Here is a 555,335-nt window from a genome sequence, read left to right as displayed (position 1 = left end):
CCTCTTCCCTCCCCCCTTCTGTATATGAGTGAGTGTGGGGAAAGTTCTCTGCGTATGATCAGAGGCACTGTTCTTTTTCTTGCAGGCAGGAGGGCCAACAGGCCTGGAGGAAAACATCCTGTTTCTTAAATGGAAGTTTAATAAGTAAATGGAGGTTTAATAAGGGAGGTAAATAAAAGCATTTCATTTATATTGGATCAGACCCTTGGCCCATCAAAGGCAGAACTGTCTACTTTGACACACCACCAAGGAAGACTCTGCAGTGGAAAGCAAAGGCTTAACCCCCTCTGCCTTGAAAGCCCCTTGCTGGCTGTCACGTTCAGTTGGTCGTGACTTGCTTACACAGCTGGGAGGTTCTTTTAAAGGTAGAAAAGCAGGCCCTAGTGATATTTGCCTCCCCCCCCACCACCACCAGTTGGTAAGGACCGATGTGCGTCCAATAGCATCTTCAAGGCCAACAAGAAATTATGATCAAATTGGCTGCCCTTCTCCGCCTGCCGCGACGAATCTGCCTGTCGACTTGATGCGGAAGAAGACAGCGTGAAATGTTCCCAGAAGGTCATAAAAATGTTGATCCCAGGAGGAAATCCTCGAGCCAATTACTCAGCGATTATTCTGCTAGCTTCCTTAGAACACCTTCCTGAGCCGGCCACACTGAGATGCCCGGCCCAGATTCTTTCATGTGTTTCGTTGCGAAAGGTCAAACATACCAAAATGTTGCTTTTTAGGAGGACCTGTTGTATTGGCAGTTGCGGGGATGCTCATCCCCAAAACCTACCGAGAGGACGGCTCTCCGTTGACACACAGCAATTTGCTATTTGTCGAGAACGCGCGCACAAAACAGGGGGTGACATTTCAAATTAATTTGGGGCGAGACGATTAAACAGGATTAGGAACGCGAGATCTTTTTTGGCTCTGAGGAGCCGGGTATTAAAATCAGGCCCGAAATCAAAGGCAGTAATAATCCCCACTTCAAGTGGAAGGCAAAAAGCGACGTGAAGTCCGTGAATTCCAGCCCACCGTGTGGCTGCGGGATGGGATATATTTTAAGCTTTTCCACTTCAAATGGCGAGCGGAAGGGAGCGTTAAAAAAGGACAGAACAGGGCAGCTAAGACGATGAGCGGGCTGGAGCACCATTCCTGGAAGGAGAAGCCAAAGAGTCTGGGCTTTTCAATTTTGAAAAGACAACACTAAGGGGGAACATAATAGAGGTGTATAAAATCATGCGTGGGGTGGAGAGAGTGGATAAAAAGACATTTCTCTGCCAAAATTCTACAGGTCGGAGGTATCCAGTGAAGCTGATCAGTACTAGAGCGGTCTTTCTCAACTTTTTTTACCATTGAGAAACCCCTGAAGCATTCTTTAGGCTTTGAGAGACCCCAGAAGTGGCACCATTGTGCTGTCAAGAAACCCCAGGTTATACGAAACCCTGGCTTAGAAAACCTGCACTAGACTAAAGGCAGCCAAAAGGAAATTCGGTGATTAAAATGTGGAATTAGCCGTGAGAGGATGCAGTGATGGCCAGAGGCATAGACCGCTTCCAAAGGGGATTCGTGGAGGAGTGATCTGTCAGTGGCTGCTCGCCATGGTGACTAAAGAGAACCTCCATGTTCAGAGGCAGTCTGGCTGCACTTGGAGAAGTAGGGAATCAAACCCAGTTCCCCAGAGCAGAAGCTGCCGTTTTCCACCAGTACGCTGTTGTGGAACCAGTGTAGACTTCTTGAGGTAGCAAGGTATCATCTCAGCATACCAAATGCATCAGCCAACTCCTATAAATGGACAAAGACCCTTGCCTTCCGATGGGTTTCCACTGGGTTTTCTCCTGCCATAATATAATCTCTGTGGTGGGCCCTGGTCTAAATCCTAGGTGTGATATTTTGATTTGTTGCTGTGCCTCATTCATTGAGGTAATTGTTCTCTTTGGGAATGGGCAGTCCAAGCTGAACCGTCCACTTGGAAAAGTTCCAGCCTTTTTGGTCTCCCTTCCTTCATCTCTCCTGCCGGTCTGAAATCTTTCTGTCAAGCCTTCCTGAAATCTAGCAATGATCGGCACTTCAGGCCCTCCCCCCTCATGTGTCATGTTTTTCATTACTATTGCCTGTACCACTGTGTGTTCCTCGGTGAGGAATCTAATAAGCTGTCCCAGCTAGAAAAACCCGTTGTGATTGAAACAGCGCGAGAGAATCAAAATCCAAATGGCTGGAAGGGTGGAAAATAAATAGGTATTAAAGCCAGCTGGTTACCCGGGGCTAACAGAGAGCAAAGGAGATATCCACATGTGGACACAATTTGCCCAAAGCCACGGGAATGAACTGAGCATGCCCACAGGAATGCCCTTTTCCTCAGTAGTGTCATTGGAGGGAAAAGAAATTAGGGGGCTTCCCATGTGAGTGCAGCAAAATAAGCTTTAAAGGCAATGTAATAGATTGCTTTACCAAAAAAAAAAGTGTTTTTATGGAATAATGCAGCATGTTCTCAAGATGATAGATATTTTCAAAAAAACCAGTGGCCTTCTGAGAGGCTTAGTACGGGCAGCAGGCCAGGAGTACTATTTGATTTTGTTTTTCAGTCCCATCCTTCTTCCCTGATGCTCAGAGCACCGCACGTGCCCCGTTTTATCTTCAAAGCCACCCTGTGATGAAGAAGTGTAACCATCCCAGGATTGTCTAGTTAGCTAAATGGTTGAGCAGGGATTAGGATACTAGGGGGCAACATTGGGAGTATTCAGCAGAAATAGCCCACTCTGTTTGCATGAGCCTTCCTGCAAATGAAGCAAGAGGCCACACAAAATGGAGGGAAGGATTCTGCCATTTCCTTCTTTTTCTACCCACCCACCCCATGCCTTGGTGCAACTTTATTCCTTGATGGCTCACTGCACCCAGCCTGATAGAAAGGCCAGCAGGGGGCAAGAACTGCAAGGGTGGCACCGTCGTTAGCCCATCAGGGCTGTGACCTGGGAAACCCGAGTTCGAATCCCCACTCTGCCACAGGGTGACGATAAAATGGAGGAGAAAATGCCGGAAGCTGCTTCAGTCCCCCCTCCACGTAGGAGAAACCTGGAGTAGGAGTGAAGTAAACAAAGAAAGCGAAACACTAAATCAGCAACGCGGAGGATGCTGTAACCTCCTAATAAGCAACAGATAAATATGAAAGCAGCAGCAGGGATTCATATCGGTCAGGCCAGCTATAAATAATCACAGCAAACAAAGGGACTCTATTGCAAAGCTAAGCTGACAGCCGGCAGGCCATAAAATTGCCTTTTGCACATGATTGCCAGCTCTGGGTTGGGAAAGAGGTGGAGAGGTTTTTTTTTTGAGGGGGAGCCTGAGGAAGTCGGGTGTAGGGTGGAGAGGAACCTCAGTGCATGGACATCTGGAGAGACAGAGTTTGGCCACCCTCGGCCTCCACTTGTGGAATCTGGTTTAGATGCATCTAGTTTAGTCCTTCCTGCACGACTGCCGTCTCGCCATATTCCTTCCTTACAGAGCAGCACGGCTCCGTCAGGTATTTCGGCGAAGGTTTGTTCTCACGCAACCGCATTGATTTCCGCTTCCCTCCCCCCTGGCTGCGGCGCTGCTCCAGCAGGTAGGAAATTGTCCCAGCAGACAGATCAATCCGTCACCGATCCTATCCATCCGTCGTACGTAAATGCTGCAGGGATTTTTGAAAGAACTCCTACCCTGCGGTGTTGGTCAACACAGTGCAGAGCGCTGTCAAATTCCGCACATGCGCCTTTAAAACTGCATCCACGCAAACCCGTTAGGCAGGTGTTTGAGTCGTTCGACGTGAACCAAACAGGCGTGGGGACCGGCTCACGTGTGACTATGAGAGTTTGAACAAGGTGGATTGGACTGTCGGACGCACGCACGGTGAAATTCGCAGCATTCCCTAGTTGTTGTTATTTACATTTGTATACCGCCTTCCTGCAAACGACTCAGGAGCTCGTGGTAATTGTACTCTATGGAAACTGGAAAGCCACAGTCTGGCTCGCCTGGTATAGTGTTAATAGGGTCCACATTCCAGTTAGGAGATATGTGAAGAGGGCCCTGCATAGTTAGGCCCTAAGATTCTTGATCTGGAGATTTATTTATTTTTATATTTATATACCGCTGCGCTCAAATGTCTTGCCAAGGATTGAATTACGGGCCCTCTGGGTGCAAAGGAGGTGTGGTACCATGGAGCCATCCCGTGCCATCCAAAGGTGCATAGACCAAGCGTTTTGGGTGACTGCAGCCTATCGGGCCTCCTTTGGAAGGCTCTCAGCTTGCCACAAGCACGGGAAGGAAAGTGGGGAAATGTCACAGAAGGCGACGACGATTTGATGGCAGGAAATGAGCAGGCGTCCGCAGCCGAGGCATCAATCCAGCCGCCACAAAATGACGGCCTCTTTTTTCCCACATTTTTTATTTGGGTTTTATGCGCGGAGCTCCGTGCCCCAGCCCTGGCTCGGCGTCCGCCGCGACTTCATTAGCAGCGAGCTGCTAATTAAATTCCATATTTATGACTGGAAAATAAAATTGTCGGGCCCTTTTAGAATAGGGGTGGCTTTTTTTTCTTTTCCTTTTTACGGCTTCGAGCTCCGGCAGCTGAGTCAGCGGTCGGGGATGAGCAAATCTCAAAACTTCCAGGCTTCTGAGAGGAAGACAAATGGCAGGAACGACCGATCGTGGGGAAGACGCCCCGCACTGCTGTTGTGTTTTTTACACTGTGCTCATCTTTCAGACAAGGAAAACCGCTTCGGAGGGGGCACTGCTGAAGGAATTGGAATCGAGAATCTCCATCAACATACTCTGAGACGGGGCATCTGCCCAGGCCTGGACTTCTAGTCCAGACAGAAAATCAGCACCCCAAATGTAAGAGCAGAAGAGAAGCTCTGTTGGATCCAGGGGCCAAAACCCGGGGGCCACCAGGAGGTCCACCAGCAGGGCCAGAACTCCAAAAGCCCTCCCACTCTAGCCCGCCAAGAAGACAGCTCCAGATCTCCTGGTGAATTAAGAAGAGGTGTTTTGTTTTTTATATACCCTGCTTTTCATTACCCAATGGAACACTTTCCCTCCCTCTCCCCGCAACAGCCTGGGCTGAGAGAGCTCTGAGAGAACTGCTACGTGAGAACAGCTCTGAGAGAACTGGGACTGGCCCAAGGTCACCCAGCTGGCTGCATGTGGAGGAGCAGTGGGAGAATCAAAGCCGGTTCCCCAGATTACAGCCTGATGCTTTTAACCACCACACCATGCCAGTTCTAAGGCTACCTTCACGTGTTCCCACTGCTAGGGATTGGCCTGTCCGGGGCTCCCCATTGCACTGAGGTCCCTCTCAGCTCCCCTTCTCTTCCCCCCCCCCTCGCGGGGAAAGCAGCCTTTCTTTCTGTCCTTCCGTCTCAAAGAGGAACCGAAGCAAAGCTGCTGAGAAGAGAAGGGGAAGGAAGGCTGGGCCCAGATTCCTCTAGCTGCTAAATATAGGGGCTGCATTTGCAAAGGAGACTAAGAAGTGTGTGTGTGTGGGGGGGGGGGTGCCCTTCCGGAAACGTGTTTCATCATTCCGCCGTGGCGGAAGCAGCAGCCTTGCAAGGGGCACCCGCAGAGCACGGCGTGGGGGGGGGGAGCAGGCCAGCAAGGCTAAGATGGGGGGAAGAAGCTGTGCCCGGCCGGTGCCTTGAAGGGCTTTCAAAGTGAAGCTTTGCTCCCGAGCTGCTGCGTTTGGCCTCCTGCAAACCTCCGTCCTCCTTCACGCCTGAAGGTAGGTCAAAAAAGTCGAACTCAGCTCCGCAACGGCTTTCATGGAGCGACCGAGGTTCTGCTCTTTTCCACTGGCAGAGAGCTGCCGCAGAGAGCCAGTGCAGTGGGGGGCATCAAAAACGGCGAGTTGGACAGTCCCGGGTTCGACCTAGAGGAGAAGATGGGAAGGACCACTTTCTTATTGGCATCCTGCACTGGCTTCCAGTGCGTGTGTCAAGTTCTGTCAAGTCTAAGCTGGCTTATGGTGACCCTGCAGGGCTTCCAAAGCAAGATGCATTCAGAAGGTGGTTTGCTATTGCCTGTCTCTCCGCAGCAACCCTCTCCTCCCTTGATGGTCTCCCATCCAAATATTAATCTGGGCCAACCCTGCTGAGCTTTGGAGATCCAAACTGGGCTCCCCTGCTTCCTTATTAAAATTTCAACAGGCGAAAATGCACATTCCGAAGCGTAAGTCTCCCCCGCCATTTAAAATGCGAATAGCAGAGTGTGGGGACCAGCTTTATCAAACTCAGGAGGGAGCTTGAAGGGTCAAATTTCCTCTTGCTTCCAAGGCAAATCGAGACCACACAGCCTGCAATATGCCTTCGGCCGAAGGATGGAGATTAAAGGTAGATCAGTAGAATTGATCTCCTGCATGCTCCAGTATGCATACAGCCGATCAGCTGTAGTACGGACTTCTCTGTGGTGACTCCAGATGTTTTGAACTCCATCTCCCTTGAGCTCCAACAGGGCTCTTCTTTCCTTCTGCTCAAGAGGCTGATCAAGGTGTTCTTGCACAAACAAGCTTCTGAGCTTGGAAAGTGGCATCAAATGCATTTGGCTTCATTTGTTGTCAACACCAATGTCCATTTTTGTTATTTCTTCCTTGAGTCAATTTATATGCCACCTGGTCAGAGACAGGCTAAAGGCAGCTCATAAATGACAACAGTGCAACAAAACCCAACAGCACACAAGCAAAGCAATAATAAACAAGCCAGGGCCTAAAACCCAATGGGGCCTCCTAAAAGGGTATCCATAAAACATCCTGCAGACTAGAAACAGATGGCAAAAAACAGTGTTAGGCCTTTCAGGGCAAAGCAAGGGTTAAAAAAAGAAACATTTGGGCATAGACATCAGCGTGCGATTGGGAAATCAGCTCTGGATTGGGAAACACCTGGACACTTTGGGGGTGGAGCCAGGAGTGGGTAAGATTTGGGGCAGGGGAGAGGACCTCAGTGGAAGGAGTCTGCCCCTCAAAGCAGCCATTTTCTCCAGGGGGACTGGTCTCTGCAGTCTGGAAATGAGCTATAATTCCAGGGGATCTCCAGGCCCCACCTGGAGGCTGGCATCCCTAGAAGGGACAGCCGGCTCGGGTACTTCCCAAGCTGATCTCATTGCGGCAAACGGAGTGGCTGGGGGCGAAAGCAGTGTTCGAGCCACAAAAAAGTCCGACAACTCTGGAAGATTTGTGCCGCCTGTTCATCTGCTTCCTCATCGTTATGCGTGGCAGCACGGAGGGTGTGTAGATTACAGCCTTTATTAAATGCCAAGCTTTCATCTCCCGGCCTGTGATTTCTGAAATCCCTTTAAATAGATGCACTAAATTCCTGCGGTAAATTATTAAAATGATTGTGCTATTAGCTTGATTTGCATGCTTTTGAGCGCGGCACTAATCTTGAGGGTGCCGAAATCTGTCTCGGGGTCTCGTTCTCTTTTATTTTCTGCTCTGGCTTTTCACTGTTTACGTTTTCTCTCTGAGGACTGTTTGTCGCACTCCCGCCCCATCCCCGCAGTATTGCCCCTTACGCTTCCCCCTCTCCCCACCCCTCGCTCATGACTTGCACGTTCTGACAAGTATCTTTCCAAACATTCCCTGATGGCTGCAGGAAACCCCAGTCGTGCCGCGTACTGCCCTGGACACAAGAACCTTAGAGGAGACATGTTGGATCAGGCCAAAGCTCCCATCCAGTCCAGCACTCTGTGTCACACAGTGGCCAAAATCCAGGTGCCACCAGGAGGTCTGGAGCTATGATTGCTGGTGCTTGGGGGGTACCAGTCGGAGAGATTCTGAAGTTCTGGCCCCACTGGTGGACCTCCTGGTGGCCCCCGGCTCTTGGTCATTGTGAGAATCACAAGCAATGGAAGTAGGGATGGCCATGAGGACAAAGGAAGGGTTGACAGGTTGATGGAAGAGAAGAAGTCCATCAAAGGCTGCTAGCCATCGTGCCCAGTTTGTTTAGCCCTTTAGAAGAAGAAGAAGAAGAAGAAGAGTTGGTTCTTATATGCCGCTTTTCCCTACCCAAAGGAGGCTCAAAGCGGCTTACAGTCGCCTTCCCATTCCTCTCCAACTGGTTTTCCATTGTGTGAAACAGGATGCTGGACTAGATGGACCACTAGTTCGGTTGACCTCCGACCGGAAACTTGCCACTAGGTTTTCTGTCCTATGGAGCAGGGTCATCAGACCTGTGTCTGACAATCCCAGGAGTGTTTGGGAGCAGGCCTTGGTGAAGGGGAAGGACACGTTGATAGCACTGAGGTCACTGCATCAGATGCCGCTCTAGGAATCTTTCCCCCAATCTCTATAGTAAAGTCAATAGAAATTGGAAGCATTCCTAGTACACCCAAAACAATGTTGGTGTCTTCTCCTAGTGGTGTAGCGGTTAAGAGCGACAGCCTCTAATCTGGAGAACCGTGTTTGATTCCCTACTCCTCCGCATGCAGCCAGCCGGGTGACCTTGGGCCTGTCACTGTTCTCTTAGAGCTGTTCTTGCAGAGCAGTTCCCTCAGAGCTCTCTCAGCCTCACCTGCCTCCTCTTTTGGGGAGAGGGAGGGCTGGCCACTTTGAGGCTCCTTTGGGAAGTAAAAAGCAGGGTACAAAAAAAGCCCACTTCTTCTCCATCATATTCTTCTGCTGCAAGACCAGAGGAACAAGCCGAAACCTTTTGAGACGCCTTCAAAGGGAACCCCTTTTCAAGCATCGCTTTTCTTCTCTCTTTCCCTTTTGCTGGAAGTTTTGCCATGTAGAAACCCACGCAAGGGGAGGCAAGCCTGGCAAACCATGATCGCTTCATTTGCACCAGTGTCAGACACCAGCTGTGAGTGGAGATGTCCTCGGTGGAGGGAAGGGGGGGTACTTATTTCAGGTACTTATCAAGTTTTTTACAAGGGTCAGGGGTGTTAACGTTCCATATGCCGCTCGCATTCTTCGCTACGGAACTGTCTGCAAATTGACTAGATGTAATTCTGAAGAGTTATCAACGCATTGGAGGCTGCTGGGGGGGGGGGTTGCTTGCTCTTTGGAACCCACCTGATTTTGTATCCAGAAGGCCACCCCATGGGGAATGATCCAGAAGGCCACCCCATGGGGAGGACTCTTGAAGGGTTTCTGAATTAAAAGGCTCCTCCTTTAGCCCTCTCCTGCAGCCCCACACCAGAAGGATCAGGAGGGTGAGGAAGCATTTCTAGATGGTGGGCAGGGAGTCCATGTGTTGGACAGTCAAAACCGTACTGGTGACACAAGGTGTGAACCAGCAGAGCCATAACTTTTCTACTTCAGATGCTTTCTTGCTTCTTCATACGCTTTGGAGAATCAAAGATGCAGGTGGCAGGGGCCTCACCCACTCCCAGGTAAGCTGGGTTGGCTCAGTTGCTTCTGTGGGCAGGACAGAGGAGAACATGATTTGGGAAACAAAATCCAGCAAGTTCCTAATGTAAGTATGCTAATTACACATCTCCCCCCCCCCCCATTGTCCCCTGGAGAATATTCCTCATACTCTCTTGAGTCATGCCCATTACAGATCTTGCCTATTTCCACAATATGGACCCCGTCAGAACCTCTCTCTTAAGAGCCACGATGGGTAGGAAGGGTGTCTTTGCTATTTGCATGAAGGCCACGGTAGTTCTGACTGTCCTATAAATAATTTTAGGAACTCAGCACCAGGGGGAGAGCCAATGTTCAGTGGTAGAGCAGGGCTTTGCACACAGAAGATCTAGGCTCAGTCTCTCTCGTCTCCGATGCAAAAGATCAGGTAGGAGGTGATGCAAATGTCCTCCGCCAGAGACCCCACAAAGCAGCTGCCAGTCTGAGTAGATGATTTGTTCACTAACCAGCGATCTGATTTGGTCTAAAGCAGGTTCATCCATTCACGCCTTCCGTTGCAGGGTCAGTCTCTTTCCTCCTGTCCTTGGTGGCTGCCCTGGTTGGTTTGAGCGTCTTTCTGGATGGCAAACAGGAACTTGTGCTGAAAGAAGGGTATAATTCCCGGGGAAGGACGTGAAAACATAGCTAGCGCTCGGCGAGTAATTGCTACTACAATTTGCTGCCGCAAATAAAATGTCAAGATGTAGGAAGGCGAGCCAAGGAGAAGTGTGAGGAGCAACTACCAAAGACATTATAAACAGCAGCGGGAGAGATTTAAAAATACATTAGCTGCAGGAAGCGTGCTTAAATTCTCACGTCGGCAGCTTAATCCTATGCTGAGTTACTACGGCCCAACAGGCAGAAACTAGAAATGTTCTGGAGTGCGTGGTTAGAGATAACAGTGTAGCTAATGATCCAGAAGATGTTTACTTGGAACGAACACTCATGCTACAAGGGTAGGGTTGCCAGCTTTGGGTTGGGAAATACCTGGAGACTTAGGGGGCGGAGCTGGGAGTGGGGGGGGGATTGGGGGGCAGGGAGGATCCTCGGTGGAGGACAATGCGATGGAGTCTACCCTCCAAAGTAGCCATTTTCTCCAGGGGAACTGATCTCTGTCACCTGGAGATGAGCTGGGGATTGCAGGGGATCTCCAGGTAGAAGTGGCGTCCCTAAGGGTTCCTTCAAAGAAGTGTAGATGGGATCATGGCCTCAATTCTTTGCCTCATTTGTTTTCTTCCTGAGGCTCAGATGGAAGACCATCAAGAGCCGGAGAACCTTCATTCCACTGTCCTCTCTTCTGATCCACAGCAGTAACTGTGTTCAGTGGTCACTCTCCTTTCCTCAAACTCAGTGGAGTTAGGGGATGCCTAGGAGCCCTGCACCAAACGACACTTCCAAGGAGGAAGTCACCCTTTCATAGTAGGATGGCCAACCTCTAGGTGTTGTCTAGCAATTTTGGCTGGACATCAGTTGTAATTCCAGGAGATCTCCAACCATCACTTGCAGGTGGGCCACCTTAGATACATTGGGAAGGACTTGGTGAGGTGGGGAGTGGGGCCTTCACAGAGAAACACCCACCTACAAACTAGGCCCACCCAGGTGCCCAGTGTCCTGACACCCCCACCAAGGGTGTCGGCAGAGGAGCCAGCCCACCCTGGCGCCTGAAGTCCCACCACCTCCACCGAGGGCAGTGGAGGAGGGACTGGCCACTCCAGGCCGTGAGCCCCTCCTGTCAGGTGGGACAGGAGACTGATGGCTGTTACGGCTGGGCTTTTGGAGGTGCACAGCTCCCACCGCCTGCAGGTCCTTGACGGAGTCCCATTAAGTACAGTGACCAGGGCCTCCTAGATACATGCTATTGGCGGAGAATGTTCCAGCAGATCTCCATGTGGGCTCACAGCATCCGTGTGGCTCCTCGCTCAAAGCCCTCCTGCTCTCCTTTATTTTCTGAAATAAACAAAACAAACCCCATTTGTGTGCGAGGAATTAGCTCGCCCTGTCGTTTCCTGCCATCTTTCTTTCTTGGTGCCTCTGCTTCATTAGCGCCTCACCACAAGAGGCGGTTTCCTGTGCATTGTAGGGCTCTGAATTATAGAGAGATGGTTATGAAATACTTTGTGGGCCTCGTTAATGAGGCTGAGAGCGTATTCTCACCGGCCTCTCTTAGGTATATGTTTTTGGACAGTCCTCCCGGCTAATGATATAAAGCATTCATATTTATTATGTGTGTAGTCAATAGAATAAAATTCCACGCCAAGATCTATGCGGGAACGTCTCCAGTTTGGCTTTCTGCTTGTTAAACCGCGGCCACGAGCCACCGTGGAGCACTCTCTGTGGCCACCGAGGTTGTTTGATGCTGTCTCTTCCATCCAACCCCACGGCTCCCTCCGTTCTAATTTTGCTGTTCAGTGAATTGGATGGAGGGGGGGACTGAGGGACGATTGCAACGGGGTCTTTCCTTCAAGCAGGAGGTCCCAAAGAGATCTGATGAAACCTGCCGTGATTATTATTATTATTCTCAGCATTAATATTGTTTTTAAAAGATGACACACGCCACAGTGTGCCGAACAAGGCAAACAGCGAAGCCACACCAAGGGGAGCTTCTTGGATGTTCTCATGCAGATTTTGCACCAATCCCCCGAGAGAGTCTTTGTATCGGCCTTGTGGGGGGGGGGGGGGAACCTGAAAGAAGCTGCCAAATAATGCATGGAAAAGGAGGTGTATTTCAAGATGAAGGAAGATGAAAGGAAATTGCTTTTGACCCAACTCTGGCTGCCATCTTGTTTTCTTGGCCATCCTTGCATCTGCACATCATTCCGTGTCGCAACAGCATGGTTCAGCATCCAGTACTTTGCACAGTTGGACTTTCTGGCATGCATAAGACCTGTCCAGCTGCACTTCTTTGGCTGTGGTGCAATATCCAGTAGTGTGTAGATGCAGTTTGTGTGGTTGTCATGTTGCTGTTGTGAGTCTCCAATGGGCTCTGTTCCAGCAGAGCCCTTCTGATGTTCTTATGAAGGCTTTGGTTTCTATGCCCTGTTGTTGACCCTACAGAGGAACTGGTTGGCCACTGTGTGATATGGGATGCTGGACTAGATGGACCACCGGTCTGATCCTGCAGGGCTCTTCTGATGTTCTCTTGAATGCCCCAGCCTCTCAGTCTTCTTGTTGACCAGAGGAACTGGTTGGCCACTGTGTTGAGACAGGAGGCTGGACTAGATGGACCCTCACTGGTCAGATCCAGCAGAGCTCTTCTGATGTTCTTATGATGCCCAGTTGTTGACCATCCCAGAGGAACTGGTTGGCCACTGTGTTGAGACAGGATGCTGGACTAGATGGACCCTCACTGGTCAGGTCCAGCAGAGCTCTTCTGATGTTCTTATGATGCCCTGTTGTTGACCATCCCAGAGGAACTGGTTGGCCACTGTGTGAGAACAGGAGGCTGGACTAGATGGACCCTCACAGGTCAGATCCAGCAGAGCTCTTCTGATGTTCTTATGATGCCCAGTTGTTGACCATCCCAGAGGAACTGGTTGGCCACTGTGTTGAGACAGGATGCTGGACTAGATGGAACCTCACTGGTCAGATCCAGCAGAGCTCTTCTGATGTTCTTATGATGCCCTGTTGTTGACCATCCCAGAGGAACTGGTTGGCCACTGTGTGAGAACAGGAGGCTGGACTGGATGGACCCTCACTGCTCAGATCCAGCAGGGCTCTTCTAAATGTTCTTAATATGGGTTCCCTGCTTCTTGTAGAGCCTAATTTCTCAGGTCTCCTGTTCGGTTCCCTCCTGGCTGCAAGACGTCAGGTTTCAAAGCTCGCTCTGCCAGGAATCTTCTCTAAGGAATGCTTTTCAGAATAATAATCGCCCCTGATTGCTTCATCTGTCTCCAAGTGAAGTTTCAGTTCTGACCCCGGATTGCATCGTGCTGATTTCCCCGTCTGAAGGGCTTCTTCCCCCCCTCCCCCCCCCCCACCCGTGCCCCTTCTATCAGAACAGCATGGCACACCGGGAGATGCAAAGAACGGAGCAGGAGTAGAGCTGCCAAGTAGCTGGGCTCAATCAGAAGCAGCATATCAGGGAAGCAGGCAGTGGCTAGTCCTGGTGGGAGCCAAGGCAGGGTAGGGAGAGGAGGGGGAGGAAAGAGACTGCTGTTTGAAGAAGAAAAGGACCCCCCATTTTGTTTCTGTGCAATACAGGCCTTGCAGATCGGCTGGAATCAGGGCCTGTGTCCTGCACATCCCGCGCTGCCAGGGCTGTCCTCATCCCTACGAGAGCCAGCTCGGCGTGAGAGTCAATTTGGTGTAGAGCAGCTCTCTCAGAGCTCTCCCAGGCCCATCTCCCTCACAGGATGTGTCTGTGGTAGAAAGCAAGGTGTGACTGCTCTTTTAAAAGCTTCTCTCTTTTTTAGACAGGTGTAATTTGAATGTTTGAACTTGCGACGTTCAGAATGGAGAGTGGCAGATTCTATTCTGGAGAACCAGTTTCAATTCCCCACTTCTCAATATGAAGTCAGCTGGGTGACCTTGGGCCAGTCCCAGTTCTCTGACAGCTGTTTTCACAGAGGAGTTCTCACAGAGCTCTCTCAGTCCCACCAACCTCCCCAGTGTCAGTCGTGGGGAGAGGAAGGGAAAGGTGTTTATAAGCCGCATTGAGGCTCCTCCGTGTAGTAAACCAAGCGGGGTATAAAAAAACAACTCTTTTTTCTAAGAGGAAGCCCCAAACCTGTTTCTTTTCAGTCTGTCCACGTTGGTGACTCTGCACCTGCGAATTGTGACTGACGCCAACACGGTTTCCATGGCACCCTGGCAGCCTTTGCGAGGTGCCATTCGGGATAATGAGTGCCGCTCGAATCAGAGGCCGTGGAACAGACCACAAGGGAGCAGATGTGATTTCTTGAAAGAAGGGGGGGGGATATCCTCAGCCCAATGCAAGTTGCAGCCATTTGCATCTGTTGATGTGCTTTGCTGAAAGCAAAGACAGGTTCCAGGAGGGAGGGGAGAGGACGGGGAGGAGAAGGAATGCGAGAGAGCCTGCCACCGAACAAGTAGTCAGGCCTGATTAAGAGCGATCGCAGTTGCGGCAATAATAATCCCTGACATTTATGTACTGGCACCAAAGTTTCAAAGTGCTTCCTGTACGTTATCTCAGTGGTGGGGGGAACAGGGATGCCAGCCTCCAAGTGGGACCTGGGGATCCCCTGGGATTCTAGCTCATCTCCAGACTACAGAGAACAGTTCCCCTGAAGAAAATAGCTGTTTTTGTGGGTAGATTCTGGTGGAATAAGCATGCCGGCAAATGCCTTGCATGTAGATAGCAGAGTCTCCGTCAGATCATGGCACCCCATAGGGCTTTCAAGGCAAGAATTGAGTGGAGGTGGTTGGACATTGCCTGCCTCTGCATAGTGACCCTGGACTTTCTCAGTGGTCTCCCATCTGAGGACTAACCAGGGACTACCCTCCCTGGCTTCTGAGATCTGACTTGCTCCAGCTAGCCTGCATCATCCATGTCAGGCAAAAATTGAGAACAAAGCGAGCAATTGGCCAATCTATGGTGATGCATCTCATGGGGTTTCCAAGGCAAGAGGCAAATGAAGGTGGGCTTGCCATTGCTTTCCTCTACAGAGTAGCCCTTGTTTTCCTTGATGGCCTCCCATGTAAGTTCTAACCAGGACCAATCCTGCTTAGCTTCTGAGATTTGGCAAGATAAGGCTCCCCTGGGCCATCCAGGGAAAAACAAGATGCCTTTGTAGACTCAGGTTACTATTCCATCACTGGCTGAGGTTCAGCCATTGTAGCTTCCTCAAGGGCACGTCAAATGTTCATGACTGGGTCCAGATCTGACCTGGGACTTTCCAACTCATATTTAGCTGAGGAGAGGAAGGCAGAGCGGAACAAGTTGACACGCAGAGACTGCCCACACCTATTTTTGAGTTTACAGGTGTTCCTCCACCTCTAACCAGGAGAGCCCTTGTTGTTGTGACCCATCCCTGTTTTTTTTATGTGCAGCAAGACACAGTTTAAAAATTCTTGGGAGGCATCTTTGTTTTCTCGCTTCACACTGGGTTTTCTCAACTTATCGTCACCTGACCTGTGATTGATCTTTCTCATCTGAGACAGTCCCAGTAGCGATGCCAGTCCCCAAGTGGAACCAGGGGTTCCCCTGTCGTTATAGGTCAACTCCAGGGGCTGGGACAAAATGGATGCTTTGGAAGGTGGACTCTGTAGCATTGTATCCCACCAAGGTCCCTCCCAGCCCCAAATCCTGCCCACTCCCAGCTCCACCCCCAAGTCTCCCAGTATTTTCTAACCCAGAGCTGGCTGTCAAGGAGGCGAGTGCATTCCCCTCTACCCTTACATGTCCTTCCAATCTCCTTGCAACGATGAATGCAGGCAGGCTGAGCCTCAAGACTCCGGAGCTGTTGCATTTCCATTCCAATTTGCATACACATGAGAGTCCCACAAATGCACTAAAAAAGAAGAAGGAAGAAAGAGCAGAGCCATTATTGTTTGCAAAGCCAAGATAAATCTGGAGGAAGCGAAATGCTCAGAGATGGCCTCGTGTTTGCTGAGCTCTGCAAAGTTTCTCCATCCCTCTCCTCCCCCTCCCGGTTTATTTCAAAGCGCCACCACCTTGCCGACATTCGGGAAATGAATTCACTGGATTACAGAGAGAAAACTGCTGTTAATGAGCAGTCAGGATGTTCGATGCAAAGCCTGAAAAACTGTGTTGCTGAATCGGAGTTGGGTGATTCCTGAACATTTGGGGAGCAGCACCTGGGGAAAGCAGGGGGCATTGGGCTAGGCACGGTTTGTGGAAAGAAGGGAGTTCAGCGGGGTGTAATGCAATAGAGTCCAGTGTCCCAAAAAAGCCATGTTCCCAGAAGAACAGATCTCTGGAGACCAGTGGTAATTCCAGAAGTGGTCATTTCCAAGTGTTCCTTGGCCACCGGCCATTATGTCCACCTTCCAAAGCATCCATTTTATCCAGGGGAGCTGATCTCTGTGGCCTCGAGATGAACTGTAATTTCAGGATATCCCCAGGTCCCACCTGGAGGTTGGCATCCCTAGGTTGGCAGCATCACTAGAACGGTTGGGGCTCTCAGGGCTAGACCCAGGAACCAAGACGTCTGGGTGCTGCTGGTCTCCAGTGGCCATGTGGCAATTCGGGGTGCCAACTTTCTTGAGGGGTGGTGTCACAAAACCATCCAAAGCGGGAGTGGTGTCTGCAGGGGAGGCAGATCATGAACTCTGTTTCCAGAAAGAGAGCGTACCAGTAAACTTCACAGCACGCAATGGTCTTAGCAAGGGGAAATGAAATTCATACAGAAATAGAAGTCACTTCCCCTGATATAGTTGCTGAGTGTAACTTATCCCAGCAAGCAAAAGGGAGTTTGTATGCATCATTTGTCTGTAGATGGGGTTCCAAACCATTGATCTACTGATCTTCTTCCCAGCCCTGCCCATCCCGTCTTCTGCTTCTTCTAGGGAGGAAAGCCAGAGATGGAGGACTGCATAGAGACCCTGATGGATGAAGATGATGCCCTATGGGAGAACGTGGAATGCAATCGGCACATGTTGACCCGGTACATCAACCCCGCCAAGCTGACCCCATACCTGCGTCAGTGTAAGGTCATCGATGAACAGGATGAAGATGAGGTGCTCAACTCGCCGATGCTGCTCTCCAAAATTAACCGAGCAGGTATGACTAGGTGGCGTTTCATAGCTGGTTACAACCGTGGAGACCCAGGCATTGAGATGGAGTGGTTATTTCTGGTGGAACGTTGTAGGAGAGATCTGTGATAGGGTCAAACCAAGACTGAGGCTGGCTGTGGAACAGCAGCACTTGGTTCTGTGTTTTCAAGAGTCTCTGGTAGCCTTCTCAAGATGTTACGTGTTTGGGTTGTCTCCAGGCCGGCTGCTGGACATCCTTCATACGAAAGGAGAAAGGGGTTACGTAGTTTTCTTGGAAAGCTTGGAATTCTCCTACCCCGACCTCTACAAACTGGTGACTGGGAAGGAGCCGACACGCCGGTTTTCCACCATCGTTGGTAAGTTGGATCAATCCACTGTATTGTCTGATCTAGCAATGGCCTACAGCCTCATGCAATGAAGTTTGACTGGTAAGTTGGATATACATAATTGACGATGATGAGGAAAACACAGACTGAAATGTTCTCACAGGATTTTCCAGGTGCTTGCTGTGAAAGGACAAGTCTTAGAGAGAGAGGGACCAGAAGTGTCTAACATATTATTGTCCTAATCCTGGTAGACTTCCATCGGATGTAAAAGACATGTTATATTGTTTACTTATTTATTCATTCATTTAATTTTTATACCACCCCTCACTGTGACTAGAGCTAGCAGTCAGGGATTACTTGGTGGACCCAGAACAATCTGCTGAACCTCTGGTCAACCAGGCTAGTCTACTGATATTGGCTCCTTCTCCTTGAATTCCTGTCTTGATTAGGTTTGCCAACCTCAGGGTGAGGCTTGGAGATCAGCAGCTCAGATCATGCCCCTGGAGAAAATGGCTGCTTTGGAGGGTAAACTCTATGGTATTATAACCTGCCGAGGTCTCTCCTTTCTCCAAACCCCAACTCTCTTGAGGCTCTACCCCCAAAATCAAGTATTTCCCAACCTGGGGCTGGCAACCCTATTTTAAATACTTGTTTTCTCTTACTCTTCTTTTTATTCTTTGGCTGGTGATTGGTGGAGCAGGTTGTCCTCTCAGTCAATACTCTGTTGTAGGTATTGGATTTTTTGCCTTGTTTATAATATGTTTCCACTCTTGGAGATTGGTGGCAGTGGTTCTGGAAATATAGATAGTCAATTGCTGGTTTCTAAGGTCTTCCATGATCTGCTTAAGCCATGTTTTCTTTGGTGCCATGGATTGTATAGCCTGGTAACTTTTTTGTTATCTCAAGCAGAAAGGAGCAGTGAAATACCAACCATTGTCTGTTTATTTTAGTAGAGGAAGGCCATGAAGGGCTTACCCACTTCTTGATGAATGAGATAATTAAACTGCAGCAGCAGATCAAGACCAAGGATGCCCAAAGGTGTGAACTCCTGGCCAAATCCCGTCAGATGGAGGATGAGACAAAGCAAATGAAGCTCAACAAGATAGAGCTACTTACCTTCCAGGAGAGGTACCACAAAATGAAAGAAGAGCGGAACAACTACAATGACGAGCTGGTCAAAGTGAAGGACGAGAACTACAATCTGGCGATGAGGTACGCCCAGCTGAGTGAAGAAAAGAATATGGCGGTGATGAGAAGCCGAGACCTTCAGCTAGAGGTGAGAGGTGCATTGTGGGAAAGGAACATGAAGTCTGCGGCCACTGTAAATGTTGGTCTTTTTTGGCCCCGAATGTAACTGTGATGCAAGTGACACTATTCTCAGACAAGGAAAATTCAAAGGGAGAATCCAAAAGGAAATTACTACATTAGAACTAATTAACAAGTTCAGATATTTACCCCATGGCCTTAACAGAGACCTGGTATTCTTTATTTCCTATAGGTGCCCTTATCTCATATATCCCTCTGTACCTTCCTTTTGTGTTACTTATCTTGCTCTAGATCTTAAGAATCTCACTGTGCCTATTTAACAACAGTTGTTCGCTGGCACCCACTGTATACTGATTATTCTTTTCTGTAAGATCTTGTTTTAAACTCACCTCACTTTGTAACACACACACACACACACACACTTAATGTTGTGAATATTAGAAAACATTGATCTAATGGATTTACGCTCCAGTGCATCAGATGAAATGAGCTTTGACACATGAAAGCTTATGCTGGAATAAATTTTGCTATTCTTTGAGCTGCCACTGGACTCCTATGTTATTTTCTTTGACTTGTCATTCCCAAAATCCTTTTTTTTTTGGGGGGGGGGGGGGAACTGTGACAGTTCCAGTGATATAAAACCAGTGTGTGTAGAGTGCGTAGCCAGTTCAGACAATGTCCTCAGATATGACTGATAAGTCTCCTGGTCCTTAGCACGCAACCTGTCTCTGCTTGTTTGCCATATATAAAACTGTCCAAGGGAGTCTTCATCGTCTCTTGAAGAATTTTTGGATTAGCTCAGAGGTCCCCAACATGGTGGGTAGGGCAGGCTGGGCTTATACTGAGTAAGGCTTCTGACTGAGCAATGGAGATTTGATTGGCTCTAGAGATTTTTAAATATATTTGCCTTGGCAGCAGCTGCCACCACAACACAAGGATCTTTACTGTGTGACTGAAGGTAAGCCATGGTGGCCATTTTGTGGCTGGCTCCACCTCCTGAGGCAGCCATTTTGTGACCGTGCCAACCACATGCAGGGCGTTGCAATTCTAGATGGGAGTTCTTGATAAGCGTAAAAAAAAAAAAGGAGCCCTTACTGACGTTCTTACGACAACAAAATAAACGTGGCAAACTACATTTGCCTTTCACGATTTTCCTGCTTAGAATCCCCAGGTGGTAGTTAGAAATTCCCCCACTATTACAATGTATCTCCAGGTGACAGAGATCACCTTCTCTGGAGAAAACATCCACGTTGTACCCCAATGAAGTCTATCTATCCCCTCCACAAAGTTGACCCTCAAACCCTCCAGCTGTTGTCCAATCCAGAGCTGGCAATCCTATAGGTGTGTCAGAATTCCGAAGGTACCTATAAGTTGAGGGACCCTTGGATTAGCTGATTCACTACTTCAAAGTGTGAACTGTCTTTGTTTGGGCAATCATTCTATGGGAATTTAACCAGAGATTCTATCATACCACCTTAACAGGGCCCTGTCCCTGTTGGGATACGGGAGAGGACTGTCCCCTGATGATGTGAAATATGAGTGGTTTGCAAGCTGACTGTTCAGAGTTCTGGAGATTCATTCCAGGGAACTGTGTTTACTAGATGTTTGTTGTGTTCCTATTGATCTTCCCTTCTTCCTCTCCCTTTCCCGGCGTGATAAATGGGGCTTACTAGATTGACCAGCTGAAACACCGGCTGAATAAAGTAGAGGAGGAGTGCAAGCTGGAGAGGAACCAGTCTCTAAAGCTCAAGAACGACATCGAGAACCGCCCAAAGAAGGAACAGGTCCTAGAACTGGAGCGGGAGAACGAGATGCTGAAGACGAAGATTCAAGAGCTGCAATCCATCATCCAGGTGAACCCAGAGGGTCAGAATTCCCATCCTGATCCACACAGCCCCTTCCGTCGCTGCATGCAATGCGCTAGCCCTTTTGTGGCAGCTGTGATCTGAGCGCATTGACCAAAGCTCAATGGACCCTGGTGGTATCTCCGATTCCCTGATGCCAGCCGCCGTCTTTGTAGGGGGAGGGGAGAGGCACAGCAAATCATAATTGGGGCAAAAGCATCAATCAATTAATCAGCGTGAGTAACTTGAGCTTAATCGGCAGTCTGAAATCAAACAGCGGAAAATAGAGCTGTAATTAATCGGAGCCAGACATATTGGTTCGTCCCCAGGCAAGAGAGGTGCCTGCGGTTACATTCCCTCGCGTCCTTAGGTAGGACTGAGCATCGAACTTGAAAGGAATTAAGTCCCAGAAAACATGTCATTGATCAGTATATCAGTAGGTTTGGGGACCAGAGATCTCATAAAACTGATATCTTTTTTCCCCGGCAAGTTTTTCTCCTTGCCCGCTCGTATCTTTTCTGACACCGAGCTTTTTCCGATTTATTTTTGGACAGCAAATTACTTAAAGGCAGGAGGGGAAGGGAGAGCAGGCAAGGCTGCAGTGTTAGCTCTCGTGAGCGACAGAGGGGGAATCCGGGCGCGGATTTTTCCATTAGCCAGCTTTTGTTACCCTGCAACGTCTTCTCCTCCTTTCGGAAAGCTTCTCTGCTGGTATTCCAGAGCCCCGTTCTCCAGCAAATGAGTTTGACGGAAACCTGTCACCAAGACGTTGCTTGAAAGCCGGCTCTGGAGGAAAGAGATTGGAGTTGGAGACTGAACTCCAGACTCTGCTTTGCTCTCTTCCCAGATGGCGAAACCAAATTGTGGCTGAGGAATGGTTAAAGGGGCTAGGGCTCTTTAGGTTGGAGAAATGCCGCTTGACCAGTCAGTGGGCAGAGGTTTGCAAAATGATGCATGAGATGGAGAAAGGAGAGAGAGAAGAACTTTTCTCCCTTCCTTCAATACATGGGCATTCTGTGAAATGAATGAGGAGTCGCTTGGAACAGAACTGCAAAAGAAGTTCTTCTTCACCCATAGAGCAATTAAGGGGTAGAATTCATACAAATAAGCAAAGATAGCTTCAAAGGAGGACTGGATACCCACAATGTCTAGATGGGACACTTTGGGTTCATGATGCTCTGTCTTCTTGGTGCTTGGGGGGCAACAGTGGGAGGACTTATGGAGTTCTGGCCCTGCTGGTGGACCTCCTGGAAGCTCCTGGATTTTAGCCACTTTGTGATACGAAGTGTTGGACTGGACGGGCCATTGGCCTGACCCAACATGGCTTCTCTTATGGTCTTATTTCTGGAGCAGTGATGCTCTCTATTCTTGGTGCTTGGGGGGGCAACAATGGGAGGGCTTCTGGAGTTCTTGCCCCACTGGTGGACCTCCTGATGTCCCCTGGGTTTTGCCCACTGTGTGACACAGAGGGTTGAACTGGATAGGCCATGGGCCTGACCCATCATGGCTTCTGTTCTTATGAGAAATGCTGAGAAAGAGGCAAGGTATCTTTTAATCTGCGTTTTCCCAGAAGAACCCAAAAATCTTGGCAAAACCGTCCCGTTTCTTCTTTCTTCCCCTGGTCTCTCTCTCTTTCCCTACCTTCAAACTTCTTTTCCACATCTCAGGCTGGGAAACCTGGTCTGCCAGATTCCGATAAAGCCATCTTGGACATCTTGGAGCATGACCGCAAAGAGGCCCTAGAGGACCGCCAAGACTTGGTCAACAAGATCTTCAATCTCCAGGAAGAGATCCGCCACGCAGAAGACCTGAGAGATAAGGTGAGCTGGGAACTGGAGAGGCAGAAAGAACTCTCCTCTTTGGCGCTGCACATCTGTTGAGCAGGTTGGCCATTGTCCCATGGCCTCCTGAGATGACTCAGCAGCTAAAATGCTCCTCTCTTCCTGAAAGCTGGGCCAAAACCTCTGACACTGGGAGATAGATAGCTGGGTGTTCTTCTTCAGAGCAGGCTAGACCTTATTGATCACTTTGATGCACCGGTCATATTGATCGATTCCCCCCCCCCTTTCTCATTTGCAGTACCTTGAAGAGAAACAAGAACTGGAGCTAAAATGCTCCACGCTGGGGAAAGACTGTGAAATGTACAAGCACCGGATGATGACGGTGATGATTCAGCTGGAGGAAGTGGAGAAAGAAAGAGACCAGGTATCCAAAAAATCATAAAAGCAGGGAGGAAGAGGGGACAGGACGGAAAGCAGCTAAAGTGACACTGAAGATAGGCAGTCGCTGAATGCAAACGAGGTATCTGATTTGCTTCGCCTTTCGCAGGCATTCCATTCTCGCGATGAGGCCCAAACGCAATATTCGCAGTGCTTGATCGAGAAAGACAAGTATCGGAAGCAGATCCGGGAGCTGGAGGAGAAGAATGATGAACTCCGGATCGACATGGTTCGGAAAGAGGCGTGCATCATTAACCTAGAAAGCAAACTCCGGCGTCTCTCGAAGGACAGCGGCTACGATCAGGTAGAGCAGGGACCCCCCATCGTGGTGCCCATGGGTGACATGGAACTGGATCCTGTTCCTTCTTAAGTACATCCAGGGTGGCAAACTCCAGTTTACCACTGTGTCATTTGTGAAATGACCTTCTGTGCTTTAAGCGTAGCATAATTCAGAGGAAGGTGGGAGACATCCATTTTCTGTTTGCTCTGTTTCTCAACATTAGTGTTGACATATCAGTGCAGGCCTGGGAAAAACTGGATTTGGTATATTTGAGCAAATGTGACCTAGAAGCCTTCATAGAGGATGCAATATATCACTCAGCCCAGTCCAGGTTGCTGCCATGGGCTTCCTGATTGGTTGTGTTGCCCTTGGGCAACCTGATTGGTGGTGCTGGGCTTTCTGATTGCGTGGCAAGGGTTTTCTTTTGGCCAGAGATGGGTGGCAGCTCACAGACTACATCTCTGCCAAGGTTCACTCATGTTCTCACCAAATGGCCACCACTGGGAGAATCTTCTTTCTCACTTAGGGCCTCTTGATCGCTATGGAGCTTTGGTCAACGACCCAAATGGTCCTCAATCTGGACTTGACTCTAGATCTGTCTTGGAAGGACACAGCCTGTAAGTGGCTGATGTGCTGGACGAACTGTTGGAAACGGAACATTGTGTTTGTCGCTCATAAAACATTTTTCCCCCTCTCTCTTTTTTTTTAATTTCAAGAGCTTACCGAGGAATTTGCCCCTCACCATAATTTCTCAGACTCTAGACTCGCGCTGCCCGAAAATAAATGGCCAGGAAGCTGATGACTCCTCGACCTCTGAGGAGTCTCCGGAAGACAGCAAATTCTTCCCCTTAGATCAGCCTCGGCTGAAAAGAAGGATGAACCTGAAGGCAATCCAGGTATAGCGGAATGGCTGGTGGACAAGGGTTAGGCGTTTAATATGGGGCGGGGTCTGGGGGGCAGGAATTTGACATGCAGATATGTAGTTAGAATTTGATTTTTTTTTCTGACATCCAACAACCTAGAGCTCCCCAAGCACCAAGAGGACAGAGCATCACAGCCACAGACAGAGTCCACCATCTCTACCCTGTGGCTAAGATCCATTGATGGTCCTCTGCTTTATATATTTATCCATTTTCTTCTTGAAACTATGTTTGTAGCCACACAACTTCCCAAGGCAGTGAATTCCACATGTTAATGACTCTTTGGGTGAAGAAGTGCTTCCTTTTATCCGTTCTAGGCCTTCTGCTCACTAATATCAGTGAGTGTCCACGAATAAAAACATTAGAGAAGCCATGTTGGACCAGGCCAGTGGCCCATCTGATCCAACACTCAATGGCCAAAATCTAGGTGCCATCAAGAAGTCCTCCAGTGGGGCCAGAATTCCAGATGCCTTCCCATTACTGCCCTTAAATTTGTGCCAAAAGCCATTTTGCTCCTTGCTTTGCTGAGAATAAAACATCTCTTCACCTCCTTAATACCGTGAACCTTCCCTCCCCACCCTCCACCCCCATGTCAGAGAATTGGAGCAATATCCCTGAGGCCAGGGTAAACTCTTTAAAAGCTGACGGACAGTTGATGGAAAACTTTTTCCTGTGGCTGGAAGGAATGATAGGAAGAAGGCAGCAAAGGAGAGAGGAAAAAACCCAGAGGAAAATTAGCTGCCTAATTCAGAGTTAAATTAAGTTATGTCTTAACCATTCAAGTGGAAGGGGGGAAACGTACTTGACGCCTTTGATTCCACTTGATTAAATGAGTAACTGGTTCTGTTGCCAAGCTGGCAAAACTCTACAGAAGTTTCCCTTACAGCAATTCAGCTATAATGGAAGAATTGTGGGTTTCTTCCTGTCTGTATAAGATTACCCTCTACGGTCTGTACCCTCCTTTGCACCAGAATAAAAAAAAAACTACACCTATAGGTCTAGGTACCACCAAAATCCAGGATTTCAGTAGCAGATTCAAACCTGAGTCAGAATTGACCAAGGGGTAGTCCAAGATTGCATTCGTACTTTGATGATGCCATGAATCTCAGTCTAGAGAGCTCCATGCAAGCTCCATCTGGAAGGCCCAAGGTTCATGGTCTCACTGCCCTGTTTGGAGATGTCCAAGTCACACCTGAGTGTCAAAGATGTTAGATAAATGTGTCACAATCTCGGGTGGGTCACAGTTGATTGAGGCGCTGAATAGTGTTTCCTACAGGCAGGATACACATGGCAGCCATTTGCTATCTTTGACGTGGACCCCCATCCAAAATTGAGTTTGATTTCGGTCTTTTTCCCCCCTCTAGCTACCCTGGCTGAAATCCCCCGTCCACAAGGCGTCAGACTTTCAAGGTCAGAAAACTCTGCATCTTTATAAATATAAATATATTTTTCTTATTAAAAAAAAAGAAAAGAAATAGACATACAGAAAAGAAAAAGAAAAGAGAGGTGCTTATCAGATTAAGGACTGTATACACTGTCTAATATAATTTAAAAAATAAATTAGTCGGATACCTCCTCATCCGAATCGTAACACTAGTTGATATTTAATAAAAGAACTACGCATCTTGCATAAAGAAAAGTCACTCATCATGGAGGGGGAGGTTGGCCTCACGTTACCCAACTTTGTTATTTTGCATATTTTAAGGATTTGTCTGCATTTTTTAAAAAAAAGTTTACGGGCGCATGTTTGATGGTTTGGGGTTGGTAAGAGGGGATTTGAATGAGATGATCATCCTGAGGAGTAAAGTCTTCAGCAGCTTGCCCACCCTGGGGGGTTTCATAAAGAGGATAGCTTGCGATAAGATCAGCAAGTGGAAGAAAAAAAGTCTTCCTTCGGTCGCTGAGTAGGAAAAAATACAGGCAACACCTGGCGTCCGTGTGGAAGGTCAGCCGACATCGAGCAATAATCACACATGTTAGAAATCTTGTTTGCACCAAAGGATTTCCGTCCGAGCAAACCATAATGCCAATACCTCGTGTGTCTCTCGTCTGAGCTGACCTGTTTCTTTCATCCATGAGTCCAGCAGCGCGGGGCTACGAGGACGACCGGGGCGAAGCCAGCAGCTGCCACACGGAGACCAGCTCCTCTAATCCCGTTTCCATCACCAACTCAGCGGGCAGCTGCGAAGTCGGCAAAATCGTAAGAAGCCCACGAGGCATTCCCTGCCCTCGTGCAGGATAGTTTTACCCTCCGGCGATCCCAATTGTTTTCAGTGCCGAACTTAATCCTTGCAATGTCTTTTTTATTTGAGTGTTCCTAACCTTCTACTTTTTTAAGCAAGGGAAGTAGCCTCGTGCTGAGTCACATTTATTTTCAAGATCTTCCAACAGGGCTTCCACAAACGCCCCTCGTTCTCGCCGTTAGACCAGGGGTTGAGGCTCACGTTGCCGGATTGCAATTGATTATCTTCTAGCGGGGCATTTCAGATCCCTGCGGGGTTCTCTTGCCCTCTGTAGCCACGAGCAACAATTGAGGCCAGGGAGAGGGGCTGCCGGCAGCCATGAGGTCTGGTGCATGCCAGCCAATTCATTTCCCCCCCTACCCAGCTGCGTTCTAATAATCCCCCAAGAGCAGGCATCCTGTTATATTCAGTGTGATCCCTGGCACAGCAGGTGCAGCTAGACAGAGTGAGGATGATCCGGTGGAGTGTGAATAAAAGGCCTGCGTAGGAATAGAAATGCATTGCAGGAGGACTGTAAGAAATGTTTCCTTTCAGTAGCCAGGGTGGTAGGGGGAGAGACTCCTGCTATAGGCATGAATTCCAGGCTGCTGAAATGCAGAATTTGTGGTGATTTGGGGGGGGAGGGGGTTTGGGGGGGGTGCTACTTCTAAGAAGAAGAAGAGTTGGTTCTTATATGCCGCTTTTCTCTACCCGAAGGAGGCTCAAAGCGGCTTCCAGTCGCCTTCCCTTTCCTCTCCCCACAACAGACACCCTGTGGGGTGGGTGAGGCTGAGAGAGCCCTGATATCACTGCTCGGTCAGAACAGCTTTATCAGTGCCGTGGTGAGCCCAAGGTCACGCAGCTGGCTGCATGTGGAGGAGTAGGAAATCGAACCCGGCATGCCAGATTAGAAGTCCACACTCCTAACCACGACACCAATCTGGTTAATCTGCCCTTTCCTGTATGCTCTGGCAGTCTTGGAATATATCCATCTTGACACGTAGCACCACTGGATTTGACAGTCTTTCTTCCTTTCTTCTTGACGTCTTTTGGAATAAAGCAAACGCTTCGGAATCGCAGCAGTATTATGTCCACCACTCCTGAGCCGCCGGGAAATGATTCGATAGTCCGCCGATCCAAAGAAGATGCTCCCCCTAGCAGGTAGGGGTAACCGGATGAATCCCGGATGTTCTGCAGAGGCAGGGATAAGTTGTATGCTCATTCAAGTCTGTCGTGGATTTTGTTTCTGCATAGGTTTTTCACGGCTTCTCTTACCTGTGCCAATCTTTGCTTTCAGCCTTTCATCCTACACACGAGAACCTTGCACCTGTTATGTGTCCTCCATCATTTCCTCTTTTCCCCATATCTCAAAATTACCCCAGGTCTGAGTGCTTGTGGAATCCTTAAAAAGTAGCCTTCCATGCCTTGGTACCCCACAGTTCTGCTCAATATGACTAAAGCAGAGATAGGGATGGGAGAGTAAATGGCTCCTGTTGACACGGGCAAAAGTCAAACAGGAAAAGAGCGAAGGACAAGATGGAAGGAACCGAGAGACGCAGTCGGCCACATCCAACATGGCGGAGGGTGTCTCGTTGAGCCAAAAGGGTAATCGCACACCATCCAGTTTGGTCCTACATGAGTTGGAAAAGGGAACTGGACATTATTCAGTGCTTGTCTTAACTTCTCCCCTGCCATGAAATTATTATACAGTTTCTAGGTGCGGTGGCGGTAAAAGACCCTCCTGGGGGAGAAACCTGTATCAAATTGTCAGGACATATTTTTCCACGGCATTGGACAAGGTGACCAGGGTCCCTCCGTTCTTCTGCTGGCGCAGTGTCGGAGACACTTCCCTGAGACAGGAGTCTCACCAAGAGTGACCCTGTGACATTTTGCAGGCATGGCAGGCTAGAAAGCGCTCCTGGAAATACACGGGGCCTCCCATGGGCAGCTTGCCGAAGTGCTGCAGATTTAAGCGATGGAAGAAACAAGGGCAGAATGTGAACTTGTTCAGGGCAGCCAAGGGAGACCTCCTGTGGAGACTCTCCTGACATCTCTTTCTAAGGCTTCTTTCTTTAGAAACCTCCCATCGATCTGCCATTCCTTCTTTTGCCTCTCTCTCTGGACGTTCCTTCTCTGGCCTGTCGGCAAATCTTCTTCAATCCTGCGCCTCGCTCTGGCGGCTTGGACTGGCAACCCCATCCTGCCGTTTCACCCGCCGGTTTGCTCTGCCACTGTGTCTACCAGCTGCTGAAGGCTGGGATGCAAGAGGGAGGAGAAACAGGCTTCCTTTCCTTCATTTCAGCCTGATTGAAGAAGACAACGACAGTTTCATCTGCGACATGTCGGAGGTGGAAGGTAAGGGCGCGGAGGGGGGAAAGCCACTGTACACACCACTGTCCAAGGGATGGAGATGTTGACTCTGTGGGGCTCTTGCAGTTGGGTCTTGTCTGCACTTCCTGCTGCTGAGATGTCCTGGCAGGAAATGGAAGGCTTGGAGAACACAAGGTCGTTGAGATGTCCAAGGTTAGAGACTTCCCCCCACCAAGAATGAATAACTCTTGGCCAAATCTTCCCCACCACCCCCGTCAGAAACACGAAAATGATCATTCAGTTCTACGGGCTGTCGGAACAGCTGCTGAGAGAATGTATGCAGGGCATATAGAGCAATTTAGACTGTAAATTAGACTGGTTCATTGGAGCCAGTGATGCTTCAGAAGATCCAAGGTAGGCGCCATATTTGGGTCAGCAGGGAGTGGCCATTCAGAAACATCTTAGGAGGATGTTTGGATTAGAAACTTAGCAACGTTTCACAAATGCCACATCCCCAGTGGCAGCTATTTTGTGGTTGCTCGCACCCTCTGGCCGACAGCACACTGTGCCTGCTACCTCTTTTCAGAATGCCTAAAATGCTCACAGGGATCCTCACAGTGGACTCAGAATACTAGGAATGATCCGGTATACCAATACCATGAGCCATTTTAGTTTTTCTTCTTGCTTGGGCGCTTTCTACTGGGAAGCCTTGCAGAGAACACAAAAAACAGAGACACCTTTCCTTCTGGGCCTCTTTTCCCAGATGACTTTCACGACAGGTGCTCATACGGACCCGCCTCCCTGCCGTCTTCCACGTCATCCCACCAGTCGGAGGGCCTAGATCTGGAGCAAGTCAACTCCATTTTCAGAAAATTCTCCCTGGAGAGGTATTTTATGGGAGTTGGGGCGCTGGGTGGGGTGTGATCTTGGGACCTGACTTTAACATGGTGGGTGGGGGACACCTTGCCTTCGACTGGACCACTTCAGGCAGATAAGCGGGGGCACTGAGTACGAAAGCAGCCTTCTCCTTCATTATCCCGGCCTGCTGCACCCCTTCTTTCTAAGCCTTGTGATCCCTTCCGTCAACACAGGCCATTCCGTCCCTCGGTGACGAACACCAGCCGTCTCCGGAGCACGTGCCATGCCGTCCAGCGCGTCATTCTGAATGGGGACAGCCTGAGTTCGGAGATCTCCCTGCTGGGGGGCAACGTGAAGGGCAGCTTCGTCAACTCTGTCAAACTGGGATCCTCAGCAGAGAAAGCAGGCCTCCGGGAGGGGCACCAGCTGCTCTTGGTGAGACCTCGGCTGTCAGAGATTGTCAGTTTGCTCATTGGTACTTTCAAACCCCCCTCACCTTTGCTTCTTCTGAACACATAATGAGCTGCTGCTAGTTATCCATCCGCCGCTGCAGTTAAAGACCCTTATGCCTTGCATCTAATTGTTGCTGGTGTGTCACTGTAGGCTTGCGTCTAATTGCTGCTGGTGTGTTCCATTGCCTTTCATAGTAACACAGCTATTAGCAGGCCTTACTGGTTAGGAGCAAGAAAGCTGTTGTTAGGACAGGAGGCTGAGCATGCGGATAGAGGGCCTATCTACTGCTAAGGTGCCTGGTAGGTCGACTGATGATCTGTGGAAGGAGGCACATTGCGTCTCCTTCTCTGCACACATACACACTAATGGGATTCTTGTCAATGAAGATTGAACCAACTCAGCTTGGTGTAGTGGTTAGGAGTGCGGACTTCTAATCTGGCGAGCCGCGTTAGATTCCGCGCTTCCCCACAGCACCGAACTGGGACAAATTCATGATGAATTCTGGCTGGTGAACCGGTTCATGCCCATCCCTCATTTCTAATGTGCTGCTGGACTCAAATTGAAATTTTCCTGATCTCTAAGGGGCTGCTGAACTCGAATCTAGCTGTTCTCCTGCAGATTGACACAGCCACCTTCGGAAATTGTCTTAAGACAGGAGAGACACACATAATCAACCAGAGAGTTATCAATCCATCCATTGCTGGTTTTTGTTTACAGTAAGGGAGTCGGAACAGGAGAGGAGAGAGGAATGGGCTGGGTGGGGGAGTTGAAGTAACACGATTAAGCCTGCTGGAAAAGAGTAAGGCATCTTGTTTGTCTGTAAGAGTTGTTCATGCAGGCTGCGTAAATAGACGGAATAATTTACTCGGAGGAGAGAATAATGCCTCTCACTTGTCTCTAGATGGAAGGCTGCATCAAAGGGGAAAATGCGAGCATTCCCTTGGATACCTGCACAAAGGAAGAAGTTCACTGGATAATTCAGCGATGCAGCGGACCTGTGACGCTGCACTGCAGGTTGAATCACGAAGGTAAGCAGCAACCTTGGATGCGCCCCAGATTCTTCACCGGGGGCATCCATTTAGAAGTCGTGCATAGGACTCGTTCAAGGGAAGCAGTGAAGAGACGGCCTAATGGCCCTCAGAATCTGGAAGCTGTAGGATCAGCCAACACTCGCTCCCCCAGGAATGCCAACCAAAGAGAAGGGCCATGTGGAAATTGCTGTGTGGCTTTTCTAGACTCACTTCTTTGTTGGTGCTCATGTGGGCAGAGAGTACGGGCTGAAGGGGAGCTTCTAAGGAACGTATCAAGGGGCATCCTTATACAGGCACAAGAGAGATGCCAGAGAAATGAGGGCCCAGATTTGTGGCCGAGATTCATGCGTGAGCAGTTTCCTTAGAGAAATGATGTGCAAATTTTAAAAAGAAACAGTAGGTGTGTGGAAAGTTTGTCAAGTCACAGCCAGCTCGGAGGGTTTTTAAGGCAAGACATGAATTCTTTGGTGGTCTCCCATCCAAGTTCTTACCTGGGCCAACCTTGCTTAGCTCCTGAGATTGGAGGCTAACCAAGACCATGCAGGTTTTGGGAGACATAAACAGAGATGGTTGCCTTCCTCTGCATAGCAACCCTGAGGACTTCCTTGGTGGTCTCCCATCCATATACCAACCAGAGCCGACCCTGCTTAGCTTCCTAGATGTGTCAAGATCGGTCTATCCTGGGCCATCCAGATCTAGGCAAAGAAAAAAAAAATATATCTTAATATTTTCTTTGGATGCTTTTATTTACTCAATTTATTGTCAGCTTCTCTTGTGGGTGGATTACAGAGTTATAAAAATTATGCAACTGAGACCTGCACGAAACAACAAACAAAGCTGTAAATCCAGATTTTACAATTAAAGGACGGTGAGAGGCAGGTAGTATAATATATCCAGGGGAGAGAGAAAGAAAACTGCCTAAAATTTTGACAGGCAATTAAAATTAGAACCTTTCAGAAAGTGGTCTTCCGTTAGAATTCCGTTTTTCCACATCCCTTTATGAAAATTCGCCCTCCCCCAGATAATTTGATTTTAGATATTCGGGGAAACGATGGAAAGGTGGGAAGCTTTCTGAAATAGGGCTGGATCTCTCTACTCTAAATTAGGTACAGGAGGATCTGAATTTTGATTGCCATGGCAGTGTTGGGAGAAAGTTTTCCCCAATAAATGGGATTTAGATCAAGAAACTGACCCTGTGGATGAGTTTAATCCTCCCTCCTCGACACCATGGTCAAATTTGCACACCCCCCAGAGCCCACTTGAAAGTAAAAACTATTTGGGTGAGAGGTCCGTGAATTAAATTCGCCTTTCAGTGAAGTTTGCTTCTTTTATTTCCCCCTGCAGTTCATTGGTGGGTAGTTTGATACAGCCAGCAATTTGCCAGCTCTGGGGATCATTAAATTGCCGCGTGATTAATGTGCCGTTTTTCAATCAACAAATTGCCTCCGTGATCAATGGAGGGCTTTGTAACTTATATGAATTTTAAAGAGAGGCATAGATTGCCACTTAAGAATATTTATAGGTTCTAGATTATGGGCACGCGTAAATAAATCGAGGGGAAACGGGCTTAACACGAGTTAACGGCAAAGCAAATTGTGGGTGGTTGGTGGGATTGCAAAACATTTAAAATGAGCAAGAACATTAAAATATGTTAAGGAATAACATAAAAAAAAAGAAAATACAGAGGGCAGCCGAGAAGACAGGAAAACCGTGCGGTTACACCGGAAAATATCCGTTTCGGTGACCAGTGTGTTTTGGCGTATTTAGAGTCTTCCGAGCTGGTTAAAGAGTTTCAGACGTGGGCAGATGACGATCAATGGGGTGGCCTCGTTTGGAAGACTGGGTACAGTTGTGGTCCCAGTATCTCCAAAAAGGACTGTGCTGATTTGGAAAATACAGAGGACAACCCAGACGATGGGGAGGGGACGGGGGTTGGAGCACCTTCCCTCTGTGGAAAGGCTGAAGAAAAAAGTCAAGTAAGGGAGGCGGACATGATGGTTTATAGAGTGTAAAGAGTTGACGAAGATAACTTTCTCCCTCTCCCAGAATATTAGAACTCAAGAGCACCCAGAAAAATATTCATACCTTCCCACTTACCCACACCACCTATGCCATCCTTTGCAAGGTTTCTCTGGTTGATATTTTCACGAGAAGGAGCTCTTTGGGGTCAAAGAAGAGTTTTGTCCATTGAGAGGCCAGGTTTAAAGGAGTTTTCTGTGAGGCGGGCATGCTGAATCATGGCATCATACCAACTGCCGACCCATTTGGACATGTGTGCCCCACTCTCCTCCCCTCTGAGGTGTTGGCAGGAGGAGCAGAGGTGGAGCAGAGCATCGGCTGCTCAAAGAATGAAATTGTTTTATTAGGAGGAGAGAGTAAATGATAGAGGAGTCAAATTTACTAACTTCAAGCGGGTTGCCATGCCTTGAATAAAAATTGCTGGTCTTAAAAGTGCCACTGGACTCTAAACTTGTTAAACTGACTAAACGTTCACCGTCTGGAGGCAATCAGGGAAGACTTATGCCCAAAAGAGCAATAAATCACCAACTGAAGAATTGCTTTGGGCTTTTTTTTTTTTTTTTTTTGTACCATTCCCTTTTACTCCCTAGCATTTTGTGGCAGGGCCTCCTACCCTCTGTCAAAATCTCAAAGTTGCTCATAGGATTTCAAAGGTCGGGGGCCCTGTGGTAAGAACTACACAATGCTTATTGTCATGGGGAAATCCATATGGATGGAAAGGGAGGGGATGGATGGAGGAATTCGGAGTTCTGTAGGAAATGCACCCTGTGAACCTGGGACGGACTGAGAATACCTTGCTTGCAGAGGTACGGTTGGTGACTACTAAGAGACAGGGCCTTATCAGTAGTGACCCCAAGTTTATAGGACGCTTTCCCCCATGAGTAGAGTGCTACTCCATCCGGTAGATTAAGCTACAGAGCCCTGAACGAGCCTTCAAACTTCATCCAAAACCTCATTTGATAACAATTCCTTTCCTCCGAGGGGACTTCCCTTCTATTTACTGCTGTCATGGCGTTCTGTCGATGTTATTTTTCACCATATCGACGTCTAATTGTAGCGCAGATTGTGCCTGCGTGTTCTTCTGAACTGTAAATTGCCTTCTGCGCTCTGATTAAAAGGCGATAGATTAAAAGCCATCAGTGCAGTAAATGAATTCTAAAATAAATACAACCCAGAGGCTGGCGGTGCGGTCCTGCACGGAGTCGTCCCAGCCGAAAAACCCGTCAAAATTAGCGCCCTTTGATGGGAGCTGCTTGGCGAAGGATTGTACTGCAGTGCAGGCATTTGTTTTAGAACGGAAATAATTTAGGACTTTCCCATCTGAAGGGTTTTTTTTTTTAATGGGTATCTTGAGGAATGGAAGCGTGCTGTTAGATTCTTTTGTTGAAGAATGGATTCGCAGGTGGAAATTAAACGTTTGCAAACAAAGATGAACGTAGAGCTGGATTCGATAGATGCACATCAAAATACTTCTCTTTCTTTCCCCCCCTCTTTTTATTTGTGTATATGTTGAAGGAGGCAATAGATATAAGAGCATCAGGAATTATGTATAAGAACCAACTGGTTTATGTATACAGAAATACCGTCAGACGCATACACACCCCTCTCAAGCACCCGGACCATCTGAACATTGTACCAGCTGGCAGATTATCCGAAATCCTTTTTATTAGAGATATTTCTGAGCCCTGTCGGATGAAGAGGCACTCCCCTTGTCTGACCCAAAGGTCACAAATTGAGCACGTTAGATTTCTCGCTGCAAGTTTTCTTTTTCTTTTCTTTTTTGAATGTTTCCCTTTCATGTTTCCCAACATGAAAAGCGCAAGCGGTACTCGGGAGGAAACAAAAGGCTCTGTACAGATGCCAATTAGAGTTAATTAGGAAATCATTCAACGTTCTCGTATGAAGCAAAAATAAAAAGGCACTCGAAAGGATAGAGAGCTTAATTTTGTTTTTAACCAGGTCTTTCTGTGTCGGTTATTGGAGCTACCAAAAAACAGGGTTGCTTTTCCTCATTTTAGCAAACGCTGCACTTTCTAAGCACCTGATATTTGGGGAACTAGTTTCTCCACACAGTAGTTTAATGAAGAAATGACTTGACCTGGCTGGGCTCAGCTAACCCGATCTTGTCCGATCTTAGAAGTTAAGCAGGGTCAGCCGTGGTTGGCGTTTGGAAGAGAGACCACCAAGGAGTCATGCAATGGCAAATCAACCCTCAATGCCCCTTGCCTTCAAAACCTCACCAGGGCACCCCAGTCAACCGTGACTTGACGTCAAAATGTTTTAAGCATGAAGGAGTTGGGGGCAGATTGGAAGCTACAAAAGTGATTGTTGCTTCCAGATATTAAGCGCAAATCTCAGAGGTTGTTGCCTTCTTCTAATTGTATCATGCATGGTTTAAACCAAGGCTTACTTGAGGTGAGTTCAAGGGGGGTCGCAGGACTTGCGAGGATCTAAAGAATAGGATTGGGTCCTTCACTTCCACGCCGTCCACTCTACTCTGAGCATCAGAGAAAGTACTACTTACGTACTTACTTATCTGACCATTCTTCTGACTCAAACGTCTTGAGCAGGTGGAGATCCAACCTTCTTACAGGCAATCTCCTCAGCTAAATATTTTCCCACCTACCTCATAGGGTGTCTGTTGCAGGGAGAGGAAGGGAAAGTGATCGTAAGTCGCTTTGAGACTCCTTTGGGTGGTGAAAAGCGGGTATAAGAACCAACTCTTCTGCTGCTGCTGCTGCAGCCAGAAAGCTAGCTACCCATGGTTAGGGCTACCAGCTCTGGGGTGGTAATTAGGGGGTGCAGCCTGAGTAGGGCCGGGTTTGGGGCTTGTCATAGAGTCTGCCCTCAAAAGAAGCCATTTTCTTGGCCAAACATTGGGGGAGCTCCAGGTGCCACCTGGAGGTTGGCAACCCAACCCGTGAGACTCATCCAGCAGAGGGTCCGGAGATATGCAAAGGCCTTTTTCAGATGAATGGACACTTTTCTTTGGGTGCTTCGCTCAACGGCCCGCAACACCCAGAAGCTGACGAATTGTTCGCTGATTAAAAGTGGATAAATGGGATGCCTGAACCAGCCTCTCCAATCGTTAATTGATAAGTCATAAATCTATGTTTCTTATTATCAAAACCTCGAAACCAACGCCTCGTTGAGACATTAACGGAACGGCGAGACGGTTTGGAATTTAATAAACCCGGCCTGCCACCGGTTGTTAGAAAGGAAAGCCATCTTGGAAGTTCGGGTTGTCCTTTTGCATTACGGTGAGGCGCTGGGACCGAAATGACCTCGTTACTCTTCTTCCCACTTCCCTGCAGACGCAAAAACCATTTGTTTAGTCGAGCCATGCCTGTGGGTAGGGACTAGGACGTGAATACGGGAGGGACCAACGGAGAGGAGGGGAAGGGAGGCTGCCTGGTATAGCCCAATTGCCTCTCAGAAGTGAAGCAAGGCCAGTCCTCGGAGACACCAGGGGAAATTCTGCAGAGGAAGGCATTGGTAAACCACTTCTTCTTCTTCTCAGTTGCATTGGAAACCCCTTGTTGGGGTCACGGTGTGTCAACTGCGAATTGACAGTGCATGGCTAGGTGCAGGTAGGATTCTGGAACAGGAGGCTGGCTTAGTAGGGAACAGGATGGGAGAGGGCAAAACGATGAAGCAAATTCTACCATAGTTTTTTTCCCAAAAGCAAGAGCATCACCATCACCCCCAACATCTCCAGCATGCCATCACTTCTGGTTGACGTTGGCATGTCAGAAAGTTCCTGGGAATCACCCTCTCCATCCCTCACTGGCAGCTTGAGTGGACTCACAACCTTAAAATGGGATGTGGCCAATTGAAGCCATCACCCTTGGTTGGGAGGGCTCTGAACCTTCTCTTCCAGTTTTCTGCCAGTTAATTGCAACCGGATCGTTCCCGTTGCAGGCCACAGGAAGCTGATGTCTGAAATCGAAGAAGGCCTGGTCACCTCCGGGGACTCCTTCTATATCCGCCTAAACCTGAGCATCTCCAGCCAGATGGACTGCTGCTCCCTCTCCGTGAAATGTGATGAGATCCTGCATGTCCGGGACACCATGTACCAGGGCAAGTGTGAGTGGCTTTGTGCCAGAGTGGACCCCTTCACTGACCGGGACCTGGAAACTGGAACCATCCCCAACTGTAGCAGGTGAGCTAGGGATGGCCTTGTGGGAGAACTGCAGAGTAGGGACTCAGGAAGGGAGTGTGCCCCATAGGTGAAGTCCGGAAGTGACATAGGGTAGCTCTAGGAATTGCCGGAAACTCTATGGTTTTACCATAGAGTTTCCAGCAGTTCCTGGAGCTTACCCCATCAGCGTGATCACTGTTGTTTCCAGCCAGCTTGGTGCAGAGGTTAAGAGCTGTGGCTTCTAATCTGGAGAGCCCACTCCTCCACACGCAGCCAGTTGGGTGACCTTGGACTAGTCACAGTCCTGTTAGAACTGCTGCTTTGAGCAGTGGGCAATGGAGGTGTAACTAGCAGGACGCTTGGCAAACCCAAGGTGAGCCTGGCACAAGCTGTGGCCTTCAGCTGCAAGCCTCCCTTTCCATATGTAGAAAATTGGACACGTATGATGTTGACATTGGACCCAGTTTGTCTGTTCCTGCTGCATTTATCTCAGTCAAAGGCAGCACAAGTTACGACTTTCTTTCCTGCTGCTCAGTCTCCCCTGTGTTTTCTTGGTGTCCCCGGTGCCCTGAGCATTATGCCCACTTCCCGTTGTTTGCAGAGCCCAACAGCTCCTCTTAGTCAAGCTGCAGCGGCTCATGAACAGAGGCAGCCGGGACGAGACGGACAATTCGTATGGGACACTGCGAGCTGGCCGGGTATGTATTCACAGCAATCATTCTGCTGCCCTTTTCCTTTTCTCTGGTGCCTTGCATGTTCTGTCCCATCATTCCCTTCCCACTTGTACCACAGTGAATCCAGGTAGATGACAAATAAAGTAAATAAATAAATAAGTACCCAGAGAGGGTGTTATCTGTGATCCTCTCAATACACACCATTTTCATTTTGACACGCAAATCTTCCAGCTTTGATACATAGCAATGCATACACTCAAGTATCTAGTTTTTTCGCTTCATGGACCAAAATGGGGAGCATTTTGCTCCACTCACACAAAACAGCATGCATTAAGAGGGCCACACACACTGTTCATCCCCAGTATATATGGGGCTTTTCCACATTCTCATTTTACTCTCTGTTAAGTTCCTGTTTCTACTGGGAGGGGAGGTAGTTTCCTGTTCCATGTGTTCTTTGCCCCCTCTAGTGGTTGATTTGATATTGCGTTGCTTTATTTCCAGCTTATCTCCCTGCAGTGTATAAAGCTGTTGGATATCGACTCGACCACTAGGGGAAATGGGGGAGGGGGACCCTGAATAAAACGAGAATATGGAACAGCCTCTGGTAAAAGCATTAACCTCCTAACGACCGGACGGGTCTTAAGTTATCCGTTCAGCCTGCCTGGAGAAAATATTTATTTTTAAGTATTTATTTCTCCAGACTCTCAATTATCCTCCCTGCATGGGCCTACATATCTCCGTCGAAAAGCAGAAGCACCATTTAAAAAATAAAACCCCAGCCACTCTTTAAAAGGATAATCCGTCAGGCCCGGAGACAGGAGGGAGAAAGCCCCGCAAAAATGACTCAAGGAGCATCGGGAATAGAATCCGCAAATAAAACCAAGCCGCCAGCAATTACAGAAAGAAAAAATAGTTTAACAAGCCAGCGCGGCAATAAAAGGTGTTAAAATATTAAGACAATGGAAGAGATGTTAAATGTCCTCAAAGTTATTAAAAATGTAAGGCCGTAAAAGATAGTAATGCAGTAACAGGGAGACACTTAAAAACATGCATATTGGCAGAGACCAACAGAAAGCCATGGGGGAGTGGGGGGATACTGGTGTTTGGATCTGGAAAGGGCCATGATGTGGGAGGCAAAAGAGATCATGGTGGGACTTACCCACCTTCTCCTTTCAACTGGGGCTGCTCCCACACAAGGGGGCAGGAATGCTACAGTGTGGATCAGCAGGGCAAGGGGGAAAGCTCGAAGGGGATACGAAGGGGCGGGGGAAACGGTGCTTAGCAGAGAGCTGCCCCACGCCAATTTGAAAGCGGCGCTAAGCTCTGTCCCCGGATGGCAACATTCCTTCCACACCCACGATAAAGATCCCTTTTTCAATTGGAGAAAAACTGGTGCTTGGGATCGCCCGACTGGCTTCATCACATCAGCTTTCAGAAGCTCAAGCAGGGTTGGTGCTGTTTAATACATAGTTGGGAGACCGCGGAGGAAGTCCAGCAGGGTTGCTCTGCGGAGGCCGGCAGTGGCAAGCCACCTCTGAAAGTCTTGCCTTGACAACCCTACCAGGTGCCCATAAGTCAGCTGTGTCTGGCGGCATTTCCCGCCACCCAAGGGCTTTGGAGAGCCGCCTGCAATGCAGCTTTATTAACCTTCTTCGTCAGCTGTCCTTCTTGGCCTGATCTTTATTCATTCCTCATCAGCATGCTGCCCGGATCGCTCATGAGCCGGACAGCTTTTTTCTTAGACCTTTTGCGGCCTGTGTACTCCAGACTGGCTTCATATTTCTGAAATAAATCTCCCTTCCCTCTCCCTCTCCCTCTCCCGGTCTACTCCTTACCAGAACACGCTGCAGCCCGAAGAGCACACACCGCCGACCGACCCCAAATCTAGCCCTCGTCTCTCCCGAGCCAGTTTCCTTTTGGGCCAGATCTTGCAGGTAAAAGGCTTGCGCTCTCGGTTTGTGGGTGAGGGTCGCCACTCTCCAGGTAAGGCCTGGAGGTGTCCCCGAATTTACCACGGAACTCCAAGCTACGGAGCAACATCCCCCTGGAGGGAATGGCGGACTCTTTCGTATTGCATCACCGCTGGACGTCTGTTCCCAGTTTGTCAGCAGGTCGGAAAACAAATTCAAGCGCATGAACAGCAACGAGAGAGTCCGCATTGTCACTTCAAAGGAGACCCGGGTCAGGCCAGAGGCACAATCGGTGACAAAGGCGCTGCTCGATCGATTTGAAGGTACAAAGGGTGGGAGCCTTCTGGGAAGGCAGGAAAGGGGAGGTGGCTCAGTGGTAGAGCATCTGCTAAACGTGCAGGAGGTCACAGGTTCAATCCTGGGCGTTTCTACTTAAAAAGATCAGGCAGAAGGGGATGTAAACAACCTCTGCATGAGACCTTGAGGAGCCATTTCCAGGTTGACAATGCTGATCTTAATAACAGGAGGGGAGTCATGTTGAATCAGGTCATTGAGCCATCTGGTCCAACGCTATGTGTCACACAGTGGCCAAAATCCAGGGGCCATCAGGAGGTCCACCAGCGGGGCCAGAACTCTAGAAGCCCTCCCACTGTGACCCCCAAGCACCAGCAGTCTGATTCATGTAAAGCAGCTCACACAGACCAAAATGAGTTGGGGCGAACAGTTAAGCTAGACCTCTGTGCTCTGTCTGTTGGCTCTCCAGCAGGGCTCTTCCTGTTTTCTTATGGTGGGTGACACCTCGTCCTTCAAACAGAGTCAGGAAGTCTACCATTGGTTACTTTCGGACAATCATGGTTCAAAACAACGTTCCAATCCAACCGACCTTTTCTTTCCAATTGATGGAGATTCCGACAAAGCCGCTCCACGGCCACCCTGGTGGGCAGACATCTCCCTGTGTCATGCTGACTTCCAAGCCGGTCTTCGTTTGTTCATCCAACCCGTTTCCTCTTCTTCCCCCCCTCAGATTTCGACTCGGTGAGTGAAATCAACAGGAGCTTAAGCCTGGTCCCATACAGTTCGGTGAGGCCCACCCACTGTGTCAACCGGCGCCCGGTCCTATTCACTCCCACGATGCTCTCGAAGACCTTGATCCAAAAGTTGCTGAACTCCGGCGGGGCCTTGGAATTCAATTTGTGCAAGCCAGGTAACCCTGCTTGGTGTTAAGACACTGTGGCAGCCTCCTGTACAATCCACAGAGGGCTATAGCTCAAGGGTAGAGTCTCTGCTTTGCACGCAGAAGGTCCCAGGTTCAATCCTCGGCATATCCAGTTTAAAGGACCCCATCTTAAGTGACATGAAAGACCTCTGCTTAAAGGTCCTGGAGAGGAACAATATTGATCTTAACAGATCAGTGGTCGGACTTTACGCAAGGCAGATTTGTGTATTCAAGTGTACTATTGTAGAAGGTCCTGAGCAGGGTTGCCAACCTGCAGGTGGTGACTGGAGATCTAGTTCCCAAGGCATCAAATATTAGTTTACCTAGAGAAAAATGGCTGCTTTGGACTCTATGGTATTTTACTCTTCCGTTCCTCAGACCAGGGGAGAGAGGATTGCCCCCTATTTTCTGAAACCCCCAAAGCAAAAAGAGCAATGCCAAAGTGGAGGCTCCCCCAGCCCCAGCAGGGATTTGGCATCCCTAATCCCCACCATTTCCAGTTGAAAGGATCAGTTAGGAGGGTGATAGGAAAGACCTCATACTGAGACCCTGGAGAGCCCCTGCCAGTCAGAGCAGACAAGACTGACTTTGATAGACCAGCAGGCAGCTTCATGCATGTTTGCGTGATCCATTTGTCATTGGTGGAGCATCTGCTTGGCATGCAGAAGGTCCCAGGTTCCATCCCCAGCATCTCCAGTTAAAGGCTCTGTCGGTGGATGAATCATAGAATCCTAGAATCATAGAGTTGGAAGGGGCCATACAGGCCATCTAGTCCAACCCCCTGCTCAACACAGGACCATAGAATCATAGAGTTGGAAGGGGCCATACAAGCCATCTAGTCCAACCCCCTGCTCAACGCAGGACCATAGAATCATAGAGTTGGAAGGGGCCATACAGGCCATCTAGTCCAACCCCCTGCTCAACGCAGGATCAGCCCTAAGCATCCTAAAGCATCCATGAGATGAAAGACCTTTCTCCACCTGAGACCCTGGAGATTTGCTGATAGTCTGAGTAGACAACACTGACTTGGAGTCTTGGACAAGGGTCTGATTCAGAAGAAGGCAGCTTTGTACATTCCTGTGTGCTCACAACCGCGTTTCTTCGGATCCAGGACAAAGCCATGAAGGATATGGAGGCTTTGAAAAGCTCAGACAGAGTTGCGGGGGGCTATTGACTTCCTGTGAGTCATTAAGATGAGAGAGACTGAGAAGTGTTTTGGCCAAGTGTGGTCAGGAAGAACAGAATGAGAATCGCTTTGGCTGATCTATCAAACTCCTCCAGTGAGAACAAGATCGGTTGAAACCTTCAGAGGGAACACGCCGAAACCCGCTTGGAAATGGCAAATAAACACGGATCACCGGCTGTCAGAGAGAAGGGACAACGTGTGTTCTTTTAACGTTGACTCGGGAGGCGTTAAATGGCATTTAATATCATTTTAATATCATTGGCAGTAATGCCACTTTTCCACCGTCAAGGGTCAAAGAGAGGCCCCTTTGTGGGTTTGAAGCTTATGGAAACCCTTACAGAGCAGAACGGACCAACACGAAAGAAGCACGTCATCCCTATGATAAAAATAACAAGGATATGATATGCTGTTATAGACCGATTAATCCTGCCCATGGTCAGCTGAAAGACACGGACGTTTTCACGCTCAGCCAGTCCAGTGTAACTCTTAATAGCTCCTGAAATTTATTATGATTCCTTTAAGTCTGTTATACGCATGGGGATGCCATTGTTCAGGAGTCCCCATCACTAAAACGTAGAATTCACTGCCAGAGAATGTGGTAGGGTTGTGCAGTTTATTTTCTAATTCTAATTTTCAGGCTGGTTATTTACGTACGTCCAACAATTACGAAATAGCCCGGATCCCAAAACTGGCATGGAATTGGGATTTTTCAGGATACCAAATTTTTTTGTGTGTCCAATATCACCGTCGCTACATAGCAGCGGTAAAATGGCCGCCACGGGATGCGGAGGCAGCCACAAAATGGCTGCCGTAGCTTACTTTTAGCCACACAACGAAGATTTGAGGGTTGTGGTGGCAGCTTTTCAAATATCTGCACTGCCGATCGAATCGTCAGTGGCTAGTCAGAATCTTTATTGGGGGGGAAAGCCCTGCTTGGCTCTGCCCAGATTTTAAAAACACTGGGCAGGGACCCCAAAAAGGTGTTGGCAGGTGTCATGGGCCCTGCATTGGGGGATTATTGCAATTGGACACGTTCGGCAGCATTCAGACGCAAAATCTGATAGGAGGCTTTTTCCCGGCACTACATCCGAGAACAAATAAACCCGGGACCCTCTGCCTGAGCCAGTGGCGAGGCAGATTGTGTGCTTCGGTCTTGTCCTGTACCTCCAGTCATTGTATCCCGTCCGCAGGCTTCATTGTTGAAAATGCAATCTTCAAACAGAAGCTTGACACTGTAACACGGGCTTGCAATTACACAGACGTCAAGTTATTCTCCTATCCTGGCACTTTGTGTGCTGTTTCTTGAAATAGGTCATGCTCAAGTTCGCCAGATTTAACTAGCTCGGAGATAAACATGCCGCCAATAACCCTCGCTTGCCAGCCAAAGCCGGGGAGGGGGGGCGAGTTGTAAATCTGAGGATGATAACTGTAATAATCAGCCTTCCGCACTTTTTATGTCCTGTATTCTGTTCCTCCCGGTGATATGCACGCCCTTGATGCTTTCGGGTTTCTGAAGCACAACCCAGAATCAGGTTGGGTTGCAAAGGTACCTCAGGGCTGAAGGATACAAGATCCCAGGAATCCGTGGCTGGATCCTTAGACATGGACTGTAGTTGCAAAAAGTAGCCGTGACCAGGCTGGATATAGATCAGCATTGTGGTAATGGTGAGGGAGACTTGATCTGGAAGCTAAGCAGAGCCGACCCTGGTTAGTTCCAAGAATTTGGGCATGACATGGAGGCAGGCAATGGCAAGCCAGAAGAAGGAGTTGTTTTTTTTATGCTCCACATTAGGGGCCCCAAAGTAGCTTCCAATCGCCTTCTCCTCCTCTCCTCACAACTGACACCCTGAGAGGTAGGTGAGGCTGAGAAAGCTCTGCTGTATCAGGACTGTGATTATCCCAGGGTCACCCAGCTGGCTGCATGTGGAGGCACAGGGAATCAAACCCGGTTTGCCAGATTAGAACCTGTCGCTCTTAAATAACCTTCAAAGCCTGTCTGCCAGTGTGCTTCCCAGATCCTGCCAGTGGGTAGCTGGTTTCCACTTGTTCCGTTGACGAGGCATCTTGTACTCAAAGCAAAAAGCCGGCCGTGGATTTTCTCTGCCTCAGTGACCCTTCAGGAGAACCCAGAAGGCATCGCTCATTCAAAAATGGGGGAGGACATTGGAACGGGAACCTTCTGTCTTGCGATTGGTTCCTTCCGCACAGCAGCCATTTTGTTTTGGGCCCGAACTCCCATAGTTGCCTCCATTGAAGTAGGACTCTTGGTTTGGAACCTTCCATTTTGCGATGGGCTTTGGGTTGGGGAAAACCTGGAGATTTTGGAGGTGGAGGTGGGAGTGGGCAGGATTTGGGGCAGGGAGGGTCCTCAGTGGAGTATTATGATGACATGGAGCCGAAGCAGCCATTTTATCTAGGAGAACTCATCTCCGTTGCCTGGAGATGAACTGTAAAACTGGGGGGACCCCTAGATGGGATCGTCCTCCACGGCCGCCATTTTGTTATCTGCCCTTCCCCATGACAGCCATTACGTGTTGTCATCCACCCGCCGTTCCCCAAATCCTGACGTTCTAGAGTCACTCCTGATTGGTGGATGTTCCTCACGAGGTCTTTCAGACCTTTGCGGGGTTAAATGAAAAGGCACAGGGGTACGAAGGCCATTTTCCCCCCTGCCTTCCTTTCTTTCCTCCAGAGATCATAACCAAAAAAGAGTTCTTGAGGAGAAGCCAATCCGAAACAATAATCTACTCCCGAGAAAGGAATCCGCACACCTACGAGTGTATTTTCCCCGCGAACATCGAGGCTGTGGTGACCAAGGTAATTGGATTTGCGCTCGGTCATTATGCAGCGTGTGAAACCTGCTTCTAGCAAATCGCTCCAGCTCTCTGGATTCTGCCTTCAAAGCGACTCCTTTCCTTGAAGGCTTCATCCGTCTTGTCTGCACATTCTGGCAGCGCAAAGGAGAAAAGAATACACGCTGTTCTCTTTCCTTCTCTCCATTCCTTGTAGCAGCTGAACAATCCCTGCAAAACAAGCCAATTATGCATAAGGGCTTTCCTGTGCGTTTGATAGCCAAGATGTGCTTTCTTCTGAATTAAAACCCAAGGTACACGTTTATTCTTGCATCCAAAAAGGTTTTCTTTTTGCAACACAACGGAGCAAGAATTATCCGGCCTCGGAGACTTAATCTCTTTATTCTGCCTGCGTCGTTGATTGGAAGGAGAACAGCCCAGGGAAGCAACAGGCAGGCTCTTCTGAGGGCAGTACAGCGCCTCTATTGCTAGTGATTGAATGTGTAGAGAATTGAAAAGGACGGAACACTGCATCGTGCAGAGACATGCAGTGGGCCTCCTTTTTGAGTGTCTGTTTTGGGCAGGTGGGAACATTTTACATGTTTCTCTATCCTGGGCAGGACCGTATGCTGCAATCAGACCCAGGGCAGAGGAGAAAGAGGAGGCAAGTCCAGAGCAGTGAATCGTACAGAGACACTGCTGGCAGCCTTGTCTGAGGGGGGATATTTTGGGCACAAACAAGCCTTAAATTAATCTGTTTCCCACAGCATGTGGCTCCAGAATTGTTCAACTCCATAATAACAGCAGGAGAATTCAGCTTTTTCTGTGTACAATTATGATTTGAATTGACTTTTTTTAAAGTCAGAATTGTTTGTTTCCAAGCACAAGGTAGCTGCATTCCTAAGGAAAGATTAGGGTTTTATTCTTTTTTCTCTCTCTTTATCTCCAGTCATCCTTTCTAAAAATATGACCTTTCTTCATAACACTTGCTTCTTTCTTTTTCTTTCTTTTGTTCTTTCTTTCCTCACTCTTTTTCTTTTCTTTCTCTTACTATCTCTCTCCCTCCCTTCGTCCTTCTATCTCTCCCTCTTCCTCTCTTTCTTTCTTTCCTTCCCTCCTTTCTTCCCTCTTTCTTTCTTGCCCTCTCTCCTTCCTTCTTTCTTTTTCTTTTTTAAAAACTTCACCTTTCCCCCTATTTAGTCCTCATTCCCTTTCCATGTGAGCTCATTTATCCAGCCAAGTGACCTTTCGCTCTTAAGTTCCCTTATTCTTTTCATCCCCACAATTCCCCTGGGCCTTTCGGACCTTCCATGTAGAATCATAGACTTGGAAGGGACCTCTTGGGTCATCTAGTCCAACCCCCTGCACTCTGTGCATAGAATGACTCTTTTCTTCAGAGTTTACTCTCAAGAAGTAAGCAGGTGCCGGGGAAACACATGGGGCTCCCTGTTGGGGATCATGGGATAACATGATTAGCAAGTAAACCGGAGGTTGAACGAGGAGTCGGTAGCACAACGCAAGTGTTCAGGGAGGGAGACGATTAAGAAACAAGGTTGGCCAAGCGTTCCTGAACTGCAGGGGAGAAGGTAGATGTTGAGAAACAGGAGCAAGAATCCAGGGCCCGGGAAACCATCAAAACGTGACGTACTTTTCAGTAGAAGTCCGCTTTATCTGGACGGTGATCAATGGAACACGGTTAGCTTGATCCCCCTTTGAGATTGCGCGCCTGCAAGCCCCAAAACGTACTCACGCAGGCCTTTCCCCGACTTCCTGTTTACAGAACAAGTATTGCCTGCTTGAAGCTGGGATTGGCTGCACGAAAGATTTAATCAGAGCCAAGATCTACCCCATTGTTCTCTTTATTAAGGTCTCGGAAAAAAATATCAGGAGGTTCAGGTATGTGGATTGTATTCCTGTATATTTGTTGTCCAGCATTATCGGCCTTTTTGTCAGTGAGTGGGATGGAGACATACTGTTTGTTCTATCTCAGCTATCCTTCTCAACTCAGAACTATTAGCCACTGGGACCATAAGAATGGTGCACTTGGGCTTTATTTCCCTCGCAGTTATCTCCGTTATCTTCACCCCTTTCTCCAGACAAACACACTCTTTATTTTAAAGTTTTCTTCTTTTGTATGACCTTCTCTGCCTGTTGCAAAAGAGGCTTCCCTTATCTGCTTGGACAAGGATCACGGCAGGGGAGAGGAGAGGAGAACCAGACGTAGTCAGAGAAGTTCTGAAAGTGGTAGCTTCCCCTCCACACTGCAGGCAATCTTGCTTCAGCTCCTGTCTTTCTGAGAACATTCAAGCTAAGCCAACTTGGGAAGCGTCAGAGCAAACCAAGGGAGACAACAGAAGGAGGCCAGTTGGAGGAGGGTGTGGTAGAGATGCTCTCTGCCAGCTAGAGAAGCAGGCAAGAGCAAATCCTCTATTTGGAAGCAGCCAAAGGAACATCTGAGCAAAGCACCAGGATAAAACCCAACCGTGCTATCATGGGCTGACCACTGGTATCTCCTTCAGTAACATTTCCTGCTCAGATGCACAAAAGGTGACCACAGAGACTGGTTGAAAGGTGAGGGGAAAGCATGCATGTCATAAGCATCAAGTTTAGCTTGTGTGTGTGTTTTTTTTAATATGTCTCAGGAAGCTGCTCCCAAAGCCAGAGGTGGAGGAGGAACTTTTACGGATGTGCCGTCAGAACGAAAAGGAACTGGAGGCCTTGCCATGCCTCTATGCCCCTCTGGAAGCTGATATGTGGAGCAGCGTTGAGGACCTGGTCCGGATCATCAAGGAAAAGGTTTCAGAAGAGCAACGCAAAACCGTCTGGATTGACGAGGAGCAGCTGTGAAGCAGAGACCCGGCTGGCGAAAAACAAGTCTTCGTGACGATGGAACAGAAGGGCCACCAGATACTTGGAGAAAAACTCTGTGGTAGACCTGCTGGGCCTGTTCCATCTTTCCCCACCAGGTGCGCTCAACAAGGAGCAAAATGTTGCATGTCAGAGAAGGATAAAAACAACGCGTCTTTGGCAAAGGGCATCCCCAGATGCTACCTTGGCATCCTGACCCAGGTTCTGCTATGGGTCTTTTGTCCTGCACGACAAGCATCCTTCCTTTCAGGGTAGCAGCTGATGCAGGTTGGTGATATCAAATGGGCATCTTCACCTAGGAACTTAAAATCAGAACAGGAGCTTGGACTGCACAAGGGGACAACTCAGCCACCCGTTAGCAGAAAGGGACCCGGAAGTCCACATGACTCTGGACGCAAAAGAATGTGTTCCACAACTGAGGTCCCAGTTTGCTGCTCTCGGAATATATCTTCACTACATGCGTGTGTTGTTCTTATACCAGTTTGGATGATGTGCTTCCCTCCAGTGAACCCTGGGCATTGTAGTTTTGAGGAAGTGATTAATATTTTCTGTATCCAAAAGATAAAATTCACCAAGCTCTTTTAGGAGAGGGAAAGATGGTTTGAGCCAAGAACATTCTGCAACTACAGTTTTGCTGGTAGCAACTAGCAACTTCAGAAAGGTAGACATTTAGGGGTGCCAACTCTTGGGTTGGGAAGAACTTGGAGACTTTGGGGGTGGAGACTGCAGATTGCAGGGTTTGGGGATGAACTTCTATGCGGACATTTTCTCCATGGGAACTGATCTCTGTTGCCTGAGATGTGCTGTAATTCCAGGAGATCTCCAAGTCCCACCTGGAGGCTGACATCCCCCGTCCTAAAATACTTAAAGGATATTTTCTGTCTCTTGCTTCCTGCTGGCATCCCCCCCCCCCAAATCATTGCTCCTTGATTTAGTGACCTGGCTGATTCTACCCAATCGGATATCGCTCAGTTGTGATGTCATAGCCGTGTCCAGTCAATCATTTCTGGCTGTGGGATGACCTCACCCGAGGGTGAGACTGGTGTAGATTTCTCCCCAAAGCTGCCCAAAAGGTGCAGATACTTTTCTGCACTCCTGGCAGGGTTCACAAGCATAGGGGGACACTCATAATTTCTCCCATATTCTTCTGCTGAAGGCGATGAAGGGGGGAAAAACTCAGTGGGTCCTCTCAGAAGTAAGCCCCGGTTTAGCCAATGGGGCTTCCCTCCAGGAAAGCGTTTTGAGGATCACTGCCTGAAGATAGATCAAGACGGGGAGCCCTGTCAGTCTTCATACATAAGTATAAGAATGACGGTCTAATAATTAAAGCAAACAGAGAGAAACAGACCTATCCACTGGCAATATGATAAATAAAGAAAAATGTCCTATTTTTTGTGGTTTTCCTTGTTTCTTTATTCTTTAGGACTTCTGTCAAAACGGAATCCAGGTGATCTCCGTTTTCAGTTCTTTCATCAGTGACAAATCCTTATATATATATTAATAGTTTAATAGTGACCACAGGCTCACATAGGTATGGGGACACGAGTCTGTATTGACACGTTCCCCAGACTGAGCCCTGTCAGTCTGTCTGCAGCAGCAGAAAAGAGCAGTGCCTCCCGATACAGACTTACACCAGTCTGAGCCAGCAGAAATCAATGGGCTTTGATTGGAGCAACTCTGCATGGGAGTGCATTGTCTTGAGGCCCGATCTGTCATTCCAATACATGCTGCTGTTGCGGTAGAAAAGAGCCAGAGCCCAGCAGGACCTTAAAGACCAGCAAAATTTGTGGCAGGGGAGGAGCTGCCATGAGTCACGGCTCACTTCTTCGGATACCTGACTCAGGAAACTTCATACCCTGACACTAATTTTACTAATCTTGAAGGGGCAACTGGACTCTTTGCTCTTTTCTGCAATCTTAGTCTTGCGGCATATACACAGCAGCTTTGCAGAGAAAGATCACCGTGCACCGAGGCCTCATCCTTCCTCCGTGCCAGAGATGAGCATGGGGAGAAATTATATCAAGGCAGCACAGCCAGCATCCTCAGTCCACAATGGGTGTACGCCACTTTCCATCCAGGCTTGTTGAAGAATACACATTCCAGATCCTTTAGTGCTGGTGGCCAGAGGAAGTCCTCGCTGTTTTTCAAATCTTTAATTAAGTGACCCGACCTCCGTGACCCACGAAAACCCTGCCTTGTCATTTGGCTTTATTTTCTGCCTTGTCATTTGGCTTTATTTTCTCCTATAAAAATGTTTATGAGTGCATAGAAAATAAGAGGCTCTTGCGTTTTGTTTTGGTTTTGCTCCCCCATTAAAAAAAATTTTTTTTTGCACTGTTTGGAAATCTCCCTCCACACTTCCCTCCCCCAAAATGTGGTATATTTGAAAGGAAGGTCCAAAGTCAGAAGCACTTTCAGGAAAGACGGTGTTTGGAAGAGGATTGGGAGGTTATTCTATATATATTAAGGAAAGGGAAATTCATAATTTACTAGTTGCCACTTGAGATTCCAGATCTGCACGTTAAAGAAAAAATTAGACTGCTTTTCTGGTCTGGTCTGTTCTGCCCAGTCAATCAAATGATTTTTGCATTATACAAGGCCAGCCGTGTGTGGCTCTTCACATCGGGGATGTGTTGCAGGCAAGGATCTCCGACTGACTTTATTTCATAGTATTTGAGTTTCTTTTGGGGGGCCGGCGTGCAAACTGCAGGGTAAGCTGTCAGTCATTTTGCTGTGGCAGACAGAGTGGTCTGGAGAAAGCAGGAGGGAAGGTGTCTTTCCCTGCAACGTTAAATGGAGATTGGCTTACGGGAATAATGAATGTACCTCGTTAGATAATTCTCTTAGCCCATTCTGTTCCGGCTTCAGATTTAGCAGCCAAGAATCTCAGGATCAAATTAGGCCATTGTACCTATTGGCAGGGAAGAGAAATACCTGTAGATCTGGGGGTGTTGCCTGAAGACAGTAGAGTTCAGAAAAGTCCAAGTAATGGCATTATGGGCTCAGAGCGATCTGAAGCTAATCTGGTACATAGCTCGATCAGTCCCCGAATCTGCATTGGCACCCCAGCCGCTGAATTTTCGTTGATTCAAAAATAATGCCCGAAATTTTGTAACAAATCAGTGAGCTTTGCCATGTGCCTTGTATAAATATTATTGCCTTGCTATCTCGCAAACATTCTGGAAGCACGCTGTTGGTCGGTCTCTTGAGGGGCTCTTTCTGAAAAGTGCATTCATTCTCCACTCTTTGTCCCCACTGGCGCAAAGGATTATCGCTCCGTGCCAAAACCTTGTAAATAAGTCCGTGGAATTGACTGTCCCCCACCTGCTTCTGCGCACCTCTGGAGTTCATGTCTCGGTTACGAGGAAAACAAATCCGTTTTTGCAATCTTTCCCCCCAAAGGACTGTCTGACTCATCGCAGACAAAGCAGTGAGCAGTTTGTGACTAGGGATGTACAGCCAGATAGTAATTAGTCAGACACAAAAGCAAATATATGCCGTTCTTTAACATAATTATGACACCAAATCGAATTTGAAAAATTAATCATCTAAAATGTTCAGGGAAGGTGTCTTCGCTTTGGTTTTCCATCATCTCCCAGCTACTGTGTCAGTTCAAGGGCAGCAGAAGGGGAAGGGGATGTTTCAATAAATAATGTAAGTGACAGGCACGTTGGCCAACCAAAAAAGTATATCAGTTTTGCCACCGAAAAGGATTGTGCCAGTAGCTTTCTGTGTCGTGTTTACAGCAACTGTATGTTTCAAGTAGCGCACTCTCCCAGTATTCAAGGTGGAATTGCTGTGAATAGGACTGATGATTCTAGCGATTTCTAAAAAAAAAATTTAAGTAGCTAGTGCAAGACTGGAAATAACTCGCCTATGTCCTATGTTTACCACGTAGTTGCATACATCCTATTCCTCCTGAAATCCCCAGTTAAAGGTTATCGTGCAACTATTAAGGCTTCTTCCTCTGATTTTCTTGACTGCTCCTAACATTGGTGGTTTTTCGGACTTGTTGGGCCTTTGCCAGTCTTAATGCCTCCCCAGCTCACCCCAGACCACTGTCATGTCTGGTTCGGCTTGCCAGATGGGTAGTCCAGATCACATGGAAGATTTTTATGCTAGCCATGAGATACCCGAAAGAACATTCAGCGCCCACAAGGAAACCCCCTACCCAGTCGGGTGAATCGATGTGCCCAAGAGAGTCGTGCTTAAAGGGGACTTTGCTACAGGAACAGATGATTTTGCAACAGCCTCGAGGCGGCTTTCTACAACTTTGATCTTGCTAGGTAAGTTAAGTCGATCAGTTGTTAAAGTCAAAACGCTTAAAGCCTAATCAAGCCACTAAATCCTTTAATTGGATGGGCGGCCCTGGGAGAAAATCCTTAATGACCGGCACATCAGTGTTGTTTTAAGGGCTGCTTGGAGTCCCCGTATTTATGCAGCTTCAGGGCCGGGGTAGATTAAAATTTACACCAGCTTTGCATTCCTTCTCGGACGTGGAGATTTGCTGTTCGGAAAACCAAGTCCTTCCTAACAAAAGCACTTATTGACTCTCCAGGACATGCGGAAATAGATCTTGGGGCTCATTCTGAAGGCTGAGTTGTGTCCGCATGCTTTGCCACAAAGAACCATTTCCCCCTACGCCTTCACAAGGAAAGTGTCGCAACGTCCGTTTTGCTGTTTTCTTCTCCCCCATCTGAACAGAAACGCTGGAAAGAGAGAGGATCTTCAAGGCTCCTGTTTCCTCTTTACAATCTCCCCTGCAGTCAGTGTTTCCAGTTCACGTGGACTTAGCTGCCTCCCTGACAAACCTGAAAAGATGGAGATGAGGAGTAAAAGTCATTACTCACACGTCTTTCCTGTTCAGGTTGGACCATGCTCGTTCATTATGGGAGGGTGAATAAGAGCATAGCAGCCTCCCGTTCAAAGTTTATTAAAACCCGCATCCTGAAAGCTTAATCGCTGCAGGGAATGGTTCCTTAGATGTATGTAACATTTGCATTTTAATCAATCTCCCAGGATGACTGTCCAGATCCTCCTGGAAGGAGATATGCAAGTCCTTGTCCATTAATCCGGAGAATCTAGCTTGGGAGGATGAATCATAAATTCTGGCGCATTCAACAAGATAAGTCTGCCTGTAACCTTTTTTAAAAACACTATCAGCTCTCACCTACACTTTTCCTGTCGCCCATGTCTTTTCCAGTAAGTCTTCTCATGAACAGGAGTCCTAAGTTAATAGGTAGCCATTGTTTTAGGGGGGAGTTTTTGTGTGTTTTAAGGGAATATTTTAAAACTAGGCCATGGGGGAGTGCATGGCTGGCTTTGGTGAGGACAATGAGCACTTACCAGTAGGTACCATACTTCAGAAAAGGCTGTCTTGAAGGGCCCCAATCTACATCCTGTTTTAAATGTTTAGAACCCAGGCTCTGAATCCAGTTTAGAAAGACTGAGCACAGAGAGCCAGTTTGGTGTAGTGGTTAGGAGTGCGGACTTCTAATCTGTCATGCCAGGTTCGATTCTGCGCTCCCCCACATGCAGCCAGCTGGGTGACCTTGGGCTGGCCACGGCACTGATAAAACTGTTCTGACTGAGCAGGAATATCAGGGCTCTCTCAGCCTCACCCACCCCACAGGGTGCCTGTTGTGGGGAGAGGAGAGGAAAGGTGAATTTAAGCCACTTTGAGCCTTTGAGTAGAGAAAAGCATCATATAAGAACCAACTTTTCTTCTGAATTCTCATCAATGAGGTCACGTTGATTGATCATACATTTTGTTTTTCTCTTCTTCCATTCGCAGAAACCGTCTTAACGTTCCGACTGCACAAGCCGGCTTGGTGGGGCTAAACCCGACACTGAGAGGGTTAAAATAAAAAAAAGTACCCTTTTAAAACCAGATGAAAGAAGAACCATCCGAGTGGAAGTATCTACCTACCCTATGGATGGCTTTTCATCAGCTATTCTCAGAGAACCTAAAACAAACTGCTGTGCTGATTTTGTTCCAAACTTTGCACTCGCAGCCAGACAGAAAGGAGACAACGTTGTGTGCATGTGCATTTTCTCAGCGCTGGCCTGAAGCAGGAAGCCACGAGTAATAGGAAATTATCCTAGGCACAGTCTTCTCCGAGTGCACAGCTGCCGTGAGGTGTGAAAAGGGTAACGTATCTTTTCCTGCTTTGCTGCCCGGGATCAGAACCCCGGTAATTTTTAGAATGCATTTGCACTGAAGCTGGAAAACGGATGTGCAGCCTTGTTAGCACGAAATGACAGCTATCTGTCATGGGCGGACTGGGGTGTGTTAAAACCATCAAACCTGAACTGGGATCAAGGCTAGATTCAAATGAGTAGCCGTGTTGGTCTGAAGTCGCACAATAAAATCAGAGTCCAGTAGCACCTTTAAAACCAACAAAGATTTATTCGGGAGTTCCTGAATAAATCTTTGTTGGTCTTAAAGGTGCTACCGGACTCTGATTTTATTGGGCTCAAGGCTGTTATCCAGAAGGCCCCTGGTCAATGAATAAGGTTTCGCCAAGGTTGAAGAAATACCTAGGAGGTTTAGGGGTTGTTCTTTGCTATCGAGTCACAGCCCCTGGGGATTTCGAGGTGACAGATGTTCAGAGGAGAGTTGCCCTTGGCTGCCTTCATGATGCAGACGTGATCTTCCTTTGTGGTCTCCCATCCAAGTACTGAGCATCGCCCACCCGGCCTAAGTTCCGAGAAGGGATGGGATCCAGCTAGCTTGGGCCAGCCAGGACAGGGGAGAGACAAACAAAGGTGGTTTGCCACTCCTGCCTCTGTAAAGCAACCTTGGCCCTGCTTGGTGGCCGTCCATCCAAGGACTAACCAGGGCTGACCCTGATTAACTTCCAAAATCAAATTCAATAAACAAATCCCACCCCTCCAAACCCAGCTGCAACTAGCTTCCTGGCAGCTTTTTGGGATGACCTTGGCAAATCCTTGCTGAGTCAGCCTCTGGACAGCACCCAGCAGCTGCCTGCTGTCTTTTGCCACACATTCCCTGCCCCCCTCAGAGCGATTGGGGGGTGATCGCTTGTTATCCGATGGTGGGTTATGAATCAGCACGGCAACAAGAGAGAGGAAGCCGAAATCCAGTGCGACGGACGCTTCATTTGTCCCCATTGATTTCCCCATCTCTGTTTATTATGAGTATTTACTTTGCAGGCCTCCCAAAATAAGCTGCGTGGCGTGGCGGGGCATGCTTCTGAATTCCTCTGCTAAATGCCTGATTGCTCACAGATTCCCTGTGATAAGAGCAACCGGTTGGTGTTGTGATCTTCTCATGCTGGGAAGCCTGCCGTTGCCACGTTAGTGAGCCGCTGTTAATTGGAAGCCGTCAGGAGGGGCTGGGAGAACTCTAAGAGAACTGCTCTGCCAGAACAGCTCTAGGAGTAGCAGGGACAAGGGCACCCAGCTGGCTGCACATGGAGGAGTGGGGGATCAAACTCAGTTCTCCAAATTAGAAGCCACCACCTCTTAACCACCATATCACGCTGGGGGACGTTTGCAGCCGATACGGGTGAGTCCCGTGCCTCTGATCTCGGCCAGAGCTTCATCCCTGGGCTGGACCAAATCACCAGCGTGGTTTTATGTCCGTGTGTTTTTTTCCCATCTGCAGCAGCAGGGAGCATAATTGAGGAAATGTGAGCCAGTGCGCTGGGCCAGCCGGGGTTAAGTGAAAGCAAAGTTGATCCCATCACAGGGGCCGATTTTGGGGTCACCGTTAGCTGGAAGGCTGGCTGGGAAATCTCCGTCGGAGGCCCAATGTATCATAAATGTATTTTTGCAAGCCCTGGACTTTGTGACTGATTGAAAGAAAGGGTCAGGAGCGTGCTCTCTCTCTCTCTCTCTCTCACATACACACACATACACACACACACACACCCTGACAACAGTGATAGATTGAACCACAACCTAGTTCAGAAAGCTGGGTGACATTTGACTCAACGGTAGCATCGACCAAAGGCTGGAAACATTAAATATCTTTGTTAACCTGGCAGCAGCTTCATTCATGTTTTATTATTGTTGTTACATTAGGGCCCATAATGTATCGCAGTCGGCTCTGGAATACAGTCAACTGGGGGGGTTCTCGTGTTGTTCTCCCCCCCCCCCCCCCGCTCATGATTTTCACCTCATGCTCTTTGCTTTTTTGGCATTTATGGCCACAACAAAAGGTTGGTTTCTCCCCCCCCCCCCCACTCCCGACTCCTTTCTTTTGAAAGAGTTTGAGCTCCCTCTACTGCTAAAAGGCGGAGGCATACAGATAGAGTCAGGTGTGTTGGGCTGAATCAGCAGAACAAAATTTGAGTCCAGTGGCACCTTTAAGGCCAACTAAGTTTTCTTCAGGGTATAAGCGTGCATGCACGCTTCCCCAGATGCAAAGGACTGTGCTTGCACATGAAAACGTGTACCTTGAAGAATGCTGGCGTTTTGTTTAGCTTTTGTTTACTTCTTCAGAAGCAAAGGGAAGAAAGAAACTGATTTACCTCGTTTTTACAGAGAGGGAGGAGCTGAGCAGGAAATGAAAACCATCAATCTGGTGAGATTCTCTGGGTATGAACTTGGACCTCGCGGGCAGCTTAATGGATCATGAGAGAAGTAAGAGGTTTGGGCCTGTCCCCCACATGGGGAAAATAAAATAATCAGAAGTTTTGCTGCAAGAAACTTAACCTGGCTACCTCACTAGAATTATCAGAGGTTTTGGGGGGGAGTTGTTTGTTTGTTTTAATTCTCAAGTCATGGCTGACTTTCAAGGCAAGAAAAGTTGAGAAGTAAAACATTCAGCATGGGGTTGACCTTGATTGCCTCCATATCATCTTCCGTGCAGGTCTCCCATTCACGTCATGACCAGGGCTGATGCTGCTTAAATTCTGAGATCTGACAAGATCAGGCTTGTCTAAGCATGGGGTAGTCAACCTGTGGTCCTCCAGATGTTCATGGACTATAATTCCCATGTGCCCCTGCCAGCAAACGCTGGCAGGGGCTCATGGTAATTGTAGTCCATGAACATCTGGAGGACCACAGGTTGACTACCCTGATCCAGGTCAGGGTGTCATTGATATGTAAAACAATAAAATAATATATAAAATAATAAAACAATAAAAGTCATGAAGCACTCAATGTGCTTCTCCGTAGTCAACATGGTAGTGCTGTACAAAACGATCCGCAAAGTTACATGGACAAATTATGAGGGTGATGGTGGGTTGTGTAGTCTTGTGTCATTGAATGTGTCATGTTAACAGTCCTGCTTTGATTGCATCGGTTCCGTTTTTGATGTGGAAGCATCTTACGCGGCAGCCATAGGGAAAATCTTCAAGATCGGCAGCGGGACATGCGACGGAAATCCATTATGGAAGTCATTCTCAAGCAGCAAAATGTAAAAGACATGGAGACATGAGCTCTAAACATCCAAGAGGCCAAGTACAAGGTATGCACTTACCTTCAGCTACACGCAGAAGCTGTGGCAGCTGCCCCCATTGTAATTTTTAAAAAAATCTTCCCAGCCAATCACATTTCCAAAGACCAATCAGAAGTCTTATTAGGCAAGCGCCCCACCTGGCCCTGCCCATTTTCTTAAACAATTTGGGCGTCACCAGAAAAGGTGCTGGTGATAAGGATGCCAGCCTCCAGGCAGGACCCGGGGATCCCCTGGAATTACAGCACATCTCATGGCAAAAGAAATCAATTCTTCTGGAGGAAAGGAGTGCTTAGGTAAACTATATGCATTCTGCCCCAGTGGAGTCCCTGCCCTCCCCAAACCCCAACCTCTGCAGGCTCCATTCCCAAAATCTTGAGGTTTTTTCCCCAGCCCGGAGCTGGCAACCCTAATTGGAGTTTGCCACAGAGCCCTCAGGCCCTGCGTTGGGGAAACCCGGTTCACTAAGGCAGGTCCCAAAAGGACTTCAATGTAGCACAGAAAGAGACTCCAGAACAAGCAAGGAATATAGCACTCTTGCCTCTGAGCTTCCCTAGCCAATCCCACCCTCTCAATATTCTCCCACGTTAAAAAAAAGACCCTGTTTGTGATTCTCACTCATTCCATTATTATGCCTCACTTAAAAGCATCCTTCCCCCCTCCTGCTGCTCCAAGGAGACCCACTTTGAGTTGTATGCTGTTATTTTCCACCCAGGGTGATTTGTCTCTTCGCTAAACCTGGAGACACAGGCTAAAACGGGAGGTCGAGACCCTGCAGCTTGTGACAGCAAATAATGGAAGCGCGGCACGGTTTTATAAGGGAGGCGGGGGGGAGACCCCCCATCCTGGCCTCCCCTTTGGATGAAGCTGTTTTCAATTCCGAGGGAGGCATGCCTGAGACCTCCTTGCCCTTGCAACGCAACCACCGGATGAGACAAAACACACTCAAGTGAAGCTGACATCGATCCCAGCGCAGGGAAGGAAATGCAAAGTCTACAGTTTAGCAGCCTCTAGTTGACTTGGGTCCAACGTCTACGTTACAGCTGCCGACATTTGGGGAGACATAAAAAACTGGTTGGCGGAACAGAGCTGTCTGCAGCCAAGGGTCCACCAAAAACAGGAGGGAGGAGGTCAGGGATGTGGGGCGTGGTGAACTGGTGGTAGGGATGCTAATCCCTAGGTGGGACTTGGTGGTCTCCTGGAATGGCAGCTCATCTCCAGACTAAAGAGGTCAGTTCCCCTGGAGAAAATGGCAGCTTTGGACTCCATAGTTCCACTGAGGTCCCCCCCCCTTCTCCCAAATCCCACCCACTCCCCACTCTACCCCCAAAGTCTCCAGTTTCCCCCCAGCCCAGAGCTAACATCTCAAACTGGTCAACTTTTTAGGCACATGAACACATGAAGCCACCTTAGATCGACCCAGGCCAGCGGCTCTCGAGGGTCTCAAGTCAAGATCTCTCACACTACCTCCTGCTCCGATTTTTTTTTAATTGGAGATGCTGGGGATTGAACCGGGGACCTTCTGCATGCCAAGCAGAGGCTCTGCCACTAAGCCACAGCCCCTATTGATGGTTACAGCTTAGTTGGCAACTCTCCACGTTAATTTATTGATTTCATTTCTGCCTCTTTGGTCTCTCCTAGAAGGACCCAACGTTGTTCTTCCGTTTTATCATCACAACAGCCCTGTGCGGTAGGTTAGGCTCAGAGTGCACGGCCAGCAAAAGGTCACCTTGTGTAGTATTATTTGTTTATTTATTCACCTTTATGTACTGCCCTCCCTGAAGGCTCAGGGGTAGAGTGGGGGTGTTGAACCTGGGTCTTTCAGATCCTAGTCTGACATTCTTGCCTCTAAGGACAACTTCCTGTTTCCTGCTGCTTCTTCAGAGACGTCTCCCCATCTTCCCTCCTGCCTGCCTGCAGTGTGGTGGGTGGAGAGATGCCTCTTGGATCTCTCTCCATCCAGCTAGGGACTCTCTTCTTATCTTTCCTGTCTAGGGTCCCATGGGTCCCAGCACTCCTTAGGGAGAGAAAAACGGCATATAAGAACCAACTCCTTCTTCTTCAATATCCATCAGTTCTTGGGGTCAGAGGCAACGTGACCTCAAGGTGACTCTGGGTCAAATTCTGCCCTGTCATGCCCCCGGTTGCAGGTTCATAACCTTAATATTGATGGTGTGAGCAACACCCAAAGAGATCTAAAGGCCTACGGCACTTCTCCGAAGACACAGTATGTGTGAATGGAGGGAGGAGATGGGAAAGAATTCCAGTATTATTGCACTCCATCATTTTTGGTATCCAATCAGCTCAATTTTATGCACCAAAAAATACTGACATATTATGATTAGATCATTGAATGCTATCTCATATTTTATCCGGGAGCTTTCAAGATTGGACGTGAAATAGATATTTACTGGCTGGAGGAAAAACAGATGGAATGATTACGGAACGGGCTCAGGGAGTGTGAAGGAATGTTTCACCTGGTTTCCTCACATGGAATAAGTATTCTGCTATTAGGGCAGGAGCTGCAAGGCTGTTGCGGATTCAAATCTCAGCTTGGACACTAGCGAGCCGTGTGGCCTTTTGGGTCTCCCTCCCCGACATGTGCCGCAAAGCAGGGGGAGATTACTGGCCCACCTCGGAGGGCTGTTGTAAGATACCAAAACAATTTCCTCTCCCGAGGGTGTTGAGAATTTGGGGAAAGCTCTCACTTCAGGGATCGCATACTGCAGTTTTAGTGGACCGATTACATCACTTTGGGCAAGCAAAGGCAAGGGGAATCAGTTTCCCGGATTCGTCCTCTCAGCCCAGCAGAAGTCCCAGCCGTGGAGACAGGACCGTGGAGAAGGAGAGCAAAGAATAATGGGAACCAACCGCTGAAGACCATCTTTTGCTAAAGGACTGATGTAATCACTGGAAATCAAGATGGCTTCCAATTAGGTCGGAAACGTCCGTGCAAAACGGAAAATCCTTTCGACTCAACCCTTCGCCCAGCCAGTTCTGCCTGTCAGTCCTTTGCCGGCCTGTCCTGATGCTACCAAAAGCCCTGCATCCCGCAGCCCTTCCTCCCAGCTGCTTTCTCAACCCCAAGTCCCTCATCTAGGGGAGAGGGCGTTTCCAACCTGGCCATAAGATGACCCCTCCCTGGAGTTGCCTGAGCCCCAGCGCCCGCTTTCCCTTCTACCTGTCTTCGTCTTTTTCTACCTTCCCCCCCAGGTTGTCCATTTAAAGCCAGACTCATTAAAATCACAAGCAGTCTTTCCCTAGCCCTAGCAACAAACAATCCTGTGCGGGTACATCCCGTCTGCCTCCCGGGGCCGTAATTCCATCAAACCTGCCCGCCTCTTGTTCACAAACTGCTGGAGTTGCACATTTGGCCCAAATTTATTGTGCCGGGAGCATCCCCAGGCTGAGTTACAGCTTTGGGTTGGATGCGGGGGAGGCTGCATTATTCTGCATCTAATCCCGGCATTTTTCCCGGCAGCCCAGGGGCGGGGAGGCCACCTGTCTGGAACGCAGGCCTGGCTGCGCATTGTGTTCACCCAGCTTTTCCGTCAGCTGCTGAAAAGCCTGTGGGAATCAGGGAGCTGTCAGTGCGGCGTTACCCGTAAAGAGCCAGATCACGGGGGCGATAAATAAAAGCTCTACATAACGGGGGATCCAAGGGGGTTAGCCCAGCAATGGGCAACTACCTCTAGCAAGCACTGCGTGACTCACAGTTATGCGCCTTCAGAAAATTGTGTAGGAGGGCTTTGTTATTGAGAGCCGGCTTGGTGTGGTGGTTCAGAGCAGTGACCTCTGATCTGGAGAAGAGAGTTTGGTCAATCCCCACCCGTCCATCCTCTGCAGCCAGCTAAGTGACCTTGGGCCAGTCACAGTTCTCTCAGAGCTCTCTCAGCCCCACCTACCTTGTAGGGAGAGGAGATTGTAAGCTGCTTTGAGACTCCTCCAGGTAGTAAAAAGCGGGGTACATCTGGAGAATTGTAGTTTGGCCAACCACGTGGCTTATTTGGTAACCAGCAGGTCCTCCTGATCCAATGGCCTGGCTAAAAGAACTTCCAGGGTGGGGTGGGGTGAGTTCTTGGCCGATCTCCGGCAAATTCTGGTTTGATTTGGTTACCCAAGCTTTCTCCCCAGCAGCGAGGAATTGTGCTCAAAGGGACAGGAAGTCTCCCGCTGAGCCAATTAGGATGCTGGAGAAGATAATTTTTAAAATATCAGGAAATTCCTGCTCTAACTATGCAAAATGTACTTCTCCTCCAGCGCCTCCTGCAGGACACTCTTCATATGCTGCTCAGTCATGCACACTGAAGGTCCTGCATATTTCCAACAAAGCCAGCCGAGCAGGTGGGGGCACACCTCCTTCTGAGCTGCCCCCCCCCCATCCCTTGTTGCATCAGAAAGGCTTAAGCTGGCAGCACCATGGAACAGTTACCATGTCCTTGTTACAGTAGACGGAAGAAACCCAAGACAGGGGACCAGCTTGGAAGGAATCCGGCTGACGGCACAAGGCAACCCCTGTGTCTCCCCGTAAGCAGGCCTGCTGGGAGTGCCAGATGCCTGTTCTCCAGTAGCTCAAGAAGTTTGCCAAATTCCGATTACTATGCCCAGGTGCATCCACCCCTCCCAATCCCTTCATTTACACCTTTCGTTTCCTGCGAACTGAAATGTATTTTTTCCCCCTTTCCTAATTAACTCCCTGCCACCTCGTTCTCTGGGTGTTGTTGTTCCTAAAGCCTGATTTATTTCTGCCTTTCTCCACTCGGAGAGATGGGACAATTCATCTGCAGCGCGCCGACTCTCAACAAGGCGTCTCTGTGAAACGCCCATCGCTCATCCGGCCAGCCCACTGCCAGCTCTCTGCTGCTTTCCAACCTGCAGAGGCCTCCTTGTGGGCCGTCAACGTTTTCATGCCACGCCACTTTAAACCGGTGCTCGCTATTCTGGCTTGTTCGCTCGTTCTCCCGCCGTTCTCCCGCTGCTGCCATTGTTCGGTTTGTTCTGTTGTATTAAAGGCAGTGCATGAATCATTCCCCTGTTCCAGTCACAATAGACTTTGCTCACCTGCTCTGGTTTCGGCGTGCCTACCTGGCATTTGCAGAATCATAGAATCGTAGAATTGGAAGGGGCCTCAAGGATCATCTAGACCAACCCCCTGTAGAATGCAGGAATTTCACCACGACCTGCTTGCCCACACTGACCCCAATTCTATGCCCATATGCCCAGTGTTGCCTGGAGAAAATTTGCCTCCTGACCCCAAAGTGGTGATCAGCATTTCTCTGGGCATGCAAGAAAGGGCCTCAAAGCGGATTACAATCGTTTTCCCTTCCTCTCCCCACAACAGGCATCCTGTGAGGTAGGTGAGGCTGAGGGAGCTCTGAGAGAACTGGGACGGGTCCAAGTTCACTCTGCTGACTGCATGCGGAGGAGGAGCGGGGAATCCAAGCCAGGTCTCCAGATTAGAGGCCGCTGCTCTTAACCACGACACCGTGCAGGCTTTGGCTGCCACTCAGCACTTTAGAGAGAAGGGAGGGAAGGATCTAGAGTGGCAAAATACGCCTGCATTCCCTTGAACCAGCGTACGGAAAAGAGGGTGGCCTTGAAAATATAGACATTGCCTGGCTTTGAGAACATCTGCGTTCCAGCAAGCTGGCGGAATCAACAGACCGTTTGCTTGGAACTGAAGTCTCCAGCTATAGCAAACATCTGTTTCCCCTTCAGGTGGTTCCCCTCAGACAGAATCTATACATTATCGGCACCAGCCTGTATTTCTGTATACAAAAACAGCAGGCTGAGCCTGTGGGTTGACAGACAAACTGACAGCAGCTCTGTTTTTGAATTATTATCTGCCGCTGTTCTTATTGATGCTAAGTGTTGGAAAGCCCTTTGTGGGGACGATACTTTGTAGTGGTGATCTCAAGGGGGTTGTCCCGAAATCATTAAGGCTTGCTCCTTTGAGTCAAACAGGACGAGCCAGCTATCCCGATATATCCCCGTCCTCCCCTCCAGGATTTGCAAGCCGCCACCCAAAACCACCCCCCTGTTCTGCTCCCAGGAAATATACATAAACTGCACATCTGAAGATAAACTCTGCACATAAGGAGAATTTGCATGTCTTTTGTTCCTTTGGAAGAGCGGTGGGTTTTGTATGTGTGTGCACGCTCCGTCTGCATTGATTTTGTTACCCTAAAAAATAAGTAAGTCCTATTATTGTTTAGTCTCTTGTATTATCTAGTAGAATGCTTCAGACTTATTTGTATAGTATATAACAGTATTTCATTTTCTTTTCTTTTACAGGTTTTGAAATTTTGTGGATTATACTGGCTGCTTTATGTGCTTTCCACTGAATTATTGTGTGTCCCTAATCGGGCCTCTTAAGAAGACCAAATTTGGGTCGAAACACATTCGGTCTAAAGCTTACTACGGTATAGTGCATATTATGATTTCCTAAGTATAGTCTCTGGGCTTTGTGTATGTTTTTAAGGTCATGATTTTATAAGTGGCGCACAAGAAATGTCTATATAATTTCGTCAATTATATTGTACAGATGTCCAACCTTTGGAGACCTGACTGTTTTTCAGTTAGGCTCCCTCTACCAAGTTGTACCACCATACTGGTCCCCACAATACCCCAAAATGAGAACAAAATCTCTGTGATGTCTTTGATTAGGGCCAACCAAATTAGCCCAAAATACTGGACAAGCTTTTGACGAACTCTTCCTCAAGCTGGAGGTTACAAAAAATTTTAGAAGATAGACTCCTAGATTGGGAAGGGGCCATGCAGGCCATCTAATCCAACCCCCTGCTCAATGCAGGATCAGCCTAAAGCATCCAGGATAAGCATCTGTCCAGCTGCTACTTGAAGACCGCCAGTGAAGGGGAGCTCCCCACCTCCTTAGGCAGCTAATTCCACTGCTGAACTACTCTGTGAAAATTCCCACACACACACACAAACACTAATATCTAGCCAATATTGTTCTACACATAGTTTAAACTTATTACTGCAGGATCCATCTTCTGCTGCTAACAGATACAGCAGGCAGAATTCTCTGGCCGTGATTTTAGGTCTGACCTTACAGACCTCTTTTTTCAGATTTTGGACCAGCCACTTTCTCCCTCTCAGTGTAATGTACCTCACAGGGTACAACTGGGGAGGGGGGACAGCTACACAGCCGAGAGTGAGGAAGCATAAGGTTAAAAACACGACAAACTTCCAAAGAAAACCCATTTTTCTGGAACGCAGGTTGAAAACAGCTGATGTTTACTCCGCGGTATTCCCTCTTGAAGCCAACTTTATTAATTTCTTACCCAAGTTCTGTAACCTCCAGCACTACTTTGGCTATGTAAATTTGTAGCCCTGCTCCCCGGCCGTTTCCCGTGCCCCCACATCCCCCATACACTCCCCAGTAAACACCTTGTAGAAGAACATGAATATGGGAAGAGTTGTACTTCAGATTCCCCCCCCAAAAGAAAGCCCGGCCTCTCACAGGAATTAATAACTCGCAGAGTAGGAGGATGCTTTCGTGTTATGAAAGTAAACTAATTCATTTGGCAGTGCCGGCTTGAGAATCCTAATGAAGGTGAGACGGGCTTTCCTCCAAGAATTATGGAACGAGTGAAGATTATTTGACAAAGGAGCCGTGACACACATATTTTAGAATTTATATTTTATCCCCCGTGGGGACGGCGAGAGGGAGATGTGAGGGGAAACGCAAATTAACTCTGGCACACCTGACGCAAATTAATAATGCAAATAGACTGGCTCTGACCCTCTGCTGGCCAGGCCGAGGTTTCCGTAATGCTGAGTGGCACGTCGGCCAGGGTGCGCTGGAGGGCTGGTGGGATGCCGCCAAGTATGGTTTGACATCTTTTTAACCTGATGAATTATGGACCTCCAGGTGTCGGCAGGGGCAGGACGAGGGGCGCTTCGGAGGGCCCGTGCAATCCCGCTCCCCTAATCGCATTGTTTTAATTACACCGAGCGAGGCCGAGCAAGCGTTCCGCTCTCCGAAGGAAGGAAAGTTCATTTCCAAACTTAATGAATCAATAAACTAAAATGAAACCCCCATTTGCTCTGCTTGTTCGCTTAATGGAAACAAATGAGAACAACAGCTAGTGGGGTGGGTGGAAGAATGCCATTGTTTCAGACGGGTCCCGTCTCCCATCCCCCCCCTCCCCCCCCCCCTGCTGGATTTCTGCCTTCTCTTAGCTATGGAACTGAGATTTTTTGTCCTCTCTGTTGGACATTTTGCAGGGGGTGAACCCCGGATCGTGGGCTTCGAGCCTGGAGAATTTCTTCTTGGCGGATTACAAGCTGAAAACGTGTTTGCCATGGGTGGCCTATCAGGCTGGGCTAGAACTGCCAACTCTGAGTTCGGAGATGCTTGGAGACTTTGGGGGCCGACCTAGGAATGGGTGGGACTGGGGGCAGGGAGGGACCTTCGGATGTGTGCTGCAGAAACTATTGGCCAGTTGAAAACAGAACTGAAGTCAAGTGTTAAGAGTTGACAAGACACGTGAAAGAAGCAGGGCTGGTATTTGGATGGCAGACCTCCAAGGATTGGGGTGATAGTTCCCCCCAGGAGCACTAGGGGTTATGGCACCGAGGGAGGCAACGGTAAAGCATCTTCCCTTGCCTGGCTGACTAACAATCCTCGGATCTTCTGGCTACGCGACACACATGCTGTGTGATAAACAAATAATGTTAAAGGATGCAAAAAGTACATAGCAAACTATACGCACTAACATGGACCACACTTCGATTTAGCCAAGTCATTTTGTGGATGGTTTGGCACAGTGGATGGGGTGCCTCTCTTTATCTTAACCTGGGCTACCTCTCACAGCTGCCCCTTCTCTCCCTTTGTCCTCTCACTATCTCCACATGGCCTTCCAAGCTGGGCAAACTGGCCATTTGCGAAGAGGGAAATACTCTTTACAGTAGGCATCTCTCTCTCCTTTCAACTGCAACCTGAATGGGAACTGGAGCTCCTTGAATGGCAAAATACCTCTTGGGAGATTTATTTCCTGCACCCCGTCTCATGCTTCTATAACTGGGCAAAACTCTGCAGTATTAACACCCTAGTGCATTTGCCCTGTCCCACAGCTATTACAAGCCCCCCATGCCAGCCAAAAAGAATTGTGCCATGCAAATTTTGGCTTACACCCAAACGATGCAGGAAGTGGTTTTTAAAAAACTAACAGGCTGGCAGTGCACCCTAGTGGCTACACTTTGAATTGCAGCTGATTTATGCCAACCCAATAGACTTTTAAAGGCAATAGATGTTCAATGGTTTGCCTTGGCCTGTCTTTGCGTAGCAACCCTGGCCTTCCGTGGTGGGATCCCATCTAAGTGCTAAGCTAACCGGGACCAACCCTGTTTAGCTTTTGGGAGCTGGTGGGACAGTTTGCTAAGCCTTCTGTCCAAGCATGCTTGCCCTTCCTCTCCTTTGGTGTTTGGGCAGGGCTGCCGTCCAGTGGCTGAGCCCCTGCAGGAAAGCCATAGAGGATGCCAGGGTTGTGTGCAGCACCAAAAGAGGTACTGGCTAGAATGTCAGGCTAGAAGCTGGGAGGCCACGCTTTGAATCCCAATTCTGCCATGCAGGCTTGCTAGAATAACTTTGGGCCGGTCACGCATGCTTGGCCTATGCTACTTTCCAGGGTTGTCGTGGGCATAAAGCGTGGGCAAAGAGAATCAAGTAGGCTAGTTGGGACTCTTCTATTGTTTCCCCTCCTCTGGACTGAGAGATGGCAAAATCCAGCAGGATTAATTTTGCTTTCTGAAGCAACAGCGACACCCAGTGGATAAGAAGGATGAAATTTACTAGGCAGGGCGGTGAGGAGGGAGAGATGGCAACAGTGATCCCCCCCCTTGCAGCTATCCAGTGTCCTTTTGACTGCACAAAAAATCCATGTTGCATAGCAAGTGATGTGTTTGTGTTCAAAGCACCATCAAGTCCCAAGAGGCTAACAGAGGTGGTTGTGACCCAGCTATTTCCTGGCAGGGCCCAACCCTGCTTTGCCTCCGAGATCTGATAAGATCAGGCCAGCCTGGGCTAGTCTGGCCATCCTGATGCCTGTGCCTTAAAAGGCCCATCAAGGTCAGCCTCGACTGTCAAGGGCTCTCCCATCTGGAAAGCCAGGGATTGAACCTGGGACTTTCCACCTGGCAAGCAGATGCTCTGTCCCTGAGCCCCCGGTGCCTCCTCAGTTATGGAGACGAAGGAACTGTGGGTGGATGTGACACAGTTTTGTCCTTCTTGTGTCATATTGATGTATGCATTTGCATGGAGTGACTGTGTTGAAGTTAGGATGACCCGGGTTCAATTGTCCATTTCCCAAGAGATTTCTTGGCTGCTTTAACAGCCACTGATTCTGTCTCATCTTGGCCTACCACGCAGGGTTGTTGTGACAGGCAGGTAGACGCCCTTCTCCCCACTTTCTCCCCCTCCCATTCATAAATTCCTTGAAGCGTGACATCACTGAACTCCCCGACCAATGAGCGAGGGACTCTGCGCTTCTCCGTTCGGAGGATGCGTTAAGCTCCTCCCCTTCCCACGCATCCTCCGCTCCCCAGCCACCTTTCCCCCCTCCTCCCAGAAGCCACCGCCCCTTTCCCTTCAGCCCGCTCTGATTGGGGTCGGGGCGCCTTTGCTCCGCCCCTGGCACCTTCTCCCCGCCCCTCAGCCAATGAAAAGCCTCCTGTCCCTCCCTTTCGCCGTCCTCGCCCAATAGGAAGCCTCTTGTTCCACGCTCACCCAATGGGCGAGCGGGACGGCCTTGGACGGACGACGCCCTGCCCAATAGCATTCGAGGGGGCGGGCGTGAGAGCGGAGGGCGACCGAGAGAGTGTTGGCGAGAGCGAGTCGGCGCCCCCTCCCTCCCCCCCCCAACGGCCGAAAAGCGGCGGTTGAACCGCCGTGTCGCGCGGGGAGGGGTCGCCGGCGGTTCCCCTGAGGCGGCGGCCGATGCCGGGGGGGAAGGAGGAGGAGGAGGAGGAGGAGCGCCCCTCGCCGCCTCCGCTGCTGTCGGCCGCCATGTCCGGGGTGGTGCGGACGCTGAGCCGCTGCCTGCTGTCGGGCGAGGCGGCGGGCGGCGGGGCGGAGCGGGCGGAGGGCAAGGAGCGGCGGCGGGACAGCGAGCGCGAGGCGCGGCGGCGGAGCCGGGAGATCGACGCCATGCTGGCCCGCGAGCGGCGCTCGGTGCGGCGCCTGGTCAAGATCCTGCTGCTGGGCGCCGGCGAGAGCGGCAAGTCCACCTTCCTCAAGCAGATGCGCATCATCCACGGGCGCGAGTTCGACCAGAAGGCCCTGCTCGACTTCCGCGCCACCATCTACGAGAACATCCTCAAGGTGGGCGGGGCAAGGCGCGCCACGACGGCCCTGCCAGGAAGGCACCTGGGGGGGGGGGAGAAGAGAGGCATGTGGGTGGGATGGGGGGCAACAGCCCTGCCAGGAAGGGAGAGAGTCTTGTAGGTGGGGTGCAACAGTCCTGCAAGGCAGGCACCAGGGGAAGGAGAAGGGAAGAGAGGCGTGTGGGTGGGATGGGGGGCAACAGCCCTGCGAGGCAGGCACCAGGGCGCAGGGGTGGGGTGCAGCAAGACAGCCCTGCCAGGGAGGCACCAAGAGGAAGGCTAGCCACGGCTCCCTGTTGAGTTCATGGTGCTTTACTTCTCTTGTTTTGACCTTACGGATGGTCATGTAGATGGGCCGGGGTGGTGCACAGCTGCCCTGCAAGGTAGGTGCAAGGAGGAAAAAGAGGGATGGCTCTCCGTTGGATCCCTGTTGAGGCTCATGGGCCTCCCTTCTCCTGTTTTATCCTTATGAAACAGTCACAGTGTGGCATTGCACAGCCCTGTGAGGTAGGACGGAGGAGAGAGTGGGAGTGATGCTGTGAGACAGACTGTCATTCTGTAATCATGTTTGGCAGTTTTCTTTTGTTTCTGTTTCAAAAACCTCTAATGTATGTGTGTAAAAAGAAAAACGAGCATTGTGCTTTTTTTGTCAGTCTTTACAAAGGATTCAAATCAGCATTAGGCAACATAGATTCTGGAGACACAGATTGTCTGGAATGCGCAGGTAAACCTTTACTTGTTTTCTGAGTTTTGGAAAACATTTAAATGTTTAATGTTTGCATCCCGTGTGTGTTTAAACTTCATGCCCTTTCTTGTCCCTTCTTCAAGCCTCATACAGTCCCGCTGCCTTTGAAACTGACTGAGTGACAGTCTCCACTGAAACTACTCCACAGGGTTGTTGGGACTATAAAATGGGAAATCACTTTGGATGAGGGCCTTGGAAGACGGGCAGGATATGGAGGGCGAAAGAGAGAGGTCCTATGGGTTAAGCAGGATTTGTACAGCAGCCCGTTTAAGGCACAAGATAAGAAGTAGGGAGTAAATAAAAAGTAGGGAGAGATCAGAGCTGGAGATGCAGACCAAATCTACCATCTAACAGAATAGTTGCACTTTCATCACTTAGAAAAAATAATAAACAGTGACTGAAATAGTAATTCTTTAAAGGTCAAGCTAGCATTGATGAGTCATAGTAATTTTTTCAACCATCCTGTAAGTTATGCTAATACTTCCTTTGCCACAATTTCCCGTGTCTGCTCTGCTGTCTTGGTCTGTATTACTTGCCTAGAGGCACCTAGCTGAATGCGCAGCTGAGTTCATACCTGACCCATCATTCAGAGCCAGTTCTTCGTTACCACCCCAGTGGCATTTAAATGGGGATATATGGGAGGGGCAGATCAGATAGTTACTGTTTGTACTGCAGGTTCAGTAGCACTGGTTTGGGCAGTAACTTATCTATTCCTTCTGCGTGGTCTTCCTTTTTAAGGAGGCCAAACAGGCATTTTGAGTTGCGTGAGAAGCAGACTTCCAGTTTGTAATTGCTATAACCTAGCCAGCAGCCATTTTAGTTAGTGAGGCTGTTTGTAAAGCTGTGGGGCCAGCAACCAAGACCTGAGTCCATCTGGCAGTTGGCCTGCAAGCAGGAGCTGCACCTGTCAACAACCCTTGCTCCACATCCATCGCATGATGCTGGGCTGCGCAAGGCAGTGACCTGGCAGGCTGAAACATGCACCTGGAAGGCTGTGCTAGCCTTAGGCTTATGTGTCACCGGTTGGGCAGGTTTGATTGATATTCATGGCGGACACTGAGAATTTGAGGGATTGTGCTTGTACCACCATGGACGCAATGTCAAAGTATTGGGTAGCAGAAGGAATTTTGCCTCACAAGACTTTTCCCATGAGAATCTGCTTAACATGGGTGTATTGAATTGGCCCTTCATTCAAGCCAGCTCTGTCTAAATATTCTCTAGGAGAAAAGGAACAACTGGGCACTGCGGTGTATCAATAACTGACGTAGTCTGGAGGCCAGTGATCCAGCTGGGAGTGCCCGTGGTATCTTCAGTTGGAAATTTTGAGACAAGGAAAAGTGACAGTCTGTGCCATCAGCATGCGTATGTAAAAGAGGGCAATGTCCCCAGGGAGTCTTAGCATGAGGTTGGAGGATGCCTTGAGGAAGTGTTGCAGAACCCTGAATCTTGTGTGCTCACTCACATTATCTTCTATGTGAGTACATCATTTTACATGCATTGAATGGCAACTTCTCATATATATCTGTGCACCAGTTTCACTCATCTTGGCTGAAGCATTCCACAGAAGGCTTGGCGTTGGAAGAGCAGGGGATCGTGTTGGATACAGGGTTAGAAGCTTCAAAGTTAACTCTTACCTTGGAAAGCTGGGAAATTCTTGATTCTTCTTGTCCTTGGTCCTGTGTATTGCAAGGCAGAACTCACAGTATGAGCATGGAAATAGTATTTTTTTTTTGTCAAGTTGAGTAATAATCTTTTTCAAGCAGTTTGTTTGTAGCTCACCCTTGGAGCCCTTTTATAGGCAACTTTCTGCTTCATCAGTACTATTATCTGTAGAAAGTTATACTTCCAAACTAATTTCTAGTTTGTTTTTCCTCTCCCAGTATACCAATTGCTACACACTCACAGGAAGTGAATTTTGCTGTTTGCAAGTCGGGAGAAAACCATCCCGCAGTACTAGTCATCTGGGGCACTGACGCTATATTTTCGGATGGATGGATGTCTGTCAAGACTGTTGAACTGCTGGATATTGTAAATGTAGACTAGAAAGCTCAGACATGATCTATTTACCTTCTTTTACTAGTACTTTAGAATATATATATTCTAAATAAATTACTAACACAAAGCTGGTGTTTGGCTGAAGCATTTTGAGCGCTAAAAAAAAATCAGGAAGTCTTCATCTGTTGTCAGCCAGTGAGCTTTTTCAGTTATTTTAGAATCTGGGAAGTTAAGAGGCTTCAAACAAGAGTTGGCATAGGCATTCTTCGTGTTCTTGGAAAGCTTAATGTGGCTTAATGGAAAAGAGGATGTTGTGTCTATGCAGACTTGCAACTTAGCTGCATGCAATGCACCAGGGCAGTGTGGTAAGTCCCTAGTGCAGCTGGGTTTTAAAATTGTACTTTATTTTTCTGCCTGGGCTACCTGTGCAGCGGACTGCAGAAGCATCCATTTGGGCCTTGGCTATGTCAACAAGCCGTTGAGGCCAGCTTGATAGTGTTCACACGGTCATAATTATTAAAAAGCTGTGGATTCTGAGCGCTTTCTTGATAGGTTGGTCCGTCATGTTATTCTTGGAAAAGAACATCTCTGGGGTGATCACACTTCCAGTCGAAGAAAATAAAGTCAGGAAGGCCACAATCCAAAGAAGCATACAACTTCTTCTGCACACTCAACAGGACTTTGCTTTTTGTTTTTTGTGAACAGAAACACGGTGTTCTTCTGAAACATGTAGGAATCTACAAAGCATTTGGCGATCTGGCATGAGATTCCAGGGTAGGCCTGGAAACACTGCTTTAGTATATTTTTACGACAGCAGCTTTTGTAAATAAGCTGGTCGGAAACAGTATCTCTTTGGGGGGGGGTTCAAAATCTTGCTTAATTTGCTTTTGCATCAAAGGCATGCACTTCTGGTTTGTTATGAGTACAGGATCTTTGAGATTTAATACCTCAGGAACGGCTGTGCAATTTTCCATTTCCATGTAGGTGGTCTAGTTCTGCTGCTCTTTCCATTTAATGTTGGATTGCGGAGGAGGGTGCTCAGCTGATGACCCTCCCCATGGAGCACTATGGCTGCTTCATAATAAAAGCAACTGCGTGCTTCCCACACGTCTCTGAGCAGTCACGATATCGTAGAAGTCACCCTTCTTGCAAAACGGTCTTCGGGAAATGAGGCTGGTGCGGATTGCGACATGAAAATGCAGTGTTTAAGTTTCCTTTAAAAAAAAATTCTTGGATAAAGGTCATCCAACCCCAGTGCTGTCGCTATGTCATTTGTGAGTATTAACATTTCATCCTTAGTACCAGTCTTCGACTGCATTCTTTTGGCTGCCTTTTAGAAAATGATTAGAGGGTGAGTATTCTTGCACCATACTTTACTTGGGGGCCAACGTTGAGAATGCATTGGACTTCTTTGTAAACTGCATTGTCTTGTAAGTTGGGGAAGGGTGAGGAAGAGACGTATGCCAATAGCTGTTAGCTTTTATGCGCAGTAAACAAAGGATATCTTAGGAAATCTAAGCATTTCTGCATCTGAGATTGCTTTGGGACACTCCTCCCTGCCTGCAAAATGTGAATAGCAAACTATGCTCCCTTCTGCACACTGGTGAGAGTTGAAGACCATAGGAAGGGCTATTATGGTTAATGTGCCTCTCTGCTTTTATAAGAAGCGTGTTTGTTCTGTTCTGCTTATTGCCTCCTGCAGGTTTTTATTGATGTTTTAATTGTATATTGGTTTGATGCTGACTCCCTGCCTTGAAAATAGTTCTGTTGAAAGGAAGGCTATAAAATGTCTAAGTAAACAAAAGTCTGAAAACAGTAGGGGTTGCTTACTTTGAGGGACTTGATGGTGCAGTTATAGCATAAGCAAGCGAGCCTGACATTATACCATGCTATTTTTAGAATGTCATTGTTCCTCTGAGTACATACATATTGGATGCTCCCTCAGCCTGTTCCATGTTAGCCTAAGCCATCTGGATCCCTGGGAGTAGGATCTTAGAATCATAGAATCCTAGAGTTGGAAGGGGCCATACAGGCCATCTAGTCCAACCCCCTGCTCTACGCATCCTAAAGCATCCAAGAAAAGTGTGTATCCAACCTTTGCTTGAAGACTGCCAGTGAGGGGGAGCTTTAGTAAAATGGGCGACCTGCTCTGTTTTCCAGCTTACTTCTCAATAACAGTTTAGAGCAACTTGCCGTTGTAGGGTTTTGTGCTGAATCGGTTACTGTTGTCTTCTGTTCTCTCTACAGAGACGGCCGAGTAGGTTTTTTCAAGAGGAACAAGTCGGCCAGCAGCCAGATCATGAAAATGCGTGGGCTCATTCCCAGTTGGTTTCAGTGGGAACTTCAGGAATTATTGATAGAAGTGCCATGGGTTAATTGCTGAAGTTCTGACTCTGTAAAATCAAGTCTTTATAAAATATCACATCCCTCAGAAAGGCTGCTCCAGGGAGCGTGGCCCAGTGTTACTGTAATTCCCTGTTCCGTTCAAAGGGAGAAACATCACCTGCCAGTTTTGCATCTCAAGAAACATCCCTGCTTGGAAATAGTTTTTCGTGGGGGGGGGGGGGGGCAGTGGATGAAAAAGGCAGCTGCTGTGTGGGAAGTACAATAAATGAAGAGAACTTGGATTGTGTAGTTCCAGGGTTGTGATAAGCAGCTATTATGATCTCATCCCCCAGTGTGGGGAATCTTCCAGGCAGGGCTGCAGCTGCATGATGGCTAGGCTGAACAGTGCTTGAAAGCGCCCTAAGTGAAATAAGGCTGAACCGGATGAGTTAAAGGACTTGAGAGCTGTGGAGCCTAAGCAGGTGAAAGGTCAGAGCTCTGGCTTGTGTATGCTGGACCAGGACTCGAATATTGGCAGGCCAGCTTTAAGAGGCGTGGAAGGTGGCAATGACCCCTGCTGATACAATGTGGCTACAGTAGGGGTTGTTTCTTTGGAAAACAGCAGCGATTCCTCCAGTTAAATACGGTTTAGTCCACCCTCTTTAGGAAGAAGAGGGAGTTCAATCAGACTGCATCTTGAACTTGTAAAAGGTTACTTAGACACAGTCGTAATTTTAAATAAATGTGTTAAAATTCTCCATTGGTCTTTTATTTACGCGAGAATTCTTAGAACAAGCACTGGCTTCGGTGAAGGAGGTGGGGAAACAATCAGTGCCTGGGAATGAGAGCGGGGGTTTCAACTTGTAGTCATCATCCAGTGAAACCAAATCTTCACGCCATATCCTGGTTTTTAGCCTCCTTTCATAGGGCTTTATAATAACTATATTTTGTGCTTTGAAGCAAAGGCTTGCCCTTTGAACAGCATACGTGGAGGATTACATTATGCAGAAATGAAGTAATAGGTATTCAAGACGGATCAGTGTTCATATTTGAGACACTACATTAAAAGGAGCGCAACCTGATAATTAAAAATGTCTCCAAGTTACCATTAACTGCCCTTGAGTTGGAATAACAGCGGCTGCAGTTCTCACTTGGCTCAAGTTGGCAGCCTTAAAGTCCCCTCTGGTCTTTTCTTCCTAGCGTGTACATTAAAACCTTGCTTTTCATTATGATTTTTTTATCCTGCTTGCTTGTAACGGGTTGTTAAGCTCAACTTTGGTCTTGCTGCTTGGTGGGTGTGAAGTAAACCTGAGGTTGAAGATAAGGGGCTGCCATGTGTTTGCATCTTTCCTTCTGTAGAGGGGTTGCAAAGGGACAAGAGTTTTGTATGTCTGAGCTTGTATTACAGTTCTTCAGAAGTGGGGAATTAAATTAGTTGGTGACACTAGCCCATGTGGATGAATTTGGAAGGGGGTATGGCAAATGTTGCAGGGGAAGTTCTTAGAGCAGGGGGATTTATCTCTAAATGGAGCTTCTAACCAGATTGGGGAGATGGGTCCTGTCAGTGCTACTAGGTGGATCCTATGTTGCTGCAAAATGTAAGAGTGTCTCTTGATTTCTACACTTGCCTGGAAAACCGACCAAGATCCCCGCTCAGAATTTGATGACGCTCTTTCTCGAATGAAATCTACTAGTTTTATTTCATGAACCACTAATCCTGTGTGTTTCTGTTTTGTCCTTTAGGGCGGCAGAGTCCTGGTTGATGCCCGGGACAAGCTAGGGATCCCTTGGGAGTATTCGGAGAATGAGAAGCATGGGATGTTTCTAATGGCCTTCGAAAGTAAAGCTGGCATGCCCATTGAACCTTGCACGTTCCAGTTGTACGTACCTGCCCTGAGTGGCCTGTGGAAGGATTCCGGGATTAAGGAGGCTTTTAGCCGTCGCAGTGAATACCAGCTGGTGAGTGCATCAAGCTGTGCTGAATAAAAAGCAGTTACCAGAGTACTCTCGTTGAAAAAATGGTCATCCTCTCAGCACACTATCACAGTACTATAAATACACTGTAATAGGCAATCTGAGTTGCTATGTTAGCCTGTCTGTAGCAGTATAAGAAGTGAGCAATGGCTTACAAAAGTTAGTATCCTGCCACAAATGTTGTTAGTTTTTAAGGGGTTGCTGGACTTTTCCTGTTTCTTACTATGTTAGACAGGGACTTGAAACAAGGATGAAAAACATGTACTAAGCAGTCAGCTGCTATGGCAAATGGGAAAAGTAGAATACATATATTAGTAAGTAGACTAAAAGAATCCATGAAGGTTAACAGAGGTAAGTTGTAAGAGGAAGCTGTTTTTCAGTTTTGCCTGAACCAACTCGGTCTTCTGCAGAATTTGCCGAAAAATGTAGCAGGCAGCTCATTAAAATCTGCTGGTTTAACCCAGCTGTGAACCATCAGCCACACCTAGGAGTTGTTACTAGGTCATTCCTTGTTGAAGTATTGCGTCCGAACCCTGCTGGCCCCTTAACATGCATATGTAATCTTGCTTGGGTTCTGAACTCTTGAACCAGCATTTGGTATTCAGGAGTTTCAATAGAATGGGGGGGGGGGATTGCTGCTTTATAGTATCTTTAGAAGCAAGTTGCATGCATGAATTTTCCTCTGTGCTTCTTGGGACTGGACCCCTGGCCATCCTTCCAATGCAGGTATGATGAACAGATAAAATTTTTGTTGCTCTAAGACCTCCTCAAGAGCATCTTTGCTGAGCTTTGTACGTGATGAGACAGTTGTCACTGAAAATGAGAGCTAAACTTTGGCAGGAAACTTTCTTACATAAGTCCAGGATGCTTCAGAGCAGCCGGAAATCAGCCCAGTGTTAGCAAACCTAGATTTTCAATAAATAGTTAAATCTTCGGGCTCAGGTTGCATAGCTGCCCTCATTGAGCCTCTCCCAAGTCTGACACAAGCTTGCTGGTGGTTTGTGATGATCATGAGCCAGACTGTGTCATGCTTAGCATTTGCTGTAAGCTAAGGCCAACATGACAGCAGTTAGAGGTGCAATTGGGCTATGCAGAATGGCCATGATTTGGGATGAGTGGGTGGAGCTGCAGAATGAGGTGTACTTGTATATCTTTCAGCTTAATAGAGCTTTATCCACCAAACTAAAATTTATGGGGCAGTCATCTGCCAGAGCGATGAATCTGTCTCAAAGCACCCTTTCTGTTTAACTGTCTAAAGCGGAGAGTTGATGACATGTGAATGTTCTGCTTGGTAAGTGTAAAGATAGTGATGTAATTCCTTCGGAGCATGGTGCTTGCGTTAATTGGGAAAATGGACAGGGGCTGTATGTAAGCATTTGTTGTTGACATTCTGCTTAGCGCCTAATTCATCAAAGTTCTGGCTGTGAATCCTTGTCTGGGACCTTGAGACTAACAGCACTGTGTGGGTAGATTCTACAATAGCAGTATTTTCTGTGCCTTCCTCTCCCCCATCTGTGTCTCCTGACTGTCGCACTGTCTCTCCTACACAGGCAAGTCTGTGAGTGACAGAAGCTTCATTGTATGTCTGCTATATTGTCAAGTTTCTGTCCTCTCTCTTTTTTTTTGAGGGGGGGGATGAGCATAATAAACATTCTTTTGAAATAAGCATATAGCTCTGTTCCTTAGCTGCCTTATATTCAGCCTGTGGCTTTGAAAGCAATTTATTTAAATATAACCTGGGGGGTGCAAATTTGGGGGGAAATTGAAATATATGCAGCGAACTTCCTAGCATTGAAAACATAAAACTCCTTAAAAACATAGAACTCCTTAAAACATTATAGCATAGCTGCCCAAATTATTTATATTTAAACAAAAACAATTGAAAATATTGTATATTGTCTACTGTATAAGAGTTCTTTACAGTGATTGCTCAGCTCCTGCAATATTTCTTCTGGGAAGATTGAGGAAGTCCTTAGGCTTCTCATGATGTATTTTTAGAATGGGATTTGTAAAGACAGTTTTCTCACTTCAAAAATCATATAAGGTTTTTTCACTGGTCTCCCGATTTTTCCCAGTTATTCCATTGGGAAGATTGTAAAAAACACCATACAGGAGTTTTGTTTACAATCCCTAACACTTTGAGTATTTTCCAGGCCCTCCCATCTCTAGGTATACCTTTGTCCGTGCTTTATGAAACACGTATCAACTGTGCCGTTTGGCTGCGAATCTAAATGTCAAAAAGTTGTTTAAATTGGTAACCATAGTAAAACAAAGCAGTAAATGATAAATACCGTTTGCTTCACAACTTCAACTTTGCTCTCTCTCTCTCTCTCTCTCTGGCAGTTCTGATGGAATTGAAAGTTACATGAATGTGAATCTGCCATTGATGAAATAGACTAAAAGATGTAGCTTGTTCTACAAGGCCCTTTCTTAAAGTTTTAAAACAAAACAGGTGGGGCCAAGCAAACATTTGTTGCAGAATCCTAAACATGCCAATTCTTGCTTTCTACAGGAGGCGACTGCACAATATTTGTCTGGCTTAGTACTTCACGATGTACTTGGGTCTGCAGTGTGCTTGAGATGGGGAGGGGCCCCTGATCTTGGATAATGTCAGCAGTTTGAAGTCCATTCTTGTATGGCCTGATGTGCCTTGAAGATAACACTATTTTTAAACATGCAGAGACAACCTATACCATAAAAACGCATTGGGCCACTTTTCTAACGTAGCTTATATGTGTTAAAATATAAACCTTGATTTATATCTAGCATGTGGAACTCCAGAAACAAAGAAACCTTAAATGATTGGTACGCATCGATATGTTCAATATACTGCAGGCTCTTAAATATTTGCTTATTCCTTAAAGCCATGAATAAGAGGCAGCTAACATGTTGTTGAGTTCTGAATATCATCAGTTTTTTAAAATGGGCTTTGATACTAGTAAGAACATATTACGTCAAAATCTGGGACACTGATACCATATCGTTCATTTTCAGAAGCAGTTCTAAAATGCATTTATTTTTTCCATGCCTCCCTTTGGTCTCAGAAGAATTTGGGTGGCTATGACCAGAATTTTGTTTTGAATGTTCTCTTGATACCAAGAACGGTTTCACATGTGTGTTCAGAAACCTGTTTGCTTTCAACAAGATTGTTTTACTCTCCTTAGTCCTAATCCTCCCCCAACCTTGTGGATAAATAATGCATGTCCAGCATAGCTTTTACGACTCAGAGAAGGGGTAATGAGCAGCTTCTCCATTCCCATCAGGAATTGCCAGCATGCATTGTGTGAAATGATGGAGGGAGCTGCGTATCAAATTCCTGCCGTTTCATTGGCTGGCTTAGTAGCACAGCCTGCAATTTTCCCACCGTGCAGCAGCAAGCTCTGGTGTGTACAGCTAAAGTTCAGTCCTAGTGGGCAGACCTTGGCTTCTGATGAAACAGTTTATACATAACTAGCCAGGGATCTAGTCGGCGGACTTCAACAAATATTGAATCGCCTAAGAAGTACGGGAGGCTAAGCAAAGATTGTGGAATAGACAGTGTGTCAACGCTGGCAGTAAAGATGAGACCTATTGGAGCAAACAGTGGACTCTGTCAAAGCTGTAAACTGCGGAATGGGTCGGCCCGTTCATCGTACTTTTAAATTGCTGATGTTTAACTGGGAACTTCGCTTAAGTGTATTGAATGAGCTGCAGCTCAATTGTGGTTGTCACGCCAGTCCTTTAGGACAGCCTGCTAGGAAAGATAACATTGTGTGTGGAGCTTACATGCCGTCCTAAGCAGAGTTGCACCCTGCTCAGCCTGTTTACTGTTTAAAATATTGAACTGTGTAAAAGCCCTTTCATTAAAAGGGAGGGGGCTTCATCCTTAAAGGTAAACTTAATGGTGATAAAGCCCTTAGATATCTCCAGATATTACCTTCCCACCAATTTCCAGCTACGTTTGAAGAAAAGCGGCTGCGAAGGGACTGTCGTTGCTGACTCGACAGCTTACTTAAAGTTGCTTTGGGGACGGGGAGAATCTTCTGGAAACATCCTTTCTCTTTCAGAAAGTGGAAAGTGTTAATCTGAGGAGTCATTTACTGGCAGATGTCTTCTCTGTGAGCGCCATTCATTTTCTGCAGTTGAGACTGTGGCTGATTTGTGCTTCACTTGGCTCTGCTCCTGAGCAAACTTCAGGTATGTGTCCTGAGAAGGGCAGCTTGCTCTCCTGCATCACCAGAAGGAGCTGCTGAACTGAGCTCCAGTTATTCATTTTTATGTCTGGAAACTGAGCTTGGAAGTGCTAAATGACATCTAATCATCCTTAAAGAGTGGTTTTTGGTTTTTGGGCTTGAACGTTGTGGACCTCTCTTCTGTTTGCAAAGTGGAACGAAAGCTGCAGACTTTTTATACTACGAAACCAGTTTGCTGTTAAAAAGAGAATTGCGATACAAATCCAAATTATTTTGTTTGTGCTGTTTTCTGACAGGCTGCAGTCTGAAGGGTGGGTGAATATTCTCACTCTGTATCTCATCATGCCGCAAAATACCAGCAGCTTTAAATGTTATCAAATTACGAAATCCTAAAATAAAGGCTTTCATCTTGAGGTGAAGACGAGTTCTGTTTCCATAGCAACAGCAGTACTTTGGCTTTGCTTTCCCTTTTCTAAGCTTCGCTTCTGGATCAAGTGCACTTGGGCAAAGGCGTAAGAATTGTGGTTTGATCGCTTAAGTGGCAATAATTCTGCAGAACAGAACCAGAATTTGGACAGATTAGGTAGTCTGAGCGCTTCAGGAAAGCTGTAATGCAAGAATCTAGATGAAAGCAGACAGAGACTTCATAATGTTGGAAGGATCACCCTGGTCTAAATCATTACCGGGTCGTTGTCAGTATGGGAATGCTAGTGACCTGTCTGACTCATGCGACTCAACTGTGAAGTATGCAGCATTTTGAAAGTCAATTATTCTGCTTTGGATTATCTAGTGTATGTGGCTCTAGAGCAATTTGTTTGCTGGGTGTTCACTTCATCTTGCTTGTCGGTTTCAAAGTGGCTCTCACAGTAACCGTTTGCCAGTGTTTAGACTCTGGGTTCATCGTGGATACAGTTTGATAAACAAGCTCACACCCCTAAAACGTCCATCATCGAATAATAAGTTTACCTATGTACATTAACATCTTTTTGATCGATGGGAGCAAAACGTTTGCCTTTCTTTGTACTCTTTAGAAGAAGAGATGTTTTTCACTACTCGAAGGAGTGTCAAAGCACCTTCCCTTCCTCTCCCCGAAACAGATACCCTGCAGGTAGGTAAGACTGAGAGAGCCCTGATATTACTGCTCTGTAAAAACAGCTCTATCAGGCCAAGGTCACCCAGCTTGGCTACATGTGAAGGAGTGGAGAATCAAACCTGGCTTACCAGATTAGAAGCTGCCGCTGTTAACCACTACACCAAGCGGGCTTTAAGGTTTCAGGCTAGATTAATTAAATATTTGCAAGTGCAAAACAATTTTTATAGAGTGTACAAAGATTTCGATGCATATTTCTTGCTGTTGAAGGTGATGATCACGTGGAGAAATTCTCAAGTGCATCCTTTTCTTTGAATTAATAGCTGCAATCATCATTTTAACAAACACACCCAGAAGGTGACACCGTGCAGGAGCCATGTAACACTTGCTAAATATACTTTGATAATGTGTTAACAGCTTGTTTTTGAACATGAGCATTAGCAATCTTAAATGAGGCAAACGCATGAAGCTAATGCTGTGATTGCACCCATTAAAACCCTTCTCTTCACTAGCTGATGGGCTTGAGATGCTTGAGTTCCAAACATAAGTGTTTTTCGTAGCGCATATAAATGTGTGGTGTGCACTTTCTGAAGCAGAGTCTAGAGAAATGCCCATGAACAGGTTTAGCAGGAATTGTTGAGGAACAGTTGAAGTGGTAAACAGTAATTATTTCCAGCCCTCTTGGTCTCAACAAGGAAACTTAACCATGTTACAGACTGGGAGGGATTCATTGTTTGAGAAGACAGGACAGGACTGAACTTGTGTTTCATATTAGTGGCTCGTCCTTGAGGACTCAAGATCCCGTATCGTCCCAGCACTGGGGTATGCAGTTCTCCTTGGCTGCACCGCAGTTAAAGGTCCTGTTCCTCAGAAGACCTCCCAGAAATCATTCACAGTGTAAAAAGCAGACAGGTAGAGCCCTATTTTAGTGTAGTATTGCTAGATAGCAAACTTCAGTCGAGATTTCGAAAGTAACAATCACAGTGTTGCTGTGTTCAGATGTCTTTGCAGCCCCTTCGTTGCTCTTCCCCCAACCTTTGTACGTGGAAGGCTTCCAAGCCTTTAGCCAAGATCCAGTTTGCTGTGATGTCAACAGTGTGAATCCCCCCCCCCCTCCCAAGACTGATTGGGGACCATGAACTGCAGAAATGGAACGTTGCAAGAGGAACTATGAAGGTGCTTCCATCTCATGTCACCCCCATTGGGAAATGCAAATAAACAGGGCTGGGTTGCATTTTTGTTAGCAGCAGTCCCACAGTAGGTTTCCTCATAAAAAAATAACCTGACCTTTATACGCCTTGATGGTCAATAGATAACTTACGAAAATTGCCAGCAGAACTAGCCTGTCAACTTCTGTGTGTTTTAATAGCATTTCCCACAAAGGCTTTGTGAAAACTCTTTGGGTCCCCCCCCCCCGGAATATTGTTAATTTTCAATGGATGCATAATTAAATTAGCTTTTCAAGAACATCAGGAAAGGTTTGATTTGATTGTGCCTAGCTGCCTGATAAAACGGGCTGTGAACATGGTAAATATATATGAGCTTTTCTCATCTTGCTGGGTTTGTGCAAGTATCATCCTGGCTTTTCAACCTTAAATCGTCTGTTCTAAATTTAGCCACAGAGCTTCACAGGAGCATGATCAGGAAGACTAAATTAAATCTGTGTCAGAAGGTCCTGGGATAACAGAGAATGGCAAATATAGATGGTGATCTAGTTTTAGATCATATTTAAGAACAAAGCTTTTTTAACAGCTACTTCGGCGGGGGGGGGGGGGACTCCATCCTAAACCTCCTCCCCCCCGCCAAAAAAAATTAATAGTTTTCCTAAACTTTACAAGTGTCATGCAGTTTGTGCCCATCCATACTTTCCAATTCCCTGATCTACAGTGACTCATTGCTGCTCGACAATGGGAACTGAACCTCCTATTTGGTTCCAGTTGTGACAGAACTGACTCAGAACACATGGCCTTGGAGAGGAGAAGATCTACAATGTTACGATGAGTCATCCAAGGGTCTCTGTTGGCCAAGAGAAACAGGATATTAATGAGAATGTGGTCGGCTGTACAGCAGAGCAAACTGGCAACTGGGGTACTCATTAGTTGTTTAAGAGAGAATGATAAAAGGTATTCCTAAGGGGACTTTAAGGGCTGTCTTGATTCAGCAGCCATTTGAGTTTCTTCCTGGTTAGGTTCTTCCTTGCTGCTGTTAGTTTGAAGTGAGAAACCAGCGAAATATAACTCTAAGAGATGGTGAACAAATTGCATAGGTGTTTGAGCGTGGAATGTACTGCAGCAATATGGCTTCTTTTTAAGTGCTATATATGCAAGTGAGTGATCTTCAAACAATATACGTATTCCTCAGTACCAGCATATCATGGCCAGTTTCCTGGTTTTGTGTTGCCCTTTTCACTCTATTATGTCATTGGAAGATGGGGCTGTTGCAAGATGGTTGCAGCTTCTGCCCCATAAAGAGTCTGTCTGCCCAGTCTTTATGTACGGATCAGGGGCATTGTTCTGGCCAGAGTTGTGCAGCGATGGCCACAGGACTTACACATGTTAGCTGGTACGAGTCTTGAAGTTCTGTGGTGTTCAAACATGGTATCCTCTAGTATTTATCCTGTATTAGAGGTTTTAAAGGTTTTCAGCGCCATTAGAAATAAACTTTGTAACTTACTACAGAATAGTATCATTTTTTCCTGTGTTCTAGGTTAATTTACAGTTGGTTATTTTGGCAATGGAGGGCTGGCATATGTAGCTAAACAAATAGCTTATTCTAAACCCTTGTTTGAGCTTTGTGACTCTAACCCACAAATGTCTTCCTCTTGCTCTCAACAGGGTGAATCGATAAAATATTTCCTGGATAATCTGGAACGGATTGGTCAACTGGTAAGATTTGCCTACCACTCTGCATCTTAATGTAGTATATTGTTTGCTTTGACTATATCCTCAGATCATTAAGACCTCCAGGTCTTGTGTGTGAAATAAATAAGTGATGGGAAAAGTTCATAAGATGTAATCTTCCTACAAATACAGACGATTCAGAATTACAGAACTTCCAAGCAGGGTTGAATGCTTATCACATTTAATCTACTGTCTTTTTAAAAACGGTTTCCAGCTCTAATGAAGATTGTAGAGAAGGCATTGGAAAACTCTTTTATATATGTACAGTTTACAGACCAGATATGTCTGCTGCTGTCAGGATTCTAAGTAGGAAAGCCAATACACCTAATCATCATGACATGAAAGCCGTGAAAAAACTAGCAAGATACCTGGAAGGATCAGTAGACGTAAAGTTCAAAATATCGGCCAGTAACAAAGCACGATTGGTAGGTTATATGGATGCTAATTGGGGAGAAGATGAGACTAATTACAAATCAACAAAACAGATATGTTCTTTTATGGGGACAGTCTCATTAGTTGGACAAGTCAAAAGCAGTTGGTAGTTTCAAAATGCACAGTGGAAACAGAATATATATCAGCTTCAAATGCATGCAGTGCATTGGAATGGATTATGTATTTATTAAAGGACTTTGGTGTTGAGGAACCCAAACCAAGAGTCTTATCTGAAGATAAACATGCATGGCGCTTGCTCAAAATGAAAGCATAAAGGCAAGGAGTAAACATATTGCGATCAGAGGCGCTTCCATAAGAGAAATGCAATGACAAGCGCTTATTGAGATCCCGTTTTGTCCTATTGGACATCCAAACCATTAGCAAGAGGGAGATTTGAGAACCTTAGAAGAGGACAGAAACTCCTGGAATTCGGTGCCTGACAAATGAGAAATGGTATTGGAATATGCATCCCTTCTAGCCACTGAATTACTGTTTGTTAGTTTGTATAAATTAGCCAGGATGCTGTGGAGTGAGAGAGAGAGCCTGAAAAAAAAATAACAAAGTAGGCAATTTCTTTTTCTCAGTGTGCACTTCTTCTATAAGAAGTTTGTGCTTGTCTGTGAGAGAAGATGCCAATTAGTCTACTCAAGAAAAGGCGTTTCGCATGTGTTCTATCCAAGTGTAATTTACCTCGTGTTTTGTTAGTAAACTATTTACAAACTTACAAAAAAGCCACTGTGCTCTGCTGAATCCCAACAGTCTTTTAAAAAACTGTTTCTAGCTCTTTCTAATCAGCGGAGCAAAACAGTTTTAAGTAGAAAAGTACGTATTTCAAACTTCGGTACTTTAAATTGGATCCATAATCACACTGAAATCATTAGGTTCAAAGGTGTTTTTGTGAGACAGGGTAGGAAATATGGATGCAGACTGGCACAGCTCCACTTTTGGCTCTTCTGATGACTCTTCTTCCGTGTGGCACCTTCCTCATGGTTCAGGGAAGTGGGTCTGACTGAGACTTGTGCTTGGCAGATGGTTTGTGGCCTTGAACCAGCCACTGCTGGGAGCAATAGCCAAGCTGTAAGCCTCCCTGGGGTGTGAACCTCATGCCAGGGATGGAAATAAATATGATGGATAGCAATTCAGAACCTGGCTTTCCCATGAGCCACAGAGGGCCCCCCACATAGCACATAAGACACACCATTGCATGGAGTTGTCAGCAAGTCAGACTTGTATTTCACAGGGAGGACTGCACAGGTAGCACCTAGAAGCATGGAACATGGCCTGCGCCTGCAGAAATAAGACATCTGAATCAGCTCTTACAGTGTAGCAGGAGCACAGTGGATATCCTTGTTTGGCAGTATGCAGAGTGGTTATTACTCCTGTTTCTTTTGTCAGAACACAGGTGAAAAAGAAAAACAGGAACTGTTGCTCTTGCAAACTGATCACTCCACCTTTTTGATGCACCCCTGATCTGTTCATTTTGTATACAATAGCAGCAGTGAGACTTGGCCTGTAGCCACAGCACTGAAACTTTTGCAGGATTTGGCTTATCAGAAACCCCAGGTCTTTATTGCAGACATTGCAAGATTACTGGTGGCTACTTGAAAGGATATGACTTATAAATTTAGACGTGTTTGTTCTTTGACTGGATTTTCTGTGGGCCAGTTTATACATCCCAAGGAATGCAGCGGAAATCCTTTTGAGTGACTGAGAGCAGTCTGTGCGGTAAAGTGTCCGTGTTATCCTTTAAAAATGAATGAAATTCAACTCGGCTCACGTTTTTGTAGCCGACCGAGTCTTTTGAGGTTGGCCTTTAGCTTATCTTCTCTCCCACTCTCATCCTCCTATCTCTAGCTCCAGTTGTGCCTCTGCCTGACACATTATCTTTTTCCTCATATCTGTCTCTTCCCACAGAACTATTATCCCAGCAAGCAAGACATTTTGCTGGCTAGAAAAGCTACCAAGGGCATAGTGGAGCATGACTTCATCATCAAGAAGATCCCTTTCAAAATGGTGGATGTGGGTGGACAGCGATCTCAGCGCCAAAAGTGGTTCCAGTGCTTTGACGGGATCACCTCTATATTGTTCATGGTCTCCTCCAGCGAATACGACCAGGTCCTCATGGAAGACCGGCGCACAAACAGGCTGGTGGAATCCATGAACATCTTCGAGACCATTGTCAATAACAAGCTCTTTTTTAACGTGTCCATCATCCTGTTCCTGAATAAAATGGACCTCCTTGTGGAGAAAGTGAGGAGCGTCAGCATCAAGAAGTACTTCTCCGACTTCAGAGGCGACCCCCATCGGCTGGAAGACGTTCAGCGTTACTTGGTGCAGTGCTTTGACCGGAAGAGGCGGAATCGCAGCAAGCCCCTCTTCCACCACTTCACCACAGCCATAGACACTGAGAACATCCGCTTTGTATTCCACGCCGTGAAGGACATGATCCTCCAGGAGAACCTTAAGGATATTATGTTGCAGTGAAGGGAAACTGCCTCCCCCCTTTCACTCGGATCTACTCCAGCGGTAGGCCCCAAAATCCGACACGTGCGTGGTTCTTGGAATGGGTTCCGGAAGCAAACAAGATCTCTCTTGCTGCGCTCAAGGAAAGCTGCACAGTCTGAGCACAAGAGCAATGGGCAGAACTACTGGGATCAGCTGCTGAATTTTTTAACTGAAAACACTACTGGAAAGAAAGTGGCTATTTTAAAGTGCAGTGCCTTCTTTGGAACACTACCGCCTTCTGCCTTTCACGAAAAAGAGAACCCTTAACTGTTGAAAACCACGGAAAAGCATTTTTCGCTTGTTTTAATGAATAGCATTCTGCAACCCAACCAGAACTTGCCGACCACAAAGCCTTGTTTCTTCGGGGGTGCTAACCTAACGAATGGAGTAATATATTCCACGCTCTTCCCTGGCAGTCTTTCAAGAAAGAATCCGATGGCAAGGAGCTCACGAGCATATTCGGATTGGGCGGCTGCGGAATAGTTTGGGCTGAACCAGGGCTTAGAAAAGCGGCCATCCTGCTGCCAATCCAAAAATCCCTCTCTGGCTTTCTTTGCCTGGAAATTCAGGATTGCAAATGGGCTTTCTCTGACCTTGAGGTGCGCAAATTGAAGGCTTGGGCTGACATAACACGAAGCTGTGTTTTGCACTACATGTATCGCGTTCGTTGCATCACAGACGAGAGGAGACTTCTACAGTGCTACAGCACTGGGCCAGCGCTCGAAACACCTCAGCACAAGGTGGATCCTCCAGAGATATATCCTCCTGCGCCTGGAGTTGAAACTAGAAAGACTTTCTCCTCCTCCTCCTCCCCCTCGGTTGGACAGTGGCTTTGTATCATTGATCGGAAGCCGATGCTATTCCTGCCCCTATATTTGGCAGGCAGTAGCAGGTCAGTAACACTAAAGCCAGACCATCTTGAGAATTCCCCGCTGGACAGCTGCACTGAATCTGGACCGTGCTCTTTAATTAATCAGTGATGTGTCTTTGTGGGGAGGGTTTATGAGCCTGAACAATACACAGTTTAAACGACAATAAACTGCCAGGCCTCCAAGATGTCACTTTTAGGCTCCTACAGAGTATATGTGAATTGACAGAAGTCTATCAGCGTTTGAAGTGAATTGTTCTTAACCATGAAATGCGTAGTTTAAATATGGGTGCCTTTTTTCTGTGTGTACAGCTCTTTCACACTCCCTGCTTTGAGGTCTGTATTAACCTGCCTTTTCAGTGGCATAAGTGTCAGGGATCTCGCTTTAATATCACTATGCTGTTGGTACTGTACATGTCACAATAATACCTAAAGGGCTAGTCCTTCCTGTTTCACATTATCAGAATTCTGTAGCGATGCCTCTAGCCTTGAACGGGAGGTGGGCACTCCAGGAACTAACAGCACAAGTAGCACCAGCCTTTAAAGCAAAAGAAAATCTCGGTTCCGTTGTGGATTGCTCAAATATATATATAAACGTATGTGTGTGTGTGTGGGGGGGGTATATACCAGACTTGCTCAACCAGAAATTCTCTGTGCTTGTAGTGATGTTTTGTGCGCCAGTCCAACTGAATTATGGGAACTGGGAACAAGTCTGTCTCCTTGTTTCATGTAAAATTAAACTGTAGTAAAGGGCCAGTGGGGATCAGACCTCTAGCCTTCCAGAGGTTCCCTAACGTTTGGCTTATTGCTTACTGTCACGTGTCTTTCTAGGACCAATTGTTTTCCTGTTTCAGCATAGGCTACGGTGTGGAAGCAACTTGGGGGCGGCGGAGATTGCCACCGAGTCACAGGTGACTTCCAGGGACCCCGTAGGGTTTCCAAGGCAAGAGACATTCAGAAGGGGTTTGCCATTGCCTGCCTCTCTGTCGTGACCCTGGACTTCCCGAGTGGTCTCCCAGCCAAGTACTAGCGAGGGCTGATCCTACCTAGCTTCCAAGATCAGCCTAGCCTTGGGCCACCTAGGCCAGGGCATTAGGGTTAGCCTGGGCCATCCTGGTGGCTCAAGAGACTGCAGGTATGAATCTCCCTTATTGTTGTCCATTGGTGTTCATGCTCTTCATTGGTGATCTTTGCACAGCATCTTTTGGTGTGTGCTATGGCACATGCCTCTGCTTTTAAAACAGGCAATCGTTCCTACTGGGCATGCTCAGATGAATGCCTGAACTAGCCCTCCTGGAGTCTGGTAGCTTCATTAAAAAAAAGACTTCTCAGCAGTAATTCACAATCCCAATCACAGAAGTTGTCTTTCAGGCTTCCCCGAGGTGCCCCAGTTTTTGTATCCGTAGACCTTGGCCTGCCCTGAAGTGCCATACAATAGCACACACTTTTGCAACAGGCCTTTAACACCTGGATGATGCTGCCCTTTTGTATTTTAAGAACTCATCTGCTGCCCTCCTCGTTCTTTTTCTGACTACAGGTGTTCAGAAGTATGACTACTAGGCCACGCACTTGCTGGATGGGCCAGCCTTCATTTGCTGAGTTCTCTGCTCCTTGCTGAAATTAATATACTGTATGACATCAGGTTTTGGTAGCCAAACTAAAGCCGATGGCCAGCCTGTCACTGCTTTCAAGTCAATCATTTTCCCTTTGACCATCTTTATTCTTTACTTTAGGAGCCTCTTGTGGCGCAGAGTGGTAAGGCAGCAGACATGCAGTCTGAAAGCTCTGCCCATGAGGCTGGGAGATCAATCCCAGCAGCCGGCTCAAGGTCGACTCAGCCTTCCATCCTTCCGAGGTCGGTAAAATGAGTACCCAGCTTGCTGGGGGGGTAAACGCTAATGACTGGGGAAGGCACTGGCAAACCACCCCGTATTGAGTCTGCCATGAAAATGCTGGAGGGTGTCACCCCAAGGGTCAGACATGACTCGGTGCTTGCACAGAGCATACCTTTACCTTTACCTTTATTCTTTACTATCAGAGCTGCGGTCCTTGTGTTGATGATCGCTGCAGTTGACGCATGCTATCTAAACTGTTGCGGTCACACAAGCGTGCCTGCTTGAGCACGGAATCGGAGGCGAGTCTGATTTTTAACAATCAAGATTCCCAACACAAATCTGGCATGAGTCGTCGTTACTAACAGTTGTGCTAAAACAGTTTTGAGCATCTCAACTTGCAGTGCTTTTGGTGCTATTTGTCAGTATTCCGTTTTAAGATTCGGGCTGGGTTTTGAATCGTGTGGAAGTGGGTCATATGCAGGACAATCTAGTACAGGCCTTGGGCTTCACATGCTTTGTTCGAAATAAATAGTCTTTGGATATCGGCAGTGTTTCTCGTTTGTCAGCAAAGGTTCCTCGAAAGGCTGCTCAGTGTGTTAAAATAAATGTGTGTGTGTGTGGGGGGGGTGTTCCTTTCTGCTGTGATGGTTTTGCTTGTATATACGCTTCAGGAAGAAGTCTTAGGAAACGTGCAGCTGCCCTTCTGTGGAAGAACAAAAAGTTTGAGCATTCATAGCTCTCAACTTATGCTGTTCATGGCCAATTCATCTGAGAGGCCTGACGTGAATCCAGCCAGGAATAAAAGGTTGGAACAAGTTCCGAAGTTGCCAGCGTTGCTGTATCCTAGTTGGTTTTGTCTGCTAAAGCTGCCCAAATCGCATATTTTTCAGCAAACGTTTCAGCTGCTGCATGGCTGGAAGGGAAGAGAGGAAAGGCTGAGCACATCTCCTGAAGTTCAGGCAGCCTGAGAAGGCCTTATCTTACTAACTTTGAGGCCTTAACCAAAATTCCTTGCTCCTCCCTCTGAGACAGTTCCCAGAACTGCTCATGTGAGCAGACTTGGTTACTCCTGCCCATCGTTTATTTTCCGTGAGTTAAGGAACCCTCTGGACCAAGGGGGCGCCATGCTTTTCTGATTTTCATTACTGGAGCACCTGGTTTTGCCAAAGGGCAGCGAGACTGTAAATTTTCTCAAGTTGCCCCATGTACAGTGAGGGAAAGTTTCTGTTGGAAACCAGATTTCCCCTCTTGAAGGTTTCACAGCCCTGTTGGTCCACAATAAGAGAACATCCTGCAAAAAACTGCCGCATGCAGTTTGCATTTGCATTCTGTTTGAAATCCTTTGTTCTTGTTCATAGCATCGGCCGTTCCCGGAGACTTAGCTCGTTCCTCTGGCACTGGTCTACTAGGGCTTGGCAGGGTTCCCATAGTTCGCATACTGTAACCAGCTTGCCCGTTGCTGCAGGCCAAGGGAAAGGGCCTTTGGGACTTCTGTGTTTGGTTTCCTGGTGGGGAGCCAAAGTCTATTGTCGGGCGGGGGAGGCCTGGGCCAGGGAAGGCTCTAGTTTCTCTAAACAGGCTTTCGGGGGCTGCTGTTTAAACACTTGACAGTCTGTGTGTTTTGAAACAAAATGCCATCAATGAAGAGTCTGTGCGTTGCGATGACGAAGAAGCAGCTTTTGGCAGCTGATTAAAACAACGCATTGGCACCCCCGTCAGCTATTGGCGTGCACATTACAAATCTCTCCTCTCCCCCCCACCCCCAGCTTGCCAAGTTGTCTGCATGCAAATTCAGGCTTCCTCCAGTGTTGTGTTTTTGCTGCCCAGATAAGACTGATGCCTCCCCAAACCCAGCAAGTGCCTCCTTAAAAAAAACAAAAACAAATGCACAGGGAGCCACTAATGCCTTGGGAACCGTCACGTCCTTTAAGATCTAAGTCCAGCACTGTCTGTTACCAGCGGCACACTAAGTTCAAACTGCAAGGACGCATGGAGTGGCACTCGTTAGGGGTTGCTGCATCATATGGGGGTGGGGAGGCACTGCTTTCCCATTTGGGGGCCCCTGATCGAGCCAGAGAGCCTCTCAAAGACCAGCCTGAGCCTGTAAGAGGAAAGCTGCCCAGCAGAATCTCTCCCGAGTTGCCTTTGTAGTGCATTTCAAGTATTCACAGTGCTTTGCCTGCCTTCTCTCCATAGCCTTGTCACATCAGCTTCTGTAATTACACTGCCAAAAAAAAAAAGACTGCCGGGCTTCAGCAAGGCCTCCAGTGGGATTGTGTCCTGCAGGAGATTTGGGCCAAGGACTTTCTGTTCAGCCCCCGTTCTACACTGCAATCCGGAGCTGCATTCAACGCAAGCGCTTAAGGGCTTTCAAAAACTCTGACAAGGAAAGGCTTGTTCTTCGCTTTGCTTTCTTAACTGTTTGGAGAGGGCGAAAGGACGGTGCAAATTTGCGTGTGACGAGATGGAAGCCACCTACGGCAGTTGGGGCTTTGTGGAGTTCTTGGAACTCTAAATTGGCCGTCTCGTAAGCACCAAAAGAGCATCTGGAATACTTTGCATCCTGTTTTGCGGTGATAGTCCTCGGTTTTATGAAGTGTATCAGATTTTCTCAACATATATATATATTGTGGTGTAAAGAAATGTACTTTATAACTCTGGAACTGCTTTTGTATATATGAATTTTGTAAGTTTATTAAAACCTGACTTGTTACTGTGCTTTCTAGAGTATGCAAGGCGAATTCATCAGACACTGGTTACATCAGCCTAAACTCTGCCGTGCCTGGGCAGTGGGGAGGGAAGAGATGGGAGTTGAGACCTGGGGTGCCAAACAAAGATTTGTCAGGCAATGGTTTTGAGAAAGAGGGGAGACACTGGTCTCTGTCGCTCACCACTCAACGCTGGAATGGGAGGAAGCCAGCAAAGGAGAACTGAAAGTCCTGGGCTGTTTAAGCTTTAAAACTCCTGGGAAGTCTTCCAGCCTTTTGGTATTTGGTGCAGACATTAAACTGGGTGACCTGTGGCAAGAAACCCTTGTTTGGGGGTGTTTCATGCTTTGCCCTGACTGTGGGACTCCAGTTGGTTTCAGTTGACGGCACCTGCTAAGTGCTTTCCCCTGAGCTGCATAAAAGCCAGAAATAGCAACATGACCTACATTCGGTGCCCCTTTTCCCATGCTCTCCACACATTTAAGGTCAGCATACGGGACGTGGAGACAATCCCTCCCACTGTCTTCTGTCATTTGGGGCAAGCGCTGACCGAGGCCGTGGCGTTCCTCCCATTCTCTCCAACGCTGCACATGGAGGGGTGTTTGAAACCTTTCCCCTTTTCCTATGCTCATGGCCTTTCAGGGAAGCTAAAGCTCACACACCCTTCCTCATAGGATAGCTGAAACTCCTCCCTCCCAGAGGCAACTGGTGGTGAAAAAGTATTATATAGTTTCTCAAATGCTGGCTGCTTCCTTCCCCCCCCCCCCCAAATGCCTCGCAGCAGTTCCAGTTCTGGAGACACAAACTTGACAAAGTGTGAGAAGATCTGTGGACTTCTCACCTGAACAGGATCAGCCAAATCCCCTTGGGGTCCTTGGCTTTTGCCATCGATGGATTAGCATGGGCTTTTCCCCGTCTGATTTAATTTTGGTTTTGTAGATCGAATCAAAGCCCCATGTTGCCAGTAGCCCAGCTCAAAAATGTCAGGCCCCCCCGACTAAGAGTAAAAGAACCTGAAGCTTCTCTCCTGTCCTTGGGAGAGGGGTCCCCTTTCTCCAGCAGTCCAGGAAGCATCCTAATAATAATTTCTCTCCGTTCAGGTAGGATTGGGCCTCAGGTAGGACAGGAGAAGCAATAGATCAAAATGCCTTTTATTGCAGTTTGGATTCTTGGTCCTTTTCTCAGGTGGAAAAACAATGAGAACTTGTCGCAAGAAGGACGAGCTGCGTAACAAGAAGTGCGACTAACAAAACCCACACTGAACACACCCGCGTACCCGCCCCCTCCCCACAGGCCCGGAGCCCCCAGGGCGCTAGCTGTCCTCCCATCTCCAATGACGAGGAGATGACTCGGTCCGAGCCATTTTTCTGGAACTCAGTTTCCTCCTCAAGGAGGAGAATTTGTCTCCAAGGACCTTTCTCAGGCCCGGACTGTCACTGGGTAAAGGCAAGTCTCTCCGGACGGACGGCAGCTGCCCTGTGAACATTTCCCAGCGCGCCAGGGCATCCACGGCCCTGTCTACTTGCAAGAGCTCTTCCTCGGACACATCTTTCTCCAGAGCAGCAATGCACATCTCTAGCCACAGGATATATTCCTTAATAATGTCCAGGGGCTTGGGGGCGCCCCCCAGCTGCTCCTCGCTGGGAGCGTCGGTCAGCGCGCATGACTCTTCGTCGAGGTCCAGATCCTGTAGGGTGGACACGGCCTGACTACAGGTATCGGGAGTCAGGGGCTCTGAGAGGGACGTCACGGCCTCCGAGGTGGTCTCGCAGCCCATCCCGGAGTCCGCACTGGAAGGCATGGCATAATCGGTTACGGACAGGTCTGCCTCTGCTTGGCTGGGCCAGGTTGCCAGGATGGTTTGGGTCCAGGCGTAGAGTTTCTGCACCAAACAGGAGGAAAATGAGATTGTGACTCAAATTCTCAGGCTGCATTATTCATCGGGGTTGGCCATGTCTCCTGCCCTGGATCAGAAATGCGGGGAATAATCATCCTTAGAATCTGATACTTTTGTTGTTTGACACCATTATTTTAGCCTTTCCAGTTAAAAGTCACCATTTAAAAACTCCCAAGTCGGGCTGTCAATAATAACCAAGACAAAACAAACTGCATTTGCAAATAAAACTGTCTTCAGCTGAGAACCAGTGTTTATGAGTGGCAGCCTCTACTCTGGAGAACTGGGTTTGATTGCCCACTTCTCCACTTGCAGCCAGCTGGATGACCTTGGGTCAGTCACAGTTCTCTCAGTGCCTCTCTCAGCCTCACCTACCTCATAGGCTGTCTGTTGCAGGGAGAGGTGATTTGAGACTCTTTCGGGTAGTAAAAATCAGGATACAAAAAACAGCTCACCTACTGAATAGTGACCAAGGAGGGGTCAAGTGATTAGGTTACCTGTTAACAGATCTGGCACGGAAGGGAGTGTGCAGGTTGATGGCCATTTTTTACGGGCCAAGCAGAAAAGTTGCGCTAGGTCCACTTGGGGGGCAACTCCAGGAAGACCATGCAGCTTGGCTCACTTGCTTGAGTTGACTTTTTTTGCCCGGCATAGCCCCTGCTCCCTATTTCTGATACTCTGCCCCATTTGGGATGGATAAGTGGATGTGGATAGAGGAGGCAATTGGAATAATCCCTCCCGACAGAAAGAGGGTACATGCATGCGTTCGTCGCTCGGATTCTCTTACCCTGTAGCGCTCGATAAGCTTGAAGCCCACCACGTACTGCAGCTTCCGGAGGCAAATCGGGCAGGGCTCCAGCGGCCGCAGCAGCACCTCATCTAAGCTCAGGGCTCCCTGCATGATGCACTGGAGCCAGCGACAGTTGCCCAGGCCAATCAGGTGGCAGATTTCGTGGCACGTGACCTGTAAACGAGGGGGGGGGGGAAGAACCCTGAGAGCCATCAAAGTAGAGCTTTTTTCTGATAACTTTGGAGACCCAAAGTGGCTTACGGCATTCTTCTCCTCCCATTTTTATCCTCACAACAACAGCCCTGCGAGGTGGGGTTAGGTGGAGAGTGTGCAGCTGGCCCAAGGTTAACAAGCTCCCAAGGGAAGAGCGTGCATTGGAACCTAACGTTTTCACTCCCACGCCATGTGCTTTGTGCTTGGAGAATTTTCTTCCCTAAACTCAAGCAGTGGCTTTCTACCCAATGCCTGTTGCCTTTCAGATTGGAGCACCCAGGTCCATTTCAGAGGGATTTCAGCTGTGTGTGGCTTATTCGGACAATCCAGACATTGTTGAGTCCCAGTGGCTTAAAAGTGGACTGTCTCATGGGCACAGTTCACACAGGAGGCTTTTAGTAATGCACCTTCTCTCATCCTTTCTTGGTGGGCCATGCACCTCTCACCTTGCAGCATTGCAGCATCTCCAGCATGTTGAACAGCAGCGTTTGGTTTGTGGCCTGCTCTGCAGCTTCGTGGTGCCCCTCTTGCGTGCGTGAGGTTGGGTTCAGCGTGGTGCAGCCTGCCTGGGAGAAGTCTCCGGACAACCTGGCAAAACTGCAGACGCCCACTTCTGTGGGAAGAGAAGGGAATGCATGGAGCTCCCTTATCACACCTTTGGTCCCTCAAGGTCAGTATTGTCTACTCTGAACGGCAGCTGCTCTGCAGGTTTCAAGCAGAGGTCTTTCACGTCACCAATCGTACAGCACACTGCGTGCCTAAAATGTCATATTTTATTTTTTTCTGAGATGATTTATAGGACCATCCAGGGAAGGAAGGAGGAGGCTGCTGCAACAACAGGAGGCATTCTGCAGTTACAGGCACTAAACCTGCACTGAAAAGCATTAAACCTAGAGATGCTCAAAGACTCGTGTGCATGCCCGTCTCCTCTCCATCCCATCTCTCACAGTGGGCTATTAAGGATTTGCACCTCTCCATGATGTAGAAAAGCAGACGCCGGGGCGAATCTGAGCACGTTTGCTCCACACAAGCCAGGGTTCTAAACCGCAGCGTGATCCAGGTACAGACTCCCCAAATCCCTCATTCCCCACCTGGTTTCTGTCCCAAGCACGCCTGTGACTCATTGCCCCAGTTGAGCAGGAGTTTATTGCTCTGTCATAGGAAGAGGATGAGCCCGTGAATTGTACCTTGGCCTGGCAGGAATTTGCCAAAAGTGAAGCTCCATGTCTCACAGGAGTAAAGGTCGGCCAGCGTGAGTCCCAAGACACAGAGGGCGTCCATTGGCTTGTTGTTCTTCAGAAAGGTCAGGATCCCATCTGCGTGAGGGAAGTGACAGAGCATGTGGAAACCTTAGCATTTGGAAGCAAGCTCAGAGGAGAAATGATAGACCAAGCATGCGGGCACCTTTGGAATTCTGACCCCGGGCAGCAGGCATAACCCCAAAATGACTGCCATGGGGGGGGGGCGGAGCCAAGCACACAGTGGAAACCCAAATGTGGGGGTGAAGAGGGATCATTTAAAAAATATTCTGGGAAAAAGGAGCGAGAGAGAATGATCGTTGCCACCGAAACATTATTTTAATCTGCATAGTCAATTGGATCTCCCGTTGGCCAATCAGAAGCCCTGCTGGGACTTTTCAGCTGGCTCGGGTTGAAGCATCTGCTTGGGCTCTTTTATTCCTGGGAGGGGCAGGAATATACATCTCAGTACTCAAGAGATGAGGTACAATTCTGGTCCCACCTGGAGGCTGGCATCCCTACTTATTGGGGTTGTGGCAAAACTCAAAATAGTAATCAGTCACTGAAAGACAACTCATCTACTTAGGTCTGGAGTGGGTCAATATCCTTGCTATGTTTTCAGAGTTTAATTCTGTGCTCTGTGGCAAATATTGCCATAAGCTTCCAAAGGCCACTAAGATACACAGGATGAATAGAGCAAACAAAGCCCACCCGGAAAATGTCAGTTTAATCGAGGGTCTTTTCCACACACACCCTTCCGGCCTGGGTTAGTACCTTTTACCCTGAAAACAAAAGAGCAAAAACAGCCAAACCCTGAAAGGAAAATATAACCATCATTGTCCACCTGGCTTTGTTTTTTATGCTTGGGTGTGTAACTCTCTTCCATGGAAACTGGATTTTTCCTGCCTCATTCCTTCCTCCCCTGCTGGGACAATATTCCATAGGTTCTCTAAAGGGGAGAGGGAGGCGTAGGTGAGCTACAACGCCCTCTCTATCATCCCAGAACCTCTCTCATTGCCAAAACTGCCGACTCCAGCTTGGGAGATTCCAGGGGGCGGAGTCTGGGGAGGAGCTTAGAAAACACATGACGCCCTTGAGCCCACCCTCCAAAGCAGCCATTTTCTCCAGATCTCCAAACCTCAGTCGTAATTCCGAGCGATAAGCCAGCACTGCACCCCTGCTTTGTCTCCTTACCTGTGTGGAGCTGAACTCGGTCTGAATCCTCCTTGTTGCGGTAACAGCAGTGGATGGAGGACACCGGGACGGACGGAAGGCACTTGACGCGGAGGCCCAGGAAGAAAGATTCGACGCAGCTCCGGAGGGAGTCCAGCAGAGAGACCCCAGCGGGACCTTCACTCAGGTCTACAAGCAGAGGCAACCCCCAGGTCAGTTTTCCCATGAGCACAAAAAAAGACATGCCCCATGCAGTAATGTAAGAAAGGAGCAAGGGGAGAGCCCCCCCCTGTCTTGTTATTTGCACAAAGTTGGTCGTGTGCTCATGTCAAGGGATAATACTCTGAAGTGTTTATTTTATTCCTCGGACAGTGCGTGTTGTGGAGCCAGAAGGATCTGAGGATCGTCTGGCAGCCGGGCAAGGGGCACTTGGAGGTGGTTCGCCATGGCGTGTCTCTCTGTCAGGACTCTGGTTAGTACTTGCATGTAGAAAAGCTGTTTTTCACACCCCGCTTTTCACAACCCAAAGGAGCCCCAGAACGGCTGACAAACGCCTCTAGCTTCCTCTCCCCACAACAGACACACAGTGAGGTTGGTGGGGCTGAGAGAGCTCAGGGAGAACTGGCCCCAGGTCACTCAGCTGGCTGCATGTGGAGGAGAAGTGGGGAATCAAACCCGATTCCCCAGATTAGAAGCAGCTTTTCATTAACCACGACACCACGCTGGCTCTCAACTACACCGCCAAGGAATGCCAGGCTTGTGATGCAGAGGCAGGCCACGGCAGACCACCCCTGAACGTCCCTTGCCCTGTCACTTCCCTATGGGGGACTCCATAAGTTGGGGACCCAACAACACTTTCCACCACCACAACCCTCGTGATACGCGAGACCAGCACGGTCCTTCTTGGTCTATCCAAGCAGATTTGCAAAAGCAGCTGTGTCAGTGCAGCCCTATGATCTGCGCAGAAAAGCCCTCTGGAACAGGTCAACCTGTTGGTTGCACTGGCTCGCTCTGGGCAAGCCGCCTTGGCCACCCGGTGAGAAAAGGGGGGCACAAATAATATAAAGGATATAAAATCATCATCCACGTAAAAGGCTGAAGGAGGTCGCCAACAGGGAACACCAGCTCTGTTCCCTCCTTTGCCCCATCTTTCTCCCTCCCCCCTGCCCCTGCTGCTGGTCTTGCGTGGTTACCTATGGGCTGCAGGTAGATGTGCTTGCGGTAGAAGCGTGGCTTCCTCCTGAGCAGGGCACAGTAGAAGGTCTCGAAGTCCTCGGGCGCGTCGGGGTGGCTGAGGAGCCAGTCGAAGGCCGTCCGGATGAACAAGCTGCAGAAGAGCATCCGGCGGGGGTTGTAGGCCTCTGACAGGAAGAACTTCTCGGCGTGGGTGAAGGTCTTGGCGTAGAGCTCTTGCAGCGCCGGGTTGGTGGAGATGAGCGCGTCTTTCAGCGCCCGGGGCCCGAAGCTGAACTCCTGGGCGTGTCTGCACTGCAACATCGCTGACCACAGAGCTGGCTTCCGGAGAAGCCGTCTTCTAGGGGGAGAAGGACATAGCGGTCACCGTCCATGCCAGAGGTGGCCAAACTGTGGCTCTCCAAATCTCCATGGCCTTCAATTCCCATGAGCCATTTCCCCAGCAGTGGGCGACCTTATTCCCAACCTACGAGGGCAAAACGACCGTTCCGGCCCGCCCTGTCTGAACGTGCGCCGTTCTCGTGACAAACCCCCCCAAACGTTTCCTCCCGCAGTTGAATCCCTTCCAGCCGCCCCCTGTCATCAATTATTCCCTCTGTAATTCCGTGCCATGCAGCACTTCCTCTAGAGCGGCAAAGGCCCATGAATAATTCCCTTTGCCTGCTCAGCTCCGGGCTGCTGGTTCTTCGCTTTGCTCCCTGTAGGCAGGCCTGTCCCGGAGCAGGCATAACAGACGTTTTGCGGGGCGGCAAAAGACAGCCCAACTGCGCACACGGGAGGTTCGGGGAAACGTTCATTAGCAAGTTTTTGCAGACGGCTGCTGTTCTTGGGGAAGAAGGTTTGAAACATCCCAGAAAACTTCTGCTCTTTCTTGTCTCGTTTTGACACCAGCTTTGTCAGCCATTTGTAATTTCTCCTGCCTGATCTATTTCCATTATTGCTTGCTTGCTGCATAAAGGGCTTGCGATTGTGCAGTAAGTACAAGCAGAATTACGCTTGGCAGCAGCTGCAGAGAACTTCTTTTGGCGTTAACAGAAAAAAATAACTGTGCAAACGAAGCATAAAATCTTCAGAGGCGTTACGACATTTTTCGTATCTAAATTCTCCAGTACTGTAATACACAAGGCCTCTCCTACCCTTTTCCCTGCCAGCCACTGCGATGAATACATAGGAGGGCAACAGGACAGGCGAATGCGTAGGAGGGAATTTCCACAGGTCTCTCGCCTCCTGGAAGCTCTAGTGAAAAGCAGTGTATTGTATTCTCTGGGTTTTACTCTGCAACCTTAGTTGCACCCTGCCGTTATGAGATGAGGTGTTTTAAACAGGCATTATGCAAACTGAGCACCATCGAAGTGCACTCACCGTGTTCTGAGTGTCGGAAGTTCTGGTCCAACTGGTTCCACAAGCTTGCTGTGCTCAGAGCTGACTGGCGTGCGCCGGTGCCATCATGAACACACCTCCCGTCCGTCCCCCAGGTCAGTCCTTGCAACTCTCCTAAAAACAGATTTTGCTGCCTTAGATTTTTAAAAAATCAATGACTTTAAAAACGTATCTTGAGACCAGCAGACCTCAATCATAATTGTTGTTGTTGTTGTTTTGTTTGTTTGTGTGTTACATGGCCAATGAGCTGGCGCTGCAGGAGAAACCATGACAGCTGTGGTTTTGTATGTTAGCTTGGTACGTGACTTGAGATTTCATTGAATTTGTCTCCTGTCCAGATTACTGGAGAGCTATTTGTCTCTTCGGAAGTTGTTTAACCACACTGTGATATGTTACATCAGTGGCCACCCTAAGGATACAGGCATGAGAGCGGAGAAATCAATTCTACCTCTGGCAGTCGAGCAAGAATCCAGTAGCACCTGAAAGACTAACAAAATTGGTGGCAGGGGAGTTACCTTTGTGAGTCCCAGCTCGCCGACAGACTACCCATCTTGATCTGACAGGTAGAGCTGGTTATTCGTATTTGTTACCTCCGAAGGGATCGTAACCCTGCACAGATGAATCACTCCCATGCAGCAAACATCACTAAAAATGATATCTCATTTCTCATCCGCTGAAGTGCATCTTATGCCTTGCTTCTCTTTTAGAGATAGCCGTGCAATTGCCTTTGGAAACCAGCTAGCAGATAAAAGGAGGTCCTTCACCCAAAAAGTCATTCACCCGTGGAATTCCCTGCCGCAGGAAGTGGTAGCAGCTGCCAGAACGGACAGCTTCAAGAGGGGGTTGGAGAAACATCTGGAGCGGAGGTCCCTCAGTGGCTCTTAGCCCCAAGGTCTAGATGGAACTCTTTGCCTGGGACAGTAATTCTTGGTGCTTGGGGGGCAACAATGAGAGGGCTTCTGGAGTTCAAAAGCTTGCCCCGTGTTTGGTGTCCATTGAATTGGTCCTGATCAAAAGTATTGTTTCATTCTTGATTTTGGATTTTGCCCAGACCAATGTGGCCGCACAACTTTGTGTTGTTGTTGCTACAATCCAACACAGAGGCAGGTAATGGCAAACCACCCTGAATATTTCTTCCCTTGCAAACCCTGGCCTACAAGGACATTGTAAGTTGGTTGCAACTTGATAGCAAAAGAGAGAAAGAGAGAGAAGATGTTAGTAAAGGGCCAGAGAACCTCACAGCATCCGCCCGAGGACGTATTTTAAAGGTTGAACTTGACAGACCATTCCCTCTCTAAAATGTGACACTTCACATGTCATATCACATCACAGATGAATGTGCAAGGAGTCCACTTTGGTCAGCAATTTGCTCCGGGGCCAGCGATGTGAGGGGACAGGAGCCTAGCTGCGCATTATGCAGACGGAGCTCTCCAGCTCCCGTGAACAGGCGGAAGCACCACCTTTCAGGGAAAGCAGGCCATAGCTTGGGCCCAAGGAGGGTTCAGGCCCTGGCACGACGGACGTGGCTTTCTACAGGTGGGAAGAATCCATGCAGCTGCTGCTACTGCTCTCCGGCCCCCGCAAAGTCACATGAGAAAGCGGCTTAAATGCTTGAATGCCAGCACCCTCCCCCCCCCTCACCCAAGCAGGGATCATTCAGTGACAAACAGTGGTGCCCCTAGAGTACAAAGCGGACACACTTGAACCGTGCCAAGGAGGACGGAACGGAAACGCCGTCTCGGCACTGTCTCCTCCGGCAGCGTTCTTCCTATTAATATGAAAAATTGGAATGCCATTAACGTTGCATCAGCGGGAGGACATTCCGTTGCAGATCTCCAAGTCCCCAGTTGCCCCGGAACAAGACTTCCGGCAAGATTTACGGTACCCTTCCCGGTCCTTCAAAACCTGAGACTCTGCGCCCATTCTAGGCACAGCATCAGTGAAACACGGTATTTCGCTGTTTCCGGTTCAAATTCACATTTGATGGATTGATTGAGTGCCTTTCCCCCCTCCTCCCCTTCCTTCTCTGGTTATTCCCCATGACAGCCCTGCGAGGGAGGTTCAGGCTCAAGAGAGAAGGACCGACCCCGGTTCCCCCGGTTAATTTTGCTTCTCGCTAGAGAACTGGCTTCAGGCCTCCACGGCACTCCATCCATGAGCCACGCAGTCGCTATGAGTGACAGGATTGCATTTTTTTTTTACTCTTGCGTTTCACAGTCTCTCCGCCCTGCTGAAGCCCACCCCCCAGAGAAAGGAAACAATATATCTAGTCCAGACGCATGCCCTGCATCTGAAATAGGGTTGCCAACCTCCAGGGGGGACCTGGCAGTCTCCCAGCATTCCGACTGATCTCCAGGTGACAGAGATCCCTTGAAGAAAATGGCTGCTTGGGGGGGGGGGCTGTATGGCGTTATCCCCCACGGAAATCCCTCCCCTCCCCAGGCTGCACCCCTCAAATATCCAGGGATTTCTCAACCCAAAGGTGGCAAGCTGAGTTTCAGGGAAACCCAGTTTTGTGGAATCAATTTTTGTTTTGGCGCTGGACTGCCGCCTGGTTTCCCTTGCAAGGGAAATTAGCTTTCAGCTCCTCCAGTCCCCTCGGAAGCCCGCATCAATCAATTTGGGCTGAGATGGGAAGTTTGAGGGCAGGGTTGCCAGCTCTGGGCTGGAGATTCAAAGGAGCCTGAAGAGGGTGGGGTTTGGGGAAGTCTGCGATAGGTATAATGCCACGGAGTCTGCCTTCAAGGCTGCCATTTCCTCCAGGGAAACAGATCTCTATCGCCTGGGGATCAATTGTAATTCCGGGAGATCGCCAGCCCCCAACTGGAGGTTGGCAACCGTATCCAACAGACGCTCTCCCTCCTCACCCCCCCCCCCCAGGCAGTGAAAGACATCTCTCCTCCTCTTAAATCTGTCTGAATAGGTTTCCCCGTGAAAAACCCCCAGGCGTCAGCCCACCACGCTCCATTAACCTGACTCCAGCCCGCCTCTGCGTTCCCACGAGCACACGCACACACGTCCACCCAACTGCAGCGTCTCCCGAGCGGGGTCGCTTCCAAGGGCAGCCTCGCTGGACGGAAAGTTGCCCGTCACCAGACCCTTCCTCCTCCTTCCCCAAGGGGCAACCCCCAGCCTGGGTGCCATGCACCTCGCAGATCGAGCCAAGACCCCCAGAGGAGACACCCCCCCTGCATCTGGCTGGCACCGAGCCTCCCTCTCCAAGCCTCGCAAACCCCAGGCGGGCACTGGGTGGCGTTGCGAACTTGACCCCGGCGCAATGGAATCTTCCCAGTTATTCCAGTTGTGTCTCCGAGTCACGAAGCACTGGCTTCTCCCTTCCCAAGGATCGAGGCAATCCCCCCTCCCATCTTTGCAAAATTAGGCATCCGTCCCCCCCCCCGTACACACATGCACACATGTGCACACACACACCAGCTCCCCACTTGCAAGGGCGCTCGGGCGAACCTTGCCCTCGTGCGCCTTACCCTCTCCAAATGCAGCCGGGGGTCGGTCTCTCCGTCTGCAGAGCCCGGGCAACGCGGAGGGGGCTGTGTGAGCGGGAGAGAGATGGAACCGTGGAAGCTTCCCAAGCCGTGACGTTAGTGGCATGCATTCGGGAGGGGGGGGAGCTGATTTGGGAAGGAAAAGAGGGAGGAGCACCCAGGGATGCCAAGCGGCAGCGGGGGGGGGGGGGGGTTGCCAGCCAGCCAGCCAGCCAGCAAAAAACAAATTGCAGGGACTTCCCCAGGCGATGGGAAGGGGGGATCCTCCAGGCTACTCCCCCCCCCCCCCCGCTCAATATATATATTAAATGTGAATTCAAGGCTTGGGGGGGATGTCTTCTGTTAGATGCCTGCAGAGCTGTTTTCATACAGATGCGCAACCAGATGCAAAACAAGAACAGGAGCTGTTCAGACATAACAACTCTCTCTCTCTCTCTCTCTCTCTCTCTCTCTCTCTCTCTCTCTCTCTCTCTCTCTCTTAGCATCCAGTCACTGAGTCAGAGACTTCCCCCCCACACACACACACACTCCCTGGACGCCTACAAGGGTAACATGCAGGGGTGTGTTGTGCGGCCACAGATACCGATCGCACGCTGTTGTGCAGGTGCAAGTTGTCCAAGCCCCTTGAAACAAACAGACAGCGCCTTTGGGAGAGATGCAACTCTGCACGTGCTCTATGGCATTCGGTCCTCGGGGTACAAAGAATTTGTGGTGAAGCAAACGCAGTAAAGAAATCTCTTCTGACCTCAATACGTCCATTTCCTTAGAACCTTGCGCTCGCCAGAACATTTGGCCGTCTGTCCGATTTGTGTCCTTGTTGATCCTTCTCATCTGAGACCTAGGAGATCTTTCTGTGTAGACGAGGCTGACTTTGATGGATCAAGGCTCTGATCCAGTAGAAGGCAGCTTCGTGGGATAATAGTTAAAGAGCAACAGCCTTGAACCTGGAGAATGGGGGTTGATTCCCCACTCCTCCACATGCAGCCAGCTGGGTGGCCTCGGCCTAGTCACAGCTCTCTTAGGGCTGTTTGCACAGAGTAGTTCTCTCAGAGCTCTCTCAGCCCCACTTCCCTCACTGGCCATCTGTTGTGGGGAGAGAAACAGGTCTCCGTTGGTTAGTGAACCGGATTTGGGGGAAGCGATAGGAGAAGCCTGTCGCCTGCGTCCTCTGCTTGGGGCCATCTGAATAGCCTCTGTTGGAAACAGGATGCGGGATTAGATGGTTTTGTGTGTGCTTTTGTCCAGCCCAACAATCCAGGGCTTCTGTTCTCGTGGGACTTGGCCTTGGGCTGGTTGGCCTTGGGCTGGAGCTCAGCTTTATTCCAGCGTTTGAAAGGAGAAACAGGTCTCCGTTGGTTAGTGAACCGGATTTGGGGGAAGCGATAGGAGAAGCCTGTCGCCTGCGTCCTCTGCTTGGGGCCATCTGAATAGCCTCTGTTGGAAACAGGATGCGGGATTAGATGGTTTTGTGTGTGCTTTTGTCCAGCCCAACAATCCAGGGCTTCTGTTCTCGTGGGACTTGGCCTTGGGCTGGTTGGCCTTGGGCTGGAGCTCAGCTTTATTCCAGCGTTTGAAAGGAGCTTATTAAGTGAGGTCCGGCTTCCCCCTCCCTAGAAGGTTGTGTCTGAGGCGATCCAAGCGCCCCTTTCTCTTCTTTCTCTCCCCCCTCCCAAAAAGGAAAGGATTAATTCAGCGTAGCTCCTTTAGACGCCAATCGAAGGAGAGGACAAAGGATCTTGTTGAGCCAGCCCTGTGCTCTTTTGCAAAGGCCACGGATGAGTTCTTGGGAGCGGAGGGTTAGAATAAGGGTTAAGGGAACCTCCACATTCAGAGGCAGTCAACCGCTGAAGACTAGCGCCAGGAGGCAATGTGAGAACGAGCAAAACAGGTGGCAGGATCCGATTCTCGCTGCAGGAGGCGGCGGCGGCCCATTTGTAACGACCGTCAAGCCTTAGCCGCTGAGCCGGATTAGAGCGTGCTTTGTAGACAATCCTGTTTCCAAAAAGAAATCTCTCCTCTCTGCAGTGACTGAAGAACCTGGGCCGTCCCCACTTGCTCTGGCCGCTCCTTATGGGGTTTTGCGTTTGCCCTTTCCATAATTAAGCCATACGACACGGCGAGGCTCCGCTTGCTCACTTTTAATTCAGGCCCGGCAGCTTATGGCAGTGCCTGGGGAATTCTGGCTGCCAGGAACGCGCACTGTATCATTTTCCGCTCCAGGATCTCTTAATGTGATTATATGTATGAATTACATGGATCATTAGGAGCCGGATCCTGCTCTTCTGGACGTTGGCGGCAAAAGGCCCCCAGCCTGCAGATGGGGATCAGAATCCGGCCGCCTGGAGATGGGGCCACGATTTGCCTCCAGCCTCATTCTGAGCCGCCAGAGCGTTCTTCAGTGCGCTAGTGGTGTACAGAGGGGAGGAGCGCACGTGTGGATTGAGATTCTCTACAGTCACTTTAAGCGCTTGATCTTTCTGGCTCGGCTGATGTTTTGAGGACACGGCGTTTTGAAATGTAGGTCTCATGCGGGTGGGGGGGGCGAACCAGTCCGCCTGCTTCTCCCCCCCCCCACACATCCACACACACATAGGAATTCAGTTTTTTTCAAACTCGTTTGACAGATTCTTCTCTTCCAGCCCTGAACGAATGCTTCATCAGTCAGTACAGGTCATGGATCTTTGAAACTCCGTCTATTTTATCACTGCAGGGATCACCCTGCGAGGTGGGCCTGTGCTGACCTCCGCCTGGCTTATTTATCGTATGGCATGTGTGTTATGTAGCCCGGAGACCCCCAAATTGTCTGGCTGCCAGGCGAGGGATTTTCGGAGGTTTGCCACTGCTTGCCCCCCACGCCACGGCCCTGGTGTTCCTTGGGGGTCACCTAGCCAGGACCTGCAAGGTGAAGTTTGGCGTGCAGTTTTTGCATCTTGTACACAGACTGTATTTATCGAGGCACGAAACAATGCAAGCTGCTGAAACCCTATTCTCCTCCTCCTTGCCTGTTCTAAGCTGGAAATGCCTTGCGCCATCCTCTTCAGCTTTTGAGAATGCAGCCAATGTCACTCTCTCGCTAGCCAGAAAGAATCTTTTCCCTCCCTGTGAAAACTGAGTCTCCCGAAACGCCCGTGTGACATCTCCGCCTATGGACAGCTGCACACCCAACAGAGAAATCTGCTATTTCCGTCTTCCCTTGTTCTGCTGTGAGCGGGAGGCTGGCGCTGACTCGGGCTGGGAAACTCCGTTTCCGATCTTCTTGTCCGCCTGGTGGCGGGGGTGGAGATTTCCCTGTGCTGCCTCGCTGACCGGAGAGGCGGAGGGTGTGCGTGGGATCAGCGAAGCTCAGATCTCTCCTGCTGTCAAAGTGGCTCTGCTTTCGCCGTTATGTAACCGTGCCCTCTGTGTTCCACTTGGCCTCTTCCTGTTATGCTCTCCTCTCTGGGGACATCTCTCTGCCTTTGGGCATAGAAGGGCCAAGGCTGAGACTATGCCTGCTTATTGTTCCCATTGATTGCGTGGGTGCACGAATAAAGGCGCCACCCATGCAAAGCAAGTCTGACCCAGAAAATAAGATACAAATTGGTGTCCTTTAACATCTATGCGGGGCACACGCCCCTGAATAACTGCTCACGGCAAACATGAGCGAAAGTATCAGGGATCTCCAGCGCGGTGTCTGCTTGATACCTTTCCTGGCACCTGACGTATGTTTTTTAGAAAGTGGATGGGGTCAGGTAGGGATTTTATCCTGTAAGGTTTCTGATTGGCCAATGGAGATTTGTTGGGCTGGGCAGATTTTTTAAAAATGTAACTTCAGCAGCAGCTGCCACCATAGCACCAGCATCTTCCCCGTGTTACTGGAAGTAGGCCATCAGGATAGCAAATTAAAAATTCACACTGGAGGTTATGTGCAATTGGGGGGGGGGGGAGTGTGGCTCAGTATGTCCTGTACATTTCAGGAGAATTTGTCTGTTTAAGCTGGAGGTCAACCAACACTCCGCCGACCAAGAAGTAAAGGTTCTTGTCTTCAGAATCTTTAATAATAATAGACTACAGTTACCATGAGCCTCTGCCCATTTACCATCATTTCTTGTGCCCTGTGTTTTGGGCCATGTGAAGATGATCCGTGAGTGAGCGAAACCAAACTGTATTAAAATAAGTTTTTTATTAGCCACAAAAGAAATTCCCAATATGGCAAAAGTTCCCTGGTCCTTCCCTGTCCGTGGATCATGGCCAACTGGCCTTAAACGCTCCCTGGCCAATCCTGTCCATGATGCATTTGCAAGGTTATTCCAGAAACCAAGGAGCCGTTTTGTAGGTAGCAAAACTCAAGGCCAGAAAGACCTTCCTGGAGGGATTTTCATAGGCAGGCCCTGTGTCGATTGTCGCTCAATGCACAGCTTCCCCATCTGTGTGCAACTGGGGCTACACCCAGCCAAAACCGCACACACAGACCCATTCTTGTGTAGAGTGACAAAATCTAATGCCAAATTACTGATGGGTATTTCAGGGTTGCCTACATCCCTTTCAAGGCCTCGGGAGGCTGGCTTTCCCAAGGATTTCCTGAACAGGCAGAAGGTAGCGGATTTCAAGGGCAGCACCTCCTCGCTTCACCTGGAGTATTTTTCAGAAACGCCTGCCCTTTGATCTATAACTGACTTTGATTCTGCGTCTCATTCAGTGCAGGCCTGATGCCCCCCCTAATCCCACTGAGTCCAGCCAACTTAGAAAGGAGTAACTCGCCCGGGAGATCTCTTCTGAAGGAATATCTTGCCCTACAGCTTTGGGCCTCTCTCGGACATCCTGGGCCCTCGGGTGTTTTTCCTCCCCCTCCCACCCTGTGCTTTCACTGTGATCAGCCAGGGAGTTCGGGGAAAACCGCCCCTCCTTTTTCAGTAACAGTCGGCTTCATTCTCTTCCGGTGCCCCACCTGCGGAGAGAATATCCTGCAAAAGGGACCAGGGGCTTTTCTCCAAGTGGTCACTGCTTTGTCCCAGAGCCCTCTCTAACTCCTCCAGGTCAACCGCCTCTAAAATCAGCAGCGCGTGCTCCGGTTCTTGGGAAACCATTTCGGAACCATCTCCCCCCGCGAGCCCAGCTGCACGGGGCACGACGGCCCTCCAGGCCTCCCCCAGCAGCGCATTCCCTTGCAGTTCCAACCTCTGCCCTCGGTTCCGGCTGCAGCCTGGGCCGATCTTCCGCTTCACATCCGCTAGGATCTCGCAGGCTTTCCGTGCCACCGGCCTGTCGCAGTCACCCAGCGCTCCGAAGAGGAAGTCAAAAAGTCCCACTCGAGAGAAGGCCTCCAGCAGCTCAGGGAGACGGGCGGGCTCGCTGGCGGAAGAGACGCTGGCGGCGGCGGCGTATGGGCACTCGGAAAAGCCATAGTGGAGAAAGCGCTGGGCTGCAAAAGCGCCCGCCAGCTCCAAGCCACTGACCTTGACTTTCCAGTCCAAGTCTCCCTTGATAGCTTGGATCACTCGGGAAACAAACTGCTCAGGGTCGTGGCGGGCAGCCGGGTGCCCCTCCTGGAGCCAGTCGATGAAGACTCCGACCACAGCTCTGCGCGGGAAGCCCTCGGAGTCTGAGGACAAGATTCCCAGCAAGCGAGCGGCGACGTTGTCCTTTGGAACAATGAGAAGAGTAGAATGCGGTCAGACGTGGCCTTCCCGTCTCATCCTTGGAGGGTCAAGGGAGAGGTTGAGGCCTTCATAAGAACCTAAGAAGAACCCGCTGCAGAAGCAGTCAAACCCTGAACCCCCGAGCCAGGAGGCAACCTCAGGGGGAGGCCTCTGCCCTGTTTTTGGCCCTCCAGAGGAACTGGCTGGCCACTGTGGGAGACAGGAAGCTGGACTAGGTGGACCCCTGGTCTGGCCCAGCAGGGCTCTTCTGAGGTTCGTCTCAGGGGAGTGAAGAAGTGACCGTTTGCCAAAATGCCCGATCTGGCAGCAGGGCCGGGCAGCCAAGCTTCCCACGTGCCTTGCGATGAAGCCACGGTTATTTTATCACCATGCGGTGGAGCGGGCAGGATGTGAAAAAGTTCCCCCGGCTGCAAAAACACCGTACCTCATCCGAGTTCCCGTTCTGGTCGAAGCCCGGCACCTTTGACCTGGCACTGACAATCAAGGAAAACTGGCCCGAGGCTTTCACGGCACTGGCTCGCACGTAGCTCTCTGGGTCATCCAGGAGGCCTTCGGTGAGTGCCGGCACTTCTGAAGAGGACAGCGCTTGCCAAAAACACTCGTGCCCTGTGGGGACAGAACAGCTGTGCCAAAGGGCGTGGCCAAGCGCCAAACAGCTGGCCCACTCGGAGGGAGGCTGCCTCTCTCTGCTGGGATCGCTGTAAGTCAGTTGTGACTTGATGGCACATATGTACAGACATGCATTCATTACAAAGCACCAAAAGCTGGCATGAGCAATGCTCTGAACGCACCCTTGTTCTTTCACAATTTTAACGTCCCTAAAAGAACAGGATGGGGAGTTTTATTCCCCCCACCCCCCCCCAAAAAAAAATCCATCCTCCGACTTCTTGGCCTGTGCTTCTGTCGCAGCAGGCAGCTGCTGCTTGGGGCTCTCCCCCGTGACGATCTTGTACTCCAGGCCTAGAACAGCCGCCGCTTCCCGACTTACCTTGTAAGCGCTTCGTCGCCAGGGTGAGGAACTCCAGGGTGGAGTCCCGGACCTCCCACTTGGGGCTGCAGAGGCGCTTCTGCAATAGCGGCATCAGCTCTGCAAAAAGCGAGGGAGAAGACAGGACTAGCTCTGGAGTACAGAACGTCAAGTAAGGGCCCATCTGCCTGTTAATCTCCCGTCTTGACATGTTTATTTCCTTTACTATGTTTCCCCACCTGGATTTTAACCCAAACGTGCGGTAACCTTTTATCCCTGCTTGGTTTTAAAGGTGCCACTGGACTCGAACTTGGAACGTGATGTGGCTATCGGTACCCAAGAGAATGTAAGGAACACACACCCCTATCTAAAATGGCTCTGAACTTTCTTCAGGAAGAGCAAGGGATGTTATCTCCAAGGGATATAGAACATTTTCCACCCCACGCTTCTCCTTTACCTTTGAGGAACTGTTTATACCACGGGAAGCCATCAGCAGAGCCAGCGTTTTCCGAGAAGCTCAGGCACCATTTCAGCGTCGCTTGGAATGCCGCTTTCAGAACCTGGAAAGGGGCAGAAATGCGGAGTTTTGCAAGTTCGCGGAAGCAAGCGACTCTGATTCGGTTAATGGGGAGAAGAGCAACTGGGGAAACCCATTCAAGCCAGCAGCTGTGTTGGTCTGAAGCAGGGGTAGCCAAACTGTGGCTCCCCAGATGTCCGTGGGCTACAACTGGCAGTGGTTTATTTCAACTGTCGTCCACAGACATCTGGCGAGCCGTTCTTCTGTTCTTCTCTTGCCTGGAAAGCCCTACAGAGCAGCTATATGTCAGCTGTGGCTCGATGGCATATTCTACCCCCGGGATTGGTTTAAGAACGGAGCGCTGGGGACTGGCCACTTACAGCAGGGCTGGTGTCTGGGCTCCGCAGGTAGAAGAGGAGGATGTCGAAAACTTCTTCCAGGGGTACTTCGCAACCTGCAAGGGGCAACAAAGCACACCCAAGAGACCCTCTTCGGAATGGAATTCCGTCACGCATCACCTGAACGCCTGGAGCGACAGGCCAGTTGTAAGTGGGGTTGCCACTCTCCAGGTGGCACCTGGAGGTCTCTCACAATTACAGTCAACCTCCAGATGTTTCCTCGGGGTGTTGGCCTGCCAGGGAGGGAGGAGGGGAAGAGGAGGGGGTTATGTTTTAAATGTATTTTTGATTATTTTATTGTCTATAGCTGTGGGCCACCCTGTGAACTTTGGGTGAATATGTGGGATATCAATTCTTAAATAAGTATATGAATTTCTGTAAGACCTCTGGATGCTTCATTTGATAGTATATAATTCACCTTTCTCCCTGAAGCCGGGCGGTGTGGGCTGTCTTCCTTCAAACTAATTCCCAGCGTTCTGTGCACCATGGAAGCCATTCTAGCATTGCAAGAGAATATGAAAACGGAAGGGAAAGCTGCTCACCTGCCCGCCAAGAGAGGGCCCCGAGGAGGTGGAGCGCAGCCCGTTGAATTCGGGAGCAGCCGATGAGGGTCCTGCTGATAGTCACTCCTAGGGAGGTGGCAGCCACAGCAAGGCCAGCGCAGACCTGTAACACGGCCACCGTAGCACGCAGCAAGGGATTGTGGGGGAAATCTGCGGGTGGGCAGGCCTGTTGAGAGATGGATCCCAGAAAAACAGAAGAATTTTGGACCAGGAACCTGGGGTGGATTTGTACTAAGCTGTGGCAAATGAACCCCCTGCTCTGAATCCAGAAGAGGCAAAATAAGCATCTCAGAGTCTGAGCAGAGCCCCTCCCCAAGGACATTCAAAGAAGACCAAAAGCACCAGTTGATGAAGTTATTTCATCTCGACCCTGTCTTTCTTCTCTGTGGGGCCTCAAATTGGCTTATGCTATTCTCCTCTCCTCCATTTTATCACAACAACGTTGTGAGGTAGGTCAAGCTGAGAGGTGTTAACTGGACAAAGGTCACCCAGCCAGCTTCCATGGCAGATTCAAACCCGGGGGTCCCAGATCCGAGCCCAACAATCAATCTGCGACACTATGCCAGCAGTCATGGACATTCTTCTCTAGGAATGACAAACTTGCCCCTTAGACCTCCCTGCCAATAGACTTGGATCTCTGATTCCTGCCTTCCCCCTGGGAGCTCTCCCGGGTGCTGAAGCGTCTATGGAACCTGTTCCGTGGTAATGCCCGGAACAGGATAGTCCATGCAAGCCTCAGATCTCCTGGTTATACTACACACATGCCATAATTCTAGCAGGTGGTCGGTCTCCCTTTGGTGTCCTCTTCTGTGTAACTAGAAGCCATGGGGCCAGTTATGCAAACCAGAGTGGGGTTGTGGTTATGCTCTGGGAAATCCAAGTTCAAGTCCCTGCTCATGCCATGAAAGCTCACTGGATGACCCTGAAGCAGTCGCAGACTCTCTCAGCCTAACCTACCTCACAGGGTTGTTGTGAAGATAAAGGGTAGGAGAGGGAAATGCTGTAAGCATCTCTGGGTCCCCACTGGGGTGAAAGACATCAATAAAGGGAATAAATAAATAAGATGCCCTTGAGCTTTTGGGGAATAAGCACTGGAATCAATATAGAATAAAGATCAAGGGTAACTGCACAGAAAAATACAAGGTGCAAATGGTATGTTATAAGCCAAGACGGGCTGAATTATGTAGTGTGTGTCAGATGGTGTGCTTTGGCCTGGCTTGGCATGTGAGTAAATGCAATAGATAGTCCTCAGTACACCACACAAAGCAATGGGAAACTTCCCTTCCTTGACTGCCGTCTTTCTCTATACCGTACCCAGTGCTGGATCTCCTCAAGATGAGCCAGGGACTGGCACAGGAGGCTGATGCACGAAGACCGCGAGGACAGAAGAGATTCCACAGAGACCGCTGCAGCAGAGGGCTGGTCCAGCCAACCTGGAGTGACGGGGGAGAGAAAGGACATGACGACCCCGTTGCTTCTTCCAGAAGCTGCTCTCCAACCGTGAGACATTGTTTTGGTTTGGACCCAGCCTGCACCTGGATGTCAGGTATTCAGAGGTCAAGGGAAGACACCCGGGGGAAGGCTGGCTGGGTACAGATAATGAAGTCACAGTCCCAAGGAGCATCATACCTGAGAGCTCCGAGGTCTGAGAGAAGGCTCTTGTGACGCAGGCCACGGACTGGAGCAGGACACGTAGAGCTTGAGTCTTAAGGGCCTCGGGGCTGAAGAAGAAAATGCTGGATATTGTCATTTTGCATGCAAGAGGATCTGGGAGGGCAAAGGTTAAGAGAATACTCCACTTGGGTATACTTGACAGGTGGCCCCACCCTCTCATCGGTTAGATGTTGAACCTCAATTAGATATCGAGTGGTCAACAGCCAGCATGGTCAGCACAACAAAACCAGAGTCCAGTGGCACCTTTAAGACCAACAAAGATTTATTCCAGGCATGAGATTTCGAGTGCAAGCACTGAGGAAGAGTGCTTGCATTTGAAAGCTCCTGCCTGGAATAAATCTTCGTTGGTCTTAAAGGTGCCACTGGACTCTGGTTTTGTTGTGCTGCTTCAGACAAACCAACACGGCTTCCCACGGCTACCATCTAGCCAGCATGGTGCAGTGGTTAAAGAACAGCAGAGTCTAATCTGGACAGCCAGGTTTGCTTCCTTGTACATGCAGCCAGCTGGGTGATCTTGGACCTTGGAAATAGCATAAAGCTTGGGTCTCCCCATCCCTGGCCTGATGCTCTAACCACTGCACCATGCCACCAGGCTTCTAAACCCAAAGATGTTTGTTCTTACCTTGCCTCAAGTTTCAGGAGTCCCTGCGCCAGGAGGCCAGCTTGAGTTGGGGGTAAGCACTTCAGGGCCAGTGCAACCAATTGCCAGAGACTGCCTTCGTGACAGCTGAACACGGGAGATCTACGGGAGAGAGAGAAAGAAGAACTCAAGTTCATGTGTGAAAGGTACACCTAGGAAGTCTGTCTTTCATCCCCTTCCTGATTCCCCCCTCCTCCACATGCAGCCAGCTAAGTGACCTTGGGCTTGTCACAGTTCTCTCAGAGCTCTCTCAGCCCCACCTACTTCACAGGGTGACTGTTGTGAAGAGAGGGAAGGGAAGGCAATCGTTAGCCACTTTGAGACTCCTTCAGGTAGTAAAAAGCAGGCCCCCCAAAAAAGCATCTTTATTTTGTCTCCTGATGCATCTGCTGATGTAAAACTTCCCAAAGACCACTTTTCAGTAGCAGTTCTCTCCAAAGCTAGCAGCTGGCTTTGTACAAGCCATATGTCAGCAACACAATCCCCCTCATCTCTGCTCCCGAGCCACAGCGCTACATTTTTACCTGGGACTAGACTGCTTCCTCTTTTATGAGCCTCCCCTGCCACATCCAGTCTTTGCCAAGCTGGCTCTCAAAGACTGGCTCTGGCCAGCTAAATCACTAGTGACTGAACCCCCACTCACCTTGCCGCGCTCAGAAAGAGGTCCGCCATCGAGTGTCCCACCTGGGCCGGCTCCTCCTCCAGAAGGGACTTGATTGTTCCCGCCATCCGGGACCAAAGGACTTCAGTCCACGCCTCCTGGTTCTGCTCAAATACCATCGCCAGCATCTTCAAGCCGTGGTTGGCACGGAAGGCGGAGCCCGAATGGAGGGATGCCTCTAAGTAAGACACTATCCTTCGAGCGCAGGCCGGCCACTCGCAGTCGTCCGTGCCAAGTGGACGGGAACGTTCCGACCGCACAGAAAATCCCAGCATGCACGCAAGGAGCCGACTGGCTGCCGAGGCGACGAATAAGCTGCGGTCTCCCTGCAAGGTGAAGATCGTCTCCAGGGCGCCTGGGCAGATGACAAGGAGGGGGACAATTGTGGGATAAGACACTGAGCAGAACCCATAAATGAAGAAGAAGAAATGTATTCCTCTACGTCACTTATACCAGGGGTAGTCAACCTGTGGTCCTCCAGATGTCCATGGACTACAATTCCCATGAGCCCCTGCCAGCAAATGCAAATGTTGGCAGAAGCTCATGGGAATTGTAGTCCATGGACATCTGGGGGACCACAGGTTGACTACCCCTGACTTATACCCAGGGCTTGGGATGCGATTGGGGGGAATTTGAACCCTAGCCTCTCAGAAATTCCGGTAAGAAACTCAAACCACTATATGAACTGGAGATCTGGTGGAAATATATGTATTATTTATTTACTACTTGAGAGTCAAAGCTTTCTTCATCAGGCAGCTGACAATACTGTGAGATAAAGGGGAATGATATTTTATCAGATTGTAATATTTAGCATTTTATTGCGTCTTCCAAAATTATACAGTAGGAAGTAGACCATGAATTGTTTATAAATGCGTATCTTGGAACGCGTACTGATAACGGTAACGAAAAAACCTACTGTTCATGTTTATGTATTCTTTTGAAACTAGATGTCTAAAAGATAAGAAAGTTTAGGTATATGGAATGGATATATGCCAAAAACATTAAAAAATTAAGATTTAAAGATTGATTGTCAGATATTAAATTGAACTGAAAAATGTCATTGTACAAGAACAGCACCGCCCAATGGCACTCACCGGAGTCACATAGGAACTGGAAGGCACTGGGGTGCCTCAGCATGTTGTGAGTGCCCTGCACCCAGCCGCTGCGCACGGAGGTGTCTTCCCACAAGGCGCTGCTGGGCGGTCCCGCTTCTCCAAAGGCCATGCGCACAGCTTTCCACTGCTGCCCTCGAGAACAGAAAAGACACCCACATCTGGGCTAGATGGACCCCTGGTCTGATCCTGCAGGGCTCTTCTTAGGAGGTCAGTAGGTTAGGTCTATTAGTGGCTGCTAGCAATGGGGACTAAAGGGAACCTCCATGTTCAGAGGCAGTCAACCACAAAACGCCAATGCCTGGAGGCAACATCAGGGGAAGGCCTTGGCCTCTATGCCTTACTGTTGGCCTTCCAGAGGAACTGGTTGACCATAGTGTGAGACAGGATGCTGGACTAGATGGACCCCTGGTCTGATCCAGCAGGGCTCTTCTGATGTTCTTATGAAGGACTCAGCCTCTCTGCCCTGCGGTTGACCCCCAAGAGGAACAGGTTGGCCACTGTGTGAGACAGGAGGCTGGATAAGATGGGCCCCTACTCTGATTCAGTAGGGATTTTCTTCCATTCTTATGTTCTGATGCTCACCTGGAGGTGTTGAAAACATCTTTCTGAGGCAGCCAATAACCCAGTCAGCCTCAGGACGAAGGAAAGGATGGTGGGGTCTGGTTCTTCCTGTCTCAGCACAGTGAGGATCAGCTCTGTCAGGCATGGGTTTTCTTCTAGCAGTAACAAGCTTGAATAGGATTCTGTAGGGAGGAGAAAGATACAGAAATTGAGGCCTAATTAAGACATGAGGAAGTGGGAAGACACTTCATCTCATATCAATTTTGGGGGAGACTCTATTTCTTCACTTAAAACATTTATTAGCTGACTTTCTCAAGTTAATCAAAGCGGCTCATAATATAATATAAATAAAACAACACTTTCATAAAACTCATAAAAGAAGACAACTTAAAGTCTCAATTAGGCCTGCTGATAAATACAAACTATATTACTCAAACAGGTCTAAAGAAAACCATATCCAGCTTCCTCCTGAAGTTCAAAGGTGAGGGGGCCAGTGCACTCCTGGGGCAGGTTGTGCTATAACTGTGGGGCTGACACTTAAAAGCCTCTGTCTCATTTACCCACCAAACAAACCTCATTAATTGGCACAAATCCTCTGAATCCCAGAGCCAAAGGGGAACACCAGGGGAAGGCCTCAGCCTCTCTGTCCTGTAGTTAGCTGTCCAGAGGAGCTGGTTGGCCTCTGGGTGAGACAGGAGACTGGACTAGAAGTGACCATTTGCTAAAACTGGACTTACCACTGTTGGCTAAAGTCTTAAACCAGTCCAGCAGCTTCTCTAGGCAGGTGTCATCGGAAACCGGTTGCCGTGAGTCTGCCAGAACAGCACAGACAGAAGGCAGGAGCTGGGAACACCTGGAGTCCATGGGGGGCTTGTGATTCTCCCCACGAAGACCCTGCAAGGAAGAGGAAGCAAGACATAGTGGGCATGTCCACTCCTTGCATATTCTGCGGTCACCCCATTAATCACAGTGTCACTTCCCTCCGATTTAAAACGATCAGATGGCAATCCTGCCAATGATTAACACTGAACTACGTTCCCTTTAGGGTTGCCAACTTCAAGTTCCTGACGATTTGGGGGAATGGAGCTGGGGGGGTGGGAGAGAGAGCATAATGCTGCAGAGTCCACTCTCCAAGGCAGCCCTTTTCCTCCAGGGAAACTTATATCTGGTGATCAGTTGTGATTCTGGGAGATCTCTGAGCCCTTCCTGGAAGTTGGCATCCCGCGGCTCTCTGCGCGCTCTGCAGAACTGCACCCATTGATCTCGCGCGCACTTACCTAGAAGTAAATTCTTTGGACCTCAGTGGGCCTTACTTATAAGTAGACCCACCCAGGATCACTTCGGGAAGCCCGTTCGACCTCCCCCGTTGGGCAGCGAGGGATTACCGAGCATGCGCAGTACAACTTGAGCCGCGAGCATGCTCAGTAGCCGCCGCTGAAGCCCTGCGCCCTTCGTTTTGCCCTCATTTGGCGGGAGGTTCCTTTTCTGAATGGATTAAAAGGACTCCTGACTTCCATCCCCACTGCAACCACCAATTCCAAAATCCTGCCGAGGTTGGGAACCGAGGCACTCACAGGGGAAAGACTGAATTGTTTGCATTTTCAATGGTTCATCTTCAGCATGACTCAATTGCTGGCATTCTCAACATCAGGCTCGTCGTTTAAAGATGACAAAGAAAAAACTGGGTCCTTAAAAACAAATTCTCCTCCAGCTGACATGTGCCTGAACATGGTGCAATGCACACACAGAAAGTGAACTTCTTGAGGATAGATCATGGGTCCCCACAACCCCCATCATTGATTTTCTCCCCGCTTAAAATCAACGAGGGGTAATTCATCTTTTTGGCCACGGGATGGCAGCACCTCCTATCCATGTTTTAGCTTGGCCGATTAATTATCAGTGTGGCCGCCAGACGGCAGCACCTCCTGCTCTTTCCATAGGCACTGTGCATTGTGACCGCTCGACTGAGCTAAGGACAGAAAAGTCTGCCACCTGGCGGCCAAACTGGTATATGACATGGCTATAATTTATTTTATAATCTTACTGTTATGATGGTCAGTTCTTAGTCTGACGAAGAGTGCTTGCACTCGAATGCTCACACCTTGAATAAATCTTTGTTGGCCTTAAAGGGGCTACTGGAATTTTATTGTGCTACTTTACACCAACACGGCTACTCATTTGGATCTGTGGTTAAAATAAAATTGGACAGAGGCGGGCATAGGAAACCCATCCTTTCCGGGTCTCGCTGTCTAAGTGAGGCCTCGCTCAGGGCTTTGTGCATCTCCTTTGTGTTCTTCGTTGCCTCGACAGGGGAAAGGGGAGGATGATCAAGACAAAGTCACCGTTTCCACGCGGGCTGCTGACAAATATGCGACTGGAACGGTCGCAGCATCAGCCCGAGTTTCCGCACGGACCGCAAAAAGCAGAGCGCCGGAATTCTAAGGCAAAGAGGTAGATAAAGGTAATCCAGGTAGTGTAATAGACACTTCCGTACGATGAGGGAGGGTGGCGGAGTTTCCGTACGGACCTCTAATAAATGAGCACCGGGTTTTTAAGAGAGAGGCTGCGTTTCCGCCCGGACCACTAATGCTGCGCACCGAGTCTGTTGTTCAAGAGCCAGAAAAGGAATAGAGCGACCCGCCACTTCGCTCTTGATAGGGGAAAAGAGAGCATGATCGGGCCAAAGTCTTCCTTTCCGCCCGGGGTGCCAATTATGATTTGAACGGGGCGGTCGACGTAAAAGGAAACGTTTCCGCACGGACCTCTAATAAATGAGCACCGGGTTTCTACGACAAAGAGGTCAATAATGGTGATCCAGGGACGTGTAATAAACACTTCCGGTCGAAGAGGGAGACCGGATGCGTTTCCGCCCGGACCACTAATGCTGCGCACCGAGTCTCTTCTTCAAGAGCCAGAAAAGGAATAGAGCGACCCGCCATTTCGCTCTTGATAGGGGAAAAGGGAGGACGATCGGGCCAAAGTCTTCCTTTCCGCGCGGGCTGCCAACTTTGATTTGAATGGGGCGGTCGACGCAGAAGGAAACGTTTCCGCACGGACCTCTAATAAATGAGCACCGGGTTTGTACGGCAAAGAGGTAGATAACGGTGATCCAGGTAATCTACACTTCCGGTCGACGTGGGACCATCGCTGCGGGCTTTCTGGGCCCATGTCGTCTCGGAGGAGGAGAGGGACGAAGGTCCGGCATGGGGACATCCGCGGCTGCCTCTCCGCGGCTGCATCGGGGCCTCCAAGAAAGCGCTGAGCGAAAAGACTGGGAAGAGGGTCCTTGTTTCCGTACGGGCCACTTATGTCATGCACCATGTCCCTAACCGGAAAATGATCTGGCCACACTTCCGGTCAGTGAGGGACGTCGCTTTGAGCTTTCCGAGTTTACTCTGGGTTGACGCTGCAAATCCTGCGTGAGAAGGGAAAGTGGAGTTTTTCCTTTTTGACGGCATAGGGCAGAGGTCGTCAAACTGCGGCCCTCCAGATGTCCATGGACTACAATTCCGATGAGATTGGCAGGGGCTCATGGGAATTGTAGTCCATGGACATCTGGAGGGGCGCAGTTTGACTACCCCTGGCATAGGGATCGGGCGATGGAAGGCACCAGAGTTTTGCTCTACAAGGAGGCCTTCGGTTCTGGCTTGCAGGTGCTGTGGGAGTCCTGGTGTGCAAAGGGGTCCTTGCAAGGAGAAAAGCAGCCCTCGAAAGCCAACTGACCAAGTTATGCCTTTTCTCCATCCCCTCCCCTCGCTGCTACTGTTCTGCTTGCGGGGAGTTTCTACACTAGGGAAGAGGAAAGGGAGAACACGACAAGTAGAGAAATGAGAACTGCCCCAGGGAATAAAGAGAACGCACACACTAGGAGCTCAAGGAAAGGGTTTTTAAACACTTTCCTTAGCCAGATACGTGATAAAAGTCCGGTAGGCAAAACTGGGCTTTGGACAAAGGGTGAAGATGTCTCCCTTTGATGTGGTTACCCAAAAGGTTGATTGATCCAGAATCAAAATGATAATGATCTGGGAAACTTGAGATCTGTTTTTATAGAGAGAGACATGAAATTCTTGGCATTATGGTGTTTAAATGGATCAGAAGGGGATTCAAAGAAAACACTTCTGAGATCTGCCATTTAGTGGGGTGGGGTGGGCAGTCAGGAAGGAGGATGCACTTAGAAGTTGCCTGCACTTTGTTTCCCCACAGATGCAGGGATGCTGAGTTCAGGAGGTCAGTCAGCCATGCCAAGCTTCACCATTGCTCCACAGAGAAAGGTTGGCCTAACTGCGGGATCATTACAACATTGGCCAGGATCCCTGGTACCTTTAGGAGCCAGTGGCTGAATTATACTGGATACAACATTGATTTAGAGTTTGGAATATGTAACATCAATCTAAAAATGCTTATTAGGAACCATTCAAATGAGTAGCCATGTTGGTCTGAAGAAGCACAATAAAATCAGTCCGGGAGCACCTTTTAAGACCAACAAAGATTTATTTAAGGCGTGAGCTTTCGAGTGCAAGCTGAGGAAGAGTGCTTGCACTCGAAAGCTCACACCTTAAATAAATCTTTGTTGGTCTTAATAGTGCTACTGGACTCTGATTTTATTAGGAACCAGTGATTGACCTTTCCTAAATACAATATTGATTTAGATTCCTGAATGCCAATACAATACCAAACACGACATGTTTTATTTATTTATTCATTCATATTTATATACCGTCCTCCCCAAAGGCTCAGGGTGGTTTACATATAACTGAAACTATACATGGAACCATACATGTTATGAGACAATATCAGGGGGGGGAAACTTTTTAGAGAAGCCACCAAGGAAAAGTTTGATCCTTGAAAACGGCAAAGACTATCTAGAAACCGTTTTGGCTTGACCCTTATACAAAATTACTCTTCAATAAAAAGAGAAAAATGCAAGAAAACTGATTATAAGCCATTTATTATTTGAAGTCTGGACTCTTTATTCTAGACATATCTCTGATAAAAACTAGGCCTTCTCCTTTGCTAACGAGATCAGGTGTCTGGTAGAAATTCATTCTATATGGACAGCCAGGCATAGATGAATTGTCTATGTTGTTCCATGTCAATGCACCTAAAATGTAATAAATAATAAATAATATTCAATCTCAAGTGAACAGAAAGAAATCACCACCACCTCCCTTTTTCTTTGGTATCGTTAACCATTTTCATTATACTGTATGCCAATCTACCCTCACACTTTCCTATAAGTGTGAACTGGTTACTTCAATTTCATATTGCATGTGCACACAAAAGCTCATACCTTGAATAACAGTTTGTTGATCTTAAAGGACACCGGATTTCTTGTGCTGCTTCAGACCAACACAGGTACCCACTTGAATCTATACATATCACAGTGCTCCCCATGAGGAACCTTTGCCACTGTTTTCCTTTTCGCTCCATGGCATCTCCTCCTTATTGAAGAAACCCTGTAATGAGGTGAGACAGTTTTAGGGACTAAAAACGCCACAGTTTTAGGAACTACGTGTCCCTGCACCCACCTGGCTGGCCTGGGTCTTTCCCTTGGGGATGCTTCGGCCCCCAATCTCAGCAGGGCATTGGTATGGTTACTGCAGTGGGGACAGAAGTTGGGAGTCCTGAGGAAAATGGTTCATGGCCCTGGAGGAATTCCCTTCGAGTTAGAAGCCCTGGAGAACCCTTGGGTGACTGGGAGGTTGGATGGAGATGCAAGTTAGAAGAACGCATGTTTGACATTTCTTTCTTTTAGGGGAGGTGAGTGACCAGGATAATCCCAGGATGAGGCCAGCAGGACCCAGCTATTAAAATAGAGACGGTGAATATATGATTTATTTTTTCGCATTTTCAACCTCAGGTTTTTAGATCATGAGTTTATTTATAGATGACAAAGAAAAACCTGGGCCTTTAAAAACAAATGCTCCTCCAGCTGATATGTGCCTGAGCATGGTGGAATGCAGACACAGAAAGTTAACTTCTTGAGGATGGGACATGGGTCCCCACAACCCCAATCACTGATTTTCTCCCCGCTACAATCAACGAGGGGTAATTCCGCGGTTTGGCCACGGGATGGCAGCACCTCCTATCCATTTTTTAGCTTAGCCGTTCAATTATCAGTGTGGCCGCCAGGCGGCAGCACCTCCTGCTCTTCCATAGGCACTTTGCAATTTGACCACTCGACTTACCTAAGAATAGCAGGTGCTGCCGTCTGGCGGCCAACCTGGGAATCGACATGGTTAATATTAGACGCCAGCGGGCACAAGGCAGCCTATCCTTTCATGGTCTCTCGGTCTCAGTGAGGCCTTGCTCAGGGCTTTCTGCATCTGCTTTGCATTCTTTGCTGCTTCATGGGAAGGGAAAGTAGAGGGACTGCAAGGTCAATGGGAGAATCTTGCCTTCCCTCTCCCTGTCTTCTCTGTAGCTTTGAGGTCCCTGTTTTTCCTTTTTGAAGGCGTGGGGATCAGGCAGTGGAAAACACAAGAGTTTTGCTCTGGAAGGGGACCTTTGTCTGTGCCTAGTAATGTACAGGGTGAGTGGGAAGATCTCCTAGTGTGCAACGAGTTCCTTGCAATGAAAAAAGCATCTCTAGAAAGCCAACCGATCAAATTATGCCTTTTCTCGGTTCCCCCCTTCCCTCCACTGCTACTTTTCTGCTTTAGGGGAGATTCTACACCTGGAAAGGAAAAGGAAAGCACTATAAATAATGAGAACTCCATCCCAGGGAACTAATCCCTGTTTTCTGGAGGAAAGCTGTAATGCTGGGATTTTGCCAGGACACCCCTGAATGTTGGCATCTCTGGACTCCATTTATTTATTTATCTACCTATTTGGTTATTTATTTATTTATTTCCAAACCATCTTTCCTCTCTGGCAGGCCCGTTTGTCTTGAGATTCACTGCTGCTTGCTGGAACAAGGGATTTGCAATGAGCACTTCCTGTGAAGTGGACATCGCTGCAGTCTTTTTGTCGTGCCGGGACCGGCGGTTGCCATGGGCTGCCAGACGCAGGAGTTCCGCGGAGAAAAACAGCCTGGGGCGGAGCGCGGCCTGCCTTGCCTGGGCTGTGCAGACGGAGAAAGGACAAGGAGAACATTATAAATAGAGAAATGAGAACTCCGTCCCTAATTTCTGGAGGAAAGCTGTACTTCTGGCATTTTGCCAGGTCACCCCTGAAGGTTGGCATCTCTGAACTGTCTGTCTATCTACCTACCTATCTATTTATCTACCTACCTATCTATCTATTTCTTTATTTGCAAGCCATCTTTCCTCTCTGGCAGGCCCGTTTGTCTTGAGATTCACCAATGCTTGCTGGAACAATTCTGGCCAAAGACAGACCCTTTCATTAAAAAACTCCCCTTCTTCAAGTTGCCACATAAGCTCTGTGGCATGAGAGCTGTGGCCGATGGTCCTGTGGTCCACATACATTTCTTAGTCTCCCTGACCCACAGCCGAAATAGGAAGGCATCTTTCAATGAACCCCCAAGTGAAATATGATATTGTCTGTTTTGTTTCTGATGCTCAAATCCTTGATGAAGCACCAACTAAATTTCCGTAAGGAAATCCTCAGAACATACATGCTGGAAGGCCAAGACCAGAGTCTGGAAGACCCAGGCTCCAATCTTCGCTTGGCCACACTGTCATTGCCTTCATGCATGGAATGGTGAGAATTGTCATCAATGGAAATGCCTGGGACCCACTAACTAAATGGCCTCTGTTCTCTTATGGGATGCCTGTCGTCTTTATTCTAGATATTTCTCCATGATAACACTAGGCCTTGTCCTTTGCTGGCCAAACCTGGTATCTGTCAGGAATGCATTCTATGTGGACAGCCATGCGTAGATGAATTGTCTGTGTTGTTGCATGTTGATTATCTTAAAGGGTAATAAATAAATAACTGTATGTTATTTCTATAGAAGAGGTGAGCTCAGTAGAACCCACTTGAAGGCTTTCTCTCAAGAATCACCTTTGATATGTCCTACAAAAGGCACCCATTCCATTCTTTTAGAGCCTGTCAAAGGAGGAGTCTAGGGTGGCAGGGTTTGGATCTGAACCTGCTAGAGGCAGCAGGGACCAGAAGGGCGTAGCCATCCCTTCCCCGTAGTATAAATTGTCCGTGTTGTTCCATGTCAATGCACCTTAAATGTAATAAATGAATATATATATATTAATTTGAACATATATATATTCATTTATTACATTTATTACATATATATATATATATATATATATATATATATATATATATATATATATATATGTATATATATATATGTATGTATGTATGTATGTATGTATGTATGTGTATGTATATGTATATATATACATATATATATATATACATTAATTCAAATCAACATAAATCCAGTTTCTTTCCCTTTATCTTTGGTGTCTGTTAACGATATTCCTTATGCTAGATGTTGATTTATTCTCACTCTTGCCTATATGAATGAACTGTTTTCTTCCATTTCATCACATTGTATCTGAGGAAGCATGTGTGCACACGCAAGCTCATATCTTGAATAAAAATGTGCTGCTCTTAAAGGTGCCACTGGACTCTCTTTTCAGAACAACAGACCTACTCTCTTGACTCTATATATATCACAGTGACCCTCATGAACCTTTGCTACAGTATTCCTTTTAGCTGAATGGGATCTGCTCTTTCTCTAGGAAACCCTGTAAGGTGAGATTGGGGATGAGAGCCCCTGCTATGCCCTAGTTTTAGGAAGCACATGCCCCTGCACCCATCTGGTCGGCCTGGGTCTTTCCCTTGGCCCTCAAACTCAGCAGAACATTGGTATTGTTGACTGCAGTGGAGTTAGAAGTTGGAAATCCTGAGGAAAATGGTTCCTGGTCCTGGAGGAATTCCCTCCCTCTTTCAAGGCCCGGGGACCCGTTGGGTGAGTGGATGGTTGGACCGCGATGCAAGCTAGAAGAATACACATTTGGCTTTTTTTAATTATTATTAGGTGGCGGAAAACCATAGTAATCCTAGGATCAGGAGGACCCAGCAAATAATATAGTTGACAGGCAATACCTGAATGAATGGTTTGCATATTCAACACCAGGTGCTTATGTTAAAGACCAGAATACCTGGGCTTTTAAAAACAAATTCTCCACCTAATATGTGTCTGAGCATTTATTAGCTCAGCCGTTCAGTTATCGGTGTTAACAGCTGACCACAGCATCCCCTGGTCTTTGTCACGCACTTTTCAATTTCACCATTGCGAGAGATAGGAGGTGCTGCCGTCTGGCGGACAACCTGGCAAAGTACATGGTTAGAATTGGTCCTCGGCTCCCGCCAAGTGGCCAAGGCAAAGCCTGCAAACTGCACGACCAAGACATGGAGGGGAGACGAGCCGCCCGCTCGCTGGGGCAGGACATCCTTTCTAGACGTTAATTTATTTATTATTTATAAATTTAGATTTATTTGTCCTGCAGACGGCCAGTTGGGAAGAAGCGCGGTGAAGGGGGGGGGGAGACGACTGGGCTCTGCAAGGGACGAGAAATGCTACCCTCTGGCGGCCTATATGAGTAATTACGCGGTTAAGAAAACAGGCAGCCGCATCTTTTCTCGCAAAGTCCCCAGTCATGCGCACAATGCCGGACACCTGGACATGCCGGGAATTGTAGTCCACACCACATCGGCGGACACGGAAAGGCATGCGCACTACGCCGGGCAGTTAGGAATGCCGGGAACTGGAGTCCACTCCGATTCGCGTACACAGGTGGACATGCGCACTTTTAAAAAGCTGGGAATGCCGGGAATTGTAGTCCACGCAATCCGCGGACACAGGCGAGCATGCGCACTACGAAAAACAGCTTGGTATGCCGGGTACTGTAGTCTACTCCGCGTCCGCGGATACCGGCGGTCATGCGCACTAAACCGAGAAGCTGGAGGTGCCGGGAATTATAGTCCTTTGCCCACCCACGGAGACAGGCGGCCGGCTCTCTGACTCTCTTCAGACACTACATTCCCCATAATGCAATGCTTTACACCGCAGAAGATTGACGTTCCTTTTCCCACCCCTCGTACACCGAAGGCCAATACAACGGAAAGGTGGGTCGTAAAAAATCGTCGACCAATAGGAACAGAGTCCGTGCGTCCTGCGAGTCGATTGGCTGAGGCGCGCCAGGCGACTAGGTGAGGGAGCGAGGGCGGGATCCAAAGAGGAAGGTGGAGTGACAAAGAGGCCACCCAATCGAAAGCGGGTATGCGGCGATAAGCTAGAAGGCGCCATCCGATTGGTTGTCTCAGTGGGGGGGTGTGGCCATTCTTTTATGGCACCCCGCCCTCTCTTTTCATTGGACTCCGGAGGGAGAGGATGGGAATGAGTGCTGGGAATTGTAGTCCCCACCGGTGTAGACGCGCGGCCCGCTCCCTGGGGCACTATATCCAGTCTGGACTTTTATTTATTTATTTCTTATTTATTTGTCCATTGAGATTAATTAACACGCCTGTCCATTTTGAGCTGAGCCGTTGAGGGGCAGCCCATCTCCCCCTCCTGGTCTTGGTCCTGAACTTCTTAAAATGGCCACGTGGTGGGAGTCGCGGACGAGTTTTATCCGCATATTTTCCCAATGTGGCCGCCAGACGGCAGCACCTGCTATGCATCTCCATTGACGGCCAGAATATGGATGGATCTGAATATGAATATGCTCTGCCCAGTTGAGAAAAAGCACGTGGGGAAGGGGTAGACGACTGGGCTACACGAGGGATAGGAAGTGCTGCCGTCTGGCGGACAAAGTGAGAAATAACGCGGTTAAGAAGGGAGGCAGCCGCCGCTTTTCAAGTCCCCAGTCATGCGCACTAGGCCGGGCAGCTGAGAATGCCGGGAATTGTAGTCCCCTACTTGCCCCATTAGCGGACACAGGCGGTCATGCGCACTACGCCTCACCCGCGGACAAAGGCGAGCATGCGCACTACGCAGGGCAGCAGGGAATGCCGGGAATAGTAGTCCTTTCCCCACACGCGGACACAGGTGAGCATGCGCACTACGCTAGGCAGATAGGCATGCCGGGAACTGTAGTCCGTTCCCCATCCAAGGACACAAGTGGGCATGCGCACTACGCCGGCAGCTGCGAATGCCGGGAATTGTAGTACTATCCCCATTAGCGGACACAGGCGGTCATGCGCACTACGCCAAGCAACTATGCATGCCGGGAATTGTAGTCCTTGCCAATCCAAGGACACATGCAGTCATGCGCACTACGCCGAGCATCTGAGCATGCCGGGAGTTGTAGTTTCATACCCACCCGGGGAGACAAATGGCCGGCTCTCCGTCTACCATAATACACTACATTCCCCGAAATGCAACGCTTCGCCCCGTCGACGAATGACGTCACTTTCCCCACCTATCTTCCTGCAGCATCCAATCAAAGGGGAAAGTGGGGCTATCGAAGAAGACGACCAATCGGAAAGGAGTGTGCGGCGCCGTGCGAGGCGATTGGCCAACGTGCCCCATACGACTGGCTGAGGCAACGGGGACGGGACGAAAACGAGAAGATGGAGTGACAGAGAAGATTGACCAATCGGAAGTGAGGCTGCGGCGCCATGCGAGGCGCCAGGCTAAGCCGTGCTTCGTGATTGGCTATGACGGCGAAGGCGGGGCCATATGAAAACGTCTGCGTTTCCGGTCTCGGCGTCTGTTCCTCCGCGTGCGACTTCCGGCAGGTAGGCCTTGCGCGTTCCGCGTCCTTTTTTCGTTCTTTTCGCTCTTTCTTCGGCCTTCTTCTCTCCGGGGGCTACGGGCGGGGGCGGCGCAGTCAGGGTAGGCCCGGGGGGGTCCCGCGTCGGCCTGAAGTGGCCCCCCAGAGCGGCCCCTCCCCCCTCCTGGTTCCTCCGGTCAGCGGGAATGGGGGCTCCAGCCCCGGCCGGGAGGGTGGCAACCGCAGTGCGACACGCAGGATCTTTCCGCCCCCCTCTGGCCACAGGCTTCGGTTGCCAAGTCCTCCCCGGGAGGCCTGGGGCGCCCCCTCCAAGCCGCCCTTCCTCCCGCCCGGGACTGAGCTGGACTGACGGGATTTCCCGGTCCCGCCGGGAGGCTGGCACCCCAGCAAGCAGGGGGGCTCCCGTTGCAATCCCTGCCTGGAACCCGGGTGTGCGGGGGGGGATTTCGGGAGGAGAATACGAACTGGGCATGAGGCGGAAAGAGACCCCCCCCTCCACAGCTGCACTGGAGCAGAAAACAAAAATAAAGCCATTTGCCCCCCCTTGCTGGGACCTGCAGCTATTATGGTGGCTCAACAAAAATGGAGTCCAAAAGCACCTTTAAGTCCAGCAGAGACTTCTGCAAGGCCTGAGCTTTCCTGGGCAGGCACTCGTCCTCCGACCACGTGGAGTGGGGATCAGGAGAGTGCACGGACAGAGAAAAGGACAAATCGGTGGCAAAATGGTAAACTGTGTCATCATATCCAAATCAAACCATATGGTAATTCTGTGCTAAAACAACGAATCAGTCCTTTTGAGTTCTGGTGTAGCCCAAAAAAACATTGGAGAGATAAAACTGTCCCTGTTAGGACGCAATGGCAGACGCTGTCCCAGTTGCGAAAAGAACGAGCAGAGACTGGGTGCTGGCCCCCTCCGTCTCCCCCCAAGCGTGAGACCACCCCTGCAAGCGACAAGCCACCCTGGACAGTTATCCTGTCCTGAGACCAGAGAGTTGAATTCAGAATGACACTACATATCACCAGCGTCACATTGTCCCAAATAAAATAAAAAGAAGAGGGGATTGTAGGGAACGTGGCTATAAGAATTGAATGAGCTTATCGTGCATAGTGAGATAAAAAATGCATGTCCTTGTTGAGTCCTGTCTACACCATTGTTTTGAATGTTGTAATAAACTTGCCTTTCTGCACATTCCCTGTCTGGTCTGTTCTTGAAGTTCCTTTGCAATAAAACAGCCCCTGTGAGGTCTCTTAGTGAATGTCCCGGAAGGCTGAATATTCCCCTCCAGGTTTCTCAGGCCTGTGATGTTTGATGTCCGACTCGTGTCCGTTAATTCTTGGGTGGAGGGTTTGACCCCTTTGCCCTGCCTAGTGAACTCAGGGGCACGGTTGGCATTTAAGAGCATAGACATTATAACAAGAGGTGTGTGTGTGCATAGCCTTCAATGGGGTAAGTGACAACGGGTCCACAGATTGTGTCATTGGCTTGTGTGTAGCAACAAAGTAGGCATCTAAGTTCATTGCAAGGTACCAGTGGCCAGGTTCTCATTTAGACATCTCACTGTTGTGGGCAAGGGGTCATTTGGGATTGGGAGGGGTGTCTGTGTGCAAGTAAAGGTTTGCCCCCCAGAACGTGGCAAAGAGAACTGTCCTTGTCCGGCAGAGGTAAGTCCTTGATGACGCACCAAACTGTGTGGAGTTGGACTGCATATAACCACCGGGGTTTTTCTATTATTGTCTCTTTTGTGCCTGTTTTCCAACAAGATGCCTCTTGGTTTTATTGATCTGTTTCTCAACCTCATTGTTTGGGTACCCCATTTCCGAGAAGGTTTGTTGCAGATCCTCCCAACGGCAATGTCCACCTGTGGGATCGGAGCAGATGCGGTTGTAACGTAGAGCCTGCCTGTATGCTATGGATTGTTTGGTAGGTTTGCGATGGTGGCCAGAAGCCCGCAGGTACGTTTGCCGGTCGGTAGGCTTTCGGTATAAGGTGGTCTCTAGGCATCCATGGTTTATTTTTGCAATAGGGTCCAAAAATGTATTTCCTGCGTAGATCGCTTCATGGTCAGGTTGACAGTGGGGTGGAAGTCGTCGTATGCCTGGGGGAAGGTATCCAGGCCTTCTCGGCCATGTGTCCATACAATACAATTGTCATCCATGAATCGCAGGTGTAAGAGAGGTGTGAGCATTTGGGCTTTTAGGAAGCGATGCTCCAGGTCTGACATGCAGATGTTGGCCTACTGAGGGACCCTGTCGGTGCCCACGACCATACCACTGATCCAGAGGAACAAGTTGTCACCACGTCTGAAGTGTTACAGGCGAGAACAAAAGGGCAGCATTTGCTGGCCGAGTCAGCTGTGGTCTTGTTAGAAATCGTATTCCTAATGGCTTGTAATTCCACCTCCATGGGGGCGAAAACAATATTCTCAGGAAGGTTGTTCAAAGATTGTCTTGTCCTTAGAAAGTCTGTGGTGTCGCAAACATAACTAGAAGCGTTGGTGGCAGAGGGTCTTAGAACAGGGTCCATGCAGCCAGATCCCCCCCTGGTGGAAGCGTGTATGCCTGAGAGGACGGGGTGTCCTGGGGTGCCAGATTTTGGCCACACGATTCAAGATTCCTGCTCAAAGTCCTTTTGGTGTGCCTGAAAGGAGCTCTTTTTGAATGTGTGTGGGGAATTCCTTGATACTTTTGTGTAGTTCTTTTTCGTATTCCTGAGTCGAGCCTGAGTCGGGTTGTTTGTACAAGGTGACACTTGAGAGCTCTCTTTAAGCCTCCTGGGTGTTGTCCAATCTGTTCATGCTGACAGCAGCTCCTACTCTGTCTGCCTCAGTAATTATTATATCCAGATTGTGCCTAAGGCCTTCCATGGCCTTCCTTTCAGCATAGCTGCTATTCCCTTGTGTACTGTGTTTGTGGGCGATCACATCGGTTTGGACCCTGTGGCGGAAGCAGGCTATGGAGAGCTCCGGTGAGGCTTGGGACCCCCTGGGGGGAGGCTCTTCCCTTGTGTTGTTTCGTTGGTATGTGGTGGTCAGCATCCCCTCCTTCGGTGGACCAGAGGGACAGCGGGTGTTCTCCAGTAGGTGCTGTGATGCAGTGGTGTGCAGATGTTGCCTGTTCCTGCTTGTCCTGTTCACGTGTATGTCGAAAGATGTCCTTTAGGCGTAAACGTCGCAAGAATGCCTCCAAGTCCCCACGGAATGGGACCATCTCTGTGGCTTCGCCGGGGCAGAAGGACAGACCACGTGAGAGAACCAAATGCTCTGCAGGACAGTGGCTGTGCTGTGACAGATTGACAGAAGTCCTGGGGGAGTTCTTGTTTCCGGCATCATCCGCCTTCAGGTTGCATATCATGCTGTTTCAGTAAGTCAAACCGAGAATTATCGATAGCTGGTCTTTTTTCGTGGAAGTCCTGCCAAGGGGGTCGATTCCTTGTAGAACTGTCCACTTCAAAAAGTTTCTCCTTGAGCAGCTTCTCTTCGTAGTAGGGGCCACGGATCGGATGCTCCGGTAGTTTCTTGGAGAATGTGACACAGAGTTTTTCTGCAGAGTCCTTAGGGTAAGTGGACTTCGGCGGATTCTGAATCCGCAGTCTTTTAGGTATCATGTCCAGGCATTTGCATTTGGTAAGAAAGGAAATATCCGCCTGTACCTGTGGAAGTTTCTTTGTCAGGCAGAGGGAGTTCCATTCCCAGCCGCTACACGTGCTGCCTTCCATAAAGAGAGATTCAAGTGGGCAGCCTTGCTGGTTTCAAAGCTCCACTGATTTCACTCCTATATATCTGTACTCTTATGCCTCTTGTTCCATTCTGTGTGCAGAAGTGTGCATGTACACAAAAGCTCACACCTTGAATACTTCTTTCTCGGGCTTTAAGGGGCTGCTGGACTCAATTTTTGTTGTGTTGCTCTGAAGTAGCACAAGAAACAGAGTCCAGCAGCACCTTAAAGCCCAAGAAAGATGTATTCAAGGTGTGAGCTTTTGTGTGCAGATAAAATGGAACAAGACTCATAAGAGTACTGATATATATATATAAGAGTGAAATCAGTGGAGGTTTGAAACCAGCAAGGCTGCCCACTTGAATCTCTCTTTAAGGAAGGCATCACCTTTAGTTGCTTGGAATGGAACTCCCTCTGCCTGATAAAGAAACTTCCACAGGTACAGGCGGATATTTCCTTTCTTACCAAATGCAAACGCCTGGACATGATACTTAAAAGGAGTGTGGATTCAGAATCTGCCGCAATCTACTGACCCTACGGACTCTGCATAAAGATTTTGCATCACATCATCCAAGAAACGACTGGAGCATCCAATCCATGGCCTGTACTACAAAGAGAAGCTGCTCAAGGGGAAACTTTCTGAACTGGACAGTTCTACAAGGAATCGACCCCCTTGGCAGGACTTCCACGAAAAAAGATCAGCTATCGTCAATTCTCGGTTTGACTTACCGAAACAGCCGGAGCTTTAAACAACTATGCAACCCAAAGGCAGATAATACTGAAAAGAAGAGTTCCTCCAGCACTATTGTCGGCCTCCGTCCTTCAGAGCATTCGGTTCTCTCACGTGGTCTGTCCTTCTGCCCTGGCAAAGCCACAGAGATGGTTTCATTCCATGAGGACTTGGAGACATTCTTGCAATGTTTACACCTAAAGGACATCTTTCGACATACACGTGAACAGGACAAGCAGGAACGGGCAACATCTGCAAACCACTCCATCACAGCATCTACTGTCCCTCCGATCCACCGAAGGAGGGGATTCTGACCTCCACATACCAATGAAACAACACAAAGGGAGAGCCTCCCCCCAGGGGGTCCCAAGCCTCACCGGACCTCTCCATAGCCTGCTTCCGCCACAGGGTCCAAACCGACGTGATCGCCCAAAAACACAGCACACAAGGGAATAGCAGCTATGCTGAAAGGAAGGCCATGAAGGACTTAGGCACAATCTGGATATAAAAACTACTGAGGCAGACAGAGTAGGAGCTGCTGTCAGCATGAACAGATTGGACAACACCCAGAGGCTTAAAGAGAGCTCTCAAGTGCCACCTTGTACAAACAACCTGATTCATGCTCGACTCAGGAATACGAAAAAGAACTACACAAAAGTATCAAGGAATTCCCCACACACATTCAAAAAGAGCTCCTTTCAGGCACACCAAAAGGACTTTGAGCAGGAATCTTGAATCGTGGGGCCAAAATCTGGCACCCCAGGACACCCTGTCCTCTCAGGCATACACGCTCCCACCAGGGGGGGATCTGGCTGCATGGACCCTGTTCTAAGACCCTCTGCCACCAACACTTCTAGTTATGTTTGCGACACCACAGACTTTCTAAGGACAAGACAATCTTTGAACAACCTTCCTGAGAATATTGTTTTCGCCCCCATGGAGGTGGAATTACAAGCCATTAGGAATACGATTTCTAACAAGACCACAGCTGACTCGGCCAGCAAATGCTGCCCTTTTGTTCTCGCCTGTAACACTTCAGACGTGGTGGCAACTTGTTCCTCTGGATCAGTGGTATGGTCGTGGGCACCGACAGGGTCCCTCAGTAGGCCAACATCTGCATGTCAGACCTGGAGCATCGCTTCCTAAAAGCCCAAATGCTCACACCTCTCTTACACCTGTGAATCATGGATGACAATTGTATCGTATGGACACATGGCCGAGAAGCCCTGGACCCCTTTCCCCAGGCATACGATGCCTTCCACCCCACTGTCAACGTGACCATGAAGCGATCTACGCAGGAAATACATTTTTTGGACCCTATTGCAAAAATAAACCATGGATGCCTAGAGACCACCTTATACCGAAAGCCTACCGACCGGCAAACGTACCTGCGGGCCTCTGGCCACCACCGCAAACCTACCGAACAATCCATAGCATACAGGCAGGCTCTACGTTACAACCGCATCTGCTCCGATCCCCTAGGTGAACATTGCCGTTGGAAGGATCTGCAACAAACCTTCTCGGAAATGGGGTACCCAAACAATGAGGTTGAGAAACAGATCAATAATACCATGAGCCATCTTGTTGGAAAACAGGCACAAAAGAGACAATAATAGAAAAACCCCGGTGGTTATATGCAGTCCAACTCCACACAGTTTGGTGCGTCATCAAGGACTTACCTCTGCCGGACAAGGACAGTTCTCTTTGCCACGTCCTGGGGGGCAAACCTTTTCTTGCACACAGACACCCCTCCCTGTCCCAAATGACCCCTTGCCCACAACAGTGAGATGTCTAAATGTGAACCTGGCCACTGGTACCTTGCAATGAACTTAGATGCCTACTTTGTTGCTACACACAAGCCAATGACACAATCTGTGGACCCGTTGTCACTTACCCCATTGAAGGCTACGCACACACACACCTCTTGTTATAATGTCTATGCTCTTAAATGCCAACCGTGCCCCTGAGTTCACCAGGCAGGGCAAAGGGGTCAAACCCTCCACCCAAGCATTAACGGGCACGAGTCGGACATCAAACATCACAGGCCTGAGAAACCTGGAGGGGAATATTCAGCCTTCCAGGACGTTCACTAAGGGACCTCCCAGGGGCAGTTTTATTGCAAAGGAACTTCAAGAACAGACCAGACAGGGAATGTGCAGAAAGGCAAGTTTATTACAACATTCAAAACAATGGTGTAGACAGGACTCAACAAGGACATGCATTTTTATCTCACTATGCACGATAAGCTCATTCAATTCTTATAGCCACATTCCGTACAATCCCCTCTTCTTTTTATTTTATTTGGGACAATGTGACTGCAATGTGATGCTGGTGATATGTAGTGTAATTCTGAATTCAACTCTCTGGTCTCAGGACAGGATAACTGGCCAGGGTGGCTTGTCGCTTGCAGGGGAGCTCCCACGCTTGGGGGGAGACGGAGGGGGCCAGCACCCAGTCTCTGCTCGTTCTTTTCGCAACTGGGACAGCGTCTGCCATGACGTCCTAACAGGGACAGTTTTATCTCTCCAATGTTTTTTTGGGCTACACCAGAACTCAAAAGGACTGATTCGTTGTTTTAGCACAGAATTACCATATGGCTTGATTTGGATATGATGACACAGTTTACCACATTGCCACCGATTTGTCCTTTTCTCTGTACCTGCACTCTCCTGATCCCCGCTCCACCTTGTCGGAGGACGGGTGGCTGCCCACCAAAGCTCAGGCCTTGCAGAAGTCTCTGTTGGACTTAAAGGTGCTTTTGGACTCCATTTTTGTTGAGCCACCATAATAGCTGCAGGTCCCAGCAGAGGGGGGGAAACGGCTTTATTTTTGTTTTCTGCTCTAGAGCAGCTGTGGGGGGGTGGTCTCCTTCCGCCTCATGCCCAGTTCGTATTCTCCTCCCGAAATCCACCACCGCACACCTGGTTTCCAGGCAGGGATTGCAATGTGAGCCTCCCTGCTTGCTGGGATGCCACCCTCCTGGCGGGCTCGAGGGATCCCCTGGGCCCGTGTGGGTCCCAACACCAGCCCAGGAAGAGTGCTTGAATATGTTGGAATGCACAGGTAAGCCCCAAGGGGTTCCCAAAAGGCCATTGTTCATTTCTGGAACCATATTTGTTCTAGGCGGTACCATACAACAAGGTGCTGACTTTAACCTGCTCTGTACAGATCTGTGCAGATCGAGGTATTAACAAGCGAATGTACGGTTTTGCAACACGGCAGAGGAAGGAACGGAGGCAGAATCTGGCTAAGTCTGGTCTTACTCATGTGTAGGAGAGAAGATGGTGCAGAGGGACAGCATCTTCTTCTCTCCTACACACGAGTATGACCAGGTTTAGCCAGATTCTGCCTCTGTCCCTCTGCTGTAACAGTGCTGTATCTTCTCATGAGCACATGCATTTCCCAATCATTGAGAGAATACTTTGGGCACCAGTGTTTTGTTGTACAATTGTGTTAAAATGGACTCCTTACACCCCCTCCCAACATCAGCAACCTACAAGAGTCAATGAAACCCCCTCGAAGACCAGTGAACTGTAATGCTGAGTTTATGCCTTTGTTGCTTTCTTTCCAGCAGCATTGAAGGGGACTCCGTGCAACGGAACAACACACAAGACTTGGTTGGCTCCTAGAGGGGGCTGCTGGCACAGCTGTGTCGACCAGGGGTGTGTGAGGAAGATCTCCGAGTGGCAACCGAGCAGGACTTCAGTTTGATGAATGTGCTTTTTGTATATTAAGTGATGTCTTGGGTGTGTTTGTGTTGTGTGTTTTTTCTAACAGGTTTAGCACAGCTAGGGTTCTCTTCTGCACTGTGTAGCTACCGTTAGGTCCTTTTGAAGACTTGTCCGACTTGGAAGCTACTGAAGAGTCCGTGAGCCATCTGTGCAGATCCACAAATGCAGAGGAAGGAATGGAGGCAGAATGTGGCTAAGTCTGCTCTTACTCGTGTGTAAGAGAGAAACACCATCTTGTTCTTTTTCTCCCCTACACACGAGTAAGACCAGACTTAGCCAGCAACACAGCAGAGGAAGAGAGGCAGAATCTGGCTAAGTCCACTCTTCCTCGTGTGTAGGAGAGAAAATGGTGTTTGTCTCCTACACACGAGTAAGAGTGGACTTAGCCAGATTCTGCCTCTCTTCCTGTGCTGTGTTGCAAAACAGTGCTGTGTCTTCTCATGAGCAAATGCATTTCCCAACCAAATTAGAGGAATTTGACATAAGTGTGATGCTGAGTGTCTGCCTTTCTTTCTGTCCAGCAGCATTGAACAGGACTACGTGCAACGGAACAACACACAAGACTTGGTTCAGTCTGACGAATTACCTTTCTGTATATTGATGTTTCTGTGTATTAAATGATGTATTGGGTGTCTTTCTTTAAAAACAAATGGCGGGTGTTTTTTTCTGACAGGTAGAAGTTTGGAAGCAAGGCTCCCTGTGCCAACTGTGCACATCCAGGTATTAACAGGCAAATGCACTGTTTTGTATCATGGCAGAGGACGGAATGGGGGCAGGATCTGGCTAAGTCCACTGTCCAGTCTTAGTAGTGTGTGGGAGAGAGGAAGATGGTGCAGGGGAGCCCTCAGGTGGCATTGTCCAACTGAACAGGACTTCAGTTTGATGAATGTGCTTTCTGTATATTGACTGATGTCTTGGGGTGTTTGTTTAAAAACAAATGGTGGGTAGAGATGTGTTGTGTGTTTTTTCTAATAGGTTTAGCACAGCTAGGGTTGTGTTCTACATTCTGTAGGTACTGAAGAGTCCGTGAGCCATCTGTGCAGATCCACAAATGCAGTGTTTTGCAACACAATGGCAGAGGAAGGAATGGAGGCAGAATCTGGCTAAGTCTGCTCTTACTCGTGTGTAGGAGAAACACCATCTTGTTCTTTTTCTTCCCTACACACGAGTAAGATCAGACTTAGCCAGCATTCTGCCTCTGTTCCTCTGCTGTGTTGCTGGCTAAGTCCACTCTTACTCGTGTGTAGGACACAAACACCATTTTCTCTCCTACACACGAGTAAGAGTGGACTTAGCCAGATTCTGCCTCTGTTCCTCTGCTGTCCATATGTTCTCATGAGTTTTCTGTATATTTTCTGTATATTGAGTGATGATGTGTTTGTCTATTAACTGATGTATTGAGTCTCTTTGTTTAAAAACAAATGTTGCGTATACATGCATTGTGTCTTTTCTGACAGGTATACCACAGCTACTGTTCAGTCCTTTTTGAACAGTCCTCCCACTTGGATGTTTGCAAGAAAGTTCCCTGTGCCATCTGTGCAAATCCAGGTATTTAACAAGCAAATGCACTGTTTTGTATCATGGCAGACATAGTAGTGGGGGCAGAATCTGTCTAAGTCCAGTGTCCAGTCTTATTAGTGTGTAAGAGAGAGGAAGATGGTGCAGAGGGGCCCTCAGGTTACCATTGTCTAGCACTTTGTACATGTACAATGTCCAGTGCTGGACAATGGTAACCTGAGGGCCCCTCTGCACCATCTTCCTCTCTCTTACACACTAATAAGACTGGACACTGGACTTAGACAGATTCTGCCCCCATTATTTTGCCATGATATGAAACGGCGCATTCGCCTGTTAACGCCTGGATTTGCACAGATGGCACAGAAATTTTGGTCCCATTCATTGCGCATGTCCAGTAATGTACAAACAATTAGTACACTCTAGACACTACATGTGCTCACTTAAAACCACCTGTGTGTTTAACATCTGGATGCCTGCAAGGTGTTAAAAACCAAACTGATGTTGCACACCCTGTTGTACAGTCATTGTCAGATTCAGAAACTGCGCATTTCAGACCCAGGTGTACACCCCCCCCCAATTTGCCCACCCACCCACCCGTATTGCACATGACGAGACACAAAAAAAAAAAAAAAACTACACACAAAGGACACAAATTTTATTTCTGCCACCTATAGTCAGAAGCCACACTTCTGCCCTCACAGGCAGTCTCTTGCTGCCAAACAAATCCGGCAATGCTGCAAAGAAAAAAACAAACATCTGGCACACTTGCTGTTCTCCCCAGACACGGCCTGTTCGGGACTTCTGTCCTTCCGGTGCTGGGAATCCGCACAGCCGGCTGTCCAAGGCTGTGTCGAGAACAGCGAGGATCTCTGCGCGCCTGCCAAAAGAGAGGAGCCGATTTGTTTACACTGAACAAACAGACAGGAGGGTACATTTCCACAAACTAATCTGACTTGGTTTCCTGTGACAGTTCTGTAAACTCTCTTTCACTGCCAAAGCTATTAGTGTGCCTGTTTTCCCTCAAGTATTGGCTGTCCCGCCAAGAGCTGTGCTACACAAAGTAGCCCAGCCTTGGGAGAAGCATTCTGGTGTCCTTGCACATGTTGAATGGTAGAAGATGAGCTGGTTCTTCTATGCCGCTTTTCTCTACCTGAAGGGGTCTCAAAGCAGCTTACAGTCGCCTTCCCTTTCCTCTCCCCACAACCCTGTGACGCTCAGACAGCCCTGATATGCCTGTTCAGTCAGAACAGCCTCATCAGTGCTGTGGCTAGCCAAAGGTCACCCAGCTAGTTGCATGTGGGGGAGTGCAGAATTGAACCCAGTTCGCCAGATTAGAAGTCCGCACTCCTAACCACTACACCAAGCAGGTACAGTGTAAGAATAAATATTGCTCGCTCTCTCTCTTGTGCAGATGACTGGGCTTCTATCTCACGGAGGGGATCGGCTTCCCTGGTCCAGTGGGCCTCTAGTGTCAGTGAGAAAGACAGATGTATAAATAATGTGAATGCAGGGAACCACTCACCCCTCAGGCACGCTAGCAGCTTCTGTCTCCTGTTCACTCCTCTGTAGGCTTCGGCTTGATAAAGAACAGAAAGGCATCATCATTAGTAATGTCACCCTTCCAAACAGAATCTAGTAGAGTGAGGCTGAGAACAGCTCTGTCAGGGTTCAGACAGGCCCAAGACCTGCATGTGGAGGAGTGGGAGATCAAACCCTGCCACTCTTATCCACAACACTATGCGGGAACAGTAATGGATCCTGGCAAAGGGGGCCTGGCTACAGCAGCCTCTCTGGCCAACTCCCCAGCCCCAGATGTCGGGGAATCCAGAACTGTGACTGCTGTTCTCAGACGACACGTCCGAAATGCTCAAGCACTCCTCACGGCCTGGCGTTGGCAGTCGCACAGGCCCAGGGAAGTTCCTGCCCTCCTGGTCTCGGTGCCAGTCCTGGGTGGGATTATGGGGAGCGGCCAAAGCTCAGCAGGGCACAAGGCCATGGAGTCTGCCTTCCAGGGCGGCTCTTTCCCCCTGGGGATCGGTGGGAATTGCAGACCTGTCAGCCCCAGTGTCCCCTTCCCCCTCTGCCCAAACGTTCAGGTTGCCAAGTCCTCCCCGGGAGATCTGGGCCTGCCCTGGAGCCCCCCGCCAGGAGGCTGGCACCCCAGCAAGCAGAGAGGCTCCATCCCTGCTGTGGGCCGAGCACGAAAAGCAGCGTCCCTCCGTCCTCCCCTTTGGGGGCTCCCCCTCTGCCCTGCCCTGGCGGCCCCCGGGTGGCCTGCCAACGCCCCGCCCCACACAACAGCCCTGCAGGGAGGGCCCGTCCCCGCCCGCCAGCCCTGCCCGGGGCCTCGCTTCCCACCAAAGGCCCCCCCCCGGCCTCCCCCCGCGGCCCTTGACGGGGGGCCTCCCGGGCGCGTCTTGGGGGGCGAAAGGGACCCCGGAAGGGCGAGGAGGAGGAGAGGCGGACGGGGCGGCAAGCATGACCTACCTCCCGGAAGCGCCACGCCGAGGAACAGAGGCCGCGACCGGAAGCGAGGCCCCTTTCATACGGCCCCGCCCCCCGCCGCCTCAGCCAATCGCGAGGCGCGCCTTACCCAATCGCCTCGAACGACGCCACAGACTCTCTTCCGATTGGCCGGACTCTTCCGACTCCCCTCCTTCAACTTTGATTGACGCCTGAGGAAGAGCGACGGGGAGAGGAACGACCTTTGTCGACTGGGCGAAGCGAGGGCTTTTGGGTAGTGTAGTCTCTGACTGGAGACGGACTGCCGACCGCTAGACTCCGAGGGAGAGGAATGGACTACAATTCCCGGCATGCAAAGCAGCCATTAGTAGTGCGCATGTTCCCTTGTATCTTCTGTCGGGAAGAGGACTACGGTTCCCGGCATTCCCACCCACAAATGTAGTGCGCATGCTCGCGTGTGTCTACGGATGAAGAAAGGACTACATTTCCCGGCAATCTCTGCTTTCCGCGTAGTGCGCATGGCTGAGGACTTAGTGGGAAATGAACAGGCCGCCTCCATTATTAACTGCGTATTTTCCCAATTTGGCCGCAAGACGGCAGCACTTCCTATCCCTCACATAGCCCAGTCGTCTCGTCCCCCATATATTCTGGCCGTCAATGGAGATACATAGCAGGTGCTGCCCTCTGGCGGACACACTGGGAAAATACGCGGATAAAAGGGGTCCGCGGCTCCCACCAAATGGCTAGATTGAGAACTGCAGGACCAAGATGAGGAAGGGGAGATGGGCTGCCCCTCAGCGGCTCAGCTCAAAATGGACAGGTGGTGCTCCCCTTTGCATAACAAATAAATCTAAATAAATAAATATTAAATAAAAGTCCATAAAGGATATACTGCAACTGAGAGCGGGCCGCGCGTCTCCGTTCGGGACTACAATTCCCGGCATTCCCTGCTGGCCTGCGTAGTGCGCATGACTGGGGACTTAGTGGGAAAAGAGGCGGCTGCCTCCCCTCTTAACGGCGTATTTTCCCAATTAGGCCGCCAGACGGCAGCACTTTCTATCCCTTGTATACGCTGGTCGTCTCCTCTCCTTTAGCCGTGCTTTTTCTCAACTCGGAAGAGTATATTCCTATTCATATCCATCCATAATCTGTTCGTCAATGGAGTTGCATAGCAGGTGCTGCCGTCTGGCGGCCAAGTTCGGAAAATACGCGGATAAAGGCCGCTAGTCTCCGCGTATGGGGACTACTATTCCCGGCATTCCCTGCTGCCGGGCGTAGTGCGCATGATCGCCTGTGTCCGCGGGTGGGGAAAGGACTACTATTCCCGGCAATCCCTGCTGCCCTGCGTATTGCGCATGCTCGCCAGTGTCCGCGCCTGGGGAAAGAACTACTTTTCCCGGCATTCCTTGCTGCCTCGCGTAGTGCGCATGCTCTTTTGTGTCCGCGGTTGGGGAAAGAACTACTATTCCCGGCATTCCCTGCTGCCCTGCGTAATGCGCATGCTCGCCTGTGTCCGCGGGTGGGGAAAGGACTACTATTCCCGGCAATCCCTGCTGCCCTGCGTATTGCGCATGCTCGCCTGTGTCCGCGGGTGGGGAAAGAACTACTTTTCCCGGCATTCCTTGCTGCCTCGCGTAGTGCGCATGCTCTTTTGTGTCCGCGGTTGGGGAAAGAACTACTATTCCCGGCATTCCCTGCTGCCCTGCGTAATGCGCATGCTCGCTTGTGTCCGCGGGTGGGGAAAGGACTACTATTCCCGGCACTCCCTGCTGCCTCGCGTCATGCGCATGCTCACCTGTGTCCGCGGGTGGGGAAAGGACTACTATTCCCGGCATTCCCTGCTGCCCTGCGTAGTGCGCATGCTCGCCTGTGTCCGCGGGTGAGGAAAGGACTCCAATTCCCGGCATTCTCTTCTGAATGGCGTTGGGGTTTTTCTGCATCCGTGTCGCCCCGGATTTGGTTATGTTGGATAGTCCGGCAACTAACCGCTTCTCGGAACGACTGGAAATACGGTCCTAGTTTCCGACCGAGTCTCTTATCCAGGGTACCGTGCCCTAAGAGGTAGGAAAACAGTACGGCTCCCCGCCACTACATTTCCGATGCATTATGCCCTAAGAGGCAGGAAAGTAGTACACTCCTCGACATTTCCGGTGCGTGATGGACCCCGCTGAGGGGTTCCACGCAGCCTTGACGCTCCAGCTCTGCATTGCGTGGGAGGGAAGAGCGGCGGCGACGGTGCATCTTGACTCTCCCCCCCCCTTGACTTTTACAACCTTCCAGAAGGGGAGGGAGGGAGGAGGCGCGGGGTCTCCCTGCGTGCAAAGGGCGCCCTGTAATTAGAAAAGCCGCCCTCGAAAGCCAACCCGGCAAATCTCTCACCCCCGCCACGGTGCTGCTAGGTTTCTGCTTGCGGGGAGCCTCTGCTAAGGGAAGCGGGAACGGGCGAGAACTCCGTCCCCTCCTGCAGGGCAAAGACCGGGAAAAGGAGATTTGCTGCCCTCCTGTGGCCACAAAAAAGACTGCGCGGTCAAGCTGAGACATGCATAGGAGGTGCTGCCGACTGGTGGCCACCCTCAGGAATTACATGGCTGAAATTAATAAAATCAGAGTCCAGTAGCTGAAATTGTAAAGTGCTCTAGGAGCGGCCGTTTGCATACTTCTCAGGGGAGATAAAGGTCGGGGGCTGGGGAGAATCGGACCCCAAGGAGTTGAATTTCTGTGCCACATGGTGCATTGCTCGGGCACCCCCTCATGCTCAGACCCAGCAGCCAGAGGATTTGTAAATAAAGACCCAGGTTTTGATTTTGCCCCTCTAAAATAAGCCCCTGGTGTGGAAAAGGCCCACACTTCAGTCAGGTCTTGGCTGACCACTGCGGCATTAGGTGGGCCCTGCTGGTCTCCTTCGGGGCTATTCTTCTCCTGCCTCCCCCCTCCCCAAACAGAAAAGCAAGCACCAGCTGTGCCTTCTTCTCCCTCCAGCCGACCAAACCCCGGAGTCCTTCTGGGATTGGGGGCCGAGGCCCCTCTCTAAGGGATGTCCCAGGTCTGGTAGGGGCATGCTGTTCCAATCCAAAGTAAGGTCCCCAACATTTTACAGGACTCTAGAGGAAGAATAGCAGACGCTATGCAGCTGAAGGAAAGACGGAGGCCAAGGTGCTTCATGGGGATCATGGTGTGTGTGTGTTTGTATACATACATACATACATACATACATACATACATACATACATACATACATACATACATACATACATACATACATATTCATTAACTCAATCTCAAATCAACACAAACAAATCCACTTTCTTCCCCTTTATCTTTGGTGTCTGTTAACGATATTCATTAATATGAATATGAACGATCTAGGGCAAAAGAAGAAGGGGACGACAGAGAATGAGGTCGCTGGATGGAGTCACTGAAGCAGTGGGTGTGAACTTAAATGGACTCCGGGGAATGGTAGAGGACAGGAAGGCCTGGAGGATTATTGTCCATGGGGTCGCGATGGGTCAGACACGACTTCACACCTAACAACAATGATATTAATTATGCTAGATGTTGATTTATCCTCACACACCTATATACATGAACTGGTTTCTTCCATTTCATCACATTGTATCTGAGGAATCATGTGTGCACACGCAAGCTCATATCTTGAATAAAAATGTGCTGCTCTTAAAGTTGCCACTGGAGTCTTTTTTCAGAATCAAGACCTACTCTCTTGATTCATATATCACAGTGACCCTCATGAAGAACCTTTGCAACACTATTCCTTTTAGTCACATGGCATCTGCTCTTTCTCTAGGAAACCCTGTAATGAGGTGAGATTGGGGATAAGAGCCTTTGCCATGCGCCAATTTTAGGAAGCACATGCCCCTGCAGCCATCTCGTCGGCCTGAGTGGATGGTTGGATGGCGATGCTAGCTAGAAGAATACAAGTTTGGCTTTTTGAATTATTATTAGGCGGCGGGAAACCATAGTCGTCCTAGGATGAGACCAGCAGGACCCAGCTAATAATATAGTTGACAGCCAATACCTCAATCCATGGTTGGCATATTCAACCCCAGGTGCTTATGTTAAAGACCAAAATAAAAACCTGGGCCTTTAAAAAGAAATTCTCCTCCACCTAATATGCGTCTGAGCAGATATTAGCTCAGCCGTTCAGTTATCGGTGTTAACAGCCGACTACAGCATCCCCTGGTCTTTGTCACACACTTTTCAATTGACTATCAGATTCAGATACTTTTATTGGCATAAGATTTGATATACTTAAAACAAAATTTAAAACAGAAACATACACATGGACAGTAATAAGGCCTTATGCCATATAGCCCATCTGCAGCACAGATAGATTCGTTCTCGAGATAGTTGACAGGATTTTTGCGAGGTCCACTGTGAAGACTCCTTTACACTCAGCAACATCTTCACTAAATGTTTCTCATCGCTGCACAGATACTTCAGTTTTCCCATAAAGCCCCCCAGATAATGATGGAACACCTAAAATCTGGGGCAGTTGAATAATAGGTGGCCAAGGGAATCTGGTACATTGCACCCGTGAAGACAGCTTCTCTCTTTTTGAGGGATTTGAAGGAAGCATCCTCTTGGTAGGTTTGAAGGGAAGATGTTTAGGCGTGCAAGGAGAAACACTTGCAGATATAGGTGCATTGATTTATAAGACCAGGAGATGTCCCAATGGCCTGGTGAACAGATCTTGTGGGTTGATGTGCCTATTATCTGAATATCCTGGTCGTCTAGTCTTATAGTGATCAGTTTCAGGACTGTGCTCTCATCATAATTAACTAGAGTAGATAGATCTAATCCTAAGCAACGATGTTTATGAAAAATTACTTCGTTAAAGCCCTTAGTAAAATAGGGATCTCCTAAAGTGTTAGAAAGAAGAGATAGTGGAAATGAATGGAAGTGGATTTTTAACCAGTATTTGAATGTACAAAGCCAGGCTCTGGTTTCTAGTGTCTGTTGACCAAGCTCCGCTAAGAGGGTATGGTTTGCCACACAATTTGGTACATCCAACAATTGCCTAAAAGAGGTAGATTGACATGTCAACTTTGTTGCTGAATGCACCGATCCAAATTGGGCTTCCAAAAAGCAGTTGGGGGATTATTTTAGCTGCATAGATTTTTCATTGCGGCCGAGAAATTCCTATTACACGTCTGGTGGAAAAATTTTGCCAGTATAGCCAGTTGCCCCTTAGAGCAGTGGTCCCCAACCTTTTTATCACCGGGGACCACTCAACGCCAGGGACCACTCACCGGGGACCACTCAATGCCTTTTACTGAGGCCCGGTGGGGGGGGGGGTAGTTTACTCCTCTACTCTCAACCACTGCCCTAACGCTCTCTGATCACTATGGTAATGTTTAAACACCCCTTCAAAATAAGATACAGACATGCCACAACAATGAACATAAGGAACATTTTATTTTCATGGAAATTTTAACTCATGACAATGACAAATCTATTGGGCCCTTAATGGACCGCCCGCAGGCTGATGGCCAGAGAGAACACACGAAGCAGGCAGTTGCAGTAAAAAGGCCCCCCTGAGCACATGGCTCAGCTTTATTTATACAGAGGTAGACAAAGAACATTCCTGAGGAGCGTGTGTGAACCCAATTGGTCAGGTCATACGAAACCCCTAGCAAGAGATCAGCGGACATTCCATGACCTTATATGGCATAAAGCCAAAACCTAATTAACTTGGAGAGCAATCCGAGGTTCGGCCATTAAGGGGAGTGGTTTGCCAGCCTCCCGGCCTGGTCAAAACCAGGACTACACAAATCAATGGGAAACCTGAGCTTGTTTCTCTGCAACGAGATAGTCCCATCTGGGAGTGATGGGAGACAATGACACCCAAAGTGTGTTGTAAAGGGCCGGGGGGGGGGGGGTGGAGAAGGCATCCTTCAGGGCCCACCTCCAATTAGTCGAAGGATCACAGGTGGTCTGCGGCCCACAGGTTGGGGATCGCTACCTTAGAGGATTTGACAAATTTCTCTATATGGTAGGTCCACTTATTGTTATAGCTAAAATTCATACCAATATATTTTAAGTGATATACTTACTCGATTTGATTGCCTCTCACCTTCCACTGGTATTTATGTCTAGCTTTCTCCTCCACCTAATATGTGGACCACAGCATCTGGTCTTTATCACACACTTTTCGATTTACCATTGAGATAGATAGGAGGTGCTGCCGCCTGGCGGCCATCCTGAGGACGTACACGGTTGAAATTGGGCAAATGCCTTCATTGGGCTGGCAGCATATCCTCTCCTAATCTCGCTGTCCCAGCGGGGCCACGATCAGGGCTTTCTCCATCGACTTCGAGTTCTTTGCCGCCTGAAAATAGGAAGGCGGAGGACAAAGCACGAGTTTCCGCACGGACCACTAATAACTGAGCACCGGGTCCCTAAGGCAAAGAGGGCAAAGGTCATCCGTAGACCTGTAGTATACACTTCCGGCCGAATCGGGAGAGTCGCACGGGGCTTTCTCCGTCCGTGTCGTCTCCTAGGAGGAGGAGAGCGGAGAAAGGGCCTCTCGGGGTTTATGCTGAAAGTATTCCGCATCCCCATAGTGTTTTTCACACCCCCGAAAGGGGATCTTTCCATCCAGAATTGTATGGAACGAGCGAAGTTGCAGCACGCGTTTCCACACGGACCTCTAACAAGTGAGCACCGGGTTCCTAAGCAACGGCGTAGGTGAAGGTCAAACTGGAAATGGCAATTGGCACTTCCCAAAGGACGAGTTTCCGCACGGACCTCCAATGCATGAGCACCGGGTTTGTACGGCGGAGTGGGATTTGTAATGTACACTTCCGGTCAGACTGTGTGAGAGTCGGAAAAACCGAGAAGAAGGTTTCCTCACGAACCACTTAATCCTGGGCCTTTTATAAAATAAAACCACATTCTCCCCCGCTTGATATTTCAATGAGCAAGTTTTTAACTCAGCCGTTTAGTTACGTCGATGCACGAGTTTCCGCACGGACCACTAATAACTGAGCACCGGATCTCTAAGGGAAAGAGGTAGATTAAGGTCATCCATAGGCCTGTAGTATACACTTCCGGTCGATGTCGGAGCGTCTCAGAGCCGGACCACTTATGCAGCGCACATAGTGGCCCGTCCACTTCCGGTCCGGGAAGGACGTCGCTGTGGGCTTTCTGAGTCCACGCAACATTAACGCTCCAGATGTGTGTTAGGGCGGATTAGATGATCCTTCAAACTTTATGATTAAAGCAAATTAAAACCTCGCCCCCATTAAATACTTTTTCCCCAATCATTGTCATTCAGTATTCAAATTAATTGGGTTGGAGCCTTTACGCCCATTTAGCCATGCAGTTACCTATGTTGGCTGCCAGAGGGCAGCCTTTCCGTGCCCTTGTGATTTTTCCCATTTTTAAATATGGATCGGTGCTGCCGTCTGGCGGCCACTCTGGGAAGCGACGGGGCTGAATGCGGGCAAAGGCTCCCGCCTAAGCGCCCATGATAAAGACCAGGGAAAGATCTGCTGCCATCTCGTGGCCGCTTTCTGAAACAACGCCCAAGCGAAGGCATGCATGCCCGAGGCGGCCTTTGCGAGACCATCCTGCGAAAGGGCCTCGTTACGGACCTCTAACAAGTGAGCACCGGGCTCCTAAGGCAAAGAGGTAGAGAAAAGTCATGCAGGGGTTTGCAATGGCACTTCCGGCGAAGTGGGACATCGCCGCGGGCTTTTGGTCGTGCCTGGCCCGGCGGCTGCCATGGCCTCCCAGGCGCGGGAGCTCCGCGGAGAACAGCGGCCTGGGGCGGATCGCGGCCTGCCTCGCCTGGGGTGCGCGGGCGGATTTGGGGGCGCCTCCTCCGGCCTGGCTGGCGTCGTCGGGCTCCCGGCGGCCGTGTCTCGGGGGTCCGGCCGGGGCCAGGCGGAGCTGGTGAGTCCGGGCGGGGAGCTTTCGGAGATCTGTTCTACTGAGGGGAGGTGGGGATCTGGCCTACATGAAATGCGTTAGAGGTTTGCCAAGAGAGCTGATAAATGGGACTATTGCCTTTTAACCACAGGTCCCCAACTAGTGCCCACGGGCACCATGGCTCCTGCCAGCACCTTTCTTAGCCCCCCCCTCAAGTTATTTGGGAAAGTGGGAGATGCCAAGTGTCACAGCCCTCCTCCCCAGACCCTTGCACCCTTGTTGAGTGGAGCAGGGGGGTTAGGCTTCTTGCTGGATGATTTGGGATCCCCTGCTGTCAATCAGCCTTGCAGGATTGTCACAAGAGAGCTGCAGGGGGACGTTTGGGTTGTGATTTTGGATCAGGTGGCGTTCTGGCTGTCTCCGTCTGTAGAGGGTATCATCAGGTGCCTCCTTTCCTGGCCTGGATGAGTTCTCTTGGAGTAAAACCAACAAGGCAAGACTTCTAGGAGTCTGCCGAAGTTAGCAGAACTTCTGCTTAGCCCCTTCAAGAGTAGTAGCAGCAATATGGACCATTTGTCAAGTGCAACATATGTACAGCAAGGAAGTGATGCAAATCCTTATCCTCCCTCCTGTCTGTCAAAGACTCAGCCTTTGAGAAAAGCACCCATCTGAGATGCTGAATGTCCGTGCAAATCAGTGTGTGTGGGGGGGTCTTAGTGCAGAGATCCTGGCCACACGCTCACCCAGAGCCCATCGATCCTGATTCACTAGGAAGGAAATGGTTTTCTGATTGCAGGGGCCGGTGTCTTTTGAGGAGGTGGCCGTGGACTTGACCCTGGAGGAATGGGCCTTGCTGGATCCATGCCAGAGATCCCTGTACCGGGAAGTCATGCTGGAGAATTATGGGCTGGTGATCGCTCTGGGTAAGAATCCCTTTAGTACCCACTCAAGGGACAGATCTCTCCTGTTACAGTTGCTTGTAAATGAAGCAGGAAATGGTTAGTGGGGGTAATGCCCTGGGTGACCCTCCTCTATTTTTCTGGCAAGTCATTTTCTGAGGTCACCTTCCAGAAAGGAGAGTCGTGGTCTGTGGTTCCTTGTCAGACCCAGGTGAGATGTTAAAAAGACAGCTCTGTGATGCTTGTTGATTCTTTATTACTCTGGTTAAGAGACTGGAATCTCTTGTGATATTTGCCAGTTCATGGTGATGATGCCTAGATCTTGTTGTGGGTGAGAAGATTTGGATTCCCCGAATCATTTTCTAATCCAGACTCTAAGGAATGTGGTGGTTTTGAGAAAGGGCCACATCTTTGGGGTAGAGCACCTCTTTTGCAGCAGGTTCTCATTTCCACCTTCAACATCTTTAGCTAAGGAGGCTTCAAAATAGCCCTCTTGCCCGAGATCGTGGAAAGACAGAGGCAGTAGGAGTACTCAGTGCTGGGTCAGTGGTTTGACTAGGCACTTGGCTTGTCTCTTTTTCTTTCCTGCAGGATGCTGGGGTTTCACACCTGCTATCATCTCCTGGCTGAGGGAAGAAGGCCTTCTCCAGAGCTCTTCACAAAACCTTCAGTCAACAGGTATATGCTTAGATGCTTCATGGGGGACCCCTTTGACTACCTGAAAGCATGTCTGATCAGCAAGAAAAGTGTGGCTCTAATCAGAAAATTGCTACAGAAATGGTAGATCTGAGGAAGCCCCAAAGAGAGTCATACAGAGATACATCAGGCAGCACATCTAGAGGTAAAGGAAGAAAGCAATTGATTATTTTCTATTACCCCCTTTTTGTAATACTCAGCAATTGTTATCAAGTCTGAAGGCAAATAACAAAAATGAGGGGGGAAATGATCAATAACTAACCAAGTACGAGTCCAGTGGCACCTTTAAAACCAAACTCATCACATTCTGGCTATAAGATTTTGTCTGCAGACATACTTTATTTAAACTATTCTTGAATGTGTTACAATTTGAGGCTTCAGGGGTAGCAGCATCGCAGCTAACTAGAATCCTGTTGACAGCAGTCAAAGAATAGTGACCTTATTTCCCATCGGAGAATCCATACAGGAGAGAAGCCTTATAAGTGCTCAGAGTGCGGAAAGGGTTTCCGTGAACGCGGTGTCTTCAATTCACACCAAAGAATCCATACTGGAGAGAAACCATATCAGTGCTCAGAGTGTGGGAAGAGCTTCCGGAAGACCAGCACCCTCAGTACTCATAGAAGAATCCATAGAAGAGAGAAAATTTAAGTGCTCAGACGGGAGGAGAAGTTTCAAGGAGAATACCTCCCCCATTTCCCATCAAAGAGACCATACATCTGAGAAAACAGAACACTGCTCAGGAGTGTGGAAAGAGTATTCCAGTTTTAGGAATGGGTGGTTGTTTTTGTTGTTAGTTGCAAAGTCGTGTCCGACCCATCACGACCCCATGGACAATGATCCTCCAGGCCTTCCTGTCCTCCACCATTCCCCGGAGCCCATTTAAGTTCGCACCGACTGCTTCAGTGACTCCATCCAGCTACCTCATTCTCTGTCGCCCCCTTCTTCTTTTGCCCTCCCAGCATTAGGCTCTTCTCCAGGGAGTCCTTCCTTCTCATGAGATGGCCAAAGTATTTGAGCTTAATCTTCAGGATCTGGCCTTCTAAGGGGCAGTCAGGGCTGATCTCCTCTAGTAGCGATCCCCAACCTGTAGGCCGCAGACCACATGTGGTCCGTCGACTAATTGGAGGTGGGCCGCGAAGGACGCCTTCTCCCCGCCCCCCCCCGCCGGCCCTTTACAACGCACTTTGGGTGTCATTGTCTCCCATCACTCCCAGATGGGACTATCTCGTTGCAGAGAAACAAGCTCAGGGTTCCCATTGATTGGTCATTGTCATGAGTTAAAATTTCCATGAAAATAAAATGTTCCTTATGTTCATTGTTGTGGCGTGTCTGTATCTTATTTTGAAGGGATGTTTAAACATTACCATAGCAATCACAGAGCGTTAGGGCAGTGGTTGAAAGTAGAGGAGTAAACTACTCCCCCCCCCCCCCGGGACTCAGTAAAATTGTCAAGCGTTGAGTGGTCCCTGGTGATAAAAAGGTTGGGGACCACTGTCCTCTAGGACTGACCGGTTTGTTTGCCTTGCAGTCCAAGGGACTCGCAAGAGTCTTCTCCAGCACCAGAGTTCAAAAGCCTCAATTCTTTGACGCTCGGCCTTCCTTATGGTCCAACTTTCACAGCCATACATTGCAACTGGGAATACCATAGCCTTGACTAGACGTACTTGACTATTTGTTTTTATTTCACTAGCAGAGCTAAATTTCTAAACCCACTGCTTTGTAAAGGAGAACAGCAATCTGACGTAGTTAAGGTAGTGTTTTTTTTCTCAACATACCAGAATTAATTAACTCCGTTGCAAAATTTTTACAACTTGCAGTAAGGTATTGTGAGCGTGCAGGTACCCTGTGTAAAGTACAATATGTTCTCTGGTATACTTTGTTTATATCGCAGCAGGACCTTCTGTATATGGTTTCCTTACTGTACCTCTTTTATACATATGCCAGTAAAGGCTTTGGTTTTTGTAAAAGAAAAGCATGAATGAATTCATGATACATAAATAAAATGTAATCTAACACTTTTGTGTCCTCAATGCTCATGGATTATTGTATGCCTAAATGGCTGAGATGCATTGAAGAAGAGATCAGACCTATGGGTATTTCCTTAGATTCTTTATTCATGCCAACTGAATCATAAGCACAGATGCCAAAAACAAATTAACGGAACTGACTTGCTATCTTGAAACAGCTTTATACTGAGTCCCTCAAAGTCTGCATTCTCTGCTTAGGCTGGCGGCATCCCTCCTGAGGCTCAGGCAGAGATTTCCCCCATCCCCTACAGCTTAGCCTTTTGAACTGGAGATGCCAGGGATTGAACCTGGGACTTCCTGCATGCCAAGCAGGCTCTCTACCGCCAAGCCCTAATGCAGTTGGTTCTTAAGAGCATAGAGATTCAGAGGATGATAAAAATAGCTTCTGACATGGAGGATGGAGGAAATGGTAAATGGGAAGGTAAGAGTGCTTCTCTCTAACCTTGCTCATAGAAAACTGCAGGCCTTCACCTCCTGGCATTCTTAACCGATCACGGGGCAGTATCCTTGGCACGTTCCAGAATGTGAGTTCCAGGTCCTCCAATACTAGTCAGGTTATGCCTCTTCTCACTCCACGTAGGACTACGCAAATTGTTGTATGCCTTCCCAAGACACAGAGGGGCTGTTCCTACCTGCACCAGCAGGGTGGTCAGAGCTCAGCTCCTACAATGAAAGGACAAATTAGAAAGATCTGAGGTACAGAATCCTTAAAGAAAAAAGTAAACTGGATCTAAGGCATTGGATTTGAAAGGTACGGTTCTTTTTCCAGATTAAATTAAATGCGCTCACATAGAAAATAATCCCGTACAAATCCAGTCACTGTAACTGAATAAGAGGAGCAATATCCTACATGGCCGCTGCACGCATCCAGATATTACTTTTTTTGTTTCTATATAAAAGTCACAGAATAGAAAACTGATACACTGAAAAAATAGTCATACCCCCAAATATCATTATTCATTATTATATACGTCTAAAATTACTTAAGCCGCATTAGTCTGATTTTCTCCTAATCTTTCCATGAGGAAGATGACTTTAGCAACATAAAAGGCGAAACGTCATTCTGGAACACAAACCTGTCCCGCGGCAACTTCCGGGCATGCGCAGATCGAGGCGCGCCCGCAAGTCCTGGCAAGGCGGCGTTCTCCTTGGGCGTCACTTCCGCCCTGTTAGCTCCCGGAAGTTGTGGCTTCGGCCGAGATAGCCGCGCCCCTGCGCGTCCATCCGGGCCCTCGGCGCCTTGTTACCGCGAGCCGGTTGCCATGGGATCCCAGACGCGGAAGCGGCGCCGCGGAGAGAGGCGGCCTGGGGCGGAGCGCGGCCTACCTCGCCTGGGCTGCGCGGGCGGAGATGGTGGCGCGTCCCCCGGCCTGGCTGGCGGAGTGGAGCGTGCGGCCATGTCTCGGGGGCCCGGCGAGGACGAGCGGGAGGTGGAGCTGGTGAGGGCCGGCCGGGGTTGGGGCGGGGAGGGCCGCCTGTCTCCCACCTTCCTGGGCCCGTTTCGTGGGCCTCCCTCGCCTGTTCTGTCCGCACAACAGCCCTGCGAGGTAGGCAGGCCAGGCTGCCGCAGCTGCTGTGTCTCCCTAGCCCAAGGTGTGTGTGGGAGGAGGCTCCAGCTGCTATTCAGTCTGCAAAGCCCTCTGGCTCGAATGTTACCTTCCCGCCTGGCCTACTTTGCAGGGTTATGGAGAGGATAGAAGGAGGTGTTTCGGCCAACTCTTCCCTTTTGAGTGCCTTGCAGGAAGGAGGGCTGCAAACGAGAGAGGGGATCTTATCTTGGGGTCTTGTTTTATGGGGGGGGGGTAAGATTCTCTGGCTGTGAATTTTTTTTCCTGATATCTGTTCTGCACATAGTTTAAATGCATTGCTGTGGGTCCTGTGCTCTGCTGCTACCAGGATCCTGCCCTCCTCCAAGTGACAGCCTTTCAAATTGTCAAAGAACCCTGAACCCATTCATGAACTGTTCCTCCAAATCAAGCATGTTTACATTTAACCCCCTGGTTATCCATCCTTCCCACTACCTGAAACTCAGTGGAAAGTTCTGCTCTAATATTGCTATAATGTGAGTGAGCAGCCATCATGTGAATAAACCATTACTGCATACTAAAAATATGCATGCCTTTACGACACTGAAAGGACATCTGATGACTTAATCTATAAGGAAGAGGTACCGTGGAATATACTAGCCAATGCTTTATAAAACTACATCCATTTAAAAGGCTTAAGACTTAATACAAGCTGTATCCTCCATGAGCCCAGGGATACCAACTCAAATCCTCTGGACCGACTTTCCAGTTCCCAGATCCAAAATGGGCTTGGCTGAACCAAGCTATGCAAGGCCTTAGGGGGCCTACAGAAGACTTCTGTAAATGGAAACCTCGATCCAAAATTGTGGCACGAGCAGGCCTGCTTGTGACACACTGGTGGCCATGGTTTCTATTTCATTTAAGTTGGCCACAATAGAGGAGGGGGGATACCTGGGAGAGTCTGCCTATTGGAAATTCACATATCCACTGATTTACCTTCTGTATTAATATATCTGCTTACCAGCTACGGGGTCTTCCATGCTTTGCAGTCTGTTCATCAGCGCAGGAGGGCAAATTGGACGGGGACGATGTGGTCGGAGATCAGATTCTAAAAAGATAGCCAAAAAAGATATAAATAACTCTGTCAGTATGCTGCAAAGTAAATGTGGCTTCAGGAAATTAAAAGCGCTGCGGAGGGTCATGAGGGACAGAGGTGCCCAGATGCACTGAGCCGAACGAGACATGTGCTTTCATCATGCTCCCCCCCCCCCCCGCCATTTTCTCCGTCATCCTGCCTTTCCCACTGAGCAAGATCTAGATCTAACTGAAGGGCAGGGCTGGTGCTCCTAAGGAGTGCGAAGGCAGCTGCGGAAATGAGCAGCGGGGGCCCTTCTTTCAAGGGTAACTAATCTGCAAAACAATAAAAGCATCTTCAAGCCACTATCTTTTAAAAAGGAAATTAAAGTCCTCCCAATGTTCTTTCTTGCCAGTATCAGGTGGGGGGGGGGAGTTGTCTACCTCACTCACACACATCTCTTACATCACGGTGCGGCATTTCAGTTTGGGGAACTATGTTCCGTGAGTCTGCTGATCCTTCTGGATCTGGCCCTCTCCGAAAGTCTTGGCAGCTGTATTTTTTTTAAGTTCGTTGCTCTCCGGATTTCCAAGAAAAGTCTAGAAATGTGTGTGCTGATATTTGTGTATGGCCAGCAGAATGTGGCTAGATAAATTAGAGGGTCACAATGGGGTCTGTTAACTCTGGCAGGGGTATTTAAAGTTTTCCTTTGGGGCCAGGGCCGTGGCTCAGTGGTAGAGCGCTGTGAACTGGTTCTTGGGACGGCGTATCGGAGAGCAAAACAGGGTTGAATCCAGAGTGCATTTTCCATTGGTGGAATGGAGTTTTCCTGCTGACCTGCCCTGAGTCCAACCCTCCCTTTGCTGTTGGCTTCATTGGAGAGCCCCAAGAATTCCCAGGAACAGAGTTCATGTTTAACCAAATAGCTCCTGCCCCAATATATCCATTCATCTTCCAGGGGCAAACACAACTGACAATGCTTTGTGCACCTAGCTCACACCTTCCCCAAACAGCCTGCTGAAACCTTCCTGAAACCTTTTCACCTTGCCTCTGTTGCAGCCTGACTGCTGAGCTTGGCTCTGACCATCTTCCTAAATTTGTTGTGGACTGGAGCGTTTGGGTACTTAACGACACTGCGCTCATGTTTATTCCACAGGTAGAAGACAGCCTTTCCGCAATCACCTGTGAATCAGATCCCGAAACGGTGAGTTAGGCCAGTAGTCTGGGCTTGAATTGCATGTATTTATTTACTTGGTTTAGACCAGGTCTTTTTGCCTCTAAGAATGTGGTGTCTTCCTTACACCTACTGAGAAAATAATTAGAGCTCCACCGACATAAATGTGACTGCCACAAAGCATAGTTAGAAAAGCGAATCCTGCTTGCTAGCTATGGAGTGAAAATGGTCCCAAACCTGTCTTGGCAGATTTCAATACCCAAATGCCTTTTCTTTTCAGAAGCCCAAGAGGAAAGCTTCTCGCAAGCCTCCGAAATCCCCAAGTAAGCCCCAGTGGAATGGGGGTGGGGCCTTTACCATGTAGGGTCACAAGAGCCCATGTCGGGGTGCCTGTGGCCCATAAACAGGGTGGCTTTTCTCAGATGGGATTGTTCTCTTCCGTGCGTCAGCAGCCCTGACAGGTGAATTGGAAGGGGGGAGCTCTAAAAGAACCCCCAAACAGTGTGTCCAATTTCTGCCCCAATATTGACGCATGTTGGTAGCATTACCAACATTGGCTGAGGCCCCATATTGCTTGTTTGCTTACCTGAGATAGATAAATACAAATCTCTGTTTTTATTCTGAGCGTCAATATTTTGAAAGGAGCTTGTCTTGGCGACATGGCAACAGTTTTCAGCCTCTTGTATGCTCGGCAGGTTGTCACTTAGCATACATTTTTGGGAGCAATCTCTTTGCTTTTCCAAGAACAGCAGGGAAAGAGGCGTGACCCAGGCAGAGCGCTGGAAGCCCGTTTCTTTTTTTCTTTTAAAAATAAAAACCACGTGCCATTTTCTTTCCCTGCCCTAGAATCTCCTTACTCCTCTAGCAACATTCTCCACCCTAAAAAGCCGTCGTTCTTGAGATCCCTCAAGGGGGCGGACGGCAAGCGTTTCGACATCTCCTCGGGGAAAGCGTCGAGGCAGCTGTGGCGAGCGTCTTTCAGACAAGGTACCCATCCATCAAACCACTTCCTCTTGCAAAGGCCTAGCCCCCTGTGTGGGAAAGGGACTTCCTGCTCAATGCAGGGAGCATGAGAGGACCTGATCCATGTGGCACACACAGCATCTTACAGTGGCCGGAGCACGGATTCGAGCAGGATAAGCATCACGGCCCCATCCTCACGGCCCTGATCTTCTCTAGTCATCTTTGTTCAGTTCCTTCTGTTAGTCTTGCCCCCTTTTTCAACAGTGGCTCTCCCCCCCTCCCCCAATTTTAATAGATGCGTGGGTCGGCCAGGCAAAGTCAGACCTCGACGTGGGCCTTGCGTGGTCCACTCTCTCCGATGGTACGCCGGAATATCTGAAGGAAGCTCTGGGCATGAAGAAGCCAAAACACGCTCGTTTTGCCACCAATGGTGAGTCCGGCAGCAGCGATTGTGGTCCAGCCTGCCAAATTGTTTTCCGTTTGTCACAGGAACACGAGCACCATGCTTTCCGGGGAGATGCGACTGAGCTCTTCAAACTCTCCCCCCCCCCTCCCCAAGCTGGGATGGAGTGGATTGAAAATGTAGACATTGGTATTTGGAGGGGTTGCCCAGTCTGTCTGCATGCCTGTTACGTAAACTGGGTTACGTATTTTATATTATTAGATGCTTCCTGTGCATAACTCTGCCATATATGATAAATAATGGCTATCAGAAACCCATGTATTATTTTAATCTCTTCAGCGGTGCATCAAGCAGACTCCTCTCCTTGGTGTCCTCTTGAGACTGCGTTCACAGCTCTGTGATTTTGGTAGCTGCCTTTTGCAACACGTCCCTTGCTGTGTCTTGTCTTTTCCAGGCTACATTCCAGGCACTCCAAGTTACAAAGAGAAGGAAGATATGTATGATGAGATAATTCATTTAAAGAAGGTACGTGGGATCCAGTTTGCTGTGTGCAGAATTGCATTCACGGAGTTCGTGCAAACAGCTCTGGAGGGTCCATTGAACCGTTGTGCTTCACCGTGAGAAACGAACACACAAATGTGCTCGTGTGATGAGGAAGGGGAATCTTATCGCCCTCCTCCATTACCTTGACCCCCCCCATCCTACATGGCTGTTTGTTTGTGTGGGATGACTAGGGAAAGGTCCGTGAGCGTTTGGCGCTTTCTGCGGATAGGCTTCCGGCTAACCGCTCTTCCTTTCTTTCCGTAGGAAATACAGGCTCAGAAATGCGAAGCGGATCGCATGAAGACGAAGCTGCGGCGATTGGAAGAGGAGAATAACCGGAAAGACAGACAGCTGGAGCAGCTGCTGGATCCCTCCCGGGTGAGTTCTGCAGTCGGCGGCAGAGCCAAGAGAGCTGCGTTCGAATCCAGTCTTCCAGCTACTCCTCGTTCCACTCAGGAAGGGCTTGCAGGGTAGCATACTGGCTTTGAAACCCGGGCATCGTTTTGGTAGGCAGACCAGGAGGCAGGAAGTATTCAGTCTCCAGTTTTCTGCGAGGGAGAGGGGTTGCCCAGCAAGGATCATTAATCACCTGAGTCAGCGCAGGTGCAGGACTGCATGCTTCGTGCCTCTGACCACAAAATCCGCTCCAGACCACAAAGACGGGTTGGTGGGAAGTTCCATCAAGTTGCTGCCAACTAGCATCACGCCTGAAGGGTTTCCATGGCAAGATACGTTGCTTGCCTCTGCCCAGGACTTCCTTACTGGTTTCCCATCCAAGGAGGCGTTTTTTAAAAAACCAGTAACCATTGCTGCAATCCAGTAAGAAGCACACTTCTTATCTTAGGTGGGTCGCAGTGTTGATCGGAAGCAGCAGGACAAAGTTTGAGTCTGGTGACTCCTTTTAGACAAACCAAGTTTAATTCTGGGTATAAGACTTTGTTCTTAAAAGACATTAAAACACGCCTCCTCAAGCCTTGCATATGAGTAGAGAGGGTGTATCAAGATGCATGCCTGCAATCAAAAGCTTATACCCAAAATTAAACTCTGCTGTAAGCTACTGACTAGGGTCCTTGTTGGCATTTCTTTTCCAGGAAGTACTTCATAAATGGTAAATATCAGTCACTTTTGCCTTACTTTAACAGGGCTCTGAGTTTGTCGGGGTACGGACAGACCCGAGAAGCGACGGCGGCTGGGTAAATAGCGCCTTTTCACTCTTTCTTGGTGGCTTCCGTTTTGTGGCGGGATCAGACCACGGTCGATTCATAGGGTTGACCGCGTCTGCAAACCCCAGAGATAAGACACAGCGAGAAAAGACTAATAAGGAGCTATTCGCCAATTGCCCAGTGTTCACACTTTATTGTGGCCGTGTTTGCCACCATGTTCTTCTTGATAATCAGAGCTCCAATTTCAGATAAAACATATACATCAGTGTGTAAAAATATATGTATACACACACATTCAGACACACACACACACACACAGCAGAAGGTCCAGATCGTATTTCCCTTGGGCCCCGTAGAATAAGGAAAGCTTAAATGTTTTTGAAAAACCAGGAGGCCACAGATGGTAACGGCCCATATAGGGAGGCCCGGGGGCCACCACCAGCCTCATGTCCCCAAGAGAAGGCTTGTATGTGGGAGAGGCAAACTGTGTTCCTTTCTCTGGCTTAGGTGATCAACAGCTTGAAGCAGAAGGTTCTCAAGCTGGAGCAGCAATGCAAGGAGAAAGACAACACCATCAAGTAAGGCTGCATTGCTGGGACAAGGGAGGAGGAGATCCCAGATCCCTGTCTCCACCCACACATACACACTCCTCAGGGATCCACAGACTGGCTCCAAAGAATTCAGCATGGAAGAAGTGGTGTTGGTTTTATACCCTGCTTTTTCACTCCCCAAAAGAGTCTCAAAGCAGCTTTCAAATACCTTTCCTCTTCCCACGACAGACGCCCTGTGGGGTAGGTAAGGCAAATAGAGCTCTAAGAGAACTGCGACTAGCCCAAGGTCACCCCACCAGCGGCTTGTGGGGGAGGAGTGGGGAATCGAACCCGGCTGACCAGATTAGAGGCTGCTGCTATTAACCATTCCACCAAGCAGGCTCTAAAGAACACAGAGAGTTTGCCACACCGAACTGCATGTCCCCAGTTGACGTTTCTGCATAATAGTGCTATAACTATTTGTGTTATGAGCAAAAGCCCCCACACTGCTCATGGCCTTACTGTTGTGAGACGAGGCGGTAGAGGAAGGGGAAAATAATCCAGTCTTGATTTTGATCCATGTTTGTGTCTAATGTCTGGGTCGTTACCAGGTTTATTGTGTTTGTTTTACCTTCTTTTTTGTTGCAAAGCAAACTCCAGACGGATATCAGGACCACAAACGCGGAAGAGATGCGGATTTCTCTGGAGACCTGCTATGATGAAGTACGTCATGGTTCGTGCTGAAATGGGAAGGATGTAGCTATTTCTTTCTTTTTTTTTAATGTCGAGAGAAGTCTGGAACGACTTAAGATTTCTGGAGTTCACTTGGGCGCGCTGGAGTATAAACCACGAGCTTTCTCCTTTAGGGGATGGCGGGTCCAATCTATGCCTAGAAAGCCCCTGGCTCCATTCAACAGGAATTGCTCGGATCCAACTAGGACAGTGTCTCGGAAACAGAATCCATCTATAAATTAGTCCCAGCTCTCTCAGACCGACACATGCGGTTACTTTGCATAATTTATTCTGCTCTTCCATGATGCGAGGAAGGGGCAGCGAGCCAGGCCGCGTACCGACATCTAGCGCTCAAGCTTTCTCTCTCTGGCTTTGGAAATGTTATTGAGCATTGCCAGCATGCTTTCGCGCTCACCATCCAGGCCATCGGAGCTGGGAGCTGAATTTATAGAGGGAGGCCAGGCCGAGAGTTTTTGCCGGGCCCCAGGTCATCCGGTGAGCTTCCATGGTACCCAGGATCCTAAGCCTGCCACTCTATCCACTCCACCATCCTGGCTCTCCTTCCCTAGGTCCCATTTGTTAGTGCCAGTTCCCTAGATCGTCCCTTGGTCTTTCCTCTCCCACCTCCTGCCTTCGTGTCCTTTACAGATCCAGCGACTGCAGGCCCTGCTGGCGAAAGCGAAGTCCACGGAACGGAAGTACGTGTATTTCCTCATGGCCGTGTGCACGTGTCTAAGTTTTTGGGGTCTCCTATATGCACTTCATTAGCCAGACGGTTTTTAAGAGTATAAAAATGGCGTTCCTTTGGAAGTGTTGGGGATTTATTTATTGTTGTTGCGGAGGAGACTCAGAGGTAGGAGGAGGAGTTGCCTCTCCTTATCGGGAAACTCCCATAGAGGAAGGGTTCTCTGGAAAGAACCTGCTAAAGGCTACTGCTGCTTGGGGATCCCCGGAGAGCATCTAGACTGTGGAATGGCAGTGCTTTCTGAAAGGCTGTGCCTCCCCCCCCATATAAAACCTCAGTCTCCAGTCTGCTTGGCAAAGCTCAAATGCAGTACGCACCCGACTTCTTCTCTGCTCTCGCCCTCGTTGCAGTCCAGACATGTGTGCTTCTGCCTTCACGTCACCCACACCCCACATTTCTCCAGAACTGCGGCCAGAGCAGGCCTGCCTGCACGGTTCACTGTATTTGCCATAGCCAGACAGAAAAGGGAAGGTGGCCTATAGGATGGCCCTGGGGTGGGAAGGGCTCCAGGGAGGTCATGTTCAGCCACACTGGCATGCACGGGTGAAGGAGCCTAGTAGTTTCTGGTTGACGAGGAAGAGCAGAGTCTGCCGTTTCAGAGGTTGGTGGCAGGAGGTTCCGTCAAGTCACACCTTGGCTATTGCCTGGCTCCACAGCACAACCCTGGTATTCCTTGCAGGTCTCTCGTCCAAATACTGGTAGCCAAGGGTGACCCTGCTTAGCTGATGAGAGCAGGCTAGCCTGGCCTGTCCAGGTCAGCGCTGCAGTCCCACATGTAACGAATTAATTTCCTAAGAAAAGAACACAGCCCTGAGAAGGGCTGCTTAATGCAGATACGTCTCTACAGCCAGAATCTGTTTTGAAAGTGGAATTCCCTCCCTCCTCCTCTAATACTTCAGCGGCTGCTTAGTGGCACTGTTTTTGTAGCATGGGAACTCGGCTGGCGGTGTGGTGAGGGGTTGGGGAGAGCCGTCCAGGTGGGGAATGACTTGTAGTCAAGCTTGCTGCTTTGGGGGGACGGGGGAAGGCTTAACTCTCCAAGTTGCTCAGCTAGAGATCAGGTGGCAGAGTCAGAGAAGGAAGAGAGCCTCGGAAGCGCTCAGGAAGAAGATGGGGGGGAATGCGCTGTGAGAGGAAGGCTGGCGAACTCTGGAGCTGAAGGTAGTGTTCTTTACATGGCAAGCAAGGTCAACTCAGCTTCCTCATTCTTGCAACCTGCAAATAGTGAGTCAGCCATACACATCTCAGGATGGGGCGTTCTGGGCTGCAAATCACAAAGCTAACGCCCAGGTCCTAGAGAGGCAACGTGCAGGCCTCTGCCCTTCCAGTGGGGCTCAATGAGGCTGCGATCCCGAGCACAGTTGTCTGCCCCTTTGGGGGGTGTGGACGTGTTGTCAGGTGCAGTCATGACTAGGCTTTCTGCCTTGCCCCAGAGCTGTGTCTCCTTTGCCAGCTTTCATGCCAGATGGTTTCCAAGGCATTTCTTCCGTACATTCCCATCTTTCCTTGCTTTTCTGGGGCAAGCAGGTTGAGGACTGTACGTTAACCCATTTTAGCAGTATTCCAAATGTGCTGGCAGGGGCTCATAGTGATTGTAGTCCATGGACATCTGGAGAGTCACGGCTAGGCCTCCCCCATCCTGGGTTACCATTTTCAGTCTTGGCTGCCGCTGTTTCCCCCCACCTCACCTCACTGTTTCCCCCCACCATTTCCCAAGCGCAGGTCTCCTCCCGAGAGCAGACACCAGAAGGTGCTCAGCGCTGCTGTCCTGCAGTTATCCAGGAGTGTCAAAGAACTGCAAGAGGAGAACCGGAGCCTCAAAGTGGACTTGCAGCAGGTGCTGAGAAGCTCCCCGGCCTCCAATAAATCAAAGAGTAAGTCTGGATCCTCAGGAAGTCTTGGCTTCCGTACGTGGGTGGAACCGTGTGTGATAAAACCATCTGAAGCACCCCTGGCCAAGCAGAGGGCATCATAAAGGTGGGGGCTACCACCGAGAAAGTCCTGCCATCTCCCTGGGTCGGGGCTCGGAGAGGAGGGCTGGCGGGACTGCAGGTGCTTGCTAGACAGTGAATATTTTCTTTCAGGGATTTTTTGGAATTTGGGGGTTTTGTCGGCTTTCCCTTAGATTACGCCGAGTGGAGCAAGCAGAGGCTGGTGCGGCAGATTTCAAAGCTGGAAAAAGTAAGTCACGGGAGCCGGCAGGTCATCTGGTTCACAGGAGAAGAACGGAGAGGAGGAACGTTCTCTCTTTCCCTTCCGGCTTGTAGAGAGTAGCCGAGATGGAGAACATTCAGATGCAGCTCTCAGAGACCAGCACGGTGCTGTCTTTCGCCTCACCCACTCCTACCCACTTGGATCAGCTGGTTGCTAAGGAGCCGGACCCCCTGGGCGAGTGCAGCCACACCTGCAGGCTGGCGAAGAAGCTGCAAGGCCAGCGGGTCGTCCTCCGGAATCAGCTGGCGGCTAAAGAGTTAAGTCCAGGGGCCACCTGAACAAAGAAGCCCGCCCTCTCTCCTGCAACCTGGCAGTAGAGGGGCAATCTCAAAATCCTTTAGCATAGTTGCAAAGCAGGGGAAGGGTTTCTTTAACTTTAAAAATTCCAAGGGTTTCTTTAACTTTAAAAATGAAACTAGGATGGGATGTTCCATAGGCCATTTTGTAGGATTAGGGTTGTAGAACCCACCAGAAGCCTGAAAACAGGGCTGTGCATTAACATGACACATCAAACGATGTAAAATCCCAGTCAGACCTGAGTCTCAGCAAGCTGAACCCAATCACAAAAAAAACAGTCCCAAAGAATTTATCAGAGTAACGTTGTGGATCACTGAGTACAGGTTGTGTTTGTTGCCTGCGTAGAAAAGTCCTCTCGAATCATTCAAATTTGCGTCACTTGCTGAAAGCTGGGATCTAAAGAAATATTTTAAAAAATTGGTGCTGAAGGAAACATTTGTCTCCCTCAAGCTATGGCTGTGGGGCCAACCCTGAGAGACTGTCCTGAAGGCTTTGGGGTTCCCGCAAGAAAAGTCTCAAGGCAACTGATGCATTTTGTTGTCTTTGGCAGGGAAGAAATCCAGAAGCTGAAAGAGAAGATGAGTGAACTGGAGGCAAAGCAAAGAGCGACCTTTGGACGAGACGGGCTCGATACCATCCGGCCTCCCACTCAGGTACAGGGCTCAGATTGCTAGCAATAGGCTCTTCAGGAGCGGCATGAGAAGGATATTTTGAGCTGCAGTGAGAAGAGACAGTGCCAGAAAGTCCCTCTGTATCGACAGAAATTAGTTTTTATAGTCTGGAATAACCATGTTGGCACCAGTGTGCTCTTGTCGTAGCCGGTGTTCTCTATTCCTAACCTGCCTTTGCGCAAGGAGGTGACAGTTTCTTCCATCTTTAATTGCTGGGTGGCAGGTTTCATATTTTGGTTTTGTTTCCTATTTCCTATTTCCTATTTCTGTTTTTAAGAGCCCACCGGAATCACCCACCAGCAGGCACCAATCCCACCCATCCGGTGTGCCACAGTCAAGGAGTTCGCACTCGAGGCACTCAACACCACATTCTCCCACGCTCCACAGGAAAGAGCAAGCAGCTCGAGTCATCCAAAGGCGGTGGAAGGCATACCGAGCCAAGGTGGTGCTCTTTCAACATGTGGGGACTTGCTTTGGGAGTTGGGAGAGGCTGGTGCGGATCACAGGTCTTGCGAGGAGAAAGGGAGTGAAATTCCCTTTCACAGCAGCATTTGGGGAATCCCCCCCACCCCCCCACCACACACACACACACTTTCAAGCCAGACTTCACAATCATAAGGACTATAAACCTTTTTTTTTTTTTTTAAGAAGCATCCAATACATATTTTTACATATGTTTTGTGCGGTTGTAGAATGGCTGAATTCCCCCAGCCTCACGTGAATCTGGTATAAACAAACTCTTCAAACCTTAGGTGGCCATGAGCAAACCATTCTTTTTCTCTCATTCTTTGCTTCCCGTTGGCACTGCAAGGACTACTGTCATTGCCTACCTTACAGGGGTGTTGCAAGGATTACTGAGAAAATGCATGTGAACCTTCAAAGCACACTGTATGTAATGGAAAATTGGGTTGTGCAGTTAGAACTGTGAATGCAGCCTGTGGAAGAAAGGCTGCAGAACAGGGTTCCCCAACCTTTTCGAGCCTGTGAGCACCTTTGGGATTCTAAGAACTGGCAATGAGAAAGAAGGAAGATGAGCTGGGTCTGTTCAAAAGGCAGAAGCCTTTATTTTAATTTGCCGTTTCTCTCTTTCAGATGGAAGAGATTGAGCTGGAAAAGGTGAGTATGTCGAACTTGGGTGCACAGCGAACGGGGTGATCTTTGAGGACAGTATGTCTGTTTGTAAGCCAGGCAATCTTCTTTAATCATCAAGGGCCACAGAATCGCAGGTGATGGCTGAATTTGGGCCCTGTCTGAAACTGGATTCTCTGGACATGTATTATTAGCTTCTTTTGCACTTCATTGCCCAGCTGGTGACATTTTAGGGGTCTGGAGTCTCTGCATCCAGGTTGAAGAGGAAAGACGCCAGATTTCTTTTTGCATAGTGTTCTAGTTCTATTCTGGCAAAATGTGGTCTCTCTCATCACGGAGAGGAGCACAAGAGCTATCCAGCCAAGATCCAGAGGCTTCCTTATGACTGAATCTACCCTCCGACATCTCTCAAATCACACCTGGCAATGCCTGTTGGGTAGATCCTTGCCATAGCTGCATCATATTCAGTTGTATTGGTTTGACTGCAGCTATCCATTCCCTGTTCCATTTCTACTGTGTGGGGGTCAAAAGTTAGCAGATCTCTTACTAATTCCAAGCCCCGAAAATCAGCCATTATCCTGACCACTCAATTGGCAGGGAGAGGTTTTCTTGGACCAGGGAGAATCACTCTGTGTTGGGGTCTGTTCCTCTCCTCTCCTTTAATTTGCAGCCATCATCTTTCAAAGGCGCTAACCCCCGTTTGCCTTCTGTTAGGTGGCTGTGGCACTCCAATCCGCTTTCAGGGCACACTCAGTTCGGCAGAAACTATTAGCCGGCAATGTACAAGGTTGGAATTCTCCCAGCGCTGGGAACAAGGTATGTGTGACCAATGACCAGCTGTCTTCATTGTAGGACAAGCTAGCATTAAGTCGGAGCTTTTCCCTGGCCCCTGTTGGTACTTTAACTAGGCTCTTCTGAGCCGTATCTTCTGAAAGGCTTATAATCTTATAAGAGGCATCTCCTACCAGACCTTGCCTCTTCCAAGATGGCCACATCCCATGCAGGATACATCTAAAAACAGCAAACTGTACTTTCTTTCTGCAAAACCCCCGTTCAGGCATACGTGGATTTACTCAACGCACTTTATTTATTGGAACTCAAGTCTGTTTATTCCTCCTAAACTTTTCTTTAATCAGGAACAGGACTTAGGCTGAATATTTTCACCCTGATCCTTCCCTTTCCTGTGTCTGGAACAGTTTTTAAATGTGATCAGTGGAATTCTTACTCTGCCGTGGCCGCTAGCTGGGTGACCTTGGGCCAGTCTCGGTCTAACATACCTTGCAGGATGGTTGTGAGGGTAGAATGAAGAAGAAGGGAATGGTGCAAACTTTTTTGGGTCCCCATTGGGGGGAAAGGCAGGTTACAAATGATATAAGTAAATAAATACATACACTCTAGTAAGTACCACATTCATTCATGTAGCAAGATGAATCCATGAAGCTGCCTTCTGAATCAGACTCTCGATCCACCAAGGTCAATATTGTCTACCCAGACTGGCAGCCGCTCTCCAGGGTCTCAAGCCGAGGCCTTTCACATAACCTGCTGCCCCACCCTTTTCAGCTGGAGATGTCAGGGATTGAACCTGGGACCTTCTGCATTCCAGGCAGAGGCTCTTCCACTGAGCCCTGGTCCTCACGGGACTCTGGTCGCATCCTCAGAGGCTCCAGCTCAAAAGCACACTGCTGCGTCCTGTCACTGGGGTGGGCATGCTTTGAGTGGAGGATGGAAATGGTCACCAGGACCCTGTCAGGTGCCAACAGCTGCGTCAAAAGCCAAGGCCTCCTTGCTGTGTTTCTCATCCCAGGACTCCAGCTTGTTGGGCGGGCCCCTCTCTTCAAGATCAGCAGCAGGCGGCAAAACAGATCCAGAGGACCTGAGGCTCATCCAGTCTGCTTTCAGGGCTCACAGTGCACGGACACAGCTGGAGGGAAGGTACGTTTGGGACAGGTTGTATTCACCCGACACGATCCTTTCCTCTGGAGACAAAGAGATTTGAACCCGGGGCCTTGTGCATCCACCCATGGCATATAAGAACCAATTCTTCTTCATCCACGAGGCACCATCTACGACTGAGCCCGCAAGCTTGTGGTCCTACCCAAAGCTTTTCCTCTCCAGAATCTGTGGGCAACAGAAAACATTTCAGTTCTAATCCCCTGTCCCTTATAATATAACCCCCCAACAGCTTTCGATCCCAATGGGCTTGTCCTTGATTTAGAGTCTCTGACCTCCGGAGCCGTAGATCATATTCTGTGTGTCTCTGACTTTGGTCTCCGCGGTTGGTTGCTTTGTGGCCCCAGCCATTTATTGTTCTTTGCCTTTTGCAGTCACCCAGCGTCCGGCCCAGTGAGCGAGGAGGAGGTACGCCCGGATGCCCAGCCTGGGGAGAGAAAGCCGGTCTGGTCAGCGTTCAAGCGTTCGCCTTTAGTTTTCACCGCCACGAGTTCTGGTAAGTCTCATTTAGCTTCATGGTCGATCCCACCACTCCATCAGCTTCTCTCGGCCCTTTTTCTTCCAGGGGAGCAGCTGCATCATCGATTCCCAATGGTTATCGCTCTCCTGTGTCGGTGGCCACTCCATTGCATTGATTTTCGTGCGGCGGGCCACAGAGCAGGTGTCAATTGCTGTGTCCTTCACAGGGGCTGCTGCGAAGGCTAATAGCTATCATCATTTAACTGCTCCACCAGAGGCTATCGGTCCAAGATGCCACTCAAGCATCAAGGGTCAGCCCTTTGGGGGAGGGGAAATAGAGAAGTTCGTCTGCCTCACAAAATCCATCAGCTGCTCCTTTCCATTCATGCTCTGAGCAAGCTCCTATCCTGTCATAAACCCGGAAGAGAGAACGAGCGTGTATGTTGTTGTCCGCTTGCAATGTTTTGCGAGGCCAGTGGATCAAATGAGCGGCCGTTTCGGGCATTTACTGGTCAGTCTTGGGAGCTACCCAAAGGTCTTCAGTAAATTATGGCGTTTCAGATATTGACAAATTATGTCCTTTTTAAAGAACGGTTGAATGGCATGAGAATCCCAGTGGGTTTCAGTTCCCCACCACTACCGCTTAGAAGAGGTGCTCTCTGTTCTGGGTGTTCACAGAAAAAAACACGCAGAGAGGTTGTGAACTGTGATACCATGAATAGAAATTTCACCTAAATAAGGTTTAAAAAATACAGCCGCTCTGGCTGTAACTGGGCCTTAACTTTTGCGCAGCCATCGAAATATACCCAGATAAGATAAGATGGTGGTGGTGCTCTCCACCAAAACCGGTCGCCATCTCGCAGAAGGTCCTGAAACTGGAGAGGTGGAGGCGGGGAGACATTTGCAGAAAGCACAAAAGCCGAGCAAAGTGATTGAGCGAGTAATAGGCCAGGACTCCTTCCAGACAGGGAGACTGACCTTGTTAGATCAAAGCAATTTGTTTAGGGAGCCGGACCTCTTAATTATTCTGTCTGCCAGGGGGAAGCCTCCTTTGTTTGCCTTTTTTTCCATGGCAGGGCAGTGTTAATAAATCATGCTCCGAAGGTCTCTCTCTTTCTCAGGAATCAGACATTCACGAGGAACACGCTGCCAGGAGTGGCCTGTGGGTTGTCGCTTTTGTAAGAAGCGTCCTCCCTTCCCCCTTAAACAATAGTCAAGCGAGAATGTTAACTTTGGATGTGATTTTTGAACGCTGTCCTCGGCATGCTGCTTTGCAGGCTTAAATTGACACCAACAGAGTCAGGTTAGAGCAGCAGCTGGAAACGATAAAAGACTTCTACGGGGCTACCAGGAGCCCACCTTGCAGACTGAAAAGGGGAGTAACTTGCAGTGCCGAGGAGGTGGCCGGGCTACAGTTTGCAGGGAACTGTGCAGGGTTACAGGAGGTTGCACACTGATCAATGTTTGCATTGGTCCTGGTAAGTTACTTGTGCTGCAGCGGAGTTCCTCAGCGGCTGTTGCATTCTGGCATGCGACTCTTTGTGACGGCTTCATAATACTCAGCAGGAGCAGGAAAAGGACTTTACCCAGGCAGTGGTTGCTGGGCCTGCACACAGAAGGCAAAAAGAGCCCCTGGTGGCCAAGCCCAAAGAGTGAATGCGAATTATTCCCGACTGCTCGCCATTCCGGAAACTTAATGACCCAGAGAGTATCATCTTTCCTTCCCAGAAGCATTTGTGACTTTTTCTTTGTTTTCCTTTCAGCCACGTCCTCCCCGGGTCGCCTGCAGCCCTCTCCTGTGCTGCTGGAGGATGAGGCTCATTCGGATGACTCTGATGACATCATCACCGTGTCTCCCTCGCCGGGAAAGAAAATGGGGCCCTTGGATTTCGGCAGCTCTCCCTCGGGTTCTCTCTTGCGCTCCTAGCCCTTGGTCTACATGTGCTGCAGGACAAAGGGTTCGAATTGACTGTACCACTTCCAGACTCCAGAGGGGGGATCGCATTTTGGAACGCTCTGTTTCAGCCACAGTTCCTTGCCAGTAGAAGCAGAACTGGAAAGGACCTCCAGGGTCATCTAGTCCATCCCCCTGCACAATCTCGCACCCATCCCCATTCCCCCAGTGATTATGCTCAGAGGAAAGCAAAAAGCCTCCAAGATCCCTGACCAATGGGGCCTGGAGGAAAATTCATTTCTGACCCCAAAGTGGCAATTGGGCATATAAGGAAGCTCCACTCCCTCAGGATTCTACCATCTTCCTCCTCTTGTAGAGTTATTTTTAGCTTGGCCAAACTATTTTTTTCCAGGAAAATGGCAGGGCTGAGATCGGAAGAAGGACAATAGATGTTTAAGGCCTTGTTTGGCAGTGTGGTTTTGAAGGATACCGTCTTGGAAAACTAAGAGGGAACATGATAGAGCTTTATAAAGTTATGCCCTGGGTGGAGAGGGCAAAATACTAGAACTCGAGGGCATTCAGGAAATTCTACTTTACACAACACGTGATTAAAATGTAGGATTTGCTGCCAGAGGATGTAGTGGTGCCCAAAAGCACAGATGGCTCTAAAAGGGAGATTAAACAGATTAATGGGCAGATAGGTACCTCAGTGGCCACTAGCCACTGTGACTAAAGGGAATCTCCATGTTCAGAGGGACTAATTTTCCGAATCCCAGAGCAAGGAAGCAGCCTCAGTGCCCTGTTGTTGGATCTCTAGAATGGGTTGGCCACCATCTGAAATGGGTGGCTGGGCTAGATGGACCACTGGTCTGATCCAGCAGGGCTCTGATGTCATTATTATGCTGGAGGGCCTAGCTATTCCAAAACACGTAACCTTACACCAAGTTAGACCCTCAGTTTGTCTTCTCTGATTAGCAGGTGCTCTCAGGTAGAGGTCCTGAGCCTTTTAATTGGAGATGCCAGGGATGGAACCTGAGACTCCTGCGTGCCAAGCAGAGACCCTCCCATTGAGCCACGGCCCCTCCATTGTAACGTATTTCCCCACGTCTCAAATACAATGGCCAGAATTCTTTCAGTCCTTTGCGGAGGAACTACAAGACCAGCACAGGTTGTGCAGTTTGTGACACTGACAGAGTCCCGTCTGTTTCTCTTAAGGTATCCCTTCCACCCTTGTTAGGACAAAGGGGGCTCCCGAAAAGAGCTGCTGGGAAAAGTTGTTTTGCACCCTAAAACGGAACGAACATGGTCTTGAAAATGCAAAAACGTCATCGATGCCTGAACTTCCCTGGGACTCTCACACTACAGATGCTGAACAACTAAACCTTTCACAGAGTCGGAAAAGCAGATTTCCAGCAAAGGGGGGGGGGAGGAGAAGGCATTTCGTGAGGAAAGGCAGAATATAATGGAATTAACAGCTGTGTCTGGCTTTTGCTACAGAACAGACCGAGGTTTCTGAGTCCTTTAGCTCCTGCCCCCCTCATCAGACTCCCTCTTTTGCTGGAGACACATCTTTGTCTCAAACTCTTGTGGTGGGTTATGATATTTAATAATGGGCACCGAGCAATTTTTAAAAAACTTTTAAATAAAAATACAATATTGTGCTCACTTTTAGCCTGAACCGATTATGTGCATGCCTCAAAGTATTCACTTTGGAAGTTGGCATGGATCTCTCCTTCTCTTCTGCCTCTGAGAATGTACTTGGGAATCGGCTGCAGTCTGCACAGGAAGGATATGTCGCTTTCCCCTCCGTCATTATTGGTGTCTTGACAGCTCATCCTGACCAAGGTGTGAAACAGCCCCTTCAATCACTCATCTTCTCTCCTGACCTGATGGAACCGAAGGCAGAGGGCCTGCTCTCTCCTCATTGATCGCCGATTGATTGTCGTCGTGCCGCTCCCCAGCGAGAGAGCAAAGCCAGGAAGACGCCAGCGGCGTCCTGGGTTCTCGAAACGGAGGTCCAACAAAGGATGCAGACATGAGTCAAGCTAAGCCCCATTTTTCTCAAGCCAGGGAGAGAGCGTGAAATCACATTGCACAACTCTGGAAATGTGCAAGCTAGAAAGGACGCCTTTGTGTGGGTGGCGAATGGAGCAGCTTTGCCATGTCTCCGTTGAAACCCAGTGGGAGGGAAGTCCTTTCCCCTGGCCAGTGTCATCCAAGGTTCCAGCTGTTGAAGCCACCAGGAGGTGGAAGGCAAGGGTGAGACTGGAAGAATAACATCTGGGATAAAGATCTCCCCCCCAATCACAGTCCTTTCTGCTGTTTCTTCCAGTCACGAGGGTTTGCAGAGGTGGCTTGTGGGAGCTGCCCAGGGTGAGGTTGACCCCATCCTGAATCCACCATTTGCTTAATCCAGTTGCTGCTCCAGTCACAGACTGGTGGTTGGGGAGAGAGAGCACTTGGGCATTTTTTAAAATCCAAATCCTTGTAGGATTCGCCTGCCCTGAGCCGTAATTCTGTCCAAGGTGTCCGTGCAGAGAAAGATGGGCCTGCAGGCGTTCCACAGCTCAGAGCCCCACTGTGAGGACCGAGAGAGGAGCAGAGCGTTTCCCCAGCCTTTGGTCCCTGGGGAGCTGCTAGAGGGAAGTATGTGATGGAACCAGATCTTCTTCCTTACAGTAGCAAGTGCTAATAGAGAGTCCATTAGCAAAGTGTTAGGAGTCAGATGAAAGGAAGAGAGGCTGGTGTTGCCTTTCTGTTTGGCAGCCGGATCGTCCCATGAGAGTCGCTGCAGACCTCTCTTCACAGGATGGAGCAAAGCGGTCAGCGAACCTGCTGGCTCCTTGCAGGGCCTCTAGGGCAGAGGGCTGGTTTTATTCCAGGTGGTGCCGGTGGGAAATGCTCTCTCATTGGCTCTCTTGCCAAGGGTATGGACGTCTGTCCCGTTAAACCTGGAAATCGGTAATCTCTGCTTTGTTCTCAGGTGTGGCAGAGAAAGAGCAACTGAGCTATGGCCTCTGTCAGAAGAAGCAGGCTCAATTGTTGCCAGATAGCACCAAATAATCTCCTCATTATTGTTAATCAAGTCAACAGGTTGCAATCAGCAATGTGACTCTTGCAGAGCCTTGCAAAAATTGACTTCCTGGGCCTTCTGCAGTCCCTCAGTGCAGGCTGAGTTCCGTAACGTGCCTCCTCACCTGTTTCATGTTCCAAAGAGGGTGGCATCATGGCATCATACCCCCTACCCTCCCTAAATCCCACCTTCACCAGGCCAACCCCAAAATATCCAGGTGTTTCCCCATCCAGAACTGGAAACTCAAGCAGCAAGGTCCGCTTGATTTGCAAACATCTTACTGGCAACACTTTGAATCATGGCCATTCTTCAGGGTAGGCCAGCTGGATGGACCAGAACTGGCTTGCAGAGGCTCTGAGAGACATTTAGGAGAAACATCTCATTAGATTAATTTTCTCCGTGCTTCTCCCTGCAGGCCTCTGCTTCCTAATTGGGGAGATAAATATTTAAAATGGAGTCCGTGAACTTCCATTCCTCTCCTCCCCCAATTGTGCACAGATAAGCACATTCTAAGTAAATTTATTTTCAGATGGACTTAAAAAAAAATCCACAAGACTAACTGGGGGATAGACCCACGCTAATGTAAATTGATCTAAAGAAGGTGGGGCTGGTTTGGGGGGAGGGAAGCGCCTTTAAAATGATAGACCACAGAAGAGATAATCTGGACATAATTGGTGAGGGATTGTTGGCCATCTGTTTTCATGTGAGCAAAGTTTCCTAAATAGGATCAAGGGGATCCAAGAGATTAGATTCCTCCCCTCCCCTCATTATTGGAATCTCCACTTCCTGCCAGCCAGTGATGACCGTTCCTGTTATTAATTCAATTTTAGCAAATGCCCACCACCAAGGGGGAATGTGTTTACTTATTTAGGCCACCGAGATACACCACCTTCCTGTTTCACAAAAAGCTCGAGATGGCTCACCAAGGGAGAAATATAAACAGGAAAGCATTCATTTAAAACTGTAAAAAAACAACAACACGGGATTTAAAACACAAGGCAAGCACCCAATTTTAAAATATCCCTCTAGTTTTAAAGTCTTAAGATAACTTTTCAAGGCGTGAGCTCTGTGCGTGCATGTGGAAGAAGGCAGTTGTTAAAGTTTCTTTCCCATGGCCTCGGTGGAGGGGGGCTCTGTCCTGAATAAAACACTTGGGGTTATCATTTCCCTGCCTTTAAGGCTTTCCAGTGGTACTTCTAGTGGTACTTCCAGGCAACGTATCCACTGTTACTCCTCTTCTGCACGAAGGGGCCAAAGGTACTAATGAGGCACGCCACGCCCAGTGGTTGATGTCCCCCTGTATCCTCCCACACAACAGGCTCTTAGAAGTGCTGTGATCTGCTTTCTCTTTATACCACCCCTCAAAAACACAGTGGCAGCACAGAGGGGGGGGGAAATCCATTTTGTGGGCTTCTGTTTTGCATCCAGCATCACATTAATCTCTTGCCACAGCTGGCAATTTAAAGCCGCGTCAACCAGCTGCTTGTTTTGCGCACGCCTGTGATCATTCTTAAATTATATATAGGGATTTCATCGATCCATCACAGCGGGATCACCGTCTAAGTTAAAGCGATTCTGTGACAGGTGAGTTTGAATGAATGCTTTGTCCAAGAAGAGATTGGCTCTTCTTGCCTCGTGGAGCTTCTAATGAAGGATGTAAATGCTCTGAAATCATGGACAAGTACAGTGGGCCGAGTGCTGGAAGAAGACCCAACGATCCTGAGTTCACATCCTGGGGGGAGCATAACATTAATTGAGTGGTTTTCTCCACTCAGTCTTCAAACCCAACTGGAGTAACCCCTCTGGGGCTCTCCAGTAATCCTGGGGATACTAGTAGCCCTGGTTGAAAGCGACTACCATAGGTTTTTCAAGGGAATTCAGAGGCGGTTTACTGCTGCCTGCCTAGCAATGCTGGATTTCCTCGGGGTAGTAATCATGGCTGACTCAATTTAACTTCTAAACTCCGGTGAGATCGGACTATTTCGCAGTCCATCTTAAACTCTGAGGTGATCGCTAAGCATAGATTACAACTGCAAATACATTTACACAATGTATCCCCCCGGCTCTGATTAGCCTGCTCAGCCTTGGCATTTATTACTCATTTTGTGGCATAAAGATTGCCTGAAAAGAAAAAAAAGGGAGACAAAAAAAAAAAACCCTTTCTAAAGCTTCCCTCGCTGCCTGGAGGCGATTCTTGCTTGCCTTGGGGGCCAAGCAGGTTGCCGCTTACGGGGCTGGGATGGATGAAATACAAACTACAACATTTTAACTCTGAAAAGGACCATGGAAGATGAATATCTATCATCGCATGATGTCTGCAACAGAAAACATCTGTTGAGAAGCTTCTTTCTTAGGGATTTTGAGATTGGGAAAGAAAAAAGTTTCCCAGTTTCCATTCTAAACGTTTGCATCTGTTTAAATAATCTCGGCACACTTAGCCAGCGCAAACTTATATGGAAGACGTCTTAAAGCTGTGCAAAAGTTGGTGTGAAAGACGGTTCTAGAAAGGGGGTTCCAAATGGGGACACAGAGACGCAGAGCAGTCATGTGGCTTGGCTGGCTGCCATTCCCTAAAACAGTTTAATTAGATTTAAAACTTTCCCCCACTTTGGTCTAGATGGTTTGATGGTGGTCTATGCAAAATTGGCTAATCTTGAAGCGCTGGCTTCGTTACTATCCCCCCACCTCCACCCCCGGCTACATTGTTCTAAATGCAGCTAAAATTGCTTTTTTCCCCCTCAGTTGTTGGTTATTAACCCTGGGATATCAGGCAGCTGCAGACAAAGAGATGGGGCTTTTGTGTTAAGCAAAGAATTGCATGGAGGAGGATGACTTTGATGGGGTATAATGGTACAGAGTCCACCTTTTACAGCAGGTATTTTCTCCAGGTGAAGTCATTTCTTGCCTGGAGAGCAGCTGTAATAGTAGGATGCCTCCAGGTTGGCCTCCTGGGAGGTTGGCAACCCTAAGGAACAACCCCCTTCATCACTACCTCCCCCCCCCCCCGACCCCACTAATCTTTGCATTAGGGTTGGCAGTAAATTTGGGCTTTGCGAAAACAATGCCTGTTTGTTATCATGTTCTCTTTCTTTACGCCATCTTGAAGCTAAATCGGAGCAAACCTATTTTGACTCCTAAGAGGATATGTTTTCCTTATGTTCTGAAACAAAGGTTAATTTCACACAGGCTTGGCTGAGGGTTATTCCAGTATGGTTCTGGACGAGTTCCAGTTTTATGCTATAGTTGTGATTTGGGGATTACAGGATAAAGCACATACATTTCAGCCTGGCTACCTGGGGCCTCGCTCCAAAGACAAGTTTCAGGACATATTCCTGAAACAATGCCAAGACCGAATCCTTCACTGGATGCATCCTGCCCTTCTTCCATCACAGAACTCAAACATGTGTTTTGTTTATGTACTGACTTACTTCATTTACACCCCCACTTTTGTTCCCACAAAGTGGGACATATGGTCCCAGAGAAGTCTCCATCCAGGATCTGCTTATCTCAAGAAAATTAGGACCATTCCCACACTTCATTCCAGAGGAGAAACTATCCGCAATAGAATAACTAGATTTGAACCTGGTAGTATCTTAAGAGATCAACAAGAATTTCAGGGTGCTCCAAATCTTGTTCTCTAGTTTTCCATACACCGGCATCTGAGTGTTTTGGCAAGGGATGATGTATGTACAACCGCTCTAGTTTGGGAATTTGCTTTCAGCAAGCATGCACATAGTCCTTAAATTAATTAAATGAAAAAAGCTCTAGCTTTTTCTTCTCTCTCTGCAGGGCTGGCAACTTTTGTACAATATTGTTTTACTTCTTTTCTGCATAGCAGGTAGACTGTGGCTCAGTGGAAGAGCTTCTGCTTTGCCTGCAGAAGGGCCCTGGTTCAATCCCTGGCATCTCCAGTTAAAATGACTGGGCAGTAAGAGACCCTAGAGAGCCAGTCTGTGCAGACAATACTGACCTTGGCTTACTGATGGGCCGATTCCAGGTAAGGCAGCTCCATATGTGTGCATTTCTTCTTAGGAGTCCCAGCATCTGAAATCACAAAGAAGGCGACTGACAATGCAGCTACTGCAATGGGGTTGTACCAAAATGTGTGCTATGGTATCAGAGCCAAGGGGTAAGAGGAAAGGTTTGATCGGGTGGCGGTTATATAAATGGGTTGTTGACAGCGCACCGTCAGGGAGAGACGCCGCAGTGCAGGGGTTAAATGTCAGTCCAAGATGGTTCCATTACCTACTTGGCCATGGGGCTCAATGGGAGACCTTGAGCCAGTCCCAGTCTCAGCTTCCTTCACAGGGTCCCGATGAAGATGGGGTTTGGCGGGCAGAGAGAATCAGCAGGGTTGCAATGCAGGGATGATCGCAATAGTTGCCAAAGTAATTATGATGCCGCTGCATTGGGGTAGTGCCGCAACGCTGGACAAAGGCATTAGGGTGTACATTTCTCGGTGGGAGAAAATAGTGTCTGTGTGGGCCAATAGGATGTATGTTCCTCGGTGAGGGGACTGGTAGAGGGGCAATGGTGCATATATGGGGGTCAATGGGCTGTATGAGCAGCAACAGTGTGTATATGGAGGTCAATGGAGATGTTCCTCCATGGGGGGGGGCAATGGCGTATAGACAGGGGTCAGTGTGGTGCTGGTTCCTCAGCGAGGAGTCAGCGGGACATATATTCCTCAGTGGGGGGCAACAGTGTGTATATATGGCGGTCAATGTACTGTGCCTCTTTTTGGGGGGCAACGGTGTATATACGGGGGCCAGTGAGTGTATAGTTCTCGGTGGGGTGCCCTGGGGTGTATATGGCGGTCAATGTATGTCTTCTTTCTTTTTGGGAGACGGACAGACTATGGTGTATATATGGGTGCCAGTGGGTGTATAGTTCTCGGTGGGGTGCCCTGGGGTGCATATGGCGGTCAATGTATGTCTTCCTCTTTTTGGGAGACGGACGGACTATGGTGTATATATGGGTGCCAGTGGGTGTATAGTTCTCGGTGGGGTGCCCAGGGGTGCATATGGCGGTCAATGTATGTCTTCCTCTTTTTTGGGGGGGTGGGGGACCATGGTGTATATATGGGTGCCAGTGGGCTTATAGTTCCCGGTGGGGTGCCCTGGGGTGTCTATGGAGGGCAATGTAGGTGCTCCTCAGTTTGGGGGCAGCGGTGTGTCCACGGGGGTCAGTGGGGTGCTTATCCCTGCTGGGCCCGACCAGGCCTGCGTGGGGCGGCGGGAGAGGGGGGAGCCACAGGCCCCCTGGCCGGCCGGCCTGCCTTTCCCCGCGGCTCACCTCAGCCGAGCGCCGCTTCTCCCTCCCTGGAGCAGGGCCGGCCGCGGTGGGCGGCGCTAGGCAGGCACAGGAGCAGGAGGCGGCGGCGGCGGCGGAGGAGGAGGAGGAGGAGGCGAGGCTGTGGGCGAACAAAGAGCGGCGGCGGCGGCAGGAGGAGGAGAGCTGAGGCGGCGGCGGCCATGTGGGGCGGCCAGGCTCCGCCGGGGAGTCGCGGTGGCGGCGGCGGCGCTGAGGCGACGGGAGCGCGGCGGGCGGCTTGAGTCGAGGGAGACGGAGGCGCTCATGATGGCGGCGGCGGCGGCGTCGGCGTCGGGGCGCCTGTGAGGGGAGCCGGCGAGGGAGGGAGGGAGGCCATGGCGGCGGGCGTGAGCTACTCCCCGCCCTGGTGGGTGAGCCTCCTGCACCGCCTGCCCCACTACAGCCTCCGCTGGGAGGCCACCGGCGACGACTTCCGACCGGAGGACGCCGAATACCAGCAGGTGAGCAGCCGGCCTCCCTCCCGTCCCCTCCGGGGCTCGGGTCAGTGGCAGCCTCCCCTCCCTCCAAACTGCCCCTCGATCTGGACACGATCTGGACACGGGTCTCCCAAGGCACGTCTGAATAGCCATCGCGCCGGGCTGGGTGGTGGTTGGCTTCTTGTGCCTTCGCAGTTGCCCCGCCTCCGCCACCCTGCACAACAGCCCAAAAAGGCACATGTAAATATCAATCGGGGTTCATAATTGGGGCTGTCGGGGTGCAGCCCCCTGCTTCATCGCCCCCCTGCTCGCCGATATGCATAGGTAGATATTATTGTTCTTTTGTAATTCCGGCAGAAGGGGAAGTCTAGTGCAGCCCCATGCATCTTTTCTGCCCCCATGGGCTTCCTTGCATGTCCCAGTTCTCCCCCCTGTCTAACATACACTGGACCATCTCTTCCTCCTCTTTATCCCATATTTTTCCCATATTGATTGTTAAAAGGGTCTTTGGCTGGGCTATTCCTCCTCTTGCCTTCCCCACATTGCCCCCAATATGAACCTAACAGCCCCAAACAACCTCGATTCCTAAGAGCACTTCAGAATAAGGGGAGAATCATATCATGGTTTCCCCATTCCCCCCCCCAGCTCCCCCAAAACACTGTGTGTTTTTCTGCACATGCCCCAGTGCTCCCTGACCCTCTCCCGCTCTTTCTGAAATCTCTAATCTGAAATGACAATTTCATCCCCTTTTAAAGATGGTTCTCTCCCTGTGCGAGGCCCAGTCCATCCATTCAAAGTCCAGTGGTGCAGCCTTTCCTGGACTGCGCCACTTCCGGCTGCGGGTGGAGGGTTTGTGTGGCTGAATGCTGTCCAGGAACAAAGGCTGCCTTGAATATTAGGGAGGAAACTAGCGTACTGGGGAAAGGTCTAAGCTGGACATTTCTTCCTGATATGCTGATCCTCTGTGTAAAGGGGTCCTCTTTTGTGGAGGAGGTTCCCAGGGTATTTCTCCCCCCCCCCCCAGCCATGCAGTCAGGAAATGTTTTTGCCATTTGACAAGTGGTTTAGGAGAGATTGCAATGAACTGTTTTTACACATTAACTTCTCACGTGTTTTGTAGTAACCACATATTTTTACTTAATTTATAATTATCTTTCTCCTACCCACCCATTTAGGTTAAAGAGACACTTTGTTTGCCTTCTTGATATCTTCTCCCCCCCCCATCTTCTCCCCCCTCATCTCCAGATTTGAAGGTGGGGAGAAGGAACAGAGCATTTATTTATTCCTTTGCTTGGTTGTTCATGCAGGCAGGCTTCTGGGCCGTGAGATCTATTCCCTTCTCCTCTTCCAGAGAAGTCTCTTGCTGGGAAAGTTACTGCTGAGAACCAAAAGGGGAGGAAGATGAGCAACCCCTGCCCCCATTTAATCACGTCCACAGAAAATAATTTAGGGAGGTTGTGGGAATGCACCCCCTCGTGGTTTCCCACCTCTCCAGATGGAGGTTGGGGGCGATTTGCAGAGAAGTTTCCATTCCCCATTCCATCTTTGCAAGGTTTTTGGAGGTAAGAGGGTGGCAGAGGAGGAATTTGAATATGGAGGTGGGTTAGGACTTTGATAGCCCCCCCCCTTCCCCCAGCTCAGGATGAAGGCAAGTCAGTGTTGTATTGAGGCATCCTAAATGCCTCAGATGAGAAGTAGAATGGAGAGGAAACCCTTCCATATTTATTTCTCCTTTCCCTTGATCTCCCCCCCCCCCAAGCTTTTGAAGTGCTTGATGTCAATCTTGGGTAGCGATTAAGTTCACTTTGTTTGGGGGGATCCTTTCATCAATGGGTGACCCCCCCCCATGTCCATGCTCACTTTTGAGAGGGAGAGAGCTGCATTCTGCTATTATGAAAATGGATGACTTAATGCCTTACAGCTATATTGAGGTTGAATTTGCAGCGCTAACGGGCCTTAAAGGCACTAACGGAAGGGCTCCTCCATGTCTAAGCCTGCTCTTGGTTTTTTATGAAAACGCCAGTGAGTGGCATTTCCAGATATCTTTGTTTAGTGCATCTGGGCTAATGATTGCCTTGTTTTCCCCAAATCTTGAAAAATAACATTTTGCATCTCTCGGAACACTTGTTTAGACAGGATGCAGCAGCAGTATCCGGTGTCTCCATGCTGCTGTCCTAAATTTTCTTTCCTGTAAAAGAAGCACTCCTTAAAACACATCTCCTTTCGGCCCATGAAGAAATCTATATGCTTCTCAGATCCAAGCTGCTGGTGGCTTTCCTTTCTTAAACGAATCCCTTTGTTGCAAAATGTTGCATGTTACACAATGATCTCAGTTGTGAGAGCTGGTGTGGGCCTGGAGGTTCTCTTGTTTATCTTGCCTCTTCTTACGTAAGAATCGCCAGCATCCCTAAGGAGTGTGCTTGATAAAACCAGCCCTGGTTCTTCTGTTTTGGTTGTGCAAGGTCTCTTTGTGATGTTTGTCAACTCAGGAGTGTTTGTAGATGCACACCTAGCAGCAGGCTGACGAACAATAGGAGACTTTCAAAGATCAAGGTCTGAAGAATCAAGGGGAGATTAAATATGCTGCGTCTGTAAAGTAGGGGATGCAGCCATCAAAGATGCCGTGGCTTTCTCAAACCGTGCATGATGAAATCGCTCGCTTGACAATTCCTTTCTACGTGCTTCCCCTGTGGTGAATGAAAACCCAGGCTTCGGCCCGTTCTTTTCTTGGCGCCTTGCATCCTTGACTTGGTCTGGTTTGAAGAGAATTATTCCTGACAGAGACACGGGGTATTTTTGTAGGGGTAGCAAGCGTGATAAGTCAAGGGAAGAGAGGGGCAGGTTATGGCAACAGGAGCAGATGGCCTCTGCCAGCGTCCTGGTCTTGAGGCTCAGTTGCTAAGGTAGTGGCGAATGCAATGCAACCCAGGCGCACTAAACATTTCTAATAAGGTTTCTGCTATAGAGAGACATGGTAGCTGAGCTGGACTTTATTTGAGGTTGGCTGTTGCAGGCTGTTGCCTTAGTAAGAGAACCCCCCTGCTTCCTGCTTGCTTTGTTGGGTCACTGTTGACTGCAGCTTGGCAGCAGTTGTCACATGCAATGTAGTTTTGTTAAAGGCAGTGCTAGCTTGAGTGTCTACAGTGGTGGATATAATTGTAGTGGAAAACCACAGCTGATGGGTGTCTTCAGAAGTCGGCGTGTAGCGCGTGCGGTTTAGTATTGCTTCCTGAGGAGGAATGGGTCTACTCTGGCCAGCGGGCCCTGTCCCACCCTGCCCTCCAAGGTTTTCCTAACACCTGAAGCAGCTTTTATTTCCTGGGTAACCCACTGCCACCACCTGACTTTTTAAGGAATTACAAAGGAAGGTCAGGACTGAACTTCCCTTCTCAGATCTGAGGGCTTGCCTCTCTGTCGCCCACTGCCCAGTGTCTAGTCACCACGGGTACAGTTTACTGACTTGTGCATCCCTGGAAGAATAGCTGCTTGACAATTACTGGCCTTTCCCCTGGTGTTCCTTATACAATAGCCTGTCCGAGATAGTGGAGGTCTGTGTGGTACAGAGAACTACGACCAGCATCAAAAGTTATAAAGTTATAAAGAAAGCTTAAGGAGGTGGCAGGTGACAGTGGATGAGCAATTGGGATGTGAGTGTCCTGCATAGTGCAGGGGGTTGGACTAGATGACCCAGGAGGTCCCTTCCAACTCTATGATTCTATGATGCTAAGTATTTATTCAAAGGAAAATGTTTTAGCACAACACCAGATTGAGCAAGGGATTAACAAGAAATGAGTAAAACAAGAATCCCTCTGTCCCTCTCCCTATATGTGGGATGTTAAAAGTACAACAGTTTCTTTAGCTTAGGAAGTTATACATCTCTGCAGATTTCCGATTACTTTCATGCTCCCTTCACCTGCCTAGGTGAGCACATGGTCCATGGCTGCCTCCTCCTGACCTCAGTTAAGCATTCTGTCTGCTCTGATGGACTCAGAACCAAATATACTTTCCTCTGTCTTCTGGGATGGGGGTCAGTATAGGATACACAGCTGACTTTTTGGAGACTCTTAGGGTGAGCCTGATACGATTCCTTTCTCTTTGCTTTCCCATGGCTGGATCAAGCATACCCCACTGCCATGCGCTTTGTTGCCTTAGCATATATATCTTGGCTTTGCCACCTGAGAAGCTAGGAACAAATGTTGACAGTGGAAACCAAAAAAACTGCTTAAAACAAACGAACATGTATTGTTTGGGTAGAAGCCATCTCTTAAAATTGCGCTGAGATTAACTGCGTGTTGTTTTTCAGTGTTATAAAGTTCATCTTGATTTCCCAGAGTTTTTCTGCTGAAAGAAGCTCTGACTCACAACAACTTCTTTCTGGAATAAGCTTTGTTTTCCCTTAAGGTGTCACCGGACTCCTGTTTTATTTTGCTGCTCCAGACTAACCCATCTGGAATTGTAGCCTACTGCGTACTGACAAAGTCAGCCAAACTTAATATAATTTAGAAGACATTGTATATGGCTACAGTGTACATAAGAACGCTTTGGATAGCTTATACAAAGATCTTTATACTGGCAAGTCAGAGTTAGATAGAATATACTTGTCATGCTTATGGTCCAGGTTCAGTGCCCACCATGGCCATCTAAATTAATAGTCCTGGGAGTGTATTACATTGTAAAAGTCAAATACAGTCAATAGCTTGGGGCATCTAGTCTGACAGTGCGATAGAGTTTGGATTGCAGAAATCGGAAAACAAGCATAAGCATTTAAACATGACAAATGGTGCAGAAATTACATAGTAGAAGCATACATGCAACAACAGATGCCAAACAGTATTATAATTTACAGTCTGGACCAATTTTCTGAACCGTTTCATTACAGTAAAGCCCAAGAGCCAGCTTGGGTTTCTAATCTAAAGAGCCAGGTTTGATTCCCTGCTCCTCCACACGCAGCCAGCTGAGTGTCCTTGGGCTAGTCACAGTCCTGGTAGAGCTGTTCTCACAGTTCTGTCAGAGCTTTCTCAGCCTCACCTACCTGACAGGGTGTCTGTTGTGGGGAGAGGAAGGGAAGGCAATCGTTGCAGGCCCAGCTGGCTTTTTCCTAAGCTTTGCAGTTAGGTTGCTGCCTTTCTAGTGCAGTGCCCCTGCATCACAGGCACTGTGACCATGCCTCAGCAGAGAAAGTCACATGAATGGGTTGATTTCGTCCCTCTCTAGGGTAATGCCTGCAGAAGGCCCCACTCGAACAAGCTAAGGGGTCATGGCAGAGTATAGGGGGAAAAGGTGGTCCTGAAGATTTGATGGACCAAGCCCATCAAGGGCTCTGAAATTCTGAGCCAATCCATAGAACTAAATCTGATGATTGATGGGCACCCAGTGAAGTGACTGCGGCGTGGGAGTAATATGCATGCTCCATTTAGCTGCTGATAATAGCCAAGCTGAGGCGTTCTCTGCCATTTGGAGTCTCTGAACAGTCTTCAAGCAGAGATCTATGCAGAGTGCATTACAGTAGTCCAGTCCCAATGTTACCATGGCATAGATCCTGGTGGCTGTGTCAAGGGGAGGTGGTGGAGTTCTTGCAGGCTAGCTGAGCTGTAAGAAAGCATTGAGGAAGAAGTGCCGGAAAAACTTGCCTGAAATGTCAACGCGGACAAGTTTATAGAGCCAGATGGGCCAATGGTTTTTCCCAACCAATAGCAGCTTCATATTCTCGTATTCTGCAGAATATTTTATCAGACAAGCCTTCTTTTCCACAGCCTCTGCCTCTTTTCCACTTTGGCGTGAATCATGTGAGTAGGGAAGGGTTTATCTCGAGTGATAACAGCTCTTTCCCAGCGGTGTCTCTGAGTCATCCTTGTACAGCTTCTTGCTTTAAGAGTGAATCATAAACCTGAAGCAAAGGAATCGAAGAGGGCACGTAGCCAGCGTTTGACAATCTGGGGCCAACACAAAAAAAATCTGTAGGAGGGCAGCCACATGGATCCCATCCCACAAGCCCCCAGCACAGGATGTCAGAACTCAACGGGGTGGCAGTGAGGGTGGCGCCCACAACGAAATCTGGACCAAAATGTGGAGACTTTTATTAGCTGCGGTGAATTGCTCCCAGCTGACTTGTAGAGCTGTTCCGAGGCTCCCTTCAGGCAGAATTGTTCTCTGGTAGACATTTTCAGCCCGGAAAACCAAGCAAGCAAGCAAAGAAACCTACAGGGGATGATGGCCTTTGCTAGTGTCATAATTTAGGAGTGATTGTTGCTTGCGACCAAGTGTTCCTTTTCCTAGCAGCAGTGAAAAACAGAAGTCCTAGCAAGTGGCTGTTTCCATATTTCATTCTAATGGTGTGTTTTATCTTCGGCCCCGGTGCTGCTCGGATAGTTGGTGTCTTATAAATCCGTAAAGCTAATTGGGGGGGGGGGGGAGCAGGCCATTCTACTCTTTTCGGTTCAGCAGGGCCTTTTTGTGTAAACAGCCTTTTGTTTCTTGGGATCAGAGAGAGCATCAGTTGGCCCTGAATTTGAGGAAGGAAGGCCTGTCCACCACTATAAAATTCTGTTCATTGCACAGCTATACCTGATTAGTTCTAGAATGGGCCTAGTTCAAAACAAAGCTTTTTCAAACCTGTAGGTGGCCTCATGGATGTCTTTTCCATTTACAGTAGCTGATAAACTATGATTGGTTGTTTCCTAGTGTAGTCAAACAGCTAGAAAGATTTCTAACATCCCCCCTTCATTCTGGACATGGTGACTTATCCTTTATTTTGTAGATGACAGCTGACACACTCTTTACAGTGACCATCGCATCTTCTCAGATTAACCTGCCTCACAGGGTTGTTGTTTGGATAAAACAGAGTGCAGGAGAATGCTGTAAGCTGCTTTGGGTCCCTGTGAGGGGAAGGCAGGATATAAGGGTATGGTACAAATTGTATCAGACTTTGGAGGGAGGAAGGGAGGGATTGCAAAGGCATCAATGAATCTTCATTTCTGATAGTTGCCTGGTTTCACATTTGCGAGGAGATCATTTATGGAAAGTTATGACTGTTGGAATGTGAATTTCTAGCCTCTGGTTTACACTTTACTGGTGTTTCCTGCTCACGTTGCTTTTCTACCCAATTTTCCAGCAGGAAATGACGTTCCGCCTTTGTCAACAAATGTTGGGGCCTGATACACGTCATCTTATTCTTGGGAAAGTGGCAGGAATGAAGCCTGTTGCTAGAAATGGACCGCGTTGGAAAGAAGAAGAAGAAAAACTTTGGGAAACTCATTCAAGTTCGGGCAGATACTAGCTTGGAATATCTATAAGAGCCATCCTATGCAGAATCAAATTTATTTATTTATTTATTTAGATTTATATACCGCCCTCCCCGAAGGCTCCAATGCTGTTGGAGCCTGTTAGTTTAAGGAGACGGGGTTTAATTCTGCACAGAATGGCACCGTTAGCCTTCTGCAAGCACTTATGGAGCATAGATCGAAGGAAGTGGGGGCACCGATAAATTAATGAAACATGGTACCGTTTCACCTGCTTCAAGAGACACTGCACTTCTATGCACTGGAATAATCTCTTGAGAGCTGTGGGAAGCTTAAGATTGCAGTTCAGGGTGAGCTAATGAGAAAAGGAGTCGTCTGCATGCGTCTTGTCTGTTTTTAAAACTGCAATTGGCAATATAAATAGGTACTTTAAAAGCAAGGGTGAGGTGCAGTTGGTACCTGGAAATTTAACTCTTTGGTGGTCTCATTCCAGGAGACCTGGCATTTTGCAAACTGCAGCCCACATTTATTTATATTTAAACCTTTGTTATGCTGGGTTTCCACCTGCAGAAGTATTTGCAGGCCACAGGCCTGTGTGTGCTTCCTACACGCAAGGTCCTTGTTTTGATCTGTACTTTTGTACGTTTGTACTTTTCAAGTTGCCCCCCCCATTAAGATTCAATTTGGACTCTTTAAGTTCATACCAAATTGGAGAATCTTTCTTATATTTCACTTGGGGGGGGGAAATATGGCGGAGCAAGAAAGCTGCCAAAGTGGTTTAACTTTACTTGTTTGCAGGAGCAGAAAAAGGGCATAGTGCTGTTCATTCTCCCCCCTTCCATTCTCCCAAACACACACACACACACACACACACACAGTTTCTAGAAGGGCTAAGAAAGTCGAGAGTGACGGAATTTATGAAATACAAGCTGTGCTTTGGTAGGAATCTGTTTTCAATTTTTGCCTGGCCTCTCGGATACTCAAAAACTGAACTCTGATTGTTAAGCCGTGGGGTGGGGGTTGTGGAGCGGGGATTCTGAGTCTGTAAAAGCACCAAGTCAGCACATTATGGAATCTTTTATCTGACTGCTCTGTATTCAAAGGGGTCCTTATGACAGCATCAGAAGGCTTTTGTGTCCAGCTGTCTGACATGCAGTGACCGGGTTTGATCCAGCTGTCACTTGTTAGAGGACAGCGCCTGTGACATGTCGGAATGCGATAGAGTCTGCCTTGGCTTGTTTCTGAAGTCTTTTAATACATTTTTTAATTTTAATCTTCAAAGTCGGTGGGGATCGAACCTGGACGAAAAACAGGTGGTTGGGATATAATTTCAGATACCTGCCAGTCTTGGTTTGCTCTGTTCCCATTACCTTTTGGGTTTCATCACCAGAAAAACTGGACTTCATCAAACCAGTGAGTGGGAAGAATGGGATTTTCCTGTGGGGGAGGGGAAACAGGGACTTTTGGGTTCAGTGAAACGTTCCCCCTCCCGTTCAAACTGTTCTGTGTTTAGGAGAAGTCAAGTGAAAGCTCTGAGCTGGCTGTGATCCAAGGAAAATACTGGATGCATGATGGAATGTGCGTTTTCCGTAAAACACCCTGAATTGTTAGTTGGATTTAGTATCTGTGAGGTACCCAGAGACAGTCCATTGAAAAATCAGAGTCACTTCTCTAAGCCTGTGAGAACTCATTAAGAACATAAGAAGAGTCTGGTGGAGTTGGACCAGCATCTATTTAGTCCAGTTTCACCAAGAAGCTCACCAGTTGTCTTAGAAGGCCAAATTAACAGGGCATAGTGGCCAAGGCCTTAACCCTGATATTGCCCCCTAGCACCCGTACTCATCAATTGGCCTCAATATATGGAATTTCCCTTTATTCACCAAGGCCCTTTTGGGCCAAACTGTGGAATAAAGGCCTGTGGATTATTTGCAACCCTGAAGTAGGAGAGGTAGATGAAGGCAAGCTTTCTTGCACCTTTCTGTGTATTTTGGCATCCTCCCCTCCAAATTCTATGCAGAGGAATATCCGGTGGCCAGAATAAGTTATGCAACGTAAGCTCTTGCAGACTGTTATGCAAATATGTACTTAACAGGTATATGATTTCAGAGAATTTGACAGGCATTAGGAGAGCGAAGGATATGGAACTGGGCACAGCCAATTCCAGCCTGTGCACAGGCAAGCAGTGGGAACAGAGGAGCTGATACCTGATCTTTCTTACTTCTCGTAGGCTGCCAAAGCTGTAGGCCAGGACCCGAACGGAAGCTTGGAGGGAGATCTGTGGTGTGTTTCCATCACTTTGAATGGCGGTTTCAATTAAGTGACCGTCACCGGAAGGACATGAAACAATTGAAAATATTAACCGGGTTTGGGGTTAGAATCATAGAATCCTAGAATCATAGAGTTGGAAGGGCCATAGAGGCCATCTAGTCCAACCCCCTGCTCAACGCACTATCAGCCCTAAGCATCCTAAAGCAACGGGCTGCCGTTGCAGTTCGGCTAGAATTATAGCGAAGAGCATAAAGTCGTCAGAGAGGAGACGTGTACAGCTTCCATTAGCCAATATGAAATTGAACACGGTGGATAGTCAAGGATTTAATAAAACAGGTTCTTGTGTGACAAAGATCTCCCCCTGGAGATGTACTTTCTCTTTTTAATGAACTCTGGTTCTGCAGTGCAGCTATGTCACACTCTCCCCCCCCCTCCTCTTTTTAAAGCTAGTTTGGGTATGGCTGCTTCACCACAGCTAAAGATTAGGAAGACCCCAAAAATAGCCTTTTTTTCCTAGTGCCTACTAAGAGTTCTCGAATCAAACAGTGAAGCGGGGAATGATCTTGTGCAGACTCTTGGAGGGAGGACTCTAAAGAAGCTGGCTTCACCTTCCATTACAGTAAATGTCAGAAAAAGGAAATGGTACAGTGGGGAAGTGAAAAGTATCATTATGCTTGTGCTGTTTCACAACACGAACTCCAGGCGTGGTTGTTGATGTCAGCATTACGGTCTACATCAGTGGTGGATCAAAAGTGCACCAAAAGTTCATCGCTGGACCGCCTGGTGCCTGTTATTTGCTGAGGTTCTTGCACAAAATTCTGGGTTCAATGCATCCAGCAAGGTGCATGCTCTGTTCTTAAACAGGTGTGCAGGCTCTCTTAAAATCAGGTTCTTTTCTATGGTAAGAGAATCAGGGTTTGTCTAAGTCTGTTTTAATCCTGCTGTTCCTTCAAAGGGCTCAGAGGGGTATCTATGACGTCCTTTCTTATTTTATCCTCACAATGGTTGTCATTGATAGGTCAGCCTTTGGGAGAGTGACTGGTCCCAAGCTGCCACTTGGATTGACTTTACCTATCCTGATATTGGACGCAAACATGCACGGTCTCTTAAATTGACCTCATCTTACACGGTTTTAGCTATATCGTTTTACTGTTGAATGGCAGTGACTGTAGAACTTTACTGTTCGCCTCCCTGAGACAACGAGTCCAAGAGGGAGTGGCATATAAATCAAATTATTATAATAATAATAATACATTAATAAAATAGACAAGCCCCTAAACTTAGCAAGTATCAATGAGAAAAGTGAATATACCTGGGCCTTGGCTGAAATCTTAGAATGAATGCAGAGAAGCTGGTTGCGTTTGCCTGGAAAGCACATCTCAGATTTGTGCATCTACGATGAGTGTGTTTTCCTTCCGACAACCCAGCAATTAGTGGTTTGGCTGTTGGGGCCTTTTTTATACCATTGCGGGATAGGAATCTGGGATTACATGAAATGTATTGGCAGCCAGGGCAAAGTAGCGTGGATGTAAATTTGAGTTTGTGCTCACTGCCTTCTCCACATCAAATGGTGCCCCTCATGTGTTAGAGTAGGGGTAGTCAACCTGTGGTCCTCCACATGTTCATGAACTACAATTCCCACAAGCCCCTGCCAGCAAACGCTGGCAGGGGCTTGTGGGAATTGTAGTCCATGGACACCTGGAGGACCACAGGTTGACTACCCCTGTGTTAGAGTACAAATCTAAGACGATTAAGGTGAACCTACTTGTCGAATTTGCTGCTGGAGGATGTAGCGATCTAAGATAGATTCATGGAGGGAAGCCTCTAAATCCCAGAGCCAGGAGGCAACATCAGGGGACATCCTCAGCCTCTGTTTTTGGCCATCCAGAGGAACTGTTTGGCCTCTGTGTGAGATAGGAAGCTAGACTAGATGCGCCACTGGTCTGACCCCACAGGGTTCTTCTGCTTAACCTGTACAGATTTCTGATCTGTTCTGATAAAGAATAACTTCTCAAGACTAGGGAAGCTTTGCAGGAGAATAACAGAGCGTCCCAAACATGTACAGGAAACATACTATCGTGCAAACATACTATGCTGAAAAACTGTTACCTGTATAAAAGGGCTCAATGACTTTTCCGGATGGAATCTTGCTCCCGATGAAATCCAGCGTGGATTGCCACTGACCCTGAGCAGAGACCTATGCAGAGAGGAGGGAACTCCTCTGGGCCGGGATCTGGGCACATCTCATACTACTTTAAGAAGAACCAACATGAAATCTTCAGCGGAAGGATTTTTGTGTCCCAGCCCCATCTTACCTCATGCCTGCACCAACCTGCTAATTATTCTAGCGGTGCTAGCATGAGGTATTTTGAGAGGCATGAGCTGTGTTCCTAAAAATACCTCCTGCATTGGAAGAAGCACTTCTAGATGCTGGCGTGCCCAGCTCTCTTCTCTTAAGGGTATGTGGAGGAAGTTGCGTGTGTACTATGGGGAGGTCAGCCTGTCGCCATGCAAGATTCTGACCCGTCATGTGAAGAGGCCTTTCCCTCTGTCGTATTTCCCCATAGTTGATTCAGCCAGGTTTACATTTAAAAGGCGATGCTTAACGGTAGCATTCTGTTTCATTTTGTACTGCCAATGGATTAATTAAGAAACCCTGCATCTTCTACCTCCAAGTTGTCAGAGAGTGAGTTCTTCTCTCCTGCAGAGACAGAACCAAGCAGATGCTGTACAATGCATGAGACACATGGCTCTCCATGCTAGGTGCCTGTGGGCGAGGAGGGCTGCATGGCCTAGGTGCTTGGTGCTGCAAAGGGTGAGTTGTTAATGAGCCTTTAGCACCCTGTGCTGCCTGGCAATTTAAAAATGATTCATGGTTATAGTTCCCTGCACCCCATTCGGCTCATGCTCACCTATGCTTTCTTTCTGGAATCCCCTTTAGGTTAAAACCACACTTGCAGCTTCGGTAACAAATACCAGTAAGATTTTCCACTGCTCCACAGTGTGGGTGAAATCTTATTTTATAATTAGGCACATAGCACGGAGAGCCATGTGTTTCATGCGTTGTGCAGCATCTGCTCGCTGCTGCGTTTTCCTCTTTCTCGGCGCAAGGGAAGAACTCTCTCTCTGACAACCATAGGGAATGCAGCCAACTGTTCGCCATTGCCCAGATGTGCTTTAGGGCTGGGGGCGTGTTCTGTTTATGCGTGCAAGCAAAGGGTCTGGTACGTAATGTATGTTCTTTTTAAAAAAACGGTGGGGGGGGGGAGTGGAGAAGACCTTCTAGCCCTGATGCTTGTAGGGGAAAGTCCTTTAGACCAGGGGTAGTCAACCTGTGGTCCTCCAGATGTCCATGGACTACAATTCCCATGAGCCCCTGGCAGCGTTTGCCTACCCCTGCTTTAGAATCTAAAGCAGCCTTTTTCAACCTTCTGTCCGTGGAGGCACCCCGGAAGTGATGCCAGCTGGCCACGCCTCCCTCCCCTCCCTGGAAGTTACATGTCACCAGAAGAGAGCTTTATTTACATGTGCAGTATACCGAATGGCAAACCTTGACTGAACTAAACAACGAAGCATTCATCTCAGCTGTCTGCTCAAGATATGGGATTGAGCTAATTGTTGCTGCTTCCCACTCTTGGTGTTTAGGGTATTATAATGGGAAACAGATGCGTTTTCTTTCGGTAATGTACAGCATCTTCCCTGCCTCCCAAGACAGGTTTTTAAAAATTCAAGGGAGTTTTTCGATGTTATTTACTTCTGCCACACACACACACGCTACCCCGAAGCTCACCAGGGGCCTTCCACAGCCTAGGGACTGGTCGTGGGATGGACTGTGAATTGAAGCTAGCCACTAGGCCTACCATTTCAGTTATGCACTTGGGGCTCCTTAGAGCACCTGGAATCCTGATGTTTGGGCAGGGAAGCAAAACACAAATGCTACACTGTTTATAATTTAGAAGGCCAGTCTTGGTTGCCCCTGCTGTTTTGCGCTGTGCCAAATAAAAAGCAGGTTTGGTATTCTCTTAGATGAGAAAAATATCCATCTGTTAGTAGCTATTCTTAGAAAATAATATGGTTTTTTCAAAAAGGAAGTAACTCCTGCAGATGTTCTGGCTTGCTTTAGACTGTTCAAGCGCTCCCTGGGTGAGACTCTCTCTTCCTCATGCTTTCACAGTTTATTCAGAATATTTTTTTTTCTTAGAGGCCCACGCAGTATGTGCCTTTTGTTGTGACTACGGATGTGAATCTGCCATGTGCTGAATTTGGTCTGCCAGGGTCAGCATTGCCCGTCAGGCTGGTAAGCGACTCTCCAAGATCTCAGCTAGAGAACTTTCACATCACATTCTGCTTGGCCCCTTTGATGAGGATTGAACCTGGGACCTTCTGCATGCCAAGCAGACACTCTGCCACAAATCCACAAGCCCCTCTTTGGGTGTCAAACAGCAGTTCTGCAGTTGGGCGGAACCTAAGTGTGCCTTTCCCCTGTCGCTCTGCATTTAGAAACCATAACTTTTAAGTGTTTATGGTTCATTCCAGAACCCCATTCCTAAGAAAGAATCTGTGTCCTGGCTGGACATAACGGTCTCACTTTCATGGTGCTAGGTGGATGCTTGAAGGAGAAAGAAAATCCAGGCCCACTGCACAGTCAGCCAGAAAGATCTAATCCATGTCGAGATCTCTGAGGTTCCCACAGACGGCCTTTTTAAAAGTCAATTAGTTGCCCTTGGCAGGGCCTGGAGTACCGGAATGTGGTTAATGAGGCTCGGAGTCTTGTCAAGGATTCAGAAACGGCTGTCTGTGGTGGGTCCTCAGCTGGCCGAGGATCTGTTTCCTGCATGTTACGGACTTGAAGTGCCGATGTTTGTTCCCTGAGAAATGTTTTTGAAGGCTTCCTTCACTGTGAAACAGGGATCCAGAAAGCCAAACGAGACATCTGCCTTTATTTCAGGCAACATTGCCTGTATTTATCTTTTGAAAAACGCAATTTCAGAGTTGCTGTTCCTGGGTATTTTATTTTTGGGAGGGTGGGAAGGGAGACTCGGTCGTTAGAGCTGGGAGATTGTCCGTAAATCTATTTTACTTTAAAGGCAGATGAAGTAGCACTGGTTGCAGACTGCAACACAGACCCCTGAAATCAGGGGAACCCCCAAAGAAAACGGGGTGGGTGGTGGATAAAAGCTGTACATTTAGCAACAGTTCTTGCTTATCTTGTTCGGTGCTTAGGCGAATAAGAGCCCTGCTGAATTAGACTCTAGTCTACATCCTTTCTCAAACAATGGCCAACCTGTTCCTCTGGACAGCCAACAACAGGGCACAGAGGCCAAGATCTCCTGTTGTTGATGCATCTTTTTCATTTTGCTGCATCCAGGCTAATAATATTCCTCTCTGTGCTGCTCTTAATTTACACACACACACCTCCAACGCTAACTGGAAGAGCAGGAAATGCCAAGCATCCATTGTGAGGGTATCCATCTTTTCAGCTAACCAGGCTCGGCTGACAGCCTGCCAGATTTGATCCCAACTTCATTTAATAACCAGTGGCTTGGTGGGGGGGGGGGGGTCAGTGCCAACTGCAGTTGGAGAGTGAGAGATTCTCCGTCTCTAACGTGATTGCCCAGGGTCTTTTTTGCAAGGAGCACAGCAGCTGTAGTGAAGAGCAATCACCCTAGGAAAAACCACATCATAAAGAGGGGGTTCCCATCTGTTTTGCTTTGCTCTGGGCTAAAATCCTGCAGCTTCCCCCTTGTCACACCAGAGATTCCCCTCCCTGAGCCCTCTTGGCTTGTTCCCAGCCATCTTAGCTAGGGAAGAAGCCATCATCTAAGGACCAAAGGTAAATAACTCCTAGTGGCTGACTGATGTTGCAGAAGCCTGATTTCCCCGCCAGCTCCCATGTCCTAGAGTGGCTAATATCAGCAGTGGTTTGTGCGCAAAAGCTTTGGCACATCCTCCCACAACATAAAATCCCTCTTCAATAAGTCGGCAAAGGTTCAGGCCTCTCTGTAGACCCCCCCGGAAGGTCTTGTCGTCTTTTGCTCATCAAGTCCGGTCGAGAGGGGAGTCGTTAATGACTTCCTTCCCGTCACCGTTTCGGAGAAATTGAGGGAGGCAGGAGAAAGGGATGATGTCACCTTTTGGCATTCTACCCTGGGAGTCTTCCTGCAGCAGGGTCTGCAAACGGCATCGGAATTCAGAGCCAGAGAAGAGCCAGCCGAGGGAAGCACCTTTGCATTACAAGAAGTGCACAACTTAACATTAATGATAGTGGACATATAGTTTAACACTCCACAGAGTTTCCACAGCCCGCGCACTGGTTGTCCCTAGTCCCAGCTGTACACGGTTTGAGCACCTACGGAGATAAGCTCACAAAGGCATTGGATGCTGTTTTAGCAAGCGTTCCGTCATTTAACGGGATTTCCTTTGCCTCCTGCAGGCCCTGTTGCTGCTGGGCGGGGTGGCCGTGTCTTGCCTCGCCCTGGATCTCCTCTTCCTCCTCTTCTACTCCTTCTGGCTGTGTTGCCGCCACCGAAAGAGTGAGGAGCACCTGAACGCAGATTGCTGTTGTACGGCCTGGTGCGTCATCATTGCGACGCTAGTCTGCAGGTGAGTCGGGGTCTCTTCTGGGCCGTCTTCTCCCACAGCTTGCAAAACAAGCACACTGAAAACTTGGGAGAGGCCCCCCCCCCAGTGATCAAGACCCTGCAAGAGTGGCATGTTATGGTAACCTCCCACTCAGGGTCATGGTGTCCTGTGATTAGAAAGAAGCGTGCAGTGCCAGGCTGGTAATGCTTAACCTGATTGTTCGCTTCAGGAATATCCTGCCCTGAAGGCTCATTTTATCAGATTGCTTTTTAAAAAGTGAATCCACATTCTCTCTCTCTCTCCCCCTCCCTCCCTATAAAGGTGATTTGATTTTGGGAGACAGTAAATAGACATGAGCCTGAAAAGGAGAAGAAAGTACAGGAAATATTCCTCCCTCTCTGAAACTGGGGCTATCCAACCATCTTTGTTCCCTGGTCCCAAAAAGAAACAGAGCAAACACTGGGACACGAATCCATTATACCTCTTGAGTGGAACACGCACACCCTGTGTTCTTTGTTGTGCAGTTTAAGGAAATTGCAAGATTTCTCAGTCCTGATTTGTGTCACATTTTGTGAAGCGTTCCAGAGAGGCGGCCTTGTGGATCTAATTTTACCTCTGGCCCTCATCCAGCATTTCTCAAGTGCAACCTCTGGTAATTTTTGCATGCTGTGGCAGAGGCACTAATTTGCTTCCCCGACCGACATAGGGCATACCTGTGGTCACTGGTGTCTGGGATCCCCCAGAATTACAGCTCACCTCCAGATGGCAATTATTGCTTCCCCTCTTTTTTGGCTGCTTTGGAGGGTGGACTCTGTGGGATTCTCCCCCCCTCCCCCCTAAGCTTGCTATTCTCCTCTCCAGGAGTTACCCAACCTGAATATGTCAACCATCTCCACCATCCCCTCTGGTGGCTGGGGGAACCTTGCAGTCCTTCTCCTGTTCTCTGCTTAATACCAGTTTGCAAGTCTCTGCTCCTAGGCCCAGTAAGAAGGAAAACAACTGGCTTTTCAGTGGCACGGGATTCTCTGTCAGTTTTAGGAGGCGTCTGTTTTGTATTGTCAAGAACCACGGGGAAATGTTGGAGGAGCAAGGAGAGGCGTTGGAGGGGGGGGGGAGGCAGCAGGAATATTCCCAATTGCGTACCATCTGCTTGGCTGCTCGGACAGTCTCAAATGCCTGCTTCTCTTTCAGACATAAGACGCTAACAGATGTTGAAAGATGGGTTTTTTTTGCAGCTGTCCCAGAAATAGCACTTCCCCCTGATGTTGAAGAATAAGGTGGTAATTAGATGGGCAAATTAACTCGTCCCCGGGAGTAACGTTAGGGTTTTTTTGTATGGGTTTTTTTTTTAGGAGTTCAGCTTGTAAAATTCCTGTAATTAAAGGTGTCTTGCAAGCAGTAGACCATTCTTCATGTGAGATTTTTATGGATGGGTTTCCTGCTGGATCCAGGATAAGGGGAAAGGACTCTCGGCTAGTTTCTTGGGGATCCCTTATCTCTCTTTTTAGATTTCTGCGCACCAAGCCTGCTTGTCCCCACACGGATCTGCTAACTCACCTCTCTTTTTTCTCCTGCCTGGCCCTTTTGAAGTGGAGATGTCAGACGGAGTAGGCAAGGCTGACCCAGGTGGACCAGTTGTCTGATCATGTCATAAGGCCACCAAGTGTCTTTGTGGGTCCACCAGATTCCTACTAAAGTCTGTGGATGGTTGCCTGAATTCTGAACATCATTGTATTCATTGATTTATTTGCAAAAGCAGTTTAAAGCATGTTTGGTTTTGAATGTCCATGATATAAAGATGTTACAGAGAATGGATTAGGCCACTTATGTGCCAGCAAACCGAGCTTCCCCTGGATATTTTAAGTACTAAATGTTTAATGGATTCTAGGCCAGAAAATTCTCTGCCTCTCTCTGCTAAGTTCCTTATTCAGGCCATGAGAGTTCAGGCAGTTTGTGACAAGACTTCTCTAATCTTCTGTCCTCTCTGGCTTGAATTCTTCCTTTCTTACATTTATTTCTAACTGGGGTTGATTGATACCACTCAAGACATGTAGGGCAGCAGAGAGACAGAGAGAGAGACAGAGAGAGAGACAGAGAGAGAGAGAATGTGTGTGTTTTGGTCAATTTGCTTGTGGAATTTCAGTTTTTGTAGCTGAATCCCTAAAGATTTGTTGATTTTTATGATTTATCACCTACCTATCCCCCCAATACTTTGTTTTCTTTGGCAGCATTGTATCGTTTGTATTGTTTACGTTAATAGCATGTGACCGTTATTAAATATCACTAATCATATTGCGGTCCTGCAGCGGAAAAGCCAGTGAGCCTATCTCATCTCGTTATGTCTCCAGTCCTTCCGAGATTCTCTATTCCCTCTGAGTTAAATTGCACAGCATTTCTCTCGTTAAACGACATTTCTGCATGGAAGGAGAGCCAGGGCCATGCTCCTCCTGTCCTTAAGGGGCTTGAAAAGATCCTGTCAAGACCACCACATTTCCTCCCCAGCCTGGGAGGGTGTATTAAGAGGGGGAAGCCGGTTAGCGGCTTAGACAAGTAATTATTCGTAGTCGAGGGGAAAGGCACTTAAAATCAGAAGGTGTAGACAGGTGGACTTGAAAGAAAGTGACTCATTGCACCACTAATGTGTTTGCAGTAGCTCTCACCTGTGAAGCACGGCTTGGAAAAGTGCACGCTCTGTGCTGCCTCTCTCGCTCTCGAAATTATAAAGCATCTGCTGCCGCTCCTACCTGGGGTCATTCTTCTTCCTCAGTTCCTCTGGCTGGAAACCGCTTCTCCCTTCTATTTTAAGAACAGTGTTTCCTGTACCAAGTGAGCCCGGGCTGGCCTTTCTGGGGACGCAAAAATGCAAGTCTGTGGAAAAATGTGCACTTCCTCCCGATTTCAAAACAGTCACAATGAGAACCAGGTTCTCTCTTTTCTCTGTCACGCTGGGGCCTTGAGGTCTGGTGGATCACTCCGCAGGTTTTACGGCTGCATTCCTTGTACGGTGTAGGCCTCTTCCTTACCTTGGTATTCCTATGGAAACGACATGACTTATGTGGCCAGGACATGCGGAGAGACATTAGAGCTTTTTAGGCCCAGTCAGTATTTGGATGGGAGACCCCCGAGGAAGATGGACTGCTGTGCATAAGTCAGTGATGTCAAACCTTCCCTTGGAAAACCCCAACAGGGGTCCCCATAAGACTTGGCTGCCCTTAATGATGGCTAATTATGGAAATTGCAGGGAATTTTCTTTTTGAGTGATGAAAGTAAGAATTGGGGGGGGGGGGCGACAGTGGAGGATTTGAATCATCTTCCTTTTCTGCAGACAGTGTGGGTTTTTTGGGGGTTTTTCAAATTTTATCTTTGCCGAGCTGCCAAATGTAGGTCATCGACTCCCTCGGTGGAGAATTCTTTTGACGAGCGTGTTTAGGGGGCAAAATGCCCTTCATAATTCATGCTGGCCATGGAAGATGTGAAAAGGCACAGGACTGTGACAGGCTCATATATAGCTAGTTCTGTTTGCAACATCTGATCTCCTTCTCACGTGTGGGAGAGGCTATTGTTCCCCAGTTCCCTGTAAATTCTGCCCTTTGGCTCCTGTGGGTTATATGGCCAGGCTTTATTGATACCCTTTGTAACTTTTCTGGAGCTGGAAGAGTTTGCCTGCAGTAGAGTTCTTGGAGGTGGACAGTAATCTTGTCCCTAGAAGCACCCAGTGGGATATATTTGGGGGTGGGATGTTATATTTGAATCCAGTCGCACCAAAAAGACCAAAACCATTTTCAGGGGGTGACTTTCACAAATCAAAGCTCTCTTCTTAAATGATTCTTGACTCTCAAACGTTCATACCCCGAAACTCGCATTAGTCTCTCCGGTACTGCTGGACTCAAATCCGGCTCTTCTACTGCAGACCAATATGACCAAGCACTGAAACTTTTGTACTGAAAACTCTTGCTTTGGAGCCTGGAGACGGCTTGCTCTTTCCCTGTTGAGACCCTCGAATGAGAGGGAGGCCAGCTTCTTCCAAGTCAGGAGCCGATTAAAATGCACTGCCTTGTTTCATTCCATCCATCCATCCATCCATCCATCCATCCATCCATCCATTCATTGTTTGTATCTTTTTCCACATAGCGCTGGTATAGCTGTCGGCTTCTATGGAAATGGGGAGACCAGTGACGGTATTCATCGGGTGACGTACTCCCTACGACATGCCAATCGCACAGTTTCTGGGGTCCAAGACCGGGTGAGTAGGAGAGTCCATATTGGCAGGAGGTGGGAGAAATCCTATCCTGAGGCGTTTTGTCCACCTGTGGGTCTTCTCTGTTCTCACCTGCCTCCCTGCAAGGCTTGGTTGGCTTCCTGTGAATAGAGAGAAATGCGATTCTGTTCTGTCGTTATCCTTTTCTAAAAATAACAGCGTCGACTTCCTGGGATAAATAATGTTTTTTCATGATTGTGTATGGTCTAAGAAGCTGCACACAAACACACAATAGGCAAGCAGACAGGATAGACAGACAGTCAGATGGATTTTGGACTGTCACTGCTCACGAGGGTAGGGGTTAAAAATGTTAATTTGCAGTTCTGCCATTTCTTCTGGTCCACCCACCCGATGAAGGGAGCTTTGCCTCTTAAAAGCTTTTACGCCAAAATCCTTGCTGGTTTCTAAGGTGGTACTGGATTCGAATTTAGCTTTTCTGCAGGCCAACCCAGCTGCCTTCAGAAACTGCCATGGTCTGCCACTACTGAATGGGAGAAGTTATTAATATTTATGCATGGGTTTCTGATTCTGCAGAAGAAAGACTGCCTTGTCAGGTCAAGTCTGGTGTCGCACCCAGCTGGGCTATTAGCTATCAGAGTCCAAAATATTGAACCGCTGCCTTGGGTCATCCATTTCGACACTGGCCCTTGGATCCCCTGTCCCCTTGGCCCTACTTCCTTGTGTCTCTGTGCTCACGTAGAGGTTCCGTGCCAAAGCTGAGCCCTTTCTTCTTTCCTTCCTTCCCCCTGCAGGTGTTTGACACAGCAGTTGCTCTGAACCAAACAGCGGAACCAAACTTAGTGGTCCTGGAAGAAATATTTGCCAAGCAGACAGATTACCTGAACGTTGTCCAAAAACTCCAAGGGCTCCTGGATGATCTGGTGAGGCAGGCGACGGAGATCCCTTTCTGGAAGAACGAGGACGTCTCTCTGGAAGAGCTGGCCGTCCGGATCGATCTGTATGACTGGTACAGGTGGGCAGCGTGGCAGTTCTGGTGGCTCAGGGCTTTTGATGTTGGGGCATTCATTTGGGCCACACGCAAATGCTAGTTGAGTTTTGGCTTCCTTCTTGCATCTGACTTAAAGCCCTGGGATCCTTTCTGCCTTTCTCGAACCCAAAAGGTTTATCAAGCATTGAAGCTCAAGTCCGGTGCTGGTAGAAAATGCCATCAAGTCACCGCTGATTAATAGAAGCCTTGTAAGGTTTTCATGGCAAGAGCTGTTCAGAGGCGTTTTGCCATTGCCTTGCCTCTCCGCAGCCAGCCCTGGACTTCCTTGGAGATCTCCCCGCCAAGGACAATCCAGGGTCAGCCCTACTTAGTTCCCGAGGTCTGACAAGATCGGTCAAGTACCATTTGCCTTAGTTATAGGAAGGCTTGTGGTTTCAAGCCAGAACAGCACTGAGCCCCTTCACCAGCACAATGCTATTAATTCCTTAAAATCCAGCTTTCAGAAGTGGTTTGCCTCTGCAAATGAACCCTGGACTCCCTCAGTCGTCTTCCCACCAAGTAACTAACCAGGGCTGAACTTGCTTAGCTTTTGAGATCCGATGAGCGTTTATACAATTTGTTGATTTGGGGATAACGATGCCAGGGATTGAAGGCCTAACCTTTTCGCCCTGCACCAGTTCTCTTTGATCACGAGTGTTTTGATTTTTTTTTATTTATTTTGCCACAGGTGGCTGGGATACCTGGGCCTGCTCATGTTCCACGTCCTGATCTGTTTGCTGGTGTTGTTTGGGCTGATTAGAAACTCAAAGGCCATCCTCATGGGGTAAGTCCCGACGGTGAGAACAGCACTTGGAAGTGAACAAAACAAGCTGGTTTTAACCTTCAGGCCCGCGCCAGTCAGAACCGGATCTTTGCTTTTAGGGAAAAGAGCCCCCAGAAGTTCCAGTACCAAACTATTGTGCTGTGTGTAGGCCAGCTGCAAACCATCAGTGTTGCTCCGTAGAAACTCTGCTGGGTCCGTGGCTTCCGTTTCACTAAGCAGACGACACACGTTGTTATCCTAATTTAAATCCTTGTTTTGACAAGCTGAAATCTTCCGCGCAATTACACGTGCTGGTTTTTTGTTACTACTTGAAAAATCACGAGAAAGGGCTAGAACCTGACATTCGGCGATCTGCAACGCTTGCTGGTAGAGCCTCATTGTTGCCCGCCTCGGGTAACCTAAGGGCGAAGTCCTGCAATCCTTGCCCTCTTCGCTTGCCTTAAAACTAAAGATAGAGAGGTACAGATAACAATAGGCAAGCAGCTGAATTTCCATGCAAGCAGCCTTGCTTCGCATGAATTTGTCAAGAGAGAGAAGGGCTTTGAAGCTGGAAGGTTTTGGGCTTCATTTAACCTCCCAAGAGGCAGTCCTGTCAACTGCTCCCTTGTGCCCACAGGGAAAGAGTCCCACTGGGTCGCCCTCATCTCATCCATGCACCAACCAGCCACTGCGTGGAAACGAAACACATGACTTGCCCATGTGAAGGGATGTCCAGTGGCCAGTGGTATTTTGCAGTCTGTCCTGGGGGAGAAGAAGAAGAGTTGGTTTTGATACCTTGCTTTTCACTACTTGAAGGAGTCTCAGAGTGGCTTACAATCGCCTTCCTTTCCTCTCCCCACAACAGACACCCTGTGAGGTGGGTGAGGCTGAAAGAGCTCTGATATTACTGCTCAATCAGAACAGCTTTATCAGTGGTGTGGCGGGCCCAAGGTCACCCGGCTGGCTGCACGTGCCTCAAAGCAGCTCACAAGCATCTTTCCTCTCCCCACAACAGACACCCAAAGATAATAAACTGCGGCACTCAGCTTTGCCTGCCCAACAACCGCTTTTGTTAATAGCTAGCCTGGTTTTAAGTTTCCTGCCCGGAGCTTTTTACATGGCACCGATCTGAATTTCACAGACGAGGCCAACGACTTCGGCAGCCGTCCCCCCTCCTCCCCCAAATTGCTAGTTGCCGAAATCCTGATTGATTGGCATCTGTTGCTTGGCGCTCTGAATCACCACCGTTTGGTGAAGATTAAGGTATTAGAAGCGGAGACGATCTGTCTGCCAGCCATGCCTTTCTTCCTCCTCGCAGGGTCTGCCTTCTCGGGGTTCTTGCCCTCATTGTGAGCTGGGGATCGCTGGGTCTGGAGCTAGCTGTGGCTGTGGTGAGTGACTCTGACGCAGAAGCGCACGCCCTTTTCTCTGTAGTTTAACCAGACGGGCAAGCCGACATTGCTGAAACCAGGAATTGTGTAAAGTGCACATACTTACAATGCATGCATCCCTTGCACAGAGAATTCCCACACCCTAGGTGACAAAACAGCATGTTCAGGAGGAATGGGGTGGGTGGGACATAAACCCACCCCCATCGATGTGGGACGGGGGCAGCACTATTGAATCATCTGTGAATCTTCCACGTGTGACGGCATTGCTTGGGGTATGAGTGGGTTTTGTCTCTGTTTTATACAGCAGCTGCCTTGCGGGACTGCGGTTTTCAAATGCCGTGCCTGCATTCGGGCAAGGAAGCCGTTCCCGGCACTTTGAGGAGAGGGCAACATTGGAAAGAAAGAAAAAAAAAACTGTCCTAGGGGGAGGAGGATGAGAATTGATTTCTGTGCAAGTTAGTTATCAAGGAAGCTAGAGACCTTCTACGTGTGTTTCCTTGTTTGGGAAGGGGCAGGGAATTAATTTTGCAAAATGGAGTGGTAAAGCTCCAGATTGGAGCTCTGTGTGTATAGGGGGATGATATAGGTTGGGATGCTTCCCCTCACCCGCTCCCCGCCCCAAATAAAACTGTAGGAAATTAGTTTGGCTGGAATAGTTGGATCTCTTCTTCCTGAGATGCTGATTTTGCTGTCCAGTGAAGGGGAACATGCATGCCTATACCCTCCCACGTTCTGCCTGAAGTGGTACAGTCCGGGAAGAGCTGGGCCACTATGTTCCGTTGCATGTATCCACTGGCTTTAAGATGTAGGTTGGAAAGTAGGGACAGAACACACGTTTTCCATCCCATCCAGATACATTTGTTGACTTGCTAGAGAACCTTCTACAGGAGTGTCTCCCCCCCCCCCCGCCCAGTTCTTAAATAGGTAAAACAAACTTACTTCTTAAGCTGTGATTGAAACCGAAATTAGAGTAACACGGCAAGATGTCCCAAAGTGAGGGAGGAGGACTGGGGGTGGGGGTCATAAACCTTTAATTCTCCCCTTTAATTCCTTGCTTATCTTCTCATTCTCAGGCTTCCAGTGATTTCTGTGTCAGTCCTGACGCCTACATCTCCAGGGTGGTAGAGGATCATGCAGTTCTCACGACTGGTAAGGTTTAGGAGGGACTGTCTGAAATGGGGCGACATATGTGATCTTAATGAAGCTTAAATAATGGGGGTGGGGAAATAAGAAATGGAAGCTTCAGCCTGTAAGGGATGTGGAAATTCTGTAAAGGTTCCCACCGCCATGCACGCTTTTATTGAGAGAGAGTTTCTCCAAAATGAAGGTTTAGGTCACAGATGGATTGATATGGCTTTTTGTGGCTGTGCTTGCATATAGCTCATCCCTCCCATTGATGCAGTGGTGGGAGAAATCTCTGAAAAATGCAGAAGTGTTGGGTTGCACGTGCTCTGCCAAGGGTCCGAGTTGTCAAACGGCGTCCAAGTTCCTCTCCCAAGGAAAACCAAAATGATTTGCGCAAAAGAATCATGTATATTTATACAGCACGCATTGTATGTTTATGCAATTCTTCTTCCCCCCCAAGACGCTTGGTAGGAAATTGGATTCTGACAACTGAGGGGGAGGCAGAGAAGGGAAACGGGGAGGGGGGGCTGTACCTGCGGGAGAAGAAGGACAGAGAAGGGGAGCCAAGACCTCCCCCCCTCCAGAAACTATGAAGAAGAAAATCTGGTTTCCTCATAGTTTCGGCCACATGGCTTGGAGCGGATTATTTGCGAGCATGAGAACACGGGAGCCAGTGTAGATTCATGGTTCCTGGTTCAAATCCCTGCTCTGCCACTGAGGTTTGCTGGGTGACCAGTTAACACACCCTCCTCCTACCTCACAGGGTTGTTGTGAGGATAAAATAGAGCAGGGGAGAACAATGTCAGCCGTTTTGGGCCACCCGTTGGAAGGGAAAGCAGAGTATCCAGTAAAGAAATAAACTAGAGACCTAAAACGGGCAGGGGAAAGGCCTCAATTGTTAACTTGCTGCATTTTGTACACTTTTAACTGTACTGTATTATATAATATATATATGTTATTTTTATATATTTCCCGACGTATTTGTTCTTTATACCCCTATGTATATAATTTATTTCACATCGTACTTTCCTGGAGCCATCCCAAGAAAAGTTTTATGTCCTTCTCGGTCTGTTGACTTCAGTGGTGCTTCAAGGGGCCTAACTTGGCTCAGAATGGCCCTTCTAGTTCTGTCCTCTTCAATTCTCACCATGACTGGTGATTTCCAGAAGCCAGGGAATGCAAGAGGGAAGCACTGAGCTGTAGGGAGGGGAACCCTGTGGAACATAAAAACAGATCGGGGGGGGGGGGAAGTGGAAGGTCGCCTGCTGAGAGGCGTCTTGTGTCTGGCAATCAGAATGAGGGTCAGATGTTCTTGATGAGATTTGCCATGTTGCTGCACTCGCTTTATGACACAGGAAGTTCTTATGCATGAAGGAGGGGCTCTAATTGGTGGGAGAAAGCTGTGCCAGTGACCTCACGTGATGGATCAAAGTGGGCCTCGCATGAGGACAAGATAAAGGAGAGAAACCCTCTCATGCAGGGAGAACTATGATGTATATCTCTGCTAATCGATCTTGACTTTTCATAGTCCTGGGAATCCAAGAACCGTTTCTTCCTTTTTAAAACAGGGACTCTAGCTTTTCTGTCTCAAACCACACGCATGCGCACACGCACACGCACTGTACCATTGTCTGAAATTTGGAAGTCGGGTGGACCGGAACAATAAGATAGAGAAAAATTAAATCTCTCCACCCAGCCTTGAAAGCACAGCTCTGACTCTGAAATACAGAGATGACCTCTGGAGCACAGCCGTTTTTCTTCTTCAGTGGCTCTGCTGTGCCAAGTGATCCATTATTTTAATGTTATCCAAAAACTTGAGTGAGGATTAGAAAGGGGGGGAAAAAGCCTGGAATACAATAGTTTCAAACAGTGGGACAGTGTGGGAATTAAGTAAGTCCTGTCCTCCATGAAGTACTTAAAAAAGTAGAATTCATAGGAGTGCCTGCCTAAAATCCCCAGCATTTAACTTCTGATTAACCTAACTCTGCAGTTCTGCTCAAGAATACAGCTGCATTGCTGGATCACACCATGATACACTCACAGTGTGGTCGTAAGCGGAATCACACCCTTCTAAGTCCATTGACTTGGGGGGATTTAGAAGAGGCATAACTTTGCTTAGCATGCCCCTGTCGGTCGAGTATTTTGTGCCCAAACCCCAATCGCTGAACGCTCCTGGTAATTCGTCTCTCGCATTATTAATTGTTACTACTTTGCGGTCTCTGCATTTCGGTTCAATGCGCTTTGTGTCTGTGCAGAAGATCAGTTCTTTTTAGGAACATTTTAGAGCTAGCTCTCTAGCTCCAGAGGGTCTCCCCGCTCCCCCGAAATTAAGTCTCTCTGTTCTGAGCGAGCAGTAATATCAGGGCTCCCCGGGGTTCTCTCACAGGCGTGCAAAAATGCATGGGGAAACATTTTGCCCTTTCCTGCGATAAACTCTGCAGATGTCCCTCGACCTTCTCCATCAGGTGCTGAATTGGAGGGTTCCCCACCTCAGGGTTTTTATACAGACCGAGCTTTTCTGCGGCATCTCGCCCTCCGAAGCCTTCCCACTAATTGATTTTGCTTAGCAGCCGAGGGTCTTGACACATCCAGGATAAAGGAGCAGTGGAACACCTTGCCCAAGAAACACGTGTCCTCTCTGGATTCCTTTTGCCGAATCTAGACTGTGAGAGGGAGGGGATAAATGATGCCTTCAGTTTGGGTCTCGGTGGGGAACAGTTCGTGTGTCAAAACTGTGTTTCCATAAGACTCTGTGTGAGCGTTTGTGTGTTTGTGTGGTGGTGCTAGTAGGAAATAGATGGATGTGGTGCTCCTTAAGTATGCCGGAAAAGAGCTGTGTGGGCTTCTAATAGGGCCCTGAAGGGCTTCTTCCTTACTCTTGTCAATGTTTTAGCAGGCTTGAAACTCCAGCGCTGGTTTATCAGATGCATGGAAGGCAGCGTTTTTCAGTAACCAGTGATTCTTCCCCTTCCCAGAATACAGTTTTAAAGCACCGGGGCAAGGCCCCCCAGCCCTGGGGCACCACGTTGAGGACCCTTACATGAGTGTATTGGATTTATTTCGAGAAGGTCCTCTGTGGGCCTCTTCGTGCAGCACAGTTAGGAAAGTGGCTCAGCGGGAAAGCACGTGCTAGAAAATCTTAAATATGTGACTTTTCCAATGTGACTTCTAGATTTTTAACAAATGAATTTCTTTTAACAAAACCCAAGGGGCTGCATTTTCCTCTCTGTTTGTCTCCATCAATTCTCAGCTAAGCTAAAGCAAGGGGGACCTCTTCCTGGCATCGTGAGCATGTCGGTACGGTGTGGAGGAGTCAAAAGGGAATACCTGTTTCCCCCAAGTAACTGGGTTAAAGGAAGCCGCCGCCTCCGGTTTGCAAGGCCTGAGTGACGACAGGACATTTGGGGAGGTTATTTTATTCATCAGGCCGCCCTAAGGCAGAAGGGACTGGGCAGCACGTAGCACACAGGCCGTTGCACTGGCATCTTTCATAGCCTCCGCAGAACAAAACAGCACATAAGATCATCTTCTTAACTGTCAGTTTCGAGATGAGCATCTTTTATTTCTCAGTTTGAGGCGGGGGGGGGGGAAGAGAGAAATACTGGCGCAGAGGAGGGAAATTAAAGCCTTTGGTGTGTGGGGAGAGCGTGGTATTTATATGCCCGGCTCGTCCAGAATTCATTAAGTGAGATGAGGCCAAATAGAGCCGAACGCTGATGGGATAATCGTCTCCCGCTGCTGGGAGAGGCCCAAGCGCGTTCAAGATGTTTGCTGTCGAGGCAGGAGGCCATTTACCTAGCCTGGCGGTTGGGCCTCTTTATTTCGCGCTGATTATGATTTATTACCGAACGACTGAGCAACGCGGAAAGATGGTTTCGCTCACGCGGATTCAAGTCGCAGCCAACCCACATGGCTTTCCCAGCCAGAGACGCTTGGAGGTAGTTTACCTGGCTCTTCATCACATTCTCCCATCCAAATGCTGGCCTGGCCCAACCCTGCTTAGCTTCTGAGATCTCACGAGATTGCAGTCCCCTCCTGAGTCCAGCTACGTGGCGATGCTTCAGAGCTCGCTAGCTCTCCAATACCGTTGAGGGTTTAGCACAAGACGAGCCGTACAGATTGAAATGCTCGCGGGTGGGTGGGCGTTCTCCAGGGGTTGACGGAGGCGTGTTGGGGTGGGCAGTGTCACCCCCATCGCCCCTTGTGCCCTGCATGCTCTGCAAAGGCGATTTCAGCACCCAGAGCCCTTGGCGGGTGGCGTTTCCTCCTGCTCCCACACAGACCCCTGAGAGGCGCACACAGCGTAGCTTCTGAGTGCATTTAGTGGTTGCATCGAATTATTGATTTTTCTAGCTCTTCTAGAGCCTGTCGAGGAACGGCCCGTTTGGCCGATGAAGCGGGAGACACTTCTCTCAAACGACTGCCGATCGATCGTGGCTTAATTTGGGCCGTCCTCTTTTGAAACCTGAGTAGGCGAGGTAGTGCGGGCAGGGCCAGCCGCTGTTCTCAAGTGGCTAAGATGTGCGCCATTAAAATATGTCTCCTTTGACGCAAGACGGATGTGTGTCTGGTGCCCATCACACTTCCCCTTGTCCTTGTGTAACTCTCAGAACAATTCTACGGTGAGTCTACAAAGAAATATCATTGCTTTACTCCATTGAGTGCTTCAGATGAGCCAGCAGTGCCCTCATGTCTGTCATGGGGACACCCATTGGGAAATGTCTGTCTCCATCGTAGGAGAATGCCTGAATTGGAACTTCCTGGTGTTTTGTGATTGGACCCAGCCCTTGTGTTGCAGCGCCAATCACCTGGTCTCCAAATTCCAGGGGTTCAAAGCCAAGCCAGCATTTCCTCTTAAAACAGGGGTTTCCAGCCAGCGTTCTTTCAAAACTTGGTTCAGACGAGGGCTTTTCTGGAACTAAAGTCAGGGCAAATAATACCCCCGTGGAAGGACTGCTGCTCCTGTAGGGTTGGGGAGGGGGTGGGGTTCCCCACAGCAAGAAGACTTGCTCTCCGTTGGATGCCTGCTTAACCCCCTGCAAAGAAGCAGAGCCTCCAGTGGAGATGGTGGCAAGCAGGTTCTTGTGAGAGGACAGCGGCTGCGAGGGAGAGCTGGGCACATCCAAGTCCTTTTGGCGACACGAGCACACACCTGCCTCTTGCCCCGTTTCTTAGCCATCTCCACTTGACAGTCTGGACGAGCGGCAGGTATAAGTCATCCCAGCACACGAGAGAAAGAGAGAGAGAGAGAGAGAGCGATTCAGCAGGAAGAGCTGGAGCAGCTGCCAGCAGCGGCCCCAAAGCAGGCTGTTGATGAATTATAAATAGCAGCCATTGGGTTCCCTTCCGAGCAGGCAGAAGCAAGCAGGCTCCATCTCGCCATCCGGCCTGGCCAGCGCATGCATGCTGCCTTCTGGGAAGAAAAGGTGCCTGAAATATTCATGGGGCATGCAGCCAAACGGGGAGCCTGGGCTGCTTGAACCCTGACCCACGGGCCTTTCCCCATCATGGTGTGCTTGGGAACTGAAAGATGCTCCGTGCCTTTTCTCCCGGGAGAAGACTTTTTGCCTGTTCGGGAAGCCGTTTGAAAACCCCAGCAAACAAAGCCAGATCCACGCCAAACGCGGAGCTAAATTTCCATTCTGAGAGCAAAAGAGAATCTCTCCCCCAAGACAGAGCAGACTTGACAATATAGTGCTCGAGCGTGTCCTTAAATCACTCTATCTCCAGTTAAAAGGCCCAGGTGGCCGGTAATGTGCAAGACCCCACCTGAATCCCTGCCGGAAGGCAAGACTGACCTTGATAGACCCACGGTCTAAATCAGTGTGTGGCTGCTTCCTGTGTTTGTGCCATCTCAGTTGCTTACAGGAAGGCATAGTTCTAAATTGCAATTACCTTTGCCTGTCGAATTAGTGCATTAACATTCATTAACACACGACCCACCTTTTTTTTTTTTCGTTTTCTTCTTGAGATTACCTAATAGCGAGTTGGTCTAAACTCCCAGCGTGGAATTCTTAACACACTCAATCAATTCCGCGCTAACCAGGACGTGGCGTTACCGATCTTCTTTCCTCATCTTACTGATTGCTCTTCGGGCACGAGGCGATATTTATTGACAACGATCGAAAGCGTTCAGAAAAGAGGCTCGTTTTCTCATTTGTCACGGAGGAACGGAAGCCGAAATGCTGCCGTAGCCCGTTGGGACTGTCTTCCTCGTAAATTTACATTGCGGAGTCTGAAATGTTTGTGCTCACTTCATCAGGGCTTTGGCAGCCCCATAGACAACATCTGCAAAAGCTGTAATTGGGTCTCGCGTCTTGCCATGTATCAGGTTCTTCTGCAGCAGGCATCAATCCCTGAAGAAATAGAAGAAATAGGAGACGATGCCATTCATCCCCCTTAACAGCTCAAGCAATTACCTGTGCCCTTTCCACCCCACTGTGAAGCCTCCTAGCACGGTATGGGGATTTTTCACAGCAAGACTAAGGGGCTTGGGTATGCCCTTCCCTCCTTACAGTTTCCCCACAACCTCTTGCATCACTATTAGGAAGGGAGAACAGTGCCTTGAACTCCTCTCCATGGCTGACCTGCACATGCACAGTTCCATGTGTGGCGATACAGGTGACCACGCAAGGGACACCAGGTAGAAACAATTGCGATGGTGGCTTATGAACTACCCCAAAGGGTTCCCTCCCCAGAAGTTTTTCCCTATATAGGCTTGCACAGTTTCATCGGATCTCAAAAGTTAAGCAGGGCTGGCCCTGGTTAGTGTTCATCTGGGGAATCACCAAGGAAGTCTCAGGTCACCTCAGAGGCGGTAATGAAGAAGAAGAAGAAGAGTTGGTTCTTATATGCCGCTTTTCCCTACCCGAAGGAGGCTCAAAGCGGCTTACAGTCGCCTTCCCATTCCTCTCCCCACAACAGACACCCTGTGGGGTGGGTGAGGCTGAGAGAGCCCTGATATCATTGCTCAGTCAGAACAGTTTTATCAGTGCCGTAGCGAGCCCAAGGTCACCAAGCTGGCTGCATGTGGGGGAGTGCAGAATTGAACCTGGCTTGCCAGATTAGAAGTCCACACTTCTATGACCATGACAAACCTCTGTTAGTCCCTTGCCTTGAAAGCCCTAGGGAGTGAGGTTCTGTAAGTGAGCTGCAACTAGATGCCTCTTTCGGTCTCTTTTGTACCTACTCGTAAGGAAGACCTGCTTATATTATTCTAGGAATAAAACAGTGTAACCAAAGCCGGAAATGAACTTTTGATGGCTGTATCTTTTGTCTTTGCTTTTGGCAGATACTCTGAACTATTACCTTGTCTGCAACGCCGGCTACCCAAACCCCTTCCAGCAGGTGAGAGATATTCTCCCCCCCGACCCCCATGCACACCTCCCTTTCATTAAGCTATTTTTCAGCGTGACTGGGGGTCTCGGCAGCTAGTAATAAGCGTGGCTTCTAAACATCGGGAGTATTTTTAGCATTCGGATGTTCAGTCTTCTAACAAAGAAAGGATGCAGGCTTTAAAAAATGGGTGATAGATGGAGGACGGGCCGCTGGGCAGACTCAGACGATGACCTCATCGTCTTTCAAGACCAACGTTAATCAAGATCGATTGGTGTCCGGGATGGGTAGAAACAAGGAGGACTGATCATTAAGAAATCTGCTTATGGGGAAAAGCAGTAAGCAGAGGAGAGTGGGAGAAACTTTTTTATCCTTCTCGTTTCTGGTACAAGTCACCACCCTGCCCTGCTTTGTACGCCTTTGCCAGGAATGTGCATTTGAAGATATTGGCCCACTACCGCTCTGTGTAGTTCTGTCCCACAACAGTGCTTGGAAGAGACATTCGGGTCTTCGAGCGAATTGCTCTCTCACTAAAAAAGGGGTGCCATCCGCGTTTTATTTGGGGGCGACTGGACTGTATTGCTTTAACCTCAGCTAGCAGTAGCACAGGGACCTCGTGCTTGGAAGGAAACGGGGCACGCACAGTTGCTTGTTTGTGCCTGGACAGACGGTCCCTCAATAATTCAGGGCCGCTCTGCCACTCACAGTTCCGTTGTGGCAGAGACGGGCCGGCTTCCCTCGGCCCCCCGAGGCCTGAGCTGCCGTGTTTTGTGTTCCGAGCAGAAGCTGTCAGGAAGCCACAAAGCCCTGGTGGAAATGCAAGACGACGTCCTGGAGCTGATGAGGTCGGCCGTCAGGGAGTACCCCACCTCCAAGGTAAATCTGGACGAGTGAGTGTGTAACTCCTGTGTGTAACTCTTGCCGGGGAATCAATAAATAATGCTAGCTATGTTCTCAGCGGCCATGTTCTCAACCCCCCCCCCCCTTCCAACATCTTTGCCTGCAGGAGTTCCTTAACCGGGTCCAGGAAGTTCTGAACTCCACGGAAATCAACCTGCAGCACTTGACCGCCCTGGTGGACTGCCGGAGCCTGCATCTGGTGAGTGCCACAGATGCACTGATCAGCAAGATCCGAGGCCAGTAGCCCCGCAGAGACCAGCAAAATTCTCAGAATTTGAGCTTCCAAGAGTCGAGGCTCCCTTTGTCAGATGCGTTGGAGCCCTGGTGGTTGCATTGGTGTGACTGGGAGAGGGTTGCGATATCCAGTGTCCAGCCCAGAGAGACTTTGCGTGGTGTCGTGGCGAAGAGCGGCATCCTCTAATCTGGAATGCCAGGTTTGATTCCCCACGCCTCCACATGCAGCCAGCTGGGTGGCCTTGGGCCGGTCACAGTCCTGTTAGATCTGCTTTCACAGAGCAGTTCTGACAGAGCTCTCTCAGCCCCGGCTACCACACAGGGTGTCTGCTGTGGGGAGAGGAAGGGTAGGCGATTGTAAGTTGCTTTGGGACTTCTATGGGTAGTGAAAAGTGCGGTATAAAAAAACCTGTTTTTCTTATTCTCTTTCTCTTCCTCCTCCTCTTGGAAATGCAGCTCTGAGCGGGGATTCAGTTCAGGCTTGGGTTTGCCAAGCAGTGCAAAGAATCCTAGAATCTTAAGAGTTGGAAGGGACCTCCTGGGTCATCTAGTCCAACCCCCGGCACTATGCAGGACACTCACAGCCCTCTCGCTCAAAGGAAGTGGGCAGCTTGTACAAAATGTGAAGGCGTTTAAATGCCCTGCATGCTCTGTAGCATCACATGAACTTGAGGGCCTTTGTCCCTTTGACATCAGAGTGGCGGCCAAACGTCCATCCTTCCTGGTGTTTTGGCCTTGAGGTCTGCTTCGTAGGGACTGATGCTTCATCCCCGAGAGCCAGCACAGCGTAGCAGTTAAAAGCGCTGGCCTAGGACCTGGTAGGCCCCGATTCAAACCCCTGCTGTGACCTCTCTCCTTAGGATTACATCCAGGCGCTGACAGGCTTCTGCTACGACGGCGTGGAAGGGCTGATCTACCTGGTGCTCTTTTCCTTTGTCACGGCCCTGATGTTCAGCTCCATAGTGTGCAGCGTCCCGCACACGTGGCAGCAGAAGAGGTATGGCCGGGAAGGCAGAGATCCTGCAGTGTGTGGACCGCCAAAGGTCTGGAAGTGTTGATGCTGTGGAGAATTTTAAAAAATAGAAACGAGGGGGGGGGGTCATCAGGCTAGCCCAGATCTTGGAAGCAGGGTCAGCCCTTGTCCGTATTTGGGTGGGAACCCCAGGGTTGTGATGCCGAGTCAGGCAGTGGCCAGCCAGCTCTGAACACCTGCCTTGCCCACTCATTCCACACAACCACTACTGCCTGGGACTTCTCACCCAACTGCAAGGCTCAAACCCCACCCCCTCTGTTTTGCCCATAGCAGCGGGCTGTCAGGGAGAGCTCTTGGATCGGACAGGAAGAAGATCCACTTGGAGAGATGTTTTGCGCAGCCACAATGCTGCTAGTTCACGGGTGGCCAAACTGCGGCTCTCCAGACGTCCTGCCAGGGCTCATGGGGATTGTAGTCCATGGACACCTGGAGAGTAATTCACCCCTTGGGCTTTCTTTGAGAAGTGCTGCTTTGCTGATCCATCCCTCCTGTTGAAAGGCTTAGCACCCTCTTGTGGCACGCTCCACGAACTGCGTAGTAGCCTAAGCGGCCCCATAGCTGTGTAGGCCCGTATAGTGGGAGGTGTAGTTTTCCGTTCCATTGAGTTCGCTGGAAGCATTTACACATTTGTGGTACTTGGTGAGCAGTCGGAGGCTTGAGATGCTCCGTCTCTCTTCTTCCCTGGCACATGAACGCATATGAAAGATGCCTTCCAAAATCACGGGGCGGTGTGTTTTGTGCCAAATCTGGTGGAATCAGCCTCGCAGCATATCTAGCCGATCTCTGGAAGCCAGCAAGAAAGCACAGAAAGCACTTGCTTCCAGAAAAGCGCCATTTCATGACGGCCAGCCAGAGAACCCAGGTTGTGCATAGGTTCGGTTATGTTTTCAGGGGCTCTTGAATCAAGCTGTTTCACCACGGGCCCGGCCAGTGTTAGCTGTGTGTCATTCTGGCAAGCTCTGTGGGAAGCACAGCAACGGGGAAACGCGGCCAGGCTCAGGAGCCCAGATGGTGTTTGTGGGAGGGCTGAGTCACCCGGCGTACCGGGAAGAGTCAGCCTCTCTGCAGGACGTGCGATTATTCAGCTGCATGTCTGCGGAGGAGGCAGAGCAGAGAGGAAAGCCCACATGCTCAGCTTTCTCATCTTCAGGGCAGCCCTTGCAAGGTCTCGAGAGAGAGAGAGAGAGAGAAGCTTTTGATTCACACACACACACACCCCCTTTCCCTTGCAGGGGTTCAGAGGACGACGGGGAGGATGAATCCACGGCTCAAGGGAACCGGCAGACCCACGACAACCTGTACCGGGTGCACATGCCCAGCCTGTACAGCTGCGGGAGCAGCTACGGCAGCGAGACCAGCATCCCGGCAGCAGCGCACACGGTTAGCAACGCTCCCGTCACGGAGTACATGTGAGTAGACGGCGCATGGGCTTCAGAGCGCATGCTTTGAGGGCACGGGTTTTTCATCCCCTGGCATCCCTGATGGAAAGGTTCTCTGGCATCAGGGCAGGAAAAGGAGAAACAAGTTCTCTTTCAACACACTGTGTGGTAGGGGCAGTACAGAATTCCCTGTGCTGGGCATCCTTATCAGTAAAATCCCAAGACCGTTGCCATTTTGACCATGAATGCATGTTAACAGTTCGGTGATTCTTCCAAAGCCGTAGCTGTTTTTACAAAAAAAAAGAAGTTTGTTTTCACACTAGATTCTTTTCTCCTCTCCCCCCTCCAGGAGCCAAAATGCAAATTTCCAGAATCCTCGCTGTGAGAACACCCCGCTGATTGGCCGAGAGTCCCCACCTCCCTCTGTGAGTCTATATTAACTGTTTTTGGAAGGGTAAGGCGGATATTTGCAGAAATGTACAGTCAGCTCCTAGTCAGCCAAAGGCAGGATGGACTTCACATGCATCTCCAGGGTGCTCTTTCAAGAAGGAAAGCAAATGCATATTATTTTGTATCTCTGTACCTTCCATCCATTAGCAGATTTCTGCAAATGACGCTCACACCGTCAGCCTCTGTGTAAGTCCGCAAGACCCACATCCTTAGGTTGCAGAGCGTGCTCTGAACACAAATGCTAAACCCTTCTCTGACGTCTTCCTTGTGGTCATATTCTTTTAGGGGGGGGAGTCCTTGTGTTTTGATATTACTTTGAATGTCTTGAGGTGTCCCCCCCCCCCTTTTTGTCTAGTAGAAAATTCCTTTCGTGGAAGGTTTCGATAGGCCCACAAACTGCTTCAGGCTCAGGTTTGGTTTCGTTTACTGCTAGACTCTTTGGTTGCGATCTTTCGCAAACAAGACCTTGCCATAGGTGACCCTCCTTGGCAGTAAGCAGATCGTCCTTGGCAGCCCATTCTAAACCCCCTTCTGAGCCGATTGATTTCAACAAGGACTCTGCAGTTTTAGTACCCAGCTGGCAAACTGTTGAAAGCCACCCTGACCATAGAATAATTTTGTACATTTTCAATATATAAAAAAGAGGCACTCTTAAGGTCCTGGGATACGGTTGCCAGCCTCAAGGCAGGGCCTGGAGACCTCCAGACCATAGAGATCAGTTCTCCTGGAGAAAACGGCTACTTCAGAGGGTGGAGTCCATGACCTTGTGGAGGGTGGAGTCCATGACCTCTGAGGTCCCTCCCCTTCTGAAACTCTGCCTTCCCCATGCTCCACCCCCGTAACCTCCAGGTATTCTCCAACCCAGAGCTGGCAATCCCTAACCCTGGACTGGTTTCCTGGCAATGCCCTCCTCACCCTTCAAGAAAGATAAGCAAACATGTGATAACTTTTCACTGCCGGTTCTAATTTCAGATTATTGTTTTTTTGCTATCGACTTGGCCCTGTTTTTTTTTCCTTTTCCTTTTTTGCTTTTAATTTTAGCGGGCTTCCTCAGTTGCAGTGTCGGCTTCCCAGAGAGAAAATGCAGCTACATTCTTGGGCAGAGTGTCCGAACCACCGCTGTTCTGATTTTGACGATGGGATGGGTGGGTGAGGTTGCTTTCCCCTTTTAGCTCAGCACAATACCCCCGAATCCTGCATCGTAGCAGCGCCCTTCTGGCAAGTTGGTTTCTGTAAAGGGGATCTTTGTTCTCCAAAAGTTGAGGGAGAAAGTTGGTGGTCCCAGTTCTGCATCTGGGTTTGGAGAGAGGGAAGTAGAGAAATGGAAATCAGTGACATGAATCTTGTATCGTAGGGAAAGGCATGGGATGGACAGGGTGCATGGTCTGCCATAGAAATTATCTTTATTTACATTTCCAGATTGCCCCTTCACAAGATACAATTCAAAACAGTTAAAAATCAAGAATACGTTATTGTTAGTGGGACCAAAACTGGAGAGTTAGTTCTGAGTGTGTGTTATCCTTGTCATTTGATGGAGGGCAAGGCGGAGTGGCACGCAGGGCTCCTTGCAGGCCCTGCAGAACTGTGCTAGTTCCGTTAGGGCCCTGAAGTTCTCCGAGAGCCCATTCCACCAGGCAGGAGACAAGACAGGAAAAGCCTTGGCCCTGATCAAGACCAGTCTGACTTCTTTGAGGCCAGGAAATATCAGACCATTTGCAGTCGATGCGTGACACGCCCTCCGGGGGACACACTCAGGCACGCGAAAGACCCATAGAGAGGTTTTGTAGCCAGGGTGGTGTTGTGCTACACTAGGATTTGAGAGACGCGAGTTCAAATCCTCGTTTCACCACGGAAGCTTGCTGGGCGACCTTGGGGGCAGTCCCTCTCTCTCAGCCTAACCTCCTTCCCAGGGGTGATGCTCATGAGCTCCCAAAGATAGGATGGACTATAAATCACATGCAGACACAAAATGGATGAGGGGGGAAAGACTTTGGGTCCCAGTTGGGGGTAAAAATCAGGATCTCTCTCTCTCTGGATAAATGGAGGGTAAGGCCATCTTATGAAACTAAAGAAAGGGATAATAACCTGATCGGGCTGGAAATCCAGCTATGCTTTGTGGAGGAGGTGGCTCTGGAGACGTTTCGGCCTTTTAGAGTTGAACCGTGTAGGAAGCAGCTGTCTGTGATATGCAAATGCCAGAGAAGCAAAAAATCATGCAGCAAAATTCCTTGTTCCGAGTCATGTAGCCCAAAGGTCCTGTCTGGCTCAGACTTGACTCCGGTGCACCAAGGCTTCGGCCTCTCCGTCGCCACTCCTCTTCCTGTTAGAAATGGAGTACTTTCCTTGAGATGTGAAAAAAAAGGACCAAACAGGAAGCAGCCATCCACCGGGAGGGAAGTTTCAGTCCGAGTAGTCCAGTCTTGTCCCTTTGGGCTGTGGGAGCCAAGGCACAATTCGACCCGGAGTCGTCTGCTTCGTTTTCCGTGTCTTTCTTTTTGTCCCCCACCCCATCCCGGCCATTCCCTCCCCTCATCTCCGTCTCTTTGCTCCCAAGCTGCATTCCTTTAGGACGGCAGAGCCTTCCCCGTCATCAACATACGCGCCGCAGCGTTGTCACTTGCTTGCACTGTGTGTTTTTCATGCACGTTGAGGCTGCACTGTCTCTTTTTTTCCCTCTCCCTCTCTCTCTCTCTCTTTCTTTCTCTCTTTTCCTGCCTCATCACAGCTGTATTTGGCTGCCATGGACAGTAGCAGCCATACGAGCTGGCAGTTTAAGCCCTCGGACAGTGCTCGGACGTACTGGTAACGCCGCCCGCAGAACCAAAACAGGTACTGAAATCCAGGTCCTTCTTGCTGAACCCCTCCCAGCCTCACCGCCCTCTGCCATTCCTGCACGCACTTCTTCCCTAGGCCAGTCCCCAAAATCTTCACGTCCTTTCTCCCTGCACTCTCCAACCTCCACCCCCTTCCCGCCCAGGGCTGATGCTGGCTATCCTGGCTTGCCCTGGCACTTAGCAACGGAGCAACCGTCAGCATCTTTTCCTTGGCAGTGCTTCCTGTGGCCATCTGCGGTGGGGCTGCAGCAGAGAGGGGCCTCCTCTCCTTCACTTAAGGACAGCCTCCCACTTGGACGCTACTGAGACATCCGCAGCACAACAGGACAGACGCCAGTTTTTTTTTTCTCAACGCGTGTCTAGCTGATCGGCGGGTTGCCGAGCGGACTTTGCCCTCCCACGAATCCTTGGTCAGGCTCATCTGCTTTTGTCCCAGCCTGTGCTGTCAAACAGCTGTGAGTGCTGATGGGGGCTGAGATTGTTGCCTCTCTGTAAAGGCAAGACTTCTCGGAGCAAGGCTCAAACCTTAAATAATGCCTTTTCCTGACAGCGGGCTTTTCTGCAAAAGTTTTGTGGTCGGATCCAGCCCCAAATTGCGGCACTCAATCCTAATTTCCACATGCATTTTAGTGTCTTTGATTTTCACTTCCCTATATTTGCGTCCGTCCCGTCCCCCCAGGTTTCCCCCTGGGTTTTTTGAAACCGTTTTTACTCCGATCTTTTCCTGGCAGCCAGTTTTGATTTGCCTGTCAGTGTTCGGTTTCCTTTGCCCCGCCCACCTCCACCCACCACCAGCTCTCTTTTTGACAATTGGACTGTCGCAGTCTAACTTCTCCCTCTCCCCTGACATCCCTGGGGCAAGCGGTTTAGTTTTTTTCTAAAGAAAGCAACATATTGCTAGAGCACTATAACCATAACAGGTGCTCTAAACCAGGGGTAGTCAAACTGTGGCCCTCCAGATGTCCATGGACTACAATTCCCAGGAGCCCCCTGCCAGCAAATGCTGGCAAGGGGCTCCTGGGAATTGTAGTCCATGGACATCTGGAGGGCCGCAGTTTGACTACCCCTGGTCTAGCAGCTCGGCCCTTCACACAAGTAATCACAGATCTTGTCAGCCCCGGCTTTCCTTCTTCCTACGGAGTGAGGATCCCCCCCAAGAAGCAGCTTCATTCCCGTACCATAGCACGATTTCCGTCTCCACCGTCGCTAGTTAAAAGATGGATTGCGAAGAACACAGCCCGGAACAGCCCAGGCCTCTAGGAGTGGCAGAGACAGCCCTGGGCTGGAAGGATCTTAGTATACTGTTCCATATCTGCGATCTAGCACCTTGGATGCATTGAGGAGGCTCACACACACGTTGTGTCCCAGAGCTATCGATTCCCCCTGCAGCTTCTCCCCTCCCTTAAAAGAAAGACGCACCATTGGAAGTGGATTTGCTACACCGGCTGCAGTGCAAGGTCCGCTCGCCCTGCTTGGTCAGAGAACAGTCCCTGATCGACGGCCTGCTCTTCCTGTTCCTCGGAGACCTGTTTGTGCCCACCCACATTCCACGTCACCCATTCCTTGCCCACCGGCTTCTGTGCTGCCATCCCACGCTGGCTTCCATCTCTTTCTCTCTCTTTCTCTCTCTTCCGTGACGCTGCCTGGTTCATGTTCTCCCTGCCTCGCCGTCATTGTCTTGCTCTGCTTGGGGGCGGGAGGGGCGGGCTGCTTGTGGAGGATGCCTTCTGGAGAACTGGGGCCGGATTGGCAAAAAGAACAGCCTGGTCTTGGTGCACTCAGTCAGTCCTCAAGTGCATGAGGGAGAATCCGTGTGCCTTGTGAACCGCATGCTGCTTGATCCTTGCAGAATGCCGCTGCATTTTTCCTCTCTCTTAAGCCGTCCTGCACCAGCAATTTCTGGGAGCCCAGGTCTTGATGCGGGGTTGCTGTATTTCTGCGGGGGGTCGACACCGGCGTGCATTTGCAGTGTCGTGTTCCGTTGTGTTAATGTTCTGTATTACACATTTTATATTTCAGGATTTTCTGGTGAGAGGGATGAAATGGGACAGAGTTTTTATGGTTCAGGAGCATTCCGGGGCTTTAAAAACCAGGGGCACCATTTGGGTTTTCTCTGCTGGGGAGATTTAAGTTCCAACTCTAGTCTCCCTCCCGGTCGAATCTCCGCGATAACTAAAAGCGATTGAAAAGCGTTTGCCATGATTCGCAATAATACGTTTAAATTGCGAGTGGAAAGATACCACCCGGATATTGGGGGTGGGGAGGGAGTTTGGGATAAGAATAGTTCAGTGATAGAATTAGGTGGCTGCAGGCTCAAAAAGGTCGGGGACGGCTGCCTTAATACTTTTTGTTCAAAGGGACAGGGTGTCATGTGCTTGCATTTGCTCCGTGGTGTGGCTTCTCTTCCTTTAAAGTCAAACTGTCTTACGAGTAGCTCTGTGATTCTTCTTCCGGCCTGGGATAAAACACCCTCAGGAAGTTGGAGTGGCCAGCCAGAGGCGGGTGGGGGCAGAAGGCTGCATGACTCTTTCCTTGCCAGTCTTTGTCCACTCAAGTTCACTTCCCCCCCCCCCCCCGTCTAGCTGGTTTCCCACCCTCAAGGGAATGGGTGACAGAGACCCCCCACAAGAACAACAATTTGTGTTCTGTAATTTTCTTCCGCGATAAAAAGCAGAAAACGTGAAGGTTATTATTCATTTGCCCCAGCTATGAAAAGCGAACAGCCAGTTCTCTCCGTGAGCCGTTGTGATCCTGACTGTGTGATTTATAGACTTCATAAGATAAGATAGTTGAATAACCTGCTGTTGCTGTCCCTAAAGGAAATTAAATTCGGTGGCCTCTGTGGAAAAGGTGTTAGCGATGCTTACGAAATGCATTGTTTTGACTTTGGTGCGTACTGCTGTCTTGCCCCAACGGCCAAGAGATTCCAGTTTTTAAAATATCATGCATTTGTGTGCGTGTATCCCATTCGCGTGTATCCTATTTGTGCGTATACCGTATGTATCCCATCCACCTGGCCGATGGCAAGGCCCTGGTTAAGCCACAGTGTTCCCCAGGCATAGTCTCCTGCCAGGCCAGGTTCAACAGGTAGGCCCAAAGGTTCAGCCCGTGAGGCTCAGACGAGTTGAGCCACCTGCAGGTTAGCCCAGCAGAACTGCAGACGCGTGGATCCCACACCGGTTCCAGGTTTGCACAGGGAGTTCCCCTGCAGGTGACGCTGAGCCCAGCATTGACTCATGAGTAGCAGCAGGGCCCAGATCCTGAACTGATTTACTGGTTCCTAGGGGTTTGGGGGACTTCAGGAGGAGGAGAAAGGCAAGGAAGTCATGCTGCGTAGCTAGAAATCCTTCCTAGAATCACGGAGTCAGAAGGGACCTCCAGGGTCATGTAGTCCACCCCCCTCCCTGCACAATGCAGGAAACTCACAACCACGCGCCCACCCACAGAGGCTCCCCCTTCGCATTGCGGCAAGAAGCCGGCGGTCACATGGGTGGAGCTGGAATGCGTGTTAGCCCTGGTTCTAGCTCTGTAGCGTAGCGGAGGAACAGCGAGCTGGAGATTCACCTTGTGGAAGCGCTTCGGACGGGTCTTTTATACAGCTGAAACATTCTGCCGTTTGTCCTAGCCGAGAGAAGGACCTTTGTGGAGCCTCCCGAGATCCAGCGTTTCTAGGTTCCCGTTGCTCTCCCTGTATCTAATATTCTTCTTCCTTTCTCTCTGCCTCTGTCTTCTTCCAGTACACCTCCAGCATGAGAGCCAAATACCTCGCCACCAACCAGCCCCGGCCAGACTCTGGCGGTGTGCATTAAAAAAAGAACAAAACAAACTAGAACACCTTTGTAGTTAAAAAAAAGAAAAAAAAAGTCGGAATCAAACGTGCCAATCGCTGCCATCCCGTGACCGGTCCTCTTGGAGCAGCCCTGCTTTCTTCCCAGCCTGAATCCGGCTCTGTGGCTTTTCCCCGCTTTGCCTACCCATCCTCTTGCCTGGGACATGTTCATTTTTGGAAGAAACCTGGCGGGGAGCTTGCTGAAGATCGCGGCTGGGTTCAGTCGCCTGCGAGGGGAGTGATGAGTGAGCACATGGCGCGTGTGCGGCCGATCTGGGTCGGCCCCGTGTGTGTACAGGATTAACGTTGTCACCAGCCAGCCAGGAAATACTTCGCAAAGCGCTGGCCTCGTCATTTCCATCGTCCTCCTCCTCTTCCTCCTCCCCCCAGCCCTACCAACTCCCTGGAAGAGAAAATCGACCATCGGGCGACCCAAGAAAAAAGTTGGTGTCTTCGTCTTGCAAAAGTGCCATGGATTCTAACGTGCTGAGACAAGGAAGCCGTCTTTAATGCGCACATACTCATAAAGGTCATCTCTTGCCCTGCTCCTTGCAAGCCCGACTGCCCGTTTTGGGGGCCTTTTTTTTGTGTTTTTTGTTTGCTTCTGTTTTCTCGGTGCTATTGTGGAGAAAGAACTGCCCCTTCTTCACGGCCTCCTACTTGGAAGGGATTGTTGCTCCTCTTCTTCTTCTTTTAAGAAACGGAATATCTGTTGATTCTCTTTGCGGCTCTCGGAGATGGGGTCCCTTCCTTCCTTTGTACCTAGCCCTGACTTTGGAGCGAAAAGCAGGCAGGGTTTTTTTTTGTGTGTGTTTTTTTTTTGTGACAGCTGCTTTTGGCAGTACAACTCCCCACCCCTGTGCAAACGCATGCGTCCCTGCTCCCAAGCGGCACCAGACTAGCCCGTGCCATTTTGCCATTGCCTTTTGGAACCACAGTCAGCAGGGTGGACGTGCGTCAGGATGGAGTATTTGGAAGGGAGGGTAGAAGACTAGCCCTGTGCCAGGAGTTAATAGGGAACAAAGAAAGAGAGAATGCTTCCCCCCCCCAGAAACTCCGAAGACCATCCTCCTTGCTCAGATAGCCCCCTGATGCCTACTGAGGCATGTACTTGAAGCATCTGTTTCTCCGGGAGCATCCCAGGACACAAGACGCAGAAGGAAAGGAAAGGCTTAAATACATATCAGGACAGGCTCCTCCCCATCTTAACAGTCTCAGTTATCATACACGGCCCAGTCCCTGTTGCCCCTTAGCTTGCCAGGGCGGAGGGACAGTGGCGATCCCGTGACCGTTTGGGTACTCAGATGAGCAAGACTGCCAGGTGGTTTCATGCTAGTGGGCACCCCGCTTACCAGCCAGAGAGCAAGCTTCAAAAATACATCAGTCTAAGGGAGGCTAGCGTACCCTCTGGTGTTGCTAGGAGGTGTAGCCAAGGAGTCAAAGCCAGACACGGCCGTTCCCCAGATCCCCAACAAGAGAAGATTAATTCCCACTGTATTGCCAATTGTACTTGAAAAATAGACCAAGTCCCACCTCGAGAGCTATGACCGCTAGCAGGAGCCCCAGGTTAAGCGCAGAACATGCCCTCGACTGGTAGTGGCAGATCGTGTCTCTCCCCGAGTGCACCCACACGATGCCTGCGTTTCCAAACCCCCTGTTCTTCACATCTGTCGGCAATGCACAGTCCCAAACTGGGTACCTTCAGAAGATACTGAGGAAGCAGCCCTAGCTATACAAAGCTCTCTCTGCTAGCATAGCTCCAGTTCTTGGAGGCATGGATATGGAGGAAGCAAACCCTTCAGGCAAATGTCCTTGTCACCCTCCCGTCCCATCCCGCACCCCGCAATCAGTCCTAGGAGCAGGAAATGGAAAGGTTTAGAATGTCCCAGTGGAGACCAGGCTTTGACCAGCACCAGGGGGCCTACCATGTTCCAGTAACCACTATAGAAATTACCTTCTCCACCTTGCTTCACGGCACAGCCACTACTTACGCCGTGAAGAGGAGTCCTGACTGGGTGTTACTCACGTATCCCAAGTTGCAGATGTGCAGAGACCTGGGTCCTAAAAAGGGGAGTCAGATATCCCCCTTCCCCATACAATGCTACTACAATGCAAGCTGTCCATCTGGGACAGTCCATCTGGGACTTCCAGGCTCAGCTTCTGGAGATGGTCTCGGGCTTTTACCGCCTACGAATCAGGACCTTGATATATTTTCACAAACATGGACGAGACTCGGCTTTTTGGAACCTTTTATAATGGGGGGGAAAATGTGGACACTTGTGTGATATCGGCAGCTCACGGGGACCTCCTGCACCCGCAGCCAGCCCATCTGCCACCATGACTTTTGCGCAGTCTCTTGGGCCAGCCCAAAGCACCTCCCGGTTGCAGCCTGTCAGTGGAAGGGGCTTCTCGGGAGCTGTACCCGTCACCCACCACGCTCCCTTTGCTTCCCAGAACGCGCTTCCGACAAGATCGGCCCCTAATCTTTGTCTGGCAGGGGTTCGTCTTCTAGCGGACTTTGGTGCTCAACAGGGCTCTGAACCACTTTGGGGATACCGAGTAACCCCGCGAGAAACTCTCTTTCCCCCCTCACGCCCTTTTCCTCGTTTGTACGAGTTTTTACGTGAGATGACAACTCGACGCCATCTTGCTCGGAATGCGGACCTTTGTCTGATCTCCTCGGCATCTCTTCCGTCGATCCAAGACTCACTGCTGTGCTATTGACTAACGTTTCAGGAGGACTCACGAGCCCGGTCTTCTCTGAATCCAGATGGGAAGACTTAGACTGGAATACAAGTAACCCCGAACGGCCAAGATCTCCTTTGCTTCTCTCCCCCCTCTCTCTGCATTGTCACGACAACTTTTCTAAGAAAATCTATCAGTTTGTGATGTGAATCAAGGCCCTTGTCAAGCACACAGAGACGTCTCCACAATGTGAATTGTAAATAGCATGCTGGGGCTCTCCGCGTCCAGTGTTCAAGACTGCATTGTAATTGTTTAAAAAAGGAGGAGGAAAAAAAAAAAGGAAAGGAAATCGAATCGAGACTCGGCTGTGAATTTTTATTTTCTCTGTGTGTGTGTGTGTGTGTGCCGTCTTGGGAATATAACTGTAGTGTTCGTATCCTGTCTGTAATATTAGCGGATGCCATTTTTGAGTTCACTTCTTGCTGATTTCTTTCGAAAAAGGGGCAGGGGGGAGGGAATCGTCGTTTCTTCCATCTTCCCGAAAATCAGGAGCTAGATTTTCCCCCAGTCTGTATTCCAAAGCGGTTTCATTTGGAAGATGCTTTACTGTGAGGCAGTCAGCTCGATAGCCCATGCGCCCAGAAGGGAGTGTAGAAACGCTCTTTGTGCATCCGCATTCAGAGCTTGACAAAAGTTTCCGAAAATGCTTTGTCTCGCGCTCTTAGCAATTGCTGCTCCGCTGATAGGCCTGGCATCTAGCTATTTCATGGCTGCACCCCTTGTCACTCCCCAAGCTCGATAATGCGGCTTTTTGTCGCAGTTGCCAAGAAAGAAAAAAAAGCCCGGACACAGCCATACACGGCGGCTAAGGCTGGGCTTGGTGCATCGCGAGATGTGTGTGCCCACTGACGTTTTGTGCCGAGCATGATTTGAGCAAACGTTCGCCTCGTGCTTGGTGCGCTTTGGATGTGCGCACGATCCTGCCCTTTGGCTGCAGCCTATGTGCCCGGAAGGAACATGGCATCGCCCGGAGAGACGGAGGGGCTTCCTTATCCTGTCCCATGTGAGGCTTCCTCGATGTGCAGTGCAGGTTTTCTCAACCGGGAAAGATCCAGCAACGGGGTGTATTTGACACTGGTCCGTGTGTTGGGACTATGGTGGCAGCCCCTGGGGGACAATTGTGTTGAATGAAATGTTGGCTACTGGGGGGAGGAGGTTTCCCTCGTGCAGCCCCCATCAAGCTCATCACTGGCACATTCCTCATTGCTTTATTTCTGGGGCAGCTCGTGACGACCTTTCGATCCCCCCTCGATTTCCTTGGCCATTCTCCGCGAGGTGGTGGGCACCAAATGCCTTAGGAGCTTTCCCTGATTCAGAGCCAACTCCAGCAGTAACTGGGCAGCTACGAGAATGGCCCCCACCTGCCCCAGAAAGCCACAGCCCCGAATTTCCTAGAATTCTCACGCTCCAGTTCCACGGGCAAATGTCCTCCCCAGAATCTAGCATTGCAGGGCTTTTGTGGCATGCTTTGTTTTGCTTCTTTTTGTAACTTATTTATTTATAACCCTGAAACGGTGCCCTTGCCCCTCGGGAGCCTTCGGACCAAATGGAAATACCGGGACCAGTTTCCGAGTTGGCCATAATTGCAGGCAGCCATGGGGGAGTAGCAGAGTCTGATTTCTTCCTCCCCGCCTCGAAGAGGGGAGGAATCAACACAGCCAGGGGTCGCTGTAGGGGCCTAGCTGAGATTACACCACTGTTTCCCTCTCTATGCAATGTTAATCTTCCCTGTTTCCCCGCCTCCACACACAAACACACAACTCTTGTTCGGAACCTTTTGCAGAAACTTCGTCCCTAAAGAGCGTTGACGCAGTGCACACGCACTGCTCCTCCAGAGGCTTTTGCATTGAGCGCTTTCGGGTGCTGAAGGTTTTGCTGACTGGCCACCTGCCTGTGCTCCACTGTGTCCCAAAACAGCATGCAGACTTTGGCAAGTGGTCTTTATCCCCCATCTAGTGAAAAAGAGCCAGTTTGCTGCACATTCAGGCTGTGGCGAAACTCACAAAGCAGGCCAGGTTTATTTGGCATGCTGGAAACCTCCCAGGGTAGGCCAGAAGAGACGACTCTGTTGCTATCCTAAGAGAAATTACCCCCTTGGACACCCCACCAAAGTTAGTGGGTTTAGAAGGGGGTAAACACTGTTTAGGATTGCATTGCCAAAGTTACGATGCCCACCTTTCTATTAGCAAGAGTATGCACAGCGGTCTCCTGTGGATTTAATTCTGGATTTTGAAATCCTACTTCCCCCTTAGGAAATTTGTGCGTTTGTATGTGTGTGTGTGTGTGTAAAACTTCCCAGTGAAAATGAACTGGCCTTTGCCCCTTCGTCGTTCATTCTGGTCTTATTTCAAACCACCTTGGCTGCATATCATACCACTTTATATATACATATATAATATAAATATATATATAATTTTTTAAAAGCCGTAAGGCAGAACTTGGTCCTTTCAAGGGGTCTGCCCTTACCTCCCCAAATGGTTTTTGTTTGTTTGTTTGTTTTCTCATTGTGCGGGAATTAAACAGAAGAGTGCGCCTTTTTTTAAAAAAAAATCTTTTTCTTTTATATCATTTATGGATTGTACTGTATCTGATTTTTTTTACTGGTTTTTGGGGTTTTTTTGTTCCGCAAATACTAAGCAAAAACATTCTCAATGTAATTTCTGTGGTTTTTAATTAGCTTGGGTTTAATGTTTTAAAATAAACAACTGCAAAATTAAAGACTGGAGTAATAAGGGTGTTTGTTTTTTTTAATTGAAGAATATCCTGACATATTCTACAAGCCACCAACTTAAATTGGAGCAGGACTGCATCACATTGGTGTGTGCATATGCAGCCCTGCTTGGAAGAGAGCATACATCCAGACAACCCATGGAAAACTGAGTGTGGGGCAGAGCAAGAAATGAGCCCTGAGCCCCAGATTCAGTCTCAAGTCTTCTCCAGTTAAAGAGTAGGGCAAGGATCTGCTGGTTTCCTGCCCTCTGCAGCTCCTAAAAAGAAGAGTTAAGCCCTGTTTGTTTTTAAACCAGTTTATCTATCCTGTGTACATAATTCCAGCAATGTTTTTTTTAGGGGGGGGTATAGGTCTGGGGCCCCCAACCTTTTTGAACCTGCAGGTCCCTTCGGACCTGTGACACAGGGCACTGGGCACCCTCACAAAATGGCTGCCACAGAAGGTGGAGCCAAACAAAATGGCCACTGCAGGGAGACCACAAAATACCAGGAAGTGAAGTTCTACACAACCAGCGTGGTATAGTGGTTCAGAGCGGCCACCTCCGTTCTGGAGACCCAACTGTTCTCATTGAAACAATTGGAATAGTTGGCAAGCATTCCCTGTCAGGGAGGCCGAATCCTCTTCCTTTCTCAAGAGTTTCCTACACAGGAGAAAATAACAGTATAAGTTCAAAATGTACCGGTTTATTTTCAGCAAAGCTTTTTAGCTTCTAAGATTCATTGGCTGTCTTGGGGGCTGAATTTTGTATAAAGTACCATTGCCTGCACTTCACGTGTGGGACACATGCTTCCCCACGTATTGTCAGGTGTTCCCACCTTTTGAGAGGCCTCCAGAATAATTGGCTCTGGGCAATGACTCTCCCTGGCACTCCCTTTAACAGGGCTACCTGGAGGGGGGGACAACAAGGGACACCCCCCCCCCCCCCACAAGCGGGGCCCTGCCTATGTTCTTTCTCCTTGGTCTCTGCCTCAGCCCTGTTATATTGCCTACGGGAAGAGGTGGAGTTCTGTTGAAAGCTTTTGTTCTAAAGAGCAGAACCGGCCAACGATCGCTACTCCTTGTGACCCGGGAGCACCTACCCTAGACTTGGGTGAAGTCAAAATTATGTACAGCAACACTGATGCTCACTAGAGGCTCAAGTGATAAGGTAAGATCAGAGCCACGACAGGATTCCAGTCTGGAGCAGGTTAAATCAAGAATCTATTCGAGAGCCAGCTGTAGGCGACCATCCGTGACTTGGTGGTAGAACATCTGCTTAGCATGCCGGAGACCCTAGAGAGACACTGCCCATCTGAGAAGATGAATGGACCAAGGGATGCCCATGGACACCGCGTCGGGGACTGCTGAGGACGATTATCAAGAGATTAAAAAGTAAGTCAACTTCTTATACCTCTGTTCTATCGTTCTCCCGAGCAAAGTTTGAAGCCTTCTTCCAACATAGGTGGTTCTTCCGTGGCGGAAATCTTTTTAGGCTGGCGGAAAACTCCTTGGAGAATGGTTGTGGGAAGTCTGGAAGGAAGACACCCATTCCAGGAGGTGATGACATCCAGCCTGGGATGTCTCCGCATTTTGCCCACACCCTACTCACCCAACTCCTGCCTCTTGAGAGACCCTGAGGCCCGATTAGCACAGTCGTCATTAGAGACCCATGAGCTAGTTGGCAGCTAAAACTGAGAGAAGAGAGCCTGAGTCTCTTAACATTACACCTGCCCAAGAACCTGCCCAAGATATTTGCTACTTGGGGGTGCCATAAATTCAGACGATCTAGACCAAACTAATTGGCGCTCTTAGCTGGCCTTCCTTTGTTTAATAATTTGCCTTGTTTGGTCCTTTCCCGGCTCAAGTTAGCTTGAATAGAAAAACCAAGGCTTGCAATTTTATTTTCTGTACGCTGCTGACATCTGGACTTAGAGTTGTCACAACAAATTAGCAGTTGGGGAGAACTGAGCCTTTAGCCAGTTCTTTTGGGTTTGTGGCAAACGGGGACCGTCAAGGATCATACTGCAGCTTTGCCACCAGAGGGCGACACCAGCCCATATTCTGGGTCTTGAGTTGTACAGATTGCTGGGCTGGCCTGACACAGCAGAACAAATTTGAGTCCAGGGGCACCTCTAAGCCCAACAAAGTTGTATTCGAGGTGTCAGCTTTCCTTTGCGTGCACATTTCTTCGGATGCATTGAAATGAAAGTTGCCAGTCCATAGGTAGCCCTAATTTTGGCAGGGGAAGTGAAGAATGCGGGCCAGGGCTGTGTTTGCAAAGAAACGGGTGTAGCCAAATCGGCTTTTCTTTCATTGACATCTGCCTTGTAAAAAGACTCCTTGTTTGGCTGGCTACGTTGGTCCTCGCCACTGTAATCTTGAGACTGGATTACTGCAGAGTGTGGTACAGTGGAGAGCCGTTGACAGCAATCTGAAAGTCAGAGCTGGAAGAGAGTCCATCAGTTCAAATGTTAAGAATATAAGAGCCCAGCTGGTCCCTTTAGTCCAGGATCTTGTCTCATACGGTGGCCAGCCAGCTCCTCTGGATGGGCAACAACAGGGCTTGGAGGCTGGGAACTTCCCCTGATGTTGCCTCCTGGTTCCGGGATCCAGAGGTTTAGTGCCTCTGAACGTGGAGGTTCCCCTTCAGTCACCAAGGCTAGGATCCTCCATACATCTATCTAACCCCCCTTCAAAGCTGTTTATTCCTGTGGCCATCACTACAGCCTCAGGCAGGTTTTAAGCACTCTTTGCATAAAGAAGCATTTCCTTTTATCCATTCAAGCTCAGCCTGCTGGTATTCTTTGAAATGTCCAAATTAGCTTTCTTTTATTTCCAGGCAAAGTGTAAATTGCTGGTTTGAACTGTTAAATAAAACCTCATGCAAACCGGGACTCTCATACCTCATAACTTCTCTTTGGAGAGCTGAGCACAGACCCCGACCCAATTTGTCCTGCCAGCATCTCCTCGCAGTTCTTGCAGGAAAGCACAAACCAGGGCTATTCCTTTCTGTGAATAAGCCTGAAGTGGGGTTCATTTTGCAGTCGTAAAAAGGAGGTTTTAATCTGAACTCGCTTAGGACGATAGCTTTGTGGTAGCCGTTACGTTGATTTTGATTTGGGTATCCAGGCTTCCTGTCATTACTACAAATAGGTGTCTGTAAGCCACAGGGTCTTTAAACACACCTCTTCTTCCTTGCCGTTCCTCTGCAGAGCACCAGGCAGTATGTGTGCTCCTCTCGCGTTATCTTCAGAACACCCCTGCGAGGTTGGTTCGGCTGCAGGAGTGTGGCTGGCCCTAGGTCCCCTCTGGGTTTATGTGCCAATATGGGTATGAACCTGGGTCTCTCAGATTGGTACCCGGATTTTAGTCCAGCACCGTGACGGTAGCATTTATAATTGTGAGCAGAAACGGCCGCAAAGCCGCTGAGCGTATCGGCTGGCTTCGAGTGAATGAGGCTCCTGTCGGGGTCATTGTGTAAATGTTTTACCAGACTTTATCTTCCTGCCAAGGAAGGGAACCCGAGATTGGCAGACTCATGACCTTTTCTCTCTCGGATGAGCGACTTCCCCAGCCTCCAAGCCGTGTAGGTTCCAGTGTGGCCCCCCCAAACAATAGCTTTGCTTTTGCCGACATTTTGTGACTCAGAAGTGTCTCTCCGCCTCGCCCAGCCCTCTCCAAAGCATCCAAGTATTTTATTATTGCAGGAGGCGTTAAATATCCCTTTCTGCATTTGAGGAGTTCAGGAGACCCCGTGACCCTCAAGCCGGTTTTTGGAGGCTCCCACGGGTCCTGAACTCTCAAATCTGGAATTGCAGTTCTTTTATTCTTTGTTAAAAGTGCAGCCCTCGTTCTTTTTGGGACTGCTGGGAGCCACGTACGTATGGGAGGCCGATGAATATGTGGGGGGTAATCATTATCCCTCGATATCTGCCCGAGAGACGCAATGGTAACTGAGCTTTCAAGAAAGCACCGGGCCAGAGATAGGAGTTATTTCTAGTCAAAGGTTCTTGGTGGAAGAATCGGTTTCTATAGATGGCAATCTGACAGTGGAGGGATGAAGGTCTCATTCTTCACCTCTCCCTTCTGTGAAACAGGCACTGTTATCGGAATAGATCTGCCCCCTTCTCTTTCTCTCTCCCGCACTCTCTTTTTCTGAGCAGTGCAGCTGAACTAACAGGACGTGAGCACTGACCTGTTTAACTGCAGAGGCGGGAGGATGTCCCATATGAGTCCCTCTTGCACAAACATTGTTCCTGAACAGGAATTGAAGAGAGGGAGACTGACTCCGCCAAGTGCCCTGGAGCTTGAGTTGAATCCCCCCGCTCGCCGTTGAAGGCGACCACTGCCAGGGACTCGGGCAGGGTGGCAGGAGGCACCCTCTGTGCCTCTTTGCAGCAAGAGAATAATTACCTGTCGTCCTGGAGACATCCAAGTCGTTTGTGAAGCCTGATAAACTATGAAGCCAAGTCTGTGTCCCTGTGTCTCTGCATGAGTCTCTGCTCTGGCGTAGCGTTTGCTAAGGGGCAAATTGTGTCATGCGTGCAGATAGAACTGTGAAGGTCACTTCTGTCCATGCCAGTCCCCAGGCTCCATCCCCAAATCTTGAGGATTTCCCCAATGCAGTGTTGGCAACCCAGAACCCCAGCTCCTATTCCCAGGTATCTCTTGCTTTCCCCGTGGGCTGCCAGCCAACAAACCTCTATCTGGCATCCATTTTATACGGTATTTCTCTTCCCCTGCAGTGAAAACCTTGTTGTGCACTCCTGGTCCCAGGGGGCTTGGAAGAGGCCGTCCCCATCTCTGTGGAAGAGCCAGAAAGGTTCACACCATTATGGTCCACCTGGGTGGCATCACCTCTTTGGAAGACCTGTGCTGGAAAGGTAATGTCTTTTTGTGGCACCCATTGGCTTGGCTTTTGGTTTCAAAAGGTCTTGCTTGGATAACTAGAATAGGGAAGGAACATGAGTCCTTTATGACCCGGGGGAGCCCCTAGCGGCCCACCCTTCAAGGGCATGAGCCAATATGTTTGCAGCCCGGGGGTTTTCAGTGACTGCCCCACTCCTGTGGCTCAGAAGTATACCGACCGGTGGCCCATTGTGGCATGGCTGTAGAACAGAGCTCTTTATTGAAGGGAGCTTACGGGGCAATTTGAAAGGGGCGCATTGTTGTCAGAGTTTAAACGCACTCTTAATGGTTTCAGTTCAACTTCCAACCAATATTTCTTGTTGTGTTGTGGGTCTTTTGGGCTTGTTCCTCGATGGTGGCGCATTTCAATAAACCCGTCCTCCCCCCCCCCAAGCAAGCAGCAGAACCACATGATCAGAAAAGGTGCCCTGCTTTTGTCATTCATATTTGGGAGTGAGGTGGAGTGTGGCCCTCGAATCCAGATTCAGAATCGATGAGTGGCTATTTGCACCAGTCCAAGACACTTAATGTCATTGAATTTGCCTGGAAAAGACTGGGGGAGGGGGCGTCTGAAAGGGGCTCCCAGGTCTCCCCTGGCCACCACCAATAACCGGATCCAGGTTGGGAAACCCTTGTTGATTTGGGGATGTAGGTTGGGGAGGGCAAGGGTACAGCGCCATGGGGTCCACCCTTCAAAGCCGCCATTTTCTCCAGGGGAACTGATTGCTGAGGATGAGCTGCCATGCCCGGGGATTTCCAAGTCCCACCTGGAGGACAGCATCCCCCTGTGAAGTGAAATGCCCATATGTCCATCCCAAAGGCAAGGAAGTTTCGCAGCCAGAAACTTTTCTCCATTTAAGACTACGCAGGCTCCGTGCCCAGTCAGAAGGGAGCCCGGACAGATGTGGAAGGTGGGCTTGTCTGTCCGTGCAGTCAGAGCTTGCAGTGGTGTTCTAGTTTTGCAACCTTTACGAAACAGCCACTAGAGGAGACACTGAGGGATTCTGCATGTGGTAGCATGACAGCCACACGAAAGTTGTCCTTGGTTACCAGGCTGCTCTGGGTGAATGTCACTCACTGCAAATGCAGATGTCTGTTCAGTCAGATGAAAGTGACTGACAGTGGCCCCAGATGAGGCTCCCAAGGTAGGGGAGAAGCCAAAGTGGTTCCCCGTTGACTGCCTCCCTCTGCACAGCCTCCCTTAAGAGCCTCCCGTCCAAGAACCAAACCCTCTTTAGGCTCTGCAGTCTGACAAGATTGGGCTATACTGTCCCATCCCACACCCCCAGTTGTAAATTTATGCCCATCGTAATGCCCTCGGCCTTCAAAAAATGAAAAGACCAGTCACGTGACATTGTTCAGCCCACAAGCATCTTTATTGAAAGCCCAGAAAAAGACGGCTTGGTAACAACCAGGTTTAATTCCCTGAGAACATATTTTATCATGGTTATTTTTTTTTAATTCTTTCTGTTTTGTTTTTAAAAAACACAATACTACTTTATGGGGTGGGGGGAGAGAACAGAGCAATATCCCAGATACTGGGATATATAAATTAAGGATAAGTAGCACTTAAAAGAAAGGGTTTTCTTTTCTTTTTTTTGCATTTCACTTTAAACATATTTTTTAATAGATGCAGGCATTTTTCCCCCTTTCTGATCCACAGTGGGGGGGAAATGTAAAATTTAAAAAAAAATCCACAGTTTTTTTATAAAGCTACACAAAAGTCAACATTTTAAACAAGGCACAGTAAATAATACTGCTGAAATAAAAGATATTTACAGCTACCGCCCATTATGGGCCATTTTTTTGCATTTGGAATGGAAATCTTCCAATCTCTCTCTCTCTCTCTCTCTCTCTCTCCTCCTCCTCTGCCCACAGAGCAATGTAGAAAAGAGGCTTAAGATTCCACAATCCAGGAGAGAGGTGCAGCCAGAATGGACAAACGCCCACCTGTTCTGCAGGTTGCCTCACCTTTCTCTCCGGAGTCCTGCTAAGAATACCTGCTAACACTGCCCTGCTCTTATCCTGCAATCAGGTAGTATTTGAGGGTTTTTGAGTATTGGCTGCACCGATATTTTAATACCTTTAAAGCCAGGCCCGGGGTCGCAGGTTATTAGCCTGGGGAAAAATGGGCTGTTAGAAGCAACAGGTGAGCAGAGAGATTTTGCATTGAAGAGCCATCGACTGGCCTTCCTACGACATCATCGGTTTCCCTTCAATGCAACCGAGAGAGCGGGGAGTGCCAGAGACCAGCTCAAAATGCAACTTTTCTGAATCGTTAAAAAAGACAGAGTCCTTCAGGACTTGGGATAGTTAGAAACAGATAAGTTCCAGAAGGGGACAGGGCAAGAAGTCCTCTTTAAAAAAACATACAAAACAGTTGACTATCAGAAACAACAACAACCACCTTTTAGCAGGTAAACCTTCATTTGAAAACTTAGCCGGAGCCTAGCAGGTGGGAAGGAAGGAGAAAAAAAGCACTCCACAAAGCGCTGCTGGAAGAGACGCAGATTAAAGAAAAATCAGGTGGAAGGGGATTTGATTGGCTAGGCAGATTTTTAGAAAAATGATTGTGGGAGCAGTTTAACACCATGGCACAGTGATCTTCACTGTGTGACTAAAGGTAAGTGGGGGCAGCCATTTTGTGGCTAGCTCCACCTTCCGGGGCAGCCATTTTGAGGCTTCTGAGGCAGCCATTTCTGCAGCTGCACCCACCACACCGTCTCAAAATTCCAGTGGTGCCCACAGACTGCGAAAAGGTTGGGGCCCTCCAGTTTGGGCCAAGGGTCACGAGCACCTTTTCATCTGATTGATTCTGAGATGTGCAGTGCAGTCCTACACAGGGGCATCTGCAGCTCTTTGGATTGCAGCATCCAGCACATGCTTCGCTCCTCTGGCCAAAGACCTCATGGAGCTGAAGGGCAATTCCTTCCCACCTACCTAACCCCCGCCCTATCAAAAACGGCAGGGGCACCAAGGAGACCCGCTCGCTCGGCTTGCCTGTTGGGCAGCCGGGAGAGATGGGGTCAGAAGGGGCCGCACGGCAGCCTTTAAACATATGCACACTGTGAATTAACCACAGTAATTAACAGCTAATCGCTTTGCAGCAAAAGGGAACATGCCGCCCACACACACAAACACACACATGCGCACGCGCACACAGGTCCCACGAGCCCTTCGGATACCGGGGGGAACTCGGGACGAGGTTCGAGAAAGGGGGGGGGGGAACACCTTGTCTTTCAGTAAGCGACATTCAGGGGACACCAAGGGGTGTCCGGGTACAGCAGGCAGTGGACGGAACGGAACCTGCAAGGCAAAAGAAAAATAGCTGGTTAGGGTCAGTGCTTTGGCTAAGCAGAATTAATGCCCAGGTAACAGGAGGCTAGGATGAGCTAAAATGCCAATTGTCCTATGTTCCTTGTTTAATTTCTGATTGTTTAATCCTGTTTTATTATTTCTGTTTGCGTTCTGCATTTATCATATAAGGTTGCCTTGCATTTCCCCTCCAGCTTTCTAACCTGCCTTGCCCCTCAGCGCGAAAGGCAGACAGCAAGTAAAGCAAACGGACAAAATGTTCCACATAGAGAGGACTTCTAAGGTTTGACCCCTGCTGTCACTTGCTGTTTAGAGCAGGACCCCAGGAGCTGTCAGCAGCTTTCCAAAATCCCTAAATAACCAGATGGCAACTTAGAGAAAAGCTGTTGGGTCCCCTTTTGCCTGCCGGGAAGCTAAAAGCTCACCTGGATGGATCCTCGTCCACAGAAAAAGCGCCTTTCATGTGGATGGAATTTCTCTTGTTCTCAAACATCCCGTAACTCAAAGTCACCTGCACGACGACAGAAAAGGTTTTGAGTTCTCCAGCCTGACAGCTGCTTCTCCAGTAAACAGCATTGTGAATTTATCCAGCAACTATACAGCAAACTGTTAGCCTTGCTGACACAACAACCCCATTCACAAAAGCATCAGGGGAATAAAACCGTCTTCATTGTGCTGCATAAATACGGGAATCTTTAGAGTGCTGTTGACTAATTTGCTGCTGATTTATTCTCTCCTTATAGATTTCCTTGGAGGAAGTGTGCCTGCGCATAAAATCTCACATCATGAATAAAACCTGGCTGGCCATGAAGGTGCCACTAACAGAATGGATCTCACGCTGGCGTACGCTTTCATCAGAAAAGTTTTCGAGAGGCGCATGGCTACTGTCTCTCGGGAATTCTGGGTGGTGTAGCTGCATCCACACCTTCTCTGCACAACGGCCAAAGAGGGGGAAGTCGATTTATTGGCTTTGGGTCTATTCTGCCTTCCTCCCCCCGAAAGAGAATGACCCCTGTCCAACAGTTCAAGCACTCCACCCCGCTGGCTCGCTAAGGTATAAGCAAGCGCTCAGGGCGAACCCCGGAAGATACCTGGTTGTGAATCTCGGACTTGGGCACTTGATGGAGGTTCTCCAGGTGGGAATGGAAGAGGTTGCTCCGGATGAGCTTCACCCCCAGCATGGATTCAATGATGTACCCAATGGTGCAGTCGTCCGGCAAGCGGATCTTCTCCGCCGTGCTCATAAAGTGGCCCCCGCTGTCAGGAGAACAGAGGCGAAGAAGGCCTCAGCCAGGGAGGAAATAACAAAGGGGGTCCTAGCTAGACTTAGCTGCTACACCACCCATCACCCCAACGTCGCCGAGGCCAAGCTGCGGCCCCCTTACCTGGCCCAGGGGCTCATCTTCAACGCCAGCCCACGGCTAATGCAGAAACCGGCCCCGCCTGTTGCGAACCAGAAGTCGACCTGTTGCTGCGGAGGAAGAAGAGAGCAGGTTTATGAAAGCTCATCTCAGCCGCATCAGGCATTCCACCGCTGCCCAGAATGGCCTCTCCGCTGCGCCCAAGGAAGAAGGGACCCAGCTCGGTTGCTGAGGAACGGCCCTTTGAAAAGCCCAGCCTTCTCCCCACCAGCCCTTCCTGTCAGGGCTCTGTACGGGACCCCCCGTTCCACACGCTGTCCTGCTTATTTGGCTCACACTGTGTAACCTGCCTGGAGTCCCAGCGAGAAGGCGGACTACCAAATAAAGAAAACATTTGTGACATGCAAGTCATATGAGTGATCTGTAATATTCCCCTTCCTTTCCTAAATAACGCCAAGAGGCATGACGTCCTCTGCTCTCTGGGGCCTTCTCCATTTCCTTCCACTTCCTGTTTCTCCCCAATGTTATATTTAAGGCCGTAGCACGGGGGTCCCCGACCTGGTGCCCGTGGGGTCCTCTGGGAACGTTTCTGATGCCCTCCAAGTGCTTTTACGAAGGAACCAACGTCATAATTTCCCAGCTAATATAAGGGTAAGTACAACTGTTTTGTGGCTGCTCCCATCATATAATGTCAGAATCCCAAATCTGCCCATGGGCTACAGGTGGCCAGAGCAGACGATGTGGCATCTTCAGACCAGTCCACGTGCCAAGCCAATGCATCCGTCTAGATTAATCGCTATCACGAGAAAATTTGTTATGTTCAACTAAAAGAGCGCATCTGGGGGGAGGCTTCCGGAGGCCAATCGTGCCCATTGTGTGACTCAGCCCTTCGACCTTTGACCCATGAGGTCCCTTCCAACTCTGATTCTATGACCTGTGCTCGGGAGCTGCCGGCTCTCTTACCATCTTGTTCTCGCTGATCCGCTCGTTTGCCCGAATGGGCCGGTCCAAGCTGGGCTTCCCAAGGTAGATGTCCTGCGTATGCGGGTAACTCGAGAGCAGCTTGACCAGGGTCCGCACGTTCACGTAGTTATCGTCGTCCACGTGGCAAAACCACCTAGCGGAACAGCAACGGCAGGCAGGGCAGGTTAGACCTGGCACAATTGAACGCCCCTTCCATCCTGCACGGCCCTTGTTGCTAGCCAGAATTCATTTCTTCACAAATGCAATTCATAGGCCGGCCGGTCCTATGTGGGCTCAGGGCAGCTAACAAAACAACTGTATAAATACGAATACAAGATTGTTACAAACTAACAGCATCTTCATTTTAAAAGACAAATGTGACCATCCCTGGGTACGTTGTTTGAGGGGGAGAAGATCGCCAGCAACTGAAGGCATGAACCATAAGCTCAGGGGAACAACTCAGTTTTAAGGATCCTGCAGAACTGATCCTTTTGGCTAGAACTTGAACCCAGGACCCTCCTGCCAGTAAAACAGATGCTCTGCCGCTGAGCGGCAGGCCAGTTCGCAGCCCCCCGCCCCACACTTACTTCCTCCCCGACTCGATGAACTTGTCGTATTCGACCGCCATCTTGCAGGACAGGGCCTGGCGGCTGTGGGCAGCTGAGCAGTTGGTGTTGATGACGTTGCCTAGAGGAAGGGGAAAGGACAGACAGGAGGGTCACCTTTGCAAACTTCTACCTGGGTTTGAATTTCCTGCTTTAAAGGTTGGGGCAACCTCGAGTGGCCAGTTCGTTGCGCCCAGAATATCTTGATCTTTCATGGGAGCGTACACGCTGTGTATCTGAGGAGGCGTGCCTGCCCACGAAAACTGACCAAGGCCCTTGAATAAAACTTAGTTGGTCTTAAAGTTGCTGCAAGACTCAAAGTTGGTTCTCAAATCATGCTGCTAGTCCTTGGAGTGCCCCTGGACCTTTTGGTTTACTTTTTTGCCACCACAGCTCAATGCACGTGGGAGCGTCCCTCTGGTGCAGTCCTAAACGGCTGAGTCCTTGTTAGTCCCTTGACTTCAGTGGATTTAGAAGGCTCTAAGCGTGGTTCAGAACGCAGGGGACCTAAATTTCCCCGAGGGGGTGCGCTTGTCTCTTGCGTCCCGCCGGGAACGAAGCCATTTGAACAAGAAGGCCGCTTTCTTTTCCCCCCCCAAGTTTATGGTCAGATTTTTCTCCCCTCCCCAAAGAACGTTAACTCCGGACAGAGGGGAGGGGTTACAAGTGAGACCCAGGCTGCGGCCTCCGAAAGGGGAGGGGGCCGCCACGATGCCAAGGAAAAAGTTGTCATCGCATTCAAGTGGCATTTTCCCATCAGCAGCCACCTGTTACTTGCCTGGCCGCCTTTTGTGGGGGTGGGTGGAAAGCCATTCAGGCCATGAATAGAGGACATTTGCATCCGAAGAATAGCGGAGCCTGACCCCAGGGGGGAGGAGGGAGGCTGGTCTATAAACACTCGGCTGAGTAAGTCGTCCCCCCCCCTTCCCCCTCTCCAATTCAGAAAGTTAATCGACACATTCTCCAGGGAGGAAAAAGACACCTAGTTAATCCCCCCTCCCCGTATTTCAGGAGGACATCTGCCCTTCCAGAAGTGTCCCTGCAAAAGCAGCCCAGTGAAGAGACAGCCTTAAACCCATGCAAAAAAAAAGAGAAAAAGTGGATGAAATGAGGACATCCAGATATAGGTCTTCCCCTAGTTGACTGAGAGCTTTTGCTTTGTCCTTTCTGGAAGAGCAATAACATATTTCTTTAGAAGAGTTGGCTTTTATGCCCCGCTTTTCACTGCCCGAAGGAGTCTCAAAGCGGCTTATTAATCAGCTCCCCCGACACTGTGTGACGCTGAGAAAGCTCTGTGAGAACAGCTCTAACAGGACTGTGACTAGCCCAAGGTCATCCATCTGGCTGCATACGAAGGAGTGGGGAATCAAACCTGGCTCTCCAGATTAGAATCCGCTGCTCTTAACCACGACACCAAGCTGGAGCGGGTGTAACGTAGCCAAGAGATCCTGAGATGGTCACGCTACCAGGCAAGAGGCGTTCAGAGGTGGCTTGCCATTGCCTACCCCCCTGCTACAATCCTGGTATTCCTTGGGGAGGGGGGTCTCCCTTCCAAGGGTTAGCCAGAGCTGATCTTGCTTAGTTTGCAAAACTGACAGGATGGGGCTTGCCTGGGCTGTCCAACAACAGCTGCTTAGGGACGCAGGGCAGGGGGTAGGTTCTTCTCCCTTTGCTTTGCAAAGAATCCCCAACACCCAGCATTTCTATGCTGTGTCCCTTCCCCTTGCCTGAGGACTACCCAGAAAGGAGGACTGAGACTGCCCAGGAGGGAGGAAAAGTGCTGTTAACTGGGCTTAAAAAAAAAAAAATCTGGGGAAGTCAGGACCCTCTGGGGAAGTCAGGGATGCGATAGCTCAACTCACCGGTTCTCTTCTTCAGTTCTTCGTCTTCCCCATCTGTGAAGATGAAGGTCTAAAAAGACAGAGAGAGTTTTAATTAGAGCACTGCTAGCAGTTTCAAAAAAGATTTTCTCCTCCCCAAAATCCAGTCTTGCACGTTGAAAACACTTTTTGGGTAGCTCGGCGACCCACCCGTGAGGTTGATGCTTCTCCTTCCCCCCCACCCAAAAAAATGCGTGTGAAGTTGCCCAAAAGTACCAGAAAGGGGTCTCCCCATCTGCAGCTACCAGGGGCCACCCGGCTGCCCCAGCAGCCCTGAATGCCCAAAACAGCCAAGGCAGAAGGCACAGGAAGCCACTGGCGGCCGGAAGCAGAAAAAGCCAGCGTCCCACTGGAAGCTTTCAAAAGCAGGCAGACCACCTCGGAACACCAGTGGCAGGAGGTAACAGCAGGGAAAGCCTCAGCCTCTTCCTTCTTGTTAGCTGGCTACTGTGTGAAACAGGAGGCTGGACTGGGTGGACCACTGGCCTGATCCAGCAGGGCTCTTCTGGCGTTCTTAGGAAGGTCTCAGCCTCAATGCCCTGCAGGGGAACTGGTTGGCCACTGTGAGACAGGATGCTGGACTAGATGGGCCACTGAACTGACCAAGGAGATACCAGTGGGGACCTGGCTGTGGGCACAGGAGGGAGGGGAGACCTTGGGCCCTCAAACACCTGGAAACGAACCTGAATGTCATGCTCCTCTACACCTGTCCCCCCCCCCCACTTTGAGAGCAACAAAAGCCCTCTGCCAGGCGCTGATTCACCGCCCAATTGCCACCTGAACGGCGGCCAAGGGAGGCACCGCTGCCCCGCCCTCCCCTACCTGCCACCTGCCTGGCTGCACTCATTTATTTGCACAGGTAATGCCAGACCATCTGCCTCCGGTCTCCAGGGAGGGGAGCCGGCTGTTTGTTTTGGGCTGGGAGGGAGAGAGACGGGGTGGGAAGAGAAAAAGGACCAACTCAGAAGGGTAGTAAACAAAGACAGCCAAAAATGGGGAAAGGGGGGGGGACTGCTACCAGCTGCCAAAAATATATTAAAAGCGAAGGCGGAAGAAAGAAAAGACAAAGGGAGAGACGGGGAAAGGACGGGGGGAGGCCTTGGAAGTGGGGGATTGCATCTGGAAGTCTGTGGCCACCCATCCCTCCAGCGCTGGGTCGCTTCTCTTCCCCCCCCCTTTGAAGAAAGCCGTGGGGGGGGGGGAGGACAATAGCTGAGGTTCTTTCAGCCAACTTAATGCAAGGAGGCTAAAGTTTGCTCTCATGTTTGCTCTCCATTAGCATACAGCTGGGCTGGTTAACTGGAGGAGAGAAGATCAGGAGGGGGGGGGCTCTGAAAAACAAAGGGAGAGAACATGGAGGGGACCCAGCCGGACGAATGGGAAGCAGATTTTTCTGCTAAGGGCGAAAAGAAAAGGGGGCAAGAGTTTTGAGGCAGAAGCCTGGGAGATTCTCTGGGAGGAGAGTGGCCAGTTCCTCAATTTCCATCCTCTTGGCCCAGAAATCGGCTGTTTTTCCCCCCATTCCAGCTTTCTACCTATTCAAAATATTCCTGAGCGGCCTTTCTTCCGACAGAGCTCAAGAAGGCTTACCATGTTGACAAAAAAAAAGCACGCTGTTAAAAACCCTGTAAGAACATGTTTTCACAAACCGCTGCTTTAATTAAACACAGGCCCACATAAAACAGTCATTAACATTTTCAAAAACAGTCTTCTCAATGTTTGTTAAAAGTTCCTTTTAGAAAAAATTGGCATTGCTGACCAGAAAAGCCTGGGCAAGGCTTGAGAACAAGGGAGGGGGGATGCCGAGGAGGGCTAGAGGCATGAAGACCCCCCCCCCTAAATAGCTCATTCACAGCATATGCCCTCTAAGGACTCTCCAGTTTTATGGTGGGGAGGGGGGCAGCAGGCTAGCAGTTGACCAAGCGAGGAACCACAAATTATGACTGTTCGGGAAGGCAGTGCCTGGACCCCCCCCCCCCCGCTGATAAGATACCCTCATGTGGACCTCTGGGGGTGTCAGTTTTTTTGGGGGGGCACGACTCTAATACCTCTATTGGTTAGCAGATAATCTTCACCAGCCTGCATATAATCTGCCCTGCGAATTCATCTTCACCCCTTCCTCCTCAATCCATTCCTGACAGGCACACCCACTTACGCTCACAGAACCAAATTTACATGCACAGTGCCGAAGTCAACACGGAGCCCCCCGCCCCTTAAGCCGGGTCAAGCGCTGCACTGTTGAGCAACACACAATCGGTGCCATCTATGCCCTGCAAAAGCCAGCCAAAGGTCTGTTGGAATGAGCAGGACTTGGCGATATCTCTGATATCCTTTACATTCCAGACGGGACTATCAGAGGGTTAGAAAGAGAGAGAGAGAGGCGGGGGGACAAGAAGAACCTTCCTGATTTGACTTTATTGCTGTCCCTTTGATCTGCAGATTGATACTCCCAAGGAATTTCCTTTCTTCCTCATCCCCCCGCCCTCCACACACACACACACACACACACACACACACAACTGCTTTCTCCACCTTGGCACCTTGAGAGCAGGAATGATTCCTGCCTCTCTCTCCATCCTCCTTAGTTCAAAACAGATTATAACTTATTTCCCCACTGTCCTCTTCGGGAATGGATTTCCTAGCGTAGAGTAGTGTTACAAACAGGCCAAAGTGTTTTTAAATAGCGATAGGTAGATGCCAGCTATCTGCCTTGAACCGCCACTGGTTGCACCTCCCAGGGAGAAAGACAATAGGGGAACCAGTCGGGAAATGCCGCCTAGCAGGAAAGGACCCTGCAGGGCTTCAGAGCCGACCTCTGGGAAGGTGCAGCCTGTCCCTCGTCCCCCTGGGGCAGGAAGGGCACGGCGTGTCCCCGAGCCACAATGTCACCCTGCCAGGTCCCCTGTCTGTCTCCCACCCACCCTGTCCCCCCCTTCCTGCCTCGAACCAGGATCCCAGTCCGGAAATTCAATTACAAAGCAAAACAATTGCATCCCCCCCCCACGCACCACCTCCACACACAAAGGAATCACTGCTTAATAAAACATGCAACTGAACTGCATAGGCTACAATTGCTCCGAGGTGCTGGCAGGCTCTCTGCATGTGATCAGAGGTCTGCTGCTACGCTCCCAAGTGCCTCACGCGGAGACCAGCTCAGCTGGCCTGCAAGGAACCTGAGTGACCTGTAGGCACCTCCGGGGATCAACCTTGCCCTGGCAGCACAAGCCAAGCAAGGACGGTTACAAGAAAGGAGAGGGGTTTCTTTCTCTCTCGCTTGCTTACTCAGAGCCTGCATTGTGTAAGGACCTCGGACTCAGGGAAACTCAGGAAGCGGCATTGTTGCCGAAGGCTGCAATTGAAAGAAACACAGGATGCAAAAAATAAAAAATAAAGCCCGGGGAAACAATAGCAGACACCCACGGAGAGAGAGCCAGAATAATGTGGCTTTAAGGCTAAGGCCAAACTGTTCTCCCCCCTTCCCCCCATTGCACAACGATTGATCCCCTTGGCTTGACTTCTACCATTGTGGCCCACCCCAAGACTTAGCGGAGGGGGGGGGGAGAACGGGACCTTTTTGACTTCATCCGATGCACTGGAGCGTTCATTTTTAGGTGTCTCGCTGCCTGAAACACTCCAATGCTTCCGAGGAAAGGGCCACCGGGGCTCCTCCTGGATTTAATTCTGTTCGTTTCTTAAGGTACCCCTGGGCAGGGAGGAGACAAGAGACGGGAAATGGGCCCGTGGGGGAAGGCAGAAGTCACCCGTGCCACCTTGTCACAGGACGAGGTTATTTCCATGGCTAGATGAGTCACGAAACCATTTCCCGTTCCTGGCGGCATCGAAGGAGGCTCCGGCTAAAAGTAGCTGCAGAAATCTCCGGCAGTCATTGACACAGGCACCCGCTCCCTCCCACCTTGGAGCTGTCAGACCCCGGGAGGGGAGAATGACCCTCCCTTGCCTGCTCTGTGCTGTCACATTTCAAAGCCCTCTGGAATCGCCTCTTCCAGGGAGATGGCCTGAAATCCAGGCGGGCCAGTGTCAAAATAGATCGCGGAAGTCCTCCCCTGCCCCCCCCCCCATTTCTGCCCAGGCTGTGACTGCTGTTTTTGCAATGAAGCAGAACAGGATTGCGCCTCAGTCCGCCTGAATTCTTATGACCTAAGCACCCCTTCTGCCATTTGAACATCTGAAAGGCTGAGACCTGCCTTTTCGTTTATCCAAAGTTCTAGACCTTGATGCTCCCCTGGTGTGGGGCGGCGGCTCAGTGGGAGGGCATCTCCTTGCCGTGCCGAAGGTTTGATCACCAGCTTCTCCTGGATTGACCCATGGCCTTATTCAGCACAAGGCAGTTCTGTGTGCGTTTGTGTGTCCGCTATCAATGGAGGCACATTGGTTTGACAGGCAGAAGGTCTCCGGTTCAGTCCCCAGCATCTCCAGTTAAAAAGATCGGGCAGTCAGTGATGTGGAAGACCTCCACTTGGGACAGGACCCTGGAGAGCTGCTGCCGGTCAGAGCGGGAAATACTGACCTGACCCGATTCATTGTAGGATAGAGCTGGAAGGGGCCCTGCAGGCCATCTAGCCAACCCCTGCTCTATTCAGTATTGGGCAGCTTCATGCGGGGTCAGTGGTAGCCATTCTGTTTCCTGTTCAGAATTTCCCAGGCTGGCAGCACAGAGGGGGCATCGCATGGCTCAGCCACTTGGTGGGTTCCTCTACCTCACTGCAACCACTAAATGATTCAGGTGCCAGTGGATTAACCTCTGCGGGACTTGGAAGAGGCCGAGTGGATTTTCCTTGAAAGCATCAGCCCGAGTGGAGGCGTGGGACCTAGCCCTGTGTGGCCCGGAGCAGATCCTCTTAAGAGTCCGCACTTTCGGAATTCCCACTGGGAGGGGCGGAGGCGATTTGGACGGGATCTTTTCCAGTTTCCTTCCCATTGCGTCTCTAACAGCTGGCTGAATCACTGGTGCCAAAGGGGAGAGGAGTCAGAGAGCTCTACAGAAGAGGCCCCCACTGGCCAAAACTATTTTCCCCCAAAACACACGCTCTTCGCCCAGCCCAAATTATTCAAACACACCAGCTAGGACAGACACATTTCTTGGAAAAGTCATTCCCCCCCCCCCTTTGTCCAAATGCACAAGAAAAATGCCTTTCGGGCCCTGCCAAACCCTCAAAGGACTGGCTGGCACAAAGACCCCCGGAGCCTGAGATGTAAACCCAAATTTTTCACCCAGTGGAGCCTGCGGTTACGCGGCTTTCCCAAGCAGCTGGAGAAGCCCTTGCTCTCCTTCTCCCTACCCGGCCCTCCCCTCTGCAATTTTCAAGGCTCTTCTATTAAATCCCCCATGGGGACAATGACCATCTTGTGCAATTAGGTGCTGGCGCAGCCCTCCCACCGCGTGCTCCTCGCCTGCCTCTCCAGGGCTCCGGTTTCAAGCCCTATTATCGAGCCCCACATGGAAAGGCCACAGGGCCCGAGGCGCCAAGGCCCTGCACAAAGCTGGTGCTAAGTCTGTTGGCGAGGGGTTGGGCGGCAGGCTGGCAGCACAGAGGGGGCATCCCGCGACCCAGCAAAGCCCCCAATCCGCAGACAAGCGGCGTGTCGGTGGGCCAAGCAGCAGTGCGGGACCAACACTCCAGGGCGGCTGCAGGAATGGGTGGAATTTGGATGGCCTGCCGGAGAGAGAGATGGTGGCTGATCCTCAAGGAAGCTGGCAGTGCAGGGTGCCGGATAATGGTTAGATCCATTAGGTATGATGGGACATTATCTGGGGCACAGATGCTCTGTCTTTTGGTGCTGGGGGGGGGAGGCAAGAGTGGGAGGGCTTCTGAAGTCCTGGCCCTGCTGGAGGACCTCCGGATGGCCCCTGGGTTTTGGCCCCTGTGTGACACAAGGGGCTGGACTGGATGGGCTACAGGCCTGACCCCAACATGGCTTCTCTTCTGTTCTTATGTCTGGGGCAGGGATGCTGTAAGCTGCTTTGAGACGCCTCAGGGGAGTGAAAAGTGGGGTATGAAAACAAGCTCTTCTTCTTCCCAGATCTCACAACTTATGGGCAATTTGGTAGTTTTTGACAACCCACCCTAAAGGCCTGGAGAAAACAGGGGGGCAACTTCTCCCAAGGTGAAGTGTGCTGGCCAAAGAGGGACAGAATTTGGGGACCCCACCCCTAGGTCCCCCAGGATCCACTTAGGGATGGCTCCTCCCGAGGGCAATCGGGGTTCAAGTGCGTTTCCAAATCCATGTTTCCAGGAGCACCGCCCTGCGAAGAGAAGTTCTTGCAAAGTGGTCCAAACTGGTTCAGGGGAACTTTCCCAGCCCGGGTCACCAGATCCAGTTGGGCAAGGCCCACAGCTGTGTTTGGAGTATAAACAGTAAACATGGCCATGTTTGTTCTGTACACAGGAGTGCACTCAGGTTTATGGGGCGTGCGCTCAGAGCATGCACCCCAAGCGGGCAATTATCCGGCAGGGCAGGGAGGCGAGCCAAGAAACTGCAGTGGCTCAGGAATGTGCTGTCCCAGAGGCAAATGCATTCTTTCGGAGCTGAACAGAGGTGGGGGGAGAGAAAAAGACACCACAGGCAAATTATTTAACCGAGGCCTAAAACTAAGAACAAAGAAGAGTTGGGGTTTTGCACCCCACTTTTCACTACCTGCAGCGAGATGCAAGCGTGCACAACTCCAAGGTCAATCACAAAAGAACAAAGCCCATTCACAACGCCCTCAAGCCGGTTTCAACCAAAACGGGTTAACACGTCAAGTGAATCCCAGGGGCTCCCTGGGAGGCGGGCAGAACAGAAGAGAGACCTCTTGAAAAATTCTCTGACTTGGCGGGTTTCAAGCCAGTCTCCCTCTGACATTCTTTTGGCTCTTTATTTTCTCCTCCCCCCACACCTTCAGCCCCCATAAGACATCCTGGCCTTGCTGGGACCTTCAACAGGCACCTGAGGAAGTGGGCCCTGATCTACGCAAACTTGCACACGCTAAGATTTGGTCTGAACGCTGTCAAAAGTTGGAGTCCCTTTTATTCAAGGCAGACAGACGCTTCCGGGTGCAGGTGGGCTCCGCCAGGCACCTATGCATGGCGCACACGAAAGCGTGTGCCTCCAATAAAACTCTTGTCGGTCTCAAAAGTGCCACTGGACCCCAACTTGGTTCTGCTGCTGCAGACCAACACGGTGACCCAACACCGGGCCAGCTTCCTTTGGCTGCTAAAATGCTGGAGGACCAGACCACCCGCTTGCCTTCCCCGCTGTGCTAAAGAGCTCTCTTTTTCCACAGTTGGCACGGCCAAGAGAGGAAGCTGTTTCTTGCACGGTCCTGTTAAGGCAAATCCTCCAGCGCAACAGGAATTTGGTGGGTTTGCATTCACATCCGACTGCGTACTCCCGCTCCCCCCCCCCCGCCCCCAAACTTTCTGGCATTATAGTCATCCCTTTTTGTATACCGCACACACACTCCATTCTGATCCGGTTTCCAAACTGAATTAGCCGCAGGAGGAAAGGGGGAGTGGTGGTGGGGGGGGGGGGAGAGACCCGAAAAGACCAGAGAATCCAGAAGTGAGAACAGGACTCCATAGTGGGGGAGGGGGCAGAACAAAGGCCCTCATTACCATAGAGATAAAAGGAGGAAATGAAGGCAGGGGGGAGGAGGAAGAGAGCTTTACAGCTTGTTCCAGCACCACTCCGTCTCCCAGCTTAGAGACAACACAGGAAATCGGAGGGGGGGGGTGTTGTTCAGACTCCAATAATGGAGTGCTGCAATCGGCCCCTGTGCCAGTTTAGGGGTGGGGGGGAGGGAGAGGAAGGTTTTACAACAGGCCAGATTGATTGGACAAACCTTTCCAATTATTCTCATTTCCTGGCCATTCTCCGGCTGTCATCGGCCTTGGCCAGAAAGGCTGCCGGAGCTCGCTTAGTGGAGGGGTGGGTGGCTCCCCAAGGCTGGCTGGCTCGGCTGCTTTGCTCAAATTGGCCTGAGAAATTCTAGCCTCTCTGGGTTGCCAGCTCTGGGGTGGAAAATCCCTGGAGGTTTGGGGCTAGAGCCATGGGTAAGGCAGGGTCCTTTGTTTGGTATAATGCAGGGGTGACTGAACGGTGGCTCTCCAGAGGACCATGGTCTACAATAGCCTTGAGCCCCTGCCACCCCTGGCAGAATGTCACAGAGAACACCCTCCAAAGACGCTGCTTTCTCCAGGGGAACAGCAGCTGCAGTGCTGAGCCTTCCCAAGTATCATTCCAGATGGGAGCAAGCAGGGAAAGGAAAGGCGGCCCAGAATCCATTCTTGACAGCCGCTTCCGTGACCCAGAGCTCACTTCATCAGGTGCAATGGAGTGTAAACGCAGCAGATGGCAGAAGGGACAGGAAACGTAGCCCACTTCAGGTGGGGTGCTCTCCTGGTCCAAAGCAGCAGAACAAAGTTCGAGTCTGGCTGCACCTTGAAGACCAAAGCGTGTGCATGCACACTTCTTGGGGCCACTCAGACTCTCTCAGCCTAGCCTACCCCGCAGGGCTGCTGTGGGGACAAACCAGAGGAAAGAAGTGTGATGTAAGTTTCTTTGGGACCTCACTGGGGAGAAAAACAGGGTATCTAGCTAAAGAAATGCCTAAGAATTGTCGTTAACCTGTCCCTTTCTGATTGCTGGGCCTGTTCACTTGGAAACCGCGACACCCTTCACCCATTTCAGAGTCTCCGATTCGGGAGCCCCACCACTGGAGCGGTCAAGCCCCATTTCTGAGCTGTCGCTTAAAGGTCCCTAGGGACTCCAGGTGTGGCGCAAAGGGCAGAGCAAGAGAAGGCAGTCCTCTGCCACGCTGCTAAGTAAGCCCAAGTTTAGTCGAATGTGAGAGAGCCGAACGCGGCGCTGAGGTTTCGGGAGCCATGCTCGGAGCAGCGCATGTCGCCTGCCACAGGAAGGAAATGCGTTTTGGTTTCAGAATTTAGAACTGCTGGTGTCAGAGCATCCCTGGGACCAAAGGCAAGCTTCCAGAACGCGTTCTTCCGTAACCTCTTAAGCACAAGGAAGGGTTTTAGCCTGCTTCGCACTTCTGGACCATCTTCCAGGCAGGTTTCCCATGTGCAACTTAGTCTCCCCCTTTCTGTTGGGGGTTATGTGTGCTTGAGGATAAACAACAATGCCGTCTTAAACTTGTATGAACTTGTGGCAAAGCGGGGCGGGGACCGGCCTGGAAATCTCAACCCCCCTGCGTCAGACCTGGACATTGCTTAGCTATTCATCTGCTACGATTTCCACACGCTCATTTATTTCATTTAAGCCCTGGCTTTCACCTCAGATCAGGCCCAGAGCAACTTCCAGCTTTCCCCTCTCACCTCTAGGGCTTTTACACACACACACCCTACCCTCCCAGACTTTTGTCTCCTTTTTTTAAGCATCAGGACTCTTCCTCTCTGCTAACTGCTACTTCTGTTCTAGTCAATTGGGTAGCGAGAATTCACACTTGGAAGGTTTAGGGCAGGATTCACACCTTGTTTCTTTTTTTTTTAGCTCCAACTTGAAAGACTTGTGACAGATTTCACACTAGCTGGAGAGGCAAGGCAAATGCCTGATGGGGCCTGCCCCCTTTGTGAGCCCTCGTGGCCACGGGCCTGCCAGCAGGGCTCCTGCTGGGCTGTGCGGAGATGAGATTGCTTCAAAAGTTGCTTTAGCAGCCGTTGCAAACCGTAACACAAGGAACTTCATTGCACGACTGAACTTATATGCCTAGGGTTACAAGGTCCCCTCTGGCCACTAATGGGGAATAAGACGGCCACATCCAGGTCAGGAAATGCCCAGAGATTTGGGGATGGAGCCAGGTGAGGACAGGGATCTCAGTGAGGCACAGTACTGCGAAGTCAAACCCGCCAAGGGAACCGATCTCTGTAGTATAGAGTTGAAGTGCAAATCCTGGGGCTCCCCAGATCCCACTTGAAGGCTGGCATGCCTATAACATACCAAAAAGCACTGTGTTCCCTTTATGATACATGATCTCACTCCCTGACATTTTGAGGTTGGCTCCGCCTTCTGCGGCAGCCATTTTGTCAGAAATCCAAAGGGAACGTGTCAATACAGACTGGTATCCCCATACCTATGTGAGCCTGTGGCCAGTATTAAACTATGAATATATATAAGGACTTGTCACTGATGAAAGAACTGAAAACGGAGATTACCTGGATTCCGCTTTGACAGAAGTCCTAAAGAATAAAGAAACAAGGAAAACTACAAAAATAGGACGTTTTTTCTTTCTTTTATGAATATATTTCTCATATTGGCAGTGGGTAGGTCTGTTTCTCTCCAAAGGTGTCTGCAGTCTCAAGAAAGGGGTGAGGACCCCTGTGCTGCAGAGGAGGTGGGACGACAATTTGCACAATAGACTGTCAGTGTAAGAATCACGTGCCGGCTTACAAGACGCAAGTTAAGTCCCTGCCCTGCCCTGCCAAGGGGACGAGAGATGGTTTGCCTGCCTCTGGTGATCTCCCCTCCAAGCACCAACCAGCCGTGGCCATCCAAGTCCGGTCAGCTGCTGGAGAGAAACAGAGGGCCTTAAAACGTCTCAACAAATCACCTTGCCTTCCTGCAGCCAGTGGAAGAGGCAATGTATAAAGCATTTTAATAAAATAACAGATTTAGGAACGCGGGACACAAATTTGCCAGGGCAGAGGGGCGGGCAGCCACACCCACAGAATTTCCCACCAGGCTGCAAGGCATGGAAGCCAAAATGTTGTGGCGGAACAGAAACTCTCCCCCCCCCCACCAAACAAAAACAAAAAAACAGAACAGAGAGAAGCAAGAAAGGGGAAGGCGACAGAAGAAGAGCACCTTTGATTTGTCAACAGGCACCGTCTGCTTTTTCACGCTCTGACTAATTGCAGCCATTTCCCCCTTTGCAAAACCAGGCGAGGAGGGGCGAGAAGGAAGCAGTCGTCAGAAACGAGCAGTCTGACCACGCCGACCCGGTGCAGACGCAAAAGGGACATGGCTGCAGTGACCGAATGAGCAAGAATCGGACCCTGCAGCCCAATGGTGTTTTGCGTGACCGGCCCTGCTGGCAGGGGCTCATGGTCATTGTAGTCCGTGGGCCGCTGGAGAGCCACAGTTTGGCCACCCCTGCTCTAGAAGAAAAACAAGGGAACGATGGGCATAAACGTGAGCAGAGTTCTGCTAACACTGGTGTGTTCAGGGGTGCCAGATTTGGTTTGCGTAATTCCTGGGAATTTTTTTGGGGGGGGAGTGGAGCCTGGGGAGGGATCTCAGTGGGGTATTGTATTCTGCTGGCCCCCAAATCGCCAGAAATTTCCCAACCCAGTGTTGGCAACTCTAGGGGTAAGGGAAAGACTGTGAGGTCACCAGGTGACCAAGACTGAAGCACCTGCTTGGCTAACCATAAGGCTTGTGAGGCATTCCCCGTTAGCTGCCCCTTCTGTCCCAGAGCTCTAATTCACAAGGGAAGAAGGCAAGACCGCCAAACTGGTTTACTGCAGGGCTCCACAAGCACCTTAAGTGCTGTGAGTCAGGAGCCCCTCCAGCACTTAAGCTCGGCCTATGTATGCACTACTGATTTAGGCTGAGCTAAAGATATTGGGGCCTTTTCCTTAGTCCAGAGCAAGGTTCCCCAACCTATTTGAATTTGGACACAGCCACAAAAATGGCTCCTGTGGAAGGCAGAGCTGGCCATGAGATGGCTTCTGCAGCTTGCCTTCAAGCACACCGTGAAGATCCTCGTGTTGTGCAGGCAGCTGCTGTCAAAACAACGTTTTGAAACGTCTGTCCATTCTCCAATGACCAATCAGAAGCACTGCCGGGCAAAAGCTCCACCCACTTCCCGAAAACACGAGGTGGGCGCCAGGAAAGGTGTCAGCGGCCACGTTGGGGAACCTCAGTCCACAGGCTATGATGTGCTTGAGACAGAATGGGCCAGCCACATGGAAACACATGCCCTGCCCCTCCATCCCTGCGGCCCTCGCCTTTCGGACCTGACCAGCCATGGGTCTTCGCAACTCCGCATGCCTGCGTCCCTCGGGTGTCACAAGAGAAGGTGCCACGCCACGGCCTGTCATGTGGGCATGTCTCCAAGACGCAGCCACCGTCCCCCGGCTCCTGAACTCTCCCCCCCCCCCGCCCCGCATCCCTAGGCAACCCGACCTGGACCGTTGCTGGTTTCAGCTCCCCCCGCCACTGTTCCCACGGCAAAGAAGCACCACACAACTGACTGCAAAGTCTTTTCTCAGCCCGGGGAGAAAAGGGGGCTTTGTTCACTCGCCCGCGGAGACAGCGTGAGAGCCGGAGCGCGGGGCTCTGAGAAGCCGAAAGGACAAACGAGACGGAACAAAAAAAAGAAAGAAACGCCCAAGAAGAAAGGCTAGAAGCCCGGAGAAAGAAGGCGCAGCCTTTCCCAGGGCTTGCTGTAGGTGACGGGGCTGGTGCCATCTTCAGCTCCCCAGCTAAAGATGGCCAGGGCAAGGAAGCGGAACTTTCTGCCGAAACAGAAACACCAGGCAGAGATTAGGAGCGGCCCCCCGCCTGAAGCGCCAAAGACCCCGGGACGACCTGCGAGACATCAGTAGCAAAAGGGCTCCTCCAACAACCAACAGGAGCAGCTGGGTCCTTCACAAAACACGTGCTGGAACTCCGACACTTAAGCTTGCTCCGTTTTTTAAGCATCTTATCCACCTCCTATTTAATTTGAGGGTGGGGGTGGAATTACTGAAAGGCCCCCATTGGGTGGACAGAAGATGATAACCAATGGAGGGAAATGGGAAGCCTGACCTTACAGAACTGAAGACTAAACAGCGATGCACAAGCAGAAATCGCTGCCTCTATTATATCTGTATTTTATTATTTATTTACGGGCATTGACCAGCATCTCTGTTATATCGAAGTTGTTTGAAACAGGGGAAATGCCCCGGTTGCTCCAAAGACACCCATCTCTTCCAAGACCCCAAGAACTGGGTCAAATTCCTCCTTGTTGTGGTCTCCATTGGAGGTGCCGGTCAACCCGCAGGCTACAGATAACTTGAAGCTGTCAAGTGTACCCATGAAATCCTTTGTCACTGTGCAATAACTCTTCTGGAATCTATACAAGGGACAAGTCAATGGTACCAGGACTGGGAGAACCAGCACAACTGTAAGAGGGTCAAGCAAGGTGACCCAGGTTCATTTGCTGGTATCCTTATAAGTGCCTTATTACACTATTCATGAAACCCCCTTGGTTGCTTGGCTGACCTACCACAGGGGAGACCAATGGTACCACAATTCGGTACAGGGCTAGCCATCCAGGAAAGAAGGTGGGAGAAATTCTCCTTGTGAGTTAGCAGGATGATGGTACAGATATCTGGCCAAGGGGCTGCCTTACAGGGCTACTCTCTGGTGCTCAGTGCGGTTCTCCAACATGACGCCCCTGGGCGCCACAGTGCCTACCAAGAGTTACTAGGAAGTGGGCATCTAGGGCCAGGATGCTCCCTGTAGCCACAGCATCAGAGCCATGAATCTGAAATTGTGAGGCCAGCCACAGGGAACCAGAGGGCAGTCTAGAACTGGGCACACTCAGCCTGGGTTCTGTCCGACAACCCGGGAAGGAGTGATAAAGCTCCAAGATGAACGAAAATATATAGCAAGTCATTTTCCCTCCCGCGTCTCAGGGAATCGCTCCTTTATTCTCCCAACCCTCTTTCCGTCTTAGAGGAACCACTGGACATTGAAGGGGGTGGGGTGGGGGGAATAAAAGGCATTTGACAGCTTAGACATGTTCCTCCCGCAAGCCTGAGAATTTTCTCCCTCCCCTCCCCTCGTCTTTATGCTAAAGGGTCCGTCCTTCACTCTCTCCTTTGAGTCTTGACAAGGCCAGTCGACCGGCACAAATCACATGTCATGCTTTTCGTTCCCCCCCCCCCCAGCCTCTTGAGAAAGCAAGAGAGGACGAAACGCAGCGGGTGGGGGGGGGGAGTAATAAACAGGCGTGGGGGCAGGAGAGGGGGGAGACGGATCATTCTTCCCCGTCGGGCCGAGAATGCGAGAGAGTTGGTTACAGAGTTAAGTGGATCTGCTGAGGGGGAAACCTTCCCTGCGCGGATTTCTCGGTGGGATTTCTTTCTCAGGGCACCGGGCCAATGCTGCAGGACTGAAATGACATGCTTGCTAACCCTCTGCTTCTCACAAAAGCGATAACCCAGATTAAAACAACACAAACAAACACAAACACAAAAAACACAGACAAGCCCAACAAGCAGCCCTGCCCTCTGAAGACTTCTGCCCCACTACGGATTCCCAGAAACCCCTCTGAGGTATGCAGCCTCACAAATGGGCAAGAAAAACCATTCTTGGTTGCCAGTCGTCTGGAGCAAATTTTCAAGCTGTCTGGGGAAAGACGCAGCCCAGATGCTCAGAGCTCTGGAGAGCACAGGCGGCCTTCGATTCTGGCAGCTGGGCACCGTGCTGGCAGCCACCAAAGGGGAACTAGCAGGCCGGTCTCCAGAGAGGGCGGCATGGATTGCGCAAGAGGCCTTTGCTGCCAAGCGTGCGCCGGCTTTAGCGTGAAGACAGCAGTTTTCTTCAGCAAGGAGTCTAGGGAGGAAGTGGAGGCGTAAGGACTGGGGGGAAGGTTTCTGTGACCGAGTTTGCTTGCTTCACTCCGGTGCTCAAGTCGAAATTTGCAAGGGGAAGTTCTACAACTCAAGATTTTCTTTAAAATGCATTTTGGGGGGTGCCTTTGGGGACTTCCATTCAATGATCCGAGCTGCAGAGCTGGCTTGGGGGTGTACAAATCCATTCCTCTGCCCATGCACAGAGTTCTTTTGGCTTCGACCTCCGCATTGCCCTTCCCTCCTCCAAAGCGCACGCCTTTAGGCCAAGCCTCGCCTGCAATGGGGAGGGGGGGCACAGACCCAAGTCCCTGACCTCCTCCCCAAAAGAAATCCCCTCCCCAGACCACCTTCTCAAGCCAAAAAATGCAAAACTGAACGGTTGTGCTGCCTCTGGGGTGGGGCTGGAGGAACGTGGCTCGCTTTCCCTCCCTGGAGGTCACGGGTGGGGCCGCCCCAGATCAAGGCGGAGGGCTTGCCGGCACTCGTCCGCCGCGATCCTGCCCGCTCGCTGGCGCTTCCCTGGCACGGGCGGGCATCGTGCGCCACACGCCCCTTCGCCGCAGGCCTCCCGGGTGGGGGCGGGCTGCACCGCATTCCCCTGCACAACAAGGGCCGGACGACGCGCAACGTCTCCTGAGCATGGGCAGAGCGCCTTGCCACCCGCGTCCGTCATGCAGCAACTGCCGCTGAGAAAGCGCATTTGCAGTCACTATGTCCGAACAATGTGCAATGCCCCCCCTCATTCAAAAAAGGCGCACCCGAGCATGTGCAGAGTGCCTTCCATCCACCCCCATCACGCACCTCGGAGCGGCTGCAGCCCGCGGAACCTGGTCAGTTTCAAGGAGCGAACTAGGCGCCATGGCCCCAGCACTCCCCCCAAAACACGTGCAGAGTGTCAGTTGCAAGGCTCTTTTGGAAAAGAGATGCTCCAGATCACGCTCAGAGCAAGCCTGACTCTTTGGAGCGGTTGTTACTGAGCGAACATTTTTTTTTCCAGCTGCGACGCCGCAGCCTGGACCTACATGCACTCCCCCATCGTCTCCGAAAGATGCTCCGGCCCATGTGCAGAGTGCTTTCCGTGTTGAGAAGCGACAGGCACTGCTTGCCCGGCAGGCGACTCGCCCCTTACCATGTCCCTGTTGCGGGAGATCCAGGTGTCCAGCAGGAGCTCCAGCCGGGCCTTGTGGAACTTCTTGGTGGTCTTCACCGCGATGAAGACATCCCGGGGCGCGATCTCCTCCACCCGCCGCCGGGCACCGTCCTCCGCCCGGCCGCCGCCGCCTCCTCCTCCAGCCGGCCGCGCTTCCCGCTTGCTCTGGCTCAGCTGGCTGAAATAGGCGCCGAAGCCGCCGCCGCCGCTTGCGCCCTGCTCGCCGGGGGAAGACCGCAGCAGAAGGCCGGCCCGCTCGCCCGCCAGGCTCAGCCCGGGCCGCCTCTGCGCGTCGCCCACCAGCATCAGCAGGCAGGTGAGCATGGCGCCCACCAAGGAGAGCAGCAGCTTCTTCCCGCAGCTCTTCAACATCGCCGGCGATTCAGACATGCGGCAGACGCGTGTCGAGCAGCCCGGGCGACGCGCGTGTCTCTCCAGGCGCCCGCCCCGCCTCGCCGCCTGCCAAGAGCCGCTTTCCCCGCCGCTCGCCTCCGCGCCGCTTTTAAACCGGGCAGGCGGGCCGGGGAGGGGCGCGGCTTAGGCGGGCCACGCCCCCTGGGGGAGACTGGGCGGGGCCTCCGGGCACAATCCGGCGGCGGGTCGCCCACGTGGCTGGGCTCGGGAGGAGGCGGGGCCGGGGGGCTGTCAGCGGAGGGACTTTCCCCGCCTCCGCTTTCGGCGCCTCGGCTCCTGCCGGCGCGACACAGCTGCCCAGATGCGCACGGGCGGCACGTGTGGACGCGGCTCCCGCCCTCGGGCAAGGGCCGGCTGCCTGCCTGCGCCCCCGATGGGGCAGCTTCGCCCTTGGACTGACTGTCCTCCAGCCAGAACGGCCTTGCGGAGCGCAATTTTGCAAAGGGCTGCACTCCTAGTTGGAGGAACTGGGGAGGGATAGGACTGGTTTAAACTAATAAAATCAGAGTCCAGTAGCAGCAAGCACTCGAAAGCTCACGCCTTGAATAAATCTTTGTTGGTTTTAAAGCTGCTACTGGACTCTGATTTTATTGTGCTTCTTCAGACCAACACGGCCACTCACTGGAATCTGGTTTAAATCAGTGCATTTTATTTCTTTCCTTCCGTTCACACAGTTTTTACACGGTTCTCCTCGCCTCCATTTTAATCCTCACAACAGCCCTGCAAGGAAAGATGCGCGTGTGTTTTCCACGTCCGAGCGGGGGATTCGCACTCGGGCCGTCCAGAGCCTAGTCTGCCACACTAACCACTGTACCACGCTAGCCACTACGCCACGCTGCCGCCTTGTGATCCTGAGCTCCTTGGGGGAAAAAGAGGAGACTGGAAAAAGTTGTACGGGAATTCTTTTAAAATTACATCTCTGTGCTCAAGGGTGGTCTCCGATAACACGAGAATCTCTCATTTAAATGGTTTCTTGAGCGTTTGCAGAGCTGGGGAACTTTTATCTGCCGGGGGGGGAGGGATTTGGAGTTGGAATACGCTGTTTTAAGTAAAACCAGTTTGCTGGCCTTATGTAAACGGACGATTGGTATGAGCCGGCCTGGCAAACAGCTGTCTCTCCCCCCCCCCCCACGCCGAAGCCAAACATTTGCGTGCGGCTCATTTGTCACGGGGTGAAGGGAGGGAGAACGCAACATAATCATCTGATGATGAACGGTCGGAAAGAAAAATACGTTCAGCCGCAGCAAGATGTATGGGGTGATACAGAATACCCGATCCTGCCCAGGTGCCGTTTCACGAAAAAGATCCGCTCTGAGGCCAGGACAGGTGGTAGAAGCGGCACATTGTGGTTAAGAAGGTTAAAAAAAAAAACCAGATCAAAATCTAACTTTTTTTCCCTTTCTAATAATTGCCAAGCCAGGTGTCTGTGGGATGCTCGCAGGCAGGGCTTAAAGGCAAAGCCGTGAGGTACAGTGCCCGTGGAACTGGAGGCTTCTTTTAATGTCGGCCGTAGGCCTCTCAAAGGCAGGGGCCTGAGATTCGGCTTTCCAAATGTTCTGTCCGCTGGCAGAGTGCGGGGGCTGCCAATCCTTGTTGAACTTGTGGGAACATCTGGAATTTTGGAAACAGCTGGCAGACGCCCAGCCCTGACCTGGATGGCCCAGGTAGCCGTCTTGTCAGCTCTCAGAAGCTAAGCATGGTCAATACTTGGATGGAAAACCACCAAGGAAGTCCAGGTCCGCCTCTGAACGTCTCTTCCACCACCACCAGGAAAACGCCCCTTCCACCACCACGGTAAAATGGCTGCCGGGAGGGGGGGGGGCTTGGACCTATCCCCAAGTGGAGAAAGCCCATGCCAAATGAGTGTTCCTCGCAGATAGAAAGGTGATTTTTCCTGGAGGTCTTCTGCTCCAATAACAAGAAGGAAGGCCAAGGTCAGCATCTCAGCTTTGGAGAAGACAGGAGCTCAGGGGCAGAGACTCTGTTCGGCATGCAGGAAGCCCCTGGTTTGATCCCTGGTGAAAAGGATCGCGCGTGATGTGAAAGGCCCCTGGAGAGCTGCTGCCAGTCTGAGTAGGCAATTCTGAGCTTGATGGCTCAAGGGCCTGACTCAGCAGGCAGCCTCAAGCATCCATGTGTTGCTTTGGAACAACTGGGCCCCAGGAAATACACTGGAAGGTGCCATCGGGTGTACAGACACCGCAGTAATTGCTAAAAATAATATTTAGCTCTCATCGTGATTGATGGCCTCTCTAACCCTCCAAGAGATGGTCTGGTTCTGTTTGTTTTTTTAAGGAAATGTGTCCAGTCCAGGGGGGGGGAGGGAAATCTGTCTGGGTTATCTCCTCCACGACTCCTTTTAAGGCAAGGCGGTCCATTAGCTGAAAGCGCATTGCTGGTCAACAGCCTCCAGGAGGTTGGCTTTTGATGGCGAGCCCAGTTACCAGCGTGGACGGACTCTATTCCTGGAAATGGCTACATGTCTACTCCGAGTGGTGGAGAAGTTGCGGTGATAACTCACCGAGGGCAAGCGGCCGGTGCCAAGTGCCTTTCAGAGAGGCTGCTGTTCAGAAGTCGCAGGGGAACTGCTGTGTTGCTCTAAGGACAGCTCTCGGTAGTCTCAGACGCGCTGAGGTCGCGGGTGCCCGCCGGTGGTGGGAATGGAAGATATCGTGCCGGGAAACATGCCACACAGTTCTCAGCGCTGTAAAAGTCCTGGGGGAAGGGACCTCAGTGGAGCAGAATGCTGTGGAGTCCCCCTCCAAGGCTGCCCTTTCCTCCGGGGGGAACTGATCTCTGTAGTTTGGAGATGAGCAGTAATTCCACGGTCCCACCCGGGGATTAACATCCCGAATTTAGCCATGACTTTGCCATGAAACTCACGTGGCTGAGCACCTTTGGAAGCCTGACACCATGTGGTGGGTGCAGCGCCCAAACAGGCAAAGACCCTTGAGCTGTGATGGGAGCCACTGCCAAAGAAATGTCTTTAAGGTCCTGCAGAGCTGATCAAATCTCCAGCGACCAATCAGAAGACTTGCTGAGCAAAACTTCCATTTGGCCACACCCATTTTCTGAAAACACTTATTGGGCACCTGGAAAGGTGTCAGTAAATACCCTGACCTAATGCTATATTCCCTCTCACTAACAGTGCGTAGCAATGTATATCTAGCGCACACAAAATTGGTGTCAGTTAAATATTGACTCAGAGCACATAATGTTTCTGTTTGCTGACAAAGCACGTAAACTTTTATACGGGGCAAATTCTAAGGGACGAGAAGGGTTTCTCGCGGGGTGGCTGGAAGACAGCAAACTCCCACGGGCTCTTAATCTTTTCTGCCCTTCCATTTGCTAACCAAGTATATCGATTGGAATACACAAACACAAACTGTTGTGCAGAAGATGCAACCTTCCCCTTCCTGGTGAGGTTGCTTGTATGTAGACAGGCCTGAAACCCAGACTGTCAAATCCGGGCGATTTATGTTGGATTGCAAAAAAAGGAGAGAATTTACAGGGCGGTCCCGAGCTGAGCAACTTCCTTCTAGGCCTTTGACATGAACGGCCTCCTAAAGACAAAGTCGCCTAGGGCAGGGGTCAGCAACATGGGGTGCAAGGATGCCCCCAGACTCATTTCCTGGTGCCTGTCTTAAAAAGTAGGCAGGGTCTAGATGGGGCTCTTGCCCAGGACAGCTTCTGATTGGCCACTGGAGATGTGATTGGCAGGCAGCTGGTCCCACCTTCTGTAACCCCAGTCTTTAACCATATCCTGGCAGTCCCCAAGGCAGTGAATGTGGGTCTATCAAGGTTAATCTTGTTTCCTTTGACTGATGGCAGCTCAGGTGGGGTTCTCTCTCCACCCACCTGGTCCTTTTCCCCAGAGATGCCAGGAACTGGACCTGGGACCTCCTGCCCAGAGAACAAACAATTGGATCCACAGCCCTTAGCAAGGTCTGAAAAACCAAAAAGACACCTCTGTTCTTTGCTCCATTCTCAGCTGCTTTCCTCAAGCCCCCCGATAGATTAGCGGCGTGGTTTCGTAACTACCAGCCGTCCAACCCCTGCGACATTAATCAGAGCATGCCTCTTCGAGCCATCACGAAGCCCCCATAAACTGCTGAGCCAAAGAAAAGCTTCGAAACGAAGACACCTCTATCCTGTCGAAGGCGGCCTCTTGCGACAATCTTGTCTTCCGGCAGGTCGTGTCCTTGTTCGGGTGTGTCCAGTTTGGTTTCACGGGCCTGGATTGTCCTCTGCTTGGATCTCTCCACCCTTTACCCCAAAGGCCCTTTTTATAAGCCGGTTTCACGATCCCGGCTCTTTTTACAGGATGGTGTCGTGCGGGATTTCAAAATCTGCGCTACGCTCCTCGCGGAGGCCTTAACCTGAAAGAGAGCCCTCCGTTCAATCCGAATTGGGGAAGGCGGCGGAGAGGCAGTGGCCGTGGTTTTCCTTTTTAAGGCTGGTTTGACGGCGCCATCCCTGGAGCCGACGCGCACCAAAAGGTCTGATATCGCCAGAGAGGCTGGACGGGAACGCGCATCAGCCCATCAAAGATCCTTTTCAAAGGGAAGAGGGACAGAACAAAGTGCTTCTCCCAGCCCAGTGGTCCAGTTTGTTCCCCACTTTGGTCTTCCAAGAGCCCGGGCGAGATGTCAGGCAGATGTTCATGCCAGCTGCTGCTGCACGGCCAACATGCCCTTGGCTTTTCTGTGCGGCGCGGACAACAATGGTCCGACTGTCCAGAGGAACATGGCCGAAGCCTGGCCACTGTCAGCCACACAAAGGCACTATTCTGGGCCCGGCGTAAACCGACGTCCCCCGAAGGCTCTCCCCTCCCTTGGGTTTTCCCGACTGCAGGCGAGAGACGGAGGGTGCGCATGCCAACGGCAGCCACTCTGGCAGGGCAAAAGCCGTTTCCTTTCCCTCCGGATTGTTTCATCAGAGGGCAGCTCCCCAGAGAAAGCGGTGGACTCCAGCCGCGCGTCCCCCGCCCAGACTTCCCCTCCAGGCGTCGGCTCTGGTTTTCTTGGCGTGCGCTGGAAAGGCAGGCCCAGGATTTGACTGTCTGCTGAACCCAGAGCGGACTCCGTTCTTCAGCAGAAAGCCCTCTCCCTCTTCTAAGAACCGGAAACCTCTTACCGGCCTTTGAGTAGCGCTGCTCGTCTCTCTGTCCCCTCCCAAGCACTACAAACTTAGAAGAAGAAGAGTTGGTTTTATACCCCGCTTTTCACTCCCCGGGGGAAGGCTCAAAGCAGCTTACAAACTCCTTCCCTTCCTCTCCCCATGACAGACAGGCGAGGAGGTAGGTAGGGCTGAGAGAGCTCTGAGAAAACTGCTCTCTGGACAGATTCCAAAAATGCCCCCTGGCTCAGTATTATTGAAGACCCCTACTCTAGCAAAATCCTTGGTGTGGAGGGAAATCACATTTGGAGACACCTGCTTCTCTGCTCCTTGTTCCAATGATCTTTCCTGGATATAGTCGTCACCAGGTTGTTATTTTGGGTCGATTGTTTGTCCGGATCGGCACCTGGAGACTCTCTGTTCCCTTTGTGGGAAGCTTGTCGGGCTTGAGACAAAGAGAGCTCTTCCCTTGCCCCCTCCCCCCACTTCAAAAGATTTGCCCTTAGAAGTGTGGGATTAAAAAGGAACAGGTGGGTGTTAGGAGCATTGTTTGGCATGGGGCCAGGAGGACAAAAGAACAATGGCTTTCAAACCCATTTGCGGTGGGATTTCCTCCGTCGTTCTCCCTCTCCTCTCTTGGCAAGTGTACTACAACGCTGGACTTCTGTTAGTTTGCAAATTTAGAATAGTTGCAGAGACACATAGAGGGTGACCAGACATCACCGAACATGGGACCTTAAAATCTCAGGCCCACGGCTGACTGCAAAGGGGATAAAAATATCAAACGCATCTAATGCTCCCTTCCCTTAACGCTGCATGTTCTCTCCCTCTCTGGCTGAATGTAATTAATTTATTTAGGATCTGCCTTTTGCACTGAGGCTCAAGGTGAACCACACCGTGTAAACCCATAGACAATTCTAATTCAGTCTTTCAAATATTTCCAATAGAAATATTTCCAATATTCACCCTTTTCTCCAGGGGAGCTGATCTCTTTAGTCTGGAGATGAGCCATAATTCCAGCCAGGGGATCGCCAGGTCCCGCCTGGAGCCTGGCATCCCTCCCGGCACCAGCATTCTATCACACCCTTCCTTGCCAAGGGAGAAATTCTTGCGGGGGAATAACCTCTCCATGGCAATGTGGGAGGAAGGTGTGCGGACTGAATTGGGCCCTCAAGGAAAAGCCTGAGAAAAGTCCAGCCGGAGACAGAGAGGCCTTTGAGCGACAGGGAGCAGCAGGGGACGGCGAAGACGAAAAAGGGGTCTCGGGAGCGGGAAAGGCGCTCCCATTGTGGGCTCGGCAGGGAGGGTCCCTGACAACTTAAACTGGTTAATGTATTGGGGCAGCTTCCTTGAGCCCGGTGGTAAGAAAGGAACGCCAGGAGACAAAAAGGCAGAGAGGGCTTTCGTGAAAGAAAGCTGTCTCCCTTTAAAAGGATTTGCGTTTCTTTTCTGCCCTTTGAATGGACGTTTGCGGTGACTCTTTCAGAGCTAAGCTATTCCCCCCCCCTCCTCCGCCCCCTCTGCTAGTGCCCCCATCGACATTCTCCTCCCTATGGCAACGCCAGCGACCCCTTCGCTCCCTGCTCATAGCGGCCATTGTGGGATGGGGAAGATGGGCAAACCGAGACCGGGAAAGCACTGAGCCCTGCTACCAAAGCTGGTTTGTCATGCACTTCATAAAGACTGATTTTCACCCTGGGGGTGGGTAAAATAAACGAGGGGGGGGCAGGAGGGACCCGGTGGCTGTAGGTTGCTTTGAGCCAGCTTCTTCATGACTCTCCTTGGCTCCACATACAGCCGGCTGGGTGACCTTGGGCCAGTCACAGTTCTCGTTGAGCTGTTCTCACAGAGCAATTCTCTCAGAGCTCCCGCCGACCTCGCAGGGTGTCCGTTGTGAGGAGAGGAAGGGAAAGATGTTTGTAAGCTGCTTTGGGACTCCTCTGGGTAGTGAAAAGCGGGGTATAACCCCCCCTACACACACAGCTCTTCTTCTCTAAGTCCAGACCATACATCAGTGCTCCTAGATTTGGGGATATCTCGACATATTCATAAGAATGCTAGAAGATCCCTGCTGGATCGGACCGGTGAGGGTCCATCTAGCCCAGCATCCTGTCCCACACAGGGGCCAACCAGTTTCTCCAGAGGGCCAGCAACAGGGCATGGAGGCCAGGGCTTTCATAAGAACATCCAAAGAGCCCTGCTAGGTCAAACTAGAGAGGGTCCATCCAGTCCTGCATCCTGTCCCACACAGGGGCCAACCAGTTCTTCTGAAGGACCAACAACAGGGCAGAGAAGCCGAGGCCTTCCCCTGGCTTCAGAGTATTAGAGTCTCTGAACATGGCTAGTAGTCACTGATAAGACCTATCCTCCATAGAAAGCCAGCTCAAACCCCTTTTTAAAACGCTCCATGTCTATAGCATCCATGTCTATAGCATTCATGTCTATAGCATTTTTGCATTGGACGGGAAGTGGGAACAGTAGAATATAACAATGGCTTGACATAATGCGGTGGCGGCCGCAGAACACCCAAACAAAGCATGTGCCGTCCTTTCAACGCTCAAAAAAGAATGTGGATATGCCTACCTCGTATTCACCACTTCCCAGAGGAGCTGGCCTACACTTGCCTTAATCTGCCAGATCGGCCGCATCACAGCAGTCTGCTCCACCCGAGAATTCTCCGGTCTGATTTCATCGAGAGGCTAACTTCATAGAGATTCCATGGTCTGCTATATTATCGGCGCCCGCCACAATATGGTTGACTCGAGATTTTCTAAGGCGCCTTCATACATCTCTTGACATTGTTGGAGCCCACGCCCCCTATAACGGACACAAAAAAGGAGACAGATTCAAGCGGGTCGCCGTGTTGGCCTGAAGCAGCTCAGCAAAGCAAAAGCAGCGCCCGGTGGCATCTTTAAGACCAACAAAGATCTATTCAAAAAAATGAGGTGGGGAATTTTATCCATTATCAGCTCTGGTCTGCAAACTGGCTCATTGAGGGCTTTGAGTTGATCCTGTGTTGAACAGGGGGTTGGACTAGATGGCCTGTGTGGCCCCTTCCAACTCTATGATTCTATGATTCTATCAGCAGGGGGTTGGACTAGATGGCCTGTGTGGCCCCTTCCAACTCTATGATTATATAATTCTATCAGCAGGGGGTTGGACTAGATGGCCTGTGTGGCCCCTTCCAACTCTATGATTCTATGATTCTATGATTCTATGATTCTATGAACAGGAAACGGTTGGGGTCAAAGGGGTGCAGTCAGGACGCCCCACCTGCGTGTAGCCCCACTGCTGCATGGCTATAAACAGCCAACCAAACTGTACAGGTGAGAAGGGAACGGGCCCAGCACATAAGGTGAGCCCCACCAGAATGGGTTCATCTGATCCAGTATTTTGTTCCCCACTGTGCTTGCCCAAATACCCCAGAAAAGCAAGAAGGGAAAAAGCAGACTTTTCTTATTGTCCCCTTCCCGTCAGCTATTGGTATTTTTTGCCCGCCTGCCTTTGAATGCCCATTTTGGGATTGGCTCCTCCCACTCTGGCATCCATTTTGGATCTGGCGCTCCCCCGCCCCCCTCTGAAAATCCCAAAACTTCCCAGAGGCTCCAAACAGTAGCGGATCCCTGCCCTGGGGATTAACACAGTCCCTGTGCCTGGACAGCTGGGTTTTCATCCAGCTACCCACCTGGCCGACTGTTTCTCTTGTGGAAAGCCACTTTTTCGTCAACAGCCAGACAGCAGCAAGAAGAGCTGATACAACCAACCTCCACCTTCTCACGAAGAAACCAGACGGGCCTCGGCCCTGCCAAGACATGCAACAAAGTCAGAAAAGCAGCGGGGACGGCAACGAGGAAATTGTTCCTCTCTCCTTTCAGGCTTAGCTTAATTAACTTGTTCGTCTTTCACAGCCGTCCTGCCAGGGCTGAGAGATGCAACCTTGTTCGCACATTGGAGACACCCGTATGACATCTGCAGCGCAATGTTTGCCATATGTCAACAAACCAGCGGCAGTGCTTCGTGTTTGTGTTCATGAGGCCTAGACATTTTGGGGTAACAGTGCGGGTTTTGGATCCAGTTGCACCTTAAAGACCAACACAGTTCTGTTGAGAGTCAAAGACCTTTGACTGCATCCTAAACATCTGGTTGGTCTTCAAGGTGCCACTGGCCTCGGATCACGATCTTCTACTACTGACCAACGCGGCTAGTCATCTGAAACGCTCTTGGTGTAATGGTGTAACAGCAGCATTTAAAAAAAGAACATAGGACGAGATGGGCTGGATCAGACCAGTGGTCCATCATATAGTGACTAACCAGTTCTTCTGGAGGGCCAACAATAGGGCATAGAGAGGCCGAGGCCTTCAGAAGAACATCAGAAGAGTCTGGTTCAGACCAGTGGTCCATTCCTCTGATTCCTCTGAATGGCCAAACTAATTCCTCTGAACGGCCAATAACAGGGCAGAAAGGCCATAGGCTGCCTGTGAACGTTGATGTTCCACTGAGTGGTGGTTTCAGTGGTGAGTAGCCAACGCTAGACCTATGCTTATGAATCTCTCGAATCCTGGCCACTTGCCAGGAGAGATCTGGCAGCCCTACATTAGCGGGGTATAATGCTGTAGAGTCCACCCCCTAAAGGAGCCATTTGCTCCAGGGGAACTGCTCACGGTTGCCTGGGGACCAGTCCTAACTCCAGGATCTCTCCAGGCCTCACCTGAAGGCATTCCTAGCCTGGTCTCTAACCTACCAGTGGCAGATCTGCCATGCATGGGTTTCCATTCTCAAGTCCTTTGGGGTACTCTCACATATAGGTCAATGGACATATTCTTCCCGGTGAGATCCGTGGATCTCCTCCACAGCTCCTTCACATGTGCCAGTCGTCGCTTGAGAGCCACTGCAGTCGTCAGGGGACAACTGTGTGAACCGACTGGAGGGGGAAAACAAATCTCAATGAGGGACTCATTACGGTCCCAGTGGCTTCAGATGCAATCAGATTCCATTCCTGAACCATCAAGTGGGGGGGGGGGGGGAGAAAATTAGTATTTTTCTTTTTCAGTTTTTCAAGGATTTAGGCTGGGTTTTTTGGTTTTTTTGTTTTATTTTTGTATGGAAAGAAGGGACTTAAAACCCCGCCGTTCTAATCAGTCAGCCCTTTGGAATGTTTTCTCCATGGCTAACCAAGGGTAGCTAACCCTCACGGCTAGTTCCCTGGGGAAAAAGATATTTAATCTCCTAACCACATACAAATATACACATTGAAGCCTCGGCATTGGGAAAGGAGAAAGACCGTCTAGAAAAATGACTTCTAAGAAATGAAAGGTGGGAATTCTTCCCCCCTCCTTCCCTCCCCGGAAAAAAAAAGAAAAGAAAAGAACAACCAGGGACAGTTTCCTATCTTGGAAACAATCAGATCTCTGCAGTCTGTGCATTGCTATGTCCAGCACAGCTCTCTTTCTTCAGAGCAGAACCAAAATGGGTCTTAGAGGAAAAAGAAAGCCAAATTTCTCATTTAAGATCCACAGGAGGGGTAAGCGGCATGCTAGGATAACCGCCATGTGGAAGGGAACAGAGAGATTTCTTAGAGGACTAAAGCACTTCTCAGAGTTGCTTTAACAGAAAGGAGAAAGATCGAGGCGAACAATCATCCAAATGTGAACTATCTGAAGATTGGTGCCTCTGGGCTGATGCATCACAATGGGTAGCTCTAGGAAGTGCTGGAAACTTTATGATTTTACCATAGAGTTTCCAGCAATTCCTAGAGCTACCCATTGACATTTTCCCACAGTACTTGGAAGCAGCCTATGCACACTGCCCTATACGTCCTGCCCACAATCCTCCTGCCAGTTGCTGGCTACCCTACACAGGGCACCCTTCTCCATTAAGGGTGGAGGGAGGGATGTGCCACTCCCTACCTAAAAAAAGGATCCACAATAACTAGTGTTTGGGTTGCAGGAACTTTATGGATTATTAATCCATATGTCAATTATCAGTTGTGTGAATCTGTGTATTTTCAGTTATGCAGATGGGTTCTCTTGGCCTTGCTGAGCTCTCGCTCTGAATTTTGACACTGTTTGGCTCTTTCACTATAAACGGCTGCAGGCTTTCAGAAGCACATGCCAGGCTGGCAGTGGGCCCTGATTCCACCTTGAGGCAGCTAAGGACAGGTTCCCCTGGAGAAAATGGCCACTTCGGAGGGTGGACTCTGGGATTATACTTCATTGGTGAAGCCCCTCCCCACTCCAAATCCTGCCCTCCTCAGGCTCCACCCCTAAAATCTCCAGGTATTTCACAACCCAAAGCTGGCAACCTTATTGGGCCGGCCAGCAAGTGAGATGGGACATGGGCCTGGGCTGGACCATTGGTTCTCTTGTTTGAGTTTCCTGGTCTTCCTTTGCCCAGGAGTTCTTCTCTCCCCTATGCTGGTGCAAAATGCCCCATTCCCCCCCAGACCCACAACCAAGGAGAAACATTGTCCTCTCCTTCGCCTAAAAACCCCACGGCGGCCCGGTCTAGTGTTACTGTTCCCCTACCGGAACGCTTTGATCGCTACCTCCTGTGATGCCTGGAATATTTTAAAGTCTCCAACTTTGCTTCCCACCCCAGCTGCTATTGTTCCTAGGGAAGCATAAACACGGACCCCAAAGGGACGTCAAGGGGAAATTAAAACCCCCTCCCTCTCTCAGCCCGCCGATGACCCTCCTCCTCTGCCAAATAATCCTTCGCAAAGCAAATTCTTCCCGGATTATATTTTAATATCTGCAAAGCCTCCTGTTTGAAAGACAAACAAACGTGAGAGCAGCTCCTAGAGATCCTCGGCGGGAGAAAGGGGGAGAGCTGAATGAATGCACGGCTGGGGAACCGGGGCCGGAGAGGAAGCGGTCGTGACCCCGGCAAGGGCATACAAGAGACGGCGACAAGGTTGCGAGGGGGGGATGTGTGCGGACTTGGCAACGACCGGCCCACACGTGCGCACACCCGCCCACGCGTGTGGATCTGTGCCCTGCGTAGCCCAGCCGTTGAATCGGAATAAAAGCTATTTTGGACCCGGGGGTAAACCGGAAGGAGCAGGAAGTGAAGTGAACCAAAAATAGACATGGATTGGATTTCAGAGATGGTGCCAGATACGGATGACAGAAATAGGCACCTGTCGAGCCCTGCAGAGGCCCAATCTTTGGTCAACCCACCCAAAGACGATGGTTTTATTCTTTTATTGTAAACCGCCACGAGCTGGACTGGTTTTGGAAGTGGCGGTGAATAAATGTAATAATCAATAATCGATAATAATAATACGTTGGTCGGGAAGGCCTGAATTCGGCGGCCGTCCAATTAAGACGACCAAGCTGCAAAACAGACCCTGAAAGAACTAGAGCAGGGTTCCCCGACGTGGTCCCCCACCAGTACTTCCCTTGGCAGAAAGCTTGGCAGAAAGAGGGCGGGATTATTGCAAGACAGAGCTTGTTATTGGCTGCTTTGGAAGGTGGCCTCTATGGCATTCCACCCCACTGATGTCCCTGCCCTCCCCAAACTCTCCCTTCCTCAGGGTCTGCTCCCGCAAACTCCTAGAGCTGGCAACCCCAGTTTCAGGGGACAATCAATGGGGCTTTTTGTAGCTCCATTCATGGCTCCAGTGTTTCTAACTGCGTTGTTTGTTTGTTCGTTTTACGCCGTGGCTTTCTTTGAGGAAGGGCAGATTAATTATACTGTACGTTTTATTACCCCGTGAGCCTTCAGGGTGGGGAGACAGGATGGAAATCATTGAAACAGACCATTATATCTCCTGTCGTAATAAAAACATCAAAAAAAAGTCCTGCTCGATCAAACCAGCGGCCTCTCTATTCCAGCATCCAATCTCGTCCGTTCCTCTGAAGGGTCCAACCTCTGAATCACTAACCGTGTAAAAAAGCATTACCTTTTAGAGTCCTTTTAGCAAGGATACTGGGCTAGATCGTGATATTGAAAGTGTGTTTTGCGGCTACGAAGGAGAAGCAGATTTTAAAAAACAAACCAGCATATTGCCTGTCCTGAATCGGGCAGGTTTACAGAGCGGGGGGGCGGGGGGGCTACAATACCCTGAAAATTAAAAAAAACCCAAGATGCATCATCAAGCGCCGGCATTGTCCTCGGCTAGACTGACCTATTTCTCACAACCCATCAAGGTCACCCTCATCTACGGGCGCTCGGGATGCCTTCACCCCCAAGAATGCCGCCGGCATGTTATTCTATAGCCATGACCCACTTTTCCTCCCTGCTGGTTCCTAAGGGCCGGGGGCTCCCTCCTCTCCCCTCCGGGCTCGCGTTCCTCTTTTCTTTCTTTGCCCGGCTCCCGCTCTGCCTCAGAGTCTCATTTTCAGGTGGGACAAAGCCCCCTTGGCACCCGTCGCCGCGGAGGGAAAACCCAGCACACCTCGGTCCCCTCCGAGGCGCTCCCTCCCGGCTCAATCGCCTTCCATTAGCCGTGGGGGAACAAGCGTCACATTCAGAAGACGGACAATGCTGGGGAGAATAATACCCAAAAAGCTCGCGGATCGGGTGTCGGGACCCAAAAAGCTTTTCACTGTGAGCTTTTCTCCGCTTCGGGGAGGAAGAGCCTTTCAGAGACTTGGTATCTCTCAGATTAGGTTGTCTCTATTGTCCTCGCGGCTGTGGGAATGGAAAGGCCTGGATGCGCTGGACAATGGAGAAAGGGCTTCTCTCCGTCTCTTTCCCTGCCAAGCGCAAAACCTCTTCTTTGCCCTCAATAGACAGGGCTTTGCCGGGGCTGGAATCGCAGCCCAGTTTAGGATTCCCACCTTTTGACCTGCCGTCTTTTTGCACGGCGCTGCCGTTGAGTCCCTTTCTTCCCCCCGGGAGGGGGCGGGAATCGAGACCGCCGACGTGAGGTTTCTCAGGGCCGGGGTGTCTAATTGTGGGCCTGCGAACGGCTGGGGACGATTTCTCCACCCTGCCGTGGACATTTGTTTTGAGCCAGGGGGATTCGTCATCGCCGTTTGACTCAGTGAATCACAGAAACCTCAGTGGCGTCGAAAACCCTTCTCCGGATGGTTACTACGATGTATTATTTACGATGCTTATGCTTATGCCCTGCCAAAGTTGTGTACCTTGTCTCCCTCCGCACCATTCTATCTTCACAAGAACCCTGTGAGGTTTGCCAGCGATTGTCAATCAAACACGTCTTGGAGGCTAAAGTCTTCCCATTTGGTGTTCCTTCACACGGGTGTGGTTCTTCCAAGGATTCTGCCCATACGGGTTGCTTGCACAGCCTTATGGGAGTGGGAGTATTCAATTCCCTGACCCGACCGTTTATAACCCCCGGAGGACAACTGGGTTCTGCCACAAGCTTTGACGGCGAATGTGTTCGGAAAGCGAACACACCCTTTTCGGCAGCCCTGGCTGCTTGGGAGCCAAAACTCCCAGCTGGAGGGACTTCCAAAGGGATTCCCCCTCACAGCTGTGTGTTCCTTGGAGAACCAAGCGAGTGTCGTCTAACCCGTGACAAAACAAAGATTCGGTGTGGGAGCCGGTCCAAGCTCACCCGGGCCAGGCCAAGCTGCTAAATGGACTCATTTGCCAAAGCTGTCTCCGCAGGGTTGTTTTGAATGGCTTGAGGTCCAATCTAAGGGTGCTGCTCTACACCTCCCCCTTCTCCCGGCACATCTGGAAAAAGACTCATCTTGCCAATAAACAAGCTTCCAGGGGAAGGGTAGGGTTAAGACCATCTTTCCTTTGGGAGATCGGCAGGGGCCGAAGTAGGATGTCAACAGGGAGGCTGCCTCTCCAAAACACACAGCAGGGAAAAAAATTAGTCCTCCCCCCCCACCCCCAAAATGCAGATACAAGAAATTAGAAGAGCAGAGCAACAGATGTGAGCGACCTTGGTCTACCGGCACTGGAGGGATTTGAGGAAGAACCGTTTCCTGGACAGAAAACGCTTCAAAGTGGGTGGGGATGTTTATCTCCAGGGCGATGCAAAACTTCACCTCCTGTTTTCTACATTCCCAGCTGCAGATCAAGGCACAAATGCAAGCTAAGGGGTTTCCCCCACCCCATCAGTTGGCAACCCCGTGTCAGGATGCTGTTCTGAGGCCCTTAAAATGTTGCAGAGCATTACGGGGTGCCCAGGCTGGGGGCCCCGTCCTGTGTCAAATGGGACAGGAGCTACAAGTTGTGGTTTCATCTCAAGAGGAGGAGCTGGGTATTTGTACCCCACTTTTGCTACCCGGAGGAGTCTTGAAAGCAGCTTACAATCGCCTTCCCTTCCTCTCTTCACAACACGCACCTTGTGGAGTAGGTGTGGCTGAGAGAGCTCCGAGAGAACTGTGACTGGCCCAAGGTCACCCAGCTGGCTCAAGTGGTCGACCCAGTTGAGCTTGCAAGTTCTGAAGAGCCTAGGTCCATGCTGGGAGATTCGGGCCGGTCGAAGGCCAATAATGCAAATGTCAGTGAAGAACAACATACAGGTTGCCAGCCATTATTGAAGAGGGCTTTTCTATGCAGATGATAGGGTAGCTCTGTGCAAAAATGATTCACAAAGCTGCGTAGATAAATTATGAGGGACTGTTGTCTGTCCTGCAGTGTATCATCTGCCGTAAGTTGGAGCCTACAGTGTAATTTTGCAGCATTTAATGTGTCAAACTGACAATTTGCTGTGATTCAGTTCTGTTTTTAAAACACCTGGTTGGCTCCAGCCAGAGCCAGCGCAGTGTGGTGGCTAAGACTCTAATCTGGAGAAGTGGGTTCGATCCCCCATTCCTCCACATTCAGACAGCTGCATGACCTTGGGCCAGTCACAGTTCTTTTCGGGCTGTTCTCTTAGAGCTCTCTCAGACCTACCTACATCACATGGCATCTGTTGTGGGGACAGGAAGGGAGAGGTGTTTGTCAGCCGCTTTGGAACGCCTTTGGGTAGTGAAAAGCAGGCTATAAAAACCAGAAAAAGTCTTTCTCAACACATGCTCCCACGACACCTCTGGCTAGGGCCTTTTGAATCTGATTCACTGGGTCTCCTCCATGTTGCCTGGCATTTCCCTCCATGACCTAATTTGCTTCCACGGAGAGGCGTCCGTGTGCAGCGATTTTGAAAACAAAACCAGACTCTTCCCCCTCCGTCGTCCCATTGCCTTTACAGAAGAGCTGGGAAAGCAGACCTGCTTTGAGGGTGCTTTGTGTTCGTCTCCAAAGCCCTTTAGGCCTTTTCCCAAATCCTCCCCTCTCCCCTCCAGGGCCAGCCTGTTTGAAAATGCCGCCAGGTTGCCGTTAATGAGCTAGAAACTTTCTGAACAAAGCGAACACTGAGATTTCTTTGTTCGAAAGCTTTGGGTTCGGCCAAGGAAGGGGGGCGGGGCTGTGAGAGAGACGGGGGGGGGGGCTCTTGGACATCATTCTGGAATGCTGGGGACGACAAAAGAGATGGCCGCCCCTTAATTAGGATGGGGGGTTCACATCCGCTTGGGTGGTAACGCGAATAACGGAAAGGAACTGGGGGAGATGCCAACCCAGGAGAGTGGTTGGGGGGACATGTGGCACATACTAATGAAGAAGGACTCCGCTACAGACATTGGAAATGATATTTAGGACCGAGAAGAGGGAAAAGAGCAGAGCTGGGTTTCCAGGCCCCGTTTTTCACTACTCGAAGGAGTCCTAAAGCGGCTTATGAACACCTTTGGCTTCCTCTCCCTGCAACGGACATCTCTGAAGGAGGCGGGCTGAGAGAGCACTGAAAGAACTGCTCTGCGAGAACAGCTCAAAGAGAACTGTGACGGGCCCAAGGTGCCCAAATCAGGCTGCATGTGGAGGAGTGGGGAATCAAAACCAGTGCTCCAGATTAAAGGCGCTAACCACTACACCATGCTGGCCTCTCCCACCTCTGAGTTGGGAAATACCTGAGACTTTGGGGGTGGAGCTGGATCTGGGGTGGGGATGGGCCTCAATGGGGTCCACCCTCCAAAGAAGCCATTTTCTCCCGGAGAACTGCTTGTCTCCTGGAGAGAAGCTATAATTCCAGGGGATCTCCAGGTCCTACCTGGGGACTGGCATCCCTGTTTTAATTTTGTGAACATTTAAAGTGTGCAAAGTTATCTCATACGATCCTATCAATCCCTGTAAGCACACTCCTGGTTGCTTCAAGGTAAAAACATCCGATGAGCCCTGCTCGATCAGGCTAGTGGTCCATCTAGTCCAGCATCCTGTCTCACACAGTGACCAACCTGTTCCTCTTGAGGGCCAACAACAGGGCATGGAGGCCTTTCCCTCATGCTGTCTCCTGACTCTGGAATCCAGAGGTTTAGTGCCTCTGAATGTGGAGGTTTCCCTCAAACACGATGGCTTGTAACCCTTGGCAGGCTTGTCCTCCATGAATCTGTCTCAATAAAACTGTCAATTCCAGAGGCCATGACTACATCCTCTGACAGCAAATCCCACCTTTTAACCACTCACTGTGCGATGAAACATTTCCTGTTGTCCATCCCGTTCTTCGTCCTGATGCTTCCGAGTTCTAGTATTTGGAGAGAGGGAGGAAAAACATACTTTTTGCGGGCACAGGAGCAAGTTTTAATTTGCATTACATGTTCTAATTTGTACTAGAACACGGCCCCAGCAAACTGGGCCTTAAGAGCAGCTTGACGGGCAGATGCTATCCGGATTAAATTAAATTGGATTCGTGTTATAGCTGTAGCTTCCTGAGGAGGCCGAGGGAAGGGGTGAAATTAAGCTGCCACGGGCTGGTGCAGAGAACCAAAACCAACGAGAAAAATCCCATCTTTTGCTTCAAGGCCTGGAGAGAGTCAGGAATTCAAGTTACTTTCACCTCTGACCAACAGCACCAGGTTGCAAAATTCCTGGAGGTTCAGGATGGCACCTAGGCTGGGGGAGCATTGGGGGGGGGGGAGAGGAAGCCGTAGAGACCCCCCTCCGAAGCAGCCATGTATCTTAGGAATCAGAATTGATTCTAGGAGGTCTTGAGAGGAAGACAGGGTAATATGCAGGCAGAATCCACCCCGTCAACCAGCTCCCCCAGGAAACAAGGATGGAAAAGTGTAAAATTACCTTTTGGAATTTGAGGATTTAAACATCATGGCCTTGCCACTGACGAAATTAATCAGAAAACATTCAACCGGTGCACTTTGTGAATCTTGGAACTGAAAAAGAAAAGCAATCATTGAAGGAACTGTGTTATGAACACTTGATGTAGCTCAGAGGTGTGTGCTTTCTTCTCCTTTATGCCTGGAGGTTGGCAACCCTAATAGCAGCCAATTCCTGGTTGGGAAGCCCACCCACCCCGGTGGCCGAGAGATGCTGGGATACTTATTTGTTTAATTTATTTATATTTATATCCCGCTGCTCTCAAATGCCTCGCAGCGGTCTACAAAAACAATAAAATACAATAAAATCCTCTAAAATACTCCTTGAAACATAACAGAATAATAACATAACATAACAAGATGGAGGACAGTAGATCAGTGGCTGATTCTGTGAAGGCTCAAGGGTGAAAGTGGATGAGCGAGAGGGTTGGGAGTGTCCTGCACAGTGCAGGGGGTTGGACTAGATGACCCAAGAGGTCCCTTTCAACTCTATGATTGTATGATTGTATGATTCTAGCCCATTCCCCCGTTCTGCATGGATCAGACTTGTAGCACTTTCACAGCAGCTGGTGGGCGCTCCGATCGAGCAATCAAGCGCACAGCCATGTGCTTTCTTTACACACTACTCAGTGGGATGGGGGGAGGGGCTCCTGTTTTCTAGCGCAGTGAACCAACCAGGCGATGCTGACCGATCCACCCCTGCTGTGCGGGCCACAGGCGCAAGGGGCATCTTGCATTTCACCGCATTGTGCATCGGGCAGAACAGAGCGGGCGCGACATTTCGAGGAGCTCCCACCAAACAATTGCGATCGCTGATAGCGCGCCCGTTGAAAAAGCTGAAACAGGCACCGTTGATAAGGGACTGTCTGTCTGAGAAGGCGGCGGTTATAAAAACCACTGAGAACTGACACTCCAGATAGCTGACGGTTGAATGTAGGGCATTATAGGCAGCCGTCAAGGCCCAGAGAATCTCTCCGCGCTCTGAAAAGCTACCTATTGTCGTTTTATCGTCGACTCTCAATGGCGTTTTTCTCGCCGAATCCTGTTTCCACTGCTCTATAGCCATGGAGCAGGGGAAGAGCCGATGCGGCATCAATGCCCCCCTTTATCAGGCTACGGGGAAGAAATCCAGAGCCATCTGCTCCGCAAGAGACGGAGAAGGTTCCCAGGCTAGCGAGCAGGAGGTTCAGGGGGAAAGAGCTGGTCGTACAGTAATGAATCTGCACAGGCCAGATGCTAAAAGGATGGAGAGGGGGAAAGAAGGCGGTGGGCTCAGCTCAGGAGAAGCTTTCCCACCCGCCCCACGTCCCACGTCCCCCCCTGCCCCATATAGTACACTTTGTGAACATTCCCTGCTGCCACCTGAAGCAAAAAGTCAACATCTTCTGTATCTAAATGCCCTGATATCAATATGCCATGATACCCACTGAACTCCCTCCCCTGCTCAAACTCTGCCCTCCCCAGGCTCCGCCCCCAAATCCCCAAAAATTCCCCAATCTCAAATTGGTAACCCTACATAGCAACCTCCGAAAACGGAAAGAATTCGGCCCTCTCAATACCCTGGCGGGGCAGCAGCGGGACGGATGGAAAGGCTGTTAGGGTGTCCCTTTGCTCCCCTGTAGTCGCCTTCGTGGGACCTTGGAAATGCACGGAACAATCACGCTACCCGGGGCAGGGAAGGCCTGGGAGCGGTGCTGAGAAGGTAATGTCTTGGCTGCTGCAGCATCTCCGCAATCTGTCCCCGCATATTTCCGCCCCTCGCTTATTGTCTGGGGCTGTCCCCTGACCCTCTGCTCCCATCCCTGCCGGCAGCTGCTCCAATTAACAAGGCCTGGAAACAAAGCAGGCGAGCGTCGGAGGGACAGAGGAGGCCTTCATTGGGCGTCCTTCGGGCTCCCTCAGGAAAATGATGGGAATGTCATATCCCCAGCCTCCCACCCCTCTCTGCACCTGCCACCCAGGAGTGTAAACATGCGCCGGTGGAACACGCAACCCCGACCCATCTTGCTCTTGCAGCAAGCTACAGCGAGAAGCCACGCTAGGGCGGCTGACCTCTTGGGAGATGTCCTGGAATGACAATTGATCTCCAGCTGACAAGAGATCAGCTCCCCTGGAGAAATTGGAGACTTGGGAGGGGGGGCTCTCTGGCATTCCACCCCTCTGGATGTCCTCCCCTCCCCAAACTCCACCTGCCTCAAGCTCTGCCCCCCAATTCTCCAGGAATTTCCTGTCCTGGAGGTGGCAACCCTAAGGGCTGCTTCAAAACACTTAGGTATTCCTTCCTCCCTCCCTTCCTCATTTTCCTCCTTGCCTTCCTTCCTTCCTTCCTTCCTTCCTTCCTTCCTTCCTTCCTTCCTTCCTTCCTTCCTTCCTTCCTTCCTTCCTTCCTTCCTTCCTTCCTTCCTTCCTTCCTTCCTTCCTTCCTTCCTTCCTTCCTTCCTTCCTTCGCTACTGAATCCCACAAATGCCCCCTCCCTTTCCCTATCCACCCCCCCTCCCATCACAAGCTCCTTCCAGCGTCTGGTTCCCACACAGTTCCCACGCCGAGAGCCATATGCCTCTGGAGGAGTCACGTGACCTCCCCCCTCTTTCCCTCCCCTCGCTTGGCGTTAGCAGAATCCGATTAGCAAAAATCCCTCAGTGAGATGCTCTTCCCTCCTCCGGTCCTTCCCCCCCCCCAAACCCCGCGCATTTCGATCCCTTGGCTCCAGCGACTGTGAAGGAAATCGTCCATCTCCAAATTGTCCTGATAGCTGCGCTAATCTAAGGCAGAATGGGCAAGCTTACGGAGACGGCTTGCTTGGGCCTCAACGCAGCATTAACCGGGCACATGGTCCGCGTTTGGCCGGGGATCAAACCCAGCAGGCGACATCTCTGGCTCTTTGGTCGCTCGTGGAAGCCCAGATCAGTTCTGGACATTTTTTCCAAACATTTCTATGGCACAAGTCCTCTTGAGAGCCAGTTTGGTGTGGTGGTTAGGAGTGCGGACTTCTAATCTGGCATGCCGGGTTCGATTCTGCGGTCCCCCACATGCAGCCAGCTGGGTGACCTTGGGCTCGCCACGGCACTGACAGAGCTGTTCTGACCGGGCAGTGATATCAGGGCTCTCTCAGCCTCACCCACCCCACAGGGTGTCCGTTGTGGGGAGAGGAATGGGAAGGCGACTGTAAGCCTCTTTGAGCCTCTTTCGGGTATGGAAAAGCGGCATATAAGAACCAACTCTTCTTCTTCTTGTGTCTCTGCTGGGAGTTCTCACACTGGGACAAGAGGGCTGCTCCCCCGGACATCAGGTGGGGAGGGGCTGTGGCGTCCGCTTGGCATGCAGAAAGTCCCAGGTTCGAGCCTCAATGCAACAATGAGACCCACCGGCGGATGTATTAAACCCACATTGTGCTCCATTGCTCCCCTGTGTTTCCGAAAGTGAGATGCTCTTCTTTGTGAATATAGGAAGATCACTGAAAACAGAGAGCTGCCCATCCACGAAGACACGGCGGATGTGGTCTTACCCAGACGAAAGTCCCCACGCCCAGCAATAAGATCTGCACAATACCTGTCGTCACAAAAGACCAGGTCCCGAACATGATTTTCCACCTGTCGCGGGGATATGAGCATTGTTTAAATGGGGCAAAACACCGGGTCCGGAATGGGATGGTGGTGCAGCCCACCAAACTTTCCCCCATCTGTCCCAGGAATGTGAGCATCGTGCTTTCAAGGGAGATGTGACAGAGCTCTTTGCACTCTCCCCCCCAAGCGGAGTGCATTGAAAATTGAGATATTTGTGTTCAGGGGGATTGCCCAATGGGTCTGCGTGCCCGTTGTATCAACCTGGTTATGTATTTTATACTATTGTATGCTTCCTGTAGCAGAGCCTCTTGTGGCGCAGAGTGGTAAGCGGCAGAAATGCTGTCTGAAGCTGTCGGTCCATGAGGTTGGGAGTTCGATCCCAGCAGCCGGCTCAAGGTCGACTCAGCCTTCCATCCTTCCAAGGTCGGTCAAATGACTGGGGAAGGCACTGGCAAACCACCCCGTATTGAGTCTGCCATGAAAACGCTGGAGGGCGTCACCCCAAGGGCCAGACATGACTCGGTGCTTGCACAGGGGATGCTTCTTGTGTGTAACTCTGCCATATGATCGATCGATCAATCAATCCCCAGGATCTCCAGCTAAAAGGGATCTGCCTGAGAGCTGCTGCCAGTCTGCGTAGACTGACCTTGGTGGCTTTTCTGGTGGAATGCTCAGCCAAATGGGATTAGGGGCCTGTGTCATCTCAATCAATTCCGCAGGGCCTGTAAGACGGAGCTCTTCGGCCAGGCCTACATCCATAAGATGCTGGCCACCCTGCCTTGAGAATCTGTCCGCCCATCTATCCCTCCAAGGATTGATTACCCCGCGAGGGCTTTGCAGAGCCCAGTTTGCCCCCATCAAGTATGGCGCCCAGGGCATGAGCCCCAGTCACTGTACCCTAAATATGCCGTTGTACGCAGCTGCCTGCGGGTGAAGGAGTGCGGAACCCAAGCCGGCTCTTGAGATTAGAGGCCGCTGCTCTTAACCACGACACCAGGCTGCCTCTCGGTCCTATCGCAGACCAGGGGTTGTGTGCCTTGCAAACCAGCTGTGTGTGTTCCATTGTGGTTGTGTACACCGAGGACTCCTCCTCCCTGAGGAGGTCTCCGATCCAGGAACTCACCCGGCCCAGGCCTGCTTTGCTTCCGTGGGCCTGGAAATGCTTTATTACTCTTCACAATTGCAAATTATTGGTTTGGGCTTTAATTAGGGGTCCCCCTCCCCTGCACTCAGAGGATTCGCGAGCCAGAGGAATGTGAGCTGGGGGGGGGGGGAGGCAGCTGGCCCAACAGATCTTTCCAGAGCTCCTCCTGGAGGCCTCTGCTTGTTCGGTTCCTCCTGTTTTAACTTGTCGGCAAAGGCTTATTGGAGAGATGTGCTGGAGAGAAGGGAAAAAGACGGCTCTTGCCAGAAGTTCCATCCCATAATTGCCACATTCCTGGACTGAGACTGAATTTGCATTTGAAAACACACACAAGCGCATGAGCTGGAAAGCCAATGGAAGTCAAGAGATGAAAGAGGTTCTGATTGCTCCAGGCACCAGGGCCCGTGCAAACGAGGGTAAAAACTGGACAAATGTTTTCAACAGGTCTTGTCTCTGAGCCCTGAAGAAGGCACCGTTAAAAGGCACCAGCAGGGCAAAGTGAGAAAGAAGACAGTCCACTTGCATTGCTTCATGTCCCGTTTTGCTTCTCGATCACGGCTATCCGATGGGACTGATTCCATCCAGGTTTGCAACCACACATCACCCAGGTCGAAAGTCTGCGATTGTGGGACTTGTGCAGGTCTTACCGCCCGATGTCAGGACTTCCGTCTGGATCAGCTCGTGTCAGAGGTCTCTTTGTGGATGGGCAGCTCTCTGTTTTTGGCGGCCTTTCCACACCCGCAAAAAAGACCATCCCTCTCGCTGTGTCGGTCTTCAGGAAGTGCCAACTGTGGTCACTTGCAGAACGCCAGGGACTAAAGCTACCAGACCGCATCTGTGCAGCCTGGAAAACCTGCCACAATCAGCTGGCGCCGGCTGCAGAAGCCTTTGACAATCTGGCAAATTGGGAACTGTCCCTGGTCAACAAGGCCCCAGGGGCAACAGGACTTCTCAGTCGAGAAGATGTCTAGAAATGCAGGCCGAGGAGCACAAGAGCCCTGATCAAGACCAAAGGCTGACGCAGGCATCTGCGGAGCCGAACAGTGACTGCCTCAAGGCGGGGCCGCTGTGCCTGACAGAGGTAAAGTGGGAGATTTAGCCGTCACTCAAAAACACAGCTGTCGGCTGGGCGAGCGAACGGTCGCCCATCCCAGCCCGGCGGCACCTCTGCAGCGAGCACGGAGTGAGTGTTGACGTTCCAGACAGCACCGATCCCGTCGGCCGGCCTTGACTTGCCACACTCTGTCAGACGCTGCAGTCAAGAGTCGCCGCAGGGAAAGAACGGCCCGCCGTTCAGGCCCCACCTGCAGAAGCCGCCCTGTTCTTGGCAGGCCGGCCTCCAGCTGCTTGCTCAGGGGAGCCCGGCTCTGGCTCGACGCCTTCCCGCCAACAGCACCCCATGACCCCCTTGGGCTCCCACAGCACAGCCCGGATTTCTCCCTCCTTCTCGTAAACAAGCGCTGGGCAGGGCCCCAGAAAAGCTTGCTCAACTGCAATGCGGCGGGCCAAATCGGAAGGATTGACACCACGGGGGACCCTCCCAACAAACTGCAATTTGGGGAGGGAAGGAAGATCTTGGCTTTTCCGTCTGTAATGATGCTCCTGGCACGTTTATGAACCTCCTCTGGCAGCCTTGCGGGGCTCTCCAAATGAAAAGGGCCAGTGTTGCAGTTCCATTGCTTCCTTCTTGTTTTCCTAGCTGGCGCCTCCTGCCTTCCGTTGCTTCTTCTCCCTCTGCCGTCAGCCCCATGGTTATAATGATAGATCTGGATGCTCCTTGGGGCAGGGGTCTTTCTTCCAACCCAGGGCTGCCAACCTGCTCTTGAGTTGTAGTTCTGGGGGATCCATAGGCCCCACCTGGAGGCTGGCATCCCTACCAGATTCAATAGTTATCCCTGGTTTCCAGAAAAGCTTCATCCCTCCAACGCAGGGCCCTCTGTTCTCTGCTTTGGGGGGAAGACTCAATCCTGCCAAAGGAAAGTGGGAGGCCGTCCCCCGACACAAGCAACAAATGAGTCCTCTCTCTTTCTCTCCCCACAAAGCCGTCTCCGTAATACACCAGCCACACTACAGTCCGGCCTCCCCCCCTGGCAGGTCCTTGGCTTTTCAGCCTCCCATGAATGGGGTCTGTTAAGGTCCCCTTGATAGATCGCCTCCGATTTCCATATCAGTGGGGCTGGGGAAGTGTCGAGGCCGCAAAGAGGGGGGAGACGGACTTGTTAATGGGATTGGCGATGTACAACCACCCCTCCCTCCCCCCAGACAGGCCTCCGTCCTGTTCCCAGAGCGGCTTAAGATGGCGGCCCCATAATGCAGCCCTGTCGCCTAGAAACCTTGGTTTTTTTAAGCAAAAGGGTGGGAGAATAGAGACCAGTGGGGATGGGGGTGCAGTGTATGTTGCGGGGAGGGGGGGCATACAAGGACTGGGCCTCTTAACAAGATTTAATGAGGGATTGTCCAATCTGAGAGCCGGCAGAAGGTTAACATCAAAAGGCTTTTCAGAAAGAGTGTTAAGTTCAAATGCCCCGCGGTTGCCATGGCATCGGGCTTCCCTTTGCTTTTGAGGACCCCAAATCTCTCTCTCTCTCTCTCTCTGTGCATGTGTTATGTGTATTGTGTGCCTTATATCTCTCTGGAAAGGAAGTAATGCTCAGCTCCATGGCAAATACAGTAATGATTACATTTCGCCCTCACTGGACACTTGTGAAACTTCCAGGTTATTTAGGGAGGGGAAGGACCTGGCGTACGTCAAGGTGGCTGTTCCTCTGGGTGATCGCCAACTGGACAAGCGTCTGGTCTAGATGGACCACAGGCCTGACGCAGATGTTTTAAACCCCACTGTCTCCAGTTCACAGGATCAGTTAAGAGGTGATGAGAAAGACCTCCCTTTGACAGAGACCTTGGAGATCAGCTGCCAGCCAGAGTAGACCCTGATGCGCTAAATACCTTGACTCAGTTGACAGCAGCTGTGTGTGTGCACTTGTGCTACTGGTTATGCCATGTTTCAGTGCTCCTGTGGACTTACTGAACGAAGAAGCACCTCCTTTTGCCTAGCTTGGTTATATTAACCATCAACTTGGCAGGGTGAGGGGCAGGAGAGTCCACCCGATATGGTCTACCACACTCCGTTGGCCTGTACAACGGTCCCCATTTTGCTCGTCTCCAAAGCAGCAGTAGGTCTGATGCTCGTGAATATAGGCTCACAGACATCTGGGACGTCGTTAAGAGAGATTGTATCATCCCTCTCGACTGTATTTCCCATCGTCGATGCCAGAACATCTTGAGCGTCCACCAGCTGGCTACCGGCTATGAGAATCGGCTTTTTTAGTTACCGGACAGTCCCGGTGAGAACAAGCCACCTGCGGGATTGGAACGGCTCTCCCCCTCCCACCCCGACAAGCCGGCCTGGGAAAACGGTGCCGTTCCCTCGCATTCGATCCAGAGTCACTCCTTTGGAAGCGCTCCATATGGACAGCATTTGGTCCCAGGCTGCGCGCTTATATTTCCATTCTGACACACCTGGAAGTATTAGATAAGCCACTCCAAGCAGGTCTGGGAAGCGCTTCTGTCCCACGAACACACCAAAAACAGCTGTTTTTTATTTGGCTGGGAGGAAAGGAGGGGGAAAGGGCGACGTTTCCCATTCGCCCCCTAAAGATGCTCTGACGGCAGAAGGGCTTTGCTCCGGAGCTGGAGAGCGGCCATTGTTCGGAGGCGAACCAAACCCGATGGCGACACTGGATACTTCCTCCCCAAAGCTGTAAACACAGGCAGCTCTCTGTAGCCGCAGGTTTGGCCTTTCCCACAACAGACAATGGAGGGGGCCGGGGCCGGACAGCCCTGGAGGACCTCTACATCTGGTTGCTTCAGAGCGCCGCCAGCACTGCGTGAGGAAGGCGAGGGGGAGGAAGGAAACTGAGGCGCAGAAAGTTTTAGGGGGAGAGAGAGAAACAACCAGGGGGAAAGCCGGGCATGTGACCGCGCGCGTTGCGCATAGACACCAGTAAATGCAGACTTGCACATCGGAAATCTAGACGACCCTTCCCGACTGTCCCAGAGAAGGAGTGGAAAATCCGCTGTTTCTCCTTTGTTTGTTTTCCATGCAAGTCTTCCGACTCTCTCTCTCTCTCTCTCTCTGGAGGGGAAGCGGTCACGCAAAAGACACAGAGCCAGGAACTGAACTCCCACAGCTGAACATTCCTCGACATGTGTGGCTTGGCTCTTTCGGTGTCAGCGCACTGACCTCTGCTGAGGTGAACCGCGCTGGCCCGACGAGTTTGGACGATCGGGTGGGAAAATGTCCTGCCTTCTGACATCGGAGGCCTTTCTGTTGGACGTACCGTGGGGGTTTTGTTGTTGTTGTTGTCGTTGTCCAAAACACATACTGCATTTGCAGAGCGCTTCCAGGCTTTCGGCGGGTCTCGCGGACGCCGCCCCTTGCTCTGTGGATCTGTTGGTTTTATTTAAAATCACTTCTGTCGCTGCAAATCAGTGAAAACAGTTCAAAACCAAATGCCCTATAAACATCCTGAAAGCAGCTCCAGTGGATTGGGGGAGGACGGGACATTGCAGGAGAGGGCTTCATCTCAGTTTCCACTTCTCTGAAGACCTTACGCACAGGAAGCTGGTACAGACACTCCAGACCAGGGATCCCCAACATGACTCCCATGGGCACGGCAGCACCCTTGGTGTCCACCAAACCTTTTCAGAAAGTGGGTGGAACCACTGCAAGGCAGGGCTTGCTACTGGTCGCCTTCCACCAAAGGAAGGGTTTTCCGCTGGAGCATTGGAAGGGCTGTGAAGCATCTGGGTTTTCCTTAGAGACGTGATTCTCTTCCTCTTTCATGTTTTCCTTGTTCGCAGGATGCCTGACGTATTCCATTTGGGTCCGGTCTCCTGTGGCAGTCGTTCTGGGGTGGCAGGTGCTACCTTTTCTCAAACCCAATGGAGCCTGTTGGCTTGAAAAGGTTGGCGGCCTCTGCTTTAGCTAGCGTAGCTGCTCTCGATGTGTTTCAGAATCAGGAGCCTAGATAGTTTGGGGGGTCATTTCGGGGGCCCACGTTAAACTCCCAGCTCCGGTGTGAAACCCACATCTCACACCTGGGCCCATTCTGCACACATTAATTAATGCACTTTCAATGCACTTTAGAAGTAGATTTTTCCTGTTCTGCACAGGAAAACCCAGCTGCAAAAGTACTCTGAAAGTGCATTATCCTACACATGCGGAATGAGCCCTTCATTCAATAAGAAATGAAAAACATGAATGTTTATTCAGACACATCTGCGTTTCAGACAACCGTCACCTGGTAAGCAATAATGAAGCCAGGAGAATATAGACATCACTCCCCCCTAAAAAAAAAAAAAAAGCCAGGGGAAGGGAGCCACGTGAAATGGAAGGAAGATGAGATCCTTCAAATAATCCTTATGCCAGCCCTGTGAGGTAGAACAGTACTTTAGACAGTGTGGCTTGCCTCAGGACTCCCAAGATTAGGCTGTTGAGTCCACAACAGCCTCTCTGCCTGGATTTCTCTTTCAGCAGCTGGATGTGGTTAGGCCAATGCAAAACAGCAATGGCTGCCACTCTGCCTAGCCTCCTGCCCTTGCTAAGCCTCTGAGGCAGATAAATCCAAGCGTACCACCTGCCATCTGGAAAATACGGTTCATTGTGCCATTCTGCAATTTAACATTCCCTTCATAAATCCACATGTCCTTTGAAGGTCCTCCCTCCCTCCCAGGCTTATTCAGCAGTATGGGAAATGCTCTCTGAACATGCTCCAAGGACCTCACGTCTTTAGTTTTTACTGCATACAGCTCAGGACTAAACAGATGCCAATGTGTAAGGCACATTTTGTGCCAAGAAAAGCACCAGTTATACAGGTTAGCAAATTTGCTTATTCTTCCCTTCTTTCCTGGACAATTTATTCTAGCTTTGCTAGCCAGCGCAAGGAACAGAGAGTTCTCTTAGTCAACATCCAGGATGATAAAGGACTTCAAATCAACACTCTTAATGCAGGCAAGGTTATCCCGGCACCTTTCTGGCTCCCGAGATACAAGGAGATATTGGCCGCATTTAATGGCTTCATTTTATTTTGCTTCCCTGGTATGCCATCTTTCTGCCCCAACAGGAACCCAGAGAGGCTTATGTTGTCCTTAGCTTTATCCTCACAGCGACCCTGCAAGGTAGGCAAAGCTGAGGACATGTGACTGGCCCAAGATCTGTGCACGGAAGGTCTTTGTGGTGAGGCACCGGCAGCAATTAAAATAAAAACCTGTCCAGCCAATCAGATCTCCAACAGCTAATTAAAACCCTTTCTGGGGGAAACGTCAAGCATGGCTCCATGTAGGGAAATACCACTGAAGGACAACCGTTGAGCAGGGCTGTGCTGCTTCTTGTGGCCTGCTCACGGGGGGGGGGGGGGGGGAAGGGCAGAGAGGTCCAAAGCGACAACAGTCTAGCACTGGGGGATTTCTCCCCTAAGCCTAGATAAAGACTGCTGCAGTGGTCGTTTGCTTCTCTCCCCAGTGCTAGACCTTGCTCTTATGTTTACATCGGAATCCAGGCATCCCATGAAACTCCGCTCTGCCCACAAAGATTATCCTGTACGCCTGTGCTTCTCTGCAACTAGGGAACGGGGACAGACGTCGCTCTGACAAGTCTGGTTCCGGACAGCCCTGTGACAAAAGCGCATAAAAATGCAGGTGACATCATGGTCAGCCTCCCTCCTTCCGAATCTTTGTCCCGCTCACACGTGTTTCGTCCTGTCCCTCTTGCTGGCCCTGCCCTAAGGTGGGGGGTGGGAGGCCTAGTTCGAAAGGAGATGAAGTCACAGCACCAGCAGCCCAAATCCTCGCTCCCTGGAAACCGCAGGCCGGCAACCGAGTGTTCCCTTGCATAACGGAAAGAACGTTTTCCCAGGCCAAAGTCCCGTCTGGCTGAGCAGGGCCGACCTGTCTCTCCCTTGCCTGGGGAATACGAGGCATGAGCTACATTGAGAAATATGAACGAGCCCTGCTGGTTCGCCAGAGCCGGAGGAATGAGCTCATGCTGCTGCAGGCCAGCCCAGGGCTTTGTGTTCGAAAGCTGGGACCGCCGTGCCTCTGCAGCTACCATCTGCTACTGCAACAGGGGGGTCCGGAATCCCAGGAGACCCGTGCTCAGGAATGCACTGCTGAAACGATGCACGGCCCATCTGTTTCCCACTCTCCTCAACCGTCCTCCCAATACCATGACCAGGGCGGGAAAGCACGATCCCCCCTCCCCTCCCCAGTCTGTAGTGGACGCAAAATGCAAAGTGTCTTGACCTGTGCTGGGCTCCCCAATGGGCCTGGCTAACCCTTCTCGGGAAACACCTTGCTCAGTTGTGCAAAGCTGAACCCTTCCAGAGGGCTTCTGGGGAATGCGCCACGCAAAACCTGGAGCGAGAGGACTGAAGTGGAAGGCGCTTGGCTCTGTGGCTGCAACACAGCAATTGTGTAATTTTTTAAGGAACAAAACTTCGGGCACCCCCACAAACACGCACATCACAAGTGATGCTCCGCGCCGATTTAGAAAGCGCGTTTCGAAAATCGTAGCTGCAGTACAGAAACTGTAGCTGAAGGAAAAGGACGGGGCGTCATCAAGGTTAAAGGCTGGTTGCTCTGAAGGTCTGCAGGGAGATGTGTGTGCCTCGTGGGCCAGGGCAAAGGGAAAGGGAGGCTCTGAGAAGTACTCCTCCAGATGTCCAGAGGAGATACTCGGCAGCAACAGGAACCAAGAAGACACACTGTAAAGGCCTCCCTGTTGACCGTTTTTCCTGTCCCGGAGTGTGCTCAATCTCTGCTGCCATCTCCTCTGAACTGGACAGTGTGTCTTGCCAAAAGATGGCATTTCCTTAAACAGGCCAGCTTGGGACATTCCTTCATCTCACCCCCTACAATGAAGCCCTGTAGTTATGTGGGTCTCTTTGCCTTTTCCCTTTCGAGCTGCTTTGCTGCCTCCAAAAGTAAATAAGCATCAGAAAGCCAAGGAGGGGAAGGGAGGAACGTGGGGAATCTGGAACCAGGGGTCCCCAACATGGTGCCCGTGGGCCCCACAGACTCCACGTATACCTTCTCTGGTGCCCATCAAGTGTTTCTAGACAGTGGGTGGGGATTTTACCCGTTAGATCTGATTGCCTGTGCAGATTTTTAAACATGTTTCTTTGGCTACAGCTGCCAACACAGCATCAGGATCTTCACTGCGTGACAGGTGGTAACCTACTACTGCCATTCTGCAGCTGGCGTGGCCTCCTGCTGCGGCCTTTTTACGACCGCCGTTTTGGGAAGGTGCCCATCACACTATCAGGATCCTGCAGGCTCCAAAAGGTTGGGGGACCCTGATCTACACCCTGCCCTCTGATATTCTCCTCCGATCTCTCTACCGTGGAAGCACGGCCGCTTTCAGGAGGCATTTCCACGACACTGCTCTCCTCTCAGACCTATTTGCATGGCCAGCAACTAACGTTGCACACCGGAGGCAAATAGTGCCTGACTTCCCAGGCTTGGGAACAAAAGGGGCACAAGAAGATGGAACCAGGGGAGGGCGTGCTTTGGGGAGGGGGTGGGGGACTTCAGGACCCTATCATGCCACTGGGTCCGCCTTCCAAAGCAACCTTTTGCCTCTAGGGGATCTGCTTAATTCCGGGAGATCAGCCCTAATTCCGGGAGATCCCCAGGATGCTACAGGGAGTAAGCACTACGGAAACACTGTGGGTTTTACTTCTGAGTCAGACTATGCTGCATCCTACTATTTGATTTGGGATTCTATTTTAGATCTAAATGCTTTCCCCTCATCCTCAGTGATTGATTGATTTACTTTATAAGAACCCCAGAGAAGCCATGTTGGATCAGGCCAGCGGCCCACCCTGTGCCACACAGTGGCCACAAACCAGGGTTGTCATTACCTCCTCAAAGTGCCTTCCATCGCTCACCTCTCCTCTGTTTTATCCTCCTAACAACCCTGCGAGGTAGGTTAGGCAGAGAGTATCCAACTAGCTCAAGGTCACCTGGCAAGATTCTGAACCCAGGTTTCTCAGATTCTCGAGGAAGACGCAGTTCCCTTTCCCGCCGTCCTCTGAATTCTGCCCTGCCTGCATAGCTCCTTTCCTGGTGTGCATGAAAAGCTGATTCATCCTTTTTCATTTCCTCCTCTCCCCCTGATTTTTCTGCGCTCCCCCCCCCTTAGGGAGGCATTTACTGGAAGCTAATTGAATTTTCTGCCCAAGGACAAGACAGACAATGCAAAAAGCCAGTTAAACTCCTGATGACGGGCTGGGCAGGACGAGGGGGCCTGTTAACTGGTGCTGGACAGCCCTTCCAGGTTAACAAAACCATTGGATTCTATCCCCTCTTGTTAAGGACGGGGTGGGGGAGAAGGAGGAGATATTTATTCTGGCCCTTTCTGTGGGTTTCCTTTCCGGTCACCAAGCACCTCTCTCCGCACCTCCTTTTGTGGCCATGGCAGCTGGTGGGCTGCAAGAAAAAGGCACGCTTTAACAGAACTGGGGGGGGGAGGGGGCCCACCTCCCTTTCTTTTCCCACCTTGTCCCCCTTTTCTAGAGGGGGTGGGTGAGTAACACAGCCACAAAAGACAGAAATAATGTTTTGACGGAGGGAGGGCATTGAAGTGAGGGGGTGCTAGTATGGGGGGGGGGGGGAGAGGTCCTACAGAGCAGATGGTGCAAAGAAGGGAAAAGGAGGGGGGGGGATGCGATTTTGTTCATCGGAGGCTTGTTTGGAGCAAGCAGCTGAAGAGAGGAGGAGGGAAAGCGGGGGAAGGAGAAGGAGGAAGGAGAAAAGCTGGAGATGATAAAAGGAGGGTTCGGGGAGCAGTTTTCTTCCCAAACCCGACAAAGAAGCGGCTTTCTTTTCAGACGCACAGCCGTCCCGGGCAGGACTGGCCCCTCCGCTTAATAGCCTCGCTGGCACACGTGTGGGATTTGCTCGGTCTGCTAGGTCAGCACGGAGCTGAAGGCTCCCTCCCTTTTGCAGAAACACATTAGCTACATAAGGAAGTGATGTGCAAAGAAAACCCTCCCGACCTCTCTTGAGTGCGGAAAAACTGCCCTGGGAGCGAAGGGGAGAGTAAAGGCTTGTCTTGCTCCCAACGAGGCCTGAGCCGAAAGGGTCTGGGGCAGAGCATCCGCTGGGCATGTGGGACGGCCCAGGCACATGTGCAACCATTCAAGCGGTTCTCTGGGACTGGAACATCCTGTTGCTTTCCTGGAGTTTCTAAATGATACCTTAGGCGTGTCGTCCTTAATCCTAATATTCCGTGCACTCTGTAATAAATGCTTGCATTCTAGTTTATTTTTTCAGTAGCTCAGACGTTGGTTTCCTGGCTTGGTTTTTAGTTTGGGTATTTCCCCCCCCCCCTTTCGTTTTCCTCTCCTTCCGGCACTTTCTGACACTGTGACTCTCAAAGCCTTGACCTGGATAGCCCAGGCAAGGCTGATCCCATCAGATCTAAATAAATAAATACATCTCAGAATTTATTTGGATGGGAGACCTCCAAGGATTTGGGCGGTAGTTCCTCCAAGGAACACTAGGGGTCATGAACACTGGCTGCCAGACATTCCCCTGTACTCAGGCCACGCAAGAATCCGATTCAAGAAGAAAAGTTGGCTTCTGTACCCTGTTTTTGACTCCCCGAAGGAGTCTCAAAGCGACTTACACTCGTCCCCCCCCCGACAGATACCCTGCGAGGTAGTGAGACTGAGAGAGCTCTGAGAGAACTGTGACTGGACACCCAGCTGGCTTCATGTGTGGGGAACCAAACCCAGTTCTCCAGAATACAGGCCGCTGCTCTTAACCAGCTACACCACACTACACTAGACAGCCACTCACACGGATTTGGAGGGATCAGAAACTTTTTAGAATTCAAGAGCTAAATGCCAACATAAGAAAGCCCCTTTGCGTAATGGCAAAAAGAAATATATGAATATATTAATTTCCATACTTTGAACCCAGATTCTTATGCATGCAACTAGCCCTTCCGGGTCATTAACCCCCCCCCCCCACATACTCACACCAATATGTCATCATTGAGGAATTTTTGTTTCATTGTATCCTTAGGTGTGTACGTGCACACAAAAGCTTACAGCCGCAGTTAAACTTTGTTGGTTTTAAAGGTGCCTCTGGACTCAGGCTTTGCTCAGGATGTTCCCAGTTTGAGTTCGAGGAACTGCAGGACCAAGGAGAGCGCCAAGGGAAAGCAGACGTTTGCTTCCCCCCAAAAATCCAAACACGACTTTAGGGGCAGGAGTTGGAACTCAGGACTCTGCTGTAGTCAGAGTTATTCAGACCGAGATACCCCCATTTTCCTCCCCGGTAGAAACTCCAAGCAGCTTACACCCTCTCCCTGCACGGATGTCCCTCTCTTCTCTGGGTGGGGTGGGGTGATACAAATGAGCATTTCAGCATGGAGAATTTGGTTGTGCGCTTGGTTTCCTACGCCCTGGCTTGGATAGCTCACGTTAGCCCAGCCTTTCTCAACGTTTTAACCATTGAGAAACCCCTGAAACATTCCTCAGGATTCGAGAAATCCCAGAAGTGGCGCCACCGCGCAGAATATGGTTAAGAAACATAGCAGAGTACATGCCCCCTGCCCCCCCCCCCCAGGGCCCATCTCCTTCCTACCCTCTCCAGGCCCCTCATTGGCCATTTTGGGAGGGGGAGGTCAACAGTATCATATGTGGTCATATCACCCAATCAATGTTTTAACACATTTTAAAAACATATCAACAATTACTTAAGTCCCACCCATTCGGGAAACCCTTCCAGAGCTATCAAGAAACCCGAGGGTTTCATGAAATCTTGACTGAGGAAGCCTGGGTTAGCCCGATCTCAGATCTTGGAAATTAAGTAGGGTCAGTCCTGGTTAATCACTGAGTGGGAGACCATCAAGGAATACCAGAGGCAGGCCATGGCAAACCACCACTGAACACCTTTTGCCTTGACAACCCTTCGGGCAGCCGTAAGTCAGTTGTGCCTTAAATGGGAGGGAAAAGGGGGGGGGGTTCCCTACAGATCAACTTTCCACTCAACCCAAGTCCTCACTGCTTTTTTTGGAACAAAGTTTGAATCCAGGAGCACCTTAAAGACCAGCAAAGTTTTATTCAAGGTGTGAGCTTCTGGGTGCATGTGCAGTTCATCGCGTCACCTTTCACATGCCTAAAATTCAGGGCAACCCTCTGGAAGAATCCACTCCGGGTGGAGATGTATATGAGTTTGGATGACACTGACTCGCAGGGTCTGTTCTTTCCATACTGACTCATGTTTGAGAACTTAAATATTTACAGTAGCCATTAAATATTTACACGGAGCTACTCTGTGAAGAGCAGATAGGCCCATTGTTGGATTTCCCCGGGGGTCTGGATTAAGGCTGTCCGAATCACATGACAGACCATTGACCCACCCCCTCGATAATCACTCGCCAGTAGAAAAAAAGGAGCGGGGGCATTGTTACAAAATGCACGGCAGTCATTGGCCTACAAGCTGTCACGAAGAGACAAAAAAGAGATACGGAAAAAAAAAGAGAGACAAAGAGACCCAAGAGAGAGGAACGGCAGAAGGGCGGGGTGCCTTTTAGTTACTGCTCCTAACGAGACTTTACATTTTTCAGGATTAAATGTAAATAAGAATCTGGAGGGGGAGGAGCACAGCCTACAGAAGGGGAAGGCTTCACTTCCCGACCCCTTAAACATTACTAATATGCTCCAAATCGCAGGCCACTGAAGCACAAAGACCCTCATCCAAAAAGGCTAAAAACCCCAAAGAGTTGAGTCCAGCCTCACAAGTTTTCCACAAACCACTGCGACTCACTTGGTGCCTCCACAGGATGCAAAACCAGTGGAAGGCTGTGGCTTGGGGGCTGAACATCTGCATGGCATGCAGAAGGTCCCAGGTTCAATCCCCGGCATCTCCAGTTTGGCAGTAGGCGACATGAAAGACCTCTGCCGGCAAAGTAGCCCCAATCAGTTGGCCACCTGGGTGCTCAACCCCATGGCCACCACTTCTACCAGACTACTGCTTACCTGGCAGACCCCCAGCGGTGGCTTGTGGCTTCTGCTCCATATGGAGTCCCACAACAGTCCCTTCTTTCAATTCAGGGCTGGGGGCTCAGGAAGGAATTTTATTGCTAGGAGACGAAATTGGATCCCGACAGTTAAATCACGCGCTGTAAATTCTTGCCTTCCTCATTAACGTAACTGGGTGTGCCAAAAACGAAAATTTGGATGTCTATTGTCTCCCCTAATAGATTCCTGGTCCCAAAGCAGCTGATTCTCATTTGCCCGGAGCAGAATGGAAGAGAGGCTTTTGCGGACCCCTTTGAGGCGGGGCCTGCGTTCCAGTCCCAGGGAGAGTCTCCACATAGTTTCGGGGAAGGGGCTTTCTGCAGCCAGAACAAAGCACTCCCTCCAGAGCCTACACTGTCACAATATGCAAGTTTTGTAGTGTGCATGATTCAACCGCGTAAAAAGAATATCCTGCAGGGGGCACTGGTGGAAATGTGTAAATAGCATAGTTAGAATAGGAACCTCCTGGAATTCCTCCTGGACTTTAAATTGCCATTACCCAGGGCATATAAGAAAAGGCCACAAGAGCTGAGCATTGCCTCACCCCCCTCCACACTCCCTCTAACCACCTGGCTCCATTAGAATTGCCAGCTTCCAGGTAGGATGTATTGACAAATAATGTTACATTACATGAACAGCCGTCAATAACAACCCCAGAAATCCTTGGTCTATCGACACGCTGCACAAAAAGACCCCGTAAGATTCTTTCTCCCCAGGTTAGAGAGCATGCTTTTAAGACATTCTTATGCAAAGCTGTGGTCCACACCAGGTTGTTATGAAAGTTACAAAGTGGATTTGCGAGTCCTGTTAATCCTGGAAGAAGATACGCTATTCGAAACAGTAAACATACCGGGGAATTCTGTTGGTCTTCGTTTGTTTAGAAGAGGGCCCTTATCTTTTGCAGCGTCTGTTTCAGAAGCCGGAGACTGTGACTTCATGAAAATTTCCACCAGGCAAGAAGAGAACCTGCAAAGAAAGAATCTTTTGGAGTTTTTTCGTGTAGTTGGTAGACTAAGGATTTTGCAGGTTATTACTGAGGGTTGTTACAGTAACTTTATGTTATTTATCAATGCATACTATATGTTTTGAATAAGAGTATCCATTTTTTGTAAACTGTGTTTTGCATACTTCTGGAGTGTGCTTTCCTACTACTGTGTCTCTTGTTTTTTGCTCTGAACTTCCAGGTGGGGCCGGGACATCTCCCAGAATTACAATTGATCTTCCGGCTAAGAAATTCAGTTCCCTTTGAGAAAGTGGCAACTTTGAAGGGTGAACTCTATGGCCTTATATGTCACTGGGACCCCTCCCAAAATCTGCCTTCCCCAGGCCCCGGCCCCAAATCTCCAGGAATCTCCCAGCCTGGAGTTGGCAACTCAGGGCACCCTACGTCCACTGTACTGGTGCTGTCCAGTAGGCACCATGATAGCTGTAGGTTACTCATTTCTTGTAAACCCAGGAAACAGCTTACAAAAATGCGTAATCCGCATATGAGAAAAAGTAAAGGAAGATAATGGGATTTTTTTTTTGCCTATGTTCTCGAGAGGGTCACAGGAGGAGGGGGGAGAGGGAGAGAAAATGCACACATATTTGGCTAGCTTTCTAGCCAACTGTTTTCCCAGCGGAGAGATAAAGAATGGCCGAGCTTGAGAGAAATATTACAAATATAGATCTTTCCCAAGTTGATCAGAAGTCATCTCTGGGCTTGGAAGGGAAGCGGGAGACATATTTTAAAAATAGAGTCATCCTGGAGCATCTCCAGCTGCACAATCCATCAACCGGCAAATTGAAAACAATAACTCTCGCCCCAGCTGCCTAAATAAGAACCAAAAGGAGTCCTGACCCGGCTTAAATTATGTTTGCTCGTGGCCCTGCAAATCGACTGCAGTTTTCCTCGGGAGAGCGGGAAGGACAGAACCTGACGTTTAACTTGGCAGGGAAATTCCAAGCGGCCCTCCGGAGCTGCGGTCCTGCTAAGTTAATGACTGTTCTGAAAAATGTTGATTAAAAAAAATAATCCACAGGGAAGCCTGCTCCAGTGCCCTGCTGCTTCCCTTCCCTCCCACCCTCCTCTGCCTGCTGTGAATTATAAACCCCCACCCTCCCAGCAGTCCCCCACCCAACGGTCTGAGGAAACCTGTGGCGTCACCAGCCTTTGGAAAGGAATCAGCCACGGCCCTGCAGGACATGCCCTGTTAACCGCTGCTTCCTTCTAATAATAATAATTTGGGGGGAGAAAAACCAAGCAGGGGACATGATTAGAAGGAAGGGCATCTCTGGTGCCCTCTTTTCATCGAGGAAATGGGACAAAGTCCCTAATCTCTCAATAAGCAGCTCTGGTAAAGAGAAGCTATAACCACTGAAACAGAGGAGAGGACACCCCTTTGTCACTCTCCACAACAGTGAGCAATCCATGTTGACCACCTCTGTCAGCCAAACCCAACCCCAAGTTTACTCCCGCCCATCTGCTCACTGCTAACCGTCCATCCAAAGACTTTCTGCACTTTGACGTGCTCATCTCCACGCAGGGCTTCAGTCCACTACGAGAACTATTCTATTTGCTCTAGAGCAGGGATAGTCGACCTGTGGTCCTCCAGATGTTCATGGACTACGATTCCCGCGAGCCCCTGCCAGCAAACGTTTGCTGGCAGGGGCTCACGGGAATTGTAGTCCATGAACATCTGGAGGACCACAGGTTGACTACCCCTGCTCTAGAGCAGGGGTAGTCAAAGTGCGGCCCTCCAGATGACCATGGACTACAATTCCCAGGAGCCCTTGCCAGCATTCGCCAGCGAATGCTGGCAAGGGCTCCTGGGAATTGTAGTCCATGGACATCTGGAGGGCTGCACTTTGACTACCCCTGCTCTAGAGGAACAGTGCTAAGAGTGGTGCCCTTGGGCACCCTGTTGCTCACCAGTGTGCATGGCAGATCCCGGTTTCTTCTTTCCTGAAGCGTCCCTTGCCCAAATCCAACGGCCGGTCCTGACTTTCCTCCACTCATTGGAGTTGGGGGTGCTTTAGACAAACACAGAAGACATCACTTTTAGGTCTGCTGGGAACATCATTCGGAAATGGCTGCCTCCATCACAAACATTGCTTGGAACAAAACTCTCTAACCTTTGATGGGACCTCCCAAGATTTTGTAATTGGCATCTGCCTCCAGTGTAGCCCCCTCACAGCCACCATTTTGTGACTGGCCCCCACTTCACAGCAGCCATTTAGTGACTGGTCCCACGGATTTAATATAACTCTAACAGTAGATCTTCAAAATTTCAGGCAGCCCATCAGAAAAGCCCCACCTAATCCTGCCCACTTTCTAAAAGCACTCGACAGGCAGTCAGAAATTTATCGGTAGGCAATCTGGCACCCACGGGCACCATTTGGGGACCCTGCCCTAAAACTCTGACCAACCCAGGGCGTGACTCAGTTATGTGCTTGCAGTGGGTGTTTGGCGACTCCTTCTCGGTGGGCAAGCTGTAGTCCCAAAATGGAAACCCAGAAAGGTCATGAAGTTCCTCATCTGATTTGAGGAAGAACCGGCAAGGGAGGGGACACTGGTCAACTGCCCCCTCACCCCGAGAGACAAGTTCCTGTTTGGAGGGAAAGCTAGCAGGAGCCTCGCCAGTGATACGGCTGCTAATAGAAACCCTCTGTGTAAACAAGGAGGGATTCCAATGGAGATCAGAGCCCTTTTCTCTTTCAAGAAAATTAAACATTTTTCAAACATTTGGGAACACACACCCACGCCCCCCTGGGCGGTAATTAACTTCTTCCTGTTCGATGCACGGGCCCAGTTTCCAAAAACAGAGCGTGACGGGTTATTTTTCAAAGGAAGTGTTATTGAAATACTGTTCTGTTGTGTCCGAAGAAGAGGGGGGAAACTGTCACCGTGACCTAGGATGCGTGGGTTGAGGACACGTGCGTTCATCCTGGACGGACAGGTCCCCGCGGGGGTCTCAAAGCTTCGTGTGAGCTAACGGACAGGGTTGGGCCTGGATTTTCCTAGGGAATCAGGAATAGTCCCCAAAACTTGGGGGGAGACCTTTGGCAGATTGCGGCGTGACTGCAACGTTGTCGGCCAAAACCCCACAATGTATTTAGCATTCTATCTCCCCTCTGGCTGGTTTTATGATCAACCTTCTTGGCATCCATGTAGTGCTTAAAAAGTACTCTCAGACGTTCACAAGAAAGGAGAAATCTGCCAACACGGCTCCTCTCTAGCCCCAGAAGCCTCAGGATCTCAGAGGAAGCTTGCACCCATTGTGGGTTTTGAGGTCTGACCGACTGGACATCCGCGGCTGCTTGCTTTCTGCTCGCTCCCAGGGTGTCCTGTGCTCCGGACCCCTCGGGCACTTTCGGCTTTTTATCTCCCTGCCATCTGCCACTGCACATTCCATCCAGCCATTTCCCCTCGGCAGGAATAGAGTTTCACGCCATTGTTGGAGAAGAAACCCAACCCGCAAGAACACAAAACACAAAAATTGCTAGTGTATTGGCTATCTGAGGAAAGAGAGGCCCATCTCTGGCCATTCTGGGAGGGGGTGGATGCGTTGACATGACCATATATGGACATATCCCCCGATGCATGTTTAACAAGTTGAAAAAATATATTAAAAGCATTCATTAACTACCACCCATTCAGGAGACCCTTCCAAAGCTGTCGAGACACTCCAGGGTCTAAGCCAGGGGTAGTCAAACTGTGGCATTCGCAGGCAGGGGCTCCTGGGAATTGGAGTCCATGGACATCTGGAGGGCTGCAGTTTGACTACCCCTGGTCTAAGTGCTCTTCATCAGATACAAGTCGGAATGGCGATCCCTTCTATCTTTTTCTGAACTGAATCTGGCAAAGTCCCCACCCGAAGGTTGGCAGCCCTACTCAACCAGAGGCTCTTGGGACAGAAAACTCTATGTGCTGCCCAGTCCATCTACCCTTGAGCAGCGGCTGGCCATGCTGGCCTCATCTGCGGTGCTAATTCCCCTGTTTCAAATTACAAAGTCACCAGAAACCCCTCCGATCCAAAGGCCACTGTTCAGCCAGGCCGCTTTGAAATCTAGACAGAAGGTCTTTCCAGGAAGCAGGGATTCTCTTCTTTCTTTTCGCTTTTAAACGAAACAGCTGGATATTTTCTCGGCCAGAGAAAGTGTCCGCTGGAAAAAAGAAAGCAACGGGGATCTGTGTGCATTGGTGGGGCCATTCGGGGGTTTTGTCCCAGTTACAAGAGGGGGGCTGAGCTCAGTCACTGAATCCAGCCTTCCGCAGCCCCACTGAGTGTGAAAGAAGAGAAGAACTGTTTTTCCATACCTTGCTTTTCATCACCTGAAAGAGACCCAAAGCAGCCGACAAACACCTTCCCTTTCCCCTCCCCACAACAGACACCCTGTGAGGTGGGTGGGGCTGAGAGCTCTAAGAGAACTGCCCTGTGAGAAGAGCCCCAAAAGAACTGTGACTACTGCATGGGGAGGAGTGGGGAATCAACCCCAGTACACCAGATTAGAGTCCATCGCTCCATGCTGACTTGGGTATGTGGATTTGGGTTTATTTTTGAATTTTGTACAGGCCAATACGGCCGTATGAATTCTTTCCACTAAAACAAAAACCCAGCCAGCCAAAAGGTCTAACTCAAGAGAGGCAAAGAGGAGTGAACTTGTTCGGCCTTGAGCCGGCCTCTTCATAAATGCCAGGGGCTTGGGAGATGAGAGCCCAAATTGATCAGGTTACCTAAAGACCATTTGTTCCGTTAACATCCATGACAGAAGAGTTTAAGAAGAAAACAATTACAGTGAATGAGATCTGATGGGAAGGTCAGAGGAGAGACGGTATTACCATGCAAGCTGGTTCTAGCGCTAATGCCCCGAAGCAAATTAATAGCTCTCGAGGCTTTGAAGGAGAGAAAAAGGAGATGGGAAACTAATTGCAGAGTTATGCAGGACGGGAAGAGGGGGGGGGGGGCAGAGTCTAAACGTGCAAAGGAGCCGAGCACAGCCTGCTCAAGAGAATAAAATCGTTTTAGTAAGAAAAGAAACAACTTTGTAAGTAAGGGAGGAGAGAGAGAGAGAGTCCTAACTGTCTAACTGACTAATAGAAGGGAAAGAGAGCAGGAAATATATTCCTTTGAAGGAACAGGAGGCCTACAAACTGAGCCAACAGGACACAGGAGGAGAGGATTTGAAAAATATCCGTAAGTTTCTAATGTAAGCATGCTAATTGCACATCTCCAGTGCCCCCTGTGGGCTGTTCTTCATATATGCTGTTGAGTCATGCACAATCCAGATCTTGCATATTCTAACAGTATGTCCTTGTCCCCACCCACCCCTTCAGTCAAGAAACAAGATTTTGCTTGGACTCCACTGACACCCATTTCGTTTCACATGCTGTGGAGATTTCTTGCCTCTTCCTTCCTGATCCCCCTGCAGGGCATGCTCAAACACACCTAATTTCCACTCCCATCCTGCTCGCCAGTCCCAAACAGGGAGCCAGTTTTTTAACAGCCGGTCATCTTCCCATTGACCCGGTTTGGCTGTTTCCTTCACTGCATCCCTAACACTGCAGAATAGCACATTTGGGGGCTCCCAGCTGTTTGTCTTGAGAGCCAGCTGGTACAGTGGTTAAAAGAGGCAGGCTCTCCCTCCACATGAAGCCAGCTGGGTGACCTTGAGCTCCTTACAATTCTCTCAGAGCTCTCTCAGCCTCACGCAGGGTGCCAGCTGTGGGGAGGGGAAGGGAAGGAGACTGCAAGCCGTTTGGAGATCCCTTCAGGTGGCAAAAGGGGGGTGCAAAAAACCCTCTTTTCTTTTGTTGTCCTTACGAGATTGCCGCTCTGTTTAGACCATGATTGTTTAAATAAACAGTAAAACAAGGCCCAAATCATAAACATATGCCGTGCTAGAAAACAAAACCCTACTGCTCAGTTTAAGGGCTACTTGGTGATTATAACAGCTGGTGATGGATTTGTATTGGAAGAATTTTTTCATATGTGCACTTTTTTTGGAGGGGGAGGGAGGGGATTGTAAACACATTCAAGCAGATCCAGGGACCACTTTATGCCTTATTGAAACTGCCCCATCCGACTGTTGAACGCCTTCGCTGTGACATCTGTGGCTTCCGGAAATCGTCTGGATTTTGCGTCTCCGTTCTCACAAACCTGACCCACAATTCTCGTTTTTTTGGGTGATGTTTTCTGTTTCGTATCGAATTTTTGCAAGGCTGTGTCAACAAATTCAGATGGTGCGTCGGGCACATAGGTGATGTACATTGGCCTCTGTGCAGGCATGCGTCTACCTCCTGGAAATGTTCTGCTCCGATATGCACAACTGGATCACCAGCGCCGAACCCTACCTGCCCAACTTATTCCTTTGATTTGATTCCTTTGTCCACCCTAAACTCAGAAGACCAACAATGACAGCTGACCCCCACCCGCCCCTCCCAGCCTCCAGAAGGGATATCAGAAGACTCCCCCCCCCCCCCCGTCCGATGGTTTTACCAGCTGGAGCAGTCTGGAGACTCTTTTAAGGCCTTTTCCTAACGACTTCCTTGGCTTTTTAATTTAATTACTCTACCATGAATAAAGAACAGGCCTCTGACTCACCCTGCCGCTGTTTATAAGCACAACATCGTCTCTCTCGCGCTCTTTTTCTGTCCCCTGGAGGTGGGTATGCAACTTGAAACCCAGCTGGGGCATCTGGAGAAGTCATCACCCTGAAGGGGAAAAAAAAGGGGGACAGTGCAAGGGACATCAAGCCATGGGTGTCTGTGTGGGAGGTGGTGACTGACTGCTGGTTTGATCACGTGGCGCCAGTGGACTACACCCAGGAGAACAGCTCTCAGAGGACTGTGACTGGCCCAAGGTCACCCAGCTGGCTTCGTGTGGAGGAGGAGTGGGGAATCCAGCCTGGTTCTCCAGGTTGGATTCCGCTGCTCTTAACCACTACATCGCGCTGGCTAGAAACCTGATCAGACCAAAGTGGGGTTGCCACTGATCCTGCTTGGGAAATACATGGGGATTTGGGGGGAGGGGGCGGAGCCTGGAAAGGCCAGGCTTTGAGGCACAATGCCGTTCAGTCCACCTTCCAAAGCAGTCCTTTTCTCCAGAGGACATGATCTCTTTCAACTGGAGATCAGCTGTAATCCTGGGGGATCCTCCAGTCCCCGCCGGGAATGTTGGCAACCCTCAGTCCAGCCTGTGTCCGTCGCCCCCAGCAGCTGGTATAAGGAAGCATACTACCTCTGGAGTCATCGTAATCCATGGCCGCTAATGACCCCCCGCCGCCATGAACCCGCCTGTTCCCTTTCTAACTGGCTTCCAAGGTCTTCCGACAGAAAGGGGAAAGCGAACCCCTGACGGTTTGGTTCTCCCAAACTGCTGGCATCTATTAACCCTCCACAGCTGCCTCTCGGGAGGTCACGGATCACGGAGCGGCCCAGCGCTTTAGCTGCACGGTGAGACGGTTCTGCCTTATTAGCGGGCCGGAAATGCCCGTGCTGAGACCCACGAGGGGTTCTCAACGCAGAGCCCAACGGCCACATCTGGGTGACACATGGCGTGTCTTCCCTGACAGATTATCCGAGGCAGATTAAACGGTCACCTGGGAAACATGGACGGGTAGTCCAGCGCTATAAAATGGTCCCCCCAACCTACAGGCAAGGGCTGAAGAAATCTGTTCTGCTGTTATCTGACAAAGTATGCCTGCACACGAAAGCTTATACTTTGAGAACCGGTGTGGCATCATGGTTAAGAGAGACAAATCTGGAGAGCCAGGTTTGATTCCCCACTCCTCCTCCACATTGGGCTAGTCACAGTTCTCTTAGGGCAGTTCTCCTAGAGTTCTCTCAGCCCCACCAGAGTGTCTGTTGTGGGGAGGGGAAGGGAAAGGTGATTGTAAGCTGCTTTGAGACTCCTTCGGGTAGTGATAAGCGGGGTCTTCAAGGTGCCGCTGGACTTGCACTTTGTCTAAAGGCACTGGCGATGACATAAACGTGGGCTCCATTCCCAGTGGCAGCAAAGGACTCGGACAAGATTTATCTAGCAAAAGTGGCAGTGCCAAGCTTATCCCCTCCCCCAGCCACCCCGTTCCTAATCTTCGGCACGCAAGCCAGGCATCGGAGCAACAATTCAATCGCAGGAAGTAGCCGGAGGAACATGATAGGGCGGGCACTGGTGCCAAGCCTGTAGATAAACAGTATCGGGTCAAAATGTTAGCAAAAAGAGCAAGCTGAGTGTGTGTGTAATCTGTAACTGTTCTTCTGGCTGCTTCAACAGTGCAAATGGGACGGAGAGATTGTGGGGATGCTTTTGACGCAACGTGGCATAGTGGTAGATATGGCCCAGAAAGAAGATCGCGATGGAGGGACCTGATGGGTAAACCGGAACCTCCATGGGTAGTGAAAAGCTCTGCTCTGTTCAACTCCGGCCTTGAAAACCCTACAGAGTCTCCGTCAGCTGGCTGACACTTGACAGCCTTTCACCCACCCAATCTTCAAGAGAAGGAGAATTGTTTGGGGACACATTCCTGAGAACCGCAGCTTAGCAAAGGCACAGAGAATCCTGCCAGAATATCCCATGCAGAACTACACTCCCCAGAGTTCTCAGGGGAGGGGGGAAGAACTACGAATCCAATATCTCCCGCACAGATCCACCCAAAAATGCCTTTCCACTCCATCACAAGCGCGTCTCCTGCCACTTCACTGCCGCCCTTCCTCCACGGCTCATTTTCTGACACCCTTTCAAATCTTCCAGCCAGGGTTTGCACCTTCAACAAACCACTGGGACACTGCGACTCCAAAACTGGCATGCTTTCTGAGTGACGCCGCCCAGGACCGACCCCGCCCGCACCCTCCGGAGAGGACCACAGAGCTCCGGAAACCCATTTCATTTTGACTGATGTCCACACCCGAACCCCGATCTCCAAAAGTGACGCTCTGGTGGAGTGAAAGCAGCAGGGAGCTGTCCTCTCTAACCCCTCCCCACTGCAAGCAGCGCTGCTCTGTTCCAGCTGTGAGGACTATTCCAGATGTTTCTGAAAGCCTTCCCATTACCGACGGCCGCAAGAATGCAAAGCCCTCGTTACAGCGGCCGACCGGTGTTTTGTGTCCTAACCGCCGTAGCCGTTTGTCATAGATCACTTCTGTATATGATGCGAGGCCGTTTTGCTTCCCTGAATGGCATCTACGCTATGTGTCAGGCTCACTTCAGATGTCAATAATGCCAGTCCTAGCAGAGTCATGAGCCAATGCCTGATCTTGTTAATCACACTGACTTCGGCTGTGCATACTCCATGTGTCATTTCGTACAGGCACAGCAGGGCTTGGGATGCACACCTTCATGTGGGGAGGCAGGTAAAAACCAGGTGATAACGGCTGAGGTTGGCTTAAGGCAGTTGTCGAACTTTGTGGATGGCCGCAAATAAGAATGCAAACACAAGAGTTAACGGACAGATACCCAAGATTTGACTCCTATGGCAGCCTCACTATCAAATTAAACAAACATATTAAATTAAATAAAAACACTAGCACTTCCTGTTTCTTAACATTGGCTGTCACGCTTCACCCCGATCGGGCTGTCACTGCCACGGACGCGAGCGTCACGTCAACCTCCCAACCAACAGCTCAACGTACATCTTCCCGGGTCCCATGAAAGATTCGCCCCGGGCCAAACTGCCCATCCTGGGACCAGACCCAAAACACCCGACATCCTGGTCTTTCTGCCGGCGTATCCTCTTTCCCAGGCAGAAGACGGAGAAAAGAAAACAGAGAGAGACGGAGATGGTTGTTGACAGAGGGACTCCACCTGCAGACGTCTCGCTGCTCGCTTGGCGGCCCTGAGGTCCTTGGGTCAACAACACAGTTCGGCGTGCCCGATTTCTAGGTAAAGAACGCCAGCTTGTCTCTGTGTGCCAAAGCAAGGACGCAGGCCTCACGGTGGTTTTGTGTGCAGACTGATGAAAGGCCAATCAAAACGGCGCAGAGACTGAGGAAGGTGACAGGGATGGGTAGGTTCATGGGCCGCTCACAGCTCCTGACGTCTCCCAAGCCATTTCTCACACAACAACTTGGAGGGCCGAGGGTTGCTGTCCAATTGGGCTTTGTCAGGAGACAGGATGTCCAGCCCCCAAGGTTTCCAGGTATTTCCCAACCCAGAGCTGGCAGCCCTAGAGATTGCTGTCCTCCTTCCTCCCCCGCAACAGAACCTGAATGCCTGTTAAATATATTCACCATCTATCAAGTCTATATACCCTTCAAGGAAGAAAGAACAGATTCTTATCTCAGCACGAAGTCATTTTCCAACAGGGAAGGTGTGGGCAGGATGATGGATAACTAAAAGTGAGCTAGTTCTCCGGTGACACCAGCCCCATTTTTCTCCCTCCCTCCCTGTGACTTCTCCAGCTGATGATTTCTGAAGGGCTGACGTTCCAGGTTTGCCTTGCAGGTTCTTACAGCACCTGGGAGGGGCGAGAGCATCTGGAAGGAATGCACAAGGTTGGCGGGCCCCAGGCCTGGCATGAAAGGAGACACCTTTCATCCCATTAAGAAGACAGAGAAGTCACTGAACGCGTCAGAGGCAGGGGAACGAGGTCGGTCGGAACACGCCACAGGAAAAGGAGAGAAGAACTCTGGCTACATTTGGACATCCGCTGAAATGTTATGTGAAAATGGACAGATCGGGCAGAAAGTGGCCGGTGGCACCTTGGGGAAAAGGGGTACCACGGTTCCTTGCAAAACTTCAAAACCAGAGAGGAAAGAACCAGCCAAAAAGGAAGTGAGATCACAAGCCTGAGCCAATCAGAACTGAGTCAGGAAGTGAGAGCAAAAGCCTCAGCCAATCAGAATTGAGTCAGGAAGTGAAATCACAAGCACCAGCCAATCAGAACTGAGTCAGGAAGTGAGAGGCCCAGCCTTAGCCAATCAGAACTGAGTCAGGAAGTGAGAGCACCAGCCTGAACGAATCAAAACTGAGTCAGGAAGTGAGAGCACCAGCCTCAGCCAATCAGGACTGAGTCAGAAAGTGAGAGCACCAGCCTCAGCCAATCAGAACTGAGTCAGGAAGTGAGATCACAAGCCCCAGCCAATCAGAACTCAGTCAGGAAGTCAGAGGACGAGCGACAGCCAATAAAATCTGAGTCAGGAAGTGAGAGCACCAGCCTGAGCCAATCAGGACTGAGTCAGGAAGTGAGAGCACCAGCCTGAGCCAATCAGATCTGAGTCAGGAAGTGAGAGCACCAGCCTGAGCCAATCAGAACTGAGTCAGGAAGTGAGAGCACCAGTCTGAGCCAATCAGAACTGAATCAGGAAGTGAGATCACAAGCCCCAGCCAATCAGAACTGAGTCAGGAAGTGAGAGCACCAGCCTGAGCCAATTAGAACTGAGTCAGAAAGTGAGATCACCAGCCTCAGTGAGTCAGAACTGAGTCAGCCAATCAGAACTCAGTCAGGAAGTCAGAGGACGAGCGACAGCCAATCAAATCTGAGTCAGGAAGTGAGAGCACCAGCCTGAGCCAATCAGGACTGAGTCAGGAAGTGAGAGCACCAGCCTGAGCCAATCAGGACTGAGTCAGGAAGTGAGAGCACCAGCCTGAGCCAATCAGATCTGAGTCAGGAAGTGAGAGCACCAGCCTCAGCCAATCAGATCTGAGTCAGGAATTGAGAGCACCAGTCTGAGCCAATCAGGACTGAGTCAGGAAGTGAGAGCACCAGCCTGAGCCAATCAGATCTGAGTCAGGAAGTGAGAGCACCAGCCTGAGCCAATCAGGACTGAGTCAGGAAGTGAGAGCATCAGCCTGAGCCAATCAGAACTGAGTCAGGAAGTGAGAGCACCAGTCTGAGCCAATCAGAACTGAATCAGGAAGTGAGATCACAAGCCCCAGCCAATCAGAACTGAGTCAGGAAGTGAGAGCACCAGCCTGAGCCAATTAGAACTGAGTCAGAAAGTGAGATCACCAGCCTCAGTGAGTCAGAACTGAGTCAGCCAATCAGAACTCAGTCAGGAAGTCAGAGGACGAGCGACAGCCAATCAAATCTGAGTCAGGAAGTGAGAGCACCAGCCTGAGCCAATCAGGACTGAGTCAGGAAGTGAGAGCACCAGCCTGAGCCAATCAGATCTGAGTCAGGAAGTGAGAGCACCAGCCTGAGCCAATCAGGACTGAGTCAGGAAGTGAGAGCATCAGCCTGAGCCAATCAGATCTGAGTCAGGAAGTGAGAGCACCAGTCTGAGCCAATCAGGACTGAGTCAGGAAGTGAGAGCACCAGCCTGAGCCAATCAGAACTGAGTCAGGAAGTGAGAGCACCAGTCTGAGCCAATCAGGACTGAGTCAGAAAGTGAGAGCACCAGCCTGAGCCAATCAGAAATGAGTCAGGAAGTGAGAGCACCAGCCTGAGCCAATCAGGACTGATTCAGAAAGTGAGAGCACCAGCCTGAGCCAATCAGAACTGAATCAGGAAGTGAGAGCACCAGCCTGAGCCAATCAGGACTGTGTCAGGAAGTGAGATCACAAGCTGCAGCCAATCAGAACTGAATCAGGAAGTGGGAGCACCAGCCTGAGCCAATCAGAACTGAATCAGAAAGTGAGATCACAAGCCCCAGCCAATCAGAACTGAGTCAGGAAGTGAGAGCACCAGCCTGAGCCAATTAGAACTGAGTCAGAAAGTGAGATCACCAGCCTCAGTGAGTCAGAACTGAGTCAGCCAATCAGAACTGAGTCAGGAAGCGAGAAGACTTGCTTTCCATCAGCACAATGCTCTTTGGATGCAACACCGGCGACACCGATGGTTGGAAAACTTCCCTGTCAGTTCACATCTCCTGATCAGTCCTAGTTCTCTCACCTCTGACCTGAAGGTCTGAGGAGTGGAAAACCAAGATGTTAGCTCCGTTCCGTATTCATTAAACGGTCAGATTCTCCCGAAAGCCAAGTTGTGGTAGACTTGGCCTTCTGTACAAATGCAAAGATTTTCTCAGCAGCAGAGGGAAGTAAATCTTGGTTTTGATTTTGCCTAGATTATGGTCTGGGGGATATTTATTAATCACAGCCTGGGCTAACCAGGTCAGAGGAGAGAGAAATTGAGTGGTTGGCCATTGCTTGCCTCTGCATAGTGACCTTAGACTTCCTTGGTGCCCTCTCATCCAAGTACACACCAGAGTTGACCTTCTTCGCTTCTGAAATTTCCTGTCTCCCTTATTAGATCAGTAGATACACTGGCTGACCTTCCAGGGCCTGGAGGCACATGCCCGACCCTTTCCCAACAGGGACAATCAGATCATTCCAAGACTCTCCTTTTTCACTGAATTTCTGCCACTGAAAATTCTTTCCTAGTCTACGTTGGCGGGTTGGAGGCAGGGGACGCCCAGGGCCAGATGGACACGGTGGAGTTCGTCATTATTTCAAACGCCAATGTCGAACAAATTTTGATTTTCAGGGCGAAAGAGCCCGTTCGGGGTTCGTCACCCAGCGTTTCCCCGGATTAACTCATGCTGATCTTCTCAGCCAGGTGCCAACCTCCAGATGGTGGATGGAGAACTCTAGCTATTATGACATATCTCCAAGAGACAGTGATCAGTTCCCCTGTAGAAAACGGGCACGTTGACGGCGGAGTATAGCACTGTACCCCATTTTCGAGGGCGGGAACTTTTGTGCGGAAGTCCCTTTCATCAAATATCAGAGGTCCAGCAATCTAACAAAAGACGCTCTGCCTCTTGAAAGCTCCTGCAGTGACAGCAGACTTACGGTGACCAATTTAGGTGTTCAAGAAAAGAAAAGTTCAGAGGTGGCTGGTCTTCCATGGATGACCTGGCTTAGCTGCTGAGAAGTGAGATCAGGCTGGCCTGGGCCACCCAGATCCCGGTGTCCTGCAGAGGGTGACGTTTGTGAGCAAAGACATCATGAAGGGTCAAGGGAAGAGGCTGCCAATCGACCGGAAAGCCCTTCCTTTCAGCTCCTTGCAACGATCCTCCAGGCTCCCCTTTCTGATTCCAGGCCAAATCCTCCCCACCTTTTATGGTGGGACACCGTCGTGACAGAGCAACGCTTTGGAAAGACTGACACGTTCCCAAACCCCGGCGATGAGTCAGTTTTCCTGCGGTCTAGTAGAGGGTTGCCTCTGGGAGATAATTACAGCCAAGACTTAACTATAGGCTTGAAACCCCCAAGTCATGGATCCTCTCTTTTGCTTTTAGAAGAAAGATCCCAGCAGAGGCACAGAGAAGGGTTCCAGCGGGGAGGGCAATTTGACTCAAGCCCTGCAACAAAGCTTAAGGAAACCCGGCCAAGAAAACATTTCCAGATGGCGAGCCTGTGTTATCAGGGGCACCTTTGTTTACTCACCTGTAGCCTTTCCCTGCCCCATTTATCTTAGCAATACTTTATCTGGCAGGGGGCGGGATGGGAGGGGGGACATGGTTTAAAGAGACTAAATGCCCTTCCAGGGAGGAAAGGTGGGGGGGGTATCTTTATTTAGCCAGCTGATAAAGATCTTGGGCTGGTTTTCTTTCTCTTCTCTTGACCTAGAGGTGAGCAGAGGCTTCTGGTAACAGCCAAAGGGCTCTTGATTTGTGCTTTGTCCCTGGTGGCAGGCCGGTCGCCCGACTTGTGCAACCAGAAAAAATACTGTACACCAGACTGCATTTCCTCCTCCTCCTTTTCAAACATCTGCCCTCGTGTAGTAGAACCACATGGCTCAAAAGTCAAAGTAGCAAGGCAATTTGGCCCCCACATATCTGCCACAGAGGACTGTGAGTTGTGACAAGCGACTTGGAACCATTTTTAAAAACCCTCTGCAGCAGTCCGCAGCACAAAGGAAAACATTGGATAGACCTCTCCCCCATAAAAAAGGAGTGATAAAGATTTGATTAGGGTGTGAACTGTCCAAATTTTCCCCAGAACATCTTGTCCAGCCCTGGAATTCTGGAAACGCCCCAGATTTTCTTCCCCTTCACCCCTGGATAAGTTTCAATTCTGTCCAAATAGCCACATAATCGCACCATAGATAAAACCCGGGAGTGTCTTTAAAGTTGCCCAATAGCTCCACCTACAGTCCGCAATGTGGTATAACCCCAGTCCATTTTGCTCACTATTACAAGTTCTGGCTGCTTCTGGTGTGCAGTCGTGGGAAAATGACACACCACATTTTTTAGTAGCCACAAAGTGCTTCTGAGTTTGTGGGAAGCACTTTGTGTACCCTGCCTTGGCGATCTTCACAATAACCCTGTAAGGTCCCGTCTGGTTAGACTGTTCTTTTCCTAGATCTGCAGGAAGGGAGTTGGTTTGAGGTACATTTGCCAGCAAACGTGCTTGAGGCGGATCCTGCCTTGAGCGGGGGGGGGGGGGGGATGTGTGTGAAAAAAATCAGGTCTGGCCAAACCAGAGACGGGAACTGAACTCACATCTCTGCGAAGAAGAGTTGGTTTTTATACCCTGCTTTTCACAAACTGACGGCGTCTCAAAGCGGCTTGCGATCGCCTCCTCTTCCTCTCCGCACGACAAGCCCCCCGCGAGGCGGGTGACATTGAAAGCGCTCTGACAGGACTGCTCTGTGAGAACAGCTCTAACAGGACTGTGACTAGCCCAAGACCACCCAGCTGGCTAGAGATGGAGGGCTGAGAGGTAGGCTGCATGTGGTAGGTAGGGCTGAGAGAGCTCTGAGGGCTGTGACTGGCCCAGGGTCACCCAGCTGGCTGCATGTGGGGAAGGAGAGGGGAATCCAACCAAGTTTCCCAGATTAGAAGTCTCCACTCTTAACCCCCATGCCAGCTGTTTCCTTCCGGGTTTTGAAGGAGCATTAAGGGACCACAGGTAGTTCTAGCGTTCTGCTGAATTCAGGAAGCTGCTGCCAACTGAATCAGGCCACTGGTCCTTCAAGTATTGTCTACTCAGGCTGGCAGCAGCTTTCCAGGGTCTCAGACTGAAGTCTTTAAATGGCACCCTGCCTGGTCCTTTTAACAGGAGATGCCAGGGATTGAACCTGGGACCTATCATAGAATCATAGAATAATAGAGTTGGTTGGGACCTCATGGGTCATCTAGTCCAACCCCCTGCACTACAAAACACTCACATCCCTATCACTCATCCACTGTAACCTGCCACTCCCTTGAACCTTCCAAGGGACCTTCTGCCTGCCAAACGGATGTTGTAACCATGGAGCTGCAGCCCACTTCCCCTTCCCGGTTCAGGCCAGGATGCCTGATAATAACCCACTAGTAGCTCTGTTTCCAAGCAAATAAAACGATTTACTTGCTCAGCCCATTTAGAAACCATTCACTTACGTGATCCCTCGACCTTTCTAAAGGGTGCGCGTGGAGGAGAATATCGAATCAGCGGTCCGTACCCAGATTCGCACGCAGTTTGCATTGTACCGAGTCGGAAAAACATGTCAGCGGAATGTGCCGGCCCTGCAAGAACAGCAAAGTCCTGGTCTTTCGTGGACAATCCGGGCTTTGTCGTACTTTGCGGGCTGGAACTCCTGCAGAGCTGTGAAGCGGAAAAGCCATTAGGACGGGCTAAGTGGGCCATCCTAGGCAGAGTCCCACCCCTCTAAGGCCGTTGAGGAATGGTGCTAAAAGGAGCAGATGTATACCATATTTAGATCAGGAACTTCCTGGCCTTTTCCAAATTTCCTGGCTCCTGATTGGTTCAGCTGGAGACTTCCTACTCCTTAGAGGAGGAGGTGTGTTGAAAGGAGGCTATTATTTGAAAAACATCAGGAAGTTTCTAATCCAACTATGCTAAATACACATATGCTCCGATGCCCCCTGCAGGATATTCTCCATACGCCCTTGAATCATGCACTCTACAGGCCTTGCAAATTCCAACACTAACTGGGCCTCCCAATTGCGGTCGACTTTGACCAGGAAATTGGCACTGCCCACCCCACCAAAAGCATAACACATCGTGAACTAATTGTGAACTGGGACGGACACGGCGGGAGCTGGGATTCCCAGATCTGCTGAGCGAGCGGGATTCTTTTCTCCCCCGCCCCTTAACTTCCTGCCCGCTTTTGTTCTTTAGAAAACACCGCCAGCTCCCTTCTGGCTCAGTGGATCAGCTGTGTGCAAACATGTGATTTTGGGTATCCCATATATCCAGCTCCCCGGTCTGGGCTTCTCCTAGCGGGCCTGGAGGCAGAGACGAATCCGAACAGGATGGTGCTACGGGTAAGAGGGGAAAGAAAACCCATTCCTGGGGGGGGGGGGGGTGACCTACCTGCAGTGGGCGTTAAAAAGGGACTTGGGTGTATTTGCCGATCTCCCGGTGTGCTCTGGTAGCTTGCTGGGTGAACTTGGGCCAGTTGCATGCTCTCTGCATAACCTCTTGAGAGGATAAAATGGAGCTTGGGAGGGAATGTCATACTTCAGGTCCCCCAGGGGAGAGAAAATTCGGGCACATAAATGAAATAAATAAAAGCTAGCATGAGGTGGGCAGGGAGGGAGCAATAAGGGACTACCATTCATTCATTATCAAATTTATATATTGCCCTTCTCTGAGGGCTCAAAATAGCTTATAATATATCACACAGCATTATTATCAGGCAATAATCCGCTGTCTTTTTAACGGCGGGATGGAATTCTCTCTGTCCGCTGTCCACACAGATGCACCATTGATCGATTGGCATCCCGGGGCACCCTTAAGACCAAGTTTTATTCACGGTATAAGCTGTCATATGCAGGGATGCTTCAGTATTTGAAGAGATGTTCATGCCCACGAAAGCTTGAGCAAGCCTTGACCAAAACGTGGATGGTCTTAAAGGTGCCCCTGTACCCCAACTTTGATGCTTCAGACCACCTGTATCTATTTATTTATTTATTAGCTCCCCTTCTGTCCCCCGTGGACATTTCAGAGAGGCTCACACCACTCCTCCCTCCTTGTTTTGTATCATCAACAACACTCCTGTGAGGGAGGGATTGAGGAATCGTGTGCAACCTTTCTCTAAGAACTGGGATAAGGAGCTGCTTTACCCTCAGAGCAAGGGGAGGGTAGAAAATGCCGAGTTTCCCCAGAATCCAGCTTTCTTTGATGAACATCCAAGGCTCTAGTCCTTTGGTTTTAACAGCAGAACCAGAAAGAATTTCAGAAGTCTAAGGGGGAGGGTCTGGGTAAGGATTCGAGGTGTGGCATAAGTGCTAGAATGACATCTCTTTGTGGCGTCTTTTAGAAGTAGAGGAAGGCATTTCTTGGATGGTGAGCATTTGGGAGGTTTATGAGCTTTGAATTTGTAATGTTGCCATTGCTACTGCGAGCTGATAAATACTGGAGCCAGCAAGAAAGCTCTCGGTGGATCCGGTGGGGCAAAGATAGTAAAAGAGTTCCAATCTAGATTTGCGAGCTGCCAAAGGGCAGGTTGGTATAATACAGTCCAAAAGGGACTCAACTAAAGAGCCAGCTTGGTTAAGAACGGCAACTTCTAATCTGGAAAAGTGGGTTTGATTCCCCAATCCTCCTCCATATGTAGGCAGCAAGGTGACCTTGGGCTAGTCACAGTTCTCTCAGAGCTCCCTCCACCCCACCTACCTCACAGGGTGTCTATTGTGGGGAGAGGCAAGGGAGCCAGTTGTAAATCACTTTGAGATGCCTTCGAGGATTGAAAAGCGGGGTATAAAAAAACAACTCTTGTTCTTCTTCAGCTACACCGCAGAACGTTTCTAGTTCAAATTGGACTTCTCTGATAGACTATTAAAATAAACAGACTCTGCCCTCATCCCTTTTACATGTACTTAAATGTGAATATATTTGTACATTTTGTACCTTGGCTTTCCTTCAAGAAGCTGATGTACACAGATCTTTCCATTTTATCCTCATGACAGACAGACAGACAGACAGATAACCCTATGAGGTAGGTTGGGGGGGAAGAGAGAGACTTCTTTGGGTACTGAAAAGTGGGGCATAAAAACTGACTCTTCTTCTTCATTTGCACCTGAATCTTCCAGGTCAGTAAAAAAAATATCTAACCACACTTGCTTTCACATATATGTCCTGCCGGGCTGAAGATCCAAACTTGGGGGTTCTTCCAAACTAAAGAGGACCCACCTCACAAAGCAGGGCTGGGCCTATGAAAGGCCATGACCCTTCAGGTCTGCGAACCACTCACCCACCCCAGAAAAAGGGACAGCTGAAAGGGTCGCTTTGTCCCCCAAGGGTCGACCCTTCAGAGACTGCCGGCAAAATTGCTGTTCCATTATTGTACAAGAAAGGTCTTTCGTAAGAGCTTAAAGCAACGGCGGCAAAATGTCAAGTACATCTTCTCATAGAAACTGCTTCCTTGGTGAATCGGTAGACGGCTCATGGAGGAATGCTGCCCTTCGCTTTCCTTGCTCTTCATACAAAAGAGTTGCCAGTCGCTGAATCTGCGGTTGCATCTGAGCAAAGCTCTATCTCACAGGCACCACGGGAAGGTCAGCAACTGGGGAAGGCTGAAAGCGCAAAGAAGGGGTTATTAGATTTGCTGGGTTGCAAAACAGCCCCTTCGAAGGCAGCAAAGGAAACCAGAGGAAGCTACATGGTGGGTTAACTGAACTTCAGCATGAAGGACATCTCCGTGGGTATCTGATGTTATCCCCAAAAGGGTCTTGGGATATGATGTAAAAGGATTTTAAAAGGAATGCTCTTGTGCCTCATACCAGCCTAGAATCAACCCTGTTGCCAGAGTGTTGTAGGATTGACAGCAGCGGACTCTAATCTGGAGTGCCAGGTTTGATCTCCCGTTCCTCCTGCACCTGCCAGGTGATTTACCTTGAGCCAGCCTCCGTTCTCTTAAGGCTGTTCTCCCAGAGCCGTCTCAGCCCCGCCTCCCTCACAGGGCGCCTGTTGTGGGAAGACGAAGGGAAAGGTGCTCGTAAGCCGCTGGGACTCCTTTGGGTCGTGAAAATCAGGGTATAAAAAACAAGTTCTTCTCCTCTGACAGGAACCTCGAGGGAATCCAACGAGCCATGGGGTTTGGTGTGTCTATTCCTTCATTGCACCTATAGGTCCAGTCTAGCTACCTTGCAGATTAAAGGCTTTCTCCTCTTCAGAGGGACCAGTGTAGAATTTCCCCCTTGATTTTGTTTCCAGGATGTGGAGCAACCCCACTGCATGATTGTTCCAGCATTTCACGTCCCCTCTCTTCTCCTCCACAGTTCGAAGCCTCCTACCCAGAAGGGCTGTGTCCTGGCTGGAGTGTGAGGGTCAAAGGTGAAACGGGTTCCAGGACAAATGAGTAAGGCCGTCCTCTCCAGTAGTTTTTGTGTGGGGTGGGGCTCAGTGGCAGAGCATCTGCTGTCTTGGCAAAGGGTCCCAGGTTCACTCCCCAGCATCTCCCGCTAAAGGGGCATATAGCAGGGGATGTAAAAGATCTGAGACCTTGGAGAGCTGCTGACAGTCAGAGTAGACGATACCAACCTCGGTAGGCCAAGGGTCTGACTCTGTGGGAGGCAGCTTTGCATGCTGGCGAACCCAAGTGGGATCTGCTCTCAGGGTTTCTCCCTCTCCCCAAAATCTCTTTTTGCAGGTTTCAGATCAATTTCCTCTGTGGCACGGAAGATCAGATCGCGTTCCACTTTAACCCTCGCTTCAAAGACTCTGTGATTGTCTGCAACTCTTTCCTGGACAACCAATGGGGACAGGAAGTGTTGGCTGACACCTTTCCACTGGAAGCCAAGCAGCCTTTCCAGGTAACACCTCCCTCCCGTACAGGCAAAAGCACTCTGTGTAGCTCAAGAGAATCTTGTTGCGAGAACTATGCCTGCTGGGCTAGGAGATCACAGGAGGTCCCAACAGAAGAGAGAGAAGATCATAGTAGGACACCATGGACTTCACTGGAGATGGTGGAGAATGATGGAGAACTGGAGCCAAAGTCAGGAGTATTATATCACATGGCATGTGCATAATGTAGCCAGGAGATCCGACAACTGTCCAGCAGCTGGCCAAGGGACATTCAGAGGTGGCTTGTCTCTGCGCCATGACCCTTAGTGATCCTTGGAGGAACCACCACCCAAAATTCTTGGAGGTCCCCCATCCCAATATCAGCCAGGGTTGACCCTGCTTAGCTTCCAAGATCTGACAGTATCAAGCTTGTGTGGGCTATCCAGGTCAGGGCTAGTCCAGGATATAGCTAGGTAGATAGTCTACTCAAAGGAAGTAGTGGAGAGAATCTGGGACTTGGGTCCAAGGATCCAACTGTGCCCTAAGCAAGAAGTTCTCCATCGCAATGTTGCTAACTCAGAGGTACCCTTCCATGTTGGAGTCCCTTGTTTGGCTCAGTGCCTGGCCTCCGCTGCAGTCCTGCCCTTTAATCAGAGACTAAGCGGCCTCTTTCTTTTTCCAGATTGAAATCTCCTCCGACGAAGACTACTTCCACGCTTTCGTGGACGACAGCAAAGTCCTTCAATACGAGCACCGGCACAAGCAGCTCGCAGCGGTCTCCAGAGTGCAGATCCTGAATGACATCCACGTTTCTTCCGTGGAGCTCACGAGACGAGGGCTCTACTAGGGACGTGGCAGAGCCAAAACAGGCAGCGTCCCTTGTCGAGCAAAGGGCCCCACTCTCAAATTTCCACTTGCCTCCCAATCCTCTGTATCCCCCAAGGAGGAGCTTGGCCAGGAGTGGAATTTGAACTCAAGGAGGAGGTAGGTCTCCGTAGATGACTGCGATCAGACTGCCCTAAAATTAGCACCAGGCATACCAAACACAAAAGTAAGCATATGGGCAGAGCCAGTCACGCTGTAGTATATATTCAATATTTTGTGTATAGGATTTTGATTAACGTTTAAAAAAAAATAAACCCAAATTTAATTTTCGAAGTATTTCTGCTGTTTTCCATTCACTCAAGTCGGGGAAAATGTTAAAGGCCTGATATGAAGTCCATCCCAAAACCAGGGCCGAGATCACCCTTTGGCCAAAGGGATGGCAGCTGCCTAGAGCCCCTCACAATTTCAGGCCCGGCACAGTTTCTAATGACCTTCTTATGTTCTTAGGAAGACCTCGGCTAACTGCCCTGTTGTTGGCCCTCCAGAGGAACTGGTTGGCCACTGTGTGAGACAGGAGGCTGGACTAGATGGACCACAGCCCTGGTCCATCAGAGATCTCCTGATGTTCTTATGAACGTTCTTCTGAACAACCACCCCCCCAAAGACCTCCGCATTAAGAGGTGGTCGGTGTTTGAATCTTCTTGGTGTCATAAAGCATCAGATCAGATAGGGTTGTCAACCTCCATGTGGGGCGTGGAGATCTCCCGCTATTACAATGGGTTTTCGGGTGACCAAGATCCGTCCCCGTTTTGAAGAGTGGGCAAGACACCTGGTTGAGTCCCTCCCCTTACCAAACCCCGCCCTCCCCAGACTCCAGCCCACCAGGTATTTTGCATCCTAGAGCTGACAACCATGTGCTCAAACCGCCTCCCTTTCTTTCCACAACATCCACAATGCCCTTTATCTCCCCTTGAAAATTCCAGCCCAGCCTGTCGCCACATGACCCTTTCCCCCATCCCCTTATCTGCTTGGAGTCCTTCCACAATAGAAGAATTCTCTTCCCCCAGCACGAAGAGCCACGCAGGCCCTCTTAAACTGCAGCCGGAGAAAAGGAACTAGCCGTTGGCCGAACTTTCGCACCACAGGGGCCCTTAACGTGACAAGCTGTAAATTGGGACAGGCTCAAGAATGCAATCACGTCTGCCCTCCAGAAACAAGGGCAGAATCTCTCTGTGCGTCTCTGACTCCTCCTCCTTAGCATCTATCCTACAGTTCTTACCAAACCCAGATAACGGAAAGATCTGCTAATGCTGATCTTCCCACAATGGGTTTTATCTTTACTGGCCAAAGCCATTCTCCTCCGCTCTTATTCATCCCCAGCAACAATCAAAGCACAGGGGTCAGCCAGTCGCTATAAGAAACGCTGCACAGCCTCTGTTTATGAGCCTATTAAAAGTTTATGGCTTCCCCTCTGGCCTGTGAAGGCCGTTAATCCAAGGAGAAATGTTTTTCATGGCACAAAACCGTTCTCCAAACCTCAGGAGGGTCCAGAAGACGCAGCCACGTTTGGGTACGCCGTCCCTGTTTCGTGCGCCGGCCTCTAAATCAAGGCGCGATGTTCCCTTCAAATCTCAAACTAAAACGGATCAAGGGAGAAAAGTTCAATTAAACTTGGTCTGTTCAGCCTGGAGAGAAGGCGACTAAGAGGGGATACGATAACCATCTTCAACTACTCGAAGGGCTGTCATAGAGAAGACGGAGCAGAGTTGTTTCCCGTTGCCCCAGAGGGTCGGGCAAGAGCCAATGGGCTACTTTGCTGGGAATAAGCCCCACTGAACAGACCAGAGAGGTGACCCGCTAGAGATTCCTCAACAAAATTCTCTGGCACCAGCCCTGGCCGAAAAAGGCAGATATAGCACTCTTGGGCAGTGGCCTCTTTTTTCACTGATTTTATGACCGTGGGTCTGGAGCTGGAACGAGGGCGATTTGCTCAATATTCTCCCTCTTGGTTTCAGCGCTTGGCAGCATTCGTAACGAGTTGTTTTCCTGGATTCTAGCGGTTGCTTTGACTAGCGTTGCTGGAAGCTGCCTGTAGGAGCGTGGGATGTGTTAATATTTTCGATAGAGTAAATAGACCCAAACACACCGCCCTCCCCTCCAAAAAGAGAACTTAACACAGGAACATCAGAAGAGTCCTGCTGGCCAATTTAGTCCAGCATCCTGTCTCACTCAGTGGCCACCGAGTTCCTCTGCAGGGTCCACAACAAGGCAGCCTTACTTGGAAGAGAGACGTGACGTAGAGGCAGTCAAAGGCAAACCAACCCTGCATGTCTCTGATGACACTTTGCAAACGAGCTTCCCTGAACAGTGCGAAGCCCTGGGAGAATCGTCGAAAGGTCGCAAGCCATGACTCGGCTACTCTTCTTTCCTTGCACGACACCGCTGACCACAGCGACAGAACAATACATGGTCACATAACTGCAGCCAGCAGGAGAAGCAACCCAGAGCAGAAGCCAGCCTGTGGTCTTTGGGAAATGCTGTAGGCACCGTTCGTTCCCTGCCCACCTATGTACAAAATGTACTGGCTGTGCATTATTTACCACAGGTGTGTTCGCCACGACTCGGCTGGAATGAACAATCTGCTCTGCGATATTCAAACTCTCCCACTAGAGGTCAGCAGAGTCGCCTGTGCATGAAAACAAGCAGTGTCCTCCTCCTCTTCCAAGCCATCCTGTCCCAGTAGCTTTTGGTCCTGCTAGAGATCCCTTTTGCACTGAAGAGAGATTTGGCCTGATAAAAAGCTCCTGTACGCCATCCGAATAGGGAAAGTCCATTATCCTGGCCGTGCCCAACAAATATTGTCCTTCTGCTCTTTGTCTGCTGGCATCCAACCAGGTGGAAAATTCAACAGATTTCAGAAGCTCGCTCAGTGTTTTGTGGCCCGGGGAGCGCGAGGTTTTCCTTGCCTGGATTCTTCGGATGCGATTTGGGGACAGATTCCTCGGCCACGTCTCCAAATTGCACAGCTTAGCCCGGCAAGCTCGGTTGCATCAGGTCTTGGAAGCTTAGCCCTGGCTAGCTCACGGAAGCCGGACAATCTCAGGATCTTCTGACTGCATCACGCAAATGCCAGACCATAAATAAATAAAAAAAGGGGACAGCAGGCTAACGGCAGAAGTGCCCGCAGGGAGGGAGAATGTTAACTCAGCCAGCCAGCGATTTTAAATTCCCCCTCCGTACACCCACGCGTCCCTCCCATTTCCATCTTCACGCATCCAACTGAGCACTGAATTGAACAGGCCGGCTGGCTTCCACCAGAAGCCACTGCAGTCCCTCCCGCAAGATGTGCCATGGCTCCGATTCACACTCGAGTTCTTCGCATTCTGGCTTGGGAGATGGCTCGTCTCCCACCGCCAGGCCTTCTTTTATTAATGAGCCTGTTGGAAAAGGAAGCAAGCAAAGGCTATCGCAAAGCAACGTGCAAGAGAATTAAACTGGGGAAGGGGGAAGGGGGGGGGGACTGTCCTGCTTTTATGGGATCCGATGCTCCAGATTTTGCCATAGACCAGGGGTGGCCAAATGGGGGCTCTCCAGAGGTCCCTGGACTACAATTCCCATGAGCTCCTGCCGGCACCACCCCTGTTTGGCTGACTTTCTTCTTCTTCAGACCGACTAGACATGCCAGGGGCTGAACCTGGGACCTTCTACAGGCAAAGCCGATACTGCACTACTGAGCCACACTTTGCTCTTGAATACTGGCATGCTTAGACAGGAGATTCTCTTGGATGCCGTGCACTGCGGAAAATGCTTTTCTTCGACCTTTGGGGAGGGGCTCAGGGGCAGAGCCTCTGCTTTGCATGTGGAAGGTCCCAGGTTCAATCCGAGGCCTACTGGAAGAACTGCTCCATTTGAAGGCCCTGTGGAACTGTCCCAGGTCCTCCAGGGCCCTGATCTCACCGAGTAGAACATCCCACCCGGCCTAGTCAACCCTGATCCTGGCTGAGGGCAGCTTAACCGCCTTAGGGCTGGGGATCTTGAGCATGTTTTGCTCACTAGATCTTAGACCGCAAGCCGGCAAAAGCCTCCAGGGGGCTGTTTTTCTCTCATGCTTGCAGCAGCCATGGTAGCTGTCGAGACAAGGGAGAGCAAACGACGGCGGAGAAGAGAAGCCGGAGCACAAGGCCGGCCACGCGGCCGACACAATGCTCCCGGAACGAAACAAGCCCGCCCGCCTCAGCGCCGGGGAAAACAAAGGCAGGATCCGTGTTCGAGACAATGGCAGCGCGGCAAAGAGAAAGCAGACCCGCTGCAGTGCCGGCCGGCCGCAGGTGAGTCAGAGTCCGGATGTTCAGCTCTCTGGAGCACGTGTCATGCCTGTGTAAGTGGTGGCGCTTCAATGGCTCATGGGGGAGCAAGTGCGATTCCTCCAATTGGGGAGCATTATCTGGGACGTGCCCTTAAGTGAGGAGCCTCTCCAACCAGCCAGGTGAGAGGCCTGTTTGGCTGGGGAGGGGCACATGGGGGGGTGAGGCTTGATAAAAAAGCAGCAGGGGGAAGCTGCGCAGCTGGTTGAATGAGCTTGGGAGGCACTGTAGTAGTTAGACAGCCCTATGGCCACCGAGCCCTGGATTCAAATCTCCACACTACCGGGACACTTACTGGTAACTTTGGTTCATCCCCCTCCCCCACTCTCTTTGCCTAATTTAATTATGTAGGGCATTTTCACATGTCCCAAGGGGCTCATGGAGGCCTGCATATTTCTCTCTTTCTCTACCCTCTCGACAACCCTGCAAGGTGGGTTAGGCTTATCTATCTCACAGAGTCGTCGTGAAGATAGAAAAGGAGGAAGAAATAGGGTTTTTTTTTGGGGGGGGATGTACTCAGGAGGGAGAAAAGGGCCCCCATAGAAGCTGGTTGTTTGTGGAGGGACACCAGTGCTGCTTTAACAAAGAATGCCTGCCTGGATCTTTCTCTGATCTTCCATGTGCGGGAACATGCAAGATCTGTCATGTGCATGATTCAAAAGGGTATGAAAGATATCCTGCAGGGGGCATCAGGGGAGATGTATATGTAGCATAGTTAGATCAGGGGCTTCCTGACCGGCTCAGCTGGAGACTTCCTGCTCCTTTGACCACACTTCCTCCCTGCTTGCCTCCAGAAAAGAACAGACTGAATGATGACGACAGAGCAGTTAAACAGTTAGATCTCTCTCTCTCTCTCCTTTCCATATAAAGCTCTTTCTCTTCATAATAACCCTGAGATCACCCAGCTGGCTGCATGAGGACGCATGGGGGATCGAACCTGGTTCTCCAGAGTCCACTGCTTTTTAACTGCTACACCAGACTGGCTCTCTCAGAGAAACAGCAGCTGCAGCCCCAAATCCTGCCAGCTTCAAACTTTCCAGTTGGCACCCTGCAGCACCAGAATAAATGTTGCAAGCTGTTCCTAGTGCCGCGGCTAAGAGCCGAAAGAAGGGGCTGGCACGGATCCAGAATCAAGGGAAGCTTCATACGCTGAGAAAAGGGGAATGAGAGGGGGAGAGAAGGGGGGCGCTCCAGAGAAAAGGGTCTGTCTGCATCTGTGAATGCCCAAAGTGAGCATTTGCGTGCGCAGAGGAGAGAGAGAAATAGCTGAAGAGAGGGCAAGTGTGAAGAGGCACAGAGCTGTGCTCCTAGTTTGAGAGAGGCAGGACTGTTTCCCCTGACATGAAACAGGGGAATGTGCGTACCAGCAAAAGGTGAGCCTGGAAGCTAATTTATTTTTATTTTATTTATGTATCTCTTTAGGGAAAGGGAAGGGCATCTGTGTGCGTGCCTCTGAGCGCCCGCTTAGCGGAGCTGCGAGCGTGCGTGGGTGCAACCACAGCAAGGGATGTGGGAGAGCGTTGTGTGTCTGTGGTTTGCAGAGCACTGAAGATGCCCCTGAGCATATGAACGCCCAGGAGTGCAGTGCCAGAAAGCAGAAAGAGGGAAGGTTCCCTAGCCTGGGCGAAGAGGTGGGCTTCCCTGTCAGTGAGCTGGCAATGCCATAAGGACAGCGCACACAGGGAAGAGTTTGTACGTGGGGGGGGGGGGAGTTCAGGAAGCATCCCCCAAGCCAACGATCAGCAGAACACGGTCGGCGCTGGCTCAGGTGCGCCTGAAACGGAGGACGCATGCTGAGCCTTGTCACCATGCCTGGAACACAGAGTCTAAACCAGCCGAGAGAAAGCCACCGGCAACAACTTCCCTGCTTCCAAGCCAGAAGAAAACTGTCTGTTTCTGGAGCCCCCTCTGCAGTTTGAGGCACCCAGGGACAGCCACGGCTCGGATGCACGCTGAGCCCACATGCCAGCCCTGGGAGCGTCAGACGCCGACCCTGCTGTTTCTCCGGATCCGCTCCTTGCCCGACTCAAAGTAAGTGCATTGAGATGGAAAGGGGGGGGGGAGGCTGGGAAAGCGCCATTAAGGGAATGACGGATTGCAGTGTGTGTGTGTGGGGGGGGGGGGGGAAGCACTCATTGTCTGAGAAAGAGGAAGGAGGCAAGGAGAGAAGGAGCTGTTCCTTCAGCACCAGGGACCGGGAAAGATCTGCTCTTTCGGCTTCAGGGCAAACGCCACAATGCAATCGAAGCATTTCTACTGGAAGGGTCTGTTTCGCTTCTGGGCCCCTTCTCTCCACAGACCAGATGGCCCAGCTCCGCTCTTTCAAAGCAGGTTATAGATATGCACTTTTAACTGGAACACTCCAGGACAGAAGGGAGCCCTGGGATCCTGGAAGCTCCTGCCTGCTTGCTTTCAAGCCGGAGCCCGGTGGTGCCACCAAGCCAAACTGGGTTTTATCCCAGCAGAAACTTTGGCCGGTTCCTTTGCTCGATTACTGGCCTGCACGGGCCAGGCTGGGAGGTCACATGCTATAAACCAATGTTATCATCTGTCACCCTTACCTGGATGGCCCAGGCTAGTCTGATCTCACCAGGGCTCAGAAGCTAAGCAGGGTCAGCCGGGGTTAGCAGTTGGATGGGAGACCCCCGAGGAAGAGAGCCAGACTGGGGCAAGCCACCTCTGAATGCCTTTGCTTTGAAGCAGATGCTGGCACACACACAGGGGCCCTCTCACCAGCATGCAGGGCAAGGCGTAATGTAAAAGGAGAGGGCAGAGATCAGAAATGGCATCAGCAGCAGCACAGAAAATGAAATTTATAAAGGTCGAAGGTAATGCAGTCAATATCCAGCTCAGTTCCTTTTGTGAAGACGAAAAAGAAGAGTTGGTTTTGATACCCCCTTTTCTCTGCCTGAAGGAGTCTGAAAGTGGCTTACAATCGCCTTCCTTTCCAGCCATCTTGATATAATCGTTAGGAGTGCGGACTTCTAATCTGGTGAGCCGGGTTTGATTCCCCGTTCCCCCACATGCAACCAGCTGGGTGAGACCTTGGGCTCACCACAGCTCTGATAAAGCTGGAATATCAGGGCTCTCTCAGCCTCACCTCCCTCACAGGGTATCTATTGTGGGGAGAGGAAAGGGAAGGGAATTTTAAGCCACTTTGAGACTTCTTCAGGTAGGGGAAAGCAGCATTGAAGAACCAATGCTTTGCGGGTTATGCATGGAGATTGCTACCTTTAGACCCCTATCCTGGATTTTCGTGCAATGGCATCATTTGAATCCCCGGCTCCTCCTCCCCGTGCAGCCAGCTGGGTGACCTTGGGCTAGTCACAGTTCTCTCCAAGCCATTCATGCAGAGCCGTGCTCCTTGAGCTCTCCCCGTCCCACCTACCTTACAAGGTGTTTACTATTGGAAGGGGAAGAGAAAGGTGTTGGTAAGCCACCTTGAGAATAACATCGGGAAAATGCTAGCTTCCCTGCTTGACAACCAACCAATCCCCACCAGTTAAATACGGCCCAATCGACAGTAGATTTGAAAATGCAAAACAGGTGATTTCAATACATTTGAATACTCTTAATTGTTTAAGATGTTATAGACTTATTATAGATCTATGTAGTGTTTTATTCTGATGTTACCCACCCTGCGTCAGCCAAGAAGGGTGGGATATAAAAATGTCCTTGTACTCTGTCAACACAAACAGACCCCAGAGAAATTCAGCTGCCCTTGAACAGAGCTTTTAGCCTTGACTCCTGTGTAGTGGAATGAGCTCCCAGGAAACATCAGGGACCTGCAAGACAAGAGCTCTTCCACCAAGCTTATGGCATTCCCACCCTGGGTTTGGGTTTTATACTCAAGGATGAGATTTTTTTAGAATTGACCTTAGAATTGTTAAACTGTGATCTTAACTATATTGTTGGTCTTGTGTTGTTCACTGTCTTGAGTCTGCTCAAGCACAGAAGGTGGTTTATAAATCCAAAGGAATAAAAAATAAAATAATTTTTAAAAGGGGATACTAAAAAAACCCACCGTTCTTCTTCTTCCTCTTCTTCCTCTTCCTCTGGGGCAGACAGGTCTCCTTGCTCGGCTTTTCGCAAGGCTCTTGGGCTTACCAACTGACTAAGTCAGGTGGGGGTAAACGTGAGCCTGTCTTGTTAAAACACACTTATCTTTTCCAGGTCAGGATGGCTCCCTTTCAGCTCGGTGGATGTACCTAGAGTCTAGCAAAGGAGATTCCCATAGAGATTGTACTCCCCGCCTGCCTCTCCGTTGCACTCATGTGACAAACAGAGAAGAGCGATGAACGTCTCCTTCCGCCTCTCCCGGATCCGCAGCCTGCTGGACCTCTTCGGCGGAGGCAACGTCTCCTTCCCCAGCCTGCTCAACGGGAGCCAGCCGCCCGGCTGCGAGGAGCTGGAGAAGCTGCTCTTCTTCTTCGACAGGGACCCAGCCGCCATCTGCCTCGTCGCCATGTACCTGGTGTCCTTCGCGGTGGGCTTCGTGGGCAACGTCCTGTCGCTCAGGATGCTGACCCGGAAGCACAACCGTCGGGCGCCCAGCCTGAGGGCCACCAGGAGCCTCCTGATCAACCTGGCCGTCTGCGACCTCCTGGTGGTCTGCGTCTGCATGCCCATCACGGTGGGCAACCTGATTTACAAGGCGTGGGTCTACGGGGACTTCCTGTGCCGGGCCCTCCCCTTCGTCCAGGCGGTCTCTGTCTCAGCCAGCGTCCTCAGCCTCACGGTCATCAGCCTCAACCGTTACTACAGTGTCCACAACCCGCTCAACGCCAGGTCGTTTTTCACCCACCGGAAGATCTGGAGCACCATCCTCGTGGTCTGGGGGTTGTCCTCGGGGATCTGCCTGCCCCTCATCTTCATGAACAAAAGGGATGAGATCGGGGTGCTGCATGGCCTCCCGCTTGTGTTCCCCATCTGCACCGAGGTCTGGCCGCAGGAGGGGGTCAAGCAAGCGTACAACTTCCTCCTCTTCTGCACCCTCTACTGCCTGCCCGTCCTCTTCAACCTGGTCATCTGCTGCCTGACCGTCCACCGGCTGTGGAGCCCCACCAGGCTGCTGAGGGACTGTGGTGCCCGGAACCAATTCCTGCCGGCTTCCCGGCTGAAGATCCGCCGGAGGGTGGCCCAGATGGTGGTGGCTCTGGTCCTGCTCTTCGCCGTCTCTTGGCTGCCCATTTACATGATGGACCTCTGGATCGAGTTCCACAGCCCCAAATCCGTACAGGATATGGCCCAACCCCCCTGGGTCCTCCAGCTCCGCCCTTTTGCCCAGTGGCTCAGCCTCACCAACTCCAGCCTCAACCCAATCTGTTACTGCTTCGTCGGCAACCTCTACCGCTCCGCCAAGGAGATGAAGAACAGGTACCACAGGAAGATGACCTCTCTCCTCAGCTTCTCCCTGTCTGAACGGAGCTCCGTTCCTGAGCTGATCTCCTACAAGAGCTCCTTGAGCAAAGAGACCAATGTCGTCATGGCGATTGGAAACGGGCACCAGGAGGGCTGTGATCCTAGGACACGGCTGTGAAACTGCCCTCCCGGCTCTTTCTCTCCAAAAAACACTCCTTTCCATCCTGAGAGCTGCGTATAATCCTCAGAGAGGGATAATCAGGGGCTGTTAGAGGCCAGTGGAATGGCTCCCCCGAGTTTTTGAGCCTTTGGGATTTTTAAACAGGGTGATGGGCACAGCCACAAAATGGCGGCCACAGGAGGCGGAGCCCCAGTTGCAAAGTGGCTGCCTCGGCTTACCCTTAGTCATACAGTGAAGATCCTTCTGCTGCGGTGGAAGTCTTTGCCAAAGTGTCATTCCCAAAATCTGCACAGCCAGTCAAATCTCCTGTGGTGGCCAATCAAAGCAACTGGCTGAGCAAAAGTCCCATTTGACCCCGCCCACTTCCTAAAAACACTTGATAGGTACCAGGAAAGGTGTTTGGTGAGTACCACATTTTGGATCTTTGCTCTACGGATGGCTGATGGAGACTCCTGTCTGACCCTTGGGTCTGAAAGAACTCAGCAACTTCTGGCCCATGAAAGCAGGGGAGAGAACAGGAAGGCTAGATGGACGGCTTGTCAATTCCCTTCATTCACATGGACCCACGACTAAGGGAAAGAGAACTCTTGACATGAGGTCAGCCTACTGTCCAATCTCTGCCCCAGACCAATACTTTCAAGGCTGAGCAATTTCACACAGGGTGACTCATCTCCTGTCTGGCAAGCATGAAGACGTGCAGCGGATCATCTGGCTTGCGTTCCCGGACCCGAAGCTAACTTTCAGCTCAATTTACGACACGAGGATGTGCTTTAAGATATTTTTAACTACTGTATATGCCGGTCCTTCGCCTTTCCTGTGCAGGATGACTGAATGTGAAAGGGCTTATTTACTTTCCAGGGATGAACAGAAGGGGGGACCTCTAAGCTTGTGGTGGGCAGAGCACCAGCTGCTGAAATTTCCTCTTGCAGGTGGCTGTTTAAGGTGACTCCAGCCAGTTTATCCCCAAGATTTCCGCAGGGGCAACGACTGACCCCATGTCTCCCTCAAGGCAGACCTATCCCGTGCTTAAACCAACTTTGACAGGCACTGTCCTTGAAAGGGCGCCCAAGAAAGGAGATTTGGTCTACTGAATCGTTGAAAGCTTTCAAAGCATGAGCCAGCTGTCTATTGTGGGTTTTCTGGTCTGGCTGGCCTTGGTGTGGTAGTTTGAGTCCCGGATGTTTTGCCGACAACTGTGGCTGGCATTTTGAGAGGTAGGACATGGCAAGATGGAGGTCTCTCTGTGCATGGAGAACCTCTCTTTGGCACTGAAAGATTCCCACCCTGCAGGGTCCTACCTCTGAAGACACCTGCCAGTTACTCAAGGAATTTCCCAGCCTGGAGATGGCAAACCTAGGGTAGGACCTGTTTTTCACATTTACTGGCGTGTGCATCAAATCTGAGGACCCCTCTGAGTCTGAAATCCCGCAGGGCCGTGAGAAACCAGCATGGGGTAGTAGTTAGGAGCATTGGATAGGTGACCCATGCACTTAAACCTTACCCACCTCACAGGGCCATTGTTGAAGGATAAAATGGAAAAGGGGAGAATGTTGCACGCTCATTTGGGCCGCCATTGTGAAGAAACACGGGAAATAGATGAAGTAAAACCAACTTCGGGGTCCAACCAAAAACAGGAAGTGGAGATTTTTCCTTTAGACCTGTCCCCCATCAGTGCTCGGGAAGCTCTCCTGGCTTTGGCTGCAAAGAAAGCCGTTGGCTTGATAAAAAGGAAGGAGAAAACAATGCCTTATTGCTAATTTTCTTTTTTTTAGTTCAAACTCAACAGCGATCTGCACCTGCTGCGATATTTCTCTCCAGAGAAGAGTCTTGGAACGTTTCATCTTTCTTCAAAGAAAGCGTCAAGAGTGTGCCTGGTTTGATTTTTCCCTTTCAAAGGCATCTTGTGTAGGGATTAGGACTGCCGTCTAGCGAAAGGTTGTTTGACAAAGCACTTTCAATCCAGTCAATCACAATTCCTTGACTGCAACGGAGTGTTGTTTTTAATTTAAGTTGGCTGGGTTCCAGCCCTTCTCCACCCTCCCCAAATCCAGCTTGCCCAGTATCTTTCTGTCTGTCATATGCTTCTTTGCATTCAGAAATTGTTTAGGGGAGAACATGAGAAAATGTATCCCCAGCATATGAAAGATTTCAGAGGGTTGCTATCCTACCGAGCATACTAGCAGCAAGCCCAGCCAAACGCCAGTCCCTAGAACCACAGGAACTGCTTGGCTCATGGCTGTCGAGTGGTACAGACATGCACTGCTATAGGCTTTCCTGTTTTCTCCTCCCCTCCCAGCAGGGGAGCTCATGGCTGTTTTCATTGGTACCACTCAGTATTTCCACGCTCTGTTGGAAGTCACTCGGCTCGACTTGCCCCATTCACCCTTGAGAGGTATTTTGATCCTCATTCTGACTGTTCTGTTTGGCTCCTGTGCTCAAACGGCCTGTTCTCTGAGTGCAATCTAGCAGCTAAGAACCCCCCACCAAGCAACATAAATACCGAAATAAAATATCATCGGGAGAGGCACGCACAGATGGCAAATTTCAAACCGTCCCTGGATGCCTACCGAACACTGGCCGGGGAGAGCATTCCAAACGCATCCATCATTAAAATTGAGAATTGGCTTTCAGTTCTCTTTGCCAGTGGCCAAGGCCACCGAACACGTTCCGAATCGTTCTGCCTGAAGAACGTTTTCAAGCTTTGAGGAGCAGGTGTGGCGTTTGTATGCGAGGAGACAGGCTGTTCCCTGATTAAATAGCAATCTTCTGCCCTCCTTGGAGCTTATTTTTACCTTAAGATTTCAGGGGGAAGAGACAGTCCATTCACCACTGGTCCCAGCTCACGACTCCCCCCTGTACGCCTCCCTTTAGAAACATTTCCATCTTGCTTAGAATGTGCCTGAAGACCACAGTTGTCCTTGTGTTTTCAGCCAGCAGCCATTGCAATCTTTGTTTTCTCCCCTCCCACGCGCCGCACACGGGCTGTTGTCCTTTGTTTTAATGTCGAATTAACAACAGATAAAGCAAATAAAAATCAATCACCAGGAGCACATTTGGACGGCGCACGAGAGATGCTTCTCAATGGCATGCAAGCCTGCAGGAAGTAAATGGCAGGACCGAGACAGATTTTGGCGTCCGGAAAACAAACAGCACAGTTTTAGAATTCTCGTCTTGAGAATTGGCGCCGAGCTGAATGGGAAGTCGAGCATAAGACAGAAACCACCAGCAGCGCATGGTGGTTATACGAGGGCATGGTGGTGCCTGCAAATACCTTTCCTCGCACCCAGATATTTCTGGAAAGTGGGCAAGGCCAGGCAGAGCTTCCACCCAGCAAGGCTTCTGATTGGCCGCTGGAGATCGGATCAAACGGTCGTTTTTTTAAAGAAGAGGGACAGCTTTGCGAGTGAGAGGGAAGAGAGAGAGTCCTAACTAACTGTCTAACTGTTGTTCTACATCCACTGATTCTGTTCGAGAGGCAAACAGGGAGGCAGTGTGCTCCATGGAGCCAAGCAGGATGCCGCAGGAGAGTACTTGAGAAATTCCAGGAAGTTCCTAATCTGAATACACAGACTACACATCTGCTCCAATGACTCCTGTGGGATATTCTTCCTATGCTTTTGCATCATGCCCAGTACAGCTCTTGCATATTCCAGCAATTTAGAGGGTGCTGAGGTGGCTTCCCTCCCTAGGCTGTACCTCCAGATCTCCAGCAAGTTCCCAAACCGGAGTTGGTAACCCACAGACATCTGACCAAAGATGCTTCATGACTGTGGTAGCCTTGGTTTCCAAGGAGCGATTCTATTAAGCCAGGCAGAATCATAGAATCCAACCCCTGCATAACACAGGAACACACAGCTACTTAATTCATATCCTGCCTTTTTCCCCAAAGTGTCTTGCATCATTCTCCTCTCCTCCACTGATCCTCACAACACCCCTGTGAGGTACGTTAGGCCAAGAGCATGTGCCTGTCCCGAGGTCATACGACAAGCTTCCGTGGCGGAGCAAGGGTCTGACCCTTGAAGGAGTACGCCCAGGCTGGGTCTCTCTGGTTTCTATATAGGTTGCACCTGCATCAGTTTGATTCAGCACCCTATTTTCCTCCTGATTAGGTATCCACTCACCCAGCTGGCTCCATATGGCCAAGTGGCGAATCGAACCTGCTCCCACCACTTTCTTTAACCACTACACCATGCTGGCTCTGTTAGCTCCCTTTGGAGTTCATAAAGCAGGAGGTGGAGCACAGAGCAATTCTGATCCTGATTCTACTGAATTCGGTGTGGGTTTCCCACTCCCCTATGGCTGAGTGAACTAGACTGTGTTGCCTTCTCCGGTTCTGTCTTTCCATTTGCCGTCTCGGGTGCCTGATCACCGCCAGCCCACGTATCAATCTCCCAGAGCGATCAATCAAGCCACGGTTGGTGCGCCAGCCTTCCGCGAGCTCTCGATCTCTCCAGCTGCCAAAGTCACAACTCCGGCAGCTGAAAAACCAGAGAGTCCCGACGGGTTGAGAAATGAAAAGGGGAAATCAGATTTTCCTTTCCTTTCCCCTCCCCAACTCCACACAGCCTTTGAATCTCATAACGCTGTCTGGCCTTGATCGAATCACCGGCGGCATCAGTGGTCGAGTGGCCTGTCCGCTTTGCTATCGGGGGAAATCTTTCTGCTCAATTATCCTCGACGGATAATGGGAAACCCAACCTTCTGGCAGCCCCTCTGAAGGGAAAACTGCCATTGTGCGATTTCATTTGGTCCACTGCGAAATCTAATAGTCTGAACCATTCCAGTGGAGCCCAGAGTGACGGCAAAACCTCGCATCGTGAAACTCCCTATTTCTCTAAAGAGTTTTCGCATTGGGGGATCTCTGCTGTAAGTCCGGGCCGAGGGAAGCAGCCGTTCGAGGACTTAACCACTTAGAGGAGGTGTAGAGCTGCACCAGACTACTTTAGCAAAATCCATGCTTTTGAAAACATGGTTCAAACGTCCCTGCAATTGCTGTGAAAGCCATCCCCCCCCCTCACACACACACACTGGAACCTCACTCTCAAAGAGTTCATGGTCACGCTGCTAGTCCTGTGAAGAAGACCAAGAGCTCTCTGTTTGCACGGCTCTCTATGACATCAGGGCAGTCAAGCCAATAGCATTGTCCCTGATTCTGGCTCTAGAGGTGCCTGGGGAATCCCCCAGAATTATAGCTCATCTCCAGACTACAGAGATCAGCTTCCCTTGAGAAAATAGATGCTTTGGCAGATGAACTCTGTTGCATTGTACCCCCACAGAGGTTCCTGTGCTCCCCAGGCTCCACAGCCAAATCTCTTGGAGTTTCCCAGTGTGCATCTGGCAACCCTAACCCTAACCCTCCACCTGTCATCCAGGGGACCTGGCAACCCAAACTGTGAGTGATGTAAGAAACAACCAGATCTTGCTTCCACCTTAGCAAGATCTTTCCCTCCTAAGGTGTGAGAGAGGGAGAAAAAATTATCTTTATCGAACTCTCGATCCATTTTTTATAAGTTTGTATCATGTGCCTTCCCCAGTGGCCTAGCAGAGAAACCATGTGTACATGTGGTTGCTATTTTTCTCCCCTATTTGTAGATTAGCACCTGCAGAAGACCCTGTTTGGGTCAGAAAAATCTTCCCAAATCACTCACAGTATCGTGGTCGGCAGCAAGTGGAAGTTCTGTGTCCAGAAATTCTTACTGAGAGAATCCTGTTCCATGGGAACATCAGCAGACTGTTCTGGTTGGAAGACATCCTTGTAAGGTACATACGTGCTGAGATACGCTTTCCCCCTGCTGCTCCTCCCACTACCAAAGAAAACAAAAATACAGTGAGGTGCTACAATTACTGTCTGATTGGAAGTTTTTTTGCCAGCCATTCACAAACACTGGAAACAATTCTTAGATTCAGAGCACTTATGATAAAAAAACGGGCTTGCTTCAGGTCAAGCTCCAAAAAACGCACAACTGAAATAGCTGGGCTGTGGGGAACAAACATACTCTGAACATGGGGCTGGGAAGGGGGAACAAACTTAGGTTTGAAAGCCTCTCTCTCTGCTAGTCCAATGTAATGGAAACTTCTTAAACCAATTACCGGGAAGGAAATCGAGCTGCCAGGCGCATTAAAGCTCACAGGTACTTGCTAATACATTACGATAAAGGCTCAGACAGTTAAATTAATAAACCTATTAACCTGACAGCATGCAAACAAAAGTGGAGGATGCTACAGAGCCATTTGCTGGAGAAAGAGGGAGGAATCGTTTTTTGGTTTCCCACGAGACCCAAATATTGCCTTCCAGATATGGAGAAGCCCAAACCACAGCACGGAAATGGCATTTAATGACTGAGAATAGTGTCATTCCAGTCCACTTAGCATACCCCTGGCTCTCCCGGCTAAGGCCCAAGCAAACCCACCGCTGGACAACCATCAAATAGCTAATAAGGGATACTCCAATATTCAGTTCCATCTGCAACTCTGGACTTTGATCTCGCGCACAGGAATTGTTCACCCCAGCGCGACAACCAATGCGGAGTGTTTTCCTTCTTGCAGACGGTGCATTCTCAAAGGGGCAAGTTAGTTAGAATCATAGAATCATAGAGTTGGAAGGGCCATAGAGGCCATCTAGTCCAACCCCCTGCTCAATGCTGGATCAGCCCAAAGCATCCTAAAGCATCCAAGAAAAGTGTGCATCCAACCTTTGCTTGAAGACCATCAGTGAGGGGGAGCTCACCACCTCCTTAGGCAGCCTATTCCACTGCTGAACTACTCTGACTGTGAATTTTTTTTTCTTGATATCTAGCCTATATCGTTGTACTTGAAGTTTAAACCCATTACTGCGTGTCCTCTCCTCTGCAGCCAACAGAAACAGCATCCTGCCCTCCTCCAAGTGACAACCTTTCAAATACTTAAAGAGGGCTCTCATGTCCCCTCTCAACCTCCTCTTCTCCAGGCTTTTCTCCATGACCTTGGGGCAGGCTTTTCTCCAGTTTCAGAATTCTACAGTTGGGAACGTTTCTATCCATTAGTCTCCATTATCGATGTTTTTATTTCCATTCCTATGTTTTTCCCTCAGTGTTGAACCCAAACATACTATAACCTTACACACTTAGCTTGTTATTCCTGTAAGTCCCTTGTCTCTGTTAACCATCTTCGTGATGCTGTGTACTAATCCACGGCCCACCCTCTGCCTGTATACGTAGACTTGTAATTCCCAATTCATGATGTCTGAGGAAATGTGTGTGCACCCAAAAAGCTTACGCCTTGAATAAAACTTTGTCGGTCTTAAAGAAAGAAAAGCAAAAGGGAAAAAGACGCAAAATAAAAGAAAAAATACGTATATTAAAAGGGCTTCTGGTTTTATCTGCGACTGATCAATGTCAAATCAGGCATCGGTTACACTGTGATTTTATACAAAATGAAATCCCTCTTTTTTTTCTAAAAACTCTCCCCTGAATCTTCCAACAGTTCATTTCCCTATTTCTGAGCATGTAACGGTCTCATTGCCATGGGGAGAACAAAGAGGCAGCCTAGGGTGATCTCCCACTACAGCGGATGATGAGCTGTCCGCATCCGACCCCTGACGATAACTCCGTTGCGGGGCTTTGAACTCTACGAAGCTTCTGAACCGCCTCCAAAGGAGACTTTGGAAAGCCCTCTAATCCGGGTGTGATCTCAGAGCATGGATTGCCGTGGCTGAATCTCACGTCCGAAATTGATAAAAGGCACTAGGTGCCAGAGAGGAGACGCAAGCTGCTCTGAAGAGAGGCCCAGAGTCCATCAGCATCCCTGAGTGACAAACATGCTCCTTCCAGGGGAGTGACACCCCCTCCGGAACTGGCTGATAACTTATTAGTCCTTCCGTCCTGTCTGGATGGAACGCCATCTGTCCCACTGCCTTCTCCAGGCACCTAGTCAGGAGACCCAGGTTCAAATCCCGGTGTGATGTAGCGTGATGTAAAGAGTGTTGAACTAGAATCACAGAACCAGAGAGTTGGAAGGGGCCATACAGACCATCTCGTCCAACTGCCTGCTCAGTGTGGGATCAGCCTAAAGTGTCCATGATAATTATCTGTCCAGCCGCTCCATGAAGACTGCCAGTGCAGGGGAGCTCTCCAAATAGGGTCATAACTATATTATTATTTATATTATTATTTATATTTATATTTATATTTATATTTATATTTATATTTATATTTATATTTATATTTATATTTATATTTATATTTATATTTATATTTATATTTATATTTATATTTATATTTATATTTATATTTATATTTATATTTATATTTATATTTATATTTATATTATTTCCTGCCTCTCCCTATAAGGCTCAAGGCGGGTAACAGTAGCCTGAACCCCATTAAAATCCCCATTAAGTTACTTTAAATTCCGATATAAATAACATTGGCCTTCTTGAGTGTTTATTTCTTCTTCCGAGTCTGAACGGCAAAAGAAAAGAAGGATGAAGGAGACAGAGCAGGCTGACAGTTCATTCCTGCAGTGTTTTATGGCTCCGTGAAGCCAGTTTTGTGCCGCGGTCCTTCCAGCAGCTCCCATCTGAAGCCTGAGTTAGTAGAAACAGCAGGGCAGCCAGCCGCCTACCCGACAGAGAAGCACAGCCAATAATGAGAGTCAGACTTATATCTGCAAATAAATACCACCATTATTGTGCTGCCAAGCTTACAGCTCTTTAGAGCTGTTTTAGCAGAATTGTTGTGGGTTATTTTGCCATCAAATCATAGCTGATTTCTACCACCCCCGCAAGGCAAGAGACAGAGGCGGTTTGCGTTATGATCCTGGCGTTCCGTGATGGCCTCCCATCCAAATACCAACCAATCTGCTTAATTTCCAAGAGTTGGCTGGAACAGGCTAGCTTGGGCTATCCAGGTCGGGGCAGAATTCGGCTGGCTGTTTATGTCTGTTTATTCGTCCCATGGGTGGAAACGTTCGAGCTTTATCAGCAAATAACCTTACAGCCCATAAACTATCTGGACTCGATTGGAATGGCCACATCTGGTAGCGTTTGCTACTGCAAGATGCAGCAGCGATGCCAACTCTCCAAGATGGCTTTCTAAAACAAATCGGGAGAGTTCATGGTAGAAAGGTCTGTGCTTGCTAAGCAAAGCCTCCACAATCAGAAGCAGTGTACCTCAGTCTTACATGCCAGAGACAAACAAGAGGGGAAAATGGTGTCCAGTTTATTGAATGATTTACTTCATGTGCGCCCCTGCCTTTCTACCCAATGGCGACTCCGTGGCTTAACATCATTCCCTAGACTTTATCCTTACAACAACCCTGTTGGGTAGGGCAGGCTGAGAGACTGGCCAAACAATCACCCAGCAAGCCTCCATAGCAGTGGGGATTCGAACCTGGGTCTCCCAGATCTTAGACCGATACGGTCACCATAACTGGTGACACAATTCTTGATGCCCTGCTCTCGAGCTTCCCAGAGATATGCTGGATTTGATCTACCTCCGTCTGATTTTGGAAATGTGGGCCATTTATTGCAATAAAAACCTGATTCCGATTGAGCTCAAGCCCTTTAGTCTGCCCTCTGCGCCCCTTTCGGGAGGAGACCGGATACTGATCGGCAGAATTCACTTACTTTGCATTGAAGGTGCAATTAGGAAGTGGGCTTCAATCAACATCATGCCTCTCCAAAGGAACTGCCTCCAAAACCTTAAAATAAAAGAAAACGCCTTCTTAAAAATCACGCAGGCAAGACCCTTTCTGGCCCAAATGCCCATGGCCAGAACCAGCATTATTTCCCCCTGCTTTGGTTCTCAAGCAGAGAGTTAAGGGCAAGAAGAAAATGTGCGTCTTTGTATAAAATCAAGGAAAAAGTGAAATAGATACAGCTTTCTCCTGTAGGCTTGTTGGATTTGGTGCAGTGGTTAGGACCTCTAATCTGGAGAACTGGGTTTGATTCCCCACTCCTCTTCCACATGCAGTCAGCTGGGTTACCTTAGGGCAGTCCCAGTTCTCTCAGAGCTCTTTCAGTCTCACCTACCTCACAGGGTGTCTGTTGTGGGGAGAGGAAGGGAAGGCAATTGCAAGAGACTCCTTTAGGTAGTAAAAAATGGGGTATAAATAAAGCAGCTCTTCTTCTCTTCATGATCCTATATGCATAGACGGAGTCGGGCTATGCTCCGACCCCTTACCAATGCACATATTCCACTCCAGGAGCAGGGGAGCTGCATGTATAAAGAGGGCTTCGGGTCCTGCCCTGCAATTAGGAACTGTGCTTTTTCAAACATCCCTTCCTTGCAGAGCAGGAACTTGTGGGCATGCACTTCCTACATGAACCAGTTCTGTGTGGCCAACGCACATCAGCAGGAGGCTCGTGCAACACTCCTCCTCTGTGGGTCAAGTGTGTTGTGTGAATACACATCCACGTGGCGAGGTTTAGTATGGACCGCCTCACAAGAAGGGACATTCACACAACTTCCTATATGCCACATTTTCCACGGCATTGCAAATGCACCCCAAAAGTCACACTTCATCACGCCGTAATGACAACGCACCACAGGGCAAAGTAACATTCGAATACACTCTCGCAGTGCACAGAACGAGCTCCATTCCGGTTACTGCAAGGAAAAATAAACAAACCCCAGCGAGCATTAGTTGGTGTCCTTTCCACAAAAAAACAGAGAGCTGATTCCAAGTGAGGGGGCTGCAATTAGACAAATGTGCCCCCAGATCCAATTAAGCACAATCATAAATTAAACATAATTCCACTACCCTTGTGGCTTTTATTAGATGTTTACCTTGTACACAAACGTCAACGATGGGCAAGATGTCTCGAAAGAGGTAAACCAATTAGATACGGGGATGTTTGCCCAGGCTGGAAATATCACCGTCGCTAATCTGACTGTCAGAAGTTTGCAATCCCGCAGTGGCTGTTTTCCTCTGGTCCAGAGCCTTTAAAAAATATTTTAAAGTTTTATTTGGAAGTAGTACATAGCATCTCACAGAACTATTATTTCTTAAAGATATTCAGCTGCTACTTCATAATACAAAGATTTAAAAACCCTACATCTTTTTCTAGGAGACAGCTTTTAAGAAGAGGAGAGAGAGGGGGGAAAGACCCGTAATATTACCACTTACATTTTATAACTCAGTTATTCATTTTCATCCCATTTTACTGACCTATATAGTCAATATGGTCTAAGATAGGATTCCTGACCCAAACACAGAGCCACAAAGATGTGATGGAGATAGGGATGCCAGCTTCTAGGTGGTACCTGGGGATTCACTGTAATTACAGCTCATTCCCGGACTACAGAGATCAATTCCCAATAAGAAAATGGATGCTTTGGAGGGTCCAGGAGTTTCCCTACCTGGACCTGGCAACCCTACCCCTCCATTTCTCTTTAGTGGCTGGGGGGGGGGGGGCTGGCAATTGTAGATGGAGACCCTCTAATTCTCCCCCACATACAAGTGCTCTTTTATGTCATAAAAAATTAAATTACACATGCCAGAAACACACCTCTCACAGAATTGATGAAAAAGTAGGAAAACTGAAAGGATACAGATACCAGGACACTACAATGTGAGAGGCCTGCAATATTTTACTTGTTTTCATATCCCGGCATTTATTGTACTGGTCAAAACGGCTGCAAATAAAGCGTATCACTGGCAGATGAGCAGAGGAACAGTTATATGGTCGATGTCCGAGGACAGCAGAAAGCCCTCGATAGCAAGGGATGGCAAGGATCACTTTGGAGGAAGAGCAAGTAAATGATAGTGCGGCGGATAATTGCCACTACCTGTGTGACGCTGGATTTTATACGTGGGGTTTTAATGGGCATTTTATACAGATTGTTGTAACCTGCCACAAGTCGCTTGCAGGCTACAAATCTAACACGTAAATAAATAAACATTAGAGCTTGCAATAATGTTTCCTTGAGTCGAATGGGGACAATGTCAGACTCTGGATTTATTGCAATACCTGCTCCCTGGACTGGTGCCTCGGGACTGTATGTTATGAAGAGTGGATATTCATTTAAGATTAGAGAGCTGCCTGTAAACAACAACAGTTCTCTAAGGTCCACGAAAGGAAAGCACCCCTGTCCCAGACAGAGATTGTAAGTCATTATTAATACCAAGGTATGTTCAGCTGGGAGTTGTAGGTGGCAAATTGGTTTTTCTCACTTTCTTTGTCAGACTGGTCCTAAGGCGGTGTGGGTGTGTTTGTCTGGAAAATTCATATTCCTCCCCCTCCCGGTTCCGGTCACGTAAATGGTGTACAAAGCAGACTGCAACGCAAGCACTGAAAGATGACAAAACAGACATCTAAACTAGCCACCAGCAGGAATATAAAAGCAATTGGGCGGTTGGGGGGGGGTGGCGGTGAAATAATAGTTTCTTTAAAAAAATAGCAGAGATAAGTTTCCAGGAAGCCAGAAGGAAGAGGAAGAGGAAGCAGAAGAGAGCTTTTTTTTGTATCCTGCTATGCACTACCTGAAAGATTCTCGGAGTGGCTTGCAATCACCTACCCTTCCTCTCCCCACAACACACCTCCTGCGAGGTGAGCCTGAAAGAGCTCTGAGAAAACTGCAACTGGACCAAGGTCACCCAGCTGGCTGCATGCAGAGAATCAAACCCAATTCTCAACATTGGAAGAGCTTTTTTCAGTACACTGCTTTTTACCACCCAAAGGAGTCCCAAAGCAGCTTACAAACAACTTTTCCTTACTCTCCCCAAAGCAGACACTCAGTCGGTGGAAATGAGAGAGCTCTAAGAGAACTGCTCTGTGAGAATGGCTCTAACAGAACTGTGATGGGTCCAAAGTCACCCAACTGACTGCATGTAGAGGAGTGGGAAAGCGTGCAGACCTGGATGGATCACCTTATCTCGTCACAACTGCCCAGTAGGTTCATCTGACAATCCTCAATGTTGCAGATATGGGAACTCAGTAACCAAAAGACTCTTCATTCCCCAGCCGTTCCCTTAGCTCCACCAGACTCAAATCCCTCCAGGCCAGTGGTTCTCAACCTGGGGGTCAGGACCCCTTTGGGAGTCAAACGACCCTTACACAGGGGTGGCTGCAGGGCAAGCAGCTTAGCGGGGGGGGGGGGGCATCCGCACAGCAGCCCTGCAGGGTAGATCGAGAGCATTTGTCTGCCTGGAGCAGCGGAAAAGAGCGAGACCAGCATGGTGAGACAAGAGGCACAGCTGAACTGAGAAACCCCGGACAAAAACCAATTTATATACAATCATGAGCCATGGATTTTCATGCCATTGGTCAGCTTTGGTTTAATCTCTATGAAAGAACCCTTGCATAATTTGATGGTTGGGGGTCACCACCATGAGGAACGGCATTAAAGGGCCGCGACATTGGGAAGGTTGAGAACCGCTGCTCTAGGCTGGCCGGACTCTGGTCCAAAACCAAGATGGCGGCACTATTGACCAGGCGGCCTCTTGACCAGTTCAGTCACATCAACCTGGCTCATGTCACGAATACAAGTTAGAAGCACACCAGTTGGTCGTTTTTGAGCCTGACCACGGGAGGACTCTAAGGAGACGCTCCCAACCCCCTCAATGGCGGCCTTTCCTGTGATATTCTGAGGGGAATTATCTCACACCGAGTTCAATCTTCCCCGCACAGGTCCAGCCTCCTCCCTCAGGCCTTCAGCATCACTGGTTCGGCCACACGGCGCTTGTGAAGTGAATTGTGACCCTGCCGACACGGCAGGAGGAGAAAAGCCGTGGGACTCCAACCTCTCGGGCAATGAATGGCCGAAGCGGGCGCCATTTTGCTGGCCGAGGCTGACCTCTGCCGGGGGCTCTGAAAGGCCGCGCCGACCTGCCCATCATGGCGGCCGGACCGAGCTGCCCTCCTTCCCGTGAGCCTCTGGGCGCCGCCAAGGTCCTCCTTTCTCCCAGAATCCCTTGCGAGCAAAGGCGGCTGCTCCCTGGCGGCGGCAAGATGGCGGACCGACCCGGTAAGCGGCTGTGGGGCTTCAAGGTGACCCAGCTGGGCAGCGGCGGCCTGGTCCGGCGCGGGGAATCGCCTCCCGGCCCCAAGGCCCCGGGTCTGGCTCTGCCTTGGAGGGGTCCGGGCGGGGGGGCTCCGGATAGCGAGGCCCGTTGGGTGCACTCCCGGCGTGTGCGCATGCGCAGATCTGTCGCCCTTGTCCCTTTGCAGTGCAAACTGAGCAAAGGGCCGGGGGTTCCTTGCTGGGGGGGTGAGACAGGCAGAAATCCTTTAGGACCAACAAAGTTTTATTCAAGGTGGGCAGGCACACGAAAACTCACGCCTTGAATAAAGCTAGGTCCGCCTTAAAAGTGCCGTTGGACTCAAAATTGTGTTCTGCTGCTTCAGACCGACACGGCTACGCACCTGAATCATTTCCTCTCTTCTAGTTCCCGTTAAAGACTTGAGGCTCATGGATGTCAAACTGGGCCAGCTCCCGTCATGGTTGGCGACAGGAGATTACAGCCCTATAGGGATTTTTAACGCTTTACGGCGAGGTGAGTTTTGCGGAGCAGTCCACTTTTGCGGGGGGTGGTGGTATGGAGATCTAGTGGTCGTGCTGCAACCGAGAGTACCTCAGCTCTAGCATTATTTATTTTATTTATACTTTGATTTCTTGGCCGCCCCTACCTGCAAACGGGCTCAGGATGGCTCGCAACATGTACAATCACATCTATCTAAAACACAATAAAGCAGTTACAAAATTAACATCTCTATTCAATCTGCAGCCCCTGTTGTCTTGTCCAATTGTTCTTCTCAGTCTTGATTGGTTTTACAGGAGGGTCAGCAGCATGAGGATGTTTCAGAGAGACAGGGCACATGAAATGGGTAATGCAGGGGGGAGGCCCATAGCTGTCATGGCCTCAACCAAATTTGTCTTTAAAAGGCACATCCCATCCCTTTGGTTGTTTCAGTGCCAATAAATAGGTGTGTCAGAGTGCAATCTTGGACTTGTTTTTGATAATTGGATGAAACAAAAATCAAATAAATAAAATTCTGAGCCCAGTAGCATCTTAAAGCCCAACCAAATTTCCTAAGGGATAAGCTTTTGCAAGTCAGTTGCCTTAACCTGGATGGGCTTGCCACATCTCGGCAGCTAAGAGGGGCTGGCCCTCGTTGGATCTTGCCACATCTCGGCAGCTAAGAGGGGCTGGCCCTCGTTGGATGGAAAACCACAGAGAAAGCCCAGGGCTGCTGTGAAGAGGCAGGCAATGGCAGACCACCCCTGAATGTCTCTTGGCTTGAAAACCCCATGAAAGGTCGCCATGAGTCATCTGTGATTTGAGAGCACTTTATGTGTACATGCAAGCTGCAGTTTACTGATCAGGTTAGGATTTGGAGGGATGGAAATTAATAAACCTTGCAGGTATATCCGAGTTATTTCCGGGGAAATCAAGCCCCAGTGACTGAGAAGAGCAATTGGTCGGTGGCTAAATAATTCTACCCACTGTTGTTAAGGTGGCCCCACCTGTAGCTGCAACCTGAGAAAGCACGGTGGTGAAGCTGAGACATTTTTTTCCCTTTCTCCTCTTGCTTAGGTCGTCAACGATTTTTAAATAAGTACATTTATGTGAGGAAAGGTGGCATCGGGGGTCCTGCGATGGTGATAACAGCCTATGTGGTGATCAGTTATATCTGGAGCTATGACCATATTAGTGAGTAAAATCTTACGTTGTACGTTTTTTAAGTCTGCGGTGTAAAAAAATCAGAGAAGGCAGAGAATCCTTATCCAAATAGGTGGCGAGCACCCCCACACTTCAAGCAGCGCCTGGACGAAGAAATATCATGGATGCTTTAGGCTGCTCTTGCATTGAGCAGGGGAGGGATTAGGTGACCTGTATGGTCCCGTCCAACTCCATTGTGTGCAAAAGCATGCAAACATGGCCTGGAGTCTAATTCAACAATTTTTAAGAGGATGCAGTGGAGCCCGGAGTGCTTGGAAGAGCTGGGGGCTTTGAACCCAGCTCTTTTTCTACTCAAAGTGGTTCACAATCAACTTTCCTTCCTCTCCCAAGAAACACCCTGTCAGGGGAGGCTGAGAGAGAGCTGAGAACTCTGACTGGCCCAAGGTCACCCGGCTGTCTGCAGTTGGAGTGGTGAATCAAACTCGGTTACCCAGGATAGGGGCCGCCGCTCTTAACCACACCAAGCTGGAAGAGGCACGGCAATTTATATACTTCTCCAAGGTAGAGGAAGAGTGTTCCAGTGAGTTGATCCTGGCTGAGCAGGCAGAGAGTACTAGGGGCTCATGGGAATTGTAGTCCATGGACATCTGGAGGGCCACAGGTTGACTACCCCTGCTTTAAATGGAAGGCCTGTGTACCTAAACGTGCCTCTGAAGTGTTCTGACCTAACATGCTAATTATCTGACCTTGGTTTCTGCTTAGTTCCCTGACTGAGGGGAAAGTTGTATGTCTGTTCCCCTCCCCAATGGGAGGATCCCTTAAACCTGAGGCAAACTGACTTGTGTTTTAATAATTCAGAGCACGATCGCTGGAGGAAGTACCACTGAAGCAACATGCTGACTGGCTGCGGGAAGAGAAGAGGCCCCAACCACTGAGGGCTCCTCGACCGCAGGATTCTTTTCCAGCAGGAGCAAAAGTACCGTGACCAATAAAACATTACTAAGTGTACTATAAGAGCATCTTGTGTTTCTTCCCAGAAGTGGAAAATGCTATGCAGTCGCAGGAGTGGTTGGAAGGAATGCCTTAACCAAGTACAAAGTACTTGCTTAACTGCAGAGAGTTTCCTGAACGGGGAGTCTGCTGCAGTTGGGAGACCTGTGTGTAGCTTGCATGACTCGTGTCTTAACTCAATTGCATAATAGTTTTGGGAACTGTTCCTAAAGGCAAACGTGACTGTGGCTATCCTGGAAGTAGAGCCCCCATTGTTCCCTGACCATTCATATAAACGTTCAGTCTGTATGTTCAAGAATCTGCCGCTTAAACACAGCGCAAGCCGAAGAACCACACTGAGATCCAGTAATTCCCAGCTATTTTTTCAAGAGAAAAACAGCTCTGGACCACAGTAATGGCCTGTTGAACAGCTGCCATCTTCTCCACAAGCTGACACTGGGCTTTTGGGGGGGAGAAAATACACTTTTAATCAACGAAGAAGCCTGTGTGTTTCATGTAACATAGGATTCCAGTTGCATTCTTTCGAGGCACGTTTCCCTCCCAAGATATTATTTTTTAAAAAAACCAACTTTTTCAAAGTTGTACACCCATTTAAGAAAAAAACAGTAATAAAGGCTTTCATGGTAGTTAGCTGCAAAAGCTAAAGTTGGTATTACAGGAGGAACTCTGACTCAACTTTTAACGATGTCTACCCACAGGGGCCCACTGGCAGTGGCAGGCAGGGGAAGTATTCAGCTAAGGGGCACTGAGTCAAGGCCCACTGAAGCTCAACGGTTCAAGCACAGACACGATCTAGCCCCCCGGCCACTCCAAGTTTGACCTTTCCAACTCTTGCATTTTTCATCCCAAGGCTGCTTCTGTGGCCCCCCAACCGAGAGCACAAATGCAGGCTCAATTGCCTTGGCTGCTCCTGCACTGTGGGGTCAGCTCCTAAAGGAGTATTTTTTTTAAATGCTGGAAAGAGCTATGCACACCTTCACCCACCCCCACCCCTGCTGCGCCCCCGAACGCAGAGAATTCAGGCTTGTGATGCTACATTCCTGTTGATGCAGAGTACAGACTGGCCCTTGAGACATTAGCACATCTCCCGGTGTCCAGGGCCTGCTTGACTCTGGACACGAAAAAGAAAGCGGCGACTTCCAAATGCAATTTGAGGTCCGTGTATTTTGTCGGCCCGCCGCATTGTCTCTCAGGATCGTCCGAGTTCTCATTTTAAAAGACTTAAAACAAATGGCGAAATGACAAAAGCAGCGCAAATCAGGAGTCCGCGGCTGGCCAGCGCTTCTGAAACTGGCGCTTATAAACAAAAAAGATCAACAGTTTGAACAGGGGGTTGGCAGCACTCTGCTCCCCTTTAGAACAAAAAAACCTGTGTGGCGGCGTTGTCTCCTGGATGGCTGATGGCTCACTGTCCACTAAGGAAAGCCAAGTGACCCTTCGTGCACCGATTAGCATAGTGACCCTTTTCACCGCACTAGGGAAAGAGAAGAGGGGGGGAAAAAGTGAAGCTATTGAAATTCAAAAGAGGACAAAATCCTGGGTGGAAATCATAACCATTTCTTATAAGAGAACAGGATTTCTTCCTTATGAAATCCTGGTCCGGAGGTTTCTATTCCTCACGGCTCAGACCATCTTCCACAAACAGGTTCTTTTGCACAGGTGAAAGCAAGGTTCCTGCTTTCAGTGCTGCCCTGTCCATCTACCTTCTTGCCAAAACCAACTTTCATCCCATTCAAAACACAAGTGGTTTCCCCAGTGCCAACGGAACTGAAGCACGAAAAATTACACGCAGCTGCACACAGCATTATTCCGCTGGCACGTTTCTCCAAATTAAAAACACCCCCACCATACCCCCTTTAACTTACTTTGTAACAAGTGACCTGCTCCAGCGGTCGGGGACCCCTGTTGCCGACGCTGTTGTTTTGAGACTGCATCACGCCGATGACCTGTGGAGTCCTCTGCTGGTTCGGAGAAGAGTTCTGGCTTGTTAGCTGGATCAGGGATGACGACCTCTGCAGTGGCGGGTTGTTATTTAGCTGAGGGCAGGAGAGAGAGAACATCCCACATGCTCAAGTATCAATTTTTTCCAAGACACTGCATGACTAGAAGGATTATGTGCCCAACAGTAAAAGAGCCCAGCACAAGAACCCAGACTTCCTCAATAAAAGTTGGGGTTTTGTTATATTCCACTTTTCACTGCCTAAAGGAGCCCCAAAATGGCTCACAAATGCCTTTCCCTTCCTCTTCCCACAACGAACACCCTGTGGGGTACATAGGGCTGAGTGAGCCCTAAGAGAACTGCTCTGCAAGAACAGGTCTAAGAGGACTGTGACTGTCCTAGCTGCACATGGGGGATCAAACTGGTTCTCCAAATTACAGGCTGCCGCTTTTTACCACTGCCCTGTTGTTGTCCATACAGAGGAACTGGTCGAATGCTGTGTGACGTAGGATGCTGGAAAAGATGGACCAACGGTCTAAACCAGGGGTAGTCAACCTGTGGTCCTCCAGATGTTTATGGACTACAATTCCCATGAGCCCCTGCCAGCAAACGCAGTCAGAGGCTCATGGGATTTGTAGTCCAGAAGATCTGGAGGACCACAGGTTGACTACCCCTGGTCTAAACCAGCAGGGCTCTTCTTATGCATCAACCCCCCCCCTTTATAGGCTGTGACATTACCTCAAGGAGTGCGTATACTGTGATTTCCCCTATGCAGCCCATGTATGTCATATAGTCACAGAGGATTCCCAGAAACACCTTCATTGCTCACTGGAGATGTGAGCCAGAAAGCTGCATACCTTCTGCTGTGGTTGCGTCGGTTGAGGCAGTGGAGGCTGCTCCGTGGTTCCCATGGGGAGTTCAAACCGAGGGCTGGTTTCAGAAAGACAACAAAAAACGTCTTAAGGGAAAATGCAAAACTGGAGCTGACCCTTGAGAGACTGATTGTAACGCATTCTCTGAAGGGTTCCGAAAATCATCATGCCAGAGGCCCATTGCTGGTGTGCAGGGTTACATGCCCTAATCGATCTTAACAACACAACAAAATGCTTACTGGGTGGAATATTTCAAAGTTATCCAGATAAGAGAGCTACTGTATGAGACAAGATGCTGGACTAGATGGACCACTGGTCTGATCCAGCCGAGCTCTTATGTTCTTTTGTCACTGCCACTCTGATTCATCCCCATCTACAAAATGTACTGTGCAACACAACAACTGACCCATGTATTCGGGGGTGGGGAGAGAGCTGAAGACCATGGAGACAATCCTGGAATATACTCACTGCATGAATTTGCAAGCAGGCCCCTCTGGACAGAACCCCACCAGATAATTCACGCAAATAACACGTCGGGTGTGCCTGTGCCGGCAGAGAGGGCCTGGAACACAGAACATCAGTCATACTTCTGACACAAAATCCTTCACCTGACCACTGCTCCAAGGCCTCCTTTAGCTTTTGAACCTTCAAGCAGACCCAGGTTACTGCTCACAACCATGAGCGGAAACAATTTAAGGCAAGTCCTCCAACAGGCACACCAAGCTGCTGACTCCAGCCCTCCCATGCAAGAGACTGCAACTCGAACATTGCTCTTCTCCAACAAAAAGTCACTGTGGTAACTACCAAAAGGAAGGGAAAGACTTACGCACCGTGTTTACAAAAGCCTCGGTCATACCAAGGGCAGTCTTTTATCTTGGACTCGGGGTCAATGTGCAAAAACGGGCATTCTTTGTTGCTGCATTCCCCTGCAATAGAGAAGCACGTGCCAAAAAGCCAAATAGCTTGAGGAAACTCTCGAATACATTTCCCGGATCACAGCAAAGCCTGTCGCCTCACCTCCCCACTCGCAAAGCAGCAACAAGGGACAGGCTAAATCTGGGCACTTTGACATTCTCCAACCAAGTGAAAACAGTAACCAATGTACTCAAAGTCTTGTTTTGTGCATCTAGACCTCAATTACCAAGCTAATTAGGCACTGTTCACTGAGCGTACAGGTCAAGGCAATACCACAGCCTTCTGTGGGGGTGAGGGAAGGAAGGAACGCAGTGGCCGTAGCACAAGGCCACCAATCAGGAAGTCAGATCTGTAGCAGGGAAGTAATAATTCTGATGTGAGCTGCTGTAAATTGCTTCGAATGCTACAGTTCAATATATTATTCACGGTAAAAGTGACATACAATTGCAGTCACACGAAGTTGTCTTACGCTGAATCAAACTCGCAGTCTATTCAGATCAGCAGCAGCTCTCCAGGGTCTCAAATTGAGGTCTTCCACATCACCTAAGACCTCAGCCTTTAAACTGGAGACGTCAGGACTGAGCCTAGGTCCTTACATGGGGAGCGGATGCTCAATGAATGACCCACAGCTCGTCCTTCCAAGCCTGTTTTCTCGGAAGCAAACAGCTCCTTGTCCAACACATGTCCATGCATAGGATTATTAGCCCCAAAGTCGCTCTTTCCGAAACAAGCCACAGTGAGAGCTGAATGGCCACCACAATTCCTCTTACCAAATTTTGAGTAGAAGTAGCACTCAGGCATCTTGGTCATATCATATTCGTGCAAGAACTCGCACTGGTCTCCCTTCTTGCACAGCCCTCGTAGCCAGTGCTTGCAAACCACCGTCTTTTCGCCGCTGATGTGTCGGAAGGGACACATTCCTCCTAAAGTGCAGGAAACCAAGAGCGGGGAGATACCATTGCATAGGGTTTTCACAACTCACAGGGGAAGGATTGCGTGTTAATGACTGGCTTCCTGTCTGCCTTCTCCCAGCATAGCGTATTTGTAACTGAAGCATACCTTTCCCGCAGGTAGACTTTAAAAAAAATTCACAGACAGCAGCCCCTGATTCTGTGGAGGAAGAGAGATGCACAATGAAACACCATGTATTCTATTGCCCAGTTGACTTAAGTTTATCTTTATACCTAAGCAAGTCTTTCAAAACTTTTTAAAGGAGCCACAGAAGGCACAAAGCGGTAACAGGCCAAAAATTGAACATGGGATAGTGCACTGGTCCATTTTATTCGGGCTTTGATGAGGAGAAAGCCAAAAAAGCTTCCCCCCCCCCCCGCTGACTTTTTCTCTTTTTATCCAGCTGGCCTGCCCAAATTCGCTGTCTAGAAAGCATACATCATCCTGCATGAGCACAAGCTGGTCCTGGCAGATTTCTGATCTCTGCCACACACACACAAATCCTTTACAGAATGATGCAGGGCACACGAAGAGGCAGCCAGAAAGTCTGATATTCCAAGGGTGTTTTGCCAACCCCCGAGATTACTGAAGTAGCATGATCAATCAGTTTGCAAGACTGTTAATCACAGGAGGTTTTGGAAGTCATTCATTCATATTGTCACCGTCCGTCAGACGTGACTCGGCAACACCTAACACACACAGCGCTGTGTAACAGGCTTGCAAAGTTGCACAAAAGTTCTTCAAAAAGCATCAGAAAGACCAGCCTGGCCAACTCCTTCCAACCCATATCTGAATACGGAGAGTTTCAACTCTCAGACACTTGTGCCCTGAGAACCTTCTCCGTTTCTACAGTGCCACGGGAACGGGATTGAGCATTTCTCCCAGCGTGTTCCTTCCGAACGTCCCTGCTCCCTCTCACGACAACCCTGCGAGGCAGGCCACCCCGTCAGGAAGACCCCTGCCCCGAAGGAGAAGTGGCAGCTTGGGAGGGATTCGAACTCGGGGCCCTCGCCAGCACCAGAAAACGGACCGGCACCGCCAAGGGGCGCGCGGCCAAGCTTGAGGACTAGCGCCTCGGGCTCACGTACTGTCCATGCCCGGGAAGGGGAGCGGCTGCGCGCCGAGCTGCTGCTCCACGGCGATCTCCAGCTCGAACTTGATGTGATCCACGTTGGCGATGAGCTCCTGCATGATGACGGCGGCGGCGGCTCCGAAGAGGGGAGAACGAGGCAGCCGGAGGGGAGACGGACGGCGCGGGAGACTCCCCCAATCCGTACCGGACCGCTGCCGCGAAGGCTGCTGGGAACTCTGACCTCCGACCCGTGAGGACTGGCCCGCGTCGACCAATGAGGAGGAAAGCTCCGCCCCGCTTCCGGGAGGGAGAGGCGGCCGTTTCTCTCCCCCGCCGCGTCAGCCAATGGCGCTCTTTTGGAGGCGGAGACTTTGTGGGAAGGGCGAATCGGCGCGCTGGAAAAACGGAGTCGCGCGCTGGGAGAGGGGGGGCGGAGTCGCGGCGGGGAAGGAGGCGTCGCGCGCACGAGGGTCTGCGCAAGAGGGGTCGCCCGGCGGGAGGGGCGTTGAAGGCCGGTGAGGGTTCGAACGGTGCTTGCGGGTAGGCGGGGCTTGCCTGTGGCCACACGCCTTGAGAAGGGTTGGCCAGGGGTCGTTGCCAACTCCAGGTCGGGAAGTTCCTGGAGATTTGAGGGGGGGAACCTGCAGAGGGGGAGATATCTCAACTCTCTATAATGCCATACAATTAAGGATACAGCTCAGGGTTGGAAAATTCCTGGAGATGTGGTGGGTAGAGCATGGGGGAGGCTCCTCAGTGTGGTATAATCCTAATCCTGGATTGGGAGGGTCCTGGAGATTTGCAGGTGGAGTCTAGGGAGGGGAGGGATCTCAGGAGGATGTCCTGCCACAGCCCGCCCTCCAAAGCAGCCATTTTCTCACGGGAGCTGCTCTCAGTAGATAGGATCTAATTCTGGGAGATCTCCAGGTTCTACCTGGAGGGTGGCAACCCTATCTTGTCCAGACTCTACCATCCAGGAAAGGAATCAGGCAGTAGGAGGTGTGCAAGACCTCCACCTGAGACCCTGGAGAGCCACTGGCAGCCAGAGTAGACAAGGACTGATATTTTGATTCAGTATAAGGCTTTCAGTACAAGGCAGCTTCACGTGATTGTAACATTTTCTTGTTCTGATTTCAGGTGATGTCTGCATAACCAGGTGGCCAAGTCAAGAGTCTCCCGATGGCTGTGCAGCTCATGTCCCGTTACTTCCCTGTGGGAATTCACACCCTGAAAGCTTCTCTCTATCCGTCTGTGTGCCCTGCTTGCAGGGTGTGGACACTTGAGCACAAATTGTCAGCGTGGCCAGAAAACCCACAAACTCTGCTCAGCTCCTTGTGCTCGAGGTCTTTCAGCTCAGCCAAAGCCACTGGCAGAGGCAGAGATTTGAACGAAAGCCGCCCTGCCCAGTCTTCTGAGACAGTCACAGAAGAGGAGGCCGACGCAGAGGAAGGATTTGGAACACTGTCCGAAAAGTTTTCTTCCCGGCGTTTTTTCCAAAAAGCAACAGCAGAGTTTCACGAATTGAAGATCCGAACTGAGTGGACGACAGAGGAGGAGGAGCTGAAGCGAAAACCCTGGCGTGGCCGTCGGAACACGCCCTATTGGTATTTCTTACGATGCAAAGCATTGATCAAGGAAGATAAGGTGTGTGGCTTGAGACTTGTTGCATCAAGGGAACTGAATTGCTTAAGCTGATCGATCTAGGGGTTACAACAAGGAACGATAAGGTGTTCTTTGTCACGTTGCTGCTCTTCAGGAGAAATAATATTGATATTAAATGAGATTTGGAAGAGTTACTTCACTTTCCTTCCAGGGGGTAGGCATGCGGTTAGCTTTGAGTTCGGTAGACCTACAAGATTTCCAGGGTATTTCCAGGGTATGGGTTTTGAGCATTGTGTAGGGCTTTCATGGCCAGAGTCAACTGGTTGTTATGGGTTTCCTGGGCTGGGTGGCCAGGGTCTGGTAGTTTTAGTCCCCAACACCAGATGTTCACATTTGTCAAAAGGCCCCAAATGTTGCAAACAGAGCCAAATTTGCAGAGAAGTAAAGAAATGGTGCCTTTTAAATTGATGTGCCTGCCGTGCAGAATTACAAAAATGCACAGAAGGCAATACTGACTGCAAGTATGTGTTTGCATGTCTCATGTCTGTCTCTGGATCCCCCAGCAGGAAAGGAGAATACGGTTTCACCTTCCATCTGGCCTCTTGTCTATGGTCATTGGCCTTGAAATGTGACTCCCACGGCTGATCTCTTGACCTACTCATCCCTGTCCTTTCTTTCCCGCAGTTGGCCGAGGCCCTGGACCTGTTTGAGGGGCAGATGCTGAAGGAAGAGCGCCTCCAGCCAGAGGAGATGAACTACACCGTCCTGATTGGCGGCTGCGGCAGGGTGGGCTACTTGAAGAAGGCGTTCAGTCTCTATAATGACGTAAGCACTGCCAGCTTTGTAATGGGGGGAGGGACAGAGATGGTGGTCTGCAAAGGGAGCTTTTGTGGCAGAATCTGGGTTCGCAGAATAGTCAAATGGAGTTGTCCTTTCACAGAAATGGTGGGAAAGAGCAAAAGTCCAGGAGAAGAAGGATTGTTGGGGGTTACTACTCAAAGGAGTAGTTTCTGACACGGGGGAGTGAGCCCCATCACAAAATGGCTGCCAAAGAGGTAGAGCCGGTCACAAAATGGCTGCCCATTGAATCAAGCTATGCTGGACCAAAACTTCTATGTAGCCCTGCACTTGGTCAGCACGAAGAAAGGGGTCAGCAAGCCCCATGGTACCCACTGGCACCATGTTGGGGACCCCTGGCTCTTAAGCTCCGCACAGGCATCAGCCTTCTCAAACGTTTCTCAAGCGTTGGTGTTCTTTTCATCCCTTTTTCCCTTGTCTGGGGAGGCAGATGAAGAAGCGAGGCTTGACTCCCACCGACGCCACCTACACGGCCCTCTTCAACGCCTGCGCACAGTCGCCCTGGAAGGATTCAGGCCTGCAGAGCATGCTCAAGTTGCGTGAGCAGCTGCAGGAAAAGGATCTGGAGCTGAACACTATCAGTTATCGTGCGCTGCTGAAAGCCTGCGCTTTCTGCTCTGATCTCCGTATGTGCTTGCAGGTGTTCAAGGTAAAGCCACGCTGCAAAACCCCTATGTGGGAGTCCTGCAAAATGGGTCTGCCAGGCATCCCAACAGCTGCCCATTCCTCCTGCACAGGCAGCCTCGTGCCAATCGTGGAACAGAACAGCTGGACCCAACCAATTAGAGGCTGGGGCTCAGGGGTGCCCGCTTGGCATGCAGAAGGCCCCGGGTTCAATCCCTGGCATCTCCAGCTCAAAGGATCTGGAAGTTGGTGATGGGAAAGACCTGGGCGTTAAGACCCTAGAGAGCTGCTGCCAGGAGATATCACCCAAATCCTTGGAGGTTTCCCAAATACGAGCAAGGGTTTGACCCTGCTTAGTTTCTGAGATCTGACAGGATCAGGCTGGCCTGGGCTATCCAGGTCAGGGGTAGAGGGAGGTCATCTATCTCAAATACTGAAAGATTCCATGGGTGCATGGGATTCTGTCTTCAGGGGGCACCAGGATATGGACTTTCTTCCCCCATATATTTCTGCCTGGGAATTAAGATCACAGGTGGTGACTCTCCTGTTTGTCCAATCAATCAAAGAAATTGGTGGGCGGGGGGAATACGAGTCTTTTTGGTGGAAGCCCCACAATTATGGAACAGCCTCTCCAGGGAGCTGTGCCTGGCCTCCTTGCTGTCAAGGTAGTTGGAAGCCCATTTTATTCAGAACTGAATTTAGCAAAGTTCACTAGCAGGCCAGAGTTGTGATTTTAAAATCTGGCTTTTATGTTTTTAATCTCTGTTTTATTCTGTGTGTTTTTCTATGGCGTGAGCAGCCCTTGAGCTCCACAGGGAACAAAGGCAGCTGATAAAGATTAGAAATAAATAAGTAATAAATAAATACACATACTTGAGAGTCTGCTTACATTACTCCTTGCCAGCTAAATCACTATGCAATCTTGATTTATGGTTTTCTGTCTCTAATTAACTCTGAAAGTTTCATTCTTGGAGTTCCTGATGCGTTGATAAAGATTAATTTGGAATACAGACGGGCCTCTACTTTTCTTAAAGGCCGCACGAGAGAGCAGAAAGGGAAACCAATGTCTGCTTTTTTGCCCTTTCTAGGAAATGGTCCAGAAAGGCCATAGCATCACTACAGAGACGTTCAATTTTTTGCTCATGGGGTGCATAAAGGACAAAGAGAGTGGCTTCCGGTTTGCCCTGCAGGTCTGTCTTTTTACCTCTCTCCTTTATACAGCGGTTCAACTGTCAAACCTCACAACTTGCACAGTAGATGAATCTGCCATTTTCTTCCCTTGGGGATCTTCCACTGAGAGCCAGTTGAGTGGCAGACTTTAATCTGGAGAGCCAGGTTGGATTCCCCGCTCCTCCACATGCAGCCAGCTGGGTGACCTTGGGCTGGTGACAGTTTTCTTAGAGCTGTTCTCACTGAGCAGTTCTGTCAGAGCTTTCTCAGCCTCACCTACCTCACAGGGTGTCTGTTGTGGGGAGAGGAAGGGAAGGCGATTGTAAGGCATCACTCAAACATTTAGAAAAATTAATGGAATGCGTGAGAGCCAAATAATAAATAAATAAATGTTTGGGAGTAAACATCTTTTAGTAGGGAAATAATAATTTCAAATTTCCCCCTCATTTTCCCTTGCTAGTGGATTGGTTCAAGTGGCCCTTAAAGGGAGGGGGGTCTGTGCCCCTCTATGTATGCCACATGCCCATCCCAAATATTGGCAGTTACAAAATGAAAACACCTAGGAGGAGGCAGATTAAGGCTGGTAGTTGCATGGGCTGATTATAGTCCTGGCGGTAAATGGGAATAGAGTTGTCCTAATTGCCAGGGGACTCAGCACCTGTTTTGGTGGCAATTCCTGTCTCTCAGGTTGTCAACTTAGGACGTAAGCCTCGGGGGGAAAGCATTCCCAACAGTCCCAGCAATCAAAGAAGCTTCTTTGGTGGCTAACTTGGGACAGGGCCTTCTCAGTGGCAGCCCCATGATTATGGAACAGTCTCCCTAGAGAGGTGCACTTGGCTCCCCCCACTCATTTTCAATCTTTAGGCAGCAGCTAAAGACATTTTCAGTTAGGGCTGCAGTGGATTGAAACAGTCCCAAACTGCGACTGTATACTTTGTCCTCTGTTTTATGGATTTCGTTTGGATCGAACGCTGCCTTGAGCCGTTTGAAAGAAAGAACCTGAGCTCAGTGGAAATGACTCGCCCTTAGCCTCCAGTCCCCCTTCTGGGTGCCAGCTGCTCTGATTGGTTGTGTTTCCCGTCACCCGAACCCTGCCTGACTTCCCTTCCTCCTCCCTGCAGCTGTGGCAGCAGATGGCAAAGCTGGACATCAGACCTGATGGCTACACCTACAACCTGATGCTGACCGCTGCCAGAGAGTGCAGCCTGGGCGACCCCCTGGTGGCTTCGGAGCTGCTGCTGAGAGTCCCGGAGGAGAGCTCTGCCATGCCGAGGCAGAGGCCCGGGAGACAACGGCAGAGGGCGAAGGATCGTGGAGGGAAGGAATTGGGCCCTGCAGCCGGACCACAGTTGAATGTAGAAGACCTGGAAAGACGTATGTTTCCGGAGCATCTTGTAAAACCTGCAAAGCCACTGGTCAGCCAACAAACTGGGGCTGAGGAAGAGACGACCATGCTGGATTCTGGAACGTCCGAGAATTTGCCAGCCTTACGTCCAAACCGGCTAGTTCCGAGTTTCTCGACCGCCAATGGAGAGCTCTCCCCGGGCGCTTGCTCTTCCCCCAACCTGCTGGACTTCCCAATCCCAAAGGACAACCTGGTTTCCTTGGGGACAGTGGACACCCCCTCCGACAGACTGGCTCTGATGGGGAACCTGGAGGGCTTCTTAAAGAAGATGAGGGAGGACGACGTGGCGGCCAATATCAAAACATTCACGTTGCTTGGCGAGCTGGTGGAGCCTGGCAGCCCGTCCGAATCGTCCTTGCTGGCAGTGCTGGAGGAGCACAACGTGAGACCCGATCTGACCTTTTTCAACACGCTGGTGCGGAAGAAGAGCAAGCAAGGGGACCTGAAGGGAGCCAAGGTAATGGCTTTGCCCGGCGCTGCCGTTTTGCAAGGGCGAACGTGGAAAATGCAGCTTCCCAAGAGTCTTTGCTTTCAAAGTAACGCGCTTCTAGGCCTTGTGACTGCCAAGCCACAGCACAAAAGACACGCTGTCCGATTTGTATGTCTCTTTTATCTGTTGCAGAGCCTGCTGCCTGTCCTGGTGAAGAAAGGACTCTCCCCAAACCTACACACGTTTTGCAACTTGGCAATAGCCTGCTACAAACAGGTGGATGGAATGCAGTTACTCGCTGACATGAAGGTACGAGGAGGGGTAGCTTCTGGGTTAGAGCGGTCCTGTTAGAGCTGCTCTCACAGAGCAGTTCTGGCAGAGCTCTCTCAGCCCCACCTGCCTCGCCGGGCGTCTGTTGTGGGGAGCGGAAGGGAAAGGCGGTGGTAAGCCGCTTTGAGACCGTGGATGAGCTTTCGTGAGTCACTGCTCACTTCTTCAGATACTGAGCAGAAAGGTCCAGCAGCAGTCAAACCAAACTGGGGGCAGCGACAGGTCCAGACCGGTCCGTTCTTTCTGCTTCCTTTTGCCTCTGAGTTCTTGTCTTTCGTGTCTTTCAGCGATCCAGGATAAACCCCAACATCCACATCTACGGCGCGCTGATCAATGCGGCCGTGAAGAAGCTGGACTATGCATATCTCATCGATATCCTCCGGGACATGAGTAACACGCAGACGGCCCCCAATGAATTTGTCTTGAAGATGCTAGAGTTTGCAGCCCAGTACCCTCCAGATTTTGACCCGGTAAGTCACCACAGTGGGATCCTGGTGTTTGCTTTGTCTTTAACCCCGAGCCATTGAATTGGACACGGCGGTCCTTCAGTGGAAGCCTGCGGGTGGATTCCCCCTTAACTCAGCGCCCTTCCCATGCTCAGCGTGTGCCGGCACCTACATGCCCACATGGGTGCCCTAACTCTGGGCACCAGCTTTCCCGCAGTCAGGAGACCCTGGAAGGATTCCTGATCATGCCATGGGCATGATGGTCACAACCAACCTGTTCATTTTAGTTTTAGAAAGGCTTTCGGGTTTTGACCATAAAATGCCTTGAGCACTCTTGTGTCGATCACATGTGCGCTTGGATGGGCCAGCCTAGCCCGCTCCCATCACATCTCTGCGACAGCGGCTTGCTAGTACCTGGAGGGGTGACAACCACAGAAGTCCCATGCAGCTGTGTGGAAGCAAGCAATGGTCAACCATCTCCCATTTGTCTGTTGCCCTGACCTAGATGGTCCAGGCTGGCCCGATTCCGTCAGATCCCAGAAGCTGAGTCGTCCTTGGTTAGTATTTGGACGGGTGAACAACAGAGTCCAGTGCTGTTACACAGAGCAGGCGACGGAGCTGCTAAGCATATGGGTACCCAGGCCGAGGAACGCTAGCTGAACCAACTGGAAAAATCCATCCACCCCTTTCCCACACAGAGTGGTTTTGAAATGAGGTGACTGGACTTCCAGGAAAGAGCATCCCTTGCCTCTTTCCAGTCTGCGTCAACAAGCCGCCCCCTGGGGAGGAGGTGATCACCCTCTTGCCTTTTCCCTTTTGCAGTACAAGACAAGAGAACCCTATCTGGCAAAAATCAACGGCTTCCGGGCATTCTACTTCCGCTGGCTGAAATGGATGGCCGCAGAAGAGCAGCCCCACCCCTGGGCCAAATACAGAACGGGCAAGGAGTCCAGAAGCCCAGCTAGCACCGGAGAGGAATAAACGACACAACGGCCAGGTAGGCTGGCGGCAAAGGCACCAAGAAGCGCCCACTTGCCTTCGTGGTGACACAGCATTACTGTGGAGTGCACCGTGCCGTTTCCTCCACCCCTACGCCGGCATTTTCCTGTCATTGACATTGTAAAAGTTGGTGTCCGTGAATCATGTAAAGGAAACTCTGAGAACAGAAGCGAGACTTCCCACTGGGCCATACAGATGGGCTTGTAATTTAACAGGAAATTAAAGGAAGTGTTTAATTTTCCTGCCACATATGATGTGTTATTTTCCGTTTTGTTGTACAGCGGCTGATACGTGGGCAAGGGTGGGGCTTTTTGTAAAAGATCATGGGTGTTTCTTTAAAGTGTGTGCAATCCTAAGACAGGTACACCCTTCTACATCTACTGAAATCAGTGGGCTTCAAATGGGGCAATTCTGTTAAGGACAGCACTACAGTAACACAGTTGTAACGGAATATAGCGAAGTCGCTCTTCCCAAAAGAACTCTTGCGGGGGCAGCACGGGCTGTCATGACCGCTGATTTGTAGTGACCCCATAGAACTTTCAACCCAACAGAGGAACAAAGGTGGTTGGCCAAACCTCACATTGCCATAGAAGCAGGGCCCAGGGGGCCGCACACCCACGAAGTTAGGCAAGGCTTTATTTCAAAATAATAAAATGGGTTACAGAGAAGGAACTAGCGCATCGCTACCATGTCATCCAGCTTCGAAAGAGGTCCACTCGCTGTCAGGGTTTTATGAAAGGCAAATTTCAGCTCTTGAGAATAGTCACTGATGCAGGGTCAGCAGCCCCGCAAAGGGGGAGGGGAGGGTTGGGTTGCTGGGCCAAAGGCTTCATCCGGAGCAGCCTCTGCAGCCGCAGTGAGTGCATTCAATGATTCTTCCCTGTGGAATGAAACCAGCCATTATTTCGGCCCTGGGTCAGAGGTGCAGAGGAATTAATGGCTGGGAAAGGGAGCCAGAGAGGCTTGCCGGACCAGAAAACCAGCCCTTGATAGGAACAGCAATGGATTTCCAGAAGTCCGGTTTCCTGCTGACCAGTGCGGAAACATCTCCGCTGCTGCAGAGCAACGGCAACCCAAAGGGCTTACTGTGAAGAACTAAGTTCTCTCTGTCTGTGGCTGATGGCATGTGCTTCCCCAGGAATGCAGGGTGAAGGCCCTTTATAATCCTTGTGTTCCATTTAAAATTATTATCACGAAAACAGAGGGCTAGAAAAACTGGGAAGCATCGTTGCATGCTTTAATAGCCCCAGCTTACACTAAATTTCCATGTCTCACGGGGGAATCCACACTAGAATCAGAGTTGGAAAGAGCCATGCAGGCCATCTAGTCCAACTCCCTGCTCAATGCAGGATCAATAGAGTGCTTGCAGGAGCGCTTATGGGGGGAAAACTCGCAAAGGGTTTTGATATTCTCGCATGCGTTTACTAGATGTTAGAGGGAATACACACCTAATTTTGAATATTAGGGACAAATGGATCTCTTTAAGACCACCCTGGCATGGCATGCTGGTCACTGACAAAGCCACCCGGGTCAACCTGCCATGGAGGACAAATTAGATCCTGACTGAAGCTCGGGAGGCAAAGAGAGTTTTGCTTTCCATCCTTACCACTTCCAGCTTGCTCTTAGGAACTCGACAGATGCAGTTCGTGCCGAAGTTGGTGTCCCGCGTCTGGATGCAGCGCAAGCAGCAGAGGTTTTCGTAGCCCTGTTTCTTCCACTTTGCAATCAGGTTTTTGTCAGCGTATCCTTCTTTGATGCAGTACTCGTACAGTTCTGCAGGGGGGAGAAAGAGGATAGAGAATATTGTGCTTGGCAGCAGGACGAATCTTATATCAACACAACCTCTTGACCTCCAAACCATCACGAGAAGTAGCAGATTCTCTGGGTGCCTGGATGAAAAAACTCATCACCTGCAGGGGATGAAAGCATTCTGTTGCCAGGCAGCACCCCAGGGAATGAGTTTCCTTTGTGGTCTCTGCAAAGTGAAGGGCAGCAGTAACAAAGGGTCAGGAAGAATCTATATCAGAGCTACCCTTTTTAAAGCAAGATATTATTGAACCGTACGTTTCCTCTTCTAGAGACACCTGGGAGACTTCTTGTCAGACTGAAAGGTGACATTAAGTATTTTAAATAAATACATCCGCCAACAGGGAAGACAAGCACCCTTTTCCCCCCTCTTCACCGAGATTTGCACCAGCTGATTTCCCATTCCACAACAAAAGGCAAGGAAAAACCAAGCCGGTTGGCTTACCTCTACTAATGGCTTTTCTCTTATAAAAGAGATCGAAGATGTAACGAGTTTTCTGATGATGGATTCTGAAAATGGGCCAGAGGGATTCCACTTTCCTCTTCCCTTCATGTGGCTCAGTCTCAGCTGTCAGAAAGAAAACAAAAGATGATATTTTCCTCCCCAAGCCATTTATCCCACATAATACAGAATAGCCAACTCTGCTCCCCGTGTGTATAAAAAAAAAATCCACAAGGGAAGGCCAGTCAGGTCTATGGACCGCTTTCGGATAAGCCCATGAGAACCCTCAGATGGTGTTTTACTTGAAGGTGAGGCAGGCCAGAAGCAGAAGATAGAGATCTGTGGGAGGAGAGCCAGTAGGGGATAAAGGGATGTTGGCTAAAGAAAAAGGTTCAGGGCTGGTGAGATAAGGAGGGAGGCAGAACCAAAGGCAGTAGGGAGAGGGAAAGGCCCAAATGCTTTTTATTAGACATGCCAAGAACTCAGTGTGGGACTTCTAACGTGCAAAGCATTTGCTCTGCCACTGAATTATGGACTCCTCCCACATCAATGGTTTCAGGTAAAGCAATCCCAAGGAGGCCAGGGTTCAAACCTCAACAGCCCTAGTTTATTAGCCAGTGTTAATTCTCCCCACCAACCCAGCCCTTGGCTTCAGTCTTCACCTTCTCTCATTTTCTGATCCAGCTCATCTAAGGTCGGTTCAATCAACTCCCAACCATCCGGAGGTGGTTTTCTGCTCCTTTTCACCTTCGGCATCTCACGAGGAAAAAGGAACTGGGCAGGGAAAGGAAAAAAAGCACAACAATTTGTCAGATTTGTCCTGGAAGTGATAAGTGTGCCGAGGAAAAACATCCCCTTCTCGAGGACTTGCACCCAACCACTACCCCTTCGGCTTTATCTCCCAGGGCAAAACTAGAGCTCTCCTCTCCCTTGTTGCGCTCTATACCAGCTAGAAGACAGGCAGGAGGGCCACAGGTGAGGCCCGCGACAGAGGACATTGTCACCGGTTGAATTTCTTCCTCCTATGTTTCGTCTGCCATAAAGACACAAACAGGAAGCAACCAACCTCTAACGAAGCTCTCGGGGACTCTCCACCTCCCGCGGACTCAGGCGACGCGTCGCAAAGACCTCCCTCAAGGGAGACGCTCCTTCGCCTTTAAGACCCCCGTTCCCTTGTCTCTCTTCCGCCTCCTCGCCGCCTTCTGTCGCAGACCCGTGACGTCACCCGGGAGAGACCCTAGCCCCACCCCCTGTCGCTCTCAGGGCCTTCTCAAGCCGGTAGGCACGTCTACTTCCATGCCTGACTATTATAATTAAAGAACCCGTCACTCCTTCTCCGACATAAAACTTTAAAAATACCCTGACTCTTCTAGATCGAAGTCTCCGCCTCAAAATTATCCCAACGGTGTCGAATCGGGGGCGGCGGCCTCTTTTTATAAAACAAATCAGGCAAAGTGTAAGACAGTCCTTCTTTACTCAGGGCCCCGCGGCCTGGCGCGCGTGCGCACTTGGGCTTGGTCGCGTGGGGGGGCGGCGGGAAGGCGAGAAAGGCCGCACACCGCGGCGGCGGGCGGCGGCTTCCGCTTCCGGGTCGCCTCCTGGCTGGTGTGGAAGCGAGGCGGGCGGGGAGAGGGGAAGAGTCGCTCGCCGCGGGAGCCGCAACCGCCGTCCTCGTCTTCGCCATGCCCAAAGGAGGTGGGTGCGGGAGGCGGAGGCTGGTCCCCGGGGTGGGGGGGCGGGAGCAACCTCTCCTTCCGCCCCCGTCTCCAGCAGCCAGCACAGCCAAGCACGGGGGCGGCGGGAAGGGGATGGTCCCGCGCGTGAGATCCCGTGGCAGGGAGTTCCGCGGGCGCAATTCTGCTTTTAGCCTCCCCCCCCCTAAAAGGTGTTGCTCGGGGACTTGCATCAGCAGGAGGGGGTTGTGGCGGCAAGGGTCTCCCGGGATGGGCTGCCAAGTAGGGTGGGGGTTTGCAGTGGCCTCTTCCGCCTGCGACGGGCTTCCCGGGGCTCGAGAGCGGACTTAGGGATGCTAGTCTTCAGGTGGGGCCTGGGGATGCCCTGGAAGGAGAGCTCATCTCCAGACTAAAGAGATAAGCTCTCCTGGAGAAGGGATGGTTTGGAGGGGGGAGCTAAGGGGATCCCCTGGAATTATAGCTCATTTCGAGACTAAAGAGACCAGTTCCTCTGGAGAAAAGGCTGGTTTTGAGGGTGGGATGGTGGCCTCCAGGTGGGACCTAAGCCTGCCCTGGAAGAAGAGCTCATCTCCAGACTAAAGAGCTCAACTCAGCTCCCCTGGTGGAAATAGCTGCTTTGGAAAGTGGACTCCATAGCATCACACCCTACTGAGGCCCCGCCCCAAATCCTACATGCTCCTGCCTCCACCCCAAAGTCTCCAGGTATTTCCCAGCCTAGAGATGGCAACATTAAGTGGACTTGGTTCTGTGCAAAGGGTGGGTGATGGGATGAAGCTGTCCTTGGGCTGCAGAATGAACAGTGTTCTTTTTCTCTTACTGTAGTTTTGTAGGGAGATAACTGGGGTGAAAGATCCTGCATAACTGGCAGGCTTAACCCTGGGAGCTGAGGGAATAGTAACTCAGTGGTAAACATCTGCTTGGCACGCAGAAGGTCCCAGGTTTGATCCGCAGCATCTCCAGGTAAAAGATCTGGCAGTAGGTGATATGGGAAGACTTCATCCTGAGACATTGGAGACCTACCAAAGGTCTGAATAATCAGTCCTGATTTTGATTCATTAAGGCAGCTTTGTTGCGTGTTAAACCGGTTAATTCCCAGTTTTGGATGCTAGGTTGGATGGCGCCTTGGTCTGATCATGCCCCGTTATCTTATCTCCTCCCTGGCAGCTTCAAATGATCTAGGAACAGCCTTGCTCTCATCTGATGCTTGTGTAGACTGGAGCTTATGGGTGGCCTCCGTTGTGATATTATTGTCCCTTGTGAATTCAGCGCTTGGCATCTCCAGTTAAAAGGACCCGGCATTAGGGGTGACATGAAAGGTCTCAGCCTGAGGCTTTGGAAAGCCACTGGTGGTCTGGGTAGATAAAACTGACCTTGATGGGGGCAGTATAAAGCAGCTTCATGTGTGAGGTCAACCAGTGCAACTGGAGGGGGATGTGACTGAATATAACCACCCTGCAAGGTATGTTAGACTGACCCAAGGCCACCCATCCAGCCTTCATGGCAGAGCGTGGACTCGAACCTGCCCCCCCCCCCCAAGACCTTAGTCCGACACTCTAACCACTGCACCACTGGCTTCTCGGATAAGCAACTTTTCTCCTTTCAAAGGTGCTGGCGCATGACTGTGTCATGATGCGCATTTGAGGCCGGCTTTCTTAACTAAACCAGTTGTCCAAAGGAAAGCGGGCAGGGGAAGAGCTCTGTTTGAAAGCTGACCTTTTTTGGGTGCTGGTGGAGACGTGATTGGGCTTGTCCTGTCCGAGCGAGTCGCGCCTGACAGTGATGTGGTAGATTGCTACCTCGCAGGGACCGGGGAGGGTGGGCCAACGAGTCAGGCTGCAGCTGCGCCACACCCAATTTGGCCTCTGTCCAAAAGATGCTGCCAACCACAGCCTTTGCCTCAGGCATGCTCTGCTGGAACCTGTATTTCCTGGTGTCAAATGCACAGCTCCTCTGTGCCACTGGGTGCGCAGTACAGAAGACAGCTGAGATGATGCAGGTTTGTGAAGGGTGGGAAGACCATTGAAAGAAACGTAAACTGCTTTTCTCTCTCTCACGAGCCCTACAAAACACCAGAGACTTGGCAAAGTTGGATAAACCAAGATTGGCACACTGAGCCGTTGCACACAGAATCTCTGCTAAGGAGTCCTGTTCTCTGGCAACAGAGAGTTCAGCACAGTTTGGTTTAGATGGGTGCCAGAAGATATGCCGTTACAAGCGGGGCTAGAAATGCAGGTCTCGTAAACAAAATCAGGCATTTGGCAATTCTAGCAAGCATCCACAGCTCTCTCTAAATAGCTGCTGGTCCGTATGCCAGCTGCCCACTTCTGCCCCGTGTTAAAGCACGGATGTGAGAATGGGAACAGCTGGATCCAAATTGATTATTTTTTGCCCAGTGTCCTTGGGCTCTGTTTGGCAAAACTGGCTAATTATATTCTCTTCCCCCACCCCCCCGTCCAGGCACCAAATAGCCTAAGAACATAAGAGAAGCTACATTGGCTCAGACCAATGTCCCATCTAGCCCCGTGCTCTGTGTCACACAGCGGCCCAGACCCACAGAATATCTTGCTCTAAATGTAGTTGGGTCATGCCCAGCAGTCGTTCTGTAGTGTATTTGCAGCTGTTGTCCCACCTGACATGCTGGTTCTACAATATACGTATTCTGCTCTCACAATTGTATCTGCCGTACTTGATTGCTCAGTGTGTGTCTTGTGTGTCTTATGTGCATTCAGAATCTCATATGGCTGACTCCTCAATACGGCCCACTGCTCTTTCCCCGAGGTCCTTTCTTCTGTGGTTGCTCCTGCTGTCTCCCTGAGAGGCTAGTTTTCTATGGGCGAGGAGCCTCCCTCCTCTCTTTGGTGCAGTCTGCTGCCTGAACGGCCGCTCACAGCCCAAAGCACCGGAGTCCAGAGGCGAGCTGGCCATCTTGTGCAGCCCTAAGCCAGTGTTTTGCCATGTGCATTGTCATGATCGAGGCCGGGGAGGAGGGTAGACCGTGGTCCTTGCCCATTGTTGTGGAGCCTGAACGATGCTGTCATCTTGCACTCCTGTGCTATCCCACGTGAGCGGCTGAGCGGAACGAGCAGCTGCAGAATTGGCACTTGGGCAGCAGCCCAGACTGTGAGTCAGGCAGCAGCATGTGTGGGGAGGCGGGGGCAGCGACTGACACATTGGCTGACTGGTGCATAGTAAGGCAGCAAACACGTGGCCATATCGGCCCTCAGGCTGGGTGCTGTGAAATCACTTGGGGGGTGTTTTGGAGCTTTTGTACCCCACCGTCTTCCCCATGGGGTGGTAGATTCTTATTTGGGGCACTTCTCCGGACTCGCGTCGAGGTCCTCCCAAGAGCTGCTTTGCCAGACCCAGGGCCAGTTTGGTGTAGTGGTTAAAAGTGGTGGCCTCTAGGTCTGGAGAACTGGGCTTGATTGCAGCTGGGTGAACTTGGGCCAGTCACAGTTCTCTCAGAGCTCACTCAGCTTCACCTACCTGACAGGGTGTCTGTTGTGTGGAGAGGAAGGGAAGGTGAATGTCAGCTACCTGGAGACCTTCAGGTTGTAAAAAGCGGGGTGGAAAAACTTCTATACCGTAAATACACTTTCCTGGCTCTGGCCAAAACCCCATACAGTCTCTGTTTTGGATTGAGTGTCAGATCAACATGCATATCAGAATCTGCAAGCTGTTTCTGTCATCTAGTAGATATTGATGCCAAAGGGAAGATGTGGATGAAACTGGACTGGGTGAGGGCAAGTGAGGGCAGGGGCAGTGATGCCCAGGCAGAACCCTTTGCTAAACCAGCTCTTTTCTTTGCAGGGAGAAAAGGAGGCCACAAGGGCCGAGCGAGGCAGTACACCAGCCCCGAGGAGATCGACGCCCAGCTCCAAGCAGAGAAGCAGAAGGCCAAAGTAAGCCCCCTCCAAAATCTTGAGTCTCCGTTGAACAAGCCAGGATGGCCCCCGGGGGACTCCCTGATGCACCTTTTCCCTGATGGGCTTCATTTGACTTAGGAGACTCTGCTGTACTGTCCTCACACTCCACTAGCAGTTGACATTGTGTTGTTCAGAAGTATCGGACTAGTATTGAGCATGGCTCCCTCCTTGTGCCATGAAAGCTTTCTGGATCGCCTGGGGCCAGTCGCATTCTCTCAGCCTAACTGGGTCGCTGTGAGGGTCAAATGGAGGAGAGGGGAGCGACGTCAACCGCTTTGGGTCCCTGTTGGGAAGAAGGGCCGGGTACAAGTGAATAATTGATTAAATATGACCATTGGATGACCGCCTCAAACCTGGTGAAGTCCATCCCCATAGAAAAACAGCTGGCTTTTTATATCCCGCTTTTCACTACCCAAAGGCGTCTCCAAGCGGCTTCCAGCTGCCTTCCCTTCCTCTCCCCACAGCAGATGCCCTGGAAAGTGGGGCAGAGAAAGTTCTAGCAGTACCATTCTACAAGACTCAGTTGGCCCTGTCCCAAAGGAGCCAGACTGTCTTGGGCCAGTACGTCTCTTGGTTTCTCCTTCAGCTGCTGGCATTCGATTCTCTATCCGCCCAGTCCTTCTAACCGTTCTGTCTTCTGCAGGAGGAAGAGGAGGCAGACCAGGAGGACGGAGGCGACGGGGCATCGGCAGAGCCCAAAAAGGAGAAGAAGTCGCTCGATTCCGACGAGAGCGAGGAGGAGGAGGAGGATGAAGACTACCAGGTAGGGGCGAGATCTCCCGGAAGGCGAATTGACGTCACATCTAACGCTTGCGGGTCCCTTGTGCGTGGACCGTCAACGCAAAACCCTTGTGAAGATTTCTGCCTCACTGTCGTTAAACCAAGGGAGGCCAAATTGTAGTTCTCCAGATGTCCACGGACTGTGATTACCATGAGCCCCTGCCAGCGTGGCCAGTTGGCAGGGGCTTGTAGTAATTGTAGTCCATGGACAACTGGAGAACCACAGTTTGGCCATCTCTGCATCAAACTGTCCCCAGGGAAATCTATCTCAGGCATGGCTGATTTTTTAAAATGTGGGCATTAATCGCAAGCCACATGTGCTCTTCTGTCCTCAGAGACATGGTGTGTATTTGTTTGTTTGTCTGTGCTCTCCCAGTCTGCTGAGTACGTGTAAGGTGTCCTTGGCACTGCGTGTGTCTGTGCAGTGTTGTAAATCGGCAAAAGGCACTGCGTGTCTCTGGGAGTAATTGTGAACCAGTAAAAGGAGCCATCCCAACTGAGCCCTCGCCCTCTTCCTCGGTTTCAGCCAAAGCACAAAGGAGTGGAAGGCATGATAGACATCGAGAACCCCAATCGCGTTGCACAGGCGGCCAAAAAAGTCACCCAGATAGACCTGGAAGGCCCCAGGGAACTATCACGAAGGGAGCGGTAAGCAGGTCTCCTTTCCTTGAGATGCCGGGACTGGGTGGAGGGCGGCGTCTGCAAGGGCACGGTGGAAGGGCTGTGGGGTTCCCCAACGGCTCAGGGGGGAGGTCTTTCACATCATCTACTAAGCACAGGCGTAGCCAAACTGTGGCTCTCCAGATGTCCATCTTCTATGATTGTAGTCCATGGAAGAGCCACAGTTTGAGCCTCCCTGTGTAATTACAAGATCCTTTTGGCTGGAGGTGCCGGGGATTTAACTGGGGACCTTCTTCAGGCTGAGCGTGCTGCTCTGCCACTGAGCTGAAGCCACATGGGGGTTTGCGGGGAGAGCCTGGCGGTGGTTTTCAGCACTTCCTGTCTCTCAGAATGTATTTTTGCCCATCCGCTGGATCCTAAGAGGGTTTTTTGGGGGGGGCTGCCTTTTGTACTCTCGACAGCGAGGAAATTGAAAAACAGAAAGCGAAAGAACGATACATGAAAATGCACCTTGCCGGAAAGACGGAACAGGCCAAGGCAGATCTCGCCCGGCTAGCAATCATCCGGAAACAGAGGGAAGAGGCAGCCAAAAAAAAGGAGGAGGAAAGAAAAGGTGAGGCTACTCCGCTGTATTGTGAAAAGCACACACTCTGGTTTGGTCTGGACCTCCTGTTGTTACTTAATACATTCATTCCTACCCCACCTTTCTTCCCCATGGGAACTCAGAATGGATGATATTGTTCCCCTCTGCTCCGTTTTGTCCTCTCAAGAACCCTTTGAGGTAGGTTAGGTTGAGAGAGCTCTGAGAATTCCTGCTTTGCATGGTGGGCCGTATGACAGCCGAGTTGAACGCTTCCTTGTTTTGCTCAGGCAAGGTACCACATTAAAAATAAAACTAACTTCTTATTTAGCAAGCATTTGAGTTTTTTTTTAGAGATGCCACGCATCCTGTAAACATGTGACTTCAGAGGCGAGGCGATGCCACATCCCTTACTCGAAGCTGTTCTCTTTTGTCAACATGCCCTTTGCATCACTGTGACCAAAAAGTACAAATGGCAGATGCACCCCCTGCTTGCACTGCCTGCCTTTCAGCACAGCAGCACCCTTTCTGCACCCTTTCACAACTTTTCCATCCCGCCTAATCTTATTTTTAACACCCTTCAGCTAAAGACGAAGCCTCAGCAGCCGGCAAGCGATTGCAGTCGCTTTCCCTCAACAAGTAAGCGCGGGCCGGGCGAGAGGAGGGCATTCCCAGGAGCCGTGCCCGGCGGGTGCCTGTCAGGATCTCCGCCGCGCCATGCCCGCGCCAGGCTGGGTAGAGAGAGCTGCGGCACCAGCATCGTCTTCACCTCCAAGAGACACTTGACAGCGACACGTTTGTCTTCATCTGGGCACAGAATTTCCATGGGGCGGGCTGGGGTGGGGTAGGGGGACAGGGCGGGAAGGGGTGGGGGCAGCTGTTAAAACGTCTGGTGCAGAATTGTAGAGGAGTGGTACCTTTCCGCGGAGCCATTTTGAGGGGTGGGGGGACGGGACCCAAACGGTTCGGTTTTCTTTTCGCTTGTTTTGCCGTGTGTTCTAACAGGACAGTTCACATATCCAGGGGTATGGTGGGGGCTGAAATGCAGCCATGAATCTGCCGATGGGGTGGGGATAGGTGATTCGGTGCATGGACCCCAGAGGGGTGGGAGGCATCCGGCCACAAAGCGGCCGGTAGAACTTCAGCTGCTGTGTAACATGGATGCGTTCGAAGCCGACCGTACCGCTCCTTCGGCCTCCGAACCGACCCATGCCGCTCCTTTGAGTCTCGCTGGCCTCCCCTCACCCCCCCCCCACCTTATCTTTCGGAAAGCCGTCAGTAATCCCCCCCCCTCTCCCCTCCTCCAAAATCCAGGATGGTGACTTTTTAAACTCCAAACAAACAAACACACCTTTCTTGACAGCTCAAACATGTTGGAAGGGATGCAAATTGGAAACAAAACTTGTATATTTGGCTGAATAAAGTTTAAATTATCGTAAACTGCTTGGCCCGGGTTTGTTTTTGTTGTTTTGTCCAAGGTCATGGCAGACGTTCAGATGGCAGCGTGGGAGTTCTTTCCAGAAGAGGGGCTTTGCTGGAAACCCTGGTCTTCCTCAGACCTCCCTTGCTGACCCTACTTCTGAACTCTGACCATCTTAGGGGATAGTGTGGGCCATTCCGGCCGCTCTCTTGCTTCTATAAGTCACCCAGTCTGGCTCCAAGAAGCTTCCACAGCTGAGGTTTGCTTCTCCATCACCCAACGACGGCCACATTAAAACGCCCCGATCCGAAAAAACTATTTCCGATAGCAAAGGCACTGTTTCTAAATTCAAGAACAGCTGCACCCTGGAAAGGCCTGCTGTTTAGAGCATTAAGAATTCCCTTCCGTCTGAGCTCGGATTCCGCCTCTGAGTCGCTGTTCCGAAGGACCGTTTCGGAGGGCGCCTCATTCTGCTTCATCTCACAGCTACCCAGAGAAGAGACGTAAGCATCTCGACTGAAGGGTCCCCAACAGGGCGCCCTCCAAGTAGGTTTAGAAAAGTGGGCAGGGCCATGTGGGGTTCCTGCTAAGCAGGGGTACCAGAGATCTGATTGGCCACGTAGATTAAATAACCTCTCAAGAGCCACTGCTACCTCCACGGTTGTGGTCTCCCTCCCTTTTCCCAATTTAGTTTTCAAAATTCTCCCCTGCATTTGGGGCTGCATTCCTCTCTCGCTGATTCATTTTATGGATGCCCTACTCGGTGCTGGAATTCCAGTGGCCCCCAGACACTCAAAAGAGGTTGGGGACCCGTCGTCTTAGTTAGCAGAAATGCCGGCTTCCTATACCGCAGAGCCTCTGGCTCCCTGCGCTCTAGGGGACAGAGCAAGGCTGCTTTTCCTCGTGAGACATACCCCATAGCTAACCACTCACAAACTGCTGAGCACGGAAGACCAATATGCCGAGAAAGAACCGCTGGAATAGGAGCATACGGCCCGTCCCCGTCCCCCACGCATGGACGCAAGGCGAAACCACTTCCGTTGGGCGATTTATGACCAGCATTTCTTTATTATTGTTACTGAGCTAGGCTAATAAGTTCCCCTCCCCTGAAATCAGCGAGCAGAGGAGCCTCGATTTGTCTCTGCAGGTCACTTGCCTACCGGCAGGAAGGAAAGCAGGTTAAGGAAGCAAAGATCCATCAGGCAGGAAGGCCCCGGAGAAGCACGGCGGAGACGGCCTTTCCCCCGGCGGTTCTTTCACTTGATACGCAGGCCCTTCATGGCAGACTCCAGGCTCTGCGAAAGGCAACATGGGGGGGTCAAGGGAGAAAAATTGGGGAGGGGGAAATGGAGGGCGGTTGGGGTGGGGTAGCAATTAGAGAGGAGCAGTGCTCTTCTGTTAGAATCGTAGAGTTGGAAGGGGTCTCATGGGTCATCTAGTCCAACCCCCTGCACTGTGCAGGACACTCACAGCCCTATCGCTCATCCACTGTCACCTGCCACCCCCTTGAGCCTTCACAGAATCAGCCTCTCCATCAGATGGCTCTCCAGCCTCTGTTTACAAATCTCCAATGAGGGAGAACCCACCCCCTCCCGAGGAAGCCTGTTCCACTGAGGAATCGCTCTAACTGTCAGGAACTTCTTCCGGATGTTTAGATGGAATTTCATTTGAATTAATTTCATCCCATTGGTTCTGGTCTGTCCCTCTGTTGCTCACCTTGACGTCCCAGATGCTCATCCCCCCGTCCATTCCAGTGGTGCAGAACTTGGAGCAGCTGCCCTTCCCTCCGGCGATCACGGATATTTGACTAAAAATACAAAAAGGGGAGGCAAAGCTTAGAGAGGATCGTGTTTGGCTGAGCTTGAGGTGGGCTAGAAACTAGCATGGGCCCCCCCCCATCTCTCCTAGGGCCCACTCAGTGTTTCCAGGCTGGGGAGGGTCATGGCTCAGTGGGGGAGCCCCTGCTTGCCATGCAGAAGGCCCCAGGTTCAATCCCCGACATCTCCAGGTAAAAGGATCAGGTAGTAGGTGATGGGGAAGACCTCTGCCTGAGACCCTGGGCTCAGTGGCAGAGCTTACCTGATGCTGTTCTTATGCAGCGTGTCCACGCTGTTGCTGCTGTTAGTATCGGAACTGGCCTTCTTGTCCAGGTTCTGGAAGCGCTCTCGCGCCGTCAGCCCACGCTGGGAGCTCTGCTTGGGGATGTCCAGCTTTCCCCCAAAACTCAGGGTGCCCTGCTGGCTGTCGTAGGCAAACAGCAGGGGGCAGCAGTCATGGCCCTGGGGAAAGACAAGAGGAGGGGCTCTGCTCAGAAGAGCTAGCTTTTTCGAACGACCAAACAGCAGAACAAAATTTGCCCGGTGGTATCTTGAAGGAGAAACACAGTTTTGCTCTTGCCCTCCGAGGAGCCGTTTCTCTCCAGGGGACCAGATCTCTGCAGTCTGGAGCTCAACTGTAAGTTCAGAAGGTCTCTAGGCTGCAACTGGAGGTTGGCATCTGTAGTAGGTTGGCATTTTTTAGCAGAGCAGAATGGCTCAGGCCAACGACTCATTGGCAGGAACCTTACAGAGCGGCACTGAAAACTGGCAGTAAATTCACATAAGCTTTAAGCAAAGATAACTGCATGGTTCCCCACTGTCCAGCTCTTAATTTGCTTCAGTAATTTACCAAGAGGCCAAACTCACAGTTGATTAAGATTCATAGAACCATGGGACTCGAAGGGACCTCCTGGGTCATCTAGTCCAACCCCCTCCAAAATGCAGGAGGCAGAACCACCTGTCAATCACCCTAGGGTCAAGCGACCCTAATTCCATGCTCAGATTCCCAGAATCCCTGGCCAGTCTGGCCTGGAAGAAATTCACCTCCTGACCCCAAAAGGGGTGATTGGCATTTTCCTGGGCATGCAAAGGGTGGCAGAGGAAGCAGCCCTCCCTCCTTCGATACACACGCGTTCTCGACTTACAGCAGCCACCAAACTATTCTCGGTGATGAAGGTCACGGCCAAGAGGGGCAACATCTCAGTGGAAAGCAAAGCCACGCTGTTGAGGGAAACAGGGCCAGAATCGTTAGCAACCCAGAAAGGAAGACGAGTGACAATCTTCGAAGCCGTCACCCCAGGCGTCCCACTTACGCTGCTTTCTTGTTGGCGTCGGCGAGGCAGATGGTGCTGTCGTGGCCCACCCACGCCACGTGGTTGCCACTCTCGGAGAAGCAGACGCTGTGCACCCAGCCGCAAGGACTGCTCGACTCGAACATCAGCTCTCCAAAGGGCATCTTGGAGCCCCAGGGCGTCGGGGACGGGCGCTCCTCGACCTCTTTGATGTAGGCGGAGAAGATCCTAGGCGAGGAAGCAAAGGGAGGCTGTGGGGGGATCTGGACAGACCCCACGGGAAGTGGGAGCCACCTCTGTGGCATTCAAAACCAGGCAATGACAACAAGTATGTTGCCACATTTATCATGTTATCTTGCCGTCTTTTTCTGGTGGAGCAGCCTTTTGGGTTTAGGACCCCAGATGGGACGTGAAATTTGGCCTCTGTTGTGAACTGCCCCACCCCCACATCTGCAATATGTCGATCATCACGTTGGCCTACCTTATAGGGCTGCCGCTTGGGATTTCAGCAAGGCCGTGGGTGTAAAGAAATGGTCGCTTACCTGCATTTGAAGTCGCAGGATCCGGCTGCCAGCAGGACATTGTTGGGGTGCCAGTCCAAGCTGAGGATGGTGGATCGAATGGGTTTCTTGATATGCTTGCAAACCCACCTAGGAGAGAGGGAGTCGTTGATTATTGCTCCGAGGAGAGAGACCCGCCGCTCACACAACGAGCAAGCCCCACCCTATTATTTGCTGTGGAGAAAAGTAGGCAAATTGAGATGGTTGCGAGCCTCCCACCCAGGCACAATGCTCCCCCCAGCCTCAAAAACTCGCCTGTGGAAAGCAGGCATTTCTGGAAGCGAGCCCTGACAAGCTAGCTTTCTGCTTGCAGAGAGTTTAAAGCGGGGACCCTGCAGCTTGGAGTGGAGGAGCCTCACCAGTCGTTCTCTTGCTCAAAGTAGCAGATGGAAATGAGCCGTGAGCCGCTGCCCACCGCAAACTTGTTCTCCTGGGGGGACCATTTCACACAGCGGGCGGCCCGGTTGATCCGCAGGATGACCAGGGTGGGCTTCCAGACGTTGCCCTTCAGAGTCCAGACGTAGGCGTTGCGGTCCGTGCCGCAGGTCACCAGCCGGTTGCTCTCCGGGGCCCAGTCAATGCCTGTGGAAGGAAGATATTCAAGTGGGCCGCCATGCTGCTGGGAAGCAGGGCCTTTCAGACCAACAAAGTTTCATCCTGGGCATATCGGTATGCTTGCACACTTCTTCAGATACAATGTGGGGGAGACTCTGAGGCAGAGCCCCTGAGTGGTCCCCAACCTATGGGCCCTGCTGGAATTCAAACACCAGGCGGTGGGTGTAGCCACGAAACAGCCCCCACGAGGGGCGGAAAGGAAGCAAGGGCCAGGTGGAATAATTTTAAAAAATGCAAAGGGCAGTGGAGGAGACAGAGACAGAACCACAGCAACTATAGGAGGGCGGCCATGTTCTTTTAACTTCGGCAGCCAATCAGATCTCCAGCGGGGGTTCAGAAGACACACCCACTTTCTTGAAACTCTCAGCAGGAAAAGCGGGGATCCCTCCCTTAGAGTGTCCCACTAGAGCCTGGGAGACCTTGCCCATAAATCCTCCCTTGGCCACAAAGCTTCCTCTGCAGCCCTGGGCCAGTCCCTGCTTCCCACCTGACCCCAAAGGGAGTCAAGGTCTGCCAAGGACGGCCAGCTCCACCTTGGAGTGAAGGCCAAGTGGTAGCCAGAGGGTGTGCATGCCTCTTCCCACACTCATTCCTTTCACCCTGAGAGGTAGGCTAAGTTCCAAGGCTGCTTTCTGAGCCTTATCATGCAGGACTCAAACCCAGGGCTTTGCAATATTGGGAACTTCCTTCTGCAACTCTCAGAGTACCGTGAAGCCCAACTGAAGTTCCCGGCCTCTTGGCTAAGTGTGTTTTTAAAAACGCAAAGGAGAAAATAAAGACCGCAGAGGGGAAATTGCACACAATGGCCAGCAGGGGGTACCCTGGACCATTACATGCCCTGTCCTGCAGCGATATTTCCAGCTTTCTCTCCTAAAGGGCAGCAGTAGCAGCGTTGTGGGATCCAAGGGCCGTCCAATGAGACAAGGAAGGGCAATATTTCGGGTGGCAGGAGGCTCAGAAAGCCTTAACCCATCATGGAGTTCCACCTGTCCATTAGATTTTTTAAAAAAAACAGCCCTTTCTTCAAGGAGCACAGGCCCGACATGCATGGCTCTCTCTATTGACAACCACCTTGCAAGGTCATTTCGACGGAGTTCAGGGCCAACCCAGGGAGCCTCATCCTGATGCTTTTAAAAATTGGATCAGACAATTCAAGGGGCAAAGAGGAACAGCAACAGCTGGTGGCCGAGCGGGAAGCCTGGGAGGAAAAGGGCTTAAGGCAATGCCCCCTTACCTGTCACCTGCCCATTGTGTTCCTTCAGCTCATGGGCCTTGCTCCATTTCGCCCCGTCCTTCTTATAGATGTGAACTTCGTGGTTGTTGGGGCAGATGGCCAGTTCTGTGGAATGGGGGTCAACAGCAAGGTTATGGCTGAAAAGAAACCCATATTCTAAGGGGAAGAGGCTATTCTAGATTGCCCTAATCCCAAGACATTTTGAGCCCAGAAATGTACTAGCGGCGAGTGCCGATCTTTGCAAACTCAAAAGGCCAGGGAATCTCATGTGTTCACACCCATGCAAACCAGTGAAGCAGCTGAACAGTTTTCAAGGGCAGTCCCACGTATAACGCACAATAGTAATCTAGCCTTGGTGCCCTAAGGCTACCTAAGATCCTCCAGGAGTCACAGCCTTGCCTTGGGTATTCCCCAGCCTCTTACATGCACAAGGTTCGTTTCTTCTCTGTAACACCAACCTCTCAGAGAGCTTTTTATGCTTGTGGGCAATGACGCAATCACAACCGCTCTTTCAAACGCGACAGCTGGAGTAGAGGAAGTCTCGCCGGCCGTGATTGGCCAGGGCGAGCCACTGATCCACAAACAATGGCCATATTCTCTCTTGGAGATCTATTCATGCAGTGGACAGTAACTTTCTGTCCTCTTCGCCTCTACCCTGGGCCTCCGCCTCTGTGAGCTTCATGGCCTCCCTCTGCACGCAGTGAGTCTCTTTACGATTAAGGAGGAATTGGATCCTGTGCTCCCCGCAGGGCTGCCGCCAAAAATGGAAGGAGCGTAAAACAGGCTCCCTCCCTTGTAAACTAATAAGAATTGCATACCTCATTTTTATTCCCCCCTCCCACCACCCCCAATCAATGGAAGAGTGGAAAAAACGCAGGGAAAGGAGAACGGGGCAGATCCGACACCATGATTATGCAGAAGGCAGGAGAACTTGACTCAGGGCTGCCTTTTTCAGAAGCAGGGGCGTGTCAGCATCCCACACCTTTATCTGAGGAGGGCAGAAAGGCTGGGTAGAGATTTTACAATGGAATAAACCTCCCCAGAACGCTTGAGAAGAGGAGGGCTGGTAACCCTGTGGCTGGAGGACTTACGGGTTCGGTCCTTGTTCCAGGCGTGGCAGCTGATGGGCTCAAGCAGGAAGTTGTGGTACGCCATGCCTTCTCAACCTTGGGCAGAAGGAAATAAAGAGTTTCTTTTTCAGGTCTCGCCTTTAACATGAAGTTAAGAACATCTGAGCCTTCTGGAGCACCTGGGCTGAAAAATACCATTAAAGATTATGGGGTTGCCAGCTCTACGTTCGGACTTTCCAGATTTGTGGGTGGAGCTCCAGATTGGGAAATAACTAGAATTTTTTTGGGGGGGGGAGAGGAGAAACCTTAGTAATTATAGCACCATAGACTCCACCCTGCACAGCTGACATTTTATTATTCTCCAGGGAAGCGGAGAGAGAGGGCCAGTTTGGTGTAGTGGTTAGGAGTGCAGACTTCTAATCTGGCATGCCAGGTTCGATTCCACACTCCCCCACATGCAACCAGCTGGGTGACCTTGGGCTCGCCACAGCACTGATAAAATTGTTCTGTCCGGGCAGTGATATCAGGGCTCTCTCAGCCTCACCTCCCTCACAGGGTGTCTATTGTGGGGAGAGGAATGGGAAGGCGACTGTAAGCCGCTTTGAGCCTCCTTCGGGTAGGGAAAAGCGGCATATAAGAACCAACTCTTCTTCTTCTTCTTCTTCTTCTTCTTCTTCTGTGAGATCAGTGCTAATTCTGGGAAATCTCCAGGCCCGACCTGGAGCCTGGCAACCCAGAGGCTGACTGAGAAGCTCCGTTATTCCCATACCACAAGCCTTTGTTGCTCAGCCGAGAGAGGAAGGCACTCTGTACATACTCTGAAGTCTCTTCAGCGGGTCCCAAACCAAGCACACGTTGGCTGGAAAGAACTAGAGCTGTGTTTGCATTGAGTTAAAGCTCTCTTGATCTGGTTTTAAACTCAGCATTTTGTGGAATGGTGAGGTTTGTCAGGGATGTGAACTAGTCCCTGTTCTGTTGAACAGGAGGGTGGAGAAATTCCCTGGAAAGCACTACAGGGCAAAGAATATAGGTCTCCTTCTCTCCGTCCCAGTTCCGTCAGCTCTGAGTCGCCTTTGAAAGGAAGCTGGACAGGCTCTGATAACCTTTGAAAACAGGAAGCTTGCTTTTAAAACCAGGGGATGAAAAAAGCAAGCAAGCAAGCCAGAAGGGGCGTTCTCAAGAGGACTGCAACTTTCCCACAGTCCCCGGTTCATTCACTGGCATCGCAGTCGAGGTGGGCAGGGAAAGGGAGGACACGTCTCTGTCCCTCTCAAATGCAAACCGAGGGAGACATTGCAAAATGCACACAGGCCCACCCCTCTCCCACGATGGTTTATAATCTTGCGGAGTCTTGACCAAATCAAGCCTGAACTCTCCCTAGAAGCTAAAAGGACTAAACTGAGCAGGGTTACCAGCTCCGGGTTCAAAAATCCAGAAGACTTTGCGGCTTGGGCAGGGGTGAGATTTCGGCAGAGAAGGAACTTAAATGGGGTATAATGCCGTACAGCCCATCCGCTAAGCACCCATTTTCTCCAGGGGAACTGATCTCCATTGCCTGGAGAAGAACTGTAATTCTGCGGGATCCCCAGGCCCCACCTGGAGGTTGGCATCCCTAAAACTGAGGCTATTGTACTTTAGTCAGATGAGAAGAGTCAGTGGAAAAGACACTAAGATGGATTGATTCTAACAAGGAACCTGCGGCCTTCACAATAGGATATTGGGAGGATATTAATTAATTCACAGGGTCACCATACGTGAGAAGCAACTTGATGGTCCTACGCACACAGAGATGCCCTTCCCACATCCCAGATTTGGGAGGCCGTGGCAGAGAGGGAATGGGTGCCCTGTGGAGCCCCAGTTTGCTCCCAGGCTGATGCCTCTCTGGAGGGGCCTGGCAATGCCCCAGGTTCTGCCTTGCCACTGCGTCATGGGGGAAATGAGGACGCCCAGCATGGCGAGGTGTGTCCGGGAGGGGAAACACCTGTCCCTCCTCCTTGACAGGCGCAACAGCTTCCTGAAAAAGGAATAATCCATGCTCATTTCCCAGATGCGTGTGGTTTTGTTGGTCTTCAGTGGGGATGATGACAAATGCCTTCCAGGCGGTGAACTCATCCCGTCTGTCTGGCAGCCAATAAGGCAAGCGGGATTTTAAAAACAAAATGCAAATAAGAGTGTGGGATCATGGCTGGATGTCTTCAGCCCAAGTGTCAGATTTGGAGGAAGGGGACCGAAGTTTGAGTCCCCCTCCCTATCATGGATCTTACTGGGAGGCCAGCCACTCCTAGCCTACCTCGCACGGCTGTTGTGCGGGGAACATAGACGCCACCCTAAATGAAGGGAAGGACAGGACCATCAACGGAGACAAACAAAATTGCCGGACTTCGTTCAATGACGATCAGGAAGAAACGAGTACATCAAAATCCGAGTTTGACTAGCTGGGGTGGGACGGGCCTAAGCAGTAAAAGTTTCATCCGCCGGTTTGGGAACCTGATGAAACCTGGCTGGAGTCCGGCAGGGTGTGGGTGGTTACCACTTCAGTTGCAGGATCATAATTGCGTGGTCGGGAGAAGTGAGGCAGAAATGTGCTCGCCTTTGGGGAAGTGTTTTTGCCTGGGTGGGGGTGCTTGAATAGCTATTTTGTATGTTTCTTCCCACCTCCCCAAAAAAGCCCATCTCCCCCACCGTGGTGTTCAGGACAAGCTAGAAAGCCTAAGAAGAGACTCTGTATGACCACAGAGCTTACCCATGCGATCCTCGCAAAACAGAACTCCAGCTGGACTCAAGCCTAAACTTCAGTCTTGGAAGAGACCGGAAGGCGTGTCTTCAAAATCCACGCAGACCCTGCTGCTCGTAGCAGGACACCAGCCTCCAAACCCAGCAGAGAATTCTGATGGGAAAATTTACAGGCAGGAAGCAGGGAAATATCAGAGGGGAGAAAATTGCCTCCCCACCCGTGCTACTCTGGAACTTCTGGAGTGCAAGGAAATCGGAGAGAGGGCAGAGAGACACTGGGGGTGAGCCAAATGCTCGATGGAGCCGAGGACACATCTGCTAGGAAAGGAGAGGGAGCGTCTCTGACACTTACCTTGCAGGAAAAGGGAGTCTCCGTTTCTCACTCCGCCGTCTGTAACGGGAACCAGAGGCCTGGCTAGTTCATGGACTCTGGCCAGTCAACATGAACAGCAGCCACAGACGATCGCAAAGCTGAAGTCTGCTGCTCCGAAGTCCTCTGACTTCCCCTTTCCTCTCTGAGAAATGCAACCACTTCCTTGCGTGGGTGTGGAGAGGGGGGGGGAGAGAGAGAGAGCCTGCCTCTTTCCAGCCAACAGCGGTTTCTCAGTCCCAGCTGCGGGATACTCTGTTTGCTGAGGGAGTGTTCTGGCTCTGCTCAGAAGGCCCCTGAAAACACAGGGAAAGGGGGAAAAGGGAATTGTTTCCAGAACCAAAGTTGATGTTGAGAACCAGGGGGGTTGCAAGCCAGGTGATGAGATGGGACCAGCCCATGCCCAGCCTGGAAAACCCAGCAGATTTAAGGGGTTTGGAACAAGCAGGGGATTTAAGTAGCAAAGGACCCAAGAGGGAGACCTTGCAAGCTGCTTTTAAAAATATTTGGGGGGATTACTGAGTTGGGAGTGACCAATGGAGGATTGTCCTCTGGAGAGCAAAGCCCACAAATTATGAAACTTTGATTATTCCACTTCTCTTGAAGGAAATACCTGCTTTGGAAGGCAGACTTGCATGCTGTTCTAGCCTACCATGCTCCCCCCCCTCCCGAAAACCCGATCTCTCTGGCTCCTCCCTCAAATCTCGAGGAATTTCTGAATGTTGAGTTGGCAGCCCAGGGGAGGAATGTGATTGTTCCTTCCCAAATTCAGATTCTTGCTTCAAGCCTTTTCATAGCTAGCATTGAAAGGCACAATTACTCCCCCACCCCTCCCTGCTCCAATCAGCACAGGAGAACCAGCGTGGTGCAGTGGCTAGAGTGTCAAGCTAGAACCTGGGAAGACCCAGGTTCGAATCATGGATGTTTGTTAAGTAGAGCTCTGCCAGCTCTGGGTGGGGCAATATTGATCCATTTTATTAACTTCTCATCTTGTTCTACTCCCCTCCCTTGTGGCTCACCTGGAGATTTCGGAAACGGAACCCAAGGAGGGCGGGGTTTGGGGAGGGGGGTCATAGAGCTTGTCCAAACAGCCCTTTTCTCCAGGGGAAGTGATCTCTATTTCCTGGAGGTCAGCAGCAGATCTCCAGGCCCCACCTGGAGGATGGCAACTCAGCTTTTCGACCCAATACCAAAGGGGACGAGGAGAAGGACCAGTTGAAAAGCTGCTAGCCCTAAAGAAGGGGAGTCTGCTTGGGGGGGGGGGAGTTTAAATTTGTTCAAAGGAGGAAAGGCCCTCCCTGCTGTGTGTGTGTGGGGGGGACACACACCAAACTTCATGAGCCCCAATTTCTAATTAGCCCTCCCCGAGGGAGAAGGTTTGGGCTGCAGGGGTCCGATTCCCCTTGCGGGGACAGGCCTTCCCTCTAGGGCGACTCACCTCTGGGGAACTTTCAAAGGTCCCCCGCGGGAAAGCGGCGCGCCTCGCCTGCCCAGGGCTGCTCGCCGCCACTTCCTGCTCGCCTGCTGGGCTGGCCGAAAGGGCCGGGCCGCCGGGCTCCCGCCTCCCTCCTCTCGCCTCCCTCCCCACCTCTGCCAAGCGCAGCAATGGAGCCGCCGCAGCAACAGGAGGCGAGGCGGGCGGAGGCTTCTTCCAGGCGTCCCGCTTGTGCTTTGGGGATTGGCTTCATATCCAGCCCGCCTTTCACCCCAGTGGCAGGGATGCCAGCCTCCAGCCGGGACTTGGGGATCCCCAGGCTGGAATTATGGCTCATCTCCAGACTAGAGAGATCAGTTCTCCCAGAGAAAAGGGCTGCTTGGGAGAATGAACTAGGGATGCCAGCCTCCTGGTGGAACCTGGGGATCCCCTGGCTACTTTGGAGGGTGGGCTTCATTAGGCCAGGGGTAGTCAACCTGTGGTCCTCCAGATGTCCATGGACTACAATTCCCATGAGCCCCTGCCAGCGTTTGCTGGCAGGGGCTCATGGGAATTGTGGTCCATGGACATCTGGAGGACCACAGGTTGACTACCCCTGCATTAGACAACACTGAGGGTCCCCTCTGCCTCAAACCTTGCCTAGTCTTGGCTCCATGAGCTTCCTCGGTCTGAGGTAAATTTTTCCCTCCAGAATAAATAGCGTTGTTACCTCACCTTTGTAGCATGGTTTGTGATAAAATTAAGATGACTGCCCCGCCCTGTGACAGGCAGAATTCCCGGCCTGAACCGAACCCGGCTCTCCAGATTAGAGTCTGCCGATCTTTAACTCTTGACGGAGGGAGTAACCCTCGAAAGGTTGTACCCCGAAAATCTTGGGAGTCAAATCTAGCAGGACTGAAACACTTGAGAGGTGCAGGCCGCCAAGGGTGGCCAAACTAGCTCTCCGGATGTCCATGGACTACAATTACCATAAGCCCCTGCTGGCAGAGGCTCAATGTAACTGTAGTTCATGGATATTTGGAAATCCAGAGTTTGGTCACGCCTGGAGGACACCCTACACTTCGTTCAAAAGCCAACGGGTTGATCAATTTTTGCATGTTGTCTTGAACGCTTTGGTTGCCAGACATTGGTATGCTTACACGGACTTGTAACTCCCCTGAAGCAGGGAACAGCATATTTATTATGTGTGCTTACTCCTTCCTCTCTCCCTAGTCCTGTGGCACCCTTAAGTCAACAAAGTTTAATTGTGGGTATCAGCTTTCATGTGCAGGCACACCTCTTCAAATACACCTGGACAGACTTCATCAAACCTCACAGATAGGGGGAGAGAGGGTGTATCTGAAGAAGGGTGCCCGCACATGGAAGCTTACACCCAGAATTAAAATGTATTGGTCTTAAAAGGTGCCATGGGACCTAGGCCTCTATGGGTTCTCCTGTTTTCACCCCTTTCCTGTTCTCAGGGCTTGGAAAGAAACCGGCAGAGAGAAGCCAACACTGACTCACCTCTCTGAACTGGTGGAGCCTTTGCAAAGCGGAATGGACCGTCACTGGGTTATACCTGGGCGAGCTCAGGTATCAAGGTGGAGCAGTGTACAAGGGGGACTCCGTAGGGTTGCATTCATAAAGAAAAAGCTGGTGGTTTCCGGCTGCAAACCCACGAATGCCCTATTGCTTTCGTGTTGTGTAGTATCACAACCGTGTCCGCAGGGACTCAGACAGACAAACATTTTTCATAATCTTGCCAAACTGCTTAAAGCTGTTTGTGTGCTGGTAGCAAAGCAGCTCTTCAACCGGCACTGATTCAGAAAGGTGGAATTTGCAGTCAGCTGACCAGCATGCAATAGCCTTTGGGGTGAGAGGCAGGCTGCAATCACCCCGGGCTAGCCGTTTTGTTCCCGCCCTCTTACTCAATTCTAAAAAGTTGAGAAACCACACACATCCTGCCAGCACTTAGAGCTTACCATATTTGTGCATGCATCAGGGCCAGCATGGAGATGCAGCAGTTTTGCAGAGGGAAATGCTACTGACACAGTGAAATCCTGCCTTCTCCCCTCTGCAGGCACGGTCAGATAGGGTTTTTGGAGTCTCAATCAGTATGTCACAGCTATTTCAGGAGACCCAGGTTTTGTCCCCACACTGCCCATGAAAGCTTGCTGGATGACTTTGGGCCAGTTGAAGTCAGTCCGTGTAACCTACCTCGCAGGGTTGCTGGGAGGACAAAAGGGAAGCTCTCAAAGAAAATGTGTGTGTGTGTGTGGGGGGGGGGGGGAAGGGTGCTAGAGATACAGTTCACTGCCAGATCTATGAGTCACTATTATACACTGGTATGCAGATCACAAGTCACTGGTAAACACTGATATATAGCAGATGAGGTCAGAGGCCATTCTGAGCTATGCCTGGGAATTTCTGCTCTTTAGACTTACTGACCTATTAAAAAGTGAAAATAAAATTTGGGAGGAACAGGAACCTGGACTACCACCACCATCTCATCCCCTGTCTGCCCCTCCTTGCACTGACAATCTACAGAAGGGGACAAGGAGAAAGCAAAAACAATGTTGTGATGCATAAAACCACGGTAAACAACCTGGGGGCTCGAGCCTTTTGTCTGCAGGACTCTGTCGGACAGGTCTGACAAACTTTACAGGGAGCTGGGATTGTCCTAGGCTTCAGGGTTAATTCACGGGTTGAAAACTAAGTCCCTCCAAAGAGGGACACCCATTGTGATTTCCTGAGCAGCTCAACGTCAACACTTAAAAAAAATGAGCACATTCTTAGTTCTCAGGGTTGCAGATACGGGGCGTGAAAGAAGTTTCAGAACACAGTTTGCATTAGTTGTGAGCACAGCTTCTGAGCCTTGCGTATCTCTGCACCCACCCGCCTTCTGCCTCTGCTGAGCAAAGCAAGTACAACTGTATACAACTGTTTCAAAAACTGGAGCAACACGAGAGAAAGTGGTGCAAATCTGTTCGATTGGTGTCACTTTAAATAAGACTCAGAATTCATCTGGTTTTGTTTTCGCACAGAGAGCTTACAGGCCTGTTCCTAGAGGAAAGGCCTTGTTTATCTCGCCCTTGCTGGCAGGCCAAGAGCTGCAGCTTTAAGGGAGATTTCTCCATCACCAGCCTCTCATCTTGTAGGCAGAGATGTCCAAGGCCTTCCCCCCACCCCCAATCTGTCCTCGTGGAATTAGGACCACCACTGATCGTGTTTCCCCCACCTCCCAGTGGCAGGGAGGAGAGAGTCTCAGCACGGCGGATTTCCTGAGCCGCAGATGGCTGGTCATATGGTGGATGCTGGTTTCCAGCAGTAAGCCCAGCCGAACGATATTAATTCTGCAGGAGGGCAGGGGGAGACAGCTGAGAGCAACTGGGAGAAAATTAAAATGTAAAGAAATATTTATGGAGGACGGACCTGTCAACAGCTGGAAACTGGAACTCCGAATTTCAGAGAGATCAGGGCAAGGGGACATCCACAGTGGGCCAATCTTTAACAGAATGGAGAGCTCTCTGTGGCTGTCACTCTAGGATCGCAGGACTTGTATGCTCGTGGCTTTGTAGGGAACAGGCAGATTCCTGACAGACGGAATCATTTTGCCACTGCGGGACCGACTGAACGCTACGTTTGTCCGTTCTTTTTCTTTCTTTTTTAATTTTCTAGCAGACAGTTTACACAACACCCCCCACATTACGTTAGGGATTCGCACTTCCCTCGATAAACTATTTGCAGGAGCAGCTTTGGCAAAGAACGGAATGAAACAACCAGCAACAACAATAACAATAATAATAATAAAAAGAACCCAAATATATACCACAAAATCACAGCTGATTTGCAAACCAAACACATTTCACCAAACCATTCTGGCGGCGGCGGGGGGGGGGGGGGGATGAAAAAGAGGAGCCCCCCCCAAATAAAAATCCGTCAAGTTGTCAATTTCTCAGTGCTTCAAAGCGACCCATCTTCACCATCCCTTTTCAAGTCTGTGCAGGCGCCAGAGCGAGCTGTCTTGCTAGAGAACGGAAAGGCTCCTTTACATGATCCGCAGGCCCTGGATCGAGGACTCCAATGTCTGGGGCAGAAAAGAGGGGGGAGATCAAACAAGCATTCGCTAAAGCTGGATTGCAATTCTAGGGCACTCCCTGGGTGCAGAAGCCAGCTGGGAAACTCAGCTTTGATGGGGTGGGGGAAGAATGCACAAGTTCCCAGTTCTTTGGGTTGCAATACTTAAAATGGACAATACTTTTGGCTGTTTCAGAGACTCAAAGGGAGCTGAATAAGAATTTCTTGCGTCTGCAGGACAGGCCTGCGATGACCTGTCCGGCTCCTGGCTGCCCTCCGCAGCTGACAAATATTTCTGAATGATGCCAAACAAAAGGGAAACCGTGCATGCTTATATAAAGAGAAAATAGTAGCAGCATCAGTTTTCCTGGCTGCCAACGTGTGGACTCTGCTTCAGGGAGTGAAAAGCGGGGTATAAAAAACAGCTGTTGTTCTGTCCCCAGAACCCCAATTCTGACCCCCCCCCCAAGAGATAAGGCAGTGATGCTGCTGGGGCTCAGATGCCTGGCTCGAACATACCTTGAAGTCCCAGATGGTCATGGCTCCATCGATGCCGGTGGTGCAAAACTTGTGGCAGTCACGCTTGTCCACCTCATAAATGGACACTTGGCTGCAGGCGGAAAAATTAAAAACACAGCGGGTGAGGGGAAGGGCGAAGGAAAGCCGGTTTATTACAATAAACTTCGGCGCCAGAGAAAAAAATGCGCTAGGGAGGCGTTGTGTGCAGCCCGATCCCCGCGGACACCTACGTGATGCTGTTCTGGTGCAAGGTGTCCAGCGTGGTGTTGCGGTCCTCGGTGGTGGCTCTCTTGTCCATGTTGCGGAAGCGCTCCATGGCGGAGATGTTGCGCTGGATGCTCTGCTTGGGGATGTCGAGCTTGGAGACAAAGGCGAGGGAGCCGCGGTCGTCACAGTTGAAGAGCATCGGGCAGCAATCATGGCCCTGGGACAAAGCATTGACAGCCTCATGCACAGCCACCAGAAGAGGGGGGGGAAATCATCCGTTTTCTGAAGAATCAAGCATTGGGTGCGACTTCAGCCGGGCTCAGCTAGTTCCAAACGGCTGCCTTCAGATGACTTTGTAGAATCATAGAATCATAGAGTTGGAAGGGGTCATAGAGGCCATCTAGTCCAACCCCCTGCTCAACGCAGGATCAGCCCTAAGCAGCCTAAAGCATCCAAGAAAAGTGTGTATCCAACCTTTGCTTGAAGACTGCCAGTGAGGGGGAGCTCACCACCTCCTTAGGCAGCCTATTCCACTGCTGAACTACTCTGACGGTGAAATTTTTTTCCCTGATATCTAGCCTATATAGTCTCCTTTGTAGTCTCCTAACTTCTGAGTAACTGCCCACTATTGCTTGCTGACCCATAAGGATCTCCCAGAATATTCTACCTTCAAATCCCTCTACTGAATTCATCTTTGATGAGCGAGAACCACCAATGCGTCACAGAACAGGAGACGGATCTGTCTTGAGAAGTTTGCGGCCTAAATTTTGACACCCAAAAATTCAAGGAAAAGGTGCCCACAAATAATATTTGACTCGCCGCTAGGTAACCACGCCAGTCTGCTTACACCTTAGTGTAATAGACACCATTTTCTAACTCCAAGTGCCTGGCACCCAAAGAAAATCAGGCACACCCCTCTGCCTTTTTTGTATAAACCAAGGCCTGAAACACAGGCAGCTCTACATCCTGTATTTCATTAAGTGCCTCTGTGCTTGGAGGCTGCACAAGTGATGGCTAACTGCACACCGTATCACCTAATCTGTCTTGGTGCTTTCCTCTGTAGGTTGTGCTTTCTGCATAAAGCCTGCGTAATGTCTGTGGAGGTCTAGGCCAGCAAATATGAATTGTACTATAATCATTCTTCATTCAAGGCCCTGTGATTTTGGGGGAGCTGGAACGTCAAGAGTGTGACGTCAACTCTCTTTGCTGGTAAGACTCAGAAAGGGCGACAAGTGAAAGAAAGAGGATGCTTACGGCAGCAACCACGCTGTTCTCTGACACGAACGACACGCTCAGGAGTGGAAGGAACTCCGTTTTCAACTGCGAGACCCTGAAAAAAACACACACAATGACATCTTGTTACTGAAGCCTCTCTCATTTAACAGCATGGAGCGGAAGCTGCGATTACCAACATTTGCTAGCATCCTGGCTGACAAGACCAGATGGTCCGTATAGGTCCCGGGTTCAGTCCCCGGCATTTCCCAATTAAAGGACCAGGCAGTAGGTGATGGGAAGGGTCTTTCTCTGCCTGAGAACCTGGAGAGCCACTGCCAGTCTAAGCAGACAATACTGACTTGGATAGACCAGGTGTCTGATTGTGTGTTTACGCTAAATATTTAGATCATGCATGAATCAAGCAGGCTCTTCAAGCCCACCAGCCCCAAGACTCTGTTCAGGGACTTACATCATGTTTTTGGAAGCATCCGCGACCGATACGGTACTGTCATGGCTGACCCAGGCGAGGCGGTTGCCGCTGGCGGAAAAACTGACGCTGTGGACCCATCCGCCGCTCCCCGCGCCACCAAATTCTGCCATAAGCTGCCCAAAGGCCATTTTGGAGCCCCAGGGGGTGCTTGCCGGTTTCTCATCAACCTCCTTGATGTAGGCCGAAAACACTCTGCAAAGGAAGAGGCGGGAATGCACAAAGAGAGATGACTTGTCTCTGCAGAGCCCCAGGTGTATTTATGCGCTTACACTGAGACAGGAAGGCCCAACATGGATAGCATGACAGTGCAGTCTCCCAGAAACTGCATCTCTAAGTAGAAGGCTACAGGAGGAAGGGGAGAGGAGATGTCCACTTGCAGGGGGGTATTGTGCTCTGTGGTTCCACCTGCACAATTCCTGCCAGCACATCTTGAAATGGGAGCATAAGAATTCAAAGGAGGGCAGGGAGAGACACAAGACTGACTAGTCCCTTGTCATAAAAACAAAAACCCAAACGCTTCTGTCTTTTCCTTGCAATATTAGGTATGTTGAAGGGTGACTTTATCGTGGAGGAGCATCTAAATGTGAGATTCTCCCACCTGAGCTTCAGGTGCTACAACTCCCTCAATGGGATTTTCAGGTCCCTTCGCATAGCATCTGAACCTGCTCTGAATCACCTTCATATTAATATGGCTGCCAGCTGTAGGTGGGAAAGTATGTGGAGATTTTTTTGGGGGGGGAAGGTAGACTTTGGAGAGGGGAGGACCTCAGCAGGTTAATATTACGACACCTGGGCCCACCTTCCACAGCAGCCATTTTCTCCAGGTGACTTGACCTCTGTGGCTTAGAGATTAGCTGTAATTCCAGATCTCCAGGCCTCACATGGAGGCTGGCAACCATATTAAGGGGGAAAGCTTTGGAGCTTTCTGCCTGCAGGGAATCCTTCCCACAACCGTCTGTCTGTTGGAGAAGAACCCCTGAATATCGGCACTGGGAGCTGCTCAGGACACAGTGCAGGATTCTAGGGCCCATTCCACGGCTGTCGGCCCTCATCGCTGCCCCCCAGAAACCCATGAGGTGATCCTGAACACACCCAAGCCAATGCCTAATGCCTACCCACTGCCTGCTGCCGTGGAAGATCGGCATCTGGATTCTCATTCCAAGCAGGCATGCAGAACCGTCAGTGGGATACGCAGGGACAGTGAAGAAGTCAGCTGGACTGCCTTGACTGTTCTCCTATGTCACAGAGCCCTAACTCCAGGTTGGGGGTGGGTGGGAGGGGAGCCTGGAATGCAGCGTGGAAACGACCGCTCCACAGCGTACGTGACTGTTCCCACGGAAAGCGCTGGTGAGGTCACAAATGCGCCGTTATAATAGCTGCTTAGTACGCCAGCCAGAAGCCGGTGCAGGACAGCTGTTCTGCCATCTGCACGGCTCAATGCATATTTCGAGGGGGGGGGGGAGAGATTATTTGGTTTTTTAAAAAAGAGTCACAGCCAACAACAAACATCGTCACTGCATGGCTGTTTAATCTGAAGAGGGGGGGGGGGGGCTCTGCAACATGGGTTTCCCCTGAGGCGCTGTGCTCTGAGTGAGCACCCTTCTGCCACTAGGAAATCCAGTCTGAATACAGCCCAGTGTCTGTCCTTCAAACCCTACTTATGCTGCTCTAAATAGGACCATTCTGCACGTCGCAGTGGGAGTGATAAAGGGTGAAGAATTTCATTTGTCTGAAATAGGCAAGAAGCACAAAGCAAGGACCTCCACATTTGGTCTGAACTTGCACTGCCATTTCTATTTCCCACCATTTCCTTCCCTTGGCCCCTCCCATCCTACGTGCCTTTTGACCTTCCCTATCCGCCCTTCTCCCTACCAGGATGCTGCATTAGTCGTTACAAAAATGCTTCTTAAAAAAAATAAAGACAGTAGTAAAGAAAAATTATTTGGTAATTGCCCGGAATCCGAAGGCAGATCCAAAGCTGTCCCTGACATCCATTCCCCCTTCAGAAGTCGACCCTTGCCGTGGTCTTGCCACCTGTAGCTGGTGGCACCACGCTTGCAAGCCCTGTGTTGCCTGGCCACTGGTACCGGGACCCAATTCCACTGAGAGCCAGTTTGGTGTCGTGGTTAGGAGTGCGGACTTCTAATCTGGCATGCTGGGTTCGATTCTGCACTCCCCCACTTGCAGCCAGCTGGGTGACCTTGGGCTGGCCACGGCACTGATAAAACTGTTCTGACCGGGCAGTGATATCAGGGCTCTCTCAGCCTCACCCACCCCACAGGGTGTCTGTTGTGGGGAGAGGAATGGGAAGGCGACTGTAAGCTGCTTTTAGCCTCCTTCGGGTAGGGAAAAGCGGCCTATAAGAACCAACTCTTCTCCTTCTTCTTCTATCGCAGGCGCTTCTCTTACCTGCATTTGAAGTCGCAGGAGCCAGCTGCCAGCAAGACATTATTGGGATGCCAGTCAAGGCTGAGGACCGTGGAGCGAATGGGCTTCTTGATGTGCTTGCTCACCCACCTGGAAGAGGCAAGGCAAAAGCAGCCTGAGATCACTGCATCAGGCGGCACGACGACAGCAGTGCCAAAATGCCGGCTTTGCCACAGATGCCCTATTACTCAAGAGAGACGCCGCACTGCTAACTGTCTAATTAAGAGGAGGCAACGTTTGTCGTTCCACACATATCACAGCACCAAATAGCTCTGGAGAAGCCGCTCAGATGTCCGCCCGCTCACCAGTCGTTTTCCGATTCAAAGTAGCACACGGATATGAGGCGGGCCCCGCTTCCCACGGCAAACTTGTTCTCCAGGGGGGACCACTTCACAAACGTGGCGGCTCGGTTGATCCTGAGGATGACCAGAGTCGGCTTCCACACGCCATCCTTCTGGCTCCAGACGTAGGCGTTGCGGTCGGCGCCACAGGTGACGATGCGGTCGCTCTTGGGGGCCCAATCGATCCCTGCAAGGGAGAAGACATCTTGGTTTGGGGCTGTCAGCTCCCCATTGGTCCCATTGCACCATGCAGAAGCACATTTCCCAGTCTCCCGAATGCTGCTTTGACCTTCAGTCTCCCGTTGAAAGATTTACAGTCTCTATCTTGCAAATTCTACTGTAGCGCACGCCATTTATTTAGCCAAAGAAATATCTGGCTTACTCATGGGCATCTTGAATTTACGGGATCTGCAGATTCAATCAGGGATTGAATCACATTTGTAAAAAAATAGGGAATGATGGGAAGCGACAGAATAACTTATTTTGCCAGCGCCTGATTTGATAACTGCGGAGGGAGGGAAAGTATTTATTCCTTCTTCCAGAAGCCTAACAGGGCTTACAACACAATCAAGGAAGAAAAAAAATCTATATTCTTGCTTGGCCTTAAACAAGAGATCTCCATGATAAAAGCCCTGAACATCACAGCCTAAAGCTGAGAAGTAAAGCAGAGCAATTACTACCGAATGAAAAACTGCTCTCCCTACCTCACCGCTCATATTTTAATGAAGACCTCTGCTGCTTTTGTTTCCTTAAACTTGTACACAGTCAAGATGACAAGGATTATGTTAAGTCCTGTATTTAGGATTCCTCACTCCCACCCCAATCACTGCCTGAGAACCTAAGTTCTCTGGTGTTCATTTGTTCTTTTTTTAATCCTTAATTCTTGATTGGGAAAAGGGGGAGCTTCCAACACGGAAGCCAATCATAGCAAAGGGGCAGAGATACTTCGGATACGGGAATAAACCCATTGGTCTCAGTGAGGGGTTATATCTAATTTAAAAGCAACATCGCTGATGTGAGAACTGTAGAACTCTCCCACATCTGCGGTCCAGAGTAAAACGGGGTCACCTTGCCTTCTGCCCAAAGCATCAAAGTCCCAGCATGTCATCCACAATAAAATACCAATACTTTTATATTTGTGCAAAGCCGTTGTTTTAAAGGGAGCCTTACGTGAGCTTCTCTCAATTTCCCCCTCTACGCCCCAGTTGCCAGGCAGCGTAAAACAATGAAGCTGTGCTAAAGAACATGCAATATTAATAGCTTTACATTAATTTTCTGAATAAGAGCCCGGGATTTGAAAAGAAAACAGGCACAAGGTTAAAGTCTGAAAGATTGCAAGACGTTAACGATGGCAAACGCATTCATGGCGACAGGGCCTTTTGTTATTGCTCATGGCGCATGATTTTAATGTGCACATGTTCTGCCTGAGCGGCGGAGTAGAGCAGAGGGAGGGGGGAGGCAGTGAAAGGGCTGGATTCTCGAGCTGCTAAACTGGCTTCCCGCAGGATTAGGAGGGAAAAGTCACCATAGTCCTGGATAGCTTCTCATTGCCACTTAAACCACTAGAATGTGGTTTAGCACAACTCAAGGTCCGGTTCTGGCCCAAGTCACCTCCGTAAGTTTCCCACAACAGCATCGGCCTTATCCATGCGCTTGCGAAACTGCCAGATGCCAATACCAATTCACGCCACTCTGCTATCCGATTTAGTAACCTCGGACTGGCAGTGTCTCTCCTAGCTTCCAGCCCAAGAATGGTCTTTTCTACACCTCTAAGTGAACATGCCAAGTGACCGAATATGTGACCTTCCACATGGCAAAGCATATGCTCTGCCCCCAAGCCACGACACCCCCCCCAAAGAGCATGTGCATGCAAGACATGTTCCTCCCAGACAAAAGTCACTGTTTGAAACTTGTCACAGTTCTTGTGAGAGTTTCTCCCCCAGCAGAGTTACTGGCTCTTCCTTCTGCTTAAAGGCAGGACAGCCGCCAGGAAGAAGCCCTACAAGGCAGGGCTCCATTTTGCCCTTTGCTAGATTTCTACCATCCAGAAAATCCAGAACAATGAAGGCCAGGTTCTTGGCAATGGAAGAGGCTTCTTATTCTGCACAAGTCAGAGCTGTCTGATTCCGCTCTTGTGGTTTTTACCTGTGATGTGCCCATTGTGCTCCTTCAGCTCATGGGCCTTCACCCACTGGTTACTGTTCTTCTTATAGATGTGAACTTCGTGGTTATTGGGGCTAATGGCGATCTCTGCAAGGACGACAGACCAGGTAGCGTTAAAAGCATTGTCTTGCTAAAAAAAATTAAGAATTAACGACAAGATCTATCCCAGGTCTACAGGAATAGATATGAGTCACCTTTCCAGCTTGGGAAAAGAAAAACACTTAAATTAGGGAGTACACAGATAACATTTTCATGCTAAGCTGAGAGCAAACACAGACCTGGAAGTAATGGCTATCTCATGGCTGAACCTTGATAAGGGTAGAGCAGTCAGAGGCAGCAGCTACAGGGCCAGGAGAAGTACCCTGATCTCAACTGATTTCCTGGGTAGACTGTGATTGTTAAGTACGCCACTTGCCAATATGATTAAAGCATTTCTGGGAGAACCCCTGCAATTTTCTAGTGTCAGAATGCTCTTTTTACGTGGCATCTGACAGCTCACAGGCCAATGTGAATAACAATTGCAGGAAGACTCACGAGTTCGGTCTCTGTTCCAGGCATGGCAGGTTATCGGCTCGAGTAAGAACTGATGAAGAGACATTCTCGTCAAAGGGTGGTCTTCAGAGGGAGGAAGCTGAAAGAAAGCGATGCTTTAAGCTAGGAAGATGCTGAATGCTGTATTTGAAACCATAACAAGAAATTAATTTAACAGCATATAACTTCTGATGGCTCAGAGCAGTCAGGACCAGTGTCAGAACCATCTATCCACATGCTTTTGTCGTTATTGTGACTCCATTTTGGCTTTTTGGGCTGTTAGTGCCTGCCTAGGTCTCTAGCAGTTGGAATCAGTTCAAAGGAGGTTCAGAAGGTGAGGGTGAGGGCCTGGTATCTACCACCTCTGTCATTCCATTATGTGGTAAATCTGTCTAGGGCTTATCTCCGTGTTCTTGCAGCTGTGTCTGGCAGCTAGTTTTGTTTCGGCATGAAAAGCAACGGGAGGGGATATCTTCAGGAGTTTTTGCACCTGAAGTTGGAATCGGTGTGTGTAGGTGGGGTGCTTGTGTAGTCATGCTTCAGTCCTGGCAAAGAACTGGATATGTCATTTTGCTTGTTCTTGAACCTTTTTTCAATGAAGTCTGCTTATTGGGAACATGGACTGGAACCTCACCAGTTCACTGTTTTTGTCAAACACACCCTCAAACAGAGCAGCTATATCAACTGACAAGTCTTTTTAGCTTGGGTCTGCAGCATCCAGATGAGTTCAATGGAATTTAAGTCTATTCAAGTAAAATCAGGGTTGTGGCCAACAGGAGACTCTCGGGACTGTTTGCACTTATGGGATGTGCCAACTTTTAATCTGGAAAATAATTCTGACATTCCTTATTTAGTGATACTGATGCACAGGAGTCTGAAGTATGACTTTGTCCTGTGCACTCGAAATTGCAGCTCCATGGGAAACAATGGCATTCAGTTTCCTAGCCAAACAAATGCCAGATGAGTGACCACACCTGAAAAGTCAAATGAACTGAATCAGCTTTGTATGTTTGCAAAATCAGTGACACTCCTGGTCTGGAATGTGCACAGAAACCAGACGTGAGGAGCACAAGGAAACAATGGAATGCTTATAAAATGCTACAATTACTGAAGCACAAGACACCCCTCCCCAATATTCCAGCTGCACTGTATAATCATGGAGCAAGTGCTTTTATAAAAATGCTTCTCCATCGTGTGCACGGAAGAAAAAGAGACTTAATAACCGCATCTTGAAATACTTTCCCCAGGAATAGCTGTGTCTTGTGCAGGGGTAGACAACAGAGCAAGGCCGAAACTAGAATCGAAATGAAAACCTGAAGAAAGCTAAGAACAAGTCACTGTTTCTTCCGTTCTATGTGCCAGTGACTTAAACATGCATGCTTGCCACTGTGAAGAACGGCTAGTCTATTAAGAGTGTTAATCAAATGTAAATGTGTGTGATCTCAAGAGAAACACAGTTTTCCCAAAAGGACATTATTGTGAAAAATGCTAATTACACCTGGACTTTATGGCCCACTTCTGCCCCTCAATCTCACCACTGTAGGTTCTCTTGCCATAACACTAACATTCTAAGCCACCTTGCATCAAAAGGAAAGGCAAGAGATACGTGTTTTGATAAATGCAATATATAAGCAACCTCTGAATCAGAGTTCTACATTACTTCCTGAGGAAACTGAATTGCAGATTCTCCGGCTGGCACTCAGCAGGAAGGAATGCTGAAAGGATTTGATTTTGTTTATCTTTTTTTCAGGGAGGGGGGGTGTCTGTAAACTGGCTATTGCACGATACCTAGCAGCTACAGGACACAAAACAGCTTATCTTAATCAAAAGTCTCTCGCTGTTTGAGAATTTCTCCAGGAACAAATCCTTAAACTTGTTAAGTATGAACTAGATGCCATCACTGCTTTAATAGCAAAACAAAACCTACAAGGAATCCTTTGTTCTACTTAGATCCTTGTAGACATTCCTCACTGATCTTGCCCAGGTGATCACCTTGCACAGAGCTCTGTTCAGGACAATTAGAAGATTTCCGATCATATTAGTCTATATGATACATACTCGATTTGATGTGCTAATTCTCTCAATGGGGTGTTTTGCCTCCCTCCTTGGTTTCGGCTAATCAAGTATCGACTCGCTATATTATTTATGCTGGCAGACAGCCATTCATGGTGTTTTATGCAACCACATACTCAAAACTAACCAAGTCATTGCCCCCTATTTACAACCTTAAAAAGGCAGAGGAAGTGGGCAGAGAGAGACAAATAGGCAATCATTGTTGGTTCTTCTCTGCCAACTGGAGCAGAAACTAAACTGGAGGTGATGTCGCGTCCTGGAAATCAGTCGGTGTAGGAAGAGGGCTGGGTGGGGTTGGCAGGATATAAACCAGTTTTGGAAAATGGCTCTGCCAGTCACAGTAGATAAGGCCAAGCAAGATGGGCTAATGCCCTGACTTCGTATACATTCCCCCTCTAGAACGAGGAGGAATAGGGGGAATCATAATTTATGGAGAGGGGGATGTAGAAGGTCTAGTTCTATTTTCAAGCTGTTTTAAATATGCAATTAGGCCACAACCATTTGCCCCCAAGGAGAAGCACAGACACACGAGAGCGTGTTCAGAAACAAAACAAATCCATCTTTGCTTTTGCAAAACAGAACAACTTAGCTTTCCTCCAAAGATCCTGGGGCAGTTTAGATTATTTCTCTCCCCCCTTTTATCCTGATTAAGCTGAAAGACTGCCCACCTCCCAATTGCCAAGTAACCTCTATGGTTCTTCCCCCACCCTGTTTCCGTTCTAGCCTCACAACAACCCCGCAAGGCAGGACAGGCAGGCAGAGTGAGTGGCCCAAGGTCCCCCAGAGTGCTTCGTGATCCGAAGCCGGGTCCCTCACATCCGAGTCTCACCTCTTACTTACCCCCAGCCCCGTCTTACTCCCACAAGGCCTCGGGCCTAGGCCTGGGGGGGAGGGGCTCCTCCCCTCCGCCCCCTCCCCCCTCCATCCCTGGGGGCGGGGCTTCCCTCCGGACCCCGAAGAGCGGAGTCCCGCCTTCCGTCTACTCACCTGAGGGGCTGAGGGAGGCGGGCGATCGCGGACTCTGGGCAGTCAACGCGACTCCGCCTCAAGCGGGGCTCTGAGAATGGACGAAGGCGCGGCTGTCGGACTGGGCCCGGCTCTGACAGGAGGGGGAGCCACTGCGCGTGCGCGTTGGCTTCCCTGCCCGCCTCCCGCGCTGTTTGCGCACGCGCGGCACCTGCGCCCCCAACGGTCAGGCCCGCCTCTGCGCTCGGGAGCGTGCTCTTCAGCGCGCGCCCACGCGTAGAGCCCTGGGGAGAGGCGTCGTGCGCCTGCGCAAGGTCTGAGCGTGGGAAAGGGGCCGCGGCGACTCTCGCTGCGCTTGCAGTACGGGCGGATGAGGGTGAGATTTACGCAGTGCGCCTGCGCGGGCGAAAAAGACTAGTTTCTGTCAATGTGCAGGGAAGGATGATTTTGGTTGTACAACGGGATTGGGGTTGATTGTGTAAGAAGTGTATAGGGCTGGCCAGGAAAGGTCCTACACATTACTAAAGTGTGTTTTTGCAAAACCTATTTAGCTTCCTTTATACCTGCCTTCCCCCCAAAGTAATTCCTCTGTGTTTCATACCCTCACAACAACCCTGAGAGGTAGGCTGGGCTGAGAGTGTGACTAGATCAAGTTCGGCTGGCAAGTTTCCATGGCAGAGCACAGGATTCAAATGTATTTCCTGAATGGCTAAAGATGACAAAATTATCTATCCTAAACAGAGTTAAACCTTTCTATAGTGACTTAAGTCAATGACCTTAGAAAGCTGCAACTGTTTAGGATGCCCAAGTATGGGGCCATCCTGAACAGGGCAACTCAGCAGTGAGTCCCATTTTCACTGCTGCTATAAATATCCCATGAGTGAAATGACCAACATGGCTGTAAATACTCCATATCTTGTGTGCGTGGGTCTGTCGGAAAGCCCCGAGCCTACCTACATTTATTCCAGTGAAAACTCCGCTGTGTTGAATAGACCTGACCCCTACAAAAGGATGCATCGGATGACCATTTGGTTCACCGTGAGAAACCGTGCCAGCTGGGCACCGAAGGACGCTGGGGAAAGTCAAGCCTCTGCCCTCTTTCTGCACCAGTTCGCTCAGCGGTTTAAGAGCTTGGCAACTAGGTCAGTTGAGAATTGCATCACTGGAATGCAATTGCATATAAAAACAAGCTTTCGCGCTCAGAACCGGCTTTTGCGGCAGGGGGAGGGAAAAGCCGCCAAGCTAGCTTTCCTGTGAGTACACACGCACAGCAGGAATTTGGGGACAGGCAGTGCAATCCTTTGCAGAGTTATTCCAGACAAAGCCCCATGATTTCAGTGGGTCTAGACTGGAAGAATTCTGCCTAAGATTGCAGTCCTCAATGGAGAGGATCCAGTTTATTTGTTTTTTTCCTTTATATCCCTTTTAAACACGGCCACATTCGTTTTTGCTCTCTGCAGCAGCCTGCGACCACAGAATAAACTGCGCCGAGTTTCTTTTTCGGTGTGATAAAAGCTTTATTAAGACTATGCGGTTGGATGGTTTGCCGGAGAGAGGGGTTTCGCAGGAGGCAGCTCAAGCCGACCCTTCCGCAGCATTTTCCGTCCTTGACATGAAAATGCAAATGCGCCCCGTTTCAAGAAATACGGGCTCCATTCCAGTGAAGAAAACGTGTCTGTATAACCCTTAGCAAAAAATAAAATACACTCTGGGGAACGGGGGGAGGGCTTGAGCTCTTGCATGTTGCAGATACCCAGCCCCCCACCTCACCCCACTTTCTCCTCCCCACCCCAGAGCCCGAAGCTCTCCACGTCCGTCTTCCACCCGTCTCCTTCCATGCAGGTGTCTTTCCGATAGGCTTTGGCTGCTCCGGTTATGGCTATGGTAGCTATCTTGCAAAGAGGTTGCTTGCCGGGGGAGACTTTGTCTTTCACCCTGTACATGGAGAGCAAAGGGTTAAACTGGGGGGGGGTAGGAGGGAGAGAAAATGAGAAACCAGAGAGCAAACAGAGCCCGCATGGTGGACCTCAACCGTAGGCCTGGCAGAACAGGCCAGGCCAAAGCTGAAAAAAGCCCTGACTAAGGCCATTTTTACTTCCTTGGGGCTGGGGACCCTGAGCAAATTTTGGTCCTACGATCTTAGTGCTCTCCGGGGAATGTAATAAAAGAGGCAGTCCTCTGGCTAAGATTCAGGGTGGTCCCATGCCACCGAAAGTAGCACAGTTCCCATTGTATGTATCTGCAACTGTGATATTCGTTGCAGGAGAAGCTGTCAACAACTCTGTTCTCACACACAATTATGGCCCCTTTTTCTAGGCACTCATTTTGTTGATGCACAGTTCGCTTTTGTACAGAACAGAAACACTGTGGGTGGGTAAATAACGCCGTCCTACATGACAGGGTTGTTGTAAGGACTGCTTGGGTAACGAATGCAAAGTGCTCTTTGTAGAAAAGAGCGCTGCCTTATTTAGCCCCGGTTCCCAGCCTCCTAGAAGGCAAGAGGAGAAACCTCACACGTACCGGCCGCAGGGTCCAAGGCAGGCTCTATTCTTCCGCTGATGACTTGGAAGCGGAAGACTTGGAGACCTGGATGATTTCCACTGAGGTGAAAGCTTTGCCGGCCGACACCCGGTGCCTGGTGCGCATTTTGTTCAGCGCCGACTCGGCCATGCCGGCCCTCTCCTCGGCATCGTCCAGCTCGTGCACCGTCTTGCGGTACCTCGCCATGCTCTGGTTGGCCTGCTCCTCCTGCAGGGAGTTAAAACGAGAAGAGCATCGCTTAAGACAAAAAGGTTCGGAGCTGGGCAACAGGTAGGAGGGCTACTGTGGTGCCCATGGGCACCGTGTTGGGGACCCCTGTTCTAAAGCGAAGAGAGACTTACGGCCTCCTCAATTTGTCTCTTGTACGTCTTCAGTTTGTTCTGCAGCTTCTCCACCAGCTCTTGCATGCGGTGGTTGGTCTTGTGATCCTCCTCCGTCTGGAAGACCAGTTCCTTCAGGCGCCGCTCATTTTTGTGCAGGACTTTCACCGTCTCCACGTGCCGCTTCTGCTCAGAGTCCAGCTCGGTCTCCAGCTCCTTAATCTGAAAACAGAAGGGGAGGCGGAGAGGGTGCTTTAGGATGCTTTGGGCTGATCCTGGAATAGGCTGCCTAAGGAGGTGGTGAGCTCCCCCTCACTGGCAGTCTTCAAGCAAAGGTCGGAGACACTTTTCTTGGATGCTTTAGGATGCTTAGGGCTGATCCTGCATTGAGCAGGGGGTTGGACTACATGGCCTGTATGGCCCCTTCCAACTCTATGATTCTAGGATTCTATGAACCTGCATTGAGCAGGGGGTTGGACTAGATGGCCTGTATGGCCCCTTCCAACTCTAGGATTCTATGATTCTATGATCCTGCGTTGAGCAGGGGGTTGGACTAGATGGCCTGTATGGCCCCTTCCAACTCCATGATTCTATGATTCTATGAGGGTCAGATGCTGAGAAGTGAGGCTGGTAGGAGGTCACTTCTTCAGAATCCTGGAATACCCAAGGTCAATATTGATGGTCAACATGTCAAGAAGGGAGGGAGGGTTTAATAGGAATATTTCCTGAAGAAGAAGGCTTCACCCTGTCTTTAACTGAGCTACGGAGACAGCCGAGAGGGAGGACAGTCTGCTGGACAAGCAATTTAATTCATAAGAATATGTCCCCTTTTCCTGAACCCTGCCTGACCTCATCAGACCTCAGAAGCTCAGGAAAAAGAACGGAGGGGAAAAGCTTCTCACTTTGGTTTCCAACTTCATGATGGTGCGTTTCCCTCCTTTCAGGGCCTGTTGCTCAGCTTCCTCGATCTTGACTTGCAGATCCTTTATGGTGACCTCATAGTTCTTCTTGATCTTCTCCAGGTGCATGGAGTGATCCTGCTCCTGGCGCAGCTCCTCCGCCATGCGTGTCGCCTGAAATTGGGGGTAAAGGAGGGGGGAGTCAAAAACCAGACCTTTATTGACAAACAAAAAAGAGCACACAGGAAAAACACACCATAGAGCATTAATTGTTCTACACTTGTAGGGCCTCATAGCCAGCTGTGGGAGCTTGGCAGCCAACTCGATTACTAGAGGGTTTTTGTTTGCCAGTAATGAAGTGATCTTAGCCTCATCCTCAAATCCATGTCATTTAGAAGGAAGTGGGTCAATGAGATGCCCACGAAGAGTGATGTAGAGTGGACAACAGATAAACACACGTAAGAAGATTTCAACACAGTTTGGATTACAGAGACGCATCCTTTCAAAATAGGGCATTTTTTGAGAATCGCCCGAGGAGAACAGCAGAGGGGAGAGCATTAATGCTCACAAACATAAATGCTTGCCACAATTGGGGGGCTGTGAAATAGTAAAAGGTAAGTGGGGGGGAATCAAGACAGGATTATTCACGAGGGACGCCAAAAAACTTGGTTTCAGAGCATCAAGTCTCATAGTCTTGATGACCAACACGGCCAGTTTTTGTGAGAGATCAGGAAAGAGGCAAAGAGAGGACAAAGAATTCATCTCCCTGAACATTTTAGTCTACATTTTTAAGAGCAAGTGTCTAGCCCTCAGTTGCCTATTAGTATACTTGAAAACGTTCTAAGACGGCTTGCTAAAAAAGAGCCAAGGAGGACAGTAAAGTGTGATTCGTGATGATCTGGGTCTTTCGTGACTCCTGTAGTTCCTTTGCTAAATTACGCCCCAAAATATTATTCTGGAAACATGCTCGTGTGAGGGAAAACAAGAGAGAGAGACCATCATTCATGGAGGCCGTGGAATTCAGGGGTGGCGTCGCAGTCTCTGGATTACCTCAGCCCCATTTTGTTTGGTTTTGCACAGAGCATTCCCAACCCTCACAGAATTCATGGCCGTGGGAGCCCTGGGGCAGAACTCACGTCAGACACGGCTTTCTTGGCCCTCTCGTCTGCAGCTCGGAATTCGCTGATGGTCTCCTCATGCTCGTTGGTGAGGCGCTGGAGGTCGGACTCCAGCTTGCGCTTGATCACCAGCAGGGTTTGGTTCTGCGAAGGGGAGAGAGAGGTCAGCGAGGACAATGGCGGGCCGAACGCTTACACGATGGGACTGAGCTTCAGAGGAAACACAGAGCGGCGGGAGGCTGCTGGGTGGAGCCGAGAGAGCTCTGTGAGAACAGCCCTAACAGGACTGCGACTAGCCCAAGGCCACCCAGCCGGCTGCATGCGGAGGAGCTGGGAATCAAGCCCGCCTCGCCCATATTAGAGGCTGCCGCTCTTAACCCCGACGCCTCCCGGAGTTATCACACCTGGACGCTGAGTTCGTTGTGCCTCTCGGTGACTTCCACCAATTCCTGCTCGATGAGCTTCCGCGAGCGCTCGCTGCCCTCCAAGCCGGTGCGGACCTCCTCCAGCTCGGTCTGGAGGAGGCTGAGGCGGCGCTCCTGGAGGTTGTACTGCTCGCGAAGCTCCTCGTGCTGACGGGCGTCCTCGTCCATCTGTGTTTGAAGGTCCTGTCGGGACAGAAGGGAAGAGCAGCATGCAGCCAGGTCTGGATTTGCACAGGGCCGCGGAACAACGGCTTGCCGAGGGACTGAATGGTGCGTGTTTCCATGGCTGTTTTGCTTCCCCAAGTGAATGCCATGAGCTTACCAGCCTCTGAAGACAGCCTGGCCACTCAGCCAGCCTTGGCCTGACCTGGCCGTCCTCTTAGATCCCCCCTGCTTTGACGAGGACAATGAGCTTGTCCCTCTGCCTGGACAACATGTGTTTCTCTCAGGCCCTGATTTCATTTTTGGCCGGCCTCCCGCCCTTCCCCTGTGAATCGGCTCCCCTCCCCACCTTGATCTGCTGCTGCAGCTTCTTCAGAGTCTTGACCAGCTCGCTGTTGTTCTTGTTGGCGTGGTCCAGCTGGATCTCCATTTCGTTCAGGTCCGTCTCCATCTTCTTCTTCAGGCGGAGCGCCTCGGCCCGCCCTTTGGCCTCCATCTCCAGGCTGGACTGCAGGGACTCGATGGCACGCTGGTGGTTTTTCCTGCAAACACAGTCAAGTGATGAGGGTTGAGTCAAAAGATGTGGAACTGCAGCATCGGATGGGTCTCGCCTATGACAATCTACCTAGTTTGGCAGCACATACATGGCTGGGGGGTCCTGGTTATCACTGCACAGTGGCCAAGGGAGGGTGCATATGCTGTTGAAAAGCAGCAGTCAAGAGAGGGCTTCTTCAATCCACCTTTCTGTCTGCCTTCCATCTGCAACCCTGTTGTCCCCACCTGTGTTTCCCTTAAATTATCTGAGGCCAGAATTTTATACATTCGCACACAAAGGTAGTTTCAGAAGGTATCTGTGTTGGCCCACAGAAGAACAGCTTGAATCAAGTCCAGGAACACCTTGCAGAGGTGTCAAACTCCTTTTGTTAGGAGGCTCAAATTGGATACAAATGTCAATTAATTTATGCCCCATAAGATGGAATGCCAGGTCCCGGAGAGATAAACTTTATAAACGACACAGGCAAACCCAATAAACAATGTTCTTTTTTTACTCAAAATGCAAACATGCTTAAAACATCAGCATTCTCATGTATTTCCTTGCAGTTATCTCCCTGGAGCGTCCCCCGTTCTGCCCCCCATACCTGGTCGCTTCAAATTCTTCTTCCTTCTCGTGTATCCTCCTGTCAATGTCGGCTTTGACCTGAGCCAGCTCCAGCTGAATGCGGATGAGTTTGCTCTCCTCCACCTGCCGGCAGACATACAAGGAGAGGCTTGGAAAAGCAGCCTTTTGGGAGAGGTGCTTAGATCATGTTGCTTGGGTGATGCTTTCATCGGGCAAGGGTGAGAGCCTCGTGCAACGGAGGGCTCAGATCCTCCATCAAGTTCAAGAACAGAGAACTCTCAATTTCCTCAACATAGAAGACTAGCAGCTCAGGGAGATGGCACTTCTTCCTGACATGCTAGATTTCTAAGTTTAAGGAACTTTTTGCATGGAAGAGCACTCCACTGGGTGAGACTAGTCTCTGTCCTCCTAAATGGACATTGTATTGGCCCTCCTGTAATCCTTAGGGGATCCCACTTTGTCGAGGGTACAAGTCAGCCGCTGTCACGTGGGCGGTCCTGTCCTCGGCGGATTCCCAAATGCGAAACGAACCAGGGCTAATGAAACAGAAAACGGTCACCTCCAGGGAAGACTCCGCCTCCTCCAAAGCCATCTGCAGCTCGTCCTTCTCGACCTCCAGTTTCTTTTTGATCTTCTGCAGCTCGTGCACGCTTCTCCCTCCTTCGCCCAGCTGGTCAATCAGGTCTTTGATCTCCTCTGGAGAAAAGAGACACAAACAAAGACACTGAATCTGACGGCCAGTTCTGGGCACTGTTGCTACAGCACTCCCGCCTACACCTCTGGAGGGACGTGGCAGGAGAAGTGGGCAATCCGAGTCAACCCTGGCTTTTGACCAGCGCTGAATATCCACAGCCCCGCCCCCTTCCCCAGTATACTTGCCCTGGAGGGTCTTGTTCTCTTTCTTGACCGACTCCAGGTGCTCCAGGGCTTCCTCGTAGGCCGTCTTGAGCTTGAAGTTCTCCGTCATGTACATGCGGCACTCCTTCTGGGAGTTGTCCAGCTCCACTTGGACCTCTTCGCACTTCTGCTGCCACTCTGCCAGCATCTTGTCGAAGGCACGCTGCTTCTTGTCCAGGACTGCACAGGCGGAATTGGCCTGGGAGGAAAGGGGAACCAAGCCACCGTGTGTTACGTACAATCCCATCTGTCCCTGCAGGTCCCTTCGGCCGGCTCTTCATTGGCCGAGTTTCCCGCTAGATCTATATCCCCAAGTTCTGGGTGGGTGGGAGGAGTCTGAGCTGCCAGCCTGATTAGCCAATTTAAGATTCCACTACTGGTTGAGCCGATGCCAGGCTTGATTCCGCTCTCTCACCTTCTCAAGATCTAATGTGAGGTCCTCCACTTCCATCTGAAGCCTCTGCTTGGTCTTCTCCATGCTAGCCGCCCGGGCTTGCGCAGCCTCTGCTGTCTCCTCTGCCTCCTGGAGACGTGAGGCCAACCTCCTCCTGGCAGAAGAAGGCAGGGCAACACTGTCAGCCTCGAAGCCGAGGGCGGTTATGGGGCTGGGCAGCAGACATTACCATGGAGGTGAGAATTGGCACAAGGGATCACCAATCAGGGCTGGGAGATTTCTTAGAACTAGAGTTGGTGTGCAGACAATAGGAATTAGTTCCCCTGGAGAAAATGGCTGCCAGGGAGGGCGGAGTCTATGGCATCACATAGGCAGTAGCGCCCGTGGGACAGACATGCAGTAAAAAGACTCTTTCCCCGCACAACGTGGACTCTTAGCAGAAACCCCCCTCTCAGCTCCTGCTTACTTGGTCTCTTCCAGCTCCTCTGTCCTCTGGATGGCATCGGTTTCGTATTTGGTCCTCCACGTGGTGACTTCGGTGTTGAGCTTGGAGACCAGGCGCTGCAGCTCAGCCTTGCCCCCCTGCTCTTCTTCCAGCTGCTCTTTTATCAGGTCCAAATCGTGCTTGGTGTTAGCCAGGCTCACCACGGCTGCGCTGCGGGCCTAAAAAAGCCAATGGGTTCCTGTTCATTTCAGAATCTCATTAACCCCCTGACTAGGGAGCATCAGAGGAGATATGTAGTTAGCACGTTTAGATTAGGAGCTTCCTGGTATTTTCAAATACTCCTCCCATGTCCTCCTTCCAAGCCTTTTGAGTATACTTCCTGATTGCTTTCCCTCCATTAGTCAGTTAGACAGTTAGGACTATCCCCTTCCATTTGTGCAAAATTTCTCTTCTCAATAAAGCTATTTTATCCTTTTAAGCAGCTGCTGCACCGCCCTCTCACATATTTGAACGCTGCCAACAATGCCCTACCTTTGACTCTTCGTCCAGCTGCCTTTTGAAGTCATCCACCTGAGAGGCGAGGGACGTCTTGACCCGGAGTACCTGGTTCAGTCTAGTCTGCGATTCTTCATGCTCCCGGCTCAGCTCGCTGTTCTCAGCTGTGGGACGCGAGAGGGAGAGAAGCGCGGTTTAAGAAAGAAGAGCTACTGAAGGGATGTGGTTTCTTATTGACGGAAAGAGAACGGTCTGGGTCGTTACAGTCTGGAAGTGATTTGAGTCCCATGCTACCTTTAAGACCAACAAAGTTCAATTCGGGGTATTAGTTTTTCTGTGCAATTCACAGTTTTCTCTTAGGGGAATATCTACCAAGACTTTAAATATCCACCAAGACTTTAAACACATGCTAAATAATAACATTTATTTCTCTGCTTCTGTGATTTGTTTGGAAATGGATTCTGCCACTTCACACAGGAAAATCCTCTTGCAAAGTGCATTGAAAGAGGTCTGAAAGTACATTATTTGGGGCGCCCAGGGGCACCTTTAAAGCCCACAATGTTTAATTCTAGGGATGAGCTTTTGTCTGCATGCCCATTGCTTCAGAATCTTCAGCAAAAGCTTACACTCAGAATAAAACTTTACTGTTCTTCAAGGTGCCCTTGGACTAGTTCTGTTCTGTTGCTTCAGAACAACAGGATCCTAAGGCACACGTGCAGAGCTTCCAAGGCAGGTCAGGCCTTGTGAAAAGAATTCCAAAAGGGGAATACGGCTTCAGAACCCAGAGAGACGGAAGGGGATCCTACCCTGGAGCCGGGTGCGAATAGCGTTGATCTCGGCTTGGTTCTTCTCCATCTCAGCCAGCCGGGCGTTGGCTTCGGACAGGTTGTCCTCCAGTTTGCGGACGTGGCCCTCGGCATTGATCTGGGAAAAAACAAAGGCAGAAAAAGCAGAGGTTGTCACACCTGGGATTTCTGTCTCTTTTGCTGTATCAACCAAAGTAGAGAATGGGGATCAGGCCTCTAGGAAGAGGTATAAACTGGCAGAAGCTGATAACCTGACCAGCCCCAAGACTCGGTTTTTGTCCTGTTGACTTAGAATATGCAAAATCTGCAGTGTGCATGATTGAACAGAATATGAAGAGTGTCCTGCAGGGGGCGTCAGAGGAGACGTGAATTTAGCATAGTTAGATCAGGAATGTCCTGATATTTCTCAAATAATCTCTTCTTACGTCCTGAGACTCAGTTGGAGCCTTCCTGATCCTTTGCCGGCAATGCCAGGAGGGGCAGTTTTAGAAATCAAAGTATAAATAAATAAAAATATCCTCCCTTCCTACCTCCACAACAGACTGAAGAGCAGAGCTAGTTAGACCTCTCTCTCCTATTTCTATACAAAGTTGTTTCTCTCTTTCTTATAACAACAGTTCTTTTTCCTTCCCCCCAAGATTTGTTTTCCGTCCCATCGACTTAGAAGAACTCATTTTTTTCTTTCCCCTCCCCGCACCTTGGATTTCTGGATCGTCTCTATGCTGCCGCTGAGGTCGTCGATCTCCGCCTTCATGACCTGCTTGTCTTTCTCCAGCTTGGACTTCACCCTCTGCAGACTCTCGAGGTGCTCCGTCATTTCCGCCATGGAGTCCGTGTGCTTCTTCCGCAGGGTGGAGGCCGTGGCCTCGCTCTGCAAGGCGGCCTCTTCCAGCTCGCGGCGCAGCTTCAGCAGTTCGGCTTCCCGCTTCCGGTTCTGATCAATCTGGGAACAGAAAGGGAAGGACACAAATTACGACACTTGAACCCATGAAGTAGCCGTAGAGTGAGGGCTTTTTTGCCCTGGTGGTTTCCCATGCTTTCCCGGTGCACTTCCATCGGAACTTTTTCTCCGTTCCTCTTTCTTTTCACTTTAAGGACACACCTCAGTCAGCTTTAATTTTTCTGTCCTGCCCTGATAGTCCTTCCTCCAGGGCTCAGTTTGCTTCTCTGAGTTGCCACTTTTATCTACGAGTTATTTGAGAGTGCTTTCAGCACTCGCTCCAAAGCAAAAGTTCATTCAAAAGCATAAGGATTCCGTCAGGGAATCAAGTCCCACAAACGTTGAGTAGAAACAATGTTAGGAACAAATGAAACAAAGCCAATCCATTGACTTTACAGACTTTAAATGCAGATTTAAAACGAGAAGGCCTTGAATGCAGCCTTTTGATTGAAACCGCTGGACTAAGCAGTCCTCAATACATAAATATATCCATCCGTCAACTGATGAAGTACAAATATGAACACTGTCGAAATCTACACGCCCAAACACATTTCGGCCCTGGGGACTTTCTTCCGTGGTCAATGATTATAAGGATACACATATGCACCAAGAACTATGATTGGTCTAATAAGCTAAAGTACGGTTTCATTCATTCTTGCACATTTAACACTGTGCAGTCAAACGGTAACACAGGCTGTCAAATTATATCTAACTTTGGCAGTTCATTTCCACACGGTTTCCCGCTTCCGGTTCTGCATGCATCATCGAGCTATTTGATAAAAGCTGTTCAGTCTCTCCCTTCCTCTGATCAGGGCTCACCTGAGCGGTTGTCGCCCCACCAGCCTCTTCTAGACGGTCGCTGAGTTCTTCCAGTTCCCGGGACAGATCGCTGCGCTGTTTCTCGATCTGCGGGAAGCCAAGAAAGCCAAATCTGAGCGTTGCTTCGTCCCAACTTACATCCCCCCCCAGCGTCAGAAACACAGATGCTGAGAAAGACGTAGCAGAAGAGACGTTGTCCGATTCCCTGGGCTCTTAGCCCTCTGAAAACTACAGGGGGGGTTGTGAATGGCCCTGTACAACCCTCACGCTGGAAGCAATGGATGCAAGAATCCCCTTTTGGGGCACTGAATATTTGGTTTGGAGTAACGGGTTTCTAGACTAGCAATCCAACCCACTGGCTTGGGTCACTCACATGAGTTGCAGGGCCCCACCGACTGGGTCATGAGTTCCTCTAGAACTGCTATTTTTTGTTGCTTTTAGAAAGGACTAGCTACTAAGGCCCGTGCCTACACAGCAAGGGCACCTTGCCTCCTGTCTGTCACTGAGCGTGTGCCGAGAGAAGCAGAGGGATCGCCACACGAAGTCACTCAGTGGTGGGGAGGTTTCCTTTTCTGTACCGAGATTCTGGCTCCCCCTCTTCCTGTCACATGATTCTGATGTCACATCCTTGCAATTCAGGGGGAGCTGGTGGCCATTTTTCATTCACGTATTTTAAACATTTCTATGCCACTTTATCACCCCAAAATTGTCAAGATGGCCAAGAGTGAAAGGCGGTTCCCAAGTCGGGAAGGGCCAACATTCAGGGCCAAGGCCCTCCTCCCAACAGTAGCTGAATTCGTTCAACAATCATAATTTTACCAAGGACTGACCAACATGTGGCTTTACTGGTCTGCAAAACTGGGAGGAGGGGGGGGTCTTCTTGGCTCAACAGGAGGCCCCATTTACCTTTGCTCGTATCGACCTTTCAGCTTCAAGCTCCTCCTCCAGCTCTTCAATTCGGGCCTGCCAGACACACAAGAAGGAGAGATCTGAAGCAAGGCTTCACAATATTTAAGTCGGCAACAGCTGGCGGCTGCCTAGCAAGTCAGGGGAAAGACCCAGCTCCACCACGCCTAGAAGGTAATGAGGGAAAGCTAGATCTCTCGAGAAGCTCTTCTGTTACCATGACCAGTAGACGGTGGGGGAACGGTCAATTCAAGGAAGTGCTGTCAATGGGTACCATCCGCAAACCCTTTGTTTCCCTCCGTACCTGATGCTCTTTCAGTTTCCTCTGCAGTGTGGAGTTCAGGGACTGCTCGTCCTCCACTTTGGAGTTGACAGAGTTAATTTCCAGGTCTCTCCTGCAAGGAACGACGGCACAAGTTTATCTGGCGGATCTTGCCGCACAGACATCAAGCGGAAAAGACTCGCAACGTCGCCACCAGAGAATCTGAACAGAGAATCTCAACAAACCATACTGAATTGAAGAGGCCGTGCTTTCATAGTTAGGTTTTATGGTCCTATCACCCCAAATATATTTTTAAAATATATAAAAAATGAATTAACTCCCACCCAATTGGCAAAACCCTTCCGGGGCTGTCAGGAAACCCCAGGGTTTTTGCAAAACCCAGGTTGAGAAAGCCTGATTCCTAATGTATATCTTCAGAGATCATAATGACAGACAGAATTATACGCAGGGTACAGGATCGACAAAACCATCCAGAGAATCAGCCCTTAGCCCTGGCAATGTTCAGTCAGTTTTACTGCTGGCCAATCCACATCTACATAGAGAGAGCCTGAACTCCCCCTCGAAGCTAAAATGAGCAAACTGACCCCATAAGAAGAAGACAAGAGTCATCGGAAAAGACAATAATGCTAGGAAAAGTGGAAGGGGACAGGAAAAAAGGTCAAACAAATGGATCGACGCAGCCAAGGCAGTCACAGCACCCAGTTTGCAAGACCTGAGTGAGGTTGTTGACGGCTGGACGTTTTTGGTAATTTTGGTAATCACAGGTAATTTGACAACTTAATACACACTCAGGGCTTTCTCACTTGTGTTCCTGGCCCCATTTCCTTTGCTAGATGATGGGTTCCGATGTGCTCTTACTTTTTCACCACCTCTTCCAAGTCCAGCTTTGCTCTTTCCATCTCGTTGAGGTTCTCAATAGTCATTTTCAGGTCACCCTCTGCCTTGCGGCGGGCTTTCTCAACCTCGGCCCGGATCTTCTTCTCTTGCTCCCAGTTGTCCTCCAGCTGTTCAGGAGAACCAAGAAAAGGCATAGTAAAATGGGAAACTGAGGAGGGGAAGGAGACCCAGGCTGCTCTCTGCCCAGGGGCCCCTGAAACTAGTCCTAAAGGGGATAGGGGAACCCGGATCATTCAAAATCCTTGCCCCTGAGACCCCCAGCCAGCTGTGGCGGACAGATGGAGGCTGACCTCGTGAATCTGCGTGCTCAGTTTGCTGTTGGTTTTGGTAAGATGGTTCACTTTGTCTTCCTCAGCTTGAAGGTCGTCGAGAGTTTTCTGGAAAAGAGAGGCACACGTAAGAAGGAAAACTCGTCACTGCCCGGGGGGAAACCGAAGACGCGAATAAATCTCCCCTGTCTTTGACAAGGGGGAAATGAATGCTAGTGCACCCAAAGCTCAGTTTCCTCTGCGAAATCTTCCCTGGGGCTAAACCGGCTTATAAATGATAGAACTTTCTACTTTGAGGTTGGGGTTTAATAGAGGAAATGCTGAATAGGACTCTTTCGTCCAGACGGAACCCGTCAAGTGGATGCTCTGCCACTGATAAACGGCACACATGCCACACAAGCACACATGAAGCTGCCTGCTGAGTCAGACCATCAAGATCAGTCTCGTCTACTCTGACCGGCAGCCGCTGCGCAAGATTTCGGGCCGAGGCCTTTCACATCATCACCTGGTCCTTTTAACTGGAAGTTCTGGGGCCTGAGCAAATGCTTTTACCACCGCACGCAAACAAGGAGCAGCCGCAGTCCTGCTCCTACCTGGTGAAGCTCCTCCAGAGCCCGCTTCTCCTTCTGGAGTTTGGCGAGGCTGTCTTCCCGGGCCGAAAGGTCGGTAGTCAGGGCCCGCACTCTGTGATCCAGAGCCTGGAAAAGAGGCAGAGGGTTTGATGCAGTCAAAGCCACGCCTACTTGGGCAACTCAACCCCGGTCGTCTCCTTGGTCTTGAACACTGAAAGAAGCCGAGAAAGGAGAGCGTACCTGTTTCTCTTTCTCCGTCTTGGCCAGGGTGGTCTCCAGGCCCTCGAGGTCCCGCTTGAGATCGTTGAGCTCTCCCTCCAGTTTGCGCTTGTTGGCACTCAGAGTAGAGGCAGAGCTCTCTTCTTCCTCCAGGCGCTCCTTCATGTCCGAGATCTGGCTCTCCATGTCCATCTTGGCCTTCATCATCTGGGTCAGGCGCTCTTCCGCGTCCATAAGATTCTCTTGTTCCTGAGGAGGGAAGATGGCAGAGAGTCCGGGGTTAGTTCCCTTCCCCAGAAGCTGTGCCTCGGAGCGAGATCATGCCACGGAGGCTAGTGTTATCTTAACAACAGTCAAAATGTATTTATATTTATATACCGCCCTCCCCTGAGGCTCTAGGTGGTTCACATAAAACATAGAAACGATACATAGAACTTGGTTTTCATAATGATTTTCATACAACATAAATGATATGAACATTAAACTGTAACACAGGTGCAAAGTATAACAATACAAAAAGGTCCAGAGCAAAACACATGGGAGGGAGGGAGCAGGGGCCCTGTAGATGTTGCTGGTCGCTTGGTCTCAATCAAATGCCTGGTGGTAGAGCTCCCTTTTGCAGGCCCTGTAGAACTGTTTTAGCTCCATCAGGGCCCTGAACTCCTCCGGGAACTCGTTCCACCAGGTGGGGGCCAGGACTGAAAAGGCCCTGGCCCTGGTTGAGGCTTGGTGGGCTTCTTTAGGGCCAGGGATCCTTAGCTGGTTGGTGGAGGCAGAGCATAAAGCTCTCTGAGGGGCATAGGCAGGGAGGAAATGGTTTTCCATCTTTGTGGAGCCTTCTTGCTAGACACAGTGGGACTGTGGTCTGCTGGGAAACAGATTTCCACACTGATGTTCGTATTCCTGAAGTAAATATGTTGCCAGATGAAGAGCTGAAAGAAATACATTTCTAGAATTCTGTTGCGCATCCATATGGATCTTTGCTCCTGGGTAAGGAAGGCATGGAAGTGCCAATATAAGAGACCAAGTTGGATTCACTCCAAAGGAAGAAATAATGCTCCTGTTTTACTCCAGGAAAATGAATGGCCCCGGATTAATAACCTACAGATTGGATTAATTAATCTATAGGCAACGTTTGATGACGACACTACCTGTTGAATTGCAGACTGAAGACTGGCCTGTTCCTTTAAGACTAAGAAGTGTCTCTGAGTTTATTGCTCTTCTTTTGCTGTTTCAATTGTTACTGAGTGCCCCTTGGAGTGACTCTGTGAGACTGTAATATCGGTGCAGAACACACAAGTTTGATTTATATTCTTTAATAATCTGTGGAGGGTTTATCGCTTCTTCGAAGTAACAAAAAGGAAGATTCCTTATTAAAAGGACTAGTGTGTGTCTTAACTCGAGGTTTACAGGAGCGGGGATGCTTTTTTCCCCACCGCATCTTTTTGTTTGTTCCTATCTTCTGTAACGCTGTGATCCCTTTTATTAGCCATTGTTCACGGCGGCCTCAAAACCTCATTCATCTCTGATTCTCATTCGTAGGGATTTGTGTGTGGTGGACATTCAGGATGGGACTTGGCCCAATGTCAGTTTCCTGGCAAGCGCCAAATATGAAATTCATGCGCACAGCTTGGTGTCGGGGTTAAGCGTCCGCCAAGCGGGGTAGGGTTTCCCGCTCCTTCATATGCAGCCAGCTGGGTGACCTTGGGCTAGCCACAGTCCTGTTAGATCTGTTCTCAGGGAACAGTTCTTCTCGAGCTCTCTCGGGGTGTCTGTTGTGGGGAGAGGAAGGGAAGCTGGTTGGAAGCCCCTTTGAGACTCCTTCGAGTAGTGAAAAGCGGGGTATAAAACCAGCTCTTCTTCACATGGGGCAAGCAACAGCGTTCCAGAGCCAGGCTCAATGACTCACCGCCTGCAGCTGGATGGTCAGGTCGTTCTTCTCCTGGCTGAGAGTGGCGTTCTTCTCCTCCAGCTCTTTGACGCGGTCCACCAGCTCCTGCGTCTTGGACATGGCGTTCCTCAGCTCTTCCTCCTTCTCCTTCATCTCCTCCTCTTGACGGGCCACGTTCAACAGAGGCTTCACCTGCAGGCCGGGAAGCCAGACGCGAAGGTGACTGGGGAGGGACCTGTTCAATCTGCTAGGAACCCTGCAAAGTGGATCCTGCACAAGTGTTTCCCACCCACAAGGGGAAGGGGGGGGGTTCTGCTGGAGGAGCTTATGAAAGAGGTGGCCATCAGAGGCTCCTAAGGGGGCTAGACCATCTGCACCCTGCAAGGCATCCTGAGAAGCTACTGGGCATTGTCCTGAAATGACCAGGGGTGGAGATTAAGGCATTTGCCAACTCTTCAAACAACCAACCTCTTTTCCCAAAGGGCTAGGGGGGGAAATCTGCTTGCAAAGGCACAAGAAAAACCCTGTGTCTCAGTTTTCACACCATTCCCCAGGGCAAGTCAATTTGAGATTTACTCTGCTGGCTTTGATTCTATAGGAAATCACACTTCCCTTTTCCCCACGGTAATCATTAACCGATTCTCACAATCAGCAAGTTCACAATCAGTGATTCTCACAACGGGGGGATTATTCATCGCAGTGCAAACCGGTCAAGAACCCCCCCCCCCCCCGCTCTTATCTTTAAAAGGCAACAATCCCACCCAACCACCGATAGCTAAAAGGGTTTTCCCCCTGGCTCTTTTGTTTCCTTCAAGCGAGCAAAGTCCGGCTGCCGTCTCCCACCCGGCTCCTGCCTTTTCCTCACCTTGTTGTACAATTTCCACCATCCCCAGTACCGCAGCTGCAAGAACTTGCGGACGTTTCTCTGGATTGCTATCAGCCCCACCCTGCAAGGGGGAAAAAATGGAAAGTTATTGCCCGTCTGGGAAGGCAAGACTGACCGGGACGGACCAAGGGTCTGCTTCGGCAGAAGATCGCTTCGTGCGTTCACACGCAGGCCGATACGGCAAAGCGGAGAGAGGGCAGGACGTCCCTACCTCCTTTCCAGCATCTTTTTGAACTCGATCCTCATCAGGAATCCCCGCCCGCGGCACTGCAACATGGTCATGATCTTCGCGAGCCGTTCGTCTCGCAAGTCCTCCAGCTTGGCCAAGATGCCGGCCCGAAAGAACACCTAGGAAAGCAGAGGTCATTGTGTCGGTCAGCTTGATGGCAGGGCATTGCCCTCGTGACCTGCTCCACCATGTTCAACCTCACATGCTGATTTCCAGGACAGACCCTCGTAAGGAGGAGGTGTAGAGCTTCCTTGGGGAGAGGCAGGGACCTTCCTATGTCCCTAGAAGAACACCACGATCTTTGAAGGCCAACACGTTGGCGATGTCCTGAAACAAGGGCCTATTTGGCCTTGGCTCCAATCAGGTGGAATCAGTTGCCAGCTGAGATCCGGGCCCTGACGGAACTACTCAAGCTCCCCAGGGCCTGCAAAATGGTACACTTTCACCAGGTTTCTGGGCGAGGCCCGAACAAGTAGATAAAATCACATGGGCCTCCCTCCGTCCCTCTCCAGAACAAAACTGCACCACTGAAAACATGAAGTAGCAGGGAAATGGAAAATTAGGGTGTGCTTATTGCTTTTATTGTATTTTAAGCCAAATGACAAAACGTCGTAAACTGCCCCGAGCCTGCCTATAAATTTAATAAATAAATGGTGCCGGGGGAGCGCTTTCTTGGATTCCCTTCTTCCTGCATGCATATATCCATGACTCTGAGCGAAAACAGGACGAGATATCTACAGGGTTGCCCAGGCCAGAAGTGGGAACAGGTGTTACCTTAGTGTGCCCGATTTTGTATTCATTCTCTCCCAGCTCAACAGACCCCAGCAGAAGTTCAGAGGCCTTCTTGTTGTCCACAAAGCCCGGAGGGATGACATTGGGGTTCAGGATCTGGTACCTGACATGAGGAAGACACAAGAGAGGATTGGGAGGCTGCAACAGTTGGAATCTGCCTGATCCAACAGGGGGCATCCACTTCCTAAAACACTTGGGGGACGCCACGGTGCCCTCCGGCACCGTGTTGGGGACCCCTGCGTTCAGAAAAAGGAGATATTTTAAATTTAAAAAGGCGAAGCTCACCTCTGCTTGAATTCCGGGTACTGCAGCCTGTTGGGGAAGCCCTTCCTGCAGATACGGATGCCTTCCAGTACACCGTTACAGGCCAGCTGGTGCAAGATCAGGTGAGCATCCACCACACCTGTGAATCCAGAAGAAGCCTGTCAACCTTCCCATACTGGGACGGCAAGAGCAAAGGCTCTTTAGGACTATTCCTCGACTGCGATCGACTTGGGAGACTTGACACAATCAGGGCTGGATCGACCGGACTGTGACGTAAAGTGATGGTTACGAGAACTCTGGGGCCACCCCTAGCAAGGCCCTGCCATCTGCAGAGACTAGTATGGCAGCCCCGCCCAGCTGGCAAGGAGGACTATTTGCGCTGCCAGCAACCAAGGCACGTACCGGACTGCTTGAACTCGTTGGGAACGATGCAGCGCACGAAATGTGGGGCTGTACTGTGCAAGGTCGTCATCAGCTTGTTCAGCTGCTCCTGGAACGGGAAGAGGGGAGTGTGACCAGGACTGGAGGAGGGTGCGGATCGTAAGACCAGGTCTGTGAAATACTATCATTATGGCTGATAATACTGTCTGCGTGACAACAGGATGGTATGCTCCCTTAGGTGGATGTACGACAAGACATAACACCACACTGAAACTTCAGGGAGCTGAGTGATACTGTTGCAAAAACAGGGACCAATAGTGCCTGCACTTGAAATCTCACGCCTTGAATAAATCTTTGCTGCTCTTAAAGGTGCTACTGGACTCTTATTTTTGTTGTGCTTCAGACCAACACGGCTACCCACTTGAATTTATACAGCTCAGGACTTGGTGGTTGTGGATCCATTCTCTTTGTACACAGAAGAGCCATCTCTCATAGAATCATGGGACCTCCAGGGTCATCTAGTCCAACCCCCTGCCCAAGGCAGGAAACGCGCAACGACCCGCCCACCCACACTCCCCACCAGCTTGAGATGTTAATAAAAGATCTCTGTCTGAGAACCCGGAGAGCCGATGCCGGTCAGCGTGCACAAAACCGACCCCGACAGGTGACGGGGTCCAGCTCAGATCAGGACAGGTGTCCTTCCCGATCCGAACCTTCTCTTACCCTGTAGAAGTTGGAGACGGTCATGAAGGAAGACCCCCTCTTCTGCTTCTTGGTTGTCGTAGCTGAGGGCGAGATTTGAACGGGGACGAGTGAAGGAGACGGGGCGATAAAGGAAATCACACACGCATGGAAACGCTTTGCAAGAAAATCGCAGCCGTTTTAATTTGTGTCCCTATTGCTGAACAAGGTATATGGCCAAGGATTTCACAATATTTAACAGGACTGGGGGGGGGGGAGGGGAAACCCAGACGTGGAAGCTAAGGCTGCCAGCCTCCAGGGGAGGCCTGGAGTGCGCCCAGAATTGGATCTGACCTCCAGAGGACGGACGGACGTAAATTCCCTTGGAGAAAATGGTTGCTGTATAGCGTTATATACCAGCTGAGATCCTTTGCCTCCCCAAATCTCACCTTCCCCAGGGCCCACCCCCAAATCTCCTGGCATTTCACCCTCCAGAACTGGCAACCCTAGGATTGGGGGTGGGGGGGGGGTGACACTGAGAAAGGGGAATGGTTATGTCTGCCCACACATGGGCCATTTCCCACGGGGCCTTGGTGAGCACGAAACGGAAGACCCCCTCCCTATCTGTCACCCGGAGCAATTTGGGCTCAAACGCTGGGCTCAAACGGGACCGATCGACTTCTGCTGACCTGCACCCTCTTCCTCTTTGAACAGTGCACACAGCAAAGCCACGCTGGACTTCTGGAACAAGCCCACCACCGTTTCATTCAGGGGGTCCTTGTTCTTCTCCAGCCAGCCGGTGATATTGTAGCCCACCTAGGGAAGAAGAGCAGAACGGTCTCAAGAGCCCACCCCTGTGACGTGGGACAATCCTCCACACCAGTGGTCACGAGTTCCTGGCATTCAAGAGTCCATCTTGGCCTTTTTCCATTATATATACGATGCACAGGAAGCTGGCTTATATCGTATCAGACCTTTGGTCCACGAAGGTCAGTATTCTTTAACTCATGATGCCGGAGATTGTGTTGGGAGACACAAAATCTGTAGTGTGCATGGCTAAGCAGAATATAAAGAGTGTCCTGCCAGGCCTGGTTGGGACTCACCGTGCCGGCGTAATGGACCAGCTCAAAGTGAGCTTCGGGCCCTTTGCCCTTCCCGCCTTTGGGCTTCATGAAGTTGGGGGATTTGCCCAGGTGGTTGTCATAGAGGGCAGCCTTGAAGGTCGCGTCGGTCGCCTTAGGAAACACGCACTGCTCTTCAAGGATGGAGAAGATGCCCATGGGCTGCAGAAGAGGGGGAGAGAAGAAGAGCCGGTGAGAGAAACACGCAGGGGCACATTAGACATGAAAAGAGGACCAGTCCCCTTGCTGATTTGCCAACCCACGTCCCCCCAAGAAAAAAGACCCGAATGAATGAATGAATGAATGAATGAATGAATGAATGAATGAATGAATGAATGAATGAATGAATGAATGAATGGTCACCTTTTCCAGGAGCTCAATGCAAGCCTGCAGGTCCAGACCGAAGTCAATGAACACCCAGTCGATGCCCTCCCTCTTGTATTCCTCCTGCTCCAGCACGAACATGTGGTGGTTGAAGAACTGCTGCAGCTTCTCGTTGGTGAAGTTGATGCAGAGCTGCTCAAAGCTGTTAAACTGTCGGGAGAGAGAAGACAAGGCCGTCAGTCACGGTGGATTCGGCTCCCTTGGAAACGCCACTGGCCTTCTACAAAGGTGACAGGCCACGTTTTGGGCTCTGGCAAACCAGATCGGGTTTGTCCCATAGAGCTGAGCGATCTTGTTGTGGTTTGCCATTTAAATAGATTTTCAAACTACTAGGAACATGTACATTTTCAGTGTAAGACTTAAAAAGCGGCCCTCGCTCTCAATGGCTGTGTGTTTTTCATACAAATACGGTTTACCCAAAGATATTCAGAGAAGAATTACAGATAAAATGTTTCTTTTCTGGCTTTTGTGATGCCCTATGGCCAGGCACGTAGAAAGAAGAAGAGCAGGGAGAAATAAGGTTTTGCCCCCTCCCATAATTCTAGACCACCCATGAGGTTGTGGGGCCAAAGATTCAAGACACACCAAAGCACGTTATGATCAGGGGAGAAAAATACTAAATCTGGGCAGTTTAAAAAGCTTCTGACGGCAATTTAATTTCAATACATTAAAAAAAACAATTAAGAACGTTTTTTCATTGTAAGATTTTTGGTTTTGTCTTGTCTGGCATTCATCTAAATCAGGGGTAGTCAAACTGCGGCCCTCCAGATGTCCATGGACTACAATTCCCATGAGCCCCCTGCCAGCATTCGCTGGCAGGGGGCTCGTGGGAATTGTAGTCCATGGACATCTGGAGGGCCGCAGTTTGACTACCCCTGATCTAAATGAACCCTCATCTCAGCCCTGCCACAGATTTCCTGGCTCTGGATCGATACGGAGAATCCAAATAAAAGTCCGGCCCTTTGAGAGGCTGTTCCGGGCTCCCCGTACCTCAAAGATCTCGAAGCCGGCGATATCCAGCACCCCGATGAAGAACTGCCTCTGCATCTTGGTGTCCAGGGTCTTGTTGATCCGGACCACCATCCACTTGAACATCTTGTCGTACACGGCCTTGCCCAGGGCGCCGACCGAGTTGTGGCACTGGTCCATGTTCTGACCTTTCTGGACAAACTCATTGCCCACTTTCACGCGGGGGCGGGTGATGCCCTTCTGGAGGTCACCGGAGTTCAGCCCCATCAGGTGGGCGACTTTGTCGGCCACTGCCCCCAAACCAGAGAGAAGCCAGGTCAATGGGGACGTCACGGAAACGTCTCGTTGCTTTGATAAAGCACGTGCTCGACGGGATCCATCCCAGCTGAACAAATCTTTGTATTGGCTATAGTAGCGATCCCCAACCTGTGGGCCGCAGACCACATGTGGTCCTTCAACTAATTGGACGTGGGCCCCGAAGGATGCCTTCTCCCCCCCCCCCCCCCCCAGCCCTTTACTTCATCCCCCCCAGCCCTTTACAACACACTTCATTGTTGTGGCATGTCTGTATCTTATTTTGAAGGGATGTTTAAACATTACCATAGCGATCAGAGAGCGTTAGGACAGTGGTTGAGAGTAGAGGAGTAAACTACCCCCCCCACCGGGCCTCAGTAAAAGGCGTTGAGTGGTCCCCGGTGATAAAAAGGTTGGGGACCACTGGGCTATAGTACCAAGGATGCAAATTTGCTACAACTGAAAACCTTCAAATGCTTCTTATCACACATTTCCCCTTCCAGGAAGCTATGGGCCTTCAGTTTCCCCCTCCTTATATTCTCCTGAGGCAAGGCAGACCTGGCTGGTTGGCCCAAGCTACCCCGATCTCCTCCGAACGCAGAGGCTAAGAGCACAGCTAGCACTGGTTGGTACTTGGATGGGAAATCACAAACACAGGGTCGCTACATAGCGGTAGGATATGATAAACAATCTCTTCTTTTCTTCTCTCAAAATCCCATGGGGCTGTCATAAGAGGAGTTTTTCTACGCCCTGTTTTTCTCTCAGAAGTCTCAAAGGAGCGTACAATCGGCGTCTTTTCCTCTCCTCACAACAGGCACCTTGTGAGGTAGGGGGGCTAAGAGAGCTCTGAGGAATCTGGGCCTGGCCCAAGGTCACCCAAAGGGCTTCATGTGTCTCAAAGTGGCTGACAATTGTTTTTTGCTTCCTCTCCCAACAGGAGGCAGCTGGTGAGGCAGGTGCAGCTGAAAGAGCTCTGAGGGAACTGGGACAGCCCTGAGAGAACTGGGACTGGCCCAAGGTCACCCAGCTGGCCTCATGTGTCTCAAAGCGGCTGACAATTGTCTTTCCTTCTTCTCCCCACAACAGGCAGCTTGTAAGGCAGGTGTGGCTGAGAGAGCTACCCTGCAAGAACAGCTCTAAGAGAACTGCGACTACCCCTGCATGTGGAGGAGCAGGGAATCAAACCCAGTTCTCCAGACTGGAGTCTGCCGCTCTTTAACCACTATGCCATGCTGGCTTTCTCCCGGAGACGGTCACTTGAGCTGCATCAGTTCTTTTAACTTCCCCTGGCCAAAAAAAAAAAGACAACCCTTTACCCTCTGTGGTGTCCACTTCCGCTTGCTCCTCTCGTGGCTTCTGCTTGAATTTCATGTTGCCGAAATGCATGATGGCACCCGTCAGCCTATAAATACCGGCTTTCTCCTCTGGAATGAAGCCCAGGACGTCAAAGGCCACCTGTTAAAGCGGGGAAGGGAGATACAGGATCAGAACCGGCACCATCCAGCAACAGCCCAAAGAGCTAAAGTTTCAGTGAACCATTGGGGGGGGACCACCTATCGCCCTATGCCCCCCGCAGAGCCTTACGTTCTGCGGGAGAAAATCTGCTGGTCGTTCCCGGCCCCAGGGAAGCACGCCTGGCCTCGACCAGGGCCAGGGCCTTTTCGGTCCTGGCCCCTACCTGGTGGAATGAGCTCCCGGGAGAGCTGCGGGCCCTGCGAGATCTTCCATCATTCCGCAGGGCCTGCAAGACGGAGCTCTTCCGCCAGGTTTATGGTTGAGGACGAGGCTAACATCTATGCCCCCCCCGGGGACCCGGGACCTGGGATTGAGATTGGGGATTAGTACCATCAGTATCCCCTCTCCACCTGCTTGTAGTAGGAGGGGGAGGTTGATTAGCCTATCTTGCCAGGTTAGCTTGCTAACCGATAATGTTATATTGTAATTGTTGCTGAGGGTTTTTAATGGATTTTATTGGGGGTTTTAAAATGTTGTAACCCGCCACGAGCCGTAAGGGAGTGGCGGGCAATAAATCGAAAGATAATAATAAATAATAATAATAATAATAATTGAGAGCTACTGGCAGAGCTTCAGAGCAGTACATTTGGGCTTGGGGGCAAAACGTAGACACGCTGATATCATAATGATTCCCCAACCATGCCTGCCCAAACCTTTGCTTCTGTGTTTTTGGAAATTGGGCAGGGCCAGGCTTACGTCGGTGAGAAGCAGCTCTTCCCCATCATCCATGTTGTCGACCACAGTCACCCCCTGGCTCGTCCAGGTGTATTCCTTGGGGTCGGACACAAGAAGCAAGGATTCTGAGGAAGAGAAGAAGAAGAAGAAGAGCTGGTTTTTTTTTTTGTACTCTGCTTTTTATCACCCAAAGGAACTTAAAATCACCTTCTGCTCCTTTCCCCTGTGAGGCGGGTGAGGCTGAGAGAGCTCGGGGAGAACTGGGACCGGCCCAAGGTCACCCAGCTGGCTGCGTGTGGAGAAGGACTGGGGGAATCAAACCCGGTTCTCCAGATTGGAGGTGGCAACCACTACGCCATGCTGGGATGTCACAATGGGGCCAGTGTGGAAATTTTGCCGCCTCACCAGTCCAAGCACAATCAATTTCACTTGCCGAAAATAAAAACCCATCCTTTCTACACCAGCCTCTCTCCACCCCAGTTCTTCAAGGAAATGCCAAGTTTTGTTCAAGGAAACTTGGTCAACTCCCCCCTTTCTGGCGGAAAAGTTCCATTTTCTGTTTCTGTGCCTGCGGGCACCTCACCTGGTCTGGATAGACCACACAAGCCCAATTTTGCCAGGTCAGCTCTGGCCAGTCCTTGGAAGGGTGACCTCCAAGGAACACCCAGGCCATAACACAGGGACAGGCAATGGCAAGCCACCTCCAAACGTCTCTTGCCTGGCAGTTTTAGGATCTCCGGACTACATAACACGTGTGCCATGTGCCACTGGATATATAAATATTATATTAATAAGCAGGCACCAAGCTGGGGGGTCCTGTAGTGTACACTCACCCGCACACCCACACTTAAATCTCACACTCACAAAAAGTGCCTTGCCCCAAAATCACCCGCATACGAAATGCCGTACCGATAAGGTCAGGCTTCTTGTTTGAAAGGATCTGGTAGAAGATGTGATAGCCCCGCTCCGCAGGTTGCTGGGAGATGACCCGAGACTTCTCTAAGAGATCTGCAACAGGAAAGGAAACCCCAGGCTCGCGGCGAGAACGCAGACTCCATCGGCAGCTCCGGATATATTTAAGGAGGCAGCTCTTCCGCTGTGCAGGGCCTCAAACCCTCACTTGAATGAAACCATTTCTATCCCACCTCAGGGACCCCTTTAAGAGCAAGAGACTTTTAACCAGGCTTTTGTGTGCCTGCATACTGCCCCAGATACAATAATATGGAAGTGACCAGCCCAGACACATAGGCAGAGGGCGAGTGGCAAATTAAGATGTTCAGCAGATTCAAGGCCCAAAGAGGTCACCATTTGTTTGGGTTCCACTCCGGAGGGAAAACACAGTGGAGGAAACAAACATGTCAAAACGGGAGGTTAAAGGGCAGGGGTGTGCTTAATTGTGGAATGCTGAGAGTCATTAACAGAGACTCTGCCGTTAGCCTTCATCCATGTGGGAATGGAACTGGGGTCCCAGTGGATGAGCAGGTAGTTGTGAGTTTCCTGCATGGTGCGGGGGGTTGGACTAGATGACCCTTCCAACGCTGTGTTTCTATGATTCTATTTCCTCTCAAGCACCTTTTTCTTTGAAGTGGGGCAATTGGCTATAGGGCTGTTCCCTGCGCCCCCAAGACCTGAGAAGGACATGTCAATCTGCCGTTCCAAATTACATTACCATCTACTGTTCTGATCTATTATTCCGTTCCAACTGAGAAATAAAATCACAAGGATGTACGGCCCTTTTGGGAGGTTGTTCAGAAGGCAGGTGCGAGGGCTGAATGAGGTTAGCATATGTAGTGAGATAAGAATCCAATACCTCTGTTATGGGCCGACAGAGAGACAAGTACGGCTGGCTTTTGAGATTTATAGCAGAGGCAGAACCCACTTGGATACTTACAGCTCTCAATGTCTGCACCAGCCAGTTTTCCTGTGCTGCCAAAGTGAATTCGGATGAATTTACCCTAGGCAATGAGAGGAAAGGAGACCGGCCCGTTGAACGAGAGAGAAATACAGTCATGCAAAGAATAAATAGGCAGATGGCTGTAGACCAGTGCAGTCTTTGGGAGACAGACTGTCCAAGAGGGCCAGAAACATGGGGATTTTTTGCAATTGCAAACCAAATTTGCTCTCCAAAACAATTCTATAAAGTATCGCTTAAACAGACTCCTGGGAACGAGTATCTCCGGCAATTAAAGGTGCATCTCGGCAAAGAGAAATCGCACAAATGGAATATACTGCGCTAAGTGATAGACGTTTCCGCAATCGTGCGGAATGCCTGAGGCCACTTCAGGTTGGGGAAGCAGCATGGGGTTGAAGGTTTAAGCCTCTTCTCCCCCTGGCCCCAAATTAGATCAAGACCTGGGCACACCTGGGAACTCAGAAAACATCTGGTCAACAGGATCTGTGAACAATACATTGCCTAGGGGTAGAAGGAGAATGGAGGCATTGATGGGGAAGGGGGTACCACACACTTACAAAGCGAGAGGAATTGTTGTTCCTTGTCGTTTTGGCATTCCCAAAGGCTTCCAGGACGGGATTGGCCTGGATGATTTGATCTTCCAGAGACCCCTGTGCAAGACACAACCATCACATGGCTAAATACGACACTCTCAGCTGCAAAAGAGGAATGTTTTCTCTGGAATCACCAATGGGCGACGATTCTGGTTGCCGCCAGACAACGGTTGGCAGTTCAGCCTGCCAGGAGCCCTTACCTTCCCGTCAGCAGAGGCTTTGCCCGTGCTGCCGATATTGGCAAAATACTGGATGACTTTCTTCGTGTTCTCAGTCTTGCCAGCCCCGGATTCTCCGCTATGGGTGAAAGAGGAGATGGGAATCAGCAGCAGGACAACTGTACGGCACAGGAATTAGAACAGAGGGGTCCCCAACACGACGCCCATGAGCACCAAAACATCCGCTGACACCTATTTTTTTAGAAAGCGGTTGGGGCCAGGTGTGGGTTTTGCCCATCAGGGCTTCTGGGTGGCTGCTGGAGATTTGATTGGCCGTGTAGGTTTTTTACAAACTTTGCTTTGGCAGCACCTGTGACCAAAGCACAAAGATCTTTGTTACTGTATGACCGATGGCAAGCAGTAGGCAGGCATTTTGTGGCTGGCTCCACCTCCCTCAGCAGCCATTTTAAGGCTTCACCGACCACCCTATGTCAGAATCTCCAAGGTGCCTTCAGGATCATAAAAAGCTGGGGACCCTTGAGTTACAACCAGGCAGATCTTGGTTCTGTTCCCCAGTAGGTGACTTTAAGCCACGCAAATTTCAGCCAAGCTGGCCTCACAGGGCTGTAGTGATGATAAATGGGAGAGAAGGAGACCGCATGCACATCACAGAGCTACTTGTAGGGAGGGCGGGGTTTAAAAAGTGGTAGCTGTGTGGACAGATGCAAAGCGCACTATGACCACTATGCAAGAAAGGTAGCTAAAAAGCGCCTGTATTTTTAGCAGCTTGTACATTCAGACTTACGTGATCAGCATAGACTGGTTTTCACGTTCTGTGGGGAGCACAAGAAAAGATAACACAGCAGGTGTTAATAAAAGCTCTTTATCTTCTTGCAAGCTGATTTGCAACTCTGCAGCAACGCCAGGCCCTGTATATCTGAGAGACCGCCTCTCCGAGTACTACGCTCCCGAGGAGCATTACACTCTGCTCGTTCCAACTCGTTGGTGAAGAAGAGTTGGTTTTTGTACCCCGCTTTTCACTACCCGAATGAGTCTCAAAGTGGCTTACAACTGCCTTCCCTTCCTCTCCCCACAGCAGACACCTTTGTGAGGCAGATGAGGCCGAGAGAGCTCTGAGAGAACTGGGGCTGGCCCAAGTTGGCTGCATGTGGAGGAGGAGGAGGATATCAACCCCAGTTCTCCAGATTAGAGGCTGCCGCTCTTACCCATTACCCCACGCTGGTTCCCCAGAAGGCTCTGTCTACTATGAAGACCCAACACCTGAAACTCTACTATAAAGCCCAGGTCTACGGCCATGCCCCCCTTGACCACTGGTGGGAGTTAGGAAGCCCCTGAAGATTTGGGGATGGAGTCTGACAAATACAGGGATCTCAGCGGGGTACAATGCCGGAATCCTCCCTCCAAAGCAGCTATTTTCTCCTGGGGAACTGATCTCCTTGGTCTAGAGATGAGCTGTAATTCCAGGGGATCCTCAGGTCTCACTTGGAGGCTGGCGTCCCTAGAACAGCACAACTGCATTCTGGGAAACCGTGGTTTGCTAGGTTGCTCCCGAAGAGACTATCACCCCACGCTCCCTGTGGCCTTTCAATCCCCTCCTTCGCTGATCCCTGGACAGTCCATGCTAGGCCCGGTAACCATGGCAACCGAGGCCCTGGCTCCCTGGTTTCCTGTCCCCGCTAGGGTGGAGAGAAATGGCGGCAGCCCTGCATGCTTCTCACCCATGAGCATGTCGTGATACGCGTTGTCAGAGATGGAGAACAGGTGGGGAGGCACCTCAGTGCGCTTCCTGCCTTTGTACATCTGAGCCACTCGAGAGCCGTAGATTGGCAGCCACTTGTAGGGGTTGATGGTGACGCAGAACAGGCCGGAGTAGGTCTGGAGGGAGCAGAAAGGAAACTTCGTGGGTGGGTTCAGAAGGCCTCTGCACAGCCTGGGGGCTCATTGCACAATCAAGAAGCAAAGGGTGTTCTAAGCAGCCACTATCAACCTTTTTCGGCCCTGGCCCTAACAGAATCATAGAATCATAGAGTTGGAAGGGACCTCATGGGTCATCTAGACCAACCCCCTGCACTATGCAGGACACTCCCAACCCTCTTGCTCATCCACTGTCACCTGCCACCCCCTTGAGCCTTCACAGAATCAGCCTCTCCCTCAGATGGCTCTCCAGCCTCTGCGTAAAAATCTCCAAAGATGGAGAACCCACCCCCTCCCGAGGAAGTCTGTTCCACTGAGAAACCTGCTCTAACAGGTTCGAGGGCTGCTTGTGCAACAAGCTAGGCAAAAAAAGGTCTAAGGTAAGAGTGAGCTAACGATATATCATGTACTTTTGCCTTATGTTTACGCAAGACAGAGTCCTGGGACATTCGACCAAGAGAAGCACGTGAGTTCATTTTTGTTCACTGATTCCAGCACACACCAAGGGACGGATTACATGATTTCTTCTTCTTTCACCCATACGGGCCGCATTGAGAATGGCTGTTCTAGTGAATTTCTTCTTAACTTGAGCCACGTGTCCCCGACCCAAGGGGCAATCTACCAGGACACCAAGCTGGCTCTCAGGACAGGTCACATTTTAAAAATTCCATACCATAGACATTAAACCTATTTTCCATTTAAAATAAAAATGCGATTTATACTAAGGCTGCGCTTTAAATATTAGCTCAGGGGGTATGACATAGCTTACTGGAACAGATGCGAGCACACCTGTAGAGGATTAATTCTACCAATCCTTTGCCTTCATAACGTGGAGTTCTAAAGCCCAGATGCAATAAAAGGGCCCCTAGAACTCTTCCGAAAAGACAGATATTTGGGAGAAGAGCTGTCCACCCTGTCAGGAATCCCCTTGGCCTCCTGTGGGATTCCCATCTGGCCGTCTTTCGTGGTCAACTCACATAGATCCTCATGAGGATGTAACGTTGACGCAGGTTGTCCAAGACGCTGGCTTCATTCAAGAAGGTCATGTTGGCCATGTCACTGATCTGGTAGAACTTGGGAGGGTTCATCTGCTGGACGTCGTCCTTCTTCATGGTGACGGTCTGCGGAGTCAAAGGGTCGCTTAGTGAAAGCCAGCCTGTGAACGTCAAGGTCCCCTGCATCGTTCAAAGGCCCTCAAGCCTCTTCTTCTAAGCAACAGTGTTGGAGTGGCTTTAGCAGGGTCTTAATGGTGGTGGCTGACTTTATTAAAGATGGCCCAGGCTAACCCAATTTTGTCAAATCTTAAAAGCTAAGCAGTGTTGCTACTAACTTAGTGCTAAGAACAGGGCGGCTATGCAGCAACAGGATATGACAAACCAACTATCTTCCTGCCTTATAAACCCTACAGCAGGGGTGGCCAAGCTGTAGACCTCCAGATGTAAATGGACTACAATTACCATGAGCCCCTGCCAGCAGGGCCTCATGGGAACTGTAGTCCATGGACATCCAGAGAACCACAGTTTGGCCAACCTTGCCCTGCAGGGTCACCGTAAGTCAGCTGCAATTTGACAGCCCCTCCCACCATCACTAACCAAACTAACTAGTGTTTAATTCTGGATATCAGCCTTCATGTGCAGGCGTCTGATGAAGCGTGCCTGCCCACGGTAACAAACAACCGTTATCCCTGTTCGGTCCCCCTCCCCGGTTTGAAAAACCCTCTGTTGGGAGCCTCCAGCAAACAAACCCAATCCAGACGCAGGATCTTTTTTTTTTTCCTCCCCGCTCCGCATCGAATCACCTGATTGGTCACCGTCTTCACAGTGACTTGGTTGTCCGATTCGGACTGGATCTCCCCCGCGACGAAGCCTTCTTTGTCGTCCTTGACCCAGCACGACTTCTTGATGTCGTACGGCTTGCTCATCGCCTCGATCTTCTCTTTCTCGGTGGGAGCCAGGAACGGCAGGGGGTCCACATCGTCCCCGCACTCTCCTTTGTAGCCTCCAGGCATGTTGGCGTTGGTTTCCGGGCCGAAGCAAGAAGGATGCAGGAGCTGGCAAAGGGGCTATCCACAAGGTGGCTGCTTGGAGGAGAGGAAGTGGACAACTGATGCAGAAGAACATAACAATAATAATAATAATAATATAATTATGATGATGTATTTTTATTTCTATCCTGCCCTTCTGGATCGCTCAGGGCAGGCAACAGCAGTAAAGCCAAGACTCGGTTACAATTAAAACAAAACATTTACAAAAGACAGCATTGAATTTCAACCAGTTTGTACAATTAGAAGAAGAGTTGGGCCTTAGATGCCGCTTTTATCTACCTGAAGGAGTCTCAAAGCGGCTTACAGTCGCCTTCCCTCTCCTCTCCCCACCACAGACACCCTGTGAGGTGGGTGAGGCTGACAGAGCCCTGAGATTCCTGCTCGGTCAGAGCAGTTTTCTCAGTGCTGTGGCGAGCCCAAGGTCACCCGGCTGGCTGCATGCGGAGGAGGAGCGGGGAATCAAACCTGGCTCACTAGATTAGAAATCCGCACTCCTAACCACTGCACCAAGCCACTCACTTCTCCCCTCCCCAACTACCGTTCTTTCCTGCTTTCCTTTTTGCCCACAGAAGGTATTGTTGGGATGGCAGCCTCCAGGTGGGGCCTGGGGAGCCCCTGGAAGTACAGCTCATCTCCAGACAAAGGAGAGAAAAAGCGGGGCTCTGGAGTATTGTACCCCACTGAGACCCCTGTCCTTTCAAGGCTCCACCTCAAGTCTCCAGGATCTGGCAACCCGACCCCCGATCCCAGCTAGTGGCCGGGGACACCTGGCATCCCTAGGTACCATATCCCCTAAAATGGCTTTCAACCGACAGAGAGCACCTACCAGAGACAGGGCAGGAAGACACCTCTTGTTTCAAAGGCACTGGCTGGAGTCTTTTATACCTGTCCAGTGTGCTAAAATAACACTCCTTGCAGGGAGGGAGGAGGGGGACCCGTCAGCCAAGGCCTTCACGGGATTGGCCTAGCCCCGTCTCCCTCAGGAGAGATGGAGTCCCGCCCGCTTTCTTGGGGATTTCGTCTTCCTCCTCTCGGCCTTATAGGGCATCTTGCAAATTCAGGCCCACGGCTCGAGGGACCAGAGGAAGCCGAAATAGAACCTCCGTCTTGCAGGTTTTGTTTTCTAAAGCGGGGCTCGCTTAACAACTGGCAGGCCGCGAAGGGCCTTGCTAACTGCGGCCTCCGGCACCTCAGGCAGGGTGGATTTGGACAACCGGGTGGAAAGCGTAACAGAGAGTGTCCACAGCTGGACCGCTGGCAGCTGGCCCTGGCTTCCACACAACCCATCCGACCCCAACCAACATCCCAGAAGTGGAGAGCAGCGAGGCAGACAGGGTTTCTCGCAACAGGGTTTCTTGTCGCTAGAAAAGCTGAGAAAGGCGGCTGTAGTCCCTAGTGTCAAAATGACAAGAGTTCTTACTCAAAGTTTCAAAAGATCTGAAGCTCCTTCAGCAAAGCAGGTCGTAAAGTTATGACACTTCAGGCTGTGCGTTTGATTCTTCCTCTGCGGTTTTTGAAAGAACTCCCCTCACATAGAAAACTAGCCTGCCAGGGATTACAGATCAACACGTGACATCCTATTCTTTTATACTCACATCTCTCCCCCCTATATAAGAGTCTCTAACACAAACACACAACGGCAATCAGACGAGCCAGGGATTCTCTTCACCGCTGCTTCAGCTGCCCCAGAGGACCCTTTGATAATTTGATTTGCGCTGCTAGCCTTCTGCTTCAAGGCAGCCGCTGTCTCCGTCACTCTGTTCCAGCCAGCCCCAGAGGGGAAAGGAGCTGCTTTTTTCTGACACAGCAGAGAAGCTGCCGCTAATTAGCAGCCGGATTGACAGAAGAAGGGGTTTGTGTGCCGGGCAGTTATACTAAGCGCCAGAAGTGGAGAGAAAACTGCTTTTTTTCCTCCCCCTTCCTTCCTTTGTAGTATTTTATGGACCACTACAAAATATATGTACATATATATGGAAATGCTGAGGCCTCTCTTTCGTGCTTCAGCATTCATTCCCAGCTGTCGCACGCTGCCTGACCCTGGGAAGGATCGGTGTATTCCCACCGGCGTTCTGTGATAGCCCGGTATTGGCCCAAACAAGGGAAAGTTCTTCTTCTCGGGTTCTATTTACGGAATCTCCTTCTCTGCTGGAGAGAAAGGTGGGGTTGGGAATGGCCGAAGAAAAAACCCTAAGGAGGGGGTCTCCAACACGGCACCCATGGGCGCTGCAGCATCCATCAACGATGTTCCTAGCAAGGTTTCCGATTGGCCTCTGGAGATCCAATTGGCTGTGAACATGTTGCTTCAGCAGCAGGGGCCTCTGCAGCACCAAATCTGCCCTGTGGGACTGAAGGTAGCCATTTTGTTGCTGACTCCACCTCCTGGGGCAACCATTTTGTGGCTGCACCCCAACAGCACACTGTGTCCATATTCCAGAGTCAAGAAGGTTGGAGACCCTGTGCCCTGGGCACCCCCACTTGTCCTCAGAACATGTGCATCATATCTTGCCATCCTTCCTGGTGGGTTTAAGTAGATTAGCAGTTCCCAAGCTGTGTACGAAGAGTGCATGAGAAACAGATTAAGCCAACCTGTAAAAAGCCAAAGAATCAGTCACAAAGAATGCTGCCCGTTGCATCTCTGTATGATTCAAAGGAAGGTCACTGTTTTGTCTCTGTATGAGCCGTCGCTCAAATCTGGCCTCCTCTCAAACACAAGGCACATTCCCCCGAGAAAAGGTGAGTCTAAACTTCCCCCGGTCTGATATTACATTTGGGGTGGTGTAGTAATGTTTGACTTTGGTCTTATTTTAAAAAATGCGTACCCCAGCTATGAAAAGTTCTAGAAACTTCTATATTTATTGTTCCGCATGACCAGAAAAGAATCTCGTCCGAAACTGCAGGTCTTCTGCAGCTGTCAACCTTCTTTATATTTGCACAAAAGAGACACTGTCATTCCAGATTTGAGGCACACATTTTTTCACCTCTCCATTATCGTTGCGTTCTTATCCAGCTGAAGGACAAACCTTCCTTCTCTGACACCCCCCTCCCCACGTGGCAAACTATCACCTTCCTTCTCAGTTTCCCAAAAGCTGAAATTAAAGTGGATCTTCTGGAATTTCAATAAAAGGTACCACTTGTACTGATCGGAACGCAGGCCTGTCTCTGCCACTTATGAAGTGAAAAACTAATCTTTTCTGATCTCCATCACTTGTACCCTGCCTTTTTCCCCAATAGAGACCCAAAAGGCCTTACAACATTCCCCGCCCACCTCCATTTTACCTTTACAACAACCCTGTGAGGTAGCTTAACCTGAGAATACAGGTTTCCATGTCAGAATGGGGGGGGGATTCGAACCCAGATCTCCTCCATACTCAAATATTGCTTATTTTTAATGACTTGCCTTTCTCCAGCCGCTTGGAGTGTATCCTGTCGACCATTTTCATAAAGTTCCCCATTTCTGCTGCAAATTGAAGATACCACAATATTAAAGATAGGATAGGCTAAAATGGGGGTGGGGCGGAGTTACCAATTTTTTGGGGGTGGGGTGGAGTTACTAATTTTTTTTTTTTGAAGAGGGGGGAGAACAAAATCACCTTCCAAGAGATGTCATTGTCTATTGACGCCGCCCTCGGCGCTCAGGATCGCATTGCGCCCCGCGCTGAAGCCACCTGAGCGAATGGAACGCGCCGACATTAAAGGGGCGGGGCCGCGCCGAGGCTGAGCCAATGGAGGGCGGGGATTCAATTTCCCGGGAAATTTAAGCGCCACGCTCAAGGTGGGCGGGTTTGAGAGGCGGATTACCTAAAGGAACGTGAGTATGGAGGGCGGCCATTGTCCTGGCGGGAAAAGACGCGGGTGTTGCCTGTTTTCCCGGTTTTGAAGCAGTTCGGCGGCGGGGTTAATTAGTTTGCGCAATAGGAAATGCCTTTCCCCACCTTGGCTTTTAAAAATGTTTGTTTTATCATGTTTTCTTTGCAGAAGGTTGTCTTTCCCTGGGCTCGCTTTGCTTTCTAAGCTTCCACAGTATCATAAAATACCTGGCGTCAAAGTTCAAGCCAGGCCTGTGAGTTTCGTGGAGAGAATTGCCCCCCCCCCCCCTATTTCAAAAGATCCATACTCTTATTAACTCTGCTGCTGAGGTGGCTTTTAATAGCTATTAACCTCGACGTTGGTCAAAAAGACAATTATATCTCCTTCCGAGGTGGTTTCTAATGGTCATTAACCTAGTGGTGGGTCACCACAGCCAAAGTGTTTATGGGCCAGGCAAAGTTAAGAATTATCTCTATTTCTGTTTCCACCGGAAGCAGTTTTGCCCTATATTTGAGAGATAAGAATTAGTTATTATACCGTTTTCACTACCAATATGAGTCTCAAAGCGGCTTACAATGGCCTCCCTTTCCTCTCCCCACAACCGATACCCTGTGAGGTAGGTGGGGCTGAGAGAGCTCTGACAGAACTGCTCTGTGAGAACAGCTCTAAGAGAACTGGCGAGCCCAAGGTCACCCAGCTTGCTGCACACGGAGCAGTGGGGAATCGAACCTGGCTCACCAGCTTAGAAGCTGCCTCTCTTAACCACTATGCAAACCCACAGTTCAGTATGGCAGGACTTTGCCTGCAAAAGGTCTTGAGTTCAATCCCTGCCATCTCTGCTTTTAAGAGTCCCCACCTTGTTTGGGCCTGCAGGTGCCTTTGGATGCCTGACACAGAGTAGAGGCCTGCTGGGTGACCTTGTCCAGTTCTCTCAGAACTCTTGGTCCAGTTCTCTCAGAACGCTCTCGGCCCCACCTGCCTCACAGCATGTCTGTTGCGGTGAGAGGAAGGGAAAGGTATTTGGGAATACTTCAGGTAGTAAAAAGAGTCCCGAAGTCCAGCTTTACTTGGCATGATGGTAGGAAAATAAAACAGCATGTTGAATTCAAGAAAACTGCAAAATCCTGGGACTTGCTTTCACAGGCTTGGTGACCCACAGTTTTGGGAATGTTTGTTATACAGTTTAAACCCCCTCTCCAAAGCGGTTGTTGACTCTGGTGGGGAAAATACATTGCTTCTGGCACCCCAAGGGGTTAAACATGCTCTTTCTTCCAAGGAAGTGTCTGTCTGGAGCTGCAAACCAGTGTTTTAAAAAAAAATCACCAAAATCAAATGACATGTATTAACAAGCTGGTGCTTTTTGTGCTGCAGTATAGCCCCTGGGGAAGCAACCGCACTTCGCTTGACTTGAGAACAGCCAAGGAACTGGATTCCCCACTAACCCTTATTTTGAATTGCTTAGGTGTTCAGTGGAAACGCCCTGCTTCCATCGCTGGCTCGACAATGCCCACCACCAACGAGCAAGATGAACGGATGAAGAAATTCAAAAACAAGGGGAAAGATGCAGAAGTGAGTACGGGCTGGGGAGTTTAGTAGCGGATTCCTCGTTGGCCGAGCTCCGTTCTGCAGCCTCGCGAGGGCTGCAAAAGCACGGGACTTCTTGTGCATGGATGGGAGCCTCCATGTACAGGAGCAGTATACCTCTAAATGCCAGGGGCTGGGAAACAATTGAATTTCAGGCCGGGGCAGCGGCCAGCACAAAGTAGCGCCCTACAAGTTTTAGGAGATGGCTTTACAGCAGGCCAATGTGTTTTGGGTTAAATCCCATTATAAGACAGCAAATATCTTGATAAATACCGTCCTTTTAAGGAACAATTTCTTACGTATGGAAATAAAGCTAGGAAACTATCTAGCTTAACTTTTCAGTCCAAAACTCGTTGCCGTTTCTCCACAGATTCCCAGTCCCAAATTCTGACCTTTGGCCTGAGTCATGTTCATCCCCACCCTGTGGTTACCACTGTGCTTGACTTTTCTCACTGTACAATGTGTTCTTGCTGGACCAGTCGGTCCCTTGATTTGGTACCTTCCTGGTCACTGATAGTTGCATAACTATTAAATCTAACATCATAAAATGCATTCCGGTGGGTCGCCATCTTGGTCTGAAGCCACATAACAACGTTTTTTTAATTTATTTATATTTATATACCGCTGCTCTCAAATGTCTCATGGCAGTTCACAAAATTCAGCTGATAATACACAGTTGATGGTCTGGATTGCGAGGAAGGATATAAAGTTTTTACAGTGTCCAGTTGTGCGCTGCTGACAAGATAGCATCATATTTGCTGGCTCTCCCCACTTGCCACCCCACACTCTTCTGCAGGCGATGAGGAGACAGAGAATCGAAGTCGCAGTCGAACTTCGTAAGGCCAGGAAAGATGAGCAGATCTTGAAGAGAAGGAACATCTCTTTCACAGCGGAGGATGGCCTGTCTCCGGAGAGAGAAGACAAGAACACGGTACGGATATGCCGGAGCAAAATACCTCTCCCAAACACTTAAAAGTGCTGCTGTTGGCCATTCAAAGGACGCTTTTGGCCACTGTGTGAGGCAGGATGCTGGAAAGATGGGCCACTGGCCTGACCCAGCAGACCTCTTCTTAGGTTCTTAAAAGCCAACTGTTCCCAAACTCTTGAGCTGAGGGCACAGTTTTTCCCTTTCTTTCTAGAACAAAATGGGAAATCTGCTTAATTCTCTAACTTTTGGCCTGTAGAACTGAAAGGGCCGTGGCTTAGTGGTAGAACTTCCACTTTACATGCAGGAGGTCCCAGGCTCAAGTCCTGGCATCTCCAGTTGAAAGGACCAGGTAGTAGGTGATATGAACAGGGTTGCCTGATCCATCGGACCAGCTAGCGGGAGATGGGCAGGAATATTCTGGGAGCAGAGGAGGGAAGAAGCAAGTACCAGATGCAAAATTGTTGTCACCTGGAAGTAAGAAGCTGGTTCTACCATAGAGTTTTGCCCAAATACCAGAGTGTCACCCCTCCCGCCATGTCACTGATGTGTGTGATTTCTGGGTTATGTATCAAGGTCGCGGCTTCCTGCATGTTTGGGAGGAGGGGCAAATTCCCCCAGTTTCTGAGTACCCTGAAATGGGGAGAGGCTCCAAACTGGGGATCCCCTGCCCCCAACTGGGGACTGGCAACCCTGGATGTGAATGACCACCATCCAAAGTCCTGGAGACCCACTACCTGTCTGAGCAGACAATATTGACCTTGATGGACCAAGGGTGTGATTCACTAGAAGGCAGTATCATAATCCACGGCCTTCATGGGGAATGATGCCTCCCTTGGGGTCAAAGCAATGCTGAGTTTGACACTTGAATTGTTTTAAGGCCTTACGGTTTACAAAGCTCCGGCCGGCTGCAAGAACCTGCAAACACGCAGGGCAGTACCTTGAGAAATACTTGATGACGCTCTCCTGAGCTTTCTGTCTCTCCTCCCGGTTCTACTCTACTGTAGATTGCTGAGCTTTCTTTGGATGAAATAATCGATGCCCTGAATTCGGATGACTTCCACCTGCATTTGAAGGCAGCTCAGTCAGCCAGGTACGTTCAACCAAAAGAGATCTCCTTGGTTCTTGCCCAGATGCTCACAGAAGGCCTGATGTTGCCTCTGGAACCACTGAGTACTGGCATGAAGGCTGGAAGACGGTTCACACATCCGTGGTTGGCTAGAAAGGCTGAATACAGTCCTGGAAACTGCTAGAAACACCAATGTGTGGATCATTCACACGGCAGGAGGGAGACTGAGTTAAGGATACCTGTGGAATAGGTGAATTTGAGTGGTGGGAAGTCATTGCCGGTCTCTGCCTGTCCTGGCCTTCTTGGTGGTCACCCATCCAAGCATGGACCAGGGCGACCCTGCTTAGCTTCCAAGACCCGACAAGAAGCCAGCTAGGCCTGGTTCCAGCAGCATCCTGTGTGTCCCTGCAGGAAAATGCTTTCTAGACAGAAGAACCCGCCCATCAACGAAGTCATCAAAGCCGGGGTTGTGCCCAAACTGGTGGCTTTCTTGGGTCGTCACGACGCCCCGAACTTGCAGTTCGAGGCAGCCTGGGCTCTGACCAACATCGCTTCCGGCACGTCGGACCAAACAAGGGCTGTTGTTGAGGCCAACGCCATTCCGGCTTTCATAGCCCTGCTGGAGTCCCCGCTCATGCACATCTGTGAGCAGTCCGTGTGGGCACTCGGGAACATCGCAGGTAAGCAGAGAGGAGGTGGCCAAAGTGTGGGTCTCCAGATGTCCATGGACTACAATTCCCAGGAGCCCCTGCCAGCAGCATGCTGGCAGGGGCTCCTGGGAATTGTAGTCCATGAACATCTGGAGACCCACATTATGGTAACCCTTGCTCTAAGATTTCTGAAAGGGGTGCTGAGTGGCAAGATCTTTGGGCTGCTTTGGGCTGATCCTGCGTTGACTAGATGGCCTGTATGGCCCCTCCCAACTCTATGATTCTATCTTCAGGGCCTTTGTACAGCTCATGGGGTCATGGAAGCTGATAGGTGGATCATGTGTTTTTTTGGTGATGATCCTTTTAAGCCCAATAGAGTTTTATGGGGGGGGGGTTATCGTTGAAAAGATTGTAGGGGGTTTAAGCTTCCCAATTCCTACTTTGTACAGAGAGTGATTACGATATGGGATTCGCCACCAGAGGGTGTAGTGATGGGCACAGAAATTAAAGTTTCGAAGGGGGGATTCGATAGATTCATGGAGAAGAAGTCTATCAGTGGCTACTAGCCACGGTGACTGAGGGGAGCCTCCTTTCCGCCCCTGAATCCGAGAACCAGGAGGAAATATCAGGGGAAGACCTCCGCCCCTCTGTCTTGTTGTTGGCCATCCAGAGGAACTGGTTGGCCACTGTTTGAGACAGGATGCTGGACGAGATGGACTGTCCTGCAGGACACTATTTATGTTCCTGACCCAGTTCAGCGTCTGCCATCTTCGGGGTAACAGGACACTCCTTAGCGAGTGGTCCTCTTGACTGCTGCTCTGTTCTGTAGGTGACGGCCCCATGTACAGAGATTCTCTGATCCAGCAGCAGGTTATCCCACCTCTCCTGGCTCTGGTGGCGCCAGCGACTCCTGTGAGTATGCTTCTAAATCAATCCAGCTTCTAAACCGAAAACACAAATGAAGTCTTGAGTGGAACACTGACTATGCTAAATACACACCTGTCCTCTGACGCCCCCTTCAGGACGCTCTTCATATTCTGTTCAATCCTGCACGCTGTGGATCTTGCACATTTCAACTCAAAACTGCTTTTTGTAGAGCAGGAACTGGTATCAAGTGAAAAGGCTGTTAACCCTCCTGTCTTGTGAACCTCCTCAAAATTATGTTCTCGTTTCTCTTGTGCTGAATCATAAGTGCTTTAAGCCAATAGGAGAAGCGACGTGAATTTGTCACTAGTACAAGAGTACAAGGGACTTCAGAGCCTTTGAGTCTCCAGGCCGCCATCTTGAAGTGGCTCATATCCTATCCTGTCCTTGAATAATTAAAGAGCCCACCCCCTGGCTTCCCAGCCAATGGGATGAAGCCTCTCTGAAGAAGTCCTGCCATGTTCTGGTTCCAGGTGGGGTTCTTGAGGAACGTCACGTGGACGCTGTCCAACCTCTGCAGGAATAAAAACCCGTGGCCACCTCTGGAAGCCGTGAGGCAGATCCTTCCAGCTCTGATCTGTCTCCTGCAACACGAAGACAAGGATATCATCTCGGATACCTGCTGGGCCATCTCCTACCTGACTGACGGAACCAACGACCGTATACATGTCGTGGTGGAGACGGGAATCCTGCCGAGGCTCGTTCAGCTATTGTCCTGTCCGGATCTGCCCGTTCTGGTAGGCAAATGGGCTTTTAGGGGGAGAGGTTGGAGTCGTAGACTTGTCGCCCCCCTCTGTCCTCCACATTTACCCAAGTGGGAATTGGATAAACATCTGGCCTTTAGTCACAAGGTATAGAAGAAGAACTCTCTATGGGGCAGGGGTGCTCTGTCGTCTTAGTACTTGTGGGGGGGCACAGTGGCAGGGCTTGTGGAGTTCTGACCTCACTGGTGGGACCTCCCAATGGCGCCTGGGTTTTGGCCACTGAGTGCTGGCCTGGATGGGCCCCTGGCCTGACCCAACCCGGCTTCTCTGTTTTATGTTCCCTGCCCACCCTCCTTAACCCACCGTTGCCTTAGACCCCAGCTCTGCGTGCTGTTGGCAACATCGTCACCGGGACGGACGAGCAGACCCAGCTGGCCATCGATGCGGGCTTGTTGTCCATCCTGCCCCGCCTCCTGCGGCACCCCAAGTCCTCCGTGCAGAAGGAGGCAGCGTGGGCGTTGAGCAATATTGCAGCGGGGCCCTGCTCGCAGATCCAGCAACTTATCACCTGTGGGCTCCTGCATCCCCTGGTGGAGCTTCTGGACAAGGTAATGCAAGGAGGGGCTTTTGGGAGGCTGCTGCCTCAGGCGCTTGGTTCTATGGGCAAGCAGCTGCTTAGGGGGGACCAATACAACTTAGGACCTTGGCTCACCCCTGCCAATCAACAGCAGCAGGAGTTCCGCCAGGCTAGTGGTGAAGCAGGCCCAGGAGGGGATGGGTGAATCTTGTTTTGGGGTGACCAAACTCCCCAGCATGGTCACAGGCATTATGTAAACGTTCCAGGATATGCTTCTTAAGCTCTAGTTTCATTTTCTCCCCTTGCTCTTTGGTGAAGAAACAAATTGGTGGCATGATGTGCCACCAGAACAGATCTGATGCTGGTTTTTTTTGCTGGCTTTTTGCTCCCTGTCTGCAGGGGGACTTCAAAGCCCAGAAGGAGGCTATCTGGGCAGTTGCCAACTTCACCACAGGAGGCACTGTGGAGCAGGTGGTTGATCTGGTCCAAGCTGGGACCCTCTTGCCCTTGCTCAACTTGTTGACGGTCAAAGACGGGAAAACCGTCCAAGTGATCCTGGATAGCCTCTCCAACATCTTCTTGGTAAGATATTTTTTTTCTTTCTCTCTCCAGTGATTTTCGCTGCCTCTTGGTCTATATATAGCAGGGGTGGCCAAACTGTGGCTCTCCAGATGTTCATTGACTACAATTCCCATGAGCCTCTCCCAACATGTATGGTAACTGGGGGCAAAGGGGAGAATGCGATCATCTTGGAGGGCGGGGAATTAAAAAACAAATCAAGGCTTTGTGTAGTTACAGGAAGTTCTGACCCTAGAGTTCCTGATGATTCCTAGAGCTACTTGGAAGTGACAAGGGTAGCTCTAGCAATTGCTAGAAACTCTATGGTCAGGTCAGAACTTCCCGTAACTACACAAGGCCTCAATAACGCATTGAGCACAAGGGTCGACGCACAGGACTTCAGCCAGTCTAGAAATTCGACTGGTGACCAAACGTCCTGATGGATTGACTTCAGAGTGCCAATTCTCCACCAAAGATGGAGGAACTTTGGCCAGTATAGCAAAGGGGGCTGTTTGGCATTGTGGGAACACACTCCTGAACGGCTGCATCTCTCCTTTCTCCCCACACCAGTCTGCTGAGAAACTGGGTGAGACGGAGAAGCTGTGTATCCTCGTCGAACAGCTTGGCGGCTTGGAGAAGATCGAAACGCTCCAAACTCACGAGAACAATGCTGTCTACCAATCTGCTTTAAATCTCATAGAGAAGTATTTTTCTGGCGACGTAAGTACCTGCTGGCATTTGACCCCATACCCTCTTCAGGTGTGTCGGTCTCAGCAACGTGCAGAGCCAGCTGGGTTGTTGCAAAGCATGGCCAACCTAGGGAATACCAGATTGTTTTAATGGTCATGTCTGACCCTTGGGGTGATGCCCTCTAGCGTATTCATGGCAGACTCAATATGGGGTATTTTGCCAGTGCCTTCCCCAGTCATTACCGTTCACCCCCCAGCAACCTCGGAAGGATGGAAGGCTGAGTCAACCTTGAGCCATCTGCTGGGATCAAACTCCCAGGCTCATGGGCACAGCTTCGGACAGCATTTCTGCTGCCTTACCACTCTGCGCCACAAGAGGCTCTTGGCTATTGGGGCGCCACAAATCCTTAAGCTGGCTCTAGTGCGACAGGCCCTGCAAATCCTTAAACCGGGCCTGGTCATCGATACCCCTGTGGTCATTGCTACACTCTCTGGAAGCCTATTTCACATTGTTAATATGAACTAACATCCTTGATTGCTTCCTCATCTGTTGTCTTTTCCCTCCTTACCCTCCCTTGGACGACAGGAGGACGAGAACCTCAATCCTGAGACGGACAAAGAGGGCAGGACGTTCACTTTTTCAGCCGACGGAGCAGATCACTACGAATTTTGAATTGCAGCCCGGACTTGTCCTGCAACAGGGGAAAAGCACTTTGAACTGACTGTTGAAGCACTAGAAGGGGGCGGGCGGGGGGAAGCTCACAATGGGAAGAATCTTGTTTGTAATTCTGGTCAATAAATCACAGTTTTGGATTTGTATTCTCCGTTGTCTGCAGTTCCCTTCTTCCAGGGAGACCCTGGGGCCAAGGGCGAGGCCCGGATACAGAGAGCAAGCATCCTATAGGCATTAAGTGGCAGACTCTAATCTGGAGAACTGGGTTTGATTCCCCAATCCTCCACATGCAGCCACCTGGGGGACCTTGGGCCAGTCAGAGTCCAGGGCAGTTTCTCTCAGAGCTCCCTCAGCCTCAGCAGAGTGTCTGTTGTGGGGAGAGGAAAGGAAAGGTTTCTGTAACCTGCTTTGGGCCTCCTTCAGGTACTGAAAAGCAGGGTATAAAAAAAAAACAGCTCTTTTTTTTTTCTTTCTCTCCAGTCTTCCAGGAGCGGACTAACCTCCTCAAGCCAGAGAATCTCAGTTCATGAGGAAAGGTCACTTTAGCTTTCTTGTCAGCTCTTCTGCTTTCTTCTCGGAAGGTTTTCGGACCGGGACTTTGAGCGGACTGGTAAGAGCAGATCTCTCCTTTCTTCTTGGAATACTTTTTCGAAGAGGGCAGCCCGGCCAGTATGAAGAAGCACCTGGGGGTTCGGGGTCAGCTGTGAACCTTCCTGGCAGCGGGGGCAACCCACATCTCCATAAAACCGCTGGGAAAATGCCCCTGCTGAAAAGCTACGACAAGGTACCCAAACTTTAGGCCTGTCGAGAGTCCCTTTGGAACGTCAACACACAAAATGGCTGCAGCGGCCTACTTTCCATCCGACGGCAAACACCTTTGTGCTTTGCCACTGACGGCAGTGGGGTTGGTTTTACTAACACCTTCAAAGCCAGTCGGAAGCCTTACTGGGTAAAGGTCCATCTCCTCTCTTAAAAGCCTTAGTGGGCACTGGGAAAGGTTTCAGGCGGGCATCATGGTCCCCATCGGCACCAATTTAGGGACCTCTGAGGTAGCATCTGTTCTATGTCTATATTATGATGTTCACCGCCCAGAACTAGCCCAGCCAGGATAGGCAGTATAAAATCAAATAATAATAATGTTTTAAACCCATTTGACATGGAGGGAATGGCAGCCCCACCCTGTGCTTTATTACCAAGTGGGGAAATACTAGATTTGAATACCCCGCTGTTCATTAATTGAAGGGAGTCTCAAAGCAGCCTGCAGTCTCCTTCCCTTGCTCTCCCTGCAACAGACAGGTGGGTTGAGGCAGGTGGGGCTGAGGGAGCTCTGAGAGAACTGGGACTGGCCCAAGATCACCCAGCTGGCTCCCTGCGGAGGAGGAGCAGGGAATCAAACCCAGTTCTCCAGAACAGCGTCGGCCAAGCTGCCTCGGAAGAGAGTGGGGACGAGATGGAAAAATGGAACAAGAACTCTGGAGCCTGCAAGAGCTTCAAGAGCGACAGGGAATCTCCCCTGAGGCAAGACATTAGAAAGATTTTTAGCATTAGTCAGTCCAGTTTTATTTGGATTATGCAGCAGTGGAGTAAGAAGGGGAACTATCTCTTGGGTGTGCCTCCTGCCGTCCTCAGCTGCATCTAGTTGGATACAGCTGAAATGTGAGTCGATCTGTCTTATATTTTACAGAATGGAAGTGATTTCAAATGTCATTTGTCATCTGAAATCACAATTCTCAAATTGTAAGGGCAGATGGACTCACGCGCAAGCTGTTCCTGGAGAAATGGAAATTCATTCCATTTGAAATGAACTCACATTCCGGTTGTTTTGGGAGTGAGCCGTGACTCACAAAAGCTCCTCCCCCTGCCACAAATTTGGTTAGTCTTTAACGTGGCACTGGACCCTTGCTCTCTTCTTCGGCTATAGGGACTAACGCGAATATCTGTCCTCTGATCTGCCCATCAGTTTCTCTTCTCTGCCCAGACAAGGAAGAAGATAAGCTTTCAGGAACCTCTCTGAGTTTTCCCACTGCAGATGGGCGTGGAGCTATCTTGTTAGCAATGGTAATCGTCCAATTGAAATAATCACCTTCGTTCCCAATTCTGTCTGTGGCGCTGGGCCCTCTTATGAGCATGCCAGGGATATCCAGGCCTGCCTCTCTATCTGAGAAGGAATGCCAGTTGTTCAAGATGATACAGCTAAGAAACTGAGATAATACCTCCAGTCAAAGCAGAGTTGCCAGGGGCCAAACAGGGCTATCCAGTCCATCACCCTGCTGAATGCAGAATCAGCCTACAGCATCCATAAGAAGTATTTGTCCAACCATTGCTTAAAGACTGTCAGCAAGGGGGAGCGCCCCACCTCCTTAGGGTAGCAGATTCCCCTGCTGAACTATTTTATGAATTTTTTTTCCTGATATCTAGCTGACACTCTTTGGGACATAGTTTAAACCCGTTACTGCAGGTTCCATCCACTACTGCCAACAGGAACCCTTTCCCTGTATACTTAAAAGATACCAATCATGTCCCTTCTCAACTGCCTCTTCTCCAGACCAAACATTCCCAAGTCTCTCAACCCTTCCTCATATTGCTTGGTCCCCTGGCCCTGGATCATCCTCACCGCTCTCCTCTGCCCCTTCTCCGTTTTGTCCGCATCCTTTTTGAAGTGAGGCCTCCAGAACTGCACATACGTGCAGTCTGACCAATGTGGGACTATGACATCTTGGGATTTTGATGCGATGCCTCTGTGCACGCATCTCAAATAGAACGAAGATGCTCTGGGACGCTCCAGGAGTCGTCTAGAAGCAGGCATGTTTGGAGTGCTTCCCCAACTCCACCTGTCCATATTTCTATCCGCCTTCTTAATTGTCGGGCTAACCAAGCGTGCACCATTCCCTTCTCCTCCCCCTTTTGCTGCAGACTCCTTGGTGCTTATCAAAGCCGTTTCCTCGTCTCCCCCGACCCAATTGGCTTTGATGGCGCTGCAGACAATATTCTGTTTACAGAATCCGTCCCCACCCTTTCCTCCGCTGACAGAGGTTGGCGGCTCCTCCCGATCAGACGCACGGGGAGACAAAACCACGCCAGGAGGAAAAATGCCGTGCTGGGAACGAAGGCAAGATCAATTTGACAGGCTGTCACTCCTCTCTGATATTCTGGGCCTTCAGGGGCTGGAATGAACTTTCTCTTAACTTTTGGCCCCAGTGCGGGAGAACTTCCAGGCAATCTGATACCGTCCCTCTCCCACAGTGTCGGGGTGGCGTTCCTTTCAGATGCCCTGATGTAACGAGGAGCCCTAAAGGGACAGAAGCCGTGGTCAACAGAACACATCGCTGAACAAGCACAGGCAAGATCTCAGTGTAAATATTTTCAGACAGGCAGTCCCTGCCTGCCCAGCACTGGACTTAGTGTGGCCGGCTGGTAGCAAAAGGTCAGGATTTATTTGCATGGCTTGCTTTTGAGCTGCTTCGTACCACGTGCACCCTTGACCTGCTGGACGGCCCCAGGCTCGCTTGATCCCCTCAGATTTCAGATATTAAGCAGGGTCAGCCCTTAGAGAACTTGGAGGGGAGACCACTGAGGAGAGCAGAGTTGCTGTGCAGAGGCCAGCAATGTATGTCTCTTGCTTGGAAATTTCCCAACTGGGAGATGCCTGGGCCCATATCTTACGTCACCACTGCAAGGCTGGCATTTCTTCATACCCAGGATGTAAACTGAAGGGCTCCATGTTTTTTTTTAGGGCTGTTATTTGCTCTGTTTCTAAAGTGATGTGTCATTTGAGGAAGCCGAATGGTGTTTGTTGTTTAAATGCTTTTTGCTTGTTTTCGCGGCGTATGGATTATTCCCCTGGCCTGGATGGGCGCGGCCTAGCCTACTCTTGTCAGATCGTGGGAGCCTATTATTTGGTTGGGAGACCATGAAGGGTTGTGACATAAATCACGGCCCTAAGTCAGCCGTGACTTGATGGCTAAACAAAAGATTAGCAGTTTGTTTTAGGCTTTGCAACTGGCCTGAAGCCATTCTCTGGAGAAGCAGCTAGAGATTTCCCATATAAATAAAAGACGAATAATTGGTGCAGAAATCACAAACGGGGGGGGGGGGGTTGCCCCTCGCTATCTTCTTGCGAAGCAAAGGATAAGACAGAAGTTCCGACTCGGAACTGCAGCCCTCTCATCAGCTGGGTTAATTTTATTTTAAAAACTCATCAAGACGGAGGAGAAAAGCCACAGGAAGCCTGTTTTGTCTCCTGTCTCAAGCAGCCAACCCCAGTGCTTTTCCCCTCAGCTCAGCCGCCGATGATTTGAGCTGAAATACTCTCCAGCGTGGCACGTAATAAGTCAGCCGCACGTCACCTTGATTCTGGCTGCCGGTTCGATAAATCAACGGGATTGGGGAACTAGGTCAGTTCGTTGCCTGTAGAAAAACTGAAATGCCGTTTGCTCCACGCGGCTTCTCCCCTCCACTTCTCCAGCTTCCTTGGGACGTATGCATGTAGCCTCAGCTGCCCTTCTCTTTCCTTGTCCCTGGGGTTGCCAGCTCTGGGTTGGAGAAAATCTGGAGATTTTGGGGGGATGGGGGCTGCGGGGGGGTAGGGGAGGAACTCCAAAGGGGCATAATGTCCGCCGTCTATGCAGCCCTTTTTTTCCAGGGGAACTGATTGCTGGAAGCTGTAATTCCAGGGGATCCCCAGGTCTCACCTGAAGGATGGCTGGCAGCAGCCTGAGAGCTGAGCAATGTTACACAGTTCTTTCATCACACCTGGGCTTTCTCCAAGGATGCTTTTAACAGTCAGGCCACTGTTGGTAGATTCTGGGATGCAGTTCGGCATCAAAGGCCGTCAGGACGTTTAAGAGATGGTCATAGTTTCCCCAGCACAAATTGGGCTGCTTCGAGTTGGGATGCCATTGTCACTGGCAACTTAAATGTTTTAAAAATTGAATCTAACATCTTAAAGTTTTTGTGTTGTCAGATCTTTTTAAAATTTTATACTATTGTTGTTTTTATCTCTTTTTAAGTTGTCTTAGTTTTTAATTGCATGCATTTGAATTTTTGTCTGAATGACCGTAAATAAAGATTGATTGACTGATTGATTCTTGGGTGCTTATCCATGCCTGGAAACCCCAACTGCATTATCATTCATTTGTTTTCAAAGATAGGGCTCAAACTGAGCCTGATACTTAAAATAAGGGGGTGTCATCTTGTCATCATGCTGAGATCATGGCTCATCCTTAAGAACATGCCGGTGGGTCGCAACCAACTCATGGTGACCCCTTCCATGGGTTATTCCAGGCAATTTATGAACATTGCCTTCCTCTGTGTAGAAACCCCTGTCTTCCTTTTAGGGCTGCCAGTTCCCCTAGCCACCAGTGGGGGAAGGGGGAGGTTGCCAGTTTCAGGTCTGGAAAATCCTGGAGATTCAGAGGTGGAGCCCAGGGACCTCAGTGAGGTACAATGCCGTACAGCCCGTGCTCCAAAATCTCAATTTTCTCCGTGGACACGGATCTTTGTAGGCTAGAGATCCACTGTAATTCTGAGGAATCCCAAGGTTCTACCTGGAGGTTGGGTTCCCTGTTTCCTTGGTGGTCAGCCTAGTTTCCAAATTCCAGCAAGCTCGGGCTAAGCCGATCAATTCAAGATGCAGCTTTTTTTCCACTAACAGCCTCTTCTAAAACATGCTCCTCCGGGGAAACGTCTCAGCATATCACTTCTGCGTTCCCGCACCAGGTTGTCACGTTTAAGTGCTTTAGTCGAGGCTGTCCTTGCGATCAAAGGCATCAGCCATTCCAAAGGGGGGGATTGGACATCCGTACGACAGGAGTGTCTTGGGTGGTGACAGTTCGCGTTAACGCAGAAGACGCGGTTTGGAACAAATTCAGAATCACGTTTCAGAGCAAAAGCCGGTTGCATTACTGCTGTAGCAGAGGGATCGGTGTTTTATTTGCACGGGGGAAAGAGTTCTTACGCAACAAAAGGCTTCCAAGGGCAGGCGAGAGTAGGCACTATACTGGTCAGGAGGAGCCCACTCTAGTGAAAGTTACCGCTGTCAGCCGGACTCCAGATATAAATCTGAATCTCCATGCCCCACCTGGAGGTTGGCATCCTTAACTCTCCGAAGATAGTGGAAGTTATCCCCTCTCTACACGTTTTTTTCTACTGCTTCAGACCAGCACGGCCACGCGCTTGTGTTTCTCTGTTCTCCAGCGGAAGTCACCTCTGTCATCTGGACTACAAATGCAATTCCGGGAGAACTCCAGTCCTCACCTGGAGGTTGGCAACTTCGGGAGCCCTGGCCAAGCCGCTTGGCCTCTTCTTCCCACTAGGAGCGCGCTTCCCCTTTCCTCACCAACCACAGAGGGCGGGGGGGAAAAGAGGCGTGACCTCACCAACATGGCCGCCCGGGCCGCACAGTTGCGTCATCGCGCGACGGACGCGGAGCCCTCCTCGCCCCCCCCCCTTTCTCCCTTCCCGAGGCACGCCGGGAGCGGAGGCGCGAGCCTGGCTGAGAGGAAAGGCGCGGCGGCGACGGCGGCTGAGGCGGCGCGAGCGCGCAGTCCTCGTTCGCGTCCGGCGGGGCGGGCGCGCGTCGAGCTCCGTGAGGCGGCGCCGCCGCCGCCTCGCGAGGGAAGGAAGGAGGGAAGGAAGAAAAGAAAGGCCCGATTTTGGGAGGCGGGCCACAGTCCCGGATGGCGGCTCTGGCGGCCGGCGGCTGATCGCGCCTTCCGTCCCCCGCCCCGCCGCTCCTGAGGGGCAGCGATGTCGAACGCGGGCACGCGGAGGACCGGCTCCAGTATCAAAGTCCGACTCACAGGTGAGGCAGGGGGGAGGGGCGGCGGCCAGGTGGGGGGAGGGGGAGGAGGAGGTGGCGGGCGCCAGACGGCCGGCCGACCCACCCCACCCCGCCTCGGTGCAGGCCCCGCAGGGCTGTGGGAGGAGAAGAGAGGAGAGGAGAGGGGGCCTGTCTGCTTCTCCCCCCTCCCCGCTGTAATATTTTGCCTTCTCTTCCTCCCTGCCTGCCTGTCTGGCCTGCAGTGGCGGGTCGGGCTTGCCTCATCTTAAGCCTTTTTTTTGCGGGGGGGGGGGTCATTGACTGGGCTGCTGCTGCTGCAGACTTGCATTTTTCACGGTAGTTTGACAGGGGGAGGGATCTGCCCCCCTCCCCACCACCACCACCATCAGTTCCACCATAGGTGTGTGCAGGGGCAGGGAGGCAACTGTGCTCGATGCGTTTGCCATTGGGGGTGTCTGGCCGTGGCATCCCCCTTGCTCTTTGGCTCTCACCCACCTCCTCAGCAATCTCCAGAAATGTCCTCTTTCAGGAAAGGAGTAGGATGTGTACGTTGATGCTGTTCACCGTTTTTTTTTTTTTTCCTTTTCTGTTATTCCTCGCCTTGACACCTCTGTTCCGGTCGTGTAAAGAAGTTCACAGAGGCGGCATGGCGGGTATATTTTTGCCCTATTCTTGCCTTTTTGGAGGTTTAAGTATTGGGTGTTAATGAGAAGGCAGATGTCTACACTTTCTCGCCCCATTCAGATGAAATCTAGGCTTGTTTCTGGTTTTTGGGGTGGGGGTGGGACATTGGTAAAATTTATGAAGGCGGTAGCAGCTTTTCTAATGATCAAGTAAAACCAAAAGACTTTCTCAACCCCCCCCCCCCTTCTTTAAAGCACAGCTTGTATTCCAGTATATTGCTGTAATGGGGACTGTAATTGGAGCCCGGTGTTCCACTGTGTCCTCTCCTTAATGAATAAATTCATATCCAGCCACTGTGTGCAGTCTCTGAAGTGTGGAAATTTGGTCTGGCCAGCCAGACTTTTGGGGGCCTGAAGGGAAGGTTGGGTTACAGTTGGGATGAGCTCTTTGGAGATTGTGGGCTGGATGCTTTGATGCGATTCTTAATGTGGCTTTATGCGAGGGACCGCAGCTGTGGGTTTCTCCACAGAGGGCTGCTTCACATGTTGCAGAAGACAAATGTGTGTTTTGAAATCCGTATGTACAGGTTGGAGAGCCTCGGCCAACCACAGCTTTTCCAGGTGCACACGTGCAGGTCTTCTGAGATGTTCCTGTCTCCTCACTCTGCCGTAAATTCTGAACATCTGTGTCCTGAAAGTATAATTTGGCTAAACTGGCTTAATTATTAAGTGATCTGGAATTCTGTGCCGTTAATTAGAGTGTGATGAAAACAAGCAGCTCTTTCTTGTGTCTTCTCAATTTTAATCCACTTTTTCTTGGCCATCTTCTCTTCTGTTTTACTTCGTTGCCATCTCTTTCTTTTTCTGGTTCCCAAGCATGGCCTTACACGGTTTGGCTGTCAGTTTTACTCATGATGATATTTTCTACAAGGCTGTCTCTGCTCAGCAAGCTCCATTTACACGGTCAGCTGTTTGAGCACAGCCATGTCCACCTCACCACATGGGGTTGCCCCCTACTTGGAACTTCGTCATGTGTGCCTATTTTGAGAGCTGCTTATAGCAGCTAAGAGTGTGACCTCTGTGAGCCTGGAAAACCCTTGTTAAAATATTTCTTCAAATGCGCCTTTGTTAATAGTGGCCCGGGGGAAATCACTCTCTCTCAGCATTCCTCCTCTCCCCAAAAACCTGCAGTATGAAGGCCCTGTAGTAAATGGTTAGGTTATTGAGATATGTATATGTGACAGGGCTTTCAACATTAGCATATTGTTTAGCTTTTATTTTATGTGATGGGTTGCTGATGACATGTATTGCAAAGCCAATTGCTGTGTGTGAAGAGGCCCCTGGAATCCAGACAATGTTTAACTTCCTGCCCCCCTCCTGTTTGTGAATGGAACTTGCACGCCCCCAGGGGGGATGTCTAGTGATCCCATTAAAAGATGCCTGGCAAAGGCCTTGATAGATTGTTCCTGTGGGAAAGAGACTGTCTCTGAGCCCCAGAACACTCTTGCATCCCAGTGCCAAAAGCAGTGCAAAAATGAGCTTGTCCCTGTGTGGCACTTGTTTGTGCTTTTAGCAACGAATTAATATCTGTCAGAAATCTGGTGTTTTCAGTTACTAGCTTATATGCTGAAGAGAAGCATCCAACACCTGGTAACAATTGCTCCTATTTTTTTGTGGGATTTGCTCTCTTTCACTAAATTGCAAGCCAACTTTAAAATTCCATGTCGTGAAGATATTGGCTGTGGTAGCGTGTTGGATGCCTCCTTCGTGATGGCATTGCCACAAATAAATGGAGACTGCGCATTCTGCTGTGTGGTGTAGGGATTAAGAGTGGTGCCCTAGCATCCAGGAGACCCGGGTTCGAATTCTCACTTGTGCCATGGGAACTCACTGGGTGACCTTGGGCCAGTCACATTCTCCGCCTAACCTCCTTTGCAGGGTTCTTGTGAGAGTAATGCAAGCCACTCTGGGTCTCCACTGGAGATCGAGGAGAGGTACAAATGAATAAAATATCTAGGATTATTTTATTGTAGTTTTATTGGGGTGTTTATATTCGAAGGACCATATAGTAATTGTTGGGCCATGGATGACCTCCGCAGACGTATGTTGTAGCTGATTCAAGATTATGATTGGTTAGCATTAATATAATGCGTTAAAGAGCTTCATGCAGTCATGCTAGGAAGCATGACAGCAGTCCTGTAAAATAAATAGGTCAGTGTTATCCTCATATTGCATATTTGAGGATTTAGGCTCAAAGAATAGAGACCATTTGAAGTTAACTGTAAGTTTGGCACTGAAGGAATATAAAGGTGTCCCTAATAATATCAGAAGACGGATAATGATTTGTGTCCTGACATTATTGGCTTCATATTTTGACATGGCATGGTGGGGGTAAGGTATTCATGCCTTTGCTTTCCACGGGGCCATTCTGTCTGTCTCTGTAATTATGCACACTTCATTGGAGAGGCTGCAGTTAATGGAATTCTGTAGCTTGTTTAAACATGGCAGCATTAATATATTGAAATCCAGGGCCTTGTCAGTCAGCCTTGGAAAAGCAAACCCAGCATCTGACTCTAAAGAAATTAAGAGGCCCGATTCAAAGAGAGAGCTGCATACTTGTCCTCGTGGCAGAATTGCTAAATATGACTTTCACCTTTTTGTTTACATACTCATTTCCAACAGTTAATTTGATATTCTTTGCACCGATCTGCCTGCATTAAAGCAAAGTATTGCTTTATTGTATCGCTTTGTGACTAATTTTGGATTTTATTTTCCTGCGGCGATAAGCCATCTGGATATGCAATAAGACATACCACTGTGCAGATATTGGTACATTTTGAGGCTATTGGGATTAAGGGACTATTTTGCAAATGAAAGATTTGTTTTCCCCCCAGTTTCATTTTCTTTATGAATGGCAAGGAATAGCTGGCTTAAATCTCAGTTTCTTCCCATGTACTTTCCGTTTCAGCAGATAAAGTTCAGCTTTCTCAAGCGTCTAGAACTCTTGAGTGCATTCCAGTTGCTTTTCACGATGCTTCTGACCCAGCATCCCTTTTGTGTCTGTAGCTCTTACTCACCCATGCTAGGAGTGGATCACTCCATGAAAACAAGTTCACATCCATGCTGTCACACACACTGGGCCCTGCCCTCTAGGCTGAGAGCCCTTCAGTTATGTTTGACAAGAAACGTGGATTTAGAACGGGAAAGGGACAATTAATACTGTAATTTGGAATGGAAGGGTGATGGTACTAAAATGCAATGGGATTGTCGTAAGAAATTTGCTGTAGCGTGTAGTGATTGGAGCTTGTAATGAGAAGAAAGGTGGGGGGACCCGTATTGAATATCTAGTTTAAAAGACGTTGACAGATTTATGGACCAGCCACAAAAGAAGAAAATGATAAAAAATCGAATCAAATATTTCAAATGTCCTGTTGAACAGTAGGTTTTATTAGCAACATAAGTATAACCGTACATCAAAATCGGATATTGCAAGAAACTTTGAGTAATTCAGATGTGTATGTGATATGTAATGCCTTTTGTGTTAGATTAGCTAAGAATTTGATTCCATCCAAGTAAATGTGAATCCCATAGCAACTTCTTGGTTCTACCTATAAATTAAAATATCTTTGTGTGTATTAAAAAGCTGCTTTAACAGGCTGCTGTGGAAAGGCCCAGAATGGGATATTTTGAAGATAAGGTTCTGAACAGTATACCGGCACTTCTTGCCTAATTTGTGTGATGAATGCTGCATTGATTGAACATGCAGTTAGCTTTGCAGAAAATCGATGTTACTGATATAGATCTAGCCAGACAATTTTGTGTATCATTTTTTAAAAAATAGCAAATAGCAACTACAGGGGCTGTTCATCATGTCAGGAACGTTTGCTCACATAAGGTTTGCTTATTTCCTTGCGATGCTGGATTCATGTCCAGTAGCATCCTGTTAAGGTGATTACAGATGCACGACTTTATTGTCTGCTAGAACTGGAAACCAGTTTACGAACACAGAAGCTGGACGCCGGCTTCTTCAGCAAACCATTCCATTGGAGTCGGAGTAATACTATCTAGTGGCATAAAGGCAGATCCCTTTATTTAATGAATTGAGGAAAGTGTCGCTTTAATGCTTCCCCCCCCCCTCTCCTTGCTTCTTGTTTTTCGATTTTCCAAACATAGCTTTTATAATTAACACAATGTATTGGGCCTCTAAAGTAGTTTGTATTGAAGGATCTCCGTACTAATCATTTGCCCCTTGTAAACCTCGTGTTCTGGGGAAAGTGAAAAGTGACAGCGAGGAGAGACTGGCTCAGTAGTAGAGCCTCTGCTTTGTATTCAGAAGGCTCCCAGTTAAAAAAAGAAAAAAAGACCAGGCAGTAGGTGATGTGAAAGCCTTCTGTTTGAGACCCCCCTCGAGAGCCATTTCCAGGATGCTGACCTTCACTGAATGATGGTTTGATTCAGTATAAGGTGGATTCTGTGGTACTCTTGTTTTTCTGAACTTTAAAAGCATTTATTTATTTAAATTAACATCTAGGCCGCCCCTCTCCACATGGTCTCCAGTCATTTTTGTCTTACAACAAATATAAACAAACCAATTTCAAACCGTTTCCAATTAAAGTTATCTTCCATTTTGTTCCATAATCGCTTGGTCCAAAGAACCTTCTCTGATGAGCCAGGATTTTCTTTCTTTCTTTTTTTTTTGAGAAACCAACAAACATTGCGCAAAAGGGCACAGCTGTCCCCACTATGAACGCCAACCAAGTAGCATTCTGACATGCACATATGGAGGTTGGTCTCTTGGTCTTGATCCACAGGTTGGGAAGCACTGCTTTCAAGGACCTGGTTTGTGCTTCTTGGACAGCACCACCACCCCGGAGCAAATAGCTTTGGAAAGGGAGGGGATTTGCAAAAAAAAAAAGAAAAAAAAAACCACCAAAAAGTTTATAATAGGACACAGGAGCCTTCTCAGGCAGGAAAAACTCCCTTTGGCTAGTGCTTAACACACTTAAAACAACTGTTTGGTGTTAAGTCTATAGCAATTGTATCCACAGGTACTCCAATCTAAGGGTCTTAGACTGGAACGGTTTGTATATGATTATATATAATGCATATAATGCATATATAATGCATCTAATACTTCAATACAATGGTACTGTATATTTACAGCTTCAGAGAACATATCTGCCAAGTCTATACATCTTTGTGGGCGAAACAATCCATTATTGTTAAAGAAACCGCAGTGAAACACACAGGGTGGGGTAGTGCATACATCCAGCTGTGTGCATCTCTACAACGGGAAAAAAACGCTTGCTGGGTAAGGCATGTGAGTTGCCTCTTGTGCCATGAACAAGTAATAACTTTTGCAGGCTTCTGTGTGATGGCAACTGAAGGGTTTTTTTTTAAGCAAAGCTTAATATTTGTGTATCTTCCTAAATTTATGGCATTCTTCCTACAAAAATTGTCACAAAATTTACCCAAAATGGCTTTATCCCAGAACAGTTCTACTGCTTTAGCTTCTAGCATGTTGTAGCTTATGTTTATTCATTAACAGGTGATTCCATTTGCGCTCTTTGCATCTAGGAGCAATAAGCTGCATAGGGGAGCTGCATCTTTTATAGGTATGGAAATTACTGTAATAAATGTCTTGGATAGCATTTGCATTACAGAGAATTATACCGAGAATAAACTAGAATCTGTAGTACTTGACTTGTACTTGATACTGTTTGCAGGTTCTGGTCTATTGGGGGGGAACTACTGTAAACTTGTAAAATATATATCAAAACCAGTTAAAATGATGAAACAGTGAATCAACTTTTTAGCTTCTTGGAACTTTTTCTGAGGCTCACTGTTAAATAGAAACTTAGAGCACAAAGGGAGAAAAGAAAGAAAGAAATGTGGTTGGGAAAAAGGGCCTTGTAGAAGCCACATTCATGCTCTGTTAGGGCCTTAAGGTTGTGATTCAGAACATAGTTTGCAGACAAACTGGATTAGTTCTGAACCCATCAGGGGGAAAGGGGGGAAACAAGACAGACAAAACATTCTGTAGCCATTGTTTCTTTCTCACTCTTGCTTTAAGAAGACAAAAGCCAGTGATTACCTGAATCTCACCATTTCTGGCCTGAACTCACAGGTCCTTCTGAAGATTAGAAAGAGGGAGACAATTTAGCTTTCTAGCTGCTGTTTTAGTCTCTGAGGAACCAGCTTTTCAGAGTTATTTATATTCGTGTTTATGAATGCTGGCATCCTATTTATTAACAAAATAAAGGAAAACTGTTAATGATGTGTCATTCACAGTGCAATGTCTGTCCACGAAGATTTAAAAGTCAGATCTGTGCACCATAGCCCGGTTGCTAACAAAATTTGTTTTATTTATTAAAAACATTTATTAGCTGCCTGGGAGCAAGACAGATAGTTTGTAACAGAGCTAGGAAGAATGTAGCGAGTTAAGGATCAAAAGTTCAGGCATTGAGAAACATTGTATCTATGTGCTTATAGCACTCCAATGTTTGTTTAAAACACTAGCAATCCTTCTCCCCTAAGGAGGCTTACAGTGTAAACCAAACATTATACAAAACACAGTAAGAACAACAATTATGAAACCTGGAGAAATCACAAGAGCTTTAGTTAGGACTGCCAATGATAAAACTCTTGTTAGCTGCCTCCTGCAAATTGACAAGGAGGGGGCCAGGCTAACCTCCCATGTTGTGACACGGTTTACTAATTTAACAGAATTAACTTTTTTGTTTATATAATCCCACTCTCATGATGGTCAGTTCTTAGTCTGAGGAGGAGGGCTTGCACTCGAAAGCTCATGCCTTGAATAAAGCTTTGTTGGTCTTAAAGGTGCCACTGGACTCTGGTTTTGTTTTGTTGTGCTGCTTCAGACCAATACGGCTACCCACTTGGGTCTCCCTGGGATGTTGTTCTGGCCTTATGGGGCTTAAGGCCCTTGCAGGAGTCCTCACCTAACAAGCTTCTTGGCTAGTGAAATCAGGAGGGTTTCTCAAAGTACTGTTAATCGCAGAGAAAGAACATATGGAAGAAAATGAGCCTTCAGATGCCCAGGTTCCAAGTCATGTAATGCTTTAAGGAACCAAAGTAATTGGTGTAGTATTGGGGACATACGCTCCTCATAGCTGTTGCATCTAACCACAGCATTCTTCACTAGCTATAGCTTCCAAACATTCGAATAGAGTGTGATGCAATAATCCAGCCCGGACGAAACTAAGGGATGGATACCTGTGGCTAAAGGCTGTTGACCCAGGAACAGATGCAGTTGATACTCCAACTGGAGCTTTTCTAAGGTGAACTGCTGTGTCAGCAAGCATTCCTAAACGGCAAATTTGGCTTTACAAGGGGATTATAGCTCCATCTAAGACAGGGCAGATCGGAAGTCCCTGGTCTGCCTTTCTACTTACTCAGAGAATGATTAAGATTAAGATTCAGGTTGTTCACCCTCAATTCAACGTTGCAAAATATTATGGGGTGGGGCAGTAACATCCATAATTCAGAGTAATTTGATGAGAACTTCACTGATAAACACTGGTAAGTATATAACATCAGGGAAATTTGTATTGCATTGAGGCTTTTGCTATCATTTAAGCTTCAGCCTGCACGTTGCTATGTTAAAGTAGGCGCTGGGGAGAGGCAGCTGCAGAGAGAGGTATACCAGGTGTGCAGTAAAATGATTGGCTATTGAGAAATTCTCTTGACTGAGTTTCCCAGTAGCTACTGAGAAGTGGCAGCTTCTTGCCTGGTCTGGCACAAGATAAGTGACCCTGTTAAGCTTATTCCCCTTCAAACCTAGGACCCAAGTCCCATGCTGTTTTTACTCTGCCTCCTCCGCTGCTTTGTCTCTTGGTACTTCCCGGCTGGCGGCGTCTGGGCTGAGACAACTGGGTCTACAGCAGTCAAGGTCTTTAAAAAAACCCAAAAAAAACTTTCCTTCCCTCTGATGTTGCAGTCTTTGCTTAGGAAGTCTCCAGTGTTGACTATTGACATGCACATTAACCAGTTGGGCATGCAGAGTAGTTTGTGCATTGTGAACTGCAGGTGAGAGACAAAAATCCTTTATGTAAAACTCAGCACTTAAGTAAAGTGTTCCTTGAGAGTCTCCTTCCTTGATTGTTTTTCTTACTCTGTATAACTTAGACCAAGCAAGCGTGAAAGAATCGAGGCTTTTGAACTCTGGTGCTGGAGAAGACTCTTGTGAGTCCCTTGGACTGCAAGGCGAGCAAACTAGTTAGTACGAGAGGAGATCAGCCCTGACTGCTCCTTAGAAGGCCAGATCCTGAAGATGAAACTCAAATACTTTGGCCACCTCATGAAGAGGAAGGAATCCCTGGAGAAGAGCCTAATGCTGGGAGCGATTGAGGGCAAAAGAAGAAGGGGACAACAGAGTTGGCTGGATGGAGTCACTGAAGTAGTCGGTGGGAGCTTAAATGGACTCAGGGGAATGGTAGAGGACAGGAAGGCCTGGAGGATCATTGTCCATGGGGTCGTGATGGGTCGGACATGACTTTGCACCTAAAAACAACAACATAACTTAGTCTGAGCGTGTCAGTTCAATGAATTTAAAACCTGCCTTTTTTGAGGGCAGAGGGGTCTTGATTTGGTATGGCTGGAACATTTCCTGTTCTAACTTCTGTAGTCAAGCCAGCTTGTGTTTATATTCTTTGGAAATCGAAATCTACAGAATTGCCCATCAACTTGAATATATGGAGAGACTGGCAAAGGGAAACTGAAATTTCCAAGTAGTCTGCAGTCCCAAGCATTTCCTTTGTAGGATTCTGGTCTGAGTCGGAGCGCTTTGCTTTCAAACGGAACCAGAGCGGATTTGAAAACTGCTCCCAGATGGTTGGAGTTGCGGAAGGGGGAAGAAGATGGATTAAAAAGAGTTGCCAAGAAAGCAAACAGTTTGGCTTTTATCGTCTTGCCTCGCTAAGCATCATAAAACGTACAGGAAAGCTCATTCGGAAGAGTAGAAGGATGGGAATTAATTTGCAAGTGCCTAGAAGATGGCAGCCTGATTGGAACAGTCTTTTTCGGATTGAGAACTGTGTGCCGAAATCCAGTGCAAATCTGCCTTGGCGACGGAAAACAGTCTGCAGCATTTGTATGACTTTTGATCGCTGAATTCTTGCAGCTAGTTCTGTGTATCATTAATCAGCTCCTTGTTTACATATGAACAGAAGCAGTATTAAAATGAGAGAGGTTGTGATTTCCTCCCAAGATGAATCGGGCATATGTTCTGTTAGCCTTTTGGGCAATCCAGTGTACTGGTGATATGATGCAGCTTTTCTTCTTCCATAGCCAAGTTCCATGAATAAAGCGACCTAGGCAAGAAAAAAAGAAAGCGAGGAGGTGATATATTTTCCCTATATTGACAGTGCTTTCGATCTTAAACCAAAGCAACTATTATTCATTATTGGTGTAATTGTTCTGTGGGTAAAATCTACCAATAGGATTTCTAGTTTCCTTTTTTTTTTCCAGCTGGAATCTTTACATGCTTCATATGTTCTGTTGTAGAATCTGAATCGCTGCGGGAGCTTTCTGCATTCCGCAGGGCCTGCAAAACGGAGCTGTTCCGCCAGGTCTACGGTTGAGGCCAGGGCAGTGAGGAAGATCACTGGAAGATCACACACACACACCCTTCCCAGGGCTGGTGTTGGCACCTGGGTGTTGTCAGCTAGGTTCTCTCTCCTCCCCAATAGTGGGTCTCAGTCTTGGGTGCAGGGCTTGTTTTATTTATCGCCTGTTGCTGTGTATTTCATATTGTATCAGTATGTCCTTTTAACGGGGGTTTTAGTGGGGTTGTTTATTGTGACCCGCCACGAGCCATTTTTTAGGAGTGGCGGAATATCAATCAAATAAATAAATAAATAAAAAGTCCTGCATTAACTGTGTTTTTTAAAAAAATTGTCTATTCTAGATAGTCAAACGTGTCGCTACTTTTCCCTACATAGTTGTGGCCCTGTGGGGAGAGCTGTTTTCGGTGAGCTGCCTATGGTGAAATGGCCGTGTCTTCTTCCAGGTAGCCGCAGCAAAACTTTAAAAACAGGCATCTTAATCCTGAGCGGCTTTTGCACTGCAAGTACGGTGTATAGCGTTGGGTTAACAGAATTCAGACAGTGGCGCATCCCGGTCATCTCCCGAGAGGGTTCTCCTTGTAGCTTCTGCAGGTTTCATTCCAGGATGTAGCCCAGAGCCTTAAATGGCCTCTTTAGCCGTCATCCCAGTGAGAAGAATGACAGGCCGCCGCTTACGTTAGCATTCCACAGGCAGGAAATGGTCGCGTCTCTCACAGTATACGGACGGAGAGCACATGTTTAAATATTAACGTTCCTGGGCGATACAGGGTAAAGCTCGGGCTTGTGTTTGATACTGCTTGGCTATGCGTGAATGCCCTAATCCTGCAGTTGGGCCGCGAGCCAGAAGAACAAGCATAAATATTGCTGTGGAGGTCAAAACTGGCAACGCAAGTAGACCCTGAGCAATCCTGGTTGCTAATTAAAAGAGAGCATCTTTGCAACTGGGCCTATTCTGAGTGCAATCTAACATTCTCGCCTGATTTCTTGGGCTCTGTAGGACTTCTGCGTTACCTGTATAATTTCTTGAGCTCCGTTGGCAGCGTACTAAGTTGATGTTGGGGGATAGACCTATTAATGTCTAATGGCCATAGTAACAAAAGGGAAGTTCTACATTCAACGGCAGTAGACCCTGTGAATAGCAGTGCCAGGAAGCAACATCAGGGAGTAGATCTCAGCCTTGATATCCTATTGTTGGACCTCCAGAGGAACTGGCTGGCCACTCTGTCGGATCAGATGCTGAACTCGATGGACAGATGCTGAACTGTCGGATCAGATGCTGAACTGTTCCCAGCAGGACTCTCCTTAACATTTCTATGTATTGTCAGTTAGCCCTGGTGACGGGCCAGCGTTGGTCCGAGTCAACAATAAGTATTGATCGAGTCAACAATAAGTACTGAGCCGCTGAAGTGAACGCTGTCATATTTGAAGAACAAAAGAGCCTCCCATAGGCTGATACAGCCTCACTTTGAATTTTAAAAAGCCCTCTTTCACAATGGCATGTGCTGTTAACCGGACTACCTTATGTGCTGCACTGTAGGCTTTATCTAAGATTCAGGGTACTCTTTTTTTTTTTAATGTGTCTCGTTTTAGAGAAAAAGTAGAGAATAGGCTTAATAATAGGGGGCCATCGAATCAGAGCTTGGGAAACAATCAGATCTCAACTCTGTGGCCTTGGGCAATGTATGCCAGTCTCTTTAACTTCATCCCTCCATGTGGCTGTTTGCGCAGCAGAACAGTGTATTACAGCTTTCCGTGATCTTGGAAGTGTTAAATATGTGAAATATTTTTGGCAGGTGAAATTCTGCTTGGAATCCGAGCCATGCATGCTAGTGGGAGGAAAAACACAATTCTTCCCGTTCAACTTGTTTTTTTTTCTTTTTCTTTCCTTAATCGTGTGAGCATTTAAAACAGCATGCTTTAAAAAATATTACCATGGATATTTCGCTCAGACTCTGGCATGGTTTATTGGATAATGTAGAGGTTGCTTACAGCCGACTGAAATAAGTGAATAATTAACGTGTACGTCTGTATGGGTGGAAGCTGAATAAGAGATTCAATTGGGATTTTCACCAACTCTCCTACTCTATTATTAACCCTCTGATGATTATGATGAAACCTAGGAAGTACACAACTGTAACTTGGTTTCTAAGGCATTTCTTTGCCCAGTAACTTTAAACACAGCGTAGTCTTGCTGCAGAACACCCAGAGCTTATTGGACGAAACATATATGTAAATATTAACTAATTATAACATGATTAATTGTGCAGGAGATAATGAGAGCTTTTCCTGAGGGACCAGAGAGGGGCTAGTCTTTACAGAGCTGTCAAGGGAGCAGTGACATGGCAAACTGAATATGGGGACTTAAAGAGAGCGAGGATCCCTTTGCCCGTCCTATACGTCAGAGTTGATGTATGAATGTGCTTAAAACCTGGAAATTCTCTGTTCAGGATGAGATTGTTCTATGGGCCAACTTCTTCCTGTTCTCCATTTTCCTGGGAGGGGAAGAAAGATGTTTTAGAAACTTCCTTTGCGGCAGTTTATCGTGTCTTTTTTTCCCTGGACCTGGATCGGCCAGGCTGGCCCAATCTTGGAAGGTTAGCAGGGTCGGCCCTGGTTAGCATTCGAATACAAGACCGCCGAGGAAGTCCAGGGTTGGTAGATGGAGGCAAGCAATGGCCAACCACCACTGCTTGTCTCTTGCCTTGAAAAACCTGTGGGATTGCCTGTGATTTGATGGCACTTGATGGCCAAAGAACCTTTCATGCATGTGGACACCAAGTTGAGAAGTTTGCTGTACTACGGATGCAGAGGCATTCGGTATACATCCAAGACCTGAAGTTTATTTTGGTTGCAAAGCAATTAGTTGTCAGATTTCTGTGAAGACAGTCTCAGACTGCTCTGCTTTGGGGTTTAATGCAGCATATGCCAGGCTGCTTCTGCCTCTAGGCTGTTTTTTTTTTAACCGTTTGGCTGAAGATAGTCAGTTTTGTATGATGCACTTACAGCCAACATTCGTTCTTTGAAAAACTTTTCCAATCACACGAGGCCTGATTTGGGAAATAGCTTTCTAACCCAGAACACAGAGATAGCTTTGGGAATATAGCAACCTTCTCCGAAAATTGCTGCCAGGAATTATTTACCCTCTTAAATAGGTCACTGATCTCTGATTCTGAGGAATTCCGTGTTAGACAGATTTGAATGTCATTAAAGGGAGTCTTGAAGCTCCAAGATAGGTTTAACTGGGGTTAGGGAGAGATTCCTATGGAAACCTAAAAATAACCATTTCTTGGAATACAGTGACGAAATGTCACAAAGCGATTTATGGTACAGTGTGAAGGTGAAAATATGATCCAAAGGCAATCCTGGAGTATCTTGAAGTAAAGTTACCCATTTGGATGCAAAAAGATGGTGGTCTTTCTGCGTTCTTAAGAATATTTGCTTCTTGACATAACTTGGTAACATTTGAAGTCCAAAATCTCCAGTGCCTCAATGCACTTTTGAAATGGGGAGGAGAAGATCTGTCAAAAGCTGCTTATGTTATTGCAGGAGCTGTTGAATTGGGAGAAATGCAGAAATCTCTTGGGGCTAAGGCATCATCTTACCATCCTTACTCATTTATCTGAATGCAAACTATCCCTGCCTTCAACACACCATGCTTGTGAAACAGCAAATTCCAGCTTACTTCAGTTGAGACCCAACTTTTATCCTGCATTCTGAAACAGAGATTGTTTGGTCAGTTACGAAGATACGCATTCACACATACATATACACAAACACCTCTAAATGATTTCGGGATTGTGCTTTTAGGTGAAAACATGGATTTTTTCCCAGCAGGGAGCCTCACCTACTTCACAAGGTGTCTGTCGTGGGGAAAGGAAGGGAAGGTGAGAGTTAACCACTTTGAGACTCGTTCAGGTAGTGAAAAGCGGGGTATAAAAAACAGTGGTTCTCCTTTTTGTAATATTTTAGTAACCTAAGTAGGCCACTATTGCAAAAATAGATGTTCACCAGTGAGCATCTACAGGAGAAACACTCAGAAATTGATGAATACATTATTAATTAGAATTATAGGGTTTCATTACTTGTATCCTGCAGGATTCCTTCCATGGCTTTACATTTCCTTTAAGCTTTTCAGGAATTGGGCACAGAGTTCTTAAGTGGCAGAAACCATACCATGGTGGTTTGGTTGGGTCTCCCAGCTGTTCTTCATGCTTCCCCTCCTTTGGGGAAGCCAGTTTGGTGTCGTGGTTAGGAGTGCGGACTTCTAATCTGGCATGCCAGGTTCGATTCTGCGCTCCCCCACATGCAACCAGCTGGTTGGCCTTGGGCTCGCCACGGCACTGATAAAACTGTTCCGACCGGGCAGTGATATCAGGGCTCTCCCAGCCTCACCCACCCCACAGGGTGTCTGTTGTGGGGAGAGGAAAGGGAAGGCAACTGTAAGCCGCTTTGAGCCTCCTTCAGGTAGGGAAAAGCGGCATATAAGAACCAACCCTTCTTCTTCTTCAGTAATCTCAGGGCTCTCTCAGCCTCACCCACCTCACAGGGTGTCTGTTGTGGGGAGAGGAAAGGGAAGGCGACTGTAAGCCGCTTTGAGCCTCCTTCGGGTAGGGAAAAGCAGCATATAAAAACCAACTCGTCGTCTTCTTCTTCCCCAGAGAAAGAAGCAATGCAAATCATTGTTGATTTCCTTTGCATTCCATAGTCCGTCTTTCTTGCCGGAGGGATGCAGGAACATGAAATGCAACAGGCGGCCCAAGCGTAGATAGAGCTGAGGATTGCCACGATCCACGGCCATCGCTGCACCTGTTGATCGCTCATATTACCGATGCTGTGCTAACTCTGTTGCTTGTCTTTGCCAGCTGCACGTATCAAGCTGCCGCCAGGTGTGAAGGGCATCAGGAGTCCAGTTGTGGCTGGCGGATTCCTGCATTAATGTTGCATGGGACAAAGATGCCGCTATTAAGTCTCCCGCAAAGCCGGCACGGAGGCTCTCTTTCCTGCCGCACGCCTGTCAAAGGTGTGAGAATCTAATTAGACCAGTCAGGTAGAAACCGACCGAGGCATGAACGTTCAGCTATTTTAGGCTGCACGAAGCAAATAAAAGCATCTCAAGGAAAGAGGAAGCAGTCTGCCTCTGAGCCACTTTGCATGCATTATGGGCATGATCCAGCCCACCATGCTGGCCCCAAGGAGCCGTCGGTCTTCTAAGAAAAGTGTGTGGTAACATTTTCTCGGGATAGGGCCAGACACAAGTGGAAGGAATGTCAGAAATGCGTTGTTCATACAATAGAGAAAAGGCCTCTTTCCTGATGTGCTTCTTTTGTATGAAAAAGGAATTTTTGTGTTTGTGCCAGGACAGCTGGGTGGTATTCTAAGACTTTCACGGACTTTCGCGTTTTATTCTTGGACATGGTTTGAAGTGCAGCCCTGGACCACTTAAGGTTTAGAGGTAAACGTCTGTGCAAGTCTGTCTTTTAGCCCAGATAATTATCAGAGATCTTTTTCCAGGTTGTCTGCCTTTAGAAGATGGGCAGGTGTCCCAGGGACAGAGTCTTTTTGGTGACGGCACCCCCAAAAAGATGCCTGCCTGATGGTCTGAGTGACCACAAGGGTAGCATTGGTTGGAATCTCATCTTGCTCCTCTGAGCCTCTGGTTCTTTTTGTGTTGACGTTTAACTGGTTTTGGTTTTACGGCTGCTTTCCATCCTTGCCTGTGTTTTTACAACCTTTAAAAATAATCTGTGTATTTTCGCTTGCTGTGAGCTTCCCTCATCACAGTGGCACGTGCATTTAAAAAAAAATCAGGTTTCTCATATGTGTTCTGGAGTGGCACCATGCACCACAGCTTTTCCATGGAGCATAAAAATAGACCGGGAGGTGCACAGAAACATCCGTGTGTTTCACATCAGCTGCCAGATCTCCCCTTGCTCTCCCTCAGGTCACAGAAGTAGCCGGGTCGATCGATTGATTACCATTTCAGTTTATACCACCCCACCAAGTGGGGCTCAGAACAGATCACAGCCGTATAAAACAGACAGAATAAGTATAGTTGAAACAGTATGAAGCTACAAAGTATAACAAACAAGCCATACATAGATTCAAATGCGTAGCCGTGTTGGTCTGAGGAAGTGTGCATGCACTCGAAAGCTCACGCCTTGAATAAATCTTTGTTGGTCTTAGAGGTGCGACTGGACCCTGATTTCATTAAGCCCTACATAGTGTCAGATCCACCATTAAGCTCCATAAATACACTTAACCGGGAAAGGCCCGATGGAAAACCTCAGACTTACAGGCCTTATGTAACCTAGGGAAGAATACTCCTAAGTGTATTTACAGACTTTTTTCTTAGTAGCCAATGAGCATAGCAGTGATAAGAACCCAGGTTTTTTGCAGGAAGGGTGGAGCAATGAAATGTTTGTGCTTTGCCTGAGCTCATGCAAAAGAATTTATATGTGGTGCTGTAGTTAACTGTTGCATCTTCTCCATCCCCTCCCCATTGAGGATTTGAGCGACAGCATCCTCCTTTCTGCTGGACTTGTTTTTAACCAAATATGGGTGGAGTTTGATAACCTTTTTTCCCCTCTCTCGTTCTCTCTTTGTAGTACTTTGTGCCAAGAACCTTGCAAAAAAAGATTTCTTCAGTAAGTAACTGGCAGAAGTCTGCTTTTCTTTCCTCCTATGTGCATATTTAAGCTGTTTTTTTAAAAATATCCTCATGATAGCTTTTTTATTTTTTATTTTGCATGTTTCTGTCAGGTCATTTAAGGATAGTTTCTTGGAAGTCAGTAGCATAACGGTCTGAGATGTCTCCTCTGCAGACTGTAGGCTGGACTCCCCCCCCCCCCTTCTGTATGAGCTGAATCCTTAAAATCCTGATTCTTGACCCCCAGGGACAATCCATTCGTTTTTGTCCCTTTTCACTTCCTGTGTCTTTAAATCATGGATGTTATAAGTCTAGTTTCTGATTTTTCACTATTTCCCCCCGGAGTTTTGTGGTGGGATTGGGGGGGGGGGAGCCTGTGCTCTCCTGATAATTTTAATGTTCCTAGTATAGCTGGTGCTGTTACTGGCCTCTGCCAGTGTGATTGAGAGCGGGCCAGGCTTTGTAAAAGTAGCGTTATTCCTTACAAATGGGTTTACGTGGCTTTTTGTCCTAACTGTTCCTCCACTTCCCTGCAGGGCTTCCTGACCCATTTGCAAAGGTAGTCGTGGATGGATCCGGTCAGTGCCACTCAACTGACACTGTGAAGAACACGTTAGACCCCAAGTGGAACCAGCATTATGACTTGTGAGTTACCTGTCCTCCCAAGGGTCATTCAGAAATGGAAGGGATCCACATGAGTAGAGGAAGTCCAGAATCAACCATGCACGGCCATTAGAAGTTCTGATAGGGGAACCATAGCTGGAGACTTGCAAGTCTTCTTCTGTTAGACGGGGAATCGAGCTGGAGACGTCTTTCAGCGGGGAATCTGAGGCTTGTAGGCGTCATGCTTGCTGCCTAAACATTTTGGCCAGGATCCAGAGAACTATTTTAGACCCACCTAAGGCAAGGACGTGCCTAGCAAGGCTGCTCGCTTATAAGAGCCAACCCCATGCTGGGTCACAGTCTGCCTTTCGAAGACTCCTTGGTTTGTAATACCGCCTGGGGAACTGCTGCTCCAAAAGCCTGGAGCTCTGCTTGAGCGTGAGGGACTAGTTGTGCCCTTCTTTTGGCACCCATCCGCAGGCTGCCGACCTCACTCCTGCTGCCCACTGAGGCAGAAGTTCTGTGTCGATAAACCAAAGGAAGCTGGCGGAGGTCTTGCAGCCCCTAATGCCACAAGCTTGCCAGCAGTTAATTAACCAGCATTGCTGCAGTATCAGTGTAACGTGCTGCGTGACAGTCCAGCAGTCTGAACTGCATTTGATAAAGCAACACTGTGGCCAGAGCATTACTTAAAAACAACAGCAGTGTTTAGCTCTTGCAACTGTAAACGTATCTTAGCAAAGGAGAAGCCCTGCAATTGAAACACCTTTCTCAAACTGATCTTTCCAGGTACGTTGGCAAGTCCGATTCAATCACCATCAGTGTCTGGAACCACAAGAAAATACACAAGAAACAGGGAGCTGGCTTCCTGGGGTGCGTCCGACTCCTTTCCAACGCCATCAGCAGGCTAAAAGACACCGGGTGTAAGTGTGTGTAAATTGCAAAAGGCTTCTTAAGCGCTCAGATTTGTGATTTGCTTGATCGGGTCGTCCTTTGGCTAAATCTGTTTAATTGTTCACTTTCAGACCATCGTTTGGATCTATGCAAACTAAACCCCACAGATACCGATGCGGTTCGAGGCCAGATAGTAGGTAAGGGAGGGTGGGGGAGAGGAGCTGTAGTTCTGGTGGGGGGGAAGAGGCCATCTTTTGGAAAGACAGGACGGAAGGACATGCCTTGAGCGGGGTGGCTGATGCTATTTGGGGCGGCCGGTGCAGGCTGCTTCGAATCCTCCAAGCCGGTTCTCTTTCTGTCCGTTACTGGTTGAGTTGGAGCATGCAGAGCCTGTGCCACTGCTTACCTGCTAGTTTCTGTGGAGAATTCCAGTTGCCACTGCTGCTGTGCCAGTCCTGGACTGCTTGGGGTCTTCCAGGTTATCCCAGTAAGCACCTGCTGAGGATCAATCACCCAGACTAGCTGGAAGGGTCCAAAACTTGAACGGATTCTCTCAAAAAGCACACGGTGACCTTCTTCTGGAACTCCTCTTCTACAGAAGAAAAAGGACTCCGTTCTTTGCCAGTTTTAGGAAGCAAGCAAAACCTCCAGCCGCATATTAAATAACCTCGGGGCATTCAGAGTAGCCTGCTAGTGAGAGGCTCAGCTGGACTTTTCTTCCTTTTCTGCAAGATCGAGGAGATGGCTCCTAATAAGGCACAACTTTGAGAAAGATTTGTTTTATGAAACGGCACAAATGGGGGAGCCTTATTTTTAGTCACTTGTTTGTGTGGGTTTGATTATTCTTCCCAGGTGGATAGCTTGTCAAAGTCACAACTGGCCAGCAGATAAAAATTTAGTGTAAGGCTGATTTGCAGTGTTCTCTGCTCCGGCTGTTAGGTGAGCTTTATTTCCCCCACTGCGCATACGGTATTTATGTGGCTTTCCTGTAAACTGAGTTGCTGAATCGTGACTTCTTTAAGTGGCTCAGCCCATCCAGTCTTCTGCGGGGTGTTGCTCTATTTTGCTTTCTGGGAAATGCGCATGGAAAGCAATGGACGAATGAGGACGCTTTCTCTGAAGTAGCACATGCGCAGCAGGCAAAAATATTCACGTCCGTGGCATTTAGAGCCATCTAGTGGTAAACATTTGGCTTCCAGCCTGCCTTTGAAAGAGGCGAAATCATGGCAAATGGTATAGCGTACCTCAGTTTTAAAAAGAGAGATTCTAGTGGACAGCCGTCTTGGTCTGAAGTAGTGCAACCAAATTTGAGTCCTGGGGTACCTTTAAGGCCAGAAAAGATTTATTCAAGGCACAAGCTTTTGTGTGCATGCACAAATGTTCGTTGGCCTCAAAGGTCCTGTTGGACTCAAATTTTGTGGTGCTCAATTTTAAAAGCATGCAACAAGAAATCCCGGTCTTACCTGAGCTTTGTTGCACATGAATTGATGTTTTAAGCCCCAATGGTAGCTACTATTTTTAAGCATCTGTCGGCATAAACAGAAGCTGCTGTTCTCGGGTGCATCATGCTATTCATTAAAAGACTATTGAATTATCGGAGTGTCTGCAGCATGGTTTAAGAGGGCTTCAGCAGCGTGCCTGACCCAGCTACCTGCTTCTGTAAAGGAAAGACTTCACCACACACGTATACGATAATAAAGATGTTTTTAAGAGCTCTAGGGATGCTTGCTGTGTTGAGCTCAGCTTCTTTAACCGGTTTGTCGCATTTCATCTGTGGGCTTGCTGGTTTTTGCCTAATCTCGGTCCGGGCTGCTTTGACTTTTAATTTTGGCTCTCCTTCCTTTTTGTTCCAGTCAGCTTACAGACGCGGGACCGGATAGGCACAGGCGGATCAGTCGTCGATTGCAGGGGGCTGTTGGAGAATGAAGGGTAGGTACCCTCCCTAAGGGCAGTGTTGCCATGGGCAAAATCACGTTTGACCAATATCCTTGGAAACATGGGGTGGGCCTCTGTGGTATACACAAGAACCATCGTCCTCTGTTAGTTGTGGTGCTGCGCCACACAGTTTGGTGTAGTGGTTAGGAGTGCGGACTTCTAATCTGGCATGCCAGGTTCGATTCTGCGCTCCCCCACATGCAGCCAGCTGGGTGACCTTGGGCTAGTCACAGCACTGATAAAGCTGTTCTGACCGGGCAGTGATATCAGGGCTCTCAGCCTCACCCACCCCACAGGGTGTCTGTTGTGGGGAGAGGAAAGGGAAGGTGACTGTAAGCTGCTTTGAGCCTCCTTCAGGTAGGGAAAAGCGGCATATAAGAACCAATTCTTCTTCTTCTTCTTCTTCTTAAACCTTGCCCCGCTCATTTGACGTTTGCTCTTGGACAGCTTTCACAGTAAGGCTGATAGAGCAGTGGCCCCTCTGTTCACCGTGCTGGCATACTCCTGGGACTCAGGGATCTGCTTGTAGATGGCATCATGACCCACAGTCCCATTTTTGGTCCAGTTTCAGTGTGGTGCAGAGAGACTCCAACTGTGTTCCTTCAGTCCCCTGCACTTGCATGTCCCAATAAGAGCATGATAGCCCTTTCTCCCTGTGTGGCCCTGTGCAGTCAATGGGCTGTTTAATGCCTTCTTATTCCCACAGTGCAACATACAGATCAGACTGGGCCACCTGCGTAGGGGCGGTCTAGCTTACTTTACAAAAGAAAATGGTTGCGCTGACTTTGAAGCATAACAACCTTTAGTTCCCCGGCTGTTGACGTGACCAGCGTCCCAGAGGGAATACCTTGTTGCCAAGCGATTCTTCGTTTTAATCAAGACTGTTTGCCTGCCCTGGCGGGGGGGGGGCATGCATGCTTCAGGAGTTCAAACATTCTCTTAAAGGCCGCCTCCGCTCTGCTGACATTTCCCGACGTTTCTCTGACGGTACCGGTTTCCCCACTTTCAGAACCCTTTATGAAGACTCGGGGCCTGGAAGGCCGCTGAGCTGCTACATGGAGGAGCCGGCCCCGTACACGGACAGTACCGGGGCTGCTGGAGGAGGCAACTGCCGATTCGTGGAGTCTCCCAGCCAGGACCAGACGCTGCAGTCCCAGCGGTTGCGGGCTCCTGACGTGCGAGGCCACGGACAGACTCCCCAGAACAGGCCGCACAGCCACCAGTCGCCATCCCCTGACCTGCCCGAAGGCTACGGTGAGAGCAGTTCTCTGTTGCGACGCAGCCGAGGCCTTCTGTCACGTTCCACCCACTGCGTGTTCCATTGGGCAGATACCGAGTGTGAGAGTAGAGGGAATAAGCTGTGATCGCTCAGTAGGAGAGCTCTTGCTTTGCATGCAGAAGGTTCCAGGTTCAGTCGCTGGCTTTTTCCACCTGGGCGCACACAGGTAGCACGGGGGCAGAAGCAGAACGGCCCACAGGCCCTGCTGGAACGTGCCCCTGTTACGTGTGCTGAGCCTGCACCTCTGCCTGCTTCTTAAACTCAGTTGCCGTGAAGGCAAAGCCAGGCCAAGGTCGGTGGCAAGAGTGCACAAAGCAGCTGCCGATATTTGCAGTAGTGCCTCATGGATGCTGGCCAACTTCTCCAGCCACTAGCTCCTTCACTGATTTTGTTTCTCAAGAGCATCCCGCCTCTTTTCCATCCGTGGTTTTCGCTCTGAGCTCTCCTGGCTGCATTTGCCAGTCTCCCTCTTAAGAGCATTGGATTTGCGCCCCCCCCCCCACACGAATAACATAGCAAGAGCTCCCCGAAGGGCATCCGTACCCAAAGCCTAACTTTTTCGAGTCTGCATCTGGCTTTAGTGTCGTAGCATGGAACAAGCGATAATTACCTGAGAGCCACCTACGAAACAAGCCACATATGAGAAGCTGTGGTGTGACATTTTTAATCGGGATGGCTCAGCCAAAATGTGTGCACTTTTTTTTGGGGGGGGGGGTTCATCCAGCGTGCAAAAAAACCCCTCTGTTTGCATTAATTGAGGCCAGCGCAGGGTGAAATACATTGGAACATTGTGTGGATTGTAGTCTGTGCATGTGTAATGTTGCTGTCTCACCCTGAACTCTTGGGAATAGAGTTGGTGACAATTTTCTCTGGGGGGGGGGAGCAAAACAGGTTCTTGGAAATGTGCAAGCTTCATCAGTGGTCTCTGGTGAGATCCTTCTTGGGCTTGCTATGCTTTTCAGGCATCAGTGGAGCACACTGTGCATTTTAAGTACCTACAGCTGAGAAAATGAATATTTCCAAGTCTTCAGGTTCCCGGCTGAGCCAATAGATGTTGCAGCTTTATTGGCATTTGAAATTCCCACTGTAAACTCTTTCCTCTCCCGCCCCTTTCCTTTTTAGAACAAAGAACAACTGTACAGGGACAGGTTTATTTTTTGCATACGCAGACTGGCGTTAGCACGTGGCACGACCCCAGGATACCAAGGTAATACATCTTAATATGAGCTTCTCTGGGGTTGGGCGGGAAGTTAAACCTCTGAGCACATGTGAGTTTTGAAAGATGCGTGCCCCATCAGATAGCTTTGTGATAAACCTTATTCGTTTCCTAAATTATCACCTTGGACATTTCCTCAGCAGCAGAGTATAACATGGGGCATAGCTTAATAAATAATACTTTAATAATAATAAAGTATTTTCCCGTTCTGCTTTTTGCAGAGACCTTAACAGTGTGAATTGTGACGAACTCGGACCTCTACCGCCAGGTTGGGAAGTCAGAAGTACAGTGTCTGGAAGAATATATTTTGTAGATCATAACAACAGAACCACCCAGTTCACAGACCCAAGATTGCATCACATAATGAAGTAAGAAATCCGTCTTAACACTGTTTGCTCTTGAGGTTCATCCTCTTAGCAGCCAGTCAGGCCCCATCAGACAAAAAGTGGAAGAATTTTAGTTCTAGCTGGAACTTGTAGACAACACCTTATTGAACCTTTTTTTCCCTGCATTTGGGGCGAGCTCGGTTACAACCTCACTAGTGCAATATCTACTTTGCAGATGGAATGTATCATTTTCAATCCTCAGTATACCCGGCTAAAAAGGATTAGACAGTAATGGATGGGGCGGGGGCATGGCTCAGTGGTAGAGCATCTTGCTTTGCATGCAGAAGGTCTCAGGTTCAATCTCGGGCATCTCCAGTTAAAAGGACCAGGTGGGAATTGATGTGAAAAACCTTCACCTGAGACTGTGGAGCTGCTGCCAGTCTGAGCAGACAATGCTCAGCAGTTGCCAGAAAAGAGACAATTTGTGAGAGGAGTTTTGAGGCTGTTGAAATGCTGAGACATAGATAGCCAGATTTCCCAGTCTTATTATGGGCCGTCATGAGTTGCAGTGGTCATTCTTTAAAGATAGGACAAGTTTGTCTCCTGTTGCTCCTTCAGAAGACATGAAGGGGCCGAGTCGCAACCAGCCTCCTGCTTTCCTCAGAGATGATGTCTTGTCTTCCTCTTTCGCTCCCAAAGCCACCAATGCCAGCTGAAAGAGCCCAACCAGCCTTTGTCCGTGCAGAACGAGGGGTCGTTGGAAGACAACGAGGAATTGCCAGCGCAGAGATACGAGCGAGACCTGGTGCAGAAGCTCAAGATCCTTCGGCATGAGCTTTCCCTCCAGCAGCCCCAAGCTGGCCACTGCCGCATCGAAGTGTCGAGGGAAGAAATATTTGAGGCATGTAGATTCTCGTTGAAGACAGTGCAAGGGCATTGTTGGAACAGCTCCTGGATTTGGGAGGGGGGAGTTAAGTGCTGCCTGAGAAGTTTCAGTCGGCTGGCCTTGGACCTTTATTATATCGGGCTAAATGTATTTTTAAAAATGCCTTGGAAGTACTGTAGCTGTATGCAGTTGTCCACGACCCGCTACGAAAGATGCTGTTCAAATTACAGAGGCGGCACGACTCCAAGAGTAATAAGAGAAAGAAATTTTAAGTGACATGTGAAAGGGAAATAGAAGCGCATCATACATGACATATTATTGTGGACAGATTAATTTAAAGAAAGGTGAACTTGCTACAGCTCCAAGGCGAGGCAAGAGAAGAGACAGCAGAAGTCCTATATAAGATTAAACAGAAGGCAGGCAGTGGCCAAAGATGTTCTATAGCTAACCAATGAGAGGTCGAATGTAGCTGAGTGAGGGAATTCTCTTGACTCTTTTCTTCCCAGATCCTCTTGCATGCAGCGTTAATGGCCATCCCCTGACAACAACCTTACTTGTTTTGTTTCCTTGTACAGGAGTCATACCGTCAGATAATGAAGATGAGGCCCAAAGACCTGAAGAAGAGACTGATGGTGAAGTTTCGAGGCGAAGAGGGCTTAGATTACGGTGGCGTGGCCAGGTAAAAACCAGACATGGGAATCTTAATGGAGAATTCCTCTAGACAGTAGGGACAGAGGAAGGTCTTCATTGTACCAGTTACCATTAGTAATGGAGGAGGAGGAGGGAGGCTTCTGAGTTCCAGGTGGGTTAGAAGCTGTATGGACTTGGAAAATAACCCATTTTTCCCCCCAGTTCTGCATTCATTTTGCTGTTGAACTCTTACTGTTTCTCTCCCCACGCTGGTCCCTGTCCACTCAGAAAAATTACGTCTTCCCTGCCCACCCAGAAAAATTATGAATTAAGTACTTGCTGGTTTCCATTTTGTTTGTTTGGTGCGTCCTTTTAATTCTCTCTGCTGCATTTGACCTCAAGCCCTCTGGCTTGCAGCACGATGACGCATCATGTAGGACTTCCAAAGCTTTCAGCAGATGGGATTCGGTGCTTTCTTGGGGTGTGGCTTTATAGAGTCACCCCCACTCCCATCCCCACCCTCCACCTCTTACATAGTGTAAGTTTTCTTCTAAAACTTTCCAGGAAGGAGATAATATCCGAAAACAACCAAAGGCCCGTGGCACCTCAAGGACTATTCAATATGTTGCGTGGTGCCTTTTTACAGGCCGAAGATCACAGTCCCCCTAGTGGCTTCCTTACTCCGCAATAAACATCTTGCCTTGACGATGCTACAAGGTGCTAGGTTGTGTGTGTTGCTACAAACGAACTGCCGCTGTCTGTTTGGATTGTGTTAGGGTTTTTATACGGGCTTTAGAACTTGTTCCAGCAAGTTCCATCGCTGTGATAGGGTCTCCTCTCCCAGGACCCTATTTTTGAATGCCAATTGCTGTCTCACCTCTGAATGACCGCTTCTTAAGTCTGGTGGTACCTCCAAGGGTCAGACCTTTCCCTGACTATTGCCACCCCCCAGTTTAGCCTTCTTTTGTCTTAAATCTACTGATGTCTTCTCTAATCTTAAATTCTGTAGCCAGAATTCTTGCCTGGGAGCTTTCCCCTTTTGACTTTTGACCTCCTCCCTTGCCACCACTGGCATGTCGCAAGAGTTTGTATCTTGCCTCCGCTTTATAGCTGTCTAGACAGTTGCTGAATGATCCAGCCTAGCTTGCCCAAAAGTCTGCTCAGTTGGGGGTGGGATGGGGAATCTGCGTTGTGCAACTGAGCCAGGCGATTATCCCAAGTAGTCGTTCATAGCACACTGTCTCCTGCCCTCCGAGTTACGAAATCGCCCAGTCTGTGGAGCGGCCTTTGGTGACTCAGAGCCTCAGAAATGTACTTGTTATCCATCTTGCTCAGCAGCTTCCTCTTTGTCACTCATCCCAACGCTGTCTGGAGACTGTTGATTTTTTCAGTAGCAATTACAGGAACAAAAGATACAGATAAACAGAAGTGGATAATTACTCAGCACTAATTCACGGGGAAACTTAGATGTATTAATTAGTCAAGGCTCCCATTGTGCAGCCGTCTACTCCGTCGGTTTTCGGAAGAGCGTGCGGTCTCTTTTCAGAGGCTTGAGTTTTTTTTGTTCACTATCAAGAATGATACGAAAAAGCGGCGTTAAAAATACATTTCTAATCTGTTCCGTATCCTGGCTCCTTACTCCATCTTCTCTGTAAGTTCAAAAGAATCCAAAGGAAGCTAGCAACACCCCCTTTTCGGAGCCTGAGTCAGCTTAGCTCAGAAGGCTTAAAAAATAAAAATAAAAAGCTGCCCCTTTAGACTTGACTTCCCAGCCCCGCAAATCTTCTAGGATCTTTTCAGCTTTAAATGACTAGCTCTTTTTTTAAAAAAAAAAAGAAGCACCTTGTAGATATGGTGGTGTATCAGGCTCGCCAAAAAGGCAAATCAGTGGGTTCTACATCAAGTCAAGCCTGAACTCTTCCTAGAAGCTAACAAGACTGAACTGCCATCATACCTCGGTCACATTATGAGAAGACAAAAGTCCCTAGAAAAGACAATAAGGCTAGGAAAAGTTGAAGGTGGCAGGAAGAGAAGGACAGTCCAACATGAGACGGATCGCCTCAGCCAAGGAAGCCACGGCCCTCCGCTTGCAAGACCTGTGCAAGGCTGTTAATGATAGGTCATTCTGAAGGTCATTTTGTTCATAGGGCTGCTTATATATATATATGTGCTTATATATTGCATAAGCACACATTAGGCAGTCCGTAATGGGAAGTGAGCAGATCCCTCTGTGCTGTAGTTGTCTTGTGGGGAAGCTGAAGAGGAGGTTCTGTGAAACTAGAGTGCTTGTTCTTCATTTTTTTAAAAAGTCTTTTCTTAGTTTGTCTCCAAATGTTTTGCTGCCTGGATTTCCCCTTTCCCCTTTTCTGCTGAAGGCAGCATTAACAGTGCAGTATTTATTTATTTATCGTGGAGCATGTGCCACACAAGAGATGTTCTGAGGGGGTTTGCCACTGCTTGCTCCCCGCATCTTTGGGTCACTACTAAAGAGCATTTACACTTGGTGATGCTAATATTTGTAGACCACTGTATAGTGGATACCATAGAAACATTTGGAGATTGAAGCACATACATATTGCCATAGGATTAAGGTCATATCCTTCTGATATATGATAAGAATTCCTTTAAAGAGGACTTATTATTAAAGGTTAAAGAGCACCTTACATCACTGATGAAGATACCGAAAACGGAAAAATACCAAGGAGTTCGTTTTGATGTTTTGGAGGTTTGAGGAATTGTTTATAGGGGAATAAGCTGTTCTTTGCCATCGCTAGCTTGAAAATCATTTCATTTGCTTGTATTTGCTGACGGGTCTTCACCTGTACTATCTGGGCCAGGAACAGTACAGTGTCTGAGCTTTGCATTACGTGATGGGATGGGCTTCTCCCTTTCTCCCAGAAAGAGGATTTAGGAGAGCCTGTCTTCCCTGTCAGCTGCACAATGCTAAACATTTTTCTGAAACTTCCTTAAAAATAAAGTTGTGTTGTTGTTTTTTTGTCCTGCAGGGAGTGGCTGTACTTGCTCTGCCACGAGATGTTGAACCCCTATTACGGCCTCTTCCAGTACTCCACGGATAACATTTACATGCTGCAAATAAATCCAGACTCCTCGATCAACCCCGTAAGTGAAATTTCAATGCAGAGCCTCGTGGGCGTGGCTCAAAGGCGCGTTTTAAAGAGACCGTCTCCCGGGAGAATAAGGCTCGTGGTGCGGGCTGGTGGCGTCAGCCGTTTTGTGAGCACACTCCGCCTTTAGGCTCACGGTTCTCCAAAAGCAGGCATGTGAAATGGTCCTGGGTTTGAGTGTGCTTAGGTAGGGAGGGGTTTCAGTTGCAATTTGAGCTTTGATGTTCTGCTGTTCAAGTGGCATGAAGTTGGTACATGTGCCCAAAGCTGTAGGCACAGCATTTGAGCTTTCCCTTTCCGGACTGGCGGCACCATATCGAAGGGCTGTCTTTTTCTGTTGCTTTTCCAGCTGACGCCAAATGTACCAGCAAAAGTAAGTAGGGGCGAGGAAATGTGCGGCTTCAGCCCCCTAACGGACTAATGTGTAGAGCCTCATCTTTTCCGGTCCAGGAATAATTAAAGCCATTCCCCCTTAACTACCTTTTCTGTCGCTTCACGCTAAACGTATCTAGCTGCCTGTATGGTCACTCCCTCCGGACATCCACCACGGGTTAACAACGGATTATTGTACAGCTGATTATTGTGACAGTGTTCCTAAAGCCCTAAAACGTGGTTCGGCTTCTTCAAGGCGATTGCTGAAGTACACACGTGGTCGGCCAGAAAGTGGTGTATAACACATGGCCATCTTATCCCCCCGTTTGCCTTGGAGAGAAGTGGGCTGTGGGTTTTTAATGTGTTCAGCAGAAATGGTAGGGATCCAGCACACTTAACTGAGAGACCCAGGTGCCAGAGGCATTCCATTCATTCATTCATTCATTCATTCATTCATTCATTCATTCATTGGCTCGTGGCGGTTCACAATCACATAACATACAATATCCATGAGAGCCAGCTTGTTGCAGTGGTTAGGAGCATGGACATCTAATCTGGTGAACTGAGTTTGACATCCAGCTGGGTGACCTTGGGCTCACCACAGCACTGATAAAGCTGTTCTGACCGAGCAGGAATATCAGGGCTCTCTCAGCCTCACCTACTTCACAGGATGTCTGTTGTGGGGAGAGGAAAGGGGAGGCGAATGGAAGCCGCTTTGAGTAGAGAAAAGTGGCATATAAAAACCAATTCTTCTTCTTCAGTCATATCGGGGCTCTCTCGGCCTCCCCTCCCTCACAGGGTGTCTGTTGTGGGGAGAGGAACGGGAAGGCGACTGTAAGCAGCTTTGAGACTCCTTTGGGTAGAGAAAAGCGGCATATAAGAGCCAGCTCTTCTTCTTCCTCTATCCAATTCCATAAAACCATAGACAACAACATAGCTGCCTAGCCTTCACCTTGAATTCCGTACAAGGGAGTTCATCAATTTCTCCTCCGGAGAGCTTCAAGCACTTCATTTAATTAAACTCCTCTTGCACTCGCGGCGTAGATCGAGCCACAAGATGTCAGCACCGGGCCGCTGTGCCCTCCAACGAGCCTTGTGCGTCGGCATCTCTTGCAGGACCATCTGTCTTACTTCCACTTTGTCGGTCGGATAATGGGCCTGGCCGTGTTCCACGGGCACTACATCAACGGGGGGTTCACAGTCCCGTTCTACAAACAGCTGCTGGGCAAGCCCATCCAGTTGTCCGATCTGGAATCCGTCGACCCAGAGCTGCACAAGAGCCTCGTTTGGATTTTGTGAGTGTCCCTCCAATGGGGGGGGGGCGGGGAAAGGCGGGGCGGGGAAGGAAGCAGATTGGTTCGGTGAGTTTCTCTTGACTCACATCAAAAGTGGATTCTGCAGAGGACACCCCCCCCCAAGTAATTATAGGACGAACCATTAAGCGCTTATTAAAGCTGTCAGGCAAAAGAAAGGACATCTTTACGGCCTCCTAAGACATCCTGGGCAGGGTTGGTGGATGACTTCCAACCATTTGAGGTGAAAGGAAAAACTGTGTGTGTTTTCAGGCTCAGGGAGGAAGCCGTGCTCTAATTAGAGCCCCCCCCCCCCCGGTTATCATTCATTAAGAACTGTGGTTTTATTGTAATGCTCAGTTCCTGTCGGGCTGCTAGGCCCTTTTTCACACACGCTGCAGAATTAGTGTTTGGATAGTAGGTAAAGGGGAAACCTTCGAGATGTCTGAAATCCAGCAGGCAGTACATCAAATGGCTATATTTGGAGGAGAGTAGGGAGGTGGTGGCAGAAAGCGCCCCGTGGGGTCTTCAAGGGAAGAGACATTCTGTGGGGTGGTTTGCCGTTGCCTGCCTGGGCTTCCTTGGGGGGTCCCCCAACCAACCACCAGCCAGGAAGGGCTCTGCGTACTTTCCGAGATCTCTTGAAATCGAGCAGTAAAGTCAGGGAAGAAGGGAGGTGGTCTTTATTATTTTAAATACGTTTTCTGATAAAGCCCTCCACGTGGTTTTTAGCACTATATATACAAATAAAGCTATAATGTTCACCCTGTCCAATGGGTAACTAGGCTGGGAGTGCGTGTGTGGGTGTGTGAACTGGCAGGTGGAAAACTCACTGCTGTTTCTTTGGCTTGTTGACAGAGAAAACGATATCACTCCGGTTCTGGATCACACTTTTTGCGTGGAGCACAATGCTTTCGGCAGGATCCTTCAGCACGAGCTCAAGCCCAACGGCAGAAACGTCCCTGTCACCGAGGAGAACAAGAAAGAATATGTCAGGTAGCCGGGAGGGGGAGACCTCCTTTGGTCAGTGCTTCCAGAATTTGTGGTTCTTCTGGAATGTATGGTTCTCAATTTTATTTCTCTCTCCCCCTCCCTTTCCTACCCCTCCAGGCTGTACGTTAACTGGCGGTTCATGAGAGGAATTGAGGCCCAGTTCCTGGCTCTCCAGAAGGGCTTTAATGAACTCATCCCTCAACACCTCCTGAAGCCCTTCGACCAGAAGGAGCTTGAGGTATTGCAAAACGTCCTCATTCGGACGGCTTCCTCTTCTGATCGGGGTGGGACCCGGACGTGAAAATTGCCATGTTAAAATCCTTCTCCCCTGTGCATGTCGAACAGGGCGGCAGGGGCAATTCTGTATGAAGCAACTGATAAACTGGGCTTGGGGGCTGCTTCCTGAACCCTGGTGTTTAATTTTCAGGTTTTCCGGTATCAGTACTCCACCTTGCCCTTTTAGCGCCGATAACCTTCAAGGCAACTTGCAGGGCCCTGGCCGGGATGGTCCAGGCTAGCCTGATTGCTTCCGTTCATGGAAGCTAAGCAGGGACGGCCCCCCAAGGAATGACAGGCAAAAACCACCTGTGACTCTCTCACCTTGAGTTGGCCGTGGCTTGATGGCAAAAGGGGGGGGGGGACGACACCCTTGTGTTAAAAACATCACTGTAGGGTAAAAATAAAACGAGCAAGAAGATTAAATAAATTAAAACGGATTGAATAAATTAAAACGCATCTCACAACTGGCAGGATGCCTGATGGAACAGCGGGTCTGCAAGCCACCCGAGAGGGTGTTGGATGAGTTTTGGGGGTGGGGGTGGGTGGGATTCCATCACCTTTGCTGCCGCGGAAACAGCACGTTTCCCTGGGATAGGCTCAGCTGTCCCACTGGGAGGATCATGTCAAAGTCACTGCTCTAAAATGTTGGGGCTGCTTCTGCTGGGGTAATTTGTTTGGGGGACCTCACTCTTGTAAAGACGTCCTTTGAGCTCACGCATGGCCGAGATAACTGGTGACTTCCTAGCTCCTGGGGAATTGCATTCCCGCTTATTCAGATCGGGCGAAGCGACAAACTGCAGTTTGTTCCCTGGAATGTGAGCAAGACCACGAACCGCAGTTTGGCGTGTTGGTTTGGAGGTCACTGTGAGAGCCCAGCTAATCATTGGGAAAGGGGGCCGGGGTGCAGTATCATCGGTCCGGCCGCTTGCCAACTAAACTCCCCCCCGCCCATCCCCGCGTCCTTTGACAGCTCATCATCGGAGGCCTGGACAAGATCGATCTGAACGACTGGAAGTCCAACACGCGGCTGAAGCACTGTGTGACGGACAGCAGCGTCGTCAAGTGGTTCTGGCGAGCGGTGGAAGCCTTCGACGAGGAGAGGCGGGCGAGGCTGCTGCAGTTCGTGACGGGCTCCACGCGGGTCCCCCTTCAGGGCTTCAAAGCTTTGCAAGGTGACTGCTGGGGGGGCTGAGTTAGCCTCCTTGAGGGGGCGGGGAGGACTCGGAAGTGGGATACTTCACGGTCTGGTGGAACCTCCCAACTGCTGTTAGGCTGGTGGTTTCCCGCTTTGTTGCCGTTGCAGAAACATATCGCTCATGTGACGCATGGCGTTGTCTTACGTCGATCCGAGCTGGAGGTCTGTCTAGCCCGGCGTTACGTGCTGCGATTTGGGAGCAGCTCTCCAGGGTCTCAAGCGAGAGGAGCTCTCCAGTGATCCCTTGAGTCCTTGAGACCTTCTTCCTAAAAAAAAACTGAACTTTGCCACTGAGCTTAAGGCCTTACTACAGTATATTAAAATGCCCTTGCAAGGGTTCCCAACATTACTTTGGCAGCTGCCGGAAGAGCCAAGGGGAGGAGGAGTCTAGAGAGGATGTGATGTCACTTCCGGGTGTTGGCCCGGGGATTTCTCCTAATCCCTGTGGTAAAGACCATAAAGACCAGGGGAAATGCCTAGGCAGAGTGTCACGCTGAAGGCCTCTACCTCCCCTTCCTGTCGCTCTGTTTCTTGAGAGGGAGGCAGATGCTGGGGGCAGGAAATTTCTCACTGGGCCGGGAAGTTGACTCTTGGTGTTTCCCACCAACCCCATGGCTGTGTGTGTGTGTGTAGGTGTAGCCTCCAAGTGAAGCATGGGATAATGCCGGCTTATTTCTATAGCTTGGCAAATCCCCTCTGTCGCAGAGCGTTTTCGCTTGCTTCGGCTCAACGCCTTTCCATCCAAATCTCCATACAAGGGAGATTTGCCAAGATTCCTTCCGAAAACAGACTATGCACTTGTGAATCAAATTCTCCCGGCACCATCCAACCTATCTGACCGGGTTGCAAGGTTCATTGAACCTCTTTGCAAGGTCCATTGTCCAGCGAAGCCATATTATACCTTTTACACCGAAATGGAGAAACCATTCAAAAGACCTGATCTGCCAATTTCGATAAGGATGCCGAGGTCGCTTTTATTAGGGCTGAATTTCTGTCTCCAGTCTTTAAATTTGAACTGACTGTTGTATCTTGACTTTGTTTACCTTGCTAATCTGCTTTATGCCAATAAAGGTATTGTGTGGCTGTTTGTGTGTGTGAGGGTGTGTAGGTGTAGGGGGGTAATAGATGTGGAGTGGCCGTGTTTGTGAAGGGCCTTAACTAGAATGTCTCTTTGCAAGGTTCTACAGGCGCAGCAGGGCCCAGGCTCTTCACCATCCACTTGATCGATGCAAATACAGACAACCTTCCAAAAGCTCACACCTGGTAAGGCTGCTCAGGTGCTCAGTGCTTGCAGGCACCCTCACTTGCGCCATGCCGGAGTTATCGGAAACCCCTTGTGCCGAGCTGGCATTCTGGATGCCTCTCGCCACGACATCCCTGCAGGGTCACCTTAAGTCGGCTGCGACTTGATGGCAAAAGCAAAAAATGCCGATGGAAAAGAAGCAATTTGTTTTGGGAAATTGCACGTATAAGCACAAGAGCCTGTTCGTGTTTTCCCAACCTTTTAAGTATTTCAGGGCATGATTGATTCAAGTGGGTAGCCGGGTTGGTCTGAAGTTTCACAATAAAGTCAGAGTCCAGTGGCACCTTTAAGACCAACAAAGATTCAGTTTGGTGTAGAGAGCCAGTTTGGTGTAGTGGTTAGGAGTGCGGACTTCTGGCATGCTGGGTTCGATTCTGCACTCCCCCACATGCAGCCAGGTGGGTGACCTTGGGCTCGCCATGGCACTGATAGAGCTGTTCTGACCAAGCAGTGATATCAGGGCTCTCTCAGCCTCACCCACCCCACAGGGTGTCTGTTGTGGGGAGAGGAAGGGAAGGTGACTGTAAGCTGCTTTGAGCCTCCTTCGGGTAGGGAAAAGTGGCATATAAGAACCAACTCTTCTTCTTCAGTAATATCGGGGCTCTCTCGGCCTCACCTCCCTCACAGGGTGTCTGTTGTGGGGAGAGGAATGGGAAGGCGACTGTAATCAGTTTTGAGACTCCTTTGGGTAGAGAAAAGCGGCATATAAGAGTCAGTTCTTCTTCATTCAAGGCGTGCACTCGAAAGCTCACGCCTTGAATCAATCTTTTTTGGTCTTAAAGGTGCCACTGGACTGTGACTTTATAGGGCACGAATTGTGTTTACTTGGAAAAATCTGCACGAAAACCCTATCCGTTTGGCCATTTGATCAGGGCTTGTTTTCTTACACTGTGTTTGAGACCTCTTAAACGCACGATGAGAGTTGATTTTTTTGTTTTACTGCTGTGCGCTGAACTGTGTGACGGGTCCAACAGCACGCTAACTCTGAGCCCTTCTGCTTCCCGTAGCTTTAACCGAATCGACATTCCGCCTTACGAGTCGTACGAGAAGCTTTACGAGAAGCTCCTGACCGCCGTGGAAGAGACCTGTGGGTTTGCCGTGGAGTGAACGGGGCCACCAAAGGAAACAGATTCTAGCTCATGGACCACCAAACCAAAAGCTTGTTCGGAGAAGCTTGCTGTGACCTTCCGTTGTCCAAAGCCTTGGGACGCTAAAAGTACTTGGGGAGACGAGGCCATCTCCCCTCCTGCGGTGAAGATGGGGGCTTTTGTCGGTGGTTCCCAACCACACTGTTCCTCCTTTTTTTTGTTACAGCAGTTCCCTTTTCTGTTTTCCTCCCCCCCCCCCCCCGCTCCCACATTTCCCACGAAACAAGACGGCCAGGGATCAGGATTTTGGTTTTGGTTACCCCCAAGATGTTCTGCTAGACTTGTAACACATATTGTGATAAGGTCAACGACCTGGATTAATGACCTGCAGTCTTTTTTAAAAAAAAAAAATAGGAGTAATCAAACTTGTGGTTGAGAGTCTTGAGATTGGTTTGCTGAGGACTTTCGACTGGTTTATGTGTACCTGGATGTTTTGTCTTAACGCAGCCCTGAGGGCCCCCCCTCCCCCCTTGTAGAGTCCAGAAACTGCAGAAAAGGACGAGAGTGGTGCCGGAAGGCCCCAAATTCACATTTCAGAGTACTCATTGTAGAACGGTTAGCTGAATGCAGCTCCATAGGCACGTGTAACTTAGGGCTGGAGAATACAGAGAGAGTAGGCCTGGGGTGCCGTGGTCCGGCAGCCCGGGAGGTTTTCTTCTGACATGGCTTTCTCAAGGTGTTTTATTTGACGCTCACATTGACAGAACTCTCTTAAGAGGAAACCGCTAGAAGCAAACGGAACCAGGTTCCGGGTAGCCCAGGCAATGGCACAGCTGAGTGGAGGACCGTATCCAGAAATTAACATCTACCACCTGCTGGAAATGTTCGTGGTGTTTAGTCTACGGATGTTGCGGAATCTGGAGTCCTGCTTTTAGCCTCTTGCTTTTCTTCTCATGTCCATCTTTCCGAAGCGAAAACGGTTCAAGACCGGTATTAAGTCACTCGCTCCAAGTGACGTCCGAGAGGAGGAAAACCAAAGCAACCCACTTAGTTGAGTCACACTTACAGTTTGCACAACAGCACAGTATTTTTCACCATTTCTTTGCGGAAAGGCCCAGTTACCACCCGGCGTGTCTCAGACAGACTTGATTTCGTAAAACATTTTTTTTTTTGAATCAAAGAAAAGAAACACAAAAGATCCATGTTAACGGTGTTCCGGACAAGTGGTGTGTTGGGTTTCAACCGTGGGTCAGGTTGGTTCTCCGAGCCACAAAAATATTTCTACGGTCCGTTTTTTTTTTTGTTTTTTAATCGATAATAGCTTTAAACTGCGCTAGGTCAAACTTAAAGCTAGATCCGTGTCGGAATCCTGAAATCTTTCCTGTTTGTTCAGTTGATCGTAACCTTTTGTGATTCGATGTTTTGGGAATCTGAGGATTTGCATTTGTGAGAGAGGAACTTGTATTGTTTTGTGAACTTTGCACCTCGTGGCTGAAGTGTCTGGGTTTCATTGATGGTTTCAGGCATAACTGGGGGAGTCCTTCGGGACCCTGTCGCACTTAAGGGACCAGTTAAAACTGCATTATTGGGAGGGCGGGGAGAGTGTTGTACGGTTTGATGTTCAAAACGGTTAAGCTTAATTTACAGTCAAGGTCGTCAAGGTTGTCGTGATTCCAGCTTTCCAAACGCCTCTAGGGGGGGAGATGCTGTCCCTTGGGCACAGTTAAGCCCAGTCAGTGGAGTGAATTGGAACCTGCAAGATACCGTAGAAAGCTGCCAGAAGGCTGCCCAGACTTTTCTCAGCAGGGAGAGAGGACGAGAGAGAGATTCTTCAGGCCAGCTTTATGTGGAGGTGAGAGGCAAGTGAGCCAGCCCAGGTAAAATGAGCAAACTGAATCCTGGCCATTGGCACCTTTACGGGCCAGTTCTTCCACCACTGCTGCAATAAAGTGGCAGCCCCGGTGTGGCTGGGATCGCACATCGTGCCAGTAACTTCAAAAGGGGAGCACACTGCTGTGTAGAAGCCACATGCCCGGAGGCAGCACAAGGGCATGTGTGGCTCACACTGTAGCATAGATGGCTTCTCCTTGATAAGAAAGGGAGGGGGGATCGTAGGAGGAGTGGCTCATTTTGCTTCCTTTATTGACCTCTCCCAAAATTACTTCCTGTTCCTTGTTTAGTTTTGGGGTTTGTTGTGCCCTCAAGCTTTTGCGCTGCCGCCGTTTAAAGTGCCCCAGAAACCGAAGGGACCCCTTTCCCGTCTTCCTGGGCACTTGAGGTTTTGAGTCGGGCTGAGCGGGGTTGGTGGAAAGAATGATGCCAGGCAAAACTCAGCGCTGTCTTTTTGTCCTCCCAGGGTGCTGGCGGCAGTGCCATAGGGAGCCCCCTGTTCCCTCTCGAACTCGGGATCCCACATCGACTTAACGCTTGAAGACAGCCCCCAAGAGATGTAGAAAGGTCAGATTCTCTTTCTGTGGAGGGGGAGGGGGAGAGGTGTCTAAGCTTGAACCTGCCCTCTACTGATGTGTGTGCCATCCAGACAAAATATGCAGCAGGAACAGAAAGGGGAGAGAGGGGGCAACTTATACCTGACAGCTGACGCCCCCTGGGACAGGCGCACAGGGAGCAAGCGAGGTCAGCAGACGGGTTGATGGGAGAGGAAGGGACCCGAGGCGCAACTGGTTTAACGCGGCCTGCGTTGTCCTGGCCGTTGGCGTCACACTTCCTTTTTCTTTTCCTTTAGGCGTCTCCCCTCTTGCTCCCTTCCTTCCAAGTCCACTTCAGCTGAGACACTTGGAGGAGCCCCCCCCCCACTGGCCACTGGCACTTCCTGTCCCCCCCACCCCATGGGCTTCCAGTGCCTGCAGCAAGGGCAGAGCTAGGATGGGTCCAGTTCAGTGGTAGCAGTCTTCGTTTACTTCCCCTGAAACACATCATCATCTTGGCATCTGTGCTCTCAGGGATGTAGGAAATGACCACTTTGTGTGTATGTGTGTGTGTGCGTGTGCATTTATTGACTTGAGGGGCATGAGTGTATAAAACCAAACAACATGGTTATGGAACCAGCTTTTGCTCCCAAGGAGATGGCTTGCTCTGCGCAGGGAGTGTATCCACCTTGCTAACGGCGTGTGGCTGTTAAAAATCTCAGCTCATGATAATGCCCCACTCTCTCTCAGACCAGCACCCACCCCTCTGCCAGAACCCAAATTGACACTGTAGAGCACAGAAAGGTTTTGTTTTTGTGGGGGGGGTTGGGGGGAGGAGGGGGAGACGCAGTATGTATTTGTGTCCTTTAACTTTTTTTTTTTTTTGCTCTGTTGATTTCCTTTTTGTTCTCCAACCACTTTATAATGTATTTTTTAACTTATTGTTTTTGTAATGTCTCGTCGTTTTGGTTTCTTTTTTTTTTAAGTATTGCTGCTACTCTTGTTATTCTTCTGACTGTTTTGAATTGCGGATTTTATTTTGTGGAAAAGTTGTACACTAACCCCCTCCCCTCCATTTTATGTCTTAAAATCAAAGTATTTAAAGAAATGCGACTTCTATTTAACGTGGTAATGGAGCCGGCTGGAATAAACAGTGATTGTATAGTAGGCTGGGCCCAGGAGGTCATGTTCATTTTTTTTTCTTTTTTTGTTACATATGCAATAAACTCACAACTTTAAGTTCAGGCATATATTTTTTAAACATGCTAGCAGTACTAGCGCTGCATCCATGCTGGGGTTGAAACGCTCTGGAATGACTACTGACAGCTACCTCGCTTTCACTTCATGGCGGCAGACGCCGGATGAAGATACTCAGCCAAGCAACCTGGGCTGCGGTAATTTTCGTACTTTATTGTACCTTGCCAAAACACGTATGAAGTCGCCTTATACTGAACCAGACCCCTGGTCTATCATGTCTACGTGGGCCAGCAGCTGCTCTCCAGAATTTCAGGCAGGGATCTTCACATCACCTACTGGATCCTTTAATGGTGTTGTAGTGGTTAAAAACAGCAGCCACTGATCTGGAGAACCGGGTTGAATTCCCCACACCACCTCCACATGCAGCCAGCTGGGCGACCTTGGGCCAGTCATCGTTCTCTCGGAGGTCTCTCAGCCCCACTTACCTCCCAGGGTGTCTGTTGTGGGGAAAGGAAGGCAGTTGCCAAGCTGCTTTGAGCCTCCTTCAGGTAGTAAAAAGCAGGGTCTAAAAATCAGCTCTTTATCAACTGGAGATGCTGCAGATTGAACTTGAGGTCTTCCGGATGTCAAGCAGATACTCTGGCACTGAGCTGCGGCCCCTCCCCAAAACGAGATCTCAGACTTCCCACATGCTCTTTATTATCTGAGACAGTCCAGGAATACTTAATGCTTTTAAGAGAAGTTCTAGTTTCCAGCTAGCAGTTCTCAGCAGTGGAACCGGGCTGCCCAAGGAGGTGGTGGGCTTTCCCCCTCACTGGCAGTCTTCAAGCGACAGCTGGAGGCTTTAGGCTGATCCTGCATTGAGCATGGGGGGACTAGAGGGTCTGTATGGCCCCTTCCAACTCTAGGATTCTATATACGGCTGTTACGGATGCAACATGCAGGAGTCTAATGGAAGAGTCCCTGACAGAGGTCTTTGGAGATGGGACTCTCAACCTGAAATTGGTGGAAGGATCCATCAGTGGGCACAGGAAATCCTCCGGAGGTGAAATGCTACATTCTGCCCAATGAAATGTTTACACTAATGTGCATGGAGTTTTATTGGAGCAGCCAGTATGTAGGCCAGAGTAGAGTGTCACATTGACCAGCCTAAAGCATTTGACTAGGTGGCAAGTATGAGACTTGGAAAGTGTTATCTTTATTAGGACAGGAAGAATACTTACAGGTAGCTGGGATCCAAACCCAACATTACCCTCATTTGTGAAATAACGCAATTAACACGATCACAATTTTTAAAAAAACAACTTTTGGTCAACACCGCCCCCCTCCCCCAAGTAGATGCATGCATCCATTGCAAAACTTATGTGCGTTTTAGAGGTTTCTGACCCACACCTGTTGTATTTCCCCAAGAGTACCCTCGAGAGCCAGCTTGGTGTAGTGGGTAGGAGTGCGGACTTCTAATCTGGTGAGCCGGGTTCGATTCTGCATTCCCCCACGTGCAGCCAGCTGGGTGACCTTGGGCTCGCCACGGTGCTGTTCTGACTGAGCAGAAATATCAGGGCTCTTTCACCCACCTCACAGAGTGTCTGTTGTGGGGAGAGGAAGGGAAGGCGACTGTAAGCCGCTTTGAGCCTCCTTCAGGGAGAGAAAAGCGGCATAGAAGAACCAACTCTTCTTCTTCTTCTAGTTGGAGATACCAGGGATTGAACCTGGGAAAAAAGACACATTAAAAGACTTCTTTGAAGAAGTCTGGTCCTCTGTAACCTGCATAAACTTCCTGAGACTTCACAGGTTTGTCCATGAGCTTTCAAAACCGGCTGTGCCACCATCAGCACTAGAAACTGTTTAAAAGAAACCCTTCGTCCCTGGATAAACTGTGTGCTTGGTGTAGGATGGATTCCGGGCTTGAGCGGGAGACCTCGCAGGCTTGGCGTAGCTGCCCCCCGCGAGGTACGAAGGAGAGCGGAGACGCTGCTGCGACTGGAGCTGGCATCACAGAAAACGAACCCATTTGTCCGAGGCTACCTTGCAAGGTACGTCTCTCACTGTTTGCACCTGTCCTTAAATCCCCTCGGCCCAAGAGGAAGGGAGTAGTCAAGGCTCAGGTAGATGGTTAGAAAAAATCCCGAGATCTATCAGGAAACCAGGCAGAAAAGGCTTCAGATTCGATTCCCTTAACTATTCCTGACAGAGGGCTTAATTCCGACTGGGGTTTACAGCTTGCTAGCAGGGGGGGGGGGTGCGGAGGAGGCAGAGACGTTGAGTCACAGATCCCCAGGCTAGAGATGCAGTTTAGTGCTGGCAACATAGGAGATCGGCTGGCAGAACTCCTGTTCCAAGCCCCTGTTGATTCCGAACTGCAAGGAGTCTCAACCCGCTGATTTTGTTGGCATCGATGCCGTTTCCAGTTTGCGCTGCCAATGCTTAAAATACCTCTCCTGATTCGTGCTGCGTTCCCGAGTGATTTTGAATCCGAAATCAGTAGCAAATAGATCCCTCAATGCGAATAAGTGTTCATTGGACAAGTGTTTCCTTCCTTCTAGCCATTAAAATATCCTGGCGTTCTCTCTCTGCTGCTTTGCATTTTAGAATGCTTTTTGTTTTTATCACATCAGTGCTAGGATCTGACCCTTGCTCAAAATTGTGTCCGGACTGCAAAGAAAAGGCCTGGAGTTTTTTTCACGTTTAGCTTTGGATTTTTGCAACCAGCGACCGATTTGTTGCGTGGATTGGAAGCCTGGGTCCCCAACCTGTTAAACAATCTCTGCCTGAAATGTCAAATTTAACTATGAAGAGTTGCGTAGAGCCACACCCCCTGACATTTTGTGGGCTTCCCGTGGCATTTTGTGATTGTGCCCAACCTTCTGGGTCAGAATTAGCCCACAGGCTCAGAAAATAGGGACCCGTAGATTGGGATGCCCATGTTTAATCTCAAGCTCCTGTTGTTGGGAGCAGGCCCTACATAGGAATGATAACGTGTGAGAGATTCCACTCCAACATTGTTGGAGATGCAGAGAAACCACTGTTTTTAGCATCCCGCTTCTGAACTTCTTGGGACCATCCCTGCTTGTGGGCTTACTTCTGTGCCCCTCTCCCTCCCCAAAAAACACACTGCCTAGCCTATGCGCATGTCAAGAATATGATTCTCACAGAGACCTCACATGGCTTCAACGCCCTCTTGGTGACTGGCAAACGTGCAATTTTGCGGCCGTGCGGAAAATCTCTCTTGCACGGAAATGTGAAATTACTCAGTAATAGAAACGCTGCTGAGACAAAGGCAATTCTTACGGCCTTCCCTGCTAGGACCGGAAGAACTATGATTATGGTCTATGGCAAATGGCAGAGCCTTTTAATGCTTTGGCAGAAATGGCTGCATTCCCCCTCCCTCCACCCCTTTGAGTCCCAAGGAACAAAAGGCCTAAAATGTCCTGCGTATTCTCCGCCAGCAGGGATGCCTCCTCCTTCCATGGCTAAAACAAAAACGCCATTGTACCCGCTGAAAAGCGGCATCCGTTGGCGTGCAGAGGCACGTGCCGCCAGGCCGCCAACCCACGTTGGACCAAACCGTTCATTCTTGGCCTTGCCGATTACACCAAACTGCCTTCTACTGATTGAGACTCTCAAGCGTTATCAGATTGGCAGTGGTTCTCCAGGGTCTCATGATCTACCATCTGGTCCTCTTAACTGGGATCCCTGCCAAGCAAGCTAGTCCGAGAAGTCCTGCAACAGGCGGAGGAAGTTGAATTAGTGGTGTGGCTGTCAAGCTTGGAAGACCAGTCAACCCACAGTGAACTCTAAACATGGCACTTGATCCACTTTCCATCCCTCACCATGCCCTCTCCTACTCACCTGCTCACAAAGAGGCGACCTCTTCGCTGTCAATGCCTTTGATCTGAGCAACGGCCACCGCCTCTGTGTATTGGTGGCTTCCGGATAACACCGACCTCTTTGAGGAGCTCCTCCTCGGCTTCATCTTGGAGAGGCTGGTACTGTGCTTGTGCAGGCTCCTCATGTACTCCTTGTAGTTCTTGGACAGCAGTGTGTAGAGGAAAGGGTTTATGCAGCTGTTGCTGTAAGCCAGGCAGGTCACCAGGAAGTTGACTGCCGTGTTTCCTGCGATGTTTTCGGTCTGGTGGTGATAGACGCCGAGCAGCTGCCAGAGCCAGAAGGGGATGAAGCAAGTCCAGTAGGCGAGGATGATGCTAAAAATCATGTACAAGACCTTCTGCCGGGGGCATCTCTTCACTTCCTTGGGGCTGAAGATGGCCACCTGAGATCTCCAGTAAGTCCTGGCCAGTTGGACATACAAGTAGCAAATGACGACCCCCGGGGCCAAGATGCAAGTGTTGAAAAGGACGGTGAGGTAGACTTTGTAGGCCTCCATCCGCCACGTGGGGTAGCACATGCGCTTGACCACTCCGTCGTGGACGCTGGTCCGCAAGTCAATGAGGACCATGGTCGGCAGGGCCAAGAGGAAGGACACCAGCCACACGGAGCAGGTGATCACCCTGCGGTAATCCCTCGGCCTCCTGATGGTGTCCAGAGGCTTGACCACCGCAAGGTATCTCTCCGTGCTCATGACCAGGAGGATGAAGATGCTGGCGTGCATGGTGAGGAGGTCCAGGCTGAACAGGACCCTGCATCCCACGTCCCCAAAGTACCAGTCCTTCAAGACGTAGGTGCTGACAATGAACGGGATGGTGGAGAGATATAGGAGGTCCGCCAGGGCCAGGTTGATGATGTAGACTGACATGGAACCGGTCAGTCTCATGGAGAGGTTGACGACCACCAGCGTGTAGATGTTTCCTGCCATCCCAAGGAGGCACATGGCGGCCAGGATGCACCCCAGCAGGGAAGTAACCACAGTGCTCCCGGTAGTTGCGATTTCCCCGGAAGTGTCATTGGGGTAACCACCAGTAGTGTTGGGATGACAGGGCAGAGTGGCGCACTGCCCCGGTTCCATTACAGCGGCCCCTGGCGCTGGGCCCACATGCTGAACCTCACAAGGCCCAAAGGAAGCCTCAAAACATGGATGCTCTTGTCCTCAAAGCAAAACTGAACTGGTCACAAAGGGATACCTTCCGACTGCTCAAATGCTTAACGTCCACTGATGATTCTAATCCCCTTCCAACAGAACGCGCAAGTAATTTTTTGCCAAGTGGAAAATAAAATCACTGATTGGAAGGGGGCGTCGCTGAAGAGAAGTCGTCGTCGCTGGCAAACCAGGATAAAAGTCCAGTCGTAGGTCTTGCAAACCAGGATAAAAGTCCAGTCGTAGGTCATACACAAATTCTGCTCGTGTGGAGAGAGACAACGTGGTGTCTTGGTTGGGAATACGCGTCTTGTGGCCGGAAGGTGCTATGCTTTCACCCTTCAGGGGAAAAAAAGGGAATCACAAGGCAAAATAATGTAGTAATCCTCTCTGTATTATTAGTAAACATCCAAATGAAGAGTCAATCATAAAGAGTCAACCAAAGAGTTCAACCTTCAGAGGCAAAAAAAAAAAAAAATCCAAGAAGAGAGGAGACTCTGTCTTTATAAGCTCAAATTGCTTTCTGCCGTGCCCCTGCTGTGCTTTAAGCACACTGCTTCATTGCTTTTTATGGGCTTCTGGGCAAGCCTCCCCAGACCTACCTCCCGGTCTCGAAGTTCCTCTTCGGGCCCGACAGCGTGGTCGCCATCAAGATGCTGATCTTGGCTGGGAGAGAATCGCACATTCACAGTCACCGGGCGATGGGAGCCGGCTGCTTGACTCGCAGATGCCAGAATGCCGATGACAACCGCGACGGTTTTAACTCCTGAGCCGCTGCGGACTTCGCCATCGCCTTGGGCAGCCGGTGCGGCTGCTGGAACAATGAGTCGGAGCGGTCCGTCACCACGGGGGGCCTCTGGGTGGCTGGGAAATCCTTTCACGAGAAGGAGGAGCGATCTGCAGCTCTGACGGTCCTATGAAGGTGGGATTTCACTGTGCACCGCTCCAGGTTGCCCGACACGGCTTGTCTGCTTCGTTCCCCCGCAAAGCCAGAGGAAAACGGGCTTGAGTCCTCTTCTTTCAAGTGGTTTGTATGTTCCTTCCCAGCCCACACCGATTTGACCACCGGCCGTGTTCCAGAATGACGCGTTTGCTGTTCCGAGAGCATGATGACATTTTCTTTTCCTTTATTCATCTGGTCCCCCCCTCCAAAAAAAACCCTTATTCAATTTAATTATTCATCGTACGGCATGTGCGTATGTAGCCAGGCAATCTGAGGATGGTCTGGCAGCCAAGCAAGGATCTTTCGGAGGTGGTTTGCCGTTGCCTGCCCCACATCACAAGCCCTAGCGTTCCTTGGAGGACCCAGCCCCCAAATCCCTGGAGGTCTCCCCTCCAAATTCCAGCCTGCTTCGTTCCCAAGACTGCCCTGGTCAGGGCTTCCCCCTGTTCTGTAGCTTTCCTTGCATTCGCCTTACCTACTTTTTCCTTTCAATCACCCCCTTAGATTCTCAACCGTTGGTTTCTTATAGCCCAACAATATCGAAGCGTCTGGGTCCCACCAGGATAGCAAAAGAAGCCGGCTTTCTACAAGAGGGGCACTTGAGCATTTTACCTTCATAAACCGTCCACGTCTTTCCCTGGTCACAGCCGGCCACCCGAATTCACCTCTCTGCACTGTGGCAGCCGCTCTTCAAATCCTCTGACTGGCTGGAGATCACATTTGTCACGGGGGGCAAACGGGGAAGAGAGACGCAGCTGGAACACGAGGTGGCCAAAGGTGCCGTTTCGAAGGAGGGCAGCGCCCCCCCTGCCTGTCACTTATTTCAAAACACCCTTGGATTATTCCACAGGAATTTTTATCTCTGAGTCAAGCCGCCTGTTTACTGAAGGGGGGCGGATACAAAAAGCAAGCTCTCAAGAAGCAGATGTCGATCTGATTTGAGACGTTTCCTCTAAAGCAAGAAGAGAGGCAGGATAAGAAGCCTTTGGCCCCTAATATGCAGGCAGGTGCAAAACCCCATCCTTTCTGCCCTTTTGTCATCACAGGGGCTTTCTTTAAATAGCAGGGTCAGAGTTCCATAAGCAATTCCGCTTTATTTACAGGATTTTGACAGGTCTGGCATCTGAACCGCGAGTAGGTAGTTTCATAAGTCCTGGGAGCATGGTTATCTGACGGGCCCACCCAGCAACAGATGGGAGTGATTGGGAGACTGGAACCCAGGTCCCCTCAGATTTTGCATTCTGCATTAACATCTACATCCCTGTTGTCATTCCTGCCAGATCACAACATCCCACCGCATCTAGTATGTTGCCCTCAGCTACCACCCTCTCAGCTGTCTGTTGCCAGGCAGACCGGTTGCAAAGTAGCCTTGGCAAACCGGCTGTGAATCAGCCATGAGCCTTCCTTTGATACCGGAACAGCGTTATCCAGCAAATAAGGCTATTTTCACAGTGTGACTCACGGCACGAAGGGGAGGGGGATGAAAAGAGAGGCAGAAGCTTCCCCCGAAGCAAGCATTTGTTTTTCTCTCAACGCAGGTCGCACAATGTGAATTAGCTCTCTGCTGCGGCTTTCGAACTGTGGCTTGCGAAAGCAGGCAGATACGACAACTTTAACGAGAAGTATTTGTAAGGAAGGGTTGCCAGCAAACCATCGAGGACTGTATTCCCTCTGACCCCAGAACTAAAGTGTGAAGCTAGAGGCCCACAAATGACAGACTCCCGCCCGTCATAATTTCAAGGGAAGTGGGGGATGCACAGAGATAGGTTTTTATTTGGGACCAGGAAAACGAACAATGGGATTAGGGGAATACGGCTGCTCCTGAGGATTGCTCATGAGAACCTGCATATATGGAGGAATCCTAAGAAGGAGCAACACATCATACTGAAATGCATAATGACAGTGGAGAAAAAAAAGGAAATCTATCTAAGCAATAACGGCACCACAGTGGGAAGTGCCAACGAATCACAGCTGACGTACGATGACCTCTTAGGGTTTTCAAATTTTATTTCACTGGAGGAGGATTTCTTTGAAATGTTGAACTTTTTATTCCAAAGCCGAAGAGCCTTCTCCCTGCTGGGCTAGTTTGGTAAACACATGAATCCCCACTGTTAATATTGATTAGATACTTAGGTGGTAGCGTCTTCATTAGCTGTGCTGGATCTTGGTTTTTTCATTCCAAACCTGCAGGAAAGTAAGTAGGGCTGCCAGACTCCAGGTGAGGCCTGGAGACATCCTGGAACTACAACCTCTAGACAACAGAGAATTGGGTTTGTGGAAGCTCATTTAAGCACCCACGCCTTTGTTTTTCCTTGGAAGTACCGCAGTCTTGTCTTGTCAGGAGCTAAGCAGGGTCACCTGTGGTTAGTACTTGGCTCGGAGACTACCAGAGAGAACGTGGGGAAATGTGAAATACAAGCCAAGCAAGCAAATGGATCAGGCCCCTGTGCCGTGAGCCCACTTGACAGGGAGCTGGTTGATTTTGAATGGGTTACTCCGAAGGTGTGTTCAGCGAGGGGGGTGGAGAGCCATCTCGGAGGACAGTAAAACAACTTTTTCGCTAGCTTTTGCCTTACCGTATTGTTCCTCCTTCCCATAGGAATCAACCATCATTGATCACGCAGCCCCACCTGGTGGGCACATTGCAAAACTGCAAGGCGATGGGGTGCTCAGGCACCCAGAAGCTGCAAATCTCAGAAAGGCCACCTCCAAATGTCTTGGTCTTGGACCGTGCAGCCCACCTCGAGTCTCAGTGGGAGAGGCAGACTCTGAATAACCCAAGCAGCTGGCTTGGACAATGATCCAGCATGGTGCCATGCTGCCTGGAGCCTTCCTGGGTGCTCTCATCAAGCCCCCCCACTTCCTTTCTCAGGCTAACCTGCTTGGACAGGTTGCCATAAAGACAAAACAGGGGCCGGGAGAACCAGGCAGGGGAGAGAAATGCATTTCATTGGACAGAAAAGCAGCAGAATCACTCCTGTTTGGGTTATTCAGAGTCTGCCTTTCACACGTCAGGTACAGGTGGGACATCCAAAGAATGAGGCTTCTCTTGGTTTTCAGATCCCAACAGCGTCTACCTTTTGTTCAGGAAACAAGTTCCTCTCTTTCCACGGTTACCATGACGGCCCACTCCACTGATCCTTATTGCGTTCAGCGGCTTCCACAGCTTCTCTCAACATTGTCGTTTTCCTTCAAGGTGGACAACAATTCTGAGACTCCCCGCATGTCTGCTACGTTATTATCAATTGTAGATGTAATTTTAGTAACCTGCTGATGGGATGTCTCAGTAATGAGGATCATTAAATCAAGTGAACAATTGTTTAAAAGAGCACGCCGTTTTTGTATCTTCAGGGGCTGGCCAGTGGAGTCATATAGGTTCAAGTTGTGTCCTTTTGATGCCTGTAGATTTCAGAAACAGGGAGTTGGACTATACAGATCTTGCTGGACTATACAGATCGTGCTATTAAGGCAGTGTTTTTCCTCCCCTTGAAATCTGCCTCTCTCCTTCAGCCATTAACGTGATTGTAGGCTCATTTTTTGTTCTCTTCACTGTCGGCCTGCACGGATGTTGGCAGGGGCTTGCCACGCCACCACCCCCTGAAATGCCGGATGACAGGCTCACACAGACTATGCGCACAGGGAAGCTGGACTTGTTGACAGCTGCACACTCCTTGCCAGCATTATTACAAATGCCCTATACTGCAGGCAGAGGGACAGCCAAGGGCAATACCTTCATCACCACCATAAACATCTGGGGCAGAAGTCCATCAGTGGCAATTCGCCACAAGGTAGTGATGGAATATTCTGCCTGGGGCAGGGATGCTCTGTATTCTTGGTCCTGGGGGGCAACCGTGGGAGCGTTTCTGGAGTTCTGGTGGACCTCCTAATGACACCTGGGCTGGGCCCCTCTGTGACACAGAGTGTGGGGCTGGACGGGTCTCTGGCCTGATCCAGCCTGGCTTCTCTTTTGTCCTTAAATGCCACGAGGCAGTATCTCACAGTTGCAGCTCCTAGGTTCACAGACGGTGACTGAATAAGCATGCCTTTGACTTTCTGTATAACAGAATGGACATGCAGAAAAGGCTCTTACATATACTGTAAGGCTGCTGTCCCACAGCCTCAGGCAGGTCTTATAGCTTTGTGGCACTCAAGGTCACCTCAAATAGATAGCCGTCTGACGGAGAGGCTGATTCTGCGGAGGCTCAAGGGGGTAGCAGGTGACAGTGGATGAGCGAGAGGGTTGGGAGTGCCCTGCATTGTGCAAGGGGTTGGACTAGATGGCCCAGGAGGTCCCTTCCAACTCTAGGATTCTCTGAAATGGAGATGTCTCCCTGCCTTACAAAGCACGTGATCTCCCCTGGAAGAATGCCCGTAGTCAAGGGGCCCTCCGCATTCAAAACAGCTCCAGCAAGCACCCTGGGGGTTTTGCTGGGGGGCCCTTCCTGGCCTCCGAAGGCACCTCCATAAGAGAGCAGATGTCTCCTCCTGCAGAGCAGCTCTTCTCCCGGCCTCCCCTCTGTGACTCGTGGCTGCGTGTCCTGCTCAGAGTCTCCCAAACCAGAACAACTTTTACTCCACCACATTATAACTGGCAGCTCATTTCTGTCTGCAATGAGGGTGGGAAAGGCTTCTGTGACCTTGTGGGTGATTGCTTTTGGTGTTCAGCCTTGTCTCACTCCCTGTTACGTTTAAACGATGTAGGAGTGGCGGGCCTCTTTCTAGTAGTTCTTTGGCTTTATTTATTTTATCTCTTCCCTTTTTGTGATCTTCTGACTATCTTGAATTTTCAGAATTCCCCTTAAGATTTATTAGCTGAAACTCTGTGACCACCTTTGATGTCTTTTCTCTCCAGGGGATGGAGCGTTGAGAAGGGAAGGGGGGAATTGCAGCTGTGGGTAGGTATTATTTTAACCTTTTGATTCTCTCTTGTTTTTAAGCAAGCTGGCGACTGACCTTGACTTGTCTTTCCAAGCCGGGGGTCGGCCCTGGCTGGCACTTGGAAGGGCTGTGACACGCAGGCAGAGGTAGCCCACCTACGAAAGACTTTTGTCTGGCAGATGACAATCTTCGGGTCTCAGAAACATGTAAGCAGAATGAGAACAGCTATCTTCAGCTTGTGTACTTAGCTGTAATGAACGCCTCCTTTAAATAAATGATTTCTTCTCTTTTTTTTGCTTAAATAATAAAATAGTGTATTTTATTAATACAGCAAAAAGTTACAGAACAAATCACAGAACAACAAATGCATATAAGAAGAGAGAAAAATGGTAAGAGAAAAAAAGAGAAAAGAATAGAGGTACAGTCAAGAAATCATTTGTTCTTTTCTTCTCTAAATAAATGATTTCTATGCTGCCTGGGGGTGCTGAGACACAGAAACTAAAAGGAGATTTGTGGGTTTTTAGGATCATTTAAGCACGGCACAGGGGGTGGTTCAGCCACACTGAAGGGGAATTAATTGTAAACGGGCAGAAACAAGTAAACCAAATTGGTGGAGCATTTCAGATCTAGCAGCATTAAACCTGCCCCCTTTCCCTCTGCCCTGAAGCTCTCTGTGGGGAAGCAGGCGTCCGGCCCTGATCAGAGATGCTTTCAAGAGCTGTTTTTTATTTGCTTGGCAGAAAAGAGTTTCACACACATCGGCCCTCCGCTGGAGACCCCCATCTAGGAAATCCCACGTCCTGAAGCCATCCTCGGGCCAGTCCTGCAGAACCTCTGCCCCTAGCCTCAGATGCCCCCTGACCCCCTTGCGCACCCTCCCTTCCCCGTGCCCCCCACCCACCCACTGTACAACAACCTCCCCCTGAACATCATCGCCCTGTACGCCACCCAACATGTCGGTGAACGATGATTTCTCCCAAATGAATACGCCACACAACCTTCCTATGCACTTCAGTCCACGGCATCGGTTCTGATCCAGCTCGGGCGGTACCCCTGCCCTTTGAAAGTCATTGCAGGGAAGAGCCAACCCGGGAGGCACTTTCTCTTCACACACATGAGCCACAGACCCCAAACACTCCATTTCTGCCCCCTCTGCCATCCTCTCCTTGCAGTCCGAAATCATATTTGTGCCGTGTCAAGTTGGCTGTAGAAAGAGACTGCAACCCCATGAAATGAAACAATGTTCGTATGCTGAGGGGCGCTTGAAGCCTACAAGACTTTTGGTTTTGAGGTCGCTCACGTTAAGGGCAGCCAAAATTATCTGGCTGATGGTTTGTCCCACCCAGGGGGCCGTGGAAGGAAGAATAAGATCTCCATCTTTGTATTTGCAATATACCTGAGCTTCTTTCCCTGTGCTGCTATGACAATTGTAACCTTCGTCACCTAATGCTTCAGAGTTGCTTTGCTTTAAGTATGTTGGCTTCAGCCACAGTGTGGCCAGCTTCCTTAAGGAGGGCCAAGCCACTCCACCCCCTCCTTTCGAGGGCTAATATGCAATAAGCCTAATTCGTCCCATCTCTCAGTGTTCCTGGTTGGGCCTGGGAGCCGTATCTTCAAGGTGAAATCGTGGAATGAGATAATTGGCTCTGGCAGAACCAGAGGGTGTAGAATGGGAGGGGGGAAAGGGTAGCAATGAGGTCATTTCCCTGCACGTGTTCGGATTGTTTTGTTGTCATCGCCTGATTCAGGTAGGCCCAGAACTAGAACTGGCCTAAAAATATGGAGTCTAGTTTGAATTTTTCAAGAGACTGAATCTCCAGTTCCTTCCTGGAGGCTGGCATCCCAAAAGCCAGGGGACTTAAGAGATGTCAAAAGACCATGTCAATCTCGGGCCTATCTCAGACCTGACCCAAAGCATGAATGTAGAAACACGATCTGCTAAGTAGTATAGAAATTACGGCGTCCAGAGCTTGCTTAACTGTGTTAATTAGTGATACCTACAAGTGCAGCAATACTGAAAGGTTGTCCCTATCCTATCCCTTGCCCACTTCGTTACAGCCCAGTTCTATTTCTCTGTGCAGGAAGCCCTTTTGAATCGTTCCAGAATGAGACGAGGGAAAGATCTAAACTGACACTCCCAGGGGCAGTTGAGAATGTTCCCATGTGCAGAAGTCTATTGGCAAGCAGAAAGCTAGTCGAAAGCTGTTCAGGAACAGTACAGAGAGTCTGAAGCTGTACGGTCCGAAGGTGGCGAGAGGCCAGCAAGGAGTGCAATCCACCCCTCATAGCCTCTTAGGCCCAAGGAAAGACTGGCAGGATCCAATCCATAGGGATAAGGTACGTTAAAAAACAGTGTCACATTTTGTAAAGTGTACATTAAGGAACACAGAGTAAATCAAAGGCCAGGAGAACTTTTAAAAACCTGTTTTGTTGAGAATTTAGTGAGTATTTTCACTGTAAATTGTAAGGGTGCCAGTCTCCCACTGGGACCTGGGAATCCTCCGGTTATAGCTCACCTCCAGGCTACAGGGATCAGCTCCCATGTCGAAAGTGGAAGCTTTGAAGGGTGTACTCGGTGGCACTGTCCCCTACTCAAGTCCCTGCCTTCCCCCCGGCTCCATCCCTAAATCTCCAGGACCTTCCCCATATGGATCTGGGAATTCCAATGGCTAGAGGGAACCCGGCTGCCCTTCTGTTTTTTTAATTTATGCTTTGATACACCGGACAATCATCATTTAAATAAAGCACAATTGTTTCTAAATAGCATTTAATACAGACTACATCCCCTGCGTTCCTTTCAGTCAGCGTAGGAGGCCTCTTCCAGGCATCTGGCCCCAGGTTAGCTCTCATCAGCAGGGCCTTCTCAGTCGTGGCCCCTACCCTGTGGGATGCAGTCCCAAATGATACCCGTGCCCTGACATATTAGCTCCCACAGGGCAGGTAAGACCGCCTCTGGGTTGGGTTGGCTTTTGGAGGCTAACCACCTTTGGCCTGTTTTAATCGTGGCCACACATTTTTTTAATCATTTAGTATGTTGATGTTAATATTTTTATTTGCGTTCATGTCGTTTTTATCTGCTTTCATGTTGCCCGTCACTGTGGGACCTTTTGGGGGAGTGGCAACTCACAACCACACACCCTGTTGTAAAACTTTAAAAATCTTTGGCATTTTAAGAAATAATTTAGGAAAAGCGCCTTAATAAACACATCTTTTCTATTAATAAATGCCATGAATACGTGGGCAGAAAATGCATCCTGTAATTCTTGCGAAGAGGTGTCGAGGGAGTCACGTGCTTCGAAGAGCCTGGAGGACTTTAAAAAGCGCCTCCGCGAATTCCTTGGGGCGTGGCTAGAGCGGAGTCCTCTCTCCCCGCCGCTGCTCTATGCCCCAAGGAGCCCGGTTTCCCTTTTCCCAAAGAGATAGAGGGAAAGGTACCCTTATCAACACTTCCGGTATCAACACTTTCGTTAACCCCCACCCTCGTTTCCCCACACCAAATAACCTAGAGGTCTTGTTTTTATTTTTAAAATGTAACTGCTGCCACTGTTACAAAGAGACCCAGCTTTGCAAGGCCGCTTCCGCCAGCTCTGAAGTTCAGCTTCGGTTGGAACCGGAAGTCATGAGCTGTGCCCCGCAGCGCTCTTATCTCTAACCGCGGCCTCTTCCTGTCCGGGCATGCGCGGAAACCGTGGGCCGGAAGCCGCGCTCCTGAAGGGCGGGCGGTCGGGGGGCGGGGCCGGGAGGCAGGAAGGAAGCCGGAACCGCCGCAGCTGAGGGGTCGGACTGGAAAAGGGGGCAGAGGAGACGAGAGGCCGGGCCCGGGCTGAGGAGAGGGGGCGAGGGGCGCAGGCGGTGAGTAGCCGCCCTTTAACTCCCCCTTGGGGCGGGAGCCCCCCTAAGCTCGCCCAGCCCCCCTTCCCCAGACCCCTGCCCGCCCACCCCGTCGCCCTTGGGTCTGCCCTGCTGTTGCTTAGCAACCTCCCCCTTCAAACGCCCCCTCCCCACCTGCCCTGGGCTCCCCTCCCCCCCCCAGTTGTGCTCCCTCCCCCCTTTCCTCCCCGCAGCTCGTGCCCTTTGTTGACCCAAGCAAGGGAACCCTCCCTCTCTCCCTTTATCAGGCCACTTTGGTCTTCTTTTTTCCTCCCGTGATTCTCCCCTCCTCCGTGCATCTAGTTCCTTTTTGCAGGAAGGCCCATCGGTCGCCAGAGGGGAGTTTGCTTTGCATGCGGGAAGTCCCCAGTATCTCCAGTTTAAAAGGGTTAGACAGTAATGGGCAGGGAAGGGCCCTGACAAGGCGTAAGGCAGCTCCATGTGTGGATGGGAAAATCTCCACCTGATACCCAAGAGCAGGGGTAGTCAACCTGTGGTCCTCCAGATGTTCATGAACTACAATTCCCATGAGCCCCTGCCAGCAAACGCTGGCAGGGGCTCATGGGAATTGTAGTCCATGAACATCTGGAGGACCACAGGTTGACTACCCCTGCCCTAGAGAGCAGCTGCCAGCCAGAGCAAACAATACAGACCTCGATGGACAGGCCAGGGGTCTAATTTTAGTATAAGGTAGCTTCATGTGTGGATGGGAAAGACCTGAGACCCTGGAGAGGTCAGAGTAGATGATGCTGGTGTTGGTAGACAAAGGGTGACTCTCAGTACAATAAGCACCTGAATATATACCAGTGTGGCGTTAAGGGCCCTTACAATGGAAGGTCCTTAGGTTCTGCTGTTGGGTCATATATTTTTATCATGGTGGAACTTGGGCTTGGCATGCGGGCTGTCCCAGATCCTGCTCTGGCAGTGCCAGTTCAGAATTGCCAGTAGAGAATGTGAGGTCTTCATGGGGGACTTTGGAGACTCCCTCCCTGGCAGAGTGGATAAGACTGACCTTGGTAGACAGAGTCTCTCACTTGGAGGCAGAGAGTATGTTTTGCCTGCCGTAGGACCTAGGTGCCATCTCTACTGTCTTTAAAGGTTTTGGTAATGTTGAATTCCTCCAAGACGAGGGTCTTGTTGCTGGGACAGGCCGAGGTGCTAGCTGGAGGGTCACTGGGAGACTGGATGGTGTCCAGTTCTCAGCTGTAGACTCTGAGAGCCAGCATGCTGTTGTTGTTACAGGGTGGCAGTCTCTAATCTTAAAAACCGGGTTTGATTCCCCACTTCTCCATGTGCAGTCAGACGAGTGACCTTGGGCCAGTCACACTTCTCTCAGAGCTCTCACAGCTCCACCTACCTCAGAGGGTGTCTGTTGTGGAGGGAGTAAGGGAAAACGATTGTAAGCCACTTTGAGACTCCTTCAGGGAGTGAAAAGTGGGGTATAAAAAACACCTCTTCTTCTGTAAAGGGTGTGGTTGGATTCTGCTTAGATAAGTGTCTGTGGTAGCATGGTCAACATTTTTCCTTAGGCCTTCCAGCTGGCTCTTGTTTGTCTGGGTCAGACCTTGCCACCTTGACCCATGCCACGGTCACCTCTCCGCTGGACTGCTGCTCCACACAGGGCTACCCTTGAAAACACTTCAGAAACGGTGGTCCGGAATGCAGCTGCCAGGTTGCTAACTGGAGCATCACGGTTGGCTCATAGTATTCCCAATTCTGCGGCTGCTGCACTGGTTACGAATTAGCCTCTGAATCCAATTCAAGGTATCAGTGTTAACTTTTGAAGACCTTCACTGTCTGAGGCTCTCATACTGATGGGACCGCCTCTCTTCTTTAGATACCCTGCCACAAATTTTGTAGAGGTGACAAGAACTGTTGATTAGAATTCAATTTGTGGCGATTTTGTGAGGCACTGCTCACTACTTCATATACCAAAGGGACCCTGGCTGTTTTTGGCCTCAGTACCTGAAGAAGTGAGCTGTGATTCACACAAACTCCTACCCTGCCACCAATTTTGTTAGCCTTGAAGGTGCTCCAGGTGCTTTCCTGTTGCTACAGACAGATGAAAAGGGCTCCTAGCCTTAACCTGTCCCACTAGAGAGAGTTTCAGATGGTTGCATGTTATGCTACCTTAGCATATGTTTCTTGGTTTTTGCCATCTCAGAGGGGGGAAGGGGAAGGCTAAAATAGAACACACAAGTTTTATAGTACGTAAAAGGATGCATAGAATTAGGACTGAAACCGTTTCATTCGTTACACAATGGGATCAGGATCTAGTTTGAAGCGTTGTGACCTTGAAAACACTGAACCCTTTGTTCGTGAATTGTTTTACACCATGCAGCATATTCATTGTGAATGAAATCGAGTCACCTTTCAACAGCAGATTAAATCCTTTAAAAGATTGTACGTGTCCATTGCACGGACAGGAAATTGTGGCTTTCTGGTGCTGCCAATGGTCTTACCGAAAAAAACCCTCTACTTTCTATGCAATTTGAGTTAAGTCCTTGTTTAAGAAACCATTTCACTGCTTCCAAAGTGAAAATCTTTTAGAGTTTTTTATTGTGCGCCGCTAAAATTTTGCGGGGAAAAGTGGGGATGTGCAAGATTTGCATTGTGCATAATTGAGCAGAGTATAAAGGGTGTCCAGCAGGGGGTATTAGAGGAGGGGCTTATTTAGCATAGAAGATAGGAGAAGAACTTCCTGCTGAGTTTCAAATGATCTCCTCCAGTATCCTGATTGGCTTAACGGGAGACTGCAGACAATAGCTAGGTTGATAGTGAGATCTATCTTTCTCTCCCCCCCCCCCATAACTTTTTTCTCTTCATAAATAAAACTATTCTCTAAGCCGCCTGGTCTGCATATTCAAACAGAAAAGCACCTTCGGGATGGAGGGGGAACAAAATCAAGGCCTCCCTCCACGCCGGGGCGCTAATTGGATATTAGGACTTTTATTATTATAGCAGAATGGAATAATGTAACTTTTCCCGTGCTGTGCAACTTTATGTATGGTTCAGTGGCTTGGCTTGCAGAAGGCCCCCGGTTCAATCCCCGGCATCTCCAATTCAAGGGTCAGGCAGCAGGTAACATGAAAGCCCTCTGCCTAAAACCCTGGAGAGCCACTGCTGGTCTGAGTTTGCTGTACTGCCTTCGATGGACCAGCGTTCTCAGTCCCTGTAAGACACTTTTGTGTGCGTTCAGGGAATGTTGCCGTGTTTTCATGAGCCTCTGGAATCAAAGCCGGGGGTGCCTGGAGGGCAGCTTTTTTGCTGTGCATGGCGTTCGTTGCAAATTATTATTGTGCCCGCAGAGTCTTTAGTCTGACGCATCAGTGGTCATCAAGGGCGCCTGGTGGCATTTTGAGCCCTGTTTTCCCTAGGCGCATTTCCCTTCCCTCACACGGATGGAATGCTGTGTGGCCGATTTGCTCAGGCCTGATGCCTCCTAGATAACATGAAGTTTCAAGCAGTGAATTTTTTAAAAAAGAGACAGTTTCAGACATAATTCCCAGCTGCTGCACTGCGAGGAATCCATGAAAAGTGTACCCTAAAGTTCTTCACTCAGGAGGTTGCCGGAGGCATCTCTGCTGGAGTCACTGCTCCTGCTTTCCCTCTTTCTGGTGAACCCCTTGCATGGAGTCTCCGGTGTCCCTGCATCCAGTGTGATTAGATCACCCTGCTAGGTGGATGGTAGCAGGAGCAGTTGCCTCAGGGGATGCTGACCGTTGCCGCTCTGCACGAGTCACTGCTTGGGACTTTCCTCTTTGCCGTTGTTAAGCATGCTGAGTAAATGCTTAGGATCTGTTTGCAGCTTTCAGCATGCCGCTTTACGAATTTCTTAGCTTCAGGCCTCCTCCTTACATTTCTCTCTCCGTTTCCTCTCTTTAAAAACTGCTGGGCTGAGTTTCTTGCCCTGCAGCCTTTCAGTTTCTGTTCCTGGGCACCCTTTCAGGGTTTACAGTCATCAGTTTTACAGCCAGCCAACCCCTGGTTTCTAATAATTGGGGTTGAGCTGTCGCCTCCCTGCTTCTTTTAACAAAAAGAGGTTTTGTCTCTTTATTTTTCTTACGTCCATTTAAATCATGCATCCTTTCCACCATCAGGTATAGCCTTCCGATGTTTGAGATTTTTTTTTTCTTTCCAACTTTGGGGACTGGAAACTTAACGTCTGATCGACGAAGGGGAGATTCTTTCGGTTGGGTTCTGAGCACATTCGCTCGGTAATAAACCTTCCGCCGTTCAAAATAGGTTTTCTTCCCATTGTGGGAAGTGCATAGAGGGCTAGAGCCTGAAACCAGCCCATTTTTCATCAGAAACTCGGTTCTGTTCTTGACCAGGTTCTTCCTCAAATTGTAAACATTCTCATTGGTGGTTTAATGTTAAAAGATGCTTGGGCAAGGATTTTGCTAACGAGGTGCCTGGCAGATTCAGATGTGATGCACTTGTGAATAGCATCAGGCTAGTATCTAGGACACCGAGTTCGAATCCCCCCCCCCCTTGTGCCCGTGGCAGCTCACTGGCTGATTCCATCATGCGAAAGATTTATGTGATCTGAAGGGAAACCAGATACAGTGCCATTCGGGCTAAAGCTCTAGACCAGGGGTAGTCAAACTGCGGCCCTCCAGATGTCCATGGACTACAATTCCCAGGAGCCCCTGCCAGCATTCCATGGACATCTGGAGGGCCACAGTTTGACTACCCCTGCTCTAGACTCACTCCTAGTTAAATGTGTTGGCTACTCTGATGAATGCAAGGTACAGTTCCTTCTTTCAAATCAGGATCCAGATACAACTGCTAAAGGGGCTAAATTCTTACAAATGGCAATTAAGCTGCGTGAACTTAAGAACCAATTGACTGTATTCTGATTTGTCTTATTTTTTTATGCCAATAAAGGTTGTTGTTGTTGGTTCCGGCATGCACTCCTAGCCTGGCCTACCCCGCAGGGTTGTTAAGAAGGTAAACAGAGGAGAGGAGGATGACCTAAGCCGCTTTGGATCCGCATTGGGGAGGAAGATGGGGCATAAATGACTTAAATAAACAGACTGCCCTCTGTGTTGCCTCCGGAGGTTCTCCCTCTATAATTGCACGATCCCATTGGTCTCTTGTCTCCAGGTGCTCTCAAAGGATTGACTGCCATGCTGAGGTGTTCGCTTCCCCCGGCATAGCTTTCGAACATGGAAGAGGGAGGCGGCAACAAAGAAGTAATCGATTTGAATCATTGCCACCGAGGAAAAGGTAAGGTGTTCCTCTCCTGCTTCCTGCCTTTCGGTCAATACGGGCATTTCAGGTCGACCCGTGAAGGATATGCTGTAGCCTCTGCTTCTCAGAGCGCCTTCCCCTCTTGAGAGATGTCAGCCCAGGCTCCTTTTCATGAAGCCACGGATCTGTTGCAGGCCCTCCCCAGTCTTTTTGGAGTCTGGGGGCACCTTTGGAATTCTGACACGGCCACAGAAATGGCTGCCAAAGAGGGCGGAGCCAGGTATAAAATGGCTGCCAAAGAAGGCGGAGCCAGGTATAAAATGGCTGCCCCAGCTTACCTTCAGCCACCCAGTGGAGTTCCTTGTGATGTTGTCTGCCATCTCTTTGTCCAGCGGTCTTTTGAGCCTGCCCATTGCTAATGATTCCGCTTCCCCACAGCCACTCGTATATGCCTGGCAACTTAGGTTACGCTTCTTGCATCTGGCAAAGTGGCCTCTCGTCCACCTCCTCCCAACAGCTGCAGCCTTCTGCCTGCCCTCTTAGTGTCTGGGGGGGGGGCAGAGCCGCCCCAGTGCTAAAAATCTGCAGCTGTGGCAGGGCCACATCTGGAGTCAGTGCCCTGGAGTTTCTCTTCCGTTCCGTCCTTATCAAACTCGAGAAACGTCTTTCAGTCCGGAGCTGTGAGGCCCTTAAAGAATGTGTATTTATGAGCCACCGGTCAGCCTGTGCCGGTAGATAAGTTTCTCAGCCTTCCTTCAGGCAGGAGAAGACACAGAGACGAGGCACTGATCACCATCTCGGACTCCTCGGATGAAGATTTGCCCGTGATGCTGGAAGTCCCTGTTCTCCGGCAGTGGGAGGATGAGGAGGATGACGACGACGTGGTCATCTTGATGGAGGTAATGCTATCCCGTCCCCTCCCCCCTATTTTACCTTGTCTTTGAATGGGCAGCAGTGTGGTGTAGTGGTTAGAGGGTCAAAATAAAACTTTCCGTGGGGAGCTGTGCCATGCGGCAGCAGAAGAGTCAAAGGTATCTGAGCAAGGGAGGCGTGACTCTTTGAGACTCCGACCCGGAAACCCTTACTGGTCTCTAAGGCGCTCCTGGGCTCAAATCTAGGCTAAGCCCGGAGAGACCCTGATCCAAATCCACACTTCTGCTGCCTCTTAAAGTGTCATGTCCAAAAATAAGGGTGTGTGAGAGAGATGGGGTCTTTTGGGCTTACTGCAAACATCAGCCCTTCCCACCACCAAAGTGAACCATGACATATTCACTCAGACCCAAAATCTCCTCTGGGAGAGATGCCTCGTTCTGCTAACTCCTGTCCATGTCTTCTTTCAGACGGCAGCCAAGCGGCTTCTGCGGCCCAACGTGATCCGGCCAGCCGCTCCCTGGCACGGTGTGAACAAGGCGGGGGAAGGAGGCTCCAGAGGCGACGGGACCCCCGGGCCTCACGACGGGCAGACGGCGCCCGTTTCCCTCAGGCGACACCCCACGCGCCGCAACTGTGTGAAGGCGAGTGGCGCAACGCTGGCCAGGCGCAAGAGCAACGACGATATCCTGGAGCTTCCGGAGTCCCCAGAGCCCGCTCGGCTGAAGGAGGAGGACGGGAGCGCACCCAAGCCAGGGCCCAGCGTGGCTCGGACGAGAGAGGCGAGACCGCCCTGCAAGGAGGAAGTCATCAATTTGGAGGAAGTCGTCCTGGTCGCTGACCAGGAAGGACGGGACCGGAGGGATGGGGATTCCCAGCCCAGGCGAGTGCCGGACCACGGGGGGGCCGTCCGATGCATCCAGGAGAACGCTCGGCTGGACCACCCGTACTTCCAGCCTGCAGACAAGGAGGCTCGGGCTGTAGGTGACCGCCTCTCTCCCCGACCGGCACAGTTGGAAGTCGAACTGGGGCCGCTCCCCAGGGCGTACCAGGAAGAGATCCCCGGGCCCGCCTTCCCACGGCCCGAACCCCAGCAGGACGGCATCCCAGGGCCTGCCTCGCCTCGCCTGGCGCACCCCCCGGAGGAGAAGGGAGAGCACCCGGCGGCAATAAACGAACAGGCAGGCCCGGCGTTCCCCGTGCAAGGGTCACTCGAGTCTGGCACCGGCAGTGTTCTCAAGCCGGCCACGCCTTGGCTGGACAAAGACCTCACCGCTTTGCTCGTCAGGGAAACGGTCAGTGCTCCTTCGCCCCTTCCACCAGGCAGGGGATGGTGGTGACGAGTCCTGCGCCCTCTGCTGGCAGCGTAGCAACGTTACTTCCGGTTGACACAGGAAGTGATGTCATCACGGTGCTGGCCAAATAACAGAGTGTCCCCACATCATCAGCGGCGTGATGACGTCACTGCTGGTCCATGCCATGTGATGTCTGTGACAGAGGTCTCGTCACGTCCCCCTTGCCCTGTGACCTGACCAACAGTGCAGAGGGGGACCCCACAGTGGAGGCCCCCAATTGGAGTCTGGGAACTCCAGTGTGTAGAGAAGAGTTAAGAGCAGGGGTAGTCAAACTGCGGCCCTCCAGATGTCCATGGACTACAATTCCCAGAAGCCCCTGCCAGCATTCGCTGGCAGGGGCTCCTGGGAATTGTAGTCCATGGACATCTGGAGGGCCGCAGTTTGACTACCCCTGGTTGAGAGAGTCAGTCTAGTATCTGGGAGTCCCGGGTTTGAATCCCCACTCATGCTTCCTGTTGAGCTTGGGCCAGTGACACTCCTGGAGCTTCACCTCCCTTTGTGTGCGGAGGAGAGGAGAATGCCGGAAGCCCCTTCAGCTTCCCATCGGGGTCCAAAAAGGGCAGATACTAATGAATTGAGTTACCCACCCCCAGTTCTGATCCTCCCTGCTGTTCCGGGATCCTTGCTGTCCAGAGTGCTGCTCGATAAGTAGCTCTCTACCCGAAGAAGTCAGGTCTCCCCCCCCCCCAATCTTTTTTAGAATGCTCGTCAATCCCAAAGCGTTCACGTCCTTGCCTGCATTTTCCTTTTCCTCCCGTGCAGGAAGCCAGGTTTCCGGATATAACCAGAGAGTACATCGAGGAGCTAATACGGAGCAAGAACTACTGTGACTTGAACATGTAAGAGTGCAGACTTTGGTGGTGCTTTTAGAAGCCCGTAAATGATGCTTTTTTTGTTTTGTTTTCCGGAGGCGGGGAGAGAATACCGTGGCGGAATTCAGCACCTACCCATCAGCACTGCCTGCGTGCTTTCCTGGCATCAAGCAGGGATTCCAGTTCCCTGCACGGCCTCCAGATTAGCCTGGGCGAAGGGTGGGCGCATTTCAGCAGGGCAATCCTCACCCTTCCTGCACTCTTTGCCCTGCCCGTTCTGAGGAGTGGCCTTAACTGACCCAGAGAATAGGACTTGTAATAAGGGATTTAAATTACAGGTGGAAAGGAACCCGCTGAATATTAAGGGAAGAATCGTAGAGTGAAAGTAGTTGGGCCAGTGGGATTGGTGGCCAGGGAGGCGGTGAACTCCCCTCACTGGCTGTCTTCAATAGCTGGACAAACATTTGTCAGGGATATGTTAGGCCGATCCTGTATTGAGTAGCGGGTTGGTGTAGATGACCTCTATGGCTCCTTCCTGCTTTCTGATTCTGTGTTTCTGATCCTGCTCTGCTGCAGAGCACACAGCCAGCCTTGACCCTTCGTAGCACTCTGACTTTCTCACCCCATTCAAGTTCTTCCCTCCTTGTCTGACTGGCTTGACTTTTCTCAGCCTCCCCGTGGCACCACCCATCTCACCACCCCCTTCACATACCCTTGGCCTGTTAATTCTTCTTTCTTGTGTGTGAGGACTCTGCCAAGGACACGATCCATTCCGTGTAACCCGCTGTTTGCATCTCCTCTCCTGCAGCCTTTGTAATTTTCTCCTGGAGAATCCAGATTATCCAAAGAAGGAGGGCAGAGTGGTTTTAAATCCCAACAGTAGCCTACTCTCCAGTCAAGAGGAGACAAAGGTGAGTGAGGAATTCTCAGGCGCGGGTAGGGTCTCTCTGTCTCTGTCTCTCCCTCTCTGTCTCTGTCTCTCCCTCTCTGTCTCTCTCTGTCTCTGTCTCTCCCTCTCTGTCTCTCTCTGTCTCTGTCTCTCCCTCTCTGTCTCTCTCTGTCTCTGTCTCTCCCTCTCTGTCTGTCTCTGTCTCTCCCTCTCTGTCTCTTTCCAGTTCCACCTTTGACCTTGCCTGATGTTCCATTCCACGGATAATTTAATCTGCTGCTCTCTCCCAGTGGATCTTCTCCCAGGATAGTCACTAAAGGACTCCTCAGCCCTCCTAGTAGATGTCTTTCCGAGAGCAAACATAAAACGGCTGGAGCGTTGGGAATAGGGGAAACCTGAGTTCGAATCTCTGCTCAGCCCCCAAAATTCGGGCAGATCCCAATCCCTGACTTGGTGGAGGGATAAAAGTGGTGTGTGTTTGTGTGTGTTGGGGGGGGGGAGTGTGAACTATGCACATGCCTTTGGGCTCAGTTCCTCAGGAGGCGCAAGTAGACACATCAGCAGCTCCCTTTCAAGCGTGGTCGCCGACTCTGCCTTTCCCCTTCCTCCCTTTAGGTCGCCAAAGTCGACTACTTTGACTTCGCCAAGCTCGCCCCGCTCGACCAGCGCTGCTTCATCCAAGCCGCCGATCTCCTCATGGCCGACTTCAAGATGCTGAGCAGCCAGGACATCAAGTGGGCGCTGCACGAACTGAAGGGACACTATGCAATCACGCGCAAGGTCCCGCCCCGTTCCAGTTCCCCTCCTTCCGTTCTTTGTATCCTCCCCCCCCCTCCTCTAGAGGTGCCTTTCTCCTTGTGGGAAAGGAGATGTATAGCCAGTCTTTGTCCAGTCAGGAAGTCTGTCCCGACAAAGGGGGCATCCTCAAGTGTGCCCTGTCACTCAGTAAATCTCGTTGCTGTCTGGATTGCATAGAGTAGCGATCCCCAATCTGTGGGCCGCGGACCACATGTGGTCCTTTGACTAATTGGAGGTGGGCCCCGAAGGAGGCCTTCTCCCCCCCCCCCCCTCCGGCCCTTTACTTCATCCCCCCCCCCCCAGCCCTTTACAACACACTTCATTTTTGTGGCGTGTCTGTCTCTTATTTTGAAGGGATGTTTAAACATTACCATAGCGATCAGAGAGCGTCAGGGCAGTGGTTGAGAGTAGAGGAGTAAACTACCCCCCCCCCACCGGACCTCAGTAAAAGGCGTTGAGTGGTCCCCGGTGATAAAAGGTTGGGGACCCCTGGCATAGAGGGATCTGATGTACACTGCCCTCCTTAGAGGAAAAGTTTGCCACAAGGGTTAGAAACAGACGGTTTGCAAAAGGAAATAGATTTTTCGATACATCATGGGACCCTGTCTATAAGAAGCTCTCTTCTCTGTTTTAAAAAGCTTCTGTTTACTGCTTTTATGTCACCCTTTCCCGCTAAGGAGGACTTTTTCCCTTCCTCTGGCAAAGCGGTGAGCTTGGGACTTAAAAGTGTCCGTTTATTTTTTTTAATTTATGAGCTGCCTTTCTACCTAGCAGAAGTCAAGTTGGCATATCGTGTAAATACGGCAAGAGCTATAAAAAAAACCCGTAGGGCCATTATGGAGTTGTATGTGGAGTATTGTTTCCTGTCTTCAGATGGCTTAAGAACTGGGCCCCCATCACGTATGAAATGGTTGGGGTGTGGTGCCTCTGCCCCTGTGAGTGGCCCTGGAGACATTTGCTTGCTTCTGCCTACCCAACTACCATTCCCTCTGCTTATCTTTTCAGGCCTTCTCCGACGCCATCAAAAAATGGCAGGAGCTCTCCCCAGAAGCCAGCGGGAAGCGAAAAAGGAGGAAAGAAATGAACCAGTATTCCTACATAGACTTTAAATTCGAGCAAGGTGAGTTGGAAGGAGAAGAGCGTGCAGGTAGGACAGTGGAAAGTGGCTCTCTTCTCCCCCCCTCTCCCCTGGTCCAGCAAAACGGGTGCTGTGCCAAAGAGCAAGCAACGCAGGATGGGAAAGGCCATGGAGGTAGTGGGAGGAGGGCAGAGTTGAGATGCAGGCCCAGAGAATTCACAAACCTTCCCCCCTTCTTTCCCTCCTCTTTGCCTCCCCGGCTCGGTGCTTCCTCTCTGCCACCACGCCAGGTGAGATGAAGATCGAAAAGCGCATGTTCTTCTTGGAGAACAAGAGGCGGCACTGGAGGAGCTACGACCAGCTTGCTCTCCTCCCGGCGGTTCAGCTGGAGAGGGAGTTTTATGAACAGAAGGTGAAAGAAATGGCCGAGGTGAGTCGCAGGCTGTGCGCGAGTTCTGGAGGCCCTTGGTGGCCCTAGCAGTTCGGAGGCACTCGGAATGGTGACTAGGCGGCTGCAGGCCTTTCCCAACAGACTCAGCTGCGGTCTGTGCACCAGCGTGGCATGGACGCTTCCCAGGATGCATGAATGAGCCAGATCTGCCCATTGTTTACACAACTGTATTGTAAGAAGGGCCCTGAAGGTCTGTCAGGTTCAGCATCCCATTTCCCACTTCGGTAGGCCCCGTCTGGAATGAGCAGAGACGAGCTCCTTGCCTGTATTAACCTGTGCAGTGTTGTATAATAGGAAACCAGAGGGAGGGAAGGAGGGCTGGTGGCTTATCGGAAGAGCCTCTCCTTGGTTCCAGGTTCTGACTGAGCATAAAGCACCTTCACGCACGTTCATTTGCTGTGTCTCTTTGACGCCAAGCGTGTTCCTCTTGTCTTTGCAGCATGCGGACTTCCTCCTTGCCTTGCAGATGAATGAGGAGCAATATCAAAAAGTAAGAAAACCAATTTGCCCAGAGAGGTCGGTCCCACGGCACATTGAGACCAAGTTTGTTAGGAAGTGATATTCCGATCTAAGCCGGCCCCACACAGGCCACTGAGACCGGCTTAGCCCCTTGTGCTGCAAATCACGTCCCAGGTTCAATCCCTGGTATCTCCAATTAGAAGAAGAAGAGTTGGTTCTTATATGCCGCTTTTCTCTACCTGAAGGAGGCTCAAAGCGGCTTACAGTCGCCTTCCCTTTCCTCTCCCCACAACAGACACCCTGTGAGGTGGGTGAGGCTGAGAGAGCCCTGATATCACTGCTCAGTCAGAACAGCTTTCTCAGTGCTGTGGCGAGCCCAAGGTCACCCAGCTGGCTGCATGTGGGGGAGTGCATGCCGGCATGCCAGATTAGAAGTACACACTCCTAACCACTACACCAAACTGGGTAAAAGGACCCACCAGGAGATGATAGGAAAGACCTCAGTGGCTCAGTGACAGAGCCTCTGTTTGGCATGCAGAAGGTCCCAGATTCAATCCCTGGTATCTCCAGTTAGAAAGACCTGGCAGTGGGTGATGTGAAAGATTTCCCCCTAAGGCCTTGAAGCGCCACTGCCAGTCTGAGCAGACAATACCAACCTCGATGAACTGAGGGTCGGATTCAGCTGCAGGGGTGACCTCCTCTTAGGTTACGGTTAGATCTTTGCAGAAACTTGTCTACCATCCCATTTTGGAAGCATTTGCCTTACACAACAGATTGCACGCCAATGAAACAATTTTCAAGCTGGCGATGGCAAATGAACAGCTTATTCCCCTATAAACAATTCCTCAAACTTCCAAAACATCAAAACGAACTCCTAGGTATTTTTCCCCGTTTTCGGTATCTTCGTCAGTGATGTAAATACTTTTTAACAGGTCCTTTTTAAATGCACTCCTATCATATCTCAGACGAATCTAATCTTGATCCTATGGTAATGTATATGCAGTTTAATCTGCAAATATTTCTGTAGTATCTACCATACAGAGGTCTACAAATCTTAGCATCACCAAGTGTGAATGCTCTTTCGTAGGCATTGGGGCTTGTCCCACACTGCTCCGAGATGCATCAGTGATCTCATTGAGCAGGTGGAGACAAGAGCATGGATCTGCCCCACACTTCCAGCCCCATGTCCCTTGCCTTGCCAGCTGTGGCGTGGTGACCTCGATGTGGCCTTCCTGCACGTGGTGTCCGATAGCTGGAAAGAAGCTGCGTTTGTGGCGGGTTATGCCGCAGCGGCTTCCTCTCAGAGCCGGGATTGATCCCGGGGGGAATTTTGGTTTGGCAGGACGGCCAGATGATCGAGTGCCGGTGTTGCTACGGGGAGTTTGCGTTTGAGGAGCTGACGCAATGCACCGACGGCCACTTGTTCTGCAAGGAGTGCCTGATCAAGTACGCTCAGGAGGCGGTGTTTGGCTCTGGAAAGGTGAGGATGCCCTCGAGGGCGTGGAGGGGGGGGAAGGAAGTTGGAGGTGTTGGGTGGTCCTGGGAAGAATTCATGGAAGCTTTTCTAGCCTGCCAGATGTGCTCCTTTCCCCAGCGCTCTGCTTCCTCTTCTTCCTCCGATTCCTTCACTCCCAGTTTATTTATTTGCTTATTTATGGTCCGTCTTTTTCACGGAGAGCCTCTTGTGGCGCAGAGTGGTAAGGCAGCAGACATGCAGTCTGAAAGCTCTGCCCATGAGGCTGGGAGTTCGATCCAGCTCAGGGTTGACTCAGCCGTCCATCCTTCCGAGGTGGGTAAAATGAGTACCCAGCTTGCTGGGGGGTAAACGGTGATGACTGGGGAAGGCACTGGCAAACCACCCCGTATTGAGTCTGCCATGAAAACGCTGGAGGGCGTCACCCCAAGGGTCAGACATGACTCGGTGCTTGCACAGGGGATACCTTTACCTTTCTCATGGGGGCTGAGGGTGGATTACTCAGAGGAAGTCAGAGCAGCAGACCCCGTGGGATGTAATTCGAGCTAGAAGCTCGAATTTCGTCGAGGGGAATAAAAAAGAAACACTATAATCTGCTCCTTTGTGTGTGCGTGAATTAATACATTCAAGAGAAGGAGATGAACGCACGTGCTTCTCTTGGTCCAGTGTTCTAGGGATCTGGCAAGGTGTGTTCACTCTTAGCTTAGGCCTTTTTCAGCCTAGCTCACTGGACAAGAGGCCACCCTACTGCAGGATGTCCTGGAACCGGAGAAGGTTGAGAATGGCTAAGCTAATATATGACATTGGTGTGGTTTTTGGGCAAGCATACATTGGGGACTGCACTTTCGCAAGCCGGTCCCGGAAAAGGTTTCCACAGCTTTCTAGGGGGCTAGGAGCCCCCCTCTGGAGCTTTCCCACCACGGGGAGGAGGAGGAGGGGCTCTACTCCTCTCCATAAGACCGCTTGCTGAACAACAGTTGTAGTTAAGCTCAGTCCTGTATTTTCCTGGGTCAGATTTTCATTTCTAAAATACAAATCCGCCGTGGAATGAGCAGGGGTGACCATAAGGGAAGGCTGTCTTGTGACCCTCTTGGTGGCCCGTTTTTGGGCCCCGACCCACAGGTCGGGAAACACTAACCTAGAAAATGCTCCGATGAGTGTGAACAGACTGACGGTTGATTTCCTGTGATCTCCGCCCCCCCCCCGCCCCTCCCTCTGTGCGCAGTCTGAGCTGAGCTGCATGGAAGGGAGCTGCACGTGCTCCTTTCCAACCAGCGAGTTGGAGAAGGTGCTTCCGGAGAACATCCTCCGCAAATACTACGAGCGGAAGGCGGAGGAAGAAGTGGCAGCGGCCTGTGCGGATGAGCTGGTCAGGTAAGGGGCAGCGGATTGGCCGGGATCAGCTCGACATGCATGTCGCCCACATCCTGCCTTGTTTCCCTGGCCCGCGTGTCACTGCAAGACCCAATTTGCCGTGTCCAGAATAATAATTTGTAATAACAATGCTTTTTTTAAGGTGTGTCTTTAAAGAAAAATGCAGTGTTCTGATTCTCGAACGGATGGTGCCTTTTCCTGCAGGTTCCTCCCCGTTTTGTTTCCCCTTTTTACTTTCCCTTCCTCCTTCCCGTCCGTTTTGGGGGAGGCTGGAAGAGTGAAACGGTTGCAGCAACGGCTGCTAATTCTTCGTGTAGTGCAAGGACATGATGCGCGACTTCACACACGGTGGTTGTGGGGAGAATTTGCAGGAAGCACCACGCTTCTGCAGAAAACGTGAGGCTGCCAAAATAATCTCCAGTGGGCGATGTGAGGCCCTGGCGGGCAGAAGCCCCCTCCGCCATCGCCTCCCGCCCTTGAGAACCACTTGACAGGCACCAGAAATGTGTCAGTAGGCACCGTGGTGCCCACAAGCACTTCTTTGGACACCGCCGTGTTAGGCAACCAGAAAGAACAAAAGGACTTCCATGCTGGGATAATACATCAGCTCCCTGCCCCCGCCCCCATTAGCATCCTTAAATTGCAAGCTGTGGGGTTCTGTGCCTTCATCTTTCTCACAGCCGGGCCGCAGGTTAGTTTTTGGAGTCCGGGGGGTGCAAGCAGATGATCGGGAGGGTTGCCCAAGCCCCTCTGAACAGTTTGGGCCAGAGGCTGCTACCCAATATGCTGATCTCTGCCCTGCCTTGCTTCCCAGGTGTCCCTACTGCAACTTCCCTGCCCTGCTGGACAAGGAGGTGAAGCGATTCAGCTGCCCTAACCCTCGCTGCAGAAAGGTAAGCAGGGCGGGGCGTCACAGCCGGAGGTGGGGTGAGGGGGTCTCTGCTGCTGTTTAGGATGCCAGGTTGATGAGCAAGCCCCGCGTTTTGGAAAAGGGATCTTCGCTTGGAACGGGTGCTACAGGGCGTGGTCTCTGCTGGATCCATTCAGTGAGTCTCTGTATGGGGGAGGGCTTGCGCCTGTAAGGTTTTTTGCAGCCACTAGGTGGCACCCTCGGCTCATCCACAGTCAGAACGGCTTCTCTGAAAAGTGAATCACGTTTGCTTTGAACAAACTAGCCCTGTGTGTGTGTTTGCGCGTGCTTGCGTATGTACACACACACACACAAGAGAGAGAGAAAGAGACTGCAGTGGGTTCAGGCTTTTGGAGGTATTTTCATAAATAAATGATATAGAGACTATATCATTAGGTGGCAAACTGTGGGGGGGAAGACTGAGTTTAGTACAGAAGCTGCAAAGAGTGTACATGCTCAGCAACAGATAAGGATGCTTAACGTGACTTCCAGGTTAGACTACTGTAATACATTTTGTATGGAGCCACCCTTGACGATGACTTTGTAATTGCCGCTGGTCCAGAATTCAGCAGCATGCCTCTTGTTTGGGAGCCGGCATTTATGCACATTTCCGGCTACAGTTCAGATTTAACCTTTTGATCCCTCCCATGCCCTGGGAACCCACATACTTTGCAAACTGGAAGGGGAAGGGTGTTGCTGGACCAGGTTCCCTTGGAGGTGTGAAGATGGCCTTTTGTTGTTGAGTTGGAAGACCCCATTTTGGTGTCGTGGTTAGGAGTGCGGACTTCTAATCTGGCATGCCGGGTTCGATTCCCCACTCCCCCACATGAAACCAGCTGGGTGACCTTGGGCTAGTCACAGCGCTGATAAAACTGTTGTGACCGAGCAGTAATATCAGGGCTCTCTCAGCCTCACCCACCTCACAGGGTGTCTGTTGTAGGGAGAGGAAAGGGAAGGCGACTGTAAGCCACTTTGAGACTCCTTTGGGTGGAGAAAAGCAGCATATAAGAACCAACTCTTCTTCTTGTGTTGGAAAATCCTGATACATATTTCTGCAGTCATAAACAGCTTCTTAAGTGATCTCTATTTGAAGCTTTCTTCATGATTATCTTTTTTGAGGATCATGATTTTAAAACTGTTTGCCTTATATTTTGGAGAGGGCCGTATGTGCCTCTTGTGACCAAAGTAACAGGGCTATAAATGCTTAAATAAGCCTACGCTATAGCGTAAACGGGTGGGAGGCAATTGTGCATGGATTTCTCTCTCTCCGAGCTGAAGGAACCTGTGTTTGCTGGCGCCTTGCATCTTTAATCCCACTAACTGTGACTAACTTGCTGGAGAAGGCAGGAATGGGAGCACCCCCCTGGTATCGGTACACAGTAAGCAGAACATGCTCTTGCATCAGCTGTCACAGCCTCAGAGGGATCGGCTCTAGCCGGCATCCGTAGCTTAAATGGCCTGGCCATATGGCACTAAATTCCTTCCGCAGCTCTTAAGTCAAAATTATGGAAAACAGGATGGAACCTCCATGTCCAGGGGTAGTGTATCCCCAGGAGCTGGCAAGTGGAATCACATAGCACAAGTTGCTGCCTTTCAACGCCTGCCTTATAAATCTCAGAAACGGGGTGCTGGGATAAATAGACCTTGCTTTTACAGCAAACTGCTGCCTGTTTTTCCTCCCCTCGAAACCTGCCTCCCTCCTTCAACCATTAATGTGATTATAGGCTCATTTTTTGGGTTCCCTTAGCTGTCAGCCTATACAGCTGCTGTCAGGGGCTTGCCCTCCCGCCCCAATCTGCCAGACGATTGGCTCGCACAGGCCCTGCATGCGCCCGGGGAAAGCTCGACTTGCTGACAGCTGCAGATTCCTTGCCAGCGTCGTTGCGAACGCCGAATATTGCAGGCAGGGGGGAGGTGGCCGTGAGCCCTCTTTGCAGTCTCAGCACAGAGCACTGCAGCGTTTCCCAGCGAAGCTGAGAGATGGGGGGGGGGCATGCCAGGGTACTGTTGGCATGGCGACAGCCCATCTCAGAGCGTTGGCGTGCCGCCCCTGCCGGGGAAGGAGGTTGCCGGGGAAGGAGGCTAGTGCAAGAAGCATGAGAGTGTAGAATGCCAGAGCCTTTTGCGTGTGTGTGTTTTTGGCCCAGGTGTAAAAGCATCTAGGAAACGATCCTTTTTTTTTCAAAAAATATATTTTTCTCCTTGAGAAATGGTTCAATCCCTGAACAGGCGGAGCCGAGATTCTAAGGGCTCTTTGCCTGCCATGAGCGGTGCCCGAAATCAGACCGGGGGCCTGCCAGGTCCGAAGCACAAGCATTTCCACTGAGCCGACAGCAGCTCCTCCGTCACCCCCTTTACTCGGGCAGACAACGCCTCCCCAAGGCCTTAACGTTTGCTTTTGAAAGTTTTGCATTCTTGCGCTCTGTTTCTGCTTGTCCTAACAATCCAGAAAGCCTTGAAACAATCGCTAAAACAATAGCGCAGTCTTTTTGAGGCCTGAAGGTTACAGTTTGCAAAATTGCACATAGAAGGAAGGAAGAAAGGAAGAAAGGAAGAAGGCTTTTTTTCTCCTGAGGTCACCTTAAATGAGGACGGTCAGGCGGGTCTTCCTGCCTTACAAAGCTCGTGTTCTTCCCCATCTCCGTAACCACCCCAGATTCTCACCGTGGGCTTGCAAAACAGCGGGTGCTGGATTTCTCCAGGGTGCACCATGGTAAAGTGCCTGCCCAGCTAATGTGGGAGCATATCACAAGGCATGGAACAAACTGCATTTGCTTTGTCCACCTGTGGCAAAAGGTTGTGAGGGGAGACCAGAGCGGGGAAAGGGGCCTTTGCCCGTCATGCAGTCTTTTGGCTGAGCCGGGCCCTCTGTCCCTCCTATCAAAGCACACAAACTATTGCTCCGTTTTAGTCTTGTGGCTTCTCTCCCTTCCGGATGTCAGAGGAGCCTTGCTGTTCCTCACACTTCCAGCGGCCACGGTCATGCTGGCAGATCATGCCTGTATTGTAGGAAGTAAGAACATGCTTGCATTGCTTTTGGAGGGGGGGGGTGATTCAAATGCGGAATTCGCTGCCGGAGGGTGGAGTGATGGCCACAGGAATAAACAGCTTTAAGAGGGAATTAGGGAGATTCGTGGAGGATCAGGCTATCAGTGGCGACTAGCCCTGCTGACTGAGGGAGACCTCCAAATTCAGAGGCACTAATCCTCTGAACCCCAGTGCCAGGAGACAGCATCAGCGGAAGGCCCCAGCCTCTCTGCCCTATGGCCGGCTGTCTAGAGCAGAGGTAGTCAAACTGCGGCCCTCCAGATGTCCATGGACTACAATTCCCAGAAGCCCCTGCCAGCATTCGCTGGCAGGAGCTCCTGGGAATTGTAGTCCATGGACATCTGGAGGGCCGCAGTTAGACTACCCCTGGTCTAGAGGAATTGGTTGGCCACTGGGTGAGACAGGATGCCGGGCGAGATGGACCGCCGGCCTGATCCAGCAGGGCTCTTGCGGTGTTCTTATGTTGTTTTCTTTCCCCTGACCAAGAAACCACTCGAGAATCCGCTGACGTAGCCAGTTGGCCGCAAAGCCTCCCTGGCAGACGTCCAGCAGAGTTCGGGGTGTGAAGCTTTTGAACTTCCAGGCTTTCTCTCTCTCCCTACGAATGCCTCTGCAACCTTCTCCCCTCCGAATCGTGCCCTTGGCAACGCGCTCCGTTGACTCCTTGCCAGCAGCACAACAAACGGCGCACTTCCCACCCGCAGACGCTCTCTCTGTCTCTGCGGCTGCTGTGCAGGCAGTTTTTCATTCTTCTGCCATAAAAGGCCAGTGGGAAAGGGGGCTGCGGCCTTGGTGCCGGGTGCGACGGAGGAAAGGGGGCGGGGAAGACGGAGCCGGCACGGCCGGCGTGAAGGTGGCAGGGCGTGGGCGGAAGGCCAACTCCCTGGCAGGCCGGCTAACCTGCGAGAGGGAGGCGCGAGGGCTGGCCCTCCTGAGATTGCTGCGGACCTGGCCGTGCCAGGCGGTGGGCATGCCCTCGCTGGAGTCATGCTTCTTCCCAGAATCACCTGTGCACCTTGTGCAATGCTGGAAGGGTGTTTTTTTTTTTTGGAGGTTTCAGAAGCTGTAGAGTTTTGCAGAAGGGGAGTTGAAGCACGGTTTCTAATGCCAGTGAGATAATTGGGCTGCAGGGGACTAAGGATTGAATGCCCATCGTTGAGGGGTCCTGGAGGGCACACAAACGGCTCCAGCAGCCCCCCCCCCCCCTCTCAGGGTTTTGCTGCCCATCACCTCTGTGTGGACAGGCACGCATGTCAGCAGATGTCTCCTCTTCTCCCAGCCTCCCCCAGTCCTGCTCAGAGTCTCCGAAAACAGGAATTCTCTAACCACCGGGTATAAAAATAGGCCCTGCAAGTTTGGGAAACGAAGCTCTCCCCCCCCCCCCCCCAGCTCCAGGCTCCTGCCATATATAGCCATATCATTGAAAGAGAAGAGGATTCTGCCATAATAGGCCACGAGGGCATCTTCCGGCCCTCTGGCGCCCATTCAGAAAAGGAAGCAGACATTGACCTATTTTTTTTTTAATTCATTAAGCTAAGCCTGTTGGTGTGAGTCAATCTCCTGTCACCTGCTTGGCGGGGACCAGTTTCTCAGGTGTGCGAGAAGCCCGAGGCTCCAACCACGGACAGCTGGGCTGTACTAGTTTAGTTTAAGGGAATAAGATGGGGGGGGGCTTTCTTTGCAACCCATCCGAGGACGCCTGGGAAGCTTCCCCTGTAGTCCGGCTTCCTGTGCACGAGGAAACGGCTTCTCACGAGAGGACGGATGTAGCTTAAGCTGTTGGAAGAAGAGAGGAGGCGGCAACCTGCAGACCACGAAATGCCAGTGGAGTTACTTTAGCTGGGATGACCGTCTCTAACTCTCAAAATCTGAGGGGGGAGTTGAGTTGAGCTGGCCCTGGTGCCAGTAAAGGGTTTTCTAGACAAAAGACATCCAGAGGTAATTTCACCTCTTTCTGTGCCCAGCACACCGCCCTCTTGAATCTCATGTCTTGAATGAACAAACAGTGTGAGACGTGAACTTTACCGAGGTTTTTGCCAGTGCTGTGAATAAGCAAGGTGTGCCTGTCAGAATGCATGGCAGAAATTTGGGGCCTCCGGCCAGGATTGTGGTGCTGCCATAGAGTACAAAGATGGCCTGTATCCCCCACCCTCCATGCCCTCTGAAGATAATTTGCCACTTTACTTCTCTCTGCATGCAACCTCAGCCCAGGTACAAAAGGCCAGTAAATGCGTTAGATTTGCAGTGGGCAGGTAGCCTGTGCGGTTCTGAAGCCTCCTCCTAACAAAACAAAATATGAACCAAAACAGCATTTGACAAAAGCCAGCGAAAAACCCTCACTTTCAGCAGCCCAATCCCGAAGGGTGAATCACCCGGTTTCTTCACATCCCCTTCCACCAGAAACAATTCGAAGCTTGCAGTTGTTAGCCAAGCGCTGACTCACGTCCTTTTATCAGGCATTTTTCTTGCAGTCTTAAAAGGGCAAAAGCCTCTCAAGCAAAGGGAGATCGATCCAGCCGGCCTTTCGAAATGGGTATCCCAAAACGCTCCCCCCCCCCGAAGCAAAATTAGAGCGGTGGCACAATGAGTCGATTTAGAAGCACACAACCCTGTGGTGAGTGAAAATTACTGGAACGGTGATCCCGAAAATCAGAGATAGGAGTTGCCTTTAATGTCTTACTTCTTATCTCAATGTTCTGACAGCCTGGCTCTTAAGGAATGCGTAGTCTTGTCTACACTCAGTAAATTACAAGGCCTTATGAATGCGTAGGAAACCATGGGGCTTTGGGTGGCCACAAGCTTTTTCTTCCCCAAAAGTCTTACATTCACGGCCGTCTTCCTTTGGAGTAAATACGGATGCTTGTCATCTTGCTAATGAATGTTACAAAACAGCCGAGCTTTAGGAATTGAACGCAGGCACATGGCTCCTACTGAGTCAAAGTCGCTGTGGGCGACTTCGATGGGCAGCACTTCTCCAGGGTCTCAGTCAGGGGTCTTTCCCACCTCCTGATCCACATGCTGAGCAGGTACTCTTTGCCATTGTTCCACAGTCCCTCCTTCCGGGACCCTCTATAAAAGCAGAGAATTTTCCGTTGCAGAAAGCATCCAGCCCGTGCTTTGTCACTTTGGCTCAACACAAACAGGATGGCAGCCTACAGTGGAGGAGCGAGAGGGTTGGGAGTGTCCTGCATAGTGCAGGGGGTTGGACTAGATGACCCAGGAGGTCCCTTCCAACTCTATGATTCTCTACGATTCTATGACATGCCGCGATTTAGTTCCCCTGTAACGTCTGCGCTTGTCGTATCACAATGGCGGGTGATAGTTTGTGGAGAAGAGCCGCAAGCCACCCAAGTCTGTAATTGTGGCACTTCTGATGCACACGTACAACTCACACTGGGTGGTTTGCCATTCAGGATCAGTATTTATTAATACCGTTGTAGACCAACAAATGAGCCTCTTGTGGCGCAGAGTGGTAAGGCAGCTGTCTGAAAGCTTTGCCCATCAGGCTGGGAGTTCAATCCCAGCAGCCGGCTCAAGGTCGACTCAGCCTTCCATCCTTCCGAGGTCGGTAAAATGAGTACCCAGCTTGCTGGGGGGTAAACGGTAATGACTGGGGAAGGCACTGGCAAACCACCCCGTATTGAGTCTGCCATGAAAACGCTGGAGGGCGTCACCCCAAGGGTCAGACATGACTCGGTGCTTGCACAGGGGGATACCTTTACCTTTACTAGACCAACAAAGGTTTTAAAAAACCCTAACCATTCATTTTTGTCTGTGTGTGAATACATCTTAAATGCACTCTTCGCCTTCCTGCAAGATTTTTGCTCCTTCCGTTGTTTGGTTTACTCCAACAGAGCAGGACAAAAATCAGAGAGAGAGAGAAAGCAGAGGGGTTTTTTTTTAAAGTTTTATTTTCAGAATTGTAACTTCGATCCTTTTCTGCATTCTGACCACCAAAGGGCAGCTGTGGTCAGCGATGTGCAGTTATTTCAGCATGAAAGCCGTCGAGAGGAGAGATGCTCGAGCTCTCTTAAACGCTTGAATGAAACACGCTCAGATAAAGTGCAGGTCGATGCACATCGTAATGCAAGAGCTGTAATCTGTTTAGACATTCCGCCTTCAGTTTCAGCAAATTCTGGTTTATAAAAGGTTGGGGGAATCAGAAGCCATCGCTTTTCAACTTTGGTTCAAGGCTTTATGTGGCGTGCTGCTAACTGCGCTCTCCGTTTTGGGGTTAATGGTTTGCTGCTACTGGTCTCTTTGGGAGAGGGAACTTCTAGGGCAGAGACCCAGCAAGAAGGCTGCTGGACACCTGAAAGGATTGCCAACCTCCAGGTGGGGCCTGGAGATCTCCCAAATTCCAACTGGTCTCCGGCTCAGTTACCCTGGAGACTGAACTCTGTGGGATTGTACAGTCCTGTAGAACGTTGATGGTCTGGATTAACATCCTCCCAGGGGTCAGGATCTGTTGCCACTAAAGTTCTCTGGTGTCCGGCAGCCTTTAGACCAGGGTTAGCCAAACTGCGGTCCTCCAGATGTCCATGGACTACAATTCCCCTGCAAACGCTGGCAGGGGCTCATGGGAATTGTAGTCCATGGACATCTGGAGCGCCGCAGTTTGGCTACCTACCCCTGCTTTCAGTCCTTGTGCACATCTGGAACGGGAGCTCTGAAAGCTGCCAGGAGGGGGCGCCTGAATCTTAAATATAATCCCCCCCTCAATTCTACAAGATGTCATTCCCAACCCTTCCCAATCCCCAACAGTGGGAACTAATAGAAATTCAGTTTTGCTAATCTGTACTGCTGATCATTTCCCTGGTCTGGAGGAAGGCGTGTCCATCACCAAACTGCTTAAGCAGCTCTTGCATCTCTGCCGTAGTTTCACCCTTTAAATGCTTCTTTTTGTCCCCATGGATGGGCGATGTTGTATCCCGCCCCCAAAGAGAATGCAAAAGTTCCGTTTCTCCACAGCAGAGATGCCTAGCCGTCAATGCGTGCGTTTGACAATCATGTTTGCTTGACAAGGGAAGAGATGAATTCACATCCGACCAGCCCTGCTCCTAGCTAACTGCGCTAAGCTCATTAGTAAAGCATCTTCATTGTGCTCGTAAGGTCTCCGGTTCAATCCCGGGCATTTCCAGTTAAAAGGACGGGGTTTTAGTTCAAGCAAGAGTCCTCTCCCTGTGGCAAGATTTTGGAGAACCGTCACCAGTGAGGGAAGACAAGATCGACCTTGGTGGTGAGCCTCGTATTTTGGGGGCCGGCTTCCTTTTTGTTCACACATCAGAGACGTGTTTTTGGATCCGCCATCTCCCTGGGCCTGGGCCACCCAAGTAACGTCGTTTTTAACGTCTACTCCCCGTTTATTTCGAAAGAGGGTTGCATAAGAGGGCCGTTTACTTCATCGCGGGCGGGTGTGATGCTCTTTGGATTTTTTTTGGCACACCTTCCAGCAGGGTGGGTCACTTCCCGACAGGCTGCCTTAGGACTGGATGCGTATCCAGGAGGCAAAGCTGTGCCTTTTGCTGGGAATGGACAAAGCAAAGCTGTTTGGACCAAATTCAGGTCAATTAGCAACGTTTGTCTTAAGCAGAGGTTAAGGTAAAGGTATCCCCTGTGCAAGCACCAGGTCATATCTGACCCTTGGGGTGACGCCCTCCAGCGTTTTCATGGCAAACTCAATACGGGGTGGTTTGCCAGTGCCTTCCCCAGTCATTACCGTTTACCCCCCGGCAAGCTGGGTACTCATTTTACAGACCTCGGAAGGATGGAAGGCTGAGTCAACCTTGAGCCGGCTGCTGGGATTGAACTCCCAGCCTCATGGGCAGACAGCTTCAGACAGCATTTCTGCTGCCTTAACACCCTCCACCACAAGGGGCTCTTTAAGCAGAGGTACATGATCCTAAATCCATTGAATCCTTGGGAGGGTGTAAACCTGCCTGTCGCTTACTTCTTCCACTTTACCTGACACAACTAAAAGTACTTATTCCAAACTGGAACGGCAAAGACGTTTTGTTCTCTTGCCCCCCTCTTAAATCCGAATGTGCAAATTGTGCTTCTCACTAGTTTCCCCCCCCCTCCAAAATCCTATCAGGTATGTATAGAAAATGATTACTGACCTATCATTCATGAACATTGAGAGTACGCAATGCGATGCAAATTATTTTGTGTTGTATGGCCCTCCATCCCTTCTTACATTTTCTGTGATGGTTTGCGGGAGCGGTGAGTAAAATCTGGCCATGCACTTCAGGAGGGCCAGCTGGTGAGAGACAATGCCAGGGACTTGAAATGACTCACCAAAACAATACACAATAGGTAGTTCTTCTATTGTTAGAACAGTTAAGAGTCCAGATGTGCGGAAACATCCCCCAACAAGGATCGATTCAAATGGGTGGCCGTGTTGGTCTGAAGTAGCACAATACAATCAGCCCAGTCTCACCTTTAAGACCAAGCTCGCGCCCTGAATAAATCTTGCTTCGCCTTAAAGGCGCTACTGGACTCTGATTTTACCACTCAACAAGGTGGAAGAACTGTACGCTTTTATGCCATGAGGTCTAGAATCTTTGGAGGGGTTGACTTAGTTTGTCACAGCTGTGCAGTTCTAGGTCCAGGGAGAAACTGGTGCCAGTTGTCCGGTTCTGCTTGGAGCTCGTCCTGTGTCCCAAAGTGGAAATGAGAACCCGTCCTGCGAGGACAAAAGCCATGAACTTTTGAGGAAGTATCTGCAGTTCCGGTTTTGCACGCTCTTTGTGGATGGCTTCCTTCCCCCCCCCTTTGCCTTTTATGGCCTGTTCTTGCTACTTTACCCTTTTACGGCCAAAGGACACGGTCATAAATGGGCTAGCAAGAGCTGGTTGCAAAGTCGAGGGCTCTGAGCCGTGCCCTCAAGGTGGGGAGCGTTCAGTTGACACAAGGGCCGAGTTCCACCACTCCCTTGCAGGAGCTCAGTTAGACGCACCATCGAAGGTCTGGGAAGCAGGGAATCCATCTTTTACCTACCGTATTTACGGCATGGCGATTAACGAGCGTGCAGAGAGAATTAAGGCTCATTAAGTGAGCCTCTGCTTCCTCGGCAAAGCTTCTCGTCATCTGCCTGGCTGGGAATTGTGTTTAATGATGGTTCACCTTCGCAGGGAGGTCGCCTTGGCCGGGCTGAGCGATCACCTTAATTCAAGGCTCTGAGAAGCATGATCGGCGTGCTGGAGCAGGGCGGGGAGGAGCAGGCCCACCGTCTGCTCTCCGTCTCTCAGTTCTGCTTTTTGGTCTGCACTGACCCAAGGCCTGCTCTCTCCCGCGCTTCTCCCACCCCTTCAGTGCCAAACGGAAGCCACCCACCCCAGTTAGCTCTCTCCTTCGCATCACATAGAATCATAGAATCATAGATTTGGAACGGGCCACACAGGCCATCTAGTCCAACCCCCTGCTCAACGCAGGATCATAGAGTAGGAAGGGGCCATACAGGCCATCTAGTCCAACCCCCTGCTCAACGCAGGATCATAGAATCATAGAATCATAGAGTTGGAAGGGGCCATACAGGCCATCTAGTCCAACCCCCTGCTCAACGCAGGATCATAGAGTAGGAAGGGGCCATACAGGCCATCTAGTCCAACCCCCTGCTCAACGCAGGATCATAGAATCATAGAATCATAGAGTTGGAAGGGGCCATACAGGCCATCTAGTCCAACCCCCTGCTCAACGCAGGATCAGCCCTAAGCATCCTAAAGCATCCAAGAAAAGTGTGTCTCCAACCTTTTCTTGAAGACTGCCAGTCACAGGAAAAGCAGGGTATAAAACCCTTCTTCTGTTTTCATTTGTCATTGGCCCCCTCCCCAGTTTCGGGAGGGCCTGTTTCAGCAATCCAAGCCTAGCCTGGGAATCCCAAGGGCCGTCTAATGAAATGACACTGCCTTGCCCCCGAACGCCAGCCTGAGCAGGTAGGCTGCTAGAGCACATCGGCAGGGCCTCAGGTTGCCACTTGAGCGTGGCGTCCCCAGACACTTCCCCGCCCAGGACATACTCTGCTCGGCGTGGCGCTTTGTGGGCACAACGCCAGCCGAGAGGGATCTGTTGATTCCCTTATTCTCAGCTGTGTGACAAGCCTCTCCGCTCCAGGTTGAACGATGCCAGGAATCGGCTCCCCTGCGAAGACAGGGAACGGCCTGTGGATTGCGGGTGGAAGGGCCTTTCGCCGGCAGGATCACAAGGGGATTGCTGTGCCAAAAAAACCCAAAAATCCCTTTACTTGCGCAACAGTCAGCTGCAGTAGTCAAAAAGAAAGGGCCAGCGTCCGAGGGGCAGGAGGCACAAGCCCTGTTACACAACCCCCTTTCCCGTCACAAGGCCCGAGGAAAGCAGCTCGCAGATAAACATGGAAATGTCCCCTGGTGCGTCAGTCCCGTGAAGGACGAGAAAGGACTCCGGGTCCACAGGTCCCTCCAAGCCAGCTGCGTGTGTTGCCTTTTATGGCAAAAGAGTAAGGCTGCGCACGGCGGGGTGGGGTTGGTGAAGAGGAAGGTGGTGCTATCTGCCCCATTGTTGAAGTCCACCGTCAGACGAGAGAGATTGCCAGAAACAAGGAGGAGGCAGAATAGGGGGGCGGTGGGGGAGGTCAGAGGGGTGCGGGTGTGTTTTTGCAGACTGCATTCCAGGTGTGGGCCTGCGAAACGGCCTCGTGAAAAGTCACCAGTGGTCCCACGAGTCCGGTATTACCCGCTCTGTGGTTTCCCACATCAGGCGGGAAGGTTTTTTCCGAGCTCACCCACTGGAGATCATCGAATGCCAGGAGCTGAGCCTGGGACCCTTTGCTTTCAGCAGGCCACCGAGCTACGGGCACAAATGCCCGCTTTTAACCTGTGCAGCTGTCCCAGAGGACACCTGGGGCCCAGCCAGTCGGGGTGGGGCAGAAAGGGACCCCAGCCGAGCGAAAACCCGGCACACCCTTAGGGTGTGTAGATAATCTTAGCGGAAACAGGGACAAATGAAGTGTAGGTCCTCTGCAGACTCTGCTGGGGCCGTTGAGTTCATGCAGGATTGAGCAGGGGTGATTTTCGTGCGGTTGGCACCTCCAGCAGGAGATCTAGACTTTGGCAGCACGGGGTTCCCCCCCCCCCCATTTGTCTCTGATTAGCATTCTTGACTTCGGCTGGGAGAAAGCACTTTAGCCGTTTCAAGGTTCAGATTTCCGAGGCGGATTAGCCCCGTGGCATAGCGAGGATCGGGGGTATCGAGTGACCGAAACGGCTACTCCCTCGCGTTCCCGACCCGGCAGAGGGCAAACCGTGTCTGCCTATTCGACAGCGCGAGGTCACCGCTATCTTTACCTCGGCTATATAGGCATGCCGTGTATCGGGCGCGTGTGTGCCAAAGCGAATGTCAGCCAAGCCGTCTTCGAAGGGTTGCCAGCAGAGCGGCAAATTAAAGCTGGAGGCCTGCTTGTTATTGTAAAGCGTTGGTGGTGGCGGGGAATTAACTGGGGATCACATCACGCACTGCACCAGCTTGAGCTGTGCTGGGTTCTCCCTTCTAACCCAGCTTAGGGCCAACCTTACAAGCTAGATTCTTCCCTATTTTGGCGTCCTGCCCCCCCCTGCTCCCCTTTTCCGTCTCTGGGTGCCTCAGGATAGAAGGCAGGAGGAGCACAAGGGAGAATTGAAAGGTGTCTTTGGGTCCTTCCGCCCGGCCTAGGCCGTGTTCCGCCATGGAGCATGTGCTTCCTCCAGCCCGGGGCGTCTTTCCGTTCATTTTCCTTCTGCGAGCTGGAAGTCCCGGGCAGTGGAGCCAAGCTCGATTCTGCGACTTGATTCTGTGCCTCTTACATTTCACAGCCTTTTACGGGCCCTCCTTTGTAGAGTTTGCTCTCTGTGTGTGTCGTGTTGCTTGCAGGCTTGCAAATTGTGAAGTCTGTTAACGGCGAGCCGCTTTTTGTGCCTTGTACAAACTCCGCAAAAGGGGGTGCACGATTTATTAGCTGATGCGCATAATTTTTATTCTGCCTCTCTCACAAGGACTCCAGGCCATGAATCAGCACAAGAGACGGAAGGGGACGTTCAAAAAATTGATGCGTTAGGGTTTTAAAAGCCTGGAGCCCCCCGGGAAGGACGGAAGCACAGCCCCAGTCTTCACACGGCACATAACGCAATACAGAAATCACGCAATTGCGTAATAAACTACCCACCGCAGCACAGCTCACCGCCTCAGTCATTTACTTCAGTTAGAGCCCTCACCTTTCTCCCTAGGAGGCTTACGACACTCTCTTATTCTGCATTTTATTTGCACAACAACCCTGTGAGGTGGGCTAAGCGGGTACTGAGTTACTGGCCCAAGGTCACCCAGCAAGCTTCCACGGCGGAGTTCCTTGTCTGACACACTTAACAGCTGCACAGAGTCTGTCCCTGGGAATCCAGCCCCATAAATTCAGAGAGGCTGGGCAATTAGCTTTCTGCGTTTCAGCCCCCGACCCCCCAGATTTAGATTTTTTAAAGACAATCTTGCTACGGTTTTCAAGTGACGGACAGGATCTTTTTTTAGGGACGCGGGTTTCCCTTCCGAGCGACTGCGTAGAGCCACAATAATCTCACAATATCTTTGGCACCCTGGCGAGCTCCGATTTACGTCCGCTTGGATCTTGGTGGTGGAAGCCGGCCCAGACTCTTCCTGATTGATGTCGGGACTCGAGGGCTTCCCAAAGCCACGTTTAAGAGGGCTGGCTGCCACCTCCCCAGGCCCCGCAGCTGTCCATGGCAGGGTTTATGTCCTCTTAGCACCTTGCCTTAGTGGTATCGGGTGGGCCTCGGTGTGCTGCGATGTAGGAAAAGGCAGCCGGTGTTACCGCTCCGAGCCACTAGGCGGCGGCATTTGCCATTAGAACAAACTAAAACATTTTAATAGCTGAAAATGGGAATCTTTGGATCCCAGTGTTAATTACCCTCTTCTGGAAAAGCCAGATGCTTGGAGGGATCTTGTATCATCTCTCTCACCCCCTTCTTGTAGTGCTTGTAACATTTCTTCCACCACTAACCAGAGACGGCAGAGTGCATGCGCGCCTTGAATAAATCTTTGTTGGTCTTAAAGGTGCTCCTGGACTCTGTTTTTTGTTAATCTTTTCTGGATGGAGTCAGGCTCTGCCCAGGGATGCAAATGGGGTCCATTAGAGCCACTGCCCATAGCTGGAGCCCAGGTCTCCTCTGTCACATGTCACACCTTCAAAAGAGGATGAGCAGTGAATTTATCTAGTGAATAATCCAGTGAATTTATCTAGAGAAGTGACCTTCTGAAAAATAAGTCCCCTTCCATCCCATCGGGTTACACTTTTCTCTCTTCTGCATATTATACATGCAGGCCTTGTGGTTGACTCAACTCCGTTGGCCAGGAAATCAGCATCTTATTTCTCTGCACGCTTGCTAATTTAAGACTGCCTTTTCTCTCTCTGCCCCCTTCCCCGCCGCCCCCAGAATAGCATGAAATCACAGAGTTGTCCAGATTCCTTCCATGCAGACTTACCAAGCAGCTGAGAATCCGGGGATGGGTGTGATGTGCATGCATGGCTAGGATTCTTCTGCCCACAGGTGGCCATCCAGTGGCACCCAGATGGGTGATCCATGAGGCAGGGGTTAGGGGGTTTTCTTGGACCCTCCTGCCTGCTATTCCCCACCAGCCTTGGAGTCTTGCAAGCGAAACCTCTAGAAGGGTGAGGGTGCACAATGGGCTGCATACATGGGTGGGGTGTCAACAAGGCGAGGCGGTCCCCATGCTTGCATGAGCTGGTGGTCACGGTTTGCGTCAGAATCCACTCTTTTGCAGAACGGAGCTGGAAAAAAAATTGCTGTTCCGCCAGGCCACTGAGGCCTAGATATCAAGTGGGCCTCTGGAATAAACTGTCAGGCTCTAATGATCTTTGTGTGATTGATGGGCCTGTTTTTCTGCCGCCCCATGTGGTCTTTGTTTTGAATCCTCCAGGAAACTTGCAGGAAGTGCCAGGGGCTGTGGAAGGAGCACATGAACCTGACCTGCGAGCAGCTGGCCGAGAAGGACGACATCAAATACAGAACGTCCATGTAAGTAGCTTGGAGACGGCAGAGAGGGCCCGAAACCAGCCTTGAGTTGGCGACAGAGAGTCCAGGAAGTCGGTCACTCTGCCACAGGAACCCTGTCTCTCCTGGACCACAAGGACTTGTACGCATTAGGCGGTGCATCTTTCCTTGTCCACAAGTATATTCACTTTTGTGCAGCTGGGAGCTTGGAGGGAAGGGAGATGTTGGCAGAGGGTCACCTTGCCCTCCTTCTCCAGCTGGTAGAGCATCTGCTTGGCATACAGAAGGTCCCAGGTTCAGTCCCTGGCATCTCCAGTTAAAAGGACCAGGCAAGGGGCGATGTGAAGGACTTCTGCTGTGACCCTGGAGAGCCGCTGCCTGTATGCGTGGGCAGGATTGACCTTGATGGACCCAGGGTCTCATTCAGTATAAGGCAGCTTCACGTGTGGCAAAATGTTCGTGTGCGGCCAGCAGCTTTTGGGAGTGATTCTTGCGTTAACTCTCGTTAAGTTGCTGCATGATTAGATCAGTGGCGTGTCCTTACTTTTGGGGGGAACCATTCTGAGCCATTTCTTGCCGAGCTTATTTATTTGATGCATTTATACCCCACCTTCCTCCCCTGTGGGGACTCAACGCGGCTGACGTGACTTTCCTCCATTCCATTTTGATCCTCACAACAACCCTGTGAGGTGGGTTAAGCTGGAAGCGTATGCGACTGGCCAAAGGTTAACCAGCAGGCTTCCAGGGGCCCGAGCGGGGATTCGAACCTGGGTCTCCCAGATTCTAGCTTGACACCCTTAACCACTGCGCCACAGTGTTTATCTGTGCTTCGAGGCATTTATTCTTTATAGGTAACCAGTGGCCAGTCTGTTCAGGGTCTCCATTCCTTATGCGGGAGCTGGATTTCGTCTGTAGGACCCTGACTTCGTTAGCTCACAGGCACCATGTGCTGCATCGTTCAGCTGTTTCGCTCCCTGCAATGAAAATAAAAGAGAGGCTTAATGCAAAACCAGGGGGAAGCGGCTTCGGATATCTTTTTAACAGAGCTCATTTGCCTCCGGGAGCCAAAGCGGCACAGCTGAGGCCTTGACAATAAAACTTCCTGTTTGAACACAGGAAGTGCAGCTGCAGATCAGAGCCGGCTTCCTGCTCTGCTTAAGAGTTTCCTGTTGGCCGGGGAGAGCAGCGCGGCCCTCATCGGAAGACCAGGGTCTGTGCCATGCTGTCTTTTGCCGACCTGTCTATATGTCAAAGGAAGGATTGGGAATTGGCTTGGGGGCTCGAAACGCAGCCTACCCGGAGGATCAATCCACAGTATCACCAGTTAAAAGGACTGGGCAGTTAGTGGCGTGGAAGATCTCGGCCCAAGAACCTGGAGATCCTCCAAGGAGGATCATGGGAGAGGGCGATCCCTCCTGAGATGTGTAGAGAGGTCCCAAAACTCCACAAGATGGGATAAATGGTTAATATGCAGAGGGGACGGCCAAAGACTGTCCCCGGCCCCCGAAGTCTCCCCTTGTTTACAGACTAGAATAGCCGAAAATCCTTTTGTAGCTGCCCGGTAACCAAAGCAACAGGCATTGATCTCGAAAAGCCGTCCAGGGGCAGGGCAGCCATCGCCTGGGCTGGGTGTTTTCCATCTGTCAGCCGTCAGAACCCTTCTGCCCTTGGGGGGGGGGTGAGAGAGGGGGGCAGCAGCTAAATTTGTTTTTCCAGAGTGAGGCTTTAGTTCTTCTGCTTTCCCTTGCCTCTCTTGGTAACCAGAATTCAGTCTCGGGAACGTAGACTGCAGTGGACTGCTGGACGTTTAATTAGGCTCCGATTCATCCTCGGTTCATTCTGAACCAACATTATTTAGGACCTCCTTGGAAACCTTCTTGACTTTGGAGTGAGGGGGTGAATTCGACCCCCCGCCCACCCAAGAGCTCCTCTGGGAGATGTTTGAGAGTTGAGTGTCTCTCCCAGAGTCACCCTGTGAGTTTTATGGCTGGGTTGAACCCTATAGATCACAGATCCCCAACATGGTGCCCAGGGGCGCCATGATGGCTGTGAACACCTCACCTGGCACCTGCCAAGGGTTTCCGAAAGTGGAAGCAAGTGGGGCTCTTGCCCAGCCCAGCTTCAGAAAGGCATTGACGATCTAACTTACTCTTTACCAGTGCATTTTTTTAAAAAAATCCCCATCTTCTCCTTGGACTTCCACTGGGCCTGTGCATGGCTCTACCTCTTAAGGCAGGCATATTGTGGCTTCACCCAGCAGCCTGTGTCAAAATTCGAAAGATGCTCCCTTGCTCAACGACTCGGGGACCCCGGCTATGTCTGTTTTCAGCTGCAGGTTAGGTGAGGACTTTCCCCCACCTATCAAGCAGGCGCCCCACCACCAAGCCCCTTCCTTAGCAGCAGGCGTCTTTTTACTGAGCCTTGATGCTTCTCCTCTTCCCAATTTGCCCGCTGCAGAGAAGAGAAGATGACGGCCGCCCGCATCCGGAAATGCCACAAGTGCGCCACCGGCCTGATCAAGTCCGAGGGCTGCAACCGCATGTCGTGCCGCTGCGGGGCCCAAATGTGCTACCTCTGCCGGGCCGCCATTAACGGGTACGACCACTTCTGCCAGCACCCTCGCTCCCCGGGAGCCCCCTGCCAAGACTGCGCCAAATGCTCCCTCTGGACGGACCCCACGGTAGGTGGCTCTCAGAGATCCGTGTCAGACTCCCGAGCGCTGGGGATTCGGTTCTGGGTGCCGTTTGCGCTGAGAATGGCGGGATCCTTCGGCACCCCCGTGCTGGACAATCTCGGCCTCCCGGCAGCTTGATGTTCCAGCTGCCTGTGGGATGCGTCAGCCAGAGAGGCGGTCTGCCAGTTAAAAGTTGATTGATTTAGTTTAATTGATGGATAAATGAGATGGGCAGATCATCGAACTTTTTTTGCACCTCGCCAGACACGATGTGTTTTCTGGAGACCTAGCAGGAAACATGAGTTCGCTCGCTGTTTGAATCTAAGATGCGGTGTTTGCCTTTTGTGCAGGTTTTTAAAGACCTGTTAATGTATGAATGACTCAGAACTAAAGGGCCTCTAGTTAACCTTTGGATTAATCCAGTAAAGCAGTGCAAGTCAGGGGGTTTTTTTAATGCTGTATTGACAAGTAAATGCTCCATTTGCCAGGTAGCGAGCAAAGCTAGCTTCTGAGCAAGGGTTTGACTGAGATCAGAGGAGCCAGAATATACGTGAATGTATTCCCAGGTGCCCCTTTCCTTTTTGACTAAGCATCTTTTCTCCCAAAGCAAAAAACCAGTCCGGTCTTTCCTTCTTAGAGCAGAAACAGCTGCCTCCATCCGAGTAGGAGGTTTGGGTCACAACCGCCCCGGCAGCCATATTGTCTTTTGTCCTTACTCCTGTGGCAGCCATTTTGTGTTTTGTCCCGACTCCTGTGGCAGCCATTTTGTGGTGGTGCCCACTCCCCAGCCTACAGTCTAAACAGGATCAGGGACTAGCCCCCCCTTTTACCCTCCTTGGGATGAGGAATTCTAAGCCCCCAGCCCTAATGTGCTACCCCTGAGAAACTGAGGATGGCGACGCTCTAGGAATTTCCCTTAGTCTCTGTGGTAAAGGGGAGGCGGCTGAGAGCATCAACAAGAAGTGACATCACATCGTCTCCACATCCTGCTGTCCCCAAAGCAACTGACATTTGGAGAGAGTTGCTGGGGAGGTAAATGCAGGCAGAAAAAGTTAGCTGCAGTTTACCTCCAGTCCTTGAGCTGTGGTTGCAGCTACTGCCAAAGCAATCTCCGGCGGGTTTCTCAGTGGTAACAAGTTGAGAAGAGAGGCTCTATGTATGATTGCTGCCATCTGTAATGGCTTATTTCCCCTCCTAGCCTGCTTTCTGCTGCTCTGGATCCAACCAGCTCCCTGCTTTCTGTTGTATCCAGGTCACAGGGCCGCTGCCTCTGGCTATTGGAGCTCTTTCTTACCAAAGCTGGAGAAAACCTGAGGAAAACCCTTCCCCTTCTTCTTTTCAATGCCTCTTCCTTCTTGAAATTATTTTCCTTCTTGGCAACAGCGGCACCCTCCCACACACGAAAATTAGGCTGTTGGGTTGCTGCCACAACCTGAAATGAAAAAAAAGGCACCTCTTAAATGTCTGAAAATCCCTCCACCCTGAAATAATTAGCCAGTCTTTCCCTCTTCCTTCTATAGCAGATCGATGCAAGAAAGATAGTGTTTTTGCACTCAGTGGAATCAAATGCACAAAATCTGGAATTTGCTGTCAGAGGCATAGTTAGCTTTAAAAGGGGGATTAGAGGAATTTGTGGAGGAGAGGTGTCGCCGTGGCCATGGTGACTAGAGGGGAGCCTCCACATTCAGAGGCAGCCAACCTCTGAGTCCCAGTGCCAGGAGGCAAAATCAGAAGGCCTCAGCCTATAAGCCCTGTTGTGAGACCTCCAGAGGGACTGGTCGGCCATTGTATGAGACAGGATGCTGGACTAGATGGACCACTGGTCAGATCCAGCAGGGCTCTTCTGACGTTCTTCTTATCCACCGTGGGGCTGAGCATGCAGCAGTGCTCGGAGATTCAGGATTCGTCTCGCGACGCGGCACATTTTTCTTTGCTTGGCTTGAACCTGTGCGCTCCCTCTCTCTTTCCCTGCATGTAAACACGGGCACTTTAAGCGCTGCAGAATTAAAATCAAAGCGTTTTTCCCCGCGTTTAGTGGATGACAACTTGCCTCCGGTTGCCGTGGGAAGGTGCCTTCCTGTCCTCAGGAGAACTCTTGTTTAGTGCAGTCTGGAACCGTGACTAAAGCTTTTGCAAGTAGAAATCCTGGTTGTTTTCCCAACTTCCTTGCCTCCGTGCATCTTCCTGGATCCGCTGCTCAGCCGTTCCTGATCCAGGATCCAGGATTCTTTTCCCAGATGCTCCATTTGCCTCTGTATACTGCAGACGTCCCCTGGTTTCTGACCCTGATCCCCAGTTTGGTCTAATCTACCATTTTGAGCAGGGGTAGTCAAACTGCGGCCCTCCAGATGTCCGTGGACTACAATTCCCAGAAGCCCCTGCCAGCATTCGCTGGCAGGGGCTTCTGGGAATTGTAGTCCACGGACACCTGGAGGGCCGCAGTTTGACTACCCCTGATTTTGCGGGATGCCTTTTAAACTCGTTGGGTGGCACACAAGCGAGTGTGGATTCTTCATTGGAAGGAGAAGGAAGAGCGCCTGATCGCAAATGTATAACGCCAGCTGTCTGCTCTCCTTCCATTCCCCCGCAACCCACGTACCTCTTCCCACTGAATAAGCATAGCCTTAAGGGGTTAGACGTGCCCATGTTCTGTACTAGGGACCAACTCGAAAGGCTGAATTGTTCTCCAAGTCTTTTGGAAAAAAATTATTTACGCCCAGTTTGCTTTTCTAACGCCCCCTGCTTCGGATCTTGGCTCAACTTGGCTGGATCCAGAACCCTTGTGCTTCCTGGGCCTACCCTTGCTTCACTTGGAAGGGAAGCCCCCCAGAATCGGACTCACAAGCTGCCCTGGGAAGGCTGCGTTCTGCAGAATGTCCTCTTGACGGGATGGGCCGCAGAGATCGGTGGGTGCGGCTGCCTCTTTCCGACCTCTTTCCGCTGCTTTTTTTCTTTTAACGAGGTCCAGAGCCCTGCTTTTGGAAAGTCATTTGGTTTGGAAACCGCTGAGTCAGAAAACCAGTTGGCACAAGGAAGAGAAGGTCGCTGGACGGCGTCCTGGAGCGTCTCTCTTCTGCTTCCCGCTCTCTCTCCCTCCGCCCTTCCCGCCCCTCCGCCTGGAAGGGAAACTTGGCTGGGCTTCCAGACATGCGGGGTTTTACCAGACCCCAGTCGGGAAACTGGCACGACTCCCCTGTGTGTTGTGTGTAACAGGCAGCATATTTCCCAGGAGCATCTCCCGGGACTCTCCGAATCCAGAAAACTTTCCACATTTGGGCAAATTATCTCTATATATATGCAGGAAGACATTACGCTGGGGGGAAATTGAAACAAGATGTGTGCAAGTTTTGTGTCTGGACAGGATGGTGGTGTGTACTTCAATTAGCCTAGAGTGCAGCTTTTATCCTCCCCCCCCCAACACACTTCTGTAGTGATGAGATCCCCCAAAATTGTGTATCCAAAGTATTGTAGGATCAGCAAGGGAGGAGCACCACCATTTGAATCAGCCTTTTTCAGCCTGGGGACACATTTTGGGCTCCTGACGCAGCCCAGTGGGTGTAGCAACAAAATGGCTGCCGCAGGAGGCGGAGCCAGACGCAGGAGGCGGAGCCAGCCACAAACATCGCTGCCACAGCTTCACGTCAGTCACACAGTGTAGATGCTTGTGTCGGCGAGCACGAGTCCCTTATTATGAACGAACAAACAGCGAGCGACACAAACGCTGCGAAAATCTCATCTCATGTTCTGAATGAACAAACAATGTGAGACATGAACTTTACAGAGGTTTTTGCCAATGCTGTGAATAAGCAGCAAAAGATGTGCCTGTCAGAATGCATGGGATTTGGGATCTCCAGCCAGGATTGTGGTGCTGCCATAGAGTACAAAGATGGCCTGTATCCCCCACCCTCCATGCCCTCTGAAGATAATTTGCCACTTTACTTCTCTCTGCATGCAATCTCAGCCCAGGTACAAAAGGCCAGTAAATGCGTTAGATTTGCAATGGGCAGGTAGCCTGTGCGGTTCTGAAGCCTCCTTCTACACGCGTGCAAAACTTGCACGTGTGAACCGGCCACCCGAGCGACCCGCATGGCTTTCTCAGTCCTCAGCTCTCTTGGCTGAGTTGTTTTTCAGTGCAGGGAATTCACGGAATTTGGGCGCGAGTTACCGACTGTGAACGTTCAGCGTGGAGGAGCGAGGAGGGGGTTCCGTAGCAGAGTGGAAGATCCCGGGCTGAACCTCCAGTTAAAATATCTCCGGTAGTGGGACCCAAGAGAGAAAACCTCTCTCTCCCCAAAGACCCCAGAGAGCCTTCCCCAGTCTGAGCAGGCCGGCTGGAGCGACATGGACCGACAGCTCTGACTTTATACGAGGGAAGCATTGTGCATCAATGGGATCGAACTGTGTCCAGCTTGGGCTTCGTGCTGACCTGGCCGTGCACTCCCTTTTCCACCTCCTTTTGTGCATCGTAGCGTGCAGCATCGTGGCGAGAATCCGGCCGCCTCTTGATGCACATTTCCTCTCCATCCCCTTCCTCCTAGATAAAATCTCAATGGCCTCTTTCCTCCGCTACCAGAGCCGGCGTTTTCATTGATGTCCCATCCAGCCGTGGGCCTCAGCCGCCCCGGAGCCGCAGCTTTAATCTAAATATTTAATGGTCGAATGCTATTTAAAAGATTAACGGTGCCCCAGCTGCTCCCAGGAGGGGCGGAGGGAAAAGCATGCTCCCAGCCATCTGCTTGGTCGAGCTTGCCGGAGGATCAGTGCGCTGTCTCTAAGCGGCTTAGTCATGCTCCTCGGTGTGGGTGAGGATTCCATACAAGTTGTCAGCTCCGTGGCAGCACACCTGCTGTTTTGGGCTCTTCTTCCTCTTCCCCTTCACTCCCTCCCGCCCCCATCTCTGCTAAATGCCAAGGGGATCTTGGTTTTCAATGGCAAAATGCAACTGGCTGTTTTTACCTGGAAGGGGGGAAACATGACCACCCTCACTTTAGAGCAGGGGTAGTCAAACTGCGGCCCTCCAGATGTCCATGGACTACAATTCCCAGGAATGCTGTCAGGGGCTCCTGGGAATTGTAGTCCATGGACATCTGGAGGGCCGCAGTTTGACTACCCCTGCTTTAGAGCTTTCCCTCTATGCAGCGGTTATGGGTGCCAGGATGGTGATTTTAGCTTACAGCTGCATTACTGTAGGAGCCCAGGAAACCACAAAATTGGGCACAGAATCCAGCTGGGAGATCTCTAGCTTTTGATTTTTTGTTTTTGGTTTGGTTTGTTAAGCCAGTTTCTAGTCCTCATTGCAAAAGTTGGCTCCAGAGGGTTGTTGTGTGCCCCTTTGAGAAAAGGGCCACACTATATTTCGTTTGCTTTGAGGGGACTTCAGCATGCTCCTTCTTGTCAGCTCCTGCAACTTTGCGAGGCTACAGCAAAGTTTGTACATACCTGCGGCATATAAGAACCAACTCTTCTTCTTCTTCTTCTACAAAATACCTTTTTTAAAAAAATTAAGGGAAACGATTCAGACTATTCATTTTGCATCACGTTTGCAGGTTGCAGAATCTGCTGTTTCTGGGCGGAGAATCTGGACTGTACGTCTGCATTATCTTCCCACCCTCCCCTTTTTCTCCCTCTCTGCAGTATAAAATAGTCCTACCAAAATAAGCTGATAGAAAGAGCAGCGCTAAAACCAAATCCTGGCCACACAGTTGCAGAGCTCTGTTTGGTGCCGGTCTCAGAAGGCCAAGCGTGTGGTGTTTTCCACTGGTTAGAGGGAACGAATAACATTTTGCACTATTTTTGGAGCGTTTTACAAGTGAGGTCCGCCACGCTTGCATGCTCTGCACAGGAGGCTTCCTCAACGCAGCCTTTCTTTTTAGAATGGAGTAAATACCCACTGCAGCACCCTTGGCTTCTAGTCTTACTTGTCCTTCTGTCGTCCTCAGGAAGACGACGAGAAGATCATCCAGGAGATTCAGAAGGAGGCGGAAGAGGAGCAGAAGCGGAAGAACGGAGGTGGGCGGTGCCGTCTGTCCGTCTGGGATGGTGCTCGTGAACCTCTTGGGAAGGGGGGAAGGGCGCTCTATGGGATCTGCTAATATGCAGACCTCTGACATCACAGTTACATGTCAAGAAGAGGGCCAGGAGGGGAGGAAAGCTGAGAGCCAGGAGTGAGGAGCAAGCCAGGATCAGAGCCAGGGAGGGATCCCTCTTTTTTTGGGGGGGGTCTTCCAGAGAGTGGATAATCGCTCGCTACAGTTAGAACTAAGTTCTCACACTGTCTTATGCAGGCAGCATTAGACCTGCCCCCTTTCCCTCTGCCCCGAAGCTCTCTGTGGGCAAGCAGGCGTTCAGTCCAGGTCAGAGATGCTTCCAAACCTCATGATATTTTTTTCCACCTGAACTTTGTTTCCGTCTGTTTGGCAGAAAAGAGCTTCAAGCGCATCGGCCCTCCGCTGGAGAAGCCCGCCGAGAAAATCCCACGTCTCGAAGCCATCCCCAGGCCGGTCCCGCAGAACCTGCACCACCAGCCTCAGATGCCCCATTACCCCTTCGTGCACCCTCCCTTCCCGCTGCCCCCCGTGCGGCCGCTGTACAACAACCTCCCCCTGAACATTGGGCCCATCCCGGCCCCCTACGTGCCGCCGCTGCCCAACATGCGGGTCAACTACGACTTCCCCCAAATGAACATGCCGCTGGAACACAACCTTCCTATGCACTTCGGGCCGCAGCCGCGGCATCGGTTCTGATCCGCTGCGGGGCGGCACCCCGTACTCTGAAAGTCACTGCAGGGAAAAGCCAGCACTGGGAGGTGCTTCCCCTCCCCCTCCCCCTGGACCACCCAGTTCTGCCCTTCTTCCCCCTCCCCCATCGGCGAACCACAGGCACCGAGCACCCATTTCAGCACCCCCTCTGCAATCCTCTCCTTGCCGGCCTTTGCCGCTGAGGCCCCTGCAGCGTGCGGACACACATCGCTCCGGCGATGCCCGTTAAAGAAAAGAAAGGCGTCTCGGTCCGAAGGTCCCCTGGATGCTGTTTTCGGTCCAGAAACGTTCTCAGCTGAGTGAGGCGGACAGAGGCGGCGCTGTTCGGCAAAGGGGGAGCAGTGCTGTGAAATCCCTTGTTCCAAATCCCTTCCTCCCACGTCCCCCGCCTACCAAAACAGCTCTGAGGAGGGGAGGGAGCTGTCTGGGGAGGGATTGGTTCCCGTCGGCTGTGTAGGGACTTGGGCGTTGCAGGGGTTAACGGCCTTAGGCGCCGTTTGGCTCACGGTTTAAGGCGTTTGCAGCACGGCCGCAGCAGGTAGAAGTCTGCAGATGTTTGAGACACTAGTCTGGAAAGTCCCTATAGCATCATTAGGACTAGAGGAATCCTTCCACTTGCTGCCAGTCCCTATTGGACAGTGACGGAGGGAGTCCTCAACTGCTTGAGCACGGTGGGTCCGTGAGCAGGACCTGTGGCCTGGTGGGGTCTGAGACTCAGGTGTGCCCCTCCCATGTCGACATTTTTTAGGCAGGTCGCACTTTCGGGAGGGTTTGTTCCTCGTTTGCACGGCCCACAGTCCAAGGCGCCCTGGACACGCAGGGGGTCTTCCTGACCCCTCTCAGAAAGAGACAGAGGACATGTGTGACTTGAGCTGCTGGTTAACACACACCCCCGCCATGCACAGGTGTTGCCATGCTGGCTTCTCGGGGGTCCACTTCATACTGGAAATGCCTCATACTGTCCTCCTGTACGTCTGCTCGCTGTGCAGTGACTCTTAAGGGGTGAATCAAACCTATGCAGAGCTGAGGCCTGACTTGCCCTATTGCAGCCCACCTGGGCAGCCGTTGTGGGATTGAGGTGTGCCATGTGTATGTAGGGTAGGGTTGGCTTGTATCTAAAGCTGCTGCGAGTCACTCTACAAGATCCTGCTGAGCCCCTGGCCTGTGCTACTAATTTATAAGAAAAAGAAACAGCCTTGTGTCTAAAGGTGGCGAGTATTAGCGTCCTCTTTGCCAGGACCGCAGATTTGATGTTTTGTTCAGAGGGGTGGCTCACTTTTCTCTTTAGAAGCAATACAGCCAAATGCTCTGTGCTCAGGCCAGCTCGTGACTTTCCACGCCTTACGTCTTCCCCGGGATCTGGTGAGAAGTCACCCTCTCATTTGACAACCTCCCATGGAGTTCTGGAGCTTAGGAACAGACAAAAGACAGGTTGTTTCAGTGAACGGAGAGGGGTGGGAGAGTCGGGGAGTTGCCTGCTCCAGTTCTGGAGTTGTGGCAGTCCCGTCCAAGTTGGGAGACCCAGAAACTCCTTTAAAAGCTGAGAGTCCCAAGCAAGTACAGGTCCCAAGACCCACTAGTGAAATCTACTCCTCTCCTTCCTGCATGGTACCAGATGCCTAAGCTTTTAAAACTTTGTTCCATGCTCTCACAGCCCTTTTGTGGATTGGCAACGAATCCAGTTAGACCCAGCTGTGTGTTTTGGATGATAGAGTCCTTGGAGGTGTGTGCTTTTTGACAAAGAAAAAAATAACAGCTGCCTGGTGCCTGGAATGGTAACGCAAGGCAGCCTGTTCACAAAGCATAAACGCATAACAGTGCGCAGCCCCTGGGCTCAATGCGGTTCCATTAGCAAGCGGCAGGGAGGGTTCCCACAGTGCCATGTGGTTCCCGTTGCTGCATCCAGGGGTGGGGCAGTGGTAGGGCTATCCTCGTTGGGGGGAGCACGCAATTAAATTTGGCAATAACAGTGTCCCGAACTTGTTTTTGTCTCGGTTGGCGGGGGGGTGATCCACGGCATTAATTGCTTTCCCTTTTCCTTTTGGTTCCAGAGTTTAAGAATCAGGCCGTTAGTTGTTGGTTTGAAAATTACTGCTGTTGTGTATTTTTCTTTTTTTTAATTAAGGTGAAAAGATGAGGCTGGACAGATTCAGGTTTATTAATCAGCGCCTTAAAATTATAAAAATTCGTTGAAGTCCGCCGTCGTTTTGGCCACGCAGATAGCACCATTCTTCCTTGTTTTTTTTTTTATTGTGGATAGCGACCTTTTTTTTATTTGCTGGTTGTTGATTTTATGAATGTGTGTTTTTTTGTTTGTTTCGGAGGCCTGCTGACAAGGTTTGTGACGGCGGATGGTCCAGGAATGTTACGGCCATTTGAGGATGGGTCTTTAAAAAAAAAAATACGTGCAACACCTAGAAATCGACTTCTAAGTTAGATGTGCATAAAGTAACCCCTTCCCATAGAGAACAGGACTTGAGGGTCTGTTCCTGGGTAAGGGAAGCTGCCTCCGTTAATTTTATGTTCTCTCTCAGTTCCGCTGCACAGTCGGGCCAGCTGGCTTGTTAGATCAGCCGCTGTAGCGCAGAAGAAATTCCTGGGCAGAGAATCTCAGGACGAGGCCAACTTGTGGTATCCTTTTCCCAAATCTGCACTTTCTCCACCAGCAAGACCTTACACCTGTAAGGACACACGCCTGGGAATCCTGATGGGGCAGAGACTTCCCAGGGTGCATCTGTAGCTACATTGCCTTTCCCTCAGGTATTTGCTGAGAAATCCCTAAATCAGGGGTGAAAGAACGTGTTTTTGGCCCCTAGCTGTGGACCCATCAACCTGGGACTCCCGTACAAAGTCTGGGCCAGTCATCCCAATTCCCTGCATTTTAGGGACAACCCTGATTAGCTGCTTCTATCAGCCAGCAGGTATCTTTCTCTTTGCGATCCTGGGGGATTTAGGGCCAGCCTCCATCCGTCTCCCAAGATTTTATCTGCAGTGAAAAGAGTAGGTTCCTTTTGACCATTACCAACCCTGGTTTCAGGTTACGGTTTTCTTTTTATTGCCCCCTGCCTGCCTGGAAATTCCCTTCTGTGTGTTTGAACTTAGGATTCGGACCTGTGTGCGGTTCTTGAATGAGGATAGCCCTTTTGCCTTCTACTGTTAATTTTTTTCAAGCGGCAAGAACATCCTAAATATTTTATCCATCAAGCTACCAGCCCTGGCCAGTATCTTAACCTACCCACTTGAGGTTGCCTCATCCTATACTCTAAGGAAAATCAGTTCCATTATTATTATTACATTTAAGATGGACTAACTCAGGCTTTTGGGGTTGAAGGGAGTCACACTGCTCTGAGTGGTCTTGCTGGCCCAGCTAGGGGTTCCTTAGCACTTAGCCAGCAGTTACGGATTTGCAGTTTACCAGGTTGTGTATGTGCTTGGCTTAATGATTTAGAGCAGACGGTTCGGTTCCTTTGCCTGCCTCTCAAGGTTTTTGACCGGGCCACCCCAACTAACAGGCCCCTGGCCACACGGGAGACCCACCACGCCAGGGATAGAAAGATGGGCACTGCCTCAAAATGGGGAAATTTGTATCCTGTGCAAATGGCTTGTCCACCATCTGATCCTGGCATAATATGGCCCTGCACAGCTTTTCTTGGGAGAGTTGCCTCTGTAGTCTGGTGTGTGCCCAGTTTTTATCTGGCTGAGAGGCCACGGAGTCCTAGCTTGGATGCAACTAGAGTCTGTCTCTCATGGAGGAAAAGGGTGTTCTGTGTGGGTTTTTGGTGGGAATTCACAGAAGATTCTTGTATTTCCAGAATTCCTGTCTTTCCCAAAATAACAAATATATCCCCGCCCTTAGAAAACTGGAGTGTTGGTGGGAAGCAGCCTTCTCCCTGAAGTGCTAGATGTCACCAAGAAGAGGAGGGAAACCTCTTCTTTTCCTCCTCCTCTTGTTGTCATCTAGCCCAGGTGTAAGTTTAAAGGCCTTAAACCACATGGTTGACTCTGAAATGTCAAGAGCCCATGTCAACAGCTCATCCACATCCAGCATCTCCTTTCCCTTGGGCACCAGTGTCCCAGCAAGATGCCGGATTGATGACAGAGAGGACTTAGAAGCAGCCACCCCCCCCAGGCCTTCAGAACACCCACCCTCCTTAAAGCCATCCCCTTTCCTTCAGTGACATGGGTGAAGTAGCTGTTTCTTCACTTTAATCAGCATTTCCTGCGTATTTTAAACGAACACACTTCAATGCTAAGTTGTTGGCTGTTTTTTTTCTTTCTTTCTTTCTTTCTTTCTTTCCTGCTTTGAGTTTGTTTTTAAAGACCATCTCTCTTTACGGGTAGACGAGGGGGACGAAGGTGTTTTGTTATGTGTGTGTGTGTGTTGATTTTTTTTTTGTACACCCCGAGCTTGACATTTTAACAGGTACTTTCTGTGATGCCATTTGCAGCGTGTCCCATTTAACTTGCCTTAAAAGGTGGAGAGAGAGAGAAAAAAAATATCTAGTATTTGCACTTAGCAAAAATTTAAAAGTAATTAAAACGGAAGAACAAACCCTATCATGGGACAAGTGCGCATGTTCTGTAACTTTGTATAACAATAGCTGAAAATGAGAATAAGCGGTTTATTAAAAAAACAGGAAAAAAAGCAAAGAAAAAAATATTTTTCTTGACCTCCTGGTAGGAAACTGTTCTAATACTCTGTGTGTAAAAAAAAAGTCTCTGTATTATATTGTAATTTGAACTTTTTTGTAATTAAAAACATCACTTGCGCGCTCTTGTTTTCCCCGCATCCTGATTTCCGCTTTACCCGTGGAAGAAGGCGCATGCTCAGAAAGGTGGGTTTTCTCCCCCTCGGATGTATTTTATTAAGAATTTTTAGGATGACAAAAAAGTTCTAGCAAACATATATGAAGGGAAAAAAAGAAAGTTTTGATGTTGATAGCTGTTATAGATAGAAGGAAATTAAAATGGATTTCACTTGAGAACATATGCTCCGCTCCCCCATGATTCTGGAACAGGGGTCTCCAACCATTTTAAGCTGGAATTCTGTCCCAGGCGGACAGACTTAACCCAAAAATGACTGCTGCAAGAGGCGGAGCCAGCCACAGGAAGTGAGGTCATGCATAACCCTCTTCCACGTTATGGGCAGAAGCTCTGAGACTGGATGCCTTTCAAAATGAGCAGACTGTTTTCCGATATTTTCTCGCATAGACGCACAGTTTGCTTTTAGCCAATCAGCTAAACTAATGCTTTTAAAAAATCTGCTCAGCCCGGCAGAAGCTGGCCCCTCCCACTTCCTAAAAACATTGGGCATGTACCAGAAATGGTATCTGATGGTGCCGTGGTGCTCACAGGACCCCTGTTCTAGAAAGTGACGCCTGGGTTGAGACTTTGCACAACACATGATCTTTTGGAACTCACTGCTACAAGATTGCTGAGGACCACTAGTTTAAAGGGCAGATTTCTCCTTGGCTTTCCAGGCCATACTTGGTCACAGTGACAAACGGGATGCAAATTAAAAATAAGTAAATAACAGTGCACACGCTGAACCAGAAACACCCAGAACAGCTGAAACAACAACCTGTACCAGGTGCTCCTGCATATTTGTACATCGGAATGGGGCGGGAGTAAAAGGATTTCAGGACGTCAGCGGCAAGAGAAACATAATAGTCACTTGCAGCGTATTTTGCCGTCAGATCACTGAACTTGTAAGTGTGGCGAGTTTTGCCTTTTCAGGGTGTCCTTTGCATCAACACTTCTGGCGTGGAAATAGATCAAGGTGGCTCACCGTGTGAGACTGTAGCAATAGAAAAGAGCCAGAATCCAGGAGTTATTTCAAGACTTAACAAAATTGGGGGGGGGGGGGGGAGCTTTCCTGAGTCACTGCTCACTTCCTCAAATGCATCAGCAGCTTGTCTGTTCTTGCTTCTTAGAAATTCCTTCCTGTCTTCGTCCCACCTTTAATTTGTCCCCCTCTCAGTTGAACAGAGGTGGCATCTGGCCATCTGGTGACCAGTGCACTGTCGTCCATGGCTGTATCTACCTAATGGGGTTGCCAGGTCTGGCTTGGGGAATACCTGGAAGAGGGGGTGGGGTGGGGTGGAACCTCAGCCGGGCACAATGACCCTAGACTCCATCCTCCAAAGCTGCAATTTTGTTCAGAGAATTGAGCTCAATTGTCATACTGGGAGTTCTCCAGGCACAACCTGGAAGTTGGCAACTCCGCTAATTCTAAAAAAAGAATGATTGACATGGGCTGCACAAACCCCTTCAAAATGTGTTTGTTTATGCCCCCCCCTTCTTCCAGTGGTGGCATCTTTAATGGATGGAGAGATTTGTAATTGCCATACATCGTGGGGAAACGTCTTTCCCTGTGCATTACTCTGTGTCAAATCATTGCTTTCCCAGTACGGTGCCTGCCTCCCTCGGCCTTTCCTTCGTCACCAAAGAGCCAGGCCTGGCTTTCTGCCACTCCACCTTCCAAAGCAGCCATTTTCTCCATGGGAACTGATCACTCTTGTCTGGAGATGAGCTGTCATTCCGGGGGATCCTCCCAGCATGTTTTGTGACCAGGTGATCCCAGCTCTTGTGGCAGCCATTTTGCGATTAGCCCCATGAATGGGGTGGCAGCCATTTTGTGACTGGCCCTCAGCTCCCATGGCAGCCATTTTGTCCTGGTTACCATCTTCACAGCAAGGCTGCCTGCGGTGGAGGATTTTTAAAAATATTGTCAGACTTTCTCATTTTGAGGCTCAGAGTCCTACCAGGAGAAATTGTTCTGGCCAACTTTTAACGCTCCTGCCAGAGAATTTCACCTGAGGCGTTTCCGGCCTGCGATAAATACCAGGTAACGTCTCCCAGCATCTGACACCTCTCTTTACATTGAATAGCTTGTTGTATGGCTTTACAAATATTGTTCAGTGCGTACAGGATGATGTTTTCATATGAAAGACCTTCTCAAATAATTAAGAAATCTCACTGAGCATTGCAGTGAGCTTTCCTGAATATTTTTATGTGAAACCAGCTCACACATTATTAGCTTGTTCCACCTTTTGGGGGGCATGTAAATAAAATTATTGCCAGTTTTTCCTGCGGCATGGAGTTGCCCGTGTCGTTGGGCTAAGGTTGCCAATCTCCAGGTGACGCCAGGAGACCTCCCGCTATTTCAATTGATCCCCTAAGCTGGTTTGCTGGGTAGGGCAGAATATAAATCGAATAAATAAATTAATTAAATAGATAAAGATTGCCTCCCCTGGAGAAAACGGCTGCTTTATGGCGTTGAACGCTGCTGAGGCCCTTCCCCCAAAACCTCCAGGTATTTCTCTGCCCAGACTTTGATCTCAGTTAAGCCTACCTCTCAGGATTGTTGTGAGGGCGGAAAAGAGGCAAACCACATACGCCACCCTGAGCTAGGTGACCAGGCAGAGTAAAAATGCCACAAACAGGTATTTTATTCCCCCCCCCCTCCCGGTGTTTACATGATTGAAAGGTACATGTACAACACACATTTTTAACTCTGCCTGTATTGGGGCCATGGGGTAGTTTTAGATGCTGGGCTTCATTGTCTCAGGCAGGCTCCCTTTTGTGTAATAATGTATAAATATGATGCTGCAGGAAGTTTTGAGGAGTTCATGGCAGAGATCGCAAGCCGGATGTTTGGCCACTGAGGGCACCACTGCTTCCAGATTTGTAATCTGAAGAGGACGAGCAACTGCACTGGCTCCAGCCTCCCTTCTCATGACACAAGAGGTGAGTTCGTTTTTAATATATCTGTCTGCTGCCTTGCACTGCTTCAGTCTGAGCACAATGGCTTCCTTCCCCCTTTCTCTCTCCCCCTTTAATGACACCTTTGGGAATGGCAGGGGCCAGGGTTCAAAAGCCCCTCGGAAAACTGATGGCACCAATTATTACTATTTAAGAAGGAAGCAGAGGCCATTGTGTTGGGGGGGGGAGCTTTTTAAATCCCCAGGATGGGGGAAAAGCCCCCTCCCTGTTAGTTAATGTCGGCTACCATCAGTTGTGGCAGCCCCTTTCACACTTCCCTGCTCCGAGGTAAAAATTTTCTCTCCAAATATTGTTCTTCCTCACTGACTGAGCTGCCCTTGCAGCATGGTTTCCTTGTTATAAAATAATGAAAGCAACATCAGGGGAAAGCCTTGCCTCAGAAGGTCCCTGTTGTTAGCCATACAGAGGAACTGGTTGGCTACTGTGTGAGACAGGATGCTGGACTAGATGGACCACTGGTCTGACCCAGCAGGGCTCTTCTTATGTTCTTATGAAGGCCTCGGCCTCTCTGGCCCATTGTTGGCCTTCCAGAAGAACTGGTTGGCCACTGTGTAAGATGGGACGCTGGACTAGATGGACCACTGTTCTGACCCAGCAGGGCTCTTCTGATGTTCCTAACCTTATCCAGATCATCATCGAACACACTTATTCCAATTTCCTGCTGGAAAATGTTTTGTTGATTTTCATGGTGCTGCTGGACCCCTGTTTTATGCTTGTCTCATAAAGGCCACCATCCCTGCCTCTTACATCTGGCATTTCTGAAACCTGGTAAGAAGCATGGGGTATGATGCTAGTTAAAATACGTTACCACCCCCACCCCTAAAAGTGGTGGGTAGATTAGATCAGTTGAACACTGATCACTAGAGCTATTTTTAAGACCAAAGGGCAACGTTTGGGAGATGTGGAAGAAAAAACAAGTTGTAGGGTCTGGAGGCCCTGACACATGAATTTGTCATTGGGGGTGGGTGGATGTCGCTCTGATCTGTTCAAAAGCTTTAGTTGGGGTGGGGGAGGAAGGAAAAGGGAAGGCCCAGCAAGAGCTTTTCATAGGCCAGGCTCAGCTGAACAAAGCCAGAGTGCCTCTTAGCCGAGGGGGCAGCATCAAAGCACAGCATGACCCCTCGAGGCCTGGAATGGGGGCGGTGTGGGGGCCGCATTTGCTATTCAGGGTCATAGACCTTTCTCCCTCTTCACCTCGGAGAAAGCATTGTGAGCCAGGGTTCAGCCAGGATGCTTTTAAGGGGAGGGGGGAACATGCATTAAGAATGTACACAGCAATGGCAAAGAGGAGGGGGGGGCTCCTAGATCTCTCTGACAGCCAGCCCATCTACAACCCACTGACCGAGTTCTGTGTCATGTAAGAACCTTGAATATCTTGAATATTTTGACGTAAGATCCCTGATTCCAATGCTGCTTGTGCTGCAGGCTAACCGAGAGTAACCCTGGCGCTTGATTTCAGCTCCATTTCACAGGGCTGTTGCGAGGATTACAAGAGTAATAGTGTGCGAAGCTGTCACGTTTCTTGTGCAGAGGCAGCAGGGCCATCCCACCCAAGAGACTATTTGGGGAGGGGCAACAAAGATGGGGAGCCACCAAACTCCCTATCCTTGGTGCACAGGCCAGGCAACTCTGAAAGGCCAGGACAACTGGCTGGCTGTATGCTAATTAAAAATAAAATAAAATAATGGCCCCAGAAGCATTGCTACTGTAGGTAGCAACGCGGAGTTGCATTCCTGCACCCTTGCAGGAGGGTGTCTGTTCTTTCACTGTACGAGTCACCAATCTGGAAATGGTTAGACAGAGGCAAGTTTAACACAGAGGATCTCCAAGTGTGGGTTCCTTCTGATTGTGGCGATTTCCAAGGTGCCAGTATAAACCTATAGGAGTGCAGCATGCTTCCCGTTTTATTTTATGACCAAATGTACCTGAGCTTGCTTTATTTAGGGAATGGTTTCCCGAGGCTTCTTGCTCTCCTTTGTTCCCCACCCCAACGATGGTGCCATTTCTATTTCGTGTGCTTCCCCCACAAACACAAGCCCTGCTCATCCCAGCCGCCCTCTCCTCTCTCTTTTAGCCTGAGTCGAGTTGGGCCATTCATCCCCATGGCAACGGGAAGTGAGGACCACAACTGGCCTCCTCCAAGCCGGGGAGGGGCTGATGGACTCTGCAAACTGAGCAGCTCCATTGTTGGTGGCTAATTGTGCCGAGTGGGAGTGGGACCTGCCGATGACAGGGGCTTTGGGTAAAGAGTGCCACCAATGTAAAGAAGAGGGGCGAGGTCTCCGATTGTGGTTGCCAGGTTGCCCTCTTGGATTCAAAGCTGGCAGTCCCTTTACAATAACAGAGGAGCACCATTTTGCAAGGGGCTAGTCTCTATATTCCCACCCAGCACTACTCCCCTTGCTTGTTGGCTTTTTAAAGATTGCAAATAAGGTGAAATACCTCCTTCGGGAGTATCCTACTGGTAAGGCGGAGGGAAGGATTCTGGGCTACTGCCCACGCAGCTAGTTTTCTTAAGTGCAAGGCTTTATTTCTTTGGTCAGTATGGAGAAGTGTTTCATCATGAAAGGCCGTCATATAAGCCCAGTTCAGATGTTCTTTGGAAGAGTTAGTTAGGCCTGGCTTAAAAGGCAGCCTGCAGCTACCCCTGCAGCTGGCATTTTCTTGTCACCGGAGCACTGCTGATGCAAAGCTCAGGCCGTTTCAGGGTCGCATCGTGGGGGACTGGCAGATAGATACGGCTTCGTCATGGAGAAGAGCAAGAAAACCCAGGTGGCCTTTACCCCTCTTCCTCAAAGGTGCTGGTTTTGCCACTGGCAAGGGACGAAGCTCGTGCAAAGGCCAGAGCTGCAGAGAGGCAAGGAAAAGGCCTCTCACGGCTGCATCTGTTGCCCATAGCAACTCGATGGAGGTTTGTTGGCACTGCAGCAGCCTCTGCCCTCAAAATGCTGACTTTTTCCTTGCTGCTTTGGCGGTGTGGGTGGAGAGGGAGTTTAATTCCCCCCCCCTTTGGAATTCTTATGCCATGCTGTGATGTTTTTAGGCTGTGAGAGAGTGGGAACCGAATCCTTTGGAAAGAGAGGCGAGGCAACTAGAGAAACCATCGCATTTCGTAGCTGGAGGAAAGTAGACCTCTCTCTAATGCTAGTGGCTGAGGGCAGGCATCCGAACACCTCTTAACTGGGCCGGAAAACAGCATTCTGAGAACCACCCGCCACCCTCGGAAATTTCCCCCATTGTATCCGAGACCTGAATTTTACACCTCCCTGAGATGCCCCAGAGAAATGTCTTATGTTGGCAACTTCTGGTATTCCAGGGACTTGTAGCACCAAGGATGCAAGGCCCTGCTGGTGGACCTCTGGCTAGCCCATGTGACACAGAGTATTGGACTGGATAGGCCACTGGCCTGATCCAACATGGCTTCTCTTCTGTTCTTGTGTCTGGGGCAGTAATGTTCTGTTATCTTGGTGCTTGGGGGGGGGGGTCTTCTGGAGGTCTGGCCCCACTGGTGGACCTCCGGATGGTAGTTTTGGCCACAGGAGTGTTGGCCTGAAGGTGTCAAACCCCAGAAGTGGATGGTGCTCATCCCTCACTGAGCAGCAGCATTCTGATCCTTCTCCCAGACCTCTCTCTGTGTCCCGTCTTTTAACTGTCAGCCCAGAACCCGGGAGATGCTTCTTATCCTGCCGGTGCCGTTTCTGATACAGCTGCAAGCTGCTTTAGTGCAAGGGATTAAGGGTTAGAGTGGCAGGAGGCAGCTGCTGGGATTAAGAGCGTGGAACCTGCCAACCGGGTGTGCGGAAACCTTACCGACAGCATGAGAAACTAGGCTTCTCCTCTCCCACTGCTACAATGGATGCATTGTGGCCGGTCGCCATCTTTAGGTTATGGCTGTGCTTTCTCACAATTAATGCTTGTCGTGTCTCAGAGCAGCAGCTGGGAGGATGTAGATTGCAGGAATGATAACCATGCAAGGGCACCGTTTCTCTTGTTGGCATAACCACCATCACCCCCTCCCCACCCAGTGCAGAAGACCCTCCTCTCGCATCTCTCTGCTGGTCCTGGTGGTGGGTGGATTTGGTGACGCCCTCAGGCTGAGGAAAGAGCAGAGAATTTCCCCACCCCTCCCACAAAAAGCCATGGCTCTTTAGATGACATCATGGGAATGCACTGGGGGTGAGCAACTGCAGGCCAAGAAGATATGCCCGCCTCTGCCTACTGCACCATTCAGCAGGGCTCGTTTACTATCTAGAACAGGGTTCCCCAACATGGCACCCACGGGCACCGTGGTGCCCTCTGATCCCTTTCTGGACTAGTTTAGAAAGTAAGTAGGGCTCTCGCCCCGCAGGGCTTCTGCCACTGGAGCTTTGACTGGCTCTGCAGGTTAGCAGTGCTACCACGCTTGATTTTATTCTCTTCTCTCTCCTCGTCCCAGTGTATTCTTTAAAACAGTGCTATAAGTCCTATCAGTCAGAAGCATGAATCCATAAACGAAGGATCTGTGCAGCTGGGAATTCAGAAGGGGAGCTGTGACTCACAAAAGCTCAGCCCCCTGCCACCAATCTTAAGTTTTTAAGGTGCTCCTGGACTTGTGTGCAATGGACCTACTAGATACAGAACTGCTTGCAGGCCTTACTAATAAATCAGAAGGCTTGATTTGGTGTTAAAGCTGGCAGCCCCACCCCGTCATCACCTAACAAATTCTGGGGACGACCGTCTGCTGCCAGGCTTAAATACTCTTTGATTGTTCTCCTGCAGTAGGAACCAAGGATTCTTGAGGGAAGGAAGAGGTAATGACTAACCCTGCAGTGCAGGTGCATCTACAGAACCTGTGGGGGGAAAAAACAGCCACAAAACAAAGTATTTTTTTCTTTCTTTTCCTTATCTGAATGCAAGGGTTGTTTCTTTTTTATTATTCGTTATTTTGTCACTTTTTTATTTTCTCCATTTGAAGCTTGTTATACAAATGGCACTTACAAAAAAAAAAATAAGTTGAAAAACCCAAAAGAAAACGTTTTAAACAAAATAGACCAGAGTGTGAGATGCTTTTTCAGAACCACAACAGCCAAGGGGAAAGGGGGTGGGGGGGATTTTAGGCCTAAATGGGAGAAGCCAGAGCGTTAACATGATTCAAAATGGCAGCCGGGGAGCGGGGGGGGGGTTCAGAGGGAGGGGAGAGAGAGCTGCAAAGGCGCTGCTGTGCATCGGGCACTAACCCTCGGTCCTTCTGGCAGCCATCTTAGTTCCTAAAGCTGCCTTTCCTCTCAGAGAGAAAGCTCTTCTTCAGATTAGTCTAAAGTTCTAGGCTAGCCCAGACAATATTCCAGTCTCACCAGATCAGATCCCTCCTTTATTCCAAAGGCAAATAATTCCAGTTGCTTGTGAGAATTTTAGCACCAAGCGTCAAATGGAGAGAACCCCTGAAAACAGCCGAGAGTGATTTTTTTCAAGGTTCACGAAATTTTCGGCAGCTAGAAGGCTGGGCTCCTTCCGCTTCAGCAGTGACGGAAGACCCAAGCGGGGCTTTGTACTTCCGCAAGGCATGGGGGTGTCCCAGAGATCTAACAGCACCTTTTTCTCCATAGTTCCCCTCGCAACAAAGCATGTCAAGCCAGGGGCGTGCCGAGACCAAGAAATCGCCGAAGGATGAGTCATCTAAATCAGCTCAAGGGAATACAGGTAACCCCCGAGAAGGCCTCAGAGAAGAGGGTGCGTGTGCTTGTGCTTCCGTGTACACATACGCACAACTTTTTTGCAACACTTTTACACATGTCCGTGTAGGTCATACAGTACTGCAAAAACTATCGCAAAAGGTTCTGGGGGAGCTTATATAAATAGGACTAGGAAAACACTGTTTCGGTCATCTGTTCTGCGGAATCACGTGCCACCAGAGGGGAGAGGTCACGGAGCAGTCCTCCACAGCAGCCCCGGAGAGCCCTCCAAGAAGACCACCGCTGTGTGGCCAAGGAGGGGCAGCTAGCGAGAGATGCAAGCCGGAAACCGATGCCTTAAGACTCACCCACAAGAACAATTCAGTGGACAGGCTCTGGACAGGGGGGTGGGGTGGGATTCCAGTACGAAGTTGCAACACCAATGAATGGGGACACACATACGCTACTGTGCAAACATTGCTAATTCAAAAAGCTTTCTATTCTGTCCACTGAGGTTAGAGAGCCACTTCTCAGCCGCCACTTAGGGCGTGGCCAGAGAAACTGGTGAAGGAGGAGGGGGACTTGCACACAGAGCGTGGCTAACCTCCCTCTTCCCCCGGCCCTTCCTTTCCACCTCTTCCTCTTCTCTCCAAAAAGCTGGTGCCGTTCACGCACCAGGAAACAGACTGAGAGGCAGCTGTGCTTGGAGGCTCTGAAGTCTACCTAGAAAGAGATGAGGTCAGGTCCCCTCTGGGTAGCAGGACAGAGCGGGTCGCTCCCGGCCCTCTCCTAGCTCAATGGCCAAACTGAACTCGGAAGTCCGCTGGCAGCTGCTGGCACAGGACTTGAATTTTGTTTTTTAACAGCAGCGGAGAACAGCTGAGATTTTGTGGTTTCCCCCCCACACACGGGGTGGGGGGAACAAGGAAAGATGCAAGTGATGTGCAGCTTTGACATCTATCATACTCTTAATAGGAGACTGCTTCAGGTAGCCGAGGTTTCTCTAGGATACTAAAACACAGACGGAGAAGGGGGATGGGGAACCTAACTACTTGCCCCTTCCAAGAGGAGGAGAGGACAGTAAGGCAGTGCTAAAAACTTCAGTGCAGCTGTCAGGAGCAGTTCCAAGACGCTCTTTGGGCACTTCGAAGCGTGAAGGGGTTGGGGGGGGGGGGGAAGGAGCTCAGAGCAAGAGATGAGCCAAGCTCTTGTCTCCTAGGAGATGAACAGCTGCAGCTCTTCCAAAAATTCTGCTCCTCCAAGAGCAATTCCCTGGAGCACAAGTATTTGGGGGGGGGGGACACCAAGTTTCTAACCCTCACCTGCATCAGCCAACCAATTTCCTACTACCAGCAGGACAGCAAAACCTCACCTCCCACTTGGCTTTGGCCGAAGACAGCAGATATTTAACTCGGGGATCAAAAGCCAAGAAGGGGAGTGGGGGAGTATACAAGTGACCTCCGCTAAAGAACATGACCCCGGAACGGGATCCGGTCAAAGTAGTATTACTCAGTTGTCCAGCATTAGGCTGAACCAGCGACTGACCCCTTCCCACGAAGTCCCCTTAGCTCGGGCTTAATACTCCTCTGACGGGGGAGCACAGTGTGGTACAAAAGCCCAGGGGAGACCCTGGCAGAGATGAGAGGGCACTGCATTATGGGCACAGAGGCAGTTTTCATTCCCTTTTTAAAGCAAAAATCAGAGCTCTAAGACCTGCAGAGATGCCATGGCAAGGGTTTTGGTTTCTCATGTTTACAAACCAGACCCCAAACTCTACAGAGCACGGATCTTTTTTTTTTTTTGTTCCCCAGGTTACTTTCCAGTTTTACAGAGACATTAAAAAAAAGGGAAGTTCCATCTAACAATCCTAGGGCAGGAGAGAAGCAGCAGGCTGGCGTGAAAGTTAACCCTCCCCTTTAAAAAAAGGAAGAAAAAAAAAAAGCAAGACACCAGAACGTTACAAAAGAGAGAGAGAAACCCAAAATTGGCAACTGAAAGGGGAGGGGGAGAGTACAGAGCAAAGGGGATGAAGGAGGAGGCCAAAGTGCACTTAATACTCCCAGAGGGTCGAAGAGTCGATGGAGTCAGCCGAGGCTTTGAGGACTCCAGCGTGGTCGCCCTTCAGGTATTTGTCGTTGACCTTGATGGCCACCTTGTTATAATCACAGAACTCAAAGAAGAAGTCCACGGGCACATCGCTGCTGCTGGTGACGGAGGACTCGTTGCCAACCATCCAGTATTTCCCGGTGGAATCTGCAAGCAGGGGAAGAGAAGGTGGTCAGCCCCTCCAAGTGAAAAGGGACGCATGGCAGAACAAGGCCCATGCACGTCGGTCTCCCTTCAGACCAGCGGCTGCAATGCAACGGGGGATGGTCTCATTTCCTGCACCATCCCCTTTGAGGGCTATTTTGTAACCAGGACTGTGTAACTCCCCACTTAAAAAAAAAACACAACCCAAATTTTGCACCGTGCAAGCTAAAAAAGCTGCGACCTTTCTACTAAGCAATTTAAGGCACCATTTCCTCAATCTGTCCCACACTGCCATCTTCCCATTTTCACCAATTCTGCTGGTAACAGGAAGTTCTAGTAGCCTCAACCTCCGGAAGCCTTTATAGGTCATTCCTTGGTTTCTCGGAAATCGCACACTGGCCACATACTCTGCAACCTTAAGGGCTAATAACCTGTTGATTTGGTTCAAGCAAACACTCTCGGGATGCTCAGTTGCGCACCATGCTCCGTATTCGGTCACTCCTCCCTCTCCTTTTGCAGAACTGCGGTAACAGTAACCGCAGTTGGGGATATGCCAGAAAACTGACGGCAAAAATACCAGTCCGCCCAGCCTGGGATGGAGCAGTGTGGATTACAACCAAGAAGCAGTACTCGCCTTTGATATTGTAGGCCCCATCGTTGAATTCCAGGTGAAAGACATCGTAGGAGGAACGATTCGAATCCAGGGTGCCAGTCACCTTTCGGCAGCCAATGAAACCATGTTCTCCCCGGAGGACGATGATTGGCCGGTTGATCAGTTTCATCAGGAAGAGTTCCGTCTCACCTTATTGGTCAGGTAGAAGAGAAGGGATTGTCCCGAGCTTGTAGGGGAGACGCATGCACTCACAGCCCCCCAGCCCATCTAAAAACATTTTTTTTTAATTTGTAAACCGGTTGAAACTTGGGAATGGGGAGCTCAAGCCGTTAAATCAGGGGTAGTCAAACTGCGGCCCTCCAGATGTCCATGGACTACAATTCCCAGGAGCCCCTGCCAGCGAATGCTGGCAGGGGCTCCTGGGAATTGTAGTCCATGGACATCTGGAGGGCCGCAGTTTGACTACCCCTGTGTTAAATGAACTCTGTAAAAGACATCCACAGCGAACCCAAGCCACGGTTAAAGCAACCTCTTTTTCGGAGAGCCGACTCAGGTTTTGGTTAGGAGTGGAGGCTTCTAAGCCAGAGATCTGAGTTCGATTCCCCCCTTCTCCTCCACATGCAGCCAGCTGTGACCTTGGGCCAGTCACAGTCCTCTCAGAGCTCTCTTGGCCCCGCCTACCTCACAGGGTGTCTGTTGTGGAAAGAGGACGAGAAGGCGATTGTCAGACACTTTGAAGAACGAGTCATCCTTCGGGTAGTAAAAAGAAGAGTACCCAAAAGAGTTCTACCTTTTTTTTTGGCCATTTTAGCAAACTACCCTAATTACTAAAAAAATTTAAACCGTTTTTCTCCAATGCGATGCCAGTCTCTCTTGGCAAGCCAGCCTCACCGTGTCTAAGGCATTATCATAGCTCCCAGGAAACAGGGCAATGGAAAATCCTCCAAACAATCTAGGCAGGATCACAGATGGCTGGTTCACCAAGCAAGGACTCTCACCATTTTGAGACGGGCCCCGCCGTTTTTTTCCCCAACAACCTTTTGATCTAGCAGTCTGCCTTCCTAGTGGGCAAGACTAGCGTGAGGTGGTTTACTCCAGGCCCTGGCAGGCACCAGCCCTTTGGTTCAATGCCCAGTTCGTCCAACACCCACTTGTGTCACTGTATTCTTGAAACAAGCTCAGTTGCTTAAGAACGCAACTCAGCCTGAGGCAGCAGCGTGCCTGCATTCTCAAGCAAGCAATGCGGGGTCAGAATCAGGCTGATTATGCAACTGCTACGAACAGATGCCAAGGGTGCAGTCCTGCCTGGTAAATTCGATACACACAGGGGGGGAAACTGCAGAGATTCTAGCCCCCCCCCCCAATACATGCTCCAAATGGATTACAAGGGATTAGAGGCAGCCTCATCTACCGCAAGCCAGCGTGGTGGTGTGGCTAAGGGCAGTTTGATTCCCCCATCCCTCCTCCCCATGCCACCAGCTGGGTGACCTTGGGCCCGTCGTGGTTCTCTCAGAGCTCTCTCAGCCCACCTACCTCACAGGGTGTCTGTTGTGGGGAGAGGAAGGGAAGGCACTCGTCCGCCTCTTGGAGAGACCCTCGGGTAGTAAAAAGCGGGGCACAAATAAACAGTTCCTCTTCTTCTTCCAAGCTGACCTCTGCTTCCCCAAGCCCCTTTTTAAGGGTGAGGATTGGACCCACCCATCTCACGCAAACCAAACAGGATGCTTTCGGCTATGCCCCCTCCACACACCCCCCTTCCCGCAATTCTTACTGGCGGTTTCCACGCTGGCGGCGAGCTGCCCGTTCTTCTTTGCCGTGACGTACTTGCCGTTGGCCGCTTTCAGGGTGATGCGCCGGTCGCGCCATTCAATGTCGAAGTAGCAGTTGGCATTCCTGCTGTGGCAGGCGGGGAACAGAAAGAGCAAAACGTTACGACACGCAGATCGGGGACAGGGGTGGTGGTGAAGGACCCTTGAAAAGGCTGTGTTCGTACACTCTCCTGCACCCTGGGACAGTGAACCAAGGCGAGAGGAGGTTCTGAATGTCGCGTTTTGGGTTATTCTGGAAGATGCTCCTCCAAAAGCACCGGACCGGACTCCAATCTAGCACTATTTTTTTGTATGAATTGTTTGAGCTAGAGAGCCAGTTTAGTGCAGTGGTTAGGAGTGCGGACTTCTAATCTGGCATGCCAGGTTCGAATCCGCGCTCCCCCACATGCAGCCAGCTGGGTGACCTTGGGCTCGCCACGGCACTGATAAAACTGTTCTGACCGGGCAGTGATATCAGGGCTCTCTCAGCCTCACCCACCTCACATGGTGTCTGTTGTGGGGAGAGGAAAGGGAAGGCGACTGTAAGCCGCTTTGAGCCTCCTTCGGGTAGGGAAAAGCGGCATATAAGAACCAACTCTTCTTTTTCTTCTTCTTCTTCTTCTTCTTAAAGATGAAGATAGAGGTGCTGGGCAAGCCTAGGTGCTCTCCCAACTCCTAGAAGCCCAAAGGATGACAGAGATGGTTTGATTTGAGTCCAGCAAGATTTCCGGGGAGAGAGCTTTTGAGAGCAAAAGTTCCTGTTGAAGGAAGGGAAGGAGGGAACTTTGACTCAAAACCCCCTACCTTAAAACCCTTGTTGGTCCCTAAGGTGCTGCTAGAATCAGAATTACACACAGCGATCCAGTCAAGCCCCTCAACCTTCTCGGGGTCTTAAAAACCCATCCAATCTCCTCCTAAAGAATGGGACACAATATTCTAAATGAGGTCTAACCAATGCAGAAAAGGATGGGATTATAATTTCCCTTGCTCTAGGCCCTATACTAGTAGCAATGCAGCTCTTCTACCGCCGACTTAGATGGCTACTCTCAAACTATTTTTATAGAGATGGTTTGGTACCTGTGGCAGAAATCAAAACCACTCTCCATCCTCCATTTCAGGCAGCCGATTACAGGCATACAGAGGAATGCAGCTATAGAGGGAGGCCCACCAAGGAAATGCTATGCATGATCAACATCAGGCTGAGCAAGCCATACCCAGGGACCGTCACCCGCTGGACCCACTGTGGACCAGAGGACATCCAAGCTCATTCTGGACCAAGGCAGAAATCTGGATCTTCTTTCACTGGAAGCAGGTAAGAAATTTGTTTTCTCTCCTTGATATTTCTGTCCTGCCTTTCTGGGGTGTTGGCCCCCTTCATTTGTCATCAGTACTTCCTAAGCTAACGCTGCTCGATTTGCTAGGATGTGGATGTGTTCATTGCATTTGACATTGCCTTGGTATTTGACACTTGCCGATTGTTTCTGTTCAAGTCATCTGAAGCGTGGGCGTGTTCAGGGCGACCTGTAAAAATATCAAATCATTTTCCAAGCCAAATTTCGAAACGCGAATCATTTCTCAACTCACTTAGTCGAGGCAGTGGACTGCACCCCGCCGTTGGAGGTGAGGCTCCAGTATTTCCCAGTATAGGTCCGGAAGGTGCATTTCTTGGTGTCTTTGTTAATTTCCAGTTGGAAAGTTTCTTGATCGCTCTCCTCATCCTGATTGGCTGAGAGGTCCATCCCTGTAGGGAACACAGAGGTGGAACAAAGAGAGTCAGGCAGCTTTTCCCGTGCCTTGGGCCGCTTTGCACAAGTTCTGCCCACCCATCTCCACACGCCCACCGAATTTAGCATTTATAGACACAAAAACCAACAAAATTTCCCAGGATATAAGTTTTTGCAAATCAAAGCTCAATTTGTCCGACTGTGTATTGTGACTAACAAAAGCTTACACCGCGGAAAGATTTGTCAGTCTAGGGCAGGGGTAGTCAAACTGCGGCCCTCCAGATGTCCATGGACTACAATTCCCAGGAGCCCCCTGCCAGCATTCGCCAGCGAACACTGGCAGGGGCTCCTGGGAATTGTAGTCCATGGACATCTGGAGGGCCGCAGTTTGACTACCCCTGGTCTAGGGCACTCCTGGACTCTAAAGCTAACGCACAGATTCTTGACCCAGGTTGCTGAGAATTCTGTGGAGGGCACAGCCCCCCCCCCCCCCCATATAAAGAACTCTCCCCACTGTGTCTAATGTTAGGCTTCATGCTAAAGTTGTTTGCATTGGACAACAAAACCCCAAGAGAGTGCTGAGTCAACAGATGCAATCTCCAAAAGTATGCTTAAAAAAAATGCCTCTTTTCGCAAGGCAAGCATTGGAACTTTTCTGTGGGTAGCAGCAGCAAAGAGACAGGCCCTTTAAATGCTCGGGCATTTCTGATCGTGGAAGTTACTGGCCCTTAAACGAGAAAGCGCAGGACAGACTCAAGTGAGGCTGGTGGCTGAGGATCTTCCGGAGCAGCAAAGGAGCCCTGATCTTAGATGTGCAAGAGCTCTCTCATTCCCTTCGGCACAGGGACGCTCAGCCACCAGAGGAAAAACCAACACTAAAGCAACATTCCCGGCTTCTTAGCCCCTGCAGCCCGTCCCAAACAGTCTCTCCCAAAGGCCCTTGGGGTTGGGATAATCCCTTTCTTTCCTGTGCTTTTGCATCCCCCTACCAAGAAACTGCCTTTGCCATTTTAGCCTCTGCAGCTGGGGTTCATTCACATCTGGGATGTGGAATTCCTGCATTGCTCAATGTAGTGGCTCATCCAGCCCACAAAGCTAGGGGAGGGGAAGAAGCGAGTTGAAGCAGAGAGAAAGGAAGTGAGCTCTGCTCCTTTCTCTCTCTCTCTCTCTCTCTCGTAGACAGGGAAAGCGAGAAGGCGGTTCGGTTACTCAGCTAGGGTGCTATTTGAACCCAATTCCAGCCAGGTCAAAGAAGTCACCCATGAGACATCTGCATATCCACAGCACCATGGCGGTTTCCTGTCCGAAGCAGGATTGTGGGTCCCGAAGGAAAGTAGCTGCTCAACACACAGTGTCTGGAGGGTGGGGAGAGGTGCAAGCTGAGTTCCCTGCATCCTGCAGGAGGTTGGACTAGATGACCCTGGAGATCCCTTCCAACTCTATGAGTCTAAGCCTCCATTTTCTCAAGTACAAACCTATCGCAGCCTGCATGCCATTTCGTAGAGCTGGCAAAACCTTCCCATCAAGTACGAAGACAAATGTTACCACTCTCCACCTTCTTCTCTAGATTCCTAACCAGATGCAGGTTATGTAGGGGGGGGGATTCTTAGCTGGCCCAAAATCTGGGAGGAAGGTTAGGAGAGAATGGTTTAAAAATAAAACCTCCCCAAACAGTACTCTTAAGACGGGCTCAGGTAGGACCTGCATACCTGGGATTGTTAGAATGACGTTTGAGTCCAGAGG

General features: G+C 50.0%; 23 protein-coding genes and 7 long non-coding RNA genes across 64 annotated transcripts in view; 16 read left to right on the top strand and 14 right to left on the bottom strand.

Moving 5' to 3' along the window:
* Positions 1-49,838, top strand: part of CARD11 (caspase recruitment domain family member 11) — a 53,204-nt gene extending 3,366 nt beyond the window's left edge. Inside the window, exons 1-24 of one of the 5 annotated variants that reach the window (XM_077316465.1) lie at positions 5,599-5,737; positions 16,844-17,057; positions 17,269-17,406; positions 18,327-18,652; positions 20,316-20,495; positions 22,154-22,306; positions 22,566-22,691; positions 22,815-23,009; positions 23,702-23,881; positions 25,270-25,315; positions 25,990-26,105; positions 27,188-27,288; positions 28,430-28,482; positions 29,201-29,324; positions 29,529-29,730; positions 30,650-30,776; positions 36,720-36,960; positions 37,541-37,637; positions 39,452-39,547; positions 39,714-39,846; positions 40,548-40,727; positions 44,618-44,742; positions 46,498-46,613; positions 47,360-49,837. In XM_077316465.1, the coding sequence (XP_077172580.1) occupies positions 16,859-17,057; positions 17,269-17,406; positions 18,327-18,652; positions 20,316-20,495; positions 22,154-22,306; positions 22,566-22,691; positions 22,815-23,009; positions 23,702-23,881; positions 25,270-25,315; positions 25,990-26,105; positions 27,188-27,288; positions 28,430-28,482; positions 29,201-29,324; positions 29,529-29,730; positions 30,650-30,776; positions 36,720-36,960; positions 37,541-37,637; positions 39,452-39,547; positions 39,714-39,846; positions 40,548-40,727; positions 44,618-44,742; positions 46,498-46,613; positions 47,360-47,564 (3,459 nt within the window). In that variant the 5' untranslated portion in view covers positions 5,599-5,737; positions 16,844-16,858 and the 3' untranslated portion in view covers positions 47,565-49,837. Of the gene's footprint in view, positions 1-5,598; positions 5,738-16,812; positions 17,058-17,268; positions 17,407-18,326; positions 18,653-20,315; positions 20,496-22,153; positions 22,307-22,565; positions 22,692-22,814; positions 23,010-23,701; positions 23,882-25,269; positions 25,316-25,989; positions 26,106-27,187; positions 27,289-28,429; positions 28,483-29,200; positions 29,325-29,528; positions 29,731-30,649; positions 30,777-36,719; positions 36,961-37,540; positions 37,638-39,451; positions 39,548-39,713; positions 39,847-40,547; positions 40,728-44,617; positions 44,743-46,497; positions 46,614-47,359 lie in introns of those variants that run through there. The other 4 variants (XM_077316466.1, XM_077316468.1, XM_077316469.1 and 1 more) reach the window with 4 other exon arrangements.
* On the bottom strand, positions 9,938-15,798 carry LOC143827252 (uncharacterized). Its single transcript, XR_013227227.1, has 3 exons — positions 15,714-15,798; positions 11,208-11,302; positions 9,938-9,956 (listed from the first exon to the last, which is right to left on the bottom strand). It is a non-coding gene; the product is annotated as an uncharacterized LOC143827252 (long non-coding RNA).
* Positions 49,839-67,827: 17,989 nt separating the features above from the next.
* On the top strand, positions 67,828-91,917 carry GNA12 (G protein subunit alpha 12). Its single transcript, XM_077316636.1, has 4 exons — positions 67,828-68,356; positions 75,167-75,382; positions 83,494-83,544; positions 85,906-91,917. The coding sequence occupies exons 1-4, from the start codon at positions 67,973-67,975 to the stop codon at positions 86,473-86,475; spliced, it is 1,221 nt and encodes a 406-aa protein (XP_077172751.1). The 5' UTR covers positions 67,828-67,972; the 3' UTR covers positions 86,476-91,917.
* Positions 91,918-93,042: 1,125 nt separating this feature from the next.
* On the bottom strand, positions 93,043-104,151 carry AMZ1 (archaelysin family metallopeptidase 1). 5 transcript variants are annotated; one of them, XM_077316633.1, is made up of 9 exons: positions 103,275-103,356; positions 101,490-101,557; positions 99,772-99,903; positions 98,409-98,749; positions 97,237-97,404; positions 95,992-96,120; positions 95,251-95,417; positions 94,589-94,765; positions 93,043-93,789 (listed from the first exon to the last, which is right to left on the bottom strand). In XM_077316633.1, exons 4-9 carry the CDS (start codon positions 98,710-98,712, stop codon positions 93,220-93,222), a joined length of 1,515 nt encoding a protein of 504 aa, XP_077172748.1. In that variant the 5' UTR covers positions 98,713-98,749; positions 99,772-99,903; positions 101,490-101,557; positions 103,275-103,356; the 3' UTR covers positions 93,043-93,219. The 5 variants fall into 5 exon arrangements, with proteins under 5 accessions (XP_077172748.1, XP_077172750.1, XP_077172746.1 ...); XM_077316635.1 differs by lacking the exons at positions 101,490-101,557; positions 103,275-103,356 and adding an exon at positions 104,038-104,151; XM_077316631.1 differs by lacking the exon at positions 101,490-101,557 and having other exon boundaries at positions 103,275-103,420.
* Positions 104,152-107,435: 3,284 nt separating this feature from the next.
* BRAT1 (BRCA1 associated ATM activator 1) lies at positions 107,436-117,431 on the bottom strand. Of its 2 annotated transcripts, XM_077316628.1 has the most exons (14): positions 117,305-117,431; positions 116,765-116,921; positions 116,049-116,209; positions 115,446-115,593; positions 114,334-114,706; positions 113,673-113,792; positions 113,006-113,097; positions 112,691-112,809; positions 111,356-111,542; positions 110,796-110,869; positions 110,356-110,458; positions 109,920-110,018; positions 109,356-109,537; positions 107,436-108,913 (listed from the first exon to the last, which is right to left on the bottom strand). In XM_077316628.1, exons 2-14 carry the CDS (start codon positions 116,889-116,891, stop codon positions 108,182-108,184), a joined length of 2,517 nt encoding a protein of 838 aa, XP_077172743.1. In that variant the 5' UTR covers positions 116,892-116,921; positions 117,305-117,431; the 3' UTR covers positions 107,436-108,181. The 2 variants fall into 2 exon arrangements, with proteins under 2 accessions (XP_077172743.1, XP_077172745.1); XM_077316630.1 differs by lacking the exon at positions 116,765-116,921 and having other exon boundaries at positions 117,305-117,416.
* Positions 112,788-115,372, top strand: LOC143827234 (uncharacterized). The gene is made up of 2 exons (XR_013227223.1): positions 112,788-112,922; positions 113,684-115,372. It is a non-coding gene; the product is annotated as an uncharacterized LOC143827234 (long non-coding RNA).
* Positions 117,432-118,954: 1,523 nt separating the features above from the next.
* On the top strand, positions 118,955-124,570 carry LOC143827289 (uncharacterized). Of its 3 annotated transcripts, XR_013227249.1 has the most exons (4): positions 118,955-119,383; positions 120,231-120,298; positions 121,783-121,848; positions 122,905-124,570. It is a non-coding gene; the product is annotated as an uncharacterized LOC143827289 (long non-coding RNA). The 3 variants fall into 3 exon arrangements; XR_013227248.1 differs by lacking the exon at positions 118,955-119,383 and having other exon boundaries at positions 119,468-120,298; XR_013227247.1 differs by lacking the exon at positions 118,955-119,383 and having other exon boundaries at positions 119,468-121,848.
* Positions 124,571-125,873: 1,303 nt separating this feature from the next.
* On the top strand, positions 125,874-137,304 carry LOC143827283 (uncharacterized). 2 transcript variants are annotated; one of them, XR_013227243.1, is made up of 3 exons: positions 125,874-126,086; positions 127,396-127,700; positions 135,715-137,304. It is a non-coding gene; the product is annotated as an uncharacterized LOC143827283 (long non-coding RNA). The 2 variants fall into 2 exon arrangements; XR_013227242.1 differs by having other exon boundaries at positions 135,712-137,304.
* Positions 137,305-138,023: 719 nt separating this feature from the next.
* On the bottom strand, positions 138,024-142,302 carry LOC143827326 (uncharacterized). Of its 4 annotated transcripts, none has more exons than XR_013227259.1 (4): positions 141,648-142,302; positions 139,983-140,163; positions 138,912-138,965; positions 138,024-138,266 (listed from the first exon to the last, which is right to left on the bottom strand). It is a non-coding gene; the product is annotated as an uncharacterized LOC143827326 (long non-coding RNA). The 4 variants fall into 4 exon arrangements; XR_013227260.1 differs by having other exon boundaries at positions 139,983-140,064; positions 141,648-142,289; XR_013227258.1 differs by lacking the exon at positions 141,648-142,302 and having other exon boundaries at positions 139,983-140,401.
* Positions 142,303-147,510: 5,208 nt separating this feature from the next.
* ZNF655 (zinc finger protein 655) lies at positions 147,511-150,737 on the top strand. The gene is made up of 3 exons (XM_077317155.1): positions 147,511-147,766; positions 148,539-148,665; positions 149,233-150,737. The coding sequence occupies exons 1-3, from the start codon at positions 147,596-147,598 to the stop codon at positions 149,361-149,363; spliced, it is 429 nt and encodes a 142-aa protein (XP_077173270.1). The 5' UTR covers positions 147,511-147,595; the 3' UTR covers positions 149,364-150,737.
* LOC143827538 (uncharacterized) lies at positions 149,263-177,297 on the bottom strand. Of its 2 annotated transcripts, XR_013227345.1 has the most exons (5): positions 177,161-177,297; positions 175,836-175,909; positions 153,912-153,998; positions 151,807-152,027; positions 149,263-149,476 (listed from the first exon to the last, which is right to left on the bottom strand). It is a non-coding gene; the product is annotated as an uncharacterized LOC143827538 (long non-coding RNA). The 2 variants fall into 2 exon arrangements; XR_013227344.1 differs by lacking the exon at positions 149,263-149,476 and having other exon boundaries at positions 151,182-152,027.
* Positions 152,446-171,113, top strand: IQCE (IQ motif containing E). The gene is made up of 21 exons (XM_077317148.1): positions 152,446-152,803; positions 155,122-155,169; positions 155,420-155,462; positions 155,986-156,126; positions 156,398-156,532; positions 156,960-157,030; positions 157,313-157,426; positions 158,191-158,241; positions 158,719-158,789; positions 159,392-159,464; positions 160,122-160,171; positions 161,941-162,092; positions 162,344-162,399; positions 162,486-162,688; positions 163,280-163,382; positions 163,678-163,842; positions 164,493-164,516; positions 165,204-165,305; positions 166,294-166,421; positions 166,814-166,935; positions 168,662-171,113. Exons 1-21 carry the CDS (start codon positions 152,627-152,629, stop codon positions 168,823-168,825), a joined length of 2,193 nt encoding a protein of 730 aa, XP_077173263.1. The 5' UTR covers positions 152,446-152,626; the 3' UTR covers positions 168,826-171,113.
* Positions 177,298-177,486: 189 nt separating the features above from the next.
* TTYH3 (tweety family member 3) lies at positions 177,487-225,685 on the top strand. Of its 4 annotated transcripts, XM_077317149.1 has the most exons (16): positions 177,508-177,639; positions 191,323-191,418; positions 193,555-193,724; positions 197,835-197,946; positions 198,714-198,934; positions 199,638-199,733; positions 201,031-201,103; positions 202,177-202,252; positions 209,520-209,575; positions 210,347-210,439; positions 210,570-210,662; positions 211,558-211,694; positions 212,963-213,139; positions 213,459-213,534; positions 216,285-216,388; positions 220,131-223,261. In XM_077317149.1, the coding sequence occupies exons 1-15, from the start codon at positions 177,514-177,516 to the stop codon at positions 216,363-216,365; spliced, it is 1,683 nt and encodes a 560-aa protein (XP_077173264.1). In that variant the 5' UTR covers positions 177,508-177,513; the 3' UTR covers positions 216,366-216,388; positions 220,131-223,261. The 4 variants fall into 4 exon arrangements, with proteins under 4 accessions (XP_077173267.1, XP_077173268.1, XP_077173264.1 ...); XM_077317152.1 differs by lacking the exon at positions 191,323-191,418 and having other exon boundaries at positions 177,487-177,639; positions 220,131-225,685; XM_077317150.1 differs by lacking the exon at positions 216,285-216,388 and having other exon boundaries at positions 220,131-225,685.
* Positions 225,686-231,937: 6,252 nt separating this feature from the next.
* LFNG (LFNG O-fucosylpeptide 3-beta-N-acetylglucosaminyltransferase) lies at positions 231,938-254,917 on the bottom strand. Its single transcript, XM_077317154.1, has 8 exons — positions 254,421-254,917; positions 238,692-238,740; positions 236,812-236,911; positions 236,225-236,378; positions 235,286-235,371; positions 234,992-235,157; positions 234,326-234,411; positions 231,938-233,891 (listed from the first exon to the last, which is right to left on the bottom strand). The coding sequence occupies exons 1-8, from the start codon at positions 254,829-254,831 to the stop codon at positions 233,825-233,827; spliced, it is 1,119 nt and encodes a 372-aa protein (XP_077173269.1). The 5' UTR covers positions 254,832-254,917; the 3' UTR covers positions 231,938-233,824.
* A 7,695-nt stretch (positions 254,918-262,612) lies between these two features.
* Positions 262,613-336,980, bottom strand: LOC143827204 (uncharacterized). Of its 2 annotated transcripts, none has more exons than XR_013227212.1 (11): positions 336,756-336,980; positions 333,936-334,089; positions 332,774-332,847; positions 328,818-328,973; positions 308,088-308,292; positions 298,429-298,538; positions 293,757-293,857; positions 291,696-291,811; positions 273,009-273,100; positions 272,385-272,457; positions 262,613-262,790 (listed from the first exon to the last, which is right to left on the bottom strand). It is a non-coding gene; the product is annotated as an uncharacterized LOC143827204 (long non-coding RNA). The 2 variants fall into 2 exon arrangements; XR_013227213.1 differs by having other exon boundaries at positions 272,400-272,457.
* On the top strand, positions 308,835-313,599 carry GRIFIN (galectin-related inter-fiber protein). The gene is made up of 4 exons (XM_077316913.1): positions 308,835-308,975; positions 311,934-312,013; positions 312,305-312,467; positions 313,121-313,599. Exons 1-4 carry the CDS (start codon positions 308,964-308,966, stop codon positions 313,283-313,285), a joined length of 420 nt encoding a protein of 139 aa, XP_077173028.1. The 5' UTR covers positions 308,835-308,963; the 3' UTR covers positions 313,286-313,599.
* On the top strand, positions 317,406-328,844 carry LOC143827196 (QRFP-like peptide receptor). Its single transcript, XM_077316585.1, has 3 exons — positions 317,406-317,591; positions 319,050-319,658; positions 321,801-328,844. Exon 3 carries the CDS (start codon positions 321,922-321,924, stop codon positions 323,164-323,166), a length of 1,245 nt encoding a protein of 414 aa, XP_077172700.1. The 5' UTR covers positions 317,406-317,591; positions 319,050-319,658; positions 321,801-321,921; the 3' UTR covers positions 323,167-328,844.
* ATP5MF (ATP synthase membrane subunit f) lies at positions 336,955-339,786 on the top strand. The gene is made up of 4 exons (XM_077316595.1): positions 336,955-337,115; positions 337,537-337,644; positions 338,686-338,802; positions 339,631-339,786. The coding sequence occupies exons 1-4, from the start codon at positions 336,986-336,988 to the stop codon at positions 339,657-339,659; spliced, it is 384 nt and encodes a 127-aa protein (XP_077172710.1). The 5' UTR covers positions 336,955-336,985; the 3' UTR covers positions 339,660-339,786.
* A 1,141-nt stretch (positions 339,787-340,927) lies between these two features.
* CPSF4 (cleavage and polyadenylation specific factor 4) lies at positions 340,928-345,803 on the bottom strand. Its single transcript, XM_077316592.1, has 8 exons — positions 345,549-345,803; positions 344,569-344,619; positions 344,280-344,432; positions 343,425-343,520; positions 343,063-343,156; positions 342,580-342,652; positions 341,649-341,819; positions 340,928-341,257 (listed from the first exon to the last, which is right to left on the bottom strand). Exons 1-8 carry the CDS (start codon positions 345,649-345,651, stop codon positions 341,189-341,191), a joined length of 810 nt encoding a protein of 269 aa, XP_077172707.1. The 5' UTR covers positions 345,652-345,803; the 3' UTR covers positions 340,928-341,188.
* Positions 345,804-345,942: 139 nt separating this feature from the next.
* Positions 345,943-353,640, top strand: PTCD1 (pentatricopeptide repeat domain 1). Of its 4 annotated transcripts, none has more exons than XM_077316581.1 (9): positions 345,943-346,047; positions 346,667-347,173; positions 347,816-347,956; positions 348,420-348,638; positions 349,702-349,803; positions 350,905-351,645; positions 351,811-351,927; positions 352,236-352,418; positions 353,217-353,640. In XM_077316581.1, the coding sequence occupies exons 2-9, from the start codon at positions 346,709-346,711 to the stop codon at positions 353,373-353,375; spliced, it is 2,127 nt and encodes a 708-aa protein (XP_077172696.1). In that variant the 5' UTR covers positions 345,943-346,047; positions 346,667-346,708; the 3' UTR covers positions 353,376-353,640. The 4 variants fall into 4 exon arrangements, with proteins under 4 accessions (XP_077172696.1, XP_077172699.1, XP_077172697.1 ...); XM_077316582.1 differs by having other exon boundaries at positions 345,964-346,072; XM_077316583.1 differs by having other exon boundaries at positions 346,024-346,139.
* Positions 353,641-354,012: 372 nt separating this feature from the next.
* On the bottom strand, positions 354,013-356,886 carry BUD31 (BUD31 spliceosome associated protein). Its single transcript, XM_077316594.1, has 5 exons — positions 356,708-356,886; positions 356,304-356,415; positions 355,645-355,767; positions 355,000-355,166; positions 354,013-354,273 (listed from the first exon to the last, which is right to left on the bottom strand). The coding sequence occupies exons 2-5, from the start codon at positions 356,395-356,397 to the stop codon at positions 354,223-354,225; spliced, it is 435 nt and encodes a 144-aa protein (XP_077172709.1). The 5' UTR covers positions 356,398-356,415; positions 356,708-356,886; the 3' UTR covers positions 354,013-354,222.
* A 279-nt stretch (positions 356,887-357,165) lies between these two features.
* PDAP1 (PDGFA associated protein 1) lies at positions 357,166-364,682 on the top strand. Its single transcript, XM_077316593.1, has 6 exons — positions 357,166-357,336; positions 361,146-361,237; positions 361,905-362,024; positions 362,568-362,689; positions 363,124-363,275; positions 363,827-364,682. Exons 1-6 carry the CDS (start codon positions 357,324-357,326, stop codon positions 363,883-363,885), a joined length of 558 nt encoding a protein of 185 aa, XP_077172708.1. The 5' UTR covers positions 357,166-357,323; the 3' UTR covers positions 363,886-364,682.
* Positions 364,683-365,702: 1,020 nt separating this feature from the next.
* ARPC1B (actin related protein 2/3 complex subunit 1B) lies at positions 365,703-375,945 on the bottom strand. 4 transcript variants are annotated; one of them, XM_077316587.1, is made up of 12 exons: positions 375,792-375,945; positions 374,336-374,649; positions 373,994-374,137; positions 371,272-371,346; positions 370,181-370,285; positions 368,691-368,913; positions 368,314-368,421; positions 367,793-367,999; positions 367,625-367,700; positions 366,742-366,941; positions 366,379-366,469; positions 365,703-365,957 (listed from the first exon to the last, which is right to left on the bottom strand). In XM_077316587.1, exons 4-12 carry the CDS (start codon positions 371,333-371,335, stop codon positions 365,919-365,921), a joined length of 1,113 nt encoding a protein of 370 aa, XP_077172702.1. In that variant the 5' UTR covers positions 371,336-371,346; positions 373,994-374,137; positions 374,336-374,649; positions 375,792-375,945; the 3' UTR covers positions 365,703-365,918. The 4 variants fall into 4 exon arrangements, with proteins under 4 accessions (XP_077172702.1, XP_077172703.1, XP_077172701.1 ...); XM_077316588.1 differs by lacking the exon at positions 373,994-374,137 and having other exon boundaries at positions 371,272-371,434; XM_077316586.1 differs by lacking the exon at positions 373,994-374,137.
* A 3,471-nt stretch (positions 375,946-379,416) lies between these two features.
* ARPC1A (actin related protein 2/3 complex subunit 1A) lies at positions 379,417-390,976 on the bottom strand. The gene is made up of 10 exons (XM_077316591.1): positions 390,798-390,976; positions 387,741-387,837; positions 387,189-387,293; positions 385,008-385,230; positions 384,685-384,792; positions 382,255-382,467; positions 381,825-381,900; positions 380,594-380,787; positions 380,364-380,454; positions 379,417-379,854 (listed from the first exon to the last, which is right to left on the bottom strand). Exons 2-10 carry the CDS (start codon positions 387,802-387,804, stop codon positions 379,816-379,818), a joined length of 1,113 nt encoding a protein of 370 aa, XP_077172706.1. The 5' UTR covers positions 387,805-387,837; positions 390,798-390,976; the 3' UTR covers positions 379,417-379,815.
* A 1,292-nt stretch (positions 390,977-392,268) lies between these two features.
* Positions 392,269-422,928, bottom strand: MYH16 (myosin heavy chain 16). 2 transcript variants are annotated; one of them, XM_077316602.1, is made up of 44 exons: positions 422,854-422,928; positions 421,782-422,060; positions 420,961-421,104; positions 419,788-419,944; positions 418,854-418,881; positions 418,091-418,187; positions 417,855-417,947; positions 417,277-417,340; positions 416,295-416,393; positions 415,407-415,510; positions 414,512-414,650; positions 412,923-413,191; positions 411,912-412,082; positions 411,531-411,710; positions 411,117-411,243; positions 410,470-410,531; positions 409,768-409,855; positions 409,387-409,504; positions 409,084-409,204; positions 408,292-408,428; positions 408,060-408,141; positions 407,213-407,386; positions 405,325-405,552; positions 405,106-405,210; positions 404,534-404,620; positions 404,205-404,350; positions 403,368-403,458; positions 403,064-403,120; positions 402,158-402,244; positions 401,096-401,341; positions 400,399-400,516; positions 399,629-399,756; positions 399,119-399,315; positions 398,674-398,806; positions 398,241-398,457; positions 397,921-398,057; positions 397,381-397,484; positions 396,591-396,783; positions 396,059-396,262; positions 395,673-395,798; positions 394,540-394,710; positions 393,659-393,859; positions 393,297-393,524; positions 392,269-392,711 (listed from the first exon to the last, which is right to left on the bottom strand). In XM_077316602.1, exons 2-43 carry the CDS (start codon positions 421,989-421,991, stop codon positions 393,321-393,323), a joined length of 5,844 nt encoding a protein of 1,947 aa, XP_077172717.1. In that variant the 5' UTR covers positions 421,992-422,060; positions 422,854-422,928; the 3' UTR covers positions 392,269-392,711; positions 393,297-393,320. The 2 variants fall into 2 exon arrangements, with proteins under 2 accessions (XP_077172717.1, XP_077172718.1); XM_077316603.1 differs by lacking the exons at positions 419,788-419,944; positions 420,961-421,104; positions 421,782-422,060; positions 422,854-422,928 and adding an exon at positions 419,552-419,659.
* Positions 422,929-425,702: 2,774 nt separating this feature from the next.
* On the top strand, positions 425,703-434,333 carry KPNA7 (karyopherin subunit alpha 7). 2 transcript variants are annotated; one of them, XM_077316702.1, is made up of 11 exons: positions 425,703-425,835; positions 427,297-427,403; positions 428,215-428,349; positions 429,351-429,436; positions 429,824-430,092; positions 430,892-430,974; positions 431,460-431,723; positions 432,065-432,298; positions 432,667-432,849; positions 433,396-433,545; positions 434,101-434,333. In XM_077316702.1, exons 2-11 carry the CDS (start codon positions 427,338-427,340, stop codon positions 434,185-434,187), a joined length of 1,557 nt encoding a protein of 518 aa, XP_077172817.1. In that variant the 5' UTR covers positions 425,703-425,835; positions 427,297-427,337; the 3' UTR covers positions 434,188-434,333. The 2 variants fall into 2 exon arrangements, with proteins under 2 accessions (XP_077172817.1, XP_077172818.1); XM_077316703.1 differs by lacking the exon at positions 425,703-425,835 and adding an exon at positions 426,069-426,087.
* Positions 434,334-440,645: 6,312 nt separating this feature from the next.
* SMURF1 (SMAD specific E3 ubiquitin protein ligase 1) lies at positions 440,646-478,905 on the top strand. 3 transcript variants are annotated; one of them, XM_077316538.1, is made up of 18 exons: positions 440,646-440,989; positions 457,784-457,822; positions 458,361-458,469; positions 459,217-459,350; positions 459,453-459,518; positions 461,175-461,250; positions 462,266-462,510; positions 463,658-463,742; positions 463,973-464,119; positions 464,777-464,978; positions 465,539-465,642; positions 468,599-468,713; positions 470,207-470,385; positions 471,241-471,378; positions 471,493-471,613; positions 472,625-472,826; positions 474,037-474,112; positions 475,160-478,905. In XM_077316538.1, exons 1-18 carry the CDS (start codon positions 440,935-440,937, stop codon positions 475,257-475,259), a joined length of 2,193 nt encoding a protein of 730 aa, XP_077172653.1. In that variant the 5' UTR covers positions 440,646-440,934; the 3' UTR covers positions 475,260-478,905. The 3 variants fall into 3 exon arrangements, with proteins under 3 accessions (XP_077172653.1, XP_077172652.1, XP_077172654.1); XM_077316537.1 differs by having other exon boundaries at positions 474,028-474,112; XM_077316539.1 differs by lacking the exon at positions 459,453-459,518 and having other exon boundaries at positions 474,028-474,112.
* Positions 478,906-479,990: 1,085 nt separating this feature from the next.
* Positions 479,991-485,602, bottom strand: LOC143827172 (urotensin-2 receptor-like). 2 transcript variants are annotated; one of them, XM_077316542.1, is made up of 3 exons: positions 485,451-485,602; positions 482,713-484,234; positions 479,991-482,583 (listed from the first exon to the last, which is right to left on the bottom strand). In XM_077316542.1, exon 2 carries the CDS (start codon positions 483,824-483,826, stop codon positions 482,717-482,719), a length of 1,110 nt encoding a protein of 369 aa, XP_077172657.1. In that variant the 5' UTR covers positions 483,827-484,234; positions 485,451-485,602; the 3' UTR covers positions 479,991-482,583; positions 482,713-482,716. The 2 variants fall into 2 exon arrangements, with proteins under 2 accessions (XP_077172657.1, XP_077172656.1); XM_077316541.1 differs by lacking the exon at positions 485,451-485,602 and having other exon boundaries at positions 482,713-484,617.
* Positions 485,603-491,860: 6,258 nt separating this feature from the next.
* Positions 491,861-535,628, top strand: RNF216 (ring finger protein 216). Of its 3 annotated transcripts, none has more exons than XM_077316534.1 (17): positions 491,861-492,053; positions 498,696-498,818; positions 499,542-499,681; positions 500,123-500,947; positions 501,770-501,846; positions 502,628-502,730; positions 503,324-503,488; positions 504,512-504,626; positions 504,875-505,014; positions 505,475-505,525; positions 506,837-506,974; positions 508,194-508,342; positions 509,157-509,235; positions 524,256-524,353; positions 526,787-527,009; positions 532,943-533,012; positions 533,424-535,628. In XM_077316534.1, exons 2-17 carry the CDS (start codon positions 498,758-498,760, stop codon positions 533,744-533,746), a joined length of 2,757 nt encoding a protein of 918 aa, XP_077172649.1. In that variant the 5' UTR covers positions 491,861-492,053; positions 498,696-498,757; the 3' UTR covers positions 533,747-535,628. The 3 variants fall into 3 exon arrangements, with proteins under 3 accessions (XP_077172649.1, XP_077172648.1, XP_077172651.1); XM_077316533.1 differs by lacking the exon at positions 491,861-492,053 and adding an exon at positions 493,457-493,568; XM_077316536.1 differs by lacking the exon at positions 491,861-492,053 and adding an exon at positions 498,520-498,539.
* An 11,971-nt stretch (positions 535,629-547,599) lies between these two features.
* FSCN1 (fascin actin-bundling protein 1) overlaps positions 547,600-555,335 on the bottom strand; it is a 22,867-nt gene continuing 15,131 nt past the window's right edge. The window contains exons 3-6 of one of the 2 annotated variants that reach the window (XM_077316092.1): positions 553,453-553,609; positions 551,832-551,956; positions 550,082-550,249; positions 547,600-549,450 (exon numbers count right to left, since the gene is read on the bottom strand). In XM_077316092.1, the coding sequence (XP_077172207.1) occupies positions 549,248-549,450; positions 550,082-550,249; positions 551,832-551,956; positions 553,453-553,609 (653 nt within the window). In that variant the 3' untranslated portion in view covers positions 547,600-549,247. The remainder of the gene's footprint in view (positions 549,451-550,081; positions 550,250-551,831; positions 551,957-553,452; positions 553,610-555,335) is intronic. The other variant, XM_077316093.1, reaches the window with a different exon arrangement.

This window comes from Paroedura picta, chromosome 17, assembly GCF_049243985.1.
Source record: "Paroedura picta isolate Pp20150507F chromosome 17, Ppicta_v3.0, whole genome shotgun sequence".
Classification (NCBI taxonomy): Eukaryota; Metazoa; Chordata; class Lepidosauria; order Squamata; family Gekkonidae; genus Paroedura; species Paroedura picta.
The sequence above is the reverse complement of the archived record's forward strand: the minus strand, read 5'-3'. Positions and strand labels throughout refer to the sequence as shown.

Coding starts and splice junctions, on each gene's coding strand:
- GNA12 (XM_077316636.1), top strand. CDS start 67,973: ATGCCGGGGGGGAAGGAGGAGGAGGAGGAGGAGGAGCGCCCCTCGCCG. Junction 68,357..75,166: donor TCTACGAGAACATCCTCAAG/GTGGGCGGGGCA, acceptor TTTGTCCTTTAG/GGCGGCAGAGTCCTGGTTGA. Junction 83,545..85,905: donor TGGAACGGATTGGTCAACTG/GTAAGATTTGCC, acceptor CTCTTCCCACAG/AACTATTATCCCAGCAAGCA.
- AMZ1 (XM_077316635.1), bottom strand. CDS start 98,712: ATGTTGCAGTGCAGACACGCCCAGGAGTTCAGCTTCGGGCCCCGGGCG. Junction 96,121..97,236: donor CCGAGTTCAGCTCCACACAG/GTAAGGAGACAA, acceptor TCCCTCACGCAG/ATGGGATCCTGACCTTTCTG. Junction 94,766..95,250: donor AGATGCTGCAATGCTGCAAG/GTGAGAGGTGCA, acceptor CCTCGTTTACAG/GTCACGTGCCACGAAATCTG.
- BRAT1 (XM_077316628.1), bottom strand. CDS start 116,891: ATGGACTCCAGGTGTTCCCAGCTCCTGCCTTCTGTCTGTGCTGTTCTG. Junction 113,098..113,672: donor CTCCTGAAACTTGAGGCAAG/GTAAGAACAAAC, acceptor TTTCTTCTTCAG/CCCCGAGGCCCTTAAGACTC. Junction 108,914..109,355: donor AGAACGGGAACTCGGATGAG/GTACGGTGTTTT, acceptor ATTGTTCCAAAG/GACAACGTCGCCGCTCGCTT.
- ZNF655 (XM_077317155.1), top strand. CDS start 147,596: ATGGCCTCCCAGGCGCGGGAGCTCCGCGGAGAACAGCGGCCTGGGGCG. Junction 147,767..148,538: donor GCCGGGGCCAGGCGGAGCTG/GTGAGTCCGGGC, acceptor TTCTGATTGCAG/GGGCCGGTGTCTTTTGAGGA. Junction 148,666..149,232: donor TGGGCTGGTGATCGCTCTGG/GTAAGAATCCCT, acceptor TCTTTCCTGCAG/GATGCTGGGGTTTCACACCT.
- IQCE (XM_077317148.1), top strand. CDS start 152,627: ATGGGATCCCAGACGCGGAAGCGGCGCCGCGGAGAGAGGCGGCCTGGG. Junction 159,465..160,121: donor TGGAGACCTGCTATGATGAA/GTACGTCATGGT, acceptor TGTCCTTTACAG/ATCCAGCGACTGCAGGCCCT. Junction 163,843..164,492: donor GGAAGGCATACCGAGCCAAG/GTGGTGCTCTTT, acceptor TCTCTCTTTCAG/ATGGAAGAGATTGAGCTGGA.
- TTYH3 (XM_077317149.1), top strand. CDS start 177,514: ATGGCGGCGGGCGTGAGCTACTCCCCGCCCTGGTGGGTGAGCCTCCTG. Junction 177,640..191,322: donor AGGACGCCGAATACCAGCAG/GTGAGCAGCCGG, acceptor TTTTTTTCTTAG/AGGCCCACGCAGTATGTGCC. Junction 191,419..193,554: donor CAGCATTGCCCGTCAGGCTG/GTAAGCGACTCT, acceptor TGCCTCCTGCAG/GCCCTGTTGCTGCTGGGCGG.
- LFNG (XM_077317154.1), bottom strand. CDS start 254,831: ATGTCTGAATCGCCGGCGATGTTGAAGAGCTGCGGGAAGAAGCTGCTG. Junction 236,912..238,691: donor AGAACTGAAGAAGAGAACCG/GTGAGTTGAGCT, acceptor CCCTTCCTCTAG/GCAACGTCATCAACACCAAC. Junction 236,379..236,811: donor TTCATCGAGTCGGGGAGGAA/GTAAGTGTGGGG, acceptor CTGTTCCGCTAG/GTGGTTTTGCCACGTGGACG.
- GRIFIN (XM_077316913.1), top strand. Junction 312,014..312,304: donor ACGGGTTCCAGGACAAATGA/GTAAGGCCGTCC, acceptor CTCTTTTTGCAG/GTTTCAGATCAATTTCCTCT. Junction 312,468..313,120: donor AAGCCAAGCAGCCTTTCCAG/GTAACACCTCCC, acceptor TTCTTTTTCCAG/ATTGAAATCTCCTCCGACGA.
- LOC143827196 (XM_077316585.1), top strand. CDS start 321,922: ATGAACGTCTCCTTCCGCCTCTCCCGGATCCGCAGCCTGCTGGACCTC.
- ATP5MF (XM_077316595.1), top strand. CDS start 336,986: ATGGCGGCCGGACCGAGCTGCCCTCCTTCCCGTGAGCCTCTGGGCGCC. Junction 337,116..337,536: donor CAAGATGGCGGACCGACCCG/GTAAGCGGCTGT, acceptor CCTCTCTTCTAG/TTCCCGTTAAAGACTTGAGG. Junction 337,645..338,685: donor TTTTAACGCTTTACGGCGAG/GTGAGTTTTGCG, acceptor CCTCTTGCTTAG/GTCGTCAACGATTTTTAAAT.
- CPSF4 (XM_077316592.1), bottom strand. CDS start 345,651: ATGCAGGAGCTCATCGCCAACGTGGATCACATCAAGTTCGAGCTGGAG. Junction 344,620..345,548: donor CCCCTTCCCGGGCATGGACA/GTACGTGAGCCC, acceptor CTTCCTCCACAG/AATCAGGGGCTGCTGTCTGT. Junction 341,258..341,648: donor AGCAGGTCACTTGTTACAAA/GTAAGTTAAAGG, acceptor CTCTTTCCCTAG/TGCGGTGAAAAGGGTCACTA.
- PTCD1 (XM_077316581.1), top strand. CDS start 346,709: ATGGCTGTGCAGCTCATGTCCCGTTACTTCCCTGTGGGAATTCACACC. Junction 347,174..347,815: donor CATTGATCAAGGAAGATAAG/GTGTGTGGCTTG, acceptor TCTTTCCCGCAG/TTGGCCGAGGCCCTGGACCT. Junction 351,928..352,235: donor AGTTACTCGCTGACATGAAG/GTACGAGGAGGG, acceptor CGTGTCTTTCAG/CGATCCAGGATAAACCCCAA.
- BUD31 (XM_077316594.1), bottom strand. CDS start 356,397: ATGCCGAAGGTGAAAAGGAGCAGAAAACCACCTCCGGATGGTTGGGAG. Junction 355,768..356,303: donor GGATCAGAAAATGAGAGAAG/GTGAAGACTGAA, acceptor TCTTTCTGACAG/CTGAGACTGAGCCACATGAA. Junction 355,167..355,644: donor GAGAAAAGCCATTAGTAGAG/GTAAGCCAACCG, acceptor TCCCCCCTGCAG/AACTGTACGAGTACTGCATC.
- PDAP1 (XM_077316593.1), top strand. Junction 361,238..361,904: donor CAGAGAAGCAGAAGGCCAAA/GTAAGCCCCCTC, acceptor TGTCTTCTGCAG/GAGGAAGAGGAGGCAGACCA. Junction 362,025..362,567: donor AGGAGGATGAAGACTACCAG/GTAGGGGCGAGA, acceptor CCTCGGTTTCAG/CCAAAGCACAAAGGAGTGGA.
- ARPC1B (XM_077316587.1), bottom strand. CDS start 371,335: ATGGCGTACCACAACTTCCTGCTTGAGCCCATCAGCTGCCACGCCTGG. Junction 368,422..368,690: donor TTTGAGCAAGAGAACGACTG/GTGAGGCTCCTC, acceptor CCTCTCTCCTAG/GTGGGTTTGCAAGCATATCA. Junction 367,701..367,792: donor GACGCCAACAAGAAAGCAGC/GTAAGTGGGACG, acceptor TTCCCTCAACAG/CGTGGCTTTGCTTTCCACTG.
- ARPC1A (XM_077316591.1), bottom strand. CDS start 387,804: ATGTCTCTTCATCAGTTCTTACTCGAGCCGATAACCTGCCATGCCTGG. Junction 380,788..381,824: donor AGAACAGCGTGGTTGCTGCC/GTAAGCATCCTC, acceptor GCTTTGTCCCAG/GGCCATGATTGCTGCCCGAT. Junction 380,455..380,593: donor TTGCACCAGAACAGCATCAC/GTAGGTGTCCGC, acceptor TTCCGCCTGCAG/CCAAGTGTCCATTTATGAGG.
- MYH16 (XM_077316602.1), bottom strand. CDS start 421,991: ATGCCTGGAGGCTACAAAGGAGAGTGCGGGGACGATGTGGACCCCCTG. Junction 408,142..408,291: donor AAAAAGATGCTGGAAAGGAG/GTAGGGACGTCC, acceptor TCCCCCTTGCAG/GGTGGGGCTGATAGCAATCC. Junction 396,263..396,590: donor AGCTGCAGCAGCAGATCAAG/GTGGGGAGGGGA, acceptor CTGTCCCGACAG/GACCTTCAAACACAGATGGA.
- KPNA7 (XM_077316702.1), top strand. CDS start 427,338: ATGCCCACCACCAACGAGCAAGATGAACGGATGAAGAAATTCAAAAAC. Junction 427,404..428,214: donor ACAAGGGGAAAGATGCAGAA/GTGAGTACGGGC, acceptor ACTCTTCTGCAG/GCGATGAGGAGACAGAGAAT. Junction 430,093..430,891: donor GGCACTCGGGAACATCGCAG/GTAAGCAGAGAG, acceptor TCTGTTCTGTAG/GTGACGGCCCCATGTACAGA.
- SMURF1 (XM_077316537.1), top strand. CDS start 440,935: ATGTCGAACGCGGGCACGCGGAGGACCGGCTCCAGTATCAAAGTCCGA. Junction 457,823..458,360: donor TGCAAAAAAAGATTTCTTCA/GTAAGTAACTGG, acceptor ACTTCCCTGCAG/GGCTTCCTGACCCATTTGCA. Junction 462,511..463,657: donor TGACCTGCCCGAAGGCTACG/GTGAGAGCAGTT, acceptor TTTCCTTTTTAG/AACAAAGAACAACTGTACAG.
- LOC143827172 (XM_077316542.1), bottom strand. CDS start 483,826: ATGGAACCGGGGCAGTGCGCCACTCTGCCCTGTCATCCCAACACTACT.
- RNF216 (XM_077316534.1), top strand. CDS start 498,758: ATGGAAGAGGGAGGCGGCAACAAAGAAGTAATCGATTTGAATCATTGC. Junction 505,015..505,474: donor AGGTGAAAGAAATGGCCGAG/GTGAGTCGCAGG, acceptor TTGTCTTTGCAG/CATGCGGACTTCCTCCTTGC. Junction 533,013..533,423: donor GCAGAAGCGGAAGAACGGAG/GTGGGCGGTGCC, acceptor TCTGTTTGGCAG/AAAAGAGCTTCAAGCGCATC.